Here is a 555,649-nt window from a genome sequence, read left to right as displayed (position 1 = left end):
CATGTCTTCTGCAACTCCTGGAGATGGTTCAGTCTTGCCTACAGAAGCTGCAAGCTTTTGTCCTTGCCTCTTGAGTATTGCTGCCCATTTCTTGGTTTCTAATGCTTAAGCTAGAGGCAGATGAGTGCTCACTCGTAACAGATTGTTAATTGCATCAAGCAAATTATTTTTTTCCCAAATACTGGTTTTTTGGGGTGCTGCCTATAAATGGAATTATTTCCTTTACATTTTCACTGCCTGTTTTTGCATTGAAATGGACAAACTAAAAGCAGGAAGTTACTTGTTATCTTTTATTGTGCAAATGGGGAAAAGGGTGCTTCAGTGGGCCTTCCAGAAGTCTCCGTCTATACATCTGTTGTGATTTCCCTAAAGACACTTCATAGCCTTGCTGAAAAGCATCCATACTGCTTCAGAGATGGTGCTTTTGGATTAAAGTGGTTACTCATCCGCTACCAGAAGACTGCAAACCCAGGACAGGAAACTAAGCCAAGAGTTTGCCTGAAGTCTGAGGTTCTTTAATTGGTAGAGAAATCGTTATTCCTTTATCTCTTCTGTTAGATGCAAGGCTGACTTCTGAGGAAGAGCTTTTAAGAGCTGGAAATGAAGTCGAAATCCAGTGCAATGAGTCTTGTGAAGTGATAGCACAGAGTGCTGTGCTGCAATGGAAGCTTTCCTTTGTGTGCTGAGATCCAAAATTGTAATCACCGGTGCTTGGATGGCCAAAGCAGCTGAACAGGGATTGGTGGTCAGAGTGACCTAAAGTATTGGCATGACACAATGTGGTTTGATTCTTCATGATTTTCAGTAGAGAAGGAGGATTTCACCATCAGTGGAGCCACTGGTTATGACACATGATATGGGTATCTTTCCTGGGGACAAAAATGTTCAGACAACAAATTTGCCTAGATAAGAGAAGATGGTGCAAATGCGCATTGCATGAAGCAATGCCAGTCAGATGTGGGCTTAAATTGTAGGGAACTGAAAGTGTGGTTTTCCGTGTGATGGTGGATGAGGTACTCGCTTTGTCCGTGTGGAGACCAGAGCATGCACATGTGTGAACAGGCAGGTAAAATGGCCACAAACCTACCTATTCAGTAACTAATTTCTTTGCATATTAAATGCCTTAAAAGCTTCTATATTCAACTTTTTTTTTTTTTTTTCAGTAGAGGTCTTAATATTTGCATGTTCATAGGGGGCAGGCTTGTCCTGATACATGCTGTGTCAGCCAGAACACAGAAGGAAGTTTGTCACCCAGGTTTTCCCCTAGCATGGGGAGCAAATTCCAAGTTTCCCAGGGAGCTCTCTAGGGCCAGATGAGGTGTTTATGACAAGCCTGTTAAATCTTCCTTTAGCATTTGGATTTGCCAGATCTGGAGGTGCTGCAACCATAACAGTAGACCCTGGAAGTTGGTGTAGCAACTCAGATTGAATTGTATTTTCCCTGAAAGAAAACACCCATGAGGGCAGAGTGAGATCAGGCCTCAGGACCCAGAGGGGCAAATACAATTTCAGTATCACGTGAGCAAGATAAGTAATAAAACTTAAGATCTCTGTCTAATGTGATGTCTTTGGGGGTTGGAGCAATGGTGCCATCATTCCTGCAGCGCTCACATGCTGTTGCCACAGTTCTGCTTTGAACATGTGCTACTAATGCCAACAAGACCACTTGATACCATAATCCACCTCAATAGACCCAGATAAAAATTTTATTTTTCCCTTTTTGTGATTAACTGTTTTTCTAAGTGTTCTGTACAGAGTACCTAACTAGCTTTGAAATCTCTTCCCCTAAGGAATTTTGCTTTAAAAATGCTATTACTGTAATGTAAAAATCTTGAACTATGTGGAAGTCAGAGTTACGCTCGTGTGATAACACAGTGTTTTGGGGTCCTGTGAAGGAAAACGGTGCAAATGTAGTGTAAGTAGACAGTTGTATCAGTAATTGATTGAGCCATCTATAAGCTCATTAAAGGTCAAGTTCCAGTTGGAGGAAAGTGGTTGCTGAGCATGGGGAAAGGCTCTTGCTTCCAGGAGCCTTTCAGTTATCTGTTCTGGGATGAGGTGAGGAGCAAAGGGCAAAACCTGTGGCTATGCTGTCATGATATTTCCTGGAAATTAAAGCTGCAGTCTACAAACACTAATTTTAATGGCTGTGTTGGGCAGAGACACTTTCCAGGAGCATACAGCCAGCAGTGGGAATGGCAAGGAGCAACTGATTGAGCAGCTTGGCAAAAGGAGACTGAAGTGAGTTATAAGGAGGCAGCATAATAGAAATTCCATTTTAGATTAAATATAAAATAGCTTTTTTATTACTAGAAAGATGACTGAAGCTGTAAATACTATAAATGCAGTCTTCCCATGCCAAGGAAGCTGTAAATGTGTATTACTTCTTGAGTGGTACAAGCAAAACCAGTAGTATGTTCACAAAGATTCTAACTTTGTATATTAGTCTTCATGTGAATCATGGCAGAAAACTGGGAGGACAAAAATTGTCCACTTTATGAGAGATCATATCCAAGAGTTTGTAATATTGCAAGAGAAATATTGCTAAAAAATCCAAAGCATCTTAGAATAGCTTCCCTAAGATGTTTGTTTTAATTAAAAGTGTTAAACCTGCTAACTGTTCATAACAAAAGACAAAAAAGTAACTTTCACAAAATATTTCTGCCTGGCACTGCCCATTCAATATCTACCTCTACTAGTCCTAGTCTAGTTTGGCTACTACATAATTTTAGCCATTTAGCATAAAACATATGAAAAAGTGTCATTTACCTGGTTGGTGAATGTATGATTATGGATAACATTTAAACTGTAATGCAATAATCCACAAACTTAGTGATTAAATCCTGTTGTTGGTTCAGTGCAGCAGCATATTTATTGCTTCATTGCTGATCTGTTCAAAAAAATCTTAATTATAAACTCCACCAAGTTACTTGCAATTGTACTGGGATTTGCTTTCCCTTCCAGCCTTCCTAATTGGTTAACAATGTTGTACTGTGTTTTTACGCTCTTCTCTGGTGGTAGCAAATATCAAAACTAGCAGGAAGTCAATCAAAGAATAAAAATGCTGAGTTCTGTTTGTAAATGAGTACTAGTGTTTCCTTGTAGGGTTCAGGGTCCTCCTTGGATGGCCCAACAGCTTTGTAATAAAGAATCCCTCGGCTAGTTCCCTTAATTCCCCTTGTCTCCTCCCAAGCTGATGAGCTGTTACTGGGGGTGCAGGTCTCAAAAAAAGAAAAAAAAGGTCAATAGGAAAAGGCTGTGACTCCCTTTGGAGTCAGGCTGGAAAAGAACCACCTTGCCAGGGAGCTGTCTATCCTAGCCCAGAAACTAACAGTATGTACAACAACAAAAAAATCCTTTGTGCTTTCAGACTACAAAGAGCCAATATGGGGATTTGGATAAATGGGTGTTCAGAGGCAAGCTGAATGAAAAAGCATTTGCTATTTTCCTCAGATACAATTTTTGGGGATTAAATAAAATAAGGCTTCTCTTCCCCATCCATAAGCCCTTCTGATCCCAAAGTTTTCCTGATCCAGTGTCCCAGAGTATCTTGCGATTTTAATCAATTAACATGCAAAATATGGTAATGCTGACAAATTGTAGCAAAAGTAGCCAAGCAGATACAGCAATATAGGAACCTATCGTGTTGTGTACCTGGCATTTCAGATTACCTGGAAAAACATATTTGTTAACAACTGTGTGTAACAGCTCTGATTAACCCTGTCTCCAGGGAGCACCAGGGCTGCAACACCTGCAGGGTCTATGGTTGTGGATGCCTGCAGGGAAGGTGGTGGATGCGATACTTGAAGTGATAGCAGCAATATCCTCATATTCACCCATTTGGATCACAAAGGGGATCTTGTTTCAGGAAGGGCTCCTTCACACAGATTATGCTCTACTCAAAACCAGCACCCCTAAAAAATAGCATCCCTTCCTTATCCATGGGCTCATAACTTCATTGTTCTGTGGGAGGGAAGCAACATTTGTGCTGGGAAACTGCCTGCCTTGAACTTTTCATCCTTTGAAACTGCCCCCTTCCATTTCTGGGAACAGCTCCTTGTGATTTGAAGCACAGAACATTTATGAGGAGCCAAGGTAGCCTGGCAGGTTAGGCATTATTTTATCTGCATAAATCTCTCAGTTCTGGCTTTCCATCAGTACCCCTCCACTCCATCAGGTATAAAAGATCTTCCTACCACCATGTCATTATGCTTCTGGAATCTGTTCTGAAGGCCCCATGTGCAGTAGCAGAAAGACAACATCTCTCTGTGGTTCCTCTGTCCCTCAAAATGCTGGAGTGCATGCAAAGCGCCTTTATTCTCAATTTGCCTTCATGCAGTGAACCCAGGGGATGTGTAAATGCTCTTTACTTAGAGGAAAGTAAATGGGGAGCAATGATGTGGCTGTTGAGTGGATCGTGCAGCAAGACTGGCATTTCCATGGTAAGTGCAAGTGGTGGGTTTTTCAGGGCTCTTTCAGTGTCTGGTATTTTCTCCTGAACATCCCAAAAGCAAGAGCCATGGCCCCATTCTTCTAAGAGGACCACAGAGATGTCCCTGAAAGGAGGAACAGTTCTGTTCCACTGCATGTTTTTTTGTATGATTTTATTGCAAAAATATGAAGCTTTAAACCAGACACTCCTTATAATCTATTAGGCTGCTTTTATTAATTATTTGCTATTTTTTCTTACCGTTGTCTTTATAACCTGCAAGAATTTTTATAAAATTTTAGGAAAATGTTGGCTTCTGGCTGTTTATAACGTGCATTTCAAGTATTTCTTTTCCTCACTGGAATCATCAAACGTTCGCAACTCTGCATCTCATTTCACTTGCAGTATCAGCCAAATATCTTAGTGAAATGTTTGAGCTGGGAAAAAAAACCCAATCTTTGCCTTATTGCAGAGTGAACTTGTTTGTACTTTTGAATTCCTGTTTTGTTCCCTGGTCTTTTCACCATGTCCTTTATGTTCTGTTTAATATTGCAGGACCCCAATTGCACTGAAACCATCCTGCCTTTTCTAAATTGCAGTTACACAAATTGCATACAAGCAACGTGAAAAACGCATGGTGACCTAAATTTACCTATATGGAGGAACAGCCTTGTGCTGTAAACTGGGCTGAAGCTGAGGAGGCAAATTGAGCTCAGTGCCAGGCTGCAGGCACTGGCTGTTGCCAAGTGTTAAGAAGAGACAAAAGACTGAAGCCACTGGAATAAGTCATAAACAAGCAGTACTTATCCTTAGTTATAAGGATTATACTCTGAATACACTAAAAAAGTGTATAAATCTGGTATCTGAAAGGACATCTTAGCAAATCACCAGAAAAAATACAGCTTTTGTCTCATACCTACCTATACTATCAGATGCATGGGCCCCATCTGTTTTGGGGTTGGTTTTTTTTCTTTTGCTACATACATTATAAATTGTTCTTCCTGGTGAGATCATAGTATTTGCAATAGCACAAATACATCATACTATTTGCTTTTGAACATTCCCTCACCTGCAGCCCTCTCAAAAAGGAGGTATTTGTGACTGACACCTTGAAGACTGATGTTCTTTCAGAGGGGTGTCCTTTGTGCAGTGCCAGTGGCTACTATGGGGCTGTGTTTTGGATTTGTGCTGAACACAGGGTTGATGATACAGAGATGTTTTTGTTATTGCTGAGCAGGGCTTACACAGAGCCAAGGCCTTTTCTGCTTTTCATGCTGCCGCACTGGTGATGAAGTTGGGGTTGCCTGGGAGGGTGGGAGGAGACACAGCCAGGACAGGTGACCCCAACTGACCAAAGGGATATTCCAGACCATGTGACATCACACTCAGTATTTAAAGTAAAGGGAAAGAAGGATGAAAGGGGGCACATTTGGAGTGATGCTGTTTGTTTTCCCAAGTTACGTGTGATGGGACCCTGCTCTCCTGGAGATGCTTGAACACCTGCCTGCCCATGGGAAGCAGGGAATTCATTCCCGTTTCGCTTTGCTTGTGTGTGTGGCTTTTGCTTTCCCTATGAATCTGTCTTTATCTCAACTCATGAGTTTTTAGGCTTTTACCCTTCTGATTCTCTCCCTGCTCCTGCTGGTGGGGGAGTGATCAAGCAGCTCTGTGGGATTTGGTGGCTGGCTGGGATGAAACCATGACTGTGTGTATTTTTATTCAATGTTTTAGCTGAAATGACAGTAGGACTATGCCCTGCATTACAATAGTGAGCCTGATGAAAAGGAGAAGAGCTTATTCTTGCAGAAATAAGTAATAAAACCACACCCTGGGATTAAACTATTGGAAGAAAAACCTGTTACCAGAAAATAAAATGCACAATATAACCTTACATTAAAGTCTTGTGAGTCAAGGTATCAACATGCATGCAAATCTCTGGGAGATCACAGTACAACTGGGTTTGTTTGCTGCCTGGGGATGATTTATTAGGGCATTGGTGCACACAGGTAAATACAGAAGCCTCATGGCATTTGATGACCCTTTGGGACATACAGACACCCTTAAGCACAGCATGTACAATGACAGGGACAGAGAAAGCAGGGACACAGTTTTTGGTTTAACATACACTTTGCTGCTCACTGGCAGTCTGCAGCTCTGCTGTCAAGATGCTCCCTGTTTTTTCTAATTCCCCTTGGATGAGCCATCCCACCAGGGCAGAGGGCATGCCCAGCACCAGAGCCAGGATGTGCAGGCAGTGCTGCTACAAGACTGGGATGTGTGAAGAGCCCAGGTTTCTGTGCCAAGCTCTTGATGCCGAAGTTACTGAGTTGTCACATCAGCTACCCAGACAGGCTTAAGGCTCATTCCAGACATGCAATGAGAAAAACATTCAAGCACAAACTAAAAATGGGAAAGCTTTTATTGCTTTTAATTTTCAGAAAGCTTTCTGGTTTATAGTTTTGACAAGAACAAGGGCATGGAAGTGAATGTGAAAGGCACAGTCTGGCAGTAAAGCAGCTGTGTCAAAACTTCATTTTCAGTGCAAAGATAATGAGACATTTGACTTTGTGATTTCAATACGGTGTGTTAACACTTGCTTTTTCAGTCTGACATACAGGGTCCTTGGACCCCATCTCCTAAAAAGCTGTTCTTTGCAGCTCCAACATTTCTGCCATCTGTGTTTTGTCATAAAGGAACATGTTAGTGGGTGTTGGGGTCCCTCCCCTGCCATGTAGCCCTGGGAGAGGGGCCCTGAGGGCACAGGCACGGGGTTTCCCTGCCTCTGCTCAGCCTCGTTCCCATTGGTTGGTTTGTGTTCCCTGCGCGGGCAGAAGGACCCTTGGTCCCGTGACTGGAACAGTTCCTCAGCAGAGCTCCGGCCATGCGGCTGGAGAAATAAACATCTCTCTGAAACATCTAGCAAGAATCTGTCTGTCCATATATATTTCCTTTCCACGGGACTCCTGGTTTGGTATATGCATGTTGCAGGATCCCCACTGCAACAAGTGGGGGGTCAAACTCTCCTTGAGACTTGCAGAGTCAAGTCTTGCAGTAGTAGAACCTTTCATTGCAAAACCACAGGACTTTTTCCTGCAAAAATGAAGGCTGTGAAGCCTCATACCAAAGCCCCACAAGAAGTCAGAAGTCAGAGGTACAGCATCTTTGCAGAAACTTTAAAAGCATTTTTAAACTACTTGTCATTAAATTACTAGGAAACACCCGGAAACTTTTTGATACCTTCAGAAAAAAACAAGTAAATGAGACAGCCTTAGACTTACACTTTTCCCCCCTTACTTGTTTCTTAACTTAGAACCTAGTAGACATTCTTTTTAGATATTGAACACTCTGCATTTGCATGGGACTAACACATTTAAATATTCCTTCAAGAGACAACAGAAATAACTATTCTTGAAACGCTAAGCAAGTCCAGAGACTTGCAACTATTTTCAGAATCCCCTTTCATAAAATATTCTACATCTGCTAAATAAAAATAGCTGTGAATTTAGGCTCTTGCATGTTCATTCACTGAGCACATCTGAAGAGCCCATTGAAAGTACTTGTCCTTGCACAAGACAAAAACCAAAAGCTTTTTCAAAAGCTTTTATAGCAAGAAGCGTTTTTAATTTATTCTGTTACTATAAATAAATTCAATTCTATTTGCTGGTTTCCAAATATATTGGAAAGGAAAAGGAATATCCAGAAATAGTCTGTGCTGGATGAAATGTAAGGATCTAATAAACATCTTTATTCCTTCAAGTATAGCAGAAGTGATGAAGTTTCCAGTACCACACTGAAATAGCTCACACAAAAGCATCCACATCTGAGAGAAAATTTAAACTCTCAGGTTTAAATTAGGTTATTTACTCTAAGTCCATTGTTTCAGGGGCCAGCTGTCTTCTTCGTGAAGGAGATTCTGTCTCAGGGCTAACAAAACAGGAACTATGGTGGCTGTTGGCAGCATCGTGAGGCAAATTCACTGCCAAGGTATTCGGGGTGTCCGCTTAAAATTAGCCGAGTACTAATGACTAGGAATGTCCTCAGCCACTAGGTGGTGTGTTGATTCTGCCATTTAAAGTCCTCGCTGTTGACATAAAAGAAGTCAAGAGCTGTTGAAGAGTTCAGATCTGATTCTGATTCACTTTGGCCCTCCTGGCATAACCCAGATCAAAATCATTTAAATGAGTGGTTGGCAGACCCCGTGAACAGCTGCTCAAACTCACCTTTTAGCACACTAGACAGAGCTCACATCAGAGTACTCGTCACCAGAATAACCATTTCTATAATTCTTTGATCATTGGGCTATAGAGATGGGCTTGCTTGTGCTTCCTCTCCTTAGCCAAACACATTTTACATTCTGGCTGCAAGAACGAACAATTCTGTGCAAGGGACAGTAGGAACCTGAGGGTGGCACAACCTCCTCCCCCCACCCTTCAATCTCCTTTCAATAAAATTACTCCTTTTCTTTGACAGAATTGTTTGAGAACATAAATGGCATCATCCTGTCTCAGAAGAGGACTACAGGGTGGAGGAACATCTCTACAGTCTTAGGGATTGGTCCAAGGGCAGGAGGAAAGGGAGTGACAAAAATTAAGATGGGCACTGTAACTGAAGTTGCTCTGAACTCAGGATATTTTAATGCTTTTTAAATTTTATCTACCCTGTTGTTTTTATATGAGTAATAATGGGTTGCTCAAAGCACTGTCCTTCAACCACATGACAGTTGCTCTATAGGATCCCAGGATCATTTATTATTTGTGCAGGTAGAAACCCCAAGTCGTATGGGGCATGTGTAGCAGGGTAAAAGAGGAGGACTCTCAAAGGTTATTATTAGGTATCTGATCTAAACCTTAGGAATTCTGGCTCAGCTATCAGTTTGCAAACGCCCTGTTAGGGCAACAGTTCTCTCAACTACTGTAATCTACATTTGTTTTCCATTGTAGGGGTTAAACTCTTTAAAAATTTTTGCTGGTGGACATTGCTTAAACTCAACGTCTGCATCTTACCTCTCACCAGTGTTGATGCCCTTGGTGAGTTAACAGATTTTTAAGGCAATGCCACACTTTCCTACTTCTTGAGAGATACATCAATCCCTTCGAATTCAAGTGTCCTGCCCTGCCAGGGATAACTTGCTTATTGACTATAAATGGCAGCAGCAGCGCAGTCAGGCTGGAGCACAGCGCTCCCCAGAGCTTTGCCAGCAAGGTCATGGGAGGTGATCCTGCCCTTCTGATTAGTCTTGGTGAGCCACGTCTGGAGTGCTGTGTCCAGTTCTGGGCTCCTCAGGATAACAGAGACATGGAGGTCTTGGAGGAGGTCCAGCAGAGGACTATGAAGTTATTAAAGGACTGGAGCACCTCTCTTAAAGGAAAGGCTGAGGGAGGTGGGACTGTACAGCACTGAGACAACTGAGGGGAGCCTGGGCTGCGGCATCACACCACACACTGCAGGCTGAGTCACATCATTATCACAGAAAACCTTCCCCACAATTACAAACAAGCCCTCATGCTCTTGGTCTTCCCCTTCTGACGCCAGGTCTCTTGTCTTTGGGTATTCACCATCGATGCAAACATCTCACAAATGCAACTCCTGGTGGATGCTCCCCATGTGGTCTGCAAAAACTGGATTTGTCACCTCGTGTGCAACAAGCCAATAATTACTCAAGAGAGACATTATCTATTTCAGATTGCACAAACCTGGTGCTCCATGGCATTCCACAGATCAAGCATCCCAACTCTCAGAGCATTTTCCTATTTATACATTTTAGCAAATAAAGGGATTAGTGTTTATTAGTTACAAGTCATATAATTCTCTTTCAGTATTCTATCTTCTGCTGGTGAATGATTCTCTCACTTCCCATGGTAACTAACCCCATGCTCAGTCTCTCTCTCCTTTTGGGCCGGTGTCCTTTTTTGGGTCCTTGCTCCGTGAGCTGGTCGGGATCTGCCCCTGCCGGAATTACCTGTTACCCAGTTGGAGCCGATTTCAGCACAATTACTGAGTTGTCTTCATTTGTTTCTTCCTTATCTGGGGAGTTCTGCCAGATGTCCTTGTGGCCCCTGCATTTTTGGTGTGCACTATGGGACATCCACTGTGTCCACAGGTACATCCTTCTTCCCAAGCTTTGTTAACCTCCCCCTGGGTCTGAGAATATTGAAGCCTGTCTAGCCCCAAACCGTAACAGCATTTCTACCAACAAATAATTTGTTTTTGGAACACCTGGCCATCACTTAGAACTTGTTGGCGGCTCTCTGTTTCATGGATTGTCTCCCTTCTCCTTGATGAGGCTGGAAAGTGGACAAAGACCAAACATCACAGAACTACCTTTTTTAAGAAAATCTTGCATATTCCACATTTCGCAGCATTCAGGCCGCCCCGAGAGGTGCGGGGCGCCGCAGCCCCGGATATTCCCGGCTGTTTCCCGTTCTCGGAGATTCCCGGCGGGTCCCGCTCCCGCCCCTTCAGTGCGCGGGGCCGCGCGCGCAGCGCCCCCTGGCGCCGGCGGCGGCCACGCAAGCACTGGCCCCGGCGCGCGCAGGCCCCGCCCGCGGGGCTTGGCCGCCGCACTCTCGCGAGACCGGCCCGCGGCGGGCCGTGACGCGTCGCGCGCTGTGGGTGGCCGGCAGGTTCTCTCTGGGTCCCGTAGCGGCTCTCCCGGGGCCGCGATGGCGGCGGGAGATGTCGAGTCCTCGCTGGAGCTGAGCCTGACGGGCTCCGGGGCGCTCCCCGGTGCGCTGCCCCCTGCCCGCTCGCGTATCTTCAAGATCATCGTCATCGGGGACTCCAACGTGGGCAAGACATGCCTCACCTACCGCTTCTGCGCCGGCCGCTTTCCGCAGCGCACCGAGGCCACCATCGGCGTGGATTTTCGCGAGCGGGCCGTCACCATCGACGGCGAGCGCATCAAGGTACCTCGGGGCCGGGCCCGGGACAGCGCCGGGAGCGGCCCGGGCTGAGGGGGCGGCGGGCGGAGGGGCAACGCTGGGCCCGGCTCGGCCCGGCCCGGCCCGCGCCTGGCACAGTGCTCCAGCGGCCGGGAGAAGGGAGAGCGGGATGTTCGGGCCGCACCTCTCGCAGCGGTCTCCAGGCCTTCTGTCACCGTCGTACCCCCGAAGTTCAGTTCGGCGGGGTCGCGTCACCAGCAGCCGCCGTTGTGTCTGCCCTGAAACTGTTCTACTGCTTGGCCTTGCTCCTGTTGGAAAGGTAGTCACGATGTAGGTTTCTGTGATGATGAACCAATTCCTACCGTAGGCCAGACCCTCGTGCATTTTTTGTCAAGTGTTAATCAGTAATTTATCTTTACAATGGACTTATATATAGATCTCTTAGCAGTATTTTCGTCTTATTTGTGCCTGGTATCAGCAGCGTGTTGCCTCTGAGAAATTCTGCTTCTTTGTTCATCAGACATCATAGTTGCTTTAACCTTCAACACCACAAAGCTGTGTAGGTGCCACTGTTATGATAATTTTGCTTTAAAAATATTAGGCAATCGAATATTGTTCAGGATTGAGCAATGTGTTTCGGCTTCTAATTTTTACGATTCTGTTAAGTTTGCTGTATGTTGATCCTAACAGGCATTTGCAGAGTACTCTGTAACAGCTTACAAATGCAGTTTATTTACCAACATGGTTTTAAACAGAATCCTAGTCTGCTTCTGTATTACAGTTTGTTTTTATGAGAAAAGTTCATTTGTGCAGAAAAAGGAAGTTAACAGCAGTCTTGAGCTTGTACTTGGACATTTGTTATCATCAGACGTTATAATTACAGCTTACCATTATGTAGCTGAAAGCTGTAGTTTTTCCTTGCTTATTTACTGATTAAAGAAATTATGGAGGATATATAAGAATAGGAGAGCCAATTTGCTTTCCTGCTCTTGTGAGATTTTTATCTCATATCCTTTTTCAACTAAAAATGAAAGGTGAATAGGAATCTTTGGGGTTTTTTTGGTTTTCTTTTGTAAAACCACTGACTAGAACTTGTCTGACAGCTGAAATTCTGTACTCCTTTGTCCGTTGCTGTTCATGACAGAGGAGAGAACTCCTGAGGGATATTGTTTTGTCAGCACCATCTTATTGACTGGCATTTTCATCACCTCTGAATGATGCCTGGCCTTCATTGGAGAGAAGTGAAGAAGAACATAGAGTAATCCACAGCTCTAAGATGCTTCACATAGGTTATTGTGCCATTCTGTTATATATGTTTTTGTAGATCGTTTTGCTGCATTCTTGAGAATATTACCTGTAAAATAAACCAGTTCTGGTTGAGGAAGGTGGAGAAGTGAAGGAGGCTGTTCTGAGGCACATTGTTTTGTGCAAGTTCTGTTTCAGCATTAAAGGAATGAATTTTGTCATTATGGCCAGGACTCTAGTTTTTAGTGGGAGTGTTGTCAAGTTTGAACCAATTTTGGGCGGTTTTGGCAACTTCTCTCACTCCTCTTCACCTTCCTGATGTGTAGCAATCAGCTCCAGCAATGCTAGTTGAACGAAGAGAGAGAAGCTCTGATGAACTGAATTATTGTAGTCCTTGCTGTGCCCTGAAGGGAATTTTTCTTCTTGCATTGAAGGAGGAGGTTATAAAGTAGTGTCTTCCCTCTTCTCCCTTCCCCCAGCCAGCTGGATGGTTCTTTCTTGTGCTGCTACAGCAGTAAGTGTTTCCCTGACAGCTGGAAAAGTGCTGTGTCATTGGCAGGAACACAAGCACAGTTCTCATTGAGGATCTCCCACACAGTAATTGTGTAGAATTCCAAGACATAGGAACAAGTATATTCCTTGTACAGTAGGCTGAACAGCTTCATATCAAACACTGATGCCTAAATGTGATGAGTAAATTAAAACTTTCAACAAATGGATTTTCTGCCTTCTAAATTTTACTCTTCCTCAGTTAATCTAAGCATTGAAAATTGAAGAAAACAATGATGTTAGTCTTCACTGACCTACATTAAAAGAGCAAAATGCAAATGAAATCCAAAGAAGAAAGTCCGAACATCATGTTCTGTACCTTTGAGCTATTCCAATTTTTGTCTTGTTAAAGGAGACAGCATTGAGGCCAGTTATGTTTTTACCAGTGTGTTATAAAACACACATACTAAGTGAGTCCTTGTTTAGAAAAAAGCCTTTCTGGATACATAGAACGGAATCAGAAGGTGCGATGTGATAGCTGAGTCAGTGTATTTAATACTTTTTATGCCATTTGTTTTTCTTAGGGAATATGACCAAGGGATTCTGTACAGTTTTATTAGCCGAATTATGCTGTTAAACCAATCAATCAAACTATATACTTTAAAGGGCTGTTATAAAAACTGTGGTCCCCTGAAGATGGGTGTTACTGGACCAACAATGAAATAGTAATCTTAATGTTACTTCATCAGTGCACACCCATTAACGTGAACATTTTCGGTATTTTTTTTCAGTAGAGAAAATATTTGGGGGAAGAGGTAGAAATGGAACAGTTTCCTCAAGTTCACCTCTAAAGAGGAAAAAAGAAATTTCTAAAGTGTACAGTTTTCAACATTGGGAAAGGATTTAGTGCAAATGACTCAGTGCCAAGAATATTAACATCTTCAATTTGAGATAATGCTGTTCAAGCTTGAGTGCTGCATGTAAATGAAATTTAGGAAGAACTGTAGTTTAAGCTTCACTTGCAAGTTATGTAAACCTTTAATTTAATTTCCCCATCTTTACCCAAGGCTGGCAATACACTTAAAGATCTCTGCTTGACTGAAGCATGACCAATTTCTACTCTGTGAATAAGCTGGGGAGAGAATTGTTAGCCCACAGCTGCCTGTGAAAATTAACTCTCTCTTTAAATTTATTTGATACAGCATTTTCCAAGATTTATCTATAGTGATTCCTTAACATAATGTTGTCTATACATGGGATTGCTTCAGTCTGTGCTTCTTTTTTCTCTAATTTGTCAAATTCATGAGCATTTTCTATGAGTCTTCTGACTTTATAATGTTTTATAAGTGCACAGAACTGGAAGTATGTCTCATCTGGGTGTGTGACTGAATCTTACCCAAACTTAGGTGCCTGTGTTCAGTCCAATTGTGTAGACTCATGGAGATGCTGTCAATTGTGTGTAGAGTGTAATACCATTGGCAAAACCTGAGATTTCATTCTAAAATGAGATCGATTGCAACTGACTACCATTTTCTGGGATCAGAGCCAGGGCAACTTGCCTTGCTTTTCCTAACATTCTTAATGACCCTTTTAGAAGCTGCACATGGGTCTTTCTAAGTCTCTGGATCAAAAGCTGCAGAGAACTGGACTGGGCTACAAAAGCCAAGCTGCTCTGATGTTCTCATTCAAATTCTCAGTTCCCCTGATGCAACCAGTAGCTGCCATTCCCACCTGCTCTAGTCTGAGTTTTTTTGAGGATGGATAACCAGGGTTGAATAGAATATTGCAGAAAAACTTCTGAAACATCTCTTACTCTTTGTTCTTCAGTCTGTCACACGACTGATTCATAACATACTGTGATTGACTTGTGGATCTGGATTGTCATCCATTTTAATAATTTCCAATCTGATGAACCCTGTGCTTAAAGAAAAAGTCCTTATTGTCACTCACTGTTACCAAGACTTTGCATCTGCTTCTATTCAGTTTTACCCTATTTCCACTGTTGTAGCTTTCAAAACAGTTTTAGGTGATACTGTAATCCTCTCTATCAGTGATGCATCTTCTTGCTCTCAGCAGATTTCCCTTGCAGATGGGCTTCCTTTTTTCTAATATAAAAAGTCACTGGTTAAAGTGGTAAACAACACAACTTTCAAGATATTTACAATTTCTAAAGAAGTTTTACTGAAACTTTTGGATCAAAGGAATGCAGAGCTATGGTAATGGGAGAACAATTTCAACAATTACATAGTGGCTGCGACTTTCATGAGAACAGATTAAATTTCAAATTTATCTTCATTGTCTACAGAACATTTAGTATTCCTTGAGTTCTGAGTCTTAAGGAAGACTCCTTTCATTCCCAGGGAGGAAAAATTTTCTGCTCAAAAGCCAGAGTACTAATCAAACTGCCTCGGCTGGGATCAGCTGTATAAGACAGGAAGCTAGGACTCAGCTTTTTCCCAAGAAATCAAATGTCTTTCAGATGTTTCACTATCACTAAGGTGTGCATGATAGAGCCACACAGCAATTTATTTCTGACAGTGTACAGGTGTTGCAGGTGAAGGGGCTCTGACTGCTGGGCATTGCAGTTCCTTGTCTCCTGGAGTGCAAGTCTGTGTAAACATCACTGTGCACAATTCTGTAGCATTCTCTACACATCTGAGGACTCCAGGCTGCCATTACACAGGATGATCAATGTATTTAAAATTTCTGTTAGTTGTTGCTTATGTCTGCTGGTGCTTCAAAGCTTGTTTTGTTTTGTTTTGTTTCAATCTGGACCCCAGAAATTTGAAAGCATTTCAGTTCTTCTGAATGTCTTTCTGTTCTGACTAAGCTTCTGGCACATACATTCAGTCTGGTTTGGACAGAATGGCGTGTACCTGGAAATGATCGTCACATGTTACACCAACAGGAGGTTTATGCTTTTTTTTTTTATTTTTTTCCTTTTATGCATGCCTTGATACTACAAACCATAGTATGGTCCCAGTTTAAGCATTAAATAAGCTTAAGTTAGATGTTCATCACAGGAGGGTTTGATTCCAATGCACTGCAGAGAAAGATTTATTTGTCCTGTTTTTGTTGATGTTGAAATCAACCATGGTTTGATTTCTTCCTACTTCTACATGGCAGTTAATGTCATGCTAACAACAGAATTTTGGGGAAGATGATATTATTTTTGGCAATAACAAAAGTCATGTCAGCTGAGAGTTGTACTGGAAGTAACATATATTTCATTTTCAAACAAAAGTGCTATTGCTAAGACTTCAGGATTTGTTTTTATAAAAATCTTTAAAAATACAGGCTCCGATAAACTTTCAGAAATTTGTATTTTCTCTCAAGTTGTGTCATCATTCCTCCTGGCCTTGCTTGTGAGCAGCTTTGAAATCCAAAGTTTCTAAAATTGTGTGAATGCAACCATTTTCTTCAGCACAAACTTGTCAATATGATTAATTCAGAAGAGTAGATTTCTGTGATCATGTAACTCCCCTCGCTACAGATAATTTGTGTTATTTTCCAAGATGAGTAGTAAAACATTTTTTCCTCTCCTTATCTTTCCATTTTCAGATACAGCTATGGGATACTGCAGGCCAGGAGCGCTTCAGGAAGAGCATGGTGCAGCACTACTACAGGAATGTACATGCTGTGGTGTTTGTGTATGATATGACAAACATTGCCAGTTTCCACAGCCTGCCATCCTGGATAGAGGAATGCAAACAGCACCTTCTTGCCAATGATACCCCACGGATTCTGGTTGGAAATAAATGTGACCTGAGAAGTGCTATTCAGGTGCCCACGGACCTGGCCCAGAAGTTTGCTGACACTCACAGCATGCCATTGTTTGAAACCTCTGCCAAGAACCCCAATGACAATGACCATGTGGAGGCCATATTCATGACGCTGGCTCACAAGCTTAAAAGTCACAAGCCTTTAATGCTTAGTCAACCCCCAGATGATGATGAAATACGTATAAAGCCTGAACCAAAACCTACCACATCCTGCTGGTGTTAGGTCATACTGTCACTGGCTATCACCTTGTCTTGTTTGCAAGTGCTTCAAAATTATGATCTTGGCAAAGTTCCAGGTTTTGGTAGCAAGTATAGCAAATCTCTTTGGCACTTTAATGTGTTTTTTATTTTACCTGTTGTAGGTGTGCCCATCTCATGCTCTTGCACTTTGTAATTGTACTTTCTGAATTACTAAGTTTCACTATAAATATATGGGAACATACTTTGTCAAGTTTGACAAAGTGGTTCTACTTGAGCTCTTGCTGCCTGAGGTTATTCTCATCACTTGTGGTAAGATTATAAACAGTAGGCTGGTTTACTAATACTTTTGGTTGCTACTTGGCATTGGAATAATGTAGAAGAGCCTTTTGTGACAACCAGGGAACTTGGGTTTTGGGTCAGCAAGTGGGGAGATTTTTGGCATATGAAGGAATATTAGGTGACTGCTAGGAAATTAGTAAGCAGGTACCTTTTTATTATAAAAACAAAAAAAACAGGTCTGTCAAAGTTCGGGCTGTCAGTGTCAGTGCAACCTGCTAGATTTTGGCTGTTGTTCCACTATGAACTTGGTCTGTTTCTTCATGGCAATGGTAACGGAATTGACAAACTTCTCCCTATTATTTGATACTTAAAACTTCATTAATTTTTCATAATGGGCATGTCATACAAAACTGTTATGTTAAACCATGTTATGGAAAGTACTGTAGCACAGGATTTGGGGTAAAAATTGGGACTCCATCTGTCCATAAATTCTCTGATCTTACTAAAATTTAAATGATATATTTCTAAAGGTGCTGTATTTGAGTTGAGTGTCTCAGAGGTAAGTAAAAACAGTTGAGTAAGTAAAAGATTGGGTGAATTTGGCAATAGCATACTGGTTTTCAAAGATTGGGGTTTGCGGGGCTTTAGAGATCATGAGTGCTTTTTAAATATCTTGAAAAGCCAACTTGTTAACATATTTCAGGAATGGGAATGTTTAGGAATATGGTACATTCTTAAAATATTTCCAAACACAAATGAAATTTGGTCTTGAAATATGGAGTAAATCTACCAAGTATATAATCTGTTAGAGATTTTTGAGCTAAAACCTGCTTGTATAATGTGACTGTATGTAGGGCACCCTTGGCATTACTAATGTGAGCTAGTAGGGGTCAGATGAGGGAAATTCCTCCTCTTGAACCACCTTTTTCTGTGTTCTCATAGTTACAACTGCTTTTTCCAGTTCTATTTGAAGATTAAGTTTCATAATAAAAATGGTGCTAAGTTTCACATAGTTGCATAAAGTGAAATGTAAGCCATAGAACGCAATCTATGACTTCATTCACGTGCCATGTCAAACAGTGTTTCGTGACTTAGTTTTCGAAGTATAAATGAAGGTTTTTTATTGGCCATTTGTAGCATGTGTTGCTTACTGGAAACTAAATTGAAGGGCTAGTTCAAAAGCTGCCACCGTAATGATCACATTAGAAACAAATTACTGAAACAAGATAACTATTATTATGTAAACTATTACAATTCTTGAGATGTACTTTCATTGCAACTTATATTGAAGAAAATGCATTGATTTTGTTCTAGATTTAGAAAGAGTATTTAATTTGGTCTAATATGATTAAGATGTTTAAAAAGAATCTAAACAAAAGGTAATACTTTTTCCTGTATAAAGCTGCTTCAATTGTGACTATTTTTGCTTAGGAAAAGTTTGTAAAAGGGAACTTTTGTATTCACTCTGAACTTTACATGACTAGAATTTACAGTTGTTTCAGAAACAAATCACCTGTTTAACACTAGTGTCCTTAATGATTTCTTTAAGAAAAGGATTGATCTTAAATTTATGTTTATACTGTTGTAAATAAATACGGTTTACAGTCCTGTTGGACAGATTGTTTTTCACTCATATCCTTAATCCTTTTTCTGAGAAGGTTCCTTCTTAATTATTTGTATACTAAGTATGTCAGAAAGTTTTGGTGGTTTTTTGTTTGTTTTTGGGTTTTGTTTTTTTTTAATAAATATCCCAGAATTAAGAATTTTAAAGTCAGTCAGGTTGGGGGTTGAGGTAAGCAAATAATGTAGCTGCAGTGTTACTGTTAAATTTGATCTGAAACACCTGCACATCTGTTAAGTTTTAATTTGAGTTATCACAACTTGTAAATAAGGGCCCTCATGTCATGAAAACTGTGTGGAAATGGTGTTCAAGTGTGTAATTCCATGTTCAGTACAAAGCATGTTTTAATGGTTCTGCCATCAAGGCAGTATGGTCAGTAATGCAGGATTCAGTGTTGCTTGCTGGCTTTCAGTGGTGATCTGCCCACAGAATGGATGTCAGAGTACTGAATACTTTGTATGTGTATTTTCGCTTTACCAGATTGTAAAGTTGGGTTCTTTACTATGTGTTGGGGGCAGGCAAGGCACAATCCCAGAAACCTAATAAACTGGCTTTGCTACAAAGTGTTATCACTTGTTTTCAATAATTATAATAGGAATGATAATATAATTCCATATAGTTAACAAAAGGCTGTGAGGGAGTTAAAGGAGTTTCTAGTTTCTGTCTGTGTGGGTGACAATTTTGTAAGACTCGCAATACTTGGACTACTGTTAGTGCTTTCTTGCAATGACTGGGTGGTTTTGAGGCATCTGAAGCACTCACCTGATGATTTAGAGGCATGTTCAGGATTTATTTCAGATTCCAGAAGAATGGGAAGTGATAGAACAGTTACAAAAACAGCAATTACTAACCCTTGGATGTATGTCAAGACCCTAAGGAGTCTTCTCCATCACTCTTCTTCTAGTCTCATCTTGTTCAGAAATAAAATCTCTTTAACTTTTATAAATTCGTTGGAAGTCATATCCCTTGTCCTCTCTGTAGGTATTGTCGCTTCCACCAGAGTGTATAATTCTAATACTCGTTTTTTTCCAGAGTCCTACTTTCAAGATCATTGACTGATGTTGCTTAACATTGCAATTCCCAGATAAATGTAGAGCCATGTTATTTAAAGGTAATAGTAATGTTACTTTCAAATGGCAGTCTGGTTTTCTCTGCAAATCAACACCAACATGTAATCTTAAATCTAAAATCATAAATAACATTAGAAGTTGTCATTATTGTAGGACTCACAAAAAAATCCCACTGTTCTGACAATGTCTCTGAGGATGAGGGATTTTTTTTTCTTTCCTCTGTTGATGCTGAGTGCCCAAAGGAGGCCTCATTTATCCAGCTGAATGGTGTCATCAGTGATGGCTGTGAAGGGGCATTGAGAGAGGAAGAAGGGCTGCTGGTTTCCAGGGATGTTCTGGGATTCACTGGGCTCTGCACAGCCTCCCACCTGCCAATTTGAAGCACGTGCTGAAGGCAGCTCCTCGTAGTTCTGGAAGCTATTTCCAGAGCCCAAAGGAAGGCAAGTAAGAGCTACTGGTCATCCAGCGGCACTCCCTGAGGTGCACAATCCCTGGGGGGATGTTACTGACATGTATTTTTTTTTCTGCCTTGCTGAATCACCACTGCTTAATGTGAACCACAAATTATTGAATCCTTAGCTAATAATTTGAAATTAATAGCAATACCAGTGATCATTTTAAAAAGCCCCCCAAAAAGCATAATCCTCTCCCTAGCCTGCATTTAACAAATCTGCTGCTCTTACTAGGAAGTTCTTCTCTCTTAAGGGTGGTGAGACACTGGCACAGATTGCCCAGAGCAGCTGTTGCCCAGAGCCCCGTCCCTGGAAGTGTTCAAGGCCAGGCTGGATGGAGCTCTGAGCATATGAAAACTTAAGAGTCATAAGACCCTGATCTTAGCTCAGTACTTCCTTTTCTATTATTATTTTTACTGTTTGGACTACCCCTTTGGAAAGGTCACAGGCAGGAAAAAGACTGGTGTGAGGCAATATGCCAAACTCCCTCTTTCTGAAAATCAAACTTAGTGATTTACTGCTAAAATCATCATGCGGGGCCTCTAAATCAGGAGTCATAAAGCAGAAGTTGCATTTGCAAACCATTTATCCTCTCCAAAGCTTGGTCATCCCCACACCCTTCACACCCACTCCTGTACAGGAAAACACTTGAAATGCTCAGGGGGGTTGAGATTCTCCTTGTCCTTCATACTCATCTGTCCCTCTGTCCTTTCTTCAGTTAAGGAAGGGCAAATGAAGAGGAAAAGACTAAACTGACCCTAAAATACATGAAACAGCTTTTCTATTTACTTCAAGGTATTTTTAACACACTCATAAATTAGAGACAGTGAAGGGCTTCTGGCTTCAGCAACCAAAGATTCAGCTGTAGATTTAAAAAAGCATGTGCTCGTCAGAGAGGGTTTTCAAGTTCCTGTGCATCCTTGTGACTATCTTTGAGTACTAACTTCAATTCTGAGCTAATATCTGAGTCACTGTGATGCTGCTGTTAAAAAGCACAAATGCTGGCAGCCCTGACCTTTGGCTTCCAAGGCTCAGAGTGCTTTTGTCAAATTGTGTCTGACCTGAAAGAATTGATTTCAATACTTTCATCTGTCATTAAATAGGTATATTTCATTTATATGCATGATGATAGTAGATGGTAAATAAAGATATTTAAGATTTTCTTTATATGTACTGTGTTGGTTTAACACAGCCTAGTTTTTGGATGGGGGGGGGGTAGGAGGAAGCCACAGAAGTGGCTTCTGTGAGAAGCTGCTAGAAGCTTCCACCATGTCTGACAGAGCCAATCTCTGATGGCTCTGAAGATGGACATGCTGCTTGCCCAATTAGAGAGGCTGGTAATGCCTCTGTGATGACATATTTAAGAAGAAAATCAAAACCACGCAGGTGCAGCTTTTTCCCAGAGATGGCAAGGCACCACCCTTGGACTATCCTGGCACCGCTGCGCAGCCATGGGGCTGCCGCAGCTGTGCGGCCGCTGCCATCTTGGCATGGCCGGCAGCAAGCTTTGCCTGCCTGGCTGCCTTTAGCCAGCCCTGCTGTGGGCGGAAGGGCAGGGTTGGCGACAGCGGCTTCTCCTTCCTGGCGCCCCGCATGAAGAGAGGCATTGAATGGCACCAGTGCTGCAGTGGCGGTGACTGCCCTGCCATATGGCTGGCAGCAGAAATATGGCGAGCGATTCCCCAACGTGGAACCTAGATGAGATCAACCTCTCAGTGCTGCGAGATCCTGCAGAAATCTTTGAATCAGTGGAATTTGTTAGCAATGGTACTTATGAGCAACAAGTTTTTTATTCCCTCTGGTCAGAGAAGAGGAGCAAGTGAGAACGTGGAGAAAACCAACCTGGCGGCACCAAGGGCAGTGGAAGGAAAGAGGGGGAGGAGGTGCTCCAAATATCAGAGCTGAGATTCTTCTGCAAGCCATGGTGAGGACTATAATAAAACAAACTCTCTCCCTGTAATCCATGACGTCCAAGGGGGGTTGCAGAAATCTGCTTGCAGCCTGTGGGAAAGGTGCCCACACTGGAGCAAGTGGAGGCCAGAAAAGATGCAATCCAGTGGGGGACCTGAATAAAGAGAGAGGGCCCTGGCTTCCAGAGATAGAGAGAGAAAGCCCTTGCTTCCAAACTAGAGCAGCCTATCCTTAAAAGACTGCACCTCGTGGACCGGTGACCCATGTCGCAGCAGTTCTGGGAAAACTGTTTTGCCCGTGGGGGGGACTCATGTTACAGCAGGTTGGGCAGGACTGCTGCTCGTGAAATTAGAGCCATGCTGGAGAAGTTCATGGAGAACTATCACCTGTGGGAAGGACCCCACAGCATAGCAGAAGAGAAACTCCTCGAGTGATGAACTGACCAAAAACCCCCACACCCTGTCTCCCTGCGCTATCGGTGGGAAGGATGGAGGGTCTGGGGGGGGGGGGGCGGAGGGGGAAGGTGTTTTAAAGGCTTATTTTACTTCTCATTATCCTTCTCTGACTCGGTTAATAATAAATTTACTTTATACCTTTAAATTTGAGCCTGTTTTGGCCTTAAAAGTGCTTTCTCCCAGTCCTTATCTCAATGCATAAGCCCTTTGTTACGGTTTTCGTGGGTACCTGGTGTTTAAACCAGTGTCAAACCACGATATATTTAAAATGATGGCCTGAAAACATGTATATTCACATATATGTATTTTTGATCACCATGCATATATTGGCATCATAATGCAACACGTGGGGGTGCGCTGTGTGGAATTCCAACTCTTTTTGATGTGTGGTACATGACACTGGTAGTTTTCCAGCTCTAGCATCTGCTTTAAAGCTCCAGCTCTCAGGTTCTATGGGTGAAGAACTGTTGGATGAAGCAAAAACTTAGGTCATTTGGGGTTGGGATCCTGCCTGCATCAGACAAAACAAGAAACACAGAAGGAACTGTTATAAGATACACTTAGAGCAAAGAATTTGGAAACTGAAAACACCATCTGTCATCCTGAATCAGTCTTACGGTTATTGAGTGGGAGGCAAGGGCCTAGCAATATTTGCAGGTACTTTTCCACCATAAACATAACATATACAGCAACTAATATTGACTAAAAAGAAAGTGATGGGTGTACTTAAAATCATGTAGTGGACAGAAGCCAGAGGATGAAACATGAACTATGAAACAAAGTAATTTTAAATTAAGATGACATAAATAACAAGTCAATTAAAGAGAACGCACATTTCTGTAACTGAAGCTGAAACTGCTAAAAAAAAAAAAAAGGAAGAGAAGGAGGAGAAGAGAGGAGAGGAGAGGAGAGGAGAGGAGAGGAGAGGAGAGGAGAGGAGAGGAGAGGAGAGGAGAGGAGAGGAGAGGAGAGGAGAGGAGAGGAGAGGGGAGGGGAGGGGAGGGGAGGGGAGGGGAGGGGAGGGGAGGGGAGGGGAAGAGAAAAGAGAAGAGAGAAGAGAAGAGGAAGAGAAGAGAAGAGAAGAGAAGAGAAGAGAAGAGAAGAGAAGAGAAGAGAAGAGAAGAGAAGAGAAGAGAAGAGAAGAGAAGAGAAGAGAAGAGAAGAGAAGAGAAGAGAAGAGAAGAAGAGAAAAGAAGAGAAAAGAAGAGAAAAGAAGAGAAAAGAAGAGAAAAGAAGAGAAAAGAGAAGAGGAAGAGAAGAGACATTACAGCAGCTCAGAAAGTGCAAGTGAAACTGTGCAGTTTGATAATGTGCTAGGGTTAGACTGACCTGAAGAGGTGCAGGACAAAGCAGTTCCTGTTTTTATGGAGAGGCTTCTAGGGAAGGCTGGGAAATGCTGTTTGCTTTGATGAGCTTTCCCTCCTCAAGTTAGTGGTAAGTCCAAGTATTTTTCCCTGTACTTACACACTGTCAGTGCTGGAGAACCATGGAATCATATCTCAGTTTGGAGGGGACCTATAAGGAGCAATGGTTGGACTCCATGATCTTAAATGTCCTTTCCAACCTAAAGAAGTCTGTGGTTATGATCCTAAGAAACAAGAAATCACACAGTCTGACTCCAAAAAATGCATGTTGTGCTTCTTATATTAGGTGGGGTTTCTACTGACTATAAGAAAAAAACCCCAGAAACCAAAAAAGACAATGTTCCTCCTCTCATCTGCAGGCAAATACCACTTCCTATTTTCAGAACGTATCTGTATTTCGATTCATTAGTACCACTCCTGTCCTTTCCCAGCTCTTTTAAGGCTTTCTTCTGTAGCCTGCCTTTTCCTAGTAGTCAGCACCATGTTTAAAGATCAAGACCTATGTACTCCCAACTCAAAATATTTTAGGCCAGTTCATCTACCTACAGTGAAGCTTTACTTCAATTTCCAACTACTTCTTGCTGGAACAGGGTGGGCTATGGAGATGCAGAACTGTGACTTTGTATCCCCTGGTTTCTCACTGCCTTTTGCCAGCAAAGGGGAAAGGACATTCATGCCCAGGAAAGACTGCCCTGACCCTGAACACCAGCAACCCAGCAGCACAGGGGAGGAACTGCACCAAACATATATCTGTGAAAAATAAAAATTCAGATATAAATTAATAAATACAAATATTAAAAAATAGATATATATTAAAAAATCTCAAAACAGGCTTGTTGTCAAAGAAGTGCTTGAAAGGGTTCCCTGATCCTCACCATGACGAAGATCCCTCCTCTTTCTCTCCTCTCCCTCACCTCCTGCCCCTTCTGTTGAGGAAATGACTTCAAAAAATTCTTTGCCCTTAGTTGAACATTAACCTCCAGAATCTACTTCCCTGATTAACCTTCTGATTACGCCAGGCGATTAACTCTGACCACTGCTAATGGAGAGGCTGGCAGGCTTTGCTTTTATCCATCCGGGGATTTTGTATGCCTTGTTCTGTGCATCAGGGAATAGGGTAATGTTTGTCTCAGCCTACTTGAGGTAAAGAAGGTTTTTTTATGTAAACGCCTTGTCTTTGACTTAATACAAGCAATGCTGACACAAGGTGAGCACAAAATGCTCGGGGGTCCATAACTCCACCTGACTTCACCAGTAAAAGCTGGATGTGACACAAGCCATGGAATATCCCTGGAGATGCAGGCAGGCTCTGGGAAGGTATTGTACTTTGCAAGTGGAACAGGCTGCTAAATATAGCACTGGAAACTGCAGTCAGGAATGTATTTTCTGCAATGCTAACCAAAGAGGAGTGACATTAAACTAGTAATCAGTTTCCACCAATTTCCTTCTGCAGCTGTCATTTTTCTAGAAATCCCCACTTTTGTAGAAAGAACCGTTGAAATCATGTGTCTCTGAGTGATCTGCAATAGTTGCACCACTAGAAGGACTGTGTTAGAAATAAGCCAATTTATAGCTGCTGATGAATCAATTGCATACATTTTTATTTAGAAGTAGCATAGAGCATACTTCTCTTTTATGCCCTAATACTTCAATATCTGCTGCTAAGGCTGTTTCACAGCCAAAAGAGTACCTGCCACACCTGTCACTAAATGCCACTGATCAAAAGCTTTCAAAGCCAGGCTGGGTACTTGGCTTGTGCCCCAGAGGTGTCCCCAAAGGACCTGACCTGCAGCAGCTGTGGTGGCACTGTGTTGGGGTTTTGGGAGTTCCTTTTCTGTTTTTTTCCCTCTTGAGGAATTTTCCCCATATATGTTGCCAGGGGGACAAATTGCTGGATACTTGGGGAGGACAAAGGGCCTAGCCACTAAGGGTGTGGTCCAAGAGGCTACTCTCTTTCACCTGAGTGTGTGGGCAGTGGGTGCTCAGCCTCATCAGCACTGCAGGCTTTCTGCTCTAGGCTGCCTTCTTTCTACCAGGGAAACCCCAGGATTCCCAAGCCCGCCTTCCCTGCCCCACTGGGAGCTGGGCTGCAGCCGCCCTGCCCTGCTGTTGCTTCAAGCCTTCGCTACTTTGTGGCCCCACACATCCTGCCTGCTGAGACCTCCAGGGGTTACCACTGCAGCTCTGGAGTTTGACACATCTCGTCTGCCACCCAGGATTTGTGCTCGTCCCTGTTGTTCCATCCTGCTGTTCCTGAGGGTCCAGCCGGGCACCGGGATCGGCTGCCCAGGGGTTTGTGAAGCCTTTGTTCAATCTCTTCCCAGGATCCCAGGCCGCCATTGCCGCGTGCTCCCCGAGCTCACTCCGGAGCGCCCCCTGCAGCCGCGGGGGAACCATCGCACCTGCCCTGCTCACCGGGAGCCGCCAGCGCCCCTGCCGGCTGCGAGCGGAACTGCACCCGAGGGGAAAGGGCCTGACAGCCGAGAAGGCTGGGACTGGGTTTGTGATTGTTTGCTGTTACTGCCATAGTTATTGTTGTTTGTTTGACTTGTTTTGTATACATATATATATATAATAGTAAAGAACTGTTATTCCTGTTCCTCATATCTTTGCCTGAAAGCCCCTTAATTTCGAAATTATAATAATTCGGAGGGAAGGGGGTTGCATTTTCTTTTTCATTTCAAGGGAGACTCTTGCCTTCCTTGGCAGACACCTGTCTTTCAAACCAAGACACACTGCCACCCTCATCCCAGGAATTATCAGCCTGAGCCAATGGAAACAGCACAGCACTTGAACAAGGACTAGTGATGTGTTGCTCTGCACACTCACATTAAAAGCAAACTGCCTGTTCAACCAGCAGTCAAACACTGTTGAATTATGCTCAGTATGTCACACTGCAATGACTGGTTATGGAACAGCACTTCTGGATGGGACCGTAATTCTCACCCAGAAATGATGCAGAAGCTGAGCAGTTTTAGACTAACCAGAGCCATGCTGTTTTCAGCTATCAGTGAGCCCAATACCCTCTCAGGGAGTCTTACTTTCTTTTGATGTACAAGAACAACAGTTTGTGTTAATCAAGAAGAAACTTCCCAGCATTTCATTGCAGATGGTGTGGAGTTGTGCCAGAAGTATCTGAGGACAGGGAGAGCAGTCACGCTCGGTGCTTTGATGCCTGCTGACAGGCACTATTTCCGAGGAAAAAGCACAGCGTCCCTTTTTGAATCACAACGTTTGAATTACTATATTAAAGCAATTCAAACATTGACACCTTCAAATGAACAAGACACCAGCTGTGTTTTGGTTGGCATAGGAGGGGGTTGGATTAGTTGATCCCCAGAGGCCCCTTCCAACCTCAACCATCCTGTGGCTTTGCAGGCAAACACATGAAGATATTTAGAGCCAAAGTCAGGAGGAATCTGGCTACTGTGGCACATAGTTAAGCCTCCAGTTGCCAGAGTAGGACCTGCAGGCCCAAGTTAAGGTGCTGGCCCAAGCATCCAAAGATGGAGACAGCTTCCCTGGCTGAAGCTGGGCAGTGGAGGAAGCAGTATGTGACCTGAGAAGGGTTGTGGAGGGAGCCTGGTGGTTAGGGCTGCTCTCTTGATCTGAGATATTCCTAGACATCAATAATTCTAATGGTTGAAGTCAGTAATAGAGGCACTTGGCAAGCACCTTACGCACAAAGGGGTGCCAGAGTTCACTGGGACTTCCTCAATACGTGGCTCAGACTCTTCCTCTGTTCAAGATTACAACAAAAGCTGTGTAACATCTTCATAGAATCATCACAGAATCATAACATGGTTTGGAAGTGACCTTAAAGATCACCTCATTCTGACTCCCCTGCCACAGGCAGGGACACCTTTCCATAGACCATGTTGCTCAGAACCCCATCCAACCTGGCCTTGAACTTTCAGGGATGGGGCATCCAAAGCTTCTCTGGGCAACCTGTGCCAGAGCATCACTATCCTCACAGGGAAGAATTTCTTCCCAGTATCTAATCCAAACCCACCTCCTTTAGTTTAAAGCCATTTAGGTATTGGAGTCCCTTTACCAGCATTATGAAAAGGACTTCAGTCTTTAGAGAAAAAAATAACTCAAGAACAACTCTTGTCTTGGGACCATGAAAAGTACCTTACTTGCTGCAATTAGAGAAGTTTTATATGAGATCATTCCTGGAGTTACATAGCTCATGGTGGGCATGACTTACCCTACTACCCACTTTCTCAAGATGGGAGCTTATTTTCCAGGCCCTGTTCAAATGCTCTGTTAATCTATATCATGGGATAAGTCATCTACCACTTCCTGCTCAAGGCCTGAAGGCAAGATAAACACTTGACATTCACCTAAAACTGAAACATAAAGTACATATGAGAATTCTGTGTACTTCAGGAGATGACAGAACCTGACTGGAAACTGTAATTCCTTGGTCTAGAGGACCAAGAGGCCCCCTAGAGAGAATACAACAAAAGACCTTGGTCTAAATCTGTACTAAATTTTAGCAGAATGGGCCCTAAAATAAAGATTTCTTTTAAACTTTCAATCTACAAAGTAGAAATAGGAAAACTTGAGCTGAATTCATTGTATTTAAGTTACTTCATAGGAGGAGCTACTGCAGCTGCAGTTCCTGCCCCACTCTAGTTACACTTCAGCACTAAAACTAATTGTACTGACACATGTACAACCCACAGAAGCCACATTTTGACAGCGGTACCTGAATGGTGTTATCAAGGTTTGATATTAAAAACCTCCATTCCTACCAAGAAGAAAACACTCTGAAGCTCAAGGATGAAGTGGGTCCTTCATTATCATCCAAATAATTAATGCAGTAAGAAGGAGTAATTGAGATAACAGTTGAAGAAAAAGGAATTGTATTTAATATTTAAATGCCTAAGGCTAGAACTGCTACACAAATTGCATGATGAATTCTAGTGAAATAAGACGTGATCTGAGTACAAAAGCTGGAGGAAAAAATGCTCTCACTTTCCAGAGGCAATAAGGTAGTTTCACTATACAAAGTCTGAAAGTACAAAATCACCTGCAGATCTTTCCCTCTGCACTGTGATCTCTGCTCAGTGTTGGGCATTCAGTAGTTCTCTCTTTCTGTGTGTGTTTTTCAAAAGGCCAAGGAAAAGTGCATAACCATCTTTAAGAACTTATTGCATCTCTCTTGCCACATTTGGCTACTTTTTCAAGTCATTCTGATATATGGTGGAGGTTTGGATGTGTCTTCTTCTGCATCTACATCCTGGGCCAGAAACCGATCTCTGAAGTTAAAAATTCTCCCCCCAGGGCCTGTGTGAGAAAAGAAAGAGAAAACCATTAAACCTGGTATAGATGTTTGCACAAAATCCTGAGGATCCTGTTAATCCCTTTGGTTAACAGGATTTTGGACTGGGATGTAAATCTTATTCAGAATGTTCCTTCCTCATCCCTGGTGAACATCCAGATACATGGAGGCAAAAGAGTTACTCACTTTGTACAGCACAAACCATTTCCACAGTCTGATTTTGGTCCTCACTAGGTTGCAACCATTCCTATGAAAAAAACAGCACCATCAAATACCTCACCTGGAAATTTGTTCAAGAAGATACACCTGAACTCATTTTAAAAGTCTGTGCAGTTCACTCCTCCTAACAAGTTTTAGTTTGAAAATTTAAAGCAGGCTCACGTTACCCACTCAGTGTCTTTATTCAGGAACAGCTGCCTTGTGGCCTGCACCCATTAATTCCTTACCAAACCAAATGGTCTGATGTACATGTTTAATGACACAGCATCAGAATTGCTCTAGTAGAGAAGTAATTGGTATTTATTACTGAGCTCACTTAGCAGAGACACTGTGTGCACCACCACTTGAGGCAGAGTCCTTATGAACGAGAAGTAAATGATATATGTCAGCACCCCTACACTTCACACACAGTACAGGAGATACTTTTATTACTGAAGTTCCAGTGTTTAAGTACCAGTGAGTATTTGTAATGCTGCACCAGAAGCAACTGTTGGCTTAAAGATGAGAGAAGCAGTTTTTGAGGACAGCAGGATTTATGGGAAATGGGACCACAGTAGCTTCACCACAAATGGTTTGGAAAATAGAGATAACCTATATTAGATCTTACGTGAGACTGTAAATAAGAGGAAGATAGTAAAAGGAGAAAATATAAGAAATATAAAACCCTTCTAACATCCCACTTGATTTCTTAGAATTAGCCCTGCATGACTGACATAGGAGCTGAGACTAGATTTATAGGAGAAAAACAGACTTTCTCCCCAGTTTCTTCCCCTCTCACCTGCACTCAGTATAAATAAACTTGTGCCCTGGGCTCCTCACTCACCATCCCAGTTACACTGTCATAGCAGGAGCAGCGTGGAAGACTCAGGCATCCCAAGTAAGCCATGGCCAGCACAAAAAATGCACTGCAGATGGATACAGCCAGCATGGCTATGTTAGCACCCTTGACAACTTTATTGAGTACAAACCTCTGCAAACAGAAAAGGAGACAGTAAAGCCATATTCAAAAAGTGACACTCCCCACCAAAAAATAATCTAATGACTGCAAGAATGCTTTGATTGCCTGATAGGAGATTGATTCGTAGTCAGTGTTATTTAACGTTTTTCTGTGTTCTGAAAAACAAACCAAGTGTGAACCTCAAACAGAGCAAGCAGTGAAGTAAGGCTGATGATTAAATGTAAGATGCTGTGCAATGGCATGGGGTTTGGAAATAGCTTTAACAATGAGTAAAAACCCAAGGAACGGCTGCTCTTCTTCATACTGAATATGAGAAACATCATCTTGCTGCACTGCACCTTATAGATTTGTCCTGCAATAAACTAATGATCAGCTTCATCTATCTGGAATGCCTTCACCCCCACAGCAAGCCATTGCTTGTAGGTTGGAGATACAAAAGGGCTTCATTACTTCTCTTCAGCTGTACTGTGGAGGATACACTTGAAATAACACCAGGTTTAACCAGCTGACCTGTAACTGCTGTTAACTTTATCACCTGAGGTGCCTGCTGGAAAGATTCGAGCCTTGAAATCACTGTCTCAAACCAGGGCAGGGATACTCTCAGCACATTTCCCTGAGCAGCACCAGTATTTTTTCATGGCTCAACCCACACCACCCCTTTGCACTCAGAAGCAAAAGCAGCCAACCTGACCTAGTGTCACCCCTCCTAGAAATCTGGTTCTGTTTGTAAGCCACATCTGGTACTGTTTGCAGATTAAGGGCGTCATGTTCCCAGTAATAATCATTATATCAATACTTACAGTATGGATAACATGGACTGGGGCAGAACTCAGCTCCTCCTCTTCACCATACTTCAGTGTGAAGGAGCTGTAAACTATTACAATGAGGATGGCAACACAAGAGACTATGGAGGCAACTATCAGTACATTCACCTAGATAGACAGAGAATTTTAGTGAGAAAAAGAAGGGGAGCAGGAATTAAAGTTGTCCTTTGGCAAATACAAGCATTAGATGTAGTCTTTGACCTACCATAACAATACAATGTCCCCAGTAGCAACAGTCACTTAGAAGCCAAACACAGAGAAGTAGAGGTTTTCATAATACTGAGTTTCTGAGCTACAGCCGAGTCCTGAATATTAATCAGAGGTGCTTCCCAAAGACTTTGTCTTAGAGCTCTCTTACTTATATACAATATCCCCTGTTGGAGTTTACACGGCTGGAGAAACCGGACTAGGAAATGCAAGCCTCTTAACTCATTTCATATTTTAGTGTACACAGTGCTTAACAACATGAAGGACCACCAAAAGAAAAGCATTGAAACCAAGTGTTTTTACAGATTTTTGCTTTTTGTTAGGCCCAGTGTCTGTCTGCTACAGCAGAAAGCAAGGCAACACTGCATCCTCCTCTCGCGTATGAACACAGCAGCTTTTGTGAAGATAACTCAAAGAAATAAGCTCTTAATCCTGCAGGAGGACCAGTCAGATCATTCCCTCCTCATATTGCTTTTGATTGCCCCAACATATTGCCCCTGCCCCATACATACAAACACCCATCTGCCCCTCTAGCTTACAAGAAATGGATTCTTCCTCTGTGAGGAGAACAAAGCCAGGATGCCTGGGACTCCCATCACCTGTAGAGCACAAAAGGAGTTGGCAACTGGGAAACTAGTATCAGATTTGGAAGATAAACTGCTACAGAGTAATGAAAAGCCCTTGTTTTCAAGGCTTGGATCAGAGTAATGGCTGCATCAGACATGGGAAGAGAATTGCTCATATTCTCTTTTCCTCTGTAGCATCTCCTGGGGGGCAGGACATGGGTGACATGCATCTTGCTACGTGCACAGCCTTGCTGCTGCTAATTAGAGCTTTATGGGTAGGGCAAAACAATGAAACTGATTGAATAAGTCTGATTTAAGGTGGTCCATATGCACCTTGTAGAGGAAAGAAATATACTAATGAAAGGAGATAGGTAGCCTCTGCACTAGAGAGAGCTCTTCAGTGCAATTTCCTTGCAGCATGGCTCAGGAGGGTAAATCAGGGTGCTGAATGCCAGGGAGCAGGGATACCTCCTGCCCACTCCTCACTGCAGTACCAAAATTAGGGGCACTGTGCTGTGGGACAGAGATCATCACCCAGATGCTCATCTACCCGACCAGAGAATGAAGTGTTTCCCTCCTAATCTTTGGTGGCTTCTCTGTGGTCACTGTAGTTCTGCAAAAAAAAAACCCTGTCAATTGTCACTATGCCCCATTTTCTACATTATCCAGCAGAAATGTATTTAATTTAGTTCCTTCAGAGGTAAGTCTGCTTGCACTCCTCTGCCTATATCATGATAAGGAAATTTTTATTAACTGAGTTCAAAGGATAAAACAAGAGAAGAGCTGGCAAGAAATCCTGGCTTCCCTCCCCACTACCAGTATGAGTACTAGGAGGCAGCAGTGGGGAGAAAAAGCACTGCAGAACAAAGCATAGCAAACATAGCACGAGTTTACCATTCCAGCCCAAATTGGAGCTCTGGATTTGCCCAGCTGAGACTCTGTTCTGAAAATGCCATCTATGAACCCACTGGTGACACACACGGTGCTGAAAGCTATCTGGAACATCCCCAGCACGACCATGTTCTTCTGGTTAAAGATGAAATATCGATACCGATCCATTCTGCTCTGATTGCCACATAAACCCCCGAACACAGAGACTGGCGAGCTGTGCCAAGGCCTTCCAGGGTCGGGAGAATGGCTCTTCCTAGGCAGGAGAGAGAGAAGGGACAGGAGCATCAGCACCCCGTGGGCACCGGCTGGTGCGCAGGACCGGTACCACGAGTAGAGGGCTCATTCCTCAGTGACCGAAGGCAAGCGGCCTTTTGGGAAGTCCCTAGGGCTACTGCCTGGCAGGTGACTGGCACACCATTCCCGATGTTTCTGGAGCGGAATGTGGGATCGTCACCTCAAACCCCACCGCTGACCTTCTCCCTTCGGGGTTTCTGCAGCCCACAGAGGCGCAGGGGCCTGGGTTCTGTTCCATTTGGAAGTTAAGCTCTGCACCTCTCCAGGAAGGTGCTGCTGCTCCCTTCGGGCAGCCAGCGCAGAGCCCCGACCCTCCCCGTGGGTGCTGCCGGTCACCGCACGCCCTCTCCGGGGGCGGCTCCAGCCCCGTCTCCCGTGTCCTCCCGTGTCCCCTTGTTCCGTCCCGATCCCGCTGGCAGAGCCCTCACCTGCAGCGGCACCGGCCCGGCCGGCATTCCCCGGGCAGCGTCGGGAGAGCTCCTACTCCACGCCCGAGGAAAGGAGTTCCGAGCCTATGCCAAAAGAAGCCGGCGAGATCGGGAAATCCTGCCGACCCACACAGGGACGCGGCTACTCCGCCCGCCCCCTCCCGCCTCGCCTGCAGCCGGGAGCAGCCGCCCCGCCCCGGGGCACGCCCGGGCTGCCGGGACCTGGCACTCCACCCAGCCCTTCTCCACAGCAATTGCGCCTTTTTCTTTTTTTCCCCTGCAGCTGTAAGTGCTGTTTCACACGACACACGTGCGCAATACTGTGAGTTGGGGAAAGTGGCACAGGTTGCTCAGAGGTCTTGTTGGATGCCACATCCCTGAAAGTGTTCAAGGCCAGGCTGGATGGGGTTTTGAGTAACCTGTTCTAGTGGAAGGTGTCCCTGCCCGTGGTGGGGGAGCGGAACTAGATGATCTCTAAGATCTCTTCCAATCTAAACCATGTTGTGATTGTAAGATTCCATGAAACTCTACACATACAGTTAATGACTTGTGTGATCAGTTTGTTTAGATTGACAGGCAAAGGTTCCCCTGGCACATCGGTGCCCACTCTGTTGGAAAGAGCATAAGAACCCATGCTGTTCGACAGAAAAGAGCTTGGGGGTGCCAGTTGATACAGCATGAGCCAGCGTGTGCCCAGGTAGCTAAGAAGGCCAAGGGCATCCTGGCCTGTATCTGGAATAGAGTAGACAGCAGGACTAGAGAAGTGATCATCCCCCTTACTTGGCACTGGTGATGCCACACCTCAAGTGCTGTATTTAGCTGTGGGCCACCCAGTTTAAAAAGGATTTTGAGGTGCTGGATCATGTCCAGAGAAGGGCAGCAAGGCTCATGAAATGTGTAGAAAACATGTCTTACAAAGAATCGCTGAAGAAACTGAGGTTGTTTAGCCTCAAGAGAAGGCTCAGAGGGAACCTCATCACTCTCTACAACTCCCTCAGAGGAGGCTGCAGTGAGATCAGTCTCTCCTGCCATGTCTGCAGTGAGAGGGCCAGAGAAAATGGCCTTAGACTGAGACAGGGGAGATTCAGATTAGGTATTAGAAAAAATATTTCACTGTTAGGGCAGTCAGGTGTTAGAATAGGTTTTTCCAGGGAGGCAGTGGAGTCACAAATGCCTGGAGGTATTCAAGAGGCATCTGGATGATGTGGTTTAGGGGTTACAGTGGTAGTGGCAGGCAGATGGTTGGACTGGATGACCTTGAATGTCTCTTCCAGCCTTTATGATTCAATGGTTCTATGATTCTAACACCCCCCCCAAGCACTTCCAGCCAAATCCTAACAAGCACACCACTAAAACCTGCCTACCCCTGAAACATTTTTAAGAAATCAGCTCACAGGTCAGGTATAATTTCTTTAAATAAACCCACTGCACCTCCACAGGGTACTGGCTCATTACACCAGGGCAGGACTGGAACACAGCCAGGCTGGGTGAAGCCAGCACATGGCAGCATCCACAATCCCAGTGTCATCTTCCACACAGCTTGCAAATACATACCAAGCACCCATTCTTCCAGCCCTTTACAACTGTGAAGGTTCAAGGGGCAATGTCATTTCTGCATCCTTGCAGAGAAGGGAGGACACAGTCTTTGCACACCTACACCCAGCACAGGCAGGAGAGGCTCAGTTACCTCAGCAATTGTGACCACAAAGGAGCAGAAGGCAGGGCAGGCACTGAAAGTGCTGCCCCCTTCCTCACCACTCACCCAGCAGGGTGTGTACATGGAATTAGGAGACAGAGGAATAAGTTACCTGCCTGGGCACCCCTGCTGCACCTTCCCACTGCCTTAGAGGAAAATATACCACACCTTAAAACAACAGTTAATAATACTTTGGGTGGGATGTTCTTTGATACCACAACATAACTGAAGGCCATGTTATGTGCATTGAAAAAGAAGAGTAAGAAAAGCAGTGGAGGTGCCAGAAAAAAACAAGTGGTGTCAGGTATTCGTTCACTATTTACATAATGTGGCCTAGACATGTGTTAACTGTGTGAAATCCTGCTCCTGTGCATCAGCAAAAACTGGTCACACAGGACACAAGGAAGGGGGTGAGGTCAGAGGATGCCCAAAACTGTGACACACAAATAATAAGGAGAGACAATTGTTTTCTTTTGAATATTTTATTTTTGCATTGCCTTCATAGCGCAATTAAAGCAATCTTTAAAATTCACTTATTACAAATGTTTGTCAAGTCTGTTTTTCTCCAGAAACACTTTTCTTGCTTCCTTGCACATACACCCAAACACACTATAAAAACCTCATTCATAACATCAAAGGAAGGGCAATCATCATTCACATAAACATCTTTCTTAGAGTCATCCGTTTTTTAAAAGTCATGAATAAACTTACAGATGTTCAGTAAGGCTCATAGTTTGAGTACAAATGTCATAAAACACCTATCAAGTACTGTATACAAGTTAGATACTCTGGGGTAAACTGTTAACACATGTATAAGCTTACCCCAAAGAATATTCTTTAGCACTTAGCTCTTCAGAACAGAGACACCCAGTAATTTTGGGCTAAAGAGTATTAAAATAGTAGAAGGCCCAGCAGAAACTGTTACCTAATACACAATTTTAGTCTGGATCTTAGCTCAGAGTTAAATTTGTTACAGCTACAGTAGGAAAAGTTTTCTAGAAGGGAATCTGCAGAAAGGAGGGATGAGTCGTTTGTACGATATCATGAAGGGACAAGCTGAGACGTACGTCTTGAAGATGTGACTAGCCTTGCTATTGCAAGTTTTTATGGCAACTGCAGGTAATGCTGCATAAATACTTCCCCCAATAGCAGAAATGACCATCTGTAAGGATCATTTGTTGCATCTCCCCTTAAAAAAACCAAACAAACAACTACTTACTGGTATTCAATTATACTTGCATCTTACAAAAAGACAACCCTTTAAATCTGGTTTAGATCTTACTATCTTTTTTGTTCAAATATTCATTCTACCATGAAAATATTTCATACAAACATGATTTTACATACAAATGTTAAAACTTGTGAAGCGGGTCTTCCCACACGCGTGATTTTATGGCTTGAACATTTAATTGCTTATAGTTTTTGTATAGATATTTCTCCCAGGGGAAAAAAACAGAGTTACAGTAAAATGGTAAAGAGAAAAAGGGCAGGAAGTTCCATTGCCCAAAGACAGAGGAGGGTCCATTCAAGAGAGAGAGACCCTAGCGTTCAAAACCTTTGATCTGGGGGCAAGTACACACGCACTCAATCTTGCACCTTTTTTTTTCTTTAATAAAAAATCCCTTATAAGACTGCTTAGAAATTCTTTGTCCAAAAATATAGTTCTCATGTTTCTAGTACATGAAGCAAAAGGAACAAGTTCACTGCAGATGAAGCCCATTTCCACCTGCAGGTGAAGCTGCTCCCATGCCTGCTTTCCTTCCTCGGATGCTCTTGGCACACCAGCAGTGCACTTCCACTGCACACCAGCAGTGCAGTGGAAGTGAAGAACAGGCATCTACATGCAGCACCGCAGCATGTAAGGAGACACTTCAGTAACATTGTTTCCAAAGCAATTTGGTTTTTTTAAGTGCTCGGGGGTGAATTCCTCAGGCACCCACAGCTCCAGCAAGTCTGCTGGGCCACAGGAGAACAAAGCAGTAGATACCCGGCTCTGTGTAATGTTACCTCATGCAACGGGACTGTTTTCCTGAAGACCATCAAATTGAGTGAAAGGACACATACCACAGAGGTCTCTGGGACAGAAGCAACACCGTTGCACCCCTGGCACAACCCAAGTGGTGAGTACTGGTTTGACTGAAGGACAAGGGCAGACAGCTGGGAAGGAAACAAAAAAGTGCAATTTCCATCATTTCCCAGTTTCTCTTACCAGATGGGATATGTTTGCTACTCTGCTCCTCCAGTGCCTGGAGGAGGGTGAGAAATCCTTGACAGAGCTCTTGCTTCCACACCAACAACACGCTACGAGAGGCCCAGGAAAGAACCCACTGCCATCTGTGTGCAATACTGCTGCATCTGGAAAGGCTGTGCCAAGGAGAAGCCTGCCTAGTTCCTCCCAAAACACACAGCCTCACCCCATGGCCTCCCAAAGTTCCCAAAACCTCCCTAGGAGCTCCACCTGATTAAAAGCATGAGCCATCCTAACAGGTATCGTGGCACCTATGTAAAAAAACAAAAAGCTCTCACAGATTTTACTGCTGAAAAGCCACTTCCATGTATTTCCTTTGACTTTTTCAGCAGTCAAGATTTACAGGTATTTATGTAGGGTAAGTTTTTATAATTAGTATCAAAAAAAAAAAAGGAAAAAAAGCATTTTCAGATTTTTTAAAAGAAAATCAGGATCCCCAAAAGTAAAATTATAGCACAAGACTCAACTTCAGACACCCCCTCCACAGCCTAAGCCCTTTTCCTTTTCCTTCTTTTTCAGAGGAATGACCCCAGCAGCAGGCAGCTCTGAGCTGCAACTTTTCTGGCTCTCATGTCTCAAAGAGTACCCACTTCTTCAGGAAACAAAGTTTCTGTATTTTTGGTGACAAAACCCTGTGCTGCCACTGCAGGAAGACCCACTCCAGATTTTTTTGGTTTTTTTTAAAGAGACAATCAGCAGCCTCTAATACAGGGTGATACAGGCTTCTCATAGAGGAGCTCAAGTAAACCGCTGTGTTGGGTTGACCCTGAGTTGATGGACAGTCTTTAAGACCAATTACGCTTCTCACAATTTACATATTTAAACTGCACGGAAAGGCGGGACTTCCCCTTTTTTGGTCGGAGCTCGCCTGCTGGAAGGTGGGGGGGCTCCGAGCCTCCCGGCCCCGCTGGGCCGGGCCGGGGCCACTGCCCCTTTCCCCCTTTCCCATCGCTGCGGCACGGACCCTGGGTCACTGAGGGGGACTGTCCCAGAGCCGCAGGCAGCTAAAACCAGCCATGGACTGCTCACAGCTAAACCCATCCAGCGCGGCTTCTGGGGACAGGCGGGTCCCTCTCCTCTCCATGCGGAGCCGGCGGAGCCAGCGGGAGCCGGCAGAGCCTCCTGTCTGCAGCCAGCACACTCCGTGCTGAACTGAAGAGGACACCACGCAGCCAGCAGCACAGAGGGAGCGAGGCTTTCCCCACCGTAAAGCCCGAACAAGAACACTCTTCAACATGGCGGCTTCAGAGTCAGAGAGAAAGAGAAGTGAGTCACGTGGGACGGAGCTGAGCATGGCGACAGGAGAAAAGAGGGCGGTGCCGCGATTCTGGCGCGCAGCTTAAAAGAAACCTTCTTGCATGCCGTGGTAAGAAACTGTAATACCACAAACTGTTTGTCTCTTTAATCCATTTGAAGAACGGGGGGGGGGTGGAGAATCAACGTGTGCCTATGAAGTTTGTGAAGAGTGCCTATGCCAGGCTATATAGAAGCAGTGAGAGGCTGTTAGAGACTTGTGGCGAAGAAAAGCCTCTGTGTGCAGGCCAAAATAACTTATCCTTAAAAAGATGAATAACCCCATGTGATGGCCCATGTTCTGTAGTGTGAAAGAACTGTGAAATTCTTCATGGGAGAGATGTTCTACACATAGCAGACTGTTTGTTTCCGGGCGGGTCTGCTATTGGTGGCAGTTTGGGAACCACGTGCAACTGAAGGAAAACCCTTTTTTCCTTAAGCATAAGAGAGAGACTTTTCAAGAACTGCAACACTGACTAACATCCCATGTTCTGTTATCCCTTGTGTGAGCTGGATAAAAGGAGAGGAGTGCTGGAAAGAAGGGGGGGGGGGGGGAAATTTACTTTAATTTTGTTTTGTTGTTTTCTCTTTACTTTTAATTCTGTTAGTAATAAAGCTCTTTCATTGTACTGCAACTGTTTAAGGTTTGTGGCCTGCTTTGCTTTTCTCCTAATTCTTATCTCACAGAAGGAAAATAAGTAAATAATGAATATTTTGAATCAAAACCACTACATTTAATTGGTGTTTCTGCCCGGTTTCAAACTCAACCCGCTACAACCTCCCATCACAGAGAAGCCACGTGCAGCACTGCAGACCAAAGGCAGATGTTGGGAACTGATCTGTACCTGAAAACCACAGTAATTCAAGGTTCTTCTACGCTATTCTTTAGTCACGATGGGTATCCCAAGAGCCAGCTGCACACCCAGGCTCAGCTGACAGGCATCAGCTCTCCTCCCAGCTTGTGTGCCAACAGGAAAGGTCTTTGGGCAAACTCTAAGAAGTGGAGCTTCTTTACTTATTGCATATTCACCAGTAGTCAGCTGCATCCCACACACCCGAGAAGACTGCTGTGCAAGGTGATGCTTCCTCTGCCCCAAATGAAAACCGTGGTTGGGTGTGGGTCTCGTGTCTATGGATATGTCATCACACTACGATTGAGGAGCTTTGTGAAGCTGGTCTTGCCCTCTAGTGAGCCCCAGAAACTGGGCTGCAACACACTGACCAAGTTAAGGCATTATTTGGAGTTCTGTAACTAACCCGTGTTTGCACCAGCAGCTGCCAACGCACACCTCTGAAGGACACACTGAGCCCTTTCACCACCCAGTGGCAAAAGCCATCCCAGCCATTTCCACTCTAACAGACCAGGAAGAGAGAGAAAACAAAGAAGAGTTAACAGGCTTGGTCCTGAATCAACCCAAAGCAGCTCCATAATAACAACTTTTATAGAAGGTTGGTCGCTGAAGAAGGGCGCTATAGAAGGACCAACAGATTTTACAGAGCTGAGAAGGATAGCAGAGCTAACAGAGACAACAGCCACAGCTGTGGCACACTACCTGCCAGGCTACACACACGTACAAAAGAATCTGCTTGACTCTCACCAAATTTTTTGTGAAGACACAGGATATCTCAGTGCCCCTCTTTCCTAGAATTTCCCTATTTTAGGATACAGTCTTCAAGCCTGATGCACAAAGAGCACCTATAGTCTATTTATCTCAAAATCAGGCAGTATGAAGACCGACAAATCTATTAAAACATAAGCAACTCCACACAAAGAGGAGATTAGCAGAGGAATCAGAGACTGATCAGGAATGAAGGCAAAGGAGCTCTAGAGATCAGAACATTTTAAGCACAATTCCCCAGCGAGCACAGATACGCCAGCAGTCCAAAGCAGCTCATCAAGACTGTGGAAGGAGTTACCATCAATTCACAGCAGGGTTCAGTCATATCTTCATTCTGCTCTTCCCTGCACCTAAACTCAAGCCTCAACTTTGTGAACTTCATGATCCTGGCAGAATAATCCCCAAGATGCACATGATAGCTCCCTACCAGAGGCTTTCCTGCAAGTGGCTGATGACCTACCCATGGGCAAGTAGGGAAAGATGAAGTCATGCATATTTCTTTTTGAGAATCATTTACTGAAGCTGAGCAGCTGACTGACCTTTGCCAACTCCCTCTCACCTGTGAGGTTAGATGTGTCTCTGCACACTCAGGTTAGTCCCTGAGCTGTCACCTCTGACTTGGATGAGACGCAGAGCTGCAACCTGAGTGTCCAGCACGACGAGATGGGAGGTGTCACAGCTCACGTGCAGTGTGAGTGTGCACTGCTGAAGGAGTGTCACAATACCCTGAGCCTGCTTGTCCCCCGTCCCAGCACATGCACAGAGTAGCTTCCATGTAAACTGAAATGGTGAGGTGATGGAAAATGTTTATGAGCAGCCACAGGGATTAAACAGAGGCCCAGCTTAGAACCCTAGGTTCTTATGAGTAATTCCTAACTTTCCTCAGGTACCAGAGCAGGGATTCTCAGACTGCACATAAACAGCAACCTCATCCTTCCACCCGCAGTTACCAAACATTCTCCCTGCCCAGCTCCCCAGACAGCCAGACACCTCCAACAGTTCAAGCAAGCAACCAAAATGTGTTGCAATAGAAAGGTAGGTCTGATTCCCAAATAACTTATGTTATATATATACAAACTTTTTAAAACTACAAACATTTAAAGAAAGTGTTGCAAATGCATTTGAGTTTCTCCTAAGCTGCTAAACCCAAAAGAGAACATCAGAGTCACAGAAAGGCTCCAGTATCCAGACCAAGACAATACATTATTTGTCTCTTATACAGCATTAGACAAGACCAGTACAGTATCTGAATAACTGCACGACAATTTCCCTACCCCTGAAAAACCCCAGAACATAGCCCTGCAGATGAATATTCACAAGCCCCCACTGTTGGCTGCAACAAAGCTATGGATTGATTGCTGTTGCTAAATATGAGCATCAAGTGATGTTTTTACATTCATTGTTTGTCCTTCAAAAACAATCCTTTAATATCTTTTCTTTAAAAAAAAGTCTTATTTTGATACCTGAAACTATATTAATTCACTGCGTCTTAAACCAGAACTACTAAAAGATGGCTATAAGGCTATGTTGTCTTGTCAAGCGAACACACAGAAAAGATACTGCTCTCCTTCACCAAGCACTACAGTCTCCCTCAAATACGTGCACCTCCTTTCAGAGAATCCATGGGAGATCCAAGCATCTTTTGCCTTGAGAACTGGCCACTTGAACAGGTGAAATACACAAACCAACTCATGGACACTGATGCAAGTAATGTGCTCACCTTCCAGAACACGTACTTCTGAAAGTCTTTCAACAGCAAGTCTGTTTTCTCCTTTTCACAAAATCTTCATGCAAAGAACAGCTTCATTTGCATGTCATAATAATAAATTAAATAAAATAAGCCAGCCGTAAAGGCTAAATAAATACTAGGTTTAGACTTGTTGCTATAATATTTAGAGAGCTACAGAGACCAACACACAGCACTCTCACATACACACATAAGCCTTTCCACTAGTTAGAAAGGATTTTCTCCTCCAAAAGGGGATTTGTAGAAAGAACAACAGACAAGAGGAAAGGGGAGTTAAAATCCAGCCTCCTATATGCTAATAAATAAACTGCTCTATTGCAAGATTCAGATCAAAGGTTTAAAAAGGTAAAATTATGCTACTATTAGAGAATATCAAAATATTACTGTTATCATCACACGTGGCATATATGCAAAATGCAGTTGCACAATAATGCCTAGGCAGAGAGAGAGCAACACTAAGTCTGCCGACTAAAAGTGAATGATATACCCATTTTAGTTTCTTTCTAGTCTTTTGGCATCTTTGCATATGGTGCAAAAGCAGAAGCTACCAGAGAATACCACACCTTGTATAGAATATTAAATAATTTCTTCAGATAAGACTGGTGCAATGCTAGCTATTTTTAAAATCTGCTATGAGTAACACAGTCAACCTAGTTAGTATGCAAGAAACTTATCTCTTAACACAGAACGCAAAGTTATGATGCAACAGCATGAACAATCCCTGGCTGTCCAGTTTTCAGTATAAAGGTAGTGCATAGATCCAAGTTTCTGTTTCAGTTTGCTGAATGGAGAAAGCGCTCCCATGTCACTTTTGCTGAGCAGCCTGGAAAGCTTTCAGTTCCAGCTGGTACCACTCCGGTGCTTCTGGCCCATTCTGCCCCACAGGGTTGTGATCGTACCCATAAGCCACTGTCAATTCCTCATCCTTCTCCACAGCCCTGATGGTACGGATACACTTGATGGGCCCAAAACGAGGATGAACAAACCTAGGAAAAAAAACACCTTTGCTAGGCCCAGCTGTCAATTCACATACTCTGCCAGTCCCTTTTACAGTTTCAGAATTCACTCACTTCAGAGCAATATTGCATAATCTGATATCGAATTAGCACACTTGAGTCAACCTCATAAAGACTTAAGAATAAGAGCAAAAATACTGATTTATCAAAGCATCGGTAGTTCAGCAAATATAGCACAGTTTTAGCCAAGCTAGGATTTAGGGAGCTGTGATTATGCATTTTACAATCAAGAAGCAACTCATAAAATTCATGACAAAACTAACAAGTGCAAACTTCAAGATACTCCATGGTGTAAGTCCCAATAGACATCAAGCACCCATAATGCCAGCCCATTTCCAACTCAGCCTAGGTGAGCAGAAACTCCTTCAGTGCCTCAACTCTTTACTCTCAGCCCACCACTGCTCCTCATCCAGCTGCCCAGGGCCCCCATGTGAGCACAGACAGCTGGGCTGCAGCTTCTGCCCCAAAACACAGGACTGTACTTACAGGTCATAGGTGCAATTAGGAGTGAAGGAATGGTTGGCCTTATGCCCCAGTGAGGCACAGTACTTGGCAGCGTGGTTGTATGGCTCTGGCACATCTATGACTGTTTCATCATCGAGGGATATTGTATTTCCATTGAGGGCCCAGTCTCTGCTGTCTACCTAGTTTGCAAGGCAAAAATCCAGTGTCTGTGTGGAAGGGTCAACTTTGTCAGCAGTTTGAAAGCCAACATTCAAAACACATGCAAATAAAGCTTTTCATGGGTATATGTAATTAAAAAAAACAACCCACACTTTTAAAAATCTGTACATAGGTGAGCATGCACTTTCTTTCAATTAAACTCCATTGTGTTAAATCAAGGGTGGGAAGGTGGTGGGAGTAAGATCCTACTATGAAAAGAAAATTTCAGAAGGTGCAATGAAAATTCAGACTGACTTTTTTCTCTTCTTTACCTCCTGGTGTGTAATTCGCACTCCGTTATAGAAGGACATCACTGTACTGGCTTCTGCTGCTATTTTTGAAAACAATCCTTCTCCAGCACTGGAAATGAGAGAGACATCCACATACACCCTGCAACAGGAACAGGGCATAGAATTAGCGAGTGGCTGCAGTATTAATTTTCAAGAAGTACAACGCTACTGGAATAAAGCCTAATACTTCAGTATAACAATAAAGCTAATAATAAACCTAATAACATTAACAACAAAACTTCTTCTCATCATCATCATCATCTATATGGAACTCCTTCCCTTCCTCTTTTCCACATGTTCTATTTTGCCAAGACTGAGATTTGGTGGGAAGCTTGGGCTGACTTGGAAAATTTTTTTTTTTTAAAGTGCCAATCTACTGTTACTGCACAATGATGGCTTCAATTCAGGAACACCCTCAATAACATATCAGAACCCCAGCAGTCCCCACAGAGCTGGGGTTGCTGGTATGTACATGCACTGAGGAGCAAGAATTCTCAAGGTGAAGCACCACATCTTCAAGTACTCGATGGAAATTAAAGCAAGTCTTTTACTAATCACTTATTTAGATATTTCAGAGTATCAGAGAGCCTATGCTTGAGGTACACACAGAGCAGGGCTTCCATTTTACACACCCTTACACATCTTTTAAGTTTTGGATGAGAAAAGGTTTGCAAAATTAGGCCCTAAATATGTACCAGTAAAGAAATATGTGGAGAAGAAAAAAAAAGCCTACCTCTCTGATTCGTAAGGATCAGGAAGAAGGGCATTTGTAGAAATGCAGGATGAAGTAGATTTGTCAAAACTGTATGCTGGGCCTAAAAAAACCAAGAAATCAATGAAAGAAATAAACTAATTGGCAATACTGAGAGTATGCAATCCTTAACTTAATCCAGATATTCAAAAATTTAATTTTAATGGCTGTAAAGAATATATGTTACACTTCCAAAAAAAGGTATTAAACAGAACTACACCTGTAAAAAGCCCTGAGATACTGCTTTGTACACTTGCCTCTGCCACGTGCTCTGAGCTCCTTTGTTCTAAGCGCGGGCAAAACCAAATGTAACTCAAACTCTTTAGCAGTGTCTGATTGGCCGGTCACCCCGGGTCCGCCCCCAGTCCTCCCCTTTCCCCTTCTCCTAATAAAAGAGACAATCAAGGGAGGCCCCGCCCTCTCTTGGCTCTGCTACCTTTCTGCAATCATCTCTGGTCGTCTGTCTCATTTGAAAGCTTCTAACTGCAGGAAATTGAGCGAGCAGAGAGCTATATTTCTCCCTCTTTGCTTCTGCTGATGGTATTTGCTTTGCAGCTGATACAGGTACCGATTTTAGAGGTACTAAAGTGCTAGATCGCCCGTGCTACCTCTCTAGGCTGCTCAAGGCTTTCTAAGGCATTAAAGTACTAGCCTAGCCAGTATAAAGCTGAAAAGATACCTTCCACATTTGGCGCCCAACGTGCTATCTCTGAACTCCGGTTCTGAGAGACTTTCAGGGTGTCCCGGCAGCTGTGTGTCTGCTGGAGTTAGCTCTGCACGTCCTGCTGTGCCAGCTCTGTGTGGCGCGGTGTTACTTTTTGTGTAACATCGAGCCCAGAGCCTCAGCCTGTACCCTCCCCCATACCACATGGCGCGGGAACGGCTGGTAAGCAGAAGACCCTTCTTGCATGTTTTTTTTTCTCCGGACCTGCTTTCCTCTGATAAATCCAGAATTCTGGTGAGTATTTCCCTGCTGGTTTAGGGGCTCCTGTCTTAAGCTGGTGCCGGTGCAAACTTTCTCTTTTTTTTCCTCCTTTTTGGCGAGTTGGGGTTGAGGTTTGTGGTGGTGCATTCATAATGGGATCTGAAGTTTCTGCACACCATAGAGAAATATACCACCAAGTTCAAAGCTACCTTTCCTTAACTGGGCATAAATACCCTAAAAATCTAGTTCAATCTTTTGTACGATGGCTTTTTCAGTACTTTCCTAATCTGACCTCCGAAGACATAAGATCTGCTGAATTTTGGGATAAGGTGGGGAGAAAACTCTCCTCTCTTAGGTGTGCAGGAAATGAAAGAGTTTCAAAATTCTTTCCTCTCCTGTTACTAAGTTACAATTTGCCAGAGAAAAAAGCAGTACATGAAAAGCCTCTGAAAAGCCCCCTGTTAATTCCCTTACACCCTCTTCCAACCCCTGTGTCCCCGACCCCTCTTCCCCTACGCTGGAAAACACAGCTAGAGCAGACTGCTTTTTAGCACAGGAGAGCTATCGTCCTCCTGGCTCACCCGTGTTTCTTCAGCACCCTGCCTTGGACGGGAATCCGGAGCCCATCCCAGGACCTTCCCAACCCCTCTTCTCCACTCCTTTGTCCCCAGTTTCTAGCCCTCATGTTTCAAGTGTGTGTAAAAACCCCTTCTCCCCTGATCTCTTTGTTCCCAGGGTCAGCCATTGCCATGTGCTCGCAGCCTGGGAAAAAACCCCTCCCCCCAACCCCTTTTCTCTGAGTTTGTTTGTTCCCAATAATGGCGGATGCAATATTTCTTCATCTCCAAACTACACCTCCCACAATCCCTTTCTCCCCCACCCCACAAATCCCTTCTTGTCCCCATCCCCTCCCACTCCCGCATCAGAACCTGACCCCGCCCCTAACCCCACCCCCACAGTGTCATGTTTCACCCCTCCCTCTGTGCCCGCCCATGACTCAAGTACCGCCCCTGCCTCCACTCGCCACCCCTGCCCCTCCACTCCCCGTCCCTGCTTCCCATTGTCCCGCCCCAGGTTCCCACAATCCTGTGACTACCTCTCTAAATCTGGGAACCCACGGCTACCAGGAAGTAACTCCAACTGCTTCTACTACACTCTCTCAAACCCTGACTGGAAACCCTTTCCTTATTCTAATATTAAGGATTTGTGCAAGGCAATTAAGGAGTTTGGAATGCATAGTAATTATTTTAAGAGCCTTTTAAGTGCTACTTTTGCAACTCACTTACTTGTACCTCATGATTTACTTACATTGATGCAAACTCTTCTCACACCTGGTGATTTTATGATGTGGAAAAAGCAATGGAAAATAATTTTATCTGATTTATTAAAAATTTTGTGGCAAACTCCAGATAATTACCTGGACTTTGAGAATAATTATATCACATTAGACCTTTTATCTGGTGACAATAATATGGCAAATCCTCAAAAACAAGCAATGCTTATCCCTTGTCCAGTTCTTACTGAAATCACATGTGCTGCTGAAAAGGCCTTAACATCATTACCATCTCAAACTCCTAACTCTCGTTATACCACCATCAAGCAATTGCCAAATGAAAATATTATTCACTTTTATAACCGTTTGTGCGAAGCTGTCTCTTCCCAGGTCCCTAATCCTGACCAATAAGCGCTCCTACTCGAACTTCTCAAAGTTAATACGAATGATACTTGCAAACAAGTCATCCTCACTTTCCCTCTGCATCCTCCTCCTACTGTTGAATCCATCCTTGAAGTCTGTACAAAGAAGGTGCAGCTGAACACAGCTGTTCCCCTATTGAAAAAAGTGGGGATGGTTGGGGAAGTTGTGGAGAATGCTACGGGTACAGGGGAAACTCAATCGCGTAGTAACTTTATATGCTATCGTTGTCAGAAAAAGGGACATGTAGCTTGCAATTGCAGAGCGATTATAACTGCTGATAAAAACTCTCCAAAGACTGTTTCCCCAGGTCAACAGCAGGGAAACTAGCGACCCAACGCGTCCTAACAGCTCCTCGTTCAGACATAAATAGGGCTGCAGACAAACCAACTTGGACTTCTGGACTCAGGTTTAAGGTAACCTGTGATAAAGCACACCATTTCAACAACAACAAACAGACTGTAATACCCATCTCATTCCAGAATGTGGACTACATGCCAGACTTCACATACTTTTTTATTATTGGGGACACTCGGGAAACACCTGCTGGGATAGAGGTTACACCCACACTCATGAAAATGGATCAGAACGGGTGTTCTAACCTAATTGTACAATGTATATATCCACCGTACTTTGCACAGGCCATTCCACTGCCCAAATACCTGCCCACAGATGGTCATATCCCAGCCATCTGTTGGACTGAGGTTTTGGGAAACAACAAACCTGTAATAGAATGTAAGCTCCGTTACAAATCACATAAAATCAGTATAATGGGAATGATAGACACAGGTGCTGATGTGTCTATCATTCCATTTGATAAGTGGCCTGCGCAATGGGAGTTGCAATCTCAGGGCATCATACAAGAGATTGGAGGTACCCAAATTGTGAAGCAGTCCAAAAACACCATTCAAATTGAAGGTCCTGAAGGACAAATAGCGACGCTTCGTCCATATGTCCCAGACACCAAATTCACCCTATGGGGAAGGGATGCCATGTCTCAGTGGGGAACAAAAATTGATATCACGCCTAGACATCAAAATTTTCCCTTGCAGGCTGCTGGAGCAGAGTGCCATCCACAGAAATTAACTTGGAAAACAGATGAACCCGTGTGGGTTAACCAGTGGTCGCTAAAAGAAGAAAACTTAGAGGCACTCAAAACATTAGTAGCTGAACAATTGGCTAAAGGAAATATAGTTCCAACTAACAGCCCATGGAACACACCCATGTTTGTAATACAAAAACCGGGAAAGAACAAATATAGGCTACTCCAAGATCTTAGAGAAATTAATAAGGTTATTGAAGACATGGGACCCCTTCAACCAGGTATGCCGTCACCTTCAATGCTCCCGCAACATTGGCATTTAGCTGCTCTTGACATTAAAGATTGCTTCTTTCATATTCCACTCCACCCTGCAGATGCCCCTCGATTTGCATTTTCTGTACCATCTCTTAATCGTGAAACTCCCATGGAACGTTATCATTGGCTTGTGCTTCCCCAAGGTATGAAAAATTCCCCAACTCTCTGCCAAGAGTATATTGCTAAAATTCTATCTCCCATCCGTGCCAAAGCAGAGAAAGCCATCATCCTGCATTACATGGATGATGTGCTGGTGTGTGCTCCCAATAATCAGTATCTCGAGCAGACACTTAACATGGTGATTGAGGCCCTAGAGGCCAAGGGCTTTGAATTACAACCTGAAAAAATGCAGAGAACAAGCCCTTGGAAATACCTCGGACTCAAAATCACAGAAACCTCTATCACCCCAACACCCGTCACCATTAATAATAACCCAAAAACACTAGAGGAAGTGCAACAGATCTGTGGGACACTGAAGTACTTAAGGTCCTGGTTAGGACTCACCACAGAGGATGTAGCTCCTATTGCAAACCTGGTAAAAGGGGAAGGTGGTCCAGTATCCCCTAGATCCCTGACAGAAGAGGCAAGGCAGCCTCTCAAAAAGATACAAGAGCTCATTTCCACCAGACAAGCACACAGGTATCAGCCCTCCCTACTCTTTAAGCTTGTCATTCTAGGGAAGGTACCATGCTTTCATGGCCTCATATTTCAGTGGGACAAAGAGCAGAAGGAACCCCTCATCATAATTGAATGGGTATTCCTTCCACTCCAACCTCCTAAAACCATCACACAGCCACAAGAACTAATGGCAAAAATTATCATGAAGGGTAGAGCAAGGCTCCGCACCCTGGCAGGATGTGACTTTGCATGCATCTACTTACCTGTAACAACTGATGCATTAGATCACCTACTCCAAAATAATATAAATTTACAATTTGCGTTGGATAGTTACTCAGGCCAAATCTCCAATCATTACCCAAAACATGACATGTTTAATCTGCCATTCTCTTTCATCCCTCGAGAGATGCAAAGTAGAAAAGCCCTCGATGCGATTACCATTTTTACCGATGCTTCAGAAAAAAGTAAAAAGTCCGTGGTCACATGGAAAAATCCACAGACGCAAAAGTGGGAATCTGACATCAAGGTAATCCAGGGATCACCACAAGTAGCTGAACTAGCAGCTGTCGTTAGAGCATTTGAGAGGTTCAAAGAACCCTTTAATTTGGTCACAGACTCAGCATATGTAGCTGGAGTAACTGTTAGAGCTGAGCATGCTCTCCTAAAAGAAATCTCAAACAAAAAAATTTATGATTTGCTCTCAAAATTAATTTATCTGGTTTCCCACAGAGAGCATCCCTATTTTGTCATGCATGTGAGGTCCCATACAAACCTGCCAGGATTTATTGTGGAAGGTAATCGTAGAGCTGATGCTCTGGCTATGCCAGCAGACATAGTTCTATCAGCCGACTTACCAAAGCTCCCCCAAGTTTTTGAACAAGCAAAATTGAGCCATGCCATGTACCATCAAAATATTCCTGCTCTTATCCGCATGTTCCATCTATCGCGGACACAGGCAAAAGCAATAATGGCAACATGTCCCAACTACCAGAAGCTACAGCTTCCATCACTGGGCATGGGGGTCAATCCCAGAGGCATTAATAGCGGTGAAGTGTGGCAGATGGACGTCACACATTTCCCTGAATTTGGGAGATCAAAATACGTTCATGTTTCTATTGATACCTTCTCTGGTGCTATGTATGCCTCTGCACATGCAGGTGAAAAGGCTAAGGACGTTGAAAAACATCTTGTCCAAGCTTTTGCTGTGCTCGGTATACCTGAGGAGATAAAAACTGATAATGGACCTGCCTACTCCTCTCAGGAATTTAAAAACTTTCGTCAGCAGTGGGGATTTCAACATGTTACAGGTATTCCTCACTCCCCAACTGGACAAGGCATTGTCGAACGTGCCCATCAAACCCTCGAGCGAATGCTGCTACAACAATCAGGGACCACCAAACTCAACTCACCTGTCCTCAGACTCAGCAAAGCACTGTTTACCATAAACTTCCTGAATGGCACCTTTGAGGATCCAAACCCTCCCATCTATCGTCATTTCCAGAACACCGGGAGACAGAAACTGAAGGAAAATCCAGAAGTCCTGATCCGGGACCCAGAGACTCAAAAAATCCAAGGACCACACAAACTTGTAACTTGGGGACGTGGGCATGCCAGTGTATCTACCCCTCAAGGACTGAGATGGATCCCAGGGAAATGGGTAAAACCTTATGTCACTTCCTCAAAAGTTAAGGAGGTTAAAACTGCCTCCTGGAAGAGACGCCGTAAAAAGGATCCTGATTTTGCACCCTCATGTAAACCCCCTACTGCAGATTTTGATGTTAATCCCTTAAGTTAAGTTGCACTGTTTTGCGCTCAGGTTTTGCACTGTATTTCGTAAATCTTCTTCCTGATACTCCATGCCATAGATGTCCCGACTAAACCCCTGAGTTTTGACTGGGCAACTAGTTTAAAGACATCCTAGGTACTGTCGAGTTGTAGGTACGATAGATTCCAATTATGTTTTGCACTGTTGTTTTGTTACTGTTCTAGGCACTTTAAATTACCAAGAGTTACAACCCAGCTTTAAAGAAAAAAAAATAGGAAATTGTTGCTGCCTGTTCTGAGCTTCCCCTCCCCCCTCCCAAAGACATGTGCTCTGAGCTCCTTTGTTCCAAGCACGGGCAAAACCAAATGTAACTCAAACTCTTTAGCAATGTCTGATTGGCCGGTCACCCCGGGTCTGCCCCCAGTCCTCCCCTTTCCCCTTCTCCTAATAAAAGAGATAGTCGAGGGAGGCCCCGCCCTCTCTTGGCTTAGCTATCTTCCTGTGAACATCTCTGGTCGTCTGTCTCATTTGAAAGCTTCTAACTGCAGGAAATTGAGCGAGCAGAGAGCTATATTTCTCCCTCTTTGCTTCTGCTGATGGTTATTTGCTTTGCAGCTGATACAGGTACTGATTTTAGAGCTACTAAAGTGCTAGATCGCCCATGCTACCTCTCTAGGCTGCTCAAGGCTTTCTAAGACATTAAAGTACTAGCCTAGCCGGTATAAAGCTGAAAAGATACCTTCCACACTGCTTCTTGATTTTTTCCCCTCAACATTCTAGAGTAACAGTACTAACACAAAAAGGTGATACATTTGTCCTTCAAATTACCAACTTGTAGAGGATGACTGGACAATCTTTCAAAATACACCCTCCCAGTGTCTCTAAATATAATTTAAAAGTAAAGCAAAATTTAAAAGGATATATTCAATAGCTCATTAAAAAAAAAACCAAAAAAATCCCAAAAATTTGATTACTGCAAATACGAGATATTTTCTAGTCCAAATCCTGAAGAGATTTCAGCCAGAAGACAGCATTCAGTAATCAGAAAGCACCCTTGCTACAGTCAATTATTTCTTGCCATTAATAAGCAACTCAGTGGTTCAGCTCTAATTATATTCTTACAGAGGACTATCTTGGAGCTAGATTAAGAAGATAGTGGAAATAAGATGGGAAAAAGCCCCACAGAACAGAATACTACGAAGTGTGATAAAAGGCCCTTGTCCCTGGTGTCCAGGATCTGCTCTGGCTGAAGGCAGCCTTCATCGTATTTACAAAGCACAACTGCACCATGTTAGAAAAAAAGATTTAAGATAAATTTTGACTTGCCATCATAACTGAGCAATTTAAAAGATAAACTCACATGCATTTGCTTCTCAATACCTTTTCACTGAGCTTTATGTGCCTATTTCATAGCAAGTGAGACAATTTTTGCTGGCAGAGCAATAAATGCTTTAGCACAGTCCCTCCTTGTTACTGCAGCTTAACCCACACTCCTCCAAAACATCACATACACCTCAGAGCAACAAACCCACACCAGAACTATAGGTTCAAGCCACTGGAGAAGGCACCACCCTGCTCCTATGCACTTCACAGCCACTTTCTGTCAGCAGGACCAAACACGCTGAGGGGTGCTGGTGAATCAGACTGTTAAGACAATGACTGAATTTGGTTCACTAATTCCAATCTCAGCCCAGCAACGCAGGTGCCAGAACATTCACAGTGCAAACACTGACTTGCACAAACCCAGCTGACAGAGCTACAACCAAATCAGGGCCCCCCCTCTCCTCTTGCAGTTATTTCACTAACTGTGGCTGTGCCTGTAGCTGTGCCACCATTAACAGGGTGAACCGAGCAGGTTTTCCAGCTGGCACAGAGGGCAGTGGGGTGTGTGACAAGCAGGACTGTGCCCATGAGCATAGGAGTGAGAGAAGGGCTATGAAATGCAGTTGGGCAGGACCATGCAGGGGGCACTTCCCATCTGTTCCCAGGGCAAAGATCACCTTCCTCTCTGCCCAACGTTGTGACTTGGAGAAAGGGCCCCTCACTAACAGCCTGTGTCATCACAGCCAGTCTGCAGTGGGGAATATCAAAGGAACCAAGCTGTCTGCAGCAAAGGGCTGGTAGCAGGAATACAAGTTTGTGTTAGCTGAACTTACTGCCTGGTACTAATTCAAATTGAGGTTTCCCATCCTCCACAGCTGTCAGAGTTGCCAGTTTTGCTTCTATCATTTCTCCATCTATAAACCTTCCAGAATATGCAGTCTTTCCATCAGGATACACATAGGCTATTTTCTCTCCAGTCATCTCCCCTTCTTCATTCACTTCTCCCACAAGGCTGCCTCCATCCTGAGAGCACAGGCAAGAAAGAAAAGGCAAAAGCATTTAGTTAATACTTTACTATCCTTGATGCCTAAGATTTTCAGCTTTTTATATTTTTCATGTATTTGTAGCTTTGTAGATTGCAAATGCATGGCTGTATCTTCTAGTACTTTTCCTATCCTTTTTCCCTACATTTAGGAACAATAAGCTAACCTTCTAAACACATTCCTAAAATATTCTTTAGTCTTACTCCAAGAAGAGTACCAACTACAAAGACATGCTGTTTTCCAACCAGAATCTGGACCAGACATAACAAAAGTGGGGCAAAGAAGCCTCTGGACTGCTTCCAGTGGGGCAGAACCTCAGGAATTATTACCTAATCAACTAACCTTTTAATTGGACAATATATGATAGGTATGCTAATCAAGAAACCATAGAAAAATGGTGGAATTACTGTACCACGTGCAGTTTTCACCATATTGAGTACCTGAAAGCTTCCAAGTAAAGGTTTGCTTTTATATTCACTCTAATGTTGTTAGGAAGATCTATTTTATTTTCTAGGCAACATCCTCAGTAAATGAAAAGGGTTTTCCCCAATTTTTTAAAAATGCAACCGTAAGTTCAGATGTGAAATTATGAAAGTGAGGGAGAAACAGACACACGAAGAAGCTGGATGAAGTCATTCCAGTTAGGATAAAACTGATTTTCTATGCTGTTTAAAATAGGCAAAACCCAAGGTCTTTTGTTCCAGATGACAAATATTCAATTTCACTTGGTGAAAGTTTTATGTGTACAGTATGCAAAACAAGGACCAAAGCCACATAGATGTCCAAGTTTGATTACAATGATACTGTGCTAGAGGAAAAAAAAAATAACTTTGCCTTGCTAATTCATGGAACCTCTAAAGACTTGAGCCTATTAAGGAAAAATGATTCCCAGAGAGTTTCTCTGTCCTAGAATGACCCCCAGTATCAGGTGGGGCTCAGCGAGAACAACTGTTTGTGGAAACAGTGAAAGGAAAGATGTGTGCTAACGTCTTTACAAACAATTTGATGGGTGTTAATGTCTTTGAAGGGGGTCTTAAAGCCTCTACTGACTTTGGGCAGCAGGTTCGTTACGGGGCTGGACAGTTTGACTCCTGAAATAGATAAGGGTCTGCACAAGCTTGAGCTTCTGAACTTTCAGGTAAAACAGTAGGTTCAAGGGGGGGTGTGGGGTAGGCGGTTCGGGAAGGCTGTACCTTCCTAGTACCTCAGCCAGTGGGGAAAGGAAGAGGGCCAACGTGCGGCTGGGAGTTTAGGATAAAAGGCGGCTGCACCCTCCAAAACCTTGAGAGAGAAAACCCACAGGTGCGTGTCCAGTGGACTCTCTCCCTTTATTCGAATAAAGTTACAGGACTCCTCTGTCTCCTTTTTGGACATAAACCTCTGGCGTTTGTGGATTTTCCTGACAACAGCAACACTTTTCCTCTCCAAGGTTTACACATTTCAGCCCTGGGCTTTGCCATCTGTGATTTGCCTGCAGCTCAGGTTAGGTCTGCAGAGATGCACACATTAGCACAGGTCTAATCACTTGTTGGGGATTAGGATTTTTCCTTTTGTTTCTTTCTCTCATTGATTTTTGTCCCATCTGTTGCTAAGAAACAGTAACTACCGATACTTAAGAGAACAAAAGTTCTGGCTGGAAGGAGGGGGAAGGGTGTAGCTGGCTATTCTCTTTACCTTGGTGGGGGTTTCTCTTGGGAAGAGCAAAGATACCATGAGATTCTGGCCGGGTGGGGAGACGGGGGCTGGGCTGGGCTCCTCTGTCTCGCTCTCTCTCGCTGTCAGCATTGGAGAGAAGACAGGCTGCGGTCACTGTGGGGAGAATTCGCCACCACTGCAAGGCTTTGTCTCCTGTTGTATTCTCCTACCGTGAGTGAAGCTCTGCTCGTAAGAGCAGACATTGCACTGGGACCTTATTAACACCCCACCTCACTAGAAAGGCCCCTCACAATCTACTGGGGTGCCTCAAGGGAAACCCTGGGACCCGGAGCCCCAAGCCCCTCCGAGGGAGCTTCTCCCGGCCGTGTTTGGCAGCCCGGCTGCTGCTGCCCAGCCCTGCTGCTTCTCTGCCATGGCTCCGGGTTTTTTCACTACACTGTAGCCCTGCACCCCCTGCCTGCCAGGACACCCTGCAACTCCTGCTACTTTCATTTACTACTCCGGCACCTGCTTGTCCCTGCTGTCCTGGCCACCACTCCAAGGCTTCCTGCTGCAGCCCGTTTTCACCATCCAGCCCGCCCGCCATTACCATGTGAGGGAGATGCAGCTGAACTTGCGCCACAGCGCCCCCTGCAGGCGCGGGGGAATCATCACAGCCGCCCTGCCCGGCCGGGAGCCACCAGCGCCCCTGCCGGCTGTGAGCGGAACTGCACCCAAGGGGAAAGGGCCCGCGGCCGAGAGAGGCTGGCACTGGCTTCTGGTTCTGCTTGCTGCTGCTGCTGATGTTTTTGTTTGTTTGCCTTGATATACATGTACAAACTAGTAAAGAACTGTTATTCCTTTTCCCATATCTGTGCCTGAAAACCCTGTAATTTCAAAGTTACAATAATTTGGAGGGAAGAATATTGTCCATTCCAAGGGAGGTTCCTGCCTTCCTTGGCAGACACCTGTCTTTCAAACTGAGACACCACTTCAGGTATTTATTTCAAAAAAGACAAGGAAGCATCTCCAAATAACACCCTGGAGCAAGACCAGCAGGTATGATGTGGAAACAAACTGACTTATATCAAAACCACTGTGCACAGGCTCTATTTCAAAGTGACACCATTTTGTTCAACTCCAAGGATGAAAGAGTTTCAAGCATGCTGTAATAGGGAACAGTGAAGCTTCAGTGTGGGGAAAAAATTGTGCACATAGCATCCTGCACAGAGTCATGAGGAAACAATCGGTTCCATGGCAAAGGAGTTTTTGTGGAACACGTTGCATCCTTTAGTCTGGCAAGATGATAATGGTAAACAACCTCTAATTATCCACATTTCCAAAATGTACAGCAACACTTTGTCAGCTGGAAGATTAAGCAGGAACACATGAAGTGAAGGGTCAGCAGTGTGTATTTTATACACTAGGACTGAAAAACTTTTGGCAGCATATACCAAGCATTTGTTGATCCTAATACATGCTTAATGGCAACAGTGAAAGCCTGTAAATAAAATGAACAGCCAGTAATGGTAAGCATTTAGTAATCAACCTGCAACTTAAGTTTGTGCCATATGTAGCACAGAATTAGACTGGGTTTTGACCAGCAGCCTAATTACAAGCAGATGTTACCCCCTTCTTGGCATAAGGTAAGATTGAAAGGTTCAACTCTGCTGTGTAAGGCTGAATAGGAATGATATTTTTTAAAATTTTGCATCAAAAACTCCCTAAAAACTAGTACAACAGTCATTGCCTTAACTAGCATGGTTGTAAAACAACATATAAATTAAAAAAGATAAAATACTGACTTGCTTAATTAGCAAATCACTGGTCCACAACTCCACTCAGAGGCACAGCTCTCACACCAGTTACATCTGATGTGTTGGGCAAAACCAGACTTCACAACATAGCCTGCAGAAATGGAGACAGTCTCTCCTCCTACTTTAATAAGAGCAGCAGGTTGCAATAACTTGCATGGCTTCCATGCTCCTCACCTACAGCCAGCACTACAAAGTGGCAAAATCATTAGTCCAGCCTTCCCAAAGAGATAATGCATAAATTATTACACATCCTATTTTTACATTACATACACGTTATATATAAATGCACTTCCAAGGGGCTGGGTTTCCTGGAAGATGAAAATTGTGGAGGGCATCTTACAGCCTCGCTGAATCTCATCTACTAAGCAAACATTCAACACCAAAAACTTTTAACTTTGTGTTGGATTATCCAAAATCAGAATGCACAGATCTTTAAGTGCTGATTTTTGGATAGCTAGGTCATGGCGGGTATTTGTTTCAGCTGGGGAGAAAAGAAAGGTACCTAATTCTACAATAAGGAGAGCAGGAGGTCAGGTTTACCAGGTAATAAATCCAACAGACTCCATGTCGGATGTTGTCTTTATACTGCCCTTTGAATATCAGTCGCCCATCACTGTCGTACTCCTGGGCTGGGCCATTCAGTTCTCCATCCACGTAGGTGCCATGAAGGACCACTCCATCCTCGTAGGTGTAGATTCCCTGGCCTTGCAGAGCATCATCAACGTAGTACCCCTCCAGAGTGCTGGTGAAGAGAGAAAGAAAACAGCAGCGGAAAACTGTTGACATCTCAGGGGTGAACCCAAAGCCTCAACACACTGGAACGCCAAGGTGAAAACCAGGAGCTTCTTTCTACAGAGCTCCAAAGGGAGAAAACAACTTACAGCACTGTTTCATCAGGGTGTGCTGCATGGACACAGCATCACTCATCTCAATCACATGCTTGGCATTTTCTGTAGGCTGGAATAGTCATCAAATGGACACTCCTGGTCAAAGAACGAATTCTTGCTCAAGCAGGCTACTCTCACATTAGGATTTTCTACGTGCTACGTGTGGACCTTTACTGACATGTCTCTGCTGAGATGAAATTGAGCTGCTGTACAGATGAACCACGATAGGGCATGAACTGCAACCTGCCACAGTTCAGCGTCAGCTCCCCAGCAATACACTTAGCAGCCATTTGTACAGACCATGCTAAAAATGGTCATTTTTCATGTATTTCTCTTAAAATGGAACACAGCCTGTCAAACAGAACTAGTGCTGCACTTGGAGTTAAACAAAGAAAATTTTCACTTTGGTTTTGTCTTGCCGTTCTGGCCACCATAAAAGAGGTCTATTTAGAATGACCATAAAAGAGGGTCTATTCAGATATTTCTTTCTCATGTTAGAATTAGCATAAGGGAACACAACCTGTTTAGCTTTTACTTCAGCACACTTAGCTAACAGCCAGCTGTCAGCATACACATATTTTCACTGCAGAATTCTTTTTCAGATGCAGACATCTAAGGTATAAGCCCAAACAATGTTTGTGAGCACAGGACTCTACATGTTTTACAAAATAGATTTTCAAGAGTTGTGGAAGGAATGTTTTGTTCAGAATTCACTTTTTTATTTCTTGCTTCATGCTCTGTTTTTACATAACTCTGGCAAGCTGGATGAGGTTTCCATGGGAAAATACATTACAGTAAAAGCCTCAGTGCACACCAGATGCACTTCGTGTTTTAAGAAGGGGCAGGAAAACTATTTTACTTTTCAGTCAAATGGATTTCTTGATCCAAGTTGCTACAGAGCTGCACAGACAGCTACAGCACTACAGCACAGGGAAGGATGAGGGAACCACCAGAAATCAGGGTCCTTACTTAACTATAAATGATGCCACTTTCCCCTCTAATTTATCACAGATCACTGGATTTGAATTCCATTGTAGTGACAACACACACAGCGTCTACATGTAAGATTACTCTTTAAAAGAAGCAGCCACCCTCAGTTTATGTAATGAAAAACACCAAAAACCCTGTCTTGTTACCTTTAATTGCACTAGTTGAAGTTAAAACATTGCTAAATTACAACAGTGCTTCAGCCCTGGAAAGAATATATTTTCTTTTACTGTAACTCAAACTTCTATGTTTTCTCTCTTTGTGTTAAGCTCCAAACAGGGTTCAAAAGATCCACCTAATCTAATAAAATCAAAAGGATGATACCTTAAGAAAGAAGTCTATGTCCTTCAAGCTCACCTAAAAAGTCATGTTCTCTGAAACTTTTATGCTGTTCACAGTTTCTGAATTATTTCCACCCTGCTCCCCCCTTTCCTCTTTTTAAGATCTCAAAGTATGGTGTCTGCAGACAGACACAATAACTGCAACTAAGACTTGACCAGCACAAAGAGGAATAAATAGCTTCTGTGTCTTCCATAAGCAAAACATTTTTAATACAAACACTGAGCTAGCCTGTATTTCTCTGGTTTGCTTCTCAGTTGATCATACTTCTGACAACATAAATTCTACCAAAGTCAAGATTTATCAGATGTACCGTCTTCCCATTATCCACTATGCCTAGAAGGGATTGAAGATACTCCTTACCTAAAAATTAAACCAGCGACATGAATTGGGGAGGAAAATACTTACTCCAGGTATTATCCTTCCAGTTAATATTGATAGAGACTGATCCATTCATCTCTTGCTCCCTCTATATTGGAACATTGAAAACTTTTTCCCTAAAAATAACAGTTTTCAACTGTGTTCTGGGAGATGTCAATTTATAGGAAGTTCCAATTAAGGAGAAAGGGCAGCTGCAGCTCTGTGCCAAGCACAGCTCTCATGCCTGCCTTTATAGTGCAAAGTGTTTTGCAAAGTGCACTCCAGAAGCACCAGCACCAAGGAAAGTTCAAGTCCACAATCCAAAATAGGGAGTATGCCAGAGGTGAAACTTCTCTCTCTTAAAGAATATGCTGCAATTTGTTGTATTTTCTTGAATGGGGAGGAAAAAACCAACTGATATTTCATTCCAGGTTTCCATTCCCTTAAATAATCAACAGGCAGGGGGCAGCTATTCCAGCAAATGGAAAAATTTCCTTGACCAAACAAGGCAGCCAGGCAGCCAGTCCTATTCCCCAACACTCAAAAAATGAGAATGCTTACACTGCAGCCAGTCCTATATTTGACAGGACTCAGCTGCTCCCCAACAACAGAGCTACCGCAGTACAGCTGTCAGCCTTTGCCCAGCAGTCTGCAAGGGTAACACACCCAGGAGTGCTGAAACCAGCTAGCTTACTGCACAGGATTCTGCAAAGGGAGAGCTGTTTTGAGACATTTTGGATATTTATTGCTCATCTTCATGAGCACTCAGCCTTGCCCATGGCACAGTTAATGGAAATAGCACGTCCTGTTTTATGCCAGGTCATGCTTACGACACATCATGATTCCTGAACCATCCATTTCAGAAAGCAACTTAGTCTTTCTAGCTGGGCATAGCTAGATAAATGACATCTTCAGTAATTAGTTACTGTTCAGATAAGGCTCCTTTAGCTAAATTAAAACATATAATAGTTAATGAAAATATCCCATTTTCCAAAAACACATTGCAGACTATTTTTGCATATTTTCATTCTGCTAGTTCCTGAAGTCATCAGTAGCCAACTGTTCCAGTTTCTCAAGGGTTATGAAGAAAAAAAAAGAAAAAAGAGAAGAGTTGGCAACACTTAAGCAGTACAGAAAAGACTCACCAGCAACCTGACTCTTCCCACTAAACGCCGCATGTACCCTGGATTACATGGAGGAACAGCCCTACAATCAAAATAGCAGCTCCTCAGTTCCTCTGACTGTACAATCAGCAACTACTCTGTTGAGACCATCTACCAGCACAGAAACATTATGTACATGTGTCCATAAACACGCTGTCTGACAACATCGAAATCCCAAAACTATTTTAGAGAAGTCAGCTGCTGGGCAGTACTGATTTTCAGTTACTCAGAGAAGATTTAATAAGGCCATTACCAACAACAGTGAGGATTTTTCTTCATCCAAGCTTAGAAGCCTGATCACTTTCTGCATAACTGAATAAACGTATTATCTTTCTCATGAAAAAAATCCCACAATCCCCAGTATGAAGCAAGTGCAAAGGCAAGTACAGACAAGGAGCTGACTCACTGAGACAGCACAATTCCTCTGCTCCTGCTCAGAATTTTGCTGAGCAGGAAGAGAGTACACCCGGCACGACTGTCAGTTTAACAGCTGCTATTCATAGTGTGACCAACAGCTGCAAAACCATGAAGAATCGTGTCATTTTATACATCTGCTGCTCCCTCGGAGGAAATTCTGAGCAACTGCAGACAGGAATGCTGCAGTGGTGGTGGGGGGAAGACTTACAAGGTGCTCATAATGAACATCAGAGAAGAAAACACATGCATAGGCACAGACTAGCCTGATTTCACTGTCACAATTGCCAGTGAAAAGAGGGGAAATAATAGGGGCTTTTCTGAAAGTAAAACAGGCCACAAGAGGATTAACTAGAGTTGCTAACAAACCTGTATTTAACTTAATCCATTAACTGATAAACAATTTGACAAAGCAGAGGGCAACCCTCTCTGTCAAAGTCCTATGTCTGTGTGTGAGGGCCAGCAAGGGGAGCTCCTGGGCCAGTTGCACTCTCTGTGTAGCTCTATAAGGCAAAGAGCTCCACCTGCAGTTAAGAACTTTGATGTCCAAGTCATTGTCAGCATGGTTTTCAATAGTTTTGACCACCTCCCATTTCTTACGATTTCTAATCAGCTCATAACTTTACAGTGTTAAAAGAGCTCACACCACTGCATTATCCCTCCAGGAAACAACTGCAGGCACTTCATTACATAAAAAGCTGCCACAGGAATGGCTACAGCAGCAGCAAACTTTTCAGCTACAGTTTTTAATGAGAAATCTTATCCAGAAACTCAGCAGCATACAATCAATGTAGATTAGTTTTGCATCTCTACAAGCAGAAGGAAGAATACAGAAGAAAAATCAGAGTCAGAATGTACCTTCCATCAAAAAAGAAGAATTTGCCCCGGCCATTCTTTTCTCCATGCACAAAGTTTCCTTCAAATCTGTCTGTCGATGAATAGGTTACTGTACAGAATCCATGTGGCAGCCCATCGTCATCTAGATGCCCTGAAATAAAATCCAAACAAAGAGCAACAGAACACAGTAATTATTATACACGATTTCAAACCTGCTCTCATTACGTAGCTGCTTGAAATGCAGTAGCTCCCTAGTACAAAACAGTAATTCAGATCATTGCTGTTAGGAACGGTGATCAGAGATTCTGTACAACTGAAGTTTGTACTAGTGTAACACATAGCTTAAAATAAAAATAAAAGGATAAAAGAAAAGGGATGAGAGACAGGAGAGAGAAGAGAATAATAAGCAAAACTTGTTTCTGAAAGAAACAAGGTTTATATTATTTTAACTTGTATTAATATACATCTTCAAAAGTATAATAATTCTTTATCAAAACATGCCTTTATTGGTGAGAACAGGATAACAAAAGGTTTGATTTTTTTCTTTTGATAAACACAGGCCTTATGATAATGTGGGTGTGCCACCCTGCAGCCATATCCACAGGAATTTAAAGAAATAAAAGTATGTAATATGCATAATGCTGTGCCCCTGCAATATGTCAGTCAACTTGGTATTTAATATTTTAAAGGCTGTTCTCCAGTGCCTTTCCCATGTATTAACTTTATATCCTGCTCCCACCCATAGCTGATACAGTTTTCTCTCTTATAGCTGTTGCACAGGGGGAAAGCAGAGACAACACACTTGGATCCTCACCTGCATGGTTTGTGTTTTACTGAATATAACTGGTCAATTCTACTAAGTTAAAGCATAAGAAGGCTCCTATTGCATCTCTAACTGCCTCTTCAAAGCCAAAGGAAAATGACAGAGAAGTGTTTTAAACGATGGTTATTGCAGGGCTGCTCTCAGCACAGGGACACACCTGGGCAGGTGCTCCCACAGCGACATTTTACCACATATAAATTTTGCATGAAAACTGTCAAATAAAGAACAGCTAACCTATATTTACATTCTTCCATGCTTCTAACTAAAATATTACCTCTGATTCCCCCAGTTCCCTGGTGACGCATACACAGTCTATTAGAGATCAGTGACAGTATATGCATCCACTTCTTCAGGCTTTGGGTCAAGCTCTTCCCTGACCAAATTTGCCCTAAACTGAAAAGGTTCATCACACATACGGAAAGGCAGAAACAAACTTCAGTGTGAGTGGGACTGAATTACAGCCCAGGCTGATGCAGGCAACAAGAGGCACTTCAGTACTACCAGATCTTGAGTCCTGTGCCCAGAGAGGGAACAAGCTGTGCCAGATTTCATTGAGTATGGAAATGCACCTAGAAAGGTGTACAGGAGAAAATAACAGTGAGGAATCTGAACTCATCCAAGAGCCAGGATTCCCTCCCTCACCTTTCTCTTGCATGCTCCACAGTTTCTCTTGCACCTGCACATGACTGTACTCTCACTTCAAGTCCCTAGTCCAAATGAGATTGAAAACAGTTAAAAGCTTAAGAAATTAGTAAAACCCATCAAGGCACTGCTTATCAGTTCAAAGTGAGAGAAAATAAGAGTAAAAAGAGAGAGCAAAAGGTGGAAGGAAAAAATCGCTATCACTAAAGGCTTTTAATTATTTTGAGGAGGAACCCTTTAAACAGAAGCTGTTTGTTCCAAAGAGAAGAAAGGCTTTTTTCCCTCCCATTCTGTCAGGACACCCATTTTTGTACAAAGGACAAGTTTTAGCTACATTGAACCACTTATTATTAATGGTTAAATATTAATAACCAATGAATTAATGACCAATTTAACTAAAGGTCAGTAACATTTCTGATGTGGACATCTCTTTTAGACCAAAAACTCTGTCAACATTTATAGTTCTAATTAAAAGCCTTTTTAATTAAAAGTTTTATCAATATAGGAAGGGTACACTGCTGTAAGTTAACAAACCCTAAACAATACAGTACCAGGTTCCCCCTCACTACAGTGGCAAAACTTTTATAAAACACTTGGATTTAAAAAATACACTGATAATATTGGTACATTCTAATATTAAAAAAAAAAATACCCAAAGCAATAACAACAAAAAACCCTTGCAACTTTGTTCTCTGTGACTATTCAGCTTTGTCAAGATTTTGCTGGAATGCAAAGCCCAACACAAAAGCTGCCATGCTTGTACGCAGAACACATCAGGACTTCTGCTCAGCAGGATACAGACTACCTCAGAGATTTAAATGGTCAACTTTGATCCAATGGCGTCTATACAGGGTCTTAAGCTCAGCCACAATACAAAGAATCCAATTATTTTAATGTGCTAGAAGTTTCCCCTTATTTAAAAAAAAAATGGAACCATCCCCCCACCACTGCAACAAAACAAGAAACACAGTCTCTCTTAGCCAACAACATGGGGAAAAAAAGCAATTTCAAGTTTCATAACATAAATACAACTTTTTTTCTGTATGGCTGAGGCGTTCGGCTTTAATTCTGTTTTAGAATTGTAGACTGTAATTCTGATTAAGTCAATGGAAAAAATCCTCATCATTTCATGGGGAGTGTGTTCCACTTTCCTTTCTCACCACTCTCCTCCATTTGCGAAAAATAAAACCCAAAACATCTAACCATATTTTGTAAAACCTCACTTTTGTTGCTTCATTAAGGGTCTCCCAAGATTTCCTCTTAAGCTCAAAAAATGAACTTTTCAAGAAAAGGAATTACCCTAATAGGGGCTAGTTCACAATGGCGTCACTTACTGAAACCACTGATGTACACAAATAAAAAATAAAAGCCCTTTACTGTCAGTATCACTATTACTTAACAGATGACATACAGGATGCATCATCAGTAAAAGATTCTGTCCACAAAGATGCCAGATGGATGTTTGGGAGATAACAACAATAAATCAAACTCCCCCCTACAAAAATAAAAGTGATGATTTCTATGATATTTCTAACTTCCTTTGGGTAAGTGCAAAACCCTATTCAGCCCCAAAGAGCACCCTCCTTCTGTCTTGCTCAGAAAAACACACACATTCATATACACTGCTGAACAAAAGATGCTTTAAAAAATTGTTTCCTTAGCCCATGGAAATGCCAAACAAATCCAGGATACAGCAGAACACTTTTATCTGTGATATGAGCATGAAAACTATAACTCCTTGCCCCAGACAACTGTAATCCACACATTCGAGGAGTGGGGACAAAAGGGAGTGGAAAACCACATCTGTTAAGGCACAGGACACATCTCATTCATAGGAGAGCCTCGCTCCCATCACACCCATGTTCTACACAACAAAGCTTCTCTTTCTGCTCCGACACTACACACCTAGACAATAAATCCAGCTCCGAGCAGCAGCTATTCAGCTCGCATCTGTGGTCAGACTAAGCTGCCGTGCTAGACACCTTCTCTGGAGCAACTAGGTCTGAGGCCTAATCCTTCTGCCACAGGAGACTCACGGCTCACGGCGAACATGGGCATTACCTGCATCTTAGATACCTCCTTACTCCCTGTCCCAACTGCTGAACAGCTTAGATTGCTATTCCAGGCAGGACCACGGTCTCTCTGCGAGGAACCTTTGGGTTCTTTCCCACAGAGATGCTGTGCTTTGTTTCCCTGCTCCCAGACGCCTCACGGGACGACAGCGTGCTGGGGAGCTCCATCCCTGCCTGCTAAGGCTTCCATCAGCAATTCACTTCCTGAGGGCATTTGCCTCTGGGTTTAAAACTCTACAAGGGTTAGTTATCCACACATGAGAAGTGAACTGCACACACACGGTGTATATTAGCTCTAAGGTGGCCCGCTCCACTCCCATACGGATGGCTCCAGCTCTGATGCCCATAGATATGGCAACAGTATCTTTTTGGAGTTACTCTTTCTTTTCCCTTCACCATTTGCACGTATGTGACTGCACGTCTGTCCCTGGGCTTTCCCCAAGGGCGGGCATCCCCATGTCCCTCAACCGCCGGGGGAAGAACCGGGCACCGGCCCCATGTCCCTCAGCCGCCGGGGGAAGAACCGGGCACCGGCCGCACCGCCCGGGGAGTGCGGGCTGCAGGCCACCGCCCGCATGGGGGCACAGCAGCGGCAGAAAACCACGGTCACGAGTTATTTTTGACAATAACTGCTGAGCAGCCGCCATCCCCGCGTCCGGGGTGCGGAGCCCCCCGCTGTGGCCGGAACACTCGGCGGCAGAAGGCACCCAAAGCGCCCGCCCGGTACTGGCGCCAGCGTGGCCCCGGCTCCCCCCGGCCCCGCCGCCGGACAAACTCCGCCACGTGCGCGGCCTCGGCCCGTCCGTTGCATAAGCTCGCTGATGTCATGCGCTGCCGCCCGACCCCGGGCGCCCAGCTCCGGCCGCCGCCACCGCCCCGCATCCCCATAGCTCCTGCAGCAGCGCGCGGCGCCGGCGAGCCCCGCTCCCCAAGCCGCGGGACACGCACCTTCCACGATCTCCTCCAACGTCTCCTCGTCGCTGTCCATAGCGGCGGCGACGGGCGCGGGCGAGGCGCAGCCGCGGTACCCCAGGCAGGCGCGCGCGCGGTCTACGCCCCGCCTCCGCCATACTCCCGGGGGAGGGGTCTCGTCCTCGCCCCGCCCTGAGGGCGTATCCGAGCGCGGCCCCGGTGGCCGACGGGGGGACACGGGGGTGTGGTGATCCTGCCCCTCAGGATAATGGAGTGGGGAGCTCCGCGGTGGGCTGGGGCTGGTTCCGTGTCCCCACATATGGCACCGAGGGCACGAGAACGCCAGCCCACTGAGCGCTAGTCCTCCAGCGCATTCCGTGCTGTCTATCCTTCGGCCCGGTGACCCCGACTGGCGTTGCTGCAGTTCACCTCACAAAGCCGTCCTCGTTGAGGGTCCCTAGCAGCGCCAGGACACCCCTTCTCCCTTCCCACACCATGGACCGCTGACCTTCTGCTCTTACCACAGAATCACAGAATCACGGAATATGCGGAGTTGGAAGGGATCCATCAGGATCATCGAGTCCAAGTCCTGGCCCTGCACAGCAGCATCCCAAAGAATCCCTCTCTGTGCTTAAGAGCACTGTACAAACACTTCTTGAACTCTGTCGGGCTTGGTGCTGTGACACTTCCCTGGGGAGCCTGTTCAACCTGCTCAACTGCTTTGGGTGAAGAACCTTGTCCTGATATCCAACCTAAACCTTCCCTGACACAGCTTCAGGCTGTTTCCTCGAGTCCTGTCACTGGTCAGGAGAGTGAAGAGATCAGTGCCTGCCCCTCCACTTCCCCTCGTGAGGATGTGGAAGACCACACTGAGGTCTCCCCTCAGTCTTCTCCAGGCTGGACAGACCAAGTGACCTCAGCCACTCCTCACAGACCTTTCCCTCAAGGCCCTTCACCATCTTTGTGGCCCTCCTTTGGACCCTCTCCAATGGCTTAATGTCTTTTTTATATTGTGGCACCCAAAACTGCTCCCAGCGCTGGAGGTGAGGCCGCCCCAGTGCAGAGCAGAGCGGGACAATCCCCTCTCTTGCCCAGCTGTCGATGCTGTGCCTGATGCCCCCAGGACACAGCTGGCCCTCTTGGCTGCCAGGGCACCGCTGACTCACATTCAACTTTCCATCAGCCAGGACCCCCAGGTCCCTTTGCACAGCGCTGCTCTCCAGCCTCTCATTCCCCAGTATGTCTGTACATCCCGGGTTGCCCCATCCCAGGTGCAGAATCTGGCCCTTCACTTGTTAAACTTCCTACAATTGATGATTGCTCATCTCTCTAATTTGTTGAGGTCTCTCTGCAGGGCTTCTCTGCCCTTGAGGGAGTTGACAACTCCTCCCAATTTACTGTCATCAGCAAATTTACTTAGTATTCCTTTGAGTTCTGCATCCAGGTCATTAATGAAGACGTTGAAGAGCACAGGACCAAGGATGGAGTCCTGCAGAACCCCACTAGTCACTGGACACCAGCCTGATGTCACCCCATTCCCTATAACCCTTTCTGCCCGACCCGTAAGCCAGTTGCTCACCCATCACATAACACAGTTATCTAGCTGTGTGCTGGACATTTTGTCCCGAAGGATATTGTGAGAGACTGTATCAAAAGAATGGCGCAAGTCCAAAAAGGTTATGTCTACTGGCTTTCCTAGATCAACTAGGCAGGTTACCCTGTTGTAGAAGGAAATCGTGTTGGACAAGCAGGACTTCCCCCTCATGGCGCTAAAGGATTTAATTCACAAAACACACAGAATCACACTCTTGGATCTCAGTGTTGCAGGAAGGGTGACAGCCCCAAGCAGAGGGTGCAATTTTGAGGTCTTCCCCAGGGGATGTAAGGATGGTGCTTTGTCACCACCATGTCTCAGTGTACTGCAGGGACCTTCCTCTCCACCACAGCTCGACAATATGCAGGGATCACCTTAAAGGAAAGACAGAGTGTTTCTAGGTCTTCCAGACAGCTGTCTTGGGAGCACAGGAGGTGTCTCCATCCTACTGGAGGTGACCTAGACAGTCGGGGCTCTGTGAGGAGAGACTGATGGAATGAGGCTTCTTCAGCCTAGAGAAGAGACAGCTTCAGGGGGACCCAGCAGCAGCCCAGCAGCACTTACAGCAGTGCTACCTTGAAAACAGGTTCTTCACAGTGCTCCACAGGGAGGACAAAAGACAATGGGCATGACTGAAAACATGACATAAGACATGACATATGGAGAAATTTGCTCCCTCTGAGAACAGCCAAGCAGTGCAGCAGATTGTCCAGAAAGGTTCTGCAGTCTCCATCCTTGGGGGCATTTAAAGACTGACCTATTAAAACCTCAGCAGCCTGACCTGACCTCAGAGCTGCCCCTGCTGTGAGCAGCAGGCTGTAGTAGGGATCTCTGGGGGTCCCTTCCCACCTGAAGTCTCAGTAAGTCTACGCTGAGTCAGCCACATGCTGCCAGGCAGTGCTGCTTAAGGCAGGGACAGCATCCCACCAGGAAAACAGGACAGCTACAATTTAACAAAACTAAATAATTAGATATGTCTGCAGAGAGAGAATTTGGAAATCTTTGAACAATAGGATAATGAGGTTAGTATTTCACCTAATTGACATGAGAACTTATTAATCTTGACAGTTTTGGGAAGGATTTGATTTTTACAGGAAGCTTGAGCAGAACAGAAGGGCTTGCCTCTGTATCATAGGTGGTTAATTTAACTAAAGGACTGTCAGTTTTGCTGTTTAGGAGAGACGATTATAGTTTAAAGCCCACATACTTAAAAAAATTCTGATCTCAACCCTCCGAAAAGGAAAGAGTAAATATTGAGCACAGTAGGAACCCCTATGCAAAGTACCTGTTTTGTTTCACTAATTGTGAGTCCTTGAAGAGACTAATTCATAATCAGCACATACATAGTGTTGGAGTTATCAAAGGTGATGTGCTTAAGCTGTGAACATACCTAGTAGTCAGAAAGGAGATGAGGCTGTGGGGCTGGAGCTGGAACATGTAGTAGGTACCCCTTTTACTGAAAGATAACAAGAGTTCAGGGAATACAACAGAAAGCAAGGAAAAGGGCATGCTGTGACTTACATACACAAAGTGCAAATCAACAGGACCTTTAAACATGGTAGTACAGTGAGTACTCATCAGGATATGAGGCAGCAGCATTCAGACTAAAAGCACACCTTTGGGCCAAAATTGCACAGTAAAAATACTAAAGTTACAAGTTCTCCAAATATAAGAAATCCCCCTCCAGCTGCAATGTGCCCAGCTCTGTGCACAAGGTCTTCTGCCTTTATCTGCATAACCGCATACTCTTCTTTCACAGGGCCCATGCCTTGCTCTATGATTACAGTGCTGCCTTCTGCCCTGATCATTCCACATACAGCCTCAGGCCTTGCTTATTTTATTTCCTACCCTCCCACTGCATACAAGGGTGACAGTGGTGAGAGCTTCTGCGTTTCCCTCTCTATGGCACCCAGCTTCCTCCCACATTAATTAATATATTTTTGCAGCAGTGATGGCACTAGGCATGTTATCCTGTCTGCAGCAGGAGAACTAAAAGGCTCGGGCTGAAGCTATTAAAGTGTCTGGCAAATATCAAGTGCCGGATTGTTGTCAAGAGCTCTTAGCATTACACAGTGTCTCACATGTTCAAAGTGTAATTTGCATTAACTTCAAATGCAGCTCTAAGAACAGCAGAGCAACCCTAAATGAAAATGCTGATAAACACACTGTTTTAGCATTTCATGTTGAATATTAAGAAGTGGGGGAAAGTTTAACATCAAACTAGGAAAAGCCCACCCACTCATTACCCAAAGCCAGGCTGCTGCAGGAGAGCTCAGCCATCTGCTGAGCTATTCCCCAGTGCTCCTTGTGGAGTGGAATAGAAGTGGCCATCAGCTGCCAACAGTTTGGTTCAGCCGGTGTGTCCACCTTGGGAGCAATCCCTAGCAAACTCTTAGTAGGCTGCAGTGTTTAAGGGTCTCATCAGTTTAGACTTGGCAGACTGCAGAGGCACCTCTAGGCTGGTGTTTAGCTTTATTAACTGTCTAAACAGGCAAGCAGACGTGTTGGGGCTCACAGTGTATCTTCATATCACTAGGCATTGTTCAAGCTTCTTCCAGCTACTAAGACTGGTTGCCTCTTTTATTTTCATCTAAGCAGGGGCTTGATGCTGGCTTGCTCTCCTTAAATGTTAACTCCGCATCCAACAGTCTAATGGTATTATTGTTTATACAATCCCTTGCCTTCCCTATTATTTAATGCCAACCTCTGGGAGGAAAAAAATACCCTAAATCTCCCTGCACTACTCTGACTTTGATAACAATCCTTTAGCAACAAGCTCATAATGAAAGACAGCAGCAAAACACACAGAATAATGTGGTGAGACTGGACATGCAATTTCTGTTCCTTTACTTCCTTTGTATTTCAGTTTGGAAGAGCATTCTCTTTAAACATAAGTTCAAAAGATTGCTAAATACAACAACAAAAAGTATCACAGTGAATCCCAGCTGTGCTCCTAAGGTTACGGAATTAATGCAGGAACTGGTAGCACCAGGACACTGTCACTCATGGGGAGGAGATGGTTGGGCAAGGTGTGACTGTTTTCCAAACGGCTGTTGGAGCTGCTTGCTCAAAGCAACTAGAGGATCCAGAGATTTGGTATCTCTGACATTTGGGAAGATTTTTGCTGGTTTTAAATCAACAAGACAACAAAAAATTATCCCTCATCATCTGCCTTCCTGCCCCTTCCTTACAGTTTCCCCCCTCATTACTCTTATGATCCTTTTCCCTCCCCTCAGCACTGAGCCCTGCCAGCTCTCTCCCAGGCCCCCGTGTGCCAGGCTCAACTGCCCTTTCTGCCAGAGCTCAGGTCCTGCCACCTCATAGCAAATGGCTTTTGGCACCTCGAAGTAGGACAAGCTTTATTAAGACAGAAAAGGGAATGACTCCTTCCTAAAACTACTTGAAATGCTAAAATAAGGAATAACCCTTTCTACACCCCACACTGTTGCTTATTTAACCTGCAGTGTGTTTACAAGATAGTCTGTTTCTGGAAGGACAGTACTTGAAGGCTTAAATCAAGGCAGAGTGGATTGTTCTTTGGTGATTCCTGACCTGTTCCTTCTGACATTTTAAACAAAAAATGGCTCCTCTAACACATGAAAACTTTTCCATCTTTTTAACAAAGCAGCAATGTAATTTATTAATCCAATTTACATTTAAAACACTGTCATTTTATTCTTATTGCTGAAGTTGGTTATCACTGCTCCTTTGTCACACAGGTTGATATTTCTGGCTAGGGCTGTAACAGCTTGGGTCTCTGCTGAGAGGCTCTAGCATTATGGATGTGCTGTTATGGATTAAAGTTGCAACTTCAATGGTAGAGGCAGCCATTTATCTCCAATTTTTATAGGAGGCCCCCAAATTCAGGGCTGCTGTGGACTGTCAGGCTCTCAGGGCTGTCTGGGTATGAACACCTTGGGATGGTGGGTTTTACTGGATAGTTGGACAGAAGTTTCCTCTGTTTTTCTGCTGTGGGAGGATCAGAACTACCCCCAATAATGCCACAAAAACTGCTTTTAAAACCCCAGAGACTGGGTAAGTCAAGAACTATCTTATCAAACCCAGGGAGACTCAGAGCTGAAAGAGACAAACATGTCCAAGTTGTTTACCTGGAATGAACACTGAACTATTTCCTTGGGAATGTTTCACTTGATAGACTGACAAAGCTTGAACTTGAATGCCCAATTTTCAAGACACTTCTTTACAGCTGGGCTAATGGAGGCTGGGCTGTTTATTCATGAAGCCTGAACCTTTCTGCAGATAATTTACAACTCCTGTCTCCTCCATGCCTTACTGGCTACTTGAGGTACTTCACCAGGTGCGGTGAATGCCTTTTGCAGGTCAGAATTGTATGAGCAGCCTTAGCTCAAAAACTTGAAGGATTTACGTGGCTGTTTGCCAGTCTATAATCTTAGATGGAGAAATCCAGAGAAAGGATGCTATGGGAAAAAATACATATATGTTCTCAAGTTCTTTCATCATAATATCATAGGATGCTGTCCTGTCCAGCTGTAAAAGGGGAGTGTCCTGGTTTGGGACAAATTTGGAGGAAACGTCTGAAATGAACGTTCTCTGATAGAAGGTAGATTTCAGCAGCCCCTCCCCCACGAGGTTCGGAAAAAATTTTCTCGGAAGAAAGTGAAAAAAAACACCTCTTTGTTTAACAAGCAAGGTGCATGCAGGCACGAGAGAGGGAAGAAAAAACCAAATTAGTAACGTTAAATAATAATAAAACCTCTCGCTGTAGAGAAAACCTGGTAAATTCAGAGTCCTCTCTGTAGGTGTGGCTCTGCTCCCTCCAGAGCTGGGGTGCAGCATTGGCCCCTCTGGGCTGCGGTGTAGGGACTCTCAGTGATGTTGTGGCATTGCTGAACAGTTCCAGAACAAAAAAGAAGCCAAAGTCCCAGTGTGCCGGTTTGGGCAAATTTGGAAATATATCCTCTGATAAAAGGCAGGTTACAACCAGCCCTCCCCCACCAGGTTTGGGAAAAAATGAATTTTCCTCAAAGGAAAGTGAAAGAGATAAAAACTATTTATTTAACAATCACACAGGAAAAGAAAAATAATACTAAATAGTAAAACCTCTTGCTCTGCTGAGAGAAACCTGGGAAAATTTCAGAGTTCTTCCATAGTCTCTCTCTCTCCCTCCTTGGAGCTGGGACAGGGTGGTGGGCCCACCTCCAGGGCCAAGGCCTCGGTGGAAAGTCCTCCCAATATATTCTGATGTTGAAACTGTCCAGCAGAGAAGAAGGGAAAAAACTGGAGTCCCAGGAAAACAAAGTTCAACTCTCCGGAGGAAAAGGACCTGAAAAACTGGCCGAAAGCTGGCTGGAAAGAAAGCAAGCCGGGGTGCTTCCTCCCGCTCCCGCTCCCGCCGCTGCTGTTAGCAGCAAGAGAGGTGTCCTTGAAAACATGAAAACAAGCTGCAAACTGCTTTGAAAAAGTACACTTTTCTCTCCCCCCTCCCAGGCTCAGTTTAAAGGCATAGAAAGGCACAAAATCAATTTCTGGGCATAGAACAGTGATACGGGATACAACATCATAAAGTCACTCCAAGACACCCAGGAAAACTCCTTGCTTCAGCTAACGAAGAAGCAAACGAATGCATCTCTCTTCCCTGCTGCAGAGCGCCAAGAGCTAGGGAGAAGAGCAAGCGAGTTGTGCTTTTGAACACAGGCCACCGAAAGAATTCCATCGCCTCCGCGCGCCCCCCCCCCCCCCCCCTTAAACTCATGTCTGGCATAGAGCAGGCGATAAGGGATACAGCATCATGAAGTCACCCCAAGACAAGGAGTCAGTAAGGATTCTTTTCGATCGATTTCTTGGACGAAAATAAAATGCAAAAGCAGCAAATATTGTATCTGAGAGCAGTTTATTCATAAAGAAAGTAAGTGTTCCTACCGAAGTGGGATAGAAAATGGAGTAAAAAGGGGGAAAGAGAGACGGCGAGAAGAAACAGAACACCAGGACAGATCATTACTGTTGTGCCCCGGGGCGCTCCGTCAGCGTCAGCTCAGCAGAAGCGGCTCGGTGCGATTTCCAAGCAACAGGCTGTGTGTCTCTTCCACTGGCGACAAACAGGTTGCCGTGGCTATGGGTGGAGCAGCTGCAGGTTGTCAGGGTCGGGGTGCAGGCGGTGTCGGATCCATCGGGAAACACAGGAGCACTAGGCTGCCATGATGTTGAGCTGCCTCAGGGAAGCAGTGAAGCAGGGCAGACAGGTGCGGACAGGGAAAGCAGCCAGGGAACAAGCAGGACCGCAGGGAGAAAAAGGCGGGGGAGTGGGGGGTGCACGTGCGCCTCCAAGGACCCCAAAGAAAAGTGGCGCACACCGTGTTGCAGTTCACTGCTTTTGTGCGCTAAGACTCCTCCCATAGTCCAGTTTCCCGGGCATTTTTTTCCCTGGCATCCGGGGATCTGCTACATTGGCAGGGGCTTGGTCGCTTGCAGCCTGCTTATGGAAGCTTTCTCTGCTCTGATTGGCTGTCAGGCGAAGTCTCTCTGGGACATGGCTCATGGCACGTGTACAGCCCCTATAGTAATTTTTCACCTCATGTATAACGCATGAATAAAAATCAAATTGGTCCCTCTCAGATGCACAAACTGTGCTTAAAGGCTTGTGCTATACAGATAAATATACTGCAGGGCAGAGACTGTGTGACTCTTACTTCTTATAGAATCACATGCTCTTCCTAGCTACTCATTCAGTATGGACAGAAGACTTCCCTCTGCAACTGAGTGCTCTGTAAGACATGACTGTTTAAGTTGAGAGGGAAGATGTATGATGTCTTTACAGACAATTAGATGGGAGAAGGTATGGGTGTTAACGTCTTTGAAATGGGTCTTAATGTCTCTACTAAGTTTGGGCAGCAGGTTTGTTACAGAGCCCAGACGGCTTGGCTCCTGAAACAGGCAAGGGTCTGCACAAGCATGAGTTTCTGAATTTTGGGGTGAAATAGTAGGTTCAAGGGGGAAATATGTGGTAGGCGGTTCGGGAAGGCTGTACCTTCCTAGTGCCTCAGCCAGTGGGGAAAGGAAGAGGGCAACATGGGGCCGGGAGTTTAGGATAAAAGGAGGCTGTGCCCTCCAAAACCTCGAGAGAGAAAAGCCCGCGGGTGTGTGTCCCAGTGGACTGTCTCCCTTTATTCCAATAAAGTTACAGGACTCCTCTGTCTCCTTTATGGATGCTAGCTTTTCATAGCGTGATTTTCCGTACAAAGTGACACTCCTGAGCAGATGACATTCAGTTCCTAGTACCAACAATATGCATCTTTTCTCTATGGCTTCTTGCTGCCTGCATCAAATAATAAATACTGCTTGATGGTTGCTGAGGGTGTCAGAATTTTTCCTTTCTGTATTTCAGTTCTCTCTTTCCTCAGAGATAGTGGAGGAATAAAAGAGATGGATCTCACATTGTTACAAAAAACCTGAGTTACTATTGAGATTCTTCTTTCCTTGAGGGATTTTTCCCAAACAAAAAATGCCTGCATCTTGCTATATTTGTCCTGGGGTGACGCTATGAAGCCGCTTTATTTCTTAACCATCGGCCGAATTCCCAAGGACGCTGTGCCTTTGAGATGGACCCGGGGGGCGGGGCCGGAGCCATGAGACCTGGGGGCGGGTTGGTTCAATGGTTCAGCCCCAAACGGCTCGGGGGGCTCGGGGGCTCAGCGGGATTTAGGAGGGAGTGCGCTGGGAGTGCTGTGTTGATCTTTGGGTTCCTTTTCTGTTCCGGCTAGCTGGAGAAAGGTTCTGTTGGTTTTTCTTGTTCTTTTTTCCCCCCCTTTCCTGCCTCCCTTCCCTCCTCGCTGGTCCGGGGAGCCTGCGGGGGCGGCCCTGGCGGACCCGCGGGGTAGCCCTGTCTTGTCCAAGCCCGGGTGTCTGTTCCCTCTCTGGGAATTTTTTGTATTTTGGGGGGTTTTTTTACGCTGTTCTACTCTGTTTTGTTTGTGTGTTAATAAACAGTTTGTTTTTTCCACTTTCACTTGCTGTGACCCACTTGTCTTCTTGGTGGAGGAAAAGGGGAGGCCCTTTTCCCTTCGGAGGAGACACTCATTCCGGAGTGTTTCCTCCTGAAGTTTTGTCTCCAAAACCGAGACAATATCCCAGTCATTTGCCTGCCTGTGACAAAACCTCTAAACTGAGTATTGGAAACACAGAGAAGTATTCACATTAAGTAATGGAGTAAATGGTGAGAAAAGTTTTTAGTGCAATGCAGTTTTAACTTTTAGTCCATAAATTCTCATGGCTAATCAGTGGAGAAAGTCTTGTGTAACAGATAAGGTTTGCCTGGTGTGTGCATTTCTTACTGTCCTCTTCCGTAACATTTGAAATTGCCTGCCATGGCTGAGATTGAAGAAGTTTATCATATTTCCCAGCCTTCTGAATATAGACATTGCCTAGAAGCTATTCTGTTTTCTAAATCAAATTCCATCCTAATCTAATGGCTAAAGAGGCTTTGCATCTGCTGGATGAACTCCACAAACCACAGAATGTTGTCAGTAATTTGAGCTACACTCTGTTCTCTTGTTTAGTCTGGGAAACTTGTAGTACTCTTTTCACAGCCACAAGACTTTACACTAGATGGGAGTAAAATAAGGAATAAGGTAGATGGAAGCATAGCAACCCTGGTGGAGACTTCTCTCTCAGTGACAGGGAAAGGATGTGTCTTTTTGTCTTCACAGCATCACTTTAGTAAGTTCACTGGTGGTTTTATGCATCTGATTTACAGCAAATTGTACCATGTCTAGACTTCTGAGAGAGGTAAAGCAATAGCCAATGGGGTAGCACGGGCACCTAAAATTCAGGTAACAACTAGTTTGAATCCAGTTTTCTCATCTGCCAAATAATTAGTGGCTGGCTCCACATAGTGGTTTCTCATGTAATTTCTCTGAGTAGGGGTTCGGTATTTGGTATTTTCTCTCTCAAAATAACATGGCATTAGTTTTCCACTGATGTGCCATTTGCAAGCCTGAACACTCTTGCAGCCTGTGCCTTTGCAAGCCTCTGGACAGTAGAGCAGTGAAAGCTGGTTGGAGTCCTTCAGGTCACTCCCAGTCCCACTTGTGGCTGGAGAAATTAGGGATTAGGAAAATGGTCGTGTTACTGTGCACGCCACTGAGTTTAATACCAAGTGTCTGCAGAGACATTGGATGGCATATCAGTGAGTGAGTTTGCCCTCTATTACCTTAAGGGTCCCCTGAGATTTCTTATTAAAAAAATAGCAGAGAGATAAATGTATGGAAGTATTATACTGACCCAAGTCAGTGTCTGGCACTTAAGAAATAAATGTGCACATCCCACAGCCTTGGCTTAGAGCTCATATGGCAGACAAGCTTTTGACACATGGTTATGGAAAAGTACTTGACTCAGTAAGTCAGAACTCTTATTTCATTTCCCTCTCTGGGGCTTTCTTCCTGGTAGGAAAAATCACACAAAAGTCTTAAAACCTTTCTACTGCAGCTGTCTTATTTTCCTCAACTCTCAGCTATTTAGTGGTGACTGGAGACACATAAATTTATCCTTCATGCTCCTTCAGTCCCACAACTATGACTGAGGATCTCGAGAGTGTGTGTGTGTCAGAGAACATACCTGCTGAGGGGATGGAGCCACCGACCTGCACTTCTAGGGTGCTACAATGCCAAAGATACTCCTGTGAAACATCTTTCAGAGGCAAACCTACCTACCCCTCATTCAACTCATCGTGAGCCATTTTTAAAGTAGAGGGCTAAAAGAAGACGAATAAGGCATATGGCCGTTTTTATTCCCAGCTTCCAGCTTTGTGGGTGACCCTCTTTCTGCACTGCACCTGCCTGTTGCTCAGCCAAAGCCTGAGTTGCTTACAGGGCTACAGCACAGCACCAGATACAGTGTGCTAGAGTTTAATCCCAGCACTTCAGAAGAATCTCCTGGTAAAGGAAAAAGGCCAAGGAGAGTCTCGGACCTTGCTGTTTGTTTGTTTCTACAACACCCCTGCCAATATTTATTTGCCCATCTCAAAGTGAAGATTAGTTTTGAGCACTGACTGAGGACTTTTAAATCTAAAAGTCTGCTAGATCCGTCTGCTAGAAGGATCTCATTTCAGAAGTTGTGATAAATGAGAAGTTTTACTGTAAAACCTTTGTTAGCATGTGTGTGCTGCACAGAGCTGTGTGATGTTTTTATCGCCTCATTTATCTGTGACCCCCCTGTACTATTCAGAGGCTTTGATTTCATTTGTGTAAGCATCCATGTCAGCCTGAGAGGAAGCCAAGCTGATCCACACAAATAATTCTGGACTTAAATACTGTAAAAAGCATGACTTAGAAACTCTGACACTTGTTAACAACAAGACGAGTTCCTGTCTGCTTGCAGTTTTGCAGTCTAGTCTCTTGGAGGGATGTGCAGAGTTAACTGTAGCTTTCAATTAAAACATGATTCAGTAACTGGTACCAATTATCACTTCTGGGAATCAGTTGTACTTCTGGAACCAGCCAATGAGAATGGAGACTCTGATGCTCCTTTGAAGGTGCCAGCACATGTGACTGGCTGCTGAGTCTTCAGCTTACAGCACCAACCAACTCTCTCCTTTGCACTTAATGTCCTGCTGTTTCTGGGAAGATGTGTCACGATGCAGAGACCATGAGGCTGTAGGTGCAGGGACTTGCCTCATCCTTGGCCTGTCTCTCCATGGACCAGTTGTAAAAATAAACAAGGCAATGCACAGGTGTTTGAGACGGCAGTGGAGAAAAAGAGAGAGGAGGGAGAAATAAGATTCTTCCTTCCTGAGGATGTATGTGTAATGTAAAAAGGCAAACTCATCTGCATGCCCAAGGACCTTATCAAATGATACTAGGACTTACATCCCCCATCAGTAATCAAGGCTCTGCTGGTAGTTTTAATTACAAACTCTCTTTATCATAGGTCAGTAACTAAGCTGTAGGCTCTCAGTCTATGGCAGCACACTGCTGCAGCAAAGTCTTGGAACATTTTGTTCTTAAAGCATGTGCTATTTCTATGGGGTTTGTTTTTGAAGAACAAACAGAGATTGCAAATAGTAGAAGAAACAATTAAAAAAAAAACACTCAGAAGGCTCATAAAATGAAAATCTGACCTGCTTATTTTCAATATTTTTTCACCAACCAGTTACTGTGCATTTCAGTGTTTTTACCTGCTTCCCTATTATCACAAATGGTGCAGCAGTAAAGTCAGGCTAAGGAAAAAAAAAGGCTAGTGGATAGCTGTCACATGTTGCCATTCCTATTAAGCCTGGTTTTGAAAAGTGTCCACACATTTATGAGGCAGACAGACTTTCAAATACCAAATTAAAGTTACTTGTCTTGCCTCCTGGCCTCCCTCCTGCTTCCTGGCTGCTTTGTGCCTTCACCTCATACAAGCCCTGACAGGTAGAGGACAGAAGTTGCACCCCAGCACAAACAAGTTGTTGTGATCATTTAAGCAACCTGTGTTCCTAAAGTCTTTTGGGGCCACCGCTTTTCCATCCTGGGAGATTAAGTGTGGAAGGTGACATAAGGCATTTCTGCAGCCATGCAGCCACACATACACACACACAAGTGTAACTTCTCTGCAGTAAGGATCAGGGCTAAACTAGTTAAGGGTTCAACCTAATAATCTTTGGAGATTCTGTAAGTTATGGTGTGTCTAGACAGTGCTTATTTTTCAACCCCTAGGAAGTGCTGTAGCAATTACAGGGGGAGGGTTTTATTCAAACTAATGGATTTGGTTTGTGCTGAATCTCAGTATTTGCCTAAAATATTTAATAGGAATAAAATAACATAAGTGTTTTGCAACTGGATTCTGTAAAAGCAGTGGCATCTAATTAGTTCCTGTCGCCAGAGGGCATTGGAGGACAAGCTGATTTTTAGACAGCATGAGCCCCATCCCTTCAGTTAAACCAGTAAATAATGATGCCAGTGAACCTGAGACCTCCCTCTTGATGGTACAAAAGGAGCAACTCTGGCAGAAGCACACAGGGAATGGGGCTCTGCATTGGCCCCATGCAGACCTGCAGGCTGAGGAGCATCTCCTCACTTTTTCCCCTGCAGCTATGCATCCATCTGAGGACAAGCTTGAGCACAAATTGGGAATGTAACTAAATGGTGCTTCAGATGCCAACACTTGGCAATCAGCCTCTTGGGCCCCACGTGGGTTATTTGGAAGACAGTGTGCAAGAGAGGCAAACAAAGTGTCATGTGACCTTCCTCCTGGAAACAAGGAGCTGGGGAGCAGATTAGAACTATCATTCCATGGCTCCCCAGCCCAGACCAGCAGTCTTGTAACACACCTACAGCATACATGGAGCCTATGAGGCTCTCCTAGGCTCCAGCAGGTTCCTTCTAGTTCTTCGTCTGATTCATTCAATTAATTTCTATGTTAAATATAGGCTCAGAGGTTTACAACAGGAGAGGATTTGCATAGACTGCCTCACCTGACTCAAGAGTAGTTCTTCAGATTAGCAAGGAAATAAAACCTGAGCCTGGAAAGAGCAATGGCAAGTACTTCTGTGCCAAAATGGCCCTGGTCTCTTATCACTGTATAATAACGATGCTAATTTATAAACTACAACTGTGGCAAATTTATGCCCCATGTCAGATCCCTGATGGTATGAGAGCGTTGGTTTCAATTAGAGAGTGGATACTGCTGTGTAGCAATCAAAGGCCTTTCAGCCAAAGACAGGGCTTCTTGTGCTTTTCAAGCAGGGTCAGCTCAATAATAATATTCCAGGTTGTATCAGGAAGTGGTTTCCTTTGGATTACAGTTGACTACCTTGTTTTTCCTTTAGACATGTATTTTTTTTTAAATCCAATTTTTGCCTCACTTCATTCTTGCAATTTGCAACCACAAGCAAGGAAAAGAGGGAAAGCAATGGAGTGTATTAATTTATTTGCTGTTTTAAATTCACTGCCTTGCCAACTATACAAAATACAATAATCAATGTAAGGATTTTTCCAGTACATCACATATTCAACAGCATGTCTGGAGTCCAAAAATGCTAGTTTGTTCATTTCTCTTTAAAAAGCTGGTGGTCTCAAAAAACGAGTACTGAACATTGTCACATTGACATTGTTTTTGATCATGGGAAAGAAACAGAACTGTCTTAAACCTTTACAGAGAATGCTTCCAAGTTGTCCATGAAGTTTAAAAGAAAGTGGATCTGACATGAATTCATGACTTGTGTTGATACCAGGACATGCCTCAAACCAAAATTTTTCCCATTCTGTTTTCTATATAAATTACCTTATTCAAAGTTTATAATCTAGAAAGACTCAATTTTTCATATATACTACATCCTTAATATTTTTATATAATCAACAAAACAGAGTAAAACATTTTAAAAGCATATATTTAACAAAGAATTATGCTTATTTGGATACCTGGTTTTTTTAGCAGTGATGTTAATACTTTCACTAGTGTGCTTTTAGTGGTAAAACTATTTCAAGAAAGGCCAAATTTTAATTTATTTTTAAACTAAATTTTTGCATTTAAAGTACATCTAAATATTTTTCTCCATGTACAATTATTGGTTTAATTTCAAAGTAGACAAATGTTTGCAATATTAACCTGTTTTGCCCATTATAGATCTGGGCCCTTTCTGGTCTCCTTCAGGGAAATGTGGATTTAAAGTGGCAGGTAAAATCTGATCCAAAATTTTCAACTAATGCTAAGCTAGCTGTTTTCAAAAGACAAGTGTCTACCAAGTGTCCTAGGTTACAATGTTAGATGTGCCCACAAGCATGTATTCTATCACCATCTTCATGAGCTGTTAAAAGCAGGTGGGGCAGTGCTCCCTGCCTCCTCCCTCAAGACTATGTCCTGTTAACGGCTCATCAGTGCCTTATCTCATGACTCATCATTCCATTGTGAGATGCTCTACCCAGAGGGAGAAAGCAAGCATTCCATCCTGGATATAAACTTCGATTTTTGAAGACCACAGGCAGCCTTTTCCCACCGGATTTTCCGGAGGACAATACCTACCACTGGACCTTCTGAGGGAGACCAGATCTTTCTATACAGGATCACCACTTCAACAGAACCACATCTGTTCACTTCAGAAGGACTGCAGCCACCACCTTACCGGACTGCTAATGCTACCCTGACTAACAGGATCAGGTCGTAACTGACTCTTGTCAGTTTAAATCAGTTTTGTTCTTTTTTTTCCCTATCTTGTTTATATATATATATATATATATATATATATATATATATATATATATATATAACTGTTATTCCTGTTTCCCATATCTTTGCCTGAAAGCCCCTTGATTGCTTATTACTATTATTATTATTATTATTATTATTTGGAGGAAAGGGGGGTTGCATCTGCCATTCCAAGGGAGGCTCCTGCCTTCCTTAGCAGACACCTGTCTTTCAAACCAAGACACCAAGGAAGGTGGAAACCTTTCTGTAATGGAAAAGATGACCCCCCTCCCTCTAAATTATTATAACTTCGAAATTAGGGGCTTTCACGCAAAGATATGGGGAAGGAAATAGCAGTTCTTTGCTAGAATATATATATATAGAGAGAGAGAGACGGAGAGGGACAAACAACAACAGTAGCAACAACAAAAAAAACAGAAAACCCAATAACAGTCTTTTTCCCTCCTGTCAAGCACTTTCCCCTTTGGTGTAGTTGTGACCATAACTGGCAGGGGGTGCTGATGGCTCCTGGCAAGGCAGAGGGACTGCAGTGACACCCCGTGACTCCAGGGGATGCTCCAATGCGAGCCCTGAGCCTCGCCAGGGGCCCTGGAAGAGAGAGAAGGTGGAGATGGGGGGAAGGGTGTTCAGTTTCCCCATGCTCTCATGTCTGGTGTGGTACCCAGGTGAGGTTCCAGTCCACCAGCAGGAGGAGGTGGTCTCTTCAGAAAGAGAGAGAGGAGGTGGGGGCCCAGTCTTTTCTGTTGGAAACACCCACACAGATGGATCTCTCCCTGTTGGGGTTCCTCCCCCCTGGCGTGGGGTTTGGGGGGAGGGGGACCCTGGAGTAGAGGCAAGGTCTATGGGGTTTCCCTACTCCCTGGCCAGTCTTGTTCCCCATTGGTTGTTTTGTGTTCCCCTGCGTGGGGAGGACCCTGGTGGTCCCGTGATTGGGACAGTTCTTTGGCAGGATGCTGGCCATGCAGCTAGAGAATAAAGATCTCCTAAACATCTATCAAGAATCAGTCCCTATATTTTTCCACGGGCCTCGCTGTCTTATGCATGTTGCAATAATCCCTGCTGCAACAATGGTGGAGAATGCGGGAAGAATGATTTCCTGGAGTCAGCGACTGTGAAACAATCAAGATTTTGAAGATCCCCAAAGATTTGTGAGTAAGGAAACTTTCTGGATCTCTCTTCTTGCTTTTGTTTTGCTGTTCCATAAACTATGGAGGAACTATGGAAAGACTCTTGGCTCTCTGAGCCACATATGGACATTTATCTTAAACTTAAAAAGATTCTTGAACAACAATATGTACATTTTAGCTTAATTCAAGCTCAAAAAGAACTGAAACATTTCCTGCCATGGTTGTTTAAAAACTTTTTCTATGTTTCTTGGGGCTTGATTCTTACCAAAGACTTTTGGAAGAATGTTTGGACACAGTTAATTTCTGAGTCAAAATGTATGCTGACGGAAGAATATTTTTGTGAATATTATCTAATTACGGAGACTGTTGAACAATATCAGCTGTGTCCTTGTGAAGGGAAACGTGCCTCAGGGACCGTGGGACCACGGCCACGTGCGCTGAGTGCTCTGCAAGCAGCAGTGAGACAGTTTCCGCGCGCAGGCGGAGCGGCATGATCCGTGGTGTCGGCAGTGGAACCAGGCGCGGCGGGAGCGGTGCGACCCGGCGGTGCTCGCCTAGCCCTGTGCAGCACGTGGTGGAGCGAGTCCCATGAACGCCTGGCCGAGAGGGGCGGTGTGTGGGCGGCGGCTGGCAGAAATAGCGGGGGAGCGGAGCCATTTGAAGCCCAGGCACGTGCCAGGACGGAGCCGTTTGCAGTGCGCAGCGCGACTGCCACTTGGAGGCCTGACTGAGACGTGGGTGTGACACCAGGCAGCAGCAAGGCAACTGTGACCAGATGTGGATACAAAAATGCTGTTAGCAAGAAATTTTCTTGATGCTTTCTAAGCCATGGGATACTTTTCTCTCTCAAGAAGATATTTGCAGAGCTTATAAACCATGAACACCTGCGACCTTGCCGAGCTTTGTTTATAGTACAGTAGGAAAATATTTTGACAATGGATGTTTTAGGATTTTGTCAATCACCCCAGGGGGTGGCTGATCCTTTGTCCAATTAGACTATGAAGAAAAAAGTCTATAAAAGAGTTTGTAAAATAATTAAATAAATCAATCTTGCTGCACAATTCCTGCCATCTGGATTTCTCTCCTCCTCCCTATGGCTGCAGGATACAGTAATATTTACTGCGTTAATATTTGGTGACCCCAACATGATCTGCACGCTGTGATGTGTCCTGCATGCTGCGATATGTCCTGCACGCTGCGAGCCAAGCTGAATTTCTCTGAGGCATGTTCCCTTCTTCTCCCCCCATAGGACTGGGATGTCCGACGGGACCGAGAAAATGGCGAACAGTGGCTTACAAACCAATGCTGTGGTGATGGTCTGGAAAGGTATTTTCAGTATAATGCACACCTCCGTTCCTGAAAACTCACTTTGTGAGTTATTAGACTGGGCTGCCTTGCATGGCATGTCCCTGGACAGAGACACTGCCCTGGACTTTGGATTGTGGCAGGAACTTGGCTGTGCCATATGGCATGAGCTCCCGTCTGGGGACCCAGTAGTGTTAGAATTATTCCGAACTTGGCGTTCATTATTTATTCTGCTGACAGACCTTGACTGTGGCGTCAGAGCTGGCTCGCCTGTCTTGGTGGCGAGTGAAGGAGAGATATCGGAAGGGGACCCCATTGACCGGGCTCCTGGGGCGTGTGGTGGTGGATCTGAAAAAACTCCCCCAGCTCCACAGGCGGAGCCTGCCCCGGAGCCTGCACCGGGTCACCCTGCACAGTCGCAGGGCTCCGTGGCCCCCAAGGACCCTGCGCCGGCAGAGGTGGGGCTGTCGGGGCAGCAGGAGGGCATGCAGCCCACCCTGCTGCTCGTCTTGGCGGCAGCCACAGCTTTTCTGGCACCACGGTCCAGCGGTCTCGCGTTCTGGACCTCCATGGCAGCTCCCAGCCAGGCTGCACAGGTGCCTGCCACGCTGAGAATGCCCAGATGGACAATGTTGGCTGGCGCAGTGCCGGACACCGCTGTGGAAAAGCAGAAGCAAGCAATTGACCTTCTAATACAGCATCTGCCTTTGTTGACAGAATTGCCAAATATCTCACAGCAGCTATTGGAATTGCCAAATATATCACGGCAAATGTCAGAACTGCTCAGCTTGCAAAAGCAGCTGCTGCAGCTGCCAGAGACACCCCGCTGTGCGGGATGCGCTGGGCCCGCACCGCCCGTGCCGCCCGTGAGAGAAGCGGCTCCCAACCTGGAACCCAACGTGGCAGTGGCGGCAATCCCTGTGTTGCCCGCTGGCAGAGCACCAGCTATAGGAAAAAGTTTCATGAAGGATGTCTGGACTTCAGGCGGCTCTCTTGAAAGCTCTTTCTTGCATAGGCGAAGTTACAGCATTTCAGGGAGTGGGTATCCAGAGCCAGCCCTACAGCTGTCAGCTACAGCTGTAGGCATACCTGAAGCCGCTTTCTGTTCAAGTTACAAAGCATTCTATACTTTTTTTTGCAGAGTATCTTAATACATAATAACCAATAAGCACCATACACAATACCTTTACATTTGCCTATAGCCTATCATAACTACTACCATCACCATATTATAGTCATTATTATCCAATCGCAAGAGTAAGTAAGTTACAATTTAAGCTTACCACGGAGAATTCTCTGACCTCTCTTCTTCTTCCTACATCAACATTTCTTGTTTGCCTGCCATATCTCTCTTTTTGGTAAAGACATATTTTCTATTTACATATGCTCTTCTTGAGACTTATTTACTTGGTGAAAAACAGGTGCTTGTTTGTAGTCACATACCTTTGTCCTATTCCTAAAAATCTCCTTCCAACTCATCTCCAACCTTTGCCTTCTCAGTTACTCAGCGATCACTGTTTCAGCAAAACATCTTTTACTCTATATCAAAACTTGCTTTCATTTCTACCTCATCATCAGTTTCTACATTCAGAGATCTTTCTGCCAAGCCTACATAGCTGGGAAACTTTCTTACCAAACTTTCATCCTCTCCAACAACCGGCGCTCCAGCTGCCAGTGAAGCCGAGACCAGCAACAGAAGTGGCGGCTGCGGCGACCGCGCCCCAGACAGCAGCGGCTCAGGGGGCGACCGCAGTGCGGGAGGAGGCAGCGGCTCTAGGCGCTGCTGCAGCCCCGGAGACGGCTGCAGCAGTTCCAGCACCAGTTCAGTTGAAACCGGCTGAGATCGCATCTTGAAAAGAAGCTGTGGTTCAAACTACAGCGCAGCCAACTGTAGTCTGTGCTGCCTCTGGTCAACCCGTTCCTCCCCGCCCACCTCTGTTTGTTCACGGCACCTCAGAGTTGCCTTTACTCGATGACTCATCGTTGGGCAGTGAGGCAGAGGAGGCTTTGGCCCCAGGTCGTAAAGCGGCTATAGCCGGGCGACGAAAGAAAAGGCTGCTCTGGTCTCGCCCTTGGACCTTTCTGGACTGCACTATGACAGTGCGTCTGACCTACTACAATCGTTTCTTAGAGTCAGTTAAGATGTGGGCTTTAGAGGAGAGTTGTAGGTACAAAAATGCTGTTAGTGAGGATCTTCTTGTTATTTTTCTAAGTCCGTGAGAGACTTTTCTCTCTCACAGAAGAGGTAGCAGGGAATGTAAACAACCAAGCCACCTGCAACCTTGGAAAGTCTTGTTTATAGTATAGTAGAAAATATTTTGATAATGGATGTTTTAGGATTTTGGCCAATCCACCCCCAAGGGGTGGCTGGTCCTTTGTCCAATTAGACTATGAAGAAAAAAGTCTATAAAAGGTTTGTAAAATAATTAAATAAATCAATCTTGCTGCACAATTCCTGCCTGCTGGATCTTCTCCTCCTCCTCCTCCCTATGGCTGCAGGACACGGTGATATACCGTAGGAACCAGGCCTGCGGTAATAGAGAGTGACTGGAATTTATTGGAAACACTTGGGATGCCAAACAGATTTGAGGATTCTGGGAGTAATCAGGAAGCTGTTACACTGCATCCTGAGGCTGTGCCAGTAGTTCAGGATGGTAGTGACTCCCCGAAAGGGGAGATCCAAGCTTTCCCAGTGTATAAGGCTCTCCCAAATTCAGGCCAGCTTGATAAGCACGAAGTGATTGCTTGGAAGGTTGCAAAGGATCTGCAATCCAAGGTGGCACAACATGGGCTTGGTTCTGCTGAGGTTATGCAGATAATAAGGGTGATAAATACAGATTTGCTTGCTCCATTCGATATCAGACACTTGGGTCAAATCCTATTTCAACCTGTACAGTTTGGAGTTTTTGAGAAAACCTGGAGAAAGCTAGCTGACAAGGCTGCATTAGGGAATATGCAGTTCCTTGCTGACGATCCTAGATGTACAGTGGGAATGGATGCTCTTATGGGGACTGGTCCCTTCTCTGATCCCAATCTACAGGGTACCTTTCCCTCTAGCGTCCTTCAGCAAGCTCAACAGGTTGGCATGACGGCCCTGTTGAAAACCATAGAGTTGTCTGCTCCTAGAAAGCGATATACTGAAATAGTTCAAGGGAGATCAGAGTCATACCTCTCTTTTGCAGAAAAAGTTGCTGCTTCTCTTGAGAAGCAGGTTGACGATGACGGGTTAAGGATCTTGTTGTTAAAGCAGTTAGTGAGAGACAATGCAAATGAAGAGTGCAGAAAAATCATGCCTTACAAGGAGAACCTGATGTTGCCGAAATGGTCGAGGCCTGTGCTAAGGTGGGATCTGGGAACCAGAGAAGGTCTGCTTTGGCTGCGTTTCTGCAGCCTGTTCACTCATCTTCTGGTCGTGAGCCAAAGCAACCCAAACACACGAAAAAACAGAAGCGGCCTAAACCAAGCCAAAAAGAGAACACATTGATCCCCCAGTGCAAGAGGTGTGGCAGACAATAGCCAGAGATCTGGGATGAACCACGCTTCTCATAGAGATATGATGGAACTCTGTTTATTCTATTGTCAGACCCATAGTTATACTCTAATTCCTCAAGCACGCATAAGCAAGCTCCATACTATTGGGTTACAGCTGCTGTTCACATGGCCTTTAATAGCAAGCGATTGGTTACAGATTAATATGCACGCGACTAACTAACATAAGTTTTTCTCTTTCTATGGTCAGCATCCCCCTCCTCAACATCCTGTCGGCTTGCCACATCAGCATTGCTCCTCTCTTTTTTCCCTAGTCAAGGACAGTTCACTAATATAGCTTGGATTGTTCACGTACACATGTCCCTGTTCACTCAGCCATTTCTCTACAGCAGACCAGGGCATTGTAGATCTCAGACTCATGCCGACAGTCGGTTTTTGTCGGGAAACTTCCACCGGGGTGCAAGGAGGGGGAATTGCTCTCCGATGCAGTGGCTCCCCCAGAGAGTGGCACAGGTACAGGCACAGGCCTACTCAGTCACCCTAGAGACAGCACCCAGGGATCAGACGGTTCTGACGTCCACACCTCAGCAGCAGTCATCTTAGACTCTAGAGGTATTTATAAGGTTCCCTTGGATGCATATGGACCCTTAGCCCAGGGATCCAGTGCGATGCTGGTGGGAAAACCTGACATTACCCATCAGGGAATCTTAGTGCGCTCAGGAGTTATTGACGCTGACTTTAAAGGTCAGATTTGCGCTATGGTCTCCACGCAAAAACCCCCTGTCACTATTCCTGAAAAGACCTGCCTTGCTAAATTAGTGCCTTTTAAGTCTTGTGTCTCCAAGATAGGACAACAAACTCACGAATATAGCGGCAGTGGATCTACAGGACTTCCACAGGCTTTCTGGACTGCAGACATCTCTGATCAAAGGCCACAGATGACATGTACCCTGATCCTGCCGAACACCCGTCCGCCCCGGACTCAGCTTCGAGGTTTGATTGATGCGAGTGCTGATGTAACTATCATCTCCTTCTCTGCGTGGCCTCCCTCATGGCCTTTAGCCCCTGTAGGATTGGCCATCGCAGGATTAGGAGGAACCACACAGAGCTATTTAAGCAAACGACCTGTGATGGTGAGGGACCCAGAGGGACGCACAGCTACAATTAGGTCTTATGTTACTACAACTTCCCTTAACCCTTGGGGGCAGGATGTGTTGGCAGCTTGGGGGGTATGGATTGGGACAAATTTTTGACAAGGTTCGCTGTGTGTAAGGGCGCACAGTATCCTACACTGCCTTTGTGGTGGCTGACTAACACACCAATCCGAGTCAGGCTCTGCTCAGTTAGTTGAATTAAGGGCTGTTACCATGGCTTTTCAATGATTCTCACAGGAACCTTTGAATTTGGTTACTGAAGCTGACTAGAAAAAGCTTTGTATACAATTAATCACCTTACAGTACCACAAAATTCAAATAATCCTGTTATTCTGAATCATTTTCTCTCATTGCAGTCTTCAGGCGAGACACAACTGCCCCGAGCAAAAGTCTGGGTACAGAATTTACTTACTAACCAGTGGGAAGGCCCGCATGAGCTTATCGTTTGGGGTTGTGGGTATGCTTGCATTTCCACAGATACTGGGATATGGTGGCTACCTTCAAAATGTGTTCACCCTGCCCTACGGCACCAGAGGCAGAACAGGCAACCTCCAAATGATGATCAGAACGCCAATCATCCAAATGGCGACCAGAATGTAGATCATCAGCCTAATGACTCTTCTGATGATGACCAGGATGTCAACCATCAGGCAGATGGTCCTTCCACAAGCAGAGACTGGGATGATCCTTCCACAAGCAGAGACTGAACTTTAAATTTCTCGTTATGGAGTCAGATAGTTAAAGCCTTAAGGACATATTTAGAATTAATAATTGATGTAAATTTCTATTTAGGATTAATAGTAGAGTTGTTATCTTATAAAACAAAAAGGGGGAATTGTGGATACAAAAATGCTGTTAGCAAGAAATTTTCTTGATGCTTTCTAAGCCATGGGATACTTTTCTCTCTCAAGAAGATATTTGCAGAGCTTATAAACCATGAACACCTGCGACCTTGCCGAGCTTTGTTTATAGTACAGTAGGAAAATATTTTGACAATGATGTTTTAGGATTTTAGCCAATCACCCCCAAGGGGTGGCTGATCCTTTGTTCAATTAGACTATGAAGAAAAAAGTCTATAAAAGAGTTTGTAAAATAATTAAATAAATCAATCTTGCTGCACAATTCCTGCCATCTGGATTTCTCTCCTCCTCCCTATGGCTGCGGGATACGGTAATATTTACTGTGTTAATAACCAGAGGTGGTGGCATGTGGGGAGCTAAGCAGCGTGGCCCGGCCCAGCCTGGCCCGCACGGCCCTGAATGTGACCCCAAGAAGTCGAGACCCCGCAGCAAGAGCGCACAGGAATGAGTGAAAGCGAAAGTGAAAGCAGGAACACAGCAAGACAAAAAACAGCACCAACATGGAAAAAGGAAAAAATCGTTGTAGCTAAGGTTTTAGGAATAGTAAAATGGTATAATGTCAAACAAAATTATGGTTTTATAATGAGATGTGACAACAAAGACCTATTTGTTCATCACACTGCCATTAAAAAGAATAACCCTGAAAAATATATCCCAAGCTTAGGAGACAGAGTAGTGGTAGAGTTCAGGATTATTCAAGGAGGGAAAGGCCTGCAAGCAGCAAATGTTACTGAGCCTAGTGGTGTTTCTGTGAAAGGCAGTATATATGCTGCAAATTGTACTCATGTTAGACAATATCCGCATTATAAGCAACCCATACAATCTCCCTTTCCCAAACCTACTTTTCTCTTTTATCCTATAACCTATTATCCCCAGCGTATTCCTAATCCGTTTTTCCACCCGTGGTTTCCCTCACAAAACCATGCCTTTACCAATTGTTTCCCCAAAAATCCCTTTCCAATGCCGATTGGCGGACGACCAAGGCGGGGGGGGGGGGGGGGGGGGATTAATTATTGTTGTTTAGAGTTCCAACAGGTACAAATGGAAGAAACCCTCTCCTGCCTCAGTTTCCCCACAAAGCATGCTCAGAGAGTCCTGTCTCCCTTTTGCCAGCCCTAAGATGTTCCAGAGAAAAAATCTGTTTGGACATTTAGAGACTCAGGAGGGTGGCTTTTTTTCTCTTGAAATTATCTTATGTTTGTCCAGTTGTTTCCAATGTTAAGTTTTAAATCTCTTTTAGTTAAAACTAAAGGGTGAAATGTTGGGGTTCCTCCCTCCTGGCGTGGGGTCCGGGGGGAGGGGGACCTTGGAGTAGAGGCGCAGCCTATGGGGTTTCCCTACTCCCTGGCCAATCTTGTTCCCCATTGGTTGTTTTGTGTTCCCCTGCATGGGGAGGACCCTGGTGGTCCTGTGATTGGGACAGTTCTTCGGCAGGACGCCGGCCATGCGACTAGAGAATAAAGATCTCTAAAACATCTATCAAGAATCAGTCCCTATATTTTTCCACGAGCCTCGCTGTCTTATGCATGTTGCAATAATCCCTGCTGCCAACATCTCCCGGTGAAGGTGGGTTGCGGAGGGAGTCCCGGTCCACCGACAGTTCACTGTAACCAGTGGCCTCACCAATAGGCAGTCAAGGGAAACTTCACAGCACCACTGAACCCCTGGCCAGGAGAAGTCCAGCACCAAACACCTCAAGCATCTCCTCTCCAAGCCAGGCAAAGACTGAACCACCCCCAGCTAAGAAACAGCCAAAACCACACTGCTTCCCCCCTGCCCCCCTCCCCCAGAACCATTTGAAGTCTATGCCAAGGTATTGTCTCTTAATGTTTCCATAACAACAAATGGGAAGAAAATTCCTTGAAGAAACCTAACCCCCAACACTAGCAAGTGCCAAAAAATTAGATTTTAATTAAGAAACAACATAATAATAATGACCATAAGAAATTAAAAATGGACACATTTCCAAAATGACCTAAAATGCTTTTATTTCCTTTTGAACATTCCTAAATCATGAATGATGCTGAAACTGTACAACTTGAAGTACATTCTGATGTTCTCTGCTCATGGTCACACTGTGCTTATGTCAGGTTACGAGTGTTTTATAACACTGCTTATCCAATCATGCCCATGGATTGTAATGCATCCATAGTTCTATCCACCAGGGAAACTAAGCACAAAATATATGCTGATGCACTTGAAAGTCAAGATAGTTAATAGGAAATGCTACTTCCCTACTTGCGTCTCCAGATTTTGTCAGGTAGGCATTCCCCCACCTATTTATTTATTTATGACTCTATTTATTTTCTTCAGTCATTTTTCTTTTAGATTACCTCAGCAAGGCTTCCTAAAGGAGCAGTACCTATCAGAGAAAATCAACCAAAAGGCAAGCCTCGGTCCTTCTCTAGGGGAAAAATGGGTTACAAATCTGTACGGGGTCTGTCACATATTTTGAGAGCAGCAAGTAAATTTGCCATTGACAGACTTTCAATTCTTTCTTGCTTGGTCCTTTCCATAACACACATTGACAAATAAAGTGTTGTCATGTCTGAAGTGTCATGAGCAAGAACTGCAATGTGAAAGCATCAATAAGCAAAGGAGAGCAAGGACAGGAGCACTTTGCACATGTTACTGCTTGCACAAAGAAGAACCAGGGCCACTGAGATCCAGGGCTGTGAAGTGTGTAAGACTGGTTAGGAATAGGCAGAAATGGGACATATTATATTTCATATTGATACAACACATAACGTGCAGTTTTCCACAAGCATCCTCTTCCTTCTCCGGAAAATAACTAATGGATTTTACATGATGAAGGGGTTTTTTTCTGTCAGAGGGGTGAAAGAGTGTTGTGAAATGGAAGGAAATATGATTGCTATGGACAGCAAGGAGAAGTGCTACACACTCATCTCAGAGGCCCCAGATTTCAGTGGAGGATATTTATAACTCTGTCTCTGAAGAAGATTTAAGTAGTTCTTATGCTGAGAAAGGGAACCAAAACCATTACCTAAAAATAAATGTCCCAAGTCAATGCCACCTATTTCTACATTCCCTGTCTCAGAGCTGGCTAAATGAACTATATCAAGAAACATTTGGCTTGTTCAAAGAGTAATAAGGCCTTTCTGGAACTGGAATGGGATTTACTCTAAAATCTCCTAATTTGTCAGCAGTTTTCTGTACTCTGCAATATCATCTCTCTCTGAGTTGAGAGAGGCAAGTCAGTCAGCACAAGTATGTTAGCTGATTCAGACAGGGACCAGGGTAAGGACATGGAAATTGCATTCCCTTGTTACTTGGTTTAACTCTTGCGAGCCACTACATGAGACTTATCAGGTTGTGTGTTGAACTGATATTGCTCCGATTCTGTTTCCACCAGAAAACACAGAAGGATTTTCAAGATGAATAAGGCTGAGAACTACCCTTGGCCAGGCTATACTCATTCAAGGATTTCAAAGCACTCTCCAAATCTCTTTTCAGAGTTTCACAAAACTCCTGATTTGCAACCTATGGAACCCAACCAGCATCCAGCATGTCCAGAGCCACTGCTGAGTAGGTGGAACTGGGAAACTCACTCAGATCTCTGTTTGGCTCTGGAGCAGTCTGTGCTTAGAAAGGCTGCAGAGTAAAAGAAACAAAAACCCATAAAGAATATACTTTTCTCCTGGTTGGTGTAGATTCAGGAAAGAAATGGCTGACAGTGGGTCATTACTGCAGATCACTTCTGTTCTGGTTTGATTTCAGACGACTCCCTCTTAAACAACCAGCCTGCCTAGGGTAAATGCCTGATTTGGAGCTTGTTTTCTTCCTCTGGGGAACAGCTGGTCCACAGTCTCTTCCTTCTCTACTGGTAAAATCCTCCTTTTCCTTCTCTACTGGAAAAATCCCACAGAAATGCAAGATGCCCCTTCTGTGCAGATATGTAGTGCCTCAGAACTGAGCCTTCATTTCTGTAAACGACTTAAGTTCAAGGCCTTTTAAAGGTCTTAATTCCAAAAAGCCATTTCAAAAAGGCTGTCCTTAATAAGGCCTGTTGTGGGAAGACCAGATTTTAAAGTAGATTCAGGATCACCACCTAACTGCTTTTAGGCTGAGATTTGCAGTTGTCTCTACTCAGCATGAAGATAAGTGGGTGGATGTTGTGCAGGCAATATGCCGCAGAGCTGTGGTCAGAAACCATCTCTGCATCCAATTGCAACTGTTCATAAATATACAAACAATAACTACATATCCCGTCTAAGTAGTATAGTAACAAACTGATTCTGTGTGACAGTCACCTGCTGAACAAAATCACAAATCTCGCTTGCCAGCCAGGCATGCTGAGCTCCCAAAGCAGTAATTTTGTAGAATAAAGGAGAGGCTTTTCCTCAGGAAATTCCAAGGGTCCTGCAGCAGAAGGCACACACCAGTAGTTCTGGCATACCCCAGCAGAGGGCAATGGCAGATGTACTGCTGAGTCTGGTCCTGCAAAGCACCCCTACAACAGAAAACTAAGTTTTCCCTTGCCTACCAGATCTTGTCACAAGCTCAGGAGTCACTTGGTGCTAATAAGTGGAATAAATCCTATCTAGAGCTGAATCAAGGCCCAGTAGAAGATCTGGCAGCATGTAACTCACCAGCAGCACACATGAAACTCTCCAGATCTGTCCTGAGTGACTACAGTTTGTTAAGTAAAGAAAGGCCTCAGCAGCATTTTCACTGTAAGATCAGAAAACATATGTGGTCTGGCTTTCTTGCTGTGCTTATTGGAGAAAACAGATAAGTGAAGCTGTGTATCTTCTTTGGCACATCCACAAATGCAAACCAGAAAGACTAAGCTGGAAATGGTTGGTGTGGAGGAGGAAATGGCAAACAGGAAAACCCCTGGCTGCTTTATCTCTGTTCATGGAAGCATTTTGTTTTGAAATATCAGTGTTAGACTTAAGGTCCTCCTGAAGGTGACAGAAAGTGATTCAGAGCAGACTTTTTTAGGTATACGTGCACTTAAACACAAGAACCACAATTTGAGGTAGTTGAGCCAGACGCTCTTACAGTGGATTTTCACACTTCTGAATATAAAACCTTGTATGTCTCAATTTGGGGCTGAAAAGTAGAAGCACGCAGAACCAGGAACCACTTTAAAAAAAACACCAATAAAATTGTATGTCACATACACTGAAATGCAGTGACCATCCATTAATTATGCTAGCATGCTACAAAAGCATAAAATGATACCTGTTTTGAATGAGGAAGGAAGTGAGGAAATGTTTACAAATCCTTTCACGACAATAACCATAAATAACAAGTAAACAGTGACAACTGCTTCTGCAATATTGCTCAGTTGTTGTGCCTGCGTCAGCAGGCACTGTGAGGGAAAATTACTATTGGAGGAGAGAGAAATAGGTTGCCGAGCAACGAGACCCCATCCAGGGCACCCCCTCCCCTGCTCAGGAGCAGACAAGGCTTCCCAGTACAAGTGCTCTGAAAGCTGAGCTGGAATCCATCAGGGGAGAGTGGACATATTGTAGAGTGAGGGAGCAGGAAAGGGGAAGAGGGCAGAGCCTTCAACTGGCAAGGAGAGTCTGTGGAGACCAAGGGAAGAAATGGCAATTGTGCCAAGGGGGGGGCGGGGTGAAGAAAAGAGCCGAGGGTAGACAGGATAGACAGAAGCAATTTCAGGATAGAGTGGTCAACCTCGGAGTGTGGCTGCTTCAATAGCACTTGGATCAAACCCTGCTCCAGTGTGGAAGGGTTGGATGTGAGTGGGGCTTCCCTGGCTGAAGAGAGATATGGAGGAGCATGGTAGAAGGACTCTGGAGAGGCTTTTTTCCTTTTAAAACATGCTCATGTAAATATGGCATTCACAACATCAGCTACTTGGGTTATTTTTCTCGAGGGAGCTGACATCTAGGCCCTGCATGCTCTGCAACCTGCCTGATGGGAGGAGGTTGCACTCTGGAATTCAAAGTTTAAGTGCAGCAGCCAGATACCTGGTCTCTACCATTAACCTCCTCTGTCAGCACAGCCAAGTCACACCAGACTTTCAAATGAATCTCAGGAATTCAGGCAACACACCTGATAGAAATCTGGGAGCAGCTGAATGTGTAACTGCAGCAGGCACCTTGGAAAAGTGCCAGTTTTTCAGTTGTGACAATGATTGGAGCTGCCAAATTCCCCCAGTAGCTGGGGTGTCTTAGGTTACAATGTAAGATGTAACCAAAAGTATGTGTTCTATCACTGTCTGTTAAAACCAGGTGGGGCAGTGTTCTTTGTTTTTTCCATGACATATCCCTGATAACTCCCTCCGGAGAGATATTTTTCTGTTAATGAGCTATCAAGCCTCACTGCATGACCCATAAAATTACATCATCCCATTGTGAGATGCTCCGCCCAGGGGGAGGAACCAAACATTCCTACCTGGATATAATCTGAGGTTTGGAACACCACAGGCAGCCCTTACCTACTGGGTTCCCAGAGGACAAGAGCTACATAACCACCACTGGACCCTCAGAGGAAGACCAGACCCTTCTACAAGATCACCGCTTCAACAGAACCACATCTATCACTTCAGGAGGACTGCAGCCACCATTTAATCCGACTGCTACCACCACCCTGACCAACAGGGTGTCAGGTTGTATCCTGACCATGTCAGTTTAAGCCAGTGTTTCTGTATTATTGCCTTTATCTTAATTTTCCCATTAAATTGTAATTCTGATTTTGAGTCTCTCACTGGTTTGCTTTCAAATTAGTACATGGGGTTAAGCAAGCATCACTCTGACACCAAAACCCAACATTTACCAATAGTGTCTCTGAAAAGTTGAAGATTGTAGTGGTTTGGTTCAAAATATAGATGCAAGCCATAAATCATGGCACACAGCTGTGACTGTCTCTAACAGAAGGCACACTCAAGAACGGACCCGTCTTCAGGGCCTGGCTTACCAGACTCTTGAGCAAATGCTGAGATCTGCCTCATTGTCTAAAGGCATCAGGTAAGGCTGACCATGAGCATGTGTTTCCTAAGCACAGCTGATTTACACAAAGATGAAATTAAACTTTTGTTTGGATGAAAAGCCTACCTCGAGCCAAAGCGGTTCACCAATTAAAATAACTGTTTGCCCAAGGTTAGGAAGGCAAAAACCAGCAAGTATTATGTTATCACAAATCTACTAGGTGTTGTGAAGAGAGACAAGAGGTGTACAGCCAATATGTCTTCAAATCTCTTGCTGAATCTTCATTAATTTCCCGCATTTTAAATATCAGAGCAGTTATGTTGGCCTGGGGGATCTGCATCCACTTGGTCAATACCAGCAGGAAAATCTTTAAACCTCCTTTTGATCCAGACATAAGTTGTGCAGGATACACAACTGGCAGCCCAGCCTTTGTTTCTCCCAAGACTCTCTGCTGCAAATGGGAGACACTACATGCAGGGCCAGTGGAACTGTGCAAGGCAGGAAGTATTTTGACATCTGGCAGCACCACTCTTTCCCAGCTCCCATCACTTATTGATGAGTTGTTTCTCATTGCTGAAATGCTGCCAATTTGTGATATACAGGCAAGATGATCATGTTGGTCCTCAGCAGCTTTAGCCTGGGAACTGTGGAGTGTAAGCCACAGTGATTTCCATGGGGTAGAGAGTGGCTTCTAATCTTCAGGCATCATCACAGGCATTGACTAAAGAAATATGACTTTGCCTAACTCCCTCCTCACACATGTGACTGCAAGGCCCATCACATACTGTCTCCAGGTTTGTAGGTTTTGCAGCACACATTAAATCCCTCACAAGGAAAGTCAAAGGAAAGAGCAGCTTTGTTTACTGCATTTCCTCCTCCTCTGCTGCTAAACAAGAGAGGCAGAGTTTGCAGAATTCACTTCTTGGTTTAGGCTGTATCTCTTCTCTGTTGATTTACTGCTTGTTCCAGAAACATTCAAATTAGGAGGAGGAGGAGGTCTGAGACATGGGAAATGAGGAATATTCAGCCTCTACCCAGTTTTCTGCCCCAGCTGCTCCCTGATTACCACATGCACACAGCTTTTGTACAGCAGTGCAGGTTTTCTTGTGTGTGCACCATTTTCCTGAAGGAATTCCAAGCCTTTGCACTTTTGAGTTCCTCAGAGCTAAGAACAGGTGGAGATTTTTTTTTAAAGAACCATTTTTGTAGCAGAATAGCAGTGTTTTAACAAAAGACAACCCCACATTGTAATTACATAAGGTACTTCTTATAATAACCTAAACTCCTCTTTTTGCTGCTACTTTGGAAGCCTGTTGTGATTACAATGGGATATCATGCAAGATTGTCACAGTTTATGTTTTATACACATCTATTAAAATATATTATTCTCTACTGCAGTCCAGAATTGCATCCCAGATATGTTCTTGCAATGACCAAAGTAAAAAATGTAATGATCCTCAAAGGCCATAAGAAAATCCAAGAGGCCTGTGGGCATGTGAGAATTATTATTATTAAATGCTTAAAGCACATCAATGTTTTGTACACCTGGATGAGAACATCATGAACCAATTCTTTCTTGATTTATATCCAATATTGATGGAGGTGACACAAGGCTGCAGAAGGTGCAGTTCAGGGAAGAATCCAAACCTCTGTTTACTGCTCTATTTAATCCTTCTAAATATGTTCTGCTGCTGCCATCATGCATGAGCTCATGCCACAAGTGTCCAGAGGATGGGGATGGCAAATGAGGATCAGTTGTGGTAACACTGCCACAAAGCGGGGACTCTGAACATCCAGACCTTAAACTGAACTGGATAAAATGGACTATTCATCCTTCTTCTGAAACCCCACACAAAGTATATATGAAATGACACCAGACATGGGTTACAACTGGTATTTAGGAGGCAGAAAGAGGAACAATTAAAGGAATAAGCGTATTTTCTTCCTCTTTCACTTGTCTCATAGTTCCAATAAATTTAAAGCCTGAGTATGACCCTGTGCCACACAGGCCCATGTTCTTTGTAATATATTGTTGAAAAGCAAAGTAAATTAATAAGCAGCAGAGCCCACTACTGTTACTACTGTAGCTAAACTGCTTTTGAGACACCTGTCAGAGACTGAAATATTATAGTCTATGACTTAAACATTTTCTTAAAGGACTTTTAAAACTGTATTACAAAAGTTGCAGAGAAGACTACTGCATCCTGAATGGGGCCCTGACTGAGGCCTTACACTGCTCGCTGATGAAAATAAGATAAACTAACAACTCAGGGCTGGGGACATTCACGGAGAACAAGCTTAACACCTCCGAGGTGGGGACCACAGCCCCAGGGCTATCAGCTGCCAGGCTCGAACAGACCCTTGCACCAACTGGTGGAGGGAGGAGAGGCTTTGAGTATTTTGGAAAAGCCTCTGGTCAAAGGCCCAGTGACTGCCCATCCTCGGCTGTGCAGAGCCCAGCTGAGGGGTCCTCACTGGGGGGAGGGGGGGAAGCTTATCCACAGCAGAAGGGGTGACATGGTCCATCAAAGGAGCCCCCCTCAAAGGGGTCCCCAGACCCTGCACCAAAGCAGCAGAGATGATGCAACAGGCCCTCAGTGTTGCAAGGGACAGTGTGTCAAGCTAGCCCCTGCAAGGGGAGATGCATGGGCGTTCCCACCTGGCCCAAAGCATATATTAATCCATGGGATTCTGTACTTTGGTGTGTGGTGTGGTGTGGTGTGGCAGTGTGTGGTAGCATGTGGCGGTGTGGCCACAGCAGTGACGGGGGACCCTCACCACCAGCAGACCAGATGGAGGGGAGCAACGAGACATCATTGGGACCCTCAGATGGCTGATATGCTTCCACCTAAGCACTGTCCTTCCTTCCTTCCTTCCTTCCTTCCTTCCTTCCTTCCTTCCTTCCTTCCGAATTCCTTCTGAATTCCTTCCTTCCTTCCTTCCTTCCTTCCTTCCTTCCCTCCTTCCCTCCTTCCCTCCTTCCTTCCCTCCTTCCCTCCTTCCCTCCTTCCCTCCTTCCTTCCTTCCTTCCGAATTCCTTCCGAATTCCTTCTGAATTCCTTCCTTCCTTCCTTCCTTCCTTCCTTCCGAATTCCTTCCGAATTCCTTCCGAATTCCTTCCTTCCTTCCTTCCGAATTCCTTCCTTCCGAATTCCTTCCTTCCTTCCGAATTCCTTCCTTCCTTCCTTCCTTCCTTCCTTCCTTCCTTCCTTCCTTCCTTCCTTCCTTCCTTCCTTCCTTCCTTCCTTCCTTCTGAATTCCTTCCTTCCTTCCGAATTCCTTCCGAATTCCTTCCTTCCTCCCTCCCTCCTTCCTTCCTTCCTTCCGAATTCCTTCCTTCCTTCCTTCCTTCCTTCCTTCCGAATTCCTTCCGAATTCCTTCCGAATTCCTTCCTTCCTTCCAAATTCCTTCCGAATTCCTTCCTTCCTTCCTTCCTTCCTTCCTTCCGAATTCCTTCCTTCCTTCCTTCCGAATTCCTTCCTTCCTTCCTTCCTTCCTTCCTTCCTTCCTTCCTTCCTTCCTTCCGAATTCCTTCCGAATTCCTTCCTTCCTCCCTCCCTCCTTCCTTCCTCCCTTCCTTCCTTCCTTCCTTCCTTCCTTCCTTCCTTCCTTCCTTCCTTCCTTCCTTCCTTCCTTCCGAATTCCTTCCTTCCTTCCGAATTCCTTCCTTCCTTCCGAATTCCTTCCTTCCGAATTCCTTCCTTCCTTCCGAATTCCTTCCGAATTCCTTCCTTCCTTCCTTCCTTCCGAATTCCTTCCTTCCTTCCTTCCTTCCTTCCTTCCTTCCTTCCTTCCTTCCTTCCTTCCTTCCTTCCTTCCTTCCTTCCTTCCTTCCTTCCTTCCTCCCTCCCTCCCTCCCTCCCTCCCTCCTTCCTTCCTTCCTTCCTTCCTTCCTTCCTTCCTTCCTTCCTTCCTTCCTTCCTTCCTTCCTTCCTTCCTTCCTTCCTTCCTTCCTTCCTTCCCTCCCTCCTTCCTTCCTTCCTTCCTTCCTTCCTTCCTTTTTCTCCCCTCCCCTCCCCTCCCCTCCCCTCCCCTCCCCTCCCCTCCCCTCCCCTCCCCTCCCCTCCCCTCCCCTCCCCTCCCCTCCCCTCCTCTCCCCTCCCCTCCCCTCCCCTCCCCTCCTCTCCCCTCCCCTCCCCTCCCCTCCCCTCCCCTCCCCTCCCCTCCCCTCCCCTCCCCTCCCCTCCCCTTCCCCTTCCCCCTCCCCTCCCCCTTCCCCTTCCCCTTCCCCTTCCCCTTCCCCTTCCCCTTCCCCTTTCCCTTCCCCTTCCCCTTCCCCTTCCCCTTCCCCTTCCCCTTCCCCTTCCCCTTCCCCTTCCCTTCCCTTCCCTTCCCTTCCCTTCCCTTCCCTTCCCCTCTCTACTATTAAATAAAATACATCAATTTTTTGGGCATGAACATTTAATCTCTTTTGGTTTTAATCTCATTTCTGGGAATATTTTGAACCTTCTAAGTTTTTTCTGGTTTATGCACAGAGACTTACTTTTCTTTCCTTTTCTGGGTTTAAACTGGATCATAACAATGAGCCAGCCTCATACATTGTAATAGCATTGATTTACCCTATAAACATTTCCAGTGAAATATATGAGAGTTCAGGTATGTTTTCCCTTCCACTCAGGGGAGCCTCTCTGTTCTTCAGAGCCTGTCTTCTAGGAGGTGTTCAAGAATAAAAGATGCTGTGCTGCCACTTGTGACTGGTCTTCAAGAAGTTGCACCCCAGCACAGGCTGAGCGTTGCCCTATGCAAAGCTCTTTTCAGCTCTTCCAGAGTCAAAACCTGAGCAGCTCTGGTAATGTAATTCCATTAAAAGTGCTTATTTGGTCAGTCTGGTTTCATGCTTAAAATGCTTTTGGTCTCACTAGCCCAGCCATCTGCTCTCTTGTGACAGCAGTTCTGGTCAACAGCAGCTTCTCCTGAGAGAGGAGCCAGCCTCTTTGGGAACATCACTAAGAGGCAATAAAATACCACTCTTTCCAAACAGGAGAGACCTATGTCTAGTAAGACACCACCAGCGTCTCTGAATTACATGACATTTCACTGCTCAGAACCTCTGTTCCTGCCTCCTTTTATGTCAATCTTTGCTGGATTTTGCATGTCAATCACCATTTTGAAATTCGCATCTTCTGAAAAAAGTCAGAAAAACCATATAACTTCAATGACATCTGGCCTTAAAATGTTTAGCCCTTGTGGTTTTAACTTTTCAAGTGACCAGCTCTGTCAGAGTTTTCTGTCACATTCATCTGTCAGCAAGGTGACAATGCTTTGAACACTTCTGAGCCAGCTCCTAAAAACACAGAGACTGTGTGGTCAGAAAGTCAACCCATACTATACCAAGAACTGCAATTAAAGGGCCTAAATCAGCAATTAAAGAGTTACTAAGCACAAACGTCAAACTACTATTATTACAGTATATCTACTCTTCCAATCTTTAGAAAGAACAATATTAACACTCAAGAAAGTAAAATTTGGCAAGGTAAAATAACCTCTTTAAAGTCTTTTTTTATGTTAGCCCTTAAAATTAGCAAGTTTGATGAAAGGTAATGAAATATCCCACTTTAACAGCAGCTGTAGGCAAAGTGGATCGATAAACCTGGAGTCAAAACAAACATTACATTGGTTTTGTTCCAGTTCTCTTATGGGATTGTAAAGGGTAATGACATTAAGCTTCCTGTTAGTTAGGTGATGAAAAAATGTCCCTTGAGAGACTCTTTCCCAGTTTTAAGACTAGGCATAAGCTACAAGAAATGTGTTGCAGGCAGTATGATGAAGAGAGATATTCCTTTCTCTCTTCGTCAGTTGTTTTACCCTTTGAACTATCCTGAACAGTTCCCTTCTACAGGCTGACTGCCATGTCAGAGCCTATGTCGTGCATGTGCAGCAAAACCTGTAAATCAAGAGCAGGGACAGCACAAAGCTCTGCTCCTCCCTCACATGTCTCATACCTGCTGCTTCTGAGGGGCACTGCTGGTGATGGACATAGACCCCTTTACAAAAACAGAAAAAGACTTTGCCCCCAGAGAGGCTGCAACTGAAGTCTAAGGATAAAGGAACAGCTGAATCCACAGAGGCAAGAAAGGCTGGTTTTGTTCTTTCTGCGCTTTCACACAGGCAAGAAGAAGACAGGGCTGAACCTGAACTTTTTCAGGAACAAAACCTGGCCATAATTTTGCACTCTTGTTTTAAAAAGCTAGTCTGTTTTATTTCCGGGGCAGGCCTTTGTTGCAATGCTGAAAAGCACTGTAAGTCTCCCACCTGTTGTTTTTCATTATCGCTCACTGAAGAGCTCTCTCCCATATACACATCCTGTTGGCACACAGAAGCTGCTGGGAACATGGCTGGTGATTTAATTTTGCTTGTGGCTGGCAGCTGTCTCTCTTCTTTCTGCTTTCCAGCAGTGTAAGAAAGAGCTGTGGGCTGCATGGTTGGGGTTTGGGGAGGTTTCCACTGGTTCTGAACCACTGGGAATTATTTTATGATAAATTGGTTGCTCTGCAACTTTAATTTCTGAGAAGTCCTAAAATTTTTCTCACCAGAGCATTGTTTACCCTCTCTGCAGCCAGAGGGAGTTGGCTCAGTGGGACAGATTACTTTTCCCTGTGGGAGAAACTAATTTGATCTCAATTCTCTTTTGTTTGTTGACTTCTTGAAATCATAACATTATCAGAGCTTCTAACTAGCTGTAAAGTTACCCCAAAGCTATGTTGTGTCTTGATTTGAATCTTTTTTAAGGCACCTACACAAGTGAAAACCTCAAAAATGAAAGTAAATTTGTGAAATCAAATACACCAATACTGGACTGAAAGTGCTGTAAAAAGATGTTTCCAGTACCAGAGATACATACTCAGTATCTGAAATGAAATGAGAAAGCAAATCTTTACATCAGACAACAAAATTAAGAGATATTACATCTTATGTTCTCATCATTAAATTTCTTTAAGAGGCCTCAGAGAATCAAGAAATAGGCTGCCCAGTGAAGTGGTGGGATCACCATCCCTGGAAGTGTTCAAAAAGCATGTGGGTGTGGCTCTTGGGGACATGGCTTAGTGGTGACCATGACAGTGCTGGGTTAAGGGTTGGACTCAAGGATATTGGAGGTCTTTTCCTACTTTAATGATTCTATTCTATGATTTGAAGGGGGCAAGGCTGAGAAGCTCTTTTTGCTGTGCATCAGTCTAAAACTGCAGTATAATTTTTAATGCTTGTCATTATTTTCTTTGAAATACGTTGATTCATATAGTTGTGTTTACACCAGGGAACAAGACGCATTTTGAAGGCATTTGTGCTATACTAGGATGAGCTTTAGAGCAGGTTAAAAATAATTACTCTGCCTTTTTTTCCAAATATGTATAGAACTGCCAACTTATCTAGTAACTCATTGATGTGGCTTGATTATTTGTTTATTTGTTTTCAGAGCCTCAGCTACTGAAACATTTATACCCAGCAGAAAGAAAAAGCTTGAGAATGTGACCCTTCCAGTTAAAAAAACCCCAACACAACAGAAGGCAAATAAAAAGGACTGAAAATTTACATCCTCTTTTTCTGTCATCAGATCAGCTCCAATATACCTTGTGATTTTAATGTTTCTATCTAGTGGCAGTGCTTATCATCAACTTCTGAGAAAGTTCAGCTTGCCTGCCTTGATTTTTAACCTAGAAGTGTGAAGGATTAAAAACAACCAATCAAAACCCCAGACATTATTCGGAAAAGTATCTTGAAAACTCAAGGAATTCTACAGATACTGAGACTGTGAAGGGAGGTGAAAAATACCTATGTTCCTCCTTATGATAACCTATATTAGTTAATCTTAGTTAAAATCACAGAAAAGATTATATAAGCTGGAGTTTCATTTATATTGGCAATCTGACATCAAGCCCAAAGAGAAACTCGTGCAAGAATCTGACCAGCTGACCTGATTTAACTATTGCAGCTTTCTAGCATGGGCAACCCAACACAGACTAATTCATGGGAGTTCAGATGAATGTTGTGAAACCAGAACTGCAAGCATGTGTTATAACCAGTTCATGTAAAAGGAGAAGCCCAGCCTGTGACCTTTTCCTGTAAACTAAATACAACATGCAGAGCACTCAGTGCTCTGTTTGCTCTTCTGTTTATTCTGCTGAGCCTCCAGTCCTGACTTAGTGTAGTGGTTTGGTCCAAGATACTCATTACTGTTTATCTTCTGTGAGATAAGAATTAGGAGAAACGCAAAGCAGGCACCAAACTTGAAAGAATATAGAGAAGTTTATTAACAGACCTAAAAGAAGGGAAAAAAAATTATAACACCTTCAGAACTCTCCTCCTCCCCCCCACCTTCCTCCCTTCTTCCACTGACAATGTAAAAAGACAACCCTTAAGATGTTCAGTCTGTTTACCACTTCCATAATAACCTTGTTCAGTCCATTTAGAAAGAGAAGTCTCTTCTTGCTCGTGCTATGAAAACATTATCACAACGAGCCAGCCGCCCACTTCTAAATATTGTTCAGTCCATTTAGGAAGAGGAGTCTCTCTGCTCACATGTGAGTCCCTTTCCCTGACTTGCAGCTTTTCCCACAACTGCTTTCGAGGGTCCACTCTTGAAGTTTTTTGGGGTACAATTTTAAGGTTGAGCCGTTCAGAAACAAAAAACAGAGGCCCTTCTCCTTCCCTGGGATCAAAGGGTCTTCATCATCTTCATTGTTAGGACTATCTCTGGGAGCATCTCTGGGAGCATCTCTAGGGACTGAGGTTTTCTCCTTTCCCGTTTGGAGCAAAAGTCCTCATCTGGTCCATCTCTAGGAACTGAGGTTTTCTCCTTTCCTGTTTGGAGCAAAAGTCCTCATCGCTTCCATCTCTCCCTGTCCAAACTTCTCATGAAATTACAGCTGCGTCAGCATCTGCCTATCTCAGCGCAGGTGCTTTTGCTTACGAGCTGAACACTCCACCCCCCATATCTTCATGAAATTACAACGGGATACTCTGATATATCATAGCTTCACAACAGAATTTCAGCTTTAAGCATCTCCTCTCTCTCTTCCCTCAGGTTTTGAGCTCTTCACAGCAATAAAAGGGTTAATCTCACCTCGGCCTTGCAGCTGGAATTTTTCTTATCACAGTGGAGAGGTGGGGAGAGACAAGCTGCTCCGGCTGCCCACGGCAAGGCAGTGGGGGGGGTTCCACCGATGGTACAGGCCCATGGCTTCAGGATGGCCGTGGCCTGGCCCGGCCTGGCCTGAGCAGGGCCTGGGCCAGGCCCACTGGGCCCCGCTGCTCCGGCCCCGCAGCCACCTGTCCCAGTGCCGGAAATGAGAGAGATAGAGCTGGGGGGGAGTCTGTCTATTCTTAAGTGTGTATCACAGAGGCGGTCACAATTTTAAGTGGCTTAGAGAATTGTCCATATTCAAACTGGCCAGCTGATAGGTTCTATCAGGTCCCAGAGGAAGCTGTAAGCACCCCTTAGCAAGGACATCCCTTCTGGGACTATGCTTGCTAACCTATGACACTTAGAAAGGTGATAATGGGCAATACAACCTCCCTGGAGCAGTGATGGAAGTCCTGCTTCACTTAGCAGCCATCAGAGGTACAAGATTTAGTGTCTCAGAACCAGGAGTTTTTCAAAGAATCAGGTCAGTTGAAGATTAAGTTGTGCAAGAAATGCTCGAGGGTAGAAAGAAGGAGCAGAAACAATGCAGGAACTGGTTTCCAGTTATGAATCTAGTTTTAAGCATTTGAGATTTGATGAGAGATCAGTGTTTTATAGACTGATGGGAAAACAAGAGAATCCAAAAAAAGAGCAGAGTCAATCCCACTCATTGATACAGAAAAGAGCAGGGCAGGGACACAGGAGTCCCGCTACTCCTCTAATTTGAAGGATGTCTCTGAACTAGTCACTTTAAAATTAATTTTTACTAATTCCAGGACCTAGGAAGACATTATTAAAAAGTAATTGGTTTGGTTGGATTGATTGGTTTTTTACAGGTTGTTAGGCCAGGCCGTGCAAATTAATATGCACTATTGGAAGGAATGAGGGACTTGTCTTTACAAACTGTGGGCCTGCTGGAAGATGAAACTAGTACTGAGAGATAAAAGAAACAATGGGAAAGATTCCACTGACTGATGAATGGAAAGAAAGAGATTTGTCTTTACAAATAAACTATAGGTCTGCTGATAAATGAAATTGGATATTGAGAGATGAAAGAAACAAGGAGAAGAACCATAAATTCCATAAGAATTAAAATAAAGAGGGGGTTATACATTAGAAGGGAGTCTTAGGGGTTTCAGGGAGTCTGTACCTCTCAAGTACCTCAGCCAATGGGGAAAGAGAGAGGGAAATGCGGTTGGGAAATTAGGATAGAAAGGAGGCTGCGTCCTCCAAAAATTTGAGGGACCCCAGGCGAAATGCCCCATGGCCTCTCCCTTTCTTCGAATAAAGTTACAGGACTCCTTTGTCTCCTTTTTGGACATAAACCTCTGACATTGTGGATTAATTTTCCTGACACTATCATACACTGTGATACAGGTAGCAGCTTCTCTACAGGATTTTTAAACATATAAAATATTTGAGAGTAATATTCCTTGAAAGCCTGCTTTGTCCCATGTTTTCAGAGTAAAGGCATTGGCTCAGTAACCATTAATGCCACCTGAAGATGAAAGCAAAAAAAAGGCATGCAAAGACTAGTCAAGCATACTTTGTAACTACCTCAGTCAAATTTAATTTAGCCTGTTAGAATTTAACAACTTGATACAGGGGTAAGAAAAGCTATGAAAATCTTTACTTATTCCTGCTTCACTGCTTTATTTACTCTAGCTCTTGTTAAACCATCAGCACAAAATGTAAATTTGGAGTTACACTGCTACTTCCCATTCACCGGGGGGAACTAAAAGGCAACTCCTATGCAGTTAACAAAACCCACAGTGATTATTCCTCTCCTGAGTGGTTTTCACATCCCTGGTTGGCATCTGTCTTGTTCTGCACACCAGGCTCACCTGTGGATGACGATGTGGATAATCAGAGTCTCCTGTGTCCCTCAAACCAGAGCCTTGCTGCCTGACCAGTAGCGAGGGCAAATGGCGCTACAGCTGATAAACCATAGCCTTGATGATTTGCTTTGGTTAATTGTACTGAACAAACAAAGATGATTTGGTCCTACAGTGCCTTAATCTTCTCATCTCCCTCAGTAAGTTTATTTTGTCCAGCATCCATTGAAGGTTTTTTTTTAAAAAACTGGTTTGGATGCAGTGAGCTGGCTTGGCTTGCCTTAGTTCCTCAGTAGAAAAACCTGCTCCCAGACTGATTGTATGCCTTGAATGGCTCTGTGCAGTCAGAAAATGAGGAACACATTGCTGGCTAAAAATGCCATTGCACAGAACTCTACAGATCACCTACCACTTTGACCAATCAGGTCAGACCTGTGGGAGCGGAGGGGGTCTTGCTGGATACAAATACAAAGAAGGGTCCTGTAAACCGGCCTTATAGAGAGATAGCTGAGCTGCCCTGACTGCCCTCTGGAGAGAAAGGTTAAGAGGTCACTTGAACATGGCTTGTGATTACTTATGTGGGGAGAAGACAGCTTGGAAAATGTTTTTTTGAGGTAAAGGCAAACAAGGTCCAAGCCACAAGGCTAAGACATCAGAGATGCACAGGGCAGCATCACTAATATCTCTAGCTGTATTTTACTGCCACTGATCCCACAAGGCAATACGGAAGGTATGTCCTAGGCTCCCCCCTTAGACAAGTGTTTTTAGTGGGCTCAGGTGGGTGCCTGGTTTCTGGATCCAGGTAGATTAGGTACAAGGTAGGCAGTGAGCTTCTCATACAGGGTGGCTACAACATGGCCAGGAAAATATCTTGGCGATAATAATAATACTAACTCCAGGTACCCAGGGAATTTAAAAGATGAACAGGATGTTTCCCAATAGCTCTGCTGCATATAGCAAATTGCTGTGTATTTCCTTTTGTCCCTGTGACAGCCTCTGTTCAGCTTTCAGGGGGAGACTTCTGCAATGAGGGCATCAGTAAAATGAGGTGTGCATATATATGTGAGATGTAATCTTAAAATGCTGGTCAGAATTGTAGGGGGAGTGTGTGATTGGTTTGGCGGTTTTTGGTAAATGACTGGAATTTAGTCACTGTACAGTGAATAATCTCTTCTTTTCATGCCACTACCTCTGTTCTAAAAAGTGCTTTTTACAAGACAGGAAAGTACTATCAGCTCCAGTCAGTAGAGGGAAAACAGCATAGGTTTTCCAATAGATAACTCTCAGAGCTCTCCAGCAGATCAGTTGGAGAGCAAGGAACAGGCTACAGCCTCCCCGGTTGCAACTCTCTTTGCTCTTTTCAACAGACTGAATTTTGAGAGTCCAAGACAGATGAAAAATCATGCACTATAAGTTATGGCTAAAAAACTTTAAAAAGGCAGCTACCAGATTTTTGTTTCCAAAGACTGTAATGCTGCCCCATACTTCAAAGCCTCATAGCTTTTAGTGTCACTAAACAAAAATGACCATATGTCATTCAAGCCGGTGGGGCAGTGACCTCCACCAGTGCAGTTTGGTTACTGAGGCACTGCTGGGGCCACTATAGTATGACTAAGCAGCACCCCAGGGCGGTATGGTTCTAGGATCCAGATGAGGCACAAGGATATTTAAGCCATAGCTAGTGCAGCAAATGCAAAAAAAAAAAAAAAGAATATATTTCTAAAGTAACAATTTTCCCCCTTCCCCATGCATCACAGAAAGTGCTGAGTTGGAAGGGATCCAGAAGTATCAATCATCAAGTCCAACTCGAATGTCACTCTTGAAGATAAAGTCTAAACTTCTGTAAGGAAAAACTAGTTTGTGTAATATTGGTCTTTCTCTGGAAAAAGTTGAAGAACAATGACCTCCAAAAAAAAAATTATGTGTCAGAGATGCAACTGAACCAAAGAACTCTGTGCAAGGCTCATGTGTGAGTCCTAATTTTGGCTTGCAGGTCATTTTGCTTGGCTGGTGGGGAAATTAAGAATGAAGCACAAGGTCATACCCCGGCTGTCACTGGAGCTCCAGAATTTCACAGAACAATTAATGCACACTAAATCTGGAGATCATTAAGGTGGTGGCAGTGAATAACAATTCAGTCCTGAAAAGAAGCAAAAACTTTCTCTTAAAAAGTCACCTTTTCTTTGCATCTTTTGCTTAAAAAAAAAATAAAAAAAGAACTGATAGAACAGATGGTTTTTCAAATGGTTCAGCTATTATTTTAATAATAATAGGGTAAGTCCAGCTCATTTCAAAGTCACTGCTCAAATTCTGATCAAACTAGGCAATCAGATTACCCAAACTTAACTGGGGTCTCAGATCCAACTGATTGTAACCTAGGGAATTCAGATGTTCTGGATCTAGCAAGCTGTGCTGTCAGTTCTTGGGCTGTGGCTAACACCACAGATGAAGATGAGCAAAGAAAACCTGCGTCTGCAGTGGATAATGGTAGAATATCCTATCTAAGAAGATTGTTTTCCTAAAGGGCTTCAGTTGGTGATTAACTAATGACCCTGTCCAAAATTATTTATATTTATTTCAAACAATCTCATCTACTGTAACTGTAGTTGTAGTGGATAACAATAATGAGACATAATATGCATTAGACAACTTGTTAGATAACATGATTCATTAGACACAGAATTTTGCCTAATTCCTTAAAAAGAAATTAATTCAGAGCAACTGAGAAAAGATACCCCAACAATATATTGGTGGGAAAACTGATGTCCACAAATAAAGGTGTTATGGTCTTTGCCATAAGAAAATCTATGATGTGCTGCCTGTGCCTTCATAAAGGCAGCTGACCTCAGCAGAGTAATCCAAATTCCTCTGGCAGTCGCAGTAATGCTGACCCACAAAACTTGCATACCAAGTGTGAAGATAAGTGATTAACATCACATCAGTGAACTGGAATTTCAGCCTATCTCTGCTGCACAGGCACTTGATTGAGGATTATTTGTCCTATTTATTTCCATGTAGCTGGGATCCAGATCTTTGCCTAAGTTTAAATGCCAGGAAGATATTTTAAACAGTTTATATCAGAGATTTCAAAAATGAGAAATTTTAAGAGTACCTAATGCTGGCTTGACTGTACTCCCACTGGATATGACAGCATTAACTTCAGTGGCAACAAAACAAGGCCAAAGCTGACTCTCCTTGAAAATCCCACCCATATAGTTCTTTTCCTTTTGGGACCAATGTTCTTTCAAATTTATTCTGCAGACAAAACTGTGTGGAGTTTTACCCATTATTCCTGACTGACCTCTGGACTGCAGGATGTTTTTCAGTCAAGGTAAACACTTTCTGCTTTTATCTTGGACTGAGAAGTTTTACATAACTTTTTAAAATGTTAGCATTATCAGGAACTAATTGACTGTAGACATCTTTTTCCCTTCTTTTAATTGCATTACCTTAACACAGCCTTCCTAGAAGAACGCTCAGTGACACTGAAGTCCCCATAGCATTTCATAGAGCCCCAACAGCTTTCCCTTCTCTCTGCAAACCAAGGAGTTCTCATAGAGCTAGAACTTGTGACAGCCTAACCTTTGCATTCTCCTTTATTAACCATTTCCCAGGTAATGTTTTAGAAGCATGAAGTGTATGTGCTGGGGAAAGGATAACTAGCTCATGTCCATCACTCCTTCCTAAACAACTTCTTCATTTTCTCTTTGCTCCAAATCAGTAATTTTTTGTTTGGGGCTCTCTTACAGTCCCATCTCCACTATAAATCCACTGTAAATCCAAAGAAGCACCACTTAAATCAGCAAATTTGATAGGAAATAATACATGTGCTCGTAGACAGACACTTGAATCAGGGAAGATCACAGCTGCTAGCCAGCAACACAGGTGCTGTCACATGAAAGAAATGAAAGATTATTATAACCTCCCCTTGAAGTAATGTTTCAGCTATGTCCCACAGGTATGTTTACAGGAGTTAATCCAGCACACAGTAAAAGCTGTCCTCTATAATATACGCACAGAGTTTAAAACCACAAAATTAACAAGTGCTGCTTAGTCCTGGGTAATACAACTGATCTCCATACACTACTCCATCTATCAAGTGGTGCCTCTGCGTCCTTTTTGGAGCAGTTCCCACTTTGCCCGGTCAGCTCTGGACACAGCAGGCTGCGGGGACCAGCCTCCAGAATCCGGGAGACCAGAGGTCTGGCTCGTGGGTCCTTCCACGGGACCGCGGCAATAGAGGCAGGTGGTGGAAGAAGGAGGCAGGCTCAATTGTGGATGAAATCCGGAAGGTTTATTGTGTCTCCAAACAGGGGACCTCGCCCCCCGGGGGTGTCCAGCAATGAGCAACCCTGACCGCGCCTGCCAGGGGTTTTATGGGGGGGTGGCGACAGGGGAGGGATGACAACGGCATCGAATCAGGGAAGGAGAAGGATGGGTCTGCGGGATGAGGGACACACAAGGGAACCTATCTTGGGAAAGGAAGGGAGGGATCCTCCCCCCAAGACCAATCACTCGACGCCCCTGCCAGAACTTTCTGGAAGCTTGGGAGGGGTGCTGGAGAGATTGGCAGGGGTCTGGGAGGAGACAAATAGAGAAAGCAGGGTTATGAACACGAAACCAGGAGGGTATAAACTGGGATGGTACAGTAACACAAAACCCAAAGGGGAGACCCGGACTGAACCAAACAAAACACACTCCCACATCTCCCCCTTTTTTGTTTTTTAAGATGGTTTAAAGTTCGGCTGGGGGTAATATTCAGAGTCTGGATAAAAGACCTCGAACTCTTGCAACTCAGGAGCCGTAGGTTCGAGCTCCAGTTCTTGCAGGGTCTCTGCATCCGGGAGTACCTCGGCTCGGTCAATATCCATAGGGGAGGGGGAGCTTGTAATCAACTTTACTAACATTCTCTTGAGGAGTCCAAACAAAATTAGGGCAACCAACAAAACAAAAAGAAAAATCAGTCCAGGTCGGAAAACAGATCCTGCCCATCTGGATAGTCCCCATTTGCTGAAGATGTCGCCGAGCCAGTCACCAGTTTCTTTCCGAATTTGCATCACCATGGCCTGCATCTTGTCTGTGGATGTTCTCTGCCCTTGATGTAAACATATGTGGTCTTGGCCCATGGTTTGCGCCAGGACTGACCACATGTTTGCTGCCTGTTGGGGAACTATCCACGGCGATGCAGGCCATGGGAGCAGCTGCAGGATAACAACAAGCTGCAGGCTTCTGGCGACCACTCGGATGGACGGTGCAGGATCCATTTCTGTAGTCTCTAAACTAGAAAGAAACTCAAAAGGAAGAATATTAAAATTGGGAAGAATACCTGGGGGCGAACTTAGGGTCCAAAGGGGTGTAGGATTAACCCACCCCGGTTTTAGGGGGTGCTTGACTCCTTCCTCCAGTGGGCTGGGAAATACATGGTTTCACCCATTTTGATGAGATCCACCTGGGGCCTTCGGGGGTGGATATGCATGCATATCCCTTCCCCCATGTAACTAGTTCATGAGGCCCCTGTATTTCCCGAGTCTCCGGCTCTTTAACCAACACCAGAGGCCTTTCTTTCATTTGCAGCTGCTGAGACCGCCTGAAGTGCCGCACAATCGGTGGATTCAGGTTCTCAAAGGCACAGTTGAGGAAGTTTAGTGTGAACAGTGCCCTTGAGAGCCTGACAGCTGGGGATTCTAATTTCTTTGAGGACCTTTGCCTTTGTAGCATCCTCTTGATATTTTGGTGAGCCTTCTCGACTATTGCTTGCCCTGTCGGGGAATAGGGGATGCCCATCTTATGTTCTATTCCCCATTGCTGCAGGAAGCCCCTGAACTCCTTGGATGAATATGCAGGGCCATTGTCCGTTTTAATGACCTTGGGGATGCCCAGGGTAGCGAATGCCTGCACTAAGTGCCTTCCGACATCGCTAGCCCTTTCCCCTGCATGGGCAGAAGCAAAGACGGCTCCGGAGAAGGTGTCCACTGACACATGTACATACTTCATCCTGCCGAATGAAGCGACATGCGTCACGTCCATCTGCCACACCTCGCAACTGTTGAGTCCACGGGGATTAACGCTGGTGCCAATGGCGGGAAGAGCTAACTGATGACATTCTGGACACGCGGCCACGATTGCCCTGGCCTGGTCATGCTTCAGGTTGAACTGCCAGACCAGGGCAGGTGCGTTTTGATGGAACAGCTGATGGCTAATTTTGGCCTGCCCAAATACATCTGGGATCGGGGCCATCGCGGCTGGCGCAGCGAGGGCATCTGCCTTCCTGTTGCCTTCCGCGATGAACCCGGGCAGGTCCGTGTGTGACCTGACGTCCATCACGTAATAGGGTTGCTCTCGGTGGGAGACTAGGTTAACCAATTTAGAGAGCAACTCATATAAAGCCGTGTTGGAGACCTCTTGTAAGATGGCATACTCGGCTCTGGAGACTACTCCTGCAACATATGGGGAGTCGGTAACTAAATTTAGAGGTTCGGGAAACCTTTCAAAATCCCTGACGACTGCGTCTAACTCAGCGACTTGAGGTGATCCTTCTACCTCTTTAATATCAGCCTTCCACCGCTGAGTTTGGGGGTTTTTCCAAGTCATGACTGACTTGTGAGACGCCCCAGACGCATCAGTAAAAATGGTCAAGGCCTTTAAAGGTTCCTTGCTCCGAACACTCTTTGTGCTTAATTCGAATTGAACTTCCGAATTGAAAATTTTGTGGGCCGGCCTATGTAGAGAAATTTGGCCTGTGTAACCTTCCAGAGCAAATTGCAAGGCTTCACAATCATGAAGCAAGCTCTCCAACATTGCCTTGGTAATTTGGCCCGTTTGTGTCCTGATTGGTACGTGAATGCAATCAAAGTCACACCCTGATAGTTCCCTGATCCAGACTCTAGCCTTCCGGATCAGTTCCGCCATCAGCTCTTGTGGCTTAGTCATCCTTTTGGACCTGTGATGACTGAGGAAGACCCACTCTATTATCAAGAGAGGGTCCCTCTGGTCCTGGTCCTCCTTGCTCTTCCTCTTGTCTTCCCATTGGAAGACAACCCCGTGCAGGTGTGGCAGATTACCCAGGATGATGAACTTAAATGGCAAGTCAGGTCTATACCTGCTTGCTTGCCTGGTGGACATCAGGTGTTGCACCTTCTCCAAGGCTGTTCGTGCCTCTGGGGTAAGCATCTGGGGAGAACTAAGCTCCTCTCCCCCTTTCAACAAATCGAGAAGGGGGGCTAGGTCTTGATTAGACAGACCCAGCCACGGCCTTACCCAGTTTAAGGACACACACAGTTTGTGGACATCCGCCAATGTCTTAATATCTGTTTGAATTGCCAATTTTTGCAGCACAATGGTCCGCTTGGTAATTTCAAGGCCCAGGTATTTCCAAGGTGGCATCCTTTGAATTTTTTCACTTTGGAGCTCGAACCCTGCAGCAACCAATGCTCCGATTGTCAGGTCAAGCACACTCGCAAGCATGTCATCATCAGGGGCACACACAAGGACATCATCCATGTAATGAAGGATGATGGCCTCCTTTGCAGCTGTGCGAACTGGGGCAAGCAAGGAAGAGACATACCATTGGCAGATGGTCGGGCTGTTCTTCATGCCCTGTGGCAGCACCTTCCAATGGTATCTCTTTCTTGGGGCTCCTCGGTTGATGACCGGAACCGAGAAGGCGAAACGTGGGGCATCGTTAGGGTGTAGAGGAATTTGGAAGGAACAATCCTTAATATCAATTACGGCCAAATTCCAATTTTGGGGAAGCATCGTCGGGGACGGCATCCCTGGTTGGAGAGAGCCCATGTCCTCAATTTCATCATTAATTTGGCGAAGGTCCTGGAGGAGCCACCATTTGTCTTTCTTAGGTTTTTTAATTACAAAGACAGGGGAATTCCAGGGGCTGTTGGTTTCCATGATATTCCCCTTCCTGAGCTGCTCCTCCACGAGCTTCTCGAGCGCCTCCAATTTCTCACCGTAGAGCGGCCACTGTTCTACCCACACTGGGCAGTCCGTTTTCCAATTCAGTTTCTGGGTAGGGCGCTCCTCAGTGGCCACTGCGCAAAAATTCTGTGGGGGGTCGGGAATGTCAATAGTGACTCCCCACTGCTGCATGAGGTCTCTCCCCAAGAGGGGTTCCTTGTAATCCAATACGAACGGACGTATATTGGCCAATTGTCCGCTCGGCCCCTTAATTTGTACGACGCTTTTAGACTGTTTTGCCAATTGGATGCCCCCAACACCTTGTACGTGCCCTGCCACGTTTTGCAGTTCCCAATGTGCCGGCCATTCCTGTGTGGGAATGATCGTCACATCTGCCCCTGTGTCCGGAAGTCCCTTGAGGTGAAGGACTTCTTCCCCTCTGTTGATTTTACAGTCTACCCTCGGCTTCCCTCTCCCTATTACATGAGTGGCACACACCACTGGGTGTGGCCCTCCTGCACGGATAGCCTGGGCGACCATCTGCCCTCTGGGCAGAAACAGAGGTGGACGGACACAGCGCAGCCAGAGAACGGGTCCTTCGGGACTAGATGTCATTAGCCCCGGAGCGACTTCGATCTCGGGTGGTGTGCAGTTAACATCTCCGACGATGACATACCTGTCAGGGCTCTGATCTCCCGCCCCCAGCTCACCACCGGTGCTCACCGGTGCGGCGTGCCACTCGCTATTCCTCAGGAGGAGTGGTGTCAACAGCTGGAACCTGAAAGAACCGTCGGAAAAGGAAGTCAAGTTTGGCTGAAGTGTCATATCCGGTGATTTTGTGTCATCGCTACCTGCCCTCCCCTGTCCCTCCTCCCCCTCGCGTCCCGTCCCTTTTTTGTCTTCACGCGGGGCAGGCGCGTGCTCCTCATTCAGTTTTTTTTGTTCCTGGCCCTCAAGCCCCCCTGACCCTTGTTCTCTTTTAAATTGATAAAACTGTCTCTTGAGTGGACAATCTTTGGTCCAATGCCCAGGCTGGTCGCAGAGGAAGCAGGTGTTCTTGGTCTGCTGTTGAGGCCGCTTCTGGCTGTTCTTTGCCGGAGGTGGTCTGTTGCTTCCGCCCGCGGTCCTCTTCTGGTCCGCAGCAGTATGGTGTGTTGCTGTTCCCACCGAAATCGTTCCCCGGGATCGCTGCTTATCCGAGCCGGCAGGTTGTAGGTGTGGCGCCTTCACAGCGCAAACCTCTAACATCACCTGTATCGTCGGCAGAGGGTCCAGGGGGAGGCTCAGGATGGCCACCTTGCACTGCGGGTTGGCATTGATCATTGCCATCTCTGTGATGACCTCCTCTCTGGCCACCGGCTGCTTAACCTGCAACTCTACAGCTTGGGTTAATCGCTCCACAAACCTTAAGAACGATTCAGTGGGTTGCTGACAGACCCGTGAGTAACTTTCTACGGGCGCGTCCGGTCTCAGGCCAAGGAATGCCTTACCGGCCAGTTCCTTGACCTGCTGCAGCACCTCTAGGGGCAGACTCTGGGCCTGCTTCGGCGCCAATGCCCATTCCCCCTCACCACTTAAATGGTCCATCATTATTTCCTGATTGTCGGCATCAATGGCCATATCCGAACTTTGCAGAAGCACCGGAAGGAGTCGACGGAGCTCCTTTTCCCATGCTGATTTCCAGAGCAGAAACTCTACTGAGGAAAGCAAGCACGAGAAAAGCTGATGCAAATCAAAAGGCGTCATTACTGCTCCGGAGAGATTTGCCCTTAAAAGACCGCGAAAATATTCGCTTTCTCTCCCAAACTCCTTCTGTGCCTTGCAGAGTTCTTTGATCGTTTGGTGGGAGAGGGGTTCCCAGTTGGTGTGGGTCATTCCCCCACTCCTGGACCTTTGATAAAAAACCGGAGCGGCCGAAGGAATGGAGTCCAGTTCCGGGTTCCGGTCCTCACCATGGGAACCAGAAGGCCAAGCGTGGGAACTGGAAGCAGGAAGCGGGTGGCAACCAGACACGGACCTACAACAACTTCTAGGGGCGGAGCACGGGGGCATGCACTGATGACAAGTGGGAGGGGCAACAGGGGTGGACCCAGCTTGGGTGTGGGAGGAGTTAGGGTACTGGGAGGGGTCATGACGAAAGGGGTTGGGACTTGAGAGAAAGGGGTTTTGGGATGAAGAAACGGGGGGAGGGCAAGAGGGGGTTTCTGCCATGTGGCACCCGCCATCTTGTCCTTGTCGGGCAGGGAATCCATTTTCTAAGTTCTCAATATAACTAAAGTGAACACGGGGTCTAGCAACTGGGGAAGTCGGGGAATGGGATAAGCCCCGGGCAGTCTGGCCAGGACTGTCTGGGCGGGGGGGCCGAGAATCCCGAGGGGAGCCAGGGAGTCGGTAGCAACCCTGTGCAGCATCGCGGTTTGCTTCCTTCAGGACGCCCGGTTTAGGGGACACGGGTTTAGGAGAAGGCTTAGGGGTAGCAACTGGGGAACCAGGGGCAGGCTGTGCTTCCCTCTCCCTTTTTTGATTTAAAGCAGACCGAATTTGTAGGTATAACAAAGAAAACTTATCTAAATCCTTTTCTTTTGCCAATTGAGATTGCGCCAATTTTGCTCCCACGGTGTTCCAAAAGGGATCGCTTAAAACCGAACTGTGGGAGCACTGAGGGAAGTGCTGGAACAGCCACCGCACAAACCGTTTTAAACACCCTTTAGAAAAACGTTTCCCCCCCCCCTCCAGGAGTCCCGCAACTTGGAAAAATACCCCCTTTTGTGCTGTGGACAATTTTGCGCCCATAATCCACAGCACGATGTCTGGAGCTTTAAAAATAAACCAACCCTTGGACACTAGCTCCCACCAGAAACCGGAGGCGACCGGACCACACTCGCCCCGGGGCTGCGCAGCTCACCCGGGGCTCCTACGAGCCGCGCACCGTGCGAAGCCATTCACCACGCGCTGCGCGTGACCGGGCGGGCACCGCCGGGTCCCGCTGCGCCCGCTGCGCCTCGCTCTGCCGCCGACACTGCGGCTCACGTGGGTCCGCCCGCACGCGGGAACTGCCTCGAAAGGCTTTACGGTAAGTTCCCCCCCCGGGGAAATACTTACCTGCTGGTGTCCAGGCAAGCTCCAGGCGTCCCGATTTCCACCGAGGACGACTCTGCTGGTGCTGGTGGAGCTACCGTCCTCCTCCCCAGGAGCGCAGCTCACTAAAACGGAGCCTGCTACAACTGGGGTAGCTTGGCGTCCCAAGGACGCACTTGGAAGTCCAATCAGTCCCTTCCGTGGGGTCCGGTGGAAGCAGGGGCCCCGCGATGGGCGCCAAGCTGCCTCTGCGTCCTTTTTGGAGCAGTTCCCACTTTGCCCGGTCAGCTCTGGACGCAGCAGGCTGCGGGGGCCAGCCTCCAGAATCCGGGAGACCAGAGGTCTGGCTCGTGGGTCCTTCCACAGGACCGCGGCAATAGAGGCAGGTGGTGGAAGAAGGAGGCAGGCTCAATTGTGGATGAAATCCGGAAGGTTTATTGTGTCTCCAAACAGGGGACCTCGCCCCCCGGGGGTGTCCAGCAATGAGCAACCCTGACCGCGCCTGCCAGGGGTTTTATGGGGGGGTGGCGACAGGGGAGGGATGACAACGGCATCGAATCAGGGAAGGAGAAGGATGGGTCTGCGGGATGAGGGACACACAAGGGAACCTATCTTGGGAAAGGAAGGGAGGGATCCTCCCCCCAAGACCAATCACTCGACGCCCCTGCCAGAACTTTCTGGAAGCTTGGGAGGGGTGCCGGAGAGATTGGCAGGGGTCTGGGAGGAGACAAATAGAGAAAGCAGGGTTATGAGCACGAAACCAGGAGGGTATAAACTGGGATGGTACAGTAACACAAAACCCAAAGGGGAGACCCGGACTGAACCAAACAAAACACACTCCCACAAAGTGGAGCTGACTTTTTACTCTTCCCTCAGGGAGGTCAAAAAGCTAACTTCACTACAGCTTCCTTCCATGTCCTCGGATAAAAGCTGCTATAGAAATGCAAAGCAGGTTATTAACAACATAAATAGGATTCTCTTCCCAAAACAAACACTCCCCCTTAGCACAAACTGCCATAACAATACAAAATGACAGAGCTGGGTCAAGCCACAGTGCTCCAACCCACTATCCTGTTTGTGGGATAATCACCAGACTGGAGGGGATTAGGATTCCTGTCAGTTCCTGAGATGTCCTTTTGAAGGAATGCTTTTGGATATTTTTGGACAGTCCTATATCCACCCCTATCTGTAAACCCATATGAAGAGCCTCCTTCAGTGACTGTGTAAGAATACATACATCTCTTTTGAATGATTCTTTTCCAAGATAACTTCCCAAGTTATGGGTAGCTGTAAAAATTCCCAAAGTAATATAACTAGAAAACATAACTAGAGTGGTTAACTATGTGCAATCCTCATTTTTTAGTTTTTTAACTGTTTTTCCCTCCATATTAATATTTTCTTTCTTAGAATTAGCTTCCTTTCTGGGTGTGTTGTATGTTTTTGCCTGCTACAAGTACTTCCATGGTTACATCAGTCTGTGAAAGGAAGGTAAGAAGTTACCAACTGGATACAGGTTAACAGCTCCAGGCTGCGCTCTGAAGCTGGGCTGAGAGCCAAGGACTGGCAGTGAAAAGTGATTATAATTGAATGCAACATGTGTAAAGTGTCAGCAATGGGTCTGGAAACCCCCAGAGAAGAGGGCTGGGTGTTACAGCATAAGCCTAGGTTAGGATGTGCATGTGCTGCAGGCCAGGAGAAAGAAGAGTTTTGATGGTCACGTTATGGGCACCTGCTTTGTACTGGGTGTAATTTACAGCTACACTCAGAGAGATCTGGAAACAGAAGCAGTTTTGCATCTCAGGACTGCTGTAGGATGGGAGGCTGTCAGCGACTGAATCACTGACTCAGACCAGCAGGGAATCTGAATCGTTTATTCAAAGGAAGGAGCTGGTTTTATACACTTTTCTAAGGCACAGTATTTCCTTATATGGCGTGACCTTTCCCATGTTGCCACATCAGCAACACATTTTCTCAATGTCCTTCTATGGGGTGATCACTCGCTGTTCATCCATCTGTCAGCTCCCGGCGGGCTCCTCTCTGTAGGGCTCTGCCGTGTGACACCTCCTCCCCCCAGGGTCTGGCGGAGACAAGCCTCTCTGTGCCGCCATGTGCTCCTTTGTGCTGCCATGTGCCTCTGCAGGCAGGTTTTACAGCTCACAACCAATTCTACCTTATAATTCCTCATAGGAGGCTGCTCATGCAAGACTTGCACCACGTCTGTCTGTCTGCTATCTGCATTTTCCCTCTGTCACATTAAGACCTTTCTTCTAACCACACAAGTTTCACTAAAGGAAGCAAGCAAATCTGGCTTTGTAGGCTGATGAACCTTTACCAATAAGGTAAGAGAACAGGTCTCCAGATAAGTATACATTAATGAATGTTGAGTTCACAGCATCTCCTGATATGAATTCTGCTTCGACAAACATTGGCGGTTGTCCTGGGTTGCAGTGTATTCTATTACCATCCCCATGAGCTGTTGAAATCAGGTGGGGCAGTGTTTCCTTGCCTCCTCCCCCCAGACTATCTTCCTGTTAATTGTCCATCATTGTCCTGCTGCATGACTCAGAGATAACTCCCTCCGGACTATCTTCTGTTAGTGAGCCTAATCAACACTTGGCCTCATGACTCATTACCCCATTGTGAGATGCTCCACCCAGAGGGAGGAACCAAGCATCCCATCGTGGATATAATCTGAGACTCTGAACACCAGAGACAACCCTTTCCACTGGCTTTCCAGAGGACAGGAGCTACACAGCCACCACTGGACCTTCTGAGGAAGAGCAGACCCTTTTTCTACAGGATCACCGCTTCAGAGGACTGCAGCCACCATTCTACCAGACTGCTACCACCACCCTGCCTAATAGGGACTCAGGTTGTATCCTGACTCTGTCAGTTTGAACCAGTGTTTTCTTTTAGTTTTTTTTCCCCTTTCTTTAATTTCCCGATTAAATTGTTATTCTGACTTGGTGCCTCCCACTGGTTTGTTTTCAAACTAGTACATATTTTGGCGCCCAGTTTGGGGCTTGCTCTGAGAGAAAGTCAGAATTACAATTTTGTATAAACAGAAACCTATTCACCATGGTGCTCAGCTTGTCTACATGAGTACTGTATCTTGCTCTCTATATTTTTCCTCACATGGGGAACTACCTGCCTGTTGTATTACTCCTGTTAAAACCAGGGAATGGTATGAGAATTTCTTTATTGGTTTATTATGTCTATAGCATAATAACCTGCGAGGCGATGAATACCATTCGGAATATATACTCAGTTTTGTTTGGCTGTCCTAGTCTGGGCTGCTATGTCTGGGATCTCCTCAGCAATCACACCCAGCCCCTGGTGGGAGGAGTAGAGAGTGGTTTCTTCCAGCCTTTCAGGCCAGGCACAGCAGTTTTTGAAAATATTGAGTTCCCTCTGGATGTTAAGGATGGTATGATCTTCTTGTCAGTTCTATTCTTTTTTTTCTCTATGGCCTTCATTGTGTACACCATGCTTAGAAACAAAACACTACTTGGTGTGGTGCAACGTCTGCTTGAGAAGGAGGGAAAAAGGAGCAAAGCAACAAACACCATGTCTATACAGACTGTCACAAAGAAGAAAGGAACCAAAAGCAAAGCAACAGTGTCCATGTCTACGCAGACTGTCACAGAGGAGAAGGAAACCAAACGCAAAGCAACAGTGTCCATCTCTATGCAGACTGTCACAGAGGAGAAGGAAACCAAACGCAAAGCAACAGTGTCCATCTCTATGCAGACTGTCACAGAGGAGAAGGAAACCAAACGCAAAGCAACAGTGTCCATTCTATGCAGACTGTCACAGAGGAGAAAGAAACCAAATGCAAAGCAACAGTGTCCATCTCTATGCAGACTGTCACAGAGGAGAAAGAAACCAAATGCAAAAGAGCAGCATCCATATCTACGCAGACTGACACAGAGGAGAAAGGAACCAAAAGCACTGTCAACGTCCCCATGCAAACCATCACTGAACCAGAACAGCCTAAACTGATTGCAGTTGCCCCCATTCAGAAGAAGAAATCAAAAAGCAAATCAGTCCGCATAGTGACTGACGAGGATGCAGCAGGACCTTCGCACCCAGCAGAAGAGGCAGAGCCAGAGATCATCACTTGGTCGCTATCCCTGGGTGAGCTGCGTGACCTGCGGAGGGAATTCACCCGCCAGACAAACGAGTCTATCCTGACCTGGCTGCTCCGCATCTGGGACGCTGCAGCCAATGACACCATTCTGGATGGAAGTGAGGCCAGGCAACTGGGATCTCTGTCCCAGGATGTGGTGATTGACCACGGGATCAGGAGAACCCAAGAAACTCTCAGCTTCTGGCAGCGACTGCTTACAAGTGTAAGGGACAGGTACCTTTGTAAAGAAGACCTCCAGGTGCACCAATGAAAATGGAGCACAATGGAACAAGGTATCCGGTGCCTGAGGGAATTGGCTGTGCTGGAGATCATTTTCTCAGAAGACGAGAGATTTCCTAAGAGCCCAGATGGTGTCCAGTGCACATCACAGATGTGGTTGAGGTTCGCACGCCTTGGACCAGAGATATACTCCCATTACCTGGCAACGCTGCAATGGAGAGAAGGTGAGGACAGGGTGGGCATCTTGGTCAACAAACTGAGGATTTACGAGGACACCGTCACAGCCCCGTTTTGCACCCACGTCTCATCCATGGAAACAAGTCTTCCGGCTGAGCAAGTCCGGAGCTTGATTGAAGAAGGCCATCAGAAACTGAAAAAGGAACTTAAGGAAGAGATTTACCACATCTCGCCAGAACCAACAAGAGTCTCTGCCATTAGGAGCCGGCATCCCCCAACCAGGGAGAGAGGATACACCCCACGAGGTAATCTCTTGTTTTTCCTTCAGGAACATGGAGAAGACATGAGTAAGTGGCATGGAAAACCCACCTCCTCCTTAGCGGTCAGGGTACGTGAACTAAAAAGAGGGGCAACTACCACAAGAAGCTCATCTAGAGTCAACGCTGCTCCGGTCTCTCACACACAGAACTCCAGATGGTATAGGAATGATAATATGACCGATCCTCTTGAAGGGACCTCAGGAATGTATTCACCGGAAGGGAGCAACATGCACCATGACCAGGAATAGAGGGGCCCTGCCTCTAGCCAGGTAGAGGAAAGGGATAATCGGGTCTTTTGGACTGTGTGGGTCCGATGGCCTGGCACATCTGACCCACAAAAATACATGGCTTTGGTTGACACCGGCGCTCAATGTAATCTGATGCCATCAAGGTATGTGGGAGCAGAACCCATTTCTATTTCTGGGGTGACAGGAGGATCCCAGCAGCTGACTGTACTGGAAGCGGAAGTGAGTTTAACTGGGAACGAGTGGCAGAAACACCCCATCGTGACTGGCCCAGAGGCCCGGTGCATTCTCGGCATAGACTATCTCAGAAATGGGTACTTCAAGGACCCAAAAGGACATCGCTGGGCTTTTGGGATAGCTGCTGTGGAGACAGAAGATATCAGACAACTGAGTACATTGCCTGGCCTCTCAGATGACCCCTCTGCCGTGGGACTGCTAAGAGTTGAAGAACAACAGGTACCAATCGTCACAGCAACAGTGCACCGTCGGCAATACCGCACTGACAGAGACTCTGTGGTTCCCGTCCATGAGATGATTTGTAAACTGGATCGCCAAGGGGTGGTCAGCAAGGCCCATTCACCCTTCAACAGCCCTATATGGCCAGTGCGTAAGTCCAGCGGAGAATGGAGGCTGATGGTGGACTACCGTGGCCTGAATGAGGTCACGCCACCATTGAGCGCTGCTGTGCTGGACATGTTGGAACTTCAGTACGAGCTGGAGTCCAAAGCAGCGAAGTGGTACTCCACTATTGACATTGCCAATGCCTTCTTCTCCATTCCTTTGGCAGCAGAATGCAGGCCCCAATTTGCTTTCACCTGGAAAGGTGTGCAATACACCTGGAACTGACTGCCCCAAGGGTGGAAGCACAGTCCCACCATTTGCCATGGACTGATCCGGACTGCATTGGAAAAGGGTGAGGCTCCAGAACATCTGCAGTACGTCGATGACATCATCGTGTGGGGGAAACACAGCAAAGAAAGTATTTGAGAAAGGAGAGAAAATCATCCAGATTCTCCTGGAAGCCGGCTTTGCCATCAAAAGGAGCAAAGTCAAGGGATCTGCCCGAGAGATCCAGTTCCTGGGAGTAAAGTGGCAAGATGGATGACGTCAGATTCCCACTGAGGTCATCAATAAGATCACTGCGATGTCTCCACTGATCAACAAGAAGGAAACACAAGCTTTCCTAGGGGCCGTAGGTTTTTGGAGAATGCACATTCCCGAGTACAGCCAGATCGTGAGCCTTCTCTACCTGGTTACCCAAAAGAAGAATGATTTCCACTGGGGCCCTGAACAGCAGCAAGCCTTCACCCAGATCAAGCAGGAAATCGTTCATGCAGTAGCCCTTGGCCCAGTCAGGACAGAGGTGAAGAACGTGATCTACTCTGCAGCCAGGAGCCATGGTCTGTCCTGGAGCCTCTGGCAGAAGGTGCCTGGTGAGACTCAGGGCCGACCACTGGGATTCTGGAGCCGAAGCTACAGAGGGTCTGAAGCCAACTACACTCCCACAGAGAAGGAAATCTTGGCTGCCTATGAAGGAGTCCAAGCTGCCTCAGAGGTAATTGGCACTGAAGCACAGTTGCTTCTGGCACCCTGACTACCGGTGCTGGGTTGGATGTTCAAGGGAAAGGTTCCTTCCACGCATCACGCCACCGATGCTACTTGGAGCAAATGGATCACCCTCATCACGCAGCGTGCCTGTATTGGAAACCCAAATCGCCCTGGGATTCTGGAAATCATAACAAACTGGCCTGAAGGTGAGACTTTTGGATTATCTTCTGAAGAAGAGGAAGAGCAAGTGACTCGTGCTGAGGAAGCCCCACCATGTGATGAGCTACCGGAGACTGAAAGACGTTATGCCCTCTTCACTGATGGTTCCTGCCAAATTGTAGGGGCTAACCGGAAGTGGAAAGCTGCAGTATGGAGCCCCACACGACGAGTGGCACAAGCTAGCGAGGGACAAGGTGGATCGAGTCAGGTTGCAGAGCTTAAAGCCGTCCAGCTGGATTTGGATATTGCTGAATGAGAGAAGTGGCCGAGGCTCTATCTCTACACCGACTCGTGGATGGTAGCTAATGCTCTGTGGGGATGGCTGGTTCGCTGGAGAAAGGCCAACTGGCAGCGCAGACGGAAACCCATCTGGGCCGCTGAGATTTGGCAGGACATTGCTGCCCGAGTAGAGAAGCTGACCGTGAAGGTTCGACACATGGATGCGCACGTACCCAAGATTCGGGCTAATGAAGAACATCACAACAACGAGCAGGTGGACCAAGCTGCCAAGGTGAAAGTATCTCAGGTGGATCTGGACTGGCAGCACAAGGGAGAATTACTCCTAGCTCGTTGGGCCCATGATGCTTCTGGTCATCAGGGGAGAGATGCAACATACCGATGGGCCCGTGACCGAGGGGTGGACCTTTCCATGGACAGCATCTCACAGGTCATCCACAGTTGTGAGACCTGTGCTGCAATCAAACAGGCCAAGCGGGTGAAGCCTCTGTGGTACGGTGGATGATGGTCAAAGCACAGGTATGGGGAAGCCTGGCAAGTTGATTACATTACCCTTCCCCAAACCCACCAAGGCAAGCGCTATGTGTTGACCATGGTTGAAGCAACCACTGGATGGCTGGAGACTTAACCTGTGCCTCATGCTACAGCCCGGAACACCATCCTGGGCCTGGAAAAGCAAGTCCTGTGGAGACATGGCACCCCGAGAGGACTGAGTCAGACAACGGGACTCATTTTAAGAACAGCCTCATAATCACCTGGGCCACAGAACACAGTATCGAAAGGATATATCATATCCCTTATCATGCACCAGCTGCCAGAAAAGTTGAATGCTACAATGGACTACTTAAAACCACCTTAAAGGCACTTGGTGGGGGGACCTTCAAAAATTGGGAAGTGAACTTAGCAAAGGCCACCTGGGTGGTCAATACCCAAGGGTCCATCAGTTGAGCTGGTCCCACTGAGTCTGAACCCTTGCACACAGTGGATGGAGATAGAGTCCCTGTGGTACACCTGAGAGGTATTTTAGGAAAGACTGTTTGGATTAATCCCACCTCAGGCAAAGGCAAACCCATCCGTGGGATTGTCTTTGCTCAAGGACCTGGTTGCACTTGGTAGGTAATGGAGAAAGATGGGGAAACCCGTTGTAGGGTTTCATTGTATATGTATGTGTGTGTGTGTGTGTGTGTGTAGAGTTTAAGGATGGTATTGATTTGGGATGATGTAGATGGTAATAGAATAAGGGGTGGATAATGTCCTGGGTTGCAGTGTATTCTATTACCATCCCCATGAGCTGTTGAAATCAGGTGGGGCAGTGTTTCCTTGCCTTCTCCTCCCAGACTATCTTTCTGTTAATGGCCCACCATTGTCCTGCTGCATGACTCAGAGATAACTCCCTCCGGACTATCTTCTGTTAGTGAGCCTAATCAACACTTGGCCTCATGACTCATTACCCCATTGTGAGATGCTCCACTCAGAGGGAGGAACCAAGCATCCCATCGTGGATATAATCTGAGACTCTGAACACCAGAGACAACCCTTTCCACTGGCTTTCCAGAGGACAGGAGCTACACAGCCACCACTGGACCTTCTGAGGAAGAGCAGACCCTTTTTCTACAGGATCACCGCTTCAGAGGACTGCAGCCACCATTCTACCAGACTGCTACCACCACCCTGCCTAATAGGGACTCAGGTTGTATCCTGACTCTGTCAGTTTGAACCAGTGTTTTCTTTTAGTTTTTTTTCCCCTTTCTTTAATTTCCCGATTAAATTGTTATTCTGACTTGGTACCTCCCACTGGTTTGTTTTCTGGTAAAGCAGTATACACTGTTGGAGAGGATGAAAGTTTGGTAAGAAAGTTTCCCAGCTATGTAGGCTTGGCAGAAAGATCTCTGAATGTAGAAACTGATGATGAGGTAGAAATGAAAGCAAGTTTTGATATAGAGTAAAAGATGTTTTGCTGAAATAGTGATCGCTGAGTAACTGAGAAGGCAAAGGTTGGAGATGAGTTGGAAGGAGATTTTTAGGAATAGGACAAAGGTATGTGACTACAAACAAGCACCTGTTTTTCACCAAGTAAATAAGTCTCAAGAAGAGCATATGTAAATAGAAAACATGTTTTTACCGAAAAGAGCTATCGCAGGCAAACAAGAAATGTCGATGTACCAAGAAGAAGAAGAGAGGTCTGAGAATTCTCCATGGTAAGCTTAAATTGTAACTTACTTACTCTCGTGATTGGATAATAATGACTATAAGATGGTAATGGTAGTAGCTATGTTAGGCTATAGGCAAATGTAAAGGTATTGTGTATGGTGCTTATTGGTTGTTATGTATTAAGATACTCTGCAAAGAAAAGTATATAATGCTTTGTAACTTGAACAGAAAGTGGCTTCAGGTATGCCTACAGATGGAGCTGGCAGCTGTAGGGCTGGCTCTGGATACCCACTCCCTGAAATGCTGTAACTTCGCCTATGCAAGAAACAGCTTTCAAGAGAGCCGCCTGAAGTCCAGACATCCTTCGTGAAACTTTCTCCTATAACCCTCCACTATAAACACTGAAATACATGGTTTGTTTCTTTTCACTGAAGGCACTGCACTGTCTTCTGTGTCCAGATCTAAGGCTCTCTTCCACCACCCATTATCAGTCATAAGAAGAAAATAGCACAATATATGCTTGTCATAAAATTAAAAACTTGCAATGTCTTCTAGAGGAAGATACGAAACAATCAGACTATTTTGTAGTGAACAATCCTGCAGCAGCAGGAAGACTGTCCTACAGGGCTATTTTCCATGGCTTGTGTACTGATGTTCCCGTTCTCCTTCACTACAGCTCCACCAATCCTTTACCCTCTTTGGAAGAGCTGCTGCTGGAGAGAAGGGAGAGGCTGTTTTCCAGAGCAAATATATGGAGATACTTTTATATCTCCCAGTAGGAGATGCAGTAATTCAAATAGTGCTATGAACACCAGCTAGAAGACTTGCAACTGCTAAGGAAGTTTAGGGAGCAGAAACGTAAATAAACAAAAAAGCAGAGCATAATGGACTTTTCTTTAATCAACAAATGAAAAAGTCCTTTGTTCAAGAAATCTTTCCCATGCTTTACTTAAACCAATAGATTCAGCCTCTCAAGGAAATTGTAGAAGAGTGGCTGGCTTCATTATTAGACAGAGCATCACACTTCGGTGAGACTGATTTTAAACCAAACAGAAGGTGTTGAGAGCCAGCCTGGCAGCCCTGGGAAATGGTTTTCCTCCAAGGCCTGCTAGTTATAAAGACAAACCCGATCTGCATCCTCAAAGAAGGGCTAAGCGAAAGACTCTTTTCATGCTCTCTTGAAACTGAGAAAATACTTCACTATTTTCATCTAGACATGGCATGCCCTGAAAGGCTATTTATATCAAGTCTTTAGGCACCAGTGAGATTCTCAGGCTCTTCCTTTCTGGTCCAGAAATCCATCTCCAAGTCAAAGTGATGACTGGTAGCAGATCTCCCAGTTCAGCAGAGGGTACCTGCCCAATAGATATGGATGTAAGAGACATGCACACCTCTCCGTCAGTTCCTTAAGGCTTCTTTCCCACACTCCTACACCTGGAGTTGCAATCAGGTGCTCAAGATTTTCTGTGGCTTTACCTACTGGTCTTCATGTCACAGGATGAGGTAGCCTCATCCTGGAGCAAGTTCTTAACTTCCACATGAAAATTTAGAAACACTGGGGGAAAGTTTTCCCTTAGAGAGGGTACTTGGAATCTCTTGTCTCTAGCAAAAGTCATGCATGTGAATGGTTTATTACTAAAACACTCCAAGGCAGTGTTCCAGCCATGTCCTTTCTGATTCCATAGACTTCAACTGTTTTGGACCAGCAGTTTCACTGTAACATACTGTTGGGGCCTTCCCCCCTGCCATGTAGTCCTGGGACAGGGGCCTGGGGGGGAGACATGGGGTTTCCCTGGCCCCTGGTCAGCCTCGTTCCCCATTGGCTGTTTTGTGTTCCGCTGTGTGGGGAAGGACCCTCGGGTCCCGTGATTGCCACAGCTCCTCAGCAGAGCTCCGATCATGCAGCTGGAGAAATAAACATCTCTCTGAAACATCTATCAAGAATCAGTCCATATATATTTATTTTCCATGGGCCTTGTTGTTTGATACGTGTGTTACAGTATCTGCACTGTAACAACATACCATGGACAGCTCATAACAGCTCATAACTTCCTGCATTCCACTTCGAGGTTAACAGGGTTTTATTTGAGTGTGATAATTCTGATTTGCTTGATAACCCTGGGTGAAGCTGGGACTGTCAGCAGCTTTCTGGATGAATACTTGGACTTCAGCATAATGGAGAAAGTCCATAAATTGCTCTGAAGACTGGTTTTTTTTTAAATAAATGAATGACATGGATGCTTTGCCTGAACCCCAAAAAGATGGTAAGCTATATGTGAATAAAACATCAGGGCTCTTTCCTAACAGCTCATTGCAATGTAAAATGCATGTTTTTCCTGAGCTGTTTACACTTGCTCCTTTCCCTACACTCTAGGAAAAGTCAGTGAGACAGAATGTCATGTCACATCTACATTTGCTCTCTCAAATGTTCTCTTTCCCTCTATGGTATTGCAACCCCACAAACAAATCACATAAAAACAAACCCATTAATTCACTAAGTAATTTAGTTGCAACTGGCACTGCAAGCATCAGCCCATCTTACCCATTGCCCTTCAGTTTTGCCAATGCTTCTGTATCTTCCTGCACTGCTCTTCGTTTCCCCCAGCCGTGCCTTCTGTTTTGTGCAAATGTAAAAACACTTCCATGCAATATGCTGCTGCAAGATCCCCATATTACAGGTATATCCAATGCCACTGCTGTATAAGCATATATGGAAACACTGCTTACTTCAGAAAAATGTTTAAAGCTTCACTTGGCCCCAAGTTTCTGCAAAGGACTTTTGGATTTTATATTTTGGAATGTGCTTATAGTTCAACACATATAGTTCAAACACTCTTCCTTGTAGAAGTGAGGCCGTCCTGTGGGCATATCCCAGTCCTCACGGGAAGCCTCCTGAAGACAGGCTGTGCCCAAAACACACCACTTGTGGAGACCAGCCCAGACAAAAAGAAGGCACAGATGCTCGTGTAGCAATTGGACCCACTGCACTACCTCCCACCAAGGCACAAGACGGCTGGGGAGTGAGAAAGACTACACAAACATTCCCAGATTCCCAGAGCATGACCACAGCTCTGGCGATCATAAAGTTACAGTGAAAAGTAAACGGACTTTAAAAACAGTTTTCTGCCAGAAGAAGGGAAAAGTCATGGCTTACCACTGTGAGCTCAAAGTATGCCAATGACCAATTTAAACTATGTAGAAGAACAGAGATGCAAGGCCATGCCTGTTCTGGCAGCTCCTGATAATTCAAATTATTTAGGCAATGCTGAATATACTCATGTGAGAGCCAGCAAGAAGAAACTTTCCTTGTCATGCCTCTTGAAGACATGATTTGGCCCAAACCACTGCACATTCATAGTGGCGTTCAGTCAAATTTATATAGTGAACATGCTTATTGTTGTTCCGTAGTACACTGAGGTTGATAACCAGACCACAAGATAACTGAGAGGTGGATCAGGTTCAGAATAACCTTTCATATTAAAAAGGTGGACATGTATGGACACATGGTAGTGGGGCTGGACAAGATAATCTTTAAGGTTCCTTCCAACCCAAGCCATCCTGTGATTTTATTAAGTTAGCTCATGATAAAAAGACATAACTTAGTGCCTGCAGGTAGGAAAGGTTGAAATGGCATTGGAAACCATAAGATGAAACAAGTAGAAAGATGCAAGATCTGAGTCCAACAGTGTTTGCTGAGGGGAAAAGGATAGATCATGATGGTGAACAGGCTGGAGTTGACACAGCTGCAGAAAGGGCAGCTCTCCATCACTTACCTTCATGGAGAAAGTATATCAGGGCCAGATTTAACAACCACAGAAATCCTTAGGAATTCTTCCACTAATTTTCCATCCATGGGCTAAAATATGAAAAATCCACATACGAACCTGCCAGTGATGCCTTCAGTCAGTCAGTGTTGGAGGTTAGGATTTTTCCTATTTTTTCCTTTGTCTCAGGGAATTTTCTCCCATTTGTTGCCTAAGAGATCATAATGACAATAATTAAGAGACAAAAGATGTGTCTGGGAGGAGGAGGAGGGGGAAGGGCGAAGTTTGCTACCATCTCCTAGCCGGGGCACTTTCTCTTGGTAAGTGCAGAGATACCTTGAGATTTTGGCTGGGGGTGAGGGGCTGGGCTCGGCTGTTATGTTGCTTGGTTTGGTTTAGCAAGCCAAGCAGACTTCCCAGAGAGCGCAGCAGGGCTGCTTTGGGGAGGGCAGCTGTTCCGCTCTCCCGTAGCCCTTTCAGGAGGCTCCGCACTCCTGCTCTGGTTAGCTGTCAGCTCTGCAACACAGTGATGGTAAAGGAGGCAGAAGGGTCCCTGCATAGCAACCTCAGAGGAACTTTTATTTTACATGATGACAAACTAGTTCCCAGAGGCAGAAAGACCATGTGGTCAGAGAGCTTGGGGTCTTATCTGGGGAGGAGGGGGGTGGAGAGAGCACATGAATGAATTATCTCAGGGCGCAGGGGTGGTACATGGGCGGAGTTGGGGTACTGGAACCAATAGGGAGAATCCAAGGATGTGGCCAGGACTAGGGGCAGGGGAAGGGGCGATGTGGAAGGCAGACAATTTAATAAGAAAAGCAGTGGGGAAATACAACACTGCACTTGGCCCTCGCTTGGTCTCTTGCTCTCAGGACTGGAGGGAGGACAGTCGTGGTCTTGGTGCTGGGCTGCTGCTGCAGGGAATTCGCTGCCACGGCAGAGTTCTGTCCTTCACTGCTTCTCCTACCTTGGGTGAGCCTTTGCTTGTAAGAGCGGCCATTGTACTGGGACCTTTTCAACACCTGACCTCACTGGGAAGGACCCTCACCATCTGCTTGGCCTCAGGGGAAAATCCGGGACCCCGACCCCCTGCAGAGGGAATGTCTGCTGGTCGCTTGGGGGAGCCCGGCTGCAGCTGCCCAGCCCTGCTGTTTCTGCTGCTGCTTCGGGCATTTTGCTACACTTTAAGCTGACATCCCATGTCCCCCCGACCCCCGTGGCTCCTGACACGGCTTTGGTGTTTTCCCTACACTGTGTTTGCCACCCTGGCTGTTCTTGCCTCTGCCATTCCAGCCTGCTGCTCCGAAGTTCCTGCTACAGTCCATTTCATGACCCAGAGGGGCACTGAGACTGGCTGCTTCCTGTGGGTTTGCAAAGGAAAGCCCCTTCTCTCTCTCTCTGTCTCTTCCCTCCCACCGGCGGAGCCGCCATTGCCATGTGGAGAGAGACGGCCGAAACTCGCGCCACAGCGCCCCCTGCAGGCGCGGGGGAATCATCGCAGCCGCCCTGCCTGGCCGGGAGCCACCAGCGCCCCTGCCGGCTGTGAGCGGAACTGCACCCAAGGGGAAAGTGCTTAAAGAGTGGAAAGAGACTGCTTACTTGGTTTTCTGGTATTGTTTGTTGTTGTTACCATTGTTGTTGATTGTTTGCCTTGTTATGCATAGACATACTAGTAAAGAACTGTTATTCTTTTTCCCATATCTGTGCCTGAAAGCCCCGTAATTTAAAAGTTATAATAATTTGGAGGGTAGGGGGTTATATTTTCCATTCCAAGGGAGGTTCCTGCCTTCCTTGGCAGGCACCTGTCTTTCAAACCAAGACACACAGGCAGCAGGAAGCACTGCTGCCAGAACCAAAATCAAGACAAAGCTCCAAACTATGTAACAGACTTGAAATACAGATTAGAGGAGATCCAAAGGTCACCTACTGGTTCAAATCAGTCTTTCTTTGCCCCTGAAATGATTCCATTCCAAGCTTACCTGTTGTAGTGCTTTGGTGTGTTTCCTCCCCTCCCCTCCCCTCCCCTCCCCTCCCCTCCCAGAAATTAACAGAGACAATTTCACATGCCAGAAAAGGCAGGTGTGAGAATGCAAAGCATCATCCAGCAACACAAAGCAAGGGGATAAACATAAACAGAACATTTTAGAAGCTCCACCAGCTAATGAGAGGGCAAAAGTCGGCCTGGAGTTAAGGATGCCACCTGTTTACTGCATCACTGCTTTGTCCCCAGTAAGCCAGAGCAGAACGTCTGGGATGGAAAAGTGTTAAAGACTGACTCAACTATAATTAAAAACAAAATACACCTATAACAGATGGATGCTGGCAGTGTCAGTATTTAATATGGCTATGGTGAGAAGCACGTCACTTCCTGGCACATCACTTCCTGCCTGCTGATGGAGGAGTCAGTACCAGGCTACCAGGCTGCACATTCAACATGCAAATGTTCATCTGTTGCAAATGTTCATCTGTCAGTCACAACCAGAAATGATGATGGTCCAGAAATGAGGATGCGGCCTCAAAGCCAGTTGATATCCAGGGGTCTCTTGCTGAAAGCATCTTTTCCCAGTAAAGACTCTTCTGTGCCAGCACATGCTGAGGGGCAACTCCAGCAAGCTGCTCTGATGTGGGCCAGTCTTCTTCTTTGTGCCTCCTTACCCACATCTAGAACTGTAAGGAACTGGCTGTTACGATCCAATTTAAACACAGAAGAGCAGAGGAAACTAAGTCTCTGCAAATAAAGCAGATAAAATCTAGAAAGGTTCAAAATATACCCAAAACCATTATTAAAACCAAATGATGTTAGATGTTGTTGCCAAAAAATTGATATATTTTATTTAATAGCAAAAGAGGCAAAGAGAAAGAAAGAGAAAAGAAAGAAAGAAATAGAAAAATAAGTGTGTATGGGGGTGGGGGGACAGGGAGAGAATGACAGGGGTTAGGTGGAAGCATATCACCCATCCGAGGGTCCCAATGACATCTCGTTGCGCCCCTCCATCTGGTCTGCTGGTGGTGAGGGTCCCCCGCTGCTGCGCCATGCCACCCCACGCCATGCCACACCAAAAAGTATAGAATCCAGTGGATTAATATATGTTTTGGGCAGGTGGGAATGCCCACATTGCCTCCCTTGCAGGCGGCCAGTTTGGCACTGTCCCTTGCAACATTGTGGATCTGTTGCTTCATGTTGCAGTGATCTGGTGCAGGGTCTGGGGACTCCTTGGGCCCCCATGGTCTTTGATGGGCGATGACACTCCCTTCTGCTGTGGATGCACCTTCTCCCAGGGTGAAGGACCCCACAGCTGAGCTGGTCTGCACATTGGAGGATGGGCACTCACTGCCTCTCACCAGAGGCTTCTTCACCACACGCCCAAAGCTTCTTTCCCCCAACCTTTGGTGCGAGGGCCTGTTCGAACATGGCTGGCTGAAGGTGTTAAGCTTGTGCTATTCTTCTCCCCCAGCCTTGAGTTGTTACTTTATCTTATCTTCATCAGCGAGCAGTGTAGGGCCTCAGTCAAGACCCCATTCAGGGTGTGGTGGTCTTCTCTGCAGCCTTTGTAATACAGTTTTTGCTACAATAGGCAAAAGTCCTTCATGAAGATGTTTAAGTCATAAACTATAGTATTTCAGTCTGGCATTGAGAAGGGGAATCTCACCTTAGAGGCTGTGTGTGGAGCCAAACCACACCTGACATCCCAAACAGCCAGCTGAGTGAACAGAGATCCAGTGTCTGATCCTCCATGACTCCCTGGTAGGCTGGGAACAGACAGGAAGTAGTGTCAAGCCTTGAAGGCTGCATGGCATTTTTACCTTGGACCATACATGTCCAATATGTCCATGTGCACATTCCAAAAGGCTTCTGACAACACAATTCTCACCCTGTTGTAGCAGTAGGTGATAGGGAATAACTCTAAGCGTGTGTCTTTATCCTTTCCCAGTTTTCCCATTTTCTCCAACTTCTATGTCCAGCTATGCATTTCCCTTCTTCCACCCCACCTCATCTCCATCTTGTCTCCTCCCCTGAAAGCACCTCCTTACTCCCTACTTTCGCTCCCAGCACAGAATAAACACAAAAGGTTGGAGCTGCCACCTCTAACAGGTCAAATTAAGGACCAACTTCCCTGTAGCATCTGCCTGAGCACAGGCCTCTCCTCAGAGCACAGGAAGCTTTGGTGGCCCACCTTGCTGGAAAAAGCAGCAACATGGCAGAAGGTGGTGAAGCATGTCCCATCCAGCAGCTCATTACAGCAGTCTGGGCTCTGCTGCACCGGGACAGCTGCTGGAGCTGCCTGGGATGCAGGGATTCACTTGTTGGGGTGACCCAGCCCACTGCAGGGCTGGGGTAGCGTGCCAATCAATCCCAGCCCATCCCCTGGATCGAGTTCCCCGAACAGTCAGACTCAGAGCGCGGCTCAGAAGCCTAAGCTGCACCCCCTAGGCGGACCCCGGGTCCAAGCCACCTCCCCCGGTTCGGGAAAATTCTCGGTTACTCGGCCATTCATTGGTTCTGTTATAACTCTGGCCTCTCGGTTTATCCCAGTGGCTCTTGTTACATTGTATCCTCTCCCTGGCTTATAACTCATTGGTTGTTTTCCCCTTTCACCGGGGTTTTCAAATTCTCTATAAAACTGAGGACAAGGCTCCAAGGAGCCATTCCATCCCATCTCAGCAATCCCACTTCATCATGATCCCATCGCATTAAACCTGTTGGAAGCCAGACCTGAACAGCCTCTCTCTTCCTTTGTCTCTGAGCTAACGTGAGCCGATCCCATCGGCTCCTGCCGTGTTTCCTCTGCCAAGAAGCCAGCTAGCTAGCTCAGCAAGCAGCTCTTTTCCTGATCCCGAAGTCGCTTCTGCGACGGGCAGAAGTAATGCAACTGGACTGTCTCTGACCTGGAGCACGCCAGAGCTCGTGCCTCGAGCACCAAACCCTGCGTTATTCACTGGCTGCTGAACCTGCTGGAGCAAGAGGGGCATCCTGGGATGTGCCATACCCAGCCTGTAACTGCTGAGGTGTAACACCTGTAACTCCACCAGGTGCTGTGATGCAGCCATACAGAAACCCCAGGGCTGATTCAGACCTGCCTGCATACAGCTTCCCTCTCCTCCATGGAAGATTGCTCACTGAGGTGCAGGAGTGGGGCAAGACATGATCCATATACACCAGGTATATGACTCAGATAACCATCTTTTATTTAGGTTTCTTTTTTTTTGTTTGTTCTTGTTTTGGTTTTTTTTTCTTTAAAAGAGGTGTGTTAACATCAGGTATTTTTCTACATTTTTAGACTCTGTACAGGTCTTAGGAAATACAGGAAATAAACAATACTTAATGTACAAAGTAAAACCAGAAAACTAGAAAAATCTGAATAAAATGGAGCAAGTTGCTGTCAGGGATACAGTACAAATTAGTAATTAGACGTCATCTGAAGTGCAATACCACTGCAGTAAGGATGAGTCAAGGAATGAAATAAAAATACTCTATTTTAAACAAACAGTATATATATATATATATATATTTTCATATGTATATATTTTACAGATAGTAGACCCAGTGATATCTGTAGAATTGTAAAAACATATTTACAAATGACTTTTTTTTTTACCATTACATATACATCAGCACCATAGTAAGAAAGAAAAAAAACCCAAACAACCCCAAATCTAGTAAAATCTATTCTCTAGTACTTGATCCCAGTATGGAGTATTTGGAGGAAGCTTTACAAAGACAACAGAGACTCGTCTTCACCATTTATTACCAAGGCCTGTATCTCCCTGATGCACACCGACTTGCATTGGCTGCTGTGTGGTGGATGTGTGTTTCTAAGTCCTCCTTTCCCAGCTCTGTGTTGAGAGGTGAGCCCTGATTGCTCTCACCCGAGGCACAGGTGCTGTGTTGTCCCCAGTGCTGTCCTCTGCCCAGGAGGGTGGCTGCCTCTTCACCCTGTCACAGCTCTGTCACACAGGTTTGTGCCCCATGCTCACGCTGACACACACAGAGCCACAGCACCCTGGTCCCTTCAGGGTGCTGCTTCTCCCAATGTTTGCCTATCTGTTCCATTCTGACCAAGAGATGCTGACCCACAGGATGAACCAAAAAGTTTGGCTGGTGCTCCCTTTCACTGAATTAGGGCCCAACCTGGCTCCTGCTGAAGCAGCAGGCAGGCAAACCATGCTCATCCTCAGGAGGAGCTGCAATTGGCCCTTGTGCTGTATTTTAAAAAGGGGTCAGCTAAAAGAGATGTAATTAAAGCCATTTTTTAAAATGTAGCAGTCAGAGCAGGCTGGATTGATGGCTCACCTTGAGCCCATTAAAAATGCAGCTTGTACTGCTGCATCGCAGCATTTAGAACAGGTAATTCCCCCCACTAGGCAAGCGCAGCAAGGGAAACTGTTCAAAAGAGAGTCTCAGTGGGGCAGTGAGATGGTTCCAGGCTCATTTGCTCCTGGTCTTTAATGTGATGCATATCTGTGCTCCACAGGAAAAGGCAGGACATGAAAGTGTCAAGTGCCAAGGCCCTCAGCCTCCATGGAATTCAGGGCTCAGCACTTGGCATAGCTGGGCCCAGGGAGAGCAGCACAAAAAGAGGTGATCAGGAGCTGGGGAACTGGGACTGGCACTTGTGCACTTCTGCTGCAGAGCAAGACTCATGGCTCACAGAGGCCAGCACTAGGCCAGAGGGTGCTAAAGCTCTGGACTGTGGGTCATGTTAACATTTTTTATGCACAACTATGTAACCTGATAAGCAGCTCTCAGCTGAAAACACTAAAGAGGTGATAGGTTACAGAAAACAGCCTCCAACTGCAGCTTGGGTACACACTCAGAATGGATGGTGACTCAATATTGTGTGAGATCTATCACAACTTCATCACAGGGCTGCTCAGCACTGGTCCAAATAGTGGAGATAGTGATATATCCCTATTAACTACAACCTTATTTGGGCGGACCCCATGTTTGTAATATCAATTATTTTACCCACTCATGAATGTTCTTTACAGTCATCCTTCACTGACTCCTGCTCTTCAAATATTGCAGTGAATTTTATTCCAGCAAACCAGAGGGATTAGACCAAAACCATCTGTTTAAAACTGAACATATCACATAGAGAGCCCAGACACTTTGGGGTAATACTACCTGCCAAACCTGCACTTTTCAAGAGGGGAGGAGAAAGTCTTCCTGTCTGCCAAACCCTCCCTGTACTCATGCCTATTTTCTCCTCCCCTGCCTGCCCCTTTGTGGCTTGCCTGAAAAAAAAGTGCAGCCAGCTCAGCTTGCTTTACACTGAAAGAACAGGAGGGGAAGGGAGTGAACTGAGAACAACCTGGGGAGGAAGGAGAGGGAGGGTCCCACTGAGGACCTCTGCTAATGTCTCTTGGTACCTGTCAGCCCTTCAACACCCCAGGCAGCAGGGCCATGCCAAGTGCTCTGACTTGGGAAGCACTACTGCAAGTCCCAAGGGGACTGAGCAGTTCATTAAGTTTACCCACCACTAGGCTGTCTCCAGCAGCAGTCACATAATCAATCTGCCCTCACAACACTGCCAAATTTATGTTCTCCTGCACTTGTAGTGGGGTTTATCACTCTACAGTGAAAATGGTCACCTCCCTGTGATTGTTTAGGTTTGTCATGTGAGTGTTGCATGTTCCCTTAGGACAGCTCAGAGCCAGCCCCATGGGCCTGGCCACGGCTCTCCGAGACCTGCTTGCCCCCGGGGTTAAGCCCCTTTCTGACCAGGGCCTGTGCAATTGCCCCTGGATATCTCTAGGCTTTGCTCCCAGCTCTTCCATCTGCTTCCCTGGAAGCTGCAATGTGCACAGTCATATAAGGTGGGAGATATGGGACCACCCCACACTACTGTGCAATGAAGCTTTGTTTTATAGTGGGGAGAGAACAAATTTTCCCAGCCAGAGGCATCAGCTGGCTTTTCCAGTTTCCCCATTCTGCCTCACACACACACAGAGCGGGTGCCCCCACACAACAAAGATTGCTTGGTGGAAGTTTTGGGATGCTGATGTTTTCATCGTCCCCTCAATCTTCCAAAGCTGGCTACAAGATCAGCTCAGTTTACATAATTAAAAACAAAAGAAAACAAAATAACCCCAAACCAAACCAATACAAACAAAACCCAACAATCCAGGGATGGGGAGAACATCTGACTCCCTCTTTGCTTGTTCAAACATAACAACCAAAGCTCCAGACTATACAAGCACATTCACTGGGGGTTTCCAAACAACTCATCAAGTTCTTGAATCCACTCATCCCCTGGTCCGCTCTTAATAATGGAGTCCACAAGGTCTGTGCCCTCTGCTAAACTGGAGAATGATGCCCCTGCTCCTTCGTTACTGTAGTTGTAAGATATGTCCTGAGTGGGATTCCTCTCGTAGGCCTGGCCTTGGACACTCTGAGCAAAGGTACCGCTTGGCATTTGCTGCGTTGGGGGCTGACTGAAGCCTGACATGGCAGGGACCCCTTGGGTTATTGTTGGCATCACCATCGTCCTGGCCTGGCTGGCTGCCTGTTGCCCAGGTAGTGGTTGCAGCAACTGTCTCCCCAGCGTTGGGTTCAGGGCTCTCACTGTCCCACTTGTGTCCACAACTGTCTGATTGAGCCCCTGTGGGAAATGCTGCTTGGATAGCCGTGGCTGCCCGGATGGCATCGCATATGTGGTGATGCCATTGTTGAAGGGCCCCATTTCACCACTAGTCCTTCCAGGTATGCCTTGCAAGCCTCGCTGCTGCCAGTTTTGTGTTCCTTGAGGGACAGACCCCATCAGGTTTTGAAGTTGTGGTGCTTGTGGCCTTGGCAAGACCTGGCCCACAAGTCCTTTCATCTGCTGCTGATGCTGGGGAAGAGCAGAGTTTACCAGCATGGTCTGACCAAAACTGCCAACCATTCCCACTGCTTGTCCAGAGGCAGGCTGCCTTGTTCCCTGGCCTGCGCTATGTGCCACGTTCATGCCACTTTGGTTTGGGTGCTGCAACATTTGGCTCATCCCTGTGCTCATACTGTACATTCCTGGCTGGCTGGAAGAGCTATAAGGAGCCATGCCCATATCCGACTGGCCTGCAGTGGTGGGCAGTGTGCTTGGGGTCTGGGAGGGACCCATGGCCATCATGTTCATGTTCTGGGCAATCATTCGGGATGTTCTCATGCTCTGGAGTGCTACTTGGTTTCTCACAGCCACTATATCCTGGGGTGAACCTGCACCAAAAAGGGAGGAAGGTAAGAAAGAGCCCACAACCCTGTAAAGCTTAATTAACACATCTTTGCATAAGAGAGAATCTGTAGGAGCCTCCTCAGCAGCACTTACCTACTTCAGCTACACCTAATTCAGCTTCTAGCAAGCAAATGGGAAAACTTCCACTGGTTTCCTTCATTAGCTGCAAGACAGCTGAACTTCAGTTTACCATTTGAAGTTCTCTTTTAAATATCTCCATTGTCTTTGGAAAGTAAGCCTTTAAAATGGAAATGTCAGGCCCAGAAGGCCAATCAATGTTTTTAATAGCTCAGGAGGCATAAATGAATGGATTTTCTATAGCATTGCTACTGATTAATTCTAGGAAAGAAGAAAAAATGGGCTTTTGTGGACATTTAAAGCAGGGAGAGTATATTAGTGAATCAATACTATAAGCACATTTTACTTCACCTTAGGCCAGTGATGGGAAACCAAAAAAACCTAGCCTTGTTAAATTCCACACTGTGGCAGATAACTTAACCATGCTTGCGTCTTACTTTCAGGGGTAGGGGGGAGCTATTGATTTCTGGGAAGCCAATATGCTTCTGTATTTACTATCTTTATTTAAAGACAATTACCTGGAGCCCAGATTATGCCATAGGTTCATTGTGGATTTGAGTCACTACCAAATACAACAGTCATATTTGAGTCACTAACTAAATAGTCACATTCTTCAGATTTGAGTGACTAACTAAATACAACACAAGGCAGGTGAAGCTCAGAGTGTATGAGGTGCACAATTGCTCCAGGCTCAAATGTTATTAAATGCCAGGTGTAAATATAAAATCATTGCTTAAGAATTCAGAACTGTACAACAGAATCTGAATGTTTTTAAATCAGCCCCTATTTGTTGTCCCTCAGTGGCAGACAACATCCCTGAACACTGGTCCCTGTTATTGATGTTGGCTTGGTTTCCATGAGAAATGGGTCTGGATAAAGGAAGCATCATGTCTATACATGTCATTCTATTACATAATGCAGAGGATGGCTACAACTCCATTTTCTGCAGCACCACAAGCTTCTGGTGGGTGCTTTTAGCTCCAGCACACAGCTAAATGAAACATTTTGTAGCATGAAGAGAGACCATCTGGATCTCACTGGAACAGGCCACATGTTGTGGCAGCTTTTATTTTATTCATGCTATCAAACTGCTTTCTTAATGACTGGATACTGGGGTTCCCTTGATTTCTCTTAATTTGGATCAGCTCCTTCCATGATTAGAAACAGTCTTTTTATGATGACTCCAGCAAGTGCGTAAGATACAGAGAATCTGTTAAAATCTTAATGCATCTTCAGCTATTTTTTAATTGGAAATGGCAGCTGAAAAGCTCCAAAGGAGTCAATAACAGCAAGTGGTTCACATACTGCTTTTGTTAACTACTGTCCTTGGCATAAGTGACAGGAGATTAGACAAGGAATAGTTAAATGAGAGATGCAACGGATTTTAAGATTTTAGGCCACCTTCTGGTCTCATTTACACAAAACCTACTGCACTGGATTACATTCACGTGACTAAAAAGGAAAAAATGGTGAACTATTTAAATTAGTTAATTTATGAAAATGAATTCCTTGCTCTGTCAGATTAGCCTGAACTCTCTTCTCTGTTTCTTTTAAATAACACATACAAAGGCAATGTTTCAAAGAAGCATGAATGCAGAGAGATTGTATGTGTGCATCTCAGTGGATGACCGTGCACACACTTCTTAATTTTGGAAAATCAGTTATTGGGGAAAAAAAGTAATTTCATACAGAACTTAAGGAGCCAAAGATAAAAATGAAGAGGTGATTAGAAGAAGTCACCCTGATATATGCCAGTAGAAGACGTGGCTGCCTGTTCATATCCTGGGAACCAGAATGGCAATGTGAACTGTCCAGAATTGCCTCCCTTGTTTTCTGTTGCAGCTACAGGACATTACCATGAAAATACAGCACAGGTGTGTGTTCATTTCATGTCTGTATAGAAATCATGGTTAGTGAAGACATTCAGCTGATGCTTTGCACCTAAAATCTCAGAATTAACTTATTTTCCTAAGTTAAAATGAGTACGCTTACATTCTTCAGTTACCTGGGAGCACATCAAAATAATACTTGTGCTTTTTTTGAGATCATTAAAAAAATCTCTATTTACATCTCAGATATTTCACTGTGTTTCCCACACCTGAGATTTATCAGTCCTTCTCCAGGTAAGCATGACCTCTCTGAAATTCTCTGCTCATCAAATTAGATACAGTGGGGAATGAAGGAGGGGAAAAACCAAGATACAGTCAGAAATGCTATCAGGAAAAAAAACTCATAAGAGTAGAAGCAAACAAGATAAACCTGTGAATGAATCCATGATGTCTGGATGTCAAAGAGGCAAAACAAATGTCAAAAAAAAAAAAAAAAAAAGCAGCTTTCACTGAAGGAAGCAGAAAGGAAAACATAAACTTAACTGAATATGCAAACTTGGGAATTCCCCTTTGGTAAAATATGTGGTGTGTGCAACAGCCTGTGTTCCTCTTCTTGTACACTGCTCAAACCCTGGTATTCAGAAACTGCACAAGCTTTCACTTGCTACCTTGAGGGGCACTGACTCCAAAACAGGAAAAATAATTTGACTTTTACCTTGGAATTGATTGACCTGTTGCACTGGATATGGGCTTCGCTGTTGATGCAGATGCTGCTGAGGCAAATGTGACTGTTGCTGCAACTGCTGCAAATGAAGGAGGGAAAAAAAAAAGCAGAAGAGACAGAAGACAGAGGTGATTAATTAATTAATGGACTGATTGCAAAACTGCAGAACTGCACTGGTTCTTATCTGGCGAGGTGTTCTGGACAGACAGGTAGAGTCATCTGGAGAGTCCTCCTCAGAGCACTTGGGCTACTCAGCACTCAGACTCTTTTTGGCTCAAAAAGGAACAAGCACTGAGGCCGACATCATTGCATCTTACCTACAGCCATTTCATCCTGACCTCTACAGCATGAGCTTAACTGTCTTCATGCAGAAAGGAGAAGGAGGGATGTGAACTAACTTTGCTCACCTAGGTCTAAGGGCAACTGTATCCACACACACTTTCCTTCCCTTAGTCCTGCCAAGGTCCAGAGGTTTGTGTTCCTGGTGCAAGACTTTGCTCCATGTCTGCACTCATAACACTCAGCTGCAAGGATTTCTGCATCCTGACCCAAGCACTGCAGCCTAGGAACATTCCTCAGCCAAAACAGAAATGGATACTAAGGCACATTTCCTCTTGTGCTTCAGTGAATGATATTTGGGAAGTGGTGACTGCAAAATGCATTGCTCCCTTGATCCAGACCACATTGCTCCTCTCTGGTTGTTTTCTACAAATACTTGTGAATATTTTAAAACAGAATCAAGGGCTGATTATAAAAACAGAGCTTTCAGATGCTAAGGTGTACTCAACTAAGCACTTACTGAAAGGACATGTCTTGTAGCATCATCCGCAGCCGTACAAATACTGTGTCCAAAACCAAGGATGTGTAACAAAGGTACAAGAACGGCAGAGATGGGAAAGAAGGAAGTATTGATCCCTGCATTCATAAGTATCTGTTACAAATTATCAAAAAGAAAGAGGGACTCTTGTTAGGCACAAACTACCCCAAAGCTAGGAACCTGAGGACTGTGACTTTGCCACTTTTCATCTCTGCCAGCACAATTGACAGCCTCAGCTTGGTGGCTTTTTAATACTTTTAGGCTTGCCCCCAGCAGCCAAGTCACTGACTGGCTCTTGGCTTTATGCATGTGAAATGGCCCAATCCATGGGATGCATTACTGCATCCTCACTCTCATGCACTTGTTCACATTTGAATCAGTTCAGGCATCTTTATCCTAAATATTTCTAGGAGCATCCTTCCTGTTCACTGAGAGTAAATTTTTCTGTTTCTCAGAAGCAACAAGAGAAAGGGGGGGAGGCAATCTGTATTTCTGTGGTTACACAGCATGCATGTTTTCTAACACAAATTTAAGCAGATGGTCTTAAGCTGTTTTTCCTTAGCAAGAGAGGAGAAGCCAAGCTTAAAGCAACTGCTGACCTACCAGAGCATTATCTAAGTAACATTAGGGGGCTGGAACTTTAAACTTGGATCAAGTTTAGTCAATCAACAGTGTGACTTTCCAGTGGTTTTCTCTTGGGCTGCTTAGAAACTACAGCTGAATTAAGCACACACCGCCATTCAGACTGTGTAGTTTAACATCCATATTGCAAAGCCCGGGCTGCCTTAAAAGTGGGCAGCTGAGGCTGCAGGGGCAGGAGGGTTCCCGGGAAGCTGAACCAGGGCCAGCCTGTGTTTGAACTCACTCTGTGGCACAGCTGAGGAAGCCAGGTGATAGCTCCAATGCAGCTCTTCCACATTGCCACTGCCAGAGGTAGTTTCACTGTTTTCCCACTTCAGTCTCTGGTTCTCCCCTTGCTGCTGTCTCTCCCTTGTATAACCTATTTGCTCCTACTGGCACTCAATAAACCAGATTAAGGAATTGGTCTGGGTAAATAGTAACATTTTTCTTTGCTAAGGCTTCTTTTAACCCATATCCATTCTTTGTCCCAGATTCCTGTGCAGCTATGCACAGATTTTGCCAGTGCAAGACTATAATCAGAGCTAGGGGAGAGGACCTATGACTGTAACTGCAGCTGAGTCTGCTTCTGCTGGAGTAAATGCACCATTAGATGCCAGGTTAAGAGCTAACTTTTCCAGTGCCTAAAATCCAAGGTGACTGTCAAGCCCACTACTGGCAACATGGGTAATATTTGCCAAGATAATGGTAGGACTGATACAGTTGCCTCTTCTTTGACAACTATTGCTGAAACACCCAGACAGGAGCCACAGAGAGGGAATTCCCAAATCTAGGAGGAAGAGCTGGTGCTGCATTGTCTGTAGTGCTCATGCTCATCCCAGCATGTGTTGGAGACAGATGGATACTGTACCTGCTCCGCTAAGATCTGCTGCTGCTGCTGCTGCTGCTGCTGCTGCTGCTGCTGCTGCTGCTGCTGCCTCTGCTCTTGGAGAAACTGCTGTTTCTGCTGCTCCATCACATGCAGCTGCGCTCTCTGCTCGATCAGCATCTGCTTCATGATGGCCACCTGGGGCTGGCTCCCAAGGAAGGGCCCCCCAGAGCTGGTGCCTGTGACTACACTGCTGGAGCCTGCCGGGACAGAAGGCTGCATGGGCCCTGTGGGTCGCGACAATCCCACCTGGTGCTCCTGTGCAAAGAGAGAGGGAAGACCTTGTTACCGGGGTGCTCCACAGGCAAGGGAAATCACAGATCACCAAGCTGAGGAGGCACAGAGTCTGTGGGTGAAGCCTAGAGCTTGGAGAAAGTGAGTCCTTGGAAAGATGCTCATGGCTTGTGACTGAGCCATGGACTGCTCCCCACAGGGAATAGGTTCCTCTTTTCTCCTGGAATCCAAAGCCCCTCAGGTAAAGCAGGAGTATATAATTATAATTCATTAATAATGAAACAGTGAAGTTGTGTGCTAAGTTTTTTCATGCTTCAGAGTCATGTTTTTCTAAACTTTTTCTTCCTTCTCAAGGAGACAAGTACATTTTCTCTTCCATTCTGTTTCCCTCTCTTCATAACAGCAATTTAACAAAGCCGTCTGGATTGAGAAGCCAAGCTGTTAGGTGCCCACAACGAATAGTGGGAGCTGGCAGCACTAATTCTTCTCCAGATCCTCAGGATTTAACTCCAGTTAGTGTTTATTCAAGATTGCCATCCTGCAGCACAGAATCAGTGTATGTGGCTGGAAGGACTCAGTGCAAGCACCTTCCCTGCACACACCTCACTCTCTCTTCATGTTCTAAATCCAATTTGTTGCCTTTTAGTGCTAGGAAAAGCACCAACTAAAGCCCGGGGTAAATCCCAACCCGCGTCCCGGCGGAGGGTCGGGATCAGGGTCGGGATTAGCGGAGCTCTCCCGGCGCTGCTGCCGCCGGCAGGTGGCGCTGCCCGCCCGCGGCCCTGCCCGTGCGGGGCCGGCGTCTTGCCGGCGCCTCCAGGGAGCATTCCCAGCAGTCGGCTGCGGTCTCCCAAGCCGCGCCCGCCCTGCCCGAGGCTGTCCCGCGGCCAGGACAAACGGGGCTCACGACACCTCCAGAGCTCCCGTGGGGCCCGGCCCGGCACCACGCCGCCCCTGATGCCGTATTTGAAAACCAGCGACTGCGTTCCCGGTCCCTGTCTCGGGTGTTAAGAGCCCGTAGAACCTCTTTAATTGATGAACAGAGACGACAGGGACTTACTCAAAACCACCAACTTGATGGAAAGGACCTGTGTCACTTTAGCATCCTTTGTGCAAAACCTGCCAGGGTGAGGTTCAGGTTCACCTGCTTCACTGCGGGTTTGAGTTACGTCAGTCACTGTGTGATCTGGACGTACAGAAAGGTGATCTTGCAGCACCCACCCCAACCCAGTCAAGGAAAGGGTTAAGTTCAATGCTGAAGTGTAGCTTGGGAAATGAAGATCAGCCTTTCTGCATGAAGGTCAGGTTTTCATGACCCTTCTGAGGAAATAACAAAATACAATTTGTCCACATTTCTACTTTGCACAGATACTCCCTTAAGGGCTCTCTGCTGAAAGGCAGCTCTCTGGTATTTAGGTTCTTTCCCCTTTTAACATCTGTCTTGGTTTCAAAGTTCTCTCCCTGTTCCTCTTTCCACTTTCTCCCCCAGTACCATCCCCCACTGCACTTTGCACTTTACAACCCGGTCAAGCACGGTCCCTGAAGCATCCTAAGGACCAGGGCTGCAGCAGTGGCTGCGTCTCCCCTAAGCTAGAGTCCAGGAATTGCTAAGGATCCTTCAGCTGCTCCTGCACCAAACTCTTCATCCACACCTGTCGCTAAGCTCCTGCTTTCTTTGCTTTGGGGGGACACACACATTCATTGGCTGTCTCCAGCAGAGCTGATGGCAAAGGCTTTTTCCTACCACCCCCTGGCCCTCCCCCAGCTTCAGATGAAGTCATCAAGCTACCAATTGCATAACTGACGCACAGGACTATCCTGCCTGGGAGACAGGCCAACTGCTTCCATTTATAGACAAAAGCAGTGCCATGCTGCCAAATAATGGAGCCTTTGCTGCAGCCACTACAAGGCAGAGAAAAAGGAGGGGAAAAAACCCAGGAGCCGAAGGGCATGCTGTGAAGTGACATCCCTTGGAACTTCCTCTGCGAGCTTCAGTGCACAGCTGCCTTTGGGGCTCCAGACCAAGTTGTCACTGAATTGCCTTCAAAAAAATCTTCCTACAGAACTCCTGTACTGGCTCCTAATGGACACATGGGTTTAGCTGAGGGACACACTCACCCCAAGCAAAAAGCACTCCATTCTCTGTTGGATTATATTATAAATTAATTCTGGAGTTTAAAAGGAAGAAAGTTTTGAAAGGACCCCCACCAGCTGACGTGAGCCTGGTGCACTGTGCAGCAGCTGAAGAAAATACGAAGATTAGCGCAAAGGTATCATTTCCAGTATTGTGTGCTAGTCATTTTGAGGTACATCATGAAAACTTCCTGTTTCTGGTTTTAACAGGTTTAAAGCCAGGCCTTCTTCATCTAGACCACCCTCCTGCCCAGAATATTTCTTCTCCTTTCCTTTTTTTTCTTGGCAAGAGCTCTTCCCAACTGATGATGAAAGGCCCTTATGAGATCACTGGGAGCAGCCCTGGGTTGAGTGTCCTGAAAATAACAATACAGCCCAGGCAAAAGTTCTCTGCAGGCGGGAAAATGCTCCCTAGCACCTGGGAGCAGAGCTCTTTCCCCAGTGCTCTGCAGCCCAGCACTGCTGCTGTTATCCTCTGAGGGGAGTGAGTGGAGATGACACCTGGCAATGGGCTGTGTGGCAGGGAACTGGGGATGAAGGAAGCAATGCTGGACTCTATAGGGCTGCCTCTTACAAGCCATGGCAGCTCCAGACCCAGGTGCAGTCTCACCACAGGAGCCGAACACCAAGTCAAGCAGCACTTCCACACTTAGCTTAAAAACAAAACTAATCCAAGCTTCACTGACAACCTTCTTTGCTCCTGCTTTGCCTGACAGCTCCCTCTTTGTCCTACTGCACCCTGAGCCTTCCTGCCCCTAGACTTCCTGCTCCTCCTCCTCATTCCCTGCTACCCCTTTCTCCTTCCTACACCCTCTGCCCAGCCTTTGCATTTTCCCTTCTCCACCAGCTGGCACTGCTGCCTCTTGCTTCACTCTCCAAACACCCCCATCAGCACCCAGCCTGTGGCTGCATATCACCCTTGCAGCTGCCCATGCTGGTCTCCCCAGTGGCCCATGCTCACAGCTTGGCTCACCCTGTAACTCCCAGAGACCTGCAGCAGCAAGGGGACTGCCCAACTCCTTCCCCCAGGGCCCTGTGCTTGTGTGCATGTGGGCATGTGTGTACGGGGGTGCCCTGTGGGCAGGTAGTCCCTGAAGAGAGTGACAAGATGCCCTAGAAGGGGAAACACAAGTTGTATTCTCAGGCTGTGATATCTGGGAAAATGGTACAATGTGATTTCTCATTTTTCACTCTGGCTCTTTTTAACACCACCCAAAGCCACTGTGTGCTGCTCTCAGGCTGCAAACAGCTCTCTCTTGCTAACAGTGGCTCAAGCAGAGTCACAGGCATTCCAGTCAGGAACAGTGATGCTGCAGCTCCACTGCACGGTCCTTGCCAAGGGACAGGTGAAGCCAAGAGCTGGTTACATAAAGGAAGGATGGTGCCAAGGCCCCTCAGCTGTGCCACAGACTGAGTTTAGACACAGGCTGGCCCTGGCTCAGCCTCCCAGGAGCCCTCCTGCCCCTGCAGCCTCCGCTGCCCACTTTTAAGGCAGCCTGGGGACAGAATCGAGAGCTTGGCCCCTGGGAGCAAAACCAGGTATTGAAGGAGCCAAAGAGCGGCCTGTTCACAGAGCCAAAAAGCAGCCACTGTTTACAAATGGTCAGCATAACACACCTGGGCAGGTTTGTAGAGCTGCAGGGCACCTGGTAAGATGAACTTGTGCAAGGATCTGGCTGCTTACTTAATGCCTCCACGGGAGTTGCCCCCTGTGGATAAACTGATCATTAGTGAAGCAACAGAAAGATAAATCCTGTGTCTTCCCAGTGTATTTCCAGGGCTCTACTGGAGTGATGGGATACTCTGCAGGATCTCGGAGTAACATGTGTGATATGTACAGTTATGCACAGTAAAAAGATAACAAAGGGGAGTGGAAATGAGATTTTCCTCTTTGTCTCAAATCTTATGTGCCTCTTCCTTATCATGCAGCAATTTATTCCTTCCACATGTCATTCAATCCCCCAACTGCAGCTAAAAGCAGTCACACAATTTCCTTTCAGAACAAGCAGAACAACCACCAGCTGAAGCCCCAAGAACCAGGCAGGGACAGCCAAGCCTGCCCATTATCCCTCTGTGCACAGCCTGATATCAGAGCCCTTGGATGTGGAGGAGCCAGCTATGCTTCCACTGAAGGTCAGGGGGCAAAGTGGCATCTCAGGGAAAAGGGGGCTGTTCCAGGCAACTACTGGCAGAAATCAACAGAGGATGGGTATTCCACGTCTGGGAACAACTTGTTGCCCAAAAAGCTGAGAGAAACATAGCCTGGAAAGCAGGGTGTGAATGTGCAAAACGGATGAACAGACATAATATTCTGTGGCATGTGAGTGAATGGATATTGAATATACAAAGCAAATAGAACCCAGGAGATAGCTTATCCTGCACACTGCATACAAAGAATGACACTAGAAAAATGCATACAATCAGACATCTACATTTTAGAGTCAGAGCAGAAAAAGAAGACAAAAAAATGATTTGTGGCAGAAAGTGCCTGCCAGTGAGTGACTTAAAGAGCTCAATCCATTTAGCTTACCACAAAAAGAACGGAGAGATGCTTTGACCATGGTGGATAAAAATACCTTCCTGAGGCAAGAAATTCCTTAAAGAGCTCTTTTATCCAGCGAAGAAGGCAAAACCAGATACAAGGACTGGAAGCTGAAGACAGATTCAAATCAGAAAGAAGAATCACATTTTTACCCTCTGATTCCATTACGCATCAGAAACGGCAGATCTCCACAATTTGATGTCTTCAAGGACGAATGCCTTTCTGGATAAACAAAACCGTACTGCAATGGAATGGCTGTGATGTACAAGGTAGAACAGCCCTCACCTCTACACAGCCCTGAGCTGCTGCTGGGCACACAGGCACTGCGTGTGTGTGTGTGTGTTAAGAAGGGGGATCTTCAACCTATTACTGGGATCAAAAATATTACTCCATTTCCATACACTAGGTCACAGTAAAACATCATCCCTACCCAGTGTTTTCAGGGCAACCTGAAAGCACATTCCTATACTCCCCCAGAAATATTTCTATTGAATTCCTTATAATGTTGTGACTTGTTGTGTCTTGCAGGGATCTTCATCCTCTCTCTAAATCAGACTGCCCACAGGAAAACCACCTTTCTCAGAATGGTACCATCTGACAGACTAAGGGAATTACAAATCCATTCATTTCAGACTTCTGGGGATGTTTTTTGCCTCAGAAAAAACAGTGTATAGGATGAAGGGATGGAATATGCTGGTTCACAACTCCAGCTCCAGCAGCAGGCTCAGCAGAGCAGATTGCTTCACCTATTTCCTCTGTCATCTAGCCTCAGGGAGGGGCTGCAAACCTCTTCTCTCCCCCCAGGCCCCCGGTTGCCATGGTCTTTCATACAGTTGGATTTGTGCACTGAGAAGTATTAATTTATCTCAAATAACTATTTTTCAAATAACTTGTAATTGCAATTTTTATTGGTCTTATTATTTTTAGGAGAGAAAAAAAAAAGTGGATCAGCCCAAATTCAAACCAAAATAGCCTCTTTACATTCATACCTTAAAAAAAAAAAGGGAGAAATAAGCACTGGCCCCCAGGCAAGGCTGGTGGCAGGGTGGGAAGGAGGGCAAGGATTTGAAGAAACACTGAAATGCCCAACCTTATAATTTAGGCATATTATGAAGGCTGTAATTACTCCCTTCAAAGACTGCTGCGTGAAGCTGTGCCATCATGGCATTCCACAGTGTGTCCTACCACTCAGAAAGCAAGAGGGAACCTTCAGGGAGCAAAAGGCAGGAGGAGGGAGTTGAAAACCTGGCCCATGCCAGAACTTTTCCATGCCATATCCCCGCTGCCTTCTCCCACAGCTGAGGGCTTCCAAGGGTACAAATCAGCCCCTCAAGAGGAGCTGTGACCTGCCCTTTCAGTGCCAGCTCGGCTCTGTCTTGGTCGATTTCCTGGGACTTTGGAAACTGGTTCTGGAGAAAAACTAAGTGAGAGCTGAGCTCACGGAGGCCACTGGACCCTGAAGCTGGTGCCTGATAGAAATTCTCCTGCTGCAGGTTTTAGCTTTAATCAATGCCCCCTTCAAGCCCATCCTGGAACAGGAGGGAGGAAAGCTAATGTGAAGCGTAAGGATAATCACAGCTAGAGAGCCCCTGGAAAGAGGGAGAGAAGAAAAATGGAAGATGAAAGCAGGCAAATGGTTTAAACAAACACTCACACAGGGCCAATGAAAAGGGAGAACAGAGGAAAATGACACAATAAAAATAAATGCTGTAAGAGAAAGAAAAGCTTCTAAGCACACACAGGGAAAAATGTGGGGCTTGGAAAAAGCAAAAGTGTAAGAAAAAGATGCTCTAATGGAGCTCTCTAGCAGTTAACACTCCCCATTACCAGGCAACCCCTTTCCTTCTAATGGCCTGAGCCTCTACCATATTATCACTTGGACCCCATGGAGCTCACTGGTTGTTGAGGTATTTTGCAGAGCCTGGCTCTAGCTCACGCCTAGCAGAAGCTGCCTGAAGTCTCCTGTGGATGACTGCAGAGATTTTTTTTACTCTAGGTGGAATTTTGTTAAATTTCCTCTTGGTTGTTTTGTTTGAGCATAAACAAAAGGTATTTTTTCACACTTAGGGGCGTTTTTCAGATCCTCTTCTCAGTGCTGTGATAAATGAAATATTTCATTTTTAGAAATTCCAACTTGGCACTTGTGTTGCTCCTCAGCAAGCAGTGTGTAATTTGCCAAGCCTGAAAGAATCCTGGCTGAGAAATAAACACAGTGGGCCATATGCTCTCCTTCTCATATGCAGAAGGCACCTTACCTCAAAAATTGGGAAGAAGCTGCGATCACCCCCATGGTGTTGCTTCTGCCAAGGCAAAAAAATATCCACAGAAAGATGTATGGCAAAGGCTCTCACAAAGTATCCCTCTTCCTGCACGGCTCCAGGGACCTCTCCTGCACTGTCCCTGACCCTGTGGCTGGTCTCTGGCCTGGTAGGAATGCAGGGAGGGGTCAGGGAGTGTGTTTGCCATGTCCCTGGTGCTCGCAGTAAAGTGGCACTGTCTTCCTGGGTATTTCCTGGCACAGCTTGGGAGTGATCTGCAGCTCACAACTGCTCCTTTCACACTGCTCTCTTCTCCCTCATTCACATCGTGCCCACAGGAGAGCGAGATCACACACCAGCAGGATCGGGTGCAGTGAGGCCTTCCTTCTGCTCTGTGCCCATACAGGACACAGAGGGAGAGTGTACCTTGGATACCCAGTAACTCAGATCCCTGGTGGGCTTCAGCAGATTACAAGTGGGACTGATAAAAGCATTGGTGCTTACGAGGAATGGTCATCTGTATCTATTCATGCATAAATTCCATGATCTTCCTCTGCCTGACAGTGACTTCAAAGAGCTGGAATAACTCCCTTGCCTTGTTTGTATGTGCTTGTCTGTGCAAGCCCTCTGGAGGTGGGACTTCCATCTCCAATCAAGAGCCAAATATTTCCATAAGGTAGCCGGCAGGCCCAAGGGAAGTGGTCCAGCTGCCTGGCAAAGCCACAGGATCTTTGTTGTGGTTTCACATAATTAGCTGCTGATAAACCAAGCTGGTTGGGACGGCACAACAGGTGTAGGATTTCATTAGCCAGTTCTTTTAACATCCTTGAATTCAAGCAACCCAGATCACCTAGTTGCAGCACTTGAAACTCATTTGATTTTTTCTTCCCTGTTGGATGTGGTCTTTGTATTTCCATCAGCCACCTGGCCTGTACTTTGACACTCAGTCATCTTAGTCCTACTGAAAACTGAGATAAGGTATTCTGATTTGGGCTATGCCTAGCTTGTCTTTAAGGTCTTTCACCTTGACATGTCCCATATGTATGGTTTCCTCTATTTGTATAACTAAGGAAAACCTCACAATTGAATTAATTTCCTTTGCAAGGCCTAGCTCAGCTCAGGTTTTAGAAGAACTGACTTTATCCCTAGACTTCCAGGTCTCTAAGGTATAGCTTGCTTTGCTGATCAAGCCCTTATTTATGCAGTCTGAGGCTTTCTAGATAGCCTTGATACCGCTTAAGCTTTAAATTTCCTTTTTTTTAAATTTTTTTTTTACTTCCTCCACAACATGAATGCTTTTTTTGCCTCCTTCTATGCTGCCATCTTCCTAATGCCTACTTATCTTTGCCAGCTTAACTAGCCCTCCCAGCGCAATCCCAGCTGCCTTTTTGCAGCCTTTGACTCACCTCTGAAACCCTGCCTTCACTGGAGACAGGTCTTTGCACAGAACTGTGTTGATCTCTCCCATGAGAGACTTAAAGCAAGACATGATCTCCTTCTACCCCCACTTCCCATCCTGCCCACCTCTCTGCTCCTGGCCACAGAGGAGGCGGCTTCATCCATGGTTCCCAGCCCTTCTGCTTGTCCTGGCAGTCTCACTGGGTCCTCTCTTCTCATCTCTCTTGCCCCCATCTTCCTTCTCCTTTTTTTATATCTCACTCTTCTCTCGCTCTTTCCCATTGCAGCACATGCATGCTTTATCTCTATGCTTAAAAAAAAAGTCACTATGAATCAACCCGTGACTCCTAGTGACTCTCCAGCTCTCACTCTATCTCTTCTCACTGTCAGCTTTAAGCTTATTGAGTGTGCTGCTGATGATTTATATGATTTAGACTGAATTTAGGCTCCATCTCCAACAGATTCTTTTCCAAACAGGCTTTCACATCTTTCCTGTCACAAAACCGGAATCACAGAGTTTCTAATTTCCTTTGTCTGGCTGCAGGTCTGCACTACACCAGGCTCTCTGTCATAGCCTGTCAACTCCTTCTGAAAATCTGGTCCTCCTTTCCCAGTGCTCCTACTTGACCCCAACACCTTCATGTGCTTGCTCGGGGTTACTCAGAGTAGTTCGTCACTGCTCACCCTTCTACCTGCTGCCATTCTGTGGCTCTGTGTCCTCATCCCTTGTCTCCTTTCCCTTTCCCTTGTGTCTCCGAGTGAGCTCTCCCTCTGTACACATTCAGGAACCTTCTCTGCACCAGTGACTCATCGACCTGCCTCTCTGTCCCTGGCCACTTCCCAGCTGTTCTGACTAAATTCATGCTCTGCCTCTGGGATTGTCTTGTGGATATCTGTCAGATCAAGCTCGAAGAAGGCTCTCATCTTACTCCCTAGGCCTGCTCTCCTTCCTGTTCCTTCAGTCCCTGTGGGCAGCACCATGGCCTGGCTGTCACTCAGTCCATGGCCTGGTTATTATCTATGCCCCCATGCTCTGTGCAGTCCCACAGCCAGGTTCCCACTGCCTCACGCCCTGACACTTGCAATCTTACCCTGCTTGTAGACAGCCCAAGTTCTGCTGTCCTGCTCATTTTCTTTGCCTGTCATCCCGCCTGTGCCATCTCTCTCCTTGCAGACCTCTCTTGGATTCCCTTTACTCTGGATTTCCACACCCTCCCTTGCTCTCAAATTCAGCTGCAGCATATGCCACCTCACACATCATCTCTCTCTCACTGCTGAGACTTTCTGTCACCCCATCACAACCCACTCTTTTCCACATGCTACATTTTAGCTAGAAGTGCCTTCATGCTTTCCTCCCTGCTGGATCTCATTCTTGGGAGGACAGCCTCCAAATCACAGAAATCTGACCCTGAATTCTGCCCCCAGTATAGTTACATTTGTAGAAGTTTCTGTCTCCATGATGTCCAGCTGTCTTCTGTTTCCTTGTACTCCCTGGTGTGTTTGTTTCCCTGCATTATCTCTTATCTTACTCTTAGGTTAGAAGTATTTGTAGGGAAAGAAACATATTTACATCCTGCATCTGCAGAGAGCCCAGAACAATGAGACTCCTAAACTGGGACCATGGCTCAGAGGTGCAATAAATAGTGTAACAAATAAAACTTCAATCTGCATACAGCTAAATACACTATTTTATATTCTGTAGGTATGAAAACACCAACATTTTACTGTGCCCTTGCTTCACTTCTCCTTCTTTTAAATAAGGATGAGCTATTGTGTGCTGAAAAAGCCAGGAAACAAGTTACAGTTCCCACGGCAATTGTAACTCAGCCCCCTCCAGTGCAGCACAAAGGTTATCATCATGTACAATAACAGGGGATGCTGAACACATGCAAAGTGACCAAATTACTGTCATGGCAGATAGCCAGGTCTTTGAACTTCTGTGCAGGTAAAATCTTAGGCATTTACTGGGCTTTTAGCATTTAAGTCTGGAAATGTGAAGTCCAATACCCTATAAATGAAAGTCAGAATTATGTTGAATAGCAAGTAGCTGGTGCCGGCTTGGCGCCCTCCTTGAAGAGACACAGCTAATGGCAATAAGAAATATTTTCATTACTTTATGAGCTCTGGTAGCTGTCAACTGAGAGAGGGATCTACCGATCAGAGAAATCTGGGGAGACAGCAGTGTGTCAGAACAAATGAAAAGACTTGACACAGAGGGCACATTTTTGTTGAGCAATTTGCATTAGCACTTCTGGACAAATTCTACATTTCACATGCAATTCACAAACCAACAGCAGCATTGCTAATTGGTGCAGTTGCCACTCAACTGCGGTGCCTTGTTTGAGCTATCACTAACAGGAATGAAGACTACAGTCTTTCTTTAGAAAAAAATACAGCAATTATTTTCCAGACTTTAAGTTGGGTTCCCCCTGCCCCCACTTTCATCCTTGTAATTTCATTATCTCACTAACTTAAAAAGGACATGGAATAGAAAAAATGCAAATCTCAGAAAAGTCCTGCTGGAGTTATTAATTAAAAACACCACTGTTCGCAAAGAATGATGCCCTTCATTAATACACCCTGCCATCACTGTGAATTTGACCATGTCTCAGGGTCCCAATGCAAAGCTATATGTGTATCTGAAAAAAACAACAGTAAGTGGCAGAGCACTGGTGACTCAAAATCCCAGACACCAAACCAAGGCTGTGCTCTGCACAAATCTAAAACACTGATGGGATGACAGAATCTCTCTGCTCCCTCTTAGGTGATATTAGAAGTTATTTAACTGAAAACAGGGCAGATCTCCCATCCATCATTCTTTATCTTTTGTAAAGTTGAGTCTCCTGAGAAAAGGAAAAAGCATCCGTACTGCAGCTTTCTATTACCACTGCTCAGAATGCTCAGACAGCTGCAGCTCCGCTGAAGGAAAGTTTGGCTGACTCATTTTTGTAAGTTAGAGGGCTATTTTTAGGAAACATTTCCTTTAGGCCCCATACAGTGCAAAATCCAAAGAAGCTAATGGCATTAGCAGTTGCATAGATTATTGATGACCTCCTCTAGCCGAGCATTCACATTTCCTTACTACATTTTTTCATAATGTATAATGAAAAAGGGAACAACCTACAATTAAAGAACTTCCAAAACAGCTTTGATACCTTTTCTGTCATATGCTCAATGAGAAACCAATGTGCAATAGCAAAAAATGGAACAGCAGGAGAGAAACTATACAGATGCACCGAGAGCTAAATCTAATTCTGAAGAACTTGGTGCTAATGGCATATTTTGGTTGCATCTCTGTGGATGAATAAGTGTCTGTAATGGAGTTGCATTCTGACCCTGATCTTTTTGCAGCTGCAAGAATCCCATCCCCTTTCTTGCTTCCCTTGTGATCTCATTGGCCCCATTGTAAGGGTCCAGCTTCACTGTTGTAGAAGTCACTAGCAAAAGCCACATCTTATCCATATCTCCCAGCTGTGCTCTCCTTGGAAGGAATAAGAAAAGCTACAGTAAAGCCAGGAACTCCCAATCCTGATCACAAGGGACAGTCCTGGACACTGATGTTGCTTTATTTTCTGCGGTGAAGCACAAAGCAGGTTGTTGGGCAAACTCCTGCAGTACAACTTTCTGGTGTAAGTACCTCTGCTTAGGCTTCCTTCTGCTACACCCTGGGTTACTGGCACAGCAGTCACTTCCCAGTGGCTAAATCCTGATTTGGAAGCCAAATTATTTTGAGTCTGACTGCACAGTCTTCTTGGTAATCAGTGCTATGCACACCCCCTGCTCCCCAGGCTGAAATCAGTTGGTATTTGTGGAAACAGGGGCTGGCTGGGTGCTCTGTGTGTGTCCTGTCCCAAACACGGGTCCCTCTCTGAGCATCCCACCAGTATTCACCTGGTGCACCATGGAAAAAGGGAGCCTCTGAAATCCCCAGTGATATGGGTTGCTTCCTTCCTTCCTTATCCTTTGTCTGTGTTCAAAAGACTTTGCCCAGAGAGCTGATATCTCAAACCCTTCACAAAGCAAAGCCAACAGTGGCTCTGTGAAACCATGGGCTGTACTTCCCAGTGATAGAGCCAGGTTCCAATTTACCAACACGTGGTGTGGCTGTCAGCTGTAAGTCTACAAAAACTGCAGAAGATAGCTTTAGATCTCTTAATACCTTATTTCTGATAGGTGGAGGGACTGGGGAGTGTGCAGCTTCCCACTTGCTTAAATATAATTCACTACAAAATATCAAACAGATACATTCAGCCCTTTGTAGACATATCATTACCTTATGTGTTCATGTAACACATATCTGTAGCATATTGGCAGTACACCTAGTTAATGTGTGGGAGACTCCTAGGTTCAAAGTCTCCAATGTTTCTTTTGTTCTCTAATGAATCCTTCTTTTGTTTAGTTCCACGTCCCCTTAGGTTGTAGCTGTAACTCTGTTATTAGCATCCTAAAAATTTTTTCCTCCAAAATTACCTACAACACTGCAATAGACTGGGAACCTAGTAGGAAACACCTAAATGAATCACAATTCTTACTTCAGACAGGTTTAACGGCTCTGGGTCATTTTTCAGCAGCACTGTTGCTTCATTAGCAAACTCGCTAATCAAATATTCCCTCTAACACCATGTGAGGCAATATTCCCGTGCCATATTCCAGCTGGTAAGCTGGGTTCATAATGTTTCAAATAAAAGATGCAGTCATCACTACTAGGAGTGTCACAATTTTTGTGAGTCTCTGCAGATTCTCATCTGCTTCTTAGTGTCCAAAAATCAAAGCACTCAGGCATCTCCACGGTAGCCCACTGAAAATGTTGAGCTGTATCCTTTGGGTGCAAACATTTTGTTGAATTTTCACTGGATTTCAACCTAATTACCCCACACCTGATTTTCTAGATATTATGTATGAAAACACATATGTAAGACTGAGATATCTCTGACACACAGACTGGCAGCTGGGGTGTCCATCAGAATCACCATCCATCCTGGTGCTGGCATCTTTCTGGGCTTCACCAAAAGCAACCAACAAGTTCTGGGAAACAAGGAGCTGAAGATGCTGCTAAGGATCTGCTACCACAGATAGGCACAAAGACAGAAAGTCTTTACCCATTCGGCTGTGAATGAAATGCAGTGGGGGTTTTGCTTTTAGAAAAATGCCAAGTTTATATCGACTGAGTTACTGTGCTTTCAGTGTGCTGATTCCAGGTCTTTCCAAAGTTACCAGGCCTCTTCTCCAAGACATCCTAGGGACTGCCAGAGATAGCCAGTGGTCAGGGTGTGATCTGGGGCATTTCCTCTGTGAGAAACCCAGCGGTCAGGCAGGAAGGCCACACTACTGGCAGAAGTGTCAGGACTCTCCAGTGCTGTGCTGCTTTTACACCTCATGGACATCTCCAGCAACTCAACTGCAGTGCTCACGCTTCCTTGTCCTGCAGCCAGAATACCTGTGCACCCCAGTAAGGCAGTTCAGCTGTATAAAAAGGATTTGGATTCTCAGCATGGTGACACATGTCTAACTTTGTCAGACATCTCCAAATTGTAACAGAGTCAGACTTCAGTGTTCAGTTTGTCACTGTGAAAACACCAGCTCCTTAACAAGCATAGCACATTAGCAATGTACATTGTTGTCCTATACTCATCAACCAGCATTATTATTTTTGTTTAAATGTAAGTGGCATGTTTTCTTTGCTGGCTTCCTTCCAAATTAATCTGTTACTCCGAGCTGAGGTAGTAGTACGTGTTTTCACTGCTTACAATGAGACATTTCTCTCTTAAAAGATATGAACACACCATTGCCTGAAAAAGGCATGGTGACAATGCTCAGGAAAAAACCCCAAGCATAAATAAACCACAGTCTTCCTCTCCCTGATATTTCAGAAACAATTCTGCAGCAAACTCCAGCTCCTTTGGCTCGCCACTAAAACCAGCAAAGATGCAAGCCAAGGCAGAGCCGCAAGCCTTCAAAAGCTGCTGGGGGAAGTGGTACAGGAAGCTTGTGGAATGGCCCTATCTTCCTGCTGCTCCTCCTCACAGCACACTGTGAACCTCTATCCTGTAGCTCTCTACAGTGACTGTAAGTGCAGTGAGAGCCATAGATGTCATCTGGAAGCACCCTTGCTTTGGAAAACCAAACAGCTCCACACTCACACAGGTCAACAACCAAATGCAGCTGCAGAGGAGAAAAGCTGCTGCATCTTCAGCAGGTGCTGGGCATGGACACAGCTGTTTGCAGGAGAAAATGACTGAAGATTTATAATGACAAAATCAAGGTGCACAGCCTGAAGGACTAATTAGCTTTATTTCATTCCCTCAAAATATTTCCTTATGGTCTAAAATGTGTGGCACCAGTTTGGCAGTTCGGTGATTTTATGCGAAACAAGCCAGTGTTGTGTGTCTAATTTCCAGGCTTTTACTGTTATTATCCCTCACTAAACTTGGACTGCTTCAAAATTTACTTTCTCATCTTTCTTAAGCGCTGTGGCCTTGCACAAGTGAAAACCTACAACACTTTTCTGCAGCCAAAGTCTGCCTGGAGGGTGAAAACCTTCCTCCGCAATGGCCCTGGTTGCCAAAGCTGAGTGCAGTGCTGCAATGCAGGTCACATGGCATTTTCTAGGGATTTACAAACAAGATTAGCACAGAGAGGTCCAAAGATTGGTTAAATACCAAAACAAACTTATTACCTAATTAATTGAACTAGGCCTCACCTCCTCCAGAATGACTCGACCTGTTCAGCACTGGAAAGGCTAGTGTTGACACTGCCCCTGTTTGCCTGGCTGCATGTCAGCCCAGAAAGAATATTTAGCTCCAGTGCACTTGCGGGATTGCATCTCGCAGCTCCACAGGAAATCTCTGGAGTCAGAGCTAAAGATATCACTGCACACTCAGAAATTCACGGCCAGCTGTAAAAGTGGGGTGGTCAGAGTGCTCAACAGCCTCCTTTCAAATGAGCGAGGAGGCTGAATTAAACACTTCACTGTGCTGGGTTCACGGCAGGCAGGGTGCACCCACGGAACCCAAAATAGCAACAGAGGAGGCTCTTCTCTTGCTGGGGATAAGGCTGAACTGATACATCCCATTCCCAATCCCACGCTCATGAGTAGAGGGGTGGGGGAGAAGTCTGAGGAGGGAGAACTGGGCGCTACTGTGCTGAACGAGCACACAGAGATCTCCTCCTCCTCTGAAGCTTTCAGAAATTTTAAGAGTTGTCAGATCCATTTCAAGAGAGAGAAATCATAAAAAAGAACACACATCTAACATAGGCTTTCTTTTCCATTAAAGAATATCTACACATGGGTTGTGGTACCAATTGCAGGGCAAGTGAACAGACAGAGAATCCTGTCAAATCTTTGTTCTTGATGTTTTTAAATGGCATTTTGCCTGATGCTCTCATGGCTCCTGAGCAATCTCTCCAGCACTGGGCAAGCATGGGGTACCTTGGCCACAACCTCACCTACTGCCTCAGTCTTGGAGGAGGATCAGGCCCCTTCACTTCACCACAGTTAAGGCATGAACATGACACAGAACCTTTCCCTACTGAGATAATGAAAAGGCAGGATGCAAAACCAGGTCCTGTTTTCTGTTAGTAGGTGCTTTCTTACTCTGTCTTGTCATTTTCTCTCAAGTGATGGCTAGCTGACTGTTTGCATTTCATAGCTTTGGGAATGCTCTGTACCATCCAAGCAATTCCAGTCAGCCAGAGTACACCTCTCTTTGCTCAGTGACAGGACAGCTCTGTGTGTTTATGAAGCAAGATCAAAAATGTGTAAATGTAAACAAGTTGTCCCTCTTTGAAGAGCTCCTTGGGATTCAGTGTTCTGTCAGTAGCATTGTAAGGAAGTACTGTGGTCTTAGGGTCCTGCATGCTGTTGATACAGGAAAAAAAGGAACTGATTTCAGAATCTTATTTAGATCAACCTGTTTTCTTTCAGGCAAAAAGCCTGTGGTGCCACCTGGCTACAGCTGACTGGTCTCCCAAGAACAAATAAATTTCTTTGCTTCCAGACAGGTCATTAACTGGTGGAAAGGGGGCAGGTAGGTGTATGCAGCCTAGGAAGTGTGCAGGATATGTTTTTATTAACCCTACACAGGAGATGTTGTAAGACTGGTGTTTGGCAGCCTGATATATTCACAATCCACATTTTGGACAAATCACTGCTGTGCCTGATGCCTCAGCATCCCTACCCCTACAGACAGAACAGTGACAGTTCCTCTGATTCCAACAAACTGCCCCAACCCCAGAAAGGCAACAGGATCCAGGGAGCTACAGTGCCAGCACGCTTTAGTTACATCCTCAGATAAAACATTTTCTCCAAATAAAAGCCCAGAATTTTATTTCTTGTCTGCATGCGCCTAAACAAATCAACTGACAAAAAACCTTTCCTCAAGACTGAAGAAAGAAAATAAATTTCTCTATCCTATGTGATTCCCACTTCCTTTGAGCAATGTCACTAAGAACATACATTAAGGAGCAGGCAGGAAAAGGATAGCAGGATTCTTGGCTAAAACTGAGGGCTTTGCTGTGGCCCAGGCAGTGCCAGCTTCTGCGGATGCTGAGACAAGCATCTCCTCATTTCTGCCAGGGTGAGATGGAGCGGCAGAGCCCCATGAATCCATCACGGTTGTTGGGAGCTGACAGCCATGTGTTCCCACTTCAGCAAACTGCTTCCCCTTTGTCATGTGTCACTTGAGTGCTGCACACTACCAGGCACACACCTGGCCCCTCCTTACAGGCACCTCTGCCGCACCAGAGCAATGCTCGGTTGCCATCAGAAGATTTAAGGGAGGATGTGGAGATGAGGGCCAAGGCTGGCCATGGTTGCTGCTCTGGGCTGCTTTTGGCAGCACTGATGGCAACGCTGATGGCTGGTGATGGTGTCTCTCAGGCTGTGCTACACCACCAGCACTCACTCACTGCTGTATCCACAGGAAGCAAAGTTCAGTGAACAGGAGACTCCCCAAGCAGGGAGCAACCCCACAGATTTCCCATGAGTGGAAGAACTGAGGAAGTTGTGGACCTCTTCTGCACCAAGGCTCTGGTCCAGCTGCAAGAGCATGTGCCAGGGTACGAGGCTGCTCAGCAGCCTGCTCTCCTGGGGTGGCTCTTCAGTATGGTGACAGCTCTGCAGAGCAATGTGCCATACTCCCAAAAAGTTGCCGTGCCAAGTCATTACCTGATTGGCAGATAATGGGAGTCAAGCCACAGTCCCCTGAGTATGCACCAGATGCTTAGACTGCAAAACCACTGCTTTGGTTAAGCTGTCTATACTTTCTATTATGTGATGTGCTTTGAGCTAAAAAGGGTCTCCTTGGATAATCCCAGCATTTTAGACCTGTATTGCCAGCAGTGCTCTCTAAGGGCACTGTTTAGAGAAGTGTCATGTACGAACAACGGAATCACAGAAGACAGTGATGGAGAAGATCAGCTAGCCTGTCTCTCAGCTCCCATGAGGACTTTTCAGTCCAACGCACTGGAATTACTGTAATGAGAGAATCTTGCAGCACATCAATGCTCCTTAACAAACAATGAAAAAGGAAGAGGAGGTGATCAAGAACTTTGTGATACATATGCCCGTTAGCAGAGAGGTCCTTCTAGAGATGGCCTGGAGAGTGCTCTTGTTAAAAGCCAGTGGGATGAGTGACATTTAAAAAAAAAAAGGGATACATGTGTCACTTTTCCACAGCTCTTTCCTGGCTCAGTTCAGACAATTATGACTTAACTACCAGGGTTAAGTTGAAGCTTTCCACTGTGTCAGAGAACAAGATAGAGAGGAACACCGTCAAGTTCTTTGGGTATTGAAATCTCATTTGCAGGAAGGGAAGGCATTCTCTGCCAGCTCTTTCTTTCACATCTAAAAGAAAAAAGTCAAACTAGGTACAAAGGAAGAATGTGGTGGATATTTTTCCCCAGTAGCCTTTCCCTGTGGTCTTTTATTTGCATGGCTGCTGGGAGAGGAGCATCCTCAGAGGCTCTCTGGAGTAAAACTGCCTTTGCATTTCACAAAAGGGGAATGGTGCCTTCCCTACAAGCCTCCTCCTGATGAGCTCCATCAGAAGCTTTCCAAGTTAGTTTCTGTCAGAGCCACCAACATGCCACAAGCCTGCTGGGTCCCTGCCCCAGGAGGGGTGACATGCCAGTAGGTAAAGGCTACACTGGCAGTGAAACCACATCCCTGCATGTGCAGCAAGGTGCTACTTGACCACCCTCCTTGGATGCACTCCCTGAAGCTGCCACTTGGCACTGAGAGAGGAGATCTGGGAGCTTAACTTTAACCTGAGGTGCCTACTCAGACAGAAGATGCCTCTGAGTTTCACTCAGCTCCAAAGTGCTGCTGAGGCTTGGCAAACACCTCCCAATGGGAAGGAGAGAGATAGGCAAGAAAGTGATCTGCAAGCTTCCACAGCCTGGGAGTGAAATACCCTACTCACACTACTGAAGAGGATAAGAAAGTGGTCAGGCTTATAATGACTTGTGCCCTACAATCAACATCAAGCTGTAAATACCACTGGAAGATGCGTCTCCCTGACGATCACTGCTTCTGCACGAAACTCGCAGAATGACAAGATGCTCCTGGTTTCTGGAGTGCTGCAAATCTCAGTGCTGCAGCTCTCTCATGTTTCAAAATCAGGAGCTCGTCTTGCCTTTGTTCACCAGAGTTAAGGACAGAAGATACACCCGCAGTTGGTTCTGTTCTGTTCCAGATGTAAAACTTTACATCCATGGAGTACAGAAACTTGCTTAAAAAATACAAGAGCTGTAGTGAGACATTCAGTCATCTCACTCCAGGAATCCAAGTCTTGGGACAAAACCCAACAGATAAAATCCCACGGTGTAACAACATTACCACATGGTCAGATTCCAAAAGGGATAAACAGAAGAGACACCGTTCTCCCTGAAGAGGTCTGGGAAGGCAGAAACTTAAGGCAAAATCATGTAGAAATTGATTAAATTTATTTATAGAGTTGCCAATGTAACAAAATGTTATGATGGCATTTAGTTATGTTTAGAATTGGAAGATAGGTTTTGCTTCTTGCTTAATACCCATTTCTTAAGACTTTTCCCCCAAAGTTTAAATGGAGCACTACAAGCCAAGAAATACAAGATGCAGCAGCCCTTTGCTTGCCCAGAATCCACTATGAGATCCTGAATGTATTATACAGTGAGGATAATATTTCCAGTGTGTTGTGACACACGTGCAGAATGTTATTGCTTCTTCCACACACGTCTCACTGCTTACAGAGCAAAATTTGTTCTTGGATGCTTGCACAAAGACCATGCCAAAAACAATGGATGTGCTTGTACACCTTCAAACACCAGGTTTTGGCTTCGTGGAGGGAAAGTTTTTGTTGTTGTTTGGTTTTCAGAAAAGGCCTCTTTCCAAAGGTACAGGGAACCACCCTTCTGCAAAACAACAAATTACAAGTGTTTTCCTCAACCACACATGCCCTCTGTGGAAACTTAAGAGGATTCATTTGGGAAAGCAGGAAAGGACTGCACCAAGGTCTGTAAGGAAGCGTTTATTTCTTTTTCTTATTTTTCTCATTGTTAAATGATCTGCCTCTCCTCTAGGCCGTGGTACACATTGCATAGCTTTAGTTTTAATTGCTGTCCACATATATCTCTGCTTGTGAGGTTCACGATTGCCTCATTTCATGAAGCAAATCCCAGACTTCACATCATAGGAGATGTGGCAGGAAGCAGTTACCCTTCATGAAGAAACAACGCTCGTGAGGAATTTTACTGCTGTGTCCACTTTTGATGCAAAGAAAGAGAAGGGACATCTGGCTGAGGGAAGGGGAAAGAACAAATTTTTACCTTCTGGGGCAGCAAAACTATGGTAACTTCTGTTCAAATCTTCTACATGATGCTTCTTTATGCTGACGGCTTTCCACCCATTCTCAACAGTTCTCTGTTTTAGTGCATGGCCCATCCTTGCTCTCTTCTACTTTTCCATATTAGTCTGCAGCAGCATGTAAAGTGCTCCAGGATTCTCAGCCTCAACATGTTTCTTTATCCAACAGAAACATCTGTTTTCAGGGACTTAACAGGCAGGCACACATATGGCCCTCTCCTTCACACCAGCATCTTTTCTACTGACCTAAATGAAACTCGTATTGTACAAACCAGTCCCAACAAAAGTCAACAATTTTAGATTGCAGCGATCACAACCAACGTGAAGATGGTAAATGAGCCAGTAACACCCAACTATTGCTGTCACCAGAAAATCTTCACTTTCACCAAAAATGCCTCTCAGAGAATCTCTACCCACATAATTTCAACACTCTGTGTAAACTGCTTAGGTAGGTTTCTGATGCTTAGCATTTTTACATCTTCTATACCAACACCTAAAACCTTTTTCTGTAGAAAATGGGGTTTCCCAGATGAGGCCATTTCAGAATTTGGGGTGCCAGGAGGGGCAGGACAGCTCAAAGCCCTGTTGCAGTACTGGGCTCATCTGTGACCTGCCTGTTTTGAAATAATAAACTCACTCATAACTCATGTTTGTGAACTTAACACTGGGTACAGTGTTAAGCCTCTCAAAAAGTACCTCTGTCAGAAGACAGAGATGCACTTGTGGTCAGGTCCAGGCTACTGAAAGTTTCAGCAGCCAGATGATTAGGGAAAAAAACCCACCAGCATCTATTTACAGACCCACATATCCACCAGTTGGATTTTATTTTCATCCACAGTGGGATCTTCTATCTATATAGCCTTTGAAATATGAATCTGAAACTTTATGCTGGAGGACAGAATTAAAAATCATTTGTTACCCAGTGTCATGCTCTTGAGTTTATTTCAACTCTTTTTCCTTAACTGTGCTAAAATAATGAATATTAAGTACTGGTGGCAGCAGCAGCAAGAGCAGCAGCTGCAGAGAGACATCCAAACCCAATCCATGCTACAAAAGGAAAGGAGTAATAAAATTTCTCTCCTTCTCCTTTAGTTTCTTTTCACATTTTTTTCCCAAGGATTCTACTGTCATTATTGTCTACTTAATCTTTTTCTTTCCCTGCTCTTTTCTACCAAGGGGTGTGGGGGACTGTAAGAGGTTGGAGGATTTCACATCAGTCCTCCACTTATTTTAGGTACTGACTGCTTCTGGAATATGTAATTAAATCCTAACAACTGGGTAGGAAGAAGGGGTCCCTACCAAACTTTGCTCTGAAATACTAAATACTAAATCTGTGAAATACTAAATCTATGACTTTCATACAAGGTGCAGGAAGTGTCCTGTGGCATCTCTGTGCCAGGCTGGTTAATGGATCTTCGTTCCCTAAAACAGCCACAGTAACAATTTATGAGTTGTATAAGTTGACCTGGTTAGTGTAATGTTTACTGCATAAATGTAATGATTTTTTTTCATTAAAGGCTACCAAGAATGAAATAAGTAGTCCTGGCAAGCCATCCATGAGTGATCATGGGTCTGCTGGGAGACAAAATGTGCCCTGTCAGCACTGCAGGTCTGACTACCTGCGTCTAGCCAGCTAACAAATGGTTTGGGAGGGACTCCACACAAATCAGGGGGGAGCAAGAACAAAAACTGAAGAAGTTCAGAGAGGGACTCTATGAAAAAGAAAAGCATTTGCTGAGGAAAGACAACTGAGAAGGACATCTACTGGGATGTCCTGAAAAATCTACTGGAGGTATCATCTGCTGGGCAGGCAGGTGTGCATGGGCACCACTGATTTAAAATATATTTAATCACGGGGACTGTCCCTACTGTTAATAAAGAAAACTTGGTTTGCCACTGGCCATATGCTCCTATGAGGAAGCCAAACAGATTTGTCCAAACTCAGCCCAGTTGACCACAAGTTAGTACATACAGTGTAGAAGTAGGAAGATGTCAGACATGAGACTGGGGAAAGGTAACAGCTTGATGCGCAAGCCTTGCAAGGCAGACTTGAGGGAGTCCAGGAAGGAAACAGAGGAGTTCCTAGTTCTGTCACTGTTGCAAGTCTCACTTGAGTTTTGGAAGCTTCAGAAAGTTAACTTTCATTACAGTCTTCCACTTAATAAATGTACAGAATTAGTTTGAAGGATCTGGAGGGAGACACTGGTTGACATCTGGGACACACCAGGGGGCCAGAGCCCTATCTTAGCCATCGTGTGTGGCTTTCTTTGCACATTAGGAAGGCTGATAGAGGAGCTTTACTGATGAGCTGTATTTTTTTACCATGACAGTAGTTTGGAATCAAGTTATGCTATTGATAATTTACCCTTTGAAGCTGACAAATACAGACAATGAAAATATATGTTCTGCTGCCCCTTGCTCTCTCACAAGCGCTTTTCTCTATAGACATACAGGCACATGTAAAAATTAAGTAAGAAAAATTGTCCTATATTTGAATTTTTTTTAATCATCAAGCTAGGGGACTTGTGCAAGGGCATTGTGTTTATCAGAACTAGACTCCTGTCAGAAAATGCTGTAGCTGACTGGTTTCTTAAAAAAAAAAAGAAAACAAAACAAAAGAAAAAAGTAACATGCCTGTGCAGCCGAAATTATAGAAACAGTCTTTCAGAGCAGGCAGCAAGAGACTTGGCAGTTTTCTCTGGCTGTGTAGCTCAGTGTGACTAACATGACCAAATGTCAACACATGCTCCCTAAACCCTCAACCAGCCTAATCTAGCAGGACTGTCCTCAGAGATGAGTTCCTTAAATCAAGGATCCAAGCATCAGTGTGATAGATGCGCTGCTCCAAGCAGTGTGGAGCATGGCCACGCTGGGTGAGCTGATAAACAGCCACCCAGAGCTGATGAGATCTGCCTGCTCCTCTCCTGCACGGCCTCAGTGCTGTATCCAGGACTCACAGCACAGAAACGTGCTGCGGAGCCCAAGCCTGCACCATCCTGCCTGGAGGGAAGGGCTTAAGAACCACTTTGCCTCATTTGCAGTCAGACTCTGCTTTCCCCTGCTGAACACCTATGTCCCTGCCTCTCAGCTCTCCATGATGGGACAGCCAAAACTGAGAGGTTGCTTTGCAAACAGCACAAAGGCGAGCAGCTCTCAGCTGCCACTCACTGCAACAGCCAGGGGGTGTTTGTTGGGGTGGCTGGTGGCAGACCTCTATATAACTGGGAGTGAATGGGGCTTCTGTGTGTCTTTCATGCCTTTGTGTACAACTGAAGTGTGGGACAATGAGAATGGAAACATTTTGCCTGTTGTTGACATCCAACTGCCTCCTGGAGGATACAGTCTCCACCAGACAGATGGCTAATTTCTTTACCCTAACCTCCGTCTCCAGCACTCCAATGTTAGTATGATGTTCTGCCCCTGGAGTGAAGCCCTAATTGCTGTCAAATGTTCGGAGACAAAAGTGGTTGTCTATATATCACTCATGCAAGTGTTGTTACGAGGGTGTGAATTAAACAGCAGAAGTCACTTGTCAATTGATTCCAACCTGAGCCATTTTGCTCAAACCCTGGCTTGCACTTTAAAGGATGAAGCTTGACGATTTCTATTTCAGTGCAGGCAGGGACTGCGTGCACAAGAAGATGCAGCATCATTCACTGAAGGACCCTCAGCCGCTCTGCCTTCATTAGGCTTACAAAGGACATGGGGTGCTCTTTCTCCTGATCATTCAGAAATCCTCCCATTTTCCTCCCATGAAGAAAAATGTTCATTTTCCTTTGTCCTCACCAGCTAAACACAAGTGGCTGTTCAGCCTGAAATGCGCACTGAGCACAAAGCCAAGACACAGAGTTCCTCATTTGTCTTTCTCACACATAAGACGTATTTTGGGACCGACGAAGTTCTCGTTTCCCAAAGATGCAGCTACCATTGAACAGGCAGGTAATACTAATGGCCAGACGGTGACAGTCAGCTATTGGGAGTCTGATTAGATGCACATTTATTGTCAAATTATGTTGTGTGACAGCACAGGCTGCTGAACACCATTTTAACATGCAGAGTAACACCTCAGGAGGCTCTTCATTATGCATTCAGTGGGCTATTTTCAGACTAAACAGCATGTCAGTGGCTGTGTTTATCCTTTTCCACCTGGGCAGAGGAAACAGTTCAATGTTCCTCCAGGGAATTAATGCATATTACAACCCATACGTCGATTCTCCTCAACAGACAGAAATGGCCAGACATATTACATGTCTCCAGAAAATATTGAGGTCCTGACAAAGAGGGATTGCTAGGGGAAAAAATGAGTTTGAGCAGAGATCCTGAGTTTAAAGGAAGCCAAATTCTCCAGGATCAGCATGAAACCCTGCCTGCTCTCCCCCCATGCTGAGGTGCACAGGCACAAGCGGCACATGGACACGCAGAGCCTCTTGTGCAACAGCTTCTGACAGCACTGTGAGAGGGGAATGCTTTTCCTGGGTCTGAAAGTGGTGGTGGGAGTCAGGTGAGCCAAACTGCAGCAGTGTCTGCCCTGTGACGCTGCTGGGCTGAGAAGGCAGCATCTGCAATGGGACTCATGGGGGCTTTCCCCCTCTCCCTGTCTCTTTCCCAGCATGATTTACTTCCACTTGCTGAGAACACTTCATCTCATAGCCTTTAACAAATTCTGCTGGTGGCTTCCTGGGAATGGATTCATTCCTGTGCCTGTGACTCCACAGCAGTGACTGAAAAATGTAAAAATCAGTATTCTTCCTCTTCTTTTTCTTCCCTTAACTCACACAGCTTTGATAAAAAATGGCACCCACAAGAAGCTATTCTCCCCAAATCTTGGATAACACCTGGGAGTTTTCCCAGACATAGCAAGGCCAACAAAGAGCAATAAAAATGTTACAGGATGCCCATGTGTTTTTGGCTCATAGAGGGGAGGGAACAGGATGGACATGGCCTATGTAGAGATGGTGAGGGTGGGGGACATCACTGCCAGTGATGGCAGGGAGAAGGGGTGAGGGAAGGGAGGTGGGCAGCTGAAGCCTTATGGCAAGAGCAGGTCTTCTCCTTTGAGAGCTCATGGCCTGGCATGGATCAGGAGGTGCAAAGAGGAACCTGAGCCCTGAAGGCAAGATCCAGGTCTCAGCCCATCATGTCAGGCTCCTAGAAGGGATTCAAGTCAAGATGCTGACTCTGCCATTTATTTATTCCCAGATTTTTAAGTGGCTGCTCTACAGTACTTACTAAGTTTGGCACAGTCTGGACTCAGAGCAGCTTGAGATCCAAACGGAGTCACTTTTAATTAAACACCTCTAATTAAACACAGAGACATAGTGGGTGGTTCTTGAAGTCCCTAAGATGAAGACCACTGAGAACTCAGAGAGTCTCTTGGGGAAAGCTTCATAGTCCTCTCATGCCCTCACATTCCTCCTGAGGCATTGGCTCCGACCCACTGTCCAGGATGGGATGCTAGGTTGGGATGCCAGGTCCATGGGCTCAGGCTGGTCACTGTCAGGTGCTTAATGTCCCCCCCGCCCCCAGCATTTTCAGGACAGGGAGGGCAGCAAGGGAGGAAGCAACATATATTCTGTGAGCAGCTCTGACATGGAAGATCGCAAGGTCAGCAGTCCCCCCTCTCCACCAGTAAAACCTAAACCCAACTTGAAATGAAAGAGTGTTTATTAATATTGACATTTCTATGGTGCCTGCCCAGCTGATTAGAGGTAACAGCTGTGAAGCCAGCAGTGAAGAGGCGTGATGTCCCAGAAGCTGCAAAAACACTTTATATTCTGTTTTATTACTGATTTAACAGCCACATGAAAAGATTTAGAGCCAAGTTTCTGCAGACTGAGAGGACCACACAGCTCCACATAAGCACCCGCAGTGCCTCTCTGGGGTTGGGGCACACACCAGGAATGGTCGTGTGAGCACCCATGGGACCTGGGAGGGTCTGCTGGTACCTGCAGAAGGTGGAGGTGATTCCCAGCTGTTCCAGGCTGGGCAGTGGAGGATGCAGGTGCTGCTGGCAGCTCCTCAGAGGCAGGTATGCTTCTCCTCAAAGTGATGGCAAAGCACATTTGGGAAGGTTTTCTGTGGCAGAGGAATATTGAATTCATTATGCTGCAGGTAAAAACTTGGAGGTTAAAATGAAATGGCAGCAGGTGCATCTAATAAGATTACTAGGTTCCCCTGGGATGCACTGGGAGAGCAGTTTCACTGTGTATTTCAAACCAGGCTATACTGTTGAAATCAACAGGATTTTAGTTGCAAAAGGCAAGCTAATTGGGAATTCAATTTGTGATTATTCAGGTATAAGGCATAACACAGCCAGAGATGTGCTCAAACAAAATCGGCTTGATCCAACTTAGGAAGAACGAAGTGGATATACCTCCTGAGTACAAATGTATGAGACCTGAGTATGGAGATACAGGTGGAAAGTACACCTTGCAGAGATTTCTGTACTGTCCTTAAAGAGACATTACAGTGAAAACAGAATGAAATATATAATGCTAAAATACCATTTAGATTCTGAGGCTCTCTGCTTTTAATACTTTGCACAGCCTCAGAGGAGGGGCTAGATATACCACAGCCTGAACTAAGCAAACAGTTCCCAGATCTGTAGCTTACAGATAACCTTATGCAATGAACTGAAACAAACCTCTGACTTTATTTTTCTATATCTGTAAAAAAATTAGAACAAACTGTAATTCTGCCATGTTGCATCTAAACAGAACCTGTACAGCCACCTTTCAGATGTGCTTATAAGGCAGAACTGACAGCCTGAATGGAGGAGATGCTCTGAAGATCCTATACAACCCTTCAAATAAATCTCTGAATTTCTATTTGAGCCAATCAATCAGGCTTTCCAAGTGTCAGCTGGTAACACACACATCTGTCAGCATCCAAGTGCTGCAGTAATAGGGTAAGCTGTATTCACAGCTGGAAACTTAGTTTAGCCATTGCTTACACTTAAGTAAAAGATAACCCTGGATTATGCATTTCACACAGTAGAGGTTAAAAACAGGACTGGGGTTTGGGTTAATGCCAGTACAGTGTTTCTCTCTGATCCCAAGCACATATGAGGTTACCTGTAGTAAAGTTTTCCCTCAGTTCCACCTTCTGTGCTGTCCAGGAAAAATAAGGGAGAGCTCCCACTGCAACTGGGACTCATCTGCACAGCTTGTAGATCCAAAAGGAGATAGCTTTAACTGTAAAAAAATCCTATCCTATTCTCTGTGGGAAGCTTCCACCTTTGTCCTGGGAGCATACACTTGCTTACCTTTATATCACTACATTGACTGGCATGTTGACAACTGATATTAATATCAACACAAGGTGTCCAAGTACCCCTGGGATCCAACCAGCCCTCGTGAGCCTGTATGGCTCAGGTTTAGAGAGCATCTCTGAATGTTCCACCTGAAGAGATGGCAGTGAGATAGACATTTCAGCTGGCTAAGTAGAAATAAATGTGTTCAAGTCACCTCCAGCAGAACCATGTGCAAACTAGAGCCCTAGTAAACTCTGAGGAAGACACAAAGAAGACTATTTTAAAATCAAGCAAGTAATGAAACAACTTTACCATGACTCAGAAGTGCTTCAAGAGGTCACAATCAATCAGTCAACAGAGATGAGCACACACCTAACTCTAAAAGAGACGCAGACTCTTCTACACTTTCAGTGAAGGTTTCCCAGAGCTTTGTTCACAAAGGAGCTCTCTGGGAGGTACCTGGAACACACCAACTTCAGCAGCCTGGGTCTCATGGGGGAATCTATCCCAATTTTCTGGACAGCCATCCTATGAAGCAGCATCCATGGATTCAGCAATGTAACAAATGAAACACCTGGCAGCTGGCCCTGCAATTGCTGTTTGGAACTGCTAGGAGAGAGAGACAGGCCCTTTCTTTGGACCATCCTCCTTTTCCCTCTGACTGGGAACTCCCATAGTCCCTCACACTGTCTCTCCCCCAGTGAAACTGGAACCACTCCCATGCCATCAGTGAGAGCTGGTGAGAGATGCCAGTGACTAAATGTGGCTCTCAGTGAGGCTATCCAGAGGCTGTAGCAAGGAGCAGGGACAGTTCACCTCTCTCTCCCATGCCAGCCTGCAGGATCAATGAACCCATCTGCAAGGGTGGGAGAGTGGCTCTTGAGGTGACAGTCCTTGCTGAGTGACACAAGGGCTTCATCACCACTGTCACAAGGATTTCAGTGCAGGAAATCAGCCCTCCCATATCCACATGGGAACTGCGAGTTTTTCCACTCAGTCAGCAGCCTCCTTAGAACTGAGACTCACTGTGAGACAGAATGCAGATACAGATATTTTAACACCATTTTATGATTCCTAACAGCTTCATCTCAAAGGCAAGGTGCTTTTTAATTCTGGTTCATTTTTAAACAGCAGGAAATGTAGTTTAATATGTTTTACAAAAGTGGTAAGAACAGAAAGGCAAAAATGTAGGCAATTGAGAGAATAAATGAAACAGGAAACCGAAAGTTGTACCTGCAAGACAGTACACACGTTTCATGCAGAACTGATTAGAATGAACCAGAGGGTTTAAGAAAGCAAGAAGTGTGTACTAGAGAAATAGTAGGATGCCACTGCTGACACAGAGGTCTTTATCCCAAACTACTTCTTCACCCTTGGCTCTTTACCTCTTTGTGTCCCAGTTCTCCTAAAAGGGAAATCAACTGCTTCCTTTCTGATAATTAGGAGGTTAACCCCAGCACTAACTGTGCTGTTGGCACACCTACTGGTGATGACAGAGGGGTACTGGGCCAGGAGGGCTCCCCAGGCTTGGCCCACCATGTGTGGGAAGCAGGCTAAAATCCCTGCACTCCCCTGCAAGCACGCAAGCTCACTCACCTTCCATCTGTCAGCTCTGACAGATGAGACTGGAGCTGTGTCCATCCCACTGCTCTTCCACAGTGGGCTACCTGTGTGGTAGGGAGAGCTTCACTGCTGGAAAAGCCTCTCTTGCACAGCTGCAGTCCATTAAGGCAAACTGCAGTCTGTGTCAGTTCACCTTAATGTGCTGGGCTGTGAGCTATGGCTGTTCACGAGCTGATTCAAAAATGATTAAGCGTCTCTTGCTCCAGGGGCAGCTACTTTGGGATCAGGGATGGATGACAGCTGGGCACAGCAACTTCCTCCACTGCTGCATGTTAACTCACACATTCTTCCAGGCCAGGGCCCTCAGAAGGAGGGAGGGTGACTGAGGGACTTACCACAGTCTGGTTTAATATAGACCCTGTCAGGTGTGCCACACACATGTGTAAGGCCATGTGCCATCCCTTTGCAGTTGTTCTCCCACACACCTTAACTCACTCCCACCCACAGACAAGCCCATAAACTATCTTTTCCTCTCTATTGCAAGTGCCCGTGTGCTTTTATGGAGAGAGGAGTGCCTGAAGAGCATGGAAATGGCAACCCAAAAAGGGGAGGATGCTACTGGCTCTGCGAGCCATGCCCAGGGCCCGGCACTTGTGGAACCTGGGAGTGAGCAGCAGGAGAATGCACAGTGAGCACACATTTGTCCCCTCTTCTCAGCCCAGAGACTGTGCTGGAGACAGTAAAAGCAACTTGTCTGGGAGACTGACTCCAGCTGCCTGTCAGCCATGCTGGCTGCACTCCTTTGTTCCTTAGTCTTTCTCTTAGGGCCCTGCTCAGAGGGAGACTGCAGCTGGGCTCCATGCCCACAAAGAAGGAAGGGAATGAGATGTCTGACGCACTGGCAGAGCAGCTTGTTTGCAGCAAGGAAAAGAGGCCATGTCAGCTCTGGCGCTGCACTAGGAATGGCAGTGGGCTTCCCCTGGGGAGATCAGAAGAATAAGTGGGTACTACAGAACCAATTGGTGCAGGTTGTATTTCAAAGATAAATTGCTGAACAGCAATACTCACCTGCAAGGCAGCAGGCAGGGCTCACACAGAGAACCAGCAGCACACCTACGAAATGCTGAGAGCCAGCATGTTGGTCTTCCCACAGCAGTGGCTCTTGCGCCATCATGCAACTCTGCTGCCCAGCTCACATATCCCTCCATAAGCCAGAGGCTGCTCCAGGTAGGTTCCAAGGGGTGGTGGGCTCAGGGGAGAGGAGTCTGGTCCAGTGTGGCCCAGTGGCAGAACAGGAACACAAGCCAGACCTCCAGGCTCCTACTCTGGTCCTCATGCCTGTCACCTTTAGCTTCCTTGCTTATATGCACTGACTCTATTTTATATAAATTTACATTTTTTTTCTTAGTCGCAGCTATGCCACCAAAACTACTCAGGCCATTTTGAAGCAGCAGTTGCAGATTTATACTAAATACAATAACAACTACACCCTGCTGCTTCTACTCAGAAAGCGAAGGATTGAATTGAGCAATGCCCTCTTCTTGGAGTTTGCAGCTGGTGGCCACTCCTGTAAGCACTGCTTCAGATCCCTGTTATTTTAGTATCCCCATCTTTATGAGTGCCCAGGGAAAGTGAAGTCACAGCTTTGCAGCTTCCTGGAGCAGCTGTCCCCCTGCACCGCTGCAGCCGGCAAAAGCTAACACCAGAGCCTGGCACTCTGCTTTTTATTGCCATTCCTCTCCTAATTGGAGTGACAAGGAGCATGCGGAGTCATGCACCAACCCAAGGAGATACTAGCTAATTGAAACTGTGCCTCACTGCACTAAATGCTAGTCAAATCAATCTCTTCCTTCTTCCTCTCACCTCCATCTCATTCTCTGCACCTTCCCTGTGCCTTCATTCTTCCCTCCCCCTCTCTTCCTTCTCAGCCCCTCCTTCCCCAAATCCCCCCCACTGTCTGACTTCTAATCCCTCTAGGGCAATTAAAAGCGGGACCAACAACAAAGGGAAGGCGACAGGAAACCCTATTATTCATCCTCTGCAGCACATTGTCCCCTCAGGTTTGCAGCACCCACCCCTGCTGCAGGTAGCTGGCCCCTGGGGCAGGGGTCTCCACAAGCTGGGGTACCTGGGGTGCTGTGCAGTGGCTGTGGGTGCCTTCCCCCCTCCCTGCACTTAAGAGGCACTCATCTTTCTCAGTGCAATTACCACAAATGATTTATGTGGCCAGTCAAGAGGGCCTGCCAGGGTTCTTATTTCATCTCTGAAAAAAGGAACTCTGCTGGAATTTTATCAGGGAGCTTGGATTAAATTGACAGCTGCCTTTTGTTTTGTTTTTAAAGACCTTCCCTTCAGAGCACAGCATTCTGCCTGGATTTTGGCAGGGGGAGGGAATCCAACACCATATGAGGGTACAAGCCCCTCCTGTAAGAGAAAAATCCATTTACTTCTCTCTATATATATTTTAAGTGAGGCCATTTTTAAGGAGCTGACATCTGCAAGTGATCCCCACTCCCACCGACTTGAAGCGGCATTTTATTTCACTTCACTGAAGCCATGAAAGCAACAGCTTTTCCTCCCCAGTGCAAGTGTCTGTTAGGCTGACAGAGGGAAACGATGGAGTCTCCATCTCAACACGAGCACAGTCATCTTAAAATGCTGTCAGCCCTGCCGCACACAAAGCCTCCTGCATCCTGTTCCACAAATATGCCAAGGCACAGGGAGAGATGTGCACAGGCAGCCAGGGACATCCACATACACATATTCCACTCAGGAGCACAGGGAGGCAGATACTGGCATGTTTCAGAGAGACCCCATGCAGGCAGACATGCTGGGACACACCGGAGCAGACTGTGTAGAGCAGGCAGGCACACGCGCCGCAGCGCAGCGCACACGCGGGAGACATGCCAGCAGGCATGCAGCTACACACAAATCACCCAAAAATGTGCCCAAAAGGCACATGCATAGGCAGAAGGCATAGACAGACACACAGACAAAGCTGATTACAACTTCAGGCACTGCCAACAGCAAGAGGTATTAACAAGCATTTAACAAAGTCAGCTGTCTCTTGCCTTCCTTTGCTTTAGTGGCTGGTTCTTGCACACACTTTGAACAGATTTGAAAGCATTTGTTCTCTAGATAACATGATTTGGGCTTTGTATATATATTTGGGACGCAAAGTCTAACACAAGGACATAAAATTATTGAGGATGCCAGCAGAGCTTACAGCATCAATGCTGAGAGGTCTAGATATATATTTATTGCCTTAAAAACAATTCTGGGTTTGATACAAAGCAGCAGTCTTTCTCTGTACTGCAGGGTGGTAGGGGGAAGGAGAAGAGCATGTTAATTCTGTATTTAAAAAAGTCAATAGGACAAAATAGAGATGAGCAGTCCAATAACAATGTTAAAAAGGTACAGAAAGAGGATGCAGGGTGGCATAGTTCACACAAGCAAGAGGCATGTCTCATGGCAAAGGACTCTGTCAACCTGAAATCCAGGCATTTCCCAGACATAAGCTACAGTATTTTCAATAAATTCACCTACCCAGATGGCTGCTCTCACTTCTGTTTTTCTTCTATTGATGTTTTCATACTTTCAGATGATTCTCTGCCTGACATCACTTTGCAGAAGAGCTAAACATGCATTTGGGGTGATGAAAAAAGCTCGGACACCAATGACAGGTGTGCTACTCAGTGCACCAAAACATTTGATAGGGGAAAAAATTAAAACACTGGTTTGCCTCATACTTTTTCCCCTTGGCACTTTAGGTTTTGCCATCATCAATAGTAACCTTAACTGATTTCAGAAGCAGAAACAATTTAAAGCCAGCTAGCATCCTTTTAAATGCAAAACCTTTAAGCTACATGTGTTTTTTGCTACTCTGTCCACAGAAACTGCACTCAAAAGATGTTACTTCATTTATTACAATATGGCCACATTTTCTTATTCCTTCCTGCCTCCCATCACTACTTTTCCCCTAAGTGGGCATGTTTACAGAGACTTAAGAACTTCCAGCTCCCATACCCCAGGAGAATGATCTCCTTGCTATAGGCTATAGCTGGTAGGAACACTCTGCTCTCCTCCTCAAGCCAGGGGTGAATGCTTTGGTGTTTAAAGACCAAGCTGGCAGCATCTTCACCCACAATCTCTTATAAAGATTGCACCAAGATCAGTCACTCCTCCCTGCCTCTAGTCATATCACTTGGATAAAGGAGGAGAGCTGAGTATTCTGTTAAACAAAGAGGGTTATGCTAATTTTATGCTAATTAGGTGTATCCATGCAGCCCTGCTATAGAATTACTTCCCCCTGCCCAGGCCTTCTTCAGCTGCAGAAAGGATGACAGGGGGAGGTGACAAGGCACAGTAAGGATGAATGCAATGCAGGGAGTCCAGCAGTACTCAGGAAAAGAAAAAAACCCTGTTACTTTAGGTGAGTTTACTCTCTTTTGGTGGCTCCATTCCCTTCCAGTGCAACCCTTGGCAAGGCTGCCAAGCTCTCAGCCCCAGAAATAGCATGTCAAGCAGCAGAAAAAACAGAGGGGAGGGGGAGATGCAGATAAAAATAGAGAGAAATGTTGATTGCATTGTTACTGCTTCAATTAAGCTCAGACACTTCAGCCTGATGAGTCAACAGCAATGACAAGAGGGCACAGAAAACAAGAGCAACTGCAATGCAAACCAGTTTACCAGTCCCACTAATGTGGAAAGCACTGAACTCCCAAACCAGTCACTGTGATAGGGAAAGGAGGAAATGCTCTAACATTGTCCCTTCTGCACCAGTCTGACAACAGCAGCAGAAGCCACAAAAAGACAGTGAGTTAATAATGACTGGGCAGGAGAGCTGATGGCTTGGACCAGAACAGCCCTCCCCAGCCCAGCATGCAGCACTGGGCCAGTAAAAGTGGGGCACTGGAGGTCAGCTCGGCTTGTTCAAATGTAGCCATTGTATTCTCCAGGGTCTTAAATCATGCTTGTGATTCTTTGTGTGTTTCAGCGGTGGCGGCAGAGACAGGGAAGTAACAGATGGGTATAATTACAGGGACCAAGGCACAGTCTCTTCTCCACCACCCCATGTGATGCACATTTTCTCTACAAGAACAGACTGCCTTGCATCCCCCCATGAGTGGGGGTGATCCAACTTCCTCCCCACACCACCTCTGCTGCTGGGAGCTGACAGAGCAGGGATTTTGGTCAGGGCAGCAGTGCAAATATAACATATGCTGAGTGAGAGGGAGGACCAGTAGCACTACAGAATGAGAGGCTGGGTGGGAGCATCCACCAGCTGCCCCTGTTGGTCCCTCTCTGAGTGTCAGAGGACAGGCAAGGGGCTGAGGCAGGAGCCAGCAGGGTGGAAGGTGGGCAAAAACTCTCAAATAAGCTCTAGTTGGGGTTGTCTGTGGTTGTCTGTGTCACCCACTATGTAAAGTCACCTCTGAAAAGAAAGGAAGAGATGCAGTTGGTCATAACTTCAAATGGTCTGTCTCTCGGCCTTGCCACACCAATCCCTGGGAAATGTTCACCTCTCCCTGTGAAGTGGTTTACAACACATATAACATCAACATTTATTGCACCATCTGCCAGCACTCCTCCTTTTACCAACCCCATCAAAGGAATGCTGAGGAAGTCATGTATGGAACCACTTATAATCAGCAGCAGTGCCATAAAGCTCTGCTCTGCAGCCTGGGCTGCCCAGGTTATCCCACCATGTCCCAATTCAGGCATTCATTCTATTCTTGTCCTGTCAGGGTAACATAATGTTCTTACACTTAGAGACTTTGTTAGCCCAGTGTCCCATCTCTGATAGTAGCCAGCCACAAATTCTTAAGGAAAGCGTAAAAGGAACAAGGACAGATGCACAGTGAGCCGGCCCCTGGGATCCCTCCCAGTGTCCATCAATTAGGATTAAGAGCATCCTGTGCTGTTGACTGTATAGATCTAACAGCCTTGTTCTCAACTGCAAAGCTCTCCTTGGTGCATTTAAATTATTCCTTTTACATACAATCTCTGCAGCAGCATGCAGCAGGGAATTCTGCATATTGAGTTGATGTTGTGCAGAAAAACAAACAAAACAAAATGAAAATGAAAACATGCTTCAGCTTTAAACCTACTACCCACTCCTGTGCTGCTGAAATGCTGCAGAGACACTACATTATCATGGGAAATCTCACATTTGGGGCAGTTCCCTGGGTACCCAGCTGCTTCCTGAAGTTCCACGTCTCCTTTACTGAACAGCTTTTCAAGTGATTCCCACCTGTCTGTCACTGACTAGGCAGCCATTGATTGTGGCAGGGATATACAACTTTAGGATGATGCTATGCCTAGGTTAAAAAAGTCCCATCAATCTGCATGGTTTGGGCTTGCTGTGCCTGCTGGTATTTGAGAAAGTAGAAGTGCCAAGCCTCTGCCTCCTTTGTCTAGAGGAGGAGGAGCCCAGTTAACGTGGGGTTCACTGGGGTGGCATTTGGCAGAAGTCTGGAAACAGGCTCCCAGGCATAGCCTAGCACAGCCTGTCACTCCACTACCAGTCCCTCCCACCCTAAACTCACAGAGAATACAGTGTAACACCAGAGTTTGCTGAGCTGGGCTAACGTCCCTGCAGGAGAAAGGAAATGCCATGGTGAGTCAGGATGCTCCATAATCGCACCTGGGAATGGCTCTTTACCTTCCCAACTGCGGCGGCATCCAGCTGCTGAAAGGAAAATAAATACATCTGGAAACAATAGCACCTGAGGTGAAAACCTGTATACCCTGCTGCACAGGGGAAATACAGTTATCCACTCTCAAGACATGGATCTGTCAGAGAGGAAAGGGGCTGGCACAGGATTAGAGAGAGCAACATTTGAAAGTCCTCAGATCCCGTGTTTGCACACAGGCGGGGCCAGATCCAAGTTTCACAGTCTTGCTGGTAGCTATTCATCAAAATATTTCCACTGCCAATTTGGACAACATTTGTTAAAAATCTATGTTCAGTTCACAAGGCTAGCACCAGACTGTCCAAATAAATGACCAATTAATCTCTTTTCTTAATGTTATCTCCCAATATTTAGGATTACTTCATGCCAGATACCCTGCTGAAAGGAGGAGGGTTGGGATGGGGGAGGAGTGGAGAGGGGGCTGCTCAGGGGAAGAGCCCAGCCAATATTCATTCTGTTTTGTTCCCCTGTGAGATCCTTTCCATCACACTACTGAGCACAACACAATTAGTGAAAAGGGCCCATTTTTCCTCCAGGAGGCAAGGTCCCAAAAAGGTACAGCTTCAACATCATTAGCAGTTCATCTTCTTAAACCTCCGGGCAGCCCCTAGGCAGATCCCCTCATGCACACCCCTCCCCCCTTTTGGTCTCTGCTTATCAAACTAATGAAGCACATCTACACTGAAAGGTCTTGAGGTAGAAGACAGCAGCTTAACCATGATTCAGTACATGTCTTTTCCCCTCCTCCTCTTCATCAAATAAAGCAAGCAGAATTTCCTACATTTAAATGGAAGGGAGGAGGAAGGAAGGAGGGTAAGGGGAGGGAGACATTTGTCTAGTAATTCCCAGCAGAAGGAGATGTCTGTTTACTTTCTTTGACTGAGCACTTGCATATTAAAAAGGCTCAGCTCCTTAGTGGACAGGATTTATCAGTGCCACATTTTCTACTTAATAGGCCAGAGCTGGCAATGCCTGCTTCAGGTAGCTGGAGACTGAAACAACTTTACGTGACCTTCCCCTTGCCCTTCTCTGAGTCCCCTCTGTACAGGGGAGCCACCAGAGGACTCAGAGGGAGCTGAGAGCTGAGGGCCATGTGGTGAGGAAGGGATGCTTCGTGTGCCTTAGTACTAAAACAAGAAGACCACTGCAAAAATAATGAAAGCACAACAAGGCTCCATTAGCTTTTTTCCATTCAGTGATATCCGGAAAGGCAATTTCCAGCTTTAGATAAAAACACATAAACATCTTTCATCATGTCACTGACCTAAATATAGATGATTTCTTCAAGGCAAGAGAAAAAAAAAAAAAAAGAGGAAAAAAGCCCTATTCTTATACCTTCAAAAGCTATGAAGCCCTACAAGCAGACTGCAGTAAAGAGGAGCAATAGATAACCAGTCAGATGTAAAAAGAGAGAGAAAGGAATACATATTCTTGAATGATTGTCCTGATGGATGATTATCCTGGGCCCAGCTTTCACCTGCCCTGTGACACAGGCTTTTTCCATGTCTTCCTGGACACTTGTCTGTCTCCCGGGCTGCCTGCTCCTGGCACCCAGAGCTTTTCCCTGCAGCACAGCAAGCAGGAGCTTTGCTTCACCATAAAGTGAATTAATCCCACCTTAGCCAGGCCACTATGCTGCCCTAAGGGGTCAGGCCATGTTTTTCAAAGGCACATAAAGTTGCCCTTGGACCTAGGGACACACTTTGAAACATGTCAAAGCTACACAGAAGCCCAAGTGGTGCCAGACTCCAGTAGCACTTGAGCACAAAACCAAGAGCGCTTGATTGTGTTTCCTTCAGGGTCACCCTCACATCACAGTAAAGTTGCACTGCTCTTGTGAAGGGTAAATGGTTTTGCTCTCAGTACCTGTGCTGGTTTGCAGCAGCAATCCCCAAAACCATAGTGCCAGGGACCCACCACTAACTAACAAGCTAGAGGGTTCCTGTATGTGTAACACATATGCTGGAAGCACAGGGATGTGCAGGCAAGGTCTTTCCACTAATACAACCTAGCATTAAATATCAGCGACAAGTCATGATTCTCCACATTTAATGCATGTCCTACCATTCAGAACCACAGAATCACACTTTATGACCCTCACTGTGTGCTGGGGACAGAATTGGGTACTTAATTGCTTCCTGCCTCAGTTTACCCCATCCATAAATGGTACATTGGCAGAGTATACAGAAAAACTACCATCTTGGGATGGTGTGAGAACTGTCATAGGTGTTTGCAAAGACAGATGCGCATATTGGTGATCACCTGCTGTTTTTTAAAATCAAGTAACATGCACTTAAATACTATATGCAGCCTTCCAGTACCTTATAGCACTTTTCAGTACCTAAGGGAGAGCCTACAAGAGAGCTGGAGTGGGACATTTTACAAGGGCATGTAGTGACAGGACAAGGGGGAATGGCTTCACACTGACAGAGGGTAAGTTTAGATTGGGTATTAGGAACAAATTCTTTTCTGTGAGGGTGGTGAGGCACTGCCACAGGTTGTCCAGAGAAGCTGTGGATGCCCCATCCCTGGGAGTGTTCAAGGCCAAGTTGGATGGGGCCCTGAGCAATTTGGTCTGGTGGAAGGTGTCCCTGCCCATGGCAGGGGTATTGCAATGAGATGATCTTTTAAGGTTCCTTGCAATGCAAACTATTCTGTGGTTCTGTGAGAGCTGTTGTCACGGTTTCAACTCAGTCTTCCTTCTGCTGGATCAGGGGGAGCTTTGCCTGAGAAAGGCCTTTGGGAGCATGAAAGTTATTGTTTACTCAGTAAAACAAAATCATTCTTGTCAAATAAACTGTATACTATTTTAAAAAGAGTTCAGTAGGGATAGTTCATTGTCATAAGCACTTCCTGCTGTACAGTCACTTCCTAAGTGTTGTGTAATTGTCACTGATGAGGGACTGACAAACCACTTTGAGTTTAATCTGCCAGAGACTGCCTTCCTTTAGACCCAAACAGAAACTCCCTCTTTCTCCCTAACGTGAGACCATCCTGCATTTGCAACAATAGGCTTGGTTCTTCTGAGACAAGGCAAAAGAAAAGCTCAACCACTGTACCTGCTTTGCAATTTTACTGTATTGCAAAGACATAACAAACCTCAAGTTTTGTCTCTTGAAAGGCAGGGACCAGATGAAACTAGCCACAAATACCATGCAAGTATCAGCTTCATCACAGACCGACCTATACAGAGTACAATGTTGACTGAAACCCAAGGAAACCATAGGACCATTTTTTTAAAAACAAGTTTGAAAAATCACAACAAATGACCATTTTTTTCTCTCCCATTAATGTGGGTTAAGAGTACTTTCTATCAATGCAGGTGAGATGAGTGTCAAAAGGAAAAAAACCAAACACAAAGGAAGGAGCTGGAAGCAGATAGCTCAGGGAAGTCCTCCTTGGGGGACATGAGGTTTGCAGAGAACCAGCATCGACAGCACTCCATGGAAGTGTGACTGCAGATGTGAATGGCTCTGCCAGAGCGAGACACCTGCACACTCAACCCCATAGGCAGATCTTTGGGTCGGTGGGTTTAGTGAGGTTGTGGGCCTGTGCTGCACCCTTGTGCCTTGCTCTCGTCACTAGTTGCTAGGCAGAAATAAGACCTGGCCAGGAATAGCAGCATAACAAAACCATGTCAAAATTCCATATTCCTTGTCTCACAAAATACCTACTGCTTAAACTGTCAGAGGAAACTAAAAGCTCTCAACTACTCTCACCTCCATAGCATAATTTGCTTTATTTTTTTTCTTGTGGAAATGCACACTCTTGCACTAAAGGCTACTTCTCATGTTTCATAATATGGTCTTTGACTCAAAGGAATCTGCACTACAGTGTTTGTAAAATTTGCTGCTGATCTTATAAGACTCTGAAGACTTCTCCAGCACTGTCAATCCTGTGCACATACCCAGCTGACCTGAAAGACTACTGGAAAAGCTCTGGTGCCCTCCATGATGGGTACTTGCATGGCTGGTAGGTTCTGTGTTTCCTGATTTTCAGGCCAGCATGGGGATTGCTCAGTGCACGTGTCCACACAAGTGAAAAGACCTTTGTGGTAGGTTAGAGAAACCCACTGCATGATGACTTCCTTTCAAGGGCAGGCACCAGCTGGGTTACTATTTCTCTCATGTTTCACTATGGCTATTCTGAGATGTACCCATGAAGCTGCAGCCCTATCCCAAATTCTTGTGTCCTTTAAAATATTTAATCAACCACTCCATGGGCTGAAGATGGCAGCAGGCCAATGCCTTATCCACAAAACAGCAGAGGATTATCCTGGGTTATGATACTGTTCTCTAGGTTCCACACATCCAGTGTATTTACACACATCACTGTGCTACTTTGCCTCTTTATCATTTTAGCTCGAGGTAAAAACTTAGTCCTACCTACACAAAGGACCTGCTTTTTGCCATCCTTAATGAATGTATCACACCACTGTTAACACTCAGAATATGTGCAATCTGAAGTTAAGCTTGTTGGGTGAAAGTCGGGGGAACTAACGGGGAACTTCTCATCACAACTGCCCTGGGGAAACACTGTGTCTCTTCAGGAAATTTGTGTGAAAATAAACCATAACTGCATGCAAGCACACACACACAGAGACAGAAGGACTGCCTACATGATTTGACTATGAGCGTTCTGACACACAAACAATGACAATACCCAGAAGCATCAAGAACACAATCATGGGTTTTCTCTAAATCTCCTTCCTGTTTGTGTCACCATTATGTTTCTGCCAATAGTAACTGATGCCTGGTCGTGGTGTTCAGCTCCTCTGTTTCCTGGCTGAGCTGTAAGTGGAGACAAATTCAGCGTTGGAGGCCAAGAGCTGGCCTGGCCCTGTGGGTCTCTTTGCCCCCTGCCCTGGTGTGGAGCACTGCTAGGAAACCCTCAGCAGGAGCAGCTAAAGCAGCACAGCTGGAGAGCTGCCAGTGTTAAGATGCACAAGGTTCAGGAGCTAAAGGAATGCAAAACCTGCATAGATATAGCCTGAAAGTACATATCAATAATATTAAGGGAGAAAATTCTTTGAACTGTAGAATCATAGAACGGTTTTGGGTTGGAGGAGACCTTAAATACCATCTCGTTCCAACCCTCCACATACAGGGACACCTTCCACTAGATTGAATTAAAGTTATCCATTTTCTGTACCTGACAGAGAAAAACATGCTCTACAAAATGAGCAGGTTCTGGTTTTGCCCCTTTTAAGTTTGTACTGGTGATTGGATAGCAGTTCCTATCTGAGTCAGATGGGCACCTTTCTGAGAGTGCCTGTGTTTGTTGTCAGCTTGTGTGCATTATCACATTGTAATCAATCCAACAGCCCATCTCTTACCTAAAATATAAATACTAATTTGAGGGCTCAGGAAGAACAGCTATTTTATTTTCAGTTAAAGAAAGAAGAGAAAAAGAGACGATGAGGCTGGGCATCATAACAGTAATTTATGATTTTACTGGTGTATTATCATTGGGTAATAAGAACAACTTGAAACTGCCAATTATCTCATAAGAGGGGTATCACCTTTTCTATTTTGAATGACTCCATCGATAAATGCAGATTCTGCTTGCTAACAATCCATCACATTGTCAGTGGCCTTACAACAGGAGAGACTGCATGAGAAAGGGAGACAAACAAACCTGCAAACACACAAACACTTGATGTGAGCTGAGCCCTTGGCTGGGCAACAGAGCGAGGGGAGGGGGAGAGGGGGCCAGGAGGAATTGCCTGGAGCAGTCGGCAGGTCACACACACAGAGTGTGCAACAGCAAACTCAGTTTACAAAGAGACATCTGTTCCATTACTTCGATGCATTGTGGCTAATTACATCCTGGCCCATCTGTGAAATGACAGCCACTTATTCTCCAATGAACCATGAAATCTGTACATGTTCATTGTGGGCAGTAGGGAGTAAGAGGAGTGCAGGGGAGTAGGGGAGGGGGGAGGATGGAGAGGGGAGAAAAGGAGAATGGCACCAAGGCGAAGCACCAAGAAAACACCGTAACTCTCATTCCTGTCTGGTGTCAGCCGGGAAAGAAGGAATTCTGGAAGAAAAGCCCTAACAAAGCACGGCCATTTTGATGCAGGGCTGCAAAACCTACTCTAACCCAAAGCTCCTCACTCCCCATTTTTGTGTGTGTAGGGGAGCGAGATGTGCCAGCAGCAGAAATTATACCAGACCTGCATCCTGTGCTTTACATGCAGATTTCTATGATGTTTCTGCCATCGCTGCTTATATCATCCCTACCTACTGGTCCCACAGCTTTGTCAGAGGTTATTCTCCTATACATAAACCTAAGTTTAGGCTCAGATGAATTAAAACCAAGGACTTAGCCCCCACCATCTCCAACAGATTTTTAGAAAAATGAAAGAAACTGCAAGAAAATGAATCTCACCTCAACTTTTCTACATGTAACAAAAAGAGCCTTGCATTCAGGCATGACTGCAAGCCCCTGAGTTATATAAGACAATGCATCTTATTTCCATACCTGGAGGAAATAAGCCAAAGTATGGCATTCAGCACCATACCAGCTAAGAAGGGTTAAATCCTGATCCTGGTAAGTCTGTCAGGAAACCTGCAAACTTTTCAGCAAACTTGCGTGAAATATCAGCCAAAGGCTGCAAAAATTTGACAGCAAGTTTTGTTAGGGGAATGGTGGCTTAGCTTGATGCTAGCGCAGAGCTCTTATAGCAGCAGCTTCACCAGCAGCTATCAACAATTAGTGACTTCTGATCCCATATCCAGCCACAATCCTGCTGCACAAATTTCTGCAAAATTCCCTTTTTTTGGTGGCTCTAGTGAACGGGGCTCAGTGGTGGTGGAAGTAGCGAAACTATTACGAGGCAATTAAAAAATGGCTGTGGGGTTGAGAGCGAGGCACAGACTAGAAACAGGGCCCGGTTGCTCAATGCCAGCTTGGTAACTGGAGGCGCTGCTTTTGTTTCAGGATTTCTGGTGTAAAAACATCACTTTCCCATTAATGCAATCACTCTGTGTGGATTTGGGCAGAATTTGCTCAGTGTGATGAATTGCTCACTCCCAAAATATCAGCAAAACTAAGCGTACAAGGAAGGAGGGTAAGGAGGATTGCTCATATCATCTACAAGCCAAAGCTGTGGAAATCTGATGAAGTCTAAAATCAGTATTGCAACAGACAAACTAAAGCAAGCTAGGATGCTTTGGGATGGGATTTCTTGCATTTGGCCATGGGCTAAAGGAAGATGTTAATCCATTTGAATCCCTGACTGAACCATATCCTGCAAGTGTTACAGACATTCAAGATAGTCAGGTCTAGAGGGGAAGAAAAATACAATTAATCTAGGTTCTCTTACGTGATACACCAACAGATGCAAAAAAAGGTAAGCACTATAGGGGGCTGGCTAGTGTTCACAGCCTAAAGCAAATACACCTGAGGCTGAAACATAAGGATAAATAGTGCAAGCTTGGTGGTTTTGCTCCAGCTTTAAAACTGGCCTCAGTAGCTGTTGACAAACCAATATAACAGGGATAAAAAGGAATCACGACCTAGTGTTGGGAGCAAAAGTAAATGGAAAATTTAATATTTTTTTTCATTAAAACGTTCACTACTTCCTCCAGCTTTTGGTCTGCGTTCTGTTGAGTCTCCTTTAATCATTCTTTTCTGATGAAGGCTTCAACACTTCTTAAGGCCAGAATGCACATTGAAAGTCACCTTGCTTATGACACACAGGTCACAGACCCAGGCAGTGAAGAAGCTTGAATCTTGTTGTGGTCAAGCAGGGATCCTACAACTCAGCCTTTTAGGGAGCCCTGTGGTCCAGCTGGGACATGAGGATGCTGGAAGAGTGGTGTCTCTAGGACAACCTACCCATCCCGCGTGAAAGCAGCAGCAGCAACTGAGCTCTGTGTGGTGTTTTTGTAGTGGGCAGGGTGGTGGCCAGGGTTTTGCAGGGTTTCTCCATAGGTAGATGCAGAAACTCCTACACCCTTGAGCTCTGCTAGTGGTTAGCATATAGTTTGTGAATCTCAAAGGTAAAGCACATCTCTTCCGAAGCACCTGCTTTGTCTGACAGGTTTGAAGCAAGTGGCTCAGTCTCACTGTACTTGACAAAACCTGAAAACCTTTTGAAAGGCAACTGAGTGGTGTCAGTCTAATTTAGAATGGATGATACATCCATTTTACCAATTTCACTGCACAACAGGCAATTGGAGAAGGCAAACCAAGGGGAAGGAGAGGGCTGACTGAGCTGAATTCAATCTTGCAGTGGGTTCTTCTGCTGGAACAGCTGGTGCTTAGTCTATGGATAAATAAAGGACTTCATTTTCCATGGACATCAGGCTGCCTTTCCTCACCAGCACTAAACTCAGCCTCACAAAAGAGGAGATTAACAGAAAAAGAAGCTCACAGTGTGAAACTGTCCAAAGAGCTTACAGGAAGGATTTGTAGTAAATTAATATCACTAGCAAGCATACAGTTCCCAGAAGCTCACAAGGTTTTGGTGTAAACTGTGGTTTAGTTGGCTCACCCATTAGGTGTAGGATCCAGCAACCTCAGTTGCACAGAGGGACCTCCTTCCATCCTGCTTTAACGATGAGCTTGGTCTCAGCCATGGTTTTGTTGGATGTATTGACCCGTCACTTCTGATCATTCATCTGGGAGTGATGGCCAGCACAGCATCTTAGCCTGCTTTTGGCTCTGGAGCCTTAATGTTTTACACTAGGTTACCACAAGCTCAACTTAATGAGCATCAAGAAAGCGTATCAAGTGTGGGCCTAGGACTGATCCTGAGTTCATTCTGATCTGGAAAGATTAAAAGAGATTAAGAGAGATACTCCTCTATTTTCTTTTTCCCTTACCTTTCACATTGAATATGGACACCCAAGGTGAGTTTCTTCTCTCTTCTCTAGCAAAAGCGATGACAACTGGAGGAAAGCAAACGGGTGACATTACAGGAGTCACAAGTAAAAAATGAAGCAATGGCAGAAGGCAAGGTTTTTAATCATTCCATTTAAAATGCTGCTTCCCTCTGAGTTTGTGTGGTATGAATTTTTCCTCATATCTATTTCAATAAGGAATGAAGAATTTGCAACAAAGGACATCTGTTCTGTAAATGCAAAGCTTCCAGCTTTTCAATAAAGATGAAAAAAATGTCTTTGAGACTTTCAAGAGTTTCTCTGTCAGAAAGTAGAGATATCCTTGAGGCCTATACAGCAAAGTGAAAGCTACCTGCTCTCTTTCAGAATCCATCCCTTCTCCCCTGTTGTCTGATGTGAAACTCTTTTTAAGTCATTTTCTCCACCTGTAAAATAAAGGTGACCAGCACAGTATTTCAAAGATATGGCTCTGTGCTTGCTCTTAGGTAAATTCTTCTAAGGCAAGGGAGGTATGACTTTGCAAAAGCTGAAAGCATTCCCAACCAGCAGCTGGAAAGAACAAAGTGCTAAACTCCTCCCCTGAGAACTCTGCCTGTTCACAGAGAGATGCCACCTTTCCGAGCCCTCCTGGTTATACCACTACCCCCCCAGACTTCCTGAGCTGCTGATGCTTATCTCTAAGGTAGGGCAGATGCATGCACTGATTTTTCTTAGGGAAGAAGACAGCAAGCCAACTGCTACTTATTCCCCCATTACCTGGTTACAGTCCCGCTACCAAGGTGATTAGACAGCAATGCATAAAGAAACCAGCTGAAAATAACTAAAAAATCATTTTGCCTTAAAAGAAAAGACTGGAGGGGGATATTTGTCTCTAAATTTGAAGGTTGACACGAGCAGCATTTGAACTGGCTTTAAAATATTAGTCGCTCACCTCTTAACCTGGCAGAAAGCTGGCTAGCTTGGGCCTTTGAAAGTTCAGTATAAAAGGGATAGAGGAGGAAAGAAAACTTTGGGAATATATATTAATTAACAAGCCAGCAGGGGAAGGGTTTTCAGTAAATGAATGCCATGCTCACTAAGGAAAACAAAACCTGGAAGAGGCATTAAGAATATGTGTGCACATACACAAAAGATACAACAGGGCTGCTATGTGCATCAGTGCTTGGAACCCTGCAGTCAGCTGCTGGGTCCTCTGTTCACAAAGGCTACCCGTAAGTAAATCTGGATAGGAACTGCTTCTGAAAACGTAGAGCAAGGCAAATTACACATACTTTACAGCTGCACACAAAAATGACAAGTTCCAGATGCTTCAGAAAAGCCATCCCAGGAAACAAATGAAACGCAGGCACAAGCCCTAGTGGAAAAAACACTTCACATGTGAGCTTGCATGAGGGGGAAGAGGGAAGGAGAGGGGCTATATTTTGGCAGAGGACAAGCTCAGTGTTCCTTTTTGTAAGTACACATAAACCCAAACTTCAAATAAAACACCTGTCATGCAGAGCTGACTTGTGGTTGCAACCACATAGCATGAAGTGATGCCACATACTCAGATTTATTTATCCAGCAGCAGGGATGCAAAGTGGTCTAACAGGAAGAGCTTACCCATTGGGAAAGCCAATCCATGGAAAGCATAATTTCAAGGAATTCAGAGTGCTTGTTATTCAAATAAACCTACTGTGACTGTGGTAGCTTGGAGGGAAAGAGTGTGTTTAATTCTGATGTGCACACTGGGAAGTGATGGCACAGCTGGGCTACCCAGGATGGCTGAAAAAGAGCTCTGCCTCCCAGTCCTTGGCTACTGACCTTGGAGCTTCAGCTTCCAGAGTGTAACACTCAATTACTGGAATGGTCATTGGCATAATGAAAATCACAAGTTTAAGTCCCTCTGTGAGCCTGCTTTACAGCAGCTGCAAGTTCTGATTCCTGGAGATGGAGAATATGCAGCTGGACCTTGAGTGCAAGGGGCTGCTGAGGACATGGGTCCCAGGACAGTGGCCCTCCCGGCCAGTCACAATTAGCAGTGCTTGCTAGTGAGAGACCCAAGTCATTAGCTGGCATGGAAAGCTAATCACCTGTCTGCTCTTACAAAAGGGATGGTCCCTAGAGGAGAAAGGTTGGTGGCTGGGACCACTCAGTGGACAATGTCTGTTCTCTAAATGGTGTCCTATGAATAAATCAATGTCCAAATCCCAGGGCTTCTAAACCTCTACAGACACAAACACTCAGAAAGTATATACATTAAAAAATTATTCTGAATAAAAATGCCTCCCCTTGAGCCCCAGCTTTCCAATGCCATCTCCCTGGTTGACCCTTCCCTGCCCAGACTGTCCTGTCTGTCTCTGTTTTGTTGTTCCCATAGTACATTATTTGTTGAAATAAATACGGAGATAAGGCTGAGCAAGACAGCCAAGACAGCCAGATTGAAATAAATTCATCACTCATGGGCTCTCAAGGGAAGAAAACCGTGCATTTTTTCTAAATGATTATTTCTGAAACACTGAAGGAATGGCTATATCACTAATGAGGCCAGTGCTCCATGACTGCTGATTATAAATGACCTAAAAAGAGACAAGGGGATGGTGTATGTGTGTACAGGGGGATGGGAAAAGAGATGAATTGTTCTTCCTTAGGATCTGGAATTGACTCCCTGGGCTTCTCAAAAGTCTGAGAGCATTTGTAGTTCACCACAAAGGCAGGCCTGGCATATTTACAGCTGCACAAGGAAGTTTGGACTGCAGTGCTGGGCTATTCTAAGAAGTAGACACACAATTCCTCTCCTCCCATGATAGGTCACCATCTACTCACTGCAATAATAATTAAAAAGGAAAATGAGCTCTCAGTCCCCCACAGGTCTAAATTATAGGGCCTGCAGGTTGATGCAGCCAGACTTGAGGCGAAAGCAAAGAATAAGATTCACTTATGTCTTCTCTCACTCACTAATTCCCATGGAAACAAGAAGCTCCCGACAAATTACTCAAATATGCTTGCAAAAATCTTACTCATATGTTTGGCTGGCTACCTTCCCCCATGCTTTCAGGTTGAATGATTACAGGTGCATTACACATGCAGCAATCCCAGGGCAGCTGATGGTGGAACAGAGCAGGATGGCCGCGTGTAAAGGAGGGCCGGATGCCATCTACAAGCAGGAAAATTAGTAATGTGAATTCAGAGAATAATATCACAATTTGGCCATAAAAAGCTGCAGCCTTCAGATTGCTAGCAGTATTATTTATATCACATGGTATGTTGAAGTGAGAGCATTTAGAAGTAAAAGACATCTAAGGAACAGCCCCGATACAAAATGTGATTTGAGGGTACTGAGAAGACGGGGTTTACTTATTTATTTAAGGCTTGGTTTGTATACAGAAATTACTCAGGACACCTTGGAGAGCAGAGATCTGAAAATAAACTTCTGCAGAAACTCAGACAAAGGAGCCTTGACAGATATTAAGTGGATTCTAGTCACACACCACTGCCAGAGGTTTCCTAGCACTTTGTAAAGACTGTCCCTTTTTTGCAGGTAGCAACATCCTCTTGCCTGACCTGACAGAATTTGAGAGATGCAGCTTTGCTTCCATCAAAACTGTTCCAACTTGTGTGTGGATTTAGGGTAGTAAATGAGAGCATTCTCAGTGCAGAGGCTCAGATCAGGGCCCCTACAATTACCTATAGTCTCTATTTCAGCTGACTCAGGCAGCTCATCACTAATGCTTACTGCAGTCTCAATGGGGAACTCCAGAAGGTTTTCTCCCCGTCTCAGGAGATACCCCTTCCTTGGAGCCTGGGATCACTCACTGATCTCCTCACAGGTACCCATCTTTACAATGATGGAAAGCCTGTGTACACTTAGCATAGCTGCTAAATCTAGGGGTGGAGGCAGGGCAGAAAAGTTTAACTAAGTTTTCCTCCTTTGCACAGGTCATTTGTCACAACGCTTTATAGCTAATAACCACTCTGTAAAATTTATAAGGCAATTATAGAACAGGGAAATAATTCACTAATAGCCTATATAAGGTGGTTTAGAAATCTTGTAGGAAAAAACTCCAATCTATTAAATGCCACAGGTTTCAGAAACAAATGCTGTAGGCGACACTCTTTAAGCCTTTTGAGTTCAGGAGGCCTAGATCTCTGCAAGATCTGTTTGAGCCTAGCCACTGCGACAGCTCTTCCCTTGGAAATATCACTGCTGGGAGCTGGGGCTACCAGCCAGCTGCACACAACCTATGCTGGAGCCCATTTCCTTTCCATCTCTCAATGGTTGCAGACAGAGTTCCTTTCTCTATCCCTCATGTAAGTCAACCTACAGATAAATGAAGTACCTCATTTGCTTTTCCAAAAGCCACTACTTCACCACAGAAAGTAAATCTGACAAGCAAGTGAAGACCATCCACCGGGCTACACTGCCTCTCTCCCTCTTGCTTGGAGCAGGGAGCATAAAGAAATCAGCCCAGATGCTGTATCACTATCATTTCAGAAGTTCTCTAATGAATCTGAGCCCAGGTTGGAGCTTTAAAAGACTGCAGTGGTGTGTCAGCATAAATAGCCAAAACTAGTGTCGTGTCAAGTGGTAACAAGGCCACTGCTGTTTTTACAAGCATCATGCACTTAGCAGATAAAAATTAGCATCCTACCCAAGACACCACAAGTCGCCCTTATCACTGGCAAGGAGAAACAATGCCCGTGCATGATTGCTGGTACTCGGGGCCACTGATAGCAAGTTCAGTTTCTTACAAGCTGTCCATTAGTATGATGAAGGGACTAATAACCACCACACATGGGGCTTTATCTTTTCTTTTTCCTCTTGTTGGTCCAATGGCAACTGCTAATAGCTTTCTGGGGCTCCTTTAAATAAACAGAATTAATTACCCTGCACAATGATACTGTGGCTTACAGACAACTAATTATGTCATGGAGGGCTTTCTTAACATGTACGTTTATTTGCAGAGGGCCACGTCTAACATGAAGCAAATTTATTCAGTCTTTATGCTATCAGCTGGTACAAAAATGACACTGAATACACAGCAGATCCAGATTGCACAGCTTTAGCAGGCAAGCTCTCCCAGGAGGCTGAAAAACAACACATGGAGTACCCATATTCCAGAACATGTGTAGCTGCGTGGCTGCGAGCCTCCTGCACACTGACTGTGGCACCACAGCACAGACTGTGACTGTTGTGTAAATAAAGCTCTGCTTTTCTTCACTCATGTTTGCTATATGTTGAACAGACAATCACCACTTGCTACGCCTTATGCCCTGACTATATGCCTTGCTGGAGGAATAATGGAAATCCTGGGCCAAAAAAAAAAAAAACCAACAGGACATAACTCAACAGATGGGCAACATGAAAAAAAAGATACATTGGGAAACTGTTGTAAGAGAAGAAGAAAAAGAGAAGTTAAGTGACTGACTCACTGTATGTTATGTGGCCAGCTGCGTTAGAGGCTGGAAACAAACTTAGGGTTCCCTGACACCCGCTCCCTTGCTTAGACAGAGATAGCACCAAACCAAAACGAATTTTTTAAAAATAGACTTTACAGAGAGATATCTAACTGACAGGTTCACATCAAATTATTCAAAGTGGATGTGACTGAATGCCTTTTTGCACTCCTGCAAACCTAAAAAGACTTTATTCATTAAAGTCAGATGCTGAGTGAGAGGATTTTTTAAGGTGTGCAGCCCCCTTCTCCCCACAGCCAGCATAAACAGCAAATGAAAGCATTTGATTTGTAAGCATTTCTGGACAGCCATGTTGTACAAAACAGTAACTCCTTCTCCTCAGGGACAATATCCTGAAAGGATGAAGCAAGGACACCTCTCAAACCACGTTCATAATGATCCTTAGCATTAACAAGAGTTATATGTGTAAGAAGAAGCATATATCTTGCTAAGCAAGTGAGAGTGGCACCTGAACTGATAGAAGAGGGCAGACTATCTTATTCACAGCTACTAGCTGACTGGTCAAAGTACCTGAGTAGAAATGTATGTTCAATTATATATGTATTCAACTCTTGGACATGTATCATGACCACCTACACCTCTACGAAGAACATGGTCCTTAACTTGCTGTTTGAGGCATTTGAGTCAATGGGCTTCATAAGAAAATTATAGCCTTTACAAAGGAGCTTCAAAAATCTCATTTAAGATGTTTTCTGCAATTCTCTAAGGCTCTACCTTTCCCTTCACACAAGAGGATGATTTTTACAGGGAGCAAACTGAACGATGAATTGCAAGCTCACTGTAGAACTGTAGCAGAAACAGGAGACAGAGAGATTTCTCAGGGACCAGACTGACCTCGATGAGCAACTTCCAGATAAAAACTGCCGTGCTTGGTCTCCCAAGCACTATGATTTTCAGAGGTGGGTCACTTCAGTTATATCTCTCCTGGTAGCAACAGACAGCCCTAGCAGAGACGACACACTCTCAGAGGGCTCCCCTTTACAAAAGAAACCATTAGACGATGACAGGACAGGCACAGAGAATTCTGACATGGAAGTCAGATTAAAAAAAAAGGCATGAATGAGACAAAGAACAAGGGTGCACCATGTCCTGGGTTCCTCAGCATGCCCCTGCTGCACGATGCCATGGAGATGTGATCTCCTGCTGTAGGCCAGTGGAACAGCAGAAGACTTTAGGCAGAAAGTGGCCAAACCAACCTGTTGAGAACTGTGCAATGTTAGGCACAAAGAGGTCATGTGAGGTCCTTGTTACAGTTAGCGTTACCCACCTCAGTTTTGTACTGCCCAACTCTGATAACTCAAGTGACAACAAAAGAGGAAAGGACTCTGGACAAGTTGATTAAAGGATGGAGAAACATGCCAATCCTAAAATAGAGCTTCTTCACAGAACCATCCTCTCTTCCTTTAAGCCTCTGATTTTCAGTACAATTTTAAGGAAACTATATGTACTTACACGGCAGCAATACCCACGATCTAGTTAGTGACTCCCAAAGGAAACCCTGAAGTTTCTTACAGCATTTTTGTTACTCTTATGCAAGGGAGATTAAAAGACCATCACACAGCAGCCAACCTTGAATTCTTAAAAATCAGGAAGCGAATCCCTAAAATCATAGAATAGAATATCTTGAGTTGGAACGGACCCACAAGGATCACAGAGTCCAACTCCTGGCCCTGCATAGGACATCCCAGGAATCACACTCTGTGCCTGAAAGCACTGTGCAAACACTCCTTGAACTCTGTCAGGTTTGATGCTGTGACCACTGTGCCGGGGAGTCTGTTCCAGGCTCAACCACCCTCAGGGTGAAAAGTTTCTTCTGATGTCCAACCTCCCTGACTCAGCTTCAGGCCATTCCCTCAGGTCCTGTCACTGGTCACCAGAGATAAGAGATCAGACCTCAATATTTCTTCTTAGTATAATGTTTTGTCTTTTTCTCCTTTGTCCATTTTTGCAGGTGCCAGGTTCAAGCTCTCCTTTCCTAGAAGATGCCTTTTCCAAAACACAAAAATTAAGACTGTCAGAGTGTGAAACCTTTCAAAGAAGACACCAAATAACAACTCCAGGCTAAAATGTAAGCTGGAAAACATGGATTGTCTTCTGAAAGCATGGTTCTCACTCATCAACACTTCTGAGACACAGGAATAGGGAGAAGTCACATGTGTGTTTTGGTCTCTTCAAATGAAATCCCATTGCCTGAGTTCCCAAGACCAATGGCCACATATGGAAAAAAGGGGGGAATAAGCAATTTCATGCAGTCTGATACTATACTCCTGTGCTACTCGCCCTGTGTTAACCTACCCGTTGAGGTTGTTGAGGTAGCAAATCATGTAACATATTGATTTTTTAGCTATTTTAAGTGAATATAGGATCTATATGTGCATTTTTCCTTCAAAGAATGAAGCTGTAGAGGGCACAGCAAGACACATTTTGTTCTGTCAAAGCAGTCTGTGAGTGGAAAAGAAAACCTTTGCTTTCTGGTGTTACAGACAGAGGTATGAAAAGAGAACAGGCTCCTGGTGCCTCCACACATGCAGGTGCCACTGAGTGAGTGCAGAGACCCATGCTCCGATCACAAGACAGCACTGAAGGATGTCAAAATTGCTGAAGAACCCCATGACTGCAGGCAAGCAGTGATTTCCCTCTGCCTTTAAGACTCATATCTTCAAATTTATAGCCCAAACAGGAGTCCAAAAATGGGCAACACACTAAAACTTCCTTCCAGAAAGGGGAAAGCATCTGTTCCAGTTAGGTTGACTGTATCTGAACCCCAGGTCACCTTCTGTGTGCAGCTGCGCAGGGAAACCAAATTCCCCATAGGATGCAGTTCCACATGGGTGATTGACATAGATGGTCAGGCACCCTGACAGGCACTACTGACAGGCACCCTGAAACTTTGGCATTTGTTCCAAGTTTTAATTCCTCAAGCTTTAGTACTGTAGGATTCATACCTCAGAAGCTACGATTCTTGGGGACAGCATACAATTTACAGAGGGGCTCTGCACCTTTCCTTTCTTCTTCCCTTTCTTCTTCCCTTTCTCTTCTGGAGTTTTATACAGGACTTTAATTCATTTCCTTTCCCTGCCCCGCCCCCTCCCCCCCCCCCCACCTGCCTCCAGCTGCTTTCAATTGATACAGGAGAAAGTAGAGGTCACAGGAAGAGTGAAGACACATAATCTAATTTTCATTTTGTCCATTCATCATGCATTATTTCAGCCAGCCATTTAACAAGGTGGAACTCTAGAGTGATCACTCTCTAGGGTGATGGGGTAAAATTCACTCTAATTCCCATTGCTGCTCCACACTCCTGCTCATGCTGCACAGAGCAGCCTCTCCTTCGTACAGAGAAAAATGGATCTACATGTCCCAAAAAGCATATGCTGTCCTGGAAGTCTTCTCAAGAGCTTTTTACTAAATTTAAAAGTGTCAAGCTGAAGCTGTTGGTGCTTCATTTGTGGGTGGCTGGATTCTGGGGAGGTGTGACTCAAAGCAAGCCAAATAAGAAGCTCTGTATTTTAGAACATTTTGATATGAAGCTGTCACTATTGCTACACATTATTCTAGCTCACAAATCAGAAAGCCTAGAAGTAGTTCTCTGTGTCTGCACCCTTTATATACTCTCTGCTATTTGCCAGACTCCGAGCTAGTCAGGATCAAATCTCCTAAAGTGAGACAGTTCTGGAAATTACAGAGATGTGCACTAATCATAGGTAAGGTCAAGGAGACTGGATGTATTGGGCCTTGCACATCCACAGATGAGACAGAAAAAGGCACCTTCTTTCTCTGCTGGGGTTTGATGAGTACTGCAACATTTGCCATCTTGGAAGATGATGTCTCAGCCCTTCTCTCTATCTCACTTTTGTTTAATTGTTTGGCAAAGTGACCTTAGTGTGTGGAGGGGAAGAAATCTCCCTCTGATTTAAGAATAGTCCTTAGCAGCTGTGTTGGGAGTGAGGGCTGAGGAACCCAAGGAGAACTGCAGCAAGGGACAGTTCTCAGTGATCACCTGTCTGCTCAACAGGAGTGACCAGGCCTCCTCTCTATGTCCATGGATAACTCTGGACATCCCAGTTACTCTATATTGAAGGAAGCTTCTGTATTTCACAAGGTTTCTATGCCAGCTGTGAATGCCCCAGTCTCCTTCCACTCACTGTGCTTTTGTCAGAGAAAGAGAGCAAAGGCTTATCCTGGACTTCAAGGCAAGAGACCCAAGGACACATACTTCCCCTGGAGGGGAAAAAACAGGTTTTCCAAACGAAAAAGGTGATAAACCTGAGAAGTGTTATCTCCCTCAGAGGCCACTCAAGGGCATAATTCATCGGAAAGTAAGAATTAGCAGTACATTCCTTTGCCCTTTCAAGGAACAGTGGGATTTTTAAAGGAACAGGAGTGCAGATGCATGGAAGTAGGATAAAATTTGAGTAGGTCAAAGTCTGAGTTGCTGACAATCACTATTTTGGAGGGACCTTGAGCAGTTCAGCTTCGCGATGGAAAAGGCATTTGCCAAGACAGTATTGCCACTCTGGAGCCTTTTGCTCTACTCTGATGACAGAGGTGCTCATTGGTTCTAGGGAAAAAACTGTGTCCTGCAGCTGGCTGTCCATCTTTCTCCAAAAATTTACAACTTTGTTTCCAGGACACTTCTCTAGTAAGATCACTGACTCAAGTAAAGGGGCCATGAGCCCAATCTTTAAGTCCCCAAAACTACAGGGATTTCCCAAAATGCCAGTACTGTATCATCCCTGACACAGGCTATGGAGAGGTGTCATGGGGACCAAAAGCCCCTTTAGTGCAACTCTGATAGGAACAGGGTGACAAACAGGTGAAATGAAAGATTTATTACATTTTATTTTCCAATTCTTGAGGGCTAACAGCCAACGCCTGTGCAACCAGGAATATGGGAAGGGTAACAGGGATTATATTTATCTGTCAGTGTTACTAATAAAATTTACCAACTGTGGAAGATGTTTGGGCATTCTTGTCTAGTCAGATCAAAATAATAAAGATACAGAGAGAAATTTTTAAAAGAAGAAATGAGAATTAGAGACTCAACCTGCACTCACTTTCTGTGGGATTCAGGAGCATCACTGCCTTTTTGAAAACTTCCCTTTGCATGTGAAGAACAGAGTCATGTGAACTGAAATGCTAGACCTGCTGTCAAGAGTATGGAACAAGAACAGGCAGACTGTGTCTGCACCCCTCAGTTCTTATGATTCTATTAAATTAATTTTTAGTGCTCCAAAACGGAATTACCATAAAGTTCAGGATTGATTATGTGTAATAATTAAAAGAATTTTCACAACACCATTACTGAGCAAGCCCTCTGTATTACAAGCAACTTTATCAATTGCTGAGCCAAACCACATTTCACAAGGCAAAAACCTGATCGGGCCACATTTGCCAGGTGAGTATTATGTAGTGTCTCCTTTTCAGGTGCTTGATCCGAGAGTAGCAGCACAGACTGGAAATCTTAGCTGCTTGGTTTGATTTTTGCTACATGTGTGTTTTCAGTAAATTACATATTGCAAGCAACCCCTGGATGCACAATCCCACCTCTGCTAATAGACTTTTCTATTCTGACAGGGACAATCAGCATGAAATAATCCCCTTCAACTTACAAAAGAAGTTCCCAGTCTCTGAGTTTTAAACTATTAGCGATCCATCACTTGCAACAAAACCCAATACAGATCCTGTGTTAACAGCCTGGATTTTAAATATTCACTATTCATGGTGGCTGTTTGTCTGTGTGTGCAGGAATGACTAAATGTGCTCTGGCTTCCAGGGACACCATCAAAAACAAGAGGGGATTGCGTAAGTGGACTGTTTCCTGGTTTAAGGATTTAAATTAGTTTCCTCTTTTCCCCCATCATGCATTATTCTAAGCAAGAGGATGTAACTCTGCTTGCAGGACGGAAACAAGAAGCAGATGATGCAACAGGAAAGCATGGACAGATACGCACAGAGGCCAATTAAAAAAAATTATTTTAACAGCACCACCATTTGAATGCAAAATGCAAAGAGAAATGATGATAAACACCCAAGCTTGCTTCTAAAAGGAATGAATAAGCCCAAAAATCCTTCAAAAAGATTTTATTAAAAAAATCTGACATGTGCCTTTTAAATAGATAAAACAGTTCAACTTTAGAGTGACTTAAATACAACACTTTGTCATAACCGTAGTTTTGTACTTGGATCCAGATACTATGACAGAAACATTTGATAGCAAATAGAAAAAAAATATGACAGGTCCCCATTCCTGACCAATAATGGTACAAAACATGTGCATAGGATTTGAAGAACAACATCAACAAATTCTTTAAACCCTTGTCTGCCTTCTGCAACTGAGCCAGGATATTTCCTTCCAAAATAAGCCTGAAAACACCTTTTTCTTTTTAATCATATGTTGCCTTTAGGCATTTTAGATTTGTGTTTTTCTCCTGTATCCAGATACTTCCTTTGTGGGAAAGCAAAAGTAAACATAAAAAAGAAATGCAATGAGTATGGTCAAAATGTCTCAGTGATGATCATCTTTTTTGGTGATACTGGGATGATTTTGCCATCTTAAAAATCAAGCCTAACTGAATGCTGCTAAGGCATCCAAAACTGCACCAAAAAATTATGGTCCTACCCTATTAATTTCTGTTTTCCAAGGATTGCTACTGATATAACAATTGGAAGACATGACCTACTTTCTGTATTTTCAGAAAATACAAATAAGGAAGATCTCATTCCTAAATATATTTAAAAACCAGAAGAAAGAGAGGGGAGTCACAAGCAGTAGGGCAGAGAGGTGGGCTTGCGTGAGGTAGAGGTAGTTTGCCAGACAACACAAAACATTCCTGGTTTTCACTACTGACCACAACTTTTTTTTTTAAGAAGGGCATTTATGCAAAAAGGAATTCACTCACTCAATACCAAGCCACTGGCAAATAAAATAATTGCATCGGATGTACTCCCCTGTCTTTTCTGGAAGAAGAATGTGCCTTTGCACAGTGCTTGACCACCTGAAGCTGCCCCAAAACTCTGCTGGCCGGGGGCTGCCTGTGCTGGGACTCAAGGCAACCACAGCTGCACTCCAAACCTTGGGACGTGGTTCTGTCATTAAAGGATAGCAAACTTCCATGCGCAGAGGTGGCTCTTGGACAAACCTGAGGCTTAGTTTGCTGTAGGTTACTTCCTGGGGTCCCCATGTGAAAAAGGCTCCAAAATATCCCTTGGGTACCAACTGCTGCTTATTCCCCAGCACTTATTCCCCAACTTAAAAGCCCCACAGCTTTGAAGCAGTGTATGACCTGTTTCTGCAGTAATAGATGTGAATTTCTCAGAACTAATTATCAGAAGGAGTATACACCTTCTCTACAAATCCATCTAAACACTGAAGCTTTACTAAATACACTCTGTTCCCTTCTCAAACTACATGGGTCTGATTTTCCTGCACAGGATGAGGTAGGATCTTGCTGCTACCAAAGCTGAAAGCCCAAATGCAACATGACTAAGAACTGAATCGCCCTGTTTCCAGAACTAAGGCAGGCTCCACATGCTAATTCTCTGCTAAGCCAAAGCATGGGGCTTTGATTTCCTAACCTCAGAATGTTATCTGGCTCTGGTGTAGGATTACCATTAGCTCTGTACATCTGTCTTTACAGTAGGGTCACTGTCACACCATATGTCACTTGGACAACCTTTATTCTTTCTAGATTTTTGTCTTTTTTAAAATCAGTGTTCATCTGGAAGAGCCTGGATTCCCTTGACTTTCAAAATCTGCTTTGCATTGCTAATGCATGAGGCTGTAGGCAAAGTCGCATTAGTAAGACAGAGAAAGACACAGAGAGAGACACTAAAAACCTGCTAAGACAAAATGTTTTCAGGTTGCTCTTCTCTTCAATACTAACAAAAAACCCCTCAACTGCCCAACATGAGAGAAGGTTTATTCAATTTCAATTTACCAAACAAATGACCTTTTTTTTTTCTAAAATGGCTTCTGCATAAGTTCATTATCTTCAACAAATATTCCTGACTTGCAGCAGTGTAACAAGAGAGAGTCTGACCTAGAAAGAGTAGGTCAGGCTCCACATGGAAGCCATGACAGGGTGGCAAGTCACAGCTTCAGTACACACAAGGTATCCCAATCTTTTGATACAGGAGGAAAAAACTCCTGCAAAATTCATGGACAATTAATTCTCCCTCTCCCCCCTCTAGTACTGTAGTAAGAGAAAGGGTCATCAGTCTCCAGATTGTCACTCTCTCAGAGGAACAACAAAAGACAGAAATCAGGGGATCTGGAGGGAGAATTGAAATGGGTCTTTCAAGATCAGTGGCCAGCCTTCTGGGACATTATGAGGATTTTATACTTCTGTAGTACCTTTCATCCTGTCATAGGTTAGCAAGCATAGTCCCGGAAGGGATGTCCTTGCTAAGGGGTGCTTACTGCTTCCTCTGTCACCTGATAGAACCTATCAGCTGGCCAGTTTGAATATGGACAATTCTTTAAGCCACTTAAAATTGTGACCGCCTCTGTGATGTACACTTAAGAATAGACAACCACCCCCCCCCCCCCCCCCCCCCACAGCTCTCTCTTGTTTCCGGTGCTGGGACAGGTGACTGCGGGCCCCGTGCGGGGGCCAGTGGGCCCGGCCCAGGCCCTGCTCAGGCCAGGCCGGGCCAGGCCACGGCCATCCTGGAGTCGATGGGCCCTGTTCCACCTGCGGAACCCCCCCCCCCCCCCCCCCATTACAGCCCTGCTGTGGACAGCCGGAGCGGCTCAGCTCCCCCCACCTCTCCACTGTGATAAGCCGCATTCCAGCTGCAAGGCCGAGGTGAGATTAACCCTTTTATTGCTGTGAAGAGCTGAAAACCTGAGGGAAGAGAAAGAGGAAATGCTTAAAGCTGAAATTCTGTTGTGAAGCTATGATGTATCAGAGTATTCCATTGTAATTTCATGAAGATATGGGGGGTGGAGTGTTCAACTCGTAAGCAAAAGCACCTGCGCTGAGATAGGCAGATGCTGACGCAGCTGTAATTTCATGAGAAGTTTGGACAGGGAGAGATGGACCAGATGAGGACTTTTGCTCCAAATGGGAAAGGAGAAAACCTCAGTTCCTAGAGATGCTCCCAGAGATAGTCCTAAACATGAAGATGAGGAAGACCCTTTGCTCCCAGGGAAGGAGAAGGGCCTCTGTTCTTAAGAGATGAAATGCTCCCAGAGACGGGTGAAGAGAACTTTTGTTTCTGAATGGCTCAACCTTAAAATTGTACTCCAAAACCCTTCAAGAGTGGACCCTCGAAAGCAGTTGTGGGAAAAGCTGCGAGTCGGGGGAAGGGGCTCACATGTGAGCAGAGAGACTCCTCTTCCTAAATGGACTGAACAAAGTTATTTGGAAGTGGGCGGCTGGCTCGTTGTGATAATGTTTTCATAGCACGAGCAAGAAGAGACTTCTCTTTCTAAATGGACTGAACAAGGTTATTATGGAAGTGATAAACAGACTGAACATCTTAAGGGCTGTCTTTTTTCATTGTCAGTGGGAGAAGGGAGGAAGGTGGGGGGAGGAGAAGAGTTCTGAAGGTGTGGTATGATTTTTTTTTTTCTTCTTTTAGGTCTGTTAATAAACTTCTTTATATTCTTTCAAAGTTGGTGCCTGCTTTGCGTTTCTCCTAATTCTTATCTCACGGAAGGTAAACAGTAGTGAGTATTTTGGACCAAACCACTACACTAAATTGGTGTTTCCACCCGGTTACAAACCCAACCCGCTACACATCCTGAAGGAACTCAAACACCTCCCTAAATGTGATCTCACATGAAGGCTGCATCCAGTGAAAGGGAGCAGAAAAAACCATGTCCATGCAGGTGGTCATGTGACAGCTCCTGTGCCAGGGTGAGCACAAGAACACCTACAGGAGATGCAGGTCTCTGCCCCAGGGATTTAATAAGCCTGGGCCTGACTATGTAACACAGACTTGTGCAAGGGGACATAGGGGGAAAGAAGATGACCAAACCATAGGGAAGCCAGAAGGAAAGAGGAAAAAAACAGCCACAGCTTGCTTTAAAGGGCAAGGACAACAAGTCAAACCACATATATAAGAAGCAAATGGAAACACTCCACAGCCACTCAGAAACAAAAGCAAGACCTGGAGAATTGTATTGAAGCTGCAAGGGAGATCCAGGGCACGTTCCTGTTGTAGAAGAAGACAACGTGGCTGTTGCAGTGGTTGAGTCCACTGCAGGAATGACCAAGGAGCCACAGAGCCCCAAAACAGTGGAGGTCTGCTGGTGGGCAGGCTCAAAGGTCTAAGACCACCCCCCTTTACCCTTTTAAAGTCTATGTTCTAGTTAGTTCTCCTTTCCTTGATACCCCACTGGTTCCCGGGTCCCTGGTTCCACCCCTTGCCTTCCCCAGTGGTCACTGTCCTGTCACCCCATGTCCGTTCCACCCGCTGGCTGCCAAATGCCAGGTTCTGATGTTCTGCCCTCCCCTGGTGCCGATCTGGATAAAACCCCGGACCCCTCAGTGTTCTGTGTTCTTTGTCTCTGGATCCCTTCGAGCGGGGACCCCAATAAACCCCTTGGAACTCCATACAAAGGACCCCTCCCACCTCTTTATCCCCAGCGACGCTGCAGGAGCTATCCAGCTGTGTGTGTGTGAGTGGCTGCAAGTATTTACCAACTCTGGTGTGTCAGAGTGTGTCCAAGTGCGTTTGCACGGCATCCCCCGGAGCTGCTCCGACAGGGACGCAATCAGGATGGACTCTTTCCACCCCCCCACTCGCGCATCGCATCACAGGGCTTTTTCTACCAGTTTAAGAATGAGCAAGTCGCAGCAGAGTTCAGACTCAAGATGAGGACGCTGAAGAAAAGAGCCTGTCTCTCATTGAAAACCACAAAGGTTCCTTGCCTCACTTCTATGCCTCATCTTCCACTGCTTTTCCAATGAGAAAGTCCACCATGGAATGCAGACAAAAGAGCAGCATAAGCTACATCCCTGCCAGGGTATCCAGTGGATTAAAGGTGCTCCTGCACCCTCGACTCAAACTGGTCAGCTCAAAAGTGTCATTAGAGAGCTCATGCAAACAGTTTTCAAACAAATTCAGCTACACTCAGACACAAAGATACATCAAGTTTATAATCTGTTGTTGTTCCACTGAGAGTAAATCCTCACCTAAGCCTCAATTTTTAAAAATCAGTCTTAACAGCTCATCTTCCTGTGCCTTTTGTATTTCCCTATCCCCTTGAAGTCTGGGGCATCCGGGTATGACTGTGATCTTGCCCATGATGAGATGGTAAGATACAAATGACAGAGGAAGAGACTACAGGTTGACCTCATTGTCAGATAAAATCCATTATGTGTGATTAAAACTTAACAAAATGCAGTCACATTAAAAATTACTATCATGAAGTACACCATGATTTACTGACTAAATGAATGAGAAATTTATCTGAATAAAATAGTCCTAGCCCTCCTGCATTGGCAACGCATGATAAATTGCTGATTGTGCAAAGATCATTGTTTGCTGTTGGATGACTTACACACATTGATTTTTCCTAACAACACTAATTATCATAATAGCACCTCCACATATATTACATAAAGTTTCCTCGTAGCAAGCAAAAATTATTTCAGGCCTTCAGGTCCCAAACTGCAAAGAATGAAGATGAAAAGGAAGAATTTACAAGCTACCTCCTTGCCTTTTATTGGGCAGATCAAAGGTCCAACCCACTGGATCTTACTTAATCTTGAAGAGATGGGAACAACATTCAAGAAAATTCAGGCATTGTGCAATCACAGCTGTGATCACAGTGGGTTGTTTTTTGCACAGTAGTGATCTAATTTTGTGAGGCCAAAAAAAGTCTTTAAGAAAGAAGAATGCAATCCCAAAGAAAAAGAAAAAAAAACCCTTAATTTCTCCAATTTCATTAAGATGCACAGGGGCAGACTGCAGTCCTTACATAAGTGCTCCCATTGAGGTTGTGTAGGTGAGAAATCTCTCACTAAGTTGAAAAGGCAAAGCAGGGTCTATCAATAGGAAAATAAAAGTGGTGGAATAGATAAGAAAAATGGAGGAGAGAGAGAGACACCACGTATTCTCAATTAACTGAAAATCAATCACAATGACCCATGTTATTTTCTTCGAGAAATCTGAGAGGTGATAAAAGACCACCTTAAAAGAAAAACAAACAACAATGCCCTGCCATTCAGTGTCCTCTCCAGTACCTGCATTTCAGACTTACCCATTAGGATTTTCCAAAAGTCCTTGCTTTTTACAGAGGAATGTGATGCTCAGGAGCATGAATAAACTACCCTATATACTGACATGAATGTTTTGGGTTTTTTGACCCAGTACATTGTATTATAGCAGAGAGCCTAGACAGAAGCAGAGCAAAGCAGACACATCAGCTGCCTTTGGGTGAAAGAGCCAAAGGTGCCAGAGTGCACCCAGGAGAGCTCCCAGTCTGTGCTGGCCACTCCACAGCTGCTGTCTGCTATAGGAAGCACAATGCTGGAAGTTCTGCTTAAGTTACAGCCCTGACATTTCCACTCTACTCTGACCTGTGCTGCCCAGAAGCCAAAGAGCGTGCACCCTCTCTGGCACAAGGCTTGCCAAGTAGTTGGGAAGCAGAGAAGGCAAGAAGGATGCTCCAGACAGGTGAGTGGATAATAAGGCGTAAGGGTTCTGTTGGCGTTTATTCAGCTTTCCCTGGCCAGCTGCAGTGGGAAACATCTTGCTGACAGCAATGCAGGATTGACATGCGTGGTGTGAGCAGTGCAGCTTTTACTGAAAGGCAGAAGGGCTTAGGGGCCCTGTTCTTTTCACAGTCTGCTTTCTCCTGAAGGACTGCACTAGTACCCATGGTTTTCCCCCTCCCTGACCCCCAGTCATTGCCAAGCTGGGGCCTTTTCCACTGCTCCATTAGCACAAAAATCCCAGGTTTGCAGTGCATCTGACATGCTGTCCATCCCCAGCCAAAGCAGGCTTCGAGCAAGGGTGCCTGCAGGTGACACCCATGTCCCTTTCAGCAGGGCCCTTGGAAAACAGCCCACCCCTTATGTAACCTGGATTTTTTATTTTGATAGCAGTTTTCACTCCTGTCTGCACCTTGGGAAGGACTGGGGATGTAATCCCTGTGCTGTTTGCAAACCAGGTACAGGAATGGGTAAGTGGAAAGGGAAATTTCCAGAGCGGCACAGCTGGTGACTTCTCTTGTGTCATGGTGAGAGATCTCTGACATCTCCCACTGACATCCAGAGCTTTACCTGCTTCAGACACAAAATTTTTGGTACATACAGTTTCCCCATTGTATTGTCTTTTACCTAGGGGATGTGAGCAGGTGCTTGGACAAACACAGAAATGATTCTCCTTGATCCTGGACTAGCAACCCCCATGTAGTCAGATGAATAAGGTGAATCCATCTTCAGAGTGACCGCATACACTAAATTTTACTGTACACTCATGGGCATTGTGTAGTTTGTGATACACATAGTAACTACTCCAGAAATGTCTTAAAAGGTTTTAAATATTTCTGTTCTATGCATGTGTCTGTGGGAACAATGAAGCTGTCTTCAAGTGATGGGACCAGTTTCACATGATATGAAGGGCTTAAAAGTCACTCTCCCAAAAAAATCACTTAAAATTGCTTTTCCATCTGTAAGTCTGCAAGGGTTTGTAACCCTAATTTACTGCATTCTCCTGCCATAGACAAATCCTCTAAGTGTGTATGTCCCTGGCAACTTAACAATAGAAAATTCCTACATTTTTGGTTTTGTTTTAGCCATTTGTGATAAGGGAAAACTACAAATAATCTTGATCCAGTGAAGCATTTCCATAGTTTGGAATACTAAAATTCTAGTTGAGATGGATTAGTGGTCAGACTGCAGGTGCGGAGGCCAAATTTATCTCATGGATGGTGCTACTACATGAGTAAGACTATAGCTGAGATTCCCCAGTCCTTCATCTGTCCCATGACTGGTTAAAAAACCATTTAATATGGCAACAAGTATTTAATACTATTTCCATCTTCCAGAGGTATACAGACCACAGAAAGCCGTGGTGTCAGCAGTAATTTCCTGTGAACTGTGGCAATACCAAAACAAGGTCCTGTGCTATTAAATGGGTAAGGAGGGGAAGCAGAGAGCTAAAAGCTGGATGAGAGGAAACAGGAGGTACACTTGAGCAGGGAACTTAGAGGGAGAGAAAGAAAAATGGATCATGGAGTAGAGGGAGAGAGAAAAGGAGCAGACAAAAAATATAGGACAGATTAAAACCGAAAAACAAGAGGGAAAAAAACCCCCAAACCTCCCCAACCTGCTGAATTCAGACGGAAAGAAGTACACACTGGAAAAATAATTCCCTGGAAAGTGCATGTTGAGCAGTCTCAGGAATCTTGCTTTCTCTAGGCAATATCATGTACAAAAATGAATTTAAAATTCAGATTCCTTTGAGAATGTTTACTCTTGAAGGAATATCATGTCACAAAAGGAGGAGTCATCTCAGGATGGACCTTACACACTCTCTAGGTAGACACTTTCAAATTATTTTTCTTTCTGTTTTTTAAAGACACTGACTTTTCTCTAGTTTCTCCAAACAACATAAGCAAACAAAAGGCATCTTATAGGTTTACCTGTTTTTCAAACCAGCAGATTTTAACCAGAAGTGAGGGACCTGGCAGAACAGATTCTACAGAAGGGTGCTAGCATGAGCAGCCAAAGACAAAGCTTCTGGAGTGAGTAATTGGCTTTAATGCTGCCCAAATGTGAAACAGAAGTGAAAAGGAGACAGAGGAAACACGTTTTGCCAAACTCGGGTTTGCTTTCTTATGAGATACTTGACCCTCTCTAGGCAGCTCTTCTATTAACAGTCGAGGAAGAGCTGCTAACAAGCTCCCACCGGGTGTAAATGAGGAAGCACCTGTTTGGAAGAAGATGTGTTGCCACAGAATGGGTGGTTTTGTCCCAATGTGTAAGATATGCTTGCAGGCTAATGCATACAAAATGTTCCTCTCACACATGAAAAAGGGGCTGAGTACAGGATGGGAGGACTTCAGGAAGCAACAACAGAGCAAAGTACATAGAGACCAACAGACCAGTTCCTCTTCTTATTAACAAATTTGGCTGTCTCAGACAACACTAAGCTGGTGAACATTAACATAAAGAGGGCAAGTTCCCCACTGCCCATGAGGAATGAAATCTTTGCTGAGAGAGCAGAAGCCACGTTCTTTAGCAAATTAGATGCATCAGCTGGGATTTGGCAGAACCTCCTGAGCACAGGACTCCAAACCTGCACTTAACCACTTACTGGGACAGTCTTTCAAGAAGTATTAAGTGTTCCTATTAAGGACACATACATGTTGCAGCATTAGGAAATCTTTCTGGAGGGAACACACATGCTGATAACATACTGCTTCTAGGTAGAATTAGGCTTGAATATTTAGAAATTATTTGGAAAGCACCAGAAATAGGATCCACATAGATAAAATGAAAGACAAAATAGGAATTCAGAAGTGAAAGGTACACATTGCTGCTGAGCTGGAACATTCTAGCCATCCAAAGAGCACAGAGTGATTATCAGAGAGCACTCCTTCACACAGACACAGGTTAGGTAGAAGCTGAGCTCAAAGCTTTGAATGGATGCTGACACTGCTCCTGGTATTGCTGCTCTGGGATCAGGTGGTCAAGCCCTCTGCTGAGGCACAACCAGGCTGTAAGTCGCATTGCTTTAGAGAAGGGACAGAAAAGCTCCTGGTATTATATGTCCAAAAAGCCAAAAAGTTATACTAGCCACAAAGGAGTATCTAAACACAAGTTTATAAAGGGCTGTTGGGCTCCACATGTAACTCCACAAAACACAATGACATTTGCTCACAAGTTCGGAACACTCCTGAGCTACACTCATGAACTGCAGTAAACAAAGGTAAACAAAAATGAGCCCCTAAAAATGGGACTATTACTTTTCCTTTGAAAATACGAGACTTACTTGGTCCTAAGTTCCTAGCTAGAACATTAGTCAGTACTTACTGATGTCCTCCTCAAGCAAAAGAGCTGAGATGTATTCATGCTTCTGGGACAAACAGCCTCTTTCAGTGCCATCAAAATGTTCCTGGGGCAGGGGAGTGGAGGGAGGACGTTTAAGGAACACAGGGATTACAACAGAGAGAGGATTTTCTCTTTTTGGCAGTGCTTAGTCTCCCAGACTTCTCTCTGTGTCTTTCTTTCTCTTCTGCCATTTCTTGCACCTTACAGAGCAGCACAGGTAATTGTGGACATTCCAGTTGTGGCATTTCTGATTTTCAGTGCTCTTCACAATGCTACCCAAAATGAAGCTGTCACTGTGTGTAATCTTTAATTAGCTGCAACACCTCTGAGGTGGGCACTGCCTCTTCCGACATGTGGCTCTGATACCCTCCACAAAGCTCCATCACAGCAGAAATACCTCGATTTTCTTCCCTCACAATGTTGGTTTTTTTAACAGCTTGATCAGGTGTACAGGACTGCCTGAACGAGAAGTTGGGAAAGGATTGCCATGTATTCCCCCATTTGCAAAGGAACCCGTTTCCCGATTACACTGGTAACTGGTGATTGGTACACGGGGAGAGGAACTCTGCAGTTTCCCCTGTTCCCTAGGCTAGCTCTCTGTGTGCACCAGCCCTTCTGGCCTGCCCCCCACAAAAACCAATGCCATTCCTAGCTAGCCTACAAACAGGAAAGAGGAGGTGTTGCAGGAGACAGAAAAGGAGGATGTGTACAGCATGGGGAGTCAGCAAACAGTCCTGTGGGGGGAGGAGGACCCCATGCTGACTTTCATAATTTCCCCCCCCTTCCTCCCCCGAGGATGTCTCTTCTTCCATTTACCTAAGTATACAGCCATGGGCAGGGAAGGAGTCACCCACGTGTTTAAAAAAAAAAAAAAAAAAAAGGGAGAAGATTGAGGAAAAATAAACATAACAACAGGATGGAGGTTGCTTTTAAGATAATCACAATCTAGTTCAAAAATTAGAGGATACCCTATATTCTTTACCCTTATCGATTGATTATTTGATAGTTTTCTTTGCTGCAAGCTCCTTGACACAGAGAAAACAGAGCAGAGGGAGAATGCAGGGGAAGAAAAGGAGGTCCATGGCAGAGCAGGCTGGGTGATCACGGTGGAACTGAAACTGCATGAAACCTACTTAACTGAGTTAAGCAGCAAAGACAGTCCATCCTTCACACAGTAAAGAGAGCACAGGGGAGAATACTGCTTGTTCAAGAATAATTATTGCTGCAAGAATATTTCTATATGTACAATTAAACTCTTCTTGAAATACTACTGAAAAAATTAAATATCAAGTTTGCTTTTAATTAAATCTCAGCTTGTATATGCCCCTACTTTGGAGGGAGATGCAAAAAGAGATGGAAAAAGTTAATTTTTAATCCAGTCTCTTGTTCTCTTTACAAAGGGTGGGAAAGACAATGAGACTATGCTTAAACTGAAAAATAAACTCCCCGACTACCCAGAAGAGGCTTTCTTAGCAAAGGGATTTGCTAACAGTTTGTTTCCTGCAGAACAGGATAGTCAAAAGGCAATTTTAAATCTAATGTCGGCAGAGATACATGAAATGACACTGAGGCTTAGAAATGCCGCTGAGGGTGGAAATGGAGCCTGAAAGGAGGCAGTTTGTTTCATCTCTTATAATCAGTACAGAGAGCAGTAAGGGCCCAGATCTCAGTAATCTAAAGTTCATTGTTATATGATTGATGAAGGCTAAACATTTATTTATTTAATTATTTGTATTCAGATCTTTAGAAATTATAAGGACCCTCACCCACTCCCCTTTAAGTGGTTATTCTGTGGAAATAAGATAGGTCTGAATGTGTTCAGATCCAAAACAGTGCCAGAGAAAATGGGTGGACAACTGCAAAGCCTTTCCTTGGCCTTTCCAGCAAGGCCTGCTCTTTTCCAAAATGAGTTGCAAGACTTGCTTGACTCCCACTACCAGCAAGGGAAAGCCGACCACCAATCTCACTGGTTAGCCTGAGACCTGGAAGATTGGGCAGAGAAGGAAGAAGAGATCTTCCCTGCCCCTCTGAAAAAGAGATGAAGTAGAGAGACCTTCTTGGCCCTGGATCTGTACTGTTAAATCTGGCCAGGAGCTGCTGCTGATTTTATCACTGCTGCAAACTACAAGGTCCAGTAAATCCACTGCACTCACAGCCTTCTTGTTGGTGGCAGATGAAGGAATTTTGGTACACGTTGAGCAATTACTTCACCTGTGTATTCAGTATGGACTGTAACTTGGAAACAATGTAATTTCCTTTTTTTGACGTGTATTTTCAAAAAGGACTATGTGACACCTTAGAAATACAAGTACAACCAAAGGGAAGCTTCCAAGAAAGAGGTCTGGAGTTGCACCAGAACCTTGATGGTACAGTTGGGTAAAAGAGCAGGTTGGATTGGAATGGGGGTAAGGGAAATCCCCAGTATTACATTATCTTATAATGCCACTGCAAGATTCATAATTTCACATGTTTTCCCTTCACTTTCATATTCTAAAGCCAAAAGGGGAAGGGAGAATCACAGCTTTACTCTAAAAAGCAAACTCCTGTCCCAGATGGATACAGAACAGCTGGAAGTCAAGAATCCTAGGAGTTCAGAAAACAGGAAGATAACTACTACCTTATCCCCAATATGTATTAATTTTATGAGCTCATGATCTTAAAGCAATTTTAGAATTTCTGAATATTTCCAACCAGCAGTGTTATGAGGCATGAGTTGACTGTTTTTTAGACATTCAGACTTCTATATTTATGAATTTAAACACAGGAATATACATTCCTGTAAAATTAAGGTCTGATTAATATTTTTGAGATGTTGAGAAGCAAATTGGCAAGCTCAGAAATTGTGGAAGGGAAATGAATAAATATAGGGGCAAGAAGTATTCTAAATGTCTACAATCCAAGAAAAGGTAAAGCTAAGGATATATGGACTTACAAAATTTACACAGGGACAAATCTAAAACTCAAATATTATCTAAGTGCAAGCTAGGATTCAATCTGCATCATGGTTTGGTCATGCAAGATCCCAGACTGGAGAAAAAGGTATCTGAACAAGTCAAACCAAAATGCTCAGACAAGTGCTCTGCAAGCTCTGGCAACCAGTAGTGAGGCACTAAAGGCTAAATAGACAAAGTACTCTCAAGGATGGGAAACTTACTCTTTGTCTTTGGAATGAGTCTTCTCTCAAAATAAAAATGGAAAATAACAAAATCTAACTCATGAGCTGAACTCACTATCTATGTGAAAACAGGACAGGTGCTGGTTTGCAATAAACACAATGAGCACGAAGAGTTACAAAGGCCCGGGGACAATAAGAAGTTGGTTATGGCTGCTATTGCTGAAAGCAGGTGGAACAGGTCATGGGACTGGAAAGCTAAAACGAATGATGCTAACTTGCGCTTTCAGGAAAAAATGGCACAAAAAGCCCCCAAGGAAAGGGTAGCCCTCTATGTAAAAATATGCTGCTACTGGCTATAGACATTTCAAAACCACAGTGCTTCACAACTGCAATTGTAGTGCATAAAACTGAAGGAGAGTTGATTGGCACACATCGAATCATTAAACTATTGGACCTTGCTAACTAACAGGACAAACTGCATTTTACATAGCAATCTAGGTCATGTAGAAAGGAAAAGTCTAAAAAAAAAGTATAGGGGACATTTAATATACACTTTGTGCAGTCAGTAATACAAATTATCTGCATCTAAAAATAACGTAGGACATTTTCTTTACAGATGTGAATAATACACACTGTAAGTCTTCAAGAAACTAGATAAGAAGAAAATAACTCAACAATGTATTTTTATAAATCTTAAACAAATGGAGAAGTTTCTAGGAATCAAAGATTTACCACTACAACTGTGTTTTTTAAAGTGGAAAAGACCAGACACACTCTCTAGCAAGACAATGGAACAACTGGTTTCAGCTCTCTACCAGCAATGACTTGGAGGATTTAACAGTGAATCCTGGTCAGCATGGTTTCAGGACAGTAGGTTTCACCAAAGAATTTAATAGAATCATAGGGTTATTTAGGCTGGAAAAGACCTCTAACATCACCGAGTTCAGCCTTTAACCCAACACTGCCAAGTTCACCACTAAACCACAGCCCTAAGGGCCACATGTGCATGTCTCTTAAATACCCCCAGGGATGGTGAATCAATCACTTTCCTGAGCAGTCTGTTCCCATTTCCTTACAATAGGATGAGTGGTTTAGTTGGGGCATGGGAGCAATGTTCTTATACTTTGATTTTGCAAGGTTTAGGCTGGGGAAAAAAATTTGAAGAAAAACACTGCCATATGAAATGAACGAAGTTTGTATTACATTAATAAGTACACACCCACAGGTCACAAAATGAGGAAACAACAACAAAATTGGGTTTTAGGATTATGCCATGGAGATCTTAGCCAAATGCTATCCAATATTTGTTTCTAGTGATTTATGCTAACATGGCCTCCTTCCCAACACAATGGACAGATGACAGCAGGCATGGTAAGAAGGCTAGGCTATGTTCACAAATTGCCTGGTAAAATGGTCAGAATCCATCCGAGCAAATTTTGTTAACCCACCTGTCCTTAAAAGTCTACCAGAGACTGATTTCTAGGGAGCACATTTGGACTTTTGTAAAAGGCAGGCGCTGCATCTAAACTCTAAGTCAAAGCTTTTGCGGAAAGCAGTGTCTACAAGTCAAATATAACATAGACATATTCATTCATGTAGGCATTCACTACAGCTCTATAGGCAGCTCAGCAAATGATCCTCACTGTCTCCTTATTTCCATTCCAGCCTGTCTCTCCTAAAATCTGGTAAGACAGTTGTGTCTCTGTCACACTTTCATGGAGTGAATACAAATCTGTCTTTCTTCTTTACTTTCAGGTAGGCTTTTAAAAAAGGCCAAATTCCAGAACAGGAACAATCTCTTTTTCCCACTGTCCCAAAGATAACCTTCAAAAAAGTGCAAAATCTCTTTTACAATTCCGGAGAGAAACACACCTTTTCACTTCTAAAGGACAACAATGATTATATTTTGGAAATGTTCTCAGACACAGGTCTCTCCCTTTATCTTTGGCATGCAAAACCAGACTGAGCCGATGATACCTCTTGAATGTGTAAGATTAAAACAAAGGACAGATAATTAAATGTGAAGATATGCTTGCAGGATGGTGTCATTTTTCTCCTTCATTCACATCCCTACAATTTTAACAATATAAGCAGTGGTTTCAATAGGCAATAATTGTGGCATCCTCACAGTCCCATGCAGGCAAAGAGCTGCAGTCTAGTTTTATTTTTCTTACACCCATGGAGAATTCTGTTTTGTTTTGACCTCTCATTACTTGCCCTCACACACTTGGCTCCAAACATCAAATTCTGCCTCAGCCCTCCAACTTTTTTTCCATTCGGCTGCTTTTTTCTCTTACCATTATGCATTTGTATTGAACAGCTGGAACCAAGAAAGGGCATAATTAATTATTCTTAAATTTCCCAAAGAAAACGTGTTTATTTTTCTCAGTTTGAAATTACTTTTTGGTTTGAGGAAAAAGAGAAAAAAGTGCCTCCCATAAAACCTTGCATACATCTCAAAAACTTAATGGAACATTTTAGGTAAAACAACAGTGTAATTTTTGAAAAGGAGGTGGGTTCAGGCTTTCTTCCTTTCATTTCTAAAATCATATAAAAAGTCTAAACAAAGTCACTTCTGCATCTTGGTGTGGAACTGATTTCTTTTATTATCACTTGAGAGCCAGAAGAGAAGAGGACCTCTACCCCTCAAATACCTATTAAGTTAGCATCCCTGTGAAAATCTACTTGCTGGATTAGCCTATAAACTCCACCTAAGCAAAAATGGAAGAACCACCCAGAAGAAGCAAGAGCTAAAAAGGGCAACACCTGTGACAACTGGGTTTAGGGCAGATCAGGGTACATGGAGCAAGGTAAAGAGCAGGGAATTCTAAGTACGAGTTGGACCAAGTAGAGAACAGTCAGGCATGAGGGAATATTAGTAGGACAGAGTCTTGATAAGGTAGACGAGTCAGGAACGACCATGAGTTTTGCTGGATATAGATGGGTCAGGGTCTGCCTATGGTTTTAACACTCAGTTCCAGAAAAAAATCCCATTAAAATTACCTTCAGGCCACCCCTGGAAAAATCCCTGCCTCAAAAATCCAAACCAGTATCTGCTTCATGCAAAAACACCCCATCCAATGCCCCTTTGAAGAGAAACAAGGTATAGAATAAGATACAGGACTTAACGATTCAGGGCACATGGGTTGTTCAGCAACAGTGTGTAGAGGGCTACAACTGTAGTGCCAGTACCAGTCCTGGATCTCCACAGAAAAGCAAAGGACTAACACATCTGACAGGAAGAGTCTCAATACCCACAGTGCAGAGAGCCTTTAGAGAAATCCTACTTCTGCTGGATACTAGTTCTGCTAGCTAGGTTGCTAATTTAGCACTCCACCTGTCCAACCACTCATACACATATTGAACAGAAAGGCTTCCTCTCTTTACAAGAGTAGGCAGCTCAGCATGCCCAGGACACAAGCCCAAAGCCTACTCTTGTAAAGAGAGGAAGCCTTTCTGATGATGTCTAAATCAGCTTTTGGTTCTCAAATATGCCCTTGTAAGAGTAACTTGACAGAAGTATATGGTCACTGCTAACTAGATGCAATAGGTAGATTCTTTTTCCTCTTAAATACAATTTGTTAAATCACTGTGATTATTTAACACAAACATACACTTTTACAAATCTCCATCAAACCCCAAAACTATAGTTTATAGTAGAAACTATAAACTGACAGAAAGATACATTCACTTTACATTCAGAAATGTATTTCAAACTGAAGAGTGCAATATTCTTGTTTTTCATCTGTGACCACATAGTAAGCAGATAATCTGCATCAGTCTGGGTTTAACTTAACAATATCAACATTTTACCACTTTTGCAAAAACAGTAAGTTCCATCAAGCGCATCTCACAATAATAAGCTTTCTAATTTTCCACAGGAAAATGCTTTTCAGGGAAGCAGGAGAGAAAGAAGGAAGAAATTACAGTTAGAAACTTATTGTTTCAACCTTTCTCACAAAAAAATCCCTTCAGTGTAGGCAAGTGGGTTCTACAAGTAGTAAAGGGGCTTTTTGACATCTACACCAAAGCAAGAACTCCCTCATCCTGGATGGATCAATAAATGTGAATTGCACATAAAATATAACAAAGTATGGCTCTGCCTTAAGTTTCTTCTTTGTATGCCACAGAAATGACTTAATATCTGGACTTGTTTATGGAAGAATGTCTAGTTGTATTCAAATATCTAGTTTTTCCTATATTAAAAAAAAAGAGGAACTGAGTGAGATTAGATATATGAAACCTTGACTACCCATTCATATTGGGGAATTGCAGAGAGATACTAACATGAATTTCTTGACTCATGAAATAGAGAAGGTGGCATTAACTCTTTCACACAGGCAGCTCATCCTCTCAACTGTTTGATGGGTCTTTGAGTTCAACAGATTTGACAAGAGCAAAAGAAAGAAACAATAAAGCATTAGACAGCATGACCAAGCATCCTCTGCCTCTCAGTTACAAACCAACAAATCTGTAGCTCCAATTACAGTCTGAGTTCCATGTCATTATTGCAGTAGTTCTCTAGATAAGCCTTCCCAAAGAGAAGAGCCTTTAGATCACCTGTGTCTAATGCAATAGGCAAGCAGAATTAATGTAAAAATAAAAAGCTTTGAGCTGTCACCATACATCCTGAACCAAAACCAGGAGGCAGATGAACATTTCTTTTTGTTTTGCAATTAATTTTAAATAACATGTGATGTCCTCTGACCTGGTAAAGCTCCTACTCCTCCTTATTGGTTGATCCCCAAACTCCACAAGTTGAAGGAATGACAAATTTTGCTGTATTTCTACATGCATTACAGTGTGAGTCACAGTTAAACCATGCTCAGAATTAAGTATTCCTTGTAGGTGGTGTGGAAACAGCTAATTTGGTGAAAAGCTGTTATGCTAAAATGATCAACTAACAATTCTATTCGTGTATTATACACTATTAGTGTATATCAGACTTCTTGACATGTTTTGGTGGCATGTAACTTCTGTGAAGGTATCGCCTACTTTGGGAATTGATTATTAACTTTAATCCATTTTTAAACTCTACCTACTTTGGTAATTGATTACTAACTTTAATAATTTTTAAACTCTCAAAACAACATTTAGAAAATTTGTTCTTGAACCTTTCCATCACACCAGTGGCCAGATCTTTACAGGGGCTGCACAATTAAGAATACCCTGCTGACCCAGGAGGCGACAGGGCATTGATGTAACCACTATTCAAACTGGTTATTAACTCATTACAAAGCATTCCCCAAGTCTGGCAACTGCTGCACCGTAGCTTAGCGAGGAATACACGTGAGACAGTGATGCCAAAGCATTGAAGCCAAATGGCTTTAGCCTCTTGCTGAAAGACAAAACACTTTGGGTTGCTAAAGACTGCTTGAAAGTCCCAGAATAAACCATCTCATCTCATCATCATGGTCCAAGCACCACTAAAAGCATTCCGTTGTTCTTACTTTTTCAAGTCAAAACCAAAGGCACTCGGCACCCAAAATGTTCATCCTTTGTTCCCAGAGCCAAAATGCCAAAAATGCTGTTTAAAGCTGGCTTGATCTCTACCCCAAGAAGAAAGGACCAACCACTCCATCTTTTTGTTACAATGCTAACTGCACTGTGGGAAACTAAGCCATGCAGTGGTTTGGGATCCACAACCATCAAGTCTTGCATTATGAAAAAAAAAGGAAACAAACCCTCCAAGGAGAAGTGATTTCTGACCCAAAATTTCCCAGAGTGGCCCTACACACTCATCAGAGGAAGCATAGGAAAGAGCAGTGAATTAACAACAGGTCTAAAGTATAATGCAACGTAATTTCAGTTGTTTCTTAAAATGATCATGCTCCAATACCATGTGAAAAATCCAAGAAGCATCTGCAATGATATTCCATGCTTTCCAGGAGAAAGAGGAGGTGAGTGAAGGAGACTGCACAAAGAGGTACTAAGCCTTTGTATTGGCCTCTCGTTGTCGTGCACTCACACTTACCTGACCAAGGGCAGGGAGTGTTGTATATGCCATGGGCTGATTTATCATTCCTTTCTGCTTCATGATGAGCATGCGTTTTTGCTCCTCGCTCAGGTGTGCCATCTGAGCTGGCATCTGCGGCTGCTGGGATTGCTGCTGCTGGATGTATGGCATCATGGGGTTCTTCCCAGGATTTGCCATTGGTGAGGTCATCCTCTGACTCAGTTCAGTATTGAAATGGGTCAGAGGTTTGGTGTTGCCATAAGAAAGCATATTGGGCTGTTTGCTCAAGGAGTTTGTGACCAAGTTATTTGGCTGCTGACTGATCATGTTCATGTGATTTTGAGGGAGGTAGTTATTAATTGTGGTCTTCTGGGGATTGTTTGCCATAGGAGGCACTACTGGGTTTTGGTTGTTAAAGGCTTGAGAGTACATCATTGGACTATTTGGTTTGTCTGCACTGAAGGGTCCTCCGTAGGGGCTAGATGGAGGCCCCACTGGTGACCAGCTTGAGGGCTGATTTGGATGCTGTTGCTGCTTCTGCTGCATGAGCTTGGCTCTTTGCTGCTGCTGGGCTGCCATCTGCTTGAGCTGCTCAGCTGGGGACAGGTCAGCGCTCGGCAGGGACACTGGCCCAGGCCCCGATCCTGCAACAGCCGATGCTGGGTTCATCAGGAAGCCATTTCCAGAGCGTGCCTGCATCTGTCCGGGAGTGTGGGCCTGGCTGGGAGTCTGAGGGGACTGGGCAATACAGTTTGCTGGTGATCCAGCACGGACTGGGGCCGGTGGTGCGCTGGATGCAGAAGCAATGCTGGAGGCTGTGGAGATGTTGGAGAATGGAGGACCGGAAGAAGATGGTCTGACCTGGGGAGACCCTAATGGGACATGAGCAAATGGAGAATGGGATGGATCGCTTTTTACGCTTGCACTCTCCTGGGTCTCTGTGGCAGGCCTGGGTAATTCGGGCTCCTTCTTCTCTTCAAAGTCTTCATTGAACAAATCCTGTATATCATCTTCTGGGACAGTGTTCGCCAGCTCATCTATGAGCTCCTGCCACTCCTGATCATTTAGGTTAATGTCTGAGAAGAGCTTGTTCTGATTTGAAAGAGATGTTTCAGAAGTGTCTATGCAGCTGGAGTCATCCAAAGGCTCTTGCTTTAGTTCCTTGTTCTGCAGGATGTTAAAACTATCATCCAGCTCATTGCAGCCATTAACAGGGACCTTTATCTCGGAAAGCCCACCATTTTCAGCCAAGCCTTCTAGACCACTCCTGTGACTTCCACTGTTCTGCAGGGGCAGAGAAGCTTTCATGTCAAGCTGGTGAAGAGGAGAAACAGCAGGCAAAGGCAAATTAATGGGCAAGCTGTTGATTGCCTCAATGCTTGACACATCCTTTCGTGTCCGCTTGCTGGTCGGAGAAAAGTTCCCATCACAAACTCCGTTCTGCTGTTCTCCATTGAGAGGTGAACGTGTGCCTTCCAACTTCCTTTTGACTGTCTCTTGAAGCTTAAAGAAAATAAGAGGAAAGAAAAAATTAACCATTTGCAGATGCAAAAAAAGTGCTCATGGGCACTGTGACAAGATACTCCTCATCAAGCCAGTGACAGTAAGTTTTAAAACTGATTAGGAAGTTCCTCTGATTTCATTCTTATGCTTGATCAATTTGAAAACACAGTATAAAAAAACCCAAACAACCAAACACCTCCCCCTGCCCCAAACCAAACCTTCCCTTGACTAGGAAAGCAGAACCGTAAAATAAGTCTGTGCTTTCCAAGCCAAGTCTGTGCTAACGTCCAAGAAATTTAGGGAGCAAGTTGACTAATTCAGCTTGTTAGTGCCTAATACAGGGATGAGATTTAAGCAGTGTGCCTAACACAGTGAGGACTCTTAAATTGGAACAAAAAAAGAAAAAAGGAATCACTAAAATTTACTTTTCCCTCTGAAATTCTTTTTGTTGGAAGTTTCTAGAAGCTTCTTTAAATATAACTGCAATACAATTGATTGACTACTTATATTGAAATGTGTTGTTGACAAAAAACATTTTTAATATAGTTTCATTTGATTAGCCCTCTGTTCTTGGCTAACATATTGAGAATCACTTTTAAGGGAGGAAAAAATATATCCACCCTAGAAAATAGAAGGCACTTTGCATAACGTTAACTCAATCAAATAATGAAAAAAAAAGGAAATCAGCTGTGTGCTAGGAGCTAACATAAAATGTAAATAGCTAACAGAAATAATAGCAAGATAAGTCTCCAGAAAAGCAAATAAATTGGAATATAAGAATTTTATAAAATATAATGTGTTAACATCAGCTTTAAGTCAGGTTAAAGAAGCATAGCAAAGAACTGTAACAAGGTACAGTCCTCCCCACTCACACCCAAGTTGAGTCCTTCACTTACGTACCAGGCTAAAAAAAGCATCTCTCTTCAGCTAAGGCAAAAAACAATAGTGGGGAGGAGAGGAAGCAAAGAGGTCACAGCTCTAGCAAATGCCTTCAGGACACACTTGCATCCTTGATACTAGAACAATAGAAGACAAAATACTGAAAGATTTTATCAATTTTTAAAGTATTCTTACTGGTAGGAAAGTCCCAGATACGAAGCTCCCACCCCTTCCCTAACCTAGAGGTCCTCAACCTTCTTTCTTTTCACAATCCAGATCCCATTTATTTCTCCCATCCCAGAGGGCTGGTTCCCCTTTCATCCCATGTATAAGACAGGCAAGCAAATCCATATCTTGCTCAGGATTTGGAGGGAGTGGTTCTGGGAAGGCTGTGCCCTCCTCCTGCCCCTCAGGCCAGCGTGGCCTGTTTCAGCACACAATGCAGAGGGATGTGGCTGGCACAGGCATTGCTGCAGCCACAGCTGAGCATGCATGGGACACCAAGCTACTGGTGAGGCTGCTCTTCTGCAGAGAACCAAGCAGAAAGGCAAGGCTGTGGGTCTAAGCAGACCATCAATTCTTTGATTTGCACTGGAGCAGAACAGTTTTTTAATGTAGGAAATCAATTAACATGTGAATAAGAGTCGCCAGTGGGTCACTGTTGGCATAAGTGACTGAGACTTTGCTGCCTGTTCTGCCTTGCACAAAGCCAGCATGTGCCAAGCTCCCACAGGCAGAAATTCCTCCACTTCTTGGCTTCTGTGGTGCCACATAGACCAGCTGAGTGGTGACCACAGCCTCTGCCACATGGCTGATCTCTTCCTCTGGTGTCTGCTCTTAAAACTCTGAATTTGGAGAGTTGTGGATGTTGATCTTGGAGATGAGAAAGTCCTGGGCAGATCTTTATAGCACCTTCCAGTTCCCAAAGGGCACACAAGAAAGCTGGAGAAGGACTATCTCCAAGTGATAGGATAAGGGGGAATGGCTTCAAACTGATAGAGTGTGGGTTTAGATATTAGGAAGAAATTCTTCCCTGTGAGGATGGTGAGGCACTGGCACAGGTTGCTTAGAGAAGCTGTGGATGTCCTGTCCCTGGAAGTGTTCAAGGCCAGCCTGGATGAGGCTCTGAGCAACCTGGTCTAGTGGAAGGTGTCCCTGCCTATGGCAAGGAGGTTGGAATTAGATGATTTTTAAGGTCCCTTCCAACTTAGACCATTCTGTGAATTTATGCCTGTGCAGCACTGCCTCTGTGCACCCTGAGACTCTTCCCTCCCCAGTTTCTGGAGATGAGGGAACAGCCCAGCCAGTGGTTTGCATACGAAGTTCCTCTCCCTGTGTTGCAGGCTGTGATGAGGAACCAGCCTGCAGCAATGTGGAGGTCAGGAAGGCTGTGAGCATATTTTGGGTCTCCCTATCAAGTCCCTGTCACTGTGTTACCACTCCTCTCCCACCTGCAGCAGCTCTTGTCCCCATGAGCTCTGCAGATGCAGGTGGGAATGCACACTGTGCCACTCTCTCTGGATTAATGCCTGGCATAGACAGGTTTATCAGCCATAGTCTGCAGGAACCCACTAGGCTGCAGAGTGCAGAGCCCTGCAGGAAAGGACCACCTTCTCAGCTCTGTGCCACGGCAGCAGAGCTCTGGGTGCTTGCCCAGAGGTGGTAATTGCCTCAATCTGTGCCAGTTAGCAGCCATGTGGAAAGGAAGTCAACACCCAAGACTGGTGTGAAGGATCAAAATCAGATCCCACAAGGGGACTTATGGTATAGGTCTCACCTCTGCTCCCTCCCTACCCTAAAAACCCATGTTAAGCTGAACACCAGTGTGTGTGACATTACAGCTCCCTGCTGCTTTTTGAGTTGTGTATCTGCCGTGCTGCAGAATCCTACAGTTGAGTTTGTTCCACTGATCTTTATATAACCCTGGATCAGACCCTGGAGACAGGAAAGGATGGTACAGATGCGGTAATGGCACAGCAGCACAGCTCCAGGGCAAGAAAAGAAAAAGCATGAGCTGGCCTCAAGTGCAGGTGGTCAGTTGATATAATGGGTTAAAATAGCATATTTAAATATTGCGCTAATGGGCCACTCACACAATTTACAGCTGAAATCACCCATTTCAACTCCTAAGCCATCTCACTACAGAGTCACTATTGCCACATCAGAAAAACATTCACCAAACAGCAAGTGACTCAAGACCAAACTCAATGGGCATACACAGGCAAAAACAGGATTTGAAGAAATGTTCAAAATGTGTCGTGGCCCTTTACCCCAAGTTCATATTGACCAAATGCTGGGTTAAAGTAAGAACGGGACCTGGTGGCAGGCTTCTCATCATGAAGTAAAGTTCCTATAAGGAAAAGATGGGAAAAAAGTTGTCTTAAGGCAGGGAGTAGTCACAGTAATTATCTCCTGAGGAATACAAGCAAACTGACTCCATACATTTTGCAAGTTTGAATGAATCCTTGACAAAATACTGGTAAGAGTGATATGCTTTCACATGGTTTCACGCTTTCAGGTTTATTTTATCCTGAATCTATCACCTTATTTGTATATGAATGTTCATCAAAAGAATCTATCTAGTCTGGCAAATAACCAGCCCTAAAAATATCAGTTCCTAAAGTTTCATCATGTGCTGGAACTTGGATGTCCCCTTCTACAAATATACAGTGACTTTAGTGAAAGTAAAAGCAGGCCCAGTATATAAATATTAATAAACATGTTTATTATGCATTACAACAAAAAGCAGCTTGACATGGAAACTATTTTCTATCAAATATGAAGCTTACAGAAGTTGTGCCTTGTTGCAAAAAGAAATTAAACCTCTTCTAAGTTTGTACCTCCACATTGTTCTCCTTCAGAGACTTTAGGACTTGGTAGGTTAACAGGCACTAATCTTTTTATTTTCTTTTTTTGCTCATTGAAAAACTGTAGGTAGACAAAAACTTAACATGAAAGGTTTGTTTGAAGGCAACATGCTGGGTACAACCTTTGCAGGTGGGGAAGCACCTTGATTCCAGCATTTTGGAGGAGTTGGGAGCCATAACAATAGATGTATCTTCTTTTTCTGAGGTACAACACAGAAATACCCTTATCAAATGATTTCAATGAAAACTTTCCTTTTCATATCTTGATTTCATTCCCAATCACCACGTTAACTCTTGGATGGTTTGGATATCCTACACTGAGCATATACTGGCAAACAGTTTACCACCACCAGGATTCCACAGTGTCTTAGACTAAAACCTCAGCACTTCCCTCTATAAACACAATCCCTGAAGTAAAATAGTATCTCTTAAAGTACCCTCCTTCTCCTTCCTAGTACAAATACACAGTTTGTGCATGTTTTACAGCATGCATCATGAAGATATTAGCAGGAGCTGAGAGATTTATGTCTAGGAGCAGAAGGCTGTTGCCACATAAAAAAAAAGGAAAATGTTAAAATCAAAGGAAAATATTAAAATAAAACAACCCCCTTGCCAGCTTCATAAGCCTTTAGCTTTAATCACACAAAATATTTGGCTGATGAATCTTCATTTCACAGCGGTTTTCTACCCCAAAGCAAAAGAGGGTGAAGCAGGACTCTCGATTCTTTATATGCCTTTGGAGAAACTCCAGTTGCAGAGTGAGAAAAGGTCAAATTTGGCACGTTGACTTTTTAAATCACTTTCAGTTGGAGGAGAGGCAGGGGGACAGAAGCTGTGCACGCAAATGCACACTGACCCGAACAGTCTAATCCAACCCATCCTGAAATCCTCGGCAGAGCTTCTTGGACATGCCGTGACAGACCCAATAGATAAACAAGACTGTGTGGAGGCTGTTGGCAGGGCTTTCATCTGTGAGGAGAAGCTGCTCCGCTTCATCTCACCAGCAGCAATTCATTTTTCAAAAGAAATGAGACAGAGGTACTGTTGTTATAGCAACAGCCGAGCCACTTACTAGCCCATCCTCCACTGTGGAGCTGCCTTTGGTGGGTGGCTGTTCCAGTCGTCCATGGGGAGTGACTGGGGCTGTGGCAGCAGAATAGTCGTTTCATTGCTTCTTAAAAAAACCCCAACACAAAAACCAGGAGGAGGTGGGGAAGCCGAGAGGCTAAATTCTCTCTATGCCAATAGAAGTTGGACATGATTCACAGGGTCTAACACAGGTCCACCTCTCCTCTGTGAGCCCCCAGATGAGGCTGATATCACTTTTACAGGTGTTTTTGTGTACCAGCTACATGTAGCCACTGACTTTCCCTAGGGCAGCTCCAGCCACTTCAATACAAGGGCAACAACTCTGAGAGGTCTGGTCCACTTGGCTCCCCAGCTCTGCTGGAACATGCCCTGCTCTGGAGCTATCTTTGCTCCCTGTGGAAAAGCAGAGAAACTAGCCAATGCTGAAATTCTTCCACAGAGAATATGCATGTGTAGAAAAAACAAGAGTTATCATCTTCTCCACATGCTCTTCTGTGACTCTTTCTGTTAAAAATTGTTCTTTTCAGTTCTTCATGTTGCATGAGTCTGGCCCACCAGTCATCGTGACCTTCAGTTCCTTTCCATGAAATGAATTCAAGTCTTGGCCCTTCCTCCAGGGTTTCTACTCTCCCTTCCATCAGTGTGTCTGTTCCTGAGTTTGCCCCACCTTTCTTCTCCCTTTTTCTGCTAGAGCTTCTCCAGAAAGATCTTGATACTTTTTACCTCCAACGGGGAGTACTTACCATGAGCTCTGCCAAACACCACCCCAATTCAGCAGCCTCCAGCCTGCAACCTGATGACTGAGTCAAGTTTGCTACTTAACTTGTGCTGCACACAAAGCCTATCAACAATTTAGGAAGTGTCCCAGGGGTGGCCGTGAAGTGACACTAAGCAAGTGAATTTGACAAGACAGCATCTGAGATCAGTAAGGAATAATCATCATTGCCATTTGCATGCCAGCAATTCAGCTTCAGCGTTTGAAAAGATTTTTTGCACTCACCTCCTTGCTGTATCACCTCTGACACTGCCATTCTAAAGTCAGTGTTGCCAGAGTGCCACTGCCTGAGGTACAGCCACATCTTGTCACCAGTGTTTTAAGTCCACCAGCTCCATAGTGGCCTCCCAATGACACCTGCTCCAGTGTCCTGCAGAGGTGGTGGGGATCACAGGACCTGTTTCAAAAACCCGTTGGAACTGACCTCAGACAAGCAGCCAAGCAAAGTGGAGGCGAGTTACATATCACCACTTCCCACAAATGAAAGTATTTCATGCATCCAATCACTCCCCTACTATTTGAATTTCCTCATGCTGCTGAAAGCATGGCACTGATGCCTGCTAACTCGCAGGATGAAGCCTGATGTAGCAAATTGATTTTGGAGCACAACTGCTCATTTAAAGCACATGCTGTGCTCTTCCACGCTAGGCCTGGCTGCCCAGCTCTTGTTGGCCAGGGCAATGTTTCAGATATGCAGGAAATTCACGTGAAATCTGTCTGAAGTTGGTAAAATCTCATCCTGCCAACCTAGCCAGTAACCTGTACAACTCTGCAGGCTCACAGAGTAACCTCTGCCCCAGGGAAGGGGTCAACCTTTTGCCCCTTACGCTGCAAAGGGCTGCTGGGGACTCTTGTCATCACCGTTGTTTTTGCCATCAGTCACCAGAAGAACGAAACACCTCGCAGTAATAGAAAAATGATGATCAAGGCACTGGCTAAACCTGCAAGAGCTAACAGGGAGAAAACCAACCTACTTCCTCACATTTTAGCCAGTCAGACAGAAAGGGTTTCTCACTGAAGAGTGAGAGTAAAAAGTCATGGTGCCTGGATGCAAAGTTGAACCTGAGTTGATGGACAGTCTTTTAGACTAATGACGCTTCTCGCAATTTACGTATTTAAACCGCGTGGAAAGGCGGGAATTGCCTTTTGTCCCAGCTCGCCTGCCGGAAGGTGGGGGGGCCTCGGAGCCTCCGGGCCCCGCTGGGCCAGGCCGGGCCCCCTGCTACCTTCCCCTTTTCCCAACGCCGCAGCACGGACCCTGGATCTCTGGGGGAGGAACTATCCCAGAGCCGCAGGCAGCTAAAACCAGCCATAGTCTGCCACACAGCTAAACCCATCCGGCGTGACTTCTTGGGACTGGTGGGTCCCTCTCCTCTCCACGCGGAGCTGGTGGAGCCAGCAGGAGCCGGTGCAGCCTCCTTTCTGCAGCCAGCACACTTGGCGCTAAACTGAGGAAGACACCATGCAGCCAGGAGCACAGAGGGAGCGAGGCTTTCTTCCACTGTAAAGCCAGAACAAGAACACTCTTCAGCATGGTGGTTTCAGAGCCAGAGAGAAAGAGAAAGTGAGTCATGTGAGACAAAGCTGAAAATGGCAACCAGAGAAAAGAGGGCGGTGCTGCGTTTTTCGCGCGTAGCTTAAAAAAACTTTCTTGCCTGCCGTGGTAAGAAACTGTAATATCACAATCTGTTTGTCTCTTTAATCCATTTGAAGTACATGGGGGGATGGAGAATTCATGTGTGGCCCGTGAAGACTCTGAAGAGTGCCTATGCCAGGCTATATAAAAGCAGTGAGAGGCTTTTAGAGACTTGTGGGGAAGAAGGCCTTTGTGTTCGGGTCAAAATAACTCATCCTTAAAAAGATTAATAACCCCATGTGATGGCCCATGTTTGGCAGTGTGAAGGAACTGAGATTTTTCATGGAAGAGATGTTTTTACACCAGAGCAGATTGTTTCTTTCTGGGTGGGTCTGCTGTTGGTGGCAGTTTAGGAACCACATGAAGCAGAAGAAACCCTTTTTTCCTTAAGCATAAAAGAGAGACTTTTCAAGAATTGCAACACTGACTAAAACCCCAGGTTCTGTTATCCTTTGTGCAAGTTGAGTATAAGTGAGAGAAGTGCTGGAAAAAAGGGGAGGTTTGGTTTAATTTTTTGTTATTTCTTTTTACTTTTAATTCTGTTAGTAATAAACTTTTTTCTTTGTACAGCAACTGTTTCAGTTTGAACCTGTTTTACCTCGCAGCTCTCAAGTTTTCCTCAATATTTTCTTATTTTCCCCTTATGAAAATAACAGATTTCGTGTGCTTGACGCTTAGCTGCGTCAAACCACGACAAGAGCACAAATTATTTAATGGATGGAATGCTGTTATCATTGTCAAAGAGCCTTCCTGCCCAAGTATATGATCTACATGTATGTATGATCTACTCCTCTTCAGATCCATCTAATTTAATCTTGCTTCGGCCCTGTACTAGTTTGAAAACGAACCAGTGGGAGGCACCAAGTCAGAATAACAATTTAATAGGGAAATTAAAGAAAAGGAAAAAATAAAAGAAAACCCTGGTTCAAACTGACAGAGTCAGGATACAACCTGACACCCTGTTAGTCAGGGTGGTGGTAGCAGTCTGGTAGAATGGTGGCTGCAGTCCTCCTGAAGTGCTGGATGTGGTTCTGTTGAAGCAGTGATCCTGTAGAAGGGTTTGCTCTTCCTCGGAAGGTTCAGTGGTGGCTATGTAGCTCCTGTCCTCTGGAAATCCAGTGGAAAGGGTTGTCTCTGGTGTTCGGAATCTCAGATTATATCCAGGATGGAATGCTTGCTTGGTTCCTCCCTCTGGGTGGAGCATCTCACAATGGGATGATGAGTCATGAGGCCAAGTGTTGATTAGGCTCATTAACAGAAGATAGTCCAGAGGGAGTTATCTCTGAGTCATGCAGCAGGGCATTGATGGGCCATTAACAGAAAGATAGTCTGGGGCAGAAGGCAAGGAAACACTGCCCCACCTGGTTTCAGCATCTCATGCGGATGGTAATAGAATACACTGCAACCCAGAACATTATCCACCCCTTATTCAATTACCATCTACATCATCCCAAATCAATACCATCCTTAAACTCTACACACACACACACACACACACACACATATATATACAATGAAACCCTACACACAGTTCACACCTGGTATACAACAGGTTTCCTCATCTTTCTGCATTACCTGCCAAGTGTAACCGGGTCCTTGAGCAAAGACAATCCTACGGATGGGTTTGCCTTTGCCTGAGGTGGGATTAATCCAAACAGTCTTTCCTAAAATACCTCTCAGGTGTACCACAGGGACTCTATCTCCATCCACTGTGTGCAAGGGTTCAGACTCAGTGGGACCAGCTCAACTGATGGACCCTTGGGTATTGACCACCCAGGTGGCCTTTGCTAAGTTCACTTCCCAATTTTTGAAGGTCCCCCCACCAAGTGCCTTCAGGGTGGTTTTAAGTAGTCCATTGCAGCGTTCAACTTTCCCAGCAGCTGGTGCATGATAAGGGATATGATATATCCATTCGATACTGTGTTCTGTGGCCCAGGTGATTATGAGGCTGTTCTTAAAATAAGTCCCATTGTCTGACTCAATCCTCTCAGGGGTGCCATGTCTCCACAAGACTTGCTTTTCCAGGCCCAAGATGGTGTTCCGGGCTGTAGCATGAGGCACAGGTTAAGTCTCCAGCCATCCAGTGGTTGCTTCAACCATGGTCAACACGTAGCACTTGCCTTGGTGGGTCTGGGGAAGTGTGATGTAGTCAACTTGCCAGGCTTCCCCATACCTATACTTTGACAGTCGTCTACCGTACCACAGAGGCTTCACCCGCTTGGCCTGTTTGATTGCAGCACAGGTCTCGCAACTGTGGATGACCTGTGAGATGCTGTCCACGGTAAGGTCCACCCTCAGTCACGGGCCCATCGGTATGTTGCATCTCTCCCCTGATGACCAGAGGCATCATGGGCCCAACGAGCTAGGAATAATTCTCCCTTGTGCTGCCAGTCCAGATCCACCTGAGATACTTTCACCTTGGCAGCTTGGTCCACCTGCTCATTGTTGCGATGCTCTTCATTAGCCCGAATCTTGGGTACGTGCGCATCCATGTGTCGAACCTTCAAGGTCAGCCTCTCTACTTGGGCGACGATGTCCTGCCAAATCTCAGCGGCCCAGATTGGTTTTCCTCTGCGCTGCCAGTTGGCCCTCTTCCACCTTTCCAGCCAACCCCACAGAGCATTGGCTACCATCCATGAATTAGTGTAGAGGTAGAGCTTTGGCCACTTCTCTCTTTCAGCTATGTCCAGAGCTAATTGGACAGCTTTGAGTTCAGCAAATTGGCTCGATCCACCTTCTCCTTCAGTAGCTTGTGCAACTTGTTGTGTGGGGCTCCATACAGCGGCTTTCCATTTCCAGATAGTGCCTACAATTCGGCAGGAACTATCAGTGAAGAGGGCATATCGTCTTTCAGACTCCGGTAGCTCATCACATGGTGGGGCTTCCTCGGCACGTGTCACTTGCTCTTCCTCTCCTTCAGAAGATAATCCAAAAGTCTCACCTTCAGGCCAGTTTGTTATGATTTCCAGAATCCCAGGGCGATTTGGGTTTCCAATACAGGCACGCTGCGTGATGAGGGTGATCCATTTGCTCCAAGTAGCATCGGTGGTGTGATGCGTGGAAGGAACCTTTCCCTTGAACATCCAACCCAGCACTGGTACTCAGGGTGCCAGAAGCAACTGTGCTTCTGTGCCAATTACTTCTGAGGCAGCTTGAACTCTACCTGGCTAGAGGAAGGGCCTCTCTATTCCTGGTCATGGTACACGTTGCTTCCTTCTGGTGAATATGCTCCCGAGATCCCTTCAAGAGGATCGGTCACATTATCATTCCTATACCATCTGGAGTTCTGTGCATGAGAGACTGGAGCAGCGTTGACTCTAGATGAGCTTCTTGTGGTAGTTGTCCCTCTTTTTAGTTCACGTACCCTGACCGCTAAGGAGGAGGTGGGTTTTCCATGCCACTTACTCATGTCTTCTCCATGTTCCTGAAGGAAAAACCAGAGATTATCTCATGGAGTGTATCCTCTCTCCCTGGCTGGGGGACGCCTGCTCCTAATGTCAGAGACTCTTGTTGGTTCTGGCAAGATGTGGTAAATCTCTTCCTTAAGTTCCTTTTTCAGTTTCTGATGGCCTTCTTCAATCAAGCTCCGGACTTGCTCAGCCAGCCTTGTTTCCATGGATGAGACGTGGGTGCGAAATGGGGCTGTGACGGTGTCCTCATAAATCCTCAGTTTGTTGACCAAGATGCCCAGCCTGTCCTCACCTTCCCTCCATTGCAGCGTTGCCAGGTAATGGGAGTATATCTCTGGTCCAAGGCGTGCGAACCTCAACCACATCTGTGACGTGCACTGGACACCATCTGGGCTCTTAGGAAATCTCTTGTCTTCTGAGAAAATGATCTCCAGCACAGCCAATTCCCTCAGGCACCGGATACCTTGTTCCATTGTGCTCCATTTTCATTGGTGCACCTGGAGGTCTTCTTTACAAAGGTACCTGTCCCTTAAACTTGTAAGCAGTCGCTGCCAGAAGCTGAGAGTTTCTTGGGTTCTCCTGATCCCGTGGTCAATCACCACATCCCGGGACAGAGATCCCAGTTGCCTGGCCTCACTTCCGTCCAGAATGGTGTCATTGGCTGCAGCGTCCCAGATGCGGAGCAGCCAGGTCAGGATGGACTCGTTCATCTGGCGGGTGAATTCCCTCCGCAGGTCACGCAGCTCACCCAGGGATAGCAACCAAGTGATGATCTCTGGCTCTGTTTCTTCTGCTGGGTGCGAAGGTCCTGCTGCATCCTCGTTGGTCACTATGCGGACTGATTTGCTTTTTGATTTCTTCTTCTGGACGGGGGCAACTGCAATCGGTTTAGGCTGTTCTGGTCCACTGACAGTTTGCGTGGAGACGCTGATGGTGCTTTTGGTTCCTTTCTCCTCTGTGACAGTTTGCTTAGACATGGATGCTGTTGTTTTGCATTTGGTTTCTTTCTCCTCTGTGACAGTCTGCGTAGAGATGGACACTGTTGCTTTGCTTTTGGTTCCTTTCTCTGTGACAGTCTGCGTAGACATGGACACTGTTGCTTTGCTTTTGGTTCCTTTCTTCTTTGTGAAAAGCTGTATAGACATGGTGTTTGTTGCTTTGCTCCTTTTTCCCTCCTCCTCAAGCAGACGTTGCACCACACCAAGTAGCGTTTTGTTTCTAAGCATGGTGTACACAATGAAGGCCATAGAGAAAAAAAAGAATAGAACTGACAAGAAGATCATACCATCCTTAACATCCAGAGGGAACTCAATATTTTCAAAAACTGCTGTGCCTGGCCTGAAAGGCTGGAAGAAACCACTCTCTACTCTTCCCACCAGGGGCTGGGTGTGATTGCTGAGGAGATCCCAGACATAGCAGCCCAGACTAGGACAGCCAAACAAAACTGAGTATATATTCCGAATGGTATTCATCGCCTCGCAGGTTATTATGCTATAGACATAATAAACCAATAAAGAAATTCTTATACCATTCCCTGGTTTTAACAGGAGCAATACAACAGGCAGGTAGTTCTCCATGTGAGGAAAAATATAGAGACCAGGATACAGTATCCATATAGACAAGCTGAGCACCACGGTGAATAGGTTTCTGTTTATACAAAATTGTAATTCTGACTTTCTCTCAGAGCAAGCCCCACACTGGGCACCAAAATATGTACTAGTTTGAAAACGAACCAGTGGGAGGCACCAAGTCAGAATAACAATTTAATAGGGAAATTAAAGAAAAGGAAAAAATAAAAGAAAACCCTGGTTCAAACTGACAGAGTCAGGATACAACCTGACACCCTGTTAGTCAGGGTGGTGGTAGCAGTCTGGTAGAATGGTGGCTGCAGTCCTCCTGAAGTGCTGGATGTGGTTCTGTTGAAGCAGTGATCCTGTAGAAGGGTTTGCTCTTCCTCGGAAGGTTCAGTGGTGGCTATGTAGCTCCTGTCCTCTGGAAATCCAGTGGAAAGGGTTGTCTCTGGTGTTCGGAATCTCAGATTATATCCAGGATGGAATGCTTGCTTGGTTCCTCCCTCTGGGTGGAGCATCTCACAATGGGATGATGAGTCATGAGGCCAGGCGTTGATGTACTCATTAACAGAAGATGGTCCAGAGGGAGTTATCTCTGAGTCGTGCAGCAGGGCATTGATGGGCCATTAACAGAAAGATAGTCTGGGGGCAGAAGGCAAGGAAACACTGCCCCACCTGGTTTCAGCATCTCATGCGGATGGTAATAGAATACACTGCAACCCAGGACAGGCCCAATAGGGTAAACACTGACAAAGCAGTAACCTCGTTGCTTTGGGAGTGCCAGCACTGCTCCATTTGTGCAAAAGTCTTAGTGAAGGTGCTAAGAGCCTGCAAACTGAACTACTGAGCTGGCCGTGCCTACTCGTGCCTCTCACACCCAGCAGCAGAGCTCTACTCTCTCTGGAAGTGTCCTTGCAGATGGCATGAGCTGCATTTTCAGGGTGTGTTATGAGGATTTAGTCAAGCAACCTCTAACTGACTTGTCTGGCAGTTGCTCTGGTAAGTCTTCACCCTTGGAAAACATTTCCAGTCTGCTTTGTATCTGGACAGAAGACAGGCTATGATAAAAAGAAGACATTGGAGATTATTAAAGCTGTGCCTCCAAACGAACTCCTACAAATCAGGGTAGAAACGATATGCAGGAACCTCTTGTATTTTAATTTAAGAACCAGCAAAACAACATACCCAGAGTTGTTGCACATGCACCATAGCTACTCAGTAGCTCTTTAAACTGTGTATGTGACATGAGGAATGGTTTCCTGGGGAAAATTTTGTCCTAGTTCATCCTTGGATGAGCACAAGTCATAGCAGGGTAGTGAAATACGCTGTTGGCATCTTGCCTGACTAGCAAAGGTGTATGTGGGACATGAAAGCATTCCTGTCCTCTGCAAAGGAGGAGCAGCTGTGTGACAGCCTCTGCTTTCCTTGTCATTAAGGCACCAGTAGGATGTGAGCCCTGTTCCTGACTTCAGAACTGACAGACTAAAACCTTGTCCAACTGATGTAAGGGAAAAGCCCTTCCTATACTTAGGGCAAGCAAATTACCTTCCAGCTGCTTGCAAAATACTGCCATGGCACAATCTACATACATAATATATTACTCCAGAATATTCTCAGAGAAACTCTGAAGAATGAGCCAGAAGAGATGGTGAAGGCATGACAGTACTCCCCTGATGACACCATAGATTTCCACGGACTAGGAGTTTCTGTTGGATCTCTTTTATTACCAAAGCCTATCTAGTGCATGATCTCTAGAAGCCAGCTAGCAAGCTGACAGAAGGCTGAACTCAGAAATGGCACAGTTGTCTTCCATTCATATCATTGGTGTTAACTCCCAACACACATCACTTCATGGCAACATACTTATTCCATATGTGCATGAAGCAGCACCTTCCAGTTCCTCAAATCGATGTAGGCTAAGTAATTTCGGGGATTCTTCCACATGACTAAGTTCAAGTTCATGCTTTTTGAAGCAAAATGTTTCATACAATTGGAAAAGGAAGGAAATGAGAGCCACATCGTCTATACACTGTACCTGTTCAAGCCCACACATTTTAGTCACCCTCTTGGGGTAACATCATAAATGAAACTTCCACTTGAAAATAATTTAAATATCAAATTAACAGATTTCCACAACTAACACATTAAAAGAAAAAATTTTGGGAATCAGTTATACTGTGTTGCAAACAAAATGGTGAATTTAGCCTCCTCTTCCCCATCTGTTCCCTGTGCCTGAATGGGCAGCTTCACTGAGGACATAGGTCAGCTGAAGATTTTTCTGCAACGACAAATACCTTTAAAGGGGTGCAGGCTATTTAAGTACAGGTTGAACAATTAACAATACAGTAAGCATTGCAAAGGAGACCCAAGCATGGGGGAAGGGGAGGGAAATGAATCCTTTGCATGGTAATTAATTCTCATATTTTTTCTACATTTTAATTGTTTGCATAGTAATGAGACATCTTTTGGGGAAAGGAGAAAAAAATCCAACATGGGACAGATGAGTTTGGAAATAAATTTGTGCTCAGCTACTGACCATTTAAAAATAAATAATAAAATCACATAACTGAAAATGCCAAAATAGAAAATATGTCAGAGACAGCTTTTTCCTTCAGTCAGACAATTCCCTGATCAGCACAATCAGCTTGATCCATCTCTAGGAAAGAGGAGAAATGCAGGAACTGGTTGGTTGTCTTGACTTTACATATCTCTTTAAAAGAAGACAGGCAGCAGCAGTTTTGAAAGACTTGTGGACAAAACCCATGGATCAATCCTGAAAGGTGCTGAAGCCCTCAGGTCACAGAACCATAGAAAGGTCTGGGTTGGAAGGGACCTTAAAGAGCATCCTGTTCCAATACACCTGCCATGGGCAGGGATAACACCCCAGATCAGGTTGTTTAGGGCCCCATCCAACCTGCCTTGAACACTCCATGGTGAATCCCCTTAAGCTCACTAGGAATCAGGGGCACATTGATAAGGTAATTTCTTCTGCACCAAAATTTCTTCAGAGATAGACACTATGTCTGATGGAACAACTCCTCTCTGCATTTATTTTTTGGCTTCAATGCAAGTTATAGACAGTACTGGAAAAAAAAAATGCAGGATCACTGAAGCTCTGTGAAGACTCAAGGACTCAAAGGACTGTATAGGATGCCCCAGACATGTTCTGAATTGTTCTGAGCACAGTTTGAGAGCTATTTGACAAGGGCTAAAGGCCAGACAGCACTGAACAGCAGATTTGCCCTAAATATGGCCAAGTAAACCATACAAACTTTAGCTCTTTGTGGCCTCAGTACCTTCACCTCAAGCTGATCTCAGGTCCCACAAAGGCACACAGCACAACTAATGGAAAAGCACATGTCTGGTCTCCCAGCTCCCAGCAATTACCAGAGTCACAGACTCACAAGGCTGGACCTGCTGTGTGGCATCAACTGCAAATGTACTATTTAAGTCTACTGATGAAGTATAAAGAAAAAGATTTTAAGCAAATGAAGGCCCTGATTCAGCACAGTATTTAGCACATGCTTCACCTTGAGTACACTAAGCAACCTAAAAGACAAAGAATGGTTTATGCAATAAATGACATCAGACCAAGACCTTTGCTCAGATCTTACCTTCTTTATTTCATCTACAGTAGCTGTCTCCAACACAGGATAAACCTCTTCCTCTCTCCCATCTTACTCTGGATATACATACACAGTGTTGAACTCATGGCAGCAACGGCAGGAAGATTCCCAAATCCCAGAGGTGTGTAAGGCTTAGAGATCTCTCCACACAAACAAAAAAGATTACCAGGAGAAAGGTGGGCAGTGTTCTGCCAAACAGGTCACGTTCCCAGTTAGTTATGGCCATGGACCACATTACAACCAGGCACATTTATCTATTTGTGTATTTTGAAAACAGCCCTCCAAGGGAAGGAACTGCAACTCATAATGCTATAGATGTCTGTACATTCCCAGTGTACACAACACAGTTTTTTGGTTTTTTTACTTTTTTCCTTTTGCTATCAAAAAAACTTCCCTGGTTTTTCCACACAAGTGCACACATGCACATGTAGTCACTGCCCATGATACCCACATGGGTTTTAATCTCAGAAATCTATGCGTACTAAGCATATATTAGCAGCTAATTAAAATTAAATTTAGACTTCAAGTCCCATTCACCACTGAAGGTTTGGACCTTTAACAGTGCTAAATAAATGCAAGACTAAAAAACACTTCTTGTTGTTGTAGTAGGTAAAGACCAAGTCACATAGAACACTACAATTCTTTCCTAAACCCCTTGAAGGTCTGAAGCACTAGACATCATAGTTTGCTATTAAATAAGCCATAGAAATGCATTATAAGCCAGTGTGAATTCATATAATGGGCTTCCACTAATCTTATTTTCCTTTTCAAAAGACTTCTCCTTCCCTCCTTTTTCTCATATTGTAGGAATGATAAGCCACCTAGTACTAAGTGATTTTAATTTGTTAGTCTGAAGACACAGTACTCTTGGGCTACTACCAGAATTATGTGGATTTAGTCTCAGAAAAACATAGGTGAGATGAATCTAAAAAGAAAAATAAACCTAATTGTGTGTCTACCCCCCCAACCATCATTCATCACTTAAATGCTGTCATTCAGATGCAAACATACATTAAACCTCTAAATTTCACTTCAGAAAACAGAGTAGGCAGCTGCCTAAAGCTGTGTATTAAATAAGTGGCAGGGTTAGAATTGGACTCAAATCTCCCAAATCCTGTCCCCAGCCAATGGGAATACAAAATATCTTCTATCTTGTCAGATCAATGTGCTTTTATGTCTCCTTTTTTTCTTATTCAGGAAAAAAAAGGAGTGTGTATGGGGAGCTATGAACAGGACACGGAGTCTGGGAACTGTTGTAGGCACCATAAGAAAGATGCAGGCAAAACCAGGTCAAGTCATTCCAGTCTTAAGAATGCAATTCATATCCCCTATACCAGGCTGAGATGGGAAGGAGATAAATCATGCTCCAGAAATGTCTTTTTCTGTTCACTGATCTTAAAGGGAGCCTTGGTAATTAGCTGAAAAAGACACATCCACAGTCAGATACCTTCATGTGGACCCTCCCCAAGCCACCGTTATTTGCCCAGTCACAATTAGGGCACTAATTACATGCTACTGCTGTTGACATCTGTGTTTAATAAAGATTTCTGCCTGGGTTGGGTCTTTCCCCCAGTTTCATTTCCAGAGGCTTCAGTTTTGTTCCTCTAAACTCTAAGAAAACAAGCTTAAAATCTTCCTAGTTTGGCCTATAATAATGATACTACATTTGCTCTTGGAAAGAGCATTACTTTCTTGCCTTGCCAAGGGAAAGAAGGTTGTGCAGCTCCAAGTTCTTGCTTAATAACTAACTTTCATGTTCAATCACTTCTGGGTTATTTAAGAGAGGCAAGGAGAAGAGGAGAACTAGCAGGAGGAGCTGTCAGTTTAAATCCCAGATAAACAGTAAGTAGTGTAACAACCATGATGGTCTAAGCAAAGTCTACAGAAAGGGGAAAAAAAAAAGTATTTTTAATTAGACACACAGGGAACCGCGGACAAGCTTTGGGGTAAGCAAACCCTTCTTCCTTCTTTAATTACAGTTATAGTAACCTTAGTAACAACTGTAACTATGAGAAAACATGCTAAAGAAATTATATAAAACCATGTAGATATCAGGCGTACAGGATTGTGTGCAAATCTGCTGTGTGATCATTTCCGACAGTACAAAATTTGTTTTTAAAGGAAATTACATGGACAGCAGGTTGAGGCTTTTCCTAGGGCTATTTACAATACTCCTTTATTTTTTCTCATTTTTTCTAAGCTTTTCAAAACAATCAAATGAAAATAAAAGCCTGGCAATTGGCATATTTCAGAATTACATTAAGGGCCCAGCTTTAAAATGCACAGCTGCCTGACTTTTTTTCAATGCCAGGTGGATGACACAAGGCCAAGAACAACCTTGAATAGTGTGGCTCCTTATGGCTGTAGGATTTGCAGGGACTGTGATTTCATTATATCTGGGGACATAAGTCATTACTATTTTCTTTACTTTTTTTCCAAAACTCAAAAGCTTTCTGATATTGCCAAACTCCAAATTCAGACCTGCAATAATCATATTAGAAACATTCAATGCTGTAAACAGAGGATTTTCCTGACTCATCAGTAAAGTAGTGGCAGCCTTCTCCTCTCCCTGCTAATGAGAAAGGACTGCAATGCCTGAAACTAAAGCAGATATTTTTCCCATTGAGTGTTCCCAATGTCTGTACAGCAGCATGATCTACCCAACAAAGTTCTCTCCATACAGGGCGTGGAAATGTTACCAGAGAACTACTAAGTGGACCCCAGGTAAAAGGCTCCCTAAGGAGCTGCAGGGGAACACAAGGGCACAGCACCCTTCTTGGGAATGCCGTCTCCCCAGGTAGCCGTTTTGGAGCAGAGGTTCAAACCACAAAAGATTCAGACTAAACCACAGAACTGCAGAGATTCTCCTCTTGGTCCCAGCACAGCAGGGCTGCACAAGGCCTGTGTGCTCTGGCATTCCTGGCTCCAACCTTTCCTAGTAAAGGCACACAGCACAGGAGTTCCCACTGGGGATAAAGCTGCTCTCCTGCTAAGAGCTACAACTGGTCCCTGCCTCCTCTGCTTTCCCAGTGCTCTGCTGGAGTCCTGGAGCTCTCACCCGGGTGGCAGCAGTGATTGGAGGAGGCTGTAACAAGTGGCAAGATACCATTGCAGATCTGTGCAGTGATGTGAGGCTGCAGGGAGCTGGGTGTGAAATGTGCAGGTGGGAAACATTTGCTCCCCCCTTGCACAGTCCCATCTTTTTCCCTCTCCTGTCCCAGTTCAGATCTCACAGCCTCACAGTGTGAGCGTTCTGCAGCCTCAAGTTTTGTGGCTGCAGAAAGCAAGGTAGCCTTAGAGCATGAGCTTTCCTTGTGACAGCTACAGGGCCTCTGCTTGCCCGGTGCATGTTCATATGCTGCAAACAGCCTCTCCCCGTCTTTCTGACTTCTTTCTTCCCAGCTCTGCTGGTGTTTACAGGTCTTGAATAAAGCCATGAGAAAAACAGCCCTCATTACCAGTTTCCTCAAAAAGCCAGTTGGAGCAGGGCATTCATCTCCTCCAGCAATTTTCAAACTCACATGAAAAACATGAAAGGAGACAAAGCCTAGGGTTGCTCCAGGAATTCCATCTACCACCAGTGAGAGGAATTTGCATAACATGCCCCCCATACTCAGTGCAAACAAGAAACTTCTGCTACAACTGTTTTCTTGGCTTTCCTCATTTCACCTCACTCTTCAGGAACAAGAAGAAACCTTCTTCACATATGCAGGGGGCTGCAAAAGCAAACTGTGTACAGATGGGCTCAGCAAGAAGTTCTTAGACCTGGGATATCTGGAAGATGTGCCAGGGAAGGCTGACTGTGTGGTTGCTCTGTTTCTTACACTCTACTTGCTCACTGGTGAGTGGACGCCAGGCTAAATGCCCCTTTGAGATGACCCAGTACAACAGTTCCTATACCCACAGCATCTGCAGAAGAAATGTTACTTAGAAGATCTTTACTAAAATAAAACAAACAGAACCCTTCCTCTACCAGATTTTCATGTTATGAAGCATTTTGATGATAATGTATGATTTTACAAAGCAGGAGCTATACAAGGCAATGTGGTACAAACTCATTTCTAGTAGCCATAAAGAGGCATTGGTGCAAAATAACAGCCTTAATCCCCTGCTTTACTGCTTTTTGAACATGGACTGAATGCCAGATTGTGGCCATCCTGTCAGAAGATAACCAATTGACCATGCTTTCTGTTCTTCCTCTCTTCATCCCCCACCTCCTCTCAAAACTTGCAGCTCCAACACAACCAAAACCTACCTATGTGATTTTGGGTTCTGAAAGACTATTACTATAATTCGGAAGAAGGAAGAACTGTGATAACTACCACACCAAACATGAGGAGGCATATGTAAGCAATTTTAGCTGTTAGGATCTCAACATCTTTTGTAAAGAGAACTCCTCTCACTAATATACAGTGCATACAATACAAGTAAAATATATTTTTTCATATACAGAGAGTTTCTGTTTCACATGGAAAGTGAAAGACACCAGTAGGAGCTGCAGACGAGAGAACCTTGAGGCCAAAATCTTCAGTGTGCCGAGGTTCCTGATACAAAGGACGATGTTATGTTGAAAAATTAGGTTTTGCTACAGAACAGACCAGTCACATCATAGATAAAAAGTCACAGAACTGATAAAAGTCACTTAAGGAAATGTGAATCGTTATGATACTCAGAATGCATTTTCTCTGTCTTGTATGTGTAATGGGATCCTCTCCGAAAATGTAATCTAATAGAATTTAATTAAACAATAAACTAATTAATTTTTTTGAAATATAGAAGAATAAATATATGGAGATCCTAGAAAGGCAAAGAGACTATTTTTTCTTTTTCCTAGTTTTCCTTATTTTTCACATATGATGCTGTGACTCAAATTAACTCCACATAAATTCTGAATATAAAAAAATCACCAAATTAATTTTTTAATAGGGAAGGGGGAAAAAAAATCAATTTCGTTGGCAGAACTTGAACTCCATTCCTCAGAATGATTAGTTTGGCCACTGGAGGGCTCCAATATTGTTTCATAAAAGCAAAAGAAAGTTTACTAGGAAGGATAAACATATAAATAGCCTGGGCAATAAAGTCCAAACATAATACTCAACCTGAACCAAGATCTATGGGCTTGCAAGCATTTTGTAAGAGTCAGGACTAATTTAACTGTTATTTTGCTCTTGTAGCACAAAAGGAGTTGAAGAAGAATGATTTTCCTACAGTTTGGCTAAAAATGTCTCCTCCAATACACCTATAATAATACCTATTAAAAATGGTTTTATATGCAATTGCAGAATGAGGAGGTGTCTGCAGGAAAGCAAAACCCATAGGTTTTCTTGCTACATGTTAGTAAAACATTTCTTCATGAAAGCCCAGTGCTGCAGAGTACAAAAGAAGCACATTCTCTGTCCCTCTCGTGACTCCAGTCTTCCCAACGAAAGTTTACAGAGATAAATCAGACAACTCAGCAACTGGGAGCACAGGGAGGTGCTCCTGCTACATGAAGTCCTTCATGGTTCTTCTTTGGATAAGCCATTGTTGGGAGTTGCCTTTTATTTTTTAAGAGAATTTATATGTTCAGGTACAGAAAGTCAAGGAATAACTGGCCCTAAAACAAATGGGTCTTTTCGCAGTAACATGGCAGCCAAGATCTTATCAGAAAAATGTTACATGGTCCTGCAGAAGCAAGTACAGGCATTGATGTCAGTTGATAAGCTAATGACTGCACCTTATCAGCTGATAAGCTAATGACTGCACTGCTCCAGTTAATGATAAAACAAAAGCTATTTCAGTATAGGAGCATGAGAAAAAGTATTTTGGACATGATTCTACCTACAAACATATGAGAGGGGAAAAAAAATGTCTAAATACCCCCTGGACTCCCCAATCCTTCCAGCTGGGGTGGGGAGAATTAAGCCTGGGCTGAGATGCTAAATGTTGGAAGTTTCACACTGAGCCAAATTCTGCAAGTGACTTAAGCAGTGCTGAAAATAAAGGAGGTTTATTGGAAATACTGAAAGATGCTAGTGGGTACTATGATAAGCCCAACTGACCACTGTTCTTGTTTGATGAAGTGCACTGTATTGGGCTGATGCACAAAAGATCATGGTTTGCTGGCACACACTATTTTTTTCTGCTTCTTCAATATAAAGGAAAAAAGGAAAAAAAAAAAATCTTGCTTAAAATATCTCTGCTGCTCTCCTGTAGCCCCTTCCTCCAGCACATCACACATTAATGCCAGTCTGCTGGGAGACTGCAATTCGAACATAATGAGATATTAATGAGCTTTGCACATATCCCCAGTTGCAAGAGTTCCCCCCCTCTGTAGCTCATTTCTCACAAAGCTACAGAGATGTTTTGCTTGTTTTCCTGACACTGCATTTGTGACTCCCCCATCCTGCCCCCCCTCCTCCCCTCCCGGCAAACCCTGCTGCACCCTTCCTCTTAAGCTGCCAGCTCTAAAGAGCACCAAATGGGCTGGCACTGTCTTGTTTCCCAGACTAATGGATGCTTGTTTAAACACTGGAACTGTTTGCATTGCTGCGGCTCACTGCATGTTAAACACAGTCCTCTGAAACCCTATGCCAATCCAATAAAGGTATCAGCAGTTCAGCATGGGGAGGCAATTACTATAAAGTCCCAAGTGTGCCTTCTAAGCTCAAGGAAGGAAAATTTGATCGAACAACTAAAAGCAAAATCTGATTCAGTTCAGCATCACTAGGAAGACACGAGGTTTCACTGCAGCCAGGCCTGTGGAGGGCAGGAGGAAGTCAATGGGTGAGCTGGGGAGAGCAACTGCACATTGTTAAGAGGGCTTTAAAGCTGGCCTGGTAGTGACGCTCTCCTGCCTCCACAGAGCTCCTTCCTCCTTCATCCACATGCCAAGGTGTGCTCTCTTTCCTCCCCCCCTCCACCCTGCTTCTTTTTTTTTTTTTTTTTTGTGATTTTAAATTATATGCTGCCGATTTTGTTTCATCCTTCATCAATTCTTGACACAATTATTCCCCTGATAAAGGTCTTTTCCTCTGTACAAAGTCATTGTCATATCAAAGGGAAAGTGAGCAGCTATGATAGCGGGCTGATGGTAACCAAAAAAAGATCTGTGCTTCATTGAGAGATGAAAAAAAAAATCCAAATCTCAGACTAACGACAGTCAATATTTCAATGGACCTGCTCTTTACCTGGCTCAGGGCAGAAAGTCAAGGGAGAAAGAAGATGCATTTCCATTCATTTAATCCATAGAAACAAAGCTGCTTTAAAATGTTCTACTTCCTTTACTTTTAAGTGAAAGATTTTAAACAGACTCTGTAAGATGGCCTCACTCTGAGAGCAGCTTTGCAAATGCTATGGAAAGTTTTCCGAGCACTTTTTGTGGCTGCAGCTACCTTCAGAAACCTAGGAAAAGGGGATTTGCTGTACCAGATGAGGCCAGCAAGCCAGCAAGCTTGGCATCCTGCCCCTAGTTGTGTTCCACAGCTCCGAGACTGTGGGGGGCTAAAACTTTCCCTTCCATGCTGCAGGGAAGGGATTGCGTGTACAGCTGGGAATCAGGGGGTAAATCTTCGAGGGTGAACCTGTCCGCCTCAGAGCTGAGTCTCCAATACTGTGGGCCAAGTTTGCTCTGTAGAAGGACACAGCTGGCAGAACACAACTGGCAGCAGCCCATGCCCAGAGTTCCCGACCACTGCCCCAGCCAGGGCTGACATCTGGCTAATGTGCTTAAGGATCAAGCTGTCCCTTCAAAGCAAAGTTCTCACAGGTCAGAAATGCAGTGAGATGCTAAGAAGTGCAGACTGAAAGGTAGAGGGTTGTGCCAATTAGCTGATTACTGAAGGATGAATATCATCTGACTACCATCACTCCCACTGGGAGAAACTGCCATTCTCCACACTGCAGCAAGGAGGGCAGGGAGAAGAAGCATTGCCTAGTTTTGAAAAGGGCTATCTACAGGGGAGACTGCTTCTTTATTTATTTTCTTACAATTTAAGAAAACAACTTGTGGGGAGAGGATGGAATTAATCCCAAAATCTCACCTTTCCTGCTCTAGAATTACTCTTGGAGCTGCAAACACCCTGCAGACTCCAAACTCAAGGCAGGCAACAGGATGCCACAGGCAGCCTGAGTACAGCTAGTAAGAGAGTGACTGCCTGATGGGTGTTTTGACAGAAATTAGGAGCTTTAAACCAAGAGGGTAAAAATGCTGGGAAACATTTGTTTTGTTTATATCTATATATAAAAAAAAGCACAGTAACTTTCCTATTTTCAGTTTTACAGCAAAACACAAACAAACAAACAGCACTTGTTTTTGCTGGCATTCCTTGCCAGAGCTGAGGCAGGGGGGAGGATGAGCTGGAGAAATAATGTCTAGGTAAAGGGGGAATCCTTCCACACACTGCTCTTCAGTTAGTGCTTGGAATCCAGAGATTTAATTTCCACACCTTAGAACAAAGATTGTTACTAAGAGGACAGGGCAAAGAGCACCATTGTCCTGGGTGGAGCAGTGCAGTAGCCAGAGCCTAACCAATACCAAAACAAAAACCAGGCTGTCTTGAAAGCATCACACCTAGAGATCCCCGAGAGGCTCTTGTCACATTATAACTCCTTCACTTTCTTGAAGCTGAGAATACAGTTTATGTGAGGGCTTGAGAAATCCACTCACCTACTCACCAGTGGCAAGTGGAATGATTTCTTGATGAGACTGGGGAACGACGTGGCTCTTAAAATCATCAACTGTTGCAGAATCTAGCCTTTAATTTGAACAAGACTGCACAAGAACAAAAACCCCAGCCCTTGTGATTGCACAGATAACTTCCCAAATATGACCCATTGATGTGCTTATGTTTCTGAGTCTGCAGACAGGCTTCTGCTGTTCCCAAGAAGCTGCACCGTGAAATCAGTAAGACTCATTAAGGATAATCAGTACCCTATGGGCAGCAGCAAAACTGCCAAGAATCCTGCCAGTTTTGTCCTTCTACTGTTACTGGGGAAGCTCTGGCTGACAGGAAAGGTAGATGTCACACTTGCTTACATTCAGCAGTCAGAGGAAGTTGCAGATGAAGTCCTGTGGAAAGGTCTAGCCACAGCATCCCACAAAGAATATCAGCATTTGCTCCAGTCAGAGAAGGGCTTTGCAATCTCACAATCACCTACACATGTGTTCCATCCCACTGCAACACGGGATGAGGCTCTTTTCTGTCTCCTTTTGGATCCTGGTATACTGCTTATCCTTGAGCTCCTCGACAAGCTTTCCTGACTCCTGACACCCCACTGTGCTGGCGAGTTGATAATCTTCAATTCCTCAGCTTTGAGATGCACAGGGAGCTACACCATGAAAGACAGAATAGGCTGTTAAATAACACAAGGTGTGCTGGATGTTATTTTCATGCTCTTAACTCTAGCACTGCAACTAGAGGATCTGCCACCCACTGTCTTCCTATATGTTACTAGTGAACCACTAAGGAGATATCTTGGGATTCAAGGAAGGCACCCAGTGGTCCCTTCAGCTTGTTCAAAGTCTGCCTCACCCAGCTCCCATCTCATTTCAGTCACTTCCAGTTTTCACTTGTTGCCTTCAGCCTAGAACCTCCTTGGGCACTGAGCTGGCCCTGGACCACACCATACATGCTCTCTGACACAGACTAGCGTAAGTGACAAAATAGATGTGTAGACAGGGCCACTGAAGATGAATCACCATGGAGATTTTAATTTTAGAATGAAATTACTACCAATTTTTAAAGATTCAGTTACTTGAAGGCATACATTACATACTTGTTAATTGTTTAAAACATATTTCACAATTTGATTTGAAATGGTACCTCTGAAGGGACTGACTGGTTTCCATTTTTGAGATATGACTCAAGGAAATGCACAGAGAACACAGTAAGGTTTAAAGCAACAAGAATTTCCTCCTTCCCATCCACTTTGAATAAAATGCACTATGACAGCATAGTTATACATTTACAGTTTAAGTTGATCATTCCTCAGAATAAAATAGCTTTTTCCAGGAACCTAGAACCTAGATTTACACAATGGAGATAGTTTCCTATTAATCAATATTGTGGAAGAAAAGTGTAATAAATTGCTGTACATCCACTGTCTGTAATCTGTTTAGATAAAAAACTTGAACATTCTTATAATTCACACTTTCAAGGAAATAAATGGAAGGATTGACAGAGACTGCATTTGTCTGGAGAAAAACCTAGGGGAAAGAAAAAATCCCCTGAGTGTTCCTCAACCATAGTATCATCTCATCAGAAAATGCACAGTGTGATGCTGAGGTAAAGGAAATGGAGAAGATGCCATTTCCTGCTTCATTTCCCCCAGAGAGAATCTGGAGCTAGGTTTCATCATTACAAATCTGAACTACCACATGTAGACTAAATGGTTTGTTTGCAGTCCCAGGACTCCAAGGGAAGCACTCAGTTACAAGCAGCAGTGGCTGAACTCTGTCTCTGTGAAGTGGAAGGGCAGTGAGAGAAAGTGGAGGTGTGAAGAGTAAGGAACGGGGGTTGTCACTTCCAATCTTGGTTTCTAGGTCCTGAGTAGGGTAAGTACAAGCTCCACTATAGAAGATACACTTACTGGCCTGGGAAGTGGAATTCAGGTTGTCAGTTACAGAAACAAGAGAGGAAAAAAACCCACCAAAACACCAAAAGCAACCACCTACATTTCCATTTCCAGAACAGTTCAAATATTAAGTGTGTCTCATCTACATGTATAAAGGAGCCAGGTTTTGAAAAATGCCAAGTGTCAGATTTCTGAACATGAGACCTTTGCACATAAGGAACTGTGAACAGGTATCCCAAAACTGAAAGACAATTCTGGAAATGTTTCTTGTTCCTGCCAGTTCACATCAATAATCCCTGCCTTGAAATCAGCAACATTAGACTGGCATTCACTGTCACTAACCATACAAAAATCAGCCACATAACAGTGCACAAAAATGGCAAGTCATCAGTTGTACTTCACTGAAGGTACCTAATGAGAACATTATGATATGCCCAAGCATCAATAAACTTACATCAGAAGCTGCTGACTACATGTGGTTTTGGACGGGCTCTTTAAGAAGCTTGAAGAATGGAGGCAGATTAGATGCTATTTGAAAGCACTTTGCAGAACACCCTGAGAGTGGCCAGGGGGCAGAATTTGGAAAGCACTCTAGGGATTGATGGCTTTGTGTTACTGACAGACAAGGGAGGCTGGTTTGGTTTCAAACAGCTGAAAATATCCCCACTTTTGGTCATCTGCCATGTCTCACGCTGGAACCTTTAGTGTTGTATTTCAACCATCTCCCCAGATTCTTGCAACTCATAGTACAGCATTTAAAACAAACTGAAAACAGTGCCAGGTTCACCTTAAAATGCCTCACTGAAATAATTTCCAAAGTGGATTCTGGTACTTCCCCAAATAAAGTGTGTGACAGAGCCAAAGTGTTTCACTTGCAGTGATGCTAAGGACTGAGCATGGCCAGCCTGTGCCATAAGGACTGGATCTGGCCTGCAAGGTAGTTTTTCTTGGTGCCCATGTCAGCAAGGCAAACCAATTACCATTTTCAGCATGCTTCTGGTGTCTTGAGCACTGGCAGCTGGTTGAAAGGACTGGCACTTATAAAAAGGATTGTGGCTGATCAGGGCTTTTTTCTACCAATTAACAACTGCCTTCTTTGGCCTAAGACACCAGGATTTATAGATTTAAGGTCATCCAGTAGCATATACTTTCTCTTTTTTCTATGGCATATTTAGATAATCAGAGGAATGGTTATTAATGGTAACAATAAAGAAAATAAATCAATAAATCAGAGTAATGTAATTCCAGTAACTGGCAAGGGTAACTGTTGGGGTCCCTCCCCCTGCCATGGAGCCCTGGGAGAGGAGCCCTGGGGGGGAGGCACGGGGTTTCCCTGCCCCTGCTCAGCCTCGTTCCCATTGGTTGGTTTGTGTTCCCTGTGCAGGCAAAGGACCCTTGGTCCGGTGACTGGGACAGTTCCTCAGCAGAGCTCCGGCCATGCGGCTGGAGAAATAAACATCTCTGAAACAGCTATCAAGAATCTGTCTGTCCATATATATTTCTTTTCCATGAGACTCCTGGTTTGGTATATGCATGTTACAGTATCCCCGCTGTAGCAGGTAACTTAGAGATCAAAACTCAGATGTCAACCTAAAACTCAGATTACAAAGTAATTTTTCAGAGGCCATGCTATTCATAGACAATTAACACTGACGCCTACAGGAAACCTCACCCAGCTATGGGACAGGTATCCAATCCTCTCTAAGTCACTTCAGCTCTACAGTGGCCCAGAGAACTCCAGCTTATACTTCTTTAGACATGTTGTGAGAGTGTTCTTATATAGGAAATACCATCACATACTTCCTTTCCTATAACAGCTTCCTTCCTCTCTCTGGGCTCACAGGGATGTGTGCTGATGTGGATGCATGTCAATGTGTGAAGAAGTTCACTACACATTTCAGTCTCTGCTAATTATCCAGTTTGCATCTGTTCAGCTGTACTTCTGCCTTGCATCTTGTTTCACCCAAGGAAATCTTGTAGAAAGCTTGAAGAAAAGAAAAAAAAATCCAGGAAAATATAATGTTTCCCTTGGCATTTCTGTATTAGTGGCCAGGCTGATAGTTCTGCCTATGGAAGTGACAAGTTTTGCATTGTTTGGCTGGCATTTCTCCTTCAGAAGCAAGCACAGAAACCGTCAGCAACAGTGTTGTACAGAGTGAAAGAAACAATCTGTTCAAAGCCTTTCCTGGATGCTCTTCCAATAAAAGTTGAGAGATTATTTTCTTGCAATTTGAACAAGTGATCACTCCCAACCTGAGCTTCCAGAATTTAAACAGTCCTGTGATTATTTTAATTCTGGATTATGATCCACACTTCACATAAATCCCCTACCTGAGTGACAGCTGCAAATCAAAACCACAACAGACATCATGGGTAGGCCAAGTGAGCAGCCTTCTGGGCTGCCTGATTTTGGCAGCTAATACCTGCAGCAGCTTCTGTTTTCCTGCTCGATGCTGGCCAGAATGACCTCAGGACAGCAAGCTGGCAGATTTTGCAAGTAACACACAGTGTTGAAGACTCGGATCCATTAGGAACCAGGTCCCTTGTGTCAGCTGCAAACACAACTCAGCTGTGAATGCCACAAAGTTAGGGAATACTTGAGTTGCACTTTTCAGGTAGCCCCCTCCACCCTGCCTCATTTTGATTACTTTGTCTTCCAGGGCTTTATCTTCATTCCAGCTTACAAAGTGTCTCCTGCTGGTGGACTGATAAAAAGAGAGCCAGTAACAAAGCAGCCTAATATTGTCTTAGTCAAAAAAGTCTCCTCAGAAGAATAAGTGACAGGAGGGAAGTGGAAACCCCGTGGATCAAAAGTACACAAAGGCTGTGCTGATTTTATCTCTGCAACCCCAGCTCCTATTGATGTTTATTCCTGAAACATGTCAGTAATAACAGGAACATCAGCCAGCACTGATTTTAAGACGGGAGAGAAAGGAGAATGTCTTTTTTCTTCTCTCCCTCATTTAGCTCCCATGGGCAGCCCCTACCTGGACCAGCTCTCTTGTGTCTAGGGCTCTGCCAAGAGGCTGTGCCCTGGCTCAGGGCAGGGAATACCCTGCATGGCTGTCCTGGCATTTTCTGGGCCTTTGCCCAGCTATTGGTGGCTTACCCCTTCATATATTATACATTACAGACTTCATGATGTTTACAGGCTGGACAGCTAAATATTTACCTGATCTAATTTACCCAATCAAACTTCGGGCCTGGTAAACTTATTATAGTAACAGGTGACTCTTGACCCTTCGGTCAAGAGCCTCTTCCTCTCTGCTTCCCGAGGTCCATGATGGGTGTGTTGTGAAACCAGAGCCTGGCTGTCACTGCATTAGGGTCCGGGAAGAGAGGATGATAGAAAGCTACTTTTAAGCCAGACCTGCCATAATTTTGGTCTCAGATGGAAAGATTTACACCCCAGACTGAAGTTTCCAGCACTACCGTTTATAGGAGGAAGGAGGGAGACAGAGCAACATTCTCTCCAGCGCTTCCCTCCTTCTCCTTTCCACCCATCTACACTTCTCAGCGGAGCTGGAGAACAGAAGGTCTCAAGGTGTCTATTATCCTCTTGGCCATTCCTGCTAGACCAAGCCCTGAGGTGCCAGCAGTAACCTTGCAATGAAGTAGCAATACATTAAAGAGAGGATGAATGGCATTAATACAGCTCTCCTTAAAGGAGCATACTGATATTAGGACTAGGAGTAGGGAAATAAAAAAAATAAATCACAGCATCCTCACTTAAAACTACCTCTAATGCAGAGATGTTACAGGACCTTTAAAGAGAAGATACGGGATTGAGAGAGACCAACAGGAGGTAAAAATGTTCTGTGTATGAAGCCCTTTGCCCAGTCTGCTTCAATAAGTCAGTATTTCTCAGCAACAAGCACTCAAATTCATGGAAGTGCCTTCATGGCAATGGAACAGACTATACAAAGAAACTCTGCTTTACCATTTATTTAATGACCTGGGGAAGGTATTAGTCAAAACATTTATCCTATGAAGCTACATTAAATCAACCATTTCAATCTGTTCTCTTCCAAAAGCTTTGGTCTCTGTGGAAGAGCTTTTCTCTACACATTCCACAGAAAGACAAGACAACCTTTTTGTCTCCTTTTTTCTAGACAAATGTTCTGTTTGTCTTACTAGTTTATTATTTTTACCCATAACAATCAGATTGTTATGTAATTCTTAACTGCAGCAAGAATTGTGTAAAGACTAATGCCTAGATCTCACTGACAGAAAGGATTTTAACATCTCAGATTATGTTTAAAAAACATAAACACACCAGAGTTGTTCTAGGCAAGATATTCATTCTACTTTCCCAGGTGATGCCACTTTGTTCTGGCACATTGTCAATAAAGAAAACCAGATTATAAAGGTCTTGGCTTTGTTTTTACATTGTCGTAGAGTAGACAGGCAAAGAACTGGAATGTCAAAATCTAGCCCATAATTAATAAATGCAACTCAAAACATTCTTTCCTTCACTGTGCGAAGTATTGCTTGAGCCAAGAGGCCAAAATCACAGGGAAGAGGTTTATTTGTTCAACTTTCAGATAGCAGCTCTACTCAGGCAAGTTTCAGAAAACTGAGGGACCTTCAGTATTTCAGAAAGTGAGGAAGCTTTTCATCCTTTCTATAGGAAATGAGCACGCTTCTCATGGAATGGCAGCCATGATACTCTTAAGGCCAAGAAACAGAGCACACAGGCAAAATACCACCTCCTGATCCTGAATTATTTAACCCATGCCCAGCCACTGGGGTTATTACTGTACCACTAATATTCTAGTAAATTGCTGGACTGTCTTTGAGAATGGCTATGGCTAAATTAAAAATGTGTTCAATTATTATTATTTCCAACTAGAGTTTCTCTCTTTTGGGATTTTGCAAATGGCACCTGTGTACATTTTCTGCTCATAGGGTGAGCAGTCTCAGTAGAATCCTTACACCATGTGAGGGTCCCATTGGAATGGAAAACAGTTTACCCTAGGTAGATGAATTTATATTGTTACATTATAAAAGCTTTTGCAGAAAGAAGACTTTGTAGCAGGTGTCAAGCTTCTGTACTGTGTCATCTATCATCAAATTTCAAAGACATCTGGCCAATTATTTTATTTTCCTTTTAAAAACCAAGAAGGGGAAATAGAAGCAAATTTAACATTTACATTACTATTTGAGAAAGTGAAAATAATGTTTTTTCTAGCAGGTTATTTCATATTTACTTTTTAGTGTAACATGTTGACAAATTAATATTTTCTAGAAAACTTCTCTGCTACCATTAAAAAATGGGTTTTTTTCCACTTTATGACAGCGTTAATCAATGTTAAAATAATTTTTTAAAAAGGTGGGCAGATGCTGCTCACTTTGAATTACTTCGTTTCTTTAGGGAATCTTTTCCTAGGTGCAGACTGAATTTGGACTTTCAAATTCCTTTGTTTGATCAGACAGCTCAGCATACCTTGGCTCTGCTTTACTTCCCCCAGCATCTGACTTTTGCAAAACACTGAAACCTTCTCCTGCAGCAGAATGCTAACAGCAGCAATGCAGATTTCTTGGAGTAACTCCAATGGGAACTCAGTCCTGCATTGTATTTGAGAACTTTCTTAAAGGTACCACTATAATTTAGGCTGTAATCCTTACCCTCAGAAACACGCAGGATTATGCAAATTGTGCCGCCCAAGTAAGAAACATGTATCCCTTGACATAGCACTGTTTGGGGAGAGGTCAAGGTTTTTACGCTGCTTAAACTATAACTCTTTCCCACCACAAGTTACCTTGTATGCACACACAGCTCAAGAAGACAGATAACAACTCCTCTGAATGAGGGAAAGAGTCCTTAAGAAAAAACAAACACAGACCACCCAGTCCCCATTTCCCCCAAATCTTCCTTGTTTTCTGTTTTCTAAGCATTTTTCTCTGCAGCCTTAAGATCCTTTGCTGTTTATGTCCAACACCTGCCCCAAAAGCTCTCAACCACCACCACACCACACAACACTACTCTCTGCAGCAAAGCATGCTGGCCTCTGCACAATGCATCCCAATTTCATGATAAGGACAAAAGTCTCCTTAGAGCTTGGCAATTCTTGTAAGCAAATAGCAGCTATCTCTTAAGGCAGGGAGGCTGAATCATGTGCACCTTTTCATTGTTTTTGGATGTAAAACTTGCTAAACTTACTAGTTTTATTTTTCTATTGCAATCCTCTAGTAGCTACCCACTCATAAGCAGCAAATATGAATCCATATTAAAAATCTGAGCAGATAATTTAGGGTGCAATAAAAAAGTGAATTGCAAGTTGCAGGAAGGGGGAAAAAAGTAAAAAGTAAGAAAAAAAAGCAACAGCAACCTGCTACAACTTCCTCCTGACATTGTTTCATTTCAGCTGGTGAGAAGTTCCACGCTGGGAACCACAGATACTATGGCTGGTTTTGTCAGAGAATCCTTCTCAAGTTTCACCTAACCCATTTAAACTCCTGCTACTGTTGCAAAAGCATCATAAAAATAGCAGCAAAACTGTGCTTTTTGAAGCAAGCAGTGCAGAAAAATATCCTTCACAAAAGCAAAGTTTGTAGCACGCTGTAATTAAGCTCCCATCCTGACAGTGGGAGCATGGAGTTTCATGCTAAATATAGCAGAAGGCTCTCCAATGTACAACCCCCTTTCTAATGCAAGATTTACAAAATTAGTGAGTATACGCCAGCCTCCACCTAGTAATTCTTTAAGACATATTTGGGGTTCCAGTGCAGGGAACTTTACAGCAGGGATTTAATGTAGTCTCTGGTGTCAATAATTTTGGTTGATTTATTCCTTGCCTACACAGTGCTCAGAGCAGAGCATCCCCTACTCACAGGCAGGAAGAGCAGCCTCTGCCAGGCCTGTTGGCTCAAGCAGGCAGCAGCACACACACAACACAAAGACAAATCCCCCTAACCCTTGACTTTTCCCCTAATATTGATCTCTTTACCCAGCTTCCAGCAACTGCTTCTCATGACATTTTACCTTGAGCTGGGAAGGCAGTAAGGACTCCATCAGCTTTGGATTGTCTTTCTTTAATTCAGTCTAAAGCAGAGATTTAAGCCAGTTTGGACTAGCTCATACTAAAATGCAGCATGGCTGACAGGCATGAATGAGACCACACCAAATTTAAACTGAGTTTGGAAACCATCTTCTTAATTAGATATTCTTAATGTCAGGAAAATTAATCCACAATATCAGAGGTTTTATGTCAAAAAAGGAGACAGAGGAGTCCTGTAACTTTATTCAAATAAAGGGAGAGGCCATGGGGCATTCCCCTGAGGTCTCTCAAATTGTTAGAGGATGCAGCCTCCTTTCTATCCTAATTTCCCAGCCACATTTCTTTCTCTCTTTCCCCACTGGCTGAGGTACTTGAGAGGTGTGGGCTTCCCGAATCACCTAATACAGACCCCCTTCTAAAGTGCATCCCACCCCCCTTATTTTTCTTTGTGTCTCTGTTCTTTTTCTCGAAGTCCAGGAATTTAGCATGGCCTTGGGTAAGCAACAGTCTGTGTCAATTAGTGGAATTCCAATGGAATTTATGGTTCCTCGCATTGCTTCTTTCACCTATCAGTATCTGTGTTTATCTACCAGCAGGCCCACAGTTCGTTTTTAAAGACACCTCCTCCTCATTCCTTTCATTAATATAGATCAGCTCCAAATCCTAACTGCATCATCTGATGGCAGAATAATTAATAATTTCCCCAAACAAACTTTCTTATAATTTCGGAGAAATTGAACTCTAGCCTGTGTTTTATCTCTATATTTCTGGTCCAGGTTGCAGGTCTTCTCATCTGCATCCTGTACCATCTCTGGTGCAAAGCAAAGAGGAAGGAAGCTCTGGGGTCACCCTCCATGGCAGTGCCCATGCTGCTGGAACTTCTCATGGGTGGGTAAGTGGCTATTGATGAGAGCCTCTGAAGAGGTGGACATAACTCTGAGTTGGACAACACTACTGGGGCCCTCCCCCCTGCCGTGGGGTCCTGGGAGAGGGGCCCCGGGGGGGAGACACAGGGTTTCCCTAGCCCCTGGTCAGCCTCGTTCCCCATTGGTTGTTTTGTGTTCCCCTGCGCGGGCAAGGACCCTCGGGTCCCGTGATTGCCACAGTTCCTCAGCAGAGCTCTGGCCATGTGGCTGGAGAAATAAACATCTCTCTGAAACATCTATCAAGAATCAGTCCATATATATTTCTTTCCACGGGCCTCGTTGTTTGATACATCGTGTTGCAGTATCCGCACTGTTAGAAGTGGTAGATAACACGGGCAAGACACCGATCCTTAAGGACAGAAAATTTGTGAGTAAAAACCACTCTAGATCTCTCTCTTCTCACCTTGGTTTGGATATTCTCTCTGGATTATGGAGGAACCATGGAAAGACTCTTGGCTCTCAGAGCTGCATATGGACATTTATCTTAAACTTGAAAGGATTCTTGAACAACGATTTGTAAATTTTAGCTTAATTCAAGCTCAGAAAGAACTGAAACACTTCCTGGCATGGTTGTTTAAGAACTTTTTCTATGTTTCTTGGGATTTAATTCTTACCAAACACTTTTGGAACACCGTTTGGACACAGTTAATTTTTGAGTCAACATATATGCTGATGGAAGAATATTTTCATGAATATTATTTAATTACCAAGACTGTTGAACAATGTCAGCTGTGTCCTGGTGAAGGGAAGCCTGCCTCAGAGTCCATGCGACCACGGCCATGTGGACCGAGAGCTCTGCGAGCAGCAGTGAGGCAGTTCCCGCGCATGGGCGGAGCGGCGCGAGCTGCAGTGTCGGCAGCAGAGAAAGGCGCGGCGGGAGCGGTGCGACCCGGTGGTGCCCGCCCGGCCCTGTGCAGCACGTGGTGGAGCGAGCCCCGTGAACGCCCGACTAAGAGGTGCGGTGCGCGGGCGGCTTCTGGTGGCGGCAGAGCGGAGCCGTGCCTAGCTGAAATGCACGCTGGAGCAGGGCGCTGGGGGGCTGTTGCTTGGCCCGGCCGAGACGTGGGCGCAGCCCCAGGCAGCAGCAGCGCAGCTGAGAGCAGAGGCGGCGGAGCACAGAGAGCCCGGCCCGGCCCGCGCGGCCCCAAGTGTGACCCCGGGAAGAGCGTGCAGGCACGAGCAACCCCGACGGCTCCAACATGGGAGCGAGTGAAAGAGAAAGCAGGAACGCAGCGAGACAGAAAACAGGAGCCACTTGGAAAAAGGAAAAAATCACCGTAGCTAAGGTTTTAGGAATAGTAAAATGGTATCATGTTAAACAAAATTATGGTTTTATAATGAGATGTGACAACCAGCAAGACATATTCATTCATAGAACTGCTATTAAAAAGAATAACCCTGAAAAATGCATCCCAAGCTTGGGAGATGGAGAGGTGGTGGAATTCAAAATTGTGCAAGGTATAAAAGGGTTACAAGCAGCAGATGTCACTGGGCCTGATGGTGTTTCTGTGAAAGGCAGTATATATGCTAAAAATCGTAGTCATATTAGACAATATCTCCATTATAAGACCCCCCTACAGTCTCCCTTTCCTAATTCCACCTTTCCCTTTTACCCTATGTCCTATCACCCCCCGTGTATTCCAAATCTGTTTTTCACCCCATGGCTTCCCTATACAATTGCCTTTCCTTACAACTCCTCTCCGATGCCGAGGGGGGGATGAAAATGGAGAGGGAAGAAATTAAATTCTCTCCTGCCTCAGTTTCCCCACAAAGCATGCCCAGAGAGTCCTGTCTCCCTTCTGTCAGCCTTAAGATGTTCCAGAGAATGTGTTTGGACATTTAAAGACTCAGGAGGGTGGCTTGTTTTGTTTTGAAACTGTCCTTGTTATCTCATGTTTATCCAGTTGTTTTCAATGTTAAGTTTTAAATCTCTTTTTGTTTAATGTTGGGGCCCTCCCCCCTGCCATGGGGTCCTGGGAGAGGGACCCCGGGGGGGAGACACAGGGTTTCCCTAGCCCCTGGTCAGCCTCGTTCCCCATTGGTTGTTTTGTGTTCCCCTGCGCGGGCAAGGACCCTCGGGTCCCGTGATTGCCACAGTTCCTCGGCAGAGCTCTGGCCATGTGGCTGGAGAAATAAACATCTCTCTGAAACAGCTATCAAGAACCAGTCCATATATATTTCTTTCCATGGGCCTCGTCTGATACATCGTGTTGCAGTAACACAACACCAGGCAGGATTGAGTGTTTCCAAGGAGGTGTGCACTACGACTGCTTCAGACAGCTGTAATGTCTCCAAAGCAGCTGGGTAAACTATAAAAATAGCAACGTGCTCCCAGCAAAAATCCATTTTTGATTGAGTCCAGCCTGCTCCTCCCTGCACTCTGTAAGCTGAGCCCTGCTGCTGAGAACATGCAGCTCAAAGCTGGGCTCTGGGCTTTGTGGCCAGTTCCATGGACCTGTGCAGCACCTAGGCAAGCTTGGCAGAAGCAGAATCCAGCTCCTCAGCTCCATCCCTGATGGCTAACCAGGCCAAGCTGAACCTACAGGAGAGCTACAGGAACATGGGAATACCCTGGCAATACTACCAAATATTGAGATGTGCTCAGGTACTTACAAGAGAAGCATGTTTCCCCAGTCTACATGACCCTGGATGAGCCCAAGGATGTAACTTTTTCTGCCCTCCCTTTCCCAGCATTTAATCTGTGCAAAATTCAGGCCCGCTGCTGTGCACAGCATTTAATGCTGATCTGCACACTACATCATTCACCTTCCTGAAGGTGGGCATGACAGTGATGGCACAGAGCATCAGACCTGTGTGTCCCTCTTTGATCCCCAGGCTGTCTTATGGATGGACAGGCAAACTTCCTGACATAAAGCACCCCGCATGCCTACGGCTGCTGTTCCTCTTGGAAGTCTTAATACTTCTGTTCTGTACAGCACCATGCAGGATAAACCTCCCTCCTACTGCATATACCAAAAGTCACATGGAAAACTGAGCAGTGTCACAGCCTGTATCCATGTCCTTTAAAAAGAAAATTCCAAGCCCTGTATTTAGTAGGAGGCTCCCGGCTGTGTGTGGAAGCTGTGAACATTTAACAGTGAGCAAATCCACTATTTACCCATGGCTGTTTTCCTTGTGGTTGTTTCTTTTTTTCAGTAGCATGCATGTATGCCTTTGGTGTTTACTCAAGTTTCAATGTGCTGGCATGGCTAAAAGTGACCACAAAGCCAATGCAAGCAGGCAAAGAGGAGAAGCAAAAGTAGAAATGTCAGGAGGCACAGACTCCAACTTTGCAATCCTGCAGCAGTAAGGACCAAGGTAACCCAGCTATCATGGAGAAGAACTGGATCCCTGGGTCACAATGGTCATAACCTGTGTGAGGGAGGAAAGAGCACAGCAGTACAGATCACACCACCTCCCCGTCCTCTGAGGCTGTGTGTTGAGAATCAATAGCTTCCCCAGGCAGGGTCCAACATCCCAGCCCACAGGATCAATTCAGACCCATGATTTCATAGTTATTCTGCTGTGAACTCCTTGCAAATCCCAGCAGTGATTTAAGAGCTGTGCCAATAGCAGAGCCATGAACTCTCCTTATTGGAGGCAAGATCTGAGTTTCCTCAAAGCGACATTCAGCCTGTCTTTTTCCTGGGCTGTGGCACAATCACCACCTTCTGCTTACAGACACAGCTTCAGGTGAAACAATACAAGCTAATTCCACCATGGAATAAAGGGGACAAAGGGAGGCCTTTAAAAAGTACCTGGGACATGATAAAATAGCTGCCCCCAGCAAATCCTCAGCCTATACCGCACCCTGATACAAGTGCTGGAAGGTTAGAAACAAGCTTGCATTCATTCATTTTTTAAAAATATCTATTTTCCAAGGCCAGTAATTGTATGAAATTTTTCAGGATTAGATTTTCCACCTTCACAGCTGTTTTCAGTCCAAGATACCAAAAAGACAGACATAACAATGACTAACATTGTCCATTTTCCTTTGTCTCAGTCCCAGGACTTGCAGATTTGGAGCAATTCAGTGCAAGTATGTATCACAAGAGAAAATAATTATTTTTATGAATGTCCTTCATAATTATGGAGAGTAGAATTATTTATGTAGTGAAACATACTCAAAAACTCTAATAAAATACACTGTGCATCTTTTACTTTTTGAGGAACATCTGCATCAATGGCAAAGAGAAAGAAAAATGAGAAATGATGTGTTCATGAAGAGCTCCAAACATTACTTCAGGCATTAAGGTATAGTGGTTTTGCCAGAGAATACCTCCAGTAAGGTATAGTGAATATAGCCCTCGTTATAGTGGACAGCGCTAGGTGAGCTCTCCAGAGAGCTACTTGGATTCCTCTAACTTAGTTCCTGCTCCAGAAATGCCCCTGGCACCCTTGAAAACAACCAGGATCTACCTGGTTTTGATTGATCAGCACAGCAGTTGTGTTCTTTACTGCCTTGTTGCTCAGTCTCTTTTTTATCCCTTCCTAAACTGCAGTAAAAACATTCCCCCAAACTGAAGCCAGCAGGGCAACACAATTATGATAAGACTCGCAAAATATAACCATTTGCATATCCGTGACTGACACAGAAGATCATTAATTAGGCATTCTGAGTATATGTATATATGTATAAATTAGCATCTATTCATCATTTAGACTGTAATAGGTTTTTTTATATCTGAATATTAACTATGTAGGAAAATTACTAAGTTTTCCATGGAAGGGCATCCAACAAGAAATTTCATCAGCAAAAAATAAAATGAGAATTACAAAAATAATCAAAATAGTGGAATGAGCACTGAAGAATCTGACCTTGGTAGTGCCTATCCCTGCTCTGTTCCACCTCACTTGTTGCAAGCTCTCTGCTACCTCTCTCAACACCCAAGCACATGCATCCCCAACAATTCTTTATGGTAGGAGCATTTCAGCAGTACTATTTTTGACTGAATTTAAAAGGCAATGTAAAAACCTTCAGGATTTCACACATCTGCCACCCACAATCCCTACACCTCATTAATATTAAAGAGGATGCAGACTGAGAGCAGAGCTTCTAACTACACCACTACCCAGCAGAGCTCCTGAAGACACACATCTTGCACCAGCGCAGACTAATTCTTACTGGGGAGAATAATTAGAAGGAAACGTGACTTTTAAGTTTTTTAAAAAGCTGAATGTAACCTCTTTGCCGGAAGTAAAAGACACTTCAAAGACTGCACTTTCGCAAATGAAAGAAATCTGGTGATTTTGGAAGTGTGAGATGACAACTTGAAAAATTACCAAAGCTTTACAGCTCTTGAACAGAAATAAACAAGGCAGGAATGCTGGAAACATTTATAGGGAAGACAGAAACTAATGAAGATATAACTGCCAATAACAATATTAACAAAGTTTGCTCAGAGCTACAAAATGCACAAAGGGTAGACAAAAAAAAAAGATAACAAGAGGGTCTCAGGTGGCAAAAGCAGAAGCAGCTGCTTTGCTGTGCTGCTTTACCCTTTCCAAACATCTGGCCTGTTCTTTTAATAACACTGACGCTTACAGTCAACCAGTGAAATGGAAAACTAATAGAGAAATGGAAAACCAACAGAAGCAGCATCCTCCAAAGGGTAGATATTTATCTAGCAGAAAATGAAGATGAACTTCGTAACATGGAAGTTCTTACTGGGCTACCTATATGGCACCCTATTAGTAAACACAGAAAATGGAAAGCACACTAGCAAAAGAACAAAGTGTGAAACCTCTGTTTTCTTTTGTTATTTTTCCACTTCCAAAATAGGGATCACAGACTGTTTCTTGTCCATCACAGTGGTGGCTCTTACTTGCAATGGTTAGGCAGCTGCTATCCCAGCATCTTCTGCATTGGTAGAGATGGAAAGTCCATAATCACATTATTAATCACATTAGTTCTGTGTGATATCATTGAGAACAGTGCAGTTGTGTGACTGATACATAAGTTATTTAAGCTGAGCAATGAAATTGAGTATCTGGGAAAGAAAAAAAGAAAAAAAAAGGAAGAAATTTAAAGAATATCTGATTTTTTTTAATGTGGGTTTTTTTGTGATTCAAGTTTCCTGAATTCAGCTAAATTTAGATTCAGGGGTAGCAAGTACAAAAGATGTACTCTCACAAGCCCTCCTCATTCCTCCTACTCTTTGACTTCATCAATGTGCAAGCCCACTGACCTTGCTTAGCATCTCTGCCCTACCCTATTATTACTACTATGATACCACCTTTAAAATATCCATATACAGAACCCATTACAATATTGTGAACTTATTGAAGCATGTCCACACGCACATCTAAAAGAAACAAAACTGGTAGCAGCATTTAGTGGTCTAGGTTTCTTCTCTTCAGCTTAAAAAAAAAAAAAAATAGGAAGGAAACTCTGGCTTAATATTCTGCCTTTCTGCAAATGTCAATGTCATACATCATCTCTGCATTTTGGTTGTTTTTAGCTCTCGAGCTCCAGGTCTGATCTAGACAGTTGTGGAGCGCTGACAGCTCCCACTAAACACACGCAAGAATGACCCCAGCTTTGCCAGAACTAAGCAGGGGGTGGGTACAACTTTCTAAAGGTCCTTCAGAACAAACAGAAGGAACTTGTGATTTTCTGCATGCCAGCTTTTGACTGCATGCCTACTGAGCACGATCCCTAAAATTACATGGCTTATGAAGGCAGGGAGAAGACAGGTCATAGCTGTGTCTTGGAGACAAAGCTGCGCCGAGTAGTATGTGGATGAAGGTAAAAGAGCATCATAGATAAGATAACAACATATAGACAAGCAAATGTCTTTTCTCTTGGTGTCAAGGCATCAATTTTAACCACAAAAGCTAAGAAGATCATTTAAGTGAGACTCCTCCGTGCCAAGAAAATCCACCCACCAATCCAGACTAATATCCGCCAGGCAACAAGCCATAGGAACCACACAAATAAACCAGAAAATTCAACTATGTAGCAAAATGAAAATTGATGAGGTAAACAGACATAACTTGGTCCAGCTGGGTCTTTTCAAATGTCGTGATTAAATATGAACAGGACAGGTAAGGGTAGTCTACAGGATCCAGTGCTCAAAGCAGACTCAAAGAAGTGCAAGGTTCCTGTTTCAGCCTATAATGAAAGAGCAAAGGCAAGTCCGGCTCAGGGCCTTGCAGATTTTATCAAAAGGGCCTGTTCTTCTGTACTTAAGAAGCTGCTAATGATCTGGTTGAATGGGCGTGAATCCCTGAAGGAAGGATCCTTCAAAGATGGAACAAAAATCTTTGACTGAGGCTTTGACAAAAATAAAGTGCCTTCTGACAGTTTGGGACAAAATCATCTCTGAAAGCTGAACATAATTCAAGCATTTATTCCAAACTCTTGTATCATCCACTGGCTATAGGAAAGGGATTGATTTCTTGAAAAAGACTGTTCTGGCAAGAGGATGAGTGACAAAAGGGGAAAAAAGATCTATCAACATTTACATGGAAGAAATAGACCGCCTTTGGTGTGCCAGGCCACAGCTTTTCCTTTTTTTTTTCTTTTCTTTTTGGACAATGCTCTCAGGCACATGGTTCTTTTGGTTGTCCTGTCCAGAGCTAGGAGTTAAGACTTGATCCTTGTGGGTCCCTTCCAATTCAGGACATTGTACGATTCTATGATTTTCTCCAGGGACTATTAAACTACCACTCAGACTGCTACAGCAAGCCTCCTTCAAGAGTTTGGGACAGACTCTCCTCTCGGCCAAAGTAGTTGTCTCAATGGCCCACCACAACCAGACTTCATTCACAGTAGAAAGTTTATAGTGCAAGAACTCTTCTGGGAGACATCATCCTGAGAAAGAAAACAAACTGAAAGAAAATAAAAGGGAAACACCTACAAGGGTCCAGTAGCATCAGAGGGGAAGGTTACTCAAAGTCTGAAAAAATGAAGAAGAAACAACCCATCTGTCAGTTTGCTTGCTGGCTCTTGCCAAGTACCATTTTGTGAGCCTCAAAAACCTGAATTTACCAGAATCCTGCTCTAGATAAAGCAACACTAGTTATACAACTTGATCTTAATTGAAATATTTGGGGCCTGCTGATATGTTCAAACAAATTCACCAGATCTTGATTATGCACTGGCAATTAAAGCCATTAAGTCAGTAGACAGACAGCAGGTTATTTCATTGCTATTTGACAAAGCCAGCCGACGTTCTTTCCCTCTGTCTATGTGACAGCACTGTAATTAGCAGTAATCAAATACTATTTGTGTGAGGTGTTGTGAGTCTGCTTCCTTAGCTAGCAAGATACTTCTGCCAATTGCAGAACACAGAAACCTACCTCTGGTCAGACCATGCACAAGATAGAAAAAGGGGAAGAAAACAATGAAACAGGAGGAACAAAGGATGATTGCTTATTTCAGGCTGAAGGAGTTCTTGAAAGCAAGATTAAAAATTAAGAACATTTTTTTATTTCTGCAAGCTATATATTAAAAAAAGTTAAGCTAAAATACAAAAGCATGATCAAGGAATATTGCAAAATACAATAATAATTAAAATTATATTTAGCATTTATGTATTCCCTGCTTGAGGAATGCATGCAACTTCTATTAGATTAATGGATGTTCTACTCATGCATCAAACAGAGACTAAAGCCTAATAGTGCATTACATTTTCAAAGTGCTGTACAAACATTAACTAATTAATCCTCGTAACTACCCTGCATGGTAGGTAAGTGATACATGAAGTATATATCTGAGCAAGCCCAAGAGCAAGACAGCACCACTCTATGCTCTTTAACACAGACCGGAAATTAATCACATTTATGCTGCACCGAAATCAGATGTATTCTACAAGAGCAAGAGAGGGACCCATGGTGAGCCAAGTTCACTGAAGTCAGCAAGAAAAGAAGTAAATTACAGCTCTCTCTCTCTCTTCCCTCCTTCCCTGGGCTCTGGTGGGCCACTCTTGATGAGTGCAAAGTATTAACGCCCACTGCTTCCCATTTAAATTTCTCCTGGGTGGAGAGAGCTCTTGAACCCTGGGAAGAGAAAGGAAAAGATCCATAGGAGCCTCATCACTGCAGACTTCTCCTCTGTCAGTACCATTCCCTTTGATATCTTGATCTTCCCTGCTTTCTGCTACTATTCTTCCTGGCAGGCTTCAAAACCTTTAGCAAAGTCTGTAATTCAAAGTTGCAACAGGACCCCAGGAGGAGGAACTCAGCCCATGATTTGGGTATTCCAATTACAACACCTGAGTCACTTCTCTTTAAATAGTAATCTAGCAGTGAACATGCTTCATCTTTCCCTGGTGAAGACTGCATTCTGAACACCCACTCTCAACAGGCCATAGGCAGGTATAACTTTACAAGCAGAAAACTACTTTAATGCCATGTAAAAAAGTCCCAGGAGATATATGCTTAAAGAACATTTTATACATGTAACAAGACTACACAGTAGTACATTGTGGGGGGGTGGGGGGATGTGCTCTTTGAGAAGAAAAGTCAGGAACGAGGGTTGTTGCGAGGTGGGAGGTCAGTCTCTTTTCCCAGGTAACAAGTGACAGCAAAAGAGGAAATAGCCTCAAGTTGTGCCAGGGAAGGTTAGGATTGGATATTAGGAAAAAAGTCTTCACTGAGAGGGTGGTCAGGCATTGGAACAGGCTGCCCAGGGAAGTGGTGGAGTCACTATCCCTGCAGGTGTTTAAAAGATGTGTAGATGTGGCACCTGGGGACACAGTTTAGCAATGAACACAGCAGTGCTATGTTAACAATTAGACTCAATGATCTTAGAGGTCTTTTGAAACCTTAGTGATTCTATGACAAATATTAAATCAGAAGGGAAAATGAAAAGCAGACCAGGTGTTATAAATGTATGGTGATGTGGCTTTTTGCATGTTACATAATTGTTATGAATGTATTGTGATGTTGGTTTTTTGCATGTTACTTAATGTTGGAGAAACTTTGCCTAGGTTCTAGGATGTAATGCACGGTATAGAATGTCTATTGTTTGTGTAGTTGGTTTGGAGAAGGTGGGCAGAGAGTCTTCACATTCCTGGAATATCTTATCAGAGAAGAAGAAGACCCGAAACCAGAGAGAATTGATGGAGGGAGCAGAGACAGAATGGAGCCAAGGAGGAAGATAAGGCTTATGGGACGGACGATACTTAGAAACTCTAAAGAATTAATGAATTATGTATGATGATGATGAATATGCAATAAGTGATGTACTTTCAAAGATGATCTTTTAGATGTAGAACTGTGCCTTTGGCTCTGCCAAAACACCCGGTCGTAATACCCTTTTTGCTGTTGTCTCCTAATTGTCCCTTTTATTAAATTTTTCTTAAAATTTTACAAAGAGTGAACCTTGTTGTTGGGGTTTTAGGAGCTCTCCTGGTGGTTTTTTTTCTGTTAAAGGAATTTTGCCCATACATGTTGCTAGGGGGACAAACGGCTGGGTACTTAAGAAAACAAAAGAGGTGCCTATGGGGGTGGGGTGCATCTGGCTACTCTTGTTTCACCTGGGTGTGCGGGCAGTCGGTCTCCGGCGTTTGGACAGAGAGAGAGGCTGCTTTCTTTGGCTGCTTATCCTTCTGCCGGAGAAAAACCCCGGGATCCCAAGCCTGCCTTTCCCTGCCCCGCTGGGAGCTGGGCCGTGGCTGCCCTGCCCCTGCCGTTGCTTTGAGCCTTCGCTATGTTGTAGCCGTGCTCACCCTGCCTGCCCAGACCTCTGGGGGGTTCCCCATTTGGATACATCTCATCTGCCACCTGGGATTTGTGCTCGTCCCTGCTGTTCCAGCCTGCCGTTCCAGCCTGCCGTTCCTGAGGGTCCGACCGGATACCAGGATCGGCTGCCCAGGGGTTTGTGAAGCCTTTGTTCCATCCCTCCCTGGGATCCCAGGCCACCAGTGCCACGTGCTCCCCGAGCTCGCTCCGGAGCTCCCCCTGCAGCCGCGGGGGAACCATCGCACCTGCCCTGCTCACCGGGAGCCGCCAGCGCCCCTGCCGGCTGCGAGCGGAACTGCACCCGAGGGGAAAGGGCCTGACAGCTGAGAAGGCTGGGACTGGGTTTGTGATTGTTTGCTGTTACTGCCATAGATATTGTTGTTTGTTTGGCTTGCTATACAGATATAGATATATAATAGTAAAGAACTGTTATTCCTATTTCCCACATCTTTGCCTAAAAGCCCCTTGATTTCAAAATTATAATAACTTGGAGGGAAAGGGGGTCGCATCTGCCATTCCAAGGGAGGCTCCTGCCTTCCTTAGCAGACACCTGTCTTTTCAAACCGAGACAGATCTTGGTGCCCAATGTGGGGCCTGAGGGCATTAAGAGAAAGGGGTGGAAAAGGAATACAGTTCCTGGGTAACTTAGTTTTTGTGTGTTGGATATAGGAACCTTGTTAGGCAGCACTATGTGGTCTACTTTACCCTGGTTCGGGTGGCAGGTGGTCGTGGCTATATTCTTCCCCTTTGCAGCTCCTTACCTAAACATGGGTCCTCTGACTAAGACTACCATTGCTGTTATCCAGTTTGCACTATGGGTCAAGAAGGTGAGGAATTCATGGGCTTTTAACTTCCTCCAGAATGTGGGCACGTGGATAAAGGCTATCACACACTGAATGCATGTTTTTGGGGTTATGTTAAAAATGGTACCTTCTGTGAGGAAATGACACCAGGGGAAGTTTTCTCCCAACCCCTCAACCAGTTCTTTGGGCCCACCCCACCAATTTTCGAACAGTTTAGATTTCCTCTGAGTACTAACCAACTGGTGCTGATAGGCCTACTCTATTTAGCAGTCAGGGATAAGTTGAGATTGGCTTAGATAACTACCCAGACACCGGCCCCAGACACTAGAGATCCTGCCCCACGGCCTGACCCTGCCCCACAGGCTGATACTGCCCAACAGCCCACCTCAGAAATGGACTACCTGAACTGTGTGGGGATACTGATGAAAGGGATGCAGGAGATGCGCCAGGAGACATGCCAAGTGCTAAGGGAATACACCTCCTCAGCTAGTGAAAAACCCTCTCCCTGCCCCAAAGAGGGTTAGTCCAATGGTGCAGCAGTGGAACCCATGGATGTTACAACCGTGCAGGTTTCAGCTGAACCACAAGGACAATCACAGCCAGCAGCAGTCTTCCCTGTGCAAAGGAAGAAGTATAAGACCAACAAATCAGTACGACCAGTTAATGATGATGGGGAACCAGGGCCCTCACAAACCAGCAGGAGGGTCAGAGCCGGAAATCATCACTGAGTCCCTGTCGTATGACAGTCTCCGTAATATGCAAAAAGACATTGTGCGGCGGGGGCGTGAGCCTTATACAACCTGGCTGCTTCGGGTTTGGGACCTTATGGGCACAGGTGTGCAACTGGATAGTGGTGAGGCAAGGTATCTGGGATCGTTGACCCGGGACCCAGGTGTGGACCAGATATTTGTGAGGGAGCCAGGGCCCCTTTCTCTCTGGGAGCGGCTCTTAATGAGTGTGAGAGAAAGGTTCATTCACAAAGAAAGAATGCAGGAGTACCATCATAGAATGCAGTGGAAGACACTCGAGGAAGGGATCCAGCAGCTAAGAGAGGTGGCAGTATTAGAGGTACTCTTTGGGAGGGATGGACAGCATGATAATGACCCTGACAAGGTCAGGTGCACAGGACAGATGATGTGGAACCTGGCAAAGCTAGGGCCACAGCAATACACCACTTTCATTGCAATGATTGATACTGACAATAACCGAGAAACAGCGGGCTCTGTTGCCAACAAGCTCAGGAATTATGACAGTATGGTCAATGGTCTGCTGAAAGCTCATGTCTCTGCTGTGGTCCAGGACCTCAAAGAGGAGATGAAGGAGATGAGGAAGGAAATGAGGGAGGAGATGAGGGAGGAGATGAGGAAGATCAGTGTGGCACCAGTGCGAGTCACAGGCCCCCAAGTCAGAGCCCGTTGTCCCCCAGCTAGAGAGAGAGGGTACACCCCACGAGCTGAGCTGTGGTTTTTTCTGTGTGAGTATGGGGAAGACATGAGAAGGTGGGATGGGAAACCCACCTCTGTCCTGGCAGCGTGGGTGTGTGAACTCAAGGAGGGAGGCACTAACCGAGGGGGTTCCGCTAAGGTGAAAGTAGCCTCAGCCTCCCGTGACCGAGCTGCCAGGTATTACAGAAGGGAGGATGGTATGTCAGATCCCCTTGAAGGTACCTCGAGCATGTACTCCCAGGGAAAGAATGATAACCAGGGCTAGAGGGGCCCTGCCTCTAGCCAGGAAGAAGAACAGGTGAACCGGGTTTTCTGGATCCGATGGCCTGGCACATCAGAGCCACAAAAATATGATGCGTTGGTTGATACTGGGGCACAGTGTACTTTAATGCCATCGGGACATGTGGGGGCAGAACCTGTATCCATCGCTGGGGTGACCGGGGGATCACAGCAGTTGACCCTTTTGGAAGCTGAGGTGAGCCTGACTGGGAAGGAGTGGCAAAAGCATCCGATTGTGACCGGCCCAGAGGCCCCGTGTATTCTGGGCATAGACTTCCTCCGGAATGGCTATTACAAAGACCCGAAAGGATTCAGGTGGGCATTTGGGATTGCTGCTGTGGAGGCAGAAGGCATTAGGCAATTGAACACCCTGCCTGGACTATCAGAGAATCCTTCTGCAGTTGGGCTCCTGAAAGTGGAAGAGCAACAAGTGCCAACTGCCACCTCAACAGTGCACCGCTGGCAGTATCAGACAAATTGAGATGCTGTGATCCCCATCCACAAGATGATCCGTGAGCTGGAGAGCCAAGGGGTGGTCAGCAAGACCCATTCACCCTTCAACAGCCCCATTTGGCCTGTGTGCAAATCTGAAGGAGAATGGAGATTGACTGTGGACTATTGTGGCTTGAATGAAGTGACTCCACCATTGAGTGCTGCTGCGCCGGACATGTTGGAGCTCCAGTATGAGCTGGAGTCCAAAGCAGTGAAGTGGTATGTCACTATTGACATTGCCAATGCATTTTTCTCCATTCCTTTGGCAGCAGAGTGCAGGCCTCAGTTTGCCTTCACCTGGAGGGGCGTGCAGTACACCTGGAACCGACTGCCCCAGGGGTGGAAGCACAGTCCCACCTCCTGCCATGGACTGATCCAGACTGCACTGGAAGAGGGTGAGGCCCAAGAACATCTGCAGTACATTGATGACATCATTGTGTGGGGGAACACGGCATCGGAGGTATTTGAGAAAGGAGAGAAAATCATCCAAATTCTCCTAGAAGCTGGTTTTGCCGTCAAGAAGAGCAAAGTCAAGGGATCTGCCCGAGAGATCCAGTTCCTGGGAGTAAAGTGGCAAGATGGATGACGTCAGATTCCCACTGAGGTCATCAATAAGATCACTGCGATGTCTCCACCGACCAACAAGAAGGAAACACAAGCTTTCCTAGGTGCCATAGGTTTCTGGAGAATGCACATTCCCGAGTACAGCCAGATCGTGAGCCCTCTCTACCTGGTTACCCGCAGGAAGAACGATTTCCACTGGGGCCCTGAACAGCAACAAGCCTTGGCCCAGATCAAGCAGGAAATCACTCACGCCGTAGCCCTTGGCCCAGTCAGGACAGGACCAGAGGTGAAGAACGTGCTCTACTCTGCAGCCGGGAGCCATGGTCTGTCCTGGAGCCTTTGGCAGAAGGTGCCTGGTGAGACTCGGGGCTGACCACTGGGATTCTGGAGTCGAAGCTACAGAGGGTCTGAAGCCAACTACATTCCAACAGAGAAAGAAATCTTGGCAGTTTATGAAGGAGTTCAAGCTGCCTCAGAAGTAATCAGCACAGAGGCACAACTCCTCTTGGCACCCTGACTACCGGTGCTGGGGTGGATGTTCAAAGGAAAGGTTCCTTCCACGCATCACGCCACCGACGCTACTTGGAGCAAATGGATTGCCCTCATCACGCAGCACACCCGAATTGGAAATCCAAGTCGCCCTGGGATCTTGGAAATAATTACAAACTGGCTGGAAGATGAGACTTTTGGGTTATCTGAAGAAGAAGAAGAGGAACAGGTGACACGTGCCGAGGAAGCCCCACCATATAATGAGCTACCAGAGAGTGAAAGACAATATGCCCTCTTCACTGATGGTTCCTGTCGAATTGTAGGCGCTAGCCAGAGATGGAAAGCCGCTGTATGGAGCCCCACACAACAAGTTGCACAGGCTACTGAAGGAGAAGGTGGATCAAGCCAACTCGCTGAACTCAAAGCTGTTCAACTAGCTCTGGATATAGCTGAAAGAGAGAAGTGGCCAAAGCTCTACCTCTACACTGATTCATGGATGGTAGCCAATGCTCTGTGGGGTTGGCTGGAAAGGTGGAAGAAGGCAAACTGGCAGCGCAGAGGAAAACCAATCTGGGCTGCTGAGGAGTGGAAAAACATCGCTGCCCGAGTAAGAAAGCTGGTTGTGAAAGTCCGCCATGTAGATGCCCACGTCCCCAAGAGCCGGGCTAATGAAGAGCATCGTAACAACAAACAGGTAGATCAGGCTGTGAAAATAGAGGTGTCCCAGATAGACTTGGATTGGCATCATAAAGGAGAACTGTTCCTAGCTCGATGGGCCCATGATGCCTCAGGCCATCAGGGCAGAGATGCCACCTATAAGTGGGCACGAGACGGAGGGGTGGATCTAACCATGGACAGTATCTCCCAGGTGATCCATGATTGTGAGACATGAGCTGCGATCAAGCAGGCCAAGCGGGTGAAGCCTCTGTGGTACGGTGGGCGGTGGTCCAAATACAAGTATGGGGAGGCCTGGCAGATTGATTACATCACACTGCCTCAAACCCGCCAAGGCAAGCGCTATGTGCTCACAATGGTAGAAGCCACCACAGGATGGCTGGAGACCTACCCTGTGCCTCATGCTACTGCCCGAAACACCATCCTGGGCCTTGAAAAGCAAGTCCTTTGGAGGCATGATACCCCTGAGAGAATCGAGTCTGACAATGGGACTCATTTCAAGAATGGCCTTATAAACACCTGGGCTAGAGAACATGGCATTGAGTGGGTGTACCACATCCCTTACCAGGCACCAGCAGCTGGGAAGGTTGAGTGGAGTAATGGATTGTTGAAAACCACCTTGAAGGCACTGGGTGGGGGGACTTTCAAAAACTGGGAGGTGCATTTAGCAAGAGCCACCTGGTTAGTTAACACCTGAGGCTCCACCAGCCAAGCAGGCCCTGCCCAATCCGAACCCCTACAAACAACAGATGGAGATAAGGTTCCAGTGGTGCACGAGATGTATGTTTGGAAAAACTGTTTGGGTTAATTCGGCCTCGAGCAGAGACAGACCCATCCGTGGGGTTGTCTTTGCTCAGGGACCAGATTGGACCTGGTGGGTGATGCAAAAGGATGGAGAGACCCGATGCATACCTCAAAGGGACCTTGTTTTAGGGTGAACTACCCATGGCTCTGTACTTGTATCATTATCAGCATGTATATATGTATATAATTCGGGTGATGCATGTATTTATATGGTTAAAAGGGTTAAGTTTCATGTAACATGGTAACATGTTAGTATGGGAAAAATTCGGGGTGGATAATTGTTGGGGTTTTAGGAGCTCTCCTGGTGGTTTTTTTTCTGTTAAAGGAATTTTCCCCATATGTGTTGCTAGGGGGACAAATGGCTGGGTACTTAAGAAAACAAAAGAGGTGCCTATGGGGGTGGGGTGCATCTGGCTACTCTTGTTTCACCTGGGTGTGCGGGCAGTCGGTCTCCGGCGTTTGGACAGAGAGAGAGGCTGCTTTCTTTGGCTGCTTATCCTTCTGCCGGAGAAAAACCCCGGGATCCCAAGCCTGCCTTTCCCTGCCCCGCTGGGAGCTGGGCCGTGGCTGCCCTGCCCCTGCCGTTGCTTTGAGCCTTCGCTATGTTGTAGCCGTGCTCACCCTGCCTGCCCAGACCTCTGGGGGGTTCCCCATTTGGATACATCTCATCTGCCACCTGGGATTTGTGCTCGTCCCTGCTGTTCCAGCCTGCCGTTCCAGCCTGCCGTTCCTGAGGGTCCGACCAGATACCAGGATCGGCTGCCCAGGGGTTTGTGAAGCCTTTGTTCCATCCCTCCCTGGGATCCCAGGCCACCAGTGCCACGTGCTCCCCGAGCTTGCTCCGGAGCTCCCCCTGCAGCCGCGGGGGAACCATCACACCTGCCCTGCTCACCGGGAGCCGCCAGTGCCCCTGCCGGCTGCGAGCAGAACTGCACCCAAGGGGAAAGGGCCTGACAGCTGAGAAGGCTGGCACTGGGTTTGTGATTGTTTGCTGTTACTGCCATAGATATTGTTGTCTGTTTGGCTTGTTATACAGATATAGATATATAATAGTAAAGAACTGTTATTCCTATTTCCCATATCTTTGCCTAAAAGCCCCTTGATTTCAAAATTATAATAACTTGGAGGGAAAGGGGGTCACATCTGCCATTCCAAGGGAGGCTTCTGCCTTCCTTAGGAGACACCTGCCTTTTAAAACTGAGACATTTGTTTTTCACACCAGGTAAGAACTGAAAGCATTGCACTGCACTATTTTGATCACTACTCTGCTTTCCAAAATTCACTCAGCCCAGTACATACCATAGTGAAACAGTGCAGTAGCAGGTTCTCTGGCAAACCAACACAAAGACATTAACCATGTTTAAGTTTCTCCTAAAGCCTTGAAAGCTCAGTGCCAGAGTTGAGGCCACAGATGAAATCCATGGGTCTCTGACAGGATGGTGTTCTCCATGGAGAGAGGCCAAGATCAACCTTCCTTTCTGCACACATGATCCTGATCTCAGCATCAGCCATGGGCACTTTTCCATGGCTGTACTTCCCTGTGAAGTGATGTGTGCCATTTACAAGCCCAGAGCAGATGGGTGCTCAGGGAGAAGCATGTGTAGGAACAAAAACTCACGTTCAAGAAAGATGCTTTTAAAATGGTGCTTTACCACCTTTTGGTGTCATATCAAACACATGAACAGCCGGTATGAAATAAGAGAAATTTTCTTTAAAGAATGATCAGAGTTTTGTTTAAAAGTCATTCACACAAATTCATATGCCAAATCTTCAGCTAGAGGTAGTGCTCAAAACTGGTTCACCCCGACTGCTTTAGTATGCAGGGTTTGGGGCTTGCATGGCAATGGGAACTGTGGATGCCTCAGCTGGTGTGTTTGGTCTTCAAAGATAGAAACACATTTGAAGCATTCTGTTTGCTTTTGCCACAGGCTGCCTAGAAAGTTTACAGACACATATCCTAAATACATATGTACTTGCATCACTCCACAATATCAATGAAGTTTCAACAAGACCATGTGTAAATCTGCTTAGAAAATGAACTTTCATGTGCCCTAGAGCTTCCTGGACAATAAATGTACCACGGCGTAGGGAAGAAACAGAAGTGACAACAGTGAAGCTCCTGATGCTTGGGATGGAAAACAGATCTGAGTCTTGGCTTGAACAATTGAAAATTGAATTGAACTTTCTGGGTAGTGCTTTTCTGTTTATAAAAATCAGGTTAAGACTTTCCAAATTGTGTGTCCTCAACTACAGGCAGCTGAACCCAATGTGAGTTACAGTCATCTTTCTCTTTATTTAATGTGATTCAGAGTCCTCTGTGGTAGCAAACACAGCCTTTGCCCCAGATGGGTGCCCCAGCACTGGTCAGTTTTACCTCAAGTGATAAAGCAGTGTCCCTCCTAACAGAAGGCAAGCACAAATCTGCAGGAGGTAACAATAACTCTGCTTTGCATTGGAACTTGTGTATTATTTTTAGCTGTTTTTCTTTCAAGGAGAAAGAGATTTTCGCAAATACTTGTCTTAGTGAGGAATCCACCCATAAGCATAGGGAACAGAAGGGCAGCCTCCTAACCCTGGAAGCCGTATTACATGCTGGAAAGCCTGCTGTGAGCTCCGCCCTTACAGCTCTCAGTTTTAGGGGCAAGCGTTTGCCATCAGCCTCCTCCACCCTCCCCACCCCATCCAGGCCAGGGGATCCACCTTCCCTTTCCTGAGTAAATGGAAGCCCTGAAACAATCCCTGCACACAACTCCTGCAACTTCACACTGCCCTGTCTTCACAAAATGAAGACAACTAAAGGAAATTTCTTGCATACCTTCCCTAAACCTGTTGGTTGATATGAGAGAGAGAGAGAACAGCACAGAGATATGAGATTGTGAGAAACTGGTCTCATTTCAAAGGAGCCCTCCCTTGCTGCTAGCAAATATTCAGCAAATGTTGTGACCATTTAATTTCTATCCTCTCTCTTCCTCCAGTCAATAACTATATAATTTCTGTAGATGTTGAGGAAATATTCCCTGATCAGCTGAAATTCCATGTAGACAAATGCAAGGTAATGCATATAAAGAACTGTGGTTTCCTCATGCCTGCTGATGGATGTTACCTTAACTCCAACTGCCTAGAAAATTCTTCAGCACTGCTGTAGGCAGCTGAGTGAAAACACCTGCTCTATACAGAAGGACAAAAAAGTGGTAAAGAAGAGGCAAAGAAACAAAACAACAGGATGGGAGAACGTGTTAATACCATGAAATTAAAAAAAAAAAGTAAAGGGGTAAGTAAAGCCTTCATGAACACTCCTGCTCAAATACTTGCTACTTAATTTCAAAAAGGATACATGTTATTACAGGGATGGAGAATCCATCTGAGGAAGGATTTTAGAGATCCGAACTATTCAGTTCAGAGAGAACTCAAGTCAGTACTGACATGATAAAAATTATGTCCAATAATATATGCTTTAAGGAAGGTCTAACTCCCTTTTTCTTATTCTTTTCTTAAACAGAAATAAATGAAGACCCTGGCATTTAGTGAAAATACATCTAAAGGGCAGTATGATTAAAAATAATGTTCAATGTCTTCTTGAGTCATAGTCTCAAAGATTTCAAAAATAATACATGTTCACAGCTAAGGAGATTTATAAGGGTTATCAACCCTTCTGCATCAGCCAAAGGATAACTGGGATAACCAAGGAGAGGAAGAAATTCCTCCTTGAAGGCCTCACTACAGCATCTCTTGGGATTTCCAAAGTGCCTATGCAAGCTGAGCACCCAGTTCCTTCTGAAATCCATGGCAATTATGTGCTGAGATCCCACAATGCTGTTGACCACCACCTCATTCCCCCCAAAACACAAACCTACATCTTTAAACATCAAAAGCTATGCCTACATAAGGCCAGAGACAAGCAGCAATAGAGCCTGGGGAACCAGACCGCTCTAAAAGTAGCAGAGGCCAGCTCAGCATGGGCTCTGTGGATGGTGAACAGAGGACAGGAGGGACAGGTCTCTGCCCCAAGCCACTGTACAGAACAAACTTGGCTGGATCACCTCAGCAAATCCTGTGCTGGGGCTCTGCCCACTTCTGGAAAGCCAGGGGCCCCAGTCCAACTCTGAGGACAACCCTCTCCTTTGGTATGTCACACAGCTTCCGTTTGGGATAAATGTGACACATCCATGTCTCCAGGTTCACAAGCAATGTGACAGGCTTCCCGTTCAAAGCCAAGATGGAGTTGCATCAGATACAACTCTGGCTTGGTTTTCAAAAAGGCCTAATTCTGCTCTCACTTTGACTTTTCACTAATGCAAATGAATTAACTCCAGCTACATGCTAATACTGCTAAGAATACAATTCTGAAATCACAGAAGGCTATTTTCAGGATTTTCTTTTACTTCATGAAAGAGCCTTAACTCTCCTAGTCTTTCAAAGTAAGCCAAAACATTCAGATGTTGCTGGTACAAACTGCGTCATACAAGACACAGACATAAAGAGTAAAACAAGTGCTATAATTTAACATTCAGGCAGTCACTGCACAGCCCCTATGTATTGTTGCAGATGAACAAAAGTTTAGAACTGACTCCTCTTTCCAGAGAAGTAAAGAACAGCCCTGCCTGCTCCCACCCCCCCGGCTTTCTGTTTTGTTTTGTTTTTCAAATTGCACAAACCAGTCTCATGGTTTGTGCAATTACAACAAGAATGTATAAATGGAGCTGCTTGGCCTAAGGAATTGCTCCTAACTCAAAGAAATCCAAAACACTGACGCTTGTTTGTTTCCTTTTAACGCTACTGATGGCTTCCTGTCACAAATCCTTTCTATCTTTTGCCTAATTACTCGTCGACAGAGTTCCCCAGCTCCCCTCTGAGCTTCACTTCAGCATTTTCAGGCCTGAACTGACCAAAGTAACACATGCAGGAGAGTTTCATTCTGCAAAGTCAGTGACCCTGCCCCATTAGTCAAGGCTGCTCCTGCCAAGCTGAGCACTTTGCAGGCCCGCCCTTTTAGCTTGGGTTTTACAGTCAACCAAAACCTTCCCTTCATTTCATAAAGGATTCCAGAAAGATGGAAGACTAAGTTCAAATCTCTGAGGAAAGAAGCCAATTTACCATCCCAGTGGACAGAAAGCAGATTAGCAGACTTAGGCTCCCTGGTCTCAGTGCCGAGCATGTACAAGGGAGGGAAACTCATCTCCTGTCCCTTTGCGTGACATTTGCCTCATCAGGAGTGCCCAAGCTACCCACAACACAGCCCTCCTCATTCATACTGAGGGCATTTCAGGAGCATGCAGGAACAATGTACGCAGCCCACAGGGGAGTCTGAAAGGATTTGTACATGTTGTCCAAGGAGAAGGAGAGATGATGCTGCCAACCAGCATATACCATATACTCCTTGAAGCCCAAGACTGTGTTGTGGGGACAGAGGCTTCTATTACTCTGGGCACTGGTGGTGGCAAGAAGCACAAAAGCCACTCTTCTACAGTGACAATATTCTGCCCTATGTGACTGCAGCCACTGTATTTTTCTTCCCCTTGTACTGGGAGTAAGAGCAGCCCATATTGCTCAGTGTTCTCCAGGATTTACATGCCAGAAAATTATGTGCGCCCTCTTTTTCTCTCCCTCCCTCCCTCCCTCCCTCTGTCTCTCCCTTGCATTTACACACACAGAGCAGCCATCCCCTCCTCCTTTCCATTTATCCTGGGTGCCTGCACGAAGCTGGGAAGCACATCTGCACTGCAAGCCACACCTGCTCAGCACACCAGGCTCTGCTCTGACTCACGGCAAAGAAAGTTTCAGTTCAAGGGGTGGGAGGTGAAGAGATGAAAAATATCTGGCAAAGTAATGGGATTAACATCAGCAGTACTGTGTAAATCATCATCTTGTGGGTGTCTTTTTCTAGTCACACCAGCTAAAAGCAATAAACCAAAGCATAAACAAGACACCTCCCTCAGCACAAGTTACATTAAAGTAATGCAATTCCCAAGGCAGCCCCAGCATCAGTCTGTTTCTGTTCTAATGCAGAGTTGCAAAATTTTACTCATACACTCAAGGCAAGTCATATTTTGATGGACAAGTGAAATAAGTAGATTTTTCGTTATAAGTGTCCCACTAAAAGGCTGACAAATAAATCTTCCTGCAGTTGTGTTATCTTCTATAGCAGTTTTGCTGCTCAGTGTTAGGAATATTTAACAGATATTTAAATACATTTGTTTGTGCTCATATAGAATTGCCTTTGTGCAGTGTAGAAAGTCCAAGTTTTTGTCTCAGCCATACTTCATCTACTGATGTTTCTATTTAGGAAGAGCAAGCTTATTCCAAAGGTGTGTAATAGGACAGTATCAGTCAAACCACTAACATTTCTTAGAACACCCTGAATTCATCTGCTCTTCTGCTGGAAATAAAAAAAAAAAGAGAAGGGAACCACTATCAAAGAAAAACAAGAGGCTGTGTTCTCACTTCTCCATCTCTAGTGTGCGTTTGGAATTCACAGAGATCACTGTACAACACTGTTCACAAGAAACTTTAAAAGGTGAGACCACAATTTACATAAATGAATTTGTTGGTTCCAGCAAAATATGTCCTAATGATTGAAATTCTTTCTTGGTCATGCTGTAGAACAAAAATATTTCTGAAAGGTTCTTCAGCTTTCTGTGCCTTCCTGTTTATAGACAGATAAAACTCTTTCAGAGCTGGAGCACAGTAAATTACTGCTTCAGAGACTGTGACTTTCCTCTGCTCCCGGTTATGCACATTAGTATCAGCTGTAACCCAGGTGTAGTCAGATTCCAAAGGCCTACATCCTTTCAGAATCTGAAATGAAGTTTTTTTCACTTAAAAATAAAAATCCATCTGTTCAATTTAGCGGTTCTCTAGTCCTGTCATCCAAGTACATATTTTGCTACCTAAACATAATTAGTCAAAATAAAAATCTGCTCCAGTGGTTAACTGCCATCCAAAGATTTTTTTTTTTAATCCAGCTCCTTCAGAGAATAAAGAGTATAAAGAGGATTTAAGCACAAAACAAACATAGTCTCTCTGTTGCTAGTGGCAAGGAAAAGAAAATGCAGACAGCAAAGGTATTGCCTAAATACAGTGTGGAATAGACTCCCTCTAACCAGATAGTGCACTCACACAAAGGCATCTGCCAGCAGAGCTAGTGCAAGCACCAGCCAAGGGCTATTTTAAAAGTGCAGCTTGCAGAGCATTTCCTCAAACCAAGCTGAAAACCATGGAAAAGGACTCTCTGGCTGGCACATATACAAGTATACTCCAGCTCTAGCAGCAGGCTCAGTGTGACATCCCAGCCTAAAGTGACGTGCCAGTGGGAATGTGGCCTGCGTCATTCCATGGCCACCCTTTTGGTTGGACACAACCCTCCCAGTGTCCCCGCTGGGTGCTCTGCTGCTGCCTTCCACCTCAGTGCTGCCTGGCCACCGGGAAGCCCCTCCACACACTTTATCCTCAGCCAGTTCCCTTGGCCAGCCTGCATGGCCAAATTTAACCCACTTCCACTGCATGCCTGGAAAAGGAGAAATTAAAAAAAAAGACAGGATTGTGCTGCCTCCATTTTGAGAGCATAGTATCAGACACCGAACTTTAGAAAACTCCCCTGGGACTGTTCAGACTAGGGAAAACATGCTGATTCCAGTGAATTGCCTTAATTTGATTGATTATCACACTTTACTGCCAGTGTAGAAGCATTTAGCCCTACTCACACAGTACTAGCAGGCCAAGTAAATGTTACAGACTGAAACATCCTTGCAAACATGGCTTTACTAGGAAGGCCTTAAATGAGCCTGAGATAAAATACGCTCTATTTTGTTACTAGATTAGAGCTGCGAGCTATTTGTAGGGACATATCCTGTCTTTATTATCACCATTTACTGCTCATTTACATGTATTGTATAAACATCCAGCCTCTTAGTTGTGTGCAAAGATACAAATTTCAGTGCTTAACTGCAGGCATGTGAAAAGCATGTTAAAAATGCCCTTCTCTTTCTTGTTCCACTGACTCTTAGTTTAAAAGAAAGTAGTGACTGCAAGGATTCACTAATTATATTAATTTGAGTTACATGCCAAGATGCTCTGTGCAAAACTCTGCATTGCTTTAATTCCCTACAGTTTTAAGTGTAACTACTTTAGACAGTCAATATCTTTTCTGCCTGTATTAAGCTGTTTTGTTCTTGGAAGACCCCTGGTTTGTATCACAGACTCATGGCTGAGTGTGAGCCTGATGGGGCTGCGACCACTAATGACTTAATTTTTTTTATGTTCTTAGTCCCTAAATTGCAAGGCAATTTTCACACAAATACTTTAAATTGAAAGAGCATGGGTTTAGATCAGAAATTAGGAAGAAATTCTTTGCTGTGAGGGTGGTGAGGCACTGGAACAGTTTGCCCGAGAAGTCGTGGATGCCCCATCCCTGGAAGTGTTCAAGGCCAGGCTGGATGGGGCTTTGAGTAACCTAGTCTAGTGGGAAGTGTTACTGCCCATGACAGGAGTGTTGGAAAGAGATGGTCTTTAAGGTCCCTGCTAATCCAAACCATTCTACAATTCTATGAATGACAGGGCCCTAGGACTTTGCCCCTGCCAGTACTAGCTGCCTGCCCTGGCAGAGGAAGAGGCTGGCTAAGCAGATAAATGACTAATGTCCTGCATCTCCATCTCTGCTCCCTTTCCCTCCTGCATACAGTGTAATGCTGGCTGCACTGCTCCCTTTTAGGCAATGTTCACACATTCAAAACTCAAATGTAAGAAATGAAAACGCTGTGTGTTTATAAAGGTGCTTCCTGCATGAGTTTGCTCTGTCCCTCACACCTCTGTTCTTGTGAAGATCACAGCTGCAATATAAAATATATGATTTTTAACTGTTCAGCAGGATTATTCTGCCAGGGCTGGCCGCAAATGAATTAGAGGAGGGGTTGAAAGAATGAAGAAAAGCCTTCTCTTCCTCAGAGCCTGCAGCCAAAGCAAAAGAAGAAAGACTGCTCCTTCTTCCCCCCATTCCCAACACACATTCCTGTCTCTACAGTTCCTAGGATGTGATGTTCATGTTCCAATAATGAAGATAACATACTGTCAGGGACTGAAATGGTTCATGCCTTAAACATTGTTACGAAGGAGTTTTGTCCATTATAGCAAAAACTGTATGAAGAAGCTAAAACCACAGAAGCCCACTCCTCCTTGAAGATGCCTGACTGGAGCTTTGGACTCTGAGTTAAGCCGCCTAGATAAGATACCAGGCAACACTATTGTTCAATCATCTCAGGTCTAGGGAGAAACAAACAAAGCTGAGGGAAAGAAATGCATCTACAAGAAAGCCAAACACAGCAGAGAATCATCCCTGGCTGGGTTTGGGGTGGGGGAGAGCACGACCCACAGAGGCCAGGTTTACACAGACACCCCTTTCCTCAAATGAGGGTGGGGGGAGGAGGTTTAGGGTGTGTGGCATAACCTGTGGTCAGAGGCAGTGAACACCCATCCTCCCTTACACAAATCGGCCCAGCTATGAAACCCTGAGCCCCACAGGCCACATGCCATGTAGGAGGCAGCTGAGGGGTGTCATAATCCATGTCAAAAGACCCCCCAAAGGGCTCCCCAGACTCATTCCTGAGGCATTGCACCGCAGCACTGCACATGACACAAAGTGATGCAACAGATCCAGAGTCTGCTGCAAGAGACTGTGTTAAACTGCTTCCACTCTGCTCCCCTGGGGAGGTACCTAGGCATTCCCACCCAGCCTGAGCATTTGTTAATCCATTCTGCGCTTCTTGGGGGACCCTCACCACCAAGAAGACCAGCTGGAGAGGATCATTGGGATGCTGGTGGGATCCACAGAGTGGGGATATTTTCTTTATTTTGCCTCTGTCACTCTCTTTCCGTCCCCCCACCTTTTTGCTACTTCTTTTTCTTCCCTTTTCCCTCTCTGTCTCATATTTACTATTTAATAAAACCCATACTATTGACTTTGGCATATGGGCTCGTCTGCACCTTAATTTGGGCAGAGGCATTTCTAACAACTTAAAAAAAATCAACCGTAACAGGCACATCTCCATAGCAAGCACTGGCCCAGGAAGTGATGTGGACTTTGGTGATGTATACCCACAAAAGCCTTTTGACCGATGAGCCTTTTTCTCATGAAAAACTTCAGCTAGTGAGGAACCCAGTGCTGATGAAGCTGTCTTCACATAGTCATGCTGCTGCTGCTGCAAATCCTAAAGCTGAGGTTATGGAAGAGTTAGGAACATGCAGTCACACCCAAAAGGAAGCTATACTGCAAATGGCACCCATGCAATGGGCTGATGCTAGGGCCTCTGAACCCTAGTGGAGTGTAATAATGCAGCAGATTGACAGAACCATAAAAAAGTTACCCAAAAAGTCTAATAAGACTGATACAACTTTCATCAGGTGCCATGAACCCTCCTGCAGGAATCAATGGCCACATCATGTCATCAGCACCGGGCAAAAATGGAGATGTTGCCGTGACCATTGTCATCCAAAGGAGATGCAACTATTAAGTGCAGGGAACCATAAAAAGCTACGGGCTTTTGCAGAACTTCTCATGACTTGAGAATATTCTACATCTCTATTATATATTGACTGATGTTATATGTATACTTGTGCATGTGAAATGCTTAAGAGACACAGAAAGTTGCTTAGTGTTGTTTGATCAGCAAAGGGCTCAACTTTCTGCAGAAAACAGAATTATTCTATACAATGCTTCTGAAGCAGAAAACTTCATTGCTGATAGATAATTTTCTAAGCTGACTCTCTGTCTCTCTTGACCATTGTTGGGGCTTAGGACTTTTCCTTCTGTTTCTTTCAGGGAATTTTCTCCCATATGTTGGTAAGAGACAATAATGACTGGCACTTAAGAGAGACAAAAGAAGTTGCTGTGGCTCAGGGGAAGGGTACAGCTGGCTACTCTCTTTACCTGGGGGGTTTTCTCTTGGAGGCACAAGACATACTTCGAGATTTGGGTTGGGGGAAGGGGCTGGGCGCAGCTCCTTGATCTCTTTCTCTCGCTTCTCAGCACTGGAGGGGAGATAGGCTGCGGTCATTGTGGGGAGAATTCACCACCACTGCAAGGCTCTGTCTCCTGCTGTATTCTACTCCACTTCCATGAGTGGAGCTCTGCTCATAAGAGCGGACGTGGCACTGGGACCTTAACAGCCTAACTCACAAAACAAAAGACCCACACCATCCACTCAGGTGCCTCAGTGGAAACCCCAGGACCCCGAGTCCCTTCCTCTTCTCAGGGAGCTTCTCCTGGCTGCATTTGGGAGCCCGGCTGCCGCTGCCCAGCCCTGCTGCTTCTCTGCCACTGCTCCGGGGGTTTTTTTTGCCTGTAGCCACACATGCTGTGCCTACCGGGACACCCTGCAGCTCCTGTCACAGTTGCTGAGTTTCTGCTACCTTGTGCTTGCTACCCCGGGTGAGCCTGCCCTGCTGTTCCAGCAGCTGGTCCAAGGTTCCTGCTGCAGCCCGTTTTCACCATCCAGCCCGCCCGCCATTACCATGTGAGGGAGATGCAGCTGAACTTGCGCCACAGCGCCCCCTGCAGGCGCGGGGGAATCATCACAGCCGCCCTGCCCGGCCGGGAGCCACCAGCGCCCCTGCCGGCTGTGAGCGGAACTGCACCCAAGGGGAAAGGGCCCGCGGCCGAGAGAGGCTGGCACTGGCTTCTGGTTCTGCTTGCTGCTGCTGCTGTTGTTTTTGTTTGTTTGCCTTGATATACATGTACAAACTAGTAAAGAACTGTTATTCCTTTTCCCGTATCTGTGCCTGAAAACCCCGTAATTTCAAAGTTACAATAATTCAGAGGGAAGGGGGGTCATACGTTCCATTCCAAGGGAGGTTCCTGGCTTCCTTGGCAGACACCTGTCTCTCAAACGGAGACAAGCATAAACACCCATACACCCATGTATCAACATACTAGGCCTGTTTCTCAGGCAAGTGTTCCCTGGCTCTCCACTTCCTTGTCCCATGCCAGCAGTAATGTTCATGAAGCTGCACAATGGACTGCTCCCTGATTTGAACTCACGGTCCCCCAAAACAGGAAACTTTTCAGCTGAACTGCTCCTGAGTCAGATCTTGTGAATGATAAACAGTGCAAACAGAAAGCAAAGGGCAGGAGACATGTGGAGGTGCCTGTCTCACTTCCCCAAAGACTCCTGCTGGACATAAGAAACTGGAATAACCTTGACCTTAGTGTACTCTTTGCCCCAGTACTTGAAGCATTAAACACAACCAATTTCTACCATTTGCTTTATTTAGAAACCAGACTGCTCACTGTCAAAAGAAGAACCTCATTTTCATGGTCACACTGAGTTAGGTTCTATGGTATTATTTAAAGATAAATGACACAAACCAGCAGCTCAGCTCTATGTCAAATGACAAAACTGAGTTACTGAAATTGTATTTGGTCACTGCTTCTTGTTTTTTTCTTAAAGGCAGCAGGCATCTGCAGAGCCTCCCTGAGCACACTGAAATGTGTACAAGTGCCTCACCAGCCAAGGACAGTTTCTTCTCTCATCCTCCTTCCACAGTCTCACTGGTGTAAGTGGAATTATTTGTTCAACTGCAAAGAATGCTCTTTGACAACAAACGTGTTCTTCAGTGTCAAAAAATCCCCAAACTAAAATGTACAACCTGAAGGGCTGGTAGGAAATTCTCTCCTTACAAGGATATGGTGCATGGCAGAAACAGGAAAATTTGACATGAAGATGTCTGCCTATGATTTTAAAGGCATTTTCCAAGACTAATACTATCCCAATTCCTGTGTGGATCAGGATCATTCCTGACTGAAGTTCCAGTTCAGGAGCATCTGATACATTTCAAGTTCTTTTTTATTCAGGACAGCAAATTCACTACATGGTTAAACAAACACGTGCACAGAGGCAGAGGACTGACCAGGTTATAGCAGGAGACTTACCACATCATCTCATCGTTAAGAAATGACCTTGATCAAGGTCAAAAATCTTGGAAACACAGAGAAAAAACACACTGTCAATGCCCCTGTGGTGCCAGTTCTGTGAATAAAGGACTCCAGTGTTCAGTGCTGTCATTTCTGTAGCAGTTATGAATGCAGAAAAACTCAACTTGTAAATAAAAAGCCCAAAGATGCCATAAGAATACTCAAGTCTCTGAACAGTTCAAACAATTAAATACTACCCTAACTTTAAAGGCTGTAACTGACTACTGGTTATTTAAAATTTATCTTCAAGCTCTGCTTTTAAAAAGAGGCTTTTCCTGTGAAAAATAAAGAATTCCATCCGAATCAAACACATGTTAAGAGACCTTGCTGTCTTCCACTGCAGTGCATTAGCAGAGATCCAGGTTGACTTCCTCCCCCTCTTCTGCTCATTACCATCAGTTTTGAGAACTGATTAGCTGTGGTTGTTATTCATTAGTCACATCTCCAAAATCTGAATTATAAACATCCCTGTGAGGTCTTATTCTAATCAACCTATTTTGAGTCTTGCAATTAATACTAACACCAGAAAAATAATTCAGCAGTGTACATTTAAAGACCACCCCCTCTTCCCACAAAAATCCAGGCTTAGATATGCACGAAAAGGAAGACTAAAATAAGACCTACAAACTACCATTGCTGCTGTAAATCCTTCTCCCATGTTCACTGCAGCCAGTTCAGCTGGTTAATACAGGTGACATAATGGGTACACAGTAAATACGAAGCAGCCATCAGTGATTTTGCTGATGGGGTCAGAGGCTACACAGCTGATAGATCTCAGGAGGACAAGAACATGCAGGCATGACAGATTAAGTGGCTGCCATTGGCTGTGTGCTTGCTCTGAACACTCAGCTATGGATGATAATCAATTACTTGGGGCTGCTAATGATACTGATTAAATGCACTTAGCACTCGGCAGCTCGAGGGCTACCACCCTGATACTAACAGGCTACCCATAGATAAGAGGGAAGAAGGGGCTGGTACCAACAAAATCCTCAAAGTCAACAAGCAAATTGGCTTGTTCCTTCTTTGCCACCCTGCTTAAAATTATAAAATAAGTATTTGCTTAGGAGTAAGCATGTTCTTTCCCATAAAACAATACAACTTGGAAATGCTATGGCCATCTGTGGGGCCAACAGTTCACGTGCAGGGACCCCGCAGTGCTTCAAGAATGATCTGTCACAGGAAACAAAGTGTATTACCATTGTACATATTGACTTCCAGAAGTCTGTGTAACAGGTTACCTGTTTCCTGACATTACTTCCCAGGCTTGACCTGTGATCCAGTGTGATTTGGCCTCCTCATCATTATCATTAGCTCAAGATGTTGATCTCTTCCCAACTTTTACAACTAGGGAAAGTAAAACTTTTGCCACAGGTTTCAGAGAGTGTAAGGTTGGGGCAAACATTTCTTAGTTTGTCTCAGGCATCCTAAACCACCACTCCTCCTTTTAATGACTGGGAGAGGGGTGAAGGTTTGGAGTTTTCATTGTAATTTATAAATAACTAAGACCTTGTTCTACTGCTTTAACTGTAGAGGTTATTTATTCCCTATTCCTATACAGAAAAAAGATTAATTGCATAGTGATATAATGCCATGTTAGGAATTTCTAAAATTATACCCTTAATTTTAGGGGACTATACCCCCCCTTTAAGGGGCTAAACCAAAAGTAATGCTCTGACAGAGGAAATCAGTTCTCTAATTGGCAATAAAAGTAAGTTAGACCAGACCTCATGTCCTGGATGGTCCTTTGCTCTCAGAACTGGAATTCTGGGCATTTGAAACCAACTTTTCATCCCTGGGGAATCAGCCTTCCTTCTGTTATAGGGCAGACAGTCCCACAGTAACACTGACTGACCATATGGATCAGTTAGCAAGATGGAACATACTCAAAAATGTCTTTACAAGTACACTTGCATTTAATCATCACAAGAAAAATAAATTTTGAAGAAATTACCAAACAGAACTATCTGAGGAGAATTTGTAGCAGCTAGTTCTGCAGATAACTGTGTATTCACTGGCAACCCTTTCCTGAATGCAGAAAATTAACTGCAGAAAACATCTTACTTTTCAAATAATAATAAACCAGCAAATTAACATAGTGCAGATCTGTACCACCCAGCCGTTTTGCAAACCAGGTGCCAAGATTCCTCCTCATCTATTCTGGGGCTACCTCATCACTGAGCAGCAGCCTGGGACATAAGGCAGTGTATTCCATACCTGCTTGAACAGCAGGGGGGAGTTTCAACAGGCAGAATGCAGGAACTATTGGGATTCTTAGCTAAAATTTACTCATTGTGCATAGAATGAAAAGAAGAATCCACACCACAATGCACAGCGAGGATTCATTAAACTCTTAAGAAAGAAGCTTGTACTAAGAGTCCTGCTTAGTTAGTAATTATTCATTACTGAAAAAGCTAAGTACGGCAGCAATGACAGTTAATCCCTTCTTTCCCTCCCTTCTTCCTGCAGAAAATGGCACAGGAATCCATCACAATTTCCAGTTTTCAAAACCTCAGTTCTAGGGCTCAAGATACCCAGAAGGGGTATCGTTTTCCCAGAAGGAAAAAGCTTCTCCTATCTCCAAATGTTCCAGCCTTCCAGTAAGTGCTGCCTGATGCTGACAAGTTCAAGACATAAAGCCAGGCTGCTGGGGAAAATCAAACTTGGTCTGCACAAAATGACCTTGTGCAGCAGCAGGTTCAGCACAGGTACCTACAGCTCAAACAATCACATCCCTCTGTCCCCACTACTGCCTACAATATTGACAGCAAACTGGGGCTTGCCCTAGAAATTGTAGGCAAAAGGGAGGTTTTCTTGCTACCCGCAAGGAATGAGATGGTGTAGTCAGTCACTTAGTGGACCACATAGTGGTAGATAGAGGGGCAAGGCATTAATTCCAACACAGGAAACTGCAATTACATACCAGCAAAAAGGTGTTCAGTGTGAGTGGAGCCAAACACTGGTGCAGGTGGGCCAGAGAAACCGTGGAGTCTCCATCCTTGGGGATACTCAAAGCCAAACTGAATACAATCCCCAACAACCTGAAGCAGCTGGCCCAGCTCTAAACAGCGGCTGCGCTGGATGACCTTCAAGAGCTGCAACTACTTGATCCTTCTTCCACAATGCAGGTTTTAAGGGAAGAACCTACATAGCTCTGGGGATTTCTTCTTGCTTTTAGCCATGGAATACAGCAAGATAGCACAGCACTGGAAGGTGAGAATGGAGAAACAAGCACTCTCATTACTTCAATTAATTATTTCAGTTGTGAATAATGAAGGCACAAGGGTATCTTTTTTTCTGCTATATCTGGGCTGCACAGGTGTTGATACCTTCAGTTGTTACAATGGATCCTGATACGCGGTTAGGGCTTACAGGCACTTCCAAAACAAGCATGAGCTTGTTGCCAGCTTGGAGGATGTTAGTCAGGTGCTTTTTACTAACATAGAATGCACTCACTCCAACATATGCTGTCACACACATTCAAGGAAAACAAAAACCAAAAAACAAAACACCAACCAACCAACCACTCTGTGTTCAATTAAAGTATGTTAAAAGGCAAAAATCTGGGAAGCAAATCCTATCCTCACGAGAAGACATTAAACCAATGAAGAATGATTTCCCAGTGAGCCTCTTGGCCACAAAATTCTGAGAACACACCAGAGAGGTAGCTACTTTAATGCAACTTGCTAATGCTATGCATCAAATAATTCTTGTTCTTACTGCCTGCTCCATCTCAGGGCTCCTTTGAGGCAATTACTAGTAACCTGCTATTGCATTCCATTAAACAATTCAACTCTCAAAATAAATGCAATAAACTAATCCTTTCCTGCAACAGATTCAGTCTACTCATTCTCCTGGCTATTCCACATACCCAGCTAATACACAATACCAGAAACATCAGCATTTTCTCCAGTGTATTATGTGTATAGTATAGAGATGCATATGTCAGGGCCTGATATGCCATATGCCACAAATATTATCTTTGATAAGTTGGTATTTTGAGCAAACATTTCAGAAATAATTCCTATCATTCAAGTCCTCCAGAATATTCAGTTCACCATGTCATTGCAATTCTCCCTTCCTTCATTCATCTGGATGCTCAAATGCAGCTCTCAAAAATGTGCCTCTCTTACCTTTCCCTGGGACCAGAAAACTAGTTTTCCATATTGAATCATTATTTGTTTCCATGGATGTCTCTGGGTTCCTCTGACAACTTTATCTTACTGATGAGGATAAATGTTTTTTCAAAAGCTACTGCCAGACTGCCCTCACTCCCAGACGTCACAGAATGTAGTTGGCAGAATCTGTCAAAAATAACTCACATGGTCTGAGGGATCTGAAAATCACAACTGATCGTTTTGAAAACACAGTTGATACACAGCAACTTTGCATAGGTCCACTTCACCACCAGTACACAATCCCTTCCTGCCTTTTTCTTTCTCCTGGTCCCCATGGGAATTATTAATTTGAAAAACAAATTAGAAAGTGGCAGTGATATGACTTCAGTATTTCTGAAAATGAGATTGCTTTTTCTCTTCAGATTCTGCCAGTACTCGTGTCTAGGAACTTTTTGAAGCATAAAGGAAATAAACTAAAGGAAGTTAATTTAAACTTTAACTGGAATCCTGTAATGGTTTGGGGCTTCTATAGAGACTGCTTCTAATGACATCAAAATCTGATTATGGAATGTTCATGACCAGCCACTAAACCCTGCAGGTAGGCTCATGCACACACAATGCAGCATAGCTAAGCCTTGCTACCACACTTTGTCTTCATGAGTGAGAAGGTCAAGTGGCTGTGGCACTTGAAAATTGTCCAGGGTATCCTTTCTAGCAAACACAAATATAATGCTCCTATCAAACCTGAGCTGTTGTGAATTGCACACTGACTGACACCAGTACATTAAGCTTGTGTGTTCTCACAAGACACTGCCTAAACAACTCTTTTTAAAAAGAATTAAGCAAAATGATTCAAAACACTTTCTCTTAGTCTTGTACAATCAGTAGAAGTGTTCGTGTGCACCCTTGTGAGCTGGTGCTTGCAGTGTGCCTGCAGTTTTGGCATTACTGGGTAGCACTTTTGAACTGAAGATGAAAACTTCCTACATTTAAAATTTACAGCCTTTGCTGAGGTTCATCTCAAATGGAGCAGCATGTCACCTGCAGTGATGTACACCCAGCCAGAATACATAGACTTCTCTCATTCCCAACAAACATAAACACCAAAACAATCAAAACTAGAAACCGAGAAACTATTTCTCTTCTTGCATTGCTTTTTGAAGCATGTTTTAGATCAGGCCAGCATTCCTGAAACAGACAGGACCTGCTCAGGCTGGTCTATAGCTGCTCCAAGACTCAGGGGCACCACAGCAGCTGCTGCAGACACTGGGGTATTCCTGTCCTTCGTGGATCTTTGTATGTGGTCAAAACTGACAGCTCATGAAGCATCATCTGCATGCGTCATTTCCAGGTGGAACCAGCCCGGATCCAAGCTAGTTCTAGGCTCAGCTCCTCTGAAGTGTTGCCCAAGTCACAGGTCTGACTGGGTGCTTCATCTACCTCACTGCAGTCGGTGTAGCTGAGAGAGCAGGGCACACATATCCCTGTCTGCATTTCCCAAAGGATCTGTCAGTGAGAGATACTAAGGTGTCCTTGCAAACAAGCAATTACTGATACCTTGAGAGTTTTGTCTGCAGAAGGTTACTTGACACAGCTGCAACTTTAGAGGTATTTCTCAACAGGCCATTTTGGGATGCAGCCAGATCTTTAGAAGGTCCTGTAATTTCAATAATGAAATTAAAACCAGAATTTAGCACTTGTGGGACTGAAGGAAAAGAAACATGGGGCTAAGTAATGCCTGCTCACATTTTTTTCTTTATGACATCTCTCAATCTGCTAAATAAAACTTACACAATTCTCATGATCAAGACTGCAAATCACAAACCCAGCTTCTTGATAAGGCAGCAAGCATAAAACTGGGAGTCTTAAAGGGATATATATATGGCTAAATAAAAAATACTACTTGTTCAAGAAAAATTACGTGAATGGACTGATTTCATCCATTAATCTAGTGTTTGCTATGCTTAGTGGATCTGGACTGGTGTATTTAAACCAGTTAGAATCCATCGAAATCTTTTAAACAAAAATAGTAAAAATTAAAAAGCTATTTAAATATTAGACAGAACATTTTGGTCCCAGACAGGACTAGGATTCTTTTGAGAAATCTGGGAATATACACTGGTTAGGACCTCATTTCCACTGAAAAGAAAAAAGGGAAAGAGGGAAGAAGGCCCTTCCTGCCTTATGTGATTTTGAAAAACCTTCCCTTGAATCACATATAAATTCAGTGGAGGCCAAATCTTAAGGTCATCTTTTCATGCATGGGGTTTATATGGAGTGCAGATACTATATATGCCAAAAGCCTGAAAAGCCAAGACTCATTGGAAATCAGAACACATCTGGCCCCAACTCAGCTTTGCCATCAACCATAATTCAAATGTGAATGCAAAAAGTCAAAGTTCTTCATTAAGAAGTCAAACTTCTTAATTCCTAAATTCCAACTAATATGAATTTTAACTACTAATTTATAATCCCATGTGTCCCTTCAATGAACAGGAGTGAGGAATGAAAACCCAATCTGCAGCAAAGCCTTGCAATAGAAAAAAAATCTGGAAATGGCTGCTGCACAGTCACAAATTATATTACTAACGTGATCTGGCAGTTTTACTTGAGTACCACAGCTGAGGCTTAATCACATCTTTGACACAGCTAAATTGCTAGGATACAATGGGACCTGTAGCTAATAGCATTGCTTCAAAAATAAACAAACTCCTGTATTCCTAAAGTGATTAAAAGGAACTCCCATATATTTTACATGACCTGCATCTGCTTAACCATCCTGTTCTGAGGTGACATCACAAGAAACCAGCCTGTTTTGTGTCTTTATGGTGGGAAGGGATCAGACAGTGTTTTGCATTAGGCACTTTTTTCTGCTCTCAAATGCTCTCTTGGTTTACACTGGTATTTAACACAGCAGTAACAGAGCAGGAAGATTTTGTTCTTATTTTTAACAAGAGAAAACAAGATAGTGTAGATAGCACAATCACAGCTAATAGTGAGGACATGGGGCAGATAAAAAGAAGTAGATTTAAACACTGTGCCTAGCTCCCAAACCAGTGTCACAGAAATGCTCAACCCCAAACTTCATCACTCAGTGCCGAAAAACTGCATCCCAGCATGGCCGGGCTCAGGGAGGTACTAGCTGGCATCTCTGCTGGCACCATCATATCCACAATCCACCCCTTGTTTGTGAGCTCCCTAATGTTTTTCTGTTAAAACTATTCATCCTTAGGAAATACAGAACACTTAGTTAACTGAAGCCATTTTTGACTGAAGTGAGGGTTCCTGAGCTCAGGGACACACAGTCAGTGGCCCGGAGTTCCATCAGGACCTGGCAGCCCGTGGGAGCCAACCAGGTGAGGGGCATTGCCAGGGGCATCCGAAGGAGATCTAAGTGTCTCCAGGAAGTGTGGCAAACAGGAACAGGCACACAAGGCACAACAGGTCAGAAAGGCAGGGCTAAGAATTTAGAGAGTCAGTCATCACCTAGCAGTCTGGAAGAGGACTAACCATGGTTTCAATATGGTCAAAGCTACTATCAGAAGGAACGGGATGACCCAGATACCTCACACATCAACATGCAGCTGTCCAGGTCTCCGGCTGCAGTGAATGCCTGAGCTTGTCACTGATGCCGGAGGGCAGCTGAGACAACGTCCGTTTGAGGTATGAACAGGGGAATGATCTGCTCAGCCTGGTAGCACAGCTGAAGGAAGCAGTGAAGAGGCCAAGGAGTATCAGGGAGTACAAGAGAGGTAGCTCACTGAACTGTAGCTGGTGTGCCCTGGTGAAGGACCTCCAGAAACAGGGTGTCAAGCTGCAGGAGACAGTCAAAAGACTGAGACATCGTGGAGGCTTAGATGGAATTGGACAGCTGGTTCCAAGCCCCTCTGGTGGGAACCACAGCCTGCTGAGGACAAGCCAAAAATTCACATCCTGGCACACATAGAAGGGAGGGAGGGCATTAACACAGGAGCTTGGGAAGTAGTGGGGGAAAAAAACCTACAACATAAAAGGAGGAAAGGAACTAACAAAAGGAAGGGACTTCCTTCACAGCCAGACATTCCCATCCAGCTGGACTTGCCCACTCAGTACCACTTCCTAGCTTTGTAGGCTAACGAGGCAACATCCACACACTGAAAGAACAGCCAGAGCTAAGCGGAACAGCCCAACCTACTCCACAAATACAGAAATTAACAACTAGTTCAACCAAGAAAAGGCAGTGGGTGATAGTAGTGGATGACTGAGAGGTACAGAGGCTCTAGTCTATCAGCCTGAGCTGTGCTCAAGGGAAGTGTGCTGCCTTCCAGGAGCCTGGATCAGGGATGTTATTGGTCCATCAGACTGACAAAGAAGGAAAAAACTGTCTTGGGTCAGGAACTTGCCAGACTGGTGAAGGGCTTTAAACTAGATTCATCAGGGCATCTATCCATCCCAGTCTTGCCAGTCAGATGCCAAAACCTGTAATGGATGCCTGGAACAGTGCAAAGGGATTCCAGATGCTCCAGTGTCCTGGGTTGCAGAAGAAGAGCGTTAATGTGGGGTGTAACCAAACTGTGTATTCTACTCCCTTCTACTGCCATTTCTGACAAACTGTAAACAATGGGTAGCTTGAAGTAGCTGCCCAGTGCACACCCGACACCTCAGGCTACAAGCTGGGTGTTAAAGGAAATAAAGAAGAGGCAAACCCTGTGAGGCAGGGTAGTGTTTCTTCATTTTGTCTTCACAAATTACTCGACCATGATAACCCATTCTGGGGAAGCACCAGCACAGTTACACCTATCCTGAGGGTGTCATGTCTGCTAATGGGCCATAATGGCTACAGGGCTCCAGCATAAGGGGCAGCTGTAAAGACTGAGACCACCAACAACTCCAAAAAATATCCTATGACTCACAGAATGAAATCACGCCACTGTGAAACTCCCCACCCTAGGGAAGGTACTGAGCATTCCCACCTGACCTTTTGTAACTTGGGACTTGGGACACCATCACCACCGCCAGTTGATGGATCGAGAGGGGGACCAGAACTTCCACAGGACAAGACTGCAATCATCACTACAACAGGACTGCAACCACTGCTTAATCAGATTGTGAACACCACCCTGAACAACAGGGTGCCAAGTTGTATTCTAACTTTGTGGGTTTAAGCCAGTTTTCTGTGTGTTATTGCATTTATTGTAATCTTTTTATTAAATTGTAACTCTGACCTGAAATCTCTTGCAAGGTAATTGTGTGGAGTTCATTCATCCTGCTGGTTTACTTTCAAACCAGTACATCCACCCATCAAGTTGGCTTTACCCAGGACCTGGCTCAGATGTCTGTACACAAACCCATGTGGTATGGGGAACAAACAAGAGGAACTAGAGATGTGCACACACCTGCATGGGTATGATATCATTGGCATCACAGAGATATGGTGGGATGGCTCCTATGACTGGAGCACTGGAATGGAAGATCTTAGGCTTTCTAGGAAAGACAGGCTAGGGAAATGAGAAGAGGGAGGAGAGGATGTAGCCCCCAAGTCAGTGATCAGCTGGAGAGTATGGAGGGAGTATGGAACTCTGCCTGGAGAAGGATGAGGAGCCAGCCAAGTCCTCGTGGGTCATGACTCCTTTACTCTTATGACAACCTTGCCTCTGCCACTAAGCCTGTGCAATGCACCTGAAGATGCAAGCACTATTTGAACCGTTTTCTAGATGGGTACAGGGAAGTCTCACTTCACCTTTTCCACTTCTGGGCGGCACTCAGATTAGGTGGCACACACCCCTTTTTTTACCACTCACCCTGCAGAATCATGCTAGACACTGAGGATGAGCTCCTGGCACTAAGGACATCAAATGAGCCCCACAACTAACTTAGGTGGGAGCAGGGTTTTCCCACAAGTTGGATCAGTTTCTTTCTTTCTTAAATTAAGGCTTGTACTAAAAGACCTATGTCTAACTAGTATTTTGGTTGCATTCATTAGAGTGACAGTTCTAAATTTCAGATTATACCTCTTTTCTATTTCTGAATTTTTAATTAAAAATACTTTTTCTTTACTAAAGGGAGTGTATCTGATCCAATCAATGTCAGTTGTACGCCTGGAACCTTCTCCCCATTTTTAATCAGACAGACATCAGACTTCACATGTATGTCAAAAAGAGTTCATTTCAATGCATTTCAGACAACACAGGCACTTCACAATGGGTTTATGGTTGTGTTCTTTTCTTTATTAACCATAGCACTTAAAGTAAATGCACAAAGGCAGCTCTCAAAAAGAAAATTCATGGAATGCTTTTGGGGGAAAAAATATCTTAACTGCTGTTCTCTAAGAAGTGTTACTAAAGACACCATCATCCCTCACCCCTCCAGAAGTGCCCTTAATTAAATAAGAATCTATTAAAAACAGTGTTCCTCAATGTAAACTCCCACCCACACCCTTCTCTTTCAATTTTAAAAGTGATCTCTTTTGCCTTCTCCCTGCCTAGAAGCTCATTAGAAACAGCCCCTTCTGCACACATGCATCACCTAACAGAGATTTGGAGGGAGACCGAAAGAAGAAAGGGAGAGAAAGAAATTAGAAAGTGAATTAAAATAGTAACCTGCAAGACAAGAAAGCCACTGCAGACAAAGAACACCTGGTACTCACAAGGGAATAGTGAAGACTGAGACATGAATGCTGGCACCATGGGATTGAAATAGAAGCTGTTGCTTAACTTCGCAACACAGATGCAGTGCTGCCCTAACTAAATTCAATTATCAACAACAAGGCAAATCAGACAGGTCTGTCACTTCTCTTTCTCTGGGTGGCAGGAGGTCCCCATTAAACATGCCTTAAACTTCAGATGGAGGCACCAAGCATGGGCAGCGCTGTCACACACACAGTCACTACCTGCCCAGTGCTAGGTAAAGCCCATGGGATCATTCCCTGCCGCTCTTCTTCCTCAGTCCCCACTTCCAAACACTGCCCACCTCATCCGTTGTCTGAAAAGTCCAAGCTGGTCAAACCACAAGGAACAATAACCTCGTCCCTCTCTGAGAGCTGAAGAGGTAATAAAATCAGCAATGCAAGGGCAGCCAATTTTTCTGTCCATTTTCTATTACAGAGCTTTACTTGAGGAATTAACTCCAAACACTTCAACTCAAAATGACTTTTCCATCTTCCAAGAACTTTTCCCACCTTATGTCAGATATCCCCAGGAGCAACATGGTATGTTGATGGCAAGCTACTCCAATACAAAGTTCCCTTTGAGCTTCAGTCCATGGCAGCATAAGTTATAAAGTACTGAGTAGAAGAGAGCTGGAGAGGGACTTTTTACAAGGGCATGGAGTGACAGGACAAGTGGGAATGGCTTCACACTAACAGAAGTTAGTTAGACCTGAAATCAGGTTTACATTAGATATTGGGAAGAAATTCTTTGCTGTGAGGGTGGTGAGGCACTGGAACAGGTTTCCCAGAGCAGCTGGGGATGCCACATCCACCCCTGGAAGTATTCAAGTCCAGGCTGGATGGCGCTTTGAGCAACCTGTTGTAATGGAAGGTGTCCCTCCCTGCCCTTGACAGGGGGGTTAGAACAAGGTGATCTTCATGATCCCTTCCAACCCAAACCACTCTGATTCTGTAATATTTCCTCAACATCTCTGATACCGGAAGGAATGAGAAGGAGGGAAGAGGCATCCTATGAGCCCTGGGATGGAGACAAATTGAAAGTCCAGTAAAACTTTACCTTCTCGGATGGACACAAATTCAAAATGCAGTAAATCGGTCTGCCTTAATGAGAGGAGGGGCTGAGAATTCACATCTAACCTTCATCCACTGCTTAAACTATCTGCAAAGAACAATTTGAATTCCAGGCTTAACCAGGGCCTTTTATACAACTCTGCAGGTACACCTGCCTAAAAGGTGGCTTTACTCTCCAGATAGATTCCACTTGTCCTGCACTGATCTCTGAACATAAACCTGCACCTCCTGATACCTGAGCTGTAAAATTGTACGAGCCACATGCTTTTTTTGCCTTTTTTTTTTTTTTTTTTTTTTAATATACAGTTGTTTCTGCAATGGATTTTTAAGTAACTTCATACAGCTGCCTGGCCCAGATGCCTAGCAGTCCCTTCAGTACTGTGGTGGGAACATCCTCTCGTCTGCCTCTTGGAAGGCTGTGCTAGAAGGTGTAGGAGAACAAGAATGGGCTGCAGGCAGCCTCGACCTTGAAGAGTTACAGCTGTGCTGAACCAGGTGTTTCTACTAAAGACCAGAGACCAGCTAACCCTCTGGCAGGTAACTCATAAGAGAGAGGAGAGGACCCCAGATGAGGACTACTAAGAAAGCAAGCAGGACTGAAGCAGCTTTAGGTGATAGTAGCCTCCTTTGTAGCTCTGGACTCAGAGTTGGTTTTTTTGTTTACCATCAAGAAGGGACTAAGAGAGGGAATCCAAAATGAAGCCCATACCTAAGAGTAACTGCAGTGTTATTTATTTTGGAATGTTTTACTAGATTTACTCCTTCAAACATGAGGGATCTATCCTTTACCTAAATGAAGATGAAATTTGCTCCAACACAAATTTGCACTATCAGACGTCCCTGTCCAAGACCAGTGCCTTCAGATGATGCAGTGTTTCATTTAGGGAGACTCTTAGGAATCTCTTTGCCTATGTACATAGAAAGCCTGACAAAATGTCTTACTGACCTGAAAAAAAGAGTATCCAGAAAAAATTTTTTCTTCTTCCCCAAAACCAAATTAAGAACGGTTCACTTTGTCCTGTTTTCAGTAGTTGAAGAGTCACTTCCTTGCTGAATTTTGCCTTTCTTGTGAGAGTTTTGTTCTTTATGATTGCGAGACTCACATTTGTGAGAGAGGACAGACAGCAAAAGCTCAAAACCAGATGGAGGAACTTGCAGTCACACCAAGGAGCAACCTTGTTTAGATTTTTAATAATGCCAACATATTAAGCAGAACTGTGACAAGAAGAACAGACTTGAAGCAGCCAAGGAGGTAGCTAGAGTTTTAATAAATCCTTTGCCTATCTGGGAAGTGGGAGTGTGAGAGACCGCTGATTCCATCATGTAAAACTGAGGCAGGGGCTTTACGTTACTGGACTACTGCTGGGAAACCACATGGAAAGACATAGCTTCATATTTTAAAATTCAACTAGTCAACTCTTGGTTTCTAAGGTTTTTTCCTGGAAAGCATTTAAAAAATTACAGTAAATAAAAAAATTACAATCTCAGGTAATTGTAGGGAGCAACCCCAAGCTCTGCATTTAGAGTTATGGGATCTAAGGCTTCAGAATACTTTTGCCACACACAGTTGTTTCAAATGGAAGGTTATACACCAGAAGCTCACTTTCAGCCTTTTAGCCTCAGACACGCTGGGCTTAAACCACAGCACTGCTGGCAGGTTTGCGTTCACAAAGCACCTTGGCAGGTTCTGTGCCCAAGTGCCTGGCTCAGCTGGGTGTCTGAGGGAAGGGACTGCCCTGTTCCTGCTGCAGTAGCACTCCGGATGCTCTCCCTATCACCTGTCTCTGACCCCATCTCTTCCCCATGGGAACTCCCTGGCACTTGGCTGTACCATCAAATAATATCTCGCCTTGGCCTCTGACAATGCTTTCATCTGGATCTGGGAAATGGCACAATTTCTGATTTCTCCACTTCTTGATCTTGACCCATACTGACTGCTTTCTGTTCTGGGCTCAAATGGAACTATGGGAAGCAAACTTATTTGTGATTGACTAATGCTGCCCTATGCCTAACAGCTACAAAGCAAGTCTCCTTGCAAAAGAAATACTGCAGGATCAGAAAGCTCTGCCAGTAAAGCAAAATATTTTGTTTAGTCCTTAGTAATGAGGAAGAACAAAGAAAAGGAAAGAAAAATTGTCCAAAAGTATAAAGCCATTAAAAGCAACTAATACGTACAATTTTATCAATGCCCACTTTCAGGTCACAAGAAAAATACTATTTTATTTCATCAGTAGCTTAAAATAAAGGAGACACTGTTTCCAATGAAGATTTTTACCACTACCTTCAACAGGAAAGAAATAAAAAGAAAAGAAGAAAGGAAAACAAAAAAGCCTTTAAAGACAAATTTTGCCCTTTGACATGCATACCTGTTACTGCACTGATGGAATTTTTATCACAGAATCATGGAATATGCTGAGTTGGAAGGGATCCATCAGGGTCATTGAGTACAAGTCCTGGCCCTGCACAGGACACCCCAAGAATCCCACCCTGTGCCTGAGAGCACTGTACAAACACTTCTTGAACTCTGTCAGGCTTGGTGCTGTGACACCTCCCTGGGGAGCCTGTTCAACCTGCTCAACTGCTTTGGGTGAAGAACCTTGGCCCGATACCTAAACCTCCCCTGACAGAATTTCATGCAATTCCTTTGGGTCCTGTCACTGGTCAGGAGAGTGAAGAGATCAGTGCCTGCCCCTCCACTTTCCCTCCTGATGAAGTTATAACTGCAATGAGGTCTCCCCTCCGTCTTCTCCAGGCTGAACAGACCAAGTGACCTCAGCCACTCCTCACAGACCTTTCCCTCAAGGCCCTTCACCATCCTCGTGGCCCTCCTTTGGACCCTCTCCAATGGCTTAATGTCTTTTTTATATTGTGGCACCCAAAACTGCTCCCAGCACTGGAGGTGAGGCCGCCCCAGTGCAGAGCAGAGCGGGACAATCCCCTCTCTTGCCCAGCTGTCGATGCTGTGCCTGATGCCCCCAGGACACAGCTGGCCCTCTTGGCTGCCAGGGCACCGCTGACTCACATTCAACTTTCCATCAGCCAGGACCCCCAGGAAATCAAACCTGTTATGTTACTGGACTACTGCTGGGAAACCACAAGGAAACACATAGCTTCATATTGCACAGCGCTGCTCTCCAGCCTCTCATTCCCCAGTCTGTTCATACATCCAGGGCAGAGTAATTACAATCCAGTTACTGCCCCAGGACAGACCTGCTCCTTTGCAAGAATACACCTGTAAGTTTGCATATATTCAGACTGAAGATAGCAGAAATCATCTTGTCCAGATACAGAACAATCCTGCTTCTAACCTAACTGGTTTGTCAATGAACATAAGCAGTGACATCATCCCAAGATATCCAAGGGTACATGTAGATACTGCTTGGAGGTGCAGGACAGGGAAAATACAGTGACAGCACAGGGGCTACATGTACCCAGCCTTCCACTCAAGGCCAAGGAAGAACACTTAAGCATTGTCTGGGTGTGCACTAAGTTGAATATTAATGTGCAAAATAGTCACTGGAACCTTTACTATTTAAATTACTTGTTTCTATGTTATAGTGAAGGCCAACCGACAGAAATAAAACATTATTTCTCTTGGTACTCTCTACTTAAATAGCAGCAATAAATATTTTTAAGAGTAGTGTTGTCAAATCTCAAGTACAGGTTCATCCCTCCAGATTGTACATCATGCTAACTTGTTATCTTCCATTTCATTATGAGCTTTCCTAAATAAACTGGGAGCTACCTCTCTCCTGGGCTGGCTCTTTCCAGAATTTGTTTCCCTAAGAATTCCTGCTCCTCTAGTCTTCCTACACAAGAAACTGCCTTATTTCTGCTGAAAGCAAACTAGCTCCATGTACCTGCCCTAGGATCTGTTACATAGCTATAAGGATTCAACTTCCTTGCATTTCACAACTTTAAACAAAATGTAAAGAATGTTTCTCACATACTCAGAGAACATGAATCTCTTGCAACCCACCTTTCAAATAAACTCCCTTCCTTTTTCTGTGTTCCAGTTTGGCCAAATTTAGAAATATATCCTCTGAGAGAAGGCACAACCACTCCTTCCCCCCCCCCTCCCCCCCCAGGTTCAGGAAAAAATAAATTTTCCTCGAAGGAAAGTGAAGGAGATAAAACTATTTATTTACCAAACACACGGAAAAAGGAAAATAATGCTAAATAATAAAATTTTTTGCTGTGGAGGAAAAACCTGGGGAAGTGTTAGAGTCCTCCCTTTGGTCTCCTCAGACTGGGGCTTGGGCCAGGGCCAGGCCCTCTGTGCCCAATGGAAAGTCATCCCGATGTGCTCTGAGGTTGAAAGCAGCCCAGTAGAAAAGAGAGAAAATCCAGAATTCCAGGGAAGGAAAAACAAAATCCAACTCTAAGTCTCTCTCCAGAGAACAAGAAACTGAAACAACTGGCCAAAAGCTGACTGGAAAGCAGCATGCTGGGTGCTTCCTCGCTCCCCTGCTGCAGCTGGGGAAAAAAACCCCTGCTATCTCTGTGTGACCTTGAACAAGATGCAAACTGCTTTGAAAAAGTTTTGCTCAGTTTTTTCCTTCCCCCCCTCAGGCTCAGTTTAGAGGCATAGAAAAGCACAAAAATTAATTTCTGGGCATAGGCAGCGATATTGGATACACATCATAAGGTCACTCCAAGACATTCCACCCCTTATCCCATATTGTTGGCTCAATGCCCAAACTAAGATATTCTAATTCTACACACACATTAATACATATATATATATATATATATATATATATACACAGCTATATATGAACAGTGACAGTGACAATCAGCAAGCAAGGGTATACAAGCATTTCACACTACAGGTGGTTCTCATACAACAATCAGATCTCCCTGCGATACACAACGCGCTGTTCCATCTTTCTGCATTACCGACCATGTGCAACCAGGTCCCTGAGCAAAGACAACCCCACGGATGGGTTTGTCTGTACTCGAGGCAGAATTTATCCACACAGTCTTTCCTAACAGACCTCTGACATGCACTACTGGGACCTTATCTCCATCTGTTGTATGCAGGGATTCAGATTCTGTTGGTGGAACCTCGGGTGTTAACTAACCAGGTGGCCTTTGCTAGATGCTGTTCCCAATTTTCGAAAGTTCCCCCACCCAGTGCCTTCAAAGTGGTTTTCAACAATCCATTACACCATTCCACTTTGCCTGCAGCTGGTGCATGGTAAGGGATATGGTACACCCACTCAATGCCATGTTCTCTAGCCCAGGTATTAATAAGGCTATTCTTAAAATGAGTCCCATTGTCAGACTCGATTCTCTCAGGGGTATCATGCCTCCAAAGGACTTGCTTTTCAAGGCCCAGGATGGTGTTCCGGGCAGTAGTGTGAGGCACAGGGTAGGTCTCCAGCCATCCTGTGGTGGCTTCTACCATTGTGAGCACATAGCGCTTGCCTTGGCGGGTTTGAGGCAGTGTGATGTAATCAATCTGCCAGGCCTCCCCATACTTGTATTTGGACCACCGCCCACCGTACCACAGGGGCTTCACCCGCTTGGCCTGCTTGATCGCAGCTCATGTCTCACAATCATGGATCACCTGGGAGATACTGTCCATGGTTAGATCCACCCCTCGATCTCGTGCCCACTTATAGGCGCCATCTCTGCCTTGATGACTTGAGGCATCATGGGCCCATTGAGCTAGGAACAACTCTCCTTTGTGTTTCCAGTCCAAGTCTACCTGTGACACTTCTATCTTTGCAGCCTGATCTACCTGCTTGTTGTTTTGGTGTTCTTCATTAGCCCTACTCTTGGGGACATGGGCATCTACATGGCGGACTTTCACAACCAGCTTTCTTACTCGGGCAGCGATGTTTTCCACTCATCAGCAGCCCAGATTGGTTTTCCCCTATGCTGCCAATTAATTTTTCCCACTTTTCTAGCCATCCCCAACAGAGCATTGGCTACCATCCATGAATCAGTGTAGAGGTAGAGCTTTGGCCACTTCTCTCTTTCAGCTATATCCAGAGCTAGTTGAACAGCTTTGAGTTCAGCGAGTTGGCTTGATCCACCTTCTCCTTCAGTAGCTTCTGCAACCCGTCGTGTGGGACTCCATATGGCTGCTTTCCACTTTTGTTTCATACCTACGATGCGACAAGAACCATCGGTGAAAAGAGCGTAGCGTGTGTCTTCTGATGGCAGTTGGTTGTACGGTGGAGCTTCTTCAGCGCGTGTCACTTGTTCTTCTTCATCAGCGAGACCAAAGTTTTCACCTTCAGGCCAGTTTGTGATTATTTCCAAAATCCCAGGGCGATTCAGTTTTCCGATACAGGCGCGCTGTGTGATGAGAGCAATCCATTTGCTCCATGTGGCATTGGTGGCGTTGTGGGTACAGGGAACCTCTGCTTTGAACATCCACCCCAGCACCGTTAGTCCGGGTGCCAGGAGGAGTTGTGCTTCTGTGCCAATTACCTCTGAGGCGGCTTGGATTCCTTCATAAACTGCTAAGATTTCCTTCTCTGTTGGGGTGTAGTTGGCTTCAGACCCTCTGTAGCTTTGGCTCCAGAATCCCAGTGGTCGACCTCAAGTCTCACCAGACACCTTCTTCCTCCAGGACAGACCATGGCTCCCAGCTGCAGAGTAGAGCATGTTCTTCACCTCTGGTCCTTTCCTGACTGGGCCAAGGGCTACGGCGTGAGCAATTTCCTGCTTGATTTGGGCAAAAGCTTGTTGCTGTTCAGGGCCCCAGTGGAAATTGTTCTTCCTGCGGGTAACCAGGTAAAGAGGACTCACAATCTGGCTGTACTCGGGAATCTGCATCCTCCAAAAGCCTATGGCACCTAGGAAAGCTTGTGTTTCCTTCTTGTTGGTTGGTGGAGACATTGCTGTGATCTTATTGATGACCTCAGTGGGAATCTGATGCCGTCCATCTTGCCATTTCACTCCCAGGAACTGGATCTCTTGAGCAGGTCCCTTGACTTTGCTCTTCTTGACGGCAAAACCAGCTTCTAGGAGAATCCAGATAACTTTCTCTCCTCTCTCAAAACACTTCTGTTGCAGTGTTCCCCCACACAATGATGTCATCAATGTACTGCAGATGTTCTGGAGGCTCACCCTTTTCCAATGCAGTTTGGATCAGCCCATGGCAGATGGTGGGACTGTGCTTCCACCCCTGGGGCAGTCGGTTCCAGGTGTACTGCGCGCCCCTCCAGGTGAAGGCAAACTGAGGCCTGCACTCTGCTGCCAAAGGAATGGAGAAAAATGCATTGGCAATGTCAATAGTGATGTACCACTTCGCTGCTTTGGACTCCAGCTCATACTGGAGCTCCAACATGTCCGGCGCAGCAGCACTCAATGGTGGAGTCACTTCATTCAAGCCACAATAGTCCACAGTCAATCTCCATTCTCCTTCAGATTTGCGCACAGGCCAAATGGGTCTTGCTGACCACCCCTTGGCTCTCCAGCTCACGGATCATCTTGTGGATGGGAATCACAGCATCTCGAGTTGTTCGGTACTGTCGGCGATGCACTGTTGAGGTAGCAATTGGTACTCTTTGCTCTTCCACCTTCAGAAGGCCTACTGCAGACGGGTTCTCTTATAGTCCAGGCAGGGTGTTCAATTGCTTAATGCCCTCTGTCTCCACAGCAGCTATTCCAAAAGCCCTCCTGAGTCCCTTTGGGTCTCTGAAATACCCGTTCTGGAGGAAATCGATGCCCAAAATGCACGGGGCCTCTGGGCCAGTCACAATGAGATGTTTCTTCCACTTATTTCCAGTCAGGCTCACCTCAGCTTCCACCAAAGTCAAATTTTGTGATCCACCTGTTACACCAGAAATAGAAACAGATTCTACCCCCACATGCTGCGATGGAATTATTGTGCACTGCGCACCAGTGTCAACCAAGGCATCATATTTTTGTGGTTCTGATGTACCAGGCCAACGAACCCACACAGTCCAAAAAACACGGTTTTCCCTGACCTCCACCTGGCTAGAGGCAGGGCCCCTCTATGCCTGGTTATTCTTCTTTCCCTGGTCCTGCATCTTAGAGGTTCCTTCATGGGAATCGGACACGCCATCATCTTTTCCATCATTTCCGGCAGTTTGGCTACAGGCAACTGGAGCTACTTCCTTTTTGGTAGAGCTTCCTTTCTGAAACTTGCGCTCCTTCAATTCACGCACTCGTGCTGCCAGAGCAGAAGTGGGTTGTCCACCCCACCTCTTCATGTCTTCCCCACTGTCACACAGAAATTTCCACAGCTCACTTCGTGGGATGTTCCTTCTCTCTGGGGAACGTCCGCGGAGGAGGCACTCTTTAATCTCCTGGTGATTCTTCTCCATCTTATCTTCCATTTTCTGCATACGTGTTTCCACAGCTGTGATTCTTGCATGTGTTGGGCCATGCACAGAGTCTGCATATGCTCGGAGCTTCACTGCCATATCCCGCATGGTCTCATTCGCACCGTAGTCCGGTTTCATTATTGCTAAAGCAGAAGCGTATTCTTGTGGCCCAAGTTGTATAAGTTTTCACCACATATATGGAATAACTCTGGCCCGGTCTGGACTCCTCAATCCTGGGTCATTTGTGAAGACAACTTCTACCACCCCTAGTTCTCTCAGGCGTTGGATCCCTTGTTCTATGGTCTTCCACGGGGTTTGCTGCATGTAGAGATCATCTCCGCACATATATCCTTCAATTACGCCTATCAAGACCCGTCTCCAGAGACTGGCAGAGTCAGCCCCCCTTATCATCGCTTGGTCGATAACTGGATCACATGACAGGGATCCCAAATGCCTCGCTTCAGCACCGTCCAGCATCACATCATCACCTGCTGCATCCTAAATACGGACCATCCTACCATCCTATCATGGATTCATCAGACCGTCGGGTGTAATCCTTTCTTAGGCTGTGAAGGTCCTTTATGGACATGGACTCAGTAATGGTTTCTGTGCCTGAGTCAGTTGGTGGTTTCGAGGTTCCTTCCCCTGCATCTTTTGAGGTTCCTTCCCCTGCATTATCCTCATCTTTCACTGGGCAATCAGTTTTGGTTGTGTGTTTTTTCCTCGTGACAGGAGCCACTGTCAGTGGCTTAGACTCTCCATCTGGTTTGGGCTTGCTGTCTGGATTATCTGCAGCCTGAGTGACTGGGGTGTCTGCAAGCTTTGCTGATTTATCTTCCTGCCTTTCTACCTTTACCTGCTGCAGTGTGCGATAGGCATATGCCAAAGCCCAACATATTGCAAGGAGCTTGTTCTCATTGGAATTGTCATTGTATTTCTCTTTCAGATATTTTGCCACCTCAGCTGGTTTCTGAACTTGTTCAGGGGGAACATTCCAAACCATTGGGTCAGAGAATTTCTTCAAGATTTGGCCCATATCCTCCCATTCCCCACACTACTCAGGATGTTCCACCTCTGGGTCAGGTGTCTCGGCAGTTGCCTGGGAAATCTGAGCTCTCATTCTAGACAAGCTGCGAACCACATAGAGGAAGCTTACCAGATAAAATACCAGAAATACCAGGAAGGTGGTCTCTTTAACATCCAGGGCAAACTGAACACTCTCAAAAGATAACCTACCAAATTTAAAGAGAAGGGAAACCCCGTCTCCTCCTCCTCTAACAATCTGGGTGCAATTACTAATAAATTCCCAAAACAGACTACCGAAGCTAGGACTGGGGTTAGGACGGAGAAACCACTTATCATACATACCTCGAACAGCTGCCTGTACCTCTGCCAAGTTCTTATAAATCATTATTACCGAGCACAGCAAAATAGAAATCCGAATTCATCTCCCTGCTCTGTAAAATTTACATATCAGGGACAAGATTGGAGCAAGTTGTGGATAGGCAAACAACCCCAGGGACCAAAAAAACACTAGTACCTCAATGAAGCCTAAGGACCAGAAAGACATGAGTACATCGAGCCAGAGAGACATTATGAACTCAACCAGCATGGTGACTACTTTACCCCAACACAGAATAAGTAAATTCAAACCAAAATGTAATTAGCACAGGTTTTTTTCAATTTCCTTCGAGCCATGCAGTTGGGCGCCACTAAATTTGTTCTGGTTTGGCCAAATTTAGAAATATATCCTCTGAGAGAAGGCACAACCACCCCTTCCCCCCCCCCCCCCTCCCCTCCCCCCCCCCCAGGTTCGGGAAAAAATAAATTTTCCTCGAAAGAAAGTGGAGATAAAACTATTTATATACCAAACACACGGAAAAAGGAAAATAATGCTAAATAATAAAATTTTTTGCTGTGGAGGAAAAACCTGGGGAAGTGTTAGAGTCCTCCCTTTGGTCTCCTCAGACTGGGGCTTGGGCCAGGGCCAGGCCCTCTGTGCCCAATGGAAAGTCATCCCGATGTGCTCTGAGGTTGAAAGCAGCCCAGTAGAAAAGAGAGAAAATCCAGAATTCCAGAGAAGGAAAAACAAAATCCAACTCTAAGTCTCTCTCCAGAGAACAAGAAACTGAAACAACTGGCCAAAAGCTGACTGGAAAGCAGCATGCTGGGTGCTTCCTCGCTCCCCTGCTGCAGCTGGGGAAAAAAACCCCTGCTATCTCTGTGTGACCTTGAACAAGATGCAAACTGCTTTGAAAAAGTTTTGCTCAGTTTTTTCCTTCCCCCCTCAGGCTCAGTTTAGAGGCATAGAAAAGCACAAAAATTAATTTCTGGGCATAGGCAGTAATATGGGATACACATCATAAGATCACCCCAAGACATTCTGAAAGCAAAGTAATGATAGATTGAAAATACAAATTACTAATTTCCTAATCAAAAGAGAATGAAACCAAACTGATTTTCAACCAAGTCTGAGAAAGGACTCAAGCAATAACTGAAAAACATGCTTTCACTGATGTGCAAAGGCTGTGATTACCTAACATGATTTCCCTTTCAAAACTCTCCATTGCTGTGAGTAAAAAATGTCTTTGATAGTAGTTTGCTGACAATCTCCCATATGCTGGTTGTCTCAAAAACATACACAGCTTGTCCAGCAAAGCGTTAAACCTCAGCATTTTGCAATCCCACAGTTTATCTAGCAATTATACTTGCTAAAAAAAAAAAAAAAAAGCTGCTGTTTGCTCAAAAATATTTATAATCATTTCAGCTGTTTCTGAGAGTGAATACAAGAACAGAATGCCCTGGCAGAGACAGTAGCTAAAAGTGAGGGGCAGCTCTGTTTCACGGTTGTTACGTGTACTGCTGACAAACGAGATGCCGTTTGGTAACTAAATATATAAAAGATTGATATGGGCCTTTATTTCTGTTTCCTGATTTAACTTTTCTTTCAGAACATCACTGCTTTGGCTTGCACACTTTGTCTTCCAGTAAATCACAGCACACACTTGCAAACACAGAGGGAGTCACCAGCTTTTCCCAGGCACTCAAATGGTGATTAGAAAATCATCCTGTATCATAAACTGCAGGTCTGAACCTGAGGAGGCTGGAGAAAGAAGGCAGTTAAGGGTGAGAAAGGGAACTGTTTCATGTAGCACAGAGAGATTTATTGTCTATTTAATTACTTTTTTGTGGTTTGTGCTGGCAGAAGAAACTTTAACTGAAACTATTACAGGTTTGGAGCATGCAGGAGTCCATAAACATGCACTTGTCCAGGCAGTGACACAAACTCAAATCACATCTCAGGGACCAACTGCTTTGTGAAGTTTTCCATGAGATGCTGCCTGCTCATGGCGCAAGGGTACAAAGCAGCACAGATGTGAAGCTGGCAGCGCTGCAGAACAGCTCAGCTCTGGATACTCCTGCTTCAGCAACAGAAGACAAAAATAGATGCAAGTTTTACAACTTACAAACCCAGCTCCTCATTCTTTTCCTCCAAACCTCTTCCTACACCTTTAGATCTTTCTAAGATGTTTACTCATCTCCCCCACCCCCAAGACCTTGCCTGCAGCATAGCAGTATATGAATTTGCCTGGCAACCTGACATAAATATCCAACCAACCAGCAAACAAAGCCTGGCATGCTCTTAGCTGCAATGTTTCTGTGCGCAGCCTTACAACAAATCAGAGCTGGCCACCAGGCAAGGAATCAACTAATTTTCTTTAGCTCAGTTTATAATCTAAAGTTTGTGAGGAGAGGTGAGCATTTACCTTCCTTTATTTTACTTCTATGCAATGTTCAGAACTCAGCTCTAGACATCTCTCTCCATCTTTTCCCAGAAAATACAAAGCACTGTATCTTCCCTACCCCTAAACTGGTTAGATAAGTAACTCTACTGGGTGAGGTGAAATAAAGCACAAGGAAAGGAGAGGTTGAGTGAGGGGAGATGCACTGGAAAACACACAGAAATGGCTATTTGACTTAGCCTGGGATCCTGTGGGTGACGAGCACCCAGCTCTCTTCACTGAAACCCACTGCAAGACCTGAGCTGTGCCTGACGCTGAGGGCATCCCCCGAAGGAATAGCACTGGATGGGATCATTTCAGAATCAGCACATCACAAAAGGGATTGGGTGGGGGGCGGGAATCTGTGCAAAACATCACAGGCAACCTTCCTAAAGATTTTGGCTAATGACAGTCTTCATGGAGCGGTGAGTTGGCCCGGGGGGAAAGAGAGGACTACCTGCCCTGAGTGGCTCTGTGTGTCCCAGCTAGGAGCTGGTGGCTTTTCACAGCATTTCCAGCAGATAATGGGAGCTACACCCTGTGCAGAGAGCAGTGCTGCACCCAAGCACTGCATCTTTGCCCTCCCTTCTCTGGGGACATGCAATACACAATGAGTGTTTCAGAGATCAGTGGGTCCTCTGGACCTCAAACCAGCAAATTTCAATGTAAGTACATAACAAGAAATCCCCATCTCATTTCTTTAAACAATGTGGAACAAATAAATGAGACCCATACCCTCTATCACCTACAGCAGAGTTGACAAGAAGTTAAGATGGTGTGGTATTAATAGTTCCATCATAGCCGAACTGTTACATTCCATCCTGCCCCACAAAACAGATAACTTGAGACTGGAACACAAAACACAGCACCAAGTCAAGTAAGAAACAAAGTTTCACTCCAACCATATTTGCCCCGCAAATGCACCAGCCTGCACAAAGGTTTGAGTCACTGCTAAGCACATGGAAGTCCTTCCCACTGCTTCTGTCCTTTATATGTATTATAAAGAGCCCAAATAAGAGATCCCCTGTAAAAGAAGCAGATGAGGAAGATGACATCTGTGTCATGCTTTGACACATCATTAATGTATTTTTTACCCTTTGTTTAAGAGAAAGTGTTGCAGTGCAGAAATACCAGAACTCGGTTCGTGGGATGGAGGTAAACTTAAATGGCAACAGGCCTTGTAAAAAAGGCCAGTAGGCTGTTCCACATGTACTGTTCTACAGAGTAGCATGGCTGGACTGAGGATGAATGGAAAGCCTTAACCTCCACTGTGCTGTTGTTTCCCCAGTCCCCTTGCTAACTAAATGGTTAGCAAGAGTGCACATCAAGAGAGGAAGGTCAAGAGAGAGCCAGACAAGTTAAAGGTAAAAATATTACTTGCAACTGCTACTGCAGACTTGGAAATTCAGAGCGCAAAGACAGCTTTGCCCTTCCTGCACTACTCAGCTCTGACTGGCAGGGTCGGGTCCTTCCCTTTGTGGCTGGTACCACCTAACACTGGTCTGGCTGGCTGCTCCTGATCATTGCTACAGCACATACTGCAGGAGCTTTAACACACACAAACCTGATTACTTCTTAAACTACCTGACAATGCACCTCTTGGGCAAGGCTCTCAGATAGTTAGCTTTGTTTACCTGAAAAAAGGAGAGTAAGCTTGTTGGCTACATCAAATGCCTTCATGTTTTGTCTTCCCCACAGGAAACAGTGGGAGCAGTGTCAGGCTTCAAAAGAGTTGGCAAAGCTTCAGCAAAGCCGAGGTAGGCAAAAGCAGAGGCTCATCCAGCACCACCATTTCTAGAGACAGATGAATGCAAACGGACAACAACTTTCGCAGTAAATCATCTTCCTCTGCCCTCAAGAGCTTCATTTTACACAGGATGGTGTTTTATACAATAAGACTTCTGCTACTTGGGAAGGCTCACACTGAATATTTGGAAGAATCAGCCAGTGTACCAACTGATAGTTGGATTCTTATTTTCATAACCCAAGGAATATAAACATCCTTTCCTGTTTTTATTTTACTTTCTGAAACAAAAGCTTGCATTGAGAGAGATCCTGGAACACTTGGGAAAGAGGCTGGTAACACAGAATCGCCCTGAGGTACAAAAAGGGAGTAGATTTATTTATTCTTTTAAGAAAAAGAGAGGAAAAGCTAATCCAAACAAACCATATGCATTCTGTCTTGTTGGTCAGGTATGGAGAAATCACATCAAACACCCGAATTATACACCATGTCTTTGGAAACATGAAACACAAGCTAGTCTGTCTGATTATGCTCATTTTACAGCTTCACTGCATAAGCTAAAGAAATTAATGCTTCAGGCAGTTACCCAACAATAATTATTGGCAAGACCCCCATCATTAAAATCATGTTGTGAAACTGGATAAAAGTAAGGCCTGTTTTGATCAGACCCCACATCAATGTACTGTGCACATTCAGCCTGTACAGTCATGCACTATGCCCAAAATCAGGCTTTCTTTTATCACTGCCCTGAACTGACGTGTTTGCACTGTCCTGAGCATGGGCACTGTGATGTAAACAAGACATAACATCTCATCTGAGAGTCTAAATGGCAACACACAACAGACAAAAAATGACTGAAACCAACAAGTTTGACCTCTATACAGCTATTTAAAAATGTGCTTTAAAATATTCAAGTAAAACTAAAATTCATTAACACAATGCCAAAGAGAAGCACATGTATTTCATTCTGCTAATTGCAGTAACCCTCTCACTACAGTCAAAGTTTCTTACTCCAGATACGTCAGAAACAGATTGCTGTTCAAGCTATTGAACAAGTTCATATTATGGCAGGTACTACTTAGTACTATCTCAGTTACTACTGCAAAGATATATATCTATATTTTTAGTGCATATGCTTGATCTTTTCCCCCAGAGAAAAACAGAAGCGGCACATTTAAAGCAGATGCATGAAACATAACATTTTTGAAGTGGCATCAGTGACAGTAGCAGTAAGTGCTGGCAGCATGTTAGCATTTGGCTAATTGAGCCATTCAGGTTAATGAGCTTCACAGTCATGAGGATCAACTGGAAAAAAATAATTTCTTTAAGACCATAAGCATTGAGAGCTTGCTCATCCAAGTTTCCAGAAGAATCCTATTCGTATCAAGGAGGAATGAAGACACAAATCAGTGGGTGAAAAGAGCCCCTTCCACAGCCCCACATACCCCCCAAGAGAACAGGACTCTCCCAGACACGCCCTATTTGAGATGCCAAACTGAAATGCCAAAACAAGCCCCTTAGTGACAGCAAATTGTGCAGACTCTCCAACTCCTTCCTTCCAGCAGAATAATTAACAATGCTGGCAAGTACATTATCATAGACTTTAGCGTTAACACCCCCACTGCAAAGAACAAAGGCGGTTCACATCCCTCCCAAGCTCCTGCTGCAGACTGGGTGCTGATTCTGACAAGTTGCTCTGTGCCAATTTAGATTCCTTTCACATTTGGAAGATTATGTGCATAGCCACAAGCTAGAGAACACTTTTTCAGTTATGCTGGAAAGCATGGAAAACAGCGTTCTGAAAACCTGCAAGCCAGCCTGGATCACCTCCTGGTCTCTCTGTTGATTTAGCTGCCTTTGTGCAGAACTCAAACAAATCGTTTGTAACAATCACATATAGTATCCTTTATCTCAAAGGTCCTAAAGTTCTGCTAGACTGAGACTGGATCTTGCATGCTTATTACCAGTCACCCTTTCCCCTGGATAGGCCTAAAGGTTGGAAGAAGCCAGATATCTGTAAAAGTAGGTGCTAAACACTTCCAGCAAGAGGCTTTTTCCCACTTCAGATACACAGTAAGCAGCTGACAACAGGCAGCAACATTTCAGCAATGGGCAAAACTTCAGCCCTGGCCAATGTACAGGTGCTCATAGCCACTCTGCACTGGAGGGAGGCCACTGGGAGAACGATGTGGTGACACCTGTGTTAGCTGCCCAGGTGGAGCCTGCTTATCTGGTTATCATCACTTGTTAATAAAGTCCACAACTCGAAAATCTAGTAAGGTGCCAAGTTGTTTTGGAGGCTTATTTTGATACAAAGGCAACAAGAGTGGTTTGCTACTTATGTCTGGTGGCTGCACAGACGTCATTTGGATACAACTTCATGGATACAATCCACCCCCAGGGCATTTTGAGATTAATACAATACACTCAGCAAAATGTTTCCTGCGCTACTGCAGGTGCTGTGAGGTGTTACAGCTCAAAAAGGATATGCAAGTAGATTCTCTGGTATTTCTGATCCATGGTGCCAAGAGCAGACCTCAGGTTACTGCATTTTGGTTTTAGTTATCAACCCCAACTGGTCTGAGTGCCACCCTAACCCAAGCATTGTCCTTCTGCATACATCAAACTTTTATTCCATGAAGATGGAGGTTTACAACAGAGGAATAATTTCTATAAAACAGCCTTGGGGATGGGACTCTGTTAAACATTTTTCTCTTTCTTGTCTGCCCCATAGCCAGGACAATGCCTCTACTTGTGACACTGGCATGCGGTTTCTTTTAGAGGTTTCTTTTAGAGTTAGGCGAGGAAGGGGGAACAGCTACTTTGTATTTTTAACAGATTCTACAGGGCAAGACTGGATTTCTAACAGAAAACCAGCAGCACTAGAGAGGTATGTCTTTCAATGTGCTCAAACAAGTAATTAAAAAAACCCTCAATCCCAGGTGCTTCACTACGGATACTTAATGTGGCTGTGAATTTATTCAGCAAAATTCTTTTTGAAACAGCTGTCACAAGCTCTCCAAGTGTGACAACAAAAGCTGACATTTCTAGGAGGCAAGTGATGGCAAAGTGCAGCAACCTTATCCATGAGGTAACAAAACAAAGATTATCATGCACTGGGAAAATGAATGACCCATAAAGAAACAACAGCACTCTAACAATAAACCAAACAATATTCCAGTCAAACCAAGCCAGGCCATCCCTTACCTCTTCTGCCCCTTCCAAATACCTCCGGTTGCTAGCATCCGGGATGCACTGTGGCACAGGGGGTTCCCACTTTGTCCAATATTTATATACAGCCTCTCTGCAGCGTAACCCTCAAGAGCTGGGAAACATAGTTTCTGCACCTTTTACAGAAAAAAAAGTCCCTCTCACAGAGAGCAAACCTGTTTTTCACCTGACCTTCGTCAGCTGAGGATGCTGCACTACCTTTGGATGTAAGTAGTAACAATGGATATGAGCTGCCTTGTTTACTCAATGTTAAGTATTAATAAGGCCTGTGCTATCTCAGCCATGGCCACGCCACACTAGGCAAGATTTCCCAGCATAAGCAGCTTTATACAAACACCAGCCCAACCTCTGTGAAGGACAGTGCATCCCAGGAATAAAAGGAGTTAAAGGTATTTCCACGTCGCTCAGAAGAACCATGTGGTAAAATAAAGGGTGGGGAAAACTATAAATCCACATTTGCAGAAAACTCAGCTGTTTATCAGTCACAGAATGCTTATTTTCATCTTCAAGAAATACAGATTTCACCTTTGGAGATGACTTCTGGGTTTCCTCACAAATAAATAACTACTGCTCAGCAGACAAAGAAACAATTGTCCCCAGTCTGGGGGGATTCATCTTTTCAGTTTCTAGACACAGTGGAAATTTTGTTATCTGCTGCCATGGAGAGGGAAAGCTAGCAAAAGTTTTATTGCAGCACATTCTCAGGATTCTAAACATACCATACCACATACACACTGTAATGAGTTTTATTTTAACTGCTTTTGGAGATTGCTTTAGTAGACACTGAAATTAAATAACCAGCTCTGCTCACTGAATGAAAGGAAAACTGTAACAGGATACATAAAAGGTCTCTCATTATTCTACAGAGGGCCTTGCACATAACCCAGACAGGAGGGATGTGGTAGCCATCCCATAGAAGTATTCTTCTTCTTGTGTGTTTAAAAACAACAAAAAAAGGCAAAAAATTCCAAAAAACCCTAAATCCCACATTATCATGGACCCATCATTTGCAGGTATCCATCCTTCATCAGGGTGACACACAGGTGTCATGGCTACAAGCTGGCTAGTCACGCACCAGCACTAAGGGAGCTTCCCACCCTGCAACATTACCATGTCCTTATGGGCAGGCATCTGCCTCTCAAGCTTACATTTTCAGTTTCCTCCTATTTTAAATGCTCTATTCTACCCTCCTTTCCCACCTATAGCCTCTCTTTGACAACTTCAGTCTGGGGAATTGATGCATAGGGAAAACTATTCAGCTTGCTCTGAAGCGAGGAGAAGGGGATGTTCTTCACATCTTGAGGAAACAAAGTCCTACTTTCCACATTTACTGTACTAAGATAAGTGCAGCCGTACTTGGATCTCAAATGCTGACCTGTGTCCCAACTTTATTTGTTCTACCCCACATAAATGAGCTATCTACCCATTAAAAAAACAACCTCTCTTCCCCAACCTCCTTTTTGCCCCTGCCTTCTAAAGGCAATTCGGCTTCAATCAAACTTTCAATGGAAATTTTCATTTCCATTTTCTTCTGTGAGAGCAAAAAGAGGTTGTACCAGATGCCCGATCCTGGTGTGTCCACACACAGAGTTACTAAGCAATAAGCCTGTAGGTGAAAACCAATCCAACAAAAGGCATCACAGAAAACAACTCGAATCCTATTGACTCTAAGTTTTTCTCTGCAATTTTGCAATTAAGAAGAAAATATATTTTAGAACAACTTTTTTCATATATCATAGGATCTACTACACATGAAACACTGCTTTTACTGACTACCCTGAGCCTGCCTCATTCTCTGTGTTGGGTCATGTTCAATATTTCACTAAGAGACCTCTAAACTAATGCTTGATTTTGGCTCCGAGAGGTTACTAGTTTTGCAGTTCAAAGCAAAGAATTTAAGACACTGCCAATATTTGGAAACATTCCCCACCAATGACAAGGAAGAGCAAAAATCACACTGACAAATGATTTCAACATCAAAAAATGGAAATGCATTGGTGTTATGCTGCATGTACTTTGTCCCTACTTCTGAAGATAATCTTTCGTCCTCCTTGCAGACATAATGCAGGAAGCCATTGCCACACGAAGATTGCACCTCAAACCACTTCACTACAAACAAAGACAAATGTTCCTTTCCAGCCATTATGAGCTTGTTCAGCTTCATTCTGTACTTCAGTTTAATGTTTGGATGCTGTTTACATTTGTTCAGATAAAATAAAAAGCACATAACAACAATTCACACCTACCCTGCCTATGCACAAGAACACAAATGAAAGATGCAAGTGGCGAGAAGATTTTGTAAGATAAAAGACCACTAAGTGGCAACACTCCATCAGAATTCACTGAGAGCAAAGAAACTTGTTTTTGGGCAGAAGTCCCCAGAATTTTTTTAAGAACATTTTGCAGTATCAGTACTAGAGGTTATGGATACCTGGCTAGTAGTCATTGCCTCATAGATGTTAGAAGAGCTTCCTTGGTAGATCATAAAGCATGTGAAAAGAGACACCAGTTACCCTTAAACCCTAGGAAAACACTAAAAAAATCTTCAGATATTAGAGGTCCAGACAGTCCTTTACGTAATGCTGGGGACAGCCCCCAAAGCAGTCTTTTCTAGCAGTTCCCCAACCTGTATCATGCCTTCTTCCTTCAGCTGGTCTCGCATTCCTTCAGTATTCATTTATCCTTACTTTACAAGTGCAAAGAACTTGGAGTTTCCTAAAATTTGGGGAGAGCTGAGTGGCAGAATTTGCACATGGGAAGTCATCTGTCTGAAGAGGATCTTTTGCCTGGGAGTACCCATATGTACTGTACCCATATGTACTGCACCCATAGTTTCTCATTCCTCGCTCATCCTCCTTCCCTGGACTTCATTAGCACTTAAAGAGTACACGACGTGATTACCCCTTTATTTCTCATCTCTTGTGCCATTTATCACCACTGTCTTCTATCTCTCACTATTGAGATTTGCTACACTAATTTTCCTAATCCATGACACACTGCATTGCCTCTCCCAGCCCTTTCTCTCTCTCTCCCCAGTCTTCATTCCCTCCTGCTGGTTCACTACCAGTGAGGAGCCCCTCAACCAGCTGCATTTCCACCCACCCGCCTTCCCCAGCCTGTTACAACTCAGTGTTGTTTGTGTACACCTGCCCAGGACTCACAGCAACAGGGACAGGGACAGGGACAGGGACAGGGACAGGGACAGGGACAGGGCTCCCAGGGCACGAGACCATAAAAGTGTGTCAAAGCACGCCCCTGTGAATGCTCTTGGTCAGCAGCAGGGAAGGGAAATGAGCCATTAAAAAAAAAAAGTTTCAGAAGCAAAAACATGTAGGAAAGGAAAAAAACTAGAGAGAATGAGAGAACTGCTCATTATTACATTAGGAAACCTAAACTATTTATAAGCACTACATCTATCACTTCAATTACACATTTCTAAATGAGGCTGAAGCAAGATATCCATAATTATTACTGAAATGCCATTTTTACATTAGCCTGACAGTTGTGCACGTTCCTCACAAAATGCAATAAGCAAACTGCCAATTTATTTTTTTCTGTAAATTATAGATAAATTAATCTAAGTATCTCTTTTGCAATAGACTTGATTTTTAACCCAGAATTTCTATTTCCTTTGAACAGCATAAAGTTGCACAAAGCATCCTTTTCCCCTCTATCTCCTCTTTTAGGGAGCTTTTTCCTGCCCTATTCTGTTTAGTCTATGGATGCTCAGAGGAGGAAGTGACATTAAAAAGGCTTGTTTAGCTTGCTTGATAAGATTGTGTTATTCCTTACTCCTCTTCCCCGCTTCTCTTCCATTTGTCCTTTTGTGAAACTCTTTCTTACAGCTTCTAACGCTATCTGCTACACTCTCCTCTTTTCTGTCACTTTGCCTCTTGCTTCCTTAGCTGTGAGGAACACTGGAGGTGATGTCTGCAGCCCAGGGATAGGTGTCCTTCATTTGGGGAGAGCAGGAGCAGCCCAGCCCCTGCCCTCACAGCCCCAAAGCTGGTCATGCTGAACATTTGGGGGGCTCACCCCAAGTGACCATATGGTCTGGAGACCACTATACTGTACTCTTTTACCCCTTCATTCTCCCATCTGTGCATCCCTTGTGCTCAGGGATTTGTTATCCTGGTCATTCTTTCTCTCCCTTGCTAGTACAATCAGCTTTATTTCCAGTCTTCCTTTTCTCGCTCATCACTGCTGGAAACACTACTCCACTCCTATAAAAGGAGGGAGCTTTACAGACCACAAACTTTGTCTTTAGACAAAGGAAATGGAGGCATAAGGTTGGTGAAGGAAAGGCTGTGGATGTTGCTTACACGGACTTCAGTAAAGCCTTTGACACTGTTTCCCACAGCATTCTCCTGGAGAAATGGGCTGCTCATGGCTAGGACAGTGTACTCTTTGCTGGGTTAAAAACAGCTGGGTGCCAAACCCAAAGAGTGGTGGTGAATGGAGCTAAATCCAGCTGGAGGCCAGTTACTACTGGGGGTTCCCCAGGGCTCAGTATTTGGGTTAAATAAAGATATTTGAATATCTTTATAAATGATCTAGACAAAGGGATCAAGTCCACCCTTAGTCATTTTGCAGACAACACCAACCTAGGTGAGAACGTTGATCTGATGAAGGGTAGGAGGACACTGCAGAGGGACCTGGACAGGCTGGATCAATGGGCCAAGGCCAATCATGTGAGGTTCAACAAGGCCAAGTCCCAGGTCCTGCTCTTGGGCTGCAACAACTGCAGGCAGCAACACAGGCTGGGGCAGAGTGGCTGGAAAACTGCCCAGTGGAAAAGGACCAGGGGGTGCTGGTCAACAGCAGCTGAGCATGAGCCAGCTGTGCCCAGGTGGCCAAGAAGGCCGATGGCATCCTGACCTGGATCAGCTGGACCAGCCAGCAGGACCAGGGCCATGATTGTCCCCCTGTACTCAGCACCAGTGAAGCTGCACCCCAAATCCTGTGTTCGGTTCCGCCCCCTCCATTCAGGAAGGACAGTGAGGTGCTAGAGCTTGTCCAGATAAGGACAATGGAGCTGGGGAAGAGTCTGGAGCACAAGTCTAGTGAGGAGCGGCTGAGGATGTTTAGTCCGGAGAAAAGGAGGATCAGGGGAGACCTTATCACTCTCTACAGCTCCCTTAAAGGAGGTTGCGGCCACGTGGGGGTTGGTCTCTTCTCCCAATTAGAAAGCAAACAGGACAAGAGGAAACAGCCTCAAGTCATGCCAGGGGAGGTTTACACTGGATATTAGGGAACATCTCTTACTGAAAAGGGGGTCAGGCACTGGAATGGGCTGCTCAGGGAACTGGTGGAGTCATCATTCCTGGATGTATGTAAAAGATGTGTAGATGCGGCACTTGGAACATGGTTTAGTGGTGGGCTTGGCAGTGGCTGGGTTAATGTTGGACTCAATGACCTTAGAGGTCTTTTCCTACCTTAACAATTCTGTGATTCTTGAAGAGGTGAGATACATTTTCCAAGATCAAGCAGCCCTTACTGAGCAGTCCTGAGCAGAGATCCTTTAGAGGTGCTGATTTACTACTGTATATTTTAGTTTGCAAGAGAGGTAATGGTAGTCTAAATATTCGCTCTCACCATATATAACTTCCTTGCCTGTGCAGAGAAAGATTTAAGCCACATGCAAAGTAAAATCTTTTCTAGGACAGACTTTTACTTTTTTTCAAATTAAATTGTTACAGCAACAGGAGTTGTTTGGAGTGGTTGGGCAGAAGCCCCAGTAGATACTCCCTACTGTCACTTATTTTTTATCACTCTCCATACAGGGAACAGTAATAAATCCTTTCATCAGATGACTGATGACTTTTTACCAAAAAAAGTGTATTAAAACTAATTATAAAACTTGACGGTTGCAGCATAAGCCCTGTCTTCCTTTCTGCCTTCATCCCTTGGCATTCTACTTTGAAGATCTACCTGTGCTTTTTGTCCTATTGCCAAGATCATGCTCAAATCTTGACTCTGACCTGGCTTTCAGGACCTTGTCTGGTTTCTAAAGTTTGATCCACTGTAACCACAAACACTTTTAATATCCCCTTTGTATCCACTTTGAGCTGTAAATGCTGCTTTGACTCTGTTGAGCTACCAGGCTGTATTGTTAGAGGAGTGCTTGTCTTACAACTCTGTCCTCATTTTCTATTTACCTACTGCCATTTCTGCCTGGTCAGTTGTTGGAGGTTAGGATTTTTTTTTTTTTTTTCTTTTCTCTCAGGGAATTTTCTCCCATTTGTTGCCTAAGAGATGATAATGACAATAATTAAGAGACAAAAGGTGTGGCTGGGAGGAGGAGGAGGGGGAAGGGTGCAGTTTACTACCATCTCTTAGCTGGGGCACTTTCTCTTGGGAAGTGTAGAGATACCTCGAGATTTTGGCTGGGGCTGAGAGGCTGGGCTCGGCCCTCGATCCCTCTCTCGCTCTCGTGACCGGAGGGGGGACAGTCGTGGTCTTGGTGCTGGGCTGCTACTGCAGGGAGAATTCGCTGCCACGGCAGAGTTCTGTCCTTCACTGCTTCTCCTACCTTGGGTGAGCCTTTGCTTGTAAGAGCGGCCATTGTACTGGGACCTTTTCAACACCTGACCTCACTGGGAAGGACCCTCACCATCTGCTTGGCCTCAGGGGAAAATCCGGGACCCCGACCCCCTGCAGAGGGAATGTCTGCTGGTCGCTTGGGGGAGCCCGGCTGCAGCTGCCCAGCCCTGCTGTTTCTGCTGCTGCTTCGGGCATTTTGCTACACTTTAAGCTGACATCCCATGTCCCCCCGACCCCCGTGGCTCCTGACATGGCTTTGGTGTTTTTCCTCCACTGTGTTTGCCACCCTGGCTGTTCTTGCCTCTGCCATTCCAGCCTGCTGCTCCGAAGTTCCTGCTACAGTCCATTTCATGACCCAGAGGGGCACTGAGACTGGCTGCTTCCTGTGGGTTTGCAAAGGAAAGCCCCTTCTCTCTCTCTCTGTCTCTCCCCTCCCACCGGCGGAGCCGCCATTGCCATGTGGAGAGAGACGGCCGAAACTCGCGCCACAGCGCCCCCTGCAGGCGCGGGGGAATCATCACAGCCGCCCTGCCTGGCCGGGAGCCACCAGCGCCCCTGCCGGCTGTGAGCGGAACTGCACCCAAGGGGAAAGGGCCCGCGGCCGAGAGAGGCTGGCACTGGCTTCTGCTTCTGCTTGCTGCTGCTGCTGCTGATGTTTTTGTTTGTTTGTCTTGTTTTATATATATATATATATATATATGTATATGTATGTGTCTATGTATATTCTAGTAAAGAAGTGTTATTCCTTTTCCCATATCTTTGCCTGAAAGCCCCGTAATTTCAAAGTTAAAATAATCTGGAGGGTAGGGGGTCATATTTTCCATTCCAAGGGAGGTTCCTGCCCTTCTTGGCAGGCTCCTGTCTTTCAAACCAAGACATCAATAAAACATCCTTCTTTCAACTTATAACAGCACATTTCACTTGGTGTCTTATGACTGGAAAAATCTTTGCAAGTTAAGTTACTGTCCTGGGTTGCATGAGGTTACCATCCTCATGAGCTGTTGAAACCAGGTGGGGCAGTGTTTCCTTGCCTCCTGCCCCCAGACTATTTTTCTGTTAATGGCCCATCATTGTCCTGCCGCATGACTCAGAGATAACTCCCTCCAGACAATCTTCTGTTGATGCTCCACCCAGAGGGAGGAACCAAGCATCTCATCGTGGATATAATCTGAGATGCTGAACACCAGAGACAACCCTTCCACTGGATTTCCAGAGGACAGGAGCTACACAGCCACCACTGGACCTTCTGAGGAAGAGCAGACCCTTTTCTACAGAATCACCGCTTCAGAGGACTGCAGCCACCATTCTACCAGACTCCTACCACCACCCTGACTAACAGGGAGTCAGGTTGTATCTTGACTCTGTCAGTTTAACCCAGTGTTTTCTGCCTTTACTTTGTTTTCCTATTAAATTGTTATTCTGACTTGGTGTCTCCCACTAGTTTGTTTTCAAACTAGTACATTACATAGTTACCCTGTCCCTGCATTTGAAGCCTTGCCAATACTCTGCTTTTTTGATTATAGTCTTCTGCAGCTATGCATTCTCTTGCCTGCAAGGAAACACATAGAATCACAGAACGGTTTGGGTCAGAAGAGATCATCTCATTTCAATCCCCCTGCCAGGGGCAGGGATACCTTCCACTAGAGCAGGTTGCTGAAAGCCCCATCCAATCTGGCCTTGCCTATAACTCAAAACATGATACTGAAATTATGAAGAAAGCAAAATAAGAATGCCCTGTGTTTACACAGGTTTTATTTACATATTTTCATGGCCTTTGACTATATCCCATCACCCACACTTTTTGTAATTCAGATGGCCAGCTTTCTGAGGAAGGCAACTTGTCATCAGGGGGTTATTTTAGGAATGTGATGCCAATCCTTAATTAAGTTTCCCAAAACAGAGCCGAGGACCCAGATATAGCTTTCTTTTCACAGTATTCAGGTGCCAGCATACAACCATTTTAACACATCATAACACCATGTAGGTACAAGTAGAGCAGGGGTCTGAATTTATTTTCTGCTAGATGAGCCCTACAAGTCTGTTCATTTTGTGACTGTATGATATTTGCTGCTGACATGAGAAAAGTGTCCAAAAGTGGGACCTCCACTACTGACAGTTGTGCAGATTCATCTTAGATGAAATTGAAAGAGCAACTGAAACCAAAAGCCTAAGCAACTTGTCTTGTAGTAAAGAACGCAGTTGTGAATTTGTGCTGGAGAAGAGGACAGCAAAAATCTGACTGCAAATGTGAAGGGTGGGTAATCTAATTATTTCATAAATATTCTGAAAGAGGTAATTATTAGAAGTAATTTTCAGTGTTAGTATGTTCTATCTCTCTGCATGCCCACTTCTGTTGTGTCTTTTTTCACCTGACTTGACTAAATAATCAAGGAGTATATTTTCTCATTCTAATATTACTGAATGTGAGCTGTGCAACCCAGGGATGGGCATTTTCACATTGTTCCAGAAACATTCAGTATATGGCACAGGTGCCAAGAGCATGGAACCACATTGTATGGTACTGGCAGGTCCTACAGACATTCAGTTTACGTGACTATATAAAAAATCAATTCATCGACATGCTTACATTAAAATGAAAACTACATCCAGTGCAATCTAGACACGGTGAAATAAATGGCAGAGTTCATAGGACTGAATCAGAGACCAAATGTCTCAAAGAAGACATCATTACCTGTTCCACTAATTACAATTTTTTAATTAACACTGAAAGAAAATACACATAGCTAACAATTACAAGACACACACGAAGTGAAAAATATTATATTCACATTAGGGCAAGCAGAGATTGTGCAGTGAAAAGTAACTCAGCCTCAGCTGCTTTACATGAAGGGAGCAACATCATCCTGACATTTGGGCAGTTGTCACTTTGAGATCTCCCAGAAGACTTAAGTCAAGAAATCTTGAATAATTCTTCACATGCAGCATAATTCTATCTATCTATGATCAATATGCTAGAATCCAGGTAGGGTGGACAGAGACAATCAAATTTTTGAAATACAATTCTATTTTTTAAGGAAAAAAGTTGGGATGGTTCACCCAGAACAATGAGAAGCAGATGTTCATGCCAAATAAAACCCCACTTCAGCTGGTTATGGCCATTAGGTGGAAAATCACACATTATTAGCAGGTGAAAGAAGCAAATGTATGCTTCTTTGCTGACTGTAATTTTAGCCTTGGCCCAAACTGTCCTTTTCTTTACCCAGGAGTGCACTTATTGCATCTTGGGTTGCATCTCTCAATAAAATATAGTTTTTAAGAGATAGCTCATTTCTTTATCTTTAGGGAATGCCTGAGAAGTCTTTTCATTAAAATGCTAATATAACCATAAAGTTTAACACCGAATTTCACCCACTTGAGCTTGACAGCAAATGCTTTGGTCTAATTCTGATCAGAATAGCGTCTATTTTATCATTAAAGTTTTATTCTGATGTATTTATTATTGAGCAGCCTATAAGGAGCTGCATTATATTCAAGAATGAACTGAAATGAACTTTGAATCATGAAACAAAGCCTGTCTATGCAAGGGAGTGAACTGCTCAAGGAATTAAGAGATGAGGCTTGCTGTGTTTTTAAGTGGTTTGCCACCGCAATATACCTGTACTTTGTTGTTCTTGCAGCTACTAACTGCACTTACCCCTTTGGTCCACATTATTTGGAGCATTCATGAAACAACAAAGCATCAACACTTAGCACGCATATTCATGATGTTTCCTAGACTGGCTCTCGATTAATCTACATGCTAATGCAAGAGGACACATTCAGTAATACAAACAAGCCCTAGTGTCATGTTGAGTTACATGTTCCCTGGCTTTTCCCAGTGTGTAGGAGGGTGCAGACTCTCTACAAAGCTACTGTTACCCAAAAAACAGGGCAAGAATGCTTCCAGCTTCCATCATCCTTGTCAGTCAATAAGAAGCAAGGATGAAAGAAATGCTTAACTTAAAACTTGTCTTTTTCAAAACAGCTGTAGATCAGCAGTGCCCAGTGCTTCTCTTATTTCACTACTGCAGCCGTCCAAAGATATAATCTGTGGGCCCGCCATGCAGAGCTAAAGTACATGATGAGATTTAAAGACAATTCAAAGCTCCAACGCATTTTCCCTCAGCTCTACTCAGCCCTCTTGGAGTGCTCTTTCAGAGCATTGGCTTCTACCCTCTCAAAACCAAAACACCTGGAGAGGCTGCAATCCATGCACTTGCATGCACACAGTCACGTGAGTTTCTCATGGAAAGCCTCTCCTTTTCCTCTGCCCTTTTCCCCACTGCCCTTCTCCCTTCATCCATTTGAACTACAGCCTCCCAGGAACAGAGTCCAAACTCTCAATCTGACCACCTGTGCAGTCCTCTCTAGTAAGGAGGCAGAATATACAGTAAAGAACAAAAAAGAAACACAAGCACACACACTTTTCATTTTGTATGTGAAAAGGAATCTACATTCTCCCGTGTCACCTGCCCTTACTTGAGAAATTTCTTTTCTTCTGGTTCTCATTATGGTTTTAATGAAGCAAGGAAAGCTTATTTAAAATGATTCTGCTACAAATGATCTGACTTAAAAGAAAAAAAAAAAAAAAGAATGCATTACTAAAAGTGAGATTCCTAGCCAACTCTGTTAAGAGCATGTTTTTCCAGAGTCCATGGTGAGGACAGTATCAGGGAGGCAGATCTCTGCTTCCAGGAGACACCTGAACACTAAAGAGGGGCTGAGAGGGGCACCTTGCTTCTGCTGTGCTGGAAGGAAGACAAAGGCAGCTCTGCATGGGGACACCCCAAGGACTGAGGAGCTGGGGGAATAGTGCTGGGGCTAGAGAGGATGGGATAAGGAGAATACAGTAACTAACCCCACATGGCTTCTACTCCCAGCCCCACAAAAGGGCACTGGCCTTCCTGCCATCTTCTGTCCTCGTCATTGATTCTTATCAGTTCTCATGTTCTCCTCAGCCTTCTTCATCGAAATTTGATTGCATGGCATATCTCTCCTTTCCTTTACCAGTCCAGCCACTAACAGAAGGATTCACAAAGAGCAGCAGCACCACAGGCTCTGGGTGGCCACAGGGCAGACAGGCTATGCTCCAGAGGCCATGCTAATTTCCCAGGCTGAGAGAGAAGGAAATTTAGCTTTGCCACCGATGCTGGGAAAACACAGAATGTTCCCAAAGCACTGAAAGCTAGGCCTGCAAGAGAATTGTACAAGATGTTCTCCCTTACTCCAGAAAATTATCTTTTGCATTTCAAGCTAAGATCTCAAATATTAAAGCATTAACTACAAAGAAAAAAATGAAACAACTTTCCATCTCAATTACTGCACAAATATTCTTTCAAATATGTTAGAGCTACATGAAAGGAAAATAATCACAAAAAGAATTTGAATAATGCCTACATCTAAGGGTTACTATGTAAATAGCACATACTCCACACCTCTGAATCACAAAGCTCATTCAGGTATAAACTCTCTAGAATACTGTCCGTTAACTCCTCAGGATGCCTCCAGTTGTTTTTAGTCCTCCACACCCACCTAAGGTCACTTAATGTCAAAGCACTAACACCACAACCCAAAATCAGCACAGGGGCTGCCTGGTTTACAGAAGCTTCAAGGTATTCTGAATTGCGCTTTTACCAAAGAACCCAAACCCAAACCCATTTAATAGTTTAACGAAATCTCATCTGGCACTGACTAGACATAATCTTACAAGGGTCTTTTTTCTCTGCCTGAAATTTTCGGGTATACACCACTCTTTGCTGTGATAATTGGTTTGGCTGTCCATTCCACCCATCAGGTGATAGAAAATATCCATCAGACTAAATGCAGTGTGAGAGAATTCCCTTTAGCCAATTAGTTGGTAATGAGAACATTAGCCACAGTATCTTCTGCAGAGGGCACCTTAGCAATTCCAGCGAAGCCCACGAAGATGACAGTTCTATCTGTATGATTAATAGCGAGTGTATGACACTACATGAATTCTACACAGTTGTCTAAAATCAGGGAGGAATGATCCACTTTATGCTGTTAAATATTTTAAGAGCCACAGATGATTTTATATTACATTCTAATACATACACTTATTTTGTGTCTTGAAATTAACTCTCCGACACCAAGGATAGTTTTTAAAGCATTTGGAGCTCTCCAGACAAGATGAATTATATAAATTCAAGCAATCAGGAGCAGCAGGTACAGAATGGTAAGATTCTCCCTTGTACAGTGTGGTTTTGAACATAAGGAAGACAAAACTAAGTCAGCCTGTTTCTCCACTTTCACCTCAAGTATATTCTTCTGACTCTATAGGAAGTGGCTTAACTTCCAACCTGGCAGCTCAGAAACAACCACCTGTGTAATGTGCAAAGCAAGGGAAAGTCAATATTTGGTTTTCCCCATAAGATTTTTGGTACAGAGCGTGCTTTCTGTGTGAACAGATGTGCACACGTGCAAAGGTACACCCAGACCTCAATGGGATCAAACCCCAAAGTCCTTCATATTGCAACATAAAGCAAGGAGGTAACTGTGTACCCACAGCTGGGCTGTGCACCAGCAAGGGGCAGATTTGAGGATAACCACGCCCAGAACTGTGCTGCCAGCCACAGGCACTCGTGAGCTGTCCCTAAAACACTGTGAGGGCACTCCCACCTGCCAGCAACCTGAGCTGACCAACTAAACCATTTGATGGAGAGGTTCAAAACCCACATCTCTACTACTGGACTGTGCAGCACAAAGAGAAAAAACTATACTGGCACATGCATAGATTCAGTTACACCAGTGAAAAATCTTTAAATGGGCACACTGCAAGGCTGTAGTCCAGATTAGCCTAATTGGATTTAATTGCCAAACAAAATAAACAATTTGAGTTTCCCGTTGTGCCGGAAGGGTGCTTGTAAGAGAAGCCTACAATCGTGCAGCTACTAATACATCAATTTATTTACACTGCAAGCTTGCCTAACACAGACAAAGCCCAAGTGAGCTGTGTGGGGGGCAGAAAAAGAGGGGAAAGGCAGAGAAAATTAGTGAATGGTGCAGTTATGGGAAGTGACAGAGCAATCAATAAACTCCAGGTTCAGAGGATAAATTAAACTGATGAAAATCAGCCTTAGTTTGCATACCACAATTTCATTTGTATAAATCTTCTGAGGAGAAGAAAGGAATAACATAACAACTAGGATAATTTGAACCTATTTTTCTTCTTTAACTGCTCTTCCAAAGCGTCATTTCTTCCTCAATCCAGGCCTTCCTCTCACTGGAGCTTTGTTAAGCTTGAAACACATGGCAAATTTCAGATGGAACATATTAAAAAGTGCTTAGATACCATGGCAGTAAGCACACCGGGAACACAACACAACAGTCGAGACAGACAAATGGATTTGTATGTAGTGAATTTTGTACAAGAGAATTTAAAAAATCTGCAGAAGGTGACAGGTACCAGTGCCTGCCCTGCACCAGCTCATGCAGCACCATCCAGGCAGGGGCAGCAAGGAACAGGCAGGAGCAGCCAGAGGAAGAACAGGGCTGCAAACAGACTAGGAGAGCTCAGCTGCCAAGCTGCATGAAGGAAAGTGACCCCTTAAGGAACAGGACTCCCCCAACCTTGACTACAGGCCCAGATACCTGTTACACCCTTCACAATCTGCTGAGACTTTGCATGAAGGGAGAAAGATAATTCTGAGAGCAGAGACACAAATGAGACTTCACCCTGAGTTGTTTTGTTTTCTTGAAACCTATGGATCAGAACAATTTTTTCATCAAGCACAATTCCATGCTTTTATGCCTTTTTTTTTTTTTTTTAATGTAAGGACAGTTAATCTGGTAATAATGCAAAGGGAGTTCAAAACTGAAAATTAAATTCAATTGATTGCAGATTGACGTGTCATCTGTTAATTAAAGGTGACAACTCTAACATTATATTTCATTGTACAATGCAAAATTATCGACTGTGGCAAGCTCTTCCAAGTTTTATCACTCTTTTACAGTCATCAGCTGGGCTAAGGAGGCAAGCACAGTATTAGCTCTACAAAGCACTAAACAAGTTTGCCACATACAGCTGGGCTCTGTTGGCTTGAAAGGACTGGTATTGTGTCTGTGCTCAGTTGCACAGTGGCAGCTGTGACATGTCAAGGCAAATGACATGAGTGACTTACATGGTACCTGACTGTAAAAGCAGAGCAACCTTTTGTTTCAAGGAACGTCCAGTGAAGCACTGCTGACCCCATGTTAAACTATTCCATCACTCAGATTCATTCCAATTTCAGGCTGCTCTTCCCTAGCAGACAGAACAGTCTTTGCCCCCAAATCCTTGCCTGGACATTGACATCCTCCCCAAACACCACCCTGCCCTCAGTTCTCCACTGCAGGAGGAGATGCTAGCACCACAGGGAAAGCTCAGCTCTCCTTTGGTCCAGCCTATGTGATTTATTACATCCCCTACAACCTGTGGGTTACATTGTACAACCTAATATACTGTGGACTTCACTGCTCATCATCTTCTGGTGGCAACTGGAGAAGACAGAGGTCTGTCCTGATGCTTTTAGATTATCACAGGAAATCCTTCACTGCTACTGCTCAGGGCCATCAATAAGCTGTTAACAATCATGATGTGGCTTAAGGGGATCAATTGTCGTTTATGAGTAAAATCTTTGTAAAAAATCTAATTTCTTTAATGGAGTATTTGAGTTTCACTAATTTACCCTGCTCATCAGGTCCAACCACCAGTTCTGAGGGGCATTTCATCCCACCAACCACTGTCCCTCTGTAGATACCTTTTATCTACCCACCATTTGCCTTGAGATTTGCAGCTGGGAAATCTTGGTGGTTGTGACATGCAAACAATAATACTGCACATGCTGATCTCATTTACACTTAGCAAGAAGGTTATGTTATATCTGGTTCCTTCCAGATCCAGAACTAACTGCCAATCATCCACACTGCTGCTTAGAGGCAAGGTGAGTGCTATATTCCTCACATAACACCAGCAGACTCAATCCAGCCATAGAGCAAACACAAGTACTTTCTGTCACTGGCACTGATGATTTACAGATAAAATTCACTCATTTCTTTGCCTAAAAACTGTGCTGAAGATGCAAACATCTTTAATGAGGAAAAACTTCATATACAAAACAACCTACACTAGGTTCCCACAGAACATTAAGCTACCAAACACATGCTTTATCTTACTACTTGAATCACAAAAATCCTGTGCTGCATTTGTGAGAAGGGAGTCATAACAAATTTCTTTTTAACAAAATATGATATAAAATGGCCAATTCCAATAGCTACTGACCATGTGGCTGTGTGCTTACCGGGACTACAGCCATCACACAAGTGTCTGCAGCATGCTGAGCAGCTCCCTCTTCCCAAATACTCCTAAAGAAGAGCAGGGAAACAATAGCTGTAAGGTGATAAATGTGTCATGACTAGTGTCAGGAAGGCTGAACCAGTGCTCAGTATTTGGTCGAGGGAAAGATGAGCCTCACAGTATATTTCAGTGACAGTGATTAGTGGAAGATTAACAGCTGCGAAGAGCACAGCAAAATAACTTCATAGTGTTAACTCATTTCCTAATCACAGCTTGGAGCTCACAGCACAAGGAAAAACATGTTTGCCTCTGTGTGTGTATAAATACAAAGGAGCATAATATTCTATTTCTTTCCCCAGATATTACTTCATGTATCACCAGAACAGGAGTGGCTGTTATGAATTATCTCCACCATCCTGTATACTCCCTCTTCCCTCCTCACATCCCTGTGAAAGGGGGGTGAAAGGAGAGCAAAGAAAAGATGGCACCGTTAGATTCCCTTTCTTCAGCTTTTAGCAGCCTTTGGAGGTCAGGATGCTATTGGCTCTGCTCTGTGTGTGAGCTGGAGCTGTTCACGTAGCAACAGAAAGCAGAAACAGCAGACAGCAAAACTGTGGCAATGTGTGTGTGCACACCCGTGAGAGAGAGGAGGAGAGAGTGATAGGAAGGATGGCTTAGAGGATGATCTCTGCCCCTGCTTGCAGAGGGTCCACTCTGCACTACTGCTGGCTCCTCCAGGATGGCAGCAACAGGTGCTGGAAAGCAGCTTGAGAGTTGAGCATATCGCATTTTTAATACAGGAACTTCATTAGAGCCTACAAACAGCAACAACAACAGAAATCTCAATAAAGCCTGTATTTAACGCAAGTCATAAAGCACAGGTTCTGTGCATGAAACAATATGGATGCAAAATGCGATGTGTTAGAAGGAAAAAGATGGGAAAGGAAGGAAGCCAGAGATAAGGTTATGCAGAAAGGACAAACGAGTTTACCTTCATCTACTTTTTCTCCCGCTATTTATTAGTAAAAAACCCAATACTTAACCAACTGCAGTAAGACATTGTACCATTATTCAACCTCCAGAAGTATGAGCTTGTATCTCAGCTGCTTCTGAATAACAGTTTCTTACAGAGCAGGGAAAGAAATAGCAGAGGAAGGTGTTAAGACAGGAGAATACATATTTTGCAGATCTTAGTTCCTTTATGAAACACAGGAGGCTTGTGCTAAGAGATTACTGATTACTTCAAGCTCAGAGCAACATAAGAGATTTCATGCAGATCATTCGACAGGGAACATACAGCCTGCAACCCTCCCATGCAACTGGCATCAGATATTTTCCTTCCTGTCACTGTTACAGAAGACCTCTGAGCAACCACCAGGGAAAGCATCATTTCCTCATATGTAAGGCATGTCTCCCTCCTCTCCACCCATCCCCAAATAAAGTAATTGTAGAGCCAATGCCACTGACCCTATTCTTTCTCCCAATTGCTTTACATTTCTGTAGATTTAAAATTTTAATTTTAAAACTAAATCTAAGTCCCTCTACATGTGGAGTGTATCACTGCTGGCCTTTCCAACTTTGAACTCCTAATCTTGCAAATCAAGCCCACTGAAATGCAGCAGCTGAACAGCTCTAAACAGATCAGCTCAAAAAAACCCAACTCAACCAGGACCCTATTTCTATTCAGAATGAGGAGCTTAAAAGCAACCAAGGGTGTTGTTTTATCCTTTTCACCTCTTTTGTGTGACAATTCTATTACATTTTCCTTATATTCAACAACACAATGGATATGTAATAAAGGAAAGGAAATGGTACTTCCCTAGATTCAATATATCCAAAACGTGTATGTAATTCTTAAAGAGGAACCTATATTTTTCAAGGAACAGAACTACAGCATGGATTGCAGGCCTAGTTCTCCTATTATTTCCTCCATAGAAGGACTCCACCTTGCCAACAAAAATCTACAGATTCCAGGAACTGAGCAGAGGTGGAAAAATTTGGCTATTGAGAGTAGGCCACTGGTACTATAAGAAACAGCCTGGTGTAAAGAAAAAAAATTAAAAAAAAAAAAAAAAAGAAGAAGGGGGAAAAACAAACATAAGAGGTTTATCTGGCTGAGCAGGGCCAAAGAGACTGAAAGTGGCCTAAGAGAAGTGAGGCCCTGTTGTGGTCACCTTTCCTGTGCTTCAGGAAAACTCTTACCAAAGCCAGTGGGAATGTGAATGCTCTCTTACTGAAAATTCTTCAGATTTTATAATTTAAAGAAGTACTGATCATTTTCACCAGTAGTATGAAAGGCATGACATAGAAGCCAGTCTATGACAGGTCTATGATGGTCTATGACAGCATATGCATCTAAAATTTGTGTTCTGTTGGTGAATGTGGTGACCTGCATTCAAGGGACACCACAAGAGGCTTATTCCATTTCCTCAGACTCTGCCAGGGCCTCAGTTTTACATTACCTAAAACCTGGGTTGCAGTCTGCCATTGTCTCCCCAGCCACCATGGCACCTGGTGACTTCCACAGTGGCTTCCCCTCTGCAGAACTGCTCTGGCAATGCCTGAATGTGTGGCACTAAGGACACAGCTACCCAGCTCCAGGGAAAGAAGCAGCGATTTGAGGACTGCAGAAAGCCTACCTGAGAGTTAGTGGACTTTTTAGAAGGTGCCTTTCGACACTTTTGGCAGGGAGGTTATTTGAGACATTTGAATTTGCAGTCGTCTTCTGCAAGTGCTTAAACTTACTGAAAACGCAAACTTGGGTATTGGATAGCTTTGAGGATTCCCACTGGGATATATTCATAATTTTAAATGAAGTTCATGGTCATTGTTATTATCTCATGAATGTGAGATCTGTTTGCAATATCAATACAGTACACTGAAATGAAAGGCCAGACCCAATAATATATTTAGGCTTCTGACATCCCATTTTCATGTGTCTGCACATCGCATTTTAAGTGGAGAATAAAATAAAAACACCTGTGATACCAGGGCTCTGAACTCAGTAGCACTGGCATGCTCCACCTGTGAGTAAACTCTGAGGCCTTTTTTCCTCTTCTCTCATTCTTTGCAGCATGAAGGAGATGAAAGTAACATTTTTGTCACAGACCCAGTGCCCAACTCATGCGGAGCACTGAAATCCTGGGCACTGTCAGCCAACAGCAACAGCCCTGCAGAGAGGAGGGAATTAGTTCTGCTCTGAAGGTGTCATCTGTTTATTGCTGAACTCCGAGCTTAGGAAGAGTTGGAAGCCAAGAGAGACCAGCATCTCTCAAGGCAGCCTGTTCTGTGCTTGCAGGAAGTATGATACTGAATATAATGAATCATGGAATAGTTGGGTTGGAAGGAACCTTAAAGATCATCTTGTTCCTGTTGCCTAGGATTGAAAGAAACTTTCCAAACAATATTACAGGTGATAACAAAGAGCAGTTCTTTAATGAAAGCTTTCAGGTGCACAAAATATAGATATGCACACCCACAGTATCAGATTATCAAAATTTTTATAAGTTTAATTAATTAGTATATCTAGCAAGTACATCCAATAGGAGAATGGTTGTCCTGGTGACCCACCCTTGGCCCTGCCTCTTGGAGTCTGTTCAGGAGGTTCTTTGCCCTATTTCTTGTTATGTCTCCCAAGTGCTGGTGCAAAACAAGATGTCCCTGTTAGAAATTCTTTTCTTGAAAATAAGACTAAATAGAATTTCAAGAGTGTGACATAATGTGTGAGAAAGGGTTAGCCACTGTTCTAAAGTGTGAGAAAGGGTAAGAAAGTGCTAGAAACTATACAATTATATATTATAAATCTACAAAGCTACAAATATATGAAAAAGCTAAAAATCTTTAGGCGTCACTCCAACTACCCGCCATGAGCAGGGACACCTTCCACTTTTCACAGGTTGCTCAAAGTCCCACAATCTCCACATTACATATACACGGTTTAAAAGCTCTCACTTGAGGGACTGAGTTGCATGCCCACCTCTGAATTGGCATGATCTGAAGAAGAACAATGTCTGTTAACAGCCCATCTTTTAATTTGTACCTTAAGTTACCAGAATAAGCAGGGAGAAAGGGAATAATTAAGCAATTTTTTTTAAACACCACAAGCATCACATTTCCTATATGCTTCAGCAATTTCAGTGTAGGAGACAAATCAATACTCTGCTCTGTGGAGTTAAAGATTCTCACTTGGTAAGGGAAAATAGGGAATTTACCTTAAGGAAAACAATACATAATTCTTTAGAAGAAAAAAAAAAAGCCAAACCTTCTTTTTGTCTAGTTTCTGTTTTGTTAATAAAAACTAAGCATACTTAGAGGGAAGAGTTTTTCTGTATAGACAAGATAAACAAACTTGCTCCTTCCAACACATTGAAGGAAAAGCAGAAAAAAATACCGAGAACAAGAAAAACCTAAAGGAGAAAAACATTTTGGAAATGGTCTGGATCTCTCTCTCAATACCCAGCTATCTTCTGTCCTTCCTGAGTAGCCATGGAGGAATAGTTCAGGACAAGAGAATAAAGCAATAACCAAAGCACACGTCCTCACTCTATGCACGTGATTCAGTACCTGCTGTGTTTTGGGAGGGTTTGTTTTGGGGGTGGTGGTGGGGGTATCACTCTTCACCCAATCCCTCATCCCATTCATGCCTCTACCATGTTGCAAATACAATTGTTGTGACAAACACAAACAAACTCTAAGCCCCCACATTACCATGCCACTCATTTTAGCAAAACTGGTTTTGTAGCCTAAATGGAAAAGTTGACATATATCGGTTTTCTTAATGTACACAAAGGAGTTCCCCACTGCTTCTAAAATGGTGGTTTAGTTATATTTTCTATAGATCCTCTTTAAGCAACAGCTTGTTATTAAAATGTCCTTGCTGGTTGGGAGAACAGAAATTAAGGCAGTAACAGAACAAAGGTGTTTTGCTGACAGATGAACAGCTGGAAAGCAAAACACCATGATGTGATCTTGCTAACTGGCACACCCTGTACACTGTCTCTGAGGACTCCTCACTAAACATGACCTGGCACTAAACCATTGCCTCTTTGCTTTTATAATGGATTCTCTTCTTCATGTGGGAGGCCCTTCCTCTGCCTCATTTAATCAGAGCAACTCGAGACGTTTCAGTGGGGTCACACCTTTCTTTCCCAGAGGAGTCATCAGACCCTACTCAGCCCAAAACATTTTACTGTTTGACCAATTCTCATAGCACATTTACAGCACGTCTAGGGCAGAGGATGTAGGATACATACTCCCTTTCCTCCTACAGATGAGCACTGAGGCAGCTGACATAACTGCTCAATCACACAAAAACATAAAAATAGCAGCATGACAATGAAAAGCTCAAGTAGTCAACTCCTGGCCTTAATTTTTTTCTGACTGCATCATTAATTGTCTCTTTAAAAACATCTTACAAAATTACAATAAAAACACATTTCTAAACAATCATGACCCATTTGGTAAAGCTGCTGCTATATGTTGCTTGCATCACTGGTAACAGAATGCCAGCTGAGAATCTTGCTATTGGTGTCAAGTAGTTCCACCAAAAACCAGGCTTCTTTTACAAAGCTTCAGTGCTATGATAGTTCTTATCATGGAAAGAGAATTTCAGAAGGCAGAAGAATAATGGTGAAATGCTCTGTGAGTGGCAGAATGAAATCCAGTCCCCCAGTCAGGAAGGCAGCACCAGTGGGTGGTTATCAAGACAGTTTCATCAGACAGTCGAAGGCCATGCAAAGCTTTATAAATCATCATGAAGAGTTTACAACTGACACACCACTGAACACAGAACACTAAAGACTTCTGTTCTGAAAAGCTGATTTTTGGCAGCAGCCTTCCTGCAGCTTTTAGATTTTGCTTAAAAGAGTTAAAGGGTGGAGGCAGATACAATCAAATAACCCAGTCTCAAACTCAAGAAAGCATGAATTGAAATCTGTCTCCATGACTGAGAGAAATTATCTGTCACTGATAATATTCCTCAGATAATAAAAGTCAGGATGTGAAACAGCCCAAGTACTTCAGGGGAACCAAAACAATAAATCAGGGTGCTAGACAAGTGTGACATCCTCCGCTACCTGACAGACAATTCTGCCCACCTGAGGTTAGACTACCCTGACAGGGTCCTACACCCTGGTGAGAAACCGAGGAGGGAGATCTGGCCACAGATGCAGGTACCCCAGGCGGCCCTGGGGTTCTGACACCCACAGCAGTAGCATGGAAGATGAAAGGAGTGCCCCTCAAATCAACTTCACATGAAGCAAAACGACACCCGCAAATGACAGTCAGAAGATTTAAGTCTTACAAGGAGATGTGCATGGTGTCTTTCTGCAAGCCCAAAATGTGACTCTAGTGACAAGTGCAACAATTCAATTGTCAGCCTTTTAAGTTCGGAAAGGAAAGAATTGACTAGGGCACCCAAACAGCATTTACAATTACATATTTCACTAGTCTAAAATTACTGAGTAGTAATTGAAACTGGAAAAATTTAAAGCAACTGATCCATGGGAAAGCATGCAGGAACAGCCATATTCTACACTACAAAAAATGAACTGAATGTTAATCACCCCACCACCGAACAATATCATAGTTACTGAAGAGGAACACTTCCTCTCTGCCATATACTATCAAGTGATAGAGAGGTAACACAAAGGCACAAACAAGAAATCCACACAGACCAGGGATACAGGAACTAGAGATGGAACTAAACATTACCTTGTGTATACGTCACTAGCTAAAAACTATCCCAAGTATCAAGGGGGCTGGACTCCACTTTCCAACAGAAATACAATGAAGGAAGAGGAACGACTATCCACATAACACCCATATATCCATTTTAGTGATACAGGCAAAATCTTCCACTAATAAATCCCCAAGGAAAAATTCACAAACTATTTTTTCACCTAAAATTCAAAAACTATTCCTCATCAAACAATAAAGCAGGTTTTGCACATCCTCTGAAATATTTTCCTGGGGGGTGGGGAAAGAAGAGAGAGAGATATTGAAGAGAGAGATGAGAGAGACAGTTAGTTCTCATTGTAATAAACTGATTGTTGGAAAGTCTGACCCACTAGAGAAGATAATTAGCAGCCAGGCCAGTAATTCTCTTTAGCCATGCAAGTACAGGTGTTAACCTTTTCTGTAAAACAGGGATAAAACACTGAGATAAAGGATAACTGCAGTGTGGATCTTGTAAATGAAGTTTCAACAACTCAACATTTTCTTCTCAAGTTTGACATGTCCTTCTGCAATAATGTAAAATTTAAGATGTCATCTACATGCAAGGAAATCCAAATGAAGAACACAATAATTATGGGGGAAAGTCCCAAGGTAGAAGATGTGCAAAATGTTTGAAAGCACGAATATAAAAAGTTCCCCTGTATAGCAAATCCTTAGTACAGTTTGGAAGTGAAACATGACAGACATTCACCTTAATGTGCTAATCACATGACACCAAGGAACAGAGACATCACAGCAGCAAATCTAGGAAAAAACCATGAGAAATCCAAAAGAAAATCTGAAATGGGACTGAGAGGGCAATATATGGCCAAAATTAAGAGAATTATTGTAAACTGAGCACCAAATGGAGCACTTTAAAGAACAGAGAACAGGAGCATCATACCTAAGCAGCAGAGATTGATGAGCAGACATCAGTGGGGGTATGTTTTGGGTCTTATAAACCACATCTTCACCATTTAAAAAGCATTGTGGATTTCACAATGACCTCAAACATTCTCAGGGCCAGAGTGAGCTATGCTGATTTACATCTCTGAGGATAACAGTGTACAATGCTGATGAAGCCAGAGCAGTTTCTGCCAGCAAAGGCCATGCTCCAGTGACTTTGGAGGAGCTCTGTTAAGTCTAGGCCACTGTAGGGGCTTCCTCCCCTCTCCATTCTCCCCACTTTTGGACCCTGGGACTTCCCTGGACACTACACAGCTCATTGTCCAACAAGAGGCCATACAGACACAACCACTGGAGGAAGAAAGTCAGCAGACCCCTCCTTTCACACTCAAACTCATCTCCACCCACCCTGCCTGGGCGGGTCCACATCAGGGTCCAAATTTTGTCCAGTAAAATTAACACAGTCTTTTGGCAAGAAAAATAATTACCATTAGACTTGAAAGAAACAACTTGTAAAACACACCAACAAAAGCAGTATTAACACAATGACATTAATGACTGGATGATGGAACCATTTATTTAGTGGCTACCTTAGACCTTGGCACATAATTAAACTTCAGTGACAATAATCTAAATATATTCCACACAGTGATTTTGTGGTTCATTAGCAAACCTTTTTATTTGAATTCCTTTCTAGTGCTGTTTTGCTAGCTAAGAGCATCTTGTCTGAATTGCTGGATCAAATCTAGAAAAAATGCCTAACAACTCAAAGCAATCACCATCTGGTGACTGTTCAACATCCTGTATGGATGCTAGCCTGTGTCCAGCACTGGGTGAACAGGTGTCCACGTAATAGCAGCCATCACAGTTGTCACTGGTTTGTAATCCCATTTCCAGGCTTGACACTCAGGCAGAATACTGAAAGCCTGTCACCCTTCAGCTGATCCCTCCCGGCGTGCTTGGGAGGAACCCTCTCTCCCCTGCTCCTCTGCCTCACACTGTTGAGTGGCTGGTGGTGAATTCTGTGCTGGGTTTCATTTGCTAATACCGCCATTCTTGATCATTTGAAAAGAACAAGCAAACAGCATTAACAAAAAGAAACGCCCTTGCAAATCCAGTGTTGTGCAAATACACAGGGACCGTTCTCTTTGCCATTCAGGCTCCAGAAACACCAGTACTCCCCACAAAATGTGACTCCTTCACTTAACCAGTAGTGAAACCAGTTATTATTCATGCCCAGTAGAAAAAGTGTTTGCTACCTCCAACTTTAGGGAAAACAAAAATAAGATTCCTCCCCTGGGCTCAGTGAGTATCTAAGAAAAATAATAATTTTCATTGAAAATGGCTGACCCAGCCATAAAATCTTACTAACCTAAACCCCATATACATTTGATTAGCAACAGATGTCAAATCAGTCAAAATAAAAATAAAAATAATTAAAAAAAAAAAAGAAGAAGAAGATACACGGAATAAGGCAGGCTTTGGATTTCACTAGCGTCTGTGAGTTCACAAAGTAGCCAAGTTTACAAGCACAACAAATTAGCAGGACTCGGATGAGCCACAGTAAGTAATTGTGTTTTGCTAGATCATAGCAAGTATGAGGTAAAGGCTCATTAATTTACAACTTTCCCATGGACCTACAAACACTTCATACCTGGTATTTCCTAAGGGCTCACACACAGTCATTTAACTCTTTGGCTGAGGCCAGGAAGCTTTCAAAGCCATGGATTTCCCTCAGGCACAGGAGCCTAAGCTGAGGGCTAATAACTAACCTTATGTTCACAGGCAAAAGCATCCTCCATGTGGAAAATCCGTTCTCAGTAGTCACCACTCTGCAGTGTGGCAGGGGAGCAAAGGCTGCCTGCACAACTCCATGCCAGCCAACTTCATTACAGTCATTTGAATCTCTCTGTTCGACCTGACAGAGCCCTCTGAACCTTTGACAGCCAGGCTGGTTGAAGCAGTTTTGAACAAAGACTGGGTGGGGGGATATGTCCTCCAACAATTTCGCAGGGGTGACTGCCCAATTTCTAGCTGGTTTAGTTTGCTTCTTTAATAGCCTGCAGAGAACAAGAGCAATGAAGAAACTACACTCCAAAACCTCTGTGCTGAGATCTTGGTAGCCAACAAAATGAACTACAGGTACTATGGTCTTACACCATTAACTTGCTTCTCAATTAGGAAATTAGGCACATCCTTGGCAGGTTGCCAAAAGGCCTTCTCTAAACAAAGGATGAGCATCCCAAACTCATGCTCTTTTTGGCAAGTGATCCTTACTATCTAAGCATTTCCCAGCTACCGTGCCAATAACTTTCCCTGTTCTATATAAACTTCACCAGCATTTCCATGCCCCCAAAAGCACAGCCATTCTAAGCAATGATCAAAACAAAGCTTTCTACTTAATAAAAAAAGCACTATGAAGCTTGCTGGGAGGATAAAATATGGTTACTTCCCAGACACCAAGAGGAAACCAGAATCAGAAATCCTTTGGCAAGGTCTAGAAAATGAGTGTCTTAAACTGAACCTGAAATGACCAAACTTAGCAATTACACATTTTGCCACATAACACACTTATTTAAATTCTAGTCTGTGTGTGCAAACAGACAGGGTTTTGCCTATTTGGCCTGTTGCCTTATAATAGAATTACTCCCTTTGCATAATGAAAGCTAATTACACCAACTACAGAAATGAAGTAGAGAATCTGGACTGGTTTTTTGTCCTATGCATGTCTACAGATGTTAATATCTGTCTGTATGCACACATACCCATGAACACGCATGCTACACTGAGATAGAACGTGAACAGAACAATGAGGCTTTTGTCATCTTTAATACAGTTCTGTTATATATAACCTTTCAGCTTAAATATAAGCTTAAACCCGAATCTCTCACATACATACAGTTATATACTTATTTATAGCTACAGCAATAGGAAGGTTGCTTAGAAAAGTAGAACATCTTTGGAAAAAGTGGGTGGTGATAATGCAAAACAGAATCTGCTTTTCAACTTTACTGGCATCTCCGGTCTATGAAAACTGAACTTGAATCCCCTTTTTCTGCCCAGTGGAATTCTTTTAATCTTGGGTCATAATCCTGTCTGTAGGAATTTTTATCTGCCTTATCACCTCAATCATCCTTCAGGAGTTTGGCTGCATTCTGGCCATTAGAAAATTGCAGAAGAAGGAATGGAAATGGGATCCTTCACACTTTGCATTCTCATATTAGCAAAAGACCAACAAAAAGCAGGCAGTCCTGGGCATGAAGATAAGTTCTGAGTCACTGTCTTGGTTTGAAAGACAGGTGTCACACCTGTCTTGGTTTGAGAGACAGGTGTCTCCTAAGGAAGGCAGAAGCCCCCCTTGAAATGGCAGATGCGACCCCCCTTCCCTCCAAGTTATTATAATTTTGAAATCAAGGGGCTTTTAGGCAAAGATGTGGGAAATAGGAATAACAGTTCTTTACTATTATATATCTATATCTGTATAACCAGTCAGTAAACTGCCATAACCATGGCAGTAACAGCAAACAATCACAAACCCAGTCCCAGCCTTCTCGGCTGTCCGGCCCTTTCCCCTCGGGTGCAGTTCCGCTCGCAGCCGGCAGGGGCGCTGGCGGCTCCCGGTGAGCAGGGCAGGTGTGATGGTTCCCCCGCGGCTGCAGGGGGCGCTCCGGAGCGAGCTCGGGGAGCACGCGGCACTGGTGGCCTGGGATCCCAGGAAGGGATGGAACAAAAAAGCTTCACAAACCCCTGGGCAGCCGATTCCGGTGTCTGGCCAGAACCTCGGGAACAGCAGGCTGGAACGGCAGGGATGAGCACAAATCCCAGGTGGCAGATGCAATGTATCCAAGCGGGGAACCCCCCAGGGGTCTGGGCAGGCAGGTTGAGCATGGCTACAACGTAGCGAAGGCTCAAAGCAACGGGGCAGGGTGGCCACAGCCCAGCTCCCAGTGGGGTGGGGAAGGCGGGCTTTGGGATCCTGGGGCTTCTCCAGCAGAAGGAAAAGAAGCCGAAGAAAGCAGCCTCCCTCTCTGTCCAAATGCCCGGAGACCGACTGCCCACACACCCAGGTGAAACAAAAGAGTAGCCAGCTCTTTTGGTTTCTTAAGTACCCAGTGATTTGTCCCCCTATCAACATGTATGGGCAAAATTCCTTTAACAGAAAAAAAAAACAAAACCAAACCAGGAGAGCTCCTAAAACCCCAACAGTCACCTTGCCCCACACTGAGTGAAGATCTCTGAACTCTATGACTGCTGGAAATAGTGGAACATAATCTCAGAGCAGAGGGTGCCTTACTAAACACAGAACCACCCAGCCTCCCATACCTTTCAATATTTGCAGATTAAATTTTTCTTCTGTTTCATAATCCAGGGGAAGGGAACAAGTTCACTATTGGGAAAGTCCATCACTTGAGAAATTAGTCACTCAAATTCATTAATCAATAAAGGGAAAGCAAATGCTTGAGAACAGGTCATATGATGCTGGGCTGATCCCAGGAATACTGTGTCGTGTGGACAAGCACAGCCATGTCAGACAAAGAATAGGACATAGTCTGTTTGCAGTACAGGTACAGTTGACTAGAAGTGTGTAAAGCTTGATGGCAAACACACTGTAGCTTGGGGCTTATTCAGCTACATCTTCATGACTGTTTTCCTCTAGCCTTCCATCTGTAAGGGTCTTTGGACAGAATTTGTGTGTTCTGTATTACAAGCTTTAGCAAAGAGTAATTTGAGGTGTTTATTGTACACATTTATAGAGTTTCTAATAACTAGTAACACATCACAAGTTGTGATTTTAATGTGCAGATCATGCCATGGGTATTTTGTGTATTATATTCCTATATGTAACTGCACAGACTATTTAGTGGCTATTTTCATGTACCCTCAGCCCTCTCTTGTTCCTCTCAGCTCACAGTAATTGCAAGAAAAATAAAGCTGCATCTGTCTCTTCACAAGGAAGGTGACAGGAAATGGGAAACAATAACAAGCTTAGGCCTGACTCTCAACTTGCTAGTCACTGCAAACTGTAAAACTGCCTTTCACTGCAGTCAGCACAAGGCCTGCCACTTTCTTCAGCAGCACCAGAACTTCACCTTTGCACAGGATTTTCTTATCGAGCCATTTACAGCATACCAGCCATGGTAGTTTTTTAACAACAACTTTAAAATACTGCAGGCTAATTTCAATATTTAACACTACATAAGAAAAGTTCAGCAAACATTATGAACATGGAACATGCCTCCTGTGCCTGCCTTGTTTAGGCAGAGACTTCATAAAGGCAACTTATACTTGGACAGGCTGTGCAAACTGTTTGGCTGCTAAAAAATTTTGCTGACCTCCTCTTTAAGTTAGCTGCAGACTTACAGGGAGATTTATACAACATCTCTGCCCCTAATATGCTCGGTTTATAATCAAGTAACTCATTCATGGCACAGCCAGGTCAGTCAGGCATGAAATGCTTTCTGTAGATAATGCAGACAAAACTGCTGTATTCACTCCCGTTCCTTGACCTTAGTGGGGCTGTTGGGATTTTGCATGTTAAGACAGACAGAGAGAGCACTTGAAGAATGGGGTTAAAACGAAGTCAGCCTTTCTGTTCTCTCTCAATGATTTTGGATCGATTCCAACCTCTGCTATTGTCAGCTCAGCACTGAACAGATCCACTGCGAAGTTTGCTTTTCTCTGCCTCTTGCATTACAGCCACTACCAAGGACTTAGCAGTGCTAGAACCACCTGACTGTTGCATTCAGGCAAAAGAGACCCAGCAGTGCTACTCCACTAACATAGCAATGCTAATAGGAGTAAAGCCTTAGTTATGTCATTGAAATGAATAATTACAACTTGCTGGATGTGCAATGAAAAGATCTCCTGAAACAGAGGAACTCGACTGTGGTTTCACCTTGGGAGCAGCTGCGCTGCAGTCTGGGAACCTTGCATGTTGTACTGATGCTCATCTGTGAGGTGCTGATGTGCTCATCTTTGAGGCCTCGCACACACACAGAAGGAAGAGATCCTTCAACATAGAGATGGCAAAACAAAAGCTGGGTTTCAACAGAGCTGGGAGGGTCTTGAGGCACTGGAAGAGGTTGCACACAGAAGCTGCAGATGACCCATCCCTGGAAGTGTTCAAGGCCACGTTGGATGGGGCCTTCAGCAACCTGGTCTAGTGAGAGGTATTCCTGCCCATGGCAGGGAAATTGGAACTCAATGAACTTCAAAGGTTCCTGTCAACCCAAACCATTCCATGATCCTCTAGAAAAAGTGGGAGGCTACACAGAAGCATGCTCTGGCACAACACACAGACCATCAACTGAAATGTTTCATCTGCAGTGGCAGAGTGGCAGCACGACATATGTTATCATGACTGTGGTGATAAAAATGTACCTGGGGGATATGCAAGTTATGTCATGCTGTCTGAAATCTCTGCAGGCCCAGTAACTAAACAACCTCTAAACCTTTGCATTCCTCATTACGGTAGTGCAAACCCATTAACTTTGCTTGGACCAGTAAGGGTCAAAATTTAAACCATTATTTCTGAGCTGGCTTTTTTTTTCCCAGTACTGACAGAAGCCACACATGATTATCCCCCACAGGGTATCAACAGCCAAGTAAACACCTAGAGGAACCCAGTATTAATGACCCAGCTCTTAATTCCTCCCAACCATATGGGAACTAAAATAATTAGATCTTTGTTTTGTATGTCAAAAAAAAAAGAAGTTGATTTTCATTCATACCTCTGCCACTCCCCTGTAGAACAACGCTGGGTATATCACCTACATCACTCTTTTGCTTCCTCTCCCTGCCCTATGCCACTGGGGCTATGTCTGCATGCTTCCTTCCAATTCACTAAACAAAAATGGAATCAAAACAAAGCAAAACTGAAATGGAAGCAGCAAAATGCTTTCCCCAGGTATTTCACTAATATAATACACACCTTGCCTTCAGTTTTTCTATGTCAGCCCCATTCAACTAAGCATCCTTATTAGGATACAATCCAAAGAAGTGCTTAAATGCCTGTTTAAATACAGATGGTTTAAATACTTTTCTGAATGAAACCCTTTAACTGTCAGCTCTTCAGAACAGAAAGAATGCTTTAATTTTGGCTTACGTAGAATTGAAAAATCAGATAGAAGAATGTTCTTCGTGGCTGCATTGGTGTCTTACTGACAGCACACACAAAACCAGAAATATCTTCTCACTTCCTCTTAACTTTGTGCTTTGGATCTTAAAGAAGAAGCAGACAACAGAAAACACTTAGAAATCTCATCAGACAGACCATTAAGCATATGCTTGGAGAAAATCCATGGAGCTGCCATTTCTGGGAGAGAATTGCAATCATTTAACATCAGAGTTTTCACTTGTACAACAGGAAAAGTGCTGCTCAATCCATCCTAAGAGACATTAATATGATTTGTTGCTTAGCCAGTGCTTTGAGATAAAGGGTCTTCTTTACTCCAGTATTAAAATTACCAGGACCTCTTTTTTTTTCCCCAAGTCTCCAAGTGTCATTCCTGGTCTCTTACTGTGAGTGGACCACCTCATCCTGACAACAGCTGAATGCAGCTTCCACCAGTGTCTGTGAGCAGCACTCCTACAGAAGGAAAAGGGGCCACCACAAAACAAATACACATGATCCAGAAGGGCTTCATGGACCCTGCAGTGCTCCCAAGCCTCCCTGCTCGTAAGAGGCAGTGTGCCCACCTCAGCATTTTTTGAGCTAGGAGTTACATTTTCCCTCCCTTTCCTTTCAATCTTTTAATTAAATCTTTGGTGAAACAATAACAAACAACAACACCCCTCCCACGCTCCCATGTTCCATTTCCATGGCAGAAAGCACGGCACGTTTTGCTCAGGCAGCCTCCTCTCTCCCAATTGTGCACCAAGCGAACTGAAATCCATGGATGTGGCAAGGCCACAAGGAATATGTGCGTATCGTACAGTCTTGAACACACACAGGACTCTGATTGTGGCAGCATATTTTTTGTCATTTTAATGACGCACAGCCCTGCTAGCTTCCCCCTCCCCGCCAAAGCATTATGTAGGAGGCACAGTTATATAATAAAATTCCTGTTTCTACAGCATTTGCCCCACACCAACACAGAAATGCAGGCTTTATTATTCTTTCCAGCTGGCAGACACTGAATTAAAAGTGTTTTAACCCTCTTTGCACTAAACCCTCAGACTGATTTCTGACTCACAGCAGGAGAAACAGCCACCAATCATTTCTGCTTTCTCCACTTGTGAGGCTGATTCTTGGCCTTTGAGATCATTTTTATCAGCTCATAAAACACCTGCTTATTAAGGATCCAATTTATTTCCTGGGGAAACTTTTACTCACTGTGCTTGAGTTGCATCCAGGACGAATGTGCCTCAGCCTCAGGACAGAACTACTTGACCTGGTTTTACATTGTGGCTGCATTGAGAAGGATGGAGCTCATGCTGCAAAAGGGCAAAGGTACAACTGAGGGGTGCATTGGGCTGCTCTGCCAGCCACAGGGTCTCTGTAAAGTCAAGACTGCAGGTATGTGATGGATACTGAAAGGGTAACCAAGGGTAACCACCTTTGACATCTTGACCACATGCTGGCAGGACACATCTCCCCTTGCAGCAAGGAGCTGGGTTTCTAGTCACTGTTTCTGAATACCAGGGCACCAATTTGCTTTTCAGCACCCTGCTTTCTGTTACTCAGGGGTGCAAGCATTTTGGAAAAGCTGTTAAGCCAAATGTGGTCTGAAATCTCACCAAGAGACAAGTGAATGGCCAACACAACTTACTGGTGTCTCTTCCACCAAACCAAGGAGGGACCTGTCTGCTGTGGAAGGGTCATCCACACCCAGACAGCATAATGCTGATCACCCAGAAAGAGAAGGCCTCTTACATTCCTAGATTTACTCTCTTCCAGCCAAAGCATTAAAGACACTAAGAGGAAGGTTTCTAAAACAGATGCTGTTAAGCTTATGTGGGAGTGTTCTGAACAGGAAAGCATTTACAGTTAATTAACAAATAACCCCTCTTGGGGTACCAGAGCTCCCACAGATGATTTGGAAACGGATCAGGTACTTGGGAACATGCACACTACTGGCACAGTCCCAAGCAAGATCATGTCTTGAAATGTCCCTCTAGAGCCTGGCACCAGTGACCAAAGCACAGCCCAGGACAGCTGGGCAAGGAAGCACATGGATGCTCAACACAGCTTCCCTCCCCAAGGCTACTTGACACACCTTCCCTCCCCATGCCACAGAGCAGAGCCTTTTGCAGCCTCCGTAGCAATGTCCTAGCGCCCCAATTCTTCAACGCCTATGAGAGTAAACAGCCAGCTGAGCTACATCACATCTGACCTTCATACTTCCAACTCTGCTCCTACAAGGTGGAGACTCCCAGAGTCTCCCTTCCCTCCACCTTTCCTCATAGCGGCAATTCTGCCAGGTCAGTGACCAAGGGGAACAGGGTTTGGTCCCTCAGTGAGGTCCTTCTGCAGAGAAAGTGAGCCACCAGCAGGAGCATGCCCAGGAGCAGAACCTGAATTCTGCAGGCTTCAGAGCAGCATTAAGCCCTGGCACTGAGCATCTGTGTATCATTTCCACAATTACAATTCTCAGCAGCTTTCTTACCAGAGAACACAGCTGTCACCACTTTAACTGTATTCGTTCATCAGCACTGACTGACCTTCATACACAATCTCCCTGAGCAAGTATTTCCAGCTACCTGTCTATGGTTGCCTTGAAACACCCATCTGGGATACAGATACCTCTCAAGCCATTTATTCACATGGAGCTGTGAACATGATACATAATCTTTCCAATAATCTGCACTGAGTAAGGCCTGCTGAGTCACTATCTTTATTTTTCTGTAGGCATAAATTTTCATAGCCCACCATGAGTGCAGTGTAAGCAGTTCCACAGAAGTGCAGACCAAAAGAATAATCTTAACATGAAGGAACAAGGGGTGCTTTATCATCATGACCTGACTGCCTGAAAACAAGGAGGAATTGAGGATAAAACCATCTTCCCCCAGCCCTGACTGATCTGGTCAGCATTGCTGCCTCCACCAGCTGTCCTCCAGGAGGGCTACTAGGGAGCATGATCCCTTGTTGGTTAGTCATGTCCCTGGCCATTTGTGCTGCTAGTTAATAAAGCTGTCATCTGCTTATCCTGGATTGTGTGCTATAAATACAGTTTTGCTTTTGTCAGCAACCTAAGCTAACAAAGTTCACAGCACAGAACTCAAAAGAAATTCTGCATTCTTAAATAAAGTTATAGATGGAGTTGTAAAATCTTCTGCTCACCTCTTATTCTGATGATTTGGTTTGGTTATCTAAAAATGTTTAATTAGGGAAAGGAAACATTTTTAAAAATTAGGAAGATTAATTCTGCTCTTTCTCATTCCACAGCGTCCCTTATAAACACACATTTAAATAAAAGGTGTTGGGTTCCCCCCTCCCGCCCCCGAGTCATGCCACAAGAGACAGTGTGATACTGGGGAACAAGTAGAAGAAGAAATTATGATCTGACCTTTGCCTATAAAACAGCTTGGGAGGCATGGGGGGAGCTCAAGAAGGTTTTTCCTTCTGTGAAACTTCAGGCAGCCGCAGGAATGTATCTCTAGGAATAGGCTGGCTACATAAACTGGATAGAACAAGTTCAGAGCAGTGCTGCAGCTTGCTCTGACACCACATCAAGGTGGGAGAGGGAGAGGAAGGGAGTGTTTCAGGTACAGAGGCAAGCAGGCACTGTGGGGCTGCTGCATTGCACCCTCCACATCAGCAAGACAGTGATGGGACTTGCAGAGGAAGGGACACAGCTGCAGAAAGCAGAGTGTCACAATTTGTTTTGGTAACTGCTGCATCTCAAATCTGTGTGCTGGAGTGGTGGTTTTTTTTGCTGCCAAGGCTTGGCTGTGGTCATGAAGGAGCTTGGGTAGGGCTGGGATCAGGCTGAGACATGAAGCTGTGTCCCTCAACAAGCAGGGCTGGGATAGCAACGTTTCCACTTTCTAATGATAAGTCTTATGAACTCTGGGTAACAGCAAGATCACTGTGTGGGTGGATTTATGTTGAAATTAACATTTAATCACATACAGCACATAGTTGGTTTTCTGTCTGCTTTAACAGGGTCTGTTTCCTCCAAGGAAAGGATTTGCCTGGACTTGAACACTAATTCAGATTAAGGTAGGATGTGAAACTAAAGCACAACTGTGGATCCTGAAGAACTGCAGCTGTGGATAAACCCCTTGTGGAACAAGAACATCTTGATCGTGTTTGGTTTAGCTTAGCTAAAAGGATGACAGCGTAAGTCACACTTCTGAGTGGGCCCTGAAACCATCAATTGGCTAAATTCTTATTAACAGATGTAATTTCTGTCATGTACTGTTAATGAAGTCAGATCTTTTTTCCCTTTTGAAGCAGTATTTAAAAAAGATTTTGGTACTCTAACATTTTACTATAGCAGTTCAGATTTACTTTGCTGGGTTTGGGTTTTTTATGTGTGTGTGGGGTTTTTTTGGCTGAAGAACTTGTGAGTGCAGTTTAACCTGCTAAGAGGATGCAGTTGCTGCTCAGTTTGGCTAGGGCTGGGACCATCATGCAAGGACAGCAGCTGACATCCACAACTCTCTCCTGGGATGTCAAACCTCAGCACTCATTGGCCAGGCCAAACTAAACATGTGCACTGCCAATAAGCAGTGTTTCATGGCATAGAGCTCATTCTAGAACACTAGTTTTGTACTGTCATAACTTCCACAGAGGTAACACAGTTAGAAAATAGAGCAAGGTGAATCAAATCCAGCAGTTCTTAGATGGAGGCCAGTGGAATGGTTTTTCCTCTCAGTCATGCTAGAGGGACTCTAGAGCACCCCTATACAACAAAGATGCTCCAGATATGGACTTACACTGGTACTAGTGATTTTCAACTTGATTCAGATGTTTAAAACACCCTCCAGGAAGATACATTTATATTCATTCTACAGATCCCACTGACGATACAACCTGATGCACCAAGAATCTAAATAACATGTCCAAACCTATAAAAGCCAGTAGGGAGAAGGTAAGGAATACTGAGTTTCTTACAGAAGACAGGAGACATTATCTGAACTTTCTATACTGTTGGTTTTTTTAATATGGGATATATATAGAAGAGACAAACACGGTATATTTTTATTATCTTAGTTCTTCCTAAGCTGAAAGCAAATCTAGTAGTTCAAATATTTTTTCTTTCTATTTACAAATGTTTAAGATCTGATAAAATTGTAGTTGTAAGCAATACATAGATTTTTCTTTAAAAAGGATGACAAAGTTTTCTATTGTAAATATATTTGTGTGCAAATACATTTCTCCTTCCATGGTTAAGCTACAGGAGAGAAGAAAAGAACATATGTAATTAGCACAACTTTAACAGCATAAAATAATGGGAAGACAAATAAAAGTGCTTTAGAAATGCTGTTGGCAACAGTGTGCTCTTTCAGATTTTTTCCATGCTTTCCTTGCAGGTTAGATTATTAATTGCTCTCTCAGTATATTCAGAAAGCCTGGGCCAAACTCTTCCTCAATTCCACTTGGATTGATCAGGATGAATTTACCCTTGTGCTTCAAAATCACAGTTTGTTTCTTTCTCAGATAAAGCAGAATATATATTATGAAACTGAAGAATAAGACAGAGCAGAACTAAGCACCTCGAAAAACAAAGCATCTCATTTTTCTGACTTAAATCAGGCAAAACTCCAACATAGTTGTACCTCAAGGTAGTGAGATTTTTTCATGGGTTTTAAGACCCATGTTGTGTGCTTCTTTTTTTTCTGTTTCACACTTGCTATTCTTACAATTAACATCTATAAGCTCCATAAGGGAAACACGTTAGAGAAGAAAAATTTCTGGCTTTTTGACCCAGTGAAGTTGTTGATTCATAACTTCTGTAATTGCAGACACTGCACAGAGACACCCAGCTACCATGTAGGGACACTTGCTACAAAACACTAATTGGCAGGCAGCTTTGGGCTGGTGCTGTCTCCAAAACAACTTTTACTACTTATGACTATTTCTTTTTCAAAATAAGAAATAAGAAAATTTCTTTTTCAAAATAAGGACAGAGCTGACTATTTCATGTCAACTGTGTTCTCTTTAAAGACCACGGTTGACAGCTTATCTTCTCCTTTTGTCTTATTTATTTAACATGCTCTGGCTTCACTTTTTCTATAATCATAGAATCACTTAGGTTAAAAAAGATCTTTAAGATCATCTTACATAGTTGGAGTTCACTAATTTACCAGAACTGAACACATTTAAAAAGACTGTAAGTATTAGAACTATCTTCCCAGCTGTGTGAAGACAACCTACGGACAGGAATGTGTTTAAAAGAAAAAAAGAAAAAAATTCAAAATAATCGAAAGCAAAACAACAAAATCCTCAAACCACTCATTAAATATTTTACAGACTTCAAAAGAACTGTTCAATTAAGAATAGAGAGGCGCCCCACACCGTTTATTTTTTTAAATTCTGCCTGATGTAAAACCAGATAATGAACAAACTTTAATTATGAAAGATAGCTATCAAGTTTTTAAGAAGTGATGGTGAAATAAACATCACTTCTGAAAACTTCTTTTCCCCAAGTAATTTCTTTTCAGTGCAATGTAACATTTTCCCCTTCTACTATGAAAAGAAAATACATACGTTCGAACTCACACATAAAAAATTCTCACTGTAGGAATCATGATGATAACCAGGAGGTGACAGAGACACAGAGGGAACAACAAAGAAAACGATTTGGGGTAATGAATGCTCTCTGCTACAATGTAAACAGGTGACTCCTTGCTCTGAGGCCACATTTGCTTTTTTGGGCCAAAGTGGATATCTACACAAAATTCTGCTAGTGCTATGACAGTGGGGCAGTGCACGTCCCCACCCCAGCAGGGCAAAGCGGGAAGGGGATTAACACCATAATGCTTCTGGCTTGGTAGAAGTACACACTAAATTCTGGCAGATCATATTTCATCACTGCTCTAGTAAACAGGGCATGTATTTGCCATTTCACCTACACAGAAGCCTAAAACAGAGCAACTGAATTCTGCAGTCCCAGAGGTGGGCAGCATGTGCCCTTCCCACCTTAATAAACAGGGCATATCATGAGCATCAAAGGCCCTTCTGGAATGGGGCTGCAGTTTGTTTAAACTATCACTCCTTCGATCAGATTTACATTTCCCATACTAACCTTTCCCTAGTTTACAGCCATGTGCCTTTCTGGAAAAAGGGAAGTTTGGCTTTGAAGGGCTGTTCTAAGAAATCTAAGAGAGTAGTAAAGTTACAGCAGAAGCCATGGCAACGAAGGGCTAAATTGAAGTGACTGCTCCCATAGGAAAAAAGAATAGCCTGAGAGTAGCTGTCCAATGAGGTTTGCTGCGTGAGCATAAGGCCAGGAAGCTGCAGAACATAAAGAATTCCTGCTGTGTTTCCCCCACTGTGTCTCCTTTATATTCAAGAGTGTGCACGAAAACAGTCTCTGAATGTATTAGCTTTTCACATCTGGAGACATGGGTTCAGTTTTGCATTAGCCCACACATCTCCATTTCTTCACTAAAGAAAAAAGTGTATCCAGAGGCGTGCAGGTATCCAGGGGAACCCCACAATAAAAGGGAAAATAATGCATGTTCACTTCCAAACAGATAAAATCTGACTACAGGTTTTCAGCATCTTGCATGTTTTCTTAAGAACTACTCACAAGCTGTAAAAATCCTCTAGTTTTTGGAACAACTCTTTTGAACATGAGAATGTACAAACAAAGAGAAGTATGGATGAGTATTTAGGAGATGTAAAGTCATGCTTAGGGCACAAAACCCCTTAACTCACAGGCACCAAAAAAGAGGAGCTCCCATATTCTCTTTCTGCCTCCTGTCTCTCACTACTCCCAACCACAAAGATTACTCTGTGTTGCACTGATCCTTGTCATATCTGCCAATGAGCCATCTTAGTATGTTAAAAGGGTACAAAGCATAGGGGGTGGGCAGCAGGAGAACTACATGGATTTCCAGTGGTTTAGGGAGTTTTAACAAACAAAATAAACAAAAATCTCCTGAGACAGCCTAACAATTGACAAAACAGTGAGGAAGTAGATACCAGAAGCTGGAAATTGTGTGTGTAGTGAAAGTCACACACAGAAAACTATTTCTTCTCTTTCCAGGTTTTACAGCAAGCCATCTCCGAGCCTTTCGGGAAAGGTTTGAAACCAACAGGAAAAAGCTGCTTGCTATGCAACTGCAGAAAACTGGGCAATTGTGGGTGCAGACCAAAACTAGGAATGGGCTCAACCAGAGATTAAAACAAGTTAATAGACTGTAGATTCCCTTTGTTGTCCTTAGAATTGTTTCTAAACATGAAGGTCTTTGGTTGAGAAATTTCCTTGGCCACTGATTATCACAAACTGGAAGGCTTAAAGGCAAGATGTAAGAAGGATCGCTCTCTGCCCTCTTGGGATCTGCTAATGATCGCTACCAAGTATCAGAAGAATAAATACAACTTGGCCCAAAACCATCCCAGAAGACACTGGTTTTAACTGGTTCTGTCCCAACCAATAAGGCTAAGCCTGTTCTGTTTCCAGAACAAGGCTATTTTCCAAGCATGGATCAGAGCTGGACATAACCCCTGCTGACCTCTTCATGCAAAGTTGACTATTTCACCATTAAGCCTCTTGAAGAGGCTTTCACATGACTTTGCCACAAACACTTGAAAGTATTGTCAAATATTTATTATATGCCTGGGTTTGTCTTATCTTTGGGCACCACCAAAGTCCTTAATGCTCCAGGGGAGGTTTCCTCACACTGAGGGTTCAGCTGGACCAAGCACTTTGAAAACTCCTGTTGGAAGGTTTCCCAGTTCATCTTTGTACGCTTGATTGACAACACCAATGTTGTATCTCTTTTAAGGCTTGGTAATCAAGCTGCTTCGCCTCTCTCCCAGACCATTAGTACTGTCATCATTCCATACCCCGAGGTGCTCTGCTATTAACATTTTCCCACTATGACAAACCAGCCATTTCCCCTAGTACAAATTTGCAATTTCTTTGCTTCCTATTTAAGATAGTTATTAAACCTCCAGTATGACTATAAGACTCATCCCTTGATTACCAGCTTTCCCTAACAGCCTCCTCTGAGAAATGTCAACAAAAGCTTTTTAGGAGTGTAAATAAGTTACAATGTATCTAACATCTCTCCTATTGTGCACTACCTTAACTTTGTGAAAGAATTCTAATAGAATAAACTAGAGCAAGTTTACACTCAGAGAAAGTTATGCTGGCTTCACCTCAGGTACTTTATAATGACATCTATAATGACTTTCTCAACAATTTTCTTAGGCACTTAAATGAGGGTCATGAGTTTATAATTCCCTGGATCACCCTTATAATCTCTCCTACCTCAATAAAAAGAGCACTGGCAATCTTCCAGATTCTTATTATAGCTGTAACGATAAATTAAATAACATTTATTTTGAAGTTGTTTTTTCCTAGGAGGTAATTCAGCTAATACTAAAGAAACTAACTACTGATTTAATAGATTAATGTAGTCCAAATATTAATAATATTAATACTCTCTACATTTACATATACATGTCGGTCAATCTCAAACTGCTTTAACAACAAAGCCACTATCTTTATATCCATTTTGAAGACCAGGAAAACAAAGCACAGACAAGGGCATTATGGGGCAAAGTTACAAGCAGAGTCCAAGTCTCCTACTTCTATCATTGCCTGGTAAATCATGAGATTCAGTAAGGGCTTATTAACTATAAAAGTATCTCTACTCTTTACCAAAAGGTAAGATTAAGCTCACCAGGTATTCCTCTGTATAGAAGACCAGTGTAAAAAGTATTTTATATTCTAAATGTCTCCTCTTAATTGTCCCTTGAGCCTCCAGAGCTATTCAGGCGCATCAGCTCTCTAGTGGATTTCTAATACAATTCTGGAAGAAAATTACTCTTTTTCTTTTTTAAATATATTTGTCCTTTTAAATTCCTTTCATTCATCTTGGCTCTAGCTTTCCTACAGAAGCATACACTTCACTACTTGCATGACTCATATAGAGCTTATTTTCCCCTCACCAACTATTGCTCTGCCCTGCATTAGTATTTGTCTCTTCTCATTTAAATATTTTTTTTCTCTTCTTATACTCCTTTATCTCCCATTACACTATAAAATTGTGTCATCATTGTGCGTGACTCTTTTATTCATATAAACATCTAATCAGATGCAGTAGCACCAAGCTGATGGATTCAGAGACACCCTGCGGTCATCAGTTTAATGCAGTAAACAATTAGGTTCTTAATTTTTTTTTTTCAGGGCCAGATCCTCAAAATGTTCTAAAATAGAGCTGTTCAGTGCAGCCAAAGACTAGGAGAGAAATCGATCTTCCTCATATTAAGTCAAAGGAGTACTCCACCTTGTTTCAGGCTCTTTTTAATTAGTTTCCACAGTCTTCTTTTCTGGTAATTACAACCTGATGATTCTTTCATTCTTCTTTCCTGAAAAAACCCCTTCCTTGATGCTAGGCATCACATTAACACTAATAACTTCAGTGTACATAGTGTCTGTTATCTAAAAGAATCCCAAGGAGCTTTGGAAACCCTACACAGTCTCATTGACTGAAGCAACTCATCCATGAACAGGAGGAGGATATGCAGCAGCTGTTTATCAACACATGGAAACACGGAACACAATAGGATGAGTGTTGCAGATTGACAACGTAGCAAGAAGTTCGGTGAGCAAAAGAACCTGGAATTGGGTTAAACATTACTGTTAACACCCTTTTCCTAGGAAAAGTGTCATGGGATAACTACTAATAACATTTTTCAAATTCTCGAGTAAACACTTCATCCAAAATACACAAGGTGAAATTTCAGCTCTTGCTTCAGTACTTGTGTACTGAAAGAGAAACAGGGATGGGAAGATCAACATGAAAGCTCCCATGGTGTGGCAAAAATGAGAGCTAGCTCTACAGCTAACTTCATGGTCTTCCCTGGAAAAGTTTCCAAGCAGCAATATAGAATCATGGAATCATGAAGGTTGGCAAAAACGTTTTAGATCATCAAATTCAACCATCAAACCAGCACCCTCACCATGTTCACCATTAAACCATGCATGAAACAAGAATCCCCAGAACTACATTTCAGTGGGCCCCTATCAGACAGGACTGCAGACCTGCCATGGTCCTGTGGCCAATGCACAGGATCCCAGGACACACAGTCACTCATGAGCACATTTTGGCTTACTTGGGACAACTGATCACAATATTTGCCCCATGGACAGCTGTGTGCCTTACAGCCAATCCTGGCTTGTAACAACCACCCCATTTTTAGGTTGGCAGACATCAGATTCAGTATCCCTAAGACATCAGGCTGCAAACCATAGATTCAAAAGCTACCATGAGCAGCTCTGCCACCTGTATAGCAGAAGTCAGCAGATAGCTCAGGGTTATATCTCGGCCAGTTATCCTAATGTAAATCACCTCTACTTGTGTGTCAGACCACTAAGGTGCATAAATAATGTTGAAGTTGCTTCAAGCTGCAGATCAGCCGTAGATCAGGAGTGTGCAAGAGCAGTTCTATTCTGCTCCATCCTGTACCTTTCTTAAAAGCACACATTTCATGTAAGCTATGTTTTCCCTTTATTCTTCATCATGCAGCTAACAATACCTGAGCATGGAATCAAGGCATTTAAGCTGTAGGTACCTGAGTGTTAGGCTGTGCAGGAGTGTAAAGTTTTTAGTAAAATTATCACCTTTCCCTCTCCATCTACAATTAGTCATATTAGTGTTTCCCACCAAACAGTGACCTGCCAGTCTGGTAACTTAAAAGATGAGATGAGACAGCATTTCACAGTACAGTGCAACCACATTCTTTTATGAGGATAATTGCTGGAAGACATAAAACTAGCTGCTGAAATGGGCCAGACATTTCCTAGAAAGAAAACAGTCTTTCTCTTGAATATTTTAGAAAACTAAAACCAACCCCATTTCAAAACATTGTTTGTGGTCCTTACACACTCCTACAAGCTATGTCCTCTATCATTTACAACCTGTTCACATTAGTGGGCAGGTGGAGCCATTACTGCCCTTCTGGCTGATTTTCCCAGATCTTTAAACTCTTCTTGAGCTGCTGCACTTGTTATCACTGCTTTGATCCAGAGACTGACAGCACACTACTTACTGCTGCAACTTTACTATGTATCCTAGAATTTTTATCCCTGCCATTTCTCTACTTTATAGGCTTTCAAGCTGAAACACTCCTGCAAGGGAGCTCCTGGAATCTTTTATGTAATGCATTACCTTTCCATGGGTGAAAGCAACCTGTGTTTTCTCTGGAGTTTGTTGTGTGTCAAGCATTACAATATTCATTGCCCACACTGTGCCTCAGACATGCCAGGCCAACCTGTTCTGTCATAGCATGAGCCTCTGTCTCTTGGACTCTCTTCTCCTCAGTCTTTAAAATCTAAAAGAAGGAAGTTTTGGTTGTCACTTAAAAACGTTATTGAATTAACTACTTTCACCTGTTAATACTGCAAGTCAGGGTGGAAACACACTGAGGAAGCCCAGTCAAAGTCTTCCAAACTATGGCTAGTGTTGAATTGCAAGCTGTAAAAAATAATCTTCAAATTAAGGATAAATTATGTATAGACTGAAAAATAACTATTCAGTAAAATAAATGTATATATTATCTATCCATTTAAGTTATTGCTACCAGTGTTTTTCTTCAGATGTGAAGGAAGTATGTTACCCCTAAGCTGGTCAGTGTGAAATGTACATTTTTAATTTGTAATTAGCAGGAATACTAAACCCTATTTCCAACTTGCAGCTAATATTACATCTAGCTTGTATTATTTCTCTCCTTGCAGCTTCTAATCTTAAAAAAAAAGCAGCTAGTCAATCTTAGGAGACGACCTGACAGACATGACAAACGACACACATTTCAATAGGATTTAACAATAAACAGCCACCTCAACAAAGAGAAGCCTTCCTCCACCTCCCCACTAAAGCAGCATCAGACAAGAAACTGAGACATGTTAACAGAGAAGCACTCCAATTAACGTGTTACAGCTCCTCTAAAGCAGAGACCAAAGGCGACTGCTGCTGGGGATGCTGGGGGATGCAGAGCAGTAATTGTCACTTCAGCGCTTCACTCCCCGCCGCCCGGCTCCCTCCCAGCTGGGTTTATCTCTAGCCAATTACTGCTGTCATTTGCATTTCAACGTGTGCCATCAGGAGCCAGGGGACAGGCACCAGGCATGGTGACACACAGCAAAGTCAAGCCATTCTTGAAGCCATTCTACACCATGTCCTTGGGGTCCAGGATCCTCCCTCCCCCCCCCCCCCCCCCGCCCCACCATCACGCTGTGCTCCAAGGGGCACTCAGGGAACCGCCATGGCCAGGGATGGGAAAGACATGCCAAGCCCAGCTGAGAGCTTGCAAGAGGCCACAGAGCAGTTTTTCAGGAGGAAGTCACACATGAAAGACATGCCGGATACCAATGGTACACGTTTTGTTTCTGTTGTGTCTCCCGATATTGCATCATCCCGAGCTGCCTTTTCTACTCCAAATCCATTTGCACTGCAAAGCTGCACAACAGGCAGAGTTGGTGTACTTCAGTATGACTATTCTTTAGTACTTCACACAGAACGGTAAGGTTGGAGAGGACCACTGGAGGTCTAGTCCAACCTCCCTGCTCAAGAAGGGTCCCCTAAAATTCATGAACTCGGGATTCTGTTCAAGTGGATTTTGAATATCTCCTGAGAAGGAGACTCCATAACCTCTCCGGCAGCCTGTTCCAGTGCTTGGTCACATGCACAGTAAAGAAGTTCTTCCTCGTGTCCACGTGGAACTTCCGGTTCCAGTTTCAGCCTGTCGCCTCTCATCCTATTGCCCAGCACCACCAATAAGAGCCTGGTCCATCCTCTTGACACACCCTTTTCAGATATTTATAGACATTGATAAGGTTCCCTCTCAGTCTTCTCCAGGTTGAACTGGCCCACTTCCCTCAGCCTTTCCTCCAGAAGAGGAATGCTCCAGCCCCATAATCACCTTCACAGCCCTTCAGGAGCTCCATTTCTCTGGTACTAAGGACCCAAAAACTGGACACTACTCCATGTGAGGTCTCACCAGGGTGTGAGTACAGGGCACCAGTAGTTATACTGTTGTAGTACCCACATGTGGAAGATGCACATTGGGGCCCACAATGCTGGGTGCTTATACTTGTGTACTTGAGCAGGTTGAAGATACTGGATTGGTCAAGGAAGAACATGGATAAAACAAGGATTCTCAGCTTCTCAGCTAGGGAATGGTCACAATACATATTGGTGGTGTGCTATTACATGACTGCACAGAGCTAGGAATGGATGCAAGAGGGTCTAGGATGAGTGTGAGGAGGCTGGAATTCCAGAGGACAACTGCTGGACTGCATACTCTGTGGAGGCAAGATGAAAACACAGCACCTACAGCTGCTCACACCTACTGCTTTGCTTCCTAAACAGTGCAGCTAAGACAATAACATGTAAAAATTCATCAACACTTAATGGATTGCCTTCATTGAAGGTTGAAGCCTGTCTATTTGCTAAGTATCACAACAAAAATTTACCACCAGTTTTAGAGGTATATCAGCTCTTTAAACAATCAATTTACTTAATAGTATTTGGAGCTCAGGGATCACTCTTCCTCACTGACAGAAACGTCTGTGGTGCCTGCATTTGTCAGCCTGCTCTGTGACATCTCATCACCACATGAGGTGCAGCAGAGACCTCCGAGAGGGAAGAACCACTTCAGCTAGATCTAATTCAACATGGCCCCTGTCACTGAAAATAGTATTTCTTCTGATCTCTGCAGCCAAAAAGAATCAGGGGTACAGAGCCATCAGTTTTATTTACTGACAAGATGCATTTCCATGGGTTTTCCCATGAAAGAATTTTAAAAAAAATTCTGTGGGCAACTCAGACTGTCCACCCACTGCCCAAATGGAATGGGATACAAATAGCCAGCAAGTGCAGAACAAATGCTACCTCCTACTTAGGAGTGTGCTATGGAAAGGTTGTTTGTCACTGATGTTGTCACTGCAATCAGAGGCTATTAGCTCAGAGGCTATGCTAACTATCCTTAGCATATCTGAGAAGCATTTTGCTCCATGCTAACCAAGGAAAATCAGAGATCGAGTAAAACCAAAACAAAACACACTGCTTGAATTTTCTTCTCAACTAGCCACCAGAAAAGTGATGGAAGATTTGGATTTGCTGTGACACCTAGATTGCCACTTCAAGTTTAAAAGGTCACCTGCATGTAAAGCTCACACAGAGCTTATTTTCCCCTGCCATCATGACCTCTCCTGTTGGAAAAAAAATAAAGGATGTTTAAACAAATAAGCTAAAGCAGCTTCTAAAAAGTAGCCAGAGATTGGACTATGGTTAATTGAAGGCCACCAGAAAAGTAATTTGCCCTTTCTTTTGTTTCTTTTTAATTGTTTTTAAATGGGTTTGTTTTGGCTGACTGTGTATTTGAAATCCTTTGTATTAATAAGCTGATCAGTTACTGGCTCTCTACCTGCTAACCTGAGCCAAAAAACCTGCTCTTTTCTCTTTTTGTCTCCAAGCCAAAAGAAATTTGTATGGGAAATAAGTCTTCTCCCTCTCCCTGCACTGAGTCACAACACAATGGTAATTTGAAAACCTTCTATTTACCACCAGGAACAAAAATGCTAAGCCAGATAGCAAAGAAAGGTTTGAAACAGGGTCTTCAGAACAAAAACTCCCACCACTACAGTCCACACAACTCCTGACTCAGGCATTCTGCCTCTGAACACCACCATGGCATAAACAGGGCTATCTTTCTGTTTCAGTTCATACTGGCTTGGCCTCATGTTGTCTTGTAATTCTGTATTATTTATGGTTTTTTCCTGCTACAAAATATAACAGCCTTTTGTTACTTGGTTTACCAATCTGGTTCTCCAAACTCAAAATCTGCATTTATGAAGTAAATTTTTTCCACACTTTTAAAAGTGGAACAGTGATCCAGGCACTGTTAGGTGGAAAAGAAGTTCCACAGAGGGAATTTCTTAAGAGAAGTTGAATGACAGCTGGGGAAGAACGGTCTGCTGGAATCATCTGGGATGAATTCACTGACTGTTACTGCTTCTCAAAGTGACACAGCAAAGACAGTAGGTAAAGACTGAGGGGGGCTCCTTAGTTCTGGGACTAAGGAGAGATGACTTCCCAAATGCCCCACCTCAAGTTTATGCTGTTAATCCTGCCTTTAGCGACTGGTCCAACCAGCTCTCATCCAAAGGATCTTGGCCATGGAGGGCTCAGCTTCCCATGAGAGTGGCTGAATTAGTGCACATTTGTGGAAGCCTTTATCACTTTTTATGGAACTTTGACTAAAACCTGCTGCTGCTCCTCATTTTGCTGTCCCTGTCATACCAACTGAAGGATGTACATGCTCCCATCCTACACAGAGATGCTGCTTCCTTAACAACACACAGTATCTACACTCCATGTACTACTAGCAGGTCTGAAGCACTCTCCACATGTAATTTTCTTGAAAAATCTTAGATCTTCTCTAAAACTCATTGTTTTAGGGATCATCACCACCATCTTCACATGTCCAATACCTTTTCATACTGAATACTTAAGAGGATTATGCTATCTGAACACCAGAGAGAACCAACAAGAGACAACAATAGCTTGACTGGTTAGGTTGAGACTGTACACTGGGTCCTCCTAACTGTGATAGACTGGGACCTTTGGCTCAGTGGCAGTAATTATTTGAAACATTGAACTACAAAAAGCAAGACAAATTGCACTGAAATCCTGGACCACTTTCAAGTAGGACGCACACTACACCGGATTCTTTTCTGCCTGCCCCACATCCCCAAGCAAATACAATGAGTCAAGCAATATGAACAAACAGCTCTAAGATTAATAATGCGTGCAGTCTTCCAGAGGTTCTCAATAAGGAAAGCACAGGCAGAACTGCAACAAATAGCTACATTTTTTTTTTTAATCCACAGAGGACAAATACTTTTTTGGGACTGAGATTTAGTGTTGCATCAGAGGCAAAGCTCTCTTGTGCATGCATGCGCATAAATCATCCAAACAGCTGAGAGGGTATGCATTTCAGGTTCTCTCCTAATGGTCAGTCAGTTTAATTAACAGCAATCTTTAATTGCTACAGCAGGCAGAAGTAACCTGGCTATAATTTATATCTTGACAACAAGCCATCAGCCAGATTTCCAGAGGCAGACAGCACTCACTGATCTTGGAACCTAACTGAAGTTTGGGTGCTTGGCTTTGGAATCAGGACTGGTGATCTCTTTTGCCCTCTTTCTTCCTTTCTTTTTCTTCTTTTCTCTTCCTTTTCATCTTACCCCTTCATCCAAAACCCACTGTTGTGTGATTATATAGTAGGACAGGGACTAACGCACCAATTTCTATGCCAAGAGTGTAATTTACTAATAAAGCTTCGTGAGTTTTTGTGGACCCTCTGGCTTTTGTTCTTCCTTTCGACCATGAGCATTTATGAATCTTGTGTGCTCCCTTCTCCTTAAGGGTGTGACATCACATTTTTGGTGTCATGGGCAGGATGCTGTGGTTGAAAGAGTCCATTTGGGATACCATCACTACCCTGGAGTTCTGGACAGGGCATGCTGGGAAGTGATCTATCACTTGTTAACAGCCAGGAGGGATCCAAGCACCTGCAAGCCAAGACAGTCCAAGAAATGTCAGTGCTGGACTGCTCCCTGATTTTGGAAAAGTTGAGAGAATATAATGCCTTCCCAATTCCCATGGGCACAGAATAAGCAAATGAAAATTGGTATAATCCTGAGGTGGTGGTTAAATGCATAAATGTGGTGTTAAGAGAACAAAAGGTACAAAAGAGGAAAGGTAAAGTGATTTTATGTGCGATTTTGGGAGCGGCTTTTACTGCTACCCAAAAGGAAAGGTATACCAACAAACAAGTAGAGGGGAAAAAAATGACTGGATGTCTGCAGGATTTGGTGAAAAGATTGCAGGACCAGTTAAATGAGAAGAGAGAAAGTAGGCTTTGGGACAAAACATTGTTTGTTGCTGAGCATGAGCATACTAGGAGGCTTCAGGTGGAGTTTTGGGTTGTGGATGAGATATATAGGAGCAATTGCAGGATTTAGAATTTCGACCGCTTGCAGGAACACCACTCGTAACACTGACTTTTTGTATCCAATGAAGAAGTTGGAAGACAGTAGACAGGTCTATTTTTCTGACAGAGCGAGATGTAATGTTTGCATTGTCATCTGATGATGAGGAAGTAACATTAGGACCCCTAATTAAAACTGAAACCACAGACAATGGTCAGGGTCAGCAAACTGCTACCAAAACAGTGTTGTATACAGCAGATACCAGAGTTCCAGAAAGAGTATAGCAGTCTTGCATAGAATGGAAATGTAAGGGTTGATCCCGACAACACTGAAAAGGGGAAAGATGCTTCTTTATCTTCAAGTCTCCCTGAATCTACTAGACCCCAGGCTAGAGCTGAAAAATCACACAAAAACTTACCCACCTGCCCCGCCCTCCCCCCCCCCCCCTTCAATTCTATTTTCTTCTGGTGGTTCATTTGCCAAGAGCATTATGGTCACAAGCCAGATGAGATGGGAATCCAGCAAGTGGAATCCTATTGCATACATAGTGATGGCCCATCTATTCGAATTCCAGTAGGTTCTTGTCAACAAATAATAACATTTCTAATAGTAACTCAAATTCAGAGAGTATCCCATTTGTGGGGGCAACTTGAACCACAGGAGGGCCTCCCAAAAGGGTGGGGGAAGCAGAAACAGCAGTACAGGAAGCACTTCATGAAGTAGAAGTTGAGATTCCACCTGAGGAACTTCAAGGCCAAACTGGCCCTGACAGACCAAAGAGATCTTTACTATTCAACTCAACTACATTCAAAGAGACAGATACTCTGAATGGAGAAAAAGCATTTTTGTCATCAGCCTGAGCCATTAAACAGCTTGAGCCACTAAGGGGTAACCTCTCCAGACAAACCCCACCAGGACTCGTATTATTTTCTCATCCCAGGAATGATACTGGGAATGATGTCAGTATACCCCCACTGAAGATCAAGTTAACCATGGAAGGACTGCTTATCCTTCTTGCAGGAGCAATGATTGCCAGCATGAACCAAATTTGGTTCACACATCAACAAGCTGAACCCACAGGTTGGAGACTCTCTGTTCTTTATTTATGGTAACAATAGTACATTCTGCACCACAGCTGTGGGGGCAATTTACTATGACAGCATTTATAAAGGAAGGAGATGAAAGTAATTTACCCACTGAAATTCAAATGGTAGCCTGAGATAATGCAACCAAATTTGAAAGGAAATTCCACTCTTGCTGGTAACTAATTAATTTCACTTATGACTCCACCAAGAGTAAAGCCAAAATTTTTGTTTTAACAGTATGCAATGCTTTGGTATATACTACATACCCAATCATTGTGTCAGGATTCAATCCCAACAGAGCTGTACTCTATTCCCTGGAGCACAGAGTAAGGGCCCAATGGAACGGATGTGTCTGCATAAGAACCCCTTGAGATTTTATTCTTGTAGATAACCTTGTTGTAGATAAAAGCAATCACCCTTATCTTTGTGTCTGTAACTGTGTTGAAATCATGGGATCTGATTTTAGTTACTGAACTTCTGTTACACCTTATCAATTGTTATGATTTAATACTGATTTAAGACCTAAACCCTACCCCTGTTAGAATGAATCTCAGCTTGATAAAGCTGCTACTGAAGCAAGTACAAGAAAACGGACAAAAGGCTGATTACTGCTCCTCAGGATGTGAAAGAAATCCAGGTGATGGAATGGGTGAAAAAAGATGAAGAACAACATTGTTGGGACATGTTATTTGGATGGTTGCGGACAGCAATAGGAGTTTTTAACAAGGTGTTGCATCCTGTGATTGTTCTTTTAATATCAACCTTTCTGCTTTTCATTTTGAAAATCGCATTTCAAGTTGTGAAGAACTACAGAGAGATTACCTCTGTCCTAGGTTACAATGTAAGATGTAACCAAAAGCATGCATTCTATTATCATCTTCACAAGCTGTTAAAGCAGGTGGGGCAATGTTCGTTATCTCCTACCATGACTCATCCTTGGTAACTCCCTCTGGGGTCTATCTCTGTTTAATGGGCAATCAAGGACCCACTGCATGACTCACAGAATTACATCAGCCCATTGTGAGATGCTCCGCCTAGGGGGAGGAGCCAAGCATTCCCACCTGGATATAATCTGAGGTTTGGAACAGCACAGGCAGCCCTTACTTATGGGATTCCCACTGGACCTTCAGGTAAAGACCTGTTGCAGTGGGGATCCTGCAACATGCATATACCAAACCAGGAGTCCCATGGAAAGGAAATATATACAGACAGGCAGATTCTTGATAGCTGTTTCAGAGATGTTTATTTCTCCAGCCGCATGGCCGGAGCTCTGCCGAGGAACTGTTCCAGTCACCAAGGGTCCTTCTGCCCGCGCAGGGGAACACAAACCAACCAATGGGAACGAGGCTGAGCAGGGGCAGGGAAACCCCGTGTCTGTGCCCTCAGGGCCCCTCTCCCAGGGCTACACGGCAGGGGAGGGACCCCAACACCTCACCCGTTTTATTTTAATAAAAGGAGAATGAAAACAACTGGATAAACATAACAAGAACAGTTTCAAAACAAAACAAGCCACCCTCCTGAGTCTTTAAATGTCCAAACAGATTCTGTGGAACATCTTAGGGCTGACAGAAGGGAGACAGAACTCTCTGAGCATGCTTTGTGGGGAAACTGAGGCAGGAGAGGGTTTAACTTCTTCCCTCCCCCTTTTCATCCCCCACTCGGCATTGGAAAGGGATTTTTAGGGAAACAGTTGGCAAAAGCATGGTTTTGTGAGGGAAACCATGGATGAAAAAACGGATTGGGAATACACTGGGGGTAATAGGACATAGGGTAAAAGGGAAAGGTGGGATTAGGAAAGGGAGACCGTAGGGGGGGTTTACAAGGGAGATATTGTCTAACATGACTACGATTTTTAGCATATATACTGCCTTTTACAGGAACACCATCAGGCCCAGTGACCTGCGATGCTTGTAACCCTTTTCTACCTCGTATAATTTTGAATTCCACCACCTCTCCATCTCCCAAGCTTGGGATGCATTTTTCAGGGTTATTCTTTTTAATAGCAGTTCTATGCACGAATATGTCTTGCTGGTTGTCACACCTTGTTATAAAACCATAATTTTGCTTAACATTATACCATTTTACTATCTCTAAGGTCTTAGTTACTATGATCTTTTCCTTTTTCCGAGTGGCTGCTGTTTTCTGTCTCGCTGCGTCTTTGCTCTCTCCTTCGGTCGCTCCCGTGTTGGAATTGTCGGGGCTGCTGGTGCCTGCGCGCTCTTCCCGGGGTCGCGTTCGGGGCTGCGCGGGCCGGGCCGGGCCGTGCCGCTCAGTTCTCCGTGCGTCGCCTCCTCTGGTCGCAGCTCCCCTGCTGCTGCCAGGCGCTGCACCCACGTCTCGGCCGGGCCCCCGAGCGACGACCCCCCCGCGCCCTGCTCCAGCACGCGTCTCGGCTGGGCGTGGCTCTGTTCTACCGCCACTGCCGCCAGCCGCTGCCCGCGCGCTGCCCCTCTCGGTCAGGCGTTCATGGGGCTCGCTCCACCACCCGCTGCGCGGGGCCATGCGGGCACCGCCGGGCCCCGCCGCTCCTCGCTCTGCCACCGACACTGCGGCTCGCGTGGCTCCGCCCGTGCGCGGGAACTGCCTCGCTGCTGCTCGCAGAGCACTCGGTGCACGTGGCCTGGGCCGCACGGTCCCTGCGCCAGGCTTCCCTTCGCCAAGACACAGCTGACATTGCTCAACAGTCTCGGTAACTAAATAATATTCACGAAAATATTCTTCCATCGGCATATATTTTGACTCCAATATTAACTGTGTCCAAACGGTTTTCCAAAAGCCCTTGGTAATAATTAAATCCCAAGAAACATAGAAAAAGTTCTTAAACAACCATGCCAGGAAGTGTTTCAGTTCTTTTTGAGCTTGAATCAAGCTAAGATTTACAAATCATTGTTCAAGAATCATTTTAAGTTTAAGATAAATGTCCATATGCGGCTCTGAGAGCCAAGAGTCTTCCCACGGTTCCTCCATAATTTAGATATGGAATAGCAAAACAAAACCAAGAAGAGGAATCCAAAGCTTCCAGGGTTTACTCACACAAATCAGTCGCTTAGGGATCGGGGATCGTTCTGCTCTCAATTCTCCACCATTATGTTGCAGTGGGGATCCTGCAACATGCATATACCAAACCAGGAGTCCCGTGGAAAGGAAATATATATGGACAGACAGATTCCTGATAGCTGTTTCAGAGATGTTTATTTCTCCAGCCGCATGGCCGGAGCTCTGCTGAGGAACTGTTCCAGTCACCGGACCAAGGGTCCTTCTGCCCGCGCAGGGAACACAAACCAACCAATGGGAACGAGGCTGAGCAGGGGCAGGGAAACCCCGTGTCTGTGCCCTCAGGGCCCCTCTCCCAGGGCTACACAGCGGGGGAGGGACCCCAACAAAGACCAGCCCCTTTTCTACTGGATCACTACTTCAACAGGACTGCTTTATCTGGACTGCTACCACCACTGTGACTAACAGGGTGTCAGGTTGTATCCTGACTCTGTCAGTGTTCTTGTACTACTTCATTTATTTTAATTTTCCTATTAAATTATATTTTTGACTTGCTATCTCCCACTAGTTTGTTTTCAAGCCTAAATAGTAGAGATAGAGGGAGAAAGGGGCAGATGATTCTATAACCTTTCTCATCTTTTCCCTTTTCAAAGAATGGGACTTTTCACCAAGTCCATATCGATGTTTGTGCCACAGGGTGGTGTATAATCCCAGAAGATAAGGGGCTAATGTGAATGTCTCAAATACCAACAGCCAGATGGCTGCAGAGCTGACCAAGAATTGTTGGTTATGACACACCATGAAAAAGAACAAGATGCAGCTGGAGAAGGGGCCATGCAGAAGTAGGGCAGTACCAGGGCAAACATCCTTGTTCTAGCTCCTGGACATAAGCACGACGCAGTACTGCACAAGTGCAGGAATGAGGTTGAGAAATGGACATTGAGTGTATGCCAGGGACTGAAATGGTTCATGCCTTAAACATTGTTATGAAGTTTTGCCTGTTATAGCAAAAACTGTATAAAGAAGCTACAACCACAGAAGCCTCCCTGAAGAACTTTGGACTGTGAGTCAAGCCCCCTAGATAAGATAAAGAGCACACTATTGTTTAATCATCTCAGGTCTAGGGAGAAACAAACAAGGCCAAAGGAGAAGAATGCATCCACAAGAGAGCCAAACACGGCAGAGATTCTTCCCTTGCTAAGTTTGGTGTGGGGGAGACCACAGCCCACAGAAGCCAGGTTTACTCCCCCTGAAATGAGGTGGGGAGAAGGTTTTGGGTGTAACCTCTGGTCAGAGGCAGTGAACACCCATCCTGCCCTACACAAACTGGCCCAGCTGTGAAACCCCCAGCCCCACAGGCCACATCCACAGGATACTCATATGAGAGGCAGCTAAGGTGGTGTCCTAATCCATCAAAGACTCCTATGGGCCTTGCACCACAGGACTGCATGTGATGCAACAGATCCAGAGTCTGTTGTAAGAGACAATGGCAAACTTTGCCCCGCCCCACCCCGGAGTGGTGCCTCCGGTTTCTACCTAGCCTGAGTGTATATAAACCCATCAGATTCTATGCTTTTTTTTTTGGGGGGGGGGGCTTCACCACCAAGAAGACCAGCTGGAGAGGATCAACAGAACATCGTTGGGATCCACGGATGGTGATACTTTCCTTATTCTGTCTCTGTCACTCTCCTTCTTTTCCCCCACTTCTTTCTCCTATTTCTTTCTCTTCCTTTTACTCTCCTTTCTCTCTCTCTCACATTTACTATTAAATAAAATCCATACTATTGTCACTGGTATATGGTCTTGTCTGCACCTTAAGTTGGGCAGAGGCATTTCTAAGAACTTTAATAACTGGATCATGACAGTGTATGGGGGGGGGCCATCAAGACTACCCAAGACCCCAAAGCCCTCCAGCCCATTTCCAGTAAGGGCTAGAGGAATGGACTGCACATGGTAACTCATTTAAATCGAAAGGTATCTCCACCAAGCCCAGGCAGGGTCTGGTTCCCCCACTGCCAACGTGTTCAGTTCAAGCAGTGCTTACTAAATGAAACATTCCTTCTATCTCAATAGTTAATGAATACTAATAAATGAATGAGAGATGCCTTAATAACTCCAAATCCCATAAGCAAAGAAGTACTTCACTGTACACTGTAAACTCTAATAAAAGAAAATTAAGGATGTAAAGTCAAACCATGGGAAAGGATGAAAAAGGCAGTATTTTGCCAGCTCATACAATACTTGGCTACCGAATCTGTGAAATAGTAATAGCATCAAACACACCTTTTTAAAGCTTCTGTTTCTCCCAAATGTACAGTTCATCAGAGAATGCTCCTTCTTCTCATCATCTATTTCCCTTTCCAAAAGGTACTCAGCAAAATTATTTTTTCCTAGCAAACAGAGGTCCGTAAGAACTTACAAATCAACCATATACGCTATACCAATTTGCTTTTATTACAGAAGAACAATTCCAGCACTGATATACTACTATACTGCACTCAGTAATTTTCAAACCTGCCTGCCTGAAGTTTTGCTTCCAGAAGTTCCCAGAAGTGTACTTCAGCACTTAAAAGAAGCTATTTGGATAGAAAAAGTATCCTCCACTTTAGAAGTGGGGAGAGGCAACCAAGTCCAGCATTCTTTTCTCTTGCCTCAACAAACAGGCATCACTACACCCATCCCAAATTCACTGCAAAGAGATTGTGTTAGGTTCTGGACTGATTATTTTACTGTCTCACAGATTACATTCACTTCTCCAGGAAGCTACTTCTCTTCCCATTCAAGGCTCTTCATAGCCTCTCTTTGTCTCTTCCAAATCACATTTAGACTTCCACCTCTGATCAGCCCATGGCAGACACTGACCCCTCTCTACTTTTTAAACTGTCAAACAAATCTCTTCACGCTCTCCATAAACCCTCATAATTGCTCAAATTCCTCCAGTGTTGGGATGGAGAATGTACTGAGAGACCATTGCTATCACATTGATTAATACCCAGCCACAGCCACTTTGTTTTCTGCCTGCTGTCCATCTGGGATGTGTTCTTATACCTGGAACACAACCATCTTTTAGTATAGCTCCTGACACAAGAGAGCCGTGGCTTTGGCTAAGCTCTTGATACTCTGGTATACAAGAAAGTTAAGAGCATCAGCAACAGGGAAACTGCAGGAAGGTTTAATAGATTTGACCACTTACAACACTAACCCATAGGGGCACATACCAGTCCGTTTACATGTGCTGACCTCCATCAAAAATAGTTGCACGAAAGCTTTGTAAATCACCACTATCATCATCACCTCCTCTGCTACTTGGGCAGTGGCTTTTTTACCTTTCTTTTCTTTAGGGACAGGATGAGAGGACGCAGCCTTAACCTGCACCAGGGGAGGTTTAGGTTGGATGTTAGGAAGAATTTATTCACAGAAAGGGTGAACACTGGAATGGACTGCCCAGGGAGGTGTTTAAGGAAGGACTGGATATGGCACTTAGCGCCATGGTCTGGTTGACAAGGTGGTGTTAGGTCATAGGTTGGACTTGATGATCTCAGAGGTCTTTTCCGATCTAACTGATTCTGTGATTCTTCCATTACTGCTAGAAAGAATCAAAAAACCCTCTGTTGCTGAAGTTCTTTACCCTGGCCCCTGAGGGCAGGCACGTTTTCTTCTTCAGCATATTTATTATTGCCTCTACTGTGCAAGGGGATTTCCAGGCAGACAGAAAGGAAGAGCTGCTCTCACTGGCACGTAGTAATCTAAAGGCATGTGGAGTACCCATCAAACTGGCATGACAGTCATGGCCTGATACAGCCCAGGCTTTGGGATGTGCTCTCAAAGAGAGTTGAAACTCTGAGACACAGAATGTCTGTCAGTCCTGAGAATGGACTATGTAACTACTCCACCTTCACTGCAATTTTTACCCATCTTAAAGCCAGGATAAATCACCACAGCTACAGCTTCTTGGTAACAAGTGAAAAGTTTTGGCTTTCCTCTGCCTGGTCCAGGGCACATGTTGATCAGCCAAATGATGCTCATGTAAAAGCACAAGCTCTGGTCCCCTTTGTTTTGTGCCACAGTTGCACTCGAACTGACAGCGTGTCAGTGTTAGCATCACTGGCAGAACAAAGGAGACAAAGGCTGACACAGGAGAGGGAAACTTTGTTAGGCTCCTTAAGAGCAGCAATATTAAAAAGAAAAAAAAAAAAAAAAGTGCAAACTCTAGGAAAAGGACACACCTGGACCAGGAGCAATTTTTAAAGGAGGAAGCTCTGCCCATCTGCCATGTGTGGAGGGCTCACCATTCATAAACCCTGCCTTTTCTTACTGTTTTGTGCAAGAGAGCATGGATTTGGTGAATAGAGACAGATCCAGAGGGCTACTTCCTATGCCCCTACAGCCCTAGCAATGCCTGCACTGCCTTATCTCTTTGTAAACAAGCTAAATTATGCCGGGTAAGTTTGCAGGAAAGCACACTAACCACGAGTGGATTTAAGGCTCTTGGCAGTAGACAAAGCCACTTGGTTTAAGTGGCACGTGTCTCAGTATTAAGGCTCATGCTAAGCAGTTGCAAATGGATGTGGCAGGCACGCTCCAATCCGCACTGAGTTTAATGCAGGAAATTGTGTGTGCTCCAATACTGTAACATAGGAAATCTGAGAGCTAAAAATGCACCCTGGGGAATTAAATCTCTGCTCTTCTCCCCCATCTCCAACTCAGGAGTGCCCAGAGCGGCCTTTGTATAGCCTCACCTCTAAACATACCCTGATCTGCCCTTATTTCCAGTACTACCTAACGTGCAAGGGACATTTGCAGGGAGACAAAAGGCTGTATCTTCATCCCAAGCAGTTCACAAACTAAGGATATGCAGAGGGGACTGATGTGTCACTTCAGCCTCTCCCTTTGCACAACTTCAGAGCCCAAACTTCCTTCTACTCACCCGATTAAAAGAAGTACATTGCTGCATTTATTTGTTAGTGCAGCAAGAGACATCCCTGTCAGCAGCACTGAAGCTGTGCAAGAGACTCTTGCAGATGCCATTGTTCTTAGACATAGGATTTCATTACATAAAGCCAGCCCACTGAGAGATATGTTGGGAAGGGGGGGACAGGAAGGAGGGGGAGGGAGGAAAGGGGAGGGAGCCTTTAACAGAGAGGGGAAAAGAAACCCTCAGAGGTCCAAAATAAATGATTCTTGATTCACAGGGAGGCAGGAAACACAGCTCACACCCAAACAGAGACACTCCTCTATGGCAGACAAGCATCCTGATGATTGTTGGCTTTGTTGTTACAACAGGAAACTCCCCCGCCCCGCTCTGCAGCGCTGGATTCTCGGAGGCACCTACCAGTACTTGCGTTTTGCTGCTCCCTTTTCTGCAGGAGCGGGAGGAGCTGCTGGAACGCGCGGCACAGCAGCTGAAATGGGAAACATCTCGGGGAAGCAGCATCTTTCAATTCACCCAACAAATAATCTGCTCTAATTCAAATGGCTGACAGTGAACAAGATATTACAAAAACATATTTCCTGTGGGTTAGCACAGCAAACAGCATAGTACAAAACTCATGATACGCCACCATATGGCTTCTGCCATATTATTTTTGCTAATAATGTAGAACAACATCCATTGTGGTAGCTGCAATGACCACAATGCCAGTACAGCCTGTTTGTGCCAGGACTAAAGTGGTTTCTTATTAATTATTTAGGTATAGCATTGTATTTAAAAAACTTTGAGGATGGAATAATAGTATTCTTGCTTATTTTTCACCCAGAGTATGATTAAACTGTTCAAAAGTCAGAAGACCCAATTTTTCAGCAAAACTGGGATGAGAAAACATCGCTTACCGTCAAAACAGAAAGCATGATGTCAGCAACCTAGTGAAAATACCTATTAAATGGCATGGGTTTACAGCAAGCACTAGCTGCAGCCACTATTCTGAGCTGTAAAGATGAGACAGAACCAGAGAGCTCTGTCCTGCTGTGATGAACTGCAAACTTAATCAGGATCCATACTGGCTAGAAATATGTAATCTGTATTGTCCATTTCCCTCCTCCTCTCTGTGTGTGTACAGATGGTCAAAACCTTACAGCTAACCCTGAGCAATGGATAATGAGGTAATAACACTTCCCAGCCTCTAGCCTCTGTGGTTACTTCCAAATTAACATCCAAACTGCGTTATGCAATTCACAACACCAGAAACAAGAGTCTAGTTCACCAGTCAGACCAACTTGTTAGTCAGAAAATGGTTAGAGCAGCTACATTTCTGCACCTATTTTTGCTCTTTAAAATTGTGTATGGCTACTGTAAACATACACATCAAACCATCTGTATGTTCCAGCTTCAAGAGAAAAAGAACAACAACAAAAAAAAAAACACTGAAAAAAAATAACCCCCTCCTACCCAGACTTGTCCTGAATACTAATGCTAAAACTATTACAAAATGCTAATTTGGTACCAACAACCTATGATTAAAAAAACAATGAAGCACCTCAAGCACATGAATTAAGGCATTGTCTTAAACATGGTCTTTTCATCTTAAACTAGAAAACCCTTATATATACACACATCTGGGCCTTTTCTTGCTCTCAATGATCTTAAAGCTATATTAAAGATGTAAATCTTTATGTACGCTAGTCTAATGCATCTGGGGTCTGAATGAAAGCTAAAGACACCACAGTACTTTTAAAGACAACCACAAATGAAGCCAAAATCTCAGCTAAGATTATTTTCTGTCAGTAAACACCCCCTGAAGGCAATTCTCATGGATTACTGGGATGCCTATTGAGTTACTTGAGTACCATTACCTAACATCCAGTATTTGGTATAGAACATCACTACACGGTTTCATACTTAACATACTTAAGCAGTTAGTGGCAAAGATGTACTTTCACAACACTTCTGAGGCAAGAGTCTCAAAAGTTTTAGTAACACTAATAATTCATCTTTACAGTTTTTGTTTCCTCTCCAGTTTAAGGCATAGGAAAGGCTGATTTCCTTCTCCATGCTGCACTGTTCACCAACAGCAAAACTTGAAATGGAAACCTCAGTGCTCAATTTATTTTCATGTGTTCTAACCATCTGACACTACTCCCTCATTACTATCCCAATCTTTCTTGCTCGGTTCTTGCATTTGTGCATAGTATCTAACTTACCTAATGCCTTCCATCAATAAAGTGAAAAAGCAGGCAAACCCCCCAAAATTCTTGCAAACATACTGGCCATTTAAGAGAAGGAAGAACAGATTGCTTGGCCAGGACCAACTGTTAAACTGCAGGACCTTTCCCACCCCACCCTTCACTTTATGTCTAAAACACTGAAATGTTTAGAACAAGGATAAAGACCTAACCTTGGTCAAAACTTGGTCCAAAAATGGCAAAAAAACCAGAGAGATGAAAAATAGAACGAATCCAGAAGCTCTTCCACTCTCACCTAGATCAAAACTTCCCTTTATACAATATATCTTTACCAGACATTGTATAAAGGTTTTAATTTTGCCAATGCATTATAAATATTAAATAACTCCTACATCAATAGTATCCTTGACAGATCCATAAGTAAGTATTTGACTCCAGTTAAATGCTCTGTAGGGAACTTTGATGAAAATAAAAGTTCCTCCTACTAGCAATAAAAACATTTGTATCATCTACAAACCCAGAAATACATCAAACCAAAACATGTAATGCTGGGTTCTGGAGTGCAGAGAAGCTGAATACCAGGTTAGAAAGAACTGAGCCAGGAAGTTAAAAAAAAATATATATATATATATTTTTCTATTTAAAATTGTAGCCACATCAGATTGATCATAACCTTCAACTGATAAAACATTTACATTGTTTGGCTGATGTTCTTCAATTCACAATTGCATGCAATTAACAATTACAAGGGTGCAATTAAAACTTGCAAGAGGTAAGCAAGTCTCCCATAGGCTCTCCCAGTAGACAAAGTAGCATTTCCACTTCAGATCAAAGTAAATTACAAAACCCAACTAAATTCGCATAGACAAAGCACTGCAGGAAACAAACACCTCACATTTGACAAAAATAGAAGTTCATTTTTTCACCATCACTTTCACTATTCTCTTTGCAAAGGGTTTGTTTCCATTAGAGAGGGAAGATGGTTCAACGGCTAGTACAAGGCAAGAGAGACTTGCCAAAATGACACAGATTAATTTTAGTGTCAGGAGCTACTGTAAATCTCAGCAGTTTGAAAGGTACCGTCAGCTGGAAAGGGGAGGAGATGAGAGTCAGAATCTATTTGAAACTTCACAGAATATAGGCCACAAAACCATGAGAAAGAACAGCTCTGGAAAAAAAATTATAGCAAATCTAACAAATATTTCTATAAGATGCCTCAACTTTGAGGTGCTATTTCACAATTTAAGATTTTTTCACATCTCTAAATCTGGACAACTTTCTATTAGCGACTCTGAGGTACAGTATTGAATCATCATCTTTTCCTCTGTTACTATTGGGTTCTAGAGCCTGCTTCAGCTGTCAGCTAGAAGTATTTGCCATTCTTCCCATTTCTTTTCCAACTCAGCCTAACACCACCATAATTTTGACTTTGAGAAAGCAGCAAAGACATAATAATGATGTATATTTGTATATATTTTTCCCCTTTAAAACTGATTTTTCTCATACGAAGGCATAAACTATCTAAAGAAGCATCTCTAAAGAGCCATCCACAGCTTTCACAAAAAGCTGCTTTTAAAGCTGTCTAGCTCTCTTCCACCTGATCCTATAAACACTGCTGGCAATTTTCCCCCCATGCCTCTAACATATTTTCACTTAGCACCAGTTTGATGTATAAGATCTGACAAGCCAGGCAGTTATAGGCCACCTGCATCACTGTCACCATGACAACAGTGAAAGACAATCCATGATCCCATGCCCTGGTCACACGTTTCAATACAGCTTATCTGTCCAAAGCCACTGAGTCTAATGGAAAAGAGTAATTACAATCTTCCACTCATTGTCAAAATTCTCACCATATAATGCTCTTCAAAATTATTTTATTCCTCTCACATGGCTGCTTTACAAAAAAAAAAAAAAAGTAAAAAAAAAAAGAAATAAGAAAAAAGAAAACAAACCTCAAAAGAAACCTTAAGTGGGTTTGGAAGGGAGTGAAAGAGTGAAAAGCAAGTCTGTGCCTGATAGAAAAATGCAGCAGTGTGAGCAAACTGGCTCTGTGCAGTGCTGAAGGACTAATCAGAAGCAGGGGAATGTACCAACCACTAAGAGGGATAAATGAAAATTTCTCTTATATTCGTAGAGCATCACTCAAGATCCTTTTAGTTTTGCACTGAAGGTGAAGAGAGGATATTAGCTTCCCTCTTTGCCCCTCCCCTTCCTGGAAAACTTCTTCCAAGCACTATGCTGCACTGCGCAGCAGCAGCAGCTTCAGCAAGCAGCATGGCTCTTCAGATGACCATGTCACTAAAGAGAGATGGAACCCTGTGTCTGAGACAGCAGAGCAGCAGCTCCTCCTCTCCATCCTCTATAACAGACTACCCCTTCATTTTTTATTTTTAAAGCAGAACTGCAGGGCAAAGCTTCAGAATTTTACCCTTTCTGATCCCTGACCCTAAAGGATCACTGCATTCCCTACATCCCTGGCAGAAAATGCCAAAATGTTATTCCTTTGTCTATGGCCACAGCCATAATTAGGATGGAGATCAGGGTAAAATGATATACAGTTTGCACCTGTAAAACAGGGACATGACTTCCCTGCCTTGTAGGGAACTGAGAGGACAGAGGGAACCCAGCCATGACACAGACCAGCAGCACCTATTTTGAACTATGGCAAATGTTGGACAGCGAGTACCTGGACTCTCATCCTGAAGTAGATAGAAATACAACACCTTCTGGCACATAATTTTGTGCTGGAGGATCAGGACATATCCATAATAAATGAGAAGCTTTGCTTTCTGCTTGATACGCATTGTCCCAATCCTTCTCCTCCAAGCACCTTCATGCAAATCAGTCAGCACGTCAAAGCTCCAATTTATTAGGCATGCAATAAATACCCCTTGAATTAGTAAAAGGTGATAAATCAGGAACAGACAGACAAAAAGATACAGTAATTTATTAAAATGTTTCATCCACCCATGTCCAAACCACACTAGTAAATAAAATGTCAAATGGTTGCCCATTTTAGAGACATATTTTTAGTTGGATGCTTTAGGCCACAGCATTGGCACCAGGAAATGAAAGCTTCATTCACAGCACATTACTTGCATTTGCCATAAAGGGTTATCCTGGCTCAGCTGACACAGTAACCCCACTGTAGCTTGGGCCCAAGAGTCCTGACTCTCAACTCCCAAACCACAAGGTAAATAAAAAGTCAGTCTTTTTTGGTCTGTACTTACAAGAACACAAACAGGGCTGAGGACCCTCAGTCCTGATGTATTTCAAACACGCATTTGAAATAACCTTCAGCATTCATGGCAGAATTACTTTAAAGAGAAGCAGTGCTGTGATTTAATGACCATCTTTTTACATGTTAGCCAAATAAAATGTTACAAACAACAAAGGTAATAGCATCTTTAAGTTTCTGTAAAGCTGTGACTCCCTCCCAAAACCTGGTACAAACCTAGTGCCTGCACCACAGAAACACAGCCAGTGCTATGGCTGTGCACCACAGACGGCCAAGGCTGCCCAAGGGGGCACAGGGATGCGTTCGGAGCGGCAGTAGCCATGGCTTGGCACGGGCTCTGCCTACACAGCAGATCCCATAGAGCATCAGTCGGAAAATCTCTACTGATGACAAGTAGGTGAAGCCCTGCTTTCACCTGGTGTTTTTGAGGGAGAGGACAGATTTTTCAGCTGGGGTAAAGCAGGCACCCCGGTAGATCTGTGTGGCTTTATACCAGTCGAGCAACTAGTCCAGGGCTCCCCCGCGCAGAGTGCCCCCAACTCCTTCCTGCCTTCTGGCACTGGTTCAGCACCATCGCAAAGGGAAGGGTGCCACCTACAGCACTGCGCACAGCGCTTCCTCCAGCACCATGGCTTGCCTTGGAAGTCTCCCAGTGAAGAATTAATCAGGGTCAGCCCCCTTAAATGGAGGCTTGGTGACTCTTCAATGACAGAGATAGGCAACATCCTCAAACTGGTTTCTTACTTTAGGAATGCAGAGGTAGAGTGTCTCAAATAGATTCCTTGTCTTCACTTCTTTGATGTCTTACTGTTGCAGTGTGAGTATTTCTTCTTCTGCTATACCTGCATGTCAGTACTATCAAAACTTCTCCACTAACTTCTATCTTATTCTTTTAAGATATCTTAGAGTGTCAAACATCATTTACTTCAGAATTTCTTCAAAGAAGATTTGGTTCCTGTCCCCTCACATTTATGTGCTTAATTCCTTTCTCTCTTCTTTCCATGGGAAAGATCAATTCAAATAACATATTTTCAGTCTTGTACAAGCTACGTCTTTTGGAGTTCCTCTGTGTGCAACACCCAACCTCTAGAAAGGTATTAGAGTTGAGGTGCTTCTTTCTCTTTTTAATCTTACTAAACCACTATTAATTCATACAGGGGATGCATAACCAACAAGTAGAGTCTGCAAACCAATTCTTGCTTTTATGGAAGAGTGCTGGCTCTATTCGTCAATGCTAATCTGAGATAAATGTCCCTGTGCAGAATACATGACACACACACTGTCCAGAAGGAAGACAAGCTGAATTAGTGTGACAGAGCCCAGCTGCCACTGTAGATGGAACAGTCAGAAAATGAACAGGTATCCAAAGCCACTGCAAGAACTAAAAGCATAATCTTGTAAATCAGAATAACAGTTTAGATAAATATGAGGATTAGGTTCTCCTCTTTTCTTCATGCTCTGGTTTTTATTACGCAAAAATCTTTCTAATTATTACAAATTTGCAATGAAAAGCAAGCTCTGGTCAGAGTGTTGAGACTCTACCAAGGCAGGAAAGAGCAAAAATTAGAATTAATAACTCCTTAATAGACTGTTTCATTCATAACTGCCCAAGTGTTCTCCCTGCTTGGGGCGACATCAAGAATGACCCTGGGAAGCCAAAGGCCACAACAGCATGCTTTACTGAACTTGATGTGGTCAGAAGGCATCTTGTCTAGCAAATTCTGGATAGCATGAGGTGAAATGTGCCAGTAAGTGCCTCTCCATGTCCAGGTGCCTTTGCCTAGGGACAGGCACAAAGCAGCCACAGGGAACAGCCACAGACCACCACCACACAGGATCTTCGTTGACACTGCGTACAACTAGTCTGGAGTGAAAAATTGTACTGGAAACAGGCTAGAGAAATGTCACAGGTCTACCTTTGCACTAATCCAGCCAGTTTCGGTGTTCTGTGTCTCTGGTGCAGTTCAGCTACCAGAGGAATAGCAGCTGGGAAGCTCCTTCACCAGCATCCCTGTCTTCCACATACCCACCATCCAAACACTGGCCTTCTACATGGTGATGGCATCTTTTTCTCCCCAAGCCTCCCTCACATCTACAGTTGCTGCAAGGATGTCACTCCTTATCATGTGTGGCACAGGGTCATGGGGAACAGGACAGAAGAATACACTGCTTTTGCCAGGATCTTGTGCATGCACACAGAAGACTTTACACTGTGGCTTCCTGGCAACAAGCCAGCTGGAAAGAGCCAGATGGAGAAGCGAGTCTGGTGGCCTGATAGCAGAAACCCAGTGCAAAAATATAAAGGTAAAAATCCAAGTGCTCAATATCAGAACTCTGCTGATCTGAGGCATTTGGTCTGTTAATACTCTTACTCCTCTGGCTAAGAGCCATCAAAGACCTTGAACCTACATGGAAACCACAACGACCCAAAGAGTCTTCAGCATTCAGAAGGGCAAAATCCTACCACTGATATGGGTCAGAAAATCTGAGATATAGTCTCCTCTATCTGAATTTATATATATATATATTTATATATAATATTTATAGCTATTTATAGATAAAGACTACTGGAAGCCAAAATGTAACGAGCACAACAGGCAGCAGAAAAAAACCCTAAACAACTAAACAGAACCACAAACAGAAATGTGAATCACACTTAAAAGTGAGAGGAAGCATCAAACACCAAAAACAGTGACCACAGAGATGTGTACCCATGCCTCACATGCTTCCACATCTATCACACATCTCCTCCAAAAGTAGAGGTGCCTTCTGTAGGCCAGTGCTGCAGCTGGCAGCATGCTGAAGTGGTGAGGTGTAATACTCAATACCTGCTCTGTCAGCTGAGGTGCTTTTAGACGGACACACCAGATACAGATGTCCCTGCACATATAGTACTTCTATTCAGTGACTGCTTCTATATTTATGAGCCATCACATTCACAAACAAGTCATATGTTCAACTGGACATGTCAGACACCTCCAGCTTCATTGTCACTGCACGTGTTAGTATCTAACTGTATTTTTGTTCTGGTATGTATTTATTTATCCTTGCAGGCTTAATTTATTCACATTTAATTTTCATACAGATGCAGTAGACGCAGGATCCTGCACTCATAACAACAGCTGTCTGTTAAGCTTTGCAACAACCCAAAGACATGCCTAACTTGTGTTGTCTAAGACCTATTGCTTAGCACTTTTTTCCCCCCTATGTTTAAAATCTTGCCTTGCAGGTTCTTTGAGTTTCAAAATCCCACCTGAAGTCTAAGGATGGTGCAGACTTGCCGGCTGGATGCAATATGAAGAATGTAACTAATCTCACCAATACCTTCCTAGTTTACTTCACAACAAGCAAACACTTTTCACAGTACTGACCTCCTGCTGGAGCCAAGAAACTCAGCTACTTCAATGAGAACTGTTGTAATACAGCTTCACTTGTAGCTGACTGATAGATACAGACTCACAGGAGTGAAATCCCCTTTCACTACTTCTTTCTCAAATGTGTGAGGATGGTTTTGCTAATGGAAAAATTGTATTCATTTAACTACTGTTTTGTAGAACTAGTACAGAATCTGGTAAGCATCCAACCCATGTAACTTTGAATTAGTGTTCAATCTTTCTTCAGGAATAAACACAAGAAATCCCCTACCAGATCTTCCCCTTCCTGAAAGACAAAATCTACCACAAAAAAATCACAGCATTTCTCCCTTAGTATTATTCCCCTACCTCCCTACAGCAGATACAGACTAATCCTAAAGAATATGTGCAGCAGAGAAAGATTAATAAAAACATTTCCTTTTCTATGATGTAACAATTAAGAGATTTTCCAGATGAAAACAGAAAATATGTCATGAATGAAAATTCCCATATGTCAACAGGTAAACTAATATTAGTTGCAAAGAAAGCCACAAATTACAACCACCTCTCTTAAGTGAAGCCTGACTAAAGGGAAACACCTACAACGTGAACCCGGATGCCTTTGCTAATGAGTAATGAGAGGTGTTAAATTACAGGCTGCCACAGGCACTTCCCCTGAAAAAACCCAGCATTTAGGGAAGGTGAGGACTTGCGCAACAAGCAGCTATGGAGAAACTGAGAGAAACTTTTCAGTAACTCCAAACTCATCTTGAAATGTGCACTGTAGTTTTAGTGAGCCACAACCAGTAAAACTATGACCGTACTTAATGAAGTTGGACACTATTGATATCACTGCCATTTCCAGCACCTTCTCTCCTCATCATGCCCTTTTAATGAGTTTTCATATTTCTCATTAACATTTATTATATTAAACCCTACATCCACCTACAGGTGTGCATACTGAATCTAATCTGTCTGGAACGCATGGTACTTATCCATACACTCTGTTCCAGGCTCTTGCAGTCCTCAGGATTATCTGAGAGTTACTCTGCCTGCCAGCATCTACCAAAAAATGTTACATTTAACTGAAGTTTCAAGCTGCAGGAAAAGTGTTTTCTAGAAAATAGTGCAGTAATTTCTCACCAAAAGGAAAGGTGGGGGGAAGGGTAGTGACTTCAGTATTGTTTCTCAGTTATAGCAATTAAGGAAGAATAATCAGTATTAGAGTATAGATTATTTACTCCAGCATAACTGAGAGCCTGGTCTGAATTTCACAGAATGGTTCAAAGATTTTACCTATTGTGAACACCAATCAGATTTGGGCCAAGCATTCCAGATATCGTTAAATAGAGAAATAAATTCTGCAGTTATTTATTGATTAACAACTGTGATGCATGGTAGATAATTTCTACTCTTGTGCCACTTCTTTAGGTATCCATTTTTGTTCCTACAACATAACCAGATGACTAATTTTTCAAGACTCCATTATTTACAGAACTTTAGTGCCAAGTGTGTCTGTAAAGAAGTGATACAGGTGTACTTGTCTACATTCTAACACAAATGTAACTGGGAAAGCAGATCAAGCCACATAAATGTTTCTACATTAATTTTTTCCATGTAATTGTTTTCCCATTTTTCCCACAGTCCAGTTTTTGAAAATCTATTTTTAGTCTATCAGAATTTGATCTTTTTCCATCGTCAGAAAGGAAAGGCTGGTCAAAGTTGAGATTTGCTAATGTTTTCCTAACCACAGAATCTGTAAGGGAAGAAAAGTATGCAAATATATTTTATCACCCTGCACTCAATATCTAACTTCAAAGAACAAAAGAGAAGAGAGTTCTCCCTTACATGCATACCTACAAATAAAGAAAAGATCACGAGATTTGAGCAGCCTAAAGCTAAGCACTTTCCAATATGGTCAACCAGGTTACAGTTGGTAAACTACACTTAAATTGTTCCTGAGATACGCAGGATGTAATTTGCTACATTTACTGGATTTACTAGATCTCTATGGACTGCTGAATTGGCAACAATATCAATTATATTTTCAATAGGTAAACATAGACTTACATTAGCATTTTTGACAAAACTACATGTCATTATATATATATACACACACACACACAGTGTCTTTAAACTAACTGCTCATTTCAGTCACTTGTAAAAACGACCTCAAAATTTGTTTCTTGACTTTACCCGTCTCCATGATGAAGGAAACTTACTGACTGAAACCACAGTGAACCATGCTGCCTATTCCCTCTGATCAGTGGTGCATGCCAGATGTGCCAGATACTTCCCAAATATAGTCACAGCCTTCTTGTTCCAAGGAATTACCAGGACAGGTTAAAACCTCCAACCCTCCTCTTCACTTTCTACTGTGGGAAGATCTGTACAATCAGAAAAGTAAAACATCTGCCAAACAAGTTCTCTCTTTTAATCCCCACATAAATCTATTTCCTCAAGAAATTTTACTATTCAACACGCTCATATTTCCCACCCATATTCTTCTAAGGATCAGGTCTCCAGCAAATCCAACACAGACTTAAAACTCACTGGTGATGGAAACATCCCAGTCTGTACTGATTTTATTGCAATCTATACACTAAATAATGCTGAGGAGGAGAGTATATAAAAAGACTCATTCCAGCCAGCCAGGCTAACAGAACAATACAGATTGGACACTTGAACTCACCTCTACTACTACTTCAAACTTTCTGGATTACATTTGATTCCTTCCCCTCGAAGAACAGGGAAACAAGCCATTTAACAATCAACACTGAAACTGAGACTCTGGAGATGATATCAGCATTCCACAACCCTCAAGCCCATCTTCTAATTAAATGTCGTGGTGTGAAATGTGGTGTCCTACTCTTCAATTTAAACACAAATATATCTTTTGTCACAATGTTTGCTCACTAGTTTTTCAACAGGGAGAGGGGTTGATGGTGTGCTCTTCAAAACCCTCCACCAAAGCAACTTTGCACTTCTAACTAAATCACTTCTACTAAATCAACGGACCCCTAGTTCACTACTAAATTTCTCTGAAACTTCTGTGTTTTACTTGAACACTTTGTCTTTCTTATATGTCTTTGACACTCAAAATGACAAATTATTCCAAAATGCCAGTTGGCGAGTCAAAAAAACCTTCCCATTATGATATATCATAAACCATAACTAACTTAAGTAAATAAAAGTAATCAATTTACCCTAGTGAGTAGAATAGCGCATTTATGAGATCTGCTTGGTCTGAAGACCACAAGACACCTTCACCACCTGGCAGCTGAGCACAGATAAAGCCCATCTGATCTAGAGACTGGGGTAGAAAAAGTGCCATTTTCCCCTGTGATTTTAAGTTAAAGGAAAAGAGACAGGGAGGGCCAGAGTCTGATGTGCCTAGTTAAGAAAGAGAAAAAAAAAACTCATCAAGATCTCACTGAATTTTAGCCCAGTAAAAAACAAATAGAACTGAAAATACATAAAAGAAATTAACTGTATATAAACAAGTTTCATTGTGATACAAAATATTTACTGGTCATGAACATCTGTAGAAATTATACATTTGTGCTGCATTATCATCTAAATTACACTGTTAAACTACTCAACCCCTTCCTTATTCTGATACAAGCATTAAAAAAACACACACAAAGGAAGATGTTTGAACTGATGAGCACAGCAAAGGAAGTGCAGATAGGTATCAGTCAAACAGTGTAAGCGACTTAAAACTGGAGGATAGAATAAGTGTAGTGCTAAATGGCAAAGGACCTCAGTCCCAGCACATTCCCACTTCATTTGAAGGCAGAATGGTTGATATAAATCAAAGTGATTTAAATTGCTGAATTTAAACAGGATTTAAAGTATCAAGCAGGAAATCCTGATATGAATAAATCAGTTTGGGAGCATGGTTGGATTTGTACTAGTTTTTCTAAGGAAAGGTCAATTCTTACTGATTGGTAACTATTAAAGTGTGTTACTTGGCAACTCCATATGTCCTTTGCACGAACACACAAACCACTCTGCATTAATATACCAAAATACTGTTTTCTAATTAATTTTTTAAAATACCTTCAGTGCACCTGTTACGTAAAAATAAAAGTTCATCAAACTGTGTTTTTTTCTGTATTTACAAATATTTAAAGATTAGTAGATAGATACCTTGGCTTTCACCTTCTGGGAAGCAGAAATCTCCTCCAGCTGTCCTCACACTCAGCTTTCAGCCTTAAATAAACTAATTGAATCTAGTAAACTGATGAAGACACCATGTCAGTATTAGCATAGAAGGCTTCTATTGCCTTGTTTAGAATTTCAAGACCCCCTTGTTCCAGAATATTTCTTAAATATCAACCTTTGCAGGTTCAATTTCCTTCAAAATTTCAGTATAAATATGGTGCTCAGTTGCCTTTTTTTAATGGTTGGATTATTTTAACAGGTGACAGTAAGTTTAAGCATAAGCTATCCTATTTTCACATCTGATTTGTATTTTGAAAATTAATTCTAACTTTACTAATAAAACTCATAAATCTGAATTAAGAACGAGGTGAAATTCAGTGTTTCAGGTGGGGAGAGAGAGTGTGTGTGTGTGTGTGTGTGTGTATGTTAAAAAAAGGGAAAAAAATCAAATTACACTCCAAACAAGGGCCTGAGCAGAGAAACTGAAATAAACACCTATGACAAACGAGTCATGAAAGAATAACTGCAGCTGACATGTGAAAAAAAAAAAAAAATCACCCTCATCCATCAGTTTAACCTGGTCAATTTTGAATAATCTTTTTGGAACATAGACTGCAAGTAACCAGAGGACAATAGCACAAGGTTGGATGGGGGCTTTGAGCAACTTGGTCTAGTGGAAAGTTTCCTTGTCAATGGCAAGGGGGCTGGAAGTAAATGATCTTTAAGATCCCTTCCAACCCATTCTATGGCTCTATAACCACCTCAAAACCTGTGAGAAGAAGAGTTCTTTATGGACCTGAGGAAAAGGAGCATTAGGATATGATATTCTAAATATCTAGATCTTGTTTCAAAGTTTCTTGTCTTTCTATTCTAATGCCATCAAAGTAAGCGAGTTACATGAAAATCCAGCTGAAGTGCATGAGAGGGGTAGGACACTGCTATCAGTGTTTTTTCACCGTGACAGGAACTATGCTATGGGAAATTTGAAAGAAACCCCTCAGACTGCTCTGTAGTGATCAACAGATATGGCTTAATTTTAGGCTCCCTGTATACTCCTTCAGCTCACAAAGAGCAGCATCACTCCTATTTGCAGAAAAAAAAGGCAGTAGATTTTTCCTTTCCCCAGACTAATCTGTTTTACTAAGTATGGCAGCAATTCTTGAGAAAGACACCAAGAACTGCTAGTTTTACCAGGATAATCCACCTTGGGGTTCTTTCTTCGGTCTTAGTGAATTCTTCCCTTGCTGCCTCTGTCAGCTTTCTGGGGCAGAAGCTGAACTACCAGGGCAGTCAGGAATACGCCCATATAAAAGTGCTCAAAGCTACAGTGAACCTGTGAGCCTTTCTCACACATCAGTCCATGCCAAAAATAGGAAAAACTAAGGCAGAAATACTATGTTTGTTTTAAAGCTCTTGTCAAATCTTTCTTCCACTGCACAGAGTGAGAGAGACTGAACAAAGTGCATTGGAAGAAACCACTGCAGAAAAATACCAAATGAAAAAAATGAAATAAAAATCAGAATATGAGAGGTGGAATATGAAAGGGACACACATTTTGTACAGTATCTTTTTTAGAGTATTTTCTCCCCTACCTCAAAACCATTCACCCAACATGGATGGGTCCTCATTTCCTGGACTAATACAGACAGGTGTAACTACTCCAAAAATACAGAGCTAGCATCACCTTGAGAATAGGCACTGAAATAAAAATTAATTTTATTTTTGCTTATCAGGGTCTCCTGGCTGTGTGGAATTAGCCCTTCCAAGCCACTGGCTATTTGCTACTAAAATTCAAGATGCATTTATTTTTCTGGCTGTGCTGAGGAAAACCTGCAGCCTTTTTTACTATATGGGTCAGAATATATTTCTCCTAACATCACACTAAATGAAAATAGTTTCACATACCACTGCTGGGAAAGATACTGCCGCTTCTCCATTCCCACACATTCAGCTCAATGAGATGCCCAGATTACAATCCAGTTTTCTTAAAAGCAGTGGTCTACACCTGACAGAAGCTTCAGCCAGAAAGAATAAAGCCAACACTAAACAATTTTTAAATATGACCTGGTTCTGAAACTTCATCTCCTTTATGTGACTGAGCCATTCTAGAGATAAATCCATATGCAGTAATAGGGGGTACTGAATTGAAACAGCCAGTAAACCCTATTGCAGAAACAGAGAGAGTTTTGTTGTGAGATTTTACTGACACACACTTCCCTTGGAGGAATTAAACTAACTTAGCTGTGCCAGGATGAAAGGCCTTTGCAGAAAAATGATTTTGGAGGAAATTAAGCCTTTTCCCAATCACATAATTTTCTTGAAGTGTCAGAGCCCTCCAATTCTTCAAACTTCCACCTTAGAAACGGAAATTAAAAGTATAGTCCCAGTTGTCAAAACACACATTTACCATAAATAAATCCATTGCTCACTGCAAGGTTCTCTCTATATTAATTATACTGTCTTATGAGCAATTTCAGCATGAGGCCACTGAACTGCAAAGGCTTAGTTGTGTGGCTCTGCCCCAACACTTAAAAAACTAATGCAACATCCTCTGCTACAAAGAGCGATAGAGTAACAGAATGTATTTATTATTACAGAGAACACGTGAAAGTATCTTTTTTTAATAAAAACGGAACCATCAGTGGGCATCACCTGTGCTGAACAAAACCAATCATACAGTGACTTATACATACATATATGAAATATAGTACAGGGTTACTGTGAGTAATTAGAAATACAGAATTTATGTGCTTTTACATCAGTTATACCAAATAACAGTCATAAACACTAAAATTCAGAAGATTTGTGTCTCTTCCCCTTGAAGGACTGACACAAGTCCTTACCACAGAAACAAAAAGGAAAAGGGAAAAAAGGGAGCGGAAAAGGGAAAAGGAAAGGGAAGAAAGAGGGAAGGGGGAAGAAAGGGGAGGAAAGGGGGAAGAAAGGGGGAGGAAAGGGGGGGAAGGGTGGGAAAAGGCAGGAAATTAATTTGGAAAATTAATTTTCACTTTACTAATAAAACTCATAAATCTGAATTAAGAACTAGGTAAAATTCAGTGTTTCAGGTGGGGAGAGTGTGTGTGTGTGTGTGTGTGTGTGCATGAAAAAAAGAAAAAAAAATCAAATCACACTCTAAACAAGGGCCTGAAAAAAGGGGGAAAGGAGGGGAAAAAAGAGGAAAAAAAGGGGAAAAAAAGAGGAAAAAGGGGAAAAAGGAAAAAAGCAAAAAGCAAAAAAAGAAAAAACAGAAAAAAAAAATCGGCTTCACACTCATAAACCCTTTATCTTCTTCCTTTCAGTCATGAGCCCAGCCAACACACCTCAACAGTCATTTGAATCTAATATCTCCTAAATCTGCACTTGACATGTGGTTCTTAAGGTCTTTATTAGTTTTTAATAGCTTACGGTTTGTGGATCCTTAGCTTTCAGGGAGGGAGGGCTTTCTTCTGGCAGAGATGCAGAGGACTTCCAGAAATTTCCTGTACACAAATTGTTTTTCTTAACTGTGAGAAATGGCAGCTCTGGTTTTCTAAATTCTAGAGGTTTTGAAATAAAACATATATAGGGATTATTGGAAAACAGGGCCAGGAAGTGCTGACATATGACAGGAAAAAAATTATTAATAAAATCATCCATATAAATGGCTCAAATGTAAGCAATGATTTGCGGATTTCTGGAGCATCTTCTTTTCCACACAGTTTGCCAAAACTCTGTTTCTTACAGGAATTATGATAGTTCTTTAGCAAGTATTGGGTTCTGCCTGTCAGCAGTAACTTTCTAAGATATACCCCCAAATTTGTTCTAAATATTACCAGTAAGATTTCACTTCTGTCACCACAGACATATTTCACTTTGTCTCTTTTCTTATGTGTTCTGTGTCTCAAAGATGAACTAAATTGAAGTTATAGAACACTATTAATATCTCATTACAAAAACAATCTCTTCACAACATAACAAAGAATAAGAGATTGACTCATATTGATACTTACAGAACAACAAAAGTAACAGAAGCACCACAAAAACACGACTGTCAATAATAAGAGAGGAAAATACGCACACTATTACTTAATATTACCAAAATACATGAGACCTTCTATCCAGTTCTATAGTCCCAGGGGAAAGGAAAGGGTCTCTCTCATGGTGCAGCCTACATACTAGGTATGAAAATGGTTGGATTTTCCCATGCTCTCCCAAGAATAAGTGTCCATATTGTTCTTTGTCTTTTTACCTTAGGGCCAAAGTCAAATTATCCAAACTGAGCTCAGATACTTCTTGGACAGATAAAACATTGTGCTGAAAACACATAGTCAGTTACATATGTCCTTCTGCCACCCTCCAGACCAAAGAAGGCAACTCTGCGACACAAATACCCTTACTGAAATGTCAGTATTATGAATGATTACTAATTGAGGAATGCTGACATCTCAGTATTATGACTGAAACATGAAATATGGCATATAAAACTTAGTTCTGTCAACTCCCCAAACAATCTAATTTTTGATTATACAAATCCTATTACAAAACACTGTGAAGAGTTCTTAAGACATTCTTGTGGGAAAACTCAGCTGTTTTGCCTGAGACAGTAATGGCCCATATAGGTCTGATGAAAAACAGCACTAATTTTCAAGCTTACCTGTTTAAGGATATGCAAATCACCCCAAATATCTGAAGCACCAACTTCATGCACTAAGGCATGGATAGGATTGCTTGGCCAACAAGAGGACATGACTATAACTGTGGCTTATTGAACTGTAAATCTTCCAAAAATCCTGGCTGTTTGGTGTGGCATTTTGACCTCAGGGACAGAAGCTTATTCCTTCCCTTCCCAAAATATGAGACAGTACCACTCAAGGGAAAGGAAAACTCTAATTTCTCATTGCTGTTGAGTGTGCCTGCAGTATACTGCTCAACATTTCTCTCTGTATCCATCAGAAAACAGGATCACAGCCAGCCACCAAAACGCTGTGCCTAAACCGCCTAAAATACTTTCCACTTGTTCCACTGGTTTGAGAAATACACATGCCATAGCAATCACTTTTTTAAACTGGTTTATATTAGCAGTGGACATACTGGGGGGGGAAGCATTGAAATGCAGCTTGTTATAGCAAAACAAAGCTAATCCATCAGGAGGAAAAAACCCCACACCACTTACTTGACCAACTTTAGAAATGTGTAAATAGGATTTGGACACAAAAGATTTAAAATACACATTAGTAATGGACACATGTGTAAGAAGTTACCTAGGCAATGGTTTTCACATGAACCGCTGGTGACTTCCAAGGAATATGCAACAGGTAACTAAGAAAAGCAAGTCTGCTGTCCAGAGGCTTACATTTGCTGAATGATTTCCATATATATTTATTAGCTGTGTCACTGGAAAGTGTTCAGCATTCCTGAAATCTGAACAAAACAAAGATCACCAGCCAGTTAACAGCAGTGCAGAAAATCAGCTAGCGTAACACACTGTAATGGTCTGATGGATATAAGACCTGGAAGAGCAAGAAAACCAAAGTAACTCATTTGCCTGGTATTTGCAGCTAACCATGAGTATGTCCCTGTTAAGTGCCCCAACACCAAACTCTGGCTACTCTACATGGCAAAAGCTGAGTTCGTTACAATTACCTGTGCTCTCACTGACTTTGTGAAGCCCAAGTACATGGGCAGTGGCAAAGTTCTACTCTTCAGCCTGGTTCAACAAGTCCAATACCCTCCTATATATTTCTATCCTTTCATTACAACTGATTTCTGCTTAGTTCCACCCTGTCTACCCCAGTCTGGGTTCCATTCATCTTCTGTCTCACACTCTCTTCCTGTCCTACCATCTGCTTCCTCAGGTCTCTGCATTTCTGATGCACCACCTTGTTTCTCCTTCCAAACCACAAAACCAGCCAACCAAAAACCATCCAAGAATAGAAAAAAAAAACCCCACCTCACAAAACCCCCAACGAATCAAACCAAGGGCAAAAGGCAAGAAAAATATCCTATAAAATGAATTATTGCAAAAATTGTGTATTATAAAATTTTAAAAATATGGATCTTGTCTAATTTTAAAAAATATGCCTGATATCACATTAATAGAAGTTTTATACAACTGTAGGCATTTAGTTTCTTCCTTTTACAATAGGAAAGATATTTCATCTTCAGCTTAAATACTGAATCTTGAAACATGTAAGAATTGTGTATTTATAAACAAAAAGCATCTCTGAAGATTATGAAATATTTTATGAGTCTGTTTGTGCTACATTCCTTACAGAGCCCTATGTATATGACTCATTGTTTTTCACTTACTGGCCTCAATTATCTTTCTACATTTACAAATGTCTAAGTTTATAGATGAAGAGCTTAGAAAACCTTCTCTTAAAAAAAAAGTCATATTGTAAAAGTAGAGAAAAAAACATAAGGTGAAGTACTTTGGTCAAAATTTGTTACAATTCTACTGTTGTTTGAGACAAGCAGTACAATTTGCTCCTGCCATCAAATTTAGGGACAAGCTAGCCAGTCCAAACCTGCTCCCATAAACCCTTTATTTGACTTCATGACATATTTTCACCATGTGTTCACTACTCACAAGAGATAAGTCACAGATTTGGGAAGTAAATAATTTTCAAACCAGAAACAATGTCTTCTCCACTAGTAACCACTAGTGAAACTTAACATATGGAACCCACTGCACTAGAAATACCAATATTGCTAATACTCTTATCTACCTGTTGTGCTAACAGGTTGGATTCTAGCAAGTGAGCTAATTCTGAAATAAAACATCTGAGAAAGAAGGAAAAACAAATAAACAAAAAATCCCCCCCCCAAAAACCCACTGAACTTCTTCATCACTAACTTATACTATTATTATCATATTGCCCAGACTTGGATTCAGATAGAAGGAAAATAAAAGTACTTGTGACTGTCTGTCTTGGACACAGCTCCTTGCTTCAATGTTACCTCAAGTCCCATATGCAAGTCAAGATACCACAATGGTGGTAACTTTTTATGTGGACCTTTCATAATTATTTAACCTAGTTATTGTTCTACATGGAATTAAAATGAGCATAACACATTAAGGAGCCAAAAAAAAAAAAAAAAGCAACCATTGTACTGTAAAGATCAAGCAAAATGATGTTTTTCCTTCTTTTATCAAAAGACCAAGTTTATCAATTTTCAGAAGGAATTAGCAAACAAAAAAAAAATTAACACAAGCCCCCCTTTTTTTTTCCTCACATGAAGGACAGTTATCACCTACCTGATACAAGTCCATGCTGTAGCCAGCCAATGTCTTCTTCAGACTAGATTGGATTGAAAAGATAGTCTCCTCATCATCCTTTACACTTTGGATCATCACCTTGCTGTTAAGAGTACCTATAGAGTACCTTAAGAGTACCCATAACACTAGAAGACACTTCCAATAATGTTCTGCCTGATGGTCCATAAACTGTGTAAAGTATTTCACTCCCAAATTAACTCCAGCAATGCACCACAACTACCAGTCTTTCAACTGGCAGGTTGGAAAAGAGCCTTAAGGTCATCGAGTCCAACCATTAAGCCAGCACTGCCCAAGCCCATCACTAAACCATGTCCTTAAGCGCCACCTCTACATTTCTTAAATATCTCAAGGGGTGTCAACCCCAACACTTCCCTGGGCATCGTGATCCAATGTCTGACCACCCTTTCAGCAAAGAAGCTTTTCCTAATATCTAGAACTGGTTTGTCCATGGAAATGCATAGCTGCATTTCTATGCATGAATCCTGGGAGTAAAACTGCTGTCTTTGCAGAACTGTAAAGGACAGCAGATGCAAAATTACAGGAGATACTTTGAATTGTTGATCAATGTTATAAACATATATTGTAATATTGGCTTCTCGCAAGTATTAAGGTAGATATTATATAATGTTAGAAATGCTTTTTGCTGTGTGGATGTAGTTTTCTTTCTTTTCAGCAAGGATATTAGCAAGTGTGAGCAAGTAAGATAACCTCCAAGCGAACAGAGGATGAGGCCCAAGAAGCTGCTAATCAACACTTTGTCCAGAGAACAAAAGGGCCCAAGGGTACTCTGCCTGGAGAACTGGGGGGCCAGGAGGGCCCAGAGCCGCTATCACCGCTCTGCCCAGGGGGCAAAGAGGCCCAAAGCTGCTATCAGCCCTGACTGTCTGGAGAATTAAGAGATCCATCCTACTATCAACTCTCACCTAGTGAGCCCAACCCCAAGAATCAAAAGAAATAAAACCGCAAGGCAGAAGAATACGCATGCTCTAAAAAGGCCGAACCAAGGAGTGGCCATGCAGAACAGCTCCAGGAAAAGTTTGAATATGCATAAAGAACAGACAGTAAAAATGGTATAAAAAGGACTAACCTCAAGCATCAGGTGTGCTCTTGGCAGAGCACCAAGGCACCTGGCTGTTACCTCTTTGCTTTATTTTATGTGTCTCTTATTGTCTTTATATTAAACCCTTTAAATTCTCACAGGAGAGTGAACCTCGTTTTTCACATCAACTTGATTACAAGAGCTACTGAAGTTTAAAGCAAACTACATGGGACCTTCTGCCTCCCCTTTCCTCCAGTCCCTCCTCTCCAGTACAGCACCGTGTACCTTCACCTCACACCTAAAAAACCCCACTGTTTTCCTCCTAGACAGCTAATTTTCCTCCTACATTAATACCACAGGCAGACTGTAGGTGTAGGACTACAGCCCTGAGACCACCCTGTTTCATGGCAGCAAATTGTTTCTGCTGCTTCATCTAATTAACCCCAAGGCAGTATCATGTGAAGACACCATTAAGTGGAAAAGAATATAGTCCATGCCCAACTTCCCAGAACCCCTGTCTGGGTGTAAGTAAATGGACACTTTATCACAGTGATAGGTGAAATTTTCAATGCTACTAGTCCAAACTAATTTTGGTTTTTCTATTCTACATTCACAATTCTCCATCCCCCCTACTAACTGCAGAAATTTTGCACAGCAAAAGTGTTACTGAGAAGGGCAGTAAACCTTATTGTGACCGTAAAGTGGTTTTGTCTTGTAAATTAAACGGAGGAGAGAAAATAAATGTTTTTTGTTGTTGTTGTTTTACATGATGTAGAATACATATTAACATGGGTTAGAAAAAACAAGCTCCAGCAAAATCCTATGGGATGAAAAAAATGTAAAGCCAAATTCTCTCAGGTAAATTTTCAAAACTGTAGCAGTCCAGCCTTTAAAGCTTTCAGTGTACAAACTACTTGACACAAATCAGGAAAAAAAAAAAAAAGAGATAAAGCACTACAACCTCAGCATGATATCTCCACTTTTACTGGAAGGCAAAGACTGCAAGCTCAGCCCAGAAACATGCAGTAATAGAAGGACCTACAGATTATTTTGAACCACTGCTTCATATCCAGCCATGGATTACGTACCAGAACACTTCAGCCAATTTGGAGCTCAAATAATGTGACCCCCGTTCAGTTACAGAAATCTATAGTCTTCTGCACAAGTCCACTAAAGCCTTCAAAGCTACATTACCTGTTTTGATGACAACTGAAAATATGTATAATGAATAGCAACGCTTACCAAAAACATCATTAAAAATAGGTTATTTAATGTCAATAGCAGTTTTCCCTCTGCTGCCTCAGTTATGCACTGGAATGCAATCCAGAGAAATCAGAACAGCCACCAGCTCTGAAGACAAAAAAGGAACAGCAGCACAGTTCACAGCTGAAATGGAATAATCCCTTTAGCAGTCCAAAGGCAACTAGTGCCAGCTAAGGCAGTCAGATTTAAAGTCACTTTTGCAGATACTAGAGAGTCTGAAATACAATATTCTGCATAAACAGAAGGGGTAGGGAATGTAACAGTTTCTTTTTTGGCAAAGCGCTGGTCTATCCTCCTTAATGTAAGGAATTACCTTAAATGATTAAAAAACTCCCATAGTTTCCAGAACTCTTCTACAATCTCATTTGCCATAGCCACCTCCCTTCCTCCTTTAGATGAAACACAAGGCAGAAGTGCCAAAACATCTCAGGAGACTGGATATGAGCTAAAGGAGAGAGAAAGAGGATGAATATGTAGAAAATGGGTACATATCAATGATTCTTAAACTTGTTGGACTATTACATCCCCTTTCACCATCAAAACTGATCATAAATCTTTTCACTTTGCCATGGAGTACAGTTTAAAAACCAGTGTTTAAGTACAGGTACTGGTTTATACAAACACACATACACAGGCATATGGGCTTCTTGTTGTGATGCTGCCCAGGGTCTGAGTAAGGTTAAAAATCAATTCTCTGCTTTTTTCTAAGGTATACAATATCCAAGGACTTTCTGAATTGGCCTGAGATTTTCAAAAGCATCATAAAGATGGTGCAGAAAAGCTACACCTTCACTGCAGCACTGAATAATTATTCCTCTGAATCTGAAGAGCAGAGGAAAATGAAGTTGAATTGTTCTATTAAACCTGAACTGCTCCTGTATGGCATACAGTAAAAGTAATGTAGGGAGGAGACAGAAGAGGGAAGAAGGGAGGAGGGGAAGAGGCACAGCCCCACCTTCCATCAGTGAAAGCACAACTCCACCAAGCTTCAGCTGATGAGAGCTGAGAACTTAAAGGACACTACAGAGCCCTATATGAAAACCCTACAGAAAGTGATTTAAAAAAAAGAAAAAGAAAAAAAATCCTTGACCTGTTGATCTTTCTATTTATTCCCTTATTTATTCTGAAAGTCATAAATTCAAACCTCTTTCCTACTCTGTGTGTGCTGTGGTTGTGAAGAACTGATAGCAAGCAAACAGCAATAGGTGATCTGTGCTACCAACAGCACTGCAGCATTAGCTTTAGCACTTTCACAAACTTCTAGAAAATGCAAAGTTCCTATGGGTGGACATACTTCTCTCAGGTCAACAGAAGATTGAACTGTTCTTATCTCTTCACTAACTTTAATGGTGTGTGGTGGCAAACAAAATCAATCTGAAAGAGGGAAGTCTTGAAAGAAGGCAGCTCAAGCCCCCCTTCGTGTAAGCACAGAATTTCAGCAGCTGCAATCTTATTAACTACTGCAAGTTTAAAAAGACATTTTCTCTTAAGCCCTATGAAACTGAGTTTCAAGCATTCAGAAAACAAACAGGAGCAGTTTGTAGTGACTTTTGAGCTACAAACGTCGGGAAACTAAAATAAGTAAGAGGGAAGAAGAAGAGCTTCCCTCAAATCAAAGTTACATGATTTTGTGATTCACCAGCTTAGACAAACTAGGAAAATGTGTATTTCAAATTGTTAAGGCTCCCAAACTCCCTCTGAATGTACAAGCATGCTGCTTATCTGAACAGCCCGTGAGATCCCAGACTGGAAAACTGATTACAGGTTCGTAACTTCAGTCAGACATTGTACCTCACATTTCAATCCACAAAACAACACTCTTGAAGGATTCCAGTCAGCAGTTACTGGCTGTCAGGCCTGTTCTTAAACCTCTGCCAATCCCAGCACATCTCACATGAATTATACACATTAGAGTAATATGCAACTAAATGTCATATACATGCAAGTGTTTAAATAAAAATGAACCCTGACTCCTTTGCTACATACAGCCTCCCCTGTTTCAGTGTCTGTGCTCAGGAACAGATTGTGCACTGACACTAGGTGTAACTTAACTGAGGCTCAATGTATGCAAGCATGCTTGAACTAAGAGGTCCCAGATGTTTATCCTGGGATAAGGGTGAAGTTTCACAAGAGGATTAAGATGTTGTAAGGCTGTGCTACCCATGGGAGGGAGTGTCAAACAAATGATGGATCTGATCCAGCTAAAAACTAACCCAGAAGAAAAGGAAAAAGTGTGTCTGCCCTTCCTACGTGCTCAGTGAACCTGCTGGCCATGGGGCTACACAAGCAAGAGCCGCCCATAGCAAAGGCAGAAAACACAGTCCCTGACAAGAGCAGGAAAAAGGAGACTTCCTCAGGGGTGGCAGCTCAGGTTACACCAGCTGAAGCCATTTGTGAAGCCTTAAGCTTTAGGTCAAGTTACTGTAAATTGACATTAATTTAAATGCAAGCAATTGTCCTAACACAATCATATTTTAGTAATTTTGGCTCTGCATTAGCAGAACGAGTTTTTGATGTGTTCTAGACAAAGCTGTTCTTCCCGAACTTAACAATGCCTAGAACTTCACTGCAGGACTTTCAACACATTCTGTTTGGTCAATCTGAAGCTGAGATTTCACTATGACTGGATATCCTGTGTCAAAATACAACTTGCCCTGCTCCATCTACGGCTTGTAATAACCCAACCCACTATCTTTGAAAGGAACACACTTTCCATCAGAGCAATAAAGGTCATCAGAGGCTAGCAGTGCTTGAAGAGTCTCTTCATTCCTCTCAGTTTGCTAAACTGAAACCTTTTGTGCTGACTAGCTGCAAAAGGAGATCAGCACAAAAACTCCTTGTCCTAAAGGACGGTAATCACACAGAAGCATGAAGCGCGAGCTGGTATGAAAAGGAGAAAACAAGTGGGAGAGGCCTGTGGAGTAAGAAAGACACAGAGATCCACCCTCATAGGAAAAGGAAAATAAAAAGGGTTACACAATGATTCCTTCTATGATGCTTACGAAAGAGAAGGAGCATTGCTGGCCTGGGATTTAATTCTGGTATCATTCCTGTTGTGTATTTACTACTGACTTTACCCCTGTATGAACAAGATCAGACATAGCTTATTAACTGAAGAGATGCTTAATCCTACTTAGTCATCAGCCATGAGTAAGGGCTACAAGTATTTGACCTCTTGCGGAAAATAAAACAAAACATCTAAAAATTTATCTTCTTTTTTCATCTTTGCAATGCTAGAGAAATAGACTTTTCCTATAGTGTAAGTGATGAACTCCTAAGCACTGTAAAGTAAGTTGAATAGCAATATTACACAAGAAAGAACACAAGAAATGTGCTCAGGTTTGTGAACATACATACAAGTACATATTAAATACAGCAGGTGTAAGCTTTAACAAACTTCTCACAAGCCTGACAACGTTCTTTGGCACTCAATTTCATTACTGGCATTATCCATGAATCACTAAGACAAATGAAGATGTTCCACTTTGGATACCTTTTTCAACAAAAAGAAGAGACTGAGGTGGAGGGAGGAACTACTTTTCTGTGGTGGAATATCTATCAATAAGGAAGACATATAACCAAATTTCTGTAATTCTGGACATGCCATTCTATCCCAACACAGAGAAAGCTGAAAGGAGTGGCCTGCCCATCTTCCTTCCCTCAGGTAGAAGTTCAGTGTGATCACTAACTGCTGGAAGGCAGTGCATTAGCCCAGAATGGGTGAAGAGCAGGACTGGAAAATACCGTATATTTCCAGCCATGTTTTCTCTGTCTTTAAACTAATTCTGAATTGGCATAGTATGCTCTGGCAGGGGAACAGAAAAGATGCTCTAATAGGTCATTTGACTTCTGTCACTAATTTTTCTGATCTAAATAACATTTTAGGTTTATGGTGTTTAAAACGCAATTTCCTAAGAACTGGGTTTAGGGTTAAAAATGGTCAGTAAGACAGTGGGTATCAAACCCACAATAATGTCAGATTAAAAAAAAAAAAAAGTCTTGAAGAACCTTAAAATAGGAAAAAGTAACTCCAGTCTCTTTATACTTCACAAGAGAGCTCCAATGCAAATAAATGTGCACTAGAAGGCCATGCCATAATTAGACTTGTCACTGGACAAAAAATGCACAACAATGTAAGAACAACAGTCACAGGGATAAGAAACAGAAGTGATATAATTTGCAGTATTTATCATGTATTTGGCTACTATATACTAAATATACATTATTTATTATTTATTCTGTATATAATGTGTGTATACACACACATACAACCTCTGAACCCCACACAATAACATGGATGCAGAGCCAAGAAGACTCTTGCACTGAAAGAAGGAAACAAGAAAGCAGATTAGCTCACGAAGAACCCCAGAACTGATATACTGTGTTGATATTTCCTGGAACCAATCCAAAGAAGAGCAGCAGAGTTTTGGATGAATAGCAAATTTTCCCAATACTTCCTCTGAAAACCAGGCTGGTACAGCATTTTAATAATCCAACTCAAAACCACAGAAAACAACTTTGGTTTTTGCCAGGTTGAACTGGGGTGAGGGGGAAAGGTCTCCACAGACATTTACAAACTATTTTAATTTCTGTGCACACCCCAATCTATGCCTGCGTGGGAGCAAACTAGTTCTGTAACCCACTGTTCTCCTCAATAGAAGAAGTTGAATTAATAAATCCAGGTATTTCAAAATTCAGCAAGTGAAAACTTTCTCTGTAACAAGACACAAATTCAGGGTAGATCAGCAACTCATGAAATACAGCCAAGCCTATGCTCCTACACCCCATTTTGACAAAAGGCTTCCATTGATAACTTCTTGTCAGTTGACATAGTCCTAAACAGTGGAAACTGCACAGTGCCTTCCATGAACTCCGGGAGGGTGCAGATTGTGGGGGTGGCAAAAAGAATCATTGTACAAACTGCATTGCTTGTACTCCATCCAGTAAAGAAAATCAGAGTGTGTTTAAATAATCATCTTCTAAAGATGTTTTTGGTGTTTTTACTCAGCTTGCTGGAGGGCACTCAGCATGTGTCAGCACCAGCTTCTGGGAGGGTTTGTTGGGTGACTGGGGATCAAGCACATCTCCCCTCCCTGCTCAGCATCTCTCAGTTTGGAGGACACACACACACACACACACACACACACACACAGAGAGATACTACTTTCCTTTAAATTGCTTTGATTAAAAAAAAGAATTAGAAAATGCATTTCTTGCTGTTCTCATTGTGTTTGTTGTCATTTAATCCCAACAGCTTCTTTTCCAAATCATGTGTTAATAATCTGAGGAAAAAATTTAATAATGATTTTTGTGTGAAGAGTAAAGCAGTAGCAGATCTATGACTATTCCACTGTAAAACTCTCCACTGAAGTTTACCAGAGAATAAAGAAATTGAGAAAATCCCTAAATGTAGTTAACTTTTTTCTCACGTGATTAAAAAAAAAAAAAGTTAAATTAAGTTCAATTGTTTCACTAAATAAAAAGTATGATGCACATAAACAGTTATACTTACCACTCTGTTATGATTGCTAGAAATTAGGAAATTTGGGGGGTTGCATTTGGTTTTACTGCAAAAAGCATTTAAGTGTCTTAGAGAAAATGCTTATCAACTGCTTTAGAGTAATTTCTTGGATTTTAAGTATTGCTTTCATGTTCCCATGGATGTTCCCCAATGTTCTTAGACATGAGTCAAAATTCGTAATTAACACTTTACAAGTGAAACAAATCAGATGATGTTTCTAAATTTTTTGCAACATCTGTGTATTTCCTTTAAAAAAAAGGAAATGGGTCTTTTTTTGTAATAAGGCAGTAGAATTTATCTTTTTAAGATTAAAAGCATAGGGCACATTGAGTATATTTAAATAACATGAAGATCATGGCACAGGAATTGAGTTACAATGAATTTCATAGCAAACTACCTCTTAATTAGGCTACTCTTAGCTCTTCAAATGTCCCAACCTAAAAGAATCTAATAACAGTGAGAGCTGAAACTGCACTTCCTCCTTTTGTTATTTTGTTTCTACAACTTTCATATTATAGCTTTGGCTTTCCGTCTCACATTTTCAAGGGAAGACCAATGACCTGCCTATCTAAAAATCCTGGCTTTAATGCTTGCTTCAGCACCGGGGTTTGAGAATAAGGGGAAAGGACAACCCACCACTAGCCTGGGCCCAAAAGCACTGGAACTGCTCTGGAGCTGGACGGGGACACAGGGCACCACAACGCTGCCCTGAAGAGAGGTTATTCTGAGAACGTCTCCTCAGCCTCCAGTCCCTTTCCTGTATCTTGTGGAAACGAGATGAGATGTGAAAAGGGATCTAAAGACAGTCGGGCTGACGAAAAGCTAGTCCCCTGCTCGTGGGGTTTAGGGAGTGACTCTGTTGCTGTCCCGGGAATAGTGTAAGCCGAGGCCAAGTACTGCGCTGCAGCGTGTATTTAAAAGCTTCGGTCCTAAGGAAAGGCGCCAGAAGGACATGGTTATGCCTCGCTGGTAACATCAGGAAAGCAACAAGATGTCAGTGAGGTCGTTCTACTTCCTGTTTGCGAAGCGCACACGCACACACTCCGCCACCCCCGCCGCTTTGTGCGGCTCCTGCCCGTGCTCCCCCCGGCCCCGCTCCCTCCGCATCCCGCTGCCCGCCTCCCGGCTGGCCTCGACTGGAGATGCGCCGGGCTGCCGGGGGTTGCGCTCCCGGGGAGGCCAGGAGGCGGGGGCAGTGCTCGGCGCTGAGCTTTTGTTTGCCGCTGGCGGAGCGATCCCCACCTCTAGCCACCCCACCGTGAGGAAGCGGGGTTGGGGGCAGGCAAAGCGCCCAGCAGGGCAGCGGGAAGGGTGCTGCCCGCCGGGCTGCGCGGCGTCCCGCAGGGGAGGAGCTGCCCGGCACCGAACCGTCACTGCGGCCGGGGCTGGGCACGCTCTCCGCGGCCCCGGAGAAACACAAGGCTCCCTCCTCTCACGTACGGGGGGGCGAGAGGAAGAACCGCCACCGGGATTGCCGCCACCCCACCGCTTTGTCAGAGAGACCTCCCCCGGCGGGGGCCGGCAGCAGCTGCCGCCCTGCTGGACCCTCCCGCACGGCCGCGCCTCCCCGCGCAGCAGGGGAAGGCGAGAGGGAGGGACGTGCGAGGCTTGTAAACCAGACCCTGTGATCGCACCTCCCCTCCTCCCCGCCCGTCTCCACCGCCCATTGTACGCCCGGCAGACGGCGGGGACCCAGCTGCCCCGTGCCCGCCCCCGAGCGCTGGGCACCCCTGCCCCCAGCGCGGGGACACGTCAGGACACACACGCGTGTCTCCCGCGGCAGAGCCGCCCGCCTGGCCCCGCCGGCCAGGACGAACACCACCAGCCCCCCCCACCAGAACGACTGACGGCCGCGACCTGCTATAAATAAGGCTCTGGCGGAGCGCGGGGCCCGGCGCCCCCCGCACCTCCTCTTATTATTCATTATCGGTGCACCCTGGGAGTGGGAAACTCCGCTTCCTACTTGCCGCTACGCTCCTACCGGCTCAGCCCCCGCCCCCTTCCCCCCATCCGCTCCTCGCTAAGCTCCTTAAATCCCAAGGAAACTTTGGGAAGAGATTCAGCTCGCGTGGGGAGCCGAGCTGCTGCACGCCGGGGCAGCCCAGGCGAGAAACCTGCCCAACTTTTCCTCCTGCCGCCAGCCCAGCCTGCGGAGTCACCTTCCACCTTCCTCCGCGGCGGGATTTAAAGGCGGCCAGCCCCCTGCACGGAGAAGCCGTGGCGAAACACGCACGCACGCACACACACACACACAAAATCCTCCCCCGGCTCTCGGCAGCCCGCGGCGCACGCCCGGCACTGCTCCTTCCCCCTTACCCCAGAGCAGGTCTACCCTTTCTAAAGGGACGGGGAAAAAAAAAGTTTGTCCGCTCCCTCCACCCCAGCCCGTGAGAAGTTGCTCCCGCCTGCCCGTCTCGCCAGAGACCCTGCCACCGCCTAAGTTGAGTCGAGCCCCGTTCCCCTTGACAATCTACGGGGCCGACCTCCAGCTCATCCCGGCGAGCGACGCGGAGTGGACAGCGACCCCTCCGCCTCGCGGCCCGCATCCCCTTACCATGATCAGCGTGTGGTTTCTCTGCTCCGCCGTGGCGGGCTCAGCATCTTGCTGCTGTTTGCTCTGGTGCTGCTGCTTGCTGCCGCCGCCGGTGCCCGTTTTCTTGGCCCTCTGCTCCAGGGTCCGCTGGTAGAGGCTCACCGTGTCCCTGCGCTCCAGCTCCAGCTGCTCCGCCTGGGCTTGCTGGTACCTGCTCTCGCAGTTGACATGGTGCCGCCGGCAGCCCTCGATGCGCTGCCTCAGCCGCTCCACCACCGTGCTGTGCTTGGGAATGCCGCCGCTATTAGCGTTATTGTTACCGGGAGCGGCGGCAGGAGGGCCATGGGGAGTGCTGTTAACCCCGATACCGGCCCCGCCGGCCCCGCTGAGGCTGCTGTTCAGGTTATTGTTGATGCAAATACTGCTGCCATTCGCGGCGGCAGCGGGGGCTGCAAAATCCCCCATCCTCGTCCCCGTGCACACTATTTTGGTAGAACTTTTTATCCTACACTTCACACACACGCAGTCTCCTCTGGGGTCCTGATGGGATACTTTTTAGAGAACGGGGGAGGGGGGGGAAGGGGGCACCATCATGTATCAGGGAAACAGCGATCCCAAGCAAATGTTTCTCTTTTCCCCCAGCCAATCCCTCTCGAGAAGCTCCAAAACATTAAAAAGAGAGAAGGAAGGGGGGAGGGAAATAAAGAGAGAAGGTGCTAAAATGTTATCGCCAGCCACACAACCGACCAACACACACACACGAAAAGCACAACAAACTAAGCAGCAGCAATTCGGGTTAGCAAACTCCAGGAGATATCAGACCAGCTCCTTTCCTCCTCTTTCTCTTTTATAATCCATTATTTCAAAACAGATTCCATGAGATTTCCGGAGATTTTGCCAAAAGCCTTCTCTCCCCATGGATAAGGAGAAACACGCGCCCCTCCACATGCACACATATATACACCCGTTCACGCGCACGTTCGCACACACACATCCAAGCAGAGGCACACGCTGGGCACACGCGGCACACTCACTCGCACTCCCCGGCATCAAAAGACAGGCAAAACCGCTTGCTTATTGTATTTTCCTTCTGGAAAAAAGTTTTGGTGTTTATGCCGCACCGTGTTCGCAAAGTACTTTGGCTGCTCAGTTGCATTTCAACAGGAACCTAAATAGCAAATCCTCGGGTTGGGGGAAGTAAACACATGAACAATCCGGACCGAGCTGGAGAGAAAAAAAAAAAAGAAAAAAAAAAAAAAAGTAGCGCTCTGAAGTCTCTGCCAAACGCCGAGCTGATACAGCCTAGCGCTTTGCTCTGTCGTGCTGGCTGCTGCTCCTCCTGCCACCATCACAATGATCAAATGCTTTCCTCCTCCACCTCCTCCTCCTCCATGCCAGCGGAGTGATATCAGGACAGGAGCGCTCAGTAAACACCGCAGCGGCAGCAGCAGCGGCGGCGGCAGCAGCAGCGGCGGCAGCAGCTCCTCTGGGCCGTGAGGCAGACCCGGGGACAAGGTGCAAAACCCGGCACGGACGTCGCCCAGCAGGAGCGGACATGGCGCTTCCCCCTTAGCGCTCACGCCTGCCGGCGGCGGCGGCGTGGGGCGGGCGGCAGCGAGCGGGGCCCGACACCTGCCGGCCCCACGGCCTCCCCGCACCGCGGGGGCGGGCGGTGCCTCCCGGCCGGCACACGGGGCCCGGCGCCGGCTGCGGCGCGCCGTGCCCGCGCTCGGGGCCGGGGCCGAGCTGCCGGGGCCGAGCTGCCAGGGCTGCGGGCGGGCGCCGGGGGGCGCAGGCGGGGGCCCGGCGGGCAGGCGGCCGCAGCCGCGCCCGAGCGGCGTGTGCCGCCTTTCCCTTCTGTGTCAACTGTTGCATAATGAATGGCAGCGGAGCGCGGAGCCCTGCGCCTCCCCGGCACGGGGCTGAACTTTCTATTTTAAACAACAGAAGAAACATGACACGCTGGGCAGGAACATTTTTCCAAGCGAACGGTGGCTGCCTCCATATAGAGCGCGGGTGATTAATGGATCAAGAATAACATGTCGGGAATGTAGTTTTAAACTATTTTGCAGACAAAGCCATCGCACCCACAATTGTCATTAATGGTTATTTTCTACCTAGCCCTATGAGAAATGCACTTCCAATTTTTTTTTTAATACACCTATATAGAACAGAATTATCTCAGAGAGACACCTTTGTTCTTTAACATGCAGCTGATATAAAGAAAATTGGGAACTCATGCATTAGTCATGAGATCTGATTTAAACCATTTTTGCCACTGCAGATTAGCATAGGATACTATTTCTAAGATACAGTGGCAAAGAGCAGTCTTTGTCTTCTTTAAGTGCTCAGCAGTATGAAATTTGGGGTTGATTTCATGCCTATGGCCACAATTCATGACTATGTTGAGATGAAACATAATAGTGGACAAATAAAAATAGCAATTAGTACCTTCCCTACGTTGGGACTAACAAACACATCTTCCCCCCAGAGAAAAACCTAACTTTTCTGTAGTATCAGTTTGAGAACCACAGTGCAGATACTCAAAGTTCTTCATGATCATAGATTACTACTTTATCACAGAACAAGCAGGGGGAAACACAGCTCTGCTCAGAAGCAGCATAAGAACGTGGGGAAACTGCAATCCTGAGTCAGTTATAGAGATTCGTGCCTCTCAATTTGGAGACGGGGGATGTGTTGTAAACTCTCCAGTAACTACTGAATTGAATAGTTAAGATTCAATGTAAGAACAGAAAAAGGAGGAAAAAAGAAGGGGGGGAGGGACTTGAAGTTTGGTGGGTTTTTGTTGTTTTTTTTTGTTTTGTTTTGTTTTGTTTTGTTTTTTTGGGGTTTTTTTTGTTTTTTTTAATTGAAATGGAAAATGCAATCACGCCAGGAAGGAAGAAGGCTGTGAAGTACGTTTAACTTGGAGCGAGTACTTTTTGGATTCCTCCGCAGTGCCCCCTGCAGCCCGCAGCTCATGTGCGGCAGCCTGGCTCCACAGGCTGGGCAACACTCGAGTCCAAAAAAAGCAGCATTTCTTATACCCACAGGGTCAGAAATACATGTAAAAGCTGTGGTTTTCTTACAGACTGCATTTTTGGTGCATTTTACAGAAGCTGTCTTCTTTTCCTACGACTACAATTAATAGCGTTTTTCAATCTCTATAAAGTCCCACAAACACACCTTAACTTCCAGTATATCATTTTGGCAGCTGTCAACGTGGTAATTTTTAAATGTATGCTGTATTGCTATAGAATTTAATTCCAGCCTATTAAAATTTTTTCGTCTCTCAGTTATGCGCCTTGGTTCTGCCAGGCTTCACAGCCCAAGGGTGATGATTTGAGTAAAAAAAGTTTTGGAGCAACCAGTGCTTACTGTTAGAAGTTTTGCAAACAAATAAATCACCAGTTTTGTGGAAATAAAATCCCAACCAACCAAAGAAAGGAAGAAAGAAAACAAAACACAACCCCTCCCACAAGAAAACCTCTCCATCTGAATACATTCAAAAACCATTTGATTCTTATTAGAAGATTTTTTTTCATTGGCTGAGGTTAAAGCTGAGCAAATATATACCTATTTCCCCACTCATTTTAACAGCACAGTGCTGATTCTTGCATTATTCTACAGTACAACCTTTTATAAGATAAGGCACTCCTTCCTATATCTCAAAACAATCAACAGAATCAGCATTTCATAAAAAATGGCAGTTGTCCTCTCTTATTTTACAGGTGTCATCCAGCACCTAAGAGCTAACTAAAATTTTTCTTCTGACAGGAGGCTGACAGGAGAAGTCAAGTATTGAGTGGCAATTGTAAAATAGCATAATAGAGATAAGATTTCACAGTTCATTTTTGCATCATTTGTTTTAAGGACACTTACATAAACAATTACCAGCTTCTAAAAAGCTGAAGTAAAATGAGCTATTTAGTGAACTATTTAAATTCAATTTTTGTGAAGGGCAACACTTCTGCTAAGCCTCTGAGTCCAAATAATAAAAACAGGAAACAAATCCCTTGTATTATAGCCTGGGCAATGCAAGAAATAGATCTCAGTTTTGTTCTAACTACTGATTATTGTCATTAAAGCAGATGTTATTCACAACCTTGACTAAACAATTCTGTTCTGTAGTCAGACACCAGCACAGACTCACTCATGATCGTGTGTGCTCTTACTTTTATGACCATGGACTTACAAACACCTCTTCTGTAGGAATTCACTTTGCATGCACAAATGTGTTTATTTGCTCTATAACCTTTTTTTTCCTGTCTGCACATCAGCTTTGGAGTATTATCTTCACAACTGGAATTTTAAAAGAATGAAATCTATCAGAATTCTAAATGATGTAAGATGAACTTGCTGATGGCAGCAGATGAACACTAATGCCTACCGATATCAGCTGACAGGACACTAATTACCAGTTACAGAAGATGATTGCTTGGTGAGGGATCTATTCAGTGAGTTTTGAAAAATTATAAAGCACAAGCCTGATCTGTGAAAAGATACGCAGTATGAAAATATAGCATACGTTCTCAAGATGATTATCATGACAGAGATCTGTCTAATTAGGAAGAAACTATTTTAATGCTAAGATATGAAAGAGCCCAGCTGGGAGAGGAATTTAGAGGAAGACACAGAAACATGACTGTTAAGCTGACAGCAAGTGCAGTCTAAGCATGTTCCAATGACAGCTTCTAAAAAAAATTTCATCTCAGCATTTAATCAATAGTGGCTTCAGAACAAGCACAGCCTTACAGATAATCTAGCTAGTCATATTAGTGGGAGGGGCTCCATAAAAAATACAGAAAAGATGCCTTCGCAGAGCAACATACCACTCTCCTTTGGTCAGCTGAGCTAGAGGGTTATTCAGTCAATGGGCAACATGAAGAATACCACAGTGAGGACAAATGGGAATCCCGCTCTATTAGAAACCACACTTTAGTTCCTGGCACTGTCAGTCAGCTTGGAAACTCCAATCATTGTGACAGCAAGTTTCAAACCATCCTGGACAAGAGACTAACATTCAGAGGGGCCACCTGGGCAGAAATCTTTCTGAAAGCTCCTACTATAATTAAATGGTTTATGTCTAAATCAGTGGATGACATGGTGAAACAGGCGCCTGCTGGAAGGCAAACCTAGAGGCAGCCACACAGTGTGTTCACTGAATAACTTTGAACTTCTTGGGTCTGCAAGGAGCAGCTTTATTACATATTGGAAAGTGTTTCAGAGGATTTCTGCTGTAGGTTCTCTTGGACACAGTGCTACCTAACAGCATATCAGATGTGCTTCCATTACTACCACAAGCTACTGAAGTGCATGTTGTCTAATACATCCATAGTCAAAAAAAGAATAATAATAATAACGTCATTTGGAGAATAGTTAAAGCAAAACTGTATATTGAGGGTTGACTGAAAACTAAAAACCCCACAACCGCCATGAATAAATGTATATGTGAAATCCAACTACAGCATGGCACAAATTCTCATGACAGTTGGGGTGACCCCAAGCTGTGGCTGTCAGAACATCCAGAACTGTAGGAATTCTTCAAGGGATAAACTGGGTCTGGAGCAAAAAGAGTTGCTCTAAATAGTTAAGGAAAAAGTCATCAAAGCTTCAGAGGAACATAAGAACAAAATAATAAAGGGAGGAAGGGGAAGCAACAAAGAAAATCAGAAAGCAAGTTCAAATTGCAAAAGGCAGATATTTAAGGCACTGCAGGAAGTGGAGACATCAGTCTGTGTAAATACAAACAAAACCAAAACACCCTCCAAACACATTTTCCAGCTTGTACATGTCAAGTTGTAGAACATGGGGAATCCAAATCAGAATCTTTATAAAATCTTTCCAGTTGTGACCAATACTGAAAGCCCCAATTCAGCAGTTATTATAACAGGACAGGCATATGGACTGAGATACACACATACCTAAGTACTCTGCTTGAACCAGGGCTGGAAAAATATGGAAAGGCATGCAAAATGTGGACTTGTTCTCTCCTGTTCTGATTACAGATATGCCACAATAAGAACATAAAAAAGAAAAGTAAATGCCATGAATGGGCATTGTTATCCACACACTATCCTGTCAGATTACTGTTATTGCCATTCATCTTAGTTTAGGAAGAATTCAGAGAATTAATCCTGATATGCCACAGTATGTCCTTCTGTTAATTTGAAGCTCTAGTTTTGATGCTAACAGCTGTAGGAGATATCCATGGAGACAGCTAGCAGAGAGCTTGAAGGGGGAAAGGAAAGTCATCACTCAGGCACAGGCCCCATCTCAGCCTTTGATCTGTCACACTGATCTCAAGAGAATAACTGGGGGAGGCAGGGGAGTGGAAAGGATACAATGAGAAGAAAGGACACTAAGAAAAATCCCAGAGAGACGACTCTGGAGATTCCTTGAAGCTTTCACTAGAAAGATACAAGAAGGAACTTAAATTTCTTTAGTCACTCTTAAACTGAGCAGCCCACTGCTTCTCAGTAATGACTGCCCCATTTCAACTTAGCCTGAATTCGTAGGGCAATAAACAAAAAATCCCGTCACTGAAATCAAATGCCCAACTTTGGTAATGAGGAAGCAGTCACAGGAATTTTTTTTTCCTCCAAGGTAATTCTGTATAGATGTCAGCCATTTATAAGAATTCCAGTGTGAACATGATCACTTTGAATTTTTTGAGCCAGAAGAAAGACTGAAGCTACTGAAAACTATCATTCATTCTCCTTCATATGGGAAACTGAAAACTGTTCGGCAATCCTTGGCATAATCAATCAAGTTCAATATTTGAATAGGAACATTTTTATAAATTCTTAAATTACAAGGAATTAGAAATAAAGGGTACTTTTCCAAAGTGGTAATTTTTTGTAAGTTCAGTCTTCAAGAAAGAGAAACACAATGTTTTCCTCCCTGGGCTAATGTGCTGACTGACAACAGCCATTGTTTCACTGCAACTGCTAGAGTTTACAACCTACAAATAAACCTTTGTATCACATACATTTAAAAACCTGTATTAAAAGTACATCACTGAGGTTGCAGTCTTGCAATGAGTTTAAAACCACCAAAATCAAAGCACTTGTGCCATCTTTTGTTGGCTTCCTTGCACAATCCACAGCATGATGAAGTCTTCAAATACATCGTTACACACTGGTTTTCCACAGGATGTTTGTTTCATTCTGTACACAGAATCCCAGTACTCACCAGTGAGGAGCTATTTAACACATTTTTTTACCTTTTATCTCCTCATATCACCTCATGGGTATTTACTAATTTAAACCCTGTTCATATACATTCATTTCCTAAGAATGGCTGCCGCTCCTTCTCCTGAGTGTTTCACTTGTACCAATAAACTGATTTTCACAATCCACAGCAAGTGAGAAGACAGTGCTCTTACACTGGAGAGTGGAGATTGAGAAGAAGGAAATTAAGCTTAAGAAGTTTTGCTAAAATGCCCCAATTGAGCTTATTTTTTATAAAGGCTTACACAACTCAGAGCACACTATATTTTTAAGAGCAGCCCACATCAACTTCAGTTGAATCTGTAGGTTCTTAGCATTTCTGCCAGGCAGAACCCTCTTCTCAAGTGAGGTACCTGAAGAATGAGGAATGCAATTAATGATCATCTGCAAAAAGCAGAGTTCGTCTGAACTGAGTAGCATCATGTAAGAAAGCTCAAACATTTAATCTCAAACACATACAGTTCAGTGAATTACAGGCAAAACCAGAAATTAGACCTTACAGGAAACAAAATACTATATGCTGGTTTTCAATAATATTTTAAAAGAAATTTTTTCATTCTACTTTTTCTGTAGACACACCTTTCAAATAGGTTTTGCTGCAGCTAAGTCAAAACATGCTGTATTCAGAAAGTACTGCTCAGGGAAAGTTTATGTGAAGCCAGAAAATGTTAAAGAGATAAGACATTAGAATAATAAGAAAAACCCTAAAAGGATACAGAAAAAATCCCTGATCATGCTTGGTCATATTAACCAAAATACAAAACAAGTAACTGTTAGCTACATTAAAAACCAAGCCTGTGTGCAGGCTATTTCCAGAGTCACAGAAGTTACTGGACAACATTCTTCAGAAGTCTAGGACGCCTCCAATCTTAGCTCAGGCTTGCAGCTAATGGTTTGCAGCAAACAACAGCTGATTAGATTCCAGTTAGGGAAAAAATCCTTCTCCTAGTATGAATAGTGACACTTAAATAGATTACTGTATTGGTTTTGCACGGCCTGGTTTTTGGTAGCAGGAGGGCCACAGAGATGGCTCCTGTGAGAAGCTCCTGGAAACTTCCACGATGTCCAGCAGAGCCAATCTCTGATGGCTCTGAAAGATGGACACTCTGCTGGCCAGAACTGAGCCAATGAGAGAGGTTGGTAACGCCTCTGTGATAACATATTTAAGAAGAAAATCAAAACGAAGTCACAGGTTTTTGCTTCTAGTCAGAGAAGAGGAGGAGGTGAGAACATGTGAGGGAAACAACATGGAGACACCAAGGTCAGTGGAGAAGGAGGGGGAGGAGGTGCTCCAGACACTGGAGCTGAGATTTCCCTGCAGGCGGTGGTGCAGACCATGGTGCAGCAGCTGTGCCCCTGCAGCCCATGGATCCATGGGGGATGCAGAGATCCACCCACAGCCCATGGGGGAGGTGCCCGTGCCGGAGCGGGTGGATGCCTGGAGGAGGCTGTGATCCAGTGGGAGACCCGGTGGAGAGAGCTGGCCCCTGCTTCCAGGCTGGAACAACCTGTCCTTGGAGCACTTGTCCTTGCACCCCATGGAAAGAGAGAGCCGCGGTGCAACAGTTTTGGGAGGACTGTGTGCTGCTGGGATGGACCCACAGCGCAGCAGGTGCGGTGTGGCTGCTGCTCCTGAGAGTGGAGCCACGTTAGGGAAGTTCATGGAGAACTGTCTCCTGTGGGAGGGACCCCATGGCTTCACAGGGGAAGACTCCTCTCCCAGAGCAGCAGAAGGAAATCTCAGTGATGAACTGACCAGACACCCCATCTCCCTGCGCTGTTGGTGGGAAGGAGGGAGGGGCTGGGTGGAAAAGGTATTTTTTTACGGGCTTATTTTACTTCTCATTATCCTCCTCTGATTCTGTTAGCAATAAATTCAATTTTTAAGTTTAAATTAAGCTTGTTTTGCCCTTGAAGTGTTTCGTCCTGGTCCTTATCTCAAGTCATGAAGCCTTAACTTTTTTTTTCTTTCTCTCCTCTGCCCAGCTGTGGTAGGGGAGGGTGAGCGAACAACTCTCATGGCTGCCTGGTGCTGGGCCAGTGTCAAACCATGACAATTACATATGAGGCCATTGAGTCTCCGTCATCGAAAGCTTTAAGGAACTGGTTAGAAAAATTTGCCACTAAGGACACAAATGTAATTGATTTTGCCATGGAACAAAGTGGTGGATTAGATTCTTAAAGTTCCTTCTGGTCCTAAATTCTCATAACATTACATTTACTTAGGGAGCTTGAAAGCCATAAATATATTAAAGCTGTTAATAACTTCATTTATTTAATTCTGACTTTGGAGTACAATGACCACAGGTCCATCTAGCACAGTGTTCCATCTCCCACAGTAGCCACGGGAGTGGACACTCAGGAAAAAAAAGAACAGGGTAAGCACATACTGACTCCCAGCCTTCAAACATTTTCAAGTCAGGTTATGTGATTTATCTAGTTAGTGGACTCTACAGCATCTCTTCAAAAGTTTTTTCCAGTCTCTCCTTGCCTCTTTACAAATTCCTTGATCCAGAAAGTCATTTGAGGAGTACCACCATAGGTCCACATAGGCTGTCTGAAGAACTAGTTCCTCTGGTTTGTTATGAATGAAGATCTTACTAACTTCCAATATCCTTCATGCTTCTATTAGAAGAGCCAGGGAAAAGTCAATCCCACTCTACTTTTCTCCAGACCTCTTCTTCCCTTCCCATTATGTCATGTGTTTTTCCAAATAAGATTCTTGGATATTCAGTGGATGGGGTTCCTTGCATGTTGTAATGGCAGTCCCAGTATACCTCTGACCATCCTTGGTCATCTCTGAATAATTTCAGTTCTGGAGTATCCTGTCCAGATAAATGGACCAGAACCCTAGATTTTTACAGCAGCATATGGACTTGAACAGACTTGAACAAAACAAACCTTTCTGGTCTGTTCTCTCTTTACTTAGTCATTCCTAACCTTTTTTTTTTTTCTTGAATTACTACTACTAAGTGATATTTTCATGGAACTGTCTATCATAACGCAAAGGTCTTGTTCCTGAAGACCTTTGGGTCAGCTGAGAAATTATCCAAGATGTGAAGATAGAATTATTCTTACCCAAATGTACCACTGTACAATTATCTACACTGAATTGCACCGTGTTTTTTCTACAGTCAATCTTTCTGCAGGCTATGCAGTCTCCTTCATCCTTACTGCCTTGCATAACCTCCTATAGTCAGCAAAGCTCTGTCACCTTGCTGATAACCTTCCTTTTTCAGGACATTTAAGAATATATGGAATAGTATGAAATTCTGCCTGTGTTCTCCCTCCTGCACAAGAACTGACCATTTTCCTCCATCCAGTGATGGTCTATCTTACGTTCCCATCTTTTAAATAATATTCTCATCCATTTCAGCATCTTCCTTCTTATGCCAGTGACAGTTTTGTGTTGCGTGGTTTTCCCAAAACATCTTAATTTGGAAGTTCTGTCAGATGTCTTTTAAAAGTCTGAGTTGACTCTATCAGTCAGATGATCCTCATTTATGTATCACTGATCCCTTTTGAAGAACTCTGAGAGCTTTATTAACTCTCATTGATAAGATAATTTTGTTCAGGTAGATACTAATTCTCTCTCTTACAATATCTAGTCATTCACCTGGAACAGACATCAATTTTAAGTTGCTGGATACCCTTGAACCTTTCTTAATGATGGACACCACATTTGACACCTGATTTTCATGTACTGAGAAATAGTGAAAAGACGTTACATCCTGCTTTTAGTAGGTATTGCATCCCTCAGTTCTCTTAGAATTCATGGCTAAATCCTTCAGATCCTGGAGATTCATCTGCATTCATCTGCCTTTTGTACCATTACCCCTTCCAGGTATTTCAGTTTCAGAGACAGTCTCTGCCAAGTTCCCGGAATACCCCAAAAGGGCTCTGGAAAGATAATTTCCCTGATTTCCTCTGTGTTGGGTTTGTGTGGCCAGGTTTTGGTAGAAGGGGAGGATTACAGGGGTGGCTTCTGTGACAAGTTGTCAGAAGCTTTCCCTGTGTCTGATGGAGCCAAATCCCAGCCAGCTGCAAGATGGACCCACCACTGGCCAAGGCTGAGCTCGTCAGTGATGGTGGTAGTGCCTATGGGGACATGTATTTAAGAAGGGGAAACAACAAACCCTGCACAACTGCAGCCACAGAGAGAAGTGAAAATATGTGAGAGAAACAACTCTGCAGACACCAAGGTCAGTACAGAAGGATGGGGAGGAGGTTTTGCCCATGATGGTAATGGGTGAGTGATCTCTCCCTGTCCTTAACTCATGAGCCTTTCATTGTATTTTCTCTTCCCTGTCCAGATGAGGAAGGCTGTGATAGAGCAGCTTTGGTGGGCACCAAAGCACTGTCAGAGTCATCAAACCCCATCTTCCACAGCAAACAAAGAATATAAATTGTTCAGCTTCTCTCCAGTGACTTTCCCCTCCCTGAGAGTTCAGTTTACACCCTTGTCATATTCAGACTCACTGACAAATTTTTCCTTCCTGATGGACTGAAAAAGAATATTGACCAATTTTTGATTCTCAGTAGTTGGGGCTCAGACTCATAATAGTTATTAGAGTGTATCTGTCAGTGTTTATGATACTTTGGTTTGTTGGTTTTTTTTTTTACTTGCATATGTCTTTAGCTTTTGGAAGAACACCTTCTTTATTTCTGTTTCCTGTTTGGCCATGACTGCTTCTTTGTACTCCAGGCATGTTCAGTAAATGGTGTGTATTGGCCCTCTGCTGCCTGTTGGGTGTCCTTCTGTAGTCTTCATCTTGCCTTTATGGATTTAATTGTCTCGTGTGCAATTCTTTTTCTGTTCTTGGTACACTTTCTCATTTTCACATAGTTCCCCCATGTTGAAATGAACACAACAGTAGTGGGCATTTTGACCTCTATTGCTCCCCAAAGATATGGAATCCAAGGGTGTTATGTCATTCTTGAAGAGCAATCTTAATGTTCAGCAAGATATATATGTATATATGTGTATATATGCTTATGTATGTGTGTATGTATTCATTATACATAATTGTGCAAATTATATCTATAGGGCAGATGTGGCTGGTAAACAGAGAGACAACTGCAAAAGGCCTTCTGGTTTTCCTGGATGTAACCAGACATAATTGAGGGTTCATTTGTATCTGTTCTGATTCCTGAGTTTGCCTGAAATATACACTGATAATAATTAGCATTTGTTGCATGTGGTTCTCAGACCTTTCTGAGTGTCATTATTCCTCTTTGCAGAGCATTTATGAGCCACAGAACAGAGAAGTGCTAAAAGACAGTACCTGTTATTCTTCATTTCACTCTGCTACCTATATTGGCATCGCCTTTATTTATTAGGATCCCAGACTTTGTAAACTACTGCAGGCACTGCTTTCAAATTGCTATTATAATTATAGTTGATTTTATGTGGAAAACATGCCCAGATGAGGTGTTTACATCCTTATTTCCAGTCCTTCTTTCACCTGTATATAACAAATATTTGTGTTGTATCAATGTAACATAGAGTGATTTTCATGCAACAGATATTTTAAGGTGACTTGTTAACTTTTTAAGCATGTTTAGTATTTGATAGCTCATCAAGGCATTCTGGTTGAATAAGGTGATACAGACACAACATTCATGTTGTTGGGCCTTTGAGCTCATCAGTGTTCCCATGACTCATGTGGGACATATTCTAGAGAAATCCAGCATTACCTACCAAAACCACTAAAGCATTATCTTTGCGGAAGCACATAGTCCATAAACAATACCTGATAAAATAAGACATAAATAACAGCACTTTTAAATTTTCCAGGGTATAGCATCGATACCTATATGTATAGATTTGTTCTTTGCTTAATTCTTGTCCTGGGAGATACACAGTAATTCATTTTCCACTTCACCCGTCTGCCTCCCATTTCTCCTATTAATCTATGTTATTCATCTAGTTTTTTAAGCAATATTTTGATACCAAGGCAAGTTCTGTGTCACATACCATCTCAAGCTGGAATATTCAGCAGCTACTCCCTTTAACCCTATTTTACCAGTTTTGTCCCAAGTGCAGCTATGCACATTGCCAGCTGAAAAAAAATAAATCTTTCTTTGTGGGGTTTCCTTGGTGTTTAATGGCATACTACTTCAGTTTCTATGTCAGTGTCACACCATTGGGTGGATGTACAGATTAGGGAGCTTTATGTGCATAAAGGTACCTCATGAGCCACCAAAACCAACCAAGTTGCATATTGTATTTATGAAAGCATCTAACTTCGTGTGCAGATTGGAAAAAAAAGAAGAAGAGACCTCAAGATTATGAAGTATCATTCCATAAAGTGCAAAGAGACTGAATTGGCAGAGTTAATTATTACTCAGCTGTCCATGTCATGTTGTTAATACATGAAGAGTCCAGTAGAATGCATACTAGCTCTATAGGCCTATATTTTGCACATCATAATTTTATAGCAGTGACGCTGACAAGCCAAAAACTGGATACAAAGTTTCTCCATTTTTTCTCTCTTATGGCTTAGAGAGCTGTCACCTCTCCCACATTGCCTGGTACAGTAATGTCTCGGTTTTGAAAGACAGGTGTCTGCTAAGGAAGGCAGAAGCCCCCCCTTGAAGTGGCAGATATAACCCCTTTTCCCTCTAAGTTATTATATTTTGAAATCAAGGGCCTTTAGGCAAAGATGTGGGAAATAGGAATAACAGTTCTTTACTATATATATATATGTATATAACCAGTCAAACAAAACAACAACAACTCTGGCAGTAACAGCAATCACAAACCCAGTCCCAGCCTTCTCGGCTGTCAGGCTATTTCCCCTCGGGTGCAGTTCCGCTCGCAGCCGGCAGGGGCGCTGGCGGCTCCCGGTGAGCAGGGCAGGTGCGATGGTTCCCCCGCGGCTGCAGGGGGCGCTCCGGAGCGAGCTCGGGGAGCACGCGGCACTGGTGCCCTGGGATCCCAGGGAGGGATGGAACAAAGGCTTCACAAACCCCTGGGCAGCCGATCCCGGGCTCTCAGGAACAGCAGGCTGAAACGGCAGGCTGGAACGGCAGGCTAGAGCGGCAGGCTAGAACGGCAGGCTGGAGCAGCAGGGACGAGCACAAATCCCGGGTGGCAGACGAGATGTACCCAGATGGGAAAACCCCACAGAGGCCAGGGCAGGGCGAGCAGGGCTACAGCGTAGCAAAAGCTCGAAGCAGCAGCGGGGCAGGGCAGCCACAGCCCGGTCTCCAGCAGGGCAGGGAAAGCAGCTTTTGGGGTCCCGGCGTTGTTTCCAGCAGGAAGAAAGAAACGGCCGAAAGAAAGAAGCAGCAGCTCCTTTCTCTGCAGCTCATCTCTCCGGACGCTCAGAGCGAACTGACCCCACACCCAGGTGTAGACAAAGGAGTAGCCAGGTCCGCCCCATCCCCCTTTTTGTCTTTCTTAAGTACAGCTATTTGTCCCCTAGCAACATGCATATGGGAGAAAATTCCTTTAACAGGAAAAAAAACTAAGACTAAACTGAAACCCCAACAAGTAATAACACTGGAATTTCACCTCCAAGACATAGTGACAGTAACAGTTTGGTACTCTACCAGTATTTAAAATTCCCTCACAGTCCTTGCTAATGTACTGATTCTTTGCTGTGCTGAATCAGCAGAGCACTGAAAACCACTCTCTCCTCTTAACCACTGACAGAAAGCAGTGCCTTCGCAAGGGCAGAGTCAACAAAAAACAGCATTAGGGTAGACTGACAGTAGCTGTATCAAATCCTATAGCATAGTTTTAAAATTATCCAAAATCACTAACCTTTCACTTCTGCAGCACAAGGTTCAATTCTGCATTTAGCCATGCATGAAAATTAGTTCAGCAATCTTGGGTTAGCCTCCACAGAATCATTCATGTAATTTCCCATGACTGGCAGGTTTTACTGTAGAGAAAGAGTGAAAATGAATTAAAAAATAAAAGTGAGGTTTTGTCAGGTTGAAAAATCAAACATCAATAAATGTGAATGTCAGAATCACAAAAAAAGCAAATTCAGATCTGAAAGCTTGGACCTTCAAGCAACCCTTGAATAGAGTGAATGAGAAGTGGAGTAGAAGGCAAGATCTACTGTAAGCACAATGTAGCAGCCACCACAGCATCAATGGAGCAGTCATGGAAATGGCTGAGTGGGAAGTTTGCACACCCATGGACTGCTGCTGAACTCTACTTCTTCTCCACCAGAAGAGCTCTCAGGACTGCCCACTGAGTACAGCAGGCAGTTCTGGATATCAGACATGCCCTGCAGTTTGCCAAGGCCAGCAGCCCTGCCCCGCCTGTTGCCATGAACTCCAGGGCGCTGCTTGGAATCAAAAAGTTATCAGTCTGTTCCCATGACAGTGAGGAAGACTGCAAGTCCTTCTTTTTCATGAGGGAGCACAACCTGAACAATAAAAATACAAATGAAAACCTAAAAATACACGTGAAAGAGAAAAAATTAGAAAAGGATGAAAAGAAGAGTGAGAGTAAAGTGAAGAATTGGTAACACTCATCTGTCATAATCTTGTTCTCGGTTGCTTTGGGTGACTAACGGGAACCTCTCATATGAAATGAACCCAGGTGACACTCACTGAACTACCTCAGTAAGGACAGTGGACAGTCTTGACTCTGTACATACAAATTCTTTGTGATTATCCTTCTTTCCTTATGTATAATTATTCTTTTCTTTGACAATGAAGAGAAGAAATCTGACAATGACAGACAAATACTAAACTTTGTATAGCTAGAATTATTTGAAAGTAACCACACGATGATGCACTGTCATTTCAAGGTTTAAATGGGACTGGCAAAAGGTGGTATCTTTCTTTTGGTGACACAAATCAAGACACATGCCTGATGTAGATGGTTCTCATACATGGTTTCAAGAAGGAACTACATCCTTACATTTGTTTAAACAACATCTGCCTTAAAAGGATATGGATTCTAACTTGGAGCCCTTGTGCATTACTGTGGTGTAAATAGTGTAAAATTCACCTATATCTTTCAGTCACTGCTTTGTCTAAAAATTAAGAGCCAAAGTGAAAAAAAGATAGAGAAACATAAGAGATTGATTGGCTTAACATAAACACAAGCTGCAACTCTCCCTGTAAGATTTAACTGGTTTACTTTAATAAAAAGAGTAAAAGACACTTAGAAAGGGATATTCAAAGCACCCATCACCTCTGCAGCTCTTCAGATTGTATTTAACACTCCTCAGTCATCCTGTTATGTGAGGAATCCACCAAATAAAACTCTAGAAAATCTAGAGCAAGGAAGCTGCTGCTATTTTCATCCAAATGCTTGGATAGAGCTGAGAAAAAATCCAAACATGAAAACCTGTCCATTTCACAGCATAATTCTACCTGTTGTTTACCAAATTTACAGCACAACAAACTCCCCCCTTGCACAATCCCTAATAATTTTTCAGTTGTAGAAAATTTTTACTTATTGTTTTCCTTCCTCTTGGGTGTGTCTAAGACTTTGAGTTTAGGCTGACGTTAGTGTATTTCTTCCCCTCTGGATTCTTGGGAAGAGACAGTGTCACTACCACCAGGAAGGAAATGCCCTGTCACACTCCTATGTTGTAAAATAAAGACAGTCTTTCAGTTCACCTCTCATTTTCTCAATACCACTTCAGGAAATATAATTTTACAAAAAAAGAAAAAATAAAAAAAGGAGCAAAACCTAATTTAACAATTCTTTGACTAAATACACAAGGCACACTAGAACCTAACCCACCACAGCCTTATTTAAAATTGAGTGGCTGAAAGGTGCTGGAGGATTTATAAAAAGAAAACAGATTGTCTTGAAGGCTGATGCCAAATAACTCATTGCCTGGGTTATCACTCTTCAATCAAAAAGTACCCAAAGAAACTACATTAAGTCGTTTAGACAGCAATCACCATGGAGTTAGGCTGGCCTCTCATGTGATGAAAAAGGCAAATTCTCTGACAGTGGTGACTTATTCCTTTTACCACTGGCAGAACTGCCTAAAGAATCATCAAGGCTACAGGTGTGGAAAACATGAGGCCTCTCCAAATTTAAGTGATAAAAATACAAAGTATTTTATTACTTTAATCTTTATAATTTATGTTTGGAAAAAAAGATCAACCCCACAATGTCACTTACAGTTAGGCAACCATGGGATTAATTTAAACTCAGTATTTAATTCCTGTAAGGAAGCTTTCTTCCAGACCATGATCTTTGCAATTCCATTCCCACCTTTGTCTGCCCCCAGTCTTTCTCATAACTAAAGACTTATCTTTTAGCCCTGACAAAGCCAGTATAAAGTATTGGGTGTTTTATTGCAAGTTGTAATTCAGTCACTTTGGAGGTGATTTTCTTTCTCTAGTAATGACTTAGTGGAGGAAGCTGGTAATTTTTTTGTTGCACTTTAACATTGCTAGAGAGGTCACATACTGTAAGAGAGAGAATAGCTGTTTAGAAATATTTCTCTGCCTGGCCTGATTAAAAAGAAAATCCTAAAGAAAGTGGAAGTATATTCATTCTCTTGTGTAATTGTAAATATTTGTGTTAAAAACCTAGCATGACCATTGGGGTTTTAAGAGGTCTAGTTTTTTTTCCTGTTAAAGGAATTTTCCCCCATTCTGTTACTAAGACGATAAATCGCTGGGTGCTTGAGAGCAAACAAAAGACCTGGCTACCCTTTTGTGTTTCACCTGGGTGTGGGGTCAGTTCGCTCTAGGCGTTCAGAGAGAGAAGCTGCAGAGAAAGGAGCTGCTCGTTCTTTTTCTTCGGCCGTTTTTCTTTTCTGCTGGAAACAACGCCAGGATCCCAAAGCTGTTTTTCCCTGCCCTGCTGGAGGCTGGGCTGGGGCCGCCCTGCCGCGCTGCTGCTGCTTCGAGCCTTTGCTACGCTGTAGCCGTGCTTGCCCTGCCTGCCCGACCTCTGGGGGGTTCCCCGCTTGGATACATCTCATCTGTCCTCTGGGATCTGCGCTCCTCCCTGCCGCTCCAGCCTGCCGCTCCAGGCCGTTCCAGCCTGCTGTTCCCGAGAGTCCGGCCAGACACCGGGGCCAGCTGCCCAGGGGTTTGTGAAGCCTTTGTTCCATCCCTCCCTGGGATCCCAGGCCACCAGTGCCACGTGCTGCCTGAGCTTGCTCCGGAGCGCCCCCTGCAGCCGTGGGGGAACCATCGCACCTGCCCTGCTCACCGGGAGCCGCCAGCGCCCCTGCTGGCTGTGAGTGGAACTGCACCCAAGGGGAAAGGGCCTGACAGCCGAGAAGGCTGGCACTGGGTTTGTGATTGTTTGCTGTTACTGCCATAGTTATTGTTGTTTTGTTTGACTGGTTATATATATACATATATATATATATATATATGTACATATATATATATAGTAAAGAACTGTTATTCCTATTTCCCACATCTTTGCCTAAAGGCCCTTGATTTCAAAATTACAATAACTCGGCGGGAAAGGGGTTATATCTGCCACTTCAAGGGAGGCTTCTGCCTTCCTTAGCAGACATCTGTCTTTCAAAACCAAGACACATGATCTGAAGAAAAGCAAGTTTTGTGGGCCTGATTTCAATTTGAGCAGAGTTTCAGTTAATAATGTAGCACACATAAACCCTCTTTTAACAGTTCATAATATTACACTGAAGACAGAATTGCTAAAGAACTTTGTTAATTTTTCTCCCTCTTAAATCAGTGTTACAGACTTCCAGCAGATGTCTTTAATAGAGATTGTTATTAAAAGAAGTATTGCATAAAGTAAATTCAGACGGTTTCATCAGTATTACTTACTCCCACCATTAAGAGCAGAATTTCTCCTGTATCTTCAAATTATTTCATTAATGCCTAATGCAAAGAAACAGTAACTCATCTCCAAACTCTATAAACCTCTGTCAGCATCCATACTGTTCCTATATTTTAAAAAAGTGCCACTGCTTCTATTTACAGTAACTCCCTATTTGTACAGATTTAAAAGCTCCTCTTAACAATGTGTTCTACTAGAAATTTCAGCCTATGAGCATTTTAATTTTAAGCTCGGAAGAAATCCATCTGCTTTTTAAGCTTTTGGGTTTTGTAGTGTCAGGTATTTTTCTGAGCAATGTATCAGCTAATAAATGTACCTTTGAATGTTTAACTGTCTGGGAAATGTTATTAAATATAGTAATTTTTTGCAAGGCAAAAGCCCCACCAAAGGTGGTGTCTCTGGGTCAAACTGTCTATAATACTACATGCCTGAGATAAGTACCTAAGCTACAATTATGCTCCTGCCATAAAATAAGCTGTGTTGCTCTGATATGAAGGTGCATTTCTCTGTCTCCAACAACAGAGCTATTTATTCACCTAAGTAAACACAGATTTATGGGCTACAGATCTCTATTTCCCTCCCACCTGTGCAGGTAACCCGATGATATATAAAGTACAAGAGTTTTCCTAGGTCTTGACCAAATCTTGTCTTCATGTTGATATCAGCATTTTCCCTCTACAGCCTGATTCCCACAGAAACCTAATGCATGGTAAGATGGGAATAGCAACAAGTTCTTGGTTTGGGTAAGTAGGAGCCAGGATCTAGGAAAACCTTAAGAGACATCTGGAGACACAATGGGCTTTGGAGTTGGGATTCTCTGGACTAATTCTACTGAAAGCTGTGAAATTACTTTTTTAACATATGTAAAAATATGTATATTTAAACTGGGTAAATTAAAGTAGACTTTGGTCCATTAGAGGTACATAATACTCTGTCTTACATACTTGTTGTATGAGTGAGAGAAAGAAAGAAGCAATGGCATAATAGTTAGGCACTAGTTTGGTTAAACCCACCTCCCTGTCACAGACCTCTTAAATGACTACGTCTTTAACTCATGACCACACGTGTCTCAACAAGACACCTTTAAAAGGCTTTCAAACAGGAAAGCTCATCTGAGAAGCTTGTCTAAAGCATCCCAGTTTTAATATCCTCTACTATACTCTGGTAGTAAAGCAGCCATAACAACCTTGAGTTATCTCTCAGACTCAAGCTTAGCTGTACTTGCCTAGCAACACGTAGGATCCACATACAGCACAGACATTGCTTGAAAGAACTGCTGATGTTGATTAGGTAGCCCGTAATTAATCAACACTTTGTGATGTAAGATAACTCACCTGGATGGCCTCAAGAAGTTGTCCACATCTGAGAAACAGAGTAAAAGAAAAAACCCCAAATATATGCAAGTCACAGTTCTGCTGTACCCCTAAATATAATCTTGCACAGCGGGTAGCCTTGCCCACCTTTTCTCTATGCACTTTGGCTGCTTCTTCTGTTAAAAACATAAATCACAGTTGCCTGGAGGGGCCAAAATTTAGAAGGATGCCACCACAAACCAGGGAGTTGATGACTGACTCTAACATTTGAGAATAGCTCTGAGTAAGCTGCTGCTTTTCTGTCACAAGTGGGATTATTTTTTCCCCCTCTAGGTATACACATTTCATAGCAATATACTCTGTTGCTATTTAGGATTCACTGGCCACTTTCATTACAAATGTTCTTTTCCTGAGACTTATAACCAGAGCTTTTGTTACAATGTCCACTGCCAGACAAAATTTGCCTCATTCTGGCTTTCATCACAAAACCAGCACTATAAGCCACCTTCACTGAAATTCTTGCAATTCTTTTGGCAATCTTGAGGTGATGTTAAAACAGTAGATAGCTTAAGGTCAAGTGTCAGCAAAAACCCTCAACTACAAATTGATCTGGCTGTTTAAAAATTAAAAAAGGAGGAATCCTCTGTATTCAAAGAAGAATTGCATTGAGTGGAGGGTTGAATCCAATGGTAGAAAGCAAAGCAAATGTTTGTGTGAACCCCAGTGAGAATCAAAATAGCAGCATTTTGCACTGCTCTATTTATAACTCTATAATTTTAAATGGTAATACCAAAAATAGTTATTGCAATATGTTAGCTCAATGTAATTTTTTCTTTCCAAAAGAGATAAATTAGCCTAATTTTTCTTTTTTTTTGGTAGAGAGTAGTAAAATAAATAACAAACGTTTTAGAGGGGTTTTTTTGTTTGTTGCTTAAGTTTTAATCCTTTGTGGCAAGAGTTCCTGGCATCTGAACACGGTCTTTCCTTTATCTGACTTCATTTAGGATCTACATCTATCATGGGACTTTCAGAAATACGTAATGATTTAACAAGGCAGCTAGTTCAAGTGGGGGATAATTAGGCTTTCACCCTCCCCTTCACTCTGTGCCATCATTTTTTACTCTCTCCATCTCCATTGTACCCTTAAAAGCAGCGGATCTGCAGCCAAGCATTGAGCACTCCCCACAGCCAACTTCCTCTGAAGCTCCAGTGTGTAATTACAACCAGCTGCTGAGGGCTGCTGAGAGCAGGGCACTCAGCACCTTCCTGCCCAGAACTAGGCCCAGGCTTTCGGAGCCCCCAGGATTGGGGAACCCCCAGGCTTTGCTACATGGACACCCACAAGAAGGTTCCCACACTATGGTAGTAGAAGTTAAGAGAGAGCCACATTCCAACTTAGCCTTCAGAGATACTAAAAGGACTGGGTATTTCAGACTCCCTCCCCCTTTTCTCCTTCCCCTAAATCCATCTGTTTAAAGGGAAGAAAGCCGGCTGCTGCTCCGAGTGACCCACTCCTGTGCTGCTCCCTCCCTGGCTGACAGCCGGCATTGCACATCCCACAGCGCTGTGCCGGGGAGCTGTGCATCCCCACAGGGTCAGAAACCGGAGATTAAGACCCTTTTTGAATGCTGTGTGCTAGCTCCTGTGAACTTCACCGGGACTGCAGGATTTTTATTTTCTAAAAAGCAAAAGCCTTGCTGCCAGTCATCAAAGTTCAAGATAAACCTAAATGGTGTCCTGGTGTCCTGAGGCGTGTGAGACTCAGGGACAAAAGCAAAGTGGTGAAGCAGCAGAGGAGGCTGTGTAGGCACTGATACACACCTGGACTGGCTACTTCTTTGTTCTGCCTTTTCAATTTCTGATAACCTCTGAAACTTAATTCCTTATTAGTATTCCTGAAGAAAAATGCAAATTTCCATTTGTCCACCTTCAAGGATGGACCTCAAAATTCTAATCTTGACCTGTTGGAAGGAGCAAGCTCATCTGACTCTTGCATTTTAAGCAATTTGTGATTCCCAGTGACTTAGCTATAGGATTTGCTAAAGGAAATTTCTTAGGCTTCTACCTATGAACAGATTTAACAGACGAACAAAAATGTTTAGGGTCTCATACACCTCATGTTACATAGCACTAACAATTGAGTGTGAGAAATCAAAGGAAACTGTCATGTAATTAGCACTGTTAGTGCCAGATCTGTCCTTTTCTGACTGAATCACAGAATAGCTGAGGTTAAGAGATACTTCTAGAGATTGTCTGCTCCAAGTGCTCTGCTCCAAGCCACAGGTTCAGAGGTGTGTTGAGTTTTGACTATCACCAGGGATGGAGACTCCACAACCTTTCTGGGCAACCTATGCCACTGCTTGGTAATTAGAGACAATCCTTTACTTCTCTCTGTACATCTTTGAGAAATAATAACCATAATAACAGCATTTTTACAATTTTCCTTCAGAAAAAACCTGCAATTTCAGGCATGTTAACCATGAAAAAAGTCACTCTTATAAAAGTTACTCTCAAGAAAATGAACTTAAGGTGGAAGTGCAATAAATAGTGAAAAAATCCTTATTAGCTCACAGACCAAAGCAGAAGTGGTATAAGACTGTAATGACACAGGCTAGGCATGGATAGCTGTTCTGATTAAAGGACAAAGCATTAGGAAAGAACAAGCATGTTAGAGATGTCAATACCAAAAGGTGACTGGAATTACTTAGAATGCTTCAAGGCAATAAATCTTCAGCAAATGGAATGTACTTAAGGAGAAATTTAGGTCAAATTGCAGGAAAAGATTTCTAATGGTAAAGTACAGAAAGTTATGGAGTATTTGCCTGAAGAAAAAGGCATGGTATATCCCTGAAGACTTTTAAAAATACACTGGAAAAAGCACTGAAGTATTTCGTACACAATAATTCTACACCAGGAAGCAGAAAGGCTAGATGATATAACCGGGCTTTTCTATCTCTGCTTTCTGTGATTCAGTGGTAATTCCACTGGCCAGTTCCAGTTTCAAATACAAAAATCCAACATCAGCTGTAAGCACCCGCTGTTAGAAGCAAATGTTGTAGAACTTATCCCTTCACCCCAGCACAGAATACAAATGCTCTTCAGAAATCAAAACAGATCCCATGTTTTATCTTACTTTTATTTGAATATGCCTATATTATGATGAAAACATTAAAACTGTGAACACTCATTGTGTTTGTACCTAGAGCAGGGTTCAGATGTGTTCAGCCTGGGTACTCACACTGAAATTTCCAAAGTTTGAATGGAAATTATACAGATACTGTTTAATTGAGGTGGATTCTGTAGGTACTGTTATAATGTCGCTCAGCACGAGGAAGAGGGATAGATCTGAGATTCTGTGAACTTTCAGAGGCAGGCTTGCACTTTCTTACTTTCTGGTTTGGTTTTTTTTTGGTGTTTTTTTTTTGGTTTTTTTTTTTTTTTAGCTGTTTCTGGAGGAATAAAGAAAAAAATGTAGTATATTTTACATAGAGTCCTCTAAAAATCTTACTCTTTTCACTTAACATAACCACTATGTGGTCTTGATCTCAGGCTTGGAAGAGATGCAGCTATCTTGATTCCAAAATCCACACAGGCCCATGCTGTTCTTGGAAAGCCCTTGTTCTACCCCAGTTGATCACAGGTGATTAGCAAGGATTGGGCCTGCAGTCCTGCTAAACTTTATGGAATAAATTACATCCATGGTACTTAAAGCGAGTAAGCATTGTAAGACTGGATGACAAAAAATATGCACAGAGTGCCTTGGCACTACCATTTCAGGAGTGTGCTTTTGAAGAGATTTGTCCTGACAGTTTCATCCAGGCTGTTTCAATCCATGGAGCAGTTTGAAGTCGGATTAGTTTCAAATGAAGCTAAACTGAAAGATGTGTTCCAGCCATTACTGGACATTCAGTCCACTGCTCCAGACCAGAGCTAGCACAAAGTGAAGTATCCTGAAAAGCACATAGCATGGTCATCCAGCACCACCTAGATTCACTGTACAGATCCACTCCCACTGCATCCCACTACTTCCTAACGCAGATATAGCCCTACCGTCTCTGACAGCCCTCTTCCCAAAAACGATGGTCTGACTAACAAGACCGTTAGGAAATTAATGGAGAACATGAAGCAACACCATGGACACTACAGGTTTGGCTCATCAGTGACTCTTTATTTCTGATCTTCCTGATCTTCTGATATTCCTGAATCTAGCCTTTTTGATTATTTCAGCACTTCCACTAAATGAAGTGTAAATTCTGGGAGACGGATGTGCCCCCGCACACCATTCAAAGCACGGAGCAGGAGCACTGAGTCTCCAGCCTTTCCACGCTCCGATCACCAGCAGGCCCTTTCCAGACCCGCTCCCGCTCCACCGCGCACCGTCACTCGCTCCGCGCTGCCGCTGCAAAGGCGCTGGCTGCGCCCGGAGGGAGCGCACGGCAGGGCGGGACGAGCCCCCCGTTTCAAGCTGCGGCGCTCCCCCGAAAAGGCTGTGCCAGGCCGGTCGAGCACCTCTCCCGCCGGGTGCTGGCAGCGGGCACGCCCGTCCTGTGCCCGGCGCTGCCCAACCCGGGATGCCCTTTAACCAGCGCACAGCGCCGAACCCCGGGCTGCAGGGAAACCAGACCTGGAGAACACCCGCCGCAAGCCGCAGCTAAGCTGCGGAGTGGATCTTCCCGGAGCGGGGCGCGCTCCTCCGGCACCACACACCGTGTGCCAGGCCGGGGCTGTCCCCGAGGAGCTGCCGGCGGAGAGCCGCCGCCTCCCCAAGCCGCTCCCGCCGCTCCCCGGGCGCTGTGACCGGCGGGCCCCGCTGCAGGGGCGCCACCTGGGGGCCAGCGGCGACACCGCGCCCGACCCGGCCCGGGGGGAGTGGCTGAGGAGCAGCTTCCCAGAGGGAAATGACTGGCACAAACGGGCAGGGAGAGGGCAGGTCCAGCATGAGCGGCTGTACCATGGTCCCTGAAACTGATGCAGCAAGGCGGGACATAATACGCCACACATTAGTGAGAGGATTACCTTTCATTTGAATAAAATTTCATATAAAATATTTTGACGAGAACAAGTGAAAACAATGAAGAGAAACGGAAAATAAAGTAAAATACAACACCTGTTTATCACCTACCAGATGCTGCAGATTATCCTTTTCTCTTTTTTTGTGGTCACCCCAGCCCAGGAAGACAACAGTCAAACATGCAATGCTGCCAAAAGTGATCCTGTCACTGAGAGCACTCAACACACAAAAGGAGATCAAAATGCCTTGGCTTGTAGGGCCTTGTGATAGTGAAAAGGGACAGGGCTGCTCTTTGCACAGGTATCAACACTGTTGATACAGTGCAAATGTTGAGAATGTTCTGTTATGAAAACAAGTTAATAGAGTTCAACTGGATCAAATATTTCACCACCCTCGGATGGTAACAAACATCCTAGAATGATCAACATGGTGTAGGCAAGAAAAAAACCTTATATTTGAAGAATTTATAGAAGTAGTTTTTTCATGGTGATGGTTGCTGTAATGATGGCTTGGGTGGGCTCTATGCTTTATGTTCCTGTTACCCCTATCTATCCAGTTGAAAAAGGATGAAGACAGCCTGATTCTAAAACTGCAAACCAAATGTCTTATGACAACTGCAAGGTGGGTACATAGAGGCCAGGCTGGAACTGGAATAGTAGGAAAGCCTTTCCACAGAAAAACAGGTCTTCAACTATCAGGACGAGCAATGTGAATCAGCAGAGTCACTTGTGGGGGGGAAAAGGCAAACATATTTGGTGTACAACAGGAAATTACTCTGTGAGACAAGTGAAGTAATCCTTCTGCTGTATTCATCACTAGTAAGGCATCAGGCTTGAGTGCAGCACCTTGGTCTGGGCACGTTTCAAGAATGTTGTTAACTGGAAAAATCAGCAGGGAGTAAAGAGAGTGATCAGAGGGTTAGAAAACACAGCCTACAATGAAGGATCAAAAGAACTGCAACTGTTTTATCTCCAGATGGGAAGACTGAGGAGGAGTAAGGCCACCGTTTTCAAAGGAAAGGAGTAATTTGTTCTGCCTGCCCATTGTGAACAAGTAATAGATTTAAATTGCAGCAAACTTTACTAGTGATAAGCACAGGGAGACATTGAAACATATTGCCTGGAGAGGTTGTAGTGTATTTGTCACTAGAAAACAAATTAAACAAACATATTTTGAGACGGATATAAAAAAAAAAGAAATCATATTGGGGATTACCAAAAAAAGTTTATAGCTGCCAGATATCCCTTCCATTTCTTTTACTATTATTTTATGAGAGGAAAAAACCTTTTTTACTTGAAACACAAAAAAAAAGGGGAACAACATTTCCATTTTTTAAGCTAGCTCATGGAATGAATTGAGAAACCACAAGTATTTCTGTATCTCAGCCCCCTGTCAATGAAATGGAGGTAGCAATACACAGTTTATGATACTGCGAGTCTGTAATGCATTATTGTAACCTTGTGGATGCTGGGAAAGGAGGTGATATACAAATGTAAAATATCTCCAGACACCCTCAGTTTTTTCATACTCTCACTGCTTTAAATGCTGCAATTTGTTTTCCTTTCTTCTCTAAGAGTTCACAGTACACTGTGATCTCTCCTAGTAACGTAAGTACACCGCTTCTCAAAGAGGAACAAACCAGAGCTCATGTGGTTTAATAGAACACAGCAGTTGAGAAATACCTCTAGATTAAAAACCCACAAACCTTAACCATTAAATTTCATACTACTACAAGTTTCTTTTAATTGTGTAAATTGCATCAGAAGAAATTTTTAATTCAGGAACAGTGAGAGGATCCTTTCCTCTCACTTAGGCATGTTAAAATGCCTACTGAACAAAATCTACTTCCCCAAAACAATTAGTGAACATGTACAGCTAACACTAACAGTGACTGTTTAGAAGACCTATCAAACCAAAACAGAGCTGAAGTACGTCATTACTACTTCCCTTCCAAAATGCAACAATGGGACTAGATTCACTAGAACTTTAAAATATTCTTTGTTGTTAATAAAGTTTATATTTAAAGAAGAACAGTTCAGGTGAATATAGCATACTGTATAATCCAGAGAGTGCAGATCAATTAAAAACATTGATCCCACGCTAAAACCATTTTTAGCAGCCTTGTTCAGAAATTTTTTTCTAATAATCTTATTACAAGCACTTGCTTTTTGCAGATTTCTGCCATGATATCCCAATAAACCCTGCCTCTTCTTGCTCTCCTGTCAGCTTGGCAGCCATTTCTCTAAGACACCGCTAGACTTCCAGAACCTGATTTCCCTGTGGTAGCAGCACTGTGGCTATGACAGTGTAGTGGCAGCGTTCAGGATGGAAACTTTGCATGAGGAAAGCAAGAGTGACAGTGCTGGAGATGGAAGTATGGTTGTGGCACACATCAATGCAAGGCCTGTCAAAAAACATTGGGAAGTTCTCCTTGATCCTCCGCAGAAACTTAATCCTCACTCCTGTTGTTTGCTCCATAAAACAGCATTTTCATGTCCAGATCTGATATCCATTTTTCCTGAGCACGTGTATAAATGTATCACTTACTAAAGCAACCGGGATTATTTACATACACCGTGTTCCTCATGTGTGCACCTATATTTAAATATTTAAGAACACAGTCCTAGAAAAGTAATTTGAGAAGTCATTTCCTTTTGGCAAAGTGCAAAATACCTATTTCCCTTCTAGCTTCAGTTAAAAGTTCCAATCAACTCATCTTAAAAAAAAAAATTATTCTTACAAAGACAACATAACAAAACTGCTGCTACCTTCCACTGCTCCTTTTTTTTTCTGCACTGCTTTTAAACTGATTACTTGTCATTTATTAAAACTCTAGATGTGGCACTTAGGGACATGGCTTAGTGGTGAACTTGGCAGTGCTGGGTTAGTGGTTGGACTCGATTATCTTAGAGGTCTTTTCTAACCGATATGATTCTATGGAGATAAGTATAATAAAGTACATTTAAAAGCATATTTATAATATTTTAATAACTACAGTTCAACATAGGAGTTGTTTTACTTTGCTTTATATCAATATATTTAAAGATGCAGGGAAAATTTTGGCAAAGATGTGACCAGCAATCAAATGCATATAGCACACAGGATGTCAAGGAAAGTCAGACAAGTTACCCTCACTTGTCAAAAGCCTTCTCTCCAAGATGTATCGTGGCTTTTGCTATTAAAAAAACCCCATAATAATAAGCAGAAATTGAGAGCGATGATCAAATATATTACTAGTGGGGCTGCTCAATAGTTAGTACTATACATTATTTTCAATCTTTGCTTTCTGCAACTCTCTAAGATTTCAAGTGGAAGCAGTGTCACTGCCATCTCTCTTCTGTACTTGGGGAAATGTTTCAACCTTCTTCAAAACCTTTCAGTGGGAAAATTTGTGAGAGTCAAGAGTCAGTTCTCAGTTAGGTAATACAGTTGATTGAATCAGCTATGGAGAGGTCAATGGTAAGGCACGAACCACTGCAGTTCTGAAAAAAGACCTCATTTAGGGATAGAGTCAATCTAAAAACTGGAATAGGGAAGGAAACAGACATGAACTCTCCTGACAAGTAGTGTAGGAGTATGAATCGAGGAGGGAAGCTAGAGATGATGAACGAACTGATTCATTGAGGTACCACAGTAAATGAAGTCGACCTGCAAATCAGAGGGCAGTTGAATTTAGGTGTGATGAGATGCTTGAATACCTAGGAGAGCTAGTCTAATGTACAAAGACCAAGAAGTGATGAAAGGAAAGGGAAGAACCAAAATTTTACAAAATGTCTAAATAAGAGAGATGGCATTATGAAGTGGGCAAAGCCTGAGTAACTGTCACTGTAACCCTTACACCACTGTCACTGTAACCTGTACCTTCCAGGTTACAGACTTCTCTTTTGTGGCACAGTCTTGTTTCCATTTAACACCACCCTTGCTAGACACTGGGACAGATCAATAAGGGAAAAAAAAACCCAAACCAACAGAATACAATGATATTCAAATTGTACATCACAAAGCAAAATACAAAAAAGATAAAATAAAATAGGTTAAATATAAGGTGTTAATTATGACAGTCCACAATTTTAAATACTTGACTTCGCAGTCACAATAGTGTTATTACAAATTAGTTGTGTGTGGACAGAGTATAGACAGATACATAAATTATTCTCATAAATGAATGTCTATAGAAACACTACGTGCAATATATGATTTTAAAAAATACTTAATAAATTAATTAGTCTTAGATCTCTATATTTTTTTTTGAAAAAATACTTTTATTTTGAACAATGGAATGTTGGATTTATTAATGCTAACTATTTACTAAATATTCACCATTCTCAAAGCTGAAAATTATTCCAAAGCAATGGATTGTTTTATTTGTCAGCTACACATATTAGAGCAAGAAGAGCCTCATTGAAACAGGTTCTTAATCTGCATTAAATTGAAGAGCTATCAGTAAATATCATGCAAAAGACAGGGCTATTGATACCAGAGTATGAAACAAAGGTTCAAATCCTATTGTCCCAAACTTGGTCACAAGAGAAGATATTTGGTCGGATTAGTGAAAGATGAAGATGTCTAGAAGCACAGGGATGTAACGACACAAGTACACATAAAAGCATTTTAAGTGAGACTGTGGGTTTTCAGCCAAGATACACATGTATCAACCCTGATTCAACTGAACTCCTCTTCTAAAAATGCTCTCTATGCTTATGATGTTACAAACATTCAGATCTAATGAAGTTAAACAGAACTGATGGAAGCTGCAGGTCACCTAATGAACTCACAGAAGCCATTGTTCCAATAGACCAATATGTCGTAATTCAAGATCAACACCATCTGCTTGCTATAACTTCAATGGTGGTGTAAGAGGTACTATTTATAGCACAGTACAAATAGTTTCTATTCAAATTTGGGTACAGTTTTTTTGATGGAATGTGATTGAACATCTACAGAGGAGCTATCAAACAGTCCATTCAGCGTGAACTGTTTGTAGGTCATGAACTTCCTTGAGCCAAAGGTAGAGATTAAATAGGTCTCAGTCTTTTGTGCTCTGAAAATGTGTCCACTAACCTTGCTGTCAGACTTTCTGAAGAATACAGCATGATAATGCAAAATAAATTGTGCATAGTTTCATGCCAAGTTTCAGGATTAGCTGTGATGCAGAACAGATGAATTTTTGAAACAGGATTAGATTAATTACTTAATTAAGCAAGTTCAGATTCCTTAGGAAAGATACTGGGGTTAAGACAGAGTGAAGAATTCTGCAATAGAAATAGACATGCACAGTGTGAAGTCAGTGCTAGAATTAGCAGAAAAGGTGAAAAAGCAGGGGGTTTTCCCTCTCAGAAAAATCCATCCAGATTTAGAAAATTATGATTAATTTTAGCAAATGACAGAAATGTCAATAACTTTGGATAGAAAGCAGATATTAAAAATTGCAAAATCTGCTCTTTCATTTCTGAGAAGCTAAAGGCATCCAATGTAAATAAAACTGCTATAATCCCTGCCACCCACCCCATGGCCTATTAGACATTTTAGATGAGACAAGGGAGTTTTTAGGATGCACAATTCTATACTGTCTGTGCAAAACCAGATGAGAACTATAGTTCCTTTTCAATACATCAGGGCATTAAGATCTGGCACTAAGAATGGGATGGCTACCTTGTATTTCAGAGCACTTTTATTTTGGAGTTGCTCTGTTGGGAGCCTTGCAAGTGGGGTTTATCACTGCATTCAGAATCTGCCCAACACAAATGTAAATGCACTCCTAATTTAAGCTTAGCCAGCAGACTATCTGTGTTTCATGCACAAGTACCATGGACTAAGTTCAGAGGAAGAAATTGAAAATAGGATAGGGAACAGATGAATGAAAGGGAAAAGGGCCTAATTTTGGAAGTTCAATATTAGGTTAGGTAGTTCATAAGAGAACACTGAAAGGAAGTAAATGTGTGATAAATAAGAACTAGAAAGTAATTTTCTTGGAGACCACCAGTGGTTTTGTATAAGAAATATATTACAAAAACTGCAAGACAAATTTTGTTTTAACTTACAGCAACATATAATCATGCATATGTGCAGCTTCCCTGGAAGCCTATCTGCAGGTAATTTTCTCCAGAGAAGTTAGCTCACAAAATTTCTGCTGCTTTTAGCTGCTGAAAATTTGAAGCATGGAATATTATTCTCCTAGTGATGAAATAATTCTATAGGAATCCCATTGTTACTGAATCTATATTTCAGTTTGTATTTTAGCTCAAGTTAAAGACGCTACATTATTCTAAGTCAAAGAACAGCACTGCTCCAGACATTTCAAGCCCTACTACTGCATGGTTTGGCTCCCTGAGGCAGGTGCCACTGGATCCAAAGAATGGATGCTTTTGAACTGGGAGACATGTACTAGTTTTATTATTCAATTAACTGAGCTCCATGAATATACTTGGCTGTCTATAAACACCAATGTGCTGTCACCACTCACAGCTCCAAACTGTTGACATTAAAAAGAGGACATATAATTTATTTCATTCTCATAACCTGGAATGTAAGTAATTTAGAGAATGGACCATATAAAGAAGTTCAGCACCTGCCTATAGTTTCATATTTTCCAAACAGGAATCACTTTTAAGTATAGAGCCATTTCTAGTAAATCTCCAAAGTTATGTTCCTGGTGTGCCCAGAAGGACTTCCTCCTCAAGAAAGAAGTGTGGCCACAGGTAGCTCTGGGGGCAGGAAGGACAGGGAAGATGATACAAACAGTGGAATCTTTCAGACCAAAGAAAAGTACCTTTTTATGGAAAGAGCCATGTTAAGCAGCCGTAACCCATCATGTAAGAGAAGGAAATCGAAGGAATAAAAGACTGATTCCTCCAACAAGATGAAGCTTAGTTCAGGTAAAGGAATTTATGAGCATGTAGTGAGGCAGAACAGTAACAAAAGCAACAGGCTGCACTAGGTTGTTAAGGTATTTTTGCAAAAAGACTTATGTGATTTAATTTGATAAAAAAGAGGGAAGGGAACAAATTGCACATGAAGGAAATTTAAAATGCCTGAAATATGGGAACAGGTTTTGAGTTTGTTAATAAAATAGAAAAAAAACACCTGTCAGTAAAACAATTTTCATCACTCATTCATAACCTGAATGTTTTCTTCCTTAATCTAAATATTCATAGTCTTGAAGAAATGGAAAAAAGCTCCAAATAGGAGAAAAGTTAAATAATCAATAATTAGAGCTGTTTTCATATTCACAGCATTGCTTTACTCGCTGAAGAGTAATAAAATTGTAAAATAGAATTTTTTTTTTTAGCTCAAAAAACTCTGTAAAGATGATGTAAGCAGAACTTATGAATATGTTTTTGAAGAAAGATGTCCCATCTGGTTTTGAATTTCTGTGTTGACCAAGGAGTTAAATGGCTGGAAAACAGACAAGAAATTCTTGTCTCTCCCACACAATAAAATTCTTCACTATAAAATACATTCTTTACATGGGTTTCACTTATTTGTGAAGAGTGAAATGTCTGGGGAGACCTGTTTTTTACCCAAGAATTTTACAGACCATTTTTATAATAAACTGATGTGTAGACAAGAAAGAATTTAGAAGAAACAGTCAAACTTTATTGACTGAAGTCCTGGGATAAATCCTGACAATACTCATTCTCCAAACTTACACCAGGTTGCAGTTGCGAAGTGATGGCATTAGTAAAACAAATTCAAGATTACTGCAAAATCAGAAAAATAAACCAAAGGAAGCTGGTTAATTAAACACACTGTTGCCCCTTCACCCTGGACCAAACCACAGCATGTTGACCCCTTCAAAGAGCCGCTGCAAAAACAATGTGGTATTCTTTGAATACTTCTTTGGCAAGACAAGATTTCTCTGCTAAAATATATATTAAATTGTGATTCTTTGAATATACAAGGGACAAAGAGCTGTCATTCTGAAATCCCAGCCTGCCTTTTAATCAATCCTGTGCTTTAACAAGCTGTTTCTCTTGCCTCTCAAATAACCTTCACTGGTGTTCTCACTTAGAAATGCCTTAGACTCTACATTAGGCAACAGCAGCAGGGAAATCTCTTTTCTCCTGAGCTGGCTTTTCCACAGCTCTTCTCCATGAACACCATGCTACCACAGGCAATAGCTTCTAGTGTTTCACTTTTCTTACTGAGAAAAGGACCTAATTCCATAAAGCCCAAAGAAAACCTGGTTATGCATGCCAAATAATTTCATCATTAACTAACCCACTTCCTACCTGGGTGCCAAATGTCAGCTCTGAGAGTAACACAGTCCAGCAAGAATTAAGCAACTCAACAACTGACTTAAGGAATAATTGTTTTATCCTTTTTATCTCAGCATTTTCATGACAAAAACCCAAATTGATTTCCGTCTTGTCCACGTCACTCTAGAGCTTTTTTCCCCTTCTGTCCCAAATTTCCTTTAGCAAATGAGGAAAGGGTATTTCTAGTTCATCCCTGACATGGAATGGCAGGAGTAGAATATGAACATTTTGTTCTATTTCATTACTAGAAACTAAAATTGCAAGTCATACATTATTCTAGTATCATGGAAGTTTTTAACTGCAATAGAGGCTAATTCTGGTCTCCGTGTTCCTTCTTCCAGGGGACTAAGATATTTCCATTTCTGTGAGGAGAGATAAGATAGAATTGAACTGCGGGCTGTAGGACATGCCTGCAGAGGCACATGGCAGCACAAAGGAGCACATGGCGGCACAGAGAGGCTTGTCTCCGCCGGACCCTGGGGGGAGGAGGTGTCACATGGCAGAGCCCTACAGAGAGGAGCCCGCCGGGAGCTGACAGACAGATGAACAGCGAGTGATCACCCCATAGAAGGACATTTGGACAGTGCGTTGCTTATGTGGCAACATGGGATAGGTCACGTAGTGAGAATTACCATGTAAGGAAATACTGTGCCTTGAAAAAGTGTATAAAACCAGCTCGTTTCTTTGAATAAATGATTCAGATTTCCTGCCGGTCTGGGTCTGTGTCTCAGTCACTCACACACTTCTGACAAGCAAGGAGGAAAAATGACAACTGTGCTTTCTTTGTCAGCAGTCACATTTTTCACTGAAGAGTTACTTCCCTGCTCTCCGGCATGGAAAGACAACAAACCACCCGCAACACTGTCTACAGACACCAGCAGCATAATTTTGTTTATGCCGGGACTTAAAAGCAGCAGCATCATCAAAATACTAATTTTTCTATTAACATGAAGAACTTCTGCATCCAAAGTCCCCATCAGAGTGATGCACGTCATCTCCTGCCTATAACCTTTCTTTCTTACAGATACCAGAGGAAAAGTTGTGTATGTTTAATCACTGCTGTAAATTTCAGATGGTGCAAGTCATTTCTCCATGGAGAGTTTAGATCTCTCCTGTAGCAAGCCAGCAATATCATTTGTGTTCTATGTCAGACAGTAAGTTCTAATAGTGAAGTTTAGCATCAGAGGGACTCTGAGACATAGCTGAGTTGAAAAGTGCACAAACTCCCTTTTCAGTGCTGAAAAATATTAAATCATGTGGTTGACTCCTGGAATGGTTTCCCTTTTTCATCCAGCCTATGCAGGGATTGTGAAATATGGGCACACATACAGATAAACCTTCTGTAATGGAAATGGAGCCCTTCAAAAATCTGCAGACCACTGAGTTTTGGGGGGAGTTAGATAGTTCTGCAGAATTTCCATCCTCCCTACTCCCTCTTCATCCAAGCAAATTCTCATCTCACTGGTTATGCCAGAAGTGGTTTCTCTCTGTCCAGAAAAACTTCCATTTCTTTTGCTTGAATTAAGATTGGTAGCCTTCAAGTAATTCTAAACAATTTGTGAGAGTATTGATTCCTCTTCAGAGGTGTAGTAAGCACCGAGACATCTTCTAGGTATGACAAGACTCCTTACAAGTCTCTGTGAAGCTCTGAAGCATGTCCCAAGCAAAAAACCCCAAACCCATTCATATCACCACAGGACATATAGTGCTGTGAAATAATTTATTTCCTCATGTTGGGGTTTTAGGAGCTCTCCTGGTTTTTTTTTCTGTTAAAGGAATTTTCCCCATACATGTTGCTAGGGGGACAAATTATTGGGTGCTTAAGAAAAACAGAAGAGCTGGCTATGGGGGTGGGGTGCATCTGGCTACTCTTTTGTTTCACCTGGGTGTGCGGACAGTCGGTCCCCGGCGTTTGGACGGAGAGGAAGGCTGTTTCTTTAGCTGCTTTTCCTTCTGCCAGAAAAACCCTGGGATCCCAAGCCTGCCTTTCCCTGCCCCGCTGGGAGCCGGGCCATGGCCACCCTGCCCCCACCGTTGCTTCGAGCCTTCGCTACGTTGTAGCCGTGCTCACCCTGCCTGCCCAGACCTCCGGGGGGTTCCCACCGCAGGTCCGCAGTTTGGATACATCTCGTCTGCCACCCGGGATTTGTGCTCGTCCCTGCTGTTCCAGCCTGCTGTTCCCGAGGGTCCGGCCGGATACCGGGATCGGCTGCCCAGGGGTTTGTGAAGCCTTTGTTCAATCTCTTCCCGGGATCCCAGGCCACCAGTGCCGCGTGCTCCCCGAGTTCGCTCCGGAGCGCCCCCTGCAGCCGCGGGGGAACCATCGCACCTGCCCTGCTCACCGGGAGCCGCCAGCGCCCCTGCCGGCTGCGAGCGGAACTGCACCCGAGGGGAAAGGGCCCGACAGCCGAGAAGGCTGGGACTGGGTTTGTGATTGTTTGCTGTTACTGCCATAGTTATTGTTGTTTGTTTGACTTGTTATACAGATATAGATATATAATAGTGAAGAACTGTTATTCCTATTTCCCACATCTTTGCCTAAAAGCCCCTTGATTTCAAAATTATAATAACTCAGAGGGAAGGGGGGTGGCATCTGCCATTCCAAGGGAGGCTCCTGCCTTCCTTAGCAGACACCTGTCTTTCAAACCAAGACACCTCATATTTTAAAATTACTTGATTTTCAAATCAAGTAATTCACAGAGAATCTAGTGCTGGTAATTTTTCCCAACTATGTGCAAGATGCAAGGAATGGCCAATGGTGCAGTTAGATTAGTCTGACAGATTTCCCCAGGGATCTGGGAAGCTTCTGCCCTCTTTGAAACTGTTTAAGCCAGCCCCTACTCCACACATGCATTTTGTGCAGGACCAGTATAATAGAATTTGTGTCTTGGTTATGTTGGGGAAAAACATTCAAAATCCTAAGCAGAAAGTTTCAGATCACCCTGCTCCACTCAATTTGAACATAAAGCACAGTGCTGAAATACTCTAAACAGAATCCGGACTATCCCTTGGTGAACATTTTTCTGTCAGCTGGTTCTGGCTCTGCTGGCTCACACTTGGTGAAGTCAATCATCACGGTTATTTCATGCAGAGCAGGACTATTCAGCAACTGAACATGGTCACATTGTTCTTCAGACCCACACAAACCTCAGCAGGTACAATCTCTTCAGGAATTTTCTTTTAAAATAACTCTTTCTCTGGCTATGATATTAGTGTGACTTCTGAGCTTTAAGCTCAAGTTTTATCTGTCTGATCAGGTGGAAGCACGACACCCTAACAATCAAATAATCTACCCTGTGTATTTAAGAATTCTCCTGTGGAGGCCAGTGGGCCTGCAGAACAAGGAACGAAGAGAGTCCAATGGTGGGACAGTTCCTAGGTTCTTCCCCAGGTTAGGGAGACAGAAAAGGCTTCCCCCAGGATGCTCTGTTCTGTTATGTTAATGTACTCCAGTTCCGCTTCCCCAGTTGGCCCATTGGCCTCCCTGCCCCTTTGTACCTTATATGTCCCTGCCCTAGAAAGTTCTCCACTCCCTGTTCCCCATTGGCCCTTGCCCCATCACCTCTCCCTCAGAGCTCCCCATTGGCCCCCATTCCCTAGTCTTGGCTGTGTACTGCCCCTGTGCCCTCAGATCATTGGTCCCTGATGCTCCTTCCACTCCCGTATATAAACCTGGACCCTCCTGTGTTATTTGTCTTCATCCCTGGACCCCTTCATGTGAGTAGCCGCAATAAACCCCTCCCGTGGAACCCCATATGAAGACCCTTTCTGTCTCTTTGTTGTTGACCCATTTACTGGAGCTATCCGTGTGTGTGTGCGTGTACGTGTGAGTGGTGGTCCTGCTGAGTGGCTTCACCTTGGAGACGTTTTCGGAAAGTCGCAGCACCTCACCATTCAGCACTGCAAGTCACCACGACATTCTCCTTCTCCGCATCTATTCTCCATCCTCTAATTATCAACACTTTTTTCTGCTTTACTTCATTCCAAGCATTTTCATACAGAAACACGTGCTGTACTCCTCAACCCTTTCAGAGATTGCTCTCAATTGTGTTTTATTTCTTGTATTTTTAAATACAATTTTCCTTAATTTCAGTATAAAGATTTTGAGAGTCCTTCTGATTTTACATACTTTTTTCAAGTTTTAAGAACTACACTGTTCAATAAATTTAGCTCTTCATATTCCAAAATGACAAGGATAAGTGAAGTTACATCATGTGAATTACGAAGTGATAATGTCTTTAGTTCTGCCCCAATCAGAAGTGTAACTGTATAAAGTTTGTAATAATCATGTTCAAACATATTCAGATTATAATTACTTTTCTTCTGATAATGATACCCCGTCTGATTGGATGATTACCTATTTGACTTTGATAAGTCTCAAGGTCAAAGAAGATAATTACAGACATCTGTTTTCTAAGAAAAATAAACTCTTGAAAAATAGTATTTAAAGTGGCATCTGCAAATAAGCATTTTAGAAGCATACTTTTAATGTGAAAGTCACAGGCAAGCAAATAAAACAACAAAAGCAAACCTTAAAGCTACCAAGGGATCACACTTCATTTGTAAATGTGCAAATTTCTTTTGTTACTTACATAAGCATTAATAACTTCAGTCTGATCCGAACATTTTGGAGTAAATGTTAAGAAAAAAAATAAATGAAACTCAAGTAATGCACATTCCGTACATTTTAAACCACTCCTGTAGGCAACATCTGTTTGAAAAAGAAAACTGTTTGTTTAACCACTAAGTGGGTAGCAGATTATGTACCCTACCCATCATATTTCTAAGGAAAGAGAGGGAATTTTATTCTGAGAAAATCAGCCAAAGTATTTCAGTTCCTAGCATACAGTGATCGGAATGGACTCACTTCTTTCCTTTTAGCTGTCATGCTCTCCAGTGTCCTGATCCACAGTTAGAACCAAGGCTGTGGAATACTGAAGCATTAATTACTGGCAAGCAAACAAATCTGGATAAAAGGCATATGCATTTGTTTCTGGAGGAAGAGGCAGGAGAAGAGCTACAGGACTTAAATTTTCTGTAAAACAAATGTAGTTCACTTGGATGCTTTGCCTTTGCCTTGTACCCTCTACAGCAGTTTTCTCTTCAGGCAAGTGAGCACAAAAATGCTGTCAAACAAAGATACTCTGCTCAAATTAATCATAGCTTCTCTAGCCCCAGTCTTAACCCACTTCTCCTATTTCTTCTGCATCAACAAAATCCTGTAGTTCCAACAGTTCTTCTCCTCAACAGACACTCAAATAGAGACTTTAGAAGAAACCTCTGCACTCCTAGCTCATCTACAAGAATGTAGATTTAAATTTCTATTTTTTTAAAGGTCAACAATTATACTTGAGAACTTTCTGGTTGCTCCCCAGTGATGCAGGAGCATCTAATTTATGTAGTTCAACAAAAACCAGAAGTCACCATAACTTACTAAAGCAACCTTCTGACAAAAGAAACGTTCTCCTCCTGTTCTTTGTAATACCAAGACATAATAAGATCAGGTTCAATATAATTACTTCAAATATTCTGTTAGATCAGTACATAAAACCACCCACTTATGTTGACCTGTAACCTTTCCAGTTTTGTGCAACTTCACCTTGTGGTAAATTCCTAAATTCTTATGCTTAGAATATGACTAGTGAAAAGCAATCAAGATACCATAACTTATCTTAGGAAAGTCATTGACAACATTAGATTCAGGATGCAGTCAGCTGGCCCATGTATTTGGAAAAGCAGCTAGATGGGTTTATATTTTGTGCACTGAAATATTAAATCAAAAGATCGGGGGCCTGAAAACTTAGAATCTTTTCCCCAAAAGAATAACCACACAGCTCAATTTAATTGTTAAGTACCAAAAAAAGGTCATAATCTAAAGTTATGCAAATGGAAAATATGGAGAGGTAGGTGGTTTTTCTCTACATTCCTTGAAAATCTAAAAATCCTGACAGTCACATTGCAGTGGCTAGATCCTTTTCAGGTAAAGTCTGATTTACAGGATTGTGCTATAGGCCTTAATATTATAGTAGACACCTCTCTTTTGAAACAAAGTCTGCTTTCTGTTGCCAAGGAAATGAGATGCTGAAGACAATTGCATTCGAACTTTGCTAATCAAAAATTTAAATCTTCACTAGAAAACCCAAAGTTTTCTTAAACAAGTGCAAGTGAGTATTTGACAAGTACTGGAACAGGAAGAGCAACTGAATGTCAAATGGGAACAGAGATTACTAATGGAATAAATTAACCCCCACTAAAATTGGTACTGTTCAAATATAAAATAACGAACAGTTCTCCAGAGTAGGGCAAAGAGTATAAACAGATGAGCCAGAGAGATCATAGAAGAGATATTCCCAAATCAGAAAAAGGGAGAAGAACAACCAGACCTTGCCCAAACTTATCCTAGACATTTTTACCACTGATACAGTTTGAATTTCTGTTATTGCTTCCTAGGAGGCCGGGGGTGGTCAACCCAGAGTGCCGCGACCTTCCTAGAGAGAGTGCCCTGCAAGGAACAACTCTTCCAGAGGTGGTGGCAAGCCTCCCTGGGCAGCAAGTGATTTCAGCATTTCTCAGCTTCAAGTGATTCCAGCTCGTGTGATTCAGCTCTTTGTGAAACCACCCAAGGTGAACTCGGGGACAGAGAGACAGCAGCCTCGTATGGCAATTCCACAGAGGTGGCTTTTATTGTCCCACAGCCTCTGTGAAGGGAAGTCCAGGGACAAAGACTCCCTCCCATCACGGCTTGAGGACGGAGGTTATATGGGGAAGGCAGAGGGTGGGGTAGAAACCAACTAGCCAACTGGGTACAGGCTATTACCATATAGAAACAAGGCATGCTGGGGGTGGTTCACTTTCTCACCATGACCCAGAGGAAGGTTGCTTATCTCTGGGGAAAGTCTTTTTGCCCTCAGCCCTCTCTCCTCCAAGGGAGTGCAGAGGGCTCTTGTGCCAAGGGCTCCCAGCCCTCCACATTCTGTCTTCTGATTTCCTAGTGTGTCAGTCTCTAAGAAGCATTCCTCTTTCTCTGCTTCCACAGTAGCACAGACTAAAAGAAAATGTCTCCCTGAATGCAGGACCACTTACAAACTTAGGGACCTGTCTTGGGGCGACTTTATTTTTCCTCCAAATTTGTCCAAACCGGCACAGGACCATTTCAACAAACAAGCACACTGATGTTTTTGTTTCTTATATGTACTAGCTCTTAAGGACTTGAAAATGCATGACACCCAAAGAAGAGTGGTATAGCAAATGCAGAGATCCAGGTTGTGTGTATAATAATAACTGGGCTGTAACAATATATACCAAATATTTTAACTGGTAATAAACTAACACATATTTACAAAATATAGGTGGGAAAGTTTTGAACTTTAAGTAAAAAAATAACAAATCTCTGGCAATGAACAACAAATGATAAATTCTTGTTCCTGATGTAGATGCCTGTTGCAGTAATTTCACAAAAGGGAAGCCGTAATTCAAGTACATTTAGTTGTAAGTGCTATTCCTATTGATATTTTTATTGAAATAGGAGACCCAAGTATAAAATGACCCCAAGATAACATAAGAGTTAAATGTTATTCAAGTCACTCAAGTGGCATTGAAACTATGGGCGAGGTTAATGTGCCACTCAAGAAGCAAGGATTATATTAGCCAAACAAACATTATTTCACCTGATGAATGTTTGATTTTTTTTCTTCCATAAGCACCCTAAGCAAAGAATAGGTTCCTGAGATCCTCAAAGATAATTCAGGACAACACATTCTTCTACTGCAACACAATTGACAGGAAAAGAATTTTCATTTCTCTAATTATTGCAGAAGACTTTGTCTGCCTCCTTGGATTGTGAAATCTTAACAACACAGTGTTAGCAGAAAAGAGGTATCATGTCATCTAAAACCTTGCATGACAGGTTACATGATTTTTGAGCTCTTTGTATTCCTTCCTCTTTGTACACCACCTACTGTTCTTCAGCAACAGAAGGAGCCACACATTTATTCAGAAACGTAGATCTTGCTTCCCGTTGTAATAAATGTGTTGCACTTTGTGGGGTTTTTTTCCTTAAGAAGCAAAGTCACTCTACCGAAAAGGTTCCCAGGTCTCAGCACTGTTCTCTTTTATTTCTGAAATCTCACAGCATGCAACTGCAGCTTTTGAGAATTCAGGACTTATTTTCATCACCCAACCAAGTAAAAGGAGTAGCTATCAAAACATTTGCTTGTTTGGAGCAATCCTTCCCTCACATTCACAACAAGATTTCACAGGGAAATATTCCAAGGAAGTGCTCTGAGCTACAAGCTATCTTTCACATGAACTCATATTCATTACATAGAAAAGATTGTTTGGGGACCATACGAGAAAGACCCCTGGTAACAGAATATAGTAATGACTCACCTAGGACTCAGTGCTTTTTATCTGTGAAGTGTAATACTGAGACAGAATTATGTATCTTTTTAACCATATAAATCAATTTACATTAAAGCTTTATTCCATGGATTGAATGTCAGAAGAATAAAAGGCCCAATTACCACCCTTAGATATTCCAGAGAGCAGCAAATTCTGCGACCACTTGTTTGCCAGATTCTGTCTGTAGTCTTAACTCTAACAAATAAACTGGTTTACTTGTACATGATCTGGGAGAAAACAATGTATTTGTTACTCCAGCCAATGGCATTTTCAGTAAATAACATTTAAAAGAACCCAAACGTTGTTAAGAAGTAAGGAAGGAGAATCAAGTCAAACTTCATTAGGAAAGTGGTTACTGTCAGCACAACACAGGGCTGGTGAAAACCTGTAAGTCAGGGCTTGGTTAATAATTTAAGCCCAGTAAGTTGCTCTGCTGGAGTTTGAGGCAGAGGTGTATCTGTTGAATCCTGCAGGCCCTGATGGTTCAGTTTAGCTCATGAGAATCATCACCTCTAGGGGTGGATGCACAACACTCCTTCAATGTTATAGCACCACGGCTTCTGATTTGAGAAGCACTGAAATAATGAAGAAAAAGACCAACTTTCACCTTATGATCAGATATATGCCATCAGCCTCTGGCTGTGGTATGGTGACATATGAAAGCAGTGCTTTGAAAAACCTTCTTACAGTTTATTCTTTACCTCTTTCACCTGTCTTTTCACCCTTCCTCCCACTTCCTCTGAAATGAACAGTTTGACAACTGTTTTAATAAACACCTGCTTGAGGCAGATGACTTGTACTTTCCATTAGAAGTTAATCTGTTCAGCACAAGCAGACAACCTGTGTGTCTTGTACGTTCTTACTGGATAGCAAATCTAAGCCATGACTTTCCTTACCCAATCCACACAGCTGGAACTCTGATTCTCATCTTGATTACCACAACATCCTTCTCCTTGGCCTTGGCAGATGCAATCTTGTCTTATTTCATTCAAAACACCACTGCAAAGATATTTTCTCTTGGCTCTTCCTTTTTTTTTTTTTTTTTGACCAGGCCATCTCTCTCTCCTTGTAGTTTTCAAATAGCAGCTGCTTCTCTACTACAAACTCAACCCATTTTGATTGCTCAGACTTCTCAGTTCTCTTCCTCCCTCCCCTTCTTGTGCCTTGCTGAGATGCTCCATTCTAATCACACTGCCATGCAAGCTGGGATGCCTAATTGTTATAGTCCCAAAGTGGTGATTCCCTAAAGACAGTTGCAACATATCGACAATACTGTCTGATTACCTTTCTCCACAGTTTTCCCTTGATGCTCTAAAGAAAACTTTGACAACAGTCAGATTGTGAGTATGCTGAAAATACTATCTGGCATATGGCCATTATCCCACTGGCTCCTCATGTTTCCACCTCTTTTTAGTTTCTCTTAATTGCAGCCTCGTCGGAGCAGTGATCTTCTTGTTCTGTTTGTACAGCATCAAACACAGTGAACTGTCCATCTGCAGCTAAGTATCAGGTACACCATAAATATAAACAATAATGAAATCAAAGAGGTTCACAGTTTCTTTGAGAAAATACTGCAGGGCAGAGCCTGAGGAGCTGCCAGTAAAGCTCAAGTCATATTTGTTACGGAGGACTACATTTACGTAAATTTTCCTGGCACACTTTTTAATTTCTATAGGAAATTGTAGTATTTCTAGGTGGCATTTCTGGAAAAATGTTATTTAAAAATACATTTTGTCAGAAATCAAAAATATTTCAGAGCTAAAAAAATCAAGAAAAAGCATTTTTGCAGGGCTGTTGGCACAGTTTTAAGCAAGAACTTCACAAATTACTGTGCTCTACATTAAATCCTGAGGTAAGTTTTACTGTGAAGGCAATTATGGTACAGGGAAACTCAGCATTACAAATGTTGCTATGCTTATTGAGCCACCAAAAGACCTTGAATTCCTAATATTTATTTATATATCCATAGGCCAAACTTTTAAAAATCTGTGTGTCCAGATGACAACTGCATCACTTACTTGAGCCTCATCACACAAAATCGACTTAAATTAGGGATATGTACTGTGGATATTAGATTCACAGCATAAAAGTGCTAAAATTAGGGGTCAACAACAACAAAAAGCAGAACTAGAAATGCTGAGGTTTGATTTCCTTGCTCTGTGTGCATAAGAATTAGTTGCTGAGTTTTGTTACTCTGGCACTCCACCAAACATTCCCACCAAAACAGGAGCGTTTATAGATTTGTTTAGTCCTACTTTCTAGTCTGCTCAGAAATACATTCTGTAAAAAAAACCCAAACAAACTAAAAAAAACCAAAAAACTTACAAGAACTGTACATAAATGTTAGGCATATTTAGCAGAATGAAATGCAAATGAACTACCCTTGGACTTCCCAAGTTAGTCTTGCAGTAACTGATGATAGATGCATTCCTAGTATGCCACAAGCACTGTGTGTTAGTCTAGCTCACCTTGGTGACCTGCTTTGTGAGCATATGAGAATGCTCATTGCCTCATCCATAATTTAAAATCAATGACACTATATCAAGGCAGTGATTTAGTAAAATATATTTCCCCATTAGCTACTGGTAATTGGAAGCTGACCGTGCACCCTGCTGACCCAAGAAACAACTATCACAGCAACTTCAATTTAAAAAAATGTAGAAAAGTCTCTCAGTCAGACTTCTTTTTCAAACAAACTGAAAGAAATGCTTCCTTTAAAAAAAAAAAAAAAAAAAACAAAAAAAAACAAAAAAAACAAAAAAAAAAACAAAAAACAAAACACTGCCCTCCTTTGGATCAGATATCAACACTCTCCAGTTCAGAATACAGCAAGAAAATCCCTTCCAAAGGAGTCAAGCCTGGTATTGCACCCTTTAGCTGATTCCCATGGGTCCATCTTTGGAATTTAGCCAGAAGCATAATGATTTAAAATCTTATCTGAGAGATACCACCCCGAAACCCCACGTCTCATGCTATGCTTGCCATGGACTTGGAGAGGGGAATATTTATTAAATTTAACACTTTATGTAGCAGTCCTTCAAACCAGCTTCAATCTAAATGACAAGGGGCCCACTTCCAGACACTTATTTAGGGACATTACAAAATGGCTTGGAAATGTCTTCCCTACTTTCATTAAAGAGGATAATTTGCATACAAAGCAATGGATTTTAGAAAACTCTCAGATAATCAAATCAAATAGCTGTAGAGTTCTGGGATCCATACACATGCAAACATACAACACACAGAGCATGAAAAATTGGCATTAATGAATGTCAAACTCACTACTGAAGCCTGGCTGTTGATTCACAACACTGCTGGAGTGTGGCACTACTGCTTCACTGGGAACTAATACAAGGAAAAGGATGGAGGTCTACTGGGAAAGTCAAGGATGAAGGGGACCTTCTGTGGAAAAGATTATCAAGAAAAAAGATGTCTCCTTTTCCCTTTGTAAGGCAAATACATCATCTCACAGTTTGGTCTGACTAATGAAAAAAGTACTGTAAAGAGTCACATCCTGAGAGGATGCTTAGATGGGTTTATTTGTTTGCTTCCTAACCACAATTTTCCTCAGAGTTTGTCAAAGGAAAAACCATGCATGTATCTTAGGATCTGTCTCTTCATACACTAGATGAGGAGAACTAGTAAGCCCTTTTTTTTTCTTTTACAGAGAATCCATGGAGCTTAGGAAAGCTCTTCACCCATTAATTTCTTGTATGTGCAGACACCTTCACTTTCTGTCTGAAACTGTTCCAATGAAATACCTCTAAAACTGTTCCAATGAAACACGCTGCATTTCATTCCCAAAGGACAAAACCCATGATAATTATAAAGCAATCTTAACTTTGCACTATGAAGGTATCATTTCACATTAAGTTGTTCATTGCAGTTCTCCTAAAAGTAAGGCCAGATTTCCCACCCATCCCTCTCCCCAGAACAGGTACTAGGCTCTTGCCTTATATTTATGATCAAAGCCTAGGAAGATGTGAACCACAGCACAGAGGTGAGTGAAGGGCTTTGAGGTCCCCTCCCATGTTTACAGAAATTTCAGCTGAGGCACAGACACATGAAGGCTTCTTGCTGCTCCTTCATCTGCTCCATTTTTTGGACCATGCCAGGAAATTCCATCATTAGACTTGCAACTTCTGAGAACAACTTTTCTGTTTGTTGGCTTTTGGTGAGTTTTTTTTACCAGACATTCAGATAGAATATGTAGTGTTACTGTTGCACGAGCCTTGCAACTGGTTCTCACTACATGAGGTTTTACAACTCTTGCAGTTTTATCCTGGACTGTGTCCAAATAATGGTGTATTTCCTCCTGTATCTTGAAATTATACACTTTCATGACATCTTAGATTTGATGCCCGATAAGAAAAGAGATTTGTTTGGGGCCAAACAGGTGTTAGAAGCATTACTGCCCATGGCTAAAAAGTACAACGTTTAAAAACAATCCAAATATTATTTTTTCAGGTCAAACCATTTACAGAGTAGCATTTTTGAATCTTGGAGTTCGGCATTTCTGTCACACCTTCATTCCTTCCTTCTTGAATAGTTTACTTGGTTTGGAAATTGAGTTTCATTTAGTTCTTACTGTTTTCTCTTTTCCCCACCTACTTTCAGCTTTCCAAAATCAAAACAGAAAACCTTTTCTTCAAGATAATGCAACTCCCACCCAGGAAATTTGGTAAGCAAAGCCACTCAAACACAAATATAAAAGATAACAAACACCTTGGAACCACTTCCACAGTGTCAAAAAAAGAAAGAAATTAAACTTCTGAAAAAACCCCCTTGCCTTGATAAAACATTTTTAAAGTGAAACATGGGAACAAAGTGACTGCTCCACCATTTAAAGTCTGTGACTTGTGGATTTAAAGTACCAGAATTTTTCCTTAATACATTCAGATACTTCACATTTGTGTTCAGCTTCTGCCAGAGTTCACAGGTATCCTTCTTTTAGCTTTCATTCCTTATCACAAGTCATGCATTTTAGAAATGAAACCCATGAAGATTCTCACATAATTTCAGGGGGAAATTTTTTTTAAGGAAACACTAACTATTTTAAGACTCAAAATTAAGATTTATGCACAATTCTACTAAAGTCACTGGGAAATAGCCCATTTTATAGGGGAAAAAATATGTCCAAAGACCCCCTCCTCCTCCAGAAATTGTTTTTATCATACGTGAAAACATCTCTCACTCTCAACTGAGATTTTCCCTGCTATGGTATTGTTATAAGCACTATTGATCATCAAGTCCATTAAACACATTAGTTACCTTAAATAATTCATCTCCCCAGACCAGATTTGGCCACAGATGCTGTCAGCAATAACCCTTCAGGAGACTTGTACTAAAGAAAAGCCAGCGTAGCTGCAGCTCAAATAGGTAACATCCAAAAATAAGCAAAAAAACAAATGACTGAGCAAATGTGTCACATGATTGCATTCCACTGCAGATTCCTCTAGAAACCAGATGTGTGACAACAGGAAACTTGAGATCTTCAAATGGGCATCTGCATGCAAGTGACAATAATATTTATTAAAGTATGGGGCTTTGAAAAAATAGATATACATGCATAGACTTTGTCATTCTTTGACTGACACACACCTTATTCTGCAGAGTGCTCCAAGTGAGGAGCAGCAGCCTGCTTATGCGCTTTGGTCACTGCTTCAGCAGAGAAAATGACAAATGCCATATTTGTTTCAGCTAATAAGTCATCAAGGGCTTGGAATTCTGCCTGGTACCCTGGACCCAGTCCTCTTCACCGGTTGCATATTACAGGGCTGTGAACAAGCCAAAGTCCTCCCTCGGTACACACACAAAGTACCCAAGACCAGCATATGCAGTTCCACATGACTCTCTTTCAAAGCCTGCAGCAACAGCAGGCAGACCAGTAAGAGTATCCAATGAAGTTTATCAAACCCAGAGTAGGCAGGATACAGGCCATGAAGAGATCGCATCTGATTTTGCAAAAAAGGCTTGAAATGGCAAAATACTTTGTGTATCTCCCCTACTTTTGCCCCTGGTAAGTGGTAAGGTTTAGAGAGAAGATGCAGAAGAGCTGGTAGGCTGATACCCTGTTGGACTATGTACCAATGTCTGCCTTGCTGCTGCAGAATAAGGCAACTTACTCTACTCCTGAAACCAGCTGTAATTCGGAGGCCAGCACTGAAATCTGTACTAAAATTACTGTCTTCGTTTGAAAGACAGGTGTCTGCCAAGGAAGGCAGGAGTCTGCCTTGAAATGAAAAAAAGAAAATGCAACCCCCTTCCCTCCAAATTATTATAATTTTGAAATTAAGGGGCTTTCAGGCAAAGGTATGAGGAATAGGAGTAACAGTTCTTTACTATTATATATCTATATGTGTATAACCAGTCAAACAAACAACAATAACTATGGCAGTAACAGCAAACAATCACAAACCCAGTCCCAGCCTTCTCGGCTGTCAGGCCCTTTCCCCTCGGGTGCAGTTCTACTCGCAGCCGGCAGGGGCGCTGGCGGCTCCCGGTGAGCAGGGCAGGTGCGATGGTTCCCCCGCGGCTGCAGGGGGCGCTCCGGAGCGAGCGTGGGGGGCATGCGGCAATGGCGGCCTGGGATCCTGGGAAGAGATTGAACAAAGGCTTCACAAACCCCTGGGCAGCCGATCCCAGTGTCCGGCCAGACCCTCGGGAACAGCAGGCTGGAACAGCAGGGATGAGCACAAATCCTGGATGGCAGATGAGATGTATCAAACTCTGGAGCTGTAGTGGAACCCCTGGAGGTCTGGGCAGGCAGGGTGTGTGAGGGCTACAGAGTAGTGAAGGCTCGAATGCAGCAGCAGGGGCAGGGAAAGGAGGGTTTGGGAATCCTGGGGTTTCTCTGGTAGAAAGAAGGCAGCCTAGAGCAGAAAGCCTGCAGTGCTGATGAGATGGCAGCAGCCTCTCTCTCCGTCTGAACGCCGAGCACCCACCACCCACACACCCAGGTGAAAGCGAGTAGCCTCTTGGACCACACTCTCAGTGGCTAGGTCCTTTGTCCTCCCGAAGTACCCAGCAATTTGTTGCCCCAGCAACATATATGGGGAAAATTCCTCAAGAGGGAAAAAAACCAGAAGGGGAACTCCTAAAACCCCAACATTTACATAGCTTAAGTACTTCAGCTAGGTATCTCAGTACTTAAACTGTTGTGCAGAAAGTTTCTGTGGCTATATTGGGATCCACCCGTTTCTGGAATCCTCTTACAAAGTAAAATCTATTAGTATTACATGCATTTAATTGTTGGTTAATCAACAAGATTTCTTTGGATTAAGCCTCCCCCATCCATTTGACAATGATAATTTTAATGTCTACATGTTTAAAATCTGAAATGTTTTGCATTTATCTGCACTATGGAATGGAAGAAGCAAATGGGTCAGCTGGTTACAGACTTGGAGGGGCCTAGGGATGGCCAAGAAGAAGGGAAGAGTTCCTGTGTTTTGGGTCACACTCACTTCAGAAGGATGCTAGTGGTCAGATACATTGTCAAAAGCAGAAGGAACACACACCCTGGGACAGGATATGCACTGCCAAATGCTCTACATCTCTCTATTCTAAAGACGTGGAGGAAATATTTAGTATGACTATAAAGTGATGAAAGAAAAAAAGTGTCTCATCATTTTCTACACTGGTACCCTCTTCAATGAACACTGTGAAATATCAGAGATGCAGAAATTACTTGAGGCCTGTTCCTGAATTAGTGCTATCTCTAGAATCATAGATCAATGGACTGAAGCAGAAAGGGCTTTCATTCAAAGAGAGGAGCAGATTGATCATTCCAAAGTCCAGGGAAGAGTCCTGTTCTGCTGCACAGTGTACATCTGCTGAGTCACCTAGGTAAGAATAATGATGTATCAGACGAAAGAAAAAGGAACAGGAAAGGAAAAGTACACACTAGTGAAATATAGATAGGCTCACCCATTGCCCAGTCACTGTCTGGTTTACCCGGGAATCATAACAGAATCAAACTTTAAGGTGTTGCTGCCTGTTCTGAGCTTCCCCTCCCCCTCCCCAAGACACTTGCCTCTGCCATGTGCTCCGAGCTCCTTTGTTCTAAGTGCGGGCAAAACCAAATGTAACTCAAACTCTTTAGCAGTGTCTGATTGGCCAGTCACCCTGAGTCCGCCCCCAGTCCTCCCCTTTCCCCTTCTCCAAATAAAAGAGACAATCAAGGGAGGCCCCGCCCTCTCTTGGCTCTGCTACCTTTCTGCGAACATCTCTTGTCGTCTGTTTCTTTTGAAAGCTTCTAACTGCGGGAAATGAGCGAGCAGAGAGCTATATTTCTCCCTCTTTGCTTCTGCTGGTGGTATTTGCTTTGCAGCTGATACAGGTACCGATTTTAGAGCTACTAAATGCTAGATTGCCCATGCTACCTCTCTAGGCTGCTCGAGGCTTTCTAAGGCATTGAAATACAAGCGCTAGCCGGTAAAAAGCTGAAAAGATACCTCCTCATTAAGGAGTATGTGAAGCAGTCTGAAATAGTAGATTTTTTAATTTTCCTTTTTTTTAAATTTAGACGACGTTTAATTTAGAAGATGCTCTCCAAGTCTAGAAAGACACATGACAGGAAATCTGAGGGTAGAATGTACAAGTGTGAAGGAAAGTGGGTCTGTTTTAAGACATACCTACCAGATGTTATGAACAAGTCACTCATTTTGAGAGAGTGGGTCCAAATAAGAAAAAAAAAATATCCATGCAGAAAAGAACAGTATGTATGCATTCATGAAAATCAAATGTAGTGAATCAGGGGATATGAGTACAAGTGGGCAGTTGTGGCTGCTTCCTAGGTGGTGATTTTGGATGCAACTTCAGAAGCAGCATTTGCAAATAACGATGGGCATCTGCATAACATGAGCGTCTCAAAATCTGGAAGACAGCCTCAACATGGCTTGTAAGTACCTTAAACTAGTAAGGGGTGAGTGAGAAAGGAAGCAGAGGAAGAAAATAAACACCTAGGACACTTACTGACAAGCATAAACATAGCTTACAGATTAAATTTGTGAGCAACACATTTCATATACTTCTGTCACCACCTTAGGAAACTGTTGTTCTGCAAGTAGGTTACTGTCCCACAGTGTCAGTCAGCCTAGCACTGAACATCCTGTGAATTCACTGGTATGATTAATGCTTTATTAGCATGCACTAAACATGCCACAGTTCCCTCTGTCAAAGTTCATTAAAAGAGAAATGGACTGGCACTTGCCATTTCCTAACAAGGAATGTAGTTTTAAAATGCTGTGGTTTATATACAGTGGGAAACTGCTATGTTGGATGGATTTTAGAATGTTTTGTGTAAGAAAAAGAATTCCTAATACTTTGCACAGAACTTATTGTCTTATTTGAAAAAAAAAATAAAAATCAAAAGGAGTATTTTTGGGTTTGTTTTTAAATGTGTGGCCTAAAAGCAGAAGAATACATTTCCTAAGAATGCACAACGTAGTTTTCTTAGTTCAGAATCTTTTAGTGGCTTACTTACTACACTGCATTGGTTATATCATATACATCCACATTTGCAAAACGTGCATTCAAGTTAGACTCTTGATCAAACCACTGTATAACAAAAGCAGAAGAACACATTAGGACTGCACCTGATGGAAGATCAGCCATTACACCTGCATTGCAACAAGGATCTTACTTACCAACAGTTCTCTCTGTCCCAGATGTTTCTCTGAAAGCAACAGTAACCTTTTTTTACTTGAGTGTTTTTCTGACTTAAAAAAATCCCAAAACTTTTCTATTATTGATACGCAGAAAGTACCAGAGCAAGAGAAGGCACATCTAGAGGATTACACCTTTGGGACAAGGAGTCAGAGAGGTTTTGCCAAGGGGTGCAGACAGCAAAAATGTGTCTCAACCAACTGAACTCTTCCCTCTTTGAAACAGAGCCACTGAAAATTGCAGCTGTGCACTCACAGAGATAAGAAATTAGCACTGTAATAGGAAACAAATTAAGCAGGTGAAGAGCGCTGTTGAATGTTTTGATGTTCTAGCTCAGTTTGTAAGAGCAAGGCTGAACCCTAGATAAAGGAATGGTATTGAAGTCCGCCTCAACCATGCTGCTATAAGCACTGTTATGCTGTTAGTATAAATCGGAGTCATAGCACATGCTGTGGTTTAGCTAAAATACTCCATAAATCCATACTTAACTCAGAGCCATCTTCCTTTTCAGGTCACTATTAAATCACTTTAATTAGAAAACAGTTACACAGTACTTACAGTAATAAAAATTAAACCTACTACCAGGCAGGTTTAGCTACAGTGTTTTAAATCTAAGGATCTACACCCTTCTGCAATTGTGCCCTTGACACAGACCAACTACAAAATCCTGAGCTTCATTTCAGTACCAAGCCTGAAGACATTCTTGGGCATTTATCTACTGCTTTCCTGGCCATCACAAGCAGACAGTGATCTACTGATGTGCTTGTTATCAACAGTCATCAAAACCGGGCCAGCACATGGCTACGTGAACTGATATTATTGCTATAAAGTCAAACAAAAGGCTCAGGAGCAGCTGTAGAAGATGATGTCCCCATACTTCCCCTACCGTCAACCTCCTCTGACAGTTCCTGACATCTATTTTAAAAGGCAGCCAGACAGCTGCTCAGCATTCCACAACCTCTGCTCAACTTGGTAATGAAGTCCTCAGAAAGATGAACTATTTTATAACCAAATTAACTTTTACATTAATGTCCATTACTCCATAATAATAATTCACTCATGGAAATTACTAAACTCCTGGTGGTGTGACGGTTAATTCCATTACATAGCTTTCTTTTAAGCTTTTTTCTTCCTCTGTCTGCTGCTGTTCCTTTATGTTCCTCCTTTTAAAAGAAACATGGTGACAGCAAGAAATGGGTACTTCAACATGGCATCTCCTGTCCAAAGATGTTTATTCACTAGTAAAATATCAGGACACCACCAAAGAAAATGTTTCTCATCATAGCACTCCTAGAAACAAGCAAGCCACAGATAATTCTACAGTGCCTTTAAAGTTATAGAACACAGGTGCATGTTTAAATATGAAGACTCTTAGGGGAAGAAAAAAACAAGATCACACTGTAGACTTCTTTTAAATCCCATCACTGTGTTGGTAAATGAGTCTCCCACGAGCAATCTATGTAAGTCTCCCACAAGCCTGATTCCCAGGTCCTCATGGGAAGCAAAGGGTTTCTGTAAACAATGTAGGTCTTGAGTCCCACATTGTCTTCGTTTATATACACGTGCATAAAGGCAGATACCTGCACCCAAAGACATGTATCTATACCTTCTCTCTCTCCTTCAGAGGCAGAGGCACTGATTAAGGAAATGAATCAAACAAGCCATCTGTCCAAAGGCCCTCCTTTCACAGAGAGCTTTAATGAGCTCTGAAACACTTGCAGAGTGCCTTACTTTTGAGCCTTGGAGTCTTGACTCTGTAGGGCAAGACAAAAAACTCCTCAGGTAACTTGCTCCTTGGTGCCATATGGAGTGGAATGCACTCAGCACCAATACAAGAGCTTGACTCCATAAATTGCAGGGATTGGTGTATCTCAGGAGACAGCCCAACTCCTCCCTGAATCATATGCTCCTTCACCTGGAGGAGTCTTTCTTACTGACTCATTAAAATACAGCTTTTGCTCTGCAACACTTCTGCTAATGGCTTTGATCTAGAGATGAATAACAACTCCACAACATCCATACTCACTTGGCTGCTGTGACAGGCTGTCTAAAACCAGCTAATAATTTACATGGAAAGTGTATCTACCAGAGGGTACCTGTACGGCCAATATAATAGAACAATATTGATACAGGCTCGAGAAGTTAATTACACCAGTCGGATGGGGGCTTCACAGTTCAGACAAGATACAGCCCTTAGGTTCCACAAGCATACAATTTTTAAAAATTCAGAGGTAACAGATTAACAGATTACATAATTGCATATGTTTTTAGAAACTGACCTTCCAAACTATTTTGCTGAAATGCTTCTACCATATATAACATGTCTGAGAACAATAAAAGACATAATAAAGACAAAAGATCAAAATGTTTCCTAGCTTTATCTTCATCATGAGAGCTTCAAAGCATGCTGTTGCATCCCTGAAAGAAGAAAAAAAAAACCCAACTGATCCAGAACCCCCTTGTGATACTCAGGGATCTGGAATGAAACCAGTAAGTCTCTTTACAGAGTATCAAGAATCATAGAATATGCTGAGTTGAAAGGGACCTATCAAGATCATCTAATCCAACCCCTATCCTTGGGCAGGAGAACCCCAAGACCAATAAGGTAAGTTTTGACCTGGTTCTGATCAGTATGAAGCAAGAAATGAGCAGCTCAACACAGTTCTGAAAATGCAAGACGTTTGGTTTTCAACAACGTCTGAAAGCAGCTCTCAATAACTTCACTAACACCAACAGAAAAGCTTAAATAAAACAAAGCAATTAAAAGATCAGAAGAAAAAAACCAAAAAGGAGCATTACATTTATAATTTCTGTAAGCTGCAACAATTCCAGTGCTTGGTGTCATTAGAGTGGTGAATGGTACCGCATCCACTTGGTGGCCATTCACTAGTGGTGTCCCCCAGAACTCACTATTGGGCCGAGTCCAGTCTGGTATCATTATTGCTCTGGATGAGGGGTTCGAGTGCACCCTCGGTAAGCTTGTGGATGATGGTAAGCTCCAGGTTGAGTGGAAATGTTGATCTGCTGGAGGGCAGGAAGGCTCTGCAAAGGGATCTGGACAGGCTGGATCAATGGGCTGAGGCCAATTGTGTGAGGTCCTGCTCTTGGGCTGCAACAACCCCAGGCAGAAACACAGGCTGGGGCAGAGTGGCTGGAAAACTGCCCAGTGGAAAAGGACCTGGGGGTGCTGGTCAACAGCAGCTGAACATGAGCCAGCTGTGCCCAGGTGGCCAAGAAGGCCGATGGCATCCTGGCCTGGATCAGCAATAGTGTGGCCAGCAGGACCAGGGCCGTGATTGTCCCTCTGTACTCAGCACTGATGAGGCCACACCTCGAGTGCTGTGTCCAGTTCTGGGCCCCTCACGACAAGAAAGACATTGAGGTGCTGGAGCGTGTCCAGAGAAGGGCAATGGAGCTGGGAAGGGTCTGAGGGAGTACAAGTCCTGTGAGTGGCAGCTGAGGGAGCTGGGGATGTTCAGTCTGGAGAAAAGGAGGCTCAGGGGGGACCTTATCACTCCCTAAAACTCCCTGACAGGAGGTTGTGGCCAGATGGGGGTCAGTTTCTTCTCCCAGGCAACAAGCAACAGGACAAGAGGAAATAGCCTCAAGCTGCACCAGGAAAAGTTCAGGTTGGACATCAGAAGGAATTTCTTCACGGAAAGGGTTTTTAACATTGAAATGAACTGCCCAGGGAAGAGATGGAGTCACCACCCCTGGAGGTGTTAAAGAAACAACTGGATGTGCCATGGTCTGGTTGACACAGTAGTGATCAGTCAAAGGTTGGACTCAATGATCTCAGAGGTCTTTTCCAGCCTAATTAATTCTGTGATTCTGTGTTTTATGCCCTTTGTCCTGCAAAGTTATATGCATTTTCTTTGCACATAGAAGCTGTCTCACGAGCCAAAAAGTGTGAAACGCAAACTGTAAATTCAGAGAATTCTCATTCAGTGCTTCACAAAACTAGGATTTGATTTTTAGTAAGACTTAGAGGGGTTCTGAATTACAATAAGAAAAAAAAGTATTTGTCAACACCCTTAATTTACAGTCTTTTTCTGAATACAAAATTAAAAAACTAAAGGACAGGTAGATTCTGAACACGCAACACCCTGAAAATAGTGATTCCACTATTCACTTTCACTATTCTGTCTTCAATCAAGGCCAGGGCCGTTTTACATTTTCAAATTAACTGCAAGTAAACATTGTGTTCTAGGAGTACAAACAAAAGATACTCTTAAAGATATTCTTTAAGTAAGTAATTATAGGTGGATTTTTAATTAGTATGTTAAAACTATGTCCAGCACTCTTTAAGAAGCAAAATAAGATGACTGGGAGGGGGTTTTCTTTGGACTTGATTTCTCTTCCTTCTTCCTGTCTTCTACCACAGAATATCAGACACTCACTTATATAACTTCACTTTTTCACATTACCTGATTTGTTTTGATGCAGCTGTTTCATGTAAATAAAACCACTCACATTCCTAAATATTTGAAGACTGTATTTTAAAATTGCTGCTCCCAGGTCTGTCCATTGCATTTTCTTGGATTGCAAGCAACATTTCTTGAACACTAAGTTACTTTTGCTCTTTTCTCTATCAAAAAACCTCTCCAAGAAAGCCCCATGTGCAGCCCTAGAGAAAATAAAGAATAATGATAACAAAAAGCCAGCCAGGATGGATACAATTCTGTTATAGAAAGAAGCTGTAATAGCAGTGTTTGTTCAGCACTTGTCTGATGAAGCAGTGAGAAGTCAGAAGCCTTGCAGCCGAACGATTTCCGCAAAGAGCTCAAGGTTCAGAAGGGACGGCACACAGAGCAAGACGTGTGCACCTGCCAATAACACCTGTGCTGGACTCATTAAAGATTTAACCAGAGAAATCACGTGTGTGCTTAAAAATGGCTGACAACTGCCATGCTTAACACACATCTCAAAAACTTTGGGAAAGGGCAGCAAAATGGAGTTACCTTCAGACGAGGAGGATGGCACATTCACCAATATTTCTTTGGCAGATGATTCAGGTAAGAGACTGCAGTACTCTACTGATACAATGCAAATTCCACAGGCTGAATAACAGCACTGTGGGAGCAGGCAAGTTTGTCCTGATTACCAGGTACAACATATTTTTAGCAAATACCCTCCAGCAAACTTTTTTTAGTTGCATAGTTTGAATAAGGCTTGTGATGAGCTAAGAATTGAGGGTTTGGGGGTATGGTGGCTACCACAGTTTTCATATATTAGCGTATGGTAATACACACTCGTCTTCTGAGCACATAGAGCTTTTACTGGTTAGAGAGACACTGTTACAGAAATATTAACTCAGTAGATACTACTATCAAATAAAATATAGATAATGCTGTATACAGAATAACAAACCTCTGACATACTCTACTGAGAACTCATGAGAAGTGATGCAAGTTAATTGGTAATGGAAATAAGGTGGTATTCTAAAGCCCCTCTGTTAAGCCTTTAATTGTTTTAAAAGAAACTGCAAAAGCAAAGACTGCCTATCCCTCCAGCCCCCTCCTCCCCACTTACAGAATAAAAATTACTTGTAAGGGGAAGTAGGAGAGTCCTACATAGTGGAAAAATGGAGTGAGTTAATATGAATTGACAATAAATTATTTAGAAGGGTGTGGCCAGAGTATCAACTTGATCATGTCAGCATGGCTGCCAAAGAGCTGTGCTAATTCACACTACTAGGGATCTGAAGGGCTTATTTTTGAACAATACGAGCCACATTTCCTTCCCCTCCCTTTTTTTTTTCAGATAAAGAATGTTATTGTGCATGCTGTATTTACCTCCTATATTAAAAAAAAACCAAACAAAAAAACAACCAAAATCCACTAAGTTCATCTTATTTTTAGAACAGAATTTTCTATTAGCAATTCCATATTAGTGTGATGGGGCTGAGCTGGATGTTTGAATGCACTTCGTTTGTACCTCACATAGGGCTACTGACACCAAGATGTGGTTGGCCTGAACTATTCACAAGAAGACAATTTGGCAGAGCCTGGTCCAAGCTGTACAATAATGAAGGGTTCTCCTCACAATGAATCTCACTTTTTTCCTGTAGCAGGGTGTAGAAGAGTAGAGAAAAGGTATCCTATAGGACACTGTTTTGTGACCTGCTGCACAGCTAGTAACATATCAAGAATAGACGGGGGGCAGCATTCAGTGGCATAATCGTCTTATCTTTGCAAAGCATCCAGAAGTAGCTGAGGTAGGGATGACTCCATAATACTGGATGGGTTTCAGTCTGCCCTGTCTCACACAAGGGTGTTTTTGCCATGTAGCTTTCTTAGTCTTTCAGGAGATGTCAAGTCTCTTTCTTCAGAAGGTGAACACCCACCAGCCTCCTCTCCTGCTCTAACCTCAGTACCCTGCAGATTGGAAAATGTTGATATCCTTGAGAAAACAGAGGCACAAGGTTAAAAACTCTCTTATCCAAGCACCAACTGCCAGTGGGTTTCCAAGTCAATGTTGGCATTTGGGGCTTGATACTCAAAGCCAAGCCCTGACAGATGTCACTGCTATAAAAGAGATCTCCTTAGCAACACAGCAAATAGGACTGTACTGCACTGTTGGGGTCCCTTCCCCCCTGCCATGGAGCCCTGGGAGAGGGGCCCAGGGGGGGAGACACGGGTTTCCCTGCCCCTGCTCAGCTTCATTGACTACCATGGATCCACGCAAGGGTTCAATCACTAATACATGTTCTGTTTGATTTTTCATCTCCCACAAGATCTCGTCCCAAAAACACCCCTGACAAGATCCAGGAGGTTCAATATCAAAAAGTAACTCTCGAGAAATATAGGAGAAATTTTTGAAAAGCCAGTTAAAAAAAAGTTCTAGGTCTCCTGGTTCCATTACTTTTTTGTTTTGTTGTTCAAGGATTCCTTTAACTTCTAGGTACATTTCTTTCTGTGGCACAGAGCCCCATTTCCCATGATTCTTCCATAGTCCAGAGAGAATATCCAAACCAAGATGAGAAGAGAGAGGTCTAGAGTGGTTATTTTACTCACGAATTTTCCTCAGGGATCGGTCTCTTGCCCACATTCCTCCACCAGTTTGTCGCAGCGGGGATTACTGCAACAAGCATATTTCAAACCAGGAGTCCCATGGAAACAAAGTATATATGGACAGATTCATGGTAGATGTTTCAGAGATGTTTATTTCTCCAGCCGCATGGCCGGGGCTCAGCTCAGGAACTCCGCAGTCACGGGACCCGAGGGTCCTTGGCGTTATCAGGGAACCCAAACCAACCAATGGGGAATGAAGCTGAGCAGGGGCAGGGAAACCCCGTGTCTCCCCCCCAGGGCCCCTCTCCCAGGGCTCCATGGCAGGGGGGAAGGGACCCCAACACTGCACCTCAGAAACAGAACACTTCAGATTTGCATGACTCTTGACTGAAACAGAACACCCAGGGTCAGAGAAAGCTCATGTTCACAATACAGAGGCTTCCTTATTAAAGATCTGCTACCAGTATTACAGCTTTTCCCCTGGTAGTGAAGAGGTGGGGACCACCACTCAGAAAGTAGAAGTAAAATCAGAATAACTGAAAACAAGTGACATTTTCAGGCAAGCTTATAGCTTGAAGGCACAGAGGGTAAATATAGTAAGATTCACGGTGAACATGATAACCTTGATCCATTTCATCTGGCAGGGGGCAACACCTGGAGGTTAGAAAATGTAAGAAAATTCCTAACCTATAACAGGAAGAGACTATGATAAACTTTGTAGGAAACAGTCTTCCTTAACTCTCCCAGCTGAAGTTAAGACTAATTACAGTAACTCTGGGGCATTGAAGCTAACAAAGAGAGTGGGCCTTATTAGGCTCTAACAGAAAGACTGGAGAATAGCATCAATTCCAGACGAGCAGGGAAGCTAAAAGTCTACACAGTGAGAGAGAGAAAAAGATTCCTTAGGATGGACAAGAGCAAGTTCGAGCAAGGACTAAGGAAACTAGGCTTCCAATACGAAGATCCTAAGTGGACTTTGTCTGTGAATGACAATGTTTTACATGCAAGTGTTCCTGAATTAAATATTAAAAAGGTTCACAAAGGTGCACTGGTTTTAATGAACTTCAGCACATTTGTTACTGCATAAAATTTTCTCCCCATTTCTTAAAACATACTGGAAAGATACTAAACAAGCAAGTAGAACAACATGCTATATACATACAATCTGAAGGATAATCAGAATACAGCCTTCGTATCAAACTTTCTATGGTACAGTGAAAAGCCATTGTTTCAAAGTAACAGGGGTTACTGAGCCTCATTAACCAAGCACAAGCCATGAATATTTAATAGCTATTGCTCTTTCAAAACAGCAGTGTCTTTCTATTTGTTAAGTATGCGGGTATTAAAAATAAAACACTTCCATGTAAATCAAGACAAACACAAAATGGTAGCAACATAGAAACTTTCTGGTAAGTATTTTAATGGCAATAGTAACAGCACATGAAATCAAGGAAAACATTTGTGAAAATATTTTCACCATTAATGAAAGAAGTACCTTTCAATTTAAAAACTCACAGCACTAGATAAAGTTCCCTCAAAAAATTACCTACCCAAACAAAGCACAGAGGAAATTAAACCAAAAGTAAAACAAAACAGTGAAATGCTGTCCAACATCTGCAAAAATGTCTTTATTGTACTTCCAATCAATGTTAAATAAGCAGATCAAGGCCCTCTTTCCTCATTGTAGAGTACCTAGAAATTATCTTACTCTTTTTTCAAATATGCTTTACAGAAAGCCAACATTAGTGACTACATTTCTCATGTAAACCCATCCTTTTAAAAGCAGATACAAACCCTTAATTTATAGAAAGACAAAGCAGTTTTTCATCTCATTAAGTTACTAGTAAAGCTTTATGGAACCTTGCTAGATATCCTTCCACAAAATCTGGTGGCAAACCTATAGCTGATGATTACAAGGAGGATCAAACAGTTAAGAGGATAATGTTATGTAACATATGTTGGTATTCACAGCCCAAAGCTGCAAAGAGCTCAGTTCCTCAGTGTTGCAGCGGGGATTACTGCAACAAGCATATTTCAAACCAGGAGTCCCGTGGAAAGGAAGTATATATGGACAGATTTGTGGTAGATGTTTCAGAGATGTTTATTTCTCCAGCCGCATGGCCGGGGCTCAGCTCAGGAACTCCGCAGTCACGGGACTCGAGGGTCCTTGGCCACACCGGGGAACCCAAACCAACCAATGGGAAACAAAGGTGACCAGGGGCAGGGAAACCCCGTGTCTCCCCTCAGGGCCCCTCTCCCAGGGCTCCATGGCAGAGGAGGGACCCCAACACCTCAGTCTATTTAAAAATGCATTTTTGCGGAGTCAGTAGAAATGAGAACTTTTGCACTCATGCTCAATCTCACAAAGGATAGGATGCTATATGTTGACTATATAGCCGTATGTAGCTATATGAAGGCAGACCTCTTCAGGGATAAAGAGAAATTATGACTTTCTGAGGCTTGCTTTTTGTACACTTTCTAAAGAGACTGCCTTTTTTCATTCCAACTGTATGTTCACAGGTCACATCATCTGATGAGGTCCCATTCTCAGTACCTAAGGCAAAACCAAGACATGCACAATAAGTACGGACACAGAGGAGTTAGAACAATGTAAGCCAAAGTATTTGCTCATTTTGTATAAACTGACTTAGTTGGAAAAAGCACAATCTAAGAAACACTCAAATTCTGCATTTAACAGAAGACCCTAATAGTAAATTTGCACAAGGATATGCACTAAGCTACAGAAGCTTTTTGAGGTTGCTCTGAAAGAATAATAAGAATTGCAGAGAATTTGGTGTAGAGCAACATTAAGTGAAAAAAAACCCGTCCTCAGAGTCTGTTATTTCTGCAGAGAAACAAAAGGATGAAGATTTGATGTAAATGGTCTCATGAGTTAGCATTGCAAGGAAAAAGACTTAAGCCACTTGTGTTCATTTTTATCTTTTGCTTTGTGGCAATAATTAGTCAAAGGAGCAAACAGTACAGTTCGAATAGCAAAGTCATCTCAGAAATACGCTCAATGCCTTCCTCTGTTAGTGAAAAAGAGAATACATTTCTATTGTAGTGGTGAACAGTGAAGCCTCTGTCATCAGTCAGCTTACGCAAATGCCTCTGCTGCCTGGAATGTCGCCAAAAGGGAAGTCAGAGGCCTTTTGGTTTGCACTGTGTGCCATGGAAAAAACGGGATGTAAAACAGAGTTTTAGAAATAAAACATCTGAAAATGTTTGTAGTTAGCAGCAATGACTGAGAGTCAGAGTGCAGAGCAATAAAATCCTCTCCTCTCAGTTTGTACCTGTACATGAATTCAGGCAAACTATTAATGATACTTTATATCCTAGGGAGATTGTTGTATTTTAAACAAAAATTGCTCTTTCAGTGAAACTGAATAAATTAATTCATTTTGCCAGTGACATCAGCTACTTTTAGAAAATCTGACTAGAACTTAGGATACAAATAAGTACAGATAGTTGCATTTATAAACTGAAACTTGTTCCTATAGATTTAATATAATGACAATATTATGAATGCCTCCTCTGATTTAACTAAACGCCTTAGAAAATAGCCTGTAGCACTGTCTGGGGTTGTTGTGCCCCAAGTGCAGGACCTGTCAGACCAACACTCTCACCCAATTTGGTGTCATAATATGCATAGGTGCCTTCCCTGTGGCACATTCTATGATATAAAAGGAATCTGATTGTTGGAGATATATCCTAAGTCCCTAAAGCTTTACATTTAAAGTGCACAAAAATTTAAATTGATAATGTATTATGCAAATGCAAGACAGGTGAGGTGAGGAATTTGAAAAGCCATGTGATACGTTAAGCTTCTGGTTTCTTGGTTGATTTCTCATACAACAATACTTTGGGCTGTGGATACTTTATCCTGTTATATACTGGGTTTGGGCATTTTTGCATTTGTGTTTTGGGGTTCTTGAGTGTGCGCATGTTTTTTGGTGTTTGTTTAAAAGTAGTGGTGCATTGGATATTTAGAATTCTGGAGTTTCCTTCTTTGCAGCGGAAAATAGAGGAAGGGTTAGGAATGCACGCCTTTTTAAGGGAACACAGGATGATCTAGGCATTCTCTCTGCGGAATTTACACCCAGCAGTATCAATCCAAATGTTTTGGTCCCTGGACCGTTCTATGCTAACCTCATAACACACAGCACTCTGTGGACTAAGAATGCTGTCTGCTCTCTCTGCTGATAACCTCTCTGCAATGCCAACAGTAAAAGCTCAGAACAACAGCTTTCTTGAAAGTAAAACCAAAAAAACCTCTCACAGAGGCTGACTTCTGAAAAGGAGTTGATCCTGGTGCTCATGCTCAAACATCAGAGTTCAGAATCAGAAGAAAGTACTACAGTGAGAAACCACAACCAGGCAAAGCAGAATGAACCCCCAACAGCACACATACCAAAAAGGAAACAGGAGGTAAACCAGCAGCTCTTGAAATTACTACTGTTTTGGCTACAACAGCACAGGAACCAATATCTCTGGTTTTCATTCTGTCCCATAATTTAACATCAAGGATTTCCCCCGTATGCTCATTTTGGGACAGTTTCAACAATAATCTCCACCTATAATGCAGCAAGAAAAGTGGAATTTCTGCAGCAGAGAGGAGCATTTCCTCAAGATCAGCCTACAATAATTATTCCCCCTCTTACAGCATGAAAACATAGCACATTCTTCACCAGGTAAGCAAGGTCTCCATCCATCTGCATACACCTGGAGAATCTGGCCATAATTTTTTCCCCGTTAATCAAAGTGCTGGAGATTGTCTCATTAGAAAGAATTAGGAGAACCTGTTGATTGCCAGGTTTGCCACATGGCCAGTGCAGCAAGCAAGATCAAAACAGTTCAAGCACCTGGCATTTTAAAAACAGCAATGAAGGAAACTTTCTAACAAGCTCCTGAAGCCCAGCTACCACCTGAGAGGACTGCTTGCAAGAAATAAGGAGGATTGCTGTGTTAAAAATGCCTTTTGTAGGGACAGTGATATGCTTTTAAGTGAACTAGCTAGTGGAACTGGAAACAGACTCATTTTCCAGTACAGACGGACAGCAAGACTCTAATTGCAGTACGTTTTTAGACCTTGGATAGCATTCAGTCTAATCTGAACTTAACTGATTGTAAGGTTAAAAAATGTCATTGACACAATAATAATACTGTGGAGGCAGCCAGAAGATGAAGATGTTAGAAATATACACTTTTTGAAGTGTATTTAAAAATATAGTAGAGGGCTCACTTCCCAAATGCCTTTATCTTCCTGAGTGTCTGCACAGCACTGAATTATTTATTTATAACCAGATATATTACTGCAATTTACAGATGCAATATGAATATATTTCACTGCAACATATGGTTCAAACTACATAGTACTACAGGTTATGCAATGCAATCACTTCAGTGAAGCCAGTAAAATTATCTCGGGTCATGAATGTTTTTCATTCCTTTGCTGTGGCTCATAGACTGTGCTATGAGGTCAAAGCGAGGACCATGTGTAGCATGTTCTGCAAGGGTTATTCCCTCCAGGGAACCAGGGAAAGAACAAAGACACAGGAGTGTTGTTTTGGAGCTACTGAGCCATTAGATGAGAGCGACTCCGTGAAGTTACTTAGGTTCTTACGTGATGTGATCTCAGTGCTGTGAGACCCAGAGGCACGGAGCTAAATTACAAGTTTCTTACTGTGGACACTGCTGTGAAAAAGGCTACTGATGTGCCAGACTGGAAACAGCTGGGCACTGAACTGGGGCCTGCTAGACTCCGGCTAAGGGGCTCCTCTCTCCCAAAGCTCCACATACGAGCACCTGGGAGTCAACAGCAGCCATACACATGCTGCTTTCTCGGACCTTCCTCAGGCTTTCCCAACATACCTACATCTGAAGGGGTTACGCACCAGGGAACAAATGCCTTTTCTTAATTTCTTCTAAACACTACTCAGAGCGACCAACCACTGAGGACCGCTGCTTTGAACACTGGCGTATGAGCACAGAACGCATTAATCAGAAACATCATCTTACTTGGTACTCAGCGGGATATGACGGGAGGGGGCCGGGTACGACTGCAGCAGCCTGTGAGGGGACATAGCTGTGACGCGCGGTCCCGCATTCGTCCGCACCGCCCTGTGACGAGAGGCGATGCCGCTCGTGCCTCTTCGCGCGCCCGGCCCCGCCCCGCCCCGCGCGCGGCGCAAGCGCGTTGGGAGCGTAGAGCGGGCCGGGCCGGGCCGGGCCGGGGCGCAGCCCGCGGGAGGCGGCGGCAGCGGGGCAGGTGCGGGGCAGGTGCGGGGCGGGTGGGAGTGGGCGCGAGGCCGACCCAGGTTGGAGCTGCATGGTGGGGTGTGCGGGCAGGGCCGCGGGGCTGCCGGCCGGGTCCTGCGGGGACACCCCTCTGCAGTGCTGCCACCCCCCCGGCCTGTTACCGCACCTGCCGCGTTCTGCAGCGCGAGATGGAAACGGGCGGGGTGGGGGGATGCGAGGGGCGTGACCCCCGTCCCGCAGGCCCGTGCACTGGCCAGGAGTGGGAGTTGGGAGGAGGGGGGGGCCGACGACAATGCGGGGCCCTTCCTCTTCGGCATTCAGGAATAGCCACTTCTGGAATAACCCATTCCAGAATGATCGGAGCTGAGAAGGCGGCGATTACATAATTAAAACAGCGATATTTCATGCTTTGCAGTAATCTAGATCAGTTATTTTTGTAAACAGAGGCACAGTTATTCAACGAATCATAGGTATGCATGGCATGAGGCCTAGGAAAAATAATTAAAGAATGGTGAAGAAGGTTGCTCTGCCTTAGACTAAAGCACTGGTCTTTCAGAATTAAAAAAATGCATCTAAAATCCAAATGTAACAGAAGTTCCAATAATTGCTACCTCTCTTGTTTTTTGTTTTTCATTTTTTTTTTCTTTAAGCAGAGTATCGCTCAAGAAAACTCTCTTCAAAAGTGGAAAGAGCCCCTACTACAATGATGAACGCTGACATGGATGGTATAAATTCTTAATGTTCTTGTTCTTCATTGCTATTCTATTTTGTATAATTTCTAACTGTTAACAGAGGTTGCACTAAAACTCTCCTGATTTATTGCAGCTGTTGAGGCTGAGAATCAGGTGGAATTAGAAGAGAAAACACGGCTTATTAATCAAGTTTTGGAACTGCAGCACACACTTGAAGGTTAGCAGCTTGACACATCAGATTTTTTTACAAGTACACAGTAATAAGTAAGAGAACCTGAGTGCTCTGCCCTTAGTCACAGTGTCCAGAAGTATGTTACTTAAAGCAGTTGAAGGTACAAAACTAAGGTCTTAGAAATAGTTTTTTTCTTCCGCTTTATGCAACATTACGTTTGCTCAACCTTGGTAATACACAGCAAGTAGAACGGGTGATACATCTAATGTGTCCAGGCTTATTAGAAGACACACATCTGAGGCTGCTCATCACTGAACTCTTGTTTCTCAGTAAACTAGTTTGCAATAGCTTAATTCAAAAATTCAAGAAAGTAATAAACTTACAGACTAGCAGTAAGTTTAACAAGTGGGTCAAAATACTGTGCTACAAAATAATATAGGAAAAATGGCCTTTAGGTAAAACTTGAGTAGGAGAATGTTTTATAACATAATACCCTATGGTAATGTTTTCTGCATTAAAGGTGTGGCTAGTCTGATGTAGGCCCGTATAACGTATTCATTATTGTATGCAATAGTGTCTAATATTTTTCTTATAATATCACCTTCGCAGATCTCTCAGCACGCGTAGATGCTGTTAAGGAAGAAAACTTGAAACTGAAATCAGAAAACCAAGTTCTTGGACAGTATATAGAAAATCTGATGTCAGCATCTAGTGTTTTCCAAACAACTGACACAAAAAGCAAAAGGAAGTAAGGGTTGACTCACAGATTATGTCATTGTATTGCTGCTGTCTTTTTTTTTTGTTTTAACTGGCATAGGCTATATAAGCTAAAATACTTCAGTTTGTGGCTTACTGGATTCTCAAAGATTATAAAGTTTGGTAATAAACAGAATTAAGAGCATTATCATGAACAGGAGACAGAAGTTTGTGTATTAAGATTAAGCAATGTGCAAATGTAGTGTAGATAATTACAAAATTTTCATATTTGTTTTAAAAATGAGCATACCTTGTTAAAAAGCAGATTCAGTTTGTCAGGTTAAACAAAGGTCTGTTGGCACTCTGATGTCTTAGAGTAGAATTCTCGACTAGCCAAGAAATAGTTACAATATTGTGTTGAAACCCCATTTGATAAAAATATTCAGAGTTTAATTGCATCACTTTTTTCACCTGAGATGTGCTTACTGTGTAGTACCGTTCATAGCTCTACAAAACAAAAACCTATAAACTGGTTCAGCATTTCTGTGAAGTAGAAACAGTATGACATTGTTTGCAGGGCTTGCATACAGAAAAACACCTCAGATTTTTTGGGAAGGGGGAGAGTAAGAGAGGAGGAACAAGGGCAAGCAACTTAATCAGGGAAATACCAAACTGATGCAGTATCATCAGTGTGCTGTACTATGTGCACTTGAAACTATTGCCACTTTCCCATTTCCCTGAAGAATGATTAGGCACATCATCACAATGTATGATCTTCTGAAGTTCTTCTGTTGTGTGATGAAAAGTTAAGTAAAAACCTGAGTGATAAACTCTCCATAAAGAGGTCAGCAGTGCTCTGCATGTTTGTGAACAATCTGCAGTGAGGAACTGAGAACTAGTCTTTCCTTCTCACCTTTTACTTTCTTCCTGAAGTGCCAAACCTCTCATTGCTTCAGGCCTCAGAGCAGCTGTTTTCCTGCCTCAGAGCCTAAGCTTGTGAAGTGCTTTTTGAGGCTCTGCATAAAAGCATCTAGGGGAGAAGCATGCAGTGGAACAAAGGTGGATTTTGCCTCTCAAAACTGTGCTGCTCTGAGCAATGCCTGGTGTCAAGGTGCTGTTTTTTACTGGCTTGGCTGTTAGCAGGTTTTGTAGGGGGGCTCAGCCCAGATTAGGGGTCTGAGCACTTCCCACAGAGGCAGCATGTCCAGCATAATCAGTATTAAAGGAAAACAGAAGCTGAAATACAAACAAGTATGTAAATTTTAGCAGTACTTAGTTGCATCTGTTTCATCTTGCCCTACAGCAGCACTGCAGATTTATTTATGGACGTTAGCTAGGACTGAGTTCTTGCTTCAGTAATGAAGCCATTTTACTTGACCTTTTGAAAGGAAACCACTAGTTCAAGGATCTCTCTCAAGCATGGTGTGAATGAGTAAGTGTAATAGAAGAGTAAATCCCTCTCAAATTCCAAGTTTCTTAGCAGCTAGGCACTGCTGTGTCTCAAGTGTAAGTTGACATTGTGAGGCTCCCCCTCCCAAAGGTGAGGCTTCCCATTTCTCCCCATTTGAAATGGTTGTACAATGCTCATGGGAGTCAAAAGACTCTAAACAAAGTCAAAAGACTGCAAACAAAGCACTAATAGCACAGTCTTGAGGGCTGTTTACAAGTCTGCGTCAAGAAACCCAATGATGAAAAATGGATGATGATACCATTTGTGTCATGGAGTCCTTGTCAACATCTAAACTTAATTTTAATCTTCTATGGACTACTTTCACACATTACTGGAACTCTAAATTAATCCAAGAACTGCTAGCAGGTAGAGTAGATCACACGGCTAGTCCAGAGTTTGAGCATTAAAGGAAGAACAATCACAGCAAGCACTTGACTTCTAAAGATTGCATTGCATTACAGCCATCGTAGCTTTAAAGCCATGTCACTGCCATCTCCATCTGCACTGTAGGAGATCATCTGGTAACACAGCATGTGCTTGTTAGACTTCAGCAATTCCCAGGATAAAGTAATCTTAAAATCATGGTTTGGTATTGTAGATTGGATAGTGGTATTTTATCCATCAGTGTGTATATAGCAGTTATTTCATCTCCATGCCATTTTACATCCCACTGCTGTGGCCTTCATTTAACTTATGAACATTTTAAAGATGTTGTATTTCTGACTTTACACCAAATAAAAACTTTTCATTTGTCTCGATTAGTTTGGTTTAACATTTGTAAACCCTAAAACTTCTCATAACTATCTGTAGTCAAAAGGTGAAAAAGCAGTAGGGTTAGTGATCATCTTAATGGTTTCTACATAGATGAGCTCTCTGAAAAACTAGATGTAATTGAGATTAAACCTGGGTTAGTGAATCTAGTTTTAGCAAAGCTTCAGTTCCTGATTCACTTGCTATTTTCAGCCATGAATCGTACATTTCTATCTACTTTTCTGTTCTTGCTAAAGTAAAAAGGTTTGCTAGACTGCATCCAGTCTTGTCAAAAATCTACAACTTGCACTTCTCTGTGTGGGAGACTGTCAAGCCAAGTTAGAAATGTTACTTTTTCCTACACTGTTAGTGGGCTTTACATTAGAGAGAAACCAGAATTACTTCATCATGCCTTCATGAATGTGGGTGCCAACGGAAGAGTAGCTTCAGTTGTAACTAAATAAAAGGGCCTCAGTACTACTTGGCCTTCCCTGCATGTAAAAAGTGTTCAGTCTGGGATCTGGCATCCTCAGTAAGAGCTCTTTTACCAAGCTACAACGTAGACAGTGGGAGTGCCGGCTGTGGAGGTCTTGCTACGCATGCAGTTCCAAAGATGACTGACAGTTTTAATAGCAAGACATGCTGGAACTGAAAATCATTATTTTGTTAATTTTAAAGCTCTTTCAAACAGCCATATATCAAGATTGAGTATTTTTCTGAAATACCTGTTCAGATAAAAATGGACAATGCACAGGAAGTGTGGGTGAAATCTCACTGTTACATTGTATCAATCAAGGGATTGCCCTTTTGCCTGGCTTTCTACATCTAGAGTCTCAAATCCCCAACATCTCTGGTATTTCTCCTCTAATTACCAGCATAAATCTCGATCTGAGTAAGCTGATATGCTTACTCAGGATGTATACTATCTCTAGGTTCTAGGTGATCAAAGTTGATGGGGTGTCAATCACTACTTTAGGGGAACTTTCAAGTTCAAAATACTAAGGGAAGATGAGCATCCCCCATGGGGTGACCAATCCCATGGGGCAACTAAATCACATCAAAGAAACTATAGTAACTAGAGTAACTATATCGTATCAGAGAAAAAAAAAACCTCTAAAACCCCTAAGCAAACAAACAAACCAGACCCCCAGAACAACATCCAAATGCTGTAACAATTCCAAACGACTTTTATCAGGCTCAGACATAATTAATTTAAAAGATGAGCTGAAATGCTCTGTGACAGCTCACAGTAACTGTTACTAGCAGGATACCACACTGGTAACAGCTTCCATCTATTGCTGAAGAGTAATCTGGAGCCTTCATTTCTTACCTTTGCATGGAGACCTTAAATAAAGAGGTGGGAACTTGCAGTTAACTTAAAAAAAGACACAAAAAGCCCCAAATTAAACAAAACATATGAGACATTTCCATGTAATTCACACCGAGTAAAAGTAAAATATAATTAACTTTCAAACACTTGAAGCACTTGAGGACATTGGCTTCTTCATTAGGTTTAAGCATTCATTTCTTAAGACACTTTCATGGAATCTGCTGTGAAAATACTTCTTTTTAAAGCAGACAAATTTTTTGACAGGCACAAGAAAATCTGTTCGATTCTTTATGAATTAATGTATTTCTACTTGTTTGTAATGTATGACTACTTTTGCTAGCATTTACACATTCTATTACTACCACTACAGGCAGCTGCCAAGCAGCAAGAGGTTTCTGGTGACTGAAATTTTATTGTTTAATATACAATTGAACTTTAACAAAACAAAGGTTCTTTACAATATGCAGTTTATTTAAACTACATTATGCGAATGCTCAAGTTACTCACATCGTAAAAAACTTAAATCCATCAAAAATTCTTATCTATATTAATAAATTTCATATTAAGCAAGAATTAATAAATATTTTTAGGTGACAATATACACTTAGGAAGTATTCTATAAACAGGTTATACCACTCTGGTTTGGAACATGAGAAGTGTAAAAGTTTGAAAAAGTCATCTGTGTATCACTTCTGCAGATTTGATATCTGCATTCAAAAGTAAAACAAGTCACATCAATTACCACTTGTATTCTATTTTGAAATATATCTTGAAAATAAATTATTGTAACCAATGCCTAAAGTGAACAGGTGACCACCCATGTAACAAGATCAACTAAAATAAATAATTTACAATAAAAATTGTTGCTAGCACAAAATCATCATACAAAAACAATTATTGCATATAGCTCTGCACAGAAAAAAATAGCTTTTCTCATAGCAATGTGAACTGTTATAGATGCTACATCTATACTACCATCCTCTTTTAGCTGAAAACTGTAAACAGCTGATTTTGTGCTAGAGCTACAAAAGTATTATAATGTATTCATTTAAAAAAATACTTAGAATAAGTTTATCTCCAACTAATACTAATTTCTAAGAAACTTCAAATCTTAAGAATCTTCACCTAAAAATCAGTTTGTCAACTTGTAATTTCCCATTTATTTTGAATTTGAAATACGAGCTAATTCTTCACAGATAGTGTTTATCCTTAAAAAAAGGGAATTAAGGAAGTTTGGGATGGTTAAAGAGGTCAGAGAATTAAAATAGGAGGCTAAAAAGCAGTGAGCCCCCCCTTTTCCCTTCAAAGCTCAGGAATTTGCCAGGTCCACTGAAGTGGCACACCAAAAGTTACTGTCACTGTCTCTAGATCTGAAAACACCAGCTGGAAGTAACTCAGTCCTTTCGTACTCTTCTTTTGCGCACTGATTTCAGTGGATTATCTCCCATTCCTTCATCAGCTTCTTTCTTCTGGAAAAAAAATAAATTCAGCATTAGCATTGTAAACCTATTTTAATTATTGAAACTGGCATGCTACATTATTCCTCCTCCTGAACCCCCCAGTCATTTTATCACTAAATGCAGCACTTAAGTGATAGGACATTTTTTTCCACACTACTGATCTAATGATTAATAAAATGGGTAGAAGACTTTTCATTTCTATATTCAGAAGGAAGAGAATACTATGTCTAAACTGATGTCAGAAATTTGGTTTTGCCCATGTCTTTGCTGGTTTAAAAGTGGTGACTTTTAAATTAATTTAGAAACTTCCTTAAAGTGCACCTTTTGCTAATTTTAATTTCCACTTCTGAAGTAAGACACATTTAAAACATTTTAACTGTTCCCTTTGGAGAGCTACAAATAGAGCAAACTGTCCTTAAATCAAATGGGTTGTTCCCAGTTTAAAAGCAATGGGCTTACGGAGGCACAGGAAAAGCCTTTCCAACAAGAAATCCATTCGCAGACCATGCATTGCTTCCTCACTTTCCTGCATCACTTAATAGCAGGGCACCTCTTTTAGAAGGAACAACTCACAGAATGTGGCCCAGCCTGAGTGAGGACATGGGGTACACGATGTGTTCCAGCCAACTCACAACAGAAACACCTATATGCTGAAAATACTCAGAGAAAAGCAAGCCATGGCCTCACTGTGACACTGTGTAATGCCACAGACACATTCAGAGCTTGCTATTATTTTCAAAAGGAATCATGTGACTCTTAGCAGGGTTCAGCAGACACTGGGTGAATGTACAAGGAAAAGAAAACTTCTTAAAGGAACAAGAAAAAGTATAGAATAAGGGGTAATTAATGAAAAATTTTAGTGCTGAAACAATGCAATCTCATGCAAGGTAGTTTCCTAGAAAGTTTTACGTGAAAAGGAGTTAACATTACATTAAACAACACCCTTAACCTGGAAAGTGACTCCTTTAGGGAGTGACAAGCACAAGATGACCAATGGGTGGATCTAAAGTGCTTCAGACACACCAGTTTCTAAATGAAAGAATAATGAGCAGTTGACAAACAAGAAAAGCACAAATTCCATCTACAATGATAGTTTATGAGAAACATTTTGTAGAATATCTGGATGACTGGATTAATCTGCACAAGAAAAATGAAACTGCAGATGCTGTGTTCAAAAACAGTATTGTCATTTTGCTTAAAACCTTATTTTGGAATAAAAAAACCCAAAACCTAACTGGAAAACTTACTGTTTTTCTAGGTCTCAGGAAAAGGCTATTCAGTTGGAAGCACATGTTCTATCAATTAAGAAGCACAGTGAAAACTGACCAATCTGCTGCAGCATTCAAATTTTCAAGACTTAAAATTAATTTAATAATCTGTTAAAAACTATACTTCTGTTACAACATTTCATGTTTAGGGAGCTGCCTGAACACTTCTATACTAATACCTGTATTTATGCAGAGTATTTGAGGTGTCAAACTCAAAGGAAAACATATTTCTACCTCAGGATTTGTTTTATGGCTCAACAGAAGAAAAACACTTGTTTTAGGTAACTGGGCTTAATTAGAAGTATGATGTCAGACAATGGCGAGGAGAAAGTAGGGAAAAATGCAAACTTACCTCATCTTCTGAATCAGATTTATTTAACCTATCACCTTCCTGACTTCCATCTGCAATTTCATTTTCTTCCTCATCTGGAACTTCATTTTCTTCTTCATCATCATAAATATCTTCACCACCTTCACCTTCATCTTCTGCAGAAGAAGTTGATTTTACTTCGTAAACAGAACTATATTACAAATACACTATATCCAGACATATTAGTAAGGAAAATAAGCCAATTTCAGTCCTAGAATGAACTGCTTGTTTAGAATAACCCATAAAAACATCTCTGTGATACAGAGAATAGAATTCTCATTAATTAGTAGCAAGTGGTAACTGTCAGATTTAATAACCAATTTCAACAGCTCCAACTTTGCCTCTTCTCATAATAGCCCATACTATTATGAGTTAAAGGACTCGATTTACTTTACTTTAAAACTAGTTATTGTATTGGACAGTTTTGAGAGCACAGTCCAAAACAGGACAACTCAGGCATCCCAACTCTGACTAAATTCTGACTTAGATGGGGAAGTACAATATTGCAGTTACCAGTTATCCAGCATGGGAGACACCTACATCCTAAGGGTACTCCCCTTTTCAACAGAGAATTTTTCAGGCATACTGTTTTGACTGAGGGATAAGCAGCTCTTTTCTTCCCTCCCTTCTTGTGCATTTTTGCAATGCAGAAAGTAGTCAGAAAAGAATGTACTCCCCTTAACTCACTCCAAGAATGTCCAGCTTGCACTACTACTGCACTACCAGTACCCTTTGCAATACTTTCTATCAAGAGTAAACAAGGAATCTTAAATCTGACAAAAGGATATACATTAGCATTTTAAAACTTAACAGTCTGCCAGTGGCTTATTTAAAAACAGCAGTGAATTAGAGCTCAATTCTGTCCTTGTCAGGTCACACCTACATCTCATAAGCACCACTTAGGTATGAAAAAAACAGGAAAAAACCAAAAACAAATACCACAAAACTGTACCCACACCCAAATTCTTACTGTTATATCTCAACTAAACTGAAACAAAAGTATCCATACAAATTTAGAATGTAGTCATATGTAACATGAGACTCTCCTGATTCTTGGTGATGAAAATCTAGAAATACCTCATTTATTAAAATATTTGAGACTTCTGTAGAACTACCAAGAATTTTGGCTGCAGTATAGCTATAAATTGAGCCAAACAGAGCTTCACTAATTGGTATGAACTAAGTTAGTTTTGCCATCTGTCAATATACCTGGTACATGTCTACAATATGTCTCTATTATCAAAAGGAGATATATGACCAAATAATGAAGATCATGGTTTAAGAAAGATGTAGACAAAGATCTCTGTCCTAAAAATATGCTCTTAATAGAAGAGCTTGGCAGAAATTCACAAAGCCTTTGCTCCTATTCTAATGAAGAGATTGGAAATGATAAATGATGTAAATCCAGCTCCTCCCGTAAGTACCTTTTTCCATAGAGGGGAAAAAGCCCCAAACAAAAATACTTCAGACATCAGAAGCTGTAAAACTCAGAAGTGGACAACTATACTACTTAAAATTATTATTTTAAATTTAATCAAATAGTAATTTAAGCATTATTTCATATAAATAAATGTAGAACTTGATAAATAAGGTTCAGACTGTGCCCCTGAAATTCCATTTTGTGGTAACATTCTTTTACTTCTTGCAATATCTTTCTAGAGGTCAAGGAAAGCAAGGAGACAACGCAGACAATTAGACAATGCCACAAAAATTAACATAGAACTAAATAAAACCATAAATCCCAGGGACAATGCCCTTCAAGAAGTACTCTGCCAGCAACTCATTGTCACTGGTGTCAAAGAAATCTCCAAGTGTTTCTAGAATTTGCTATTGTGCCACACTTCCTTTTTCTTTCTTTTTTAAATGGTCCCATGATACAATGCAGATCTCAAGTCATTCAGTATTCCACAGCTCAAACTCCCATTGCCTTCAACTCCAAAAAAACAAAGGAGGAGATAATGACTATGAAAGGACCATAAAAATCATAAGGAGAAAAAGGTACTAGTGGAAAATATTTATGACTACAGATACCATAGGGAGAAATCTCAGAGGAAACTTGCATCTGCACCTGATGGAAGCTGGCATCCACCAGCTTGAAGTTCTACAATCAACAAGGAAGCAGAGGGAAGAAAACAGGAGAGACCCGCTTTTGAGTCCTGGCCCAAATTGCTTCCCTTTCCCAGTACCTGAAACAGGAGCCTCCCTTCCCATCTTCTTTGTATCCTTTATAAGCTCTCTTTTTGTCTCCTCCATTTCTCTTCTCTCTGTAGCAAAAAGAATCAGGAAAAGGAGGCAGAAGACAAATTCTCTGATGCTTTCAGATATGAAGAGGCAAAAGAGCAATAGAAGAAAAGAAGGTTTCAACCTGCAAGTGTAAAAGGTGGCACGAAGCTAACGGAAGCTAGGCAATTCTTCTTAAAGCTAGAAAGCATGAAGTCATATGACAGCAAAATGTAATCCTTCCCTCTGAAGCCTAGAATTAATTGGAAAACCCTGGAATAGTCATACAAAAGCTAGCTAGGTTAGTTTTACTCTGTGCTCTGTTTAGTAACTAAAAGTAAAGGTCTAAAATAGAACTTACCTTTACAACATCACAAACAGCCATTCCAAGTACAATTTAAGAAAGTTGTAAGAGCTGAACAGTGTTCCTCTGCAGTTTCCTGGACCTTATTTCTAACACTGAAACACACACTTTAGTGTATTATTTATTAAGTGATGTGTTGTACTTAACTAAATTAACTGACTGACTTAACAGAAGAATATCGGAATTGAGGAATGGCAGCCTTGCAACAGCAGCATATTAGGTACAAACTATCTGTGATCTGCATCAAGACTGGGTAGAATAAAACAGAGTCTGCAATTCAGGAGCAAAGAAGAGGTAGAGTAGAGTAAGATCAAAAGGAAAACATAGGAAGATACAATGCTGAAATCACATACCTACAATTTAAGCTGAAGTAAAGAATATATGTAGCATAACCAGAGTAATTAAGTGCCTTGGTTAAGGCTCTCCAATAGCAAGGCAGACAGACGAAGTTTGGTGTGGCAAGCACTGTGCCAAAAATGTACTCAATACTGTCAGTACTGGCATGGGAACTGCTGATGCTGAGTAAACTTTTAAGTCATACAGACAGAAGTCATCAACACTCATGGAACATGGTGCGAAGACAGACAAAACCCACCAAGTTTCAGTCAGTAATACAAAGTGATGTCAGAACCAAGACAAAAAACCCAGCAAAACATGAATGTCTGCCATGTCTCTAATTATCCATGCCAGTCCCTTGTCACTTTCTTTGTTCTCACCATGGAAGAGCGAAATAAGAGGCAGAATCTTGCAGAGTTCTGAAGCTAAAAACTTTCTCATGAAAGTCAAGATAGTACACTGTCAGTTAGGTGCTTTGGTTTTTATTCATTATACAGACACAGGAAAATGCTAACAGCACCTCAAAGCTATAAGCTGAGTAGTACTCAGTACTTTTTGATACAGTAACATGGGATGATTTTATCCTTGGATGCTGAAGTACAGCTCAACCTACTGGGTCATTAATTTCTCCCCTGGGCAGTAGGACACACGTCTGCAGGCATGCAACAGGTTGCTAAAAAGCAACATAAAAGGAAGCTGCAGATTTCAGTATTTCAAGCCTACTGTATTGTCAGGCTTTAAGAAGAATAACTGAAATCAGTGACCAACAGAATAGTATAACCCTCCCAGAGAGGCATAAGCAGATTTATGTTAGAGACTTAAAGCTATTCCAGACACATTTTAAAGACAATAAAGTGACTTTGACTGCTTCAGGTACTAATATCTGAATAATTAAAATGTGCTCAATATAGGAAATATTTAGAAGGGATAAAATATGTATCACTGTCTACAAACATAAAAAATAGTGTTGGAAGCATGCTCATTTCTTGAAAGTGAAGAAATACTGAGTAGAGCCTTACTTTCTGTTTGTATTCATCAGAGCTATTAGCCATGGATGCCATTCACTGGAAGTTATCAAAGAGGAAAAAAGGCTCAGAGCAAAGCACATTTCACATAGTCTAAGATAACAGGTTGCAATTATTGGCAATGCAATCCATGAACTAGTTCTATTCGTGTCTTTAACCGAACTGCAAGCTGACACACTTATCTTACCATCTTCACCAGTATCTTCATTTTCTTTTTCCTCTTCTAGTTCATCATCTTCAAACTCCTCTGTCTCTTCTTTTAGTTCTTCCTTTGTAATTTGCTTAGATACATCAGTTTTTTTGAAGTCAATATATTCATCTGATTTCTACAACAAATTAAAAATCTATTTATATTTCAATTAGAATTAAACAGGCACTGTAAGCTAAGTAATACCAATGGCACATTAAAAGTACAAATTGTTGCACAGATGCTCAAGAATTTCCAAATAAAGTATTAAGAATAAAACCAAATAAAAATACAGTAAATTTCACTAACCTTTCCTGGCCAGCAGAACAACACACTTAGACCAACAGGGAGAGCTAGAGTCAAGATGTAAAGAACCCAGAGCCATGGATGTTCTTCTGCAGCAGTCACCAATTGACTAAACATACCAGGCTGTATTTAAAAAAAAATATTTAAAAGAATTGCTTTTACTTCCCTCTCAACACTTAAATAAGTTCATGAAGTGTACTGTATACATTTATGTTGTGCAAAACCCTTCTTTACCTTTGCATTTTAATGACTACAACAATATTGCATTTCACTATTAGTAAAGCAGCAACTCTACAAATTGCAAATAAATGGCAGGTGTTGAGTAAGAAGGAACAGATGTAGAACTCCAAACATACCAGACTGGCCACAACTCAACTTTGTAAAGTCACATTTGGAGTCTTGGCAATCTCATACTTTATACCCTTCCCAGCTACTCTATTTTTCCTGTGCACTATGCCAACTCAGCTGAAAGCTCCCAAAGCATCAAGAACATGAGGGCAGCAGTTCCTGAGGAGCAATGCTGGCTCTACCTGTAGTACCACCTTCTCTCCTTTGACAGCCAATTATTCAGGGAGTAAATTGTCCTCCCAGCCCAGCTCTGACTTATACAGTAGAGACACTTAGGCAAGTGCCTGGTGCATCTCTGGAAGAGGTACATCAGTGTAGGAACCCAGAGTGCCGAGAATATTTCTCTGCCTGTTTTGAAGGGTTCTTACCCCCCTGAACAACACTGTTTTAACCTCCAACCTTGGAAAAAATTACCAACAGTCAGACAAGAACTAGAAAATACAGTGGTGTGAATTAGGTGATAGACTACTATGTAAGATTGTCACAGGGTGAAAATTTAGAGGTTTTGGGCTTCTCTTTGTAGTAAATAGATAAGAGTAAAAAATATCAAAATGGAGGATTGTTGTTGTTCTCTAAACCTTCTTCTCCTTCTTCTACTACTCCATGTTCTGCAGTAAAAGTAGTTTGGAATGACTGGATAGAGAATTCTGCAGTTCCTGTGTTACTGAATAATTAGTAGGAAAGTGAAAATAATATATATTTTTAGTAACTATTGGTTAAATTATCTTTAAAAGGCCATGTAAATCTTGATAATTAGACTTCTCTCCTGCTTTCTGTGCTCTGTGTTATGCCTGGGTCACGCTAGTGGCTCTGTTCCTCTGATAAGACTTAATAAACAACTATCCAGCAGCATTGAAACTCCAGGAAAAGTCTCAGTTTATCTTTGAAACTCCTTGCAAGGACTTTTAGAACATTCTCTCCCATCAGGAGGGATTTGATTTATGGCACGGTTCAGTGTCAATCAGCAACTAAGGAAGTTTGAGAGGCACAGTAAAACGAAGGGACTCAAAGGAATTTTTTTGCCATTGTGTGTACAGGTATGGATACAGGTTCAGACATAAACCCAAACATTTTGGAAAAGGGCAAGGCTGTGGGAAGAGATAGCTTTCCTGCTTGCATGGGCAGATATGCTGTTGCTACTCGCGACTCTGTGCCAAACAGCAGGTGTAAGGAATTGGCCACATTTGCCACCAACCCATCATTTCTCCCCCACAACTGCAGCCTGCTGTTGGCATTTAATCAAAGAGAATAGAGGACTGTTAGACAGAAACAGGAGTGCAGGCAGCCACTAGACTGGCTCATGATCCTGTGTGGCAGGGCAGATCCATCCCACAGCATAGGGAGGAGAGAGGAAGGCCGCCAAAGTGCAGTACACAAACAAAATGTGGATGCATATATACAAACAGAAGAACAGATGCAGCTCTATAAACATACATGCAATATTTTCGGAGCTGCATAACACGCATCTAAGCAGCCAAAGGCCTAAAATTATTAAACAGAAACAAACACTAGACTATCCATTCCTCATGGGAGGAAAGCATCTAAAGAATATATATCATGGATATTGCCACAAGCGAAAATAGAGGGCAGGGGGCAGGAGGGGAAGTCTTTGAGTGTAAGTAACTCAGCCTTCATTCTTTCACTTGCTGTGAGGTACTGAATTTCTAATATCAATGTGAACAGCAGAAGGCTTCACAGGAAGTCAATTTCTCACTAGGTGTTTAAGTAAAATGCAGTACCCTTTTAACCTCAACAAAATATTGATCTGGGAAAGGTAAAAAGTCAAACTACAAGACAGAAAACCTATCAGAGTTATTCAGCAAAATTATTAATTGCAGACAAATTAATATTCTGTCAGCACTGACAGAAAATTATTCCAACACCACAGCTTCCTCACTACTTTCTACTATCAAGAACATAGTAAAGTTTATACCTCATTAGCACTTGCTACTAATTTTTTCAAGCCCCAGCTATCAGCTGCCCAGCGATCTGCTACTTCTTTTTCTGAACATATGATGAAGTTATCAAAGTAGATATCAGACGTCATAGACCATAGTTCTAAACCAATAGCACTGACAGTGGTCATCTTGAATGGGTGAAGATCTTCAAAATAGTCTGGGTTTGGTATTTTCCGAGGGCTCCAGATTCCCTGTTAATGGAAACAAATGTAATCACATTACCTATAGATCACCAAAAGAACAACTTGTGAAATAGATTTTAAAATAATAAGAACTTTTATTTAAAAAGACAAGCAGTAGTTTAACCTACCTAAAACAGAACTGGAATAGCCTACAGGATTTTGGCAGATGGGTCTCAGTTATATGGCTTAGTGATTTTTCTTAAGTGATTTTTCTTTTTTCCTGTAGAGGTTACAGTAATAACTGACTCTTACCAGAAGTGCTAGAGAAAATTTTAGGGAAGGAAAATTCAGCCTTATGATACCTGTGCAAATTAGAGCCAAATTGTGTTTGCAAACCTGCTTAGGATCTTACCCTCAGAGACATCAGATTCAAGTACTCCCCAGCCATAACTAATACAAAGTAACTCTCTTTAATATCCAGCCAATTACTTCTTATATTTGGAGGGGATGAAGAGAATTTATTATCCAAAATTGATGCTTCCTCTAAAACTGAACTAGTAAGACGATCTGCTTACTGAAAGGCTTCATTTTTTAATATAAAAAAAATATTAATTCAAAATACACTTAAAACGCCAATGTAATTCAGAATACAATTCCGAAGACCATATTAAATAAATGGTACCAATGCAAATTGTACAAAAGGCAACTTTAAACAGATAAATTGTTTTAATATAGGAAGCATTATGGTTTCCCAATATACTTAAAGGAAAAAAAAGGAAAAGCAAAAAAAAATCTCAAATTAGTGAGGGTATTCAGACTTACTCTAAAATATAAATATACTGTAAAAAAACCTAAATAAATATACAACTGTGACTTGCTTGCTCTGCTGAACTCTGTATCTTTTAGCAATAACCTACAATTTGGCTATTACCTGATAGTTAGGATTATCTATCATAGGTGCTCTCCATTTTCCTTTATATTTTGGGTTATTTTTCATGGGATGCACCCACTCTCCACAACCAGGTGCAGTCTCACACTTTGGATTAGGGATCTGAGGGGCTTCCCACTCTCCATCCATTTCTTCATCCCTAGAGAGAAAAAAAAATTACAAACAACTGATTTAAGGTCAGTCAGGTGTCAAACACTGGCAGTCTGAAGTGAGGGTCCATGTATATTGTTGTAACAACCTCAGAACTCTGGGCAGCTCACAGAACTTTACCCAACAGTATAAACACTTTTTTTAAGGAGTGCTACACCTTTTTATTTAAAGGTCACATGTGCATAACTACCATAGCATGACTGACTTCAATTACATTCCTGCCTCTGCAGACAGCTTGAAACACTTCTAGCCAGGATGCTTAGAGATCCCTTTAAGACTTACATTATGATTTCAAATTATCAACTTAAACTATAGCAAATTCTTTCAGAGGGGTCCTTCATATTCTGGTGTTGCTTATGTATCTTCAGAAAACAGAAGGCAAGGACAAATTCACGTTTTTATAGAAGCAGTCCCCCACACCAACAAATATTTGGCCATACCTTACACATTCCAACTTCCAGTCTCAAAAGACAATGAGATTTGGACTGACTTCCACAACTAATAATCTGCCACAGAACAGTCTTATCTACAAGACACATTAACAACCTGCACTTACCAGTCCTTTGGTTTTCTTGCATTAGGGTCTGGAACATACTGTGGTTCATCATCAAGCCACCCCTCAGGCTTAACAGCATCAGGATCTTCTATTTTGGCAGGTTCATCTTCATCCCTTCAATTACAGACTTAGGTTAGAAAATACAGCAGCCTGACTTTGGACCAATGTTCTGTTCAGAGGACTACAACTGGCACGAAAGGGATGATTTTCAAAAACACAACAACAGAATTAGACTCGCTGATCATGAGCATTAGACATATAATTATCTGCTTATAAATATCTATTATATTTACATTGTTTTACAGTGCTATTTAGATCAGATATTGCTGATATCAAGTGGCAGGTGTCAGTCAGGTCTTCCCATTGAGTTTTTCCCTACTCTTCCCGAGTTGCCATAAGAACAGTAGTTCACACAAAAGTAGAAATTCATTGTAAATTAAGACTTTATGGTAGAAAAAACTTCTTATTCAGGTGTAGCAATCTTAGTTATGAATTGCAACCATGCAGAGTACAAAATCAGCAAATAACAATTTTTATTTGTCTCCTTAGAACATGACCAGATCCTTATACCCACCTCAATTATGTTTTCAAATTTCAGTGCTTTTAGTGAAATGCATGCCAATTGTCATTAGCAAACCCCAAAATAAAACCAGTCAAATCTTTCAAATAAATAACATGTATGTAAAAGAAATTTTAAATTAAAAATAAATAAAATTTAAATAAAAATGTTCTCCTTACCAGTCATCTGGTTTGACAGCATTTGGATCAGGTATTTTTGGTCTCTCATCCCAATCATCAGGCTTCTTATCAGTAGGATCCTCTATTTCTTTGGAAGGATTTACTGGAGGAATCATATTCTCAAGAAGATTTCCTTTACTGACAACTGTTTGGTCGATTAATATTTCAAATGTGTCATCTGGTTTTAGCACTAAATTGAAGAAATTTATATTAAAGAAATAAGGGAGCCATTTTATTTTACCAATATATTTAACCCAAACTATAGAATGAGCACAGACTTAGTCAAATAACAGCAAACAGGATCCTCACTAGCAGAGGAGACAGACTCCTCACTCAAGCACTGGATCTGGACACAAACATTGCCCTTGAGGGGATCTATGACCTGAATCAGGCCCCCAAAAATGAAACTCGAAGAAAATTCAATTGCTGAAACACATCCAAACACATTCTAAGAGATTTTTCAAAAACCTAGCAACTTGGAAAATTCTGTGGTTTTACTTCAAAAGCACAGACAATGAAAAAAGAATCTCTACCCCAAAAGGCATCTCTGCTACTAAATTACAATCTCACACTTGAAAGCATGAAAACACAAGAACTGCACCAGTAACATAGTGGAAGGATCGACGCAGCATTTTCTCTCAGAATCAAACCTCTAACAGCCATTTCCCTCAAATGCCACACTGCAAATGCTTAAACATTTGAAGAGAATTTGCTGGATGTTAGCAAGTGTGAGTAACTGAGAAGCCAAGGTCACAGAACTGAGCAGTGTCAGACTCAGTATCCAGATGTATCCAGATCCATTTCTAACAAGCACTTATAAATGTGCTCACTGGTTAAATAGCAGATTCAACTGTCCATTCAACATGATGAAAATTAGTAAGTGAAAGTAATTACTATTCCACTTTTATGACAGTTTTCTAAAGACAGGTTAAGAAAACCAGAGTAACAGTCTTGTAACAGTTCGATAATATCTAACAATGGCCTTCCAGCCTGAAAGTTTTCAACAGTATAAATATCCATAAATGCAAAAATGAAATCCCCATATCACCTTTAGATAAAATACAAAGAACTAATTTTTAAACTCCTGTTACAAGTCACATAATGCATTGGAATCACATAGCTCTATGGAGTCTATTTGAACAATTATAACAGAATAAATGCAATCGAAGTTTAAGTACCTCGATTCATAATTTCTAACAAACAACCCAAATACAGGAACACATGCATTCCTTTATTATAAGATTCCCATTATTTAAAAGTGAAAGTTTGCTGTGGCATACTACAGCAATCTGTTTTAGAAACCACTAAGTTTTCCCGTGGCACAGCACTTGAACATGCCTTCTATTATTATTCAGTGGAAGTTCGTAAGTACAGTCATTTTGGCTGGATTTGCAGCATGCCACAGATCAGCCCATTCTTCTCTGTTTGCTATTCTTCCTCAGAAGTTAGAAAAAGGAGGTAAAAATTAACTTTCATTTCTCCGTACAGTTTACTGGTACAAGAAGAGTCGTCACATGAATTAAAACCAGCCCATATTCATTCACTTCAGAGTCTGTGCTGACCTATCTGTTCATGCACACTGCTTCACATGCAGGTGTTGGTGAGAACTCTTAACATGTGGAAAAGAGTGGTGTGTGGCATGCTACAGATTTAACTGAATTCCTCTGAACTCTGACACCTTCCAAGAATATTGGGCAGTTGTACATTTTAATATCATCCCCACTAAAAATATTTTATTATAATAATTACTGAAGGCATTTATAAATAAAGGCTAGTCAGGGCTGATATGTTTTTTCCTGTAATTGAATACTAAACAGTAGCATCTGAAAGCTACTTTTATGTCCTGCAGTTAAGCCCAGTCATTAAACCATTTAACCCAAATCATTAAGCAACCACCACTCAGAATTAACAGGCTATTACAAACAAGCAGACTCAATTACAAAACTTCAGCAGACAAAACCACATTTTTAATCTCTCCTCTCCAATTTAAACTTGTAAGAATTAAACAATACCAAGAGTATATAGATGTGTCTTCTTGTCCAAATAGAATTTTTTTAGGTCTACATCAGGACGTTCAGCATGTTTTTCATCATATTCTCCAGTTTTAGGATTCTTATGTCTGAAGATAAAGTGTAGTTTGTAATCTTCTCCACATTTATCTGGTCCAAACATAATAGTGTAAGGTGTTTTGTCAAAAAAGTATTCCTGTAGAAGCAAGAAAACTGAGCATGTGTTATACTGGACATTTTATTAAGTCATTTTTGGTACTTCTTTTCCTTGGCATAGAGCACAGTTACCCATTTCTAAAAGGTAAATGAAAAGTGGTAGGGTAAATCATGAAAGGAACTCAACAGCCCTCTGGAGTTGCTGGGTGCTCTCTGTTCTCAGGGAATGGACTATCGCTCAGTCTCTTCAAGGAAGATGAAAAAAAATATATATATGGATACATATATATATATTTAGATTCTATCCTTATGTTAAGTAGGAATGCCTGTCACAAATCAAAACATCCAAGTATCTCTATCCCTCTACAAACATTACAGCAAAAGATGGAAGGGAGCTAGTTACTGTTCTTCATAACAATCTTATTTTCCAATAAAGATAAACCCCAGGATATTAATATCCAGTATTTTATCAGTACCTTTTTCTCTCCGCATTAAGTAACAGCAACAAACAACCCTGAAAATATCAGATATAGCTATTCTCCTTCGGAGTATGTTGCATTACAGTTATGTCAGTATCTTTTTAATTATTCATGTTTCCTGTATTTGGAATACACAATAATACATATGTGCTGTTCAGTAAAAAAATTGTTTCACAAGTTATGAGTTAAGATCCTATGGCTTCTATTAATACAGAAAGTCCTACAAAACATACACAAAAGTCATCTGTCCTGGATATCAGGCATCTCCCATGGAGAACCAAGCTGTTCCTCAAATGAACAACTGATAGCAAATATTAAGCAAGAGGACATACCAGATTCAAGTCATTGCTACTGGAGAGAAGTTTAATATATGCACCACCACAGTCAATGCCTTTTTGAAAATTCACTTCGTATCTGGGCAAAGAGAAAGTTAAAAAGAACATTCCAAGTATCAGAAAAATACAAATTAACTGCTAGTCCGCAGTTCTAATTATGAATATATTAAGATTGCGTATTAGTAACTACTGTCAAAACATTTATATGAAAGCAAAACGTTTTACCTTAACTAATAAACATCAAGTAAAAAAACTGAAGGATTACTTACTGAACAATCAAAGGTTTATCATCAAAAAAAAATGCTTTTGTTAGCATTGCTGATATTGCATGATACTTTGCCACTGATTTTAATACTAATCCTTTGTCTCCAGGCACAGCGTTTTCTTTCAGCTCTTCTACTTCCCATCTCCCTAAAACACACACACACAAAAGTCTTTGAAAAAATGCAGTCTGAAGTAAAGAAATCACAGCCTTGTTGAAAGCAAAGAGTTAGCAACAAATAAAGACTAGTTGCCACAGTAGGGAAGAAATGTTGGCATCTGACGTCAGTGATGTTATTCCATGTTGTTCTCAAATTTACAAACATCCGTAAGTAAACTTTAATACTGTAGATCTGTATCTTTAGGTTGTGATATCCTACAATGGCTAGAGGAACATAAAATACTTCTCCAGATTTTACATTTACTCCTACCATCATTACATAAAAAACGTTAGTCACAAAGCACTGCGTAAAGCTAAAGACCTGCATCATTACTTTTTTTTCTGCTTACATAGAATTAGAATCTCTTGAGTCAAATCAAATCACAAGGTAGATGAAGTTCCCTCCTCCTCCCCAAAGTCTTTCCAAGAATTATCAGATTTAGTCCAAAACAAGCCTACAGCTTTAAAAATAGAAGATTTTATATTTATACATTCTCTAAGTTTGGGAGAAATACAGTTGAATACACGTGTCCAATATCCAAAAACCAGGATTTTTTCTAAAAGGGCAGTTACACTGTCTCACAGATTAACAGGACAAGATTCACTGGCTTTTTTTCCAGGAAAGAATACAGCACAAAACACCCTACTTCTACAATCCACTGTAATCTTGAAGAATGCCTGTGTCAATGTCAAAAGGAGGAAAACATCAGGTGTGGGAACCAACAGCTAGTCTGAAAGTCTTACAGATTTCGACTTGGACACAATCATTGTGTACTCTTGAGAATTCAGTTTGTATCCATGAGAATTGTAACATCAACAGAAGCGCGAAGCATAAACAAAGAGGGAGGATGGACACCTGCAGAAGGGAGGGAAACTGGCTGATATGTAGCAAGAATGCATGCTAGTTATAGGCAACCAATAATATTGTATTGTAGTTAGTAAGCCAATGGTAAATGAACATGTAACACGAATGCTAAGAAATTGTATAAAAGAGGCTATGGAGTATTAAAGAAGGCTTTTTCCCAGAGCAGTTGGTGTGTGTGTGTATGTCGTGACCATCTCAACAGCGACAATCAGGAGCTCCTCAGCATGTATTTTCGAGAAGATTCATAAACTGTAAAATGCAAATGCAACAGTGATTTACTTTTATTCAACTGAAGTGTGATTAGTCAAAGTTGTTAAGGAAAGGCAGATATGTAAGTCAATAACAAATTCTTAGTTTCTTCTAGCCTAATAAACAGGAAGGAGAAAAATCCCATCCTCTTCAATAGCGTTCCTTCTTGGAAACTAAGACCAAACAAAAATGCAAGGCAAAACAACAAGACTGAAAAAAAGAATTGGAAAGTAGTTCAAAAATGTGTCTTTATCACAGACTTTATTAAATGTTGAATTTTCTGATTTCAGGCAAATACAACTTTTCTGACATTAAAGACAATTTTTTATCTAATATGAAGCCAAGTAATCAGAGAGACTTCATTTCTCATAAGCATCTCATCTGCGTGGATATCTCCTCTGCAACTTCCTAGTTTTACCTAGGTAACCCAACTACCAGTTTTACCCTGGTAACCACTAAATTTAGAATCATCAGTTCTACTCTGTTCTGCACACCAAAGTTCTGCAAGTTATGCTTGCTTACCACTTTCTGTTAACATTAATTGATTTCATTTGACATAAGAACAGTAGCAAATACTTCTCTGTTGCAGTAGAAACTTTTTCTGTTCTCCCCACTCCCTCTTGAATAAAATAAACTCAGGTCGCAAATTATTGCCACAGATCACGCATAGCCAAATGGTTTAAAATTACATTTAAGCAGCCAGTTCTAGACTAGGAAATCACAAGCACAAATGATTAAACCATCAGTACAACTTTTTCATTATTGCTTTCCAAATTTGTTTTAGGCTACTCTAAGACTAAACTGTACAAGAACCACTACATTCAAGCACAGGCAATCTGAAAAAGTATTTAAAAAAAAACATCATGCAGTTTTAACTTTCCTGTTTCAGAGGCTGTACCAAGAGACCAATCCATGAATCAGTAGGACAGATGGAGCAAGATGGAACATGATGCTTTAGAAACCTGTTTAACAACTGAAATTGAAGTGATAAATATCTCTGTCATGATTTCAGAGAAGACAGTTCTAAAGAAACAATATTTGTAAATAAAGAGTATTAAATATTCAGATGCCAGAGGGTATTCTGGTATCATCCATGGCAATACATTGTTGGAATGACATAAAAAAGTTATCTTCACACTAAGTAACCCAGTGAGCAACATTTCAGATCTCAGTTTCAGGCTAACAGTCATTATACAAACTAACATTTTTGACCTATGCCATCTAGATATTCAAAGATAAGTTCTGTGTTATTTCTCAAAGAAAGAGTAGTTATTTCTCAAAAAGCAACAGAACATTACATCCACAACTACGTAGTGGAGGTAAACTTTAAAACTGCTTACCATCATATTTAGCAACATTATCATCCATGTCTTCTTTCAGTGTTACAGACAACACCCACCTAAAACAAAAATTGTACTAGTCATTGAACTATCTATGCAAAGCTGTATTATTTAACAAAGGAAAAACAGCTTTTGCTTCTAGACTGTGAACCTGTAATACTGATTGTGAGTTAGCATCATGGAACTGTGTGTAGTTCAGAGAACTTGCAAAGAAAAATTAAAGGAAAGTAGTCTAATACAGCATTTCAAAATATTTCCTAAAAATGTACATGAATATACAATTATAAGTCTAAAGTAATTAAATTCCTGAGTTATTTAATTCTGAATAAAATTCAGTTTTATGTAAAAGTTGAGTTTGGCAGAATGTAATATGCATATAATGTAAAAAATGCACAGAAAATAGCAAGTTTCAAGTATAATACCTTCAATATGATAAGAAAAGAAAAAGAATTCAGCCAAAGGAATCTTAATTTTATCTGATAGTAACAGTACACATGCATAGCAGAGGACAAAAGGGAATGGTAAGTGTCCAAATGACAAACACAAGATTCCAAGTGTACTGCACACAGGAGATCCAGCAGATCTCCTTGACTCTGTGAGCAAGGCAAACTCAGCCTATTATTAAGGTTACCAAAAGATATGCACAGTCTCTACACAAAGCGCTCATATGGAGAGGAGGAAAATGAAAAGGGCAGTCCACCCTCATCTGGACATACACTGGTTCTATCTGGAGCCATGCACAGGAATACCTTAAGCCAACAGCACTGCTGAACTCTTCATTGTATCAATTACAAGAATACATTCTAATCATTTATTCAGGAAAGAACCGTTTTCATTCATTCTGAACTATCCTCTACATGGAGTGTTTCAGGGATGAATACTTTATCTTTTCTGCTTGAATTGTAGTCACATTTGTTCACTGTTAACAGAGATGCTGGGAAAGCTTCACAGCATAAATAACAAACAAGATCCTTGGCCTACCATGAGAGAGACCAGTGAGGAAATAAAACATCTCTACAAGTCATGTGAAAGATTTTCAAGGTCCATTCTCAAAAAAGCTACTCTATTCTTACATAGTCAATTTATTTGTACTCTTTTCCACACTTTAGGGAAGAAAGGCAACATGCTGCTTACTTTCCCATAAACCTGTCTCCCATACGCCTTAGTCTTATGTAAATTATGTATAGCTAGACTAAAAAAATCCCAAGCATAGTAGCTAAAACTTTGAACATTAGATTTAGTAGGAAGACAAACTAATCTTATAACAGATCTCAAAAAGCTAGAAATTTGGATGAATGGTATCATTCAAGTACCGCCATTAAATATTTGCATCTGTTAATCAAGGTTTTCAGTGGTTTGTTTGGTTGGTTTTTTTGACAACCATTATCACCTCTTCTATTTAATAATTTTTCCTGTCATCACAGGTGCTGCTTTTGCACTTAACATTTAGAATTGACACATACCTAAGATCATGTGAAAAGAAAGAGATGAAATGTAGTGGCACTTCACCTCTCAGCTAGTTAAACCCAACTGGCTAAATCTTTGTATTATTTTTCTTAATGTCCACAAACTCAGAGTTTATTAAAAGCTTCCTTAAAACAGACACAAAAAAGTAACATATCTGGAATGTTAAGTGTCCAGCTTAACATTATGATCTATTTGGAGCAAGCATTAATAGCCTTCCCAATTCTAACCCTCGTAAAAATTAATTTTTATAAAGATACTAGCAGAAAAATGAAAACAAAGTAAGTCCTGCCACTGTAAGTTAAACTCCTGAAAGTAAAAGTTTATCATTTTAAGGCATAAGCTTACCCAGACAATCCTTCATCAAAGGTTTCTGTAAAATACACTTCCCCCGTTGGCTTTGGAGTCTGGTACACAACCTAAGAGATATGTACAGATACATGTCCCAACATAAATTACAATTTTTCATTTGAAATACACTCTCATACCTCCAGAAGTAATCCACCCAGGCAGATCAACAGATTTTGTTCATTCCAAATACCTAGCAGCATAAAACCCCTTCTCCTCCACCCACATTTCAATAGTTTGAGTGCATTCCTCCAACAGTGAGCAACTTCACTTCTCTGAATTTTAGAAGTTGCTTCCTCTGTTTAAAGCTCCTAACTAAAGCTTTGTTACATCTTATGTGAAACAAAACCCAAAAAAAATTTCTGAACTTTCACCAAATCGGCTTCCTCCCTGTTTCTTTCTATATATGTTTTCCATTCTTCTGTTTTCCCATCTATTGCCCACATCTGTTTTGAAGAACAGCATACAGATTTTCTGGTAATAGAGACAGTGCCAAAAGGCAGTTGTGACTGATGAAGTCAAACTGGTCTAAAGTCAAAGTCTCAGTGAGATCAAGATGCTTTCCATTTACTTCTCTAGAAGTGGCATGTTAGGACTTGCAACAAAAGGTTCTGTATTCAGATTGAAGTAAAACCTTTTTCATGACTATCGACCACAGGCAGGAGATTTTACACTTGGGCATAAGACATTAGTTCATTAAGTTTGCCCTGTATGTCACATGTAGCTACTGAAAACCTTAGACTGCTGTATTTGACATGCACTCAGTTGTCAAACACAGATTAACTTGCTCTAGTTTTGACTATGCATCTCATATTTAACCAGCTTGAACTAAAGACTTCTATAATCTTACCTCTATAGAAGATTTCTCTCTGTCAACATCAGCTTCTTGGGACTGCTTGTCAAAATTCTCCACTTCGACATCTGCATCCAGATTTTCTTCATTTTCTATTCCTGCAGTCACTGAGCTAATTATTAGGACACCCAAGCACAGCCAGTCCCACTGGAAGTGCATCCTGGTTATCTGAAGAACTGAAAGTTTTAGATTTTAAGTATCATTTCAAGGATATTATCAATACTCTTTCAATTTTACCCCAGACTCTACCTAAAAGAGGAAAAAAAACCCCACTAAAATAATGAGAAATAACTATCAGAAAGTGTTGCCACTGTAATATTATCTTCATTTGCCTTTTTTTTTTTTTATTATTATTAAGCCCTGACTCAGACTCTCTTTTCCCTCCTGTTTTCCCTATGGAAGTGCCTGTAGCCTGTTCCTTTACCTTGCCAAATCTAGCAAGGGTATAGACTGCAGTATATATGCTTTTTTAAGAACTAAGCAAGACTGCTTTTATTTTTCTCATTTGTAAACAATCTGAACAAATAATTGAATTGAATCAGTCTCTACAATGCAGCAATAAGTAACATCCCTTTCATTAGGAAAAATAAAATTATAAATTTAGAATCCACCACCAGAATTGCATTTGTATTTGCCCTGACTTCCAATGACTACAGTTAGATGAATGCAGAGTGTATATTGACTTTAACTGTAAGTGCCAAAAGAAAGTATAAGATGGTTTTAGAAAATATTTTCTGTTTCAAAATTATTATCCAATAATTTTCTAGTTTAAGTTAGGTAGAGCAAGAGTTTAAGCTTAAATGCAAATACCTTCCTAATTTCAGGGAAACCTGAAAATCTTTAATCTGTGTAAGTATGAATGTCAATAGCAGACAACTGCCCCAGCCTCTCAGTCTAATCTGCTGTGAAAAAGACTGTTGCCCAGTATTTTTTGTTTCGTATCTGTAAGACATACAAATACAATTTTATGTTAGAGTATCCAGTGGTTTGAAGAAGTGCTGTGTCAAAAAAATGCCTATGCAAGTTTCCTCAAAGATCTTGCAAAAAAATGCTTCTTTCTGAAATTATTTTTGTCTGAATTTGGAAATAGAATGAAGACAGATTCTAGGCATCTCTGCACAGGTATTTATCATTTGGTTCTTACTAATTTCTATTCACAGTAAGCTTAAATAAAGACAAATGCCAGTATTTAGTTTGCTATTTTAAGACATTTTCAAACCTTGCATTACTTGTAGCCACTACTAGTTATACTAAATGCTCTGCTGCTGCTGTGCCTTCTGCACCTGAGAAAGCAGCCGCCCTCTCAGTTACATCATCACTCCTTAGAGATTAAATTGTTTAACACTACAACTCTAAATATCCCAGCAATTATAGATACTATTTTATACTGGAAGTGTGAGTCTCTTTTTTCCTGGCTCTATCAAATTTGCTAAGCAATTCAAACATTATAATTGCAGCAATAATTATTTCATCATTCATTTTTTAACACCTGCAAGTTTTATCAAGCAACACATATAGAGATCTAACAGTATCAGGCTTTATTTCTTTTAAGACTTATCAATTTATATTAACTGCACTGATTCTATTTAGAGCCAAAACACAGGATTATCATAAAGAAGTATTGCACACTAGTACTATGTCAATACTAGGAAATAATCAAAAGCCTCCTTTTTTGGGACTAACACCTATTTTCCAAAAAACTACATTAATCATATTACCATTCTTTTTTTCTCCCCCACTACTGTCCACAATCTCTGCCATTCTATGTGGGACTTTACAACCTCGCTTGAAGATGGCAAGTCTGTGGTTCCCTCTTTTTGCAGGTGATCTATTTCAACAGCTATCTGCAAATTTTACCAGGGTTTTGTATTTGATTTTTTTTTTTAGTTAAAAACTAGAGATAATGTTAATTCATAGACCTCCTTAGCAGTTCTAGAACTTAAAATAATCTTGCCCTGAAGATTTAAAGCAATTGAGTTTATCACAGGTGAACATTTAATCTTATGGTGTATTTTTGAACACCTTTGCCTGAAGAGTATCAGTTTTACCAACCCCGTTTTCTTGTTCCTTAATCATTGTATTAGGACAAGCAGTCAAAGAATTCCATATCAATACCTTCTGGACTCCTTAGCTCCTACGTATAGTGTCATATATATAGGTCATATAACCAGGAATCAGATTTGCATTTTTAGCATACAGCCTCCCTACCTCACTTTAGCTAGTTTGTCAAGCAGATGGTCTCTGCTTCTCCTAAAGCAGATGAAGAGAGATACAGCTTTCTCTTCCAGTACATTTCAGGTGTATTTGTGTATGATCCAAAATGCTTTTCACTTACGTAACTGAAATTTTACTGTAATTAGTCCCATTCACTTTTGTTCCACACACAGACTAACAAGGGCATCCAAGAAGTCACACTAGTACTCACCTTTCCAAACAGCTCCCTTCCAAAATTTCTGATGCTTTCACTTTGTTCCCACTGTTCTCACTACTCCCTGATCCTACCTACAACTTCCCTAATTTCGTTCAGCTTTCAATTATATCTCTTACCTCTTCCTTCAAGAAGAGAAGGCACATTTTAACATTTGACCTTTTGATACACTTTTAAAATAATCCCAGAAATGCTGAAATACGCTATCAAGATGAATTACAGTTATCACTCAACTGCCAGGCAAAGATGGTTTTAGCCAACCCAAGACATTTTTTACATTTGTGAACTCTGCCACACTACAGTCTTAGAATATAAAATAAATCTTTCAACTAAGCCAACAAGTTTCTGGTCTCAAAACAGATACTCACACTACACATTTAATTATCTTTAAAACCTACTGAACTTTCCTAATTAATACATGAAGATCTATGAGAAACTTTTCTTGTTCTATTTTCAAGGTGGCAATAAAAACAAGCCCAAAGGATTCCCACTGTTAAAACTTCATCAGCAGAACAAAGCAAATTAAAAGAGTCTGTGGCTCTTACACAAACCTCAAACATATTTACTAGCAGTCTTGTCAATGTATCCAAGTTCAGACCTGTAATTTTAAACATACATTTTGCATAGCTCAGTCACTTTCTACCATGGGTGACCACAGCACAGCTACACATCAGAAAGACATTTAAGACATACAAAGCATGCTCTAGGGACCAGCAACAGTGCTGCAACATCAGCAGAATATTGCACCTAAAGTAACAAGCTGCTTTTTCTGAGACACAGACTAGTATTTATGAAAGACAACGGCATAAGCTGAAAGCATATTCTGACTGGATATTAGAATTTTTTTCCCCAAGAGGACAGGTAAGCATCAGTACAGGCTGCCTAGTCTCAGTCCTTGGGGTCTTCCAAGAGAGTCCAGATAAAATCTTTGAGCAAGCTGGACCAGCCTCAGGGCTGCCCCTGCTGTGAGCAGCAGGTCGGGAGAGACCTCGTGGTGTCCCTTCCCACCTGAATGACTTGATTTGTCATTGCACAGTGCAAATGTGTCAACCTCTGGACCTCCGCACCATGGCCTTTTGCGTATTGTACACCTGCCATTAAGTTAGTGGCATCATTATTCCATTTGCTGCAGAACTAAATAAGAGGTCAGGATCCTTTAGATTACTAACTTTTCTTTGGACTTTGAAAATGGTCAAGCGTTTTCCATGTAACTCTCAGAGATTTGGATTCTCAAGCAGAAAGGGCATAAGACGGCCATTAACAGCCTTTCTCACTCCGAAGTCCAAAGCTCCTGCATCCAGTACCAACACATGGGCTTTTCATAGGGCCAAGTATCAATTCCATCCAGGGCCAAAAAAAGTGGAGGATTTTTCACACATCCCTTTTTCCATCTGCAACCATGAGCTGCTTTATTCCTCCCCCATTCTGCTGCATTGGCATCAACCTGACATAAGACAACATCCAGCTGAAACTGCTCCATGAAAAGCATGCAAGAATTATTACGCAACTTTTAATTTTTCCTTTATTGGGTGTGAAAACTGTACTTCCCTCCCTTTACCTGAGATGTTAAGCACCCTGTGCTGGAATGGATGCCGAATGTGAAATTCAGCAGTTACTCCAGCCGCAATGCTGCGCTCCTGCAGGTGCCTCGAGATATTTTGCTGCTACAGCGAGCTCGATTAAAACCTCCAATAACACGTTAATTTCCAATTAACGAAACAGACGTTTGGATCAAACGGCCACCCGGCGTTCTGTCAGTATCCAACACGAACCCCCTTTTTGGATACCTCGAACGGAGAACGAGGGCCGCAGGCGTTGCCCCACCGGTCACCTGCGAGGCCGCGCTCCCAAATCCTCCCGTGCGGCGCCTTCACCCAATTCCCCCCCATTCCACCCTCGGGACCCTTCGCCGTCTGTGAGGCGCGGCCGAGCCGGGGGCGTCACTGCCCGCCGGGGGCTGAATAGAGGGGGGCGGAGCAGGGCAGCCACCGCCCCCTCCCCTCGCCACACGGGGCCCACACGCATCTCCCGCCGGTATCGCGAGGCTAGGCGGCCGCCGCTTCCCCAGGTCTGGTTACCAAGCACCGCGACGCCGCTCCCCCCACGGCGGGCGGTTACCGGCGGTCCCGGCGCTGCCCAGCCCGCGGCGGGCGGTTACCGCTGGTTACCGGCGGCGGTCCCGGCGCTGCCCGGCCCGCGGCGGGCGGTTACCGGCGGCGGGAGCGGGAGCCGGAGCCGGGCCCGGCCGGTCGTCCCGGCACATCCCCGGGCGCGCACGCGCGCGCAGCACCCCCACCGCTCCCGGGGATGCGGGAGCAGGTGCCGCCGCTCGTGCCGCGCCGCGCCGGCCAATCACGGCGCAGCACGCGCAGCCCGACCCAGCCCGCGCGCACGGCATAGCCTAGCGTAGCCGCCGCGGAGCGTGTGTTGGCGCAGGAGATGGGCAGCAAGCTGCGCCAATCGGAGGTGCCCGGCGTGAGGCGAGAGCCAATGCGTGGCTCGACCTGCGGCTGCCGGCCCGCCCAGCGCGGGGTGCCTCAGCCAATCGCCTGCCGCCTCTGGCCTGCCCCGCCCCGCGGCATTCGGCGCGTTGACGGGGGCTTTGCTAGTATGGCCGCGGTCCGCGGTATGGGACGTCGCCCATCGCCCTGCCCCACACGGCTGCAGCCAGGGATCGGACCGGAAAAAGAATTTTCCAACACCTGTAGCCTCAAATTAACGAAACACTTTGTTACAGCTGGACACTCACCCTGACGCTCCAATATACGTACCGAGAAGCAGAGCGAAATAAAAACATTTTAAATAAATTACTAAAGCCAAGTTCATATCTGCCATTTGTACTGAAGACGAGTGTTGGCTTGCCTCTTTCAAAAGTCCCTCAAAAGATTTAAGACGAGAATGGAGACTTCATTCAAAGGAATGAATAACCGTGCTCCAGTGAAAATCAAAATGGGTTGAATAAAACATTATTAATATTAAACTGTTGAAAGTCGTATGTTCTTAACTAATTTTTAATTAGTTATTTTAATTAATTGTAAGCAATGCCTGCTTTTAGCCAGCACTGGTTTTCTTCACAGACTCTACTGTGATCCTTAAATCAGTGAAATCTTAAGTTTGTTAAAACTAACCTGACAAGCTTCAATAAAGAGCCAAAGGGAACTAAAGATTGGACAACTGGGATCTTAAATTTGTGGCCTTTCAAGGATATTGAAGTAACCAGAAGATAGAGAGGGGATTAACACCTGGAAAGTTGGGGACTCCCCATCTGAGAAAAAGATGATAAAAGGACTAAAGGATGTGGACCAAATTAGCAGAAGAGCAAGAAATCAATAGAGGGTAGAATACTAATTAATTAAGAGAATTATGTAACGTGGAACCAATGAGCATTAATTTGTACCCTAGTAAATACCAGTTGTTGTACTTATGTAGATCAATCAGGGCAAATAGCAACAGATATACACACAATCTGGCAACATGCCAGGGTACTCCATGAAGTAACAAAAGATGACACTTCGTGGACAACCCATTTGTGGGAATCACTTACGTCTTGGCTCCCAAATTTCAATTTGCTAAAACACTTATTCATGCTTTTAGGAATAATCATTCTTTGTACCTGTGTATTCAGTCAATGTTTCCTGTGGTATTGCAAACAGACTACAATTTCTTATGATGACTGGAAAAGTTACCAGTTAAGGCACAAAATAGAAAAAAGAACATATTTTCAAGGAATGCACGCAGAGACCACAATATAACTTGTGAAAGAATTTACAAAGGAGTAAAGAAAAGGAGGGATTTGATGTCTATATAACTTAGGTCAAAGTAACAAAGTGCCTATATAGCTCGGGTTATAAGATATCTATGTAACCTTAACATCAACATAACCTAAATCATGACTTTTTATCAGTATAACCTGAAGCATAGCCTTCTCTACTTATATAGCCTGAATCATAGCTTTTACTTATGTAGCCTGAATCATAACTTCTATACCTATAATCTGATGCTTATATAGCCTGAATCATAACTTTTGATGCCCATATCATCTAGTTTAATAACTTTTTATACAATGCAATGGCTAGTATATAGTTAACTAGTTGCTTATATGCAGAATGGAGGAAAAGAGAAAAAAAAAAAAAACAACAAACTTACCATGTGTACAGTTTTAGAGATAGATAAGTGTAGTACTAATGAGAAATTGGCAAGCCAAAGCCAATTAGCCACAAAACAAAGAATTTAGGCCGGTTAAGACCGGACGGACCGAAGAGCATCGTAACTGCACATACCCCGAAAACGAAGTTGAAAAGTTCAAGTGCAAAGAAGACTTTAGAAGCCTTCATCAAAGACCCCCAAGACCGCCGAACTGGGGAAGTGCACACGCAGTACAAAGAATTATCTAATACCCATGAGATCATGCTATGTAAATTAGTTCCAGCACGTATGTGATGATGCTGTAAGGACATAGCAACATTAAGCAAAATTTACTGTATAAATATACCACAGCACTTGACAAGGGGGAGTGAGTTAGGAGGAAAAATCCCCCTCACCACCAGCACTGCAATAAACAAATACCTGCTCTATAGAGATATAGACATAGACTATTTCCAGTCTATCTTTTGGGCATCAAATTCCTTTCTTTACTAAAAATGTATAAATAAGTGAAAAAGTTTTGTATCTGTGCCAGCACAGAGGCTGAAATTGTCAGCTGCACACACCTCTTGGCCAAGAATAAAGTAATGCCTTACTCCCTAACAATAAAAAGACAATAAAAGTGTTGAGGGAGTCTTATTTTTCCCAATGTTTTCAGAGGATTTTGGTAACAGAACTAGATTGGAACTTGTGCTTTCTTACCACACAAACATCTAAACTGATTAAGTACATGTACAATGAGCATGAGGTAGATCTTATTTTTGAGACTTATGTTTTAAACCACATGAAAGTACTGAAGTAAAATTTCCCATTCAGTGAGCCTGGTGATCTGGTTGAGAATCTGAAACTCTTTTTGGAGTTATTTTTTTCACTTAGAGTTTACCATCTTTGGTTTTGTAAGTTACAATCACAATGCCTAGACTTCAAAACCAGTCACCTGTAAAGTTAGAGGAAGTTCCTTATTCCCTGGACCTGAACGGAAGCCTTCCTATGGGAAGGCCTCTATTCAGCCTTTGATCTGGTCTTGGAACTGTAGTGTATGAAGGTTCAGTGCATAGGATTATTACATGGAAAACCACAGGTAAGATCTTGCTTGCAGGGTGGAAAGGAAGCTGCGTGTTCATAACCACTCCTTGTGAACAAACCCAGGTAATTCACTCGCCAGCGGTGGTTGTTGCCAATAACACAGAAGTGCTATTGCTGAGGTATTCTTCCACTGCACTCCCTTGATGTAAACTTCCTGGGGCTGGAATACTCACTTTTCAGCTATTGTTTCATCAGTGAAAATCCAGATACAAAATTCCTCTTAGGAGGTTCCTCTGGCTTTATAGTGGAGTTGTGGTTCTGCAGACTGTGCAAGAAACCTCTGCGCTTGCAAAAGCACAGGGAAGAATTAATGGTTCTTGTGAAGCATTGATTATTTACAACATCAACTAAAACCTCATTTACATCAGAGTGATGGGAAGGGTATTCTGTGATTTCAACGGTTATGTAAAATATATAAAAACTGAAAGAATTAATGAAGCACCAAGCTGGCAGCACAGAATGAAAAATGACATTTAAAAATATATCTTTTTAAGTCCAGTCATTTCCTAATACAATTTCAGGTATTCTGATGAGCTTCTTGAAAGTACGCTTCAACTAGAGTGAAATCTCATTTCACTGTGAAAATAAGATGTTTTGGTAGCAAAATCTATTACTTCAGTATGTTCTATGTTTTCACTGTATTAAATAATTGCTCTGGAATTTCCTCCTTAGTGACACTGCCCTGTAACAAGTGAATGCAAGGCACCCTGAATGCAGACACTACTCCCAACAGTGAATCAGCTGCAGTGAAAGCAATGGCAAAATAAGGTTTTATGTTTTCACTGTAAATGCTGAGGGATAAAGGTGTCCCACAGCGTACCTCTAAGCATGCTGTATTACTGCACTAATTCTTAACTGGCATTAAACTCCTAACCTAATGAAGGCTGCAATATTTGGTCCAATATATGTATGTATATATATCTACATGCACATATATATAGCACCACAGTACATAAACAATCCTGTACATAAAAGTCTAAATAAATACAGTAAAATAAATAAACTATAATCCTCTAAGCAATATTATCAAAATATTACTAGAGGTTGTTTTTTAAAAAAACACTCTTCTGAACTGTTTTAATGTAAAAAAATCAATTCCATCTCATTCTAAATGTGGCATTAAGAATACAACTCTGCGTTAATGTAACCCATTCAATACAAATCCACACATTGCAGTTTATTTCCTGCTGTCAGGATGCAATGCCTGTGCAGGGGAATGAGGGTGCAGTCATGCTTCAAGTGCTAAGGAAGTGATACCGGAATTCTGCACATTAACAGGTAGATGTCCAGGGTGGATTGTCATTTCCCAAAAACTTTTCAAATGACACTACTGTGGTTTACTTTTTATTTTCAAATTTATGTTGAATTTTGACTTATGACAAGGATTGAAATATCAGTACACACTGATTATCTAATTATAGGATCCAAAATTTTATTTAAATAGATTTTCTTTCTACAAAAATATAGTTACACATAATACCCTTATTTCCTGTTATTAATTCAATGCACAATTCACTGAGAAGTTTTACAATCTTCCAAACAATACCTGTTTAAGTTTCAAGTTATTCAAATGGTAATTTGTAGGCACTTCTCATTTAAAAAAATATTTAACATAACTTATGCTACATTAAGGCTGAAACACACTTATATTAAGTTTGAGATCAATTTTCATTACATTAAGTTGTTCCTATGAAGTACTTTAAATACTTGTAATGAACATTGACAACTTTTCCTTCAGTTCTGATTTCCCTACAAAATCGACCAGAGTTTTTAATGGAGTTGAATATCACATCCTTAATATTTTTCAAAAATGTCTGTATTTTTATTTCTGGTGAAGCTTTTTATACCTTTATGCTTTAGTCCCTGAGGCAGGCTGTAATGCCTTTTCAATTGTTTATAATAATATCTATTTAATGTTGCCAAGCTAAGGTGAGATTTTTATATGACATATTACTCACGAACATTTTCTAGAAACTACTAACATTCTTTTCATATACCTTTTCATATAAAGACGTAAGAGTTATCTCTACTCTTTCCTAATACAGAGTATTAATAATTAAATGGGTTTGGAATTGATCCTTTGACCCAGTCCTTTTTTTTTCTGTTGCAGTCAGCCTTGTTTTCAAACAATACATAACAAGTAACACATCAAAAATGTATTTTTTTCAGTTTTCAGATGTCTTGATAAGTACCTGGAAAAAACCAAAATCTGTTATTTTCTAAAATCTTGCAGGAGCTTTGCCTAAGACATTAGTTTTTTCCCATCTTCCAGCTATGGCTAGGGTTTAAGGATGTAGTAATTCTCTTTAGTGACTTCTGCTAAGTATTTTCTATTTATGGACTTATAGACATTCAAACACTTGGGAAAAACTTGGAAGAATTAAAAAATCACAGGTTCATCTGAAAATGTTGACATAATGTAATTAATATCCAAGATGGTGACTGAAAAAAAGCTTTGTTTGTCAAAATCCAAGTCCTAGCAACTACAGTTACAGCACTGCAAAACTGGAGAATCATCCCATTTGAGCATTTCCAGCACTTTCAATGAAGTAAATTTATCTCCTGAAAAGAATTAATATAATTCTTCACTTGTGTGAGTTTTTCCACACAAAATTCCATTCAAAATTAAATAAAATTAATGATTAACAATACTATATGATTGGAAAAACCAAAACTAATTTCATAATGAATAATAAAAATGCTTTTATTGACATGCTTACCTCACTCAGTATTGCCCAGACTGGAGAATCAGAATTGACTGATAAACGAATAGCCTGTATTCTTCCTACTGACCGATTAATGCTGCCTTCTGCAATGCCATTTTCAAAAGCCCCTAAATAAAAAAAACCCACAAGACCCATACGAACATTTATTAGAATGAAATATACTTCCAAGCAAACTTGTGAAAAGCTTTATATTACGAACTATAAATTAGATCCAGGAATATATTAAGGAAAAAAAAGTCTTTTGAAAAAGACTCGTGGGTTGAAGTAAGGACAAGGAGAGATCAATCAGTCACAAATTACTGTCATGGGCAAGCCAGACTTGACTTGGGAAAAAAAAAAAAAAATTTATTTGTAAGAGTAGGGTAATGAGAAATAAAACCAAATCTAAGAACACCTTTCCCCAACCCTTCCTTCTTCTTGGGCTAAACTTTACTCTTGATTTTCTCTACCTCCTTACCCCCAGGGGTGCAGGGGGGCAGGGAATGGGGATCGTGGTCAGTTCATCATATATTGTCTCTGTTGCTCCTTCCTCCTCAGGGGAGTCAGCATGGCATCTTCCCCCTCCTTCTTCACTGACCTTGGTGTCTGCAGAGTTTTTTCTCTCATGTATTCTCCCTCCTCTCTCCAGCTTCAATTGCTGTTACACAGAGGTTTTACGCCCCCTTTATAAAATATTTTATCCCACAAGGCACTACTCCCGTCGCTGATGGATTCAGCCTTGGGCAGATGTAGGTCCATCCTGGAGCTGGCTGCCACTGGCTCCACTGGACATAAGGGGAAGCTTCTGGCAGCTTCTCACAGAAGCCACACCTGTAGTTCCCCCACCACCCCCAGCCCTCCACCCCAGCTACCAAAATCTTGCCAAGAAAACCCTTTACAGAGACTGTAATTAGTTTTCCTTCTAATTAGATGTCTTGGCTTTTGCCACTGGTCATACTTAAACCAAAATAGGAGAGTCATTGGCAAACACCATACACTACGCAGTAATGCAAAGGGTTTCTTTTCCTTACTAGTTCACCTTGGAATGTTGAATTTATCTGAATCACAGAGTTAATGAAATCCTTAAGGGCAGAAACAGAAACATATGTAGGAACAAAATTTCTGGTTTTGAAGTCACAATAAACAATTTACCTATTTTTAGATACCCGTCTTTGGTTGCTGGGTAGTTTAATTTACTTCCATTATCAACCAATTCTTTTATTAGCATTTCCTGTGAAAAATAAAGCAATAAAATTTCAAGAAGTATTTTCTAGGGTATGACGTTTTATGCTGAATATCATTCTGAAAATGAAATACGGTTGGAAATGAAAGACTTACATCAGCTGGCAACACTTCCACAGTAGTGTTAAACAGTTTATCACCAGGGTGCTCCATGTTTCCACTTCTGAACAAGTACCTGATGATAAAGGTGTATTATTGCAGGTATTTTATACGTTAGAAGAGTTCTAGGGAAGTAATTCTTTCCAGTTTTGAAGGAAAGTTTCAGATACATTTTCTTTACATATTTTTGGACTATAGAGAACAGAAATAGGCCTTCAAACTGTAAACCAAACCATAATAGAGTCTTTTTATTTTAAACAGAACAAATATTTAAATCATCTTTCTCTGGAACCACAAATGCAAGTGTTCCCCTTTTTTAGTGCTCAAGTTCCAAATAAATTACCTTCCCATGTTTAAATAGCTAAGGAAGATCTGCCCTCTCATCTGTTCCTATAATTGTCAGACTGAAGTGGAATGGGCTTCTGGAAGGTGAATGGCAGCAAAAATTTCTGTTTCTACTAAGCCATATACTACATGCCAGGAGAATTCCCCTTTTTTATCAATACTGGTCAACTCAGGTGCTTCCAAACAATTTCCTTTATAGCCAATAAGCAAGAGCATTGGCAAAACAAGAATCCAGTCAAAACCATTTAAGAATAAAAATCCCTGTTTGGTTTTAAATTTCTGGCATTAATAGTTCTTAGGGGTTTAGATCCAAAAAGAACTAAGAGAATTTCAAGCATCAAACTCTCTCCTCTGATATCAAATATTCAAGGCCTAAAACCACCAAATATTATAGGATTAACCATACATTTTCACAGACTAGCAATGTGACAGGGCTGGGACCAGCCATTAGACAATACCATTTGTAAGTTAGCTTCATCCATAGCAGCTTCCCAGTAACAGGAACATGCAAAACTACAGGTTACCCAAGTTTCATAAAGCATAAGCTAGTTGATTAATACAGAACACTAGTGTTTATTGTAACAACTGTCATTCACTGCAGCTTACTAGGTGGAGATACAGACTTGACATCATGCAAACAGCCTTCCTGTTGGCAACTACACAAATAAAGCTTTCACTGACTCCATTGATGAAATTAATCAGTTAAATTCCTTTGAGAATTATCATCAGAGAGTGTAAAATATTTACCTGAAGAAATGAAAGGAAAAAAATTAAGAAGCTCTCTGATTACCAAGGAAGAAATGTATTTTCAGGAGGGGAGTTCAAAAGGAAGATAAGATAAATAGCAAATAATGGATTTTTTGTCAGTAAAAGGGTTTATGAAAACAGTTGAGCACTGATAATTTCGAACAGACTCAAGCATTTCCAAAGTGGATATATGTAGGCTTCCATGTTCCATACCATGTAATACTTACTTTTCAACTTCTAGTGGATTTAAAAATGTGAACCTGATGTAGTCACCTGCCACTGGAGCTGAAGCCCAAAAACAGTCTTGTCCTTTATAAACTTTTTCCAAGGTATATTGGTGGTATATTCTTAGGCTTGTATCCAGTTTTGCAGGTGGATTATTATGTGCTTTAAGTAGCAGATTTTTTCTAAAATCTTTATCCTGTTGATATAAAGAAATATAATTTCACTCATACAATGGAAAAAAAGTGCATTGATATCTATAATTACTATAGGAAGCTATTCCAGAAAATAATCACCTCAGTGTCAAAAAATATACAATCTATTTTTAATAGATATAGAATATTAATTCCAGTGTAATCACTGGGACTCAATGTTACAATTTGTAGACAGAGGTGTACTGATTGTTTCTTAACTGCCAAGATGTAAAAATAAAAATCTTCACAGGAGGCTATTTCATAGTTGTCTAGGATGCCTTCTGCCAGAACATGTGATTCCTGGGCTCTGCTAAAGGCTACGTCAATCTCTAGCCTGATCCAATTGAGAAATCTTGTCACTAGTCTAGATGGCACCATCAGGAGATTCCTGAAGTCTGGTTCATCATTTCTCTTGTCCTTATCAGATATGTGGTTTGCCCCCCAAACTCTCCCTAAAAATCTGTGGCCATCACATTAGGCACACCTTTGTCCCACCAATATACCTTCTTTCCTAATTGTCCCTCATATTGGGAATGCGACCTGCTCAGCCAAAACAAACCATCATGGAGCAGAGCATCTGAAACCTTGTGTTGTGAGGAGGGTTCCTATATGCCATGAAATGCTCCTGTTCAGATGAGAGATTCAAAGGTGTTTGTGGAGGAGCAGTGTGCCCCATCTGCAGCTTAGATGCCAGATCAATATTCTCTACCAAATCTGTAAAACAACATATTTGGATATGGAAATGCCATCTAATGCCAAAGATGTGGTCCTTGAAACTCCTTTGAGAAAAGTCAGAACACAAGCATATAATTTAATACAGCATTAATTTCTTATTCTTACTTTCAAATTCTGTATCTTCCCAGCCAATGATGAATAAACTCCCATATGCTGAAAGAGAGATGGTTTAGCACGGATACGTAACTTTGACTTCTCCTTTTCACAGTGTGTCTGGAAAGAAAGTAAAAGGGAGTGAAGGATTATTTAAATCAAGGAGAGACAAACTATGTTCCATAAGGCAATTTCATTATGTAGTTGAGGGTATGGGTCCAGATTTTTTATCCATATTTAAATGAGTAATCCTTAAATTAACAGTCACCTTATGTCACATACACTGTTGCTAGACCAAAACTCGTAATTCCACTCATGCTGTTACATAGATTTGAAGGCTCAACCACCAGTAATTCAGGGATTTCTGCACAGTATGCGATGAATCTCATCTCAGAGTGACAAAAATGGACTCAAATCTGAAACTGATTGATTTCTTAGCTGTTTCTGGCAAACTTTATTTCAACTCTTAGCCTTTCCATATCATTCTAATTAAACTATTTTGACCAAAACTGACCTTCTTAAGATAGATTCTGGTTACATTTCAATCGTCATAATTCTGCCTCTTTCTGTTGTGTTTGCAAGGCTTTTAATGTACTATAAGTTATGGATCTTTTATCACATAATTAGATAAAGCCCTTAAATACTGTATTTCAACCACAATTTTCCAGTTTACTACACCTGGGACATAACATATACCAAGGAATTAAATAACTGTAATATAATTTTGGAGTTTCTTGATCTTTGAATGATAGCAAACTACTTCTTTAAATGTAATTATTTTCTTTGTCTCTATAGTGCATCGTAGTTTGATACAATGACACAAACATGCCACAGTAATTAATGCAGCAATGAAGCATAATGGCAAGGAACAAAGCAAAGAACTAAAATGAGACTCTCTGGGTTGTACTCTTGGTGCTGCCACAGAATTATTATATGAGTTTGGAAGAACATTTAACTTTTCTGTATCCCAGATCTCATACCTTAAAATTTGAGAGGATAATGTGCTTACCTCTTCCATCAAGTGCTTTCAGTTCTATAAAAGAAAAATGTTACATTAACTATATTAATGCCTTCTAAAGCTAGAAGTGATTAAGTCTTCACTCAGCTGGCTTAAAACCACCAAAACTCATGAGGGATTTATGGTTTCCACAGGAGTACTAATTAAAAGTTCAAAATGCCCTGGAAAGCTATAAAAAAACCTAAGTATTTTTATTTTTGTCCACAGCAGATGTTCAGCAAAACAATGTAAAACCACAATATATTGTGTGCAAATGGATTTACTGGCAGCTGTTTCTCTGAAAGGCACACTATACTTCAGTAAAGAAGAAATCATTTTGAGAAAATAAATTTGTGATCTTTCTACTGACAGGGTTTGCAATTCATCCCTGTAATAATACAGGCTCTAGAATCTCTTGTTTTATGCTATGGCAGCACTACCAAAAGTAGTGCTGGCAGCAGCTGAGAATAATCGGTGGCATGGGGCTGGCGTGGTCATTTCTGCAGAAGTTGAGATAAAGCTGCTTGTTGAGTCCAAGGCTTCCACCCTTGCAGCCTGTAGTTCCCACTGCACGGTGATAGACACAGGCCACTGGATATGATCACAGAAACACGGAATGGTTGGGTTCAAAGACGCCTGTAAAGATCATCTCGTTCTGACCCCCCCTGCCGTGGACAGGGACTCCGTCCACTAGACCAGGTTGCTCAGAGCCCCATCCAGCCTGGTCAGGAACACTGGATGCAGCATCTACACCTTTCCTGGGCAACCTGTGCCAGTGACTCACCACCCTAGCCATAAAGAATGTTTTCCTTATACCCCATCTAAACATACCCTCTTTCAGTTTAGGACTGTAGCCCCTCGTATTGTCACAACACATAAAAAGACTTTCTCCCTCTTTCCTATAAGCCCCCTTTAGGTACTGGAAGGTGCTATACAGTCTCCCCTGGAGCCTTCTCTTCTTCAATCTTCATGAAGAGCTCTGACTCTTTCAGCCTGTCTCCAGCCCTCTGATCATTTTTGTGGCCTCTGCACCTGCTCTAACAAGTCCTTGACTTTTTTTGTACTGGGGACCCCAGAAATGGATGATGGTTCACAGGAGGTAAACATCACAAAGTTTCTGAACCATGCAGAGATCTGATGGCTCTGATCATCACAAACTGTCTTCTGCAACATCTTAGTGAGCAGATGTAGCTGAACCTTGTTGGTATGTTAATAGTCAGTCCAGGCTGAAAACTTGGACAAGGTTGAGAAATGGGCCCATGGGAATCTCATGAGGTTTAACAAGTCCAAGTGCAAGGTGCTGCACCTGGGTCAGAGCAACCTCCAGTATCAATCCAGGCTGGAAGATGAGCACATGGAGAGCAGTCCTACCCCAAAGGACTTGGGGGTGCTGGTGGAGGAGAGGCTGGACATGACTCAGCCGTGAGCACTCAGGCCAGAAAGCCAAACATGTCCTCATCCAAAAGCCCTGTGGGCAGCAGGGGAGGGAGGGGATTCTGCCCCTCTGCTTTTCTCTGGTGAGACCCCACCTGCAGTGCTGCATCCAGCTCTGGGGGTCCAGCACAGGAAGGTCATGGACCTGTCTCGCTGAATCCAGAGGAGGCCACCAAGGTGATCAGAGGGCTGGAGTACCTCTCCTATGAGGAAAGGCTGAGAGAATTGATATTGTTCAGCCTGGAAAAGAGAAGGCTTTGGGAATCACAGCCTTCCAGTACCTGAAGGGATCTTGCAAGGAAGACAGAGAGAGGCTTTTTACAAGAGCCTGGATTAACAGGACAGGAAGCAATGGATTCCAGCTAAAAGAAAGTAGGCTTAGATTAGCTATTAGGAGGAAGTTCTTTCCTGTGAGGATGGTGAGGCACAAAACCAGGTTGCCCAGAGAAGCTGTGGATGCCCCACCCCTGGAGATGTTCAAGGCCAGGTTGGATGGGGCTCTGAATAACCTGGTCTAGTGGAAGGTGTCCCTGCCCATGGCAGGGGATAGGAACGAGATGATCTTTAAGATCTTTTCCAACCCAAACAATTCTATGATTCTACATAAACGCATGCCAAACATCCATAACCACAGCATGGCACACAGAGACCACAAACAAGTGTCCTGCTGACCCTCCCATGAAGCACAATGTGTGATCACTTCGTGGCACTCTTAGTTGGTTGGAAAGGAGAAAGGGTGAGGAGTTGTCAGCTTGCCTTCTCTGGTCCCTACCAGAAAGTTCACTGGTTTAACCTCTCAAACAGAGAAGGTACAGCAGCTGGGATCCCCAGCCTTCTCCCATTCTCCATTTTCTGTATTCTCATTAATAGTCCCAGCAGGTCATGCCACTGGTCATTCCCACCCAAGGGCCATGTGAGACTGACTTGTCCAAGTAGGTTTTCACTACCCACAGCAATTGAAATTGCAAATGCAGAAGTGAAACTCAGTCGAAACTTGTGGACACCACTCTGCTTTGGCTTGGTCAGAGCAGACTTCCATTAGCTGCCTGCTTGACTTTCAGGAACACAGCTTCATTTTAGGTAGGAATCAGGTCTTAGAAGCTGGAACAGCCATTTAAAAAATAGAAGTAAAATAGTCATCTATCAGATGTAAGTTGGCACATGTTAGATCTGGAATGGGTGATGTCAACATAATAGCATCTCGTTTTTAATCTGTTTTCACAGGCAGGCAAGAATGTACATTAGTTCCTTGAGGCTCACTCTAACTCCTATGAGCTGGCCTAACCCACACAGCAGGATTTAAAAGCTTGCTCCTATCTGTATGAAGTGGGTATAGAGACTCTGCAGTGCATTACTAAGTCTAAAACCAGGGACCTTCTGCTATCCCCAGAAGTCACTTATGCTACAGGGTAAAACTTGAAGCTTGCTTGTTCCGCTCCCCTTAATCTCCTGCTCTGCACAACTCCTGTCTCTTCTTGCTCCTTTATCAACACAAAAGTAACACATGCAAATCCTGGAGCAGGAACTGGCTACACTAGTTAAAACTCCTGAACCCTAAAACCCAAGAAGGAGCAGAAACTCCGGTCAGTCCAAAGTAAGTCCAGTTTCAGAGATTTATATTCCATTTTTTGAAAATAAATTTTGTCACTGAGAGTGTTTGAATATTACTTATGTTCATAGACTCACAGTTATACTTACTGAATCCTTTTCTGGATTGCACACTTTAACCCAGAGCAGGTGGTCTATAAGCCAGTCTATGGGCTTATCCTTATAGAACATGAGAAAAAATTCCACTATGAGTGGCAAGTCTTCTGATTTAAACAATTTTCCTGAAAGCAAGACAAGAAGTTATATTTTTATTGCAAGGCAAAAATCACCAATTTTATGTTTAAATGTAATTTATTTAAATAAACGTTTAAGTATCATACCAGCCTTGCACACATAAAAGTAATTATGATATTTAATGAAAAATTTCACATAGAATCTGGCTTTGAAGAGTTGCTGATCATCCAGCCCTATGATATGGGATGCATAGTCTCCTCCACAATGAAAAGGAAGCAATTTTTTTTTTTATAGATTGCTCAAATTCCATTCTTGAAAAGACAACTACACATTACAGGGGCACATAGTTCCCTGAGGTGGAACAATTTCCTCATTATGGGAACTCAACTCTAGATTCTATGCTGAAGAGAATCTGTATTAAAAAGACAGTTTTAAAGAGAACAAAAAGTAAACTACTTTCAGTGGGATGTTTCTTGAAGAACCGAGGAAGTTTTGATATGCAAGTCCTTCCATGCTTTGAGATGTAATTCTGAATGAGACCTTGTTGGGGTTTTAGGAGCTCTCCTGGTTTTTTGGTTTTTTTCTGTTAAAGGAATTTCCCCCCATACATGTTGCTAGGGGAACAAATGGCTGGGTACTTAAGAAAAACAAAAGAGCTGGAGGCTCTTTTTGTTTCACCTGGGTGTGGGGTCAGTCGGTCTCAGCGTTCAGACAGAGAGGGGAGCTGCTTTCTTCGGCCGCTTTTCCTTCTGCTGGAGAAACCCCAGGATCCCAAGCCCACCTTCCCTGCCCTGCTGGGAGCCGGGCTGTGGCCACCCTGCCCCGCCCTTGCTTCAAGCCTTCGCTACGTTGTAGCCGTGCTCACCCTGCCTGCCCAGACCTCCGGGGGGTTCCCCGTTTGGATACACCTTGCTGCCACCCGGGATTTGTGCTCGTCCCTGCCATTCCAGCCTGCTGTTCCCGAGGGTCCGGCCGGACACCGGGATCGGCTGCCCAGGGGTTTGTGAAGCCTTTGTTCCATCCCTCCCTGGGATCCCAGGCCACCAGTGCCGCGTGCTCCCCGAGCTCGCTCCGGAGCGCCCCCTGCAGCCGCGGGGGAACCATCGCACCTGCCCTGCTCACCGGGAGCCGCCAGCGCCCCTGCTGGCTGTGAGTGGAACTGCACCCAAGGGGAAAGGGCCCGACAGCCGAGAAGGCTGGCACTGGGTTTGTGATTGTTTGCTGTTACTGCCATAGTTATTGTTGTTTGTTTGCCTTGTTATACACATAGAGATATATAATAGTAAAGAACTGTTATTCCTATTTCCCACATCTTTGCCTAAAAGCCCCTTGATTTCAAAATTATAATAACTCAGAGGGAAGGGGGGTGGCATCTGCCATTCCAAGGGAGGCTTCTGCCTTCCTTAGCAGACACCCGTCTTTTCAAACCAAGACAGACCTTTTTGATCTACACAGCTCCAAATCCAGTTGATCCTGCTGAGGTCTTAATACTTACCAATAAATCCAAGCTGGGAGAACTCGAGAACCATCCAATCTTGGGACTGTTGAGCAGCAAAGCTTTTTATACTTTCAATATAATCAGGTGTGGCTATAATATCATCTTCCAGCTGGGGGGGAAAAATGCAACAGAGAAAAAGAGAAGGCAAGCAGTGATTTTATTGCTTGCAGAGGGGGTGGTAACATTGCCACATGCGAGTGAAAACTGTGTTGTGTTTGACTGCTGTACTGCATGTACTGAAGCTGTGCCAAGCTACAGTGGATTGCTCTCTAGCTTCTACATATATCTCTGGCTTAGTATCACTCATTAAATAATTATCTACAGGAGTGACCATAATGCCATGGGTGCTTCTCCCTTTTTTGATGAAGGAGGACTCACTGCCTTAAAGAGATCTCACTTAGAAGAAAACATTAAACAAGACAAGAGGTTAAGCAAGACAACAATAAACAGATTGTACTTAGGTTGTACAAGCATTGATAAGCAACAGGGGCAAACTGTCTGAAAGGAAAGGTGTCTAAAGCAGATGGTTAAAAGCTCTGGTAGCCTGGGCAGACTTTGTCATTCATACAAAGTGACTGAGATGGACTGTGGATGATTACTGAGATGTCAGTAGACAGCAAGCTGTCCCAGGGAATACTGGTAATGAAGGGGTGTGCTGTGTGAATCACACTGACGGACAGGAATACACAGAGCTTTCAAGGTGTTGTAAAGGCTGGCACAGAGTACAATAGTAGAGCCAGCTAAAGGGTACCTGGAAAAGGAGACTGACATCCATCAAGGAAATGGGAAAAGCCTTGGCTTCATTTTTGCCTGGCTTTCAGAGAACTGGGCATCTGAAAAGCCAGAAGCTGTTCCTGCTACTAAAGCTGAGGATTATGAATCCAGACAAGGAGGTTCGAGGCAATGACACAAGAGAAATAATTAAGGAGCAAATAATTCATGGTTTGAATTCAGTATGGGTGTGAAAACACAGGAAGAGGAGGCTAAGACTTCAGGAGAATACTGCTGGGGTGTAATGTAATCATACAGTAATTTATTCTAACTTCACTGGCCCTGCTGCATGTCTGGTGGTGCTGGAACCAGCTTCAGAAAGCTAAATAGCTAGAAAGTTAATCCTTTGAGAAAAAAACCAAACAAACAAAACATGATTTCCTGCTGGTTTTGTGTCTTCAACTGACTCAGCACAGAGTCATCATCAAGAGCTTGAGAGATCAGGCCCACAGGTTTTAGCTGAATTCGGGCATCACTGCAAGTGTAGGGCTCGCTGACAAGAAATATGTTGGCAACAGTGAACCCAGGAATAAATAGAATGAAGTTAGAAAGATGAGATTAAGAGATCTGTTTTGACTCTGTCAACTTTTGCTGATGGTAAGATAAAAAATAGACAGACATAGACAAACTGATCAAGATGAATGCTTCTTAACAGATTCTGAGATCTGGGGATTGAGCTGAATTGACAATTATGCAGAAGAGAACAACAAACTACCCTCCTCCCCCCCCTTAATTTTATCTTGCATAAAATTAAATGATCTTAGAGGATTAGCCAGGAGCAAGATGTAAAGGGAGGAGAGCAAAGAATCAGAAGGTTTTAGAGAACCCTTAAAGAGAAATTGAGGGGCACCAAAAAAGGATGAAAAGCAGACTGGAGTATCTCAAAAACCTAGGGAGGCCACCATATCAAGAAACACCATAGAAAAGTATCCAAGACCAGTGAAGATTAAAAGCACAGAGGCTGTGATGCAAAGTGATTGTGAATGTGGTTATGAACAGAAAGTAATTTTGAATAGTGAAAAGTCTGAAATGGTCTTTCCTGAAGTTGACAGTGATTATGAGAGGATGTAGTTTGATATCTCATGTAGCACAAGCCATTAAAAGTTATTTATTTAACCCTGTAATTTGTGTTCAACTAAAGCACATCTTCTTGGAGAACATATCCCATTGCTTAGAGATTCCAGTATCAGGTTTTTTCGGTATGTTATACAACATTTTATTGTCCTGAATGTTTAATACTTTGCACCCAAATTCTAATTTGATTTTTTTTTCTGCCTTCAGCTTACAGCCACTTGTTTTCTCATATGCTCTTATCTAGCAAAGGAGGTTATGCAGTGGCTGCACACAGCTGGATCAGGAAGTTTAAGATATGAACTGTCTAGTCATCTTGCCCCATTGCCATGGGAAGACCAGCAAAACACACGATCACAGCTAACTTCCCTTCACTCATCAGTGCTTTTGAATGAAAAAAGAGACATCGGCAAGAGACTACGGCAAGACTATGAAAATTTCCTACATGATAGGTAACAAATGGGTTTCCATTCATTTTTCTTATGCAGGTTATCTGACTAAGAGAAGTAAAAATGAAGCAGTAACAAAAAAGTGGAAGAATACTATGAAAGTTCAGGCATTAGACAGGAAAGTTCTTCGTTTCTGAATTTTATTAGAATATTTTTACATTTTGACTCACTGACAATGAATATGTAGAGACTGTGAAGCTCCTTTTAGGAGCTCTACCAAAAAGCAGGCCTAACCTAGAGTCTAGTGAGGGGAAGGAAAAAAATCCATTTAAAGAGTCCTAGTGAACTCACTGAGATATTGCTCAGGCTTTAAATCCATTAGAGAAATGCTGCTGGCAATGTGTATTACTAGTGTATATATATATATAATATATATAAATACACAAAGCTTTCCCAGCGTCCATATGAGGTGATAAAAAAAGCATAGCAGTAGTTCAGTTAACTACTACACATTAAGTTAGAACTTGATAACAGTTTTTAACTGAAGAAACTGAGATTTATTTAATGGTTTATTTTTGCTTCATCTCAGTGCTAATAGAAAACACTTAAAAACTGTGTTTCTTTCAGATTTGAAATGTTTGATTCCTTCAGTGAACAAAGTCTACATGGACAGAAATAACAAATGCACTTCCTCACTATTAGGCTGGGATTGGATTGCCTGCTTTTATGGCTATGTTATGATCCCATAACTGTAAGTGCTTCAAGAGTCTCTGGTGGATGCTAGGCAGTTTAGTGGAAACAAGGACCTCAAAATTCTCTCAGCTTTTTATTGATGAACAAAACTTCACACACACAAAAAAAAAAAAAAAAAGAGAAGAGAAGAGATGCTTTAAGTAGAAAAGTTGATCAGTCAGTAAGGTTCATCCCCAGTGTAAGCCTGTTAGCTTCAATGGACTTCACAAAACTACTTGCTTAAATCCTGGTTCAGCAGTATCCTAGAACAAGTGTTTACTCAGCAAAGATATTGTGTGACTCATAACATCAACTATTCTGTAGACATCAAGACTAATTATGTATTCTTATCTTCTTTCAAGGTTTGAGAGTTAGTATCAGCCACCCAATCAATACTATTCCTGACTAAACTTAATAAAATCTAAGCTAGCTCAAGTTTTGCTTAAGATTACTGTAGTAAATCTTTGTACCAGGCTAAGGAAAAGTAGTTTTAAGTTATTTTCTTTCCTTTAATACAAGAATTCTAAATAGAGGAAGGACATAACTAAGTTTATGGCAGCAAGTGTTCGTTCTTTTCACCTGCACTCTACAGAGTAGTTTTTGGGCAGACCAGAATCTGTGCTACAGGAGCAGATGCAGGCTGGACATACAAACGAAGAATAGGATATAGTAGGAACAGTATGACGAATGGTATGAGGAAAGTATAGTTTCTTTTTGAGAAAAGTCTGAAAACAGACATAACTCCCACCAGACCACCACAATCCAGGCTTTGCTCTTAATAACACAGTTCAGTCCTTATATAATGTCTCATTATATATCAAGATAAGAAAACATACGTTCTCAAATTCCTTTAGAAATACAAATATGTAAGTAAGTCATTGTGGTGGAAATATGAATGCTTGGAGAACTTTGTAACAGGAAGGGACATCAAGTGTCTGGCAGCATCTTAACGTTTCACTTCACTGGGTTTCCTATGCCTTAATGCTCTAGTGCACTCAGTAAACTTGGATAATGTTCTTAAAAATATACAAAAGCCACAGGAAAATACTTCATTTTCCATTAAACCATAACTGTTCAAAAGACAGCAGTTTTGTTTGTCCACCTGCCTCCAGAGCACCTATGCCACATTTGAGAACAGAGGATGGGGACTCTTAAGTAGCCCAGCTCAAATGTGTTTGTGTTGAATCCTGAGAAAAACTGTAGGAGATGCCAGGTCCTGCAGTCTTCTGCTTCCAGGAATCCTGTGATGTCCTTATGGAATACAGACTCTGAGGCAAAAATGCTCTTCTGAGCTTTTTAAAAAACTGCTCACGTTAATGAGCTATGTGAAATTTTATAGACCGGTTTCATGATTGAACAGGTCTTAAAATTTTGGAATCTCTGGTGGTGATTATGACCTTTATGGAGTGAAAATTAGCACAAATCTAGAATGATAGTTAAAGCTAAGCTTAAACACATGGGGATCATCTTCTCAAAATCTTCTGGAGAATTAAGGATCTGTACCAACTTGTAGTTAACATTATCTCAAGTATCACTCTACTTGTGTTTCCCTGTCTGAAAGATTTCAGTTCATTATCATCTGGGCTATAACATGGACCTATCACCACTGTTTTTCCTGGCTGCGGTAAGTAAAAAGATATTAAACCCTGACTTTCTTAACCTAATCAAATAAGGGCTTCATGCTTCAATTGCCTTGCTATTCAACCTCACAAATAGGAAGGTAGAGATGGTTTTAATCAAAGAGTACCTGGCTGCAAGATATATATAAATACAGAAATATGTGGATGCTTGTAAAGAGCACGGGCAAAATACACTGAAGATGACAAAGACTGCTGGTTTTATCAAGGCCTTTGAAACAAATTAAAATTGCCACAGCTAATCATCAGTACAGAGGTATTGCTGCTACTTAATGATAATATGGACGTACCTGTAAATAAAATGTTCCCTTAGGTTGAGCATATAGCATTAAAAAGCTATAATCCAAATTCTGTTTAGTTCTCCACCTAAACATAAGCAGCAAATTCTGATAAGCTTTTTGAGGGGGTTGCAATGGTTATTTCTATAATAAGAGAACTTCTAATGCTCTGCATTTTTTGTCTCTACAATAAAATTGTAAGGTTGAGTATTCTAACCCATTGTTAAGTGCAAAAGCATTCCTCTACAATCAGTGTAAACATTTGTAAATAATTTGATTTTCCTATAAAAGTTAACATTAAATAAACAAAAAATTTTCATCTGTCAGTGGAGCTTGAAACAAAATGTCTAACAAGTTGTTCATGTCAAATGACTTAAAAGATTCTACTCATTTTATGAAGAGTAGAGGTAAACACACATGGATTATTTAAAGATGAAAAAGTAAGTGGTTTTACATATGTACAGCACAAAACCAGGTTGATAAACTTAATTTTCGGGTTTAAATATAAACACATATTTTGGACAGTCTCTCATTTTACCAGATGATGAAGTTGATGTTTGATAATCAACACTGAAAGACTAGAGAGTAATTTATCAGTATTTAATTAACATAAAAGTGTAACTGATCCAAATTATAAGTATGTAAACTTGTTTATGGTCTATGGTATAAACACATAAGGTTTATCTATAAAGCCAATATACATACACACATATTTATAAATATACTAGCTGATTTCCTCCAGCCTAAACTCTCAGTACGGCAGCTCTCTTGCTGCATTGTTGCAGTGGCTTCTGATAAATTAGTTATTGTTGGTTGAAAGAAAATTACTTTCCTCCAATAAATAATTGGTTTTTAGCTTATAATCCCTGTCTTAGTGAATTTGGGGCACATGAGTGAATGAAATCACCATTTAGGATATATTAACAGTAGATAAAAAGTCGATGATCACCAAAAGTTAGGTCATTAATTAAACCCACAGTAGCTGTCAGTAGTTAGCTAGAGGGCCACATGAGGTTTCCTCTGTGTGTTCACAAAGCCTCTCCCTTATGAGTCACATTAAAGATTTTTCTATTTTTTCCTTTATGACCAGATGAAATAGCTTATTGCCTGTTGGCATTATCCATGTGGTTTAAAACCTGTTGGATGCCTAAAGTCAAGACCCAAAGGAGATGCCTTGGCTCTTATCCTGAAGCTGATGTGCAGCATAGCTTTTCTCAAGATCCCCTTGTAAATTTTTTTTACAAATACAATGGAGGTCCTTTAGCTCTGAAATGCAAAAACATTATCAGCTCAAATTATGCTGACTTTTTCTGAATTTTCTATTTTACACTCTTAGTAAAAGTTCTTAGGTTTTATATAGCCATCTTACCTTACTCTGTCCTCAGAATCTCCAAGTGTTTTCTTCAGGTTGGAAAGATCTGGGTAATAAGAAGCAGGAGGAGAAATAACCTCTAGGGCTCCAGACTGGACTTCTCTGGGGAAGCTGAGAAGAGAATCTTAGTGAGACCCTATCCCTCAAAAAGACTTTTAAGGGCAACCACAGACAGCAGCTCCCTGAAGTTAAGTCTGCTTCTCCAGAAGTGGAATTCACAACTCTAGCAAAGAAACTGACGGAAAATTTGGAACCAAGAAGGAGTCTTTAACAACCATTAGAACAGACAGGTCAAGAACTCATCCAAGTCTCAGAAAACACTGGAGAGAAGTGTGTCTCAGAAATCCTGCCCCTCCTGCATCTGTAGATGCTTACTAACAATCCTCATAGTTGCCAAAATGCAGCAGTAATTCACAACCAAATCTACTACCTAGAACAACACACAACTGTTCCCCCTTGCATGAAAGCTCCCAGTTTCCCTACCCTTGCTCCAACTCTAATTCTACTTTCTAAGCAAAATTGTGCTGTCACAGAGCAGGAGTTTAAAATGGGGAGTCTGGATCTAGTGTCTGCTCCAAGGATTAAATTTTCCATTTAAAGAGACATTGAAAAAATGTGTAACCTACTTTGGGAGCTAAACCTTGAAGTCAAATCTCCCCCTTCCTCCAAAAAGCCCACAAAACAACCAGCTAAAAACACCAAACAAAAAACCACCAACCAAACAAACAAAAACCTCAACAAAGACAAACAAACAGACAAACAAAAATTTTAAAACCCCAACACAAAACAGGTAGAGCTTTCAAAACTGAGTTTCCCATTTCCTATGATTAGTAAAAATAGGTAACACTAAAAGTTAAACACATCAGAGTACCAGCATTATGGAAAAAAAAAAAATCAATCTTACTGTGTAACCCTGACAAAGCAAATACTCTGCAGAACTTTTGCAAAAGCCAAAAAGAAATAAAAAAAATTATCTGAGTGCTTAAATTGCTGTAGGGATTGTACCTTGGCAGTGCCAAGGACTGCCTCTTCCCCTTGTCCTTGCCACAGTACTCCCAGCTGAGCTAAACCTTCTGGAGGCAGGAAATGATGAATATTACTTAGCTAACAGCCTCAGTGTGAGGAGTCTTCTGGGGGAAACCCACACACAAAATACAGGGGGAAACCCTTGAGTGAAGGAGGATGTGCAGAAACCCTCAAATGAGGAGGAAAAGATCAACTCCCCCAGGGATCTTGTTCAAGAAAAATAAGAGCAAGCAGAACTGCAGGGCTGTGTAGTCAGTGGGGACCTAATACATGTAGTCTCAGGTGCATGAATTACATCATTAATTTTGTGGGGAAAAAGCTTAGGCAGAAGTAAATATTTATCAGAGATTTAAGCTGAGATCTTGACTGGTTAGTTAAAGCACATTTATCAAATAAGAAACGAAAAATAAATTGATATACATCCTTCTGTTCTGAATTTCACGGTGTGTTATGGCACACATACTGAGAGTGCACCTTTGCCTCATTACTGAGCAGTTCCATTTCAGTGTTGAAATGTTCTGATTCTTTCCATAAAAGCTCAAAATGTGTTCACACTGGTGGTTGAGTGTTACACTCTGAGAGACTTACCTGGTTTTAACACTTTCTGAAACCCTCTTAACATACTCTACATCCACCTAAAGAAAAGAAGGGAGGGTTTCATTAAAAGTCACCCATTCTTGTATTAAACAACACTTTGTAGGGAATATTTATACACAAATACTTAATTGTTATTCTCTAATTTTTTTCCTTCCAAACAAACGTGGTATGTTACAGCAGCATTTCTACTAAAGAACAGTACGGACTTTTCAAGCCAATGAAACTGTCAATGCAGTTCACTTTTGCTTCCAACTATCTCCAGCTGCCAATTCTGCACTTCGTTATTCACTGCTTTTGCAGAAGGCCAGGCTATTTTCTGGCTAAAAATCTGTTCAGCTATGCCAGTAAAGCACAGCCACGTAACTGTCAGTAAAAAGAGCTGTTTCAGGTTAATCATCCAAAAATCACAAAAGAGGCCTAGGGCTGATGAGAAAAAAATCACCTAAGCAAAATATTCTAAAGCCAGTAATACTTAAAATTTTTATTTCATTTCTTCCTAATATAACAAACTTACAACTCTTTGTTTGGAAATTTTGAGTACATTCATTACTGCTGTTTCAAAAAAAGTAACAGTTTTAGTGTGCAAAACATCTGTTAACTACATTAAGAGTACAAAGTTTTATGGATGTGATTTCTAAAGCAACACAATAACTGTCTTAGGAGTTCAGATTTTTTCTTTAACAAACAAATAATTGTTACCGATTATATATTTAATTTGCAGTAAGTAAAAAAAAAAAAAGTGAAGAACTGTACTAAGAAAAATAATACACAGAACTTAAAACTCACTCTCAGTCAATAAGTTACTCAAGCTTAACCCATGATGTAAACATTTACCTTGTTCTTTTAAAACTTTGTGGGAAAAAGGAAAGTGTGGATTCATGACCAGTGAACACACCTGTCCTCCTCTCATAAAAAAATGTTCTTATCACCTCTCATAGCAGCATGGTTATCTGCTCCAATTTACTGCATGGCTGAAAAAATGGAAGCTGTGAGAACATGACTTTTGGGTTGGGTAAAAAGGGAGAGTAATTCTTAGAATGGCAGTTTAATCCTTAATTGGCTGATATGGACTATTACTACAACCACAGCTCCTGTTTGTTCAAAGTGTCACACTAGGATTCTCCACAGTGGGAAACTATTCACAAGTTAACCCTTAAAAACTCACAGAATTCTCTGAAGCCCTGTAATAAGAAGTTTACCTGAATGGCAGCCAGGCAAAGCTCATCACTGCCAGGGCTCTTCATTGGGAAATACCAACTGCAAATTAAGTTCAGCTCCTAAAAACTATGCTGAAGAGGAACTACAGCCAATACAACTGGTCCTCTGTACTCATCATTGTGATCCAAACAGAAAAGTGGAAGCCATGGCCAAACTTATTAAAGTGAACTATACTCTGTTTGACACTTTTACACCTGCAAAAGTGATGACTAAACCATAAAAAAAGCAAACTGTAACTGTTAATGAATACATGTATAAATTTAACGTTGTCTATGAAAGGAAAAAGAAACATGAAGAATAAATATGAAGTCTGAATAATTGCACAGTCTTTTTACCTTCTAGAAGCTTTACTAGCTAAATCCCTTCTGTAGCTTTTTTTCTGATGTAATCAAGATATTTTTGAGTGAGAAAAAAAAATGTATTTATCCCTAATATCTTACCTTGAGCATTGTTTACTTTCCCAAACATGTTCAAGGCTCTGAACAGTTTTCTTTTGCATGGGAAATGCCAAAACACATGCAGAAGGCTCCAATATGTCAAGATGCTTTGCAAGATATATGTTATCAAACCAGCAGATAAATAAATTGAAAATTTGTTAGACTAAGTTTATGTTCTTCAGGTTCTATAGCACTTTTCTGTGGAGAACTTACATTTCATTCTGGAAGCGGAAGACCTTACATTCAGAGATAAATAATGAGTTCATATGGTTTTGTTGGAAAATCTGACCCAATGACTGTGTTGGTAAATGTAATATGACTTTTTACCCTCAATCTTCTGCATTACAGGTTTTTTTTCCACAAACGAACATTGAGGCACTAACTGCTCACCATCTCCTCTAGCCCTGAAGAAATCCCTCCCAAAGGCCAAGTTAACAGTATTTTGCAGCCTCTCCTGCAATATTACGCTTAGACATAAATCTCCATTTTGTCTAACAGCATTCTGCACCTTTCCACACAAACTTACCTCTGCTATAAAGATGATTATTATGCAGTCCTTCTTTTGCTCTTCAGAAAGTTTGTACAGTAGGGAATGCAATGTATCAATCAGGTAATTTTGTTTTTCCCTTTTCACTGTAGGAATACCCATCACCAGGGAGACTGCAAAGAGAGAATGCCGCAAGCCACGTAATTTTAAGGGAAATTGAAATTACATTTTAATTTTGATTTGATGTGACCATGAAACTTGGCAACAGTTAATATTTCCTTAGCACTGTGACAGCATTTGCTCTACTGCCTGGAAGGAGAGATACCTCCAGCTATGTTTAGTTTAGAGACACCTGTGTCTGTGTTATAAACACCAGGTCTAGATTTGAGAACTTAGAGATGCCACTACCTCTGGCAAACACGTAGGTGTTTGCTGCTGAGATTCAGAAGTGAGTATTGCAAAATAAGTGCTTGCTCTTGCTTTGGAGATCTATGTAGGAAGGGTTAAACCAACACTGCTCTAGTGAGCAGGTTCTCACAGGAAGTGAATGCTGTGTATCTCAGAAAGAAATCCAATTCAAAAATCCTTCTGAGCAGTTTAATTGATATGCATCAATGATTGTCATAGCATCAATAAGAAGAAAAGAACTAAGATGTTGTTGTTATTAAAAATAAAGGAACTGAAATTGTCCCTGGCAAAGACTTCACTAGTAGCAAATGACTCCACTGTGCTGTATTATATCATTAGACCATAAGCAGCATGTCTCTTTTTTCATTAGTATGGGCATTACTTAAATCAGTGGCCAAACATAGCTCAGTAAACCTGTGGAATCTTAGTCCTTGCAGATGATTTCCATTCTCCAAAATCTCAGAAGGCTGGTGAGGAAGCAACAGTTTGAAATAAAACAGTAGGTGCAGTTAGTGACTTGCTTCTCACTTTTAACTTCCATGCCGGTGTCAGCTCAAAACCACCAAAGTGCCAATGTTCCCTCCCAGCACATATCCTGCTAAACCACTGGGGTTTGTTTCATTTTATATACTGAAGGCCATCCTGTACTTATTAAACTGCAGTCTTGCTATTGTGATTTTCCTGTACAAATAAAAGAAGATTAAACATAGAGTATTTTTTCATTAGTGACACTGAATCTATGGGGCACTGCAGTGAGAACTACAACACTAGATCACATTGCTACAACTACACCTATTAATGAGAAGTCTGTAGAAAGTTATCCATTCTCATAAGCATGGTCCAGAGCTTGGGGTTTTTTTTAGTTAAATCAAAAACCACTGCCAAAGTTTCTTCATATAAAATCATCCTAAAGAAAAGTAAAAATTTCAACAAAATACAAAACTCAGCAGAATGATTGACTAGTTTCTTCTTTGCTTACTATTTTTGCATGTTTCTTTTACCTGGCACATGACAGTTAGAACAATGCATTTAAAATTTGTATTATAGTTCACTGGAATTCATTATGATTTCTACAGGTGTCAGCTGATTTCTCATGTGGATGAAAAAGCTATATTGAAGATATATTAATATCCTTTAAATTATCACATCACCTTTCCCTTTGCTTCTCACATTGGCAAACTGAATGCATTGTAAATTCGCCTTGGCTTCCTCATCCATAATAATTTTGTGTGGAAAAAAATGTCAGCTACTGCATCTTAGCCATATGAATATATGATTAAAACAAAAAATAGTCTTGTTTTTCAATTAAGATTATTTTTTGTTGATATTTCAAAAGGTTTTCAGAATACTTTGAGATAAAGTCTTGAAATAGGGGTGGGCATTTTTAAAGTACTTTTGCTATTGCTATTAAAATTCATTCAGCTTGACAACATTAGGAAGTTAAGGGAGAAAATACATTCCAAACTTTTGAGTATGCTTCATTGCTAGAAATTAATATAAAATAAAAACATATAGAAAATCGAAGCCAAACTTTATTTCCTACCTCCAGTTCTCTGTTGCCCAAAAATAACATTTGGGAAAATTGCATCTTCATATTCTTGAAGGTGAGGGAGATAGTAGTACACATTTGTAAGATGCACGGGGAGTTTGCTGGGGAAGTTTAATTCTTTCCACTTCATATCACCTTAAAGACACAACAAATGCAGAGGTACACATGAAGTAAAAAGCCAGCAGAGCAGCCTATTGCTTCACCTGTTTTGCTCAACTGAACACTGGCAGGTTACCACACACAATTCAATCAGAACTATTCCTCAGAAGTGATTATACGTTATATATATTACATTATAAGCTTGAACATCCTGGGAGCACCATCTGTATTTCCCTGTGTCTACACACTTGCAGGATTGAGTCATCTTAAAACACAGTAAGAAGTTATTTTAAAGGCAGCAGTAAAAAACTGTTCAGTTTGGGGGGTTTTTTACATAGTTGGCAAACAATTTTTAAATGAAAAGAAGCACAGATTCTGATTAATAACCTTCTTAACTACTTAATAAACTTAAATGCTTTCCCCAAAAAGTAACACATGGTGGTTTTCACAGCTTGAGCAAAAGTTCTCAGTTTATAAAAAGTCCTATGGTAAAAAGAACGACCATATACAGGCCTTTAAAAACTGTTCAAGAAACAAAAGGCTATAGCAGTTAAGAGAAAAGTAGGGATTTTGTTTTCTTTACTACTTTAAAATAAAGATGAAAACAACAGAATGTTTACTGACTGGGATGGAAAGTTACTTTTTCCAAGAAATGCATCTAAGGTAACTCCCAAAATTTACCACCCTTCAAAGTTACATACAAGTATCACAAAAACCATCATCAGCTTTATTCACTCAGCTCAGATCAAGGAAGGCAGAGGCTTACTGAATGGGCAGTATTTTAAGTTTTTAATCTTTCAAAGGATACTCCCACTGAAAATTAGGACCAAAAAGAGATCCCTACCTTACAGAAAACAGTTTTAAAAACCCTCAAACAAGCATACATGGATGTTATAAACGCATATCGTAATATTGGCTTCTCGCAAGTATTAAGGTGAATATTATATAATGTTAGAAATGCTGTGTGGATGTAGTTTTCTTTCTTTTTAGCAAGAATTTAGCAAGTGTGAGCGGGTAAGATAACCTCCAAGCGAACAGAGGATGAGGCCAAAGTGGCTATCAACACTCTGCCCGGGGGGCAAAGAGGCCCAAAGCTGCTATCAACCCTTACTGTCTGGGGAAGTTAAGAGGCCCACTCTACTATCAACTCTCACCTAGCGAGCCCAGGCCTAAGAATCAAAAGAAATAAAACCGCAAGGCAGAAAAATGGACATGCTCTAAAAAGGCGGAACCAAGGAGTGGCCATGCAGAACAGTTCTGGAAAAGTTTGAATATGCATAAAGAACAGACAGTAAAAATGGTATAAAAAAAGGACTATCCCTGGGCATCAGGTGTGCTCTTGGCAGAGCTCCAAGGCACCCGGCCATTACCTCTTTGCTTTATGTGTCTCTTATTGTCTTTTTATTAAACTTTTAAATTCTCAGAGGAGAATGAACCTCGTTTTTCACATGTATATATATGCCCAGACATTTGTGTATGAAAGAGACCCACAAGTCTTTCCATACTGTTAAGCCATTACATATACTGGAATTTTGCTGCATAGAAACGTTTTTTTTTAACCACCTTCACAACTTTGCAAGGACTTTCCTTCTTTATTTGGAAGTAGTACCTATCAAGTATTGGCAAGGGAGTTTAGTTCCATTGACTACAATAAACTTTTTAATTTTGGTTGCATAATGAAACATGGCTGGAATGGGAAGCAGAAGGGTAAGGAAAAATAAAAGGAAAATTATTCAATGATTTAAAAAAAATTCTGCCTTAAATCCTGTGAACTGACAGGTTTAATACTCTCTGAAATTTAGCTGGCTCCAGTAAAAATCAAAAGGAGGGGCAAGGGAAACTTGCAGTCTCCTTTACTGCTGTTTTGTGCATTAGGCAGTAACTCTTTGCCCACAGCATGTGGGGCTACTGGGGGCTGACAACATGACTCTATTCTAAAGCTCCTAAGGCCACCACCCTGCCAATGCTCAGCCCTTTGTTTATACACGTCTGAACAGTCCCAGTGAATTAATATTGGATAAACAGACAAAAACTGACAGGGAAGAACAGGAGAAGAAACAATTCTGACTATACAAAGAAGAAATGCACCTTGTTCCTTCTTCCCCTGTAATAGTCCTGGTTAATTCCCTATTTTAATCTGATTATCAGCCTGCTGTGCTGAATGAAAATAAGTATTGTTAAATGGTAGTTTTCAGTCGCACCCAGATTCTTTCTGAAGTTGGGGTATACTGTGAAATGCCTCCAGCACAGAGATGCCACTTCTAGTTTTCCTTCTCTCCCCAGGGAAGTAGCTCTGCCAATCTCAACAGGAAGGAAGGCAGATCCAGCACAACCACATCATTTATCTTAGGTGACAAAATCAAACTGTCAATCTATGGCATGTAACTACAGTGTGCAGATAGACAGAGATGTACAACAGCCTGTAAGGCAAGGTAACTAGTAAGTTCAGTTAAACAATGGGAAGAAGCCAGGTCACTAAACTTCACATATTGGTGTCCTTAAAAAAAAAAAAAGCAAAAAAAAAAAGCAGAGATTACCCCTACAAACCTGTGTGGTTTTTTGTCATGTTCATTCTTCTTGCAATTATATGTTTAATTTCATCTAGGGCACTGTTCAGTTCGTGTGATCTTTTTTTATTTTCCTCTTCAGCATACAATAGTCTCTGCTGAAGTTCCAGCAACTGGTGTTGGTACATATCTAAGTCATTTCCTGCAATAAGAACATAATTTCTTTTCTAAAAGGTGATTTGTATGCTGGAATGAAGTTAAAGAATAGGAGATTGTCCAGAAAATGACATCACCAAAGCACATAAAAAATAATAAAGTTTATTTAGGAGAAGAAAAAGTCTGGAAGAGTATTAAAAAGGTTGAGTTTAGAGAGCACAGCTGGGTAAAGGTAAATTGAGGACAAAACCAAGAATACGAAATTCATAATAAGGAAAAAGTCAGTGAAAGACTGTGAGTTGCAGGGGAAGGTGCTACATTTTTCACCAAAAAACAAATATTGATGACCCTTTTCACACTGAAAAGTATAATTATGTAATGGCTTGTCTTGTGTATCAAACACTATTAAGAATAAAACAGAGATGTTAAAAGCATCCAGTCTTCATCTATGAGTTACAAAGTGTCTGGAGTATGTTAAGAACTATTACTAAAGATGGTTAATGTAAAGCAATACTTCAGTAACATCAACCCTTCGCAACAGAGAGTAAAGAAAGTAGAAGGGGACTTCTGCTTCATTTTGGTCTTGCTGTGGTTTAGTTGGTTGGGTTTGGGTTGGTTTTTTTTTTAGTTAAATGCTGTTACTTAGAGACTTCTTCCATTCTATTTGTGGACTGTGCTGAGTCTTATCTGTGGCAGCTCTCATTTTCTAGGACCCACCATTGTCCCTCTGGAAAACTGAATTCCCAGGGATTCTAACCTGTAAAAGACACTAGAAGCAAAATTCAGAGGTAACACAAATTTGTGAGGATTTGCAGAGGTGCTTCAAACTGGAATTAATTTGCATTTTGGATAAGCAGGGGGTTTTATTTGCATTAAACACAAGTCCTTAATTTAATTGCGAACTGTGTGATTGGAAGACTGAAGTTTAAAACATCTAGGAAGAAGGTGGCTAGAAAAAAGAAGGAAACATGTGGTCTGTATTATCATTATTTACCTCATTAAAATTTTAAAGTATATTTAGTAAAATGCCCATAAAATGAATGCTTCCTAAAATTTTTTGACACTCTTAAAAATGTTTTGACTCGCAAGAAAGGTGTTAGTATCTATGAGCATTTTATACTATGTAGCTATGAACATAAATTTAGCATTGCTGAAGGAAGGGGAAATCTGTGTTATTTCAGCTGCATGCAACAAGACATTTCTACTTGATTGAAATAGGCTTCCCTAAAAAAACTGGAGAATAAAATTAAAAGAAAACAAAAACAAATGGAAGGTCAAAACAGATGAAGAGTCTATCTTTAAACAATATAAAATAGATAAAATAGATTAAAATAGATTTCAAATTTTAAAAATCTGTCACAAGGCATCAGGCTACAGAGCTAGAACACCAAACAAGCTAAATTTTTGGTATACCTAAGGAAGATCCTTTTCATCAGCTACCATGTAGGAATACACTTTTTTGTTTATGCTTTTCTTTTGTAGCTGTGTTTCCAATGCCATAATCCAATCTTTAGGATTTTTTCCTTCAGAATGGATACGAATAAAATGAAAACAGAAGGTTTAAGCTGATTTAGGTGACTGACAGATAATCATCACACCATTTTCATTGCAAGAAAGTGATTCCAGATAGAACATCAATACATGTAAACATAGTGGAGATTTATCTTGCAATTCCAAGACAAATTCAGAAGTATAAGCTAAAGATACAGTCATGGGTGTGAGGTTTTTTTTAAAATTCCAATTTCTAGAAGGAATTAGTAAAGAAATTGCAGACAAATTACAACATCATAGTCCCTCTCTTCACAATCCTCTCAGCTACGTAGTGTCAGTGTGACTCAAAATTACCAGTGCCACCACTGGGCTGACATTTTGGCAAGCACCAAGTAATGGCAGTTGTATTTGCTTACTTACAGGTGAGCCTACCAAAATATCACAGGTGCCTCTTGGAAATAAAATGTCAACACTCAACTATCACTGAGTGCACCCAAAGAAGCTGACATTTGTAATCTGCCTTATCTATTTCTTCAGGCCAGAAAAGGGAAACTACATTTTTAAGTCTTTCAGAATTGAACCCTCTGTTCAGTCAGCAGAACAAGATTCTTAGTAATCCCTTGATTTTGATAGCTCAGGAAGCAAGGGTTTGACACAAGGAACATAATATTCACTCACCCTTAGTGAAGAATGAATTTGTTATAAAAATATATAGTTTGAAATAGAACATTAAATGTTCTAAATTTTACTAGAGCACATGTAAATAAGCAACATTAACTATTACTAAACCTTTGGCAAAAAATGTGTGTTTAGAAAGCAATATGAAGCTAAACACACTAAATATTTCAACAGTCATTAAGTTTAAATGGATTTGTGTGTGTGTATGTGTAAAATGTTCTTTCAGCTTCTAATGATCCACAGAGAACTAAAACAGCTGCTTGCAACAGATTGCTTCGAAAGATACAGGGCATTTTTACAAATACTGTGTTTTCTGATAAGGAGGGCCAGGGAGACGGAGCTTTGGGTGCAGCATGAAACATTCTCTGTGCCCAGCAGCAGCCTGACTTGGCAATGCCTTGTTTAACAATGGTTCCATCAGCAGTGAGGAGTGTCAGAATAAAACCAGAAAAGAGCGAGATGAGGACATACAGCAAAACTACAAAAAGCAAATGAAGGTAAAGGAGGCCCTGCAGAGAGACCCCAACAAAACAGAGCTGAGCAATCACCATAGGAAGTTCAGCAAGGGCAAGTGCCAGATTCTGTACCCTGGGATGGGGCAACCCTGGATGTACGGACAGACTGGGGAATGAGAGGCTGGAGAGCAGCGCTGTGCAAAGGGACCTGGGGGTCCTGGCTGATGGAAAGTTGAATGTGAGTCAGCGGTGCCCTGGCAGCCAAGAGGGCCAGCTGTGTCCTGGGGGCATCAGGCACAGCATCGACAGCTGGGCAAGAGAGGGGATTGTCCCGCTCTGCTCTGCACTGGGGCGGCCTCACCTCCAGTGCTGGGGGCAGTTTTGGGTGCCACAATATAAAGACAACATTAAAGCCATTAGAGAGGGTCCAAAGGAGGGGTCTGGAGAGAAAGCCATATGAGGAGTGGCTGAGGTCACTTGGTCTGTTCAGCCTGAGAAGAGAAGACTGAGGAGAGACCTCATTGTGGTCTACAGCTTCCTCGTGAGGGGAAGTGGAGGAGCAGTGGAGGGGCAGGCATTAATCTCTTCTCTGTAGTGACCAGTGACGGGACCCAAGGGAATTGCATGAAGTTGTGTCAGGGGAGATTTAGGTTGGATATCAGGAAAAGGTTCTTCACTCAGAGGGTGGTTGAGCAGGTTGAACAGGCTCCCCAAGGCAGTGGTCACATCACTAAGCCTGGCAGAGTTCAAGAAGCTTTTGAACAACACTCTTGGGCACATGGTGTGACTCTGTGCAAGGCCAGGATTTGGACTCAATGATTCTTGTGGGTCCCTTCCAACTAAGCATATTCTGGGATTCTATGTAAAGGCTGCTTCTCCCCTTGGTGAGCTGCAGATGAATCACTCTTCTGGGCTAAGAGTGGTTCGCTGAATTTCCCTTCTAGGAAAAGTCAGTGGGGCTACACTGGCTACAAGCCATGAGAGCAAAAAAAGACCCAGCCACCTCCCAGACATAGTGACAGCACTCAAAGCTTTTTCAGTGAATTTTCGGCTCTACTGTAGCTTTCCTCTGACTGTTAACTACACATTGGCATATATACCTATGGATACTATAATTCTAAGATAACAACATTTTAAATGGTTTTAAATGCACTCTTGTGTTATCTCCTAATAGATACATTATATATATAACTTTCTGCACTGCATATTGAAACAGTTTAGAAACAATACTAATCTCTAAAGCAAATACTCATTCTAAAAGCCAACTGATTATTTCTCTTAGCTCCACACACATATACTTCCTCTATGATCATAAATGCTTCCAGTCTCATTAATGATTTCTGGCAATATCTAAGAGATGTGGAATAATTCATCACTATCTTGTCCGAACACTCAAACAGAAAAGAAAATAAGAGGAGAATTTGGAGTGGCAGAAAGGAGGGAAGAAAACACTTCAAAGTCTAGCAGTGAATCTTGTTCCCATTTCCTGATTACAAGCTACACTGTTTATCACACCTAAAGACTGTTTCTTTTAGAAACTGAAATTTCATTAATGGCCTCCTTAAAAGAAAACTATATAAGCACACTAACTGCAAAAGATCTTGTCATACTCTGTGCTTGGAACCACTGCTCAGCTTAATGAGGCATATTAAACCACTGAGGCATGCATTGCACTAATAACTGGCAGTTTATTATCTCCCTGTAACTGATCTGAGAGACCTTTTTGAATCTTGTTACATGCTTTGCATGGTCAGGTTTTGTGCTCTCCAAGTAAGGAAGGAAAAAAATTCCCCAAACAATGCCTCTGTCTCAGGTCAGAACAGCGAGTTCTTAGGCAAACACTTAAATTCAACAATGTGCATTACCTTTAACTACTTTGTTTAGAGTCTTACAGCACAGTATTATTTGTGTCTTCCAAAATGTTTGAGACATCTATTCGCCTTTGACAGTGCCTACATCAGGAGCTACAAGGCAGTGGAGGGACTTTGCATTAACCCAGTGACATCAAAGAAAACACTGTGCCAGCAATTTGGGGCAGGGGAGATAGGGTTCCTCTATTACCATACAGGGCATACTGGGAAGAGAATCAGAATACTTCCAGTATTAAAACACACACCTTACAGAATTAAAGGCAGATCAAAGTTAGTAACTGGATTTTAAAAACTCACACCATTGTCTAATGAACATGGACTTGGGTTTGGCATAGAATACTTTTTACTAAACAATTTACATACTGTATCTAACTGAAAATAGATAAGCAAACTTGTTTCAAAGAAAATACAATTTAACTCTAATAATATTTTCTTCAGGCAAACAGTCCTCATTTTTGACTCAAGTCTTTCCCTACATTAGAATGTAGTTAAAAGTGATCTTAAAACAGTCAGAGCATCACCATATAGGAAAGCAATATTATTAAAATAAGTGAAAAAATATAGACATTGAATGGATATTGCATGGTGTTTGCCCATAATTGATACACTTCGGTTTTAAGGTAGTACTCATTCACTTCAAGCAATGGCTATTGCTTTGTTCTGGTTGGTATTTCAAATATTTTACTTCTCTTCCTGAGGTAGCAACAACTACTAAATTACACATACATTTAATTAAATGCCTAGCCACTAACTAGGGTATTTCTAGGCAAAACTCTGTTCCTCAAGACTCAATATACAACACTAGGAAAGCATGAAGGTTGTATGTTTACACTTAAGTACAGGTTATGACAAGACACTGTACAGCAAACAAAGAGAGGTCTGACATGCTCCCTTATCCCTTTCTCTGCAAAACCCAACAATAACTGGCCTCCTTTTTGTACCACAAGATATATGACTAAGTTCCTCTATTCTTTAGGCACTCTCCTGCCTGAAATAACAGTAAGAACCAGCAGACTCTTCAGTTAGTAAATTACACACTTAGAAGCCAGTAAAACTACACAGCTTTTCTAAGTCTTGGATATGAATTTTGATATAAAATTTTGCATCAGGAAATACTAAGCTTTAAGCGGACCATTCGAGGCTGTTGTATGTTGGCTTTGTTTTGTTTTGTTTTTTTAATGCCAAAATGCAGAACTACACAAAGAAACTGAGTAAGCTATTGATGGACTGGGAAAAACTCTTTCCTTATCACTCTGTGAATTTCAGCCACATCCCAACTGCATGTTGGGGCAAAACCTGAATGTGCAATAACCTCTGTTTGCTCTCAGTGTCACTGGAAGGAAATGTACACATGAAGGGAAGACATAGCCTACCAGGCAGCTGGGACAGCTGGGAAAAATGGTGATTAAACACAGTCTAGCAGTCCTAGAGAAGACAGGAAGATTGGCTTCTGCATGTTCAGAAATCGGGATAAGCTGTATTGGCTGAAGTGAGAGCAGTGCAATTCAAGACTTCCTTATCAAATCTGTCAATTTGCCACTATTGAATTGAAGCTTTGAGCCAGAGTATGCCAGTTGGGACTGGACAGGAAACCTGCAAAGAACTCCATCACAAACAACAGAATCTCCTGGAGACCTGCACTTGGCTGCACAGCTGAAACAAAGAATCACACCATAGGCAGAAGATGACTGGAAATACAAGAAATGTGTAATCATGCTGTCTGGGCTAGCATGTACATTACTGTACTTCAACGGGGAAAAAAAATATTTCATCAGAGATACCTCTTTAACCCTTTGCAATGATGAAACTCCCCCACCCACCCCCGATTTGTGGAACAAATTAAAAATGTAGATACCAAAAAAATTGGTGATCCTTACATATACTTCTGTGAATGTAATCATATGAACAGTTTCTCTCTTGTTCATTGCACCTCAAAGAAATAACTAAAGAAATTCAGGTTTCACAATGTTTGACTCAACATGTATATTTTAACATACCTAGATCCTTGTGACAGCATATTTTCAGCATCAATTTCTCCTAACTTCCAAGCAAAGCTTACTTTTAATTTACTTGGACAACGTATCCTATAAATTTAGGCGAAGAGGGCAGCAACATGTTACAAATCAATTCAAAGAGATTTAATCTTGTAACTCTTGAGAGCATCATGAAGAAGCACATAAGAGATGGTCTGATTTACCTCGTTGCTGTGACTTACAAAAAATTCACTGTTATTCAGCAAACACACCAAAATTTCTTTTTATTCAGGAATACTGTTTCCTCTGAAGAAACTTTATGTAAATTCATAACAAATTTATAATGTGTTTTTGCCTTCTGTTTTTCAAGTGGGGGAAAAAATTGCTACCTCCTTAGACTTACTTTATTATTTTTATATCCTGTGATTTTTTAAATGGATTAGTATTTACATGGAAAACAATAGCTAAAACTGTGTGAGAAAATCACTACATATATTGTAAATGGTATACTATTCCTCAGAACTACAAATCTATATGAAGAGTGTCTTTATGAGAGCAAACAATTTTGGTCAGATGAATTAACATGTGAATTGTAACTCAGTTTCACAAGTAGAAACATCTGCATCATCCTAACAACAGCCTTTCCTATGCTCAAATACAAACTGTTTGCTTCAGACGGGTTTGGCTTGGGGCCTGGGGAGGTACCAAAAATTTCACAGCAAAACCATGCAGGACATGGAACAGGAATTGCTGCAGCAGCCCAGCTGATTGCTCACTAACAGCAGCTTGTGTTCACAAGCACTCCAGAAGATGCTGAAGGAATCACCACGCAACTTTAGACACAGCATTAGCTTTTGCTGAAGATCTGATCATTACCAGTTGTCTTCACAATTACTTTTATCTTTTTTTTTTTTTTTCCTGGCCGCAAAAATATCAGTATATTTAGTATGAAACCTTTGCTTATATTTATAAAGCAATGGGAAAAGTGACTATAAAAACATCTTCCTAACCATAGTTAAAATATATACAGTCTTATCCACAATAACTGAAATCTAGTGACTGTGGTAGATTCTGATCTTTTATTTTTAAGTGAATGAGTGAGGAGCATCTTCCCTGCTATGCCAGTTTAAGTTACGTGTACTCGATTTTAGTCTCACAACTCCAAGTCAATACTCAGGCTACACATAATAGTCAGAAGCAGCACCAAAGAGCCAATTACTTACTGCTGTCATTGACAGCAAATACATTTCAACTCAAATCTCTCAAGCTACCTTTATTGTAAGGCATTGAAAGGTCACTGGCTTAAGCTATTGATTTTTATTTGCACAGAAATCAGGAGAGAGCCAATATCCGATTTAAACTTCAAATATTCAAAGGCTGAAAGGCTCTGAGACTGCGGACAAACTGAACAGGGCTATTATGTACTTTTTATGTTATAGAAGTACTTAAGACCACTAGTCCTAAGCTCGGGTGCCCCGTCCTAATTGTACAAAGATTATTTACTATCCCAAAATCACTGCTATCCAAGAAACAATTAACTAAACAGAAACCGGAGGTAATACTTCAGACTACTGCTGCTTAGTGTGATAGACTGTAGTCAAAAATCAAGAGCAGTCTAAACATTTCAATGGGCAGAGCAGAGAAGTTAACAAAAGTAAGAGGAGATTTAACAAATGTGTGGAAGAAAATGAGCCAGAAAACATTTGACAAATGAGGGAAAGAGACGGAAGCTGACAAGCTGCAACAGTACTTGACCTTACAGTAACTGGTGGGCTAAGTGAAAAGGGCATTAGAAAAGAAAACACACATGGTAGTTTGAGATACACCAAAAGTGGAAATTCCTGTAGTGCTCTAAGCATGGCAGTGGAGAGTAAATTCAGCAGTGCAGAAAGAAAAAACAGAGGTTTAACAACATCTAAGCAGAGATACCTGCCTGTTTTCAGAACAGAAGATTAAGTTCAAACCACTTTCTTAAACAAATACCCTGTGACAACAACAGAGCATTAGTGCGTTTGTTCCCAATGAGTCTCTCTCTGTGAAAAAAGGTAACAACCTTTGTTGTTGTTACCTATGGCTGGCTATTCTTAAGGTTTTCTGGATAGGTAGAAGGCTTGTCTTCTAACACCCCTTGAGAGCAAAGACTATATTTTCAGTAAAATAAACATAATACAAAGTCATTCACCATGTACTGCTACTTTATCCTTTAGTTAATAATATTAACTATTTTATTTACACATTTTTGAGATTTACCAAGCTTCAGAGGGTCTCTGAAGAGTACATATTCACATATGCAATAATTAAAAGTTTGCTAAAAAAAAAACAGGTGCTAATAATAATAGTAATTAGGAAAATTATACCATCTGAGCAGAAGTAATTACTCACTTTGCTGTGGAGGAGGAGGAAACTGTGGAAAGAGAAGTTAAGACAACACATATACACCACAACACACATTATCCCTCTTCCCCCAAACAAACAAACAAAACACAAACAAATAAAATCCCAAAGCAAAACAGCCCATCATGGAATGTCATCAAAGAAACGTCAAAAAGAAAGGGAAATGAAAATGGAATATCAGTAATGAGGAGTCCCAAAACATGAGCCACAAGACAACACGATGGTAACTGCAGATTGGATAAATGCTTTCATTCTGACATCTCTCGGACCTTAGTCTCCTAAGACACTCCCTTCATTTTTCCCTCCCCACTCCTAACAGGAGTGCCACTGAAGAAAACATGAAGTGTTGTAAGGTAAACAACCATATAACTGACCAAAAATGTTAAAAGGCAGGAGGATCAGCACACTATTCAATATGCCATTGTGGGGCCATGATCTCTACCACCACTTCTATTTGTTACAGGAACAATTAATATAAACAAATTATCTGCTAGCACAAATTATCTGTGTTCATCCCAGAAATTACTAATTGGTTTATTCTTATTCTTCTGCACTTATAAAACCAAACCTATTGTAAAGGTGTATGTAGGAAGCACTCAAAGATCCACTCTCTCTCCCTTACCCCAAACCAACTACCCCCTCACCCGTAACAAGCCAAGTCTCAGAGATACTGTTTGGAGACACCTTCTCATTTCTTTTTGGAAAATACCATCAGTTTTATCTTTCCCATATTGGCTCAGAGAATCTTAGACATGGCTTTATGTAGATCTATCTGGCATGTACCACCTATATAACCTATTAAAAAGACATTGTGCCATTTTAAAGTTTAGAAATAAAATACAAAAATTCAGGTAGTTTTCTTTGCATTCTGGTCCTGGAAATATGCACAGGAAAAAGTGACTGTACGTTAAGGAACAAATACAGTTGCAGGATGGATAACGCTACTTTATCCTCCCTGACATTAAAATCAAAACCACTTTAAAAGTGACAGCCACAGCAAACACATTTAGATTTTTCTTTCCATCTTAATGCAAGATGCTTGTTAGAAAAAGAGTAAGAAGGAAAGGAGAAAAAAAAGAGTTAGGAAAAAAAGTTTAAAAGAAACTTTTATTATTTCTTAAATTTAGGGTTGTATTTTTAATAGGACAAGTACGGCCCAAGGATCCAATCCTGTAAGCTGTTTCGCAAGATGGTGCTTGGGTGCAGTTAAGCCATGACCCCGGGGGAACAAGGGAGACCCGCAATCTCAGCCTTACACACGGCCGAGCTTCGGGGCCACACAGGTTCGTCATTTACCCAACAAGCCCGGAGAGCCGAGAGGGTCCGGAGCTGCGGGAGGGGATGGGGCGACCCGACGCGCTCCCCGCCGCAACCCCGGCCGTGCCCTGCCCGGACTCGCCGCCGCAGGGCGGGACGGAGCCGCACGACGGCCAGGACGGCCCCACTGCCCCCGCTGCCGTCCGGCGGGCGCAGCGGGGCGGGAGCCAGCGCCTCGCTGCCCCGACGGCACGGCGAGAGGGGCACAGCAGGTGCCACCGCGCCACTCGCCCTTCGCGCCCCGGACGGACGGGACGGGGCGCCCCCGCCGCCCACTCTCACCTCGGCTCCCCTGCCACACCGCGTACCACAGCAGGGGGAAGGCGGCGCAGAGGCACAGCGCCGGCAGGACCTGCCCGAGCCGCAGCCGCATCTCCCGCGGGCGCTGCCCGCACGACCCCCACGCCACCGCCGCCGCTTTCGCCCGGGCAACGCGGGCCGAGCGTGTTCGCGCCGCGCCGCCCTGCCCTGCCCACCCCCTGCGCCGAGGGCCGGGGCACGTCCTACCGCGCTGCTCTCCGGGCGGGGCCGCCGAGCCCTCCCGCTGCACATCGGCGTTCCCCGAGGAGCGGGGACCCGTCGGTAGGGACACGCAAAGTGCAGCGGGAGCACCCGCTCCTCCCGCCGCCCGTCTTTCTCCCCGGAGACACCGGCCTCGTGAACGAGCGCCCACGCCAATTCCCGCTGTAAAGCCCCTGGCAGAGCCCTCCCCTGCCCTCAGTCTTCCCGACGCTCGGACCCACACTGAAAAACCTCTTGACTGCGGCAAGTATAGGCTGTGTTTTCACGGCAAAAACGTCTCACGACCGACAGTTCGGCAGGTGCTGTTTAGCCCAAGTCATAACACTGAAAATAGTAAAATGAATGTGTCTTTACAAACAGGTGCTGTGAATCTGCGTATAAATAGGGCCAGAGACTTGTAGATAAAGAAGTAACGGGAGAAACGATCAGTTTCAGAAAATGTTTGCTAGGGACTATTGCTCAGCCAAGGTCGTGCTAAATTCCCAAACTTTAGAAAGAAAAAGAATAAAGACTTAATAGAACTATCTTATGCAAGGCGGGGGGGCAGGGGGGGAGTGTGCATGTTGAGGGGGACATGTAGACGGAGAGTCTGGAAGTCTGTACCTTCCAAGTACCTCAGCCAATGGGGATAGGGAGAGGGTGATGTAGCTGGGAAAATTAGAATAATAAGGGGGCCATGTCCTCCCAACACTTTGAGAGATCCCATGGGAAATGGCCTCTCCCTTTGTTTATTAATAAAGTTACAAGGACTCCTCTATCTCCTTTTTGGACATAAACCTCTGGTGATGTGAATTTTTTCTGCACAACATTGTAATGGTTAACCTTATTTTGCTCATTTAAAACCAGTGGGGCATTTGTTTGCATATTGCTCATAAGATTGTATCAGGAATCCAAGCTGTAGTGTACAATTAATACATGCGTTTAGCACAGTCATAGAACCAGGTGAATAAACCAAGCTTTTCAGTTTACCTTTAAAGAGGAAGGAGGGCAAGCAGCTGCAAAATCTAACCTGATGGAAGTCTAATGGTACACTGGTACCTCTACACTGGTAAAGGTACTATACTTCAGCCACTGTACCTTGCTTCACACATGTGCCTTTCCATTTAGGCATGCACACCTGTTTGCCTTTTTAGGTCTTCAGCAATCCATAAGAAAACAAAAAATTAGTTGCAGTTTAGAATACATCTTCTACAACATAGTTTATAAAGGGAACGGATACCTTATTTACCAGGGTTCCTGGAACCACTTACAGCAACACAGTTCTAATAGAACCACCTACGTTTTATACAGAAAAATGTTCCTCCTTCTCATACCTGATTAGCATGTATTTAGTGGCTTTTGCTTTGACACTCTACCTGCTCACAAATCTATCTTTCATTCTACACCTATGATAAAGAAAATATGGTTTCCTGTTCTGTGTTGCAAACATGCAAAAGACAGCTTCAGAAATCAGACTGGACTTGGGTAGCTCATAAAAGCAGTAAGTTGTTTGCTACCTAAACTGTTATCTACTTCCTTAATGTATTAGTAGCATATATAATTCATTACCTTGTTTACCCAGAGGACATAGTATTTTAGATAATTTGTTTTCTAAAAATATGCTTTTATTATTAATACAGTACCTCTTCCTTCCTTTTCTCTATTTGCTTACTTATCTCATTTTGTACCAAACCCCCAAATCATTTGTGATGGTGTGGTGCAAAGCGATCCCAAACCCTACAACAGTGGTGTCCAGAAACAGGTGTGCTGGAGTCCTAATGTCAGTACTGCCTTTATGTGTCACTCTTTATACTACCAACAGTATAACTATGTCCTTTTTTGGAAATCTTAGACCTCACAAATTGTATATTGCTTCTCTGGCAAGGTTAGTGTGACCTTTTTGTGTTTGAATTATGATGTGGATGGTTTTACATCTCTGTTTACTAACTACTTTGAATTAAAAATGTTATTATTCATTAAAAATGCAGGAGATTGCCAGTAGCCTGCGTCAGTATACACATGAACTAAAAATCTCAGTGTGGCTCCATAAATCACCATGAAGCCTTGAATTAGACCTCACAATTCCTGTCCTGTACTCATCTGTTATAAACTTCCCTCTACCTTCTGTTTCTCTGCCTTTGAAGTTTTTTACTGAGAAATGCTTAAGCTACACTTTGAATATGCATTTATAATTGGCTAATAAGATGCAATGCAATCACGACTCAATCCTCTTCTCCTACTGCCTCCCCATCACCATTTCCCTCTCCCAGTTAATAAACTAAAAGCTTAGGGCACTAATTTTGATGGAGGGTCAATGTAGACTTTGGCATATTTGCAGTAAAATAGAGATTTAGAACTAAGAGGAACAAATGAGCATTAAATATGTCCCAAGTCAAGAATAAAATGACTTTGTTGGTTGGTGTTCTATCTGTTACAAAGCCAAAGCGAACACGTAAATGATGTAGTCAAGCAGGAGGGCTGCTGAAGATAAGATTAACAGAAATCTAACACACGTTTAATTTTAACTTATGTTCCGAGTGAGAAAGAAGGAAAAGAAAGACAAGACCATCACATATTTCCAGAAACTAGTAACAAACTGACACAGTGTGTGGGGAACATCTGTGCATTTGATGTTATTTATAAAGGCAGCAGATAGAGTTACTCAGCCAGGCTGAGTTGTGGTGACCATTTACTTAATGCTTACTTCATAGCTCATTCGCTTAGAATGAGGTAGTGCATTAAGTGTTCCTCAAAAAAAAAATTTAAAATCTCATGACACTGTCATGAGCTTCCACTGCACTTGGACCTACTTGCAAATAGGCTACTTCATCTGCTTCATGCTTTCACGGTATCTCCCTCCCAGGGCTCTCTTCATATGTTATTTCACATGCTCAAGGACTGTGTACAACTGGAATAAGTTGTGCTGGTTTTTTGGGGAGTGTAAATTGTTTCAGAGCAGTTTTACCTCCCATCAGCAGACTTTCAGCATTTTTGGCAAACTGATCATCTTTAAAAAGGCTACAGAAGAACACATTGCTGGGTAACCTGTAATACTTAACACTAAGCAAGTGATTCAGTGGACTGGTTCTCCTTACCTGCAAGAGAGAGTTCCTAGGCTTGTCCTTGTGCTTTGTAACTGAATGTCTCTTTTTGCTCAGATGTTTGCTCCACATATTTTTACTGTTTTCACACATCTGTGTGTAAGCAAGGGTAGAGATAAGAAACATTAAAATAAATATTTGACAAAATACAGGCTCCTGGGTGAGCCAAGCAGTGGATTATTTTGTATGTCCTTCATCTGCAAGGGTATGTAAACAAAGAATAACTACCAATAATAATACATAATAGTTGCTGCCACGTAAAGTTTTCTGACTACAGAGAGATCCAACTGCTACTGCTGGTTATTTACCCTGCTGTCACGCAAGAAATGGGATTTTAAAAGGTAAACAGGTCACCATCTTTACTTCAACCAAAGTCTCTGTGAAGGTAAGATTTGAAGGCAACTACTGAACACAAAAAGAGGAAGGTAGAATTTTTTTTAAGCTACTGCATGGTATTTTTGGCTGTCTTAATATAATTTATAAATAACCTGAACATGATGATACAGAAGTATTTTGCATGATTCAAGTGATAACATTTGTATAAAATCAAACATGCTTGCTGTTTTGCAGTTTATAAAAAGCTGTGAAAAAACCTGTCAAAAAACCATGCTATAATATTTTGAAATAATTAAATTGGTTACAGATTTTACTTTAAAATACAGATTTAAAGTGAAGAAAACATCATACGAGCAAAAAAAAGTGTAAGACTAAAACTTGCATCTTTTAAACTCACATTTCAGAAGTGCTTTATTTAAAGCAAGACCTTAAAATCTGTCAAGCTTACCTCAACAAATCTAATTATATCACAGAGAAGTGTTGTGCAATGTATTGTCAACACCAGATACTCTGCACTTCAGTCCTGAAGACTGGAAGCAAAGAGAACTGAGAAAACAATAATCCTGTACTGTGTGTATGTATTGTTACAGTAAACCATAATAGGAAGTGGAACAAATTCCAAAACATGTAGCAGAAGCTACTTTGGTTCTTGACATTCCACACAAAAAAGTAATTTCTGTTTCAGTGTTGCAGTGTGTGAGATTAATGTATGCTGTTCCTGTGTTTTAGATTGGCCCATTGGCCTCCGCCCCTTTGTACCTTATCTGGTCCCCATCTAAAAAGTTCCCTTCTCCTGGTTCTCCTATTAGTTTCTGTTCTCCTGGCTGCCCCTCTCTCTTCCCCGTTGGTTGTTGCACCCTTGTCCCTCCCTTACCCCACCTCCTGGCCCTCAGCCCATTGGTTCTGGTTTCTTCCTGCCCCTAGGAACCCCGATAAAAAGTTGTACCCCTGCTCTCCATTTGGTCTTTTGTTGTTTGTGCAGGGACCCTCCACGCGTGGAATAAACCCTCGTAGCTGGAACCTATACAAAAGGCCCTTCTCGTTTCTTTTCCACTGATCGCCGCATAGTGGATGTGTGAGTGAGTAGCTGCACCACCTCGAGTGTGTGTCTGTGCCTTTGTTTGGCCCCAGCGCCGAAGCAGCTTCCCCCCCCCCCCCGGCTGGGGATGCTTTTGGAAGGTCACAGCATTTCACCATCTCGCTCCGCCCGCGGCATTTGGCACCCAAAGCAGGGGCCGTTGCAAAGGGGTCCCTAAAAGTGTCCCCAGTAGCTTTTGCTGCTGGGCTCTAAGTCGCTTTCAGTACTGCCAATACACGAAGACAGTTTTGAGTTTTATCAAGGCTGCTCCGAGGGTCGACCGACAACCTTCCTGCCGTGAAGACTGGTTGGATCAGCAGACCACCCCGAGAGCTTCCTTTGATGCCAGATTTGTAAGTTCCAGTGGGTCACCCTTATTCTCTTTATTATTTTAGTTTCCTATCTGGTGTTGGGAAGTATTTTGGGGAAAATGGGTGCTAAATTAACCCATTCCCAGCGAGAAGTTCAACTCCAAGTTGAGGGTGCCCTTACGGGAAAAATTTTACATTATTCGAAGGGGGATCTTATCCGTTTTGTTCATTGGATTTTTAAGTTTCTTCCTCAAGTTTACATTTCAGTTCGGAAATTTTTTCCGTTGGTTGTTTTAATTTACGCTGCAGTTAAAAAATTGAGGAATCGTTCACTTGGTGATGGGAATGTTTCTTCTCCTCCTGTTGCAAATTCTTCACCTCTTTCCTCTCCCCATGCTCCCCTACTCACTTCCCCTCCACAAGAGGGATTGAGAGGTGGAGAGGTGGATCCCATCAGTTGATGCAGAGTTGCCATCGTCTCTCTGCCCCCTCTCAGTTCCTTTTGCCCCCTTCTCGAGACGGGACTGATCACCCCGTCTCGGACTCTCCCTCAGCCCTTTTGCTTATGCCCCAATGTCTGTGTCTTCCCCAGTTGCCTCACAAGATGGCGCCAGCAATGTGGCCAGCCACGCCATATTGTCTCCCTCAAATCCCGGTTTTCCCACACTTGCCAATGCGCTCGGTCCCTCCCCTGCTCCGCTCCTTGAGTCATTGGGTCTTCGTTGGGCCTTCCCTCGTCGTCGTTGGGCGTGCCCACGTCGGTCCCCACCCATTCCATCGGGAACCCCGCCCCTGGGAAACTGCACCCTTCTGGTTCCCACGCCATTGGGACTGGAAGTGGGTGTAGACATGACTGGAAGTCGTCCATCTTGGGTTCTGCTAAGTGGCATCGGCTGCTCCGAACCCCAGCTGCCAATGCGTCCCCTTCTTCTGAAGAGGAAGAGAGTGATCTCTCAGATGTCGAGGATCACTGGGCTGGGGCGAAGAGACAAGCCATGAGAGATGGGGACTGGGAACTAGCTGCTAAAATCAGTGTCGCTCCAGTCACATACTGCAGAGGGAGGAACCCCAGATGGGAGCCTATCCCATATGCACAACTCAAAGAATTGTGCAAAGCAGCCAAAGATCATGGGTGTCGGTCCCCTTACTTTAATAATTTATTAGCAGCCACCTTCTCTGCACTCGCTCTAGTCCCGCACGACCTTAAAAACATTATGTCGTGCCTCCTTTCTTCAGCTGAATATATGTTGTGGGAAAGGACATGGAAAAAGCAATTAAAGGACCTCCTCCACATATATCAGAGGGATGCTAATCAGGTACCTCTAACCTCCGACCATTTATGCGGAGAGGGGAATTATGAAAAGCCTCAAGACCAGGCTCAAGATATTCCAGAGCCAGTCTTGGAAGACATTAAAAGAGCGGCAGAGAAGGCACTGCTTCTTACCCCTACCGATTCCACTCCATCTCAAAATTTCTCTAACATCAAGCAAGCTATTGATGAGTCTTTCATAAAATTCATTGATAGACTTAAAGAACCAGTAGAGAGACAAATTGAAAACAGAGAAGCACAAAAAGAACTCTTATGTGTGTTAGCTATGACAAATGCCAATGAAAATTCTAAAAAGATTTTGAGAACTCTCCCTCTTGATCCTGCTCCCACTCTCGATGCCATGATTGAAGTCTGTACGAAACAGACTTCTCCAGAAATTACCATCACGCAGGCAGTTTCTAAGGGAGTGGCTGAAGTAATGGCAGCGACAGCCAATGAAAAAATGTGTTGTTTTAGATGTGGGGAATTTGGTCATTTTATGAAAGACTGTCCAGAGTTCATAAATAAAATCCCATCTCAAAGACTTGGTAAAGTGTCTCTTACAGACTGTCCTACTTGCCAACATCACCACCAGAGGCATCAAAAAAATGGACATCTCAGCACAGAGCGGCCTCGCACGGTGACATCAAATCAGAAGGCGTTCAACCCTGCCGCACATGTCACAGCCCAGACTCCGCAGACGACAGCTTAAATTGGTGCCACTGTGAATGGGACAGAGAGAGTCAAGTTTCTGAAGCCTTTCACCACCTTCAGGCAAGAACTCGGCTCCAGCTGGTAAGCGGACTGTCTATTGACTTTTCAGATTGTGACATGTACTTGATTCCCACAGAACAATATGGGCCCTCAGACAGCCCCAGAGACTTCCTAATATTAGGAGACCCTATTCATGGCCCAGAACAAATATTTGTAACACCTGACTGTGGGCCTGTGTAAAGAACTCCTAGTGACTGTAACTTGCCTTGATCCACCATGGAGACTGACCAAGGGATCACCTATTGCACAAGCCTTCCCACTCCCACCCCATTGGAACAACAAAGAAAGAATTCCAGCTGTATATTGGACAGAGGTAGTGGGTCCCAATAAGCCCCTTTTAGAGTGCCGGCTCCAAAATAAAAACTCGGAGTTATATCTTACAGGGGTGGTTGACACTGGGGCTGATGTAACTATCATTTCTTGCTCCGAGTGGCCCAAACTTTGGAAACTGAAACCGGTAAACGGGCGTATTTCAGGGATTGGGGGGTCCGCAGCTTCCATGCAGAGTGCAAATAATATCAAAATAGAAGGCCCTGATGGCCATGTTGCCACTATTCGGCCATTTGTGGTGAAGGCTGGCCTCACCTTATGGGGCAGAGACCTATTATCGCAATGGGAGACTTGTCTTGAAATCCCATCTCCATCTCAGGATTTTTAGTCGGGGCCACTGAAAAGCACGCCACCCCATCTCTCACTTGGAAACCTAATCGACCAGTGTGAGTTGATCAGTGGTCCCTTCCAGAAGAAAAATTATGTGCACTCGAATCCCTCGTAGAGGAGCAACTCGCCAAGGGTCATACAGTTCCAACAAGCAGCCCTTGGAACTCCCCTGTCTTTGTTTTAAAAAAACCAGGCAAAGACAAGTGGAGGCTCCTCCATGACCTCCGTAAAATCAACAGTGCCATTGAAGATACGGGTCCCTTGCAGCCAGGCCTGCCCTCACCCTCTATGCTGCCTCGCACATGGAAGCTAGCTGTGATTGATATTAAAGACTGTTTTTTCACCATCACATCCTCGTGATGCACCCAGGTTTGCCTTTTCAGTACCATCCTTGAATCGGCAAGCTCCGCTTAAAAGGTACCATTGGCAAGTTCTCCCGCAAGGGATGAAAAATTCACCCACCATTTGCCAAGGGTACGTAGCCTACATCCTCTCCCCAGCGCGGAAGAGATTTCGAAGGCTGTGATATTCCATTACATGGATGATGTCTTAGTCTGTGCTCCAGAACAAAATTACCTAGATATAGCATTGCAACAGACCATCCAAGCTATTGAAAAGGCAGGGTTTGAGATCCAACAGGAGAAGATACAATGCGTTTGCCCATGGACTTTCCTTGGACTCTGGATAGGCGAGCAGACTGTATTACCCCAGCAGCTTACCATCAAAGATGACCCAAAGATCCTTCGAGATCTCCAGCAGCTTTGTGGGTCTATTAACTGGGTTCGTCCTCTGCTGGGAGTGATGACAGAAGACCTCGCGCCACTGTTCAACCTTCTCCGTGGCAGCGAAGAACTAGACTCGCCCAGGACCATCACCCCAGAGGCCCGAGATGCTATTACCAAAGTCCAGCAGGCGTTGTCATCCCGCCAGGCTCACCGTGCTGAACCAACCCTGCCCTTCAATTTCGTTGTTTTAGGTAAGTCACCCAGACTACATGGGCTGATTTTCCAATGGGACACTGCCCAAAAAGACCCTCTGCTCATTACTGAATGGGTCTTTTTGCCACACCAACCTGTAAAATGTATCACCACACCACAAGAACTCATGGCTCAGCTCATTATGAGAGCAAGAGCTCGCCTCTGTACCCTCGCAGGGTGCGAATTCACATGCATACACCTTCCATTAACCACGGAGCTTTGAAGCATTTGCTCCAAACAAATGAGCACCTCCAGTTTGCCCTAGACAGTTACACCGGTAAAATTTCCATACACGAACCAAGTCACAAGCTGTTTAATTTGACTTTTAATTTGGCCCCAAATTCCTTGCAAAGTCAAAAACCTCTCAAAGCCCTGACAGTATTTACTGATGACTGCGGAGGGTTCCTCAGATCTGTCATAACTTGGAGGGATCCTTAGACTTGAAAGTGGGAGTCCGATGTCGCTGTGGTGGAAGGCTCCGCACAAATTGCAGAATTAGCAGCCGTCGTCAGAGCTTTTGAAAGGTTTGAAGAGCCAATCAATTTAGTTACCTGTTGGGGAAGATGAAACAGGAAAGCCTTATAAATATGATTGCCTGACAAAAGATTTTGGGAATATGAAAACTACAGGCAACATCGAAATGAAAGCCACTTTTGAAATACCAAGTCTTAGTTACTGAACAACTGGAAAACAATGGTATGGCCGACTGAAGGTAATCCCCTCTTGATTGAACAATACCCTCTGCTTGCAGGCAGGTCCAAGGGTCAGAGCAGACCCTACTAGCTCAGCAGAAGGGGTCCAAAGAGTAGTTTTTAGAAGTTAAGATGTAACACTCTATGGTAATATAAGAACTCTTATAGGCTGTATGTAAATGCTATAGGATTTGTATCTTGTATTAGATTGGTTAGTGACAATTAGAATATTCAGTACAGAAGATGATTTATTGTATTGTAACCAGGACGTCACCATTCCATTCTCATTACTCTCTCACAATTCCATTCCACTCTCATACTCGCTCTCTCTCTCTCTCTCTCTCTTACCCGCTTGCTCTCTTGCTCTCTTGGGCCTGCTCCGAGCTGAGTCTGGCAGCTCTGAGCAGTGCCCCTATACCCACGCCCTTTGCAATAAACCGCATGTTCAAAGATCAGACTCCAGAGATCTCCCGTCCATAACCTACAGTCTGGCGCCCATCGTGATTGCCGAACCCACACCGAGCACCTACAGTCTGGCGCACAACGTGATTGAACGCCCGGTTCAGCTTTCTCCATCTGTGGGAGACTTCTCCATGGACGGTAACTAAAAGACCAGTTATAGCCACCTAGAACGTGTCGTGAGCACGGCATACCGTTGCTGCGCATCGTAGAAGCTGGAGCTCTATAATTCCGCCGAGGCAGCCTTCGAGCACGGGGATTACCTGGAGCTCTTGGAGGGAATTGCCTGGCAGTCCTCGAGCACAGGCGGCCACTGCTGCACAGCGGCTACCTGGAGCTCTTTGAGGAAGTCTGCCGTATCACCCCTCGAGCACGGACACGCTGCTAAGCAGTGCCGACCGGAGCTCTACGGGGGGACCCTGCCGCGCGCCCCGAGCACAGGCGAGTAGTGCTCAGCACCGCCCGCGCTGGAGCTCTCAGTGCGGACCCACCTGTGAGGTCCTGAGCACGGAAAGCCGTTGCCAAGTGACGCCTGAAACCGGAGCTCTGGGAAAGGACCGAAAAGCAGCGTCCTGAGTGCTGAGTGGAGTGCCTGGCCAGCTCCCCACGACGGACCTCTGACTAAGGACCCTGCTCCTGCGACATCATCTAAGTGAGTATCATACTAGTCTAAAAAATGGGACAAACCCACTCTGCCCATGACAGAGATCTCTATAAGCAACTTAAGCATTTACTTATAAGCTCTGGTCCAAGTCAGTTACCTAAACAGGAGCTAAAAAATCTTTTAGAATGGACTCGAGTTAATTTCCCAAATGCTGACCGTTCAGCCGTCTTTACAAGAGACTTTTGGGACACAGTTGGGGTTAAGCTCTTTAATAATGTCTCCTACCGAGATATGGCTGCCGCGCAGCTGATCCCAGCTTGCAGAGCGCTGGTAGAGCTGTTTGCTGCGACGGCGCCGCCCGCAGCAGTCACCCCGCCGAGCCTGGCTCCTGCTGCGAGCCCGCCCCTTGCCGCCGCGAGCCTGCAACGGGGCACGGCCCCCGCCTCTCCGCCGGACCTCGCGGCTCCAGTGCCCGCGGTCCGGCTGACTCGCGCCACCCCCGCCCCCCGCGCTCGCGATCCCGGCACCCGTTACCCCCGGCCCCAGCCACCCCACCGGACCCTACGGCCCCTCCCGCTGCTCCCGCCATCCCCGCCCCCGCCATCCCGCTCGTCCCCGCTGTCCCAGCCCCCGCGGTCCCTGCCCTCGGTTCCAGCGTCTCCGCGGCCCCGCCCCTTGCCCCTGCCCCCACGTGCCCCCCCCGTTTCCGTCATCGCGGCTCCACCCCCCGCTGCTGCCGTCATTGTTACCCCACCCCCCGCTGCTCGCATCATCGTGGCCCCGCCCCCCGGCGATACCCCTGCGGGGCCGGCGGCTACACCCCTGCTGCCTACGGGTGTTACCCCTCCCCCAGCCGCGCCTGTTATGGCCATGGCTGCCGTTATATCCGGCCCCCCGCAAAGCCAAGTGGCGACCCTTCTTCCAGCCCCCCAGGTCCCCCCCCCCGACACGGCGCCTATGGTAGCCATTGTTCCATCCGCGTCCGTCGCTGCTGCGTCTTCACAGTCTCCTGCCGCTCCCGAACCACCGGTGCCTACAGCGCCTGTCACGGCCGCGCTGGTGTCCCCGGCACCCCCTGTGCACGTTACCGCAGGAACCCTACCCCCCCACCCTGCCGTTCAAGCGCACACAGCACGCCCCGAGCTGTTCCCCGGCCCCGCGGCAGCACAGACGCCTATGTCTACTCCCGTCCCTGCTACCGTTCCTGTGCAATTCCCCAATCCCGGCACACCATCGCTTGCGCTGGGACGCGGAGCGCCCCAGCTCCGCGAGCCACTTGGTGCCGGTGCCGCAGTGTCTGCACGGATGTCTGCAGCCTCCTCCGTGCCTGCCGCTGCTCCAGCCCCGTCTCCCGGCACCGCCGTTCCTGCCCGCTGCACCACCACCCACCCCAGCCCAGCCTACAAGCTCCCACCAGCAGCACGCCACGATCCAGCCACCGGCCCTCCTGCCTCCTGCCGCCCCGAGGTCATCTCCTGCCCATATGGCAGCCCTGCCGCCGCCGCTCGCCTCCGTGGCCCCAGACCGCACCCTTCCGTCTCCACCGCAGCCTCCCACTTCTCAGCTGCTGAATACTGCAGTCCCACCGCCACCGGCATCCATGATCGTCCCATCGCCCCCTCCCTCGACCGCGGCCGCAGCCCCAGCCCCTGGTTCTGCAGTCCTGCCATCTCCCGCTCTGCCCGAACCATCTGCCACACGGACTGCTGCCATCACAGCCTGCCGCGTTGACCTGATGATGCAACCCACGCATGCGCAATTGCCGCGACCCATGCATGCGCAATTGCCGCGACCCACGCATGCGCAATTGCCGCGACCCACGCATGCGCAATTGCTGCAACTCCCGGATCAGCGATATCACTCCGCTCACACTCCTCCAACCACAGCACCGCTCCCGGGACCAGCTGCACATCTTCCCGCGGCTCCGCCGCCTGCCTCCCTGCCTCCGCCGCCGTATCCCGGAGCCAACCCAAGCAGCACCGAATCACGCCCGCACTCCCTCGAACACCCATCCGCGCTATCGCCCTCTGCGCTCCTGACACCGAATGGGACTACTTTCTATCACCAATCGATCGCACAGCCACAGCCAGGCACACAAGCCATGCAACAAGGAGGGGGAGGGTGGAATATGACACCTGCTTTTATAAATACAGGACAGACTGAGAACTATTTTGCCCCTGCAAATGCCAACCCCTTAATCCCAATACAAAACAATTCCAAAAAACAACTAAGTCTGTTCCCAAACAGCTCTGGTGTCCCCCCAGTGTTTGGGACAGACTTCTCAACTCAAAAAGAGACACTAAACCCTGAAGATTCGCCTGCATTAATCCCAAAAGTAGAAAACTCCCAAAAATGTTTCAATAATTTTCAATTTACATACTGGCATGAAGTCAGACGCCAAATTTGCAAAGAGGAAAATCTAAATCCTTTAGCTATGCCTGTACTATTCAGCCAGCAAGCTGGTGGTCCTAGAACATGGCAAGCTATCCCACACCATGAGATTAAAGAGTTGCGGAAAGCAATAAAGGACAGTGGTATCTGCTCTCCATACTTTAAGCAACTGCTGAAAAGTACCCTAGAAGGACATACACTTACACCAAATGACTGTAAAAATCTTGCTAGTATAATTCTCACAGACTCACAATATATGCTATGGGAACTCAAATGGAAGAGACTGCTTGCAGGGGTACTAGCCACTTATAAACAAAGTACTGACGCAGACCTTCGTACCCTTGTCATATCTAAGCTGACTGGTGACCATCCTGATGATCAAAATGACAATCAAATAAATTTACCCAAAACAGCATTAGATGACATCAAAAAGATGGCTCGCAAAGCCTTCTTGCAAATTCAGCCTGCAGGAAGTTTTGAGAAAGCCTATAATCTCATTAGCCAAGAGTTGTCTGAACCATTCACCACATTTGTGGACCGGGTCATCCAAGCAGCAGAACGGCAATGCAGCGACGACATAGCTCGCCCAGTAATGATACGAGACATTATTGAAAATAATGCCAATGCGGAATGTAAAAAAGTTATCAAAACTCTGGGAAAAGAAAGACCCACAGTGCCTGAGATGATTGATGCCTGTAACAAAATAGGAGGTCCACAGCAGGTGGCAACTATCCAAGCAAATGAACTTGGAAAAGCTCTAGGAGAAAAAATTGAGAGGGCTCTGACAGCTCAAACAGTACAAACAGCTGCACAGGCAGCACAAGCAGAAGCACGAGACCAAAAACTTACTGAAATCCTGGCTGCCTTGCATCTAAACTTACAGCAACAAAGCAACACCATGACTGTTATGCAAGCTGCTGTAACTTCAGGACCTTGCTATTCCTGTAAAAAACCCGGCCATATCATGAAGAACTGCCCAGAACTCAAAAAGGGTGCACAAGCACCAGATCGCTGCCCTATCTGCAAGAAGGGAAAGCATTTTGCCTGGCAGTGTCGATCCAGACAAGATACAAGTGGAAAACACAATCCAAAAAACTCCAATACGAGCGCGCAATGCCATCGCGTGACGAAACAAGTAGTGGCACCCCAAACACCCAAGGTAAAATTTATGAATACCCCGACTCAGAACCACTTCGCTTCACCATCAGCGCAATCCCAAGTAATGACCCAGGCCTGCTACCCCCAGGGTCCCAGTGCACTTTGGCAACCTCCAAGCCAACCTCCAACCTTTTTAAAGGATAATGGTTATGACTATATTTCAACAAGAATTACAGGGACTTCACAAACTAGACAAGACTTTTTGGTTGTTGGTAAAGAGAGGAATGACATCCTGGGACTGCTGGTTTTGCCTTGCGTAATATCTGCTAGCTGCAATGAAGAACTGCTAGTGCTAGCAAATGCCTGCCATCCCCCATTGTATATCCCACCTAGAACCCCTATAGCTATTGCCATAGCACTGCCCATGGGAACTGCGGAACAAATACCACCGCGCTGTTTCTCAGTTGCTCCTGAAAGTCCTGAGGTTCTATGGGTTCAACACATAAGTCAACAACGACCAATGCTAACTTGTGAATTGTCAAATGGTGGGATTCAAGTTAACATCAAGGGGATGATTGATACGGGGGCAGATGTTTCTGTTATCTCTTATTATCATTGGCCAACAGATTGGAAATTAATAACCCCCCCCAGGCGCTCTCACAGGCATTGGAGGTGTCACTCCATGCCTGCGGAGCGAATCTGTCATCAGTATTACAGGACCACAAGGGAAAAAGGCATTGATCCGTCCCTATGTAGTGCAAAAACCCATCACAGTGTGGGGAAGAGATTTGCTCTCTGAATGGGGAGCCAAAATTGAACTGGATTTTTCATAGGGGCCACTAAAGCACTCAGTACTTTAAAACTGACCTGGAAAACTGACACCCCTGTCTGGGTCGACCAGTGGTCCCTGCCAGATCATAAGCTGAGTGCCCTCAAAAAACTAGTGGCTGAACAACTGCAAAAAGGCCACATTAAACCTACTAACAGTCCCTGGAACTCACCTGTGTTTGTAATCCATAAGAAAACTTCTGACACGTGGCGATTGTTACATGATCTCAGAAAAATCAATGCAGTAATTGAAGACATGGGCCCTCTCCAACCTGGCCTGCCCAACCTTTCCATGATCCCAAGAAATTGGCCGCTTGTAATTATCGATCTAAAAGACTGTTTCTTCAACATCCCACTGCATCCAGACGATGCTCCTCGTTTTGCCTTTTCCGTTCCAAGTACAAACCTGCAAGAGCCGCTTCAAAGGTATCATTGGCTAGTCTTGCCTCAAGGCATGAAGAACTCACCGACTATTTGCCAACATTTTGTAGTCCGTACTTTGTCCCCAGTCCGTGAGCAATTCCTGCAATCAGTTATTCTCCACTACATGGATGATTTGCTCATCGCAGCGTCAACACAAAAACAAATGGAAGAAACTCGTAACAGTGTTGTTGCTGAAATCAGAAAGGCTGGGCTGGTGATCTCTGAATCAAAAATACAAGAGACTGCTCCCTGGAAATATCTAGGATGGAAACTAACAGAACAGTCTATTACACCTCAAAAAATACAAATTCGAACTGATGTTCGTACCTTGCAGGACTTGCATCGGCTCTTAGGAGAAATCAATTGGGTCAGGCCTGTGCTAGGAATCACTAATGATGAACTTGCTCCACTCTTTGATTTATTGAGAGGAGACAGTGACATTAAATCCCCTAAATCTCTCACTCCTGAAGCTTGCAAGGCCCTGGAAAAAATTACTGATGCTCTGCAGAACAGGCAGGCACATCGCTGTATTCCTAACAAACCCTTTTTCCTTGCGGTTTTAGGAGAAAAGTTGAGACTGTACGGCCTCATTTTTCAATGGGATTCCTCTCAAATAGAACCGCTG

At 43.3% G+C, this 555,649-nt stretch overlaps 9 protein-coding genes and 1 long non-coding RNA gene across 25 annotated transcripts; 4 read left to right on the top strand and 6 right to left on the bottom strand.

The window, feature by feature from the left end:
* The first annotated feature begins 11,005 nt into the window (after positions 1-11,005).
* Positions 11,006-19,490, top strand: RAB33B (RAB33B, member RAS oncogene family). Of its 2 annotated transcripts, none has more exons than XM_048304467.1 (2): positions 11,006-11,334; positions 16,606-19,490. In XM_048304467.1, the coding sequence occupies exons 1-2, from the start codon at positions 11,092-11,094 to the stop codon at positions 17,047-17,049; spliced, it is 687 nt and encodes a 228-aa protein (XP_048160424.1). In that variant the 5' UTR covers positions 11,006-11,091; the 3' UTR covers positions 17,050-19,490. The 2 variants fall into 2 exon arrangements, with proteins under 2 accessions (XP_048160424.1, XP_048160425.1); XM_048304468.1 differs by lacking the exon at positions 11,006-11,334 and adding an exon at positions 11,395-11,629.
* Positions 19,491-29,033: 9,543 nt separating this feature from the next.
* On the bottom strand, positions 29,034-34,056 carry LOC125326609. 5 transcript variants are annotated; one of them, XM_048305060.1, is made up of 7 exons: positions 33,857-34,056; positions 33,295-33,387; positions 32,217-32,276; positions 31,447-31,578; positions 30,512-30,658; positions 29,656-29,716; positions 29,034-29,474 (listed from the first exon to the last, which is right to left on the bottom strand). In XM_048305060.1, the coding sequence occupies exons 1-7, from the start codon at positions 33,881-33,883 to the stop codon at positions 29,371-29,373; spliced, it is 624 nt and encodes a 207-aa protein (XP_048161017.1). In that variant the 5' UTR covers positions 33,884-34,056; the 3' UTR covers positions 29,034-29,370. The 5 variants fall into 5 exon arrangements, with proteins under 5 accessions (XP_048161017.1, XP_048161019.1, XP_048161016.1 ...); XM_048305062.1 differs by lacking the exon at positions 32,217-32,276 and having other exon boundaries at positions 33,857-34,055; XM_048305059.1 differs by lacking the exon at positions 33,857-34,056 and having other exon boundaries at positions 33,138-33,387.
* A 1,962-nt stretch (positions 34,057-36,018) lies between these two features.
* SETD7 (SET domain containing 7, histone lysine methyltransferase) lies at positions 36,019-66,937 on the bottom strand. Its single transcript, XM_048303687.1, has 9 exons — positions 66,828-66,937; positions 62,364-62,493; positions 57,896-58,097; positions 53,694-53,883; positions 45,162-45,243; positions 44,411-44,528; positions 43,962-44,119; positions 40,351-43,445; positions 36,019-37,709 (listed from the first exon to the last, which is right to left on the bottom strand). The coding sequence occupies exons 1-8, from the start codon at positions 66,865-66,867 to the stop codon at positions 43,265-43,267; spliced, it is 1,101 nt and encodes a 366-aa protein (XP_048159644.1). The 5' UTR covers positions 66,868-66,937; the 3' UTR covers positions 36,019-37,709; positions 40,351-43,264.
* Positions 66,938-88,192: 21,255 nt separating this feature from the next.
* MGST2 (microsomal glutathione S-transferase 2) lies at positions 88,193-130,808 on the top strand. The gene is given in 7 exon segments (XM_048305118.1): positions 88,193-88,199; positions 110,348-110,395; positions 110,398-110,441; positions 119,609-119,681; positions 120,658-120,807; positions 120,810-120,828; positions 130,676-130,808. Coding segments are annotated over 7 exon segments (474 nt in total).
* Positions 130,809-137,660: 6,852 nt separating this feature from the next.
* MAML3 (mastermind like transcriptional coactivator 3) lies at positions 137,661-405,541 on the bottom strand. Of its 2 annotated transcripts, none has more exons than XM_048303924.1 (5): positions 403,963-405,541; positions 221,869-223,353; positions 146,517-146,792; positions 144,202-144,289; positions 137,661-141,563 (listed from the first exon to the last, which is right to left on the bottom strand). In XM_048303924.1, the coding sequence occupies exons 1-5, from the start codon at positions 404,404-404,406 to the stop codon at positions 140,575-140,577; spliced, it is 3,282 nt and encodes a 1,093-aa protein (XP_048159881.1). In that variant the 5' UTR covers positions 404,407-405,541; the 3' UTR covers positions 137,661-140,574. The 2 variants fall into 2 exon arrangements, with proteins under 2 accessions (XP_048159881.1, XP_048159882.1); XM_048303925.1 differs by having other exon boundaries at positions 144,202-144,286.
* On the bottom strand, positions 305,663-321,131 carry LOC125326103. The gene is made up of 3 exons (XR_007203682.1): positions 320,990-321,131; positions 309,003-309,007; positions 305,663-305,673 (listed from the first exon to the last, which is right to left on the bottom strand). It is a non-coding gene; the product is annotated as an uncharacterized LOC125326103 (long non-coding RNA).
* A 63,219-nt stretch (positions 405,542-468,760) lies between the features above and the next one.
* On the top strand, positions 468,761-472,621 carry SCOC (short coiled-coil protein). Its single transcript, XM_048304912.1, has 4 exons — positions 468,761-468,863; positions 469,507-469,578; positions 469,679-469,762; positions 470,327-472,621. Exons 2-4 carry the CDS (start codon positions 469,557-469,559, stop codon positions 470,467-470,469), a joined length of 249 nt encoding a protein of 82 aa, XP_048160869.1. The 5' UTR covers positions 468,761-468,863; positions 469,507-469,556; the 3' UTR covers positions 470,470-472,621.
* Positions 472,622-474,393: 1,772 nt separating this feature from the next.
* On the bottom strand, positions 474,394-499,648 carry CLGN (calmegin). Of its 9 annotated transcripts, none has more exons than XM_048304903.1 (16): positions 499,459-499,648; positions 494,817-494,995; positions 493,967-494,037; positions 492,155-492,213; positions 489,549-489,690; positions 489,277-489,358; positions 488,313-488,505; positions 486,301-486,490; positions 485,563-485,676; positions 484,839-484,995; positions 483,761-483,976; positions 481,483-481,602; positions 481,174-481,312; positions 479,228-479,305; positions 477,024-477,157; positions 474,394-475,412 (listed from the first exon to the last, which is right to left on the bottom strand). In XM_048304903.1, exons 1-16 carry the CDS (start codon positions 499,643-499,645, stop codon positions 475,338-475,340), a joined length of 2,136 nt encoding a protein of 711 aa, XP_048160860.1. In that variant the 5' UTR covers positions 499,646-499,648; the 3' UTR covers positions 474,394-475,337. The 9 variants fall into 9 exon arrangements, with proteins under 9 accessions (XP_048160860.1, XP_048160861.1, XP_048160863.1 ...); XM_048304904.1 differs by having other exon boundaries at positions 474,394-475,409; XM_048304906.1 differs by lacking the exon at positions 499,459-499,648 and adding an exon at positions 499,366-499,452.
* Positions 499,649-504,282: 4,634 nt separating this feature from the next.
* Positions 504,283-539,936, bottom strand: MGAT4D (MGAT4 family member D). 2 transcript variants are annotated; one of them, XM_048305245.1, is made up of 15 exons: positions 539,765-539,936; positions 529,188-529,349; positions 526,536-526,676; positions 524,624-524,757; positions 522,434-522,480; positions 520,817-520,930; positions 519,460-519,535; positions 514,567-514,678; positions 512,988-513,118; positions 508,871-508,978; positions 507,842-508,035; positions 506,520-506,598; positions 506,334-506,412; positions 505,197-505,309; positions 504,283-504,668 (listed from the first exon to the last, which is right to left on the bottom strand). In XM_048305245.1, the coding sequence occupies exons 1-15, from the start codon at positions 539,853-539,855 to the stop codon at positions 504,642-504,644; spliced, it is 1,608 nt and encodes a 535-aa protein (XP_048161202.1). In that variant the 5' UTR covers positions 539,856-539,936; the 3' UTR covers positions 504,283-504,641. The 2 variants fall into 2 exon arrangements, with proteins under 2 accessions (XP_048161202.1, XP_048161203.1); XM_048305246.1 differs by lacking the exon at positions 504,283-504,668 and adding an exon at positions 504,675-505,038.
* An 11,653-nt stretch (positions 539,937-551,589) lies between these two features.
* Positions 551,590-552,015, top strand: LOC125326660 (classical arabinogalactan protein 7-like). The gene has a single exon (XM_048305117.1). The coding sequence runs from the start codon at positions 551,590-551,592 to the stop codon at positions 552,013-552,015; it is 426 nt and encodes a 141-aa protein (XP_048161074.1).
* Positions 552,016-555,649: the final 3,634 nt, after the last annotated feature.

The sequence above is a fragment of the Corvus hawaiiensis genome, chromosome 5, assembly GCF_020740725.1.
Source record: "Corvus hawaiiensis isolate bCorHaw1 chromosome 5, bCorHaw1.pri.cur, whole genome shotgun sequence".
Taxonomy (NCBI): domain Eukaryota; kingdom Metazoa; phylum Chordata; class Aves; order Passeriformes; family Corvidae; genus Corvus; species Corvus hawaiiensis.
This window is presented reverse-complemented; position numbering and strand designations above follow the sequence as displayed.

Bases quoted from the DNA above. Each gene is read 5' to 3' on its own strand.
- RAB33B (XM_048304467.1), top strand. From the start codon at position 11,092: ATGGCGGCGGGAGATGTCGAGTCCTCGCTGGAGCTGAGCCTGACGGGC. The intron at 11,335-16,605 runs GTACCTCGGGGC...TTCCATTTTCAG, and splicing joins TCGACGGCGAGCGCATCAAG to ATACAGCTATGGGATACTGC.
- LOC125326609 (XM_048305059.1), bottom strand. From the start codon at position 33,302: ATGGATCGGTATCGATATTTCATCTTTAACCAGAAGAACATGGTCGTG. The intron at 31,579-32,216 runs GTAAGCTAGAGG...CTGTCTATCTAG, and splicing joins AGAGGAAGAATCCATTTCTT to GTGAATGTACTGATAGTTGC. The intron at 30,659-31,446 runs GTAAGTATTGAT...TTCTGTTTGCAG, and splicing joins CAGTCCATGTTATCCATACT to AGGTTTGTACTCAATAAAGT.
- SETD7 (XM_048303687.1), bottom strand. From the start codon at position 66,867: ATGGACAGCGACGAGGAGACGTTGGAGGAGATCGTGGAAG. The intron at 58,098-62,363 runs GTACATTCTGAC...TCTCTTCACCAG, and splicing joins TTCTTCTTTTTTGATGGAAG to CACTCTGGAGGGGTACTACG. The intron at 44,529-45,161 runs GTAGGCTTTTTT...TTCCTGTTGCAG, and splicing joins GATCCTTACGAATCAGAGAG to GGTGTATGTGGATGTCTCTC.
- MAML3 (XM_048303924.1), bottom strand. From the start codon at position 404,406: ATGGGGGATTTTGCAGCCCCCGCTGCCGCCGCGAATGGCAGCAGTATT. The intron at 223,354-403,962 runs GTAAGGGGATGC...ATTTTCTTTAAG, and splicing joins GAAACCACACGCTGATCATG to CTTCAAGAGACAGTCAAAAG. The intron at 141,564-144,201 runs GTAAAAGTCAAA...TTTTTGGTGCAG, and splicing joins ACAGGTCAATCAATTCCAAG to GTTCACCCCAGGATATAGTG.
- SCOC (XM_048304912.1), top strand. From the start codon at position 469,557: ATGATGAACGCTGACATGGATG. The intron at 469,579-469,678 runs GTATAAATTCTT...GATTTATTGCAG, and splicing joins GATGAACGCTGACATGGATG to CTGTTGAGGCTGAGAATCAG. The intron at 469,763-470,326 runs GTTAGCAGCTTG...TCACCTTCGCAG, and splicing joins ACTGCAGCACACACTTGAAG to ATCTCTCAGCACGCGTAGAT.
- CLGN (XM_048304903.1), bottom strand. From the start codon at position 499,645: ATGCCGTGCGCGCGGGCTGGGTCGGGCTGCGCGTGCTGCGCCGTGATT. The intron at 486,491-488,312 runs GTATTGTTTAAT...TCTTCAATTTAG, and splicing joins GACACATCTATATACTCTTG to TGCTAAAACCAGATGACACA. The intron at 485,677-486,300 runs GTAAGGAGAACA...CTGTAATTGAAG, and splicing joins GCTGTCAAACCAGATGACTG to GGATGAAGATGAACCTGCCA.
- MGAT4D (XM_048305245.1), bottom strand. From the start codon at position 539,855: ATGCGGCTGCGGCTCGGGCAGGTCCTGCCGGCGCTGTGCCTCTGCGCC. The intron at 526,677-529,187 runs GTTTGTAGGGGT...TGTGTCTTTAAG, and splicing joins CATGACAAAAAACCACACAG to GTGATATGAAGTGGAAAGAA. The intron at 508,979-512,987 runs GTAAGTATAACT...CTTTCTTTCCAG, and splicing joins GCAATCCAGAAAAGGATTCA to ACACACTGTGAAAAGGAGAA.
- LOC125326660 (XM_048305117.1), top strand. From the start codon at position 551,590: ATGTCTGCAGCCTCCTCCGTGCCTGCCGCTGCTCCAGCCCCGTCTCCC.